Source organism: Apteryx mantelli, chromosome 4 (assembly GCF_036417845.1).
Source record: "Apteryx mantelli isolate bAptMan1 chromosome 4, bAptMan1.hap1, whole genome shotgun sequence".
Taxonomy (NCBI): domain Eukaryota; kingdom Metazoa; phylum Chordata; class Aves; order Apterygiformes; family Apterygidae; genus Apteryx; species Apteryx mantelli.
The window spans coordinates 29,338,010-29,896,750 of NC_089981.1; the positions used below are offsets into that span (position 1 = coordinate 29,338,010).

The 558,741-nt window shown below is 37.9% G+C and overlaps 7 protein-coding genes, 1 long non-coding RNA gene and 1 other non-coding gene across 22 annotated transcripts in view; 7 read left to right on the plus strand and 2 right to left on the minus strand.

Moving 5' to 3' along the window:
* IPO7 (importin 7) overlaps positions 1 to 15,729 on the plus strand; it is a 39,458-nt gene extending 23,729 nt beyond the window's left edge. Inside the window, exons 12-25 of the mRNA XM_067296106.1 lie at positions 65 to 181; positions 990 to 1,079; positions 1,614 to 1,779; positions 2,373 to 2,533; positions 3,446 to 3,574; positions 4,609 to 4,675; positions 4,757 to 4,882; positions 5,204 to 5,301; positions 6,755 to 6,850; positions 7,920 to 8,140; positions 8,238 to 8,443; positions 9,631 to 9,837; positions 10,216 to 10,332; positions 12,730 to 15,729. Of these exons, the coding sequence (XP_067152207.1) occupies positions 65 to 181; positions 990 to 1,079; positions 1,614 to 1,779; positions 2,373 to 2,533; positions 3,446 to 3,574; positions 4,609 to 4,675; positions 4,757 to 4,882; positions 5,204 to 5,301; positions 6,755 to 6,850; positions 7,920 to 8,140; positions 8,238 to 8,443; positions 9,631 to 9,837; positions 10,216 to 10,332; positions 12,730 to 12,827 (1,899 nt within the window). The 3' untranslated portion in view covers positions 12,828 to 15,729. The remainder of the gene's footprint in view (positions 1 to 64; positions 182 to 989; positions 1,080 to 1,613; positions 1,780 to 2,372; positions 2,534 to 3,445; positions 3,575 to 4,608; positions 4,676 to 4,756; positions 4,883 to 5,203; positions 5,302 to 6,754; positions 6,851 to 7,919; positions 8,141 to 8,237; positions 8,444 to 9,630; positions 9,838 to 10,215; positions 10,333 to 12,729) is intronic.
* Positions 1,279 to 1,460, plus strand: LOC136992104 (small nucleolar RNA SNORA23). Its single transcript, XR_010884228.1, has one exon. It is a non-coding gene; the product is annotated as a small nucleolar RNA SNORA23 (small nucleolar RNA).
* Positions 15,730 to 18,355: 2,626 nt separating the features above from the next.
* ZNF143 (zinc finger protein 143) lies at positions 18,356 to 63,020 on the plus strand. 7 transcript variants are annotated; one of them, XR_010884074.1, is made up of 19 exons: positions 18,356 to 18,436; positions 31,693 to 31,823; positions 32,621 to 32,713; positions 33,225 to 33,308; positions 33,511 to 33,591; positions 34,689 to 34,885; positions 38,844 to 38,918; positions 43,578 to 43,697; positions 44,901 to 44,976; positions 46,933 to 47,058; positions 50,204 to 50,383; positions 51,586 to 51,813; positions 53,097 to 53,245; positions 54,939 to 55,100; positions 55,946 to 56,092; positions 57,446 to 57,564; positions 58,573 to 58,715; positions 58,907 to 59,009; positions 62,980 to 63,020. XR_010884074.1 is itself a non-coding variant. In XM_067296108.1 (17 exons), the coding sequence occupies exons 2-16, from the start codon at positions 31,700 to 31,702 to the stop codon at positions 57,527 to 57,529; spliced, it is 1,926 nt and encodes a 641-aa protein (XP_067152209.1). In that variant the 5' UTR covers positions 18,356 to 18,436; positions 31,693 to 31,699; the 3' UTR covers positions 57,530 to 57,564; positions 58,573 to 58,890. The 7 variants fall into 7 exon arrangements, 4 of the variants coding, with proteins under 4 accessions (XP_067152209.1, XP_067152208.1, XP_067152210.1 ...); XR_010884076.1 differs by lacking the exon at positions 62,980 to 63,020 and adding an exon at positions 61,397 to 61,892; XR_010884075.1 differs by lacking the exon at positions 58,573 to 58,715.
* A 5,195-nt stretch (positions 63,021 to 68,215) lies between these two features.
* Positions 68,216 to 79,767, plus strand: WEE1 (WEE1 G2 checkpoint kinase). The gene is made up of 11 exons (XM_067296112.1): positions 68,216 to 68,903; positions 71,159 to 71,367; positions 71,859 to 71,925; positions 72,009 to 72,181; positions 73,160 to 73,281; positions 74,941 to 75,087; positions 75,492 to 75,587; positions 75,669 to 75,754; positions 76,025 to 76,195; positions 76,287 to 76,432; positions 78,393 to 79,767. The coding sequence occupies exons 1-11, from the start codon at positions 68,358 to 68,360 to the stop codon at positions 78,541 to 78,543; spliced, it is 1,914 nt and encodes a 637-aa protein (XP_067152213.1). The 5' UTR covers positions 68,216 to 68,357; the 3' UTR covers positions 78,544 to 79,767.
* Positions 79,768 to 88,316: 8,549 nt separating this feature from the next.
* On the plus strand, positions 88,317 to 129,857 carry SWAP70 (switching B cell complex subunit SWAP70). Of its 3 annotated transcripts, none has more exons than XM_067296113.1 (12): positions 88,317 to 88,448; positions 96,045 to 96,185; positions 102,297 to 102,470; positions 112,530 to 112,757; positions 116,378 to 116,524; positions 116,980 to 117,088; positions 118,259 to 118,440; positions 122,307 to 122,414; positions 123,832 to 123,998; positions 124,798 to 124,996; positions 126,571 to 126,667; positions 127,691 to 129,857. In XM_067296113.1, the coding sequence occupies exons 1-12, from the start codon at positions 88,350 to 88,352 to the stop codon at positions 127,798 to 127,800; spliced, it is 1,761 nt and encodes a 586-aa protein (XP_067152214.1). In that variant the 5' UTR covers positions 88,317 to 88,349; the 3' UTR covers positions 127,801 to 129,857. The 3 variants fall into 3 exon arrangements, with proteins under 3 accessions (XP_067152214.1, XP_067152215.1, XP_013813401.1); XM_067296114.1 differs by lacking the exon at positions 88,317 to 88,448 and adding an exon at positions 91,682 to 91,714; XM_013957947.2 differs by lacking the exons at positions 88,317 to 88,448; positions 96,045 to 96,185; positions 102,297 to 102,470 and adding an exon at positions 107,963 to 108,096.
* Positions 128,803 to 133,537, minus strand: LOC106497132 (uncharacterized). 2 transcript variants are annotated; one of them, XR_001294759.1, is made up of 4 exons: positions 133,265 to 133,537; positions 131,721 to 131,819; positions 130,810 to 130,935; positions 128,803 to 130,696 (listed from the first exon to the last, which is right to left on the minus strand). It is a non-coding gene; the product is annotated as an uncharacterized lncRNA (long non-coding RNA). The 2 variants fall into 2 exon arrangements; XR_001294760.1 differs by having other exon boundaries at positions 130,810 to 130,941.
* Positions 133,538 to 189,719: 56,182 nt separating this feature from the next.
* On the minus strand, positions 189,720 to 471,612 carry SBF2 (SET binding factor 2). Its single transcript, XM_067296115.1, has 41 exons — positions 471,447 to 471,612; positions 420,658 to 420,743; positions 356,207 to 356,344; positions 341,722 to 341,835; positions 339,971 to 340,081; positions 337,464 to 337,569; positions 312,086 to 312,218; positions 310,397 to 310,505; positions 309,685 to 309,798; positions 308,720 to 308,797; positions 305,961 to 306,074; positions 305,279 to 305,407; positions 304,433 to 304,531; positions 300,559 to 300,763; positions 298,022 to 298,131; positions 295,918 to 296,067; positions 272,077 to 272,145; positions 253,411 to 253,581; positions 250,730 to 250,992; positions 248,442 to 248,614; positions 248,103 to 248,176; positions 247,518 to 247,713; positions 246,322 to 246,449; positions 243,862 to 244,037; positions 242,771 to 242,916; positions 238,605 to 238,803; positions 236,329 to 236,525; positions 233,827 to 233,964; positions 232,595 to 232,690; positions 225,757 to 225,941; positions 220,102 to 220,278; positions 217,153 to 217,254; positions 215,711 to 215,896; positions 207,117 to 207,243; positions 205,568 to 205,695; positions 203,410 to 203,643; positions 197,392 to 197,496; positions 194,499 to 194,692; positions 193,941 to 194,028; positions 191,505 to 191,636; positions 189,720 to 191,198 (listed from the first exon to the last, which is right to left on the minus strand). Exons 1-41 carry the CDS (start codon positions 471,499 to 471,501, stop codon positions 191,100 to 191,102), a joined length of 5,634 nt encoding a protein of 1,877 aa, XP_067152216.1. The 5' UTR covers positions 471,502 to 471,612; the 3' UTR covers positions 189,720 to 191,099.
* Positions 471,613 to 478,408: 6,796 nt separating this feature from the next.
* On the plus strand, positions 478,409 to 481,577 carry ADM (adrenomedullin). The gene is made up of 4 exons (XM_067295526.1): positions 478,409 to 478,523; positions 479,100 to 479,210; positions 479,491 to 479,631; positions 480,132 to 481,577. Exons 2-4 carry the CDS (start codon positions 479,113 to 479,115, stop codon positions 480,445 to 480,447), a joined length of 555 nt encoding a protein of 184 aa, XP_067151627.1. The 5' UTR covers positions 478,409 to 478,523; positions 479,100 to 479,112; the 3' UTR covers positions 480,448 to 481,577.
* A 37,315-nt stretch (positions 481,578 to 518,892) lies between these two features.
* AMPD3 (adenosine monophosphate deaminase 3) lies at positions 518,893 to 553,612 on the plus strand. Of its 5 annotated transcripts, none has more exons than XM_067296118.1 (15): positions 518,893 to 519,034; positions 521,821 to 522,046; positions 524,547 to 524,742; positions 525,221 to 525,386; positions 527,651 to 527,870; positions 530,404 to 530,533; positions 539,479 to 539,673; positions 539,950 to 540,081; positions 540,957 to 541,120; positions 542,332 to 542,458; positions 543,436 to 543,599; positions 545,695 to 545,815; positions 547,332 to 547,505; positions 548,618 to 548,728; positions 549,665 to 553,612. In XM_067296118.1, the coding sequence occupies exons 2-15, from the start codon at positions 521,826 to 521,828 to the stop codon at positions 549,839 to 549,841; spliced, it is 2,298 nt and encodes a 765-aa protein (XP_067152219.1). In that variant the 5' UTR covers positions 518,893 to 519,034; positions 521,821 to 521,825; the 3' UTR covers positions 549,842 to 553,612. The 5 variants fall into 5 exon arrangements, with proteins under 5 accessions (XP_067152219.1, XP_067152218.1, XP_067152220.1 ...); XM_067296117.1 differs by lacking the exon at positions 518,893 to 519,034 and adding an exon at positions 519,460 to 519,532; XM_067296119.1 differs by lacking the exons at positions 518,893 to 519,034; positions 548,618 to 548,728 and adding an exon at positions 519,460 to 519,532.
* The last annotated feature ends 5,129 nt before the right edge of the window (positions 553,613 to 558,741 follow it).

The following is a 558,741-nucleotide window of genomic DNA, read 5'->3' on the forward strand; positions in this document are numbered from 1 at the left end:
CCAATGGTATGTTAGCCAATTAGTTGAAATACGTCGACTAACACTGTCCTTGCATATAATCTAGGTCTTGCAGAAGACAATGGGATTTTGTTATCAGATCCTTACGGAGCCAAATGCTGACCCTCGTAAGAAGGATGGTGCTCTACATATGATCGGCTCTTTGGCTGAAATTCTCCTAAAAGTAAGTGTAATCAATCTGGCAATTCTTTTGGTTCTCTGTACTTTTCTTCTTTCCGTCTTTCACATAATTTCCTTCCTAATGTTTTAGAAGAAATAAGAATAGCTCTTTGAGTTTACAACTTTTGGAACAGACATCACAGGTTCTTTTTTAGCTGTTGAACCTAATTATTTCATTTTTGAACAGTTGTCAGCTTAATTACATAAGATTTATCAGTTCCTGTTCAAGTTCAGATGACTTGTTTGAAGCTCTTATGTGCTGCTTCTAATAAGAATTGCTGCACAGTTTTCTGTCCTACTTCTTAACTACTTTTTTTTAGTGGAATGAAGTAAAAAGATCCACTGAGAAGCTGATGTTTTAGTGAGATCTTTTCTGTGTATAGAAGAGGGGAAATAAATTAAAATTAGCAACCTTGCTGAATTAGAATGGCAGAGGATGAGATGAAGGTCATGGATTTGTATTGTTTGGACCATGACTCAGAAAAGTTTCCCTGACCAGTTTTGCTTTTGGTGTCAGAGTAACATACTGCCAAGCAAAAGGTGTCTCTAGGAGTCCAAAAATGAGAGTAAAAAATAATGTGTTTACTTTTGTTGAAAATAATGAAAGTCAGTTCCAAACATGTAGCATTCAAGTTTAATTACTAATGTGGAATTTTAATGTTGCTTAATAGGTTTTTAGTAGGGGGGGAGGTTAAAAGTGTAAGGGTTTTGTTATGCTGTTCACACGTCGATATATGCCATTATTTATTGGATTAGAAGTGTATTTGTGTATAAAATTACAAACTGATGTATTTGTATTAATATTCTAACAGAAGAAGATATACAAAGATCAGATGGAATATATGTTGCAGAATCATGTGTTCCCTCTCTTCAGCAGTGAGCTGGGTTACATGAGAGCGCGGGTAAGAAAAAGATATATTGTTAAGATACTGTCTGTTCCAACTGAAGAGTTTAGGGATATTTTCTTAATCGTTTTTTTCTCAGAGAGATGCTTCTATTTGCACCTTTTCTGTAATAAATTGTATGCTTATTTCAGTAATTACTATCAGTCTTTATATATAGTGTGCTTTTAAATAGCAATTGTTTAGCTTTAAAATGGCTGCAGAACAGTGTGCATAGTTTTCCATCTGTGTCTAGTGGTATGGTCTATTTGTGTTTTGCGTTTAGACCGTACTGCTCACACACAACCTGTGGCCAAAGATGAGCTTGAGATCATAGTACTGGTCTAGTGATGTCTGAAAGACAAGCCTCCCACTGACCAGCCTCCAAACTCTCAAACATCTTCAGCTGTTAAAAGCTTTCCAGTATCTTTATTTAACCATAATTGTAGTTCAAATTTAATAATAAATTTTTTAGGCTATTGGTTTTGTATACAAAGAGTCATAATCCAGTTTGTAGTTTACATAACTCTGAATTCATTCAGTGTCTTTTTTCAGGCTTGTTGGGTCCTTCATTATTTTTGTGAAGTCAAATTTAAGAGTGACCAGAATCTTCAGACAGCCTTAGAACTCACAAGACGATGTCTGATAGATGATAGGGAAATGCCTGTGAAAGTGGAAGCTGCCATAGCACTTCAAGTTCTGATCAGTAATCAAGAGAAAGGTATCCCTCTTTTCCTAAAGCTACAGGAAACTTACTGTACCTTTTTTCTTTTTTTTTTTGAAAGATGTTTTCTTTAGAAACATACACTACTTTAATTCATTGTTTTAATGGAATAGGCATTAATGTAACTATGCTCAGGGAGGTTTATTGTATGGTTCCCTGATGTTAATTCGCTCCTCACAATTGTAATTTGTAATCACTTATTTGTAATTTTCCAGCTGGCTGCTGTTTTTATAGACAACATAATCATGTTTCTAAGGTTCAGATGAATGAAATTAATCTGATTTCATGACACAATAAATCTAGTTTCACACCTCCTAATTATTGAATCAGAAATACAGTGGCCATATGAGTGTATCTGACTCATTCATTCTTCATGTTCAAATTTATTAAGGAAAAAGTTGTTTGTTCTGGCGGGCTTTACATTGCTTAGTATTCCTGAAGCTGGCATAAATGCCACAAATCGAGCATAAATTCTATATCAAATGCTTTGGCTAAGTTGACAAAAATGCTTATATTGACTTTCTTATACTGATACTGTGATATTGTAAGAATGATGTCAATTCATGCGTTAATTTCTATTTGTTTTACAGCTAAAGAATATATTACTCCATTCATTAGACCTGTAATGCAAGCTTTACTTCATATTATAAGGGAGACTGAAAATGATGATCTTACTAATGTGATTCAGAAAATGATCTGTGAATATAGTGAAGAAGTTACCCCAATTGCTGTAGAAATGACCCAGCATTTGGTAAGACTTTTTGGTGACTTGGAAAGATGTTTAATATGTGGGAGATTGGTGTTTAAAATGAAGGTAGTTGGCAGTCAGTCATTAGTTACTGTTAAGCCAATCTGGTTAAATGCATTAATACTAGAAATTTTCTTCTACGTTTAGTTTGTTTTTTGCTCAAAAGTGGCTCCATAACTTGAATTAAATGGAAGTTTCTAAGAATGATAGTAGAAATGTCCAAGAAATCCTTATCCTTTTATCCTGATAGTGTTAGTAATGTATTTTAGTAGCACATTTTAGATAATTTTTATGATGTGACTTAACTACTTTTTCTGTTTTAAAATGGGAAATAAAGAACAGATTTTTAATAACAAATTTGGTGTGAAAATAATATGATTTTGAATGTAGTGTGAAAATAAAGTTGAATCTGAAGGTTATTTGCAGAAGAAATTCAGAGCTTGAGTGTCCATACCTAGGAAGTCGTACCAACAATTTCAAAAGCAAAGAGGTCAGCTCTGTGCTTATTTGTAAAAGGCCTTTACCTTGAAGTTAAAACAAAATTGTTTGTATATCCTCTTTGGGAATGCCTGCAAAGTGGTGCAGTTCAGCTACCAATTAAACCTTGTGTCAGAAAAATTTACTTGTAGAAAATTTATTCCTTTGCATGGAAAGCAATGCCATGTATAGTTGCAAATCTTCTTAGTCATGTACGGATAAATGGTAACTGTGCAAATGGTTTAATTTTCAAATTTTATCAACTTCAAAAACAAACTGCAATAGGGACAGTGAACTTCTAATATTCATACACATTTTCTTAGCAGAGTCCTCATTAAATTGATTGTGTAGAATACCAGACTTGTGCAATCATTCTTCATCTTCAAGCACATCCTCACTGAATGACATATTTATGGGTTGTTTTCCTATTACATCTAGGCAATGACATTTAACCAGGTGATACAAACTGGACCAGATGAAGAGGGCAGTGATGACAAAGCAGTGACAGCAATGGGAATCTTGAATACTATTGACACACTTCTCAGTGTAGTTGAAGATCACAAAGAAGTGAGTAAAAATTACTTTAAAGCCATTGTTCATTGGCTAAGACACTGACAAGTCTTTTGTAGCTCAGTGTATATGACATTATCTGGAAATCTGTTCTTTCAGCCAAAAATCTCTTAAAACAAAACAGTGAAGTACTTAGGATGCCACCAAGATGTAACATAGTGGATCACATTTCTAACATCATAAACACCATAAATGTTGCCCCAGTATTTCTTGTAAAAATCCAGGTTCCTGTTCAAACAGGTGGAAGCTGTGTTTCGTCAGCTTGTCTCTAGCAAATGGAACTGTGTCAATTCTTCTGAAAAAATATCTGATTTGATAGTGTCTGCCCTTGAAACAAAAGAGATAAAACTTCAGTTAGTTTTGAGTATTAACTCTGCTGACTTAGTTTGTGCTCTGTAACAGTATTGGTGTCTGCAAAAATAGCTGTTGTGAGTATGCTAAATGATAGCTTTGTTTACCTGCCTAATCTATACTGCTGAACTCTCCAGTGTGATGCAAACTGTATTATTTAGTTTTATTGTACTGAGCGGACTAACTTCTAGCCATAATATAGCTTGTTCAGAAGATGCTATGGCTGATCAAAATGCTTCTTGGCAAAGGCAGCTACTGGGTTTTTATCAGTTTAAATTAGGTTTTGGGGGTTTTGAAATCTTAACTTTTTGGAACAGTAAAATACTCCTGCAGCTTTTATTGCTTACATGGCTGACATAACACACCTGCTTACTGTGTTTTAATGGGGCTGAAGCATTGTATAAGGTTACTGTTGGGCTTTTTTTTTTTTTTTAGTATACCCCTAAAGGAGATTTTTCCAATACTCAAAAAGTATTCCAAAAACACCTCATGTTAGAAACTATTTTACAAATCGTTAGTTAAAAGTGCTGCTCTTATACATTTAGTGCTCTAAAATATGAGAAATTTCAATGTTACTTTAGAATATTCTCTAAAGAGAAATGGCTTTGAGTAATTTTATTTAAAATGTGTTTAATTCCAACTCCAGAGGATTGAAAACAGACATAAATCTCACTTTTCAGATTACACAGCAGCTGGAAGGGATCTGTCTGCAAGTGATTGGAACAGTTTTGCAGCAGCATGTATTAGGTATGTGTACTTTTATTTGGTTTAATTATTTAAGTGTATGTGATTGACATTAAATTTAATGTCATTCTATTCATGTTTTAGAGTTCTATGAGGAGATCTTTTCCTTGGCTCATAGCCTGACCTGTCAACAAGTTTCTGCACAAATGTGGCAACTTCTTCCTCTTGTTTTTGAAGTCTTTCAGCAGGATGGCTTTGATTATTTTACTGGTAAGGAAGACTAATAAATTTATTTCATATATAATAAAATTAATGGTTTCATGTATTTGATTTCAAGCATAAGATGAATTGCATCTTGACTGAAATGTTAGAAGAATATTCAAATGAATTTACATTTGCAGTACTTTATTCTGCTGTTCTAGCAGCCAGATTTCTTAAGGCATCTATGATTAGATGCACACTTATCTTGAAAAACACTAAGCAGGAACTGTGATTAATTTATTAATACGTAGCTTTCAATGTGATTTTAACACCTAGCCTCATAAAATGTGAAAACAGTATCTAACTTTGATTATTTTTCTTTTAATACAGATATGATGCCTCTCTTGCATAATTATGTCACTGTTGATACAGATACACTTCTGTCAGACACAAAATATCTTGAAATGATTTACAGTATGTGCAAGAAGGTAAGTAGATTCCTTTGTTTATGCTTACTCAGGGAATAAAAAAACCTGAAACCTGCAATCTCTGAAGTTATATGTTGTTAGGCTGGGTACTTTATTCCATAACAGCAGGCTGTAAAACTGGAGAGATTTGATGTCTGCTCTTAAAACATTATGCTATTTAGCATCTTCTATGATTCCATAAATTAGGAAGTTATTACAGAGAAATGGAAAGAGGTTGAATCAAATTCTAGAAGTACATTTTTGCTAAAAGGGAAAAATAAATCATACGCAACAAAAGCAGATTAAACACTCCATTTTTTAGGTATATGTATTTGTGTAATACACAGCATGTGTATATGGGCTTGCAAAAGATGTGTATGCGTATTGCAAAAGGTAGCTACTTTCCTTTATCTGAGATTTGTAGCCTCACTATGGCTAGAATACCACACACCACATATGTACACTAAAGATTTTAAATTTATTATCTAAATCAAGTATGTAGGGGTGGGAAGTAGAGGCACAGGAATAAGGAGTTATTTTCCCAGGCTCATGCTAGATCAGTATCTAAAGCTTGGAGCAGAATCCAATTATTCTGTCTGAGTGCGGTGACTTTGGGCAGTATTTCCATGTTTAACTTAGCTCTTCAGTTCCTTTATGTTATAGGTAGCTGCCAGCTGAGCTTTCTTTATTCAGTTGATATATAGAGGACAAAGCTTTCCAGAGTGCTAGCCCTGTGTAAAGATATGAATACTTCTCTATAAGGTGGTGGTAATATTTTACAATCTCCAATAGTAATCTGTAATCTTCATTTTTCCACTTCAGTATGTCATGTGTTGTGTCTACACAAGAACACTGTGGTGAACAGTCACCTGCCCTCTCCATAATAATTTTTCTGAAGATGTTTGAATTTTATTGTGAATAACTCTTGCCAGCCTTTATTTGAAAAGAAGTTGCAACCAGGTTGATTAGACCAATTGTAAATACTTAAACTATATTATTAAACAAACAACAAAAAAAAATTAGTCTGTTAGTGGTTAATGTTTTATTACCTGAGCACAATGAATCTTTGACGCAGAAATTATAGGGTACTGTGTGGTCTCGCACTGGATTCCCCAAATATTGCAAGTTTGGTTTTTACAAGATTTGGTACATGAATACATAAGAAGATTTTTCATTCTATGTATGAAAATAAAGCCTTTCAAAATGGCAGCCAATGCTTAAACAGTTACTAGTGTAAGCTTTGTATCCATTCTGTTATTTAATATTTGTACAGGTAGTTGCAGCCACATGGAGCAATGTTTCAGTCTCTAGTTATAACACTGAGCCATTGCTGTAGATCTGGCTTCTTCACTGATGGATGTTTATGCTAGTATTGTAATAGAGGGCCTAAATTTGCATCAGTTTTTCAAAGCCATGCAGCATATAGAAAATACCTCTTAAAGGGATAATATCAACAGTAATTGTTATTTTTCAGGTCCTTACAGGAGTTGCTGGGGAAGATGCAGAATGTCATGCAGCAAAGCTTTTAGAAGTAATTATTCTTCAGTGTAAAGGGCGTGGTATTGATCAGGTTAGTAACAACTTTGATTACTGTAAGTAATATATTAAAAAGATCATACTCTCAAATATGAGTTGATTATGTATTAACATGAAAAGTTCTGTTAAGAGAAGTTTTTGCGGTTTGACTAATAATCCTGTCTTCTACTTCAGTGTTGCAAGTACTACTGTGTAGTAATAGAACTGAAGAAATGGTTATTGCATACTTTGCCTCCCGAATTTAGAATGTTGCAAAACTCTTAATGTAAAGCATTTTCATGAATCTGGAAGAGTACCATTTTAGGAGCATATTAATTCTAAAATTTGATTAATTATATTCTAAATTGATTCTGGTGAATATTCATGAAAATGATTGAATTTGTCAAGTTAATAACTTTGAAATAAAAATGAAAATGAAGTTCCTAGAATCCCAAATGTCATAGAGGGAATCAGATTTCATTAAGCATGTATGGAAGTTTGAATTTGAGAGAGAAATCTCCCGGCCCTTCCTTTATGTTCATGCCAAGCATTGTATGATACTTGAACATTTTTTGCATGCATGGTTTTTTTAATACTTGTGGATATGCTCCATGCAAATTCTTATTTTTAATTTATATGAAGCAAAAACTTCTATAGCAGATTTTTTATTTTTTTTTTAGTATGGCATATCTAAAGAGGCTACTCCTTTGAATAGCTTTTTTCTTGGAATGGCTTATGTTAATGCCATCTCTTTTTTGGGGTGGATATTTAAAAATAATTTTTCTGGAGTTCATAGTTTACAGTTTTTTCTCTATTTCTATTTTTTTTAAAACATGGAATTACAGTACCAGGAATTAAACATACTGTGTATAATGTCACAAAAGCCATGTGCTCAGAGTAGATTGTTTGCTACCAGTTTGGTAGATAAATACAGAGGATGTAAAATTGGAATAATATTTAACTGCTAGTAAAAGTCAAATATGAAGATGTAATAGAAAGGGGAAAAGATTTTCATCTACCAAACTGGTTATGCGCCATCTTTCAACTGTACTGTGAAATACAGAACCACAGAACTGCTTACTGATTTTTGAGTACTGAAGTTGTAATGATTCTTGCTCTTCCAGTGCATACCCTTATTTGTGGAAGCTGCTTTGGAGAGATTGACCAGAGAAGTGAAAACAAGTGAACTGCGAACAATGTGCCTCCAGGTTGCCATAGCTGCTTTGTATTACAATCCTCACCTACTATTAAATACCTTGGAAAATCTTCGTTTTCCCAATAATGTGGAGCCTGTCACTAATCACTTCATAACACAGTGGCTTAATGATGTAGATTGTTTCTTGGGGTAAGTGTTTCTAATTTTGAAGATTATCCTCTATGGTATACTACTGTATTACCTGCTTCTAAATCATAACAAAATTTGTAACCATTTTGTTTTGCAGACTTCATGACAGAAAAATGTGTGTGCTTGGCTTGTGTGCTCTTATTGATCTGGAGCAAATACCACAGGTTTTAAATCAAGTTGCTGGACAGATCCTGCCAGCTTTTATCCTTTTATTTAATGGATTGAAAAGAGCATATGCTTGTCATGCAGAACACGAAAATGACAGCGATGATGATGATGAAGCTGAAGAAGATGAGGAAACAGGTACAGTAACTGAAATATCAGTTATGTTATATTTTTTTACTTTTCCTGATGGAGATAATCAGTTCTTTCATGCAACTCTTCACAGTTCCCTAATTCCAAAAGTCAACCATGTGGTAAGACACTGGGCAGCCTTTTAATGCCTTTCAAGTATATGTGACTTATTTCTGATTTCTTGTAAAAGCTAGTTTCCTAGGCTGAATTTCTTTGAAGCCCTGTCAAGCTAGCTTTTGTGTGTGGATGCTGTCATTTCTGAAAGGAATTATTGTTGGGGCATGTTTCCCATTTGACTGATGGTTAAGGGTCATTAGAAGAAGTTTCCAGGAATCCTTCTGCTCCACTGCACAGTTTCAACTATATATTAGAAAGTTTCGTGTGAACTGCTGGGGTTTTAGCTGTGTATTGAAAATGACAGTTCTTGTATTTTTTTTTTTTTTTTTTTCTGGACTAATTAATTTTTCTGGACTAACCTCAACCTCATCAACCTTTATAGAGTTTCTTCTCCATACAATCTTTTCACAAGTTTTCACACCTTTTGCCATCTTTATATGAAGCTCAAAATTATGTACCACTTTCCCTGTACTTCTGTTTTGTCCACCTTTCCCTATACTCTGCGTAAGCTTTCCACTCTTACTGCCTATTTTTGTCTTTCCATCATCAGCTTGTGTCTTTGGGAATGATTATTTGGAACAGCTTTTCACATACAAAAAATACCTGTTGGTTTTCTTCCATCTACTTTAAGCGGGGTTTCTTGATCTCTGCTATTGACTTCTGGGCTCCAAGCTATTCTCATTATAATCTGTTCATGCCATTACATGTTGCATTTCTCAAGCGTTCTTTTCCTGGCCCTTTTAAATACCCCTTTAAATGTCCATTTTCATCAAATTATTTCAGACTATTTTGAGCAGGAATGATGCCTTGCTTAATCTTGTATCAAGTGCTGTTCCAAATTATTTGTATACACATTTTTCTGTTTGCATTTCTGTGACAACAAAATCTTCTGTACCCACTTACACTGATGCTGTAAGTAAGGAACAGTAGAGCAGACCATGGCACTGGGAGTGTTGTTAAAAAAGCTTCTCGCTTTCTAGTCTGATGCCATTGCCTGTTTTGTGTAATCAGGCAACTTCCTAAAGAGTTGTTATTGCTATTCTTGGGATAAACTTTTTTGTGTGTGATATTTAACTCAGAGGAATTGGGGAGTGATGAAGACGACATTGATGAAGATGGTCAAGAATATCTAGAGATTCTGGCAAAACAGGCTGGTGAAGATGGAGATGATGAAGACTGGGAAGAAGATGATGCTGAAGAGACTGCTTTGGAAGGCTATTCAACAATTATTGATGATGAGGACAACCCTGTTGATGAATATCAAATATTTAAAACAATTTTTCAGAGTAAGTAATTCTATTTCCTTTCCTGGCCAAAAAGTTATATTTTAACTTAATTTTAGTGTTTTGGAAAATCAGCTATAGGAATAGTATTGTAAACTAGAGCTTGTTGAAAGCTTCCCACCAGGCTTTCCAGTTTGTGGTTTAAATTAATTCTTTCTTTGGAAGGGGGAAAAGAGCACCATGCTTTTAGAGCAGGGGGAGACACTGGAGTGGACTTCTGGCAGGAAGGAAGAAGTGTAAGAGGTTGTATTAGTGTTTTTAAATTTCTTAAATTATGTAACCACAATGGGGTTGATCAGAATATTACTCTGATTAAAATGGCAGTGAGTTAACAAGTTTTGAGTTACGGAATATTTAATGACCATTTTCCTTCTCTTGCAGCAATTCAGAATCGTAACCCTGTGTGGTACCAAACTTTGACACAGGGTCTTAATGAAGAACAAAGAAAACAATTGCAGGACATAGCAACTCTGGCAGATCAGAGGCGGGCAGCACATGGTATTTTTCCCTCTTTATACTGTTAATTGCTTTTTGCTCTTTAAATGCTGTTCACGTGCTCAGGAATCACAAGACAAAAATGCTTATAATTCAAGTCTAATAATGTCTTCATCAAAGCAGAGTTGTTTTACACTTTAGAGACATTTGAAATCTCTAAGGTTGTCAGGTAATACAAAGGCTCAAGGCACAAATTGTATGCCATATGACAGATATGAGGAATAGTAGGAATATCTTAATGAAGTGACCCAGTAAGTAAAGGCATATTTGTCAGAATTGCATGGATTTGAAAACAATTGATTTTATGACATGAAGGTAGAAGGACTGTGTGTGGTATCAGACAAACATGTTAAGTGGCTGATAAATTATTTCCTGATGTGACCTAGGCCACCTGGGATAGCCAGTGATTCTATGGATGGGAAAATACCAGCTCATGCATGTAGTATCCATCTATAAAGACACATCATTCTGCTTATAAAATATTTCAGGTTATCATTCTTCAATACAGATATTACAGATTAAGGCTTTTAGATGCAGAAAAGGGGCAGATCTTTTTTCCTCATTTCTTTCCATTAGGCTTACCCTCAAACACCTGGGAAAACTATATATATGTGTGTGTGTGTATATATGTGTGTATGTATGTATATATGTATGTATAATTTATATGTATGTATGTATATGTATATGTACATATATCACTGTCTCTGAAGTCAAGCTGGGTTAATGGCTGAATTCTGAGTCAGTCATCTGTCCAGTCTCATATCCTGCTCCTTACTGAGCTATTCATACCAGATGTTTCAAAAGAGAAGTTCAGAAACCTTTCAGTAAAAAGATTGGTATTATGAATAATCATTTTATGAGTATTTTATGCCAGAGAACAGCCTAAATTACCTCACAAAGCTTTTAAATGTCCACAATGATCCACTTTTAATGGATATAAAATTCAGTCTCATTGCGATCCCTGTCAAGTTCTAGACACTGATGAGATTATACACTATTTGTGCATTTTCTGAAAAAGAACTTTCTTCATTTTTTTTCAGCTGCTTATTCATAGAGCAAGTTAGGTTCAGATTATGAAGGTTAACTTAAGCAACTAGATCCTTACAGGAAATACAGGAATTTATTATCAGAGCATATTGATACTCCATCTAGGCCACCTACCACACATGGGCACATCCTGTTAGAAGGATTTGGAATATAATTATCTCCCATTACTCTAGGTAATAAGAATTTTCATAAGCTAAGAGATTTTGATAAACTGGGGGGGGCAGGGAGTGGACAAAGGTGATGCTCCCCAGGTTCTCCCCCGCTTCCCCTCCGTGGCAACATTCTTCTATCTTGTTTCCGAAAAAACAGACAAAATGCAGATCCTCTAGATGGTATGAGCTGTCCTGTATCTCCAGAAAGAGAGAGATTGCAAATATGTCAAAGTAGGAGAAAAGTCTTAAATGGACTACTTTTTTCAGAGATAGGGAAAGATCATTTTGGAAAGGAAAAGCTAACAAGTGTTGTTATCTTGAGGGAACAACGTAACCCTTCTGCTATATGATCTAGACCGCAGTAAAGGTGGATGGAACTACACATTTCCATTTGCTCTTTATCAATCTGCTTTTGAGTTGTCTAACAGCTTGTAAAAAAACAAACAAACAAAAAAAACACCCCAGCCCTATAGTAATCCTTGCAGGACATAATATGTAGCTAGTAAAACCAGAGAGAGCTCAGCTATAATTGTTAGTTAGAGTGATGGAAATGTGGACTGTAAATGCCTAAAGGTCCTAAGGTTTGGTTGAAAATGAAAAGTGACAGACTTGGTGGTTTCTCTCAAAACTATGTTGAGTTATGTGGTTTAGTATCTCCAAACTATGCTTGGGTTTGGAGGGAATTTTAGTGTGTATCCAAATATACACTGAGCTATGGCATGTCATAGGTGGTGCTTTAGTTACTATTTCTGCTTATATTGTTGAATCCATATAGGAATGCTGAAAATTTAACTAATACCTATGTACTACTTTTTTTGTACATTTGTTCTTTTATTGATTTGACTGAAAAGTCTATCAGTGTTAATCAGAAAGCACTGTGCATCTGCTAGCTATTTTAGACATCCAACGTTTGTTTAGGTCCTGTCCTGAAATGTGAAAATTACATATTAATTCCCAAAAGCTAAAGTGTGATTTTTTTTTTTCTTTTTAAATATAATTTAATTTAAGCATAATTGTAACGATACTGAGAAACTTTGTAAATTCATTCTGTATGTTGGTGGGGCCTGCTGTGCTTCCACCCACTTTGTGGGTCCTGGTTGCTTTCTTGTGTTTTACACTGGGTAAAGCCTCTATCTCTGAGAGAATCAAAATACTATGCAGTCACAAAACTTTAATCTTTTTTTTGTTTGTTTGTTTTTAGAATCCAAAATGATTGAAAAGCATGGAGGATACAAATTCAATGCTCCAGTTGTGCCAACTTCATTTAATTTTGGAGGCCCTGCCCCAGGAATGAATTGAATTATCACTTTTCCTGCTACTGTGTGATTGTAGTGAAGAGCTTGTGTTCCTCCCAATAGTGGTTCCAGAACTGGTTCATGTTATCTACAGTTCACTCTAAACTAATTGATAAATAGATTGGACAAAAGCCCCAGAAGTGGGACCTGATCATGCAACCTAATACTGGAAAGCAAACCAGAGGTTTTTTTGAAGATAGGAAGAATCTGAATTTAAAGCTTCAAATGACACGCTTTGGAAATCTGAAATCAAGAGGGGATGTCATGAAGGCAGCTTTTCTTTTTCTGAGGAAAAAAATTGGCATGGGCTGCAGGACTATTTAAAATGTCTCATTTACAGTACAAGCTAGAAGGCAGACTTAATTTTTACACCTGTGGCAGTATGAGTATTTGCCCAATTTATTTCCCTTTTCTCCCTTCCTATTGGGTGTCTATTCTTTTAATGTAAATAAGATAAGGTAATCAGATAGCCTTACTTAATCTTCATCATTTCCATTTATCCAGATTGTTCATATGTAGAATATTGGACACTTAATGTAGCACTACATAACAGAAATCTGTAAATGAATTAGCACTTTCATATTGAAACAAGCCTGCTAGCCTATGTACAAAAATAGCAAAATGTTTGCTGTTTATTAAAAAAAAAAAAGGGGGGGGATGTATTGGGGAAAATAATTTCAAGTTATTAATTTAAAATGAACTAGCAGTTTTGTACCTGGTGACTTTGTGGTGCAGTCACCTCTGGTTGTGACTTGAATTCGGTTATGTAAAAAGGGGTTAGTGATATTTCATTGCTGCTAAAAAAAAAAAAAAGAAAGAAAGAAAAAGAAAAAAGCAACACCCTCTGTCTCCTTTGTTTTTCTTAAAGATCTCACTGTACAAGTGGAAATTTGGATACAAACATTTATTGTAAGCACTGAGAAAGTTACCTTCTCTGAAGCATGTAAATTAGATATTAAATTCTGCTCTTAAAGGAGTTGATTGAAGTATGTGGATGAAACATCTATATATGCAATCTATTAAGAAACAAAAACCAAAAAACTTAATTTGGCTAACCTGGGCTTGATCTATGAGTGCAGGGTTTTTTTCCCTAATTCTGCAGAACAATTAATGCTTTTTTTTCCCTGGCACCTCGTATTGCAGGTGCACTACTCTTGCATTTCATTCCCCCTCTTTTTTCACTCCCAGCATTAGCGTGCTGTTGTCTGCCTGATCCAGACAGTGTATTTGAAGTTTTGCCAATCTTTCATATTTGAAGCCACAATTTTCTTCCTTCAAAGTTGCTATAGTAACTAGTATTTTAGCTAGAGAGGCAAAATACAGTTCCCTCTGGGACCACTATCAAAACCACTGTATGAAGAAGCCAGCAGGGAGATGCTGTGAATGGGTTGGCTTAAGTGCCCCCTTTTTCTTTTCTGAAAGTATAAATCCATAGGTTTTTGATCTTGCCTTGAGATCATTGGTGTCAGGTCTTTTAAATCACATGGGTTTTTTTTGGTTTTTTTTTGGCTGTTTTTATATAAAAATGTCACCTGCTGTTACAATTGATATTAAACAAGCTACCTTAATTTAATGTAAGCCTCCAAAATTTAAATACAGGTTAAAAATAAACTGAGTTTATATCTGTAAAAAATGAAATGCACATATATATATTATGATACTCAAAATGCAGTCTTCAGAAAATTGGTTTGTGTGGTGTGTTTTTTTGCATCAGCAGAGTAGCAGGAATGTGTGGTTTGGGGTTTCCTTGATGAGTTGTCCAGCACGATTCCCAGCCTTCCATTTGTTACGCAGTTCCTAGTGCTTCTCTAGGCAAATATAACATGTTTTTCCAGTCGCTCCTCTCTGGACTGCCGTTCTTAGACAAATACATTTCCCTGCGCACAGAGTTCAAATGTGATAGACTAAGCCAGGACTGTAAATGCCATGTTGCCCTACCTGAATACCAAAGGGATACTTCAAAGCAAATTGTGGACTTAAAAGGAAGGATATTGCACCTGATGTGAAAAAGCGTAAAAATTAGCCTTGAACCTAAGTATCCATTATAGTAGTGGTATAAGCACCACAATAGTACTTTTGAATCGTTAGCTGACTGGCCAAGTACATATAGCAAAACTTTTTTTTTTTTTTTTTTTTTTTAATAAATGTGTAACTCATGAGCACATACATATGTACTCCGGCCTCAAGATAATCTCTAGACAAGGTTTTATTTTTGTAGAAAAGGTGACATAGGTACAGCAAGCATTTTCTTGTGCATTCCTTGACCTTGGAAAATGCCCCGTTTTACATAAATCATTTCTGATCATTTAACTTGTTCCATAAGTGCTTATCTCATTATGCTTCCCCAAAAATTAAGAGAACTTTTTAGGACAGATACTTTTGCCTCATGGTAGAAGACATGACAGAGCAGCAGGGAGAAGGCTGTATATACAAAACAGATGAGAAAAAAAAAAAGAGAAACTAACAATTTAGTGCCATGGTCATTTCTGGAACAGTTATATTTTTCAAGTCACCAGTCAAGGAAGAAATTTTATCTTGGTGTGAGAGGAATAGAGTCTTACTTCAAGGGTGCTTTTATGTGTTGCTAGACTGGTTAACAAGGAGCATCTTTTTTTTAAGAATGGAACTAGAACTTTGCTTTCCTTTGCTCCAAGAAATGTATTTATATAAATTGCAAAACAATTTTGCATTGTTGTTGGTGGTGATAGTGCATTTTGTGATGCAATATATCAGTTTCAGTGATACACTTCTGTCAAATTTAGAACTGATCTTCCTCCTGGAACTTGCACTTATCCAATTCCATTTTTCAAGGATAATGCAACTCTAAAGGAAGAGTTGGGAAATTTAAAGCCTCTGTTTTTTCTATTATGGAAGATCTCCTTGGATTAATAAACATCTAAAGCAAATCCTTATCTTCACTTATTTCAGTGTGTTGTTTTGAATGTAGCTGTATTCTTACAGTACATGGGAGTCCTTCTAGTTACTTAACTCTAAGATTTGTATTTTCCTCTCAAGTATTTCTTCAAGGAGAGATGTTAGGCACAACAAGAGTTCTCTTAACTGCTACTAACAAGTGTTAAATACAAAAGTCTAATGTTATGTATGATTTTTTTAATGTTGGCATGTTGGGTAAGTTTAATATTTTTTCCCCCTAGATAATTACTTCAAAAGATATTAACAGAGATAATACTGAAATATTAATTTGGTATAGTACAGCAAAGCTGTGTTCAAATCTCTTGTAAGTAACCTAGAATTACTGCAAGATTCAAGAAGCCTGCAATGGATTAATTACAGAATACCTGACGATAACATGTAGGTGTTTTTAACTGCCCTGTAATTGATCTCTTGATACCTGGTAATAAGTTTTACAGATTAAGTTGTATTATTCTAAAAAAGGTATTTGCTCCTTCTGTGACTATCAAGTCTTGCACTGAGAGTAGAAACATCATTAATCTTCTCAGTATCTTTATTTTTGCATGCTTCTGTCAAGTTCCTTTTCAGTCCTTCCTCATACATGTTTTCTGTTGCTAATCATTTTCATTTCCTGTGCCTGAATCTGTCCCCTTTTAACTCCCCTGAGATACTGCTCAGAAATGGTAAACAGTTTATATTTGGACCTCTAGGTGACTCTTCCTGTTCACCACCCTGATAAATAATTCCCTCCTTCCTCTGGAGTCTCAGCAACTGGGTCGATGCTCACAGACAACTCCAGTCACTTTGGGGGGAATCTGCAGAACAAGGCGTCGAAGTTGCCAGGTCCATAACAGACGTGTAAGAATCCCCTAAGGAATGACTGACACGATGCCTAGCTCGATAGTTGTAGACCCCTTTGTCTATGTACAGATTTTGATTTAACAGGTTTTGTTAAGTTCAGATATATTGGTCCAATTTTTTTTTTTTACGTTGAAAAGGCCTTACCAAGTCTCTCATGACTTGGTTCTTATCTTTGGTGTACGATCACCAGTATGTTCTGACTGGGTGAACTTCGGAAAATCTATGCAGCAGTGAGCATCTGATTTATTTTAAAAAATGTAGTCACAAAGAGCACTACAGTTCTGCATTTCTGCTCAATCCACTAGGTAAGTAATAACCTGAAAGCATTATAAAAAACTTTTTTGAGAAGAGCTTGGAGGCTCTATGTATTGTGCTGCTATGAACTGTAAAAATGAGAGTTGAGTTCCTTGAGCCTAGTTTTTCTCTTCCCTGTTTTTAGTGGTACCTTCCATGTACGTTCAACCATGCATCTTAAAAAGGTTCATTTTTCTGGTATTGTGTAGCCTGGTTATAAAGTACATTGCAATCAATGAGTAGTATTTCAACTTAATTGGCAAGTCATGGGTTTGCATAGTTTTGCTTTTTATAACCACACATTCTCAGATGTTGACACAAGAAATGGAAAAAGCAGTTCAGAATGGGAAACACTGAGTTGTAAGATCTGATGGATGCAACGCATAATCCTCTTGAAGTACGAGGGTGTTAGTAAACCCCAAATAGTTAGTTGTCTTTGGGTATTGCACTGCTGCTGGAGCTCAGATTAAATGGATGGCTTTAATTTGTATTTTGGGTGAAAGTTGTTCAATAAGAAAACATGAAACTACAGAAGAAAAATTGCTTGTTGTAATTGTTTGTGTATAAGGCCTCTTCAGGATTCATCTATTTTTGTCCGTTTCTACAACTGCAGGAACTTAAAACTGGTATTCTGGAGTTTCAGGCAAGAGATCCTAAATACTCTCAAATCTGTCATGTTCAAACAGCTCCTCGATAGTGTATTACTATGTCAGTGTTGACTGTTTACATTAATTTTGCTTAATCATTCAGCCACTTTTTTTTTTAAACCATCTACTGAAAAATCCTAATACCCTTTAGTTGGGCCATGACATATTTTTGTACTTAAAATCAGGTGAGGAAAAACGTATCCTCAAACGCTGCTTTAAAAACGGAGCCCTTATCTGCACGGGGCGGGCTGAAGTGGTGGCGGCAGATAATTCGCGGAGGGAGCCGGCCCCGGTCCCCGCAGGGCGCCCCGGAGCTCCGCGCACACGGCCGCCGGCGCCGCCGTGGTGCCCTTACGGGAGCGGCCGCCGCGGGGGCCGGGGCAGCTGCCCCGTCGGGCGGGCAGCCGGCCCCGCGCCTCCCCCTTCCCTCCCCGCCGCCACAGCCCGGGGACCCGCGGCGCCTGCCCGCCTCGCGGCGGCGCAGCCGGCGGCCCGCGGCGGCCTCCAGCGCCGCGGCCAGCGCCGCCGCTGGCTCCCTTCCCGGAGGAGGAAATGGCGCCCCGCTCCCTCGCTGACGCAGGAGCGCCTCACCTCCGCGGTACAAAATGGCGGCGGCGGCAGCCCCGAACCCAGCATAGCCGAGGCGCCATGAAGCCGCGAGGCGGGGCCCTGGGCGCCTAGCCAATGGGCGCTGGCGCGGGGCCTGGAGGCGGCCAATGGCGAGCGGAGGCGGTGACGTGAGGAGCGGCGCGGCCAATGGGAGGGCGGGGAGTGCTGGGTGCGGGGCCCGGCCGCGCGGCTCGGGGCGGCGCTGGAGCGGGCGGGCGCTGAGGCGGCCGTTTCCTGTCCTGGTGCATGGTGGTCGGACGGAGGAATTGTTGGAAAATTTCTCGGCGAGGTTAGTATATAAATGTGTTTTTACCCAGTGTGCCTTATTCTAACCACCGCCATCTCCGGCTGGGGCCGCCTCGCCGACCCGCCGGGCCGGGCCTCGCCCTGCGCGGCGCGCGCGGGGAGGCGGCCAGGGGCAGCGGGCGGGCGAGCGGGGGCAGCCGGGCAGCGCCGGCACCGACTGACACGAATAAAGCGGCGGCCGCGCCGCCCGCCCGCCGGCGCCGTGCGGCCCGGCCCTCCCCCTGCCCATCCGGCCCCGCGCCGCCGCCGCCGCCGCCGCGGGGGTCCCGGCGCGGCGGGCGGCCCCCGGCGCCCCCTCCCCGCCCGGCGGCGCCCCGGCGCTCGGGGGCGTCCGTTAGTCGCTGCGTCACGGGGGGGCTCGGGCGGGGCGGGGGGCGGCCGGGGGGGCGATGAGTGAGCACTCGCTGCTGGGCACACCTTCCCCCAGTCTGCTTTTATTATTATTATTATTATTATTTATTTTATTTCATTTTTGCCTGAAATCCCCATTTTCAAGAAGGCTAAATTCGCCAAACAGCATTCAAGGAAAAAACACTTGAGTGCCGAGCTCTCTCGCCCTAACAGATGAGGCTCGATGTAGACACGTTCGGGAAGGAATACTTCGCTATTCAAACGTGAACTTGCTTATTTTTAACGTTGCTTAGTGTAGTGGCACACACGTGGCTGTTGCTGTGCTAGCACAGACGAAGGTCCTTGCGCTGAGCCTGTGAAATGATCTATTTTAGTTCATCCCTCTCAACTCATCGAAATAGCATGCAAAATTATTTTAAATGCTTTATAACCTGTTCTCTCTTGCCATTTCCTTTTTGGAAAGCTTTTCTGGTCTAGAGCTTTTAATAGAACAAAAATAACTAGAAGATACTCATCTAGAAAATGTGTTTGCAGTAACCTAAAGATTTTTTCATTTTTTTTATAAGTTCGTTCTTGTGGTTCTTTTTTATCAAGAAAAAATGGTGTGCTTTCATGCAAGTTAAATATTCTTTAAAAAAAATCCATTTTTGCACCTGCACTTGTGTATAAAGTTATTTAAGGGTTTGTTTTGAATGGCCAAAGGCTTAAATTTGCCATTGTATACAGAGTGGTACTAGTACTTTTAACAAAACATATTCTTGTTTCCAGTGTTATAGAAGCTACAACCTTGCAGTCTTTTAAACAAAACATATTCTCCATCATAAAGTTTTCTCAAAATTCTGCTTCAGCTATGTTGTGAATCTGTAGTGCTTTAGAGGACTATATAGCAGACATTCCTGTCACAGTTTCAAGTTGATAGCACCTGGAAAATGAAATGTTTTTGTCTTAGTACTTTTTTCAAAGAGAAGGAGCATGTGTGTAGTATGTTTTATCTTTGTGTAAGTATACTTGCCATGCAGTTTTAGAATGGCAGAGTACAACGTAACCATCTTCTATGGCTTATTTCTTTGTATTTAATGCATTAAATTCTTGATCTTTCAAGCCGTTTATATGTCAGAAGCCATTAATTTGAATCACTAAAGAAAATGAAACTCAAGCATGTGTAGTCAAATAGTGTATGATTGTCTTGGTAATAAGTTGCAGTGTAAATGAGCTATGTAAAATAAACTTTTTTTTAGATGTATTTGAAGTTGATAACATAATTTACATAAATTATCCTCTTTATAGTAATAGAATAACATTATTTCTAGTGTCCCATCTATGCAAGATTTTCTTTGCTTTACATTGTCAAGCTCAAATAAAGGAAATGCTTAAGCAAGCGTAGAAGTTTACTTAACTGAAAAGTCATACAGACTTCACTGTGTGTCTTCATGTTTGTGTAGCATATAATACTTAAACATCAAAATATTTTTGCCATGAAGTGGTGTTCCCTTTTCAGAGATAATAAAATGATGAATATTCTCTCATAATAGGTGCCCAAATTAGGCCGGCTTTGTACATTTTTTTTTTTCTGGAATATTTCAAATCATACACTGCTTCAGTATGTCTGATCGCTGCTGCCCCGTGTTTTACTGTCCTCTACTAGGCAGGAGAAGGGAATTGATGGGAGTTTGAGCAGTGAGCACGGTCTGAACGGCAGGCTGCTGCCCAGGCCTTGCTCGCAGCTGCTTTACTGGTCCATGTGCTGCCTCCAGGCTGGCTTCCTGCCAAGAGGTTGTTCACATGCACAGAGGGATTAGGCTGAGGGTGCATCAACTAAGTTTGGTGGTGGTCGTGGTCTGTCCCTGGACACCCTCTTTTCTGGGCCTTCCTTAAAAGGTCAAACGTACATCTGTTACTTGACAGAGCTGAATTTACTGGATGCCTGGGAAAGATATTTAGAAGCATCAGAATGATTCATCTGACCTTCAGCCTGTTTTTGAGGGTCTTTGTTCAAGTCAGTAGCCAAAAAGGCAGCAGCCAATACTAAAGGGAGTTGGGATGTACCCCACAATGTGCCTAAGCCTATGCAAGGATTTGGGGGAATGCACTGCAGATAATGGCCAAGCTAATGTGTTCTCTTGGAAAAAAATGTTTGTCCTGGCCCTTTTAAACATACTGACAGAGCAGTGAACCCAGTGACACTATGTTAGTGAGGTAATGCAGTACCTGACTTGAGCCTGTCCCTTGGCCATCTGGGTACACAAAGCAATTTAGTAGCAAGTCCTCATAGCAAGGATGTAGCGGATGTTTAACTGATTAGAACAGATACTATACTGGTCCGATTGGACCATTGGTTAGACCGAGTAGGATAGTTCTTAACAGAATAGGCATCCTTGTGCGCCATTCACACTTTTGTAGTTAGCTTTTGTAATGAACAAATGGGTCTGAATTAAGGTTCAGTTAATTTTAGTAGTTAAGAAATTTGGAGTGTTCTTGCAGGCTTAATGTAATGGTCTCTTAAGATGTGTGTTGTTTTGCTTTAAAATAAAGCTGAAAATAAAACAGTTTGGACCTGGGCTGCTTCTCCCAGTATAACTGGGCTTCATTTAGAGTGCAGGATGTTGATCTTTCCTTGCTGTCACATGCAAGTCTTGGCCTTAGAGTTTTGGGTTAAAACATGCTCAGCATAGGTGGAGTCTTTGAGGAACATTGTTATTAAGCTCTGAGTCTTTAGTTGGCATGTGTGAAATTAATTTTGTTTTCCGAAGCTTAGGACTCAGCTGAATTTGGATGAGTTTCCACACACAAAACAACAGGCACATTCCTGATAATCAGGGCATCCCAGGCCAACCTTTGCTTGCCTTTCTTTGCTACTGGCTTTTGTCTTGTACTGTTGTATCTCTGTTCCACATTTCTGCAGTTCATCTACATCCTTTTCTGCTCTTTCCCCATTCCTAGCTGGTCTTTTTTTTTTCTTCTGTGCTGCAAGGAAATTTGTAGACCTGGCAAAGAGAACATTGAAACGAGTAGCCTGTTCATGTGCCCTGTGGCACAGGGGTGCCAACATATTGAAGGAAGGTTTCTGCTCAGCTTACGGATTCCTGAGATCGTGATCCTAACGGATGGATTCTCTTCTGGAATATGAGAATTTAGCCCTGAAACATGAGTTTCCATAAACTGAGATGCGTATGAGCATTGTTCTGAGGATGGAGTGAGAAGATCCGAGGGAGGTGCCTGTCCGTGCACATCGTATTTCCAGGGCAGGGGGGAAGGAAGCCTTCCGACATGAGCAGGTGTGTGCCTATTATGGCACAACTGGTGTCAATGGGGCTCCTGGAAAAGAGAATTAGAAGCAGCAGATCTCTGTAATTTAATCTGTTCTTAGGTGTACCTGCTCATGGAACCATGGGTTTGGTCTTTTTACAGTGTGCTTTGCGCACCAGGAGTTACTGATTAGTTACTCAAAAATTGAATTGGACTAAATTAGTGAATGCTTCCAGTGACTTGGTCTGCTAAAGTTTTCTGTGTTACACTGCTTTCTTAATCTTGTAGTGGGATTGTACTTTGGTCAAGCAAGACAGCACTTGCTAAATAACTGAAGTTCTCAGTTTTGAAGGGAATTTACAATTCCCTCAAGCTCTGCAGTATTCAAAGTTGACATCAAAATTACAGTTACAACTATTTACTGCTTCCCTCAGTCTGTATTTTTATTGTCTACTGAATGGTTTGTTCTATAAACTCTTGCTGAGGGAAAATTCTGTTTTCTGCTTAATGCTATTGGACTTCATTAGTGATGACAGACCTCTAGAATTGGAAGACAGTCTGTCTGTATTTGCAAGTTCATTGGTGTAGTCCATATCTTAGGTATATTCATACTCAGATAATATGGAATTGCACTCAATTTCTTAAAATATATTTAGATGTACTGTTTTTTAGCTTACATTCATAATCTGTTTTTTCAAATTAAGGATAAAGGTGGATAATTTGGAAGACTGTCTGATTAGTTCCTGAAATACAGATCATGGGCTAAAACACTACTGTTAACTGTCATGCCTAATACTGATGCTTCTGTAACGTAGTTATCAGATTACTAATTAACTCATATCACACAACACAACCCAGTCAAGATTCCCTATTTTGTTGGCTGTCTCAGCAAATTGAAGGATTTGAATGGTCAAAGCCAGTGTTAATTGTATTGGTAATTCAAACGGGACGCTTCTGTGAATTCTTGACAGTTATGAGACTAGAAGTCTGTTTGGCACAAAAGTAAAACACTGATAGAAATAGATTTTTTTTTCTTTCTTTCTTTTAACCAGAGAGAGGCATTTCTACTGATTTCTGGGAGTAATTTGAGCAGGATTTTGACATGTGTGTCATCTGGATGCCTTCTTTATCTAGCCAGTATTTTGTGTATATATATTTCATTGCAAAACCCCCCCAAAATAGTACATATACAAACACAGCGGTTCATTGGTTGATCAAGTTATTCACCTCTCTTTCCCACTTTGTGACTTCCTCAGGAAAAATCCACTTAGTACTAAATCTGTAGTGCTTTATTTCATTAACATGTGTGTTGAAAAATTACTGAAAAATTTTTTTAGCTTTCTGAATCATGTTCCAAGTTTTTCAGGTATAAAATGGAAAATCAGATGAGCTACCATAGTTCAGCTTTTTTCTGGTCTCAGAGCTACTACTCAGTTTCTGAGCCTGCACATTATTATTTATCCTGAGTTCTTTGACTAGTAAAATTAATTTATTAGCCTGCAACAGGTTTATTTATTTATTTATTTATAGAAAAGAACATATGCCTAAGCATTGGTAAAACAAGCTTGTCTGGGAAAGGGGAAATCTGTCTTAACTTTGAGCAAGGAAGACCATCTGACTTCAGAGAGGTTGGCTGGCCTGTTTTGCTAGATGGATTTACATTGCTGCTATTCTTATATGCCTGTGGACCATTCCGTGCGTGCCCACAAGTATTCTGAATGATACATAGGTGTCTTCAGTCTCATTTGAATTTGATGTTTTAATAAAGATTATATGCCCTCTCTCAGGCTGTATATGTTCAGCAGTATAGTAAGAATAGCTGTCTCATTAGTGTATTGATCATTGACCAGCAGCATAGTATACTTTTCTGTACTTCTGTAAAGCTTTCAGAATTGTGGTTTATGCACCCTTGCAAATGATGCTGTATTTTTCATGGATCTCAATTACTTGTTACCTTTCATGAAGGATTTTTGGAATCTGATCTCTCAGAAAGTCTTCCAAAATCCATTTCAAATCTCTGGCTCAGGAAGCCATGCTGGTCAATTGGGATAGTTACCTAGAAGCGGTACTGTTGTAATAGTGCCACCTAAGGCAAATATAATCATTGAACTAAGCATTTGCTGGTGAGGTGCACATACCAGAGCTGTACCATGAGTTTAGTTACTTTTCTGTCAGCACTGACAATTAATGTAGTGATAGAACTACTCTGATCTGCACTGATTAACCAGTAATTTCTTTGTTCTCTAATATGTTCAAGAAAGGTGTGAAGTAAGTAGTCTAATTTTGGGATCAACCTGATTCTTCTCCACATGCGTAGGACATCTCTGTGGGTGGGTGGCTTTCTGATCTGCCTGCTTTCTCTTAAATGCCACATATTTGAAAATCATAGCATTCTCAGCACTGCCACAGTGTAAAACTGCACGTAAATGTGTTATGTCATATTGGTTAGAATGAAGACTTGTAAATGTTATTTTTTGCACTGGTTAATTCTGTTATTTTTTGATAAAATGCAAGCACTGACCACTTGCAATGCTTGTACATTTATATTTAGTAGGTGTGATTCACAATGTAAACTGAATATATGGTGAAGTCTTTGCAGGGATAAAAAAGGCAGCTGGAACACAGAGTAATTATGTGGGCTTAAACGCAGTTCTCAGTGCTCACACAGAAGTCAAAAGATTTGCATTTGATTATGGCAGTGATAAATATGATCTTGCATTTTTATGTTACTTGTTAAGAGATATCATAGACTGTGGTAATTAATTTGTCTTGAACTACATCATAACTAAGATTCATCTTTTGTGGAACAGAAAGGTTGAAATACTGCAAAAAGAGTATGGAGTCCAGAGTCTGCCTGCAAGCCTCTGCTTTGGGTGACATGAGTCTTTGCAGGCTAGCTGTGCTGCCTGCCATTCAGAGTGTGAATATCATGCTTATGCACTTGACAGTGCCATCTGTCCTGATTAGGCTCCTCTTCAGGGCCAGGGTTAGAGTCTGCAATTTATAATTTGCTACACTTCTTCGCTATCTAGAAAATAATTATGTAATATACTACTAAACTGCATATCTCCACCTTCTTTAATGACCAGTCTATCTGAACCCAACTGTAGTTGCCAGGTTCTTTAGTAGAGGTTTTTGGTTTGGATTTCAGCCTTGTTTCCATCTTACACAGTGGGTAATTGGTGTAATGTGATGGGAATTGCTGTTTAATTAGGCTTTGGTAGCCTTTACAAGAACTAGAAAAAATATAGTAAAAGACATTAGGGCTATAGAACAAAGCACTCAGAAGTTGGGAAATGCCTAATGGTAAGTAGTTTGTTGTGTATATTCACTAAAAGTGAACCTGACCTCCTTGGGTTCATAGTGAGAAATCCATGTCTCACTCAGTGCACTGGTAAAATACTGAAAGAGGTAAGGGCTGTTGGAGGAGAAAGAAATCTATGTCTCATTCTGAAGCATTTGAGCAAAGCATCCGCAGGATCTGGATTTCATTTCTGACCCTGTTACCAATTTCCAGTGTAATACTGAGAAAGATTATCATACAGGTACATATAGGAACAGAAGTAAGGTTTTAGCGTTAGTTCTGCTATGTCTCTGTTTCTGAGCTTACAGCTGTCAAATGATTTTGTGCAATTGGTAAACCATATTTAGGTCCTCTAACACAAACTTTTTCTGTGCAAGTCAGTAAATTATCAGTTGTCATTTTCTGCATTGAGACCTGGGAGACTGTAATGCAAATGAATTGTAAATTGATGTGTAATTAACCAGAATGTTAACTATAGGTACTAATTTTGATTCTTCACAAATATTTGTTCCTGAAGGTCCCTTTTGGAAATTACTGTATTGATATTTGCAATCATATCAGCTGTTAAGGACTGTAATGCAGCCAATATATAATTCAGATAATTGTTTCAGTGTGCAGACATGCTTGCACTGATTCAGGGATCCATTTTGTCAAATGTAAGGAATGCAATTTTCTAAAAATCTTTAGTGAAAGTTAAACCAGTATTGTAGGGAAAGTATTGTAGGGTTATGTGGCATTTGCCATTTTACTTTTTTGAATGTTTTTTATTTGTTGTTTTTATAAGTTTTATAAAATTACAATATTTTTGTACATTAATGGAAGTATGTTTTAAATAAAAGTAATATTTGTTTTCAAATGAAATAAATGGATATTATTTCAAAATTCTCAGTGCTGTCTGCGCCAGGAGGGAGAACAATCAGAGATTTGCTTAGTGTTTGGAATAGTTTTTTTTTCCTGACTTTTGCCTCTTTTTTCTTCCTGCATATGCTAGATTTTTTTTTCCTTTTTTTCCCCCATGTATATTATTACTGCAAGTTTTCTTCTGTGGCTTCTGTTACAAACTTTATTTCCTATTAATCATCCTCTTAAGTGTCATCCTTTTTTTTTTTTCTTTGTCCAACAAAAAAATGGTATGGTCATTTTTAAAATGCCAGCTATTTTTCATCTGTTACTTGCCGTGTTCTCAACTACGTAGGGTCCCCTCATGCTGTCCTCTCAGCTGCCTGAGTTCCCAAGTGCCCAGAACTCCGTTTCTGTTCCATTGCAGCATGCCCTCTACTAGCTCTTGCTTTTCTTTTCAACTGCCTAAATTGCAGCTGCTGTTCTATAGCTGCTTGATTGCTAGTTTTCCGCTGTCACTCCTCTGTTTCCAGCAGCTATATCTAGTTTGCATAAAAACTTCTCCGTTAACAATTCATCTTTTCTCCAAAACAAGCAACAGCACCTGAAAGACTCTGCTGTTTGCTTGAGTATTGGTGGAAGGAAAAATACAAGTTAGTGCTCTCCAGACAGGCAACTTCATGAAAAATCCTGCTTTTCTTCCCCCCAAAGTTTCTGAGTGTTTAGAACCTAACAGCATATTTGAGTTTGCAGTTTTTTGTGCTTTGGCAGGAAGGGGATACTTTTTTTTTTAATAAAAAGTTGCACCAATGTACCATAGTGCGTGACATATTTTTTCTATCAAAGTTGTCCTGGACTGTTACATTTCTGTGAAGCTTTTGCCAAAAAGCATTATGAAGTCAATAGCACATGTCACTAACTCACTGCTTTTGCTTCCTAACTAGCAGCGCAAGGCTTGTTTCAGCATCACTTCTTGAGGCTGGCTGTTGCTTCCTTCTCTGTCAGACCCTGCTTTACAGTTCAGCATTTTTTTCATATTTTAATCAATGCTTTCTGTCTCAGGCTGATTTTTTTCTTTAGAAAATGTTTTAACCATTAAAAATAGTAAGATTTTCTCTTTGTGAGTACCATAGGAATATTTCAGTGATTGATCATGTCAGGAATGCAGTATGTATTACTGTCCTTGTGAAAGTCTTCCCAAATATCATCAAGTTACATGCCTTTGCAAATTGCAAGTTGTACATGATCTATGAAGATCTGCAGGAGTTCACCAAGTTGAGCCTCAGGTTCTTGCTTCAGTGAGTACCTTATGACCAGGGCTGTACTTGTGTCTTTTCTCTAGGACAGCTCTTGAGATCAACCAGAATACGCATGCATCAGTCTTGTTGAACAGCCATATAGACCCCAGACCAGGCTTCGTATATTTTCCTAAAAACAGCTGCTTTCAACAGCTTTTTGACTTATGAGGTGCAATATTAGAAGTGGGTAAAGGAAATCCTTCTCTCCAGGTTCTCACTGACTAAACTCCTGGCAGACAGGTTTAAAGGGAAAACTTAGTGATGCAAATGCATGGAAATAAAAGCTGTGAGGTGGATTAGGAGAGGAAGCTGGTGAGATTTGGGTTGGAGGAAGGGTGAAGACAAATTTATTGGAAGCGGGGGAGAGAGCAGTCTATAAGCCAGTTAGCAGAAAAGGGAGAGAAAAAATGACTCAAGATGATGAGGTAAGGGAGAAGACCAAGTCTGATCAAAGAGACTGGCTTTATAAAAGCAAGGTGAATGAAGAAAAATATAATAGGCTGCTGGATTTGCAGAGCGATGATAGATGATGTACCAACAGCATGGTGATACTGTTCTAAATCTATGCAGTATCAAAACGGTCAGATAATCATAGGCTCATAGAATAGTTTAAGTTGGAAGGGACCTCCAGAGGTCATCTAGTCTGACCCCAGCTCAAGGCAGGTCTAATTAGACCAGGTTGCCCAGGGCTTTGTCCAGCTGAGTCTTGAACACCTACAAGGATGGAGATGCCATAAACTTTCTGGGTAATCTGTTCCAGTGTTTAACTGCCCTCATAGAAAAAAAAGATAAGATAATGGTACTGTAGCAGCAATATCTGTAAAACATTTTCTCTGCGCTAGCCTGACCCAGTTTTGAACAACATAGGCCCACTCTACATCTGCCTTGGATCTCTCCTCATTGTCTTCCTCAGAGCACATAGCGCTATCTTCTCCGGTGAGGAGGATGAAGAGAGGCTGAGTGTGAGCCACACATCCTGCTTTGGCTGAAGGCCCTCCTTTCCCTGCCCGCAGCGCTGCACTGCATCACAGAGGAGCAAGCGAAGGCTGGGGTTTTGCCATCTGAGAGGCTCCCAGTGCCGCTCTGCTGCAGGCTCCACTGTGGGTGGACAGGTCTGAACAGATCTGAACTCTTTCCTCCTCTCATCCATGAGATGTGTGTGTTATTTTATATTGGTATCATGAAAAATTCCAGTTACTTTGTGCATCACCATTTTAAGGAAACATCAAGGACTGTCTTGAGAGAAAGAGGCAGGAAGGCGAGAGGCAATGGTGTAATGAAGACATAGATCAGACCGGCAGTGAGGGCAAACTTGGGGACTAGTTGCACAAGGAGTTGGAGGGGGAAGAGGAATATTCTGGATTACTTTGACAAGAAGGATGGGATTATATTTGGGAAGGGGGACTTCCTGGAAATTTGGTACTATAGTAGGACTGGCTGAAGAAAGAAACTGGTACTTGGAGAAGGAATGGAGTTGGGGATAAGAAGCTAGTGGAAGGAAGGAGGATTGGGAGGAAGAGAGATTGGAAGGGATGATGTGAAAGGTGTCAGAATTGGGAGAAAACGGCAAAGCAGTGTGTGTCAGTGAGAGGACATGCTCACTCGGAGCCTGGAATAAAGGAAAGTGCTGAACACTGTTCTGGTGAATGGAGCGGTTCACTCTGATTTTTCACAGTGTGCAATGAGTTATTAATCTGCCACACTACAGTAAGAAACACTAAATAATTGAAACAAATACTTTTACTCCTTTGCCCCTTGAATTCATCTTGCCTTAGATTTCTTTTTTCCCCCGAAATAGCCATTGACTCAATTTGTTCTGCTTTTGACTATTTTGGGACTTTGCTATTGTCTAAGAGTTGACTATCTCCCTCTACCCCCCAAAGTGGAGAGAAGAGGCATAAACTCTGGAGGAAGGCCATTATTCTATTTTAAAGGCAAATAGCATATTAAAGATGTTGTAGGCTTTTTAAAAGATACTTTGCTGAAGAGAGGGAATGCTCTAAAGTAGACCAGAGCTGAAGGCCTTTGAGTTCCAGTCCCTGCTAGAATTATTTCAAAACTTGAGTTCTGGTCAAAAACAAATACTATATAGCATTCCTTCTCCAATATATAAAATGGTCTAGCTAGGAAGTTACTTGTCCAGAGTCACTAAGTAGGAGATGACAAAGCAAGGAGTTGAACTCAAGATCTCTTATGTCTTAGTACAATTCCTTGTCCCTTAGGCTATACTGTCTGAAAGAATGTAGCTCTTTCATTTTCCTCAGAAACACCTAGTATGAATGCTGTTTAGTCTGAATGGCTTCTCTGCACTGGATGTTTTTCTGTTGTATTACATATCTTTTAGAGACCTCATTTTCTATAAAAGCTACTTTTCTTGAAAAGTATGCTGAGAACAAGAATTTCCCATCTTCCCTTGGATATAAAAAATCTCTCTTGCACCTGTTTTGTATTTTCTTTCCACTTTATCTGCATCTTCTCTTTGATGCTCAAAGTTGTTCAGGGTTCAGATTCTCTATTTCAGACCTGTTTCTTTTCTCCTTAATGTTCTAGTTAGATATTACTTAAGATTTTAATCTTCGAAGGCACATTTCTTACTCAGTTGTGTATTGATCATTGGTGGTGTTTTTTTTCTTGCACAATGTTCAAAGTAACACATGAAAAGAATAGCTTTTCTAAAGGGAACTTAAAGCTATTCCTTCCACTTTCTTTATTAAACTATATGTATTCCATTAACTGGAAACTTAACAGTTAACCAAGCTGTCGATCATATTCTTATACATGCCAAGGTGACTTAGAGTCCAGGTCTACTTTCAAGAAGTAATGTGGATACTTGATATAACATCACATTAAAAGTTAGTTGGGCTTGTAAGTTAGTGATATGTTTGCCTTGTGCACCGCATTCAGGTTTAGAGTTACTTGAGATAAGGACAATAATAGAGCTGCAGCAGCTCAGTGTGGGCTAACTTGCTCTGCTGAGACTAAGAGACTGCTGTAGCTGTCCGCCACTCTAGGAAATGCAATCTGCTCTGAAGTCACTTGGACATATTCTGTAAATATTATTTGGATATAATTTTCAATTTGGCAGTACTGAATTAATGTACTGAACTTTTTAAACACTGCAGGCATTCTGGAGTATATAAATGATCTAACTGTGTTTTGGTTATTTTCTAGTTTCAACTTAATGAGCATGAGTTTCTCAGTGGTCTGTGAGACTGTTAATGAATTGCTCATCCAAAGGCATATTTCCAGACCGTCAAGGCTAAAAATAGTTTAGTTATTCAGAAATTTAACAGCAAATAGTTTAAAATTGTTCCTTTCAGCCTTGGGTTACAAAACAGTAGATCATAGAACCATACTAAGATTAAAGTCTGGATTGTTTATCTGTAGCCTTTTTGTGAGATTATCTAAACTACTTCTTACTGTAAAAAAAACAAACCTGTTGACTGAGGAAATTTGGGGAAAAAAGTTGTGTTTAATGCTGCATAGCCTAATCACAGTTCCATGTGGCTTTTTTGTTTCTTTATATCCACATATTTCTGTATATGATTTTAACTAAAGGGCTTGCAGAACTCAGTGACTCATTTTTTTTATATCTATGATGAAAGCCAACATCTGAGTTAGCAGAATGCAATGTTTTATATTTCCTTTATAGCCTCTTAATCCAGTAGTACTGAAAGCTATCAACAGCCTTTTAGATTCAGTAGACTTCTTAATATCCCGTAGTGAAACATTTCTGAGGAAAAAAAATCATAGCCAGTGGGATGGCTATATCTGGTTCTATCAGAAACAGAAAGTTGTAACTCTCACTCACCAATCACTTTCTTGTTTTCTTATTAGCACATTTTATCATGAAGTACATTACTATTTTCTAGCTGGTACATTTTCTTTTATAGAACCTTTCCTGGGTTCATATTTGACTGAAATCTAAATGTGGCTGATGCACTTACAATTTAGCAACTGCTACCTGAAGTTCTTAAGAGCTTAGTCAACTGAGGTAATAAAAACGGACATGTCAAATAACTTTTTTTTCTTTGAACTGCTTTCCAGATAAGTCAATCACTCATTGCATCATCTTTATGAAGAAGGCAACATAAAATATCTGTAACTGTTACATAAAAATATAATTAAACTTGGATTGTCTTTAACTAGTTCTAGTTCTATATTTGAATTGTTTATGTTTTGTGAATACTTTCTTTCTAGGTAGACGATGTTATTAGCTCAGATAAATCGAGACTCTCAGGGAATGACTGAATTTTCTGGAGGAGGAATGGAGGCCCAGCATGTGACTCTTTGTTTAACAGAAGCTGTAGCTGTGCAAGGTGAACATTCAGGTTAAAATATCTCTACATCATTGTGTCTCTTCTGTTCGAAATTCAGATAAATCTCTCAAAATGCATGTAATGTATTCTAAATGAAGAATCTGGCACAAATCAGCAAATTATTCTTAGTTAGTTGAGACTGATTAAGTTCATTAGTTTAATTCTGAAACTAAGTGATCTCTTAATTAAAGTAGCAGAGCACAAATGTGCCAAAATAGGAACCATAAAATGTGACTTTATTTCAGCGTAGTTTTACTGTTTTATGCTTTGTAACTTCAGTTTACATCTAAGTATGTATTAAACTAGTTGGGCTTTCAGATAAATTGGTGATTTAGGATTGGTTTACATTTTTATGTTTTCTGACACTTCATATGTGATTTTAAGTAATAAAACGTTTTTCCTAATTCTGTATTTTATTCTAAATGTTTTTGTATTTATTAATGACAGGTAGCAGTGCACAAACAAAATCATTGATACAAGTATATATCATGGTTTCACTTTTGGGACTCATGACCTAATTAATATTTGTCCTAAAACCTCAATTTTGTAGTTATTAAATGGCATTCTCACTGTTTTACTTAAAGAAAATTAGATTTTATCTGTCATGTTTATAGAGCAAAATCTTTAACATGTGACCCTAGTGTATTTTAAAGATTTAAAAAAACAGAAAGCAAATAAGAACTGTTACTTACCACTGTTTCTAAAATCATTATGTTTTAAGGAGATGTCATAATTTTTGGAGGTGCTTAAATTGTGATTTTTAAGGTTAGATGCTGGTAATAGCGTATATGAACTTTTTTCCTTACTAGATGGTGACAACTTAGAAAACATGGAAGGTGTAAGTTTGCAAGCAGTTACCCTTGCTGATGGCTCTACTGCTTACATACAGCACAATTCTAAAGGTAGGTAAATGACTAAAAGTTGATTTGTCTTAACACTGTTTCCCTCTTTTAACCATCTCTTTGGGTTGTAAACCCCTAAAGACAGGGAAAATCTGTTTCTCATGTTTGTACGATGCTTATGAAGCTCCAATTCCAACTGGGATATTAAAGTAACACTATAAAATAAATATTTATTCCTGATACTAATAGGAGGCAGGTATCAAAAACAGAACGTAAGTCAACCCAAATGAGATGATATTTACATTTCAAAACAAACATTCTGCACACTGGATAGGGCATAGAGTTTTTTTACATGAGGTATATTTACTTCAACTATCAGACCTTTTGCCATTTTTTTGATCCTAGAATTTTAAAACCTTTGCTATATAGTCATACTGTGCTTACTCTTCCCTAAACATTATTTCTCTGTGATTTTTTTACTGACATTTTAATCCAGGAGTTATCACCTATCTGTTTAAAGTGTGATGTGTCATACAGAATATTTTTTTAGGAGTCTAATGATGTATTTCAGATGGTAAATTAATGGATGGCCAGGTGATTCAACTAGAGGATGGTTCTGCTGCCTATGTTCAACATGTACCCATGCCTAAAAGTAGTAAGTGTAATAATACAAGAAGTATACTTTAAAATACTGTATTATTGGTAAATATTTATATTAACTAATAACCTGTAATAGTTTGATTTCTTATTTTAATGCAAACAATCTTGAAGAGATTTAGGTATTTAGTATTCAATCTTTCTAACTAATGGCTTTTTCAAACTGTTTTTGAAGCATTTGAATTCTTTCCTCTGAACAGGAGACAGCCTGCGTCTGGAAGATGGACAAGCAGTTCAGTTGGAAGATGGAACTACAGCATTTATTCATCACACTTCCAAAGGTAAATATTTTTGAAGTGTGATTTGTTATTACAGTTCAACAGAACTTCAGCAATAGAAAACATGATACTGTATTTAGACTATGACATCATTTAATATGATTGCCATTGTAGATGACTTGTTACTTTTACTTAGTGACATCTGGAAATTATTAAAATGAGACTGGTTCAGTTCTTCATTTGGACCTTATATAGCAGTTATAAACAGAATAAAAGCCAGCATACTTCATTATTTTTTTAGTCCAGGATCTCAGTAAAGTAAATAGATGTGCTGTTAATAGAAATGTAAACCCCTGTATGGATTTCAGTAATGATTGCATGTGAAAATGAGAAGAGAAAGCAGGTAAGAAAAAATCAATCTCTCTTGAAATGAAGAATGTAGAGATTGAGTTAAATTCTAAAGATCATGCTATTGATGGTTTTGCCATTAAATGGTAATGCAGAAAATGTCACAGCTAACAGTCCAAAATGCAAATGTATTTATTTTAAATGATAATTTAGATTTCTGCAGAAGCTGATGACGCTAGTCTTGGAAATAGGCCCATTTCTCTTTGAAAAGTGAACAAGTAAATATTTTAAGTTTGTTTAAATTAGCATGATGAGAATTATGTTCTACAAACAGCAGTGCAAAGAGAAACAAATATAATGATCTTTTAAGATTTTCTTCCTTAAAAGTCATCTCATATTTTATGTGTTTCTTTTGCATATGTGGTGTTACTTGCATGATTCTGTTCTTAAAATAGTTAAAATTTTAACCATAGTACGTTATATTATTTACATTTTATTGTGAGTGAATAAGAAATTGAAAGTATATTTGTGTATGTGGTTTCCTTTGTAAGTAACCAGACCAGTATATTTTGTAAGTAACTAGAGCAACGTAAAATTGGTTTTGCACTTTCATAAGTGGACAGAAGTAAAAGCTATGAGAAGAGTTGTTCTGAAAAATGTAATCTGTGCTATTGATAGCAATATTTTAAGTGATTATATTTCTCAGAGACCTTTTCCTAAACAGTTTTTTCTCGTGTAATGTCTTTATTTTGAAGACATGCAGACACTGCTTTTCCTTTTCTTTTGTAACATTTTGTAATATTATTTCTCAGACAGTTATGACCAGAGTGCATTACAAGCAGTCCAGCTGGAAGATGGTACTACTGCCTACATACACCACACAGTGCAAATGCCACAGTCAGATACCATTTTAGCTATTCAGGCTGATGGCACAGTGGCAGGTCTTCATACAGGAGATGCTGCCATCGATCCAGATACCATCAGTGCTTTGGAGCAATATGCAGCCAAGGTATACTGAAAGACCTTTTATCTATCCATAAGATTTTAATGTAGATACTTGACAGCAAGAGCCAGTTGTGATCTAAGAAACAAAATGACAATTAAGAGAGCATTCAGACTCTTAAAAGAGAGGACACCAAATTGTTGTGACAGTGCTTCATTGTCATGAGCAGCTCCAGTGTGTAGTGTTGCATAAAAGGAACAAGGAATTGAACACTGAAATGATGTGGAGTCAGATTAACTTGGAAAGTGATTTAGAAAAGTAAATTACTTTCTCAAAAAATACCATTAAAAAGCTTTTTTTTTTTTTTTTTCATTGAGAAGACTGGGGCCTGGTGTATTTGACAAGGACAACACGACACAAAGTGTAAAATAAATGATTAATCAGCTACTGAGTTTGGAAAAAAACTTCTTTGATGCATGCTTTTAATAATAAAAGTGTACTGTGATGCTCAAAATTCATGTAGTCCAATAATGAACTTCAGCAGTTCCAACACTCTTCTCATATTATAGTTTATACTTTAAGGACAACTGTAAATCATGATGTAACTGTAATAATATAATAGGCAGTGGCTTTTTAGTTTTCCAGTGTCCCAGTTTCTGGATGATTACCATTAGTACTTATATTGCTCTGGAAAAGAGTAGAATTAGTTTTAAAATCTGTCTTCTACTGTCACTCAGAACTGTCAAATTTTGGTAGAAGGCCAGTTAGGAAAATTAAATGGTTGACGCACTGTTTTTTCCACTATGCTTCAATTTGATATAATTGAGGAGATCCTAAGAGAGCCAGTCAGATTGTGTTACATTTGCCTATGCCTTAAGATTTCATAAAACAAAAAGGTAACTCAAGCATAGCTGAGCTGTAGTGACAAACTTTTACAAATTCCCCATCTGTTCTTTCATTTCAGTTTAAAGCAATCATAGCTTTTTTTTTTATAAGGAGCTGTATTAATCTTAATTTGTTGTAAGAATAAGGTTTTGTTTTGAGAAGAAGAAACAGACATATTTTGCATTTTGAAACAACATATTTGCATTTTTGTCCTATTTTTTGCAACATGTTTCTGAATTCTGTAGTGTGAATTTATATTCTGAAGTGTATTTATGTATATCTAGGAAAAACTGCATGTGTTTTTTTTAAGCTTTCATCTGAGAGACTTATCTTGAAAAGTACTGCTATAACTCCTCAAGGAAAGACAGTAGAAATGAGCTTCCTAATACTTCATCTGCATTATGTGGAAAAGCAAATAATACCTCAGTTATCACACTGCTTTTTTTTTTAAGGAGAAATGTGGCTTAATGATTGTACTCTACGTTCATGTAGAGTTCATGGTGAGGTAGTGTGTACTATTCATAGTGGCCAGTATAGGAAAATCGAAAAAGGTACAGAAAGGGGCAACAATGATGAGCAAACATATGAAATATGTGAGATAAGGATATGATAAAATTTTACAAAATTTTAAGTGGCACAGAGAAGGGTAGTGACTTGTCATTTTATTTACCAGTATAAGGACTGGGAAACATCAAATGAAACTAGCAGGTGACAGGTTTAAGAGCAACAAGGGAAAGACACTTTTTCAAACAGCATAAAGATAAGCCATGGCACTACTTGTTGTAGGATACTGTGGATGCTAACATGGATTCAAAGAGTTATTAGTCAAATTCATAGAAGAAAAATGTGTCCAGGGCTGTTAGTACAAACATGTGACTTCTGGTTTAGGAAGTTCCTAAGCCACAAATTGCTTGAAGGTTGGGAGAATATTTCTGGGAATGTATCACTATATGCTTGGCCTGTTCTTACACTTTCTCTAGCATCTGCTACTGGCTGCTGTTGAAAACAAGATGGTTCACTAGACGGACCTTTAGCTGTTCTTATGTTCTTAATTGAAGGCAGACTAAATTTTTCTTCAGAATCTAAGACAGTCTTTTAAGAGGAACTCTCTAAATTTCTCGGATAGCAACTATCTCCCTGGCAAACAGAGGTCTTCCTTTGGGGCAGAATTCTCCCAAGACTACAGAAAGGTTTAAGATCATGTGTGTCTTGCTTTTTTCATTAGCTTTGAAGGTTTTCTCTTCAAAACTTAAAAAAAAAAAACAAAACCACACTTGGAAGAAAATAAGGAGTATTTGGAGGATAGTGATTCTTCTCTGTTCTCCTTCCTTACAAAACAGGTAGAAATAGCAAAGATACGTAGGCAGCACAAGATCAGCGTATGAACTCTGTGAGAGAGTGCATACAAAGAGAGCCAAGAAGGCTACGCAGAAGCTAGCTGGGAGTATTGGAACATGTACATTTTTCATTGCCCCTTGCTTCTGCTTTAGGCATAGAACTTGAAGAGCAGATAAGATTTAACTAGAGTCCTCTTAATTTGGGGCTAAGGCAATGCCACCTTCCTCCCAAAGTAACCAGAGGAAAAAAAGAGATTACTGCTCTCAGTTGAACAAGTCAGAGGATATATAATGAAATTGTGAAAAAGTTGCAACACATACTTCCCTTCCATAAGCTGTTTTCCTGTAACATCCCAGCTGCTGAAAAAATACAGCTCCTGGGATGTGTGTGTGTATGTATATATGTGTATGTGCGTGCATGCACATGCAGTTTGGATCATTTGTTTGCATGCACACACATGCATTTTTCACCATTTGTTTCCAGTGGCATTAATGAACTTCTCATTTCATGTCATCAATTCCTTACTCAGCCAACAGGAAGTTCAGAATTAAGTGATTCAAGTCCTCCTTCTCTGCAGGATCTCTCTCCTTCCAAATTCAAAAATCCTTCAGGAGAAGGTCCCAAAATGGCTGTTACTTCCTTAAGAAAACCTGAGAAATAACTGCTTATGGACTCTCCTTTTCAGTCTGTCTGATATAATGTATAATTTTCCTTTGCTCTTCAGGGTTTTATCTCAAAGTTGCCAAAAGAATATTGCTCAAAATCATCTAATTTAGAAAGATTATGCAGTCTGAAAACCTCTTAATGGACAATCTCATCTTCAGTCTGCAAGGGAAACTTTGGTAGTTGATGCTTTGAGCAAGACGCTTTACACAGCCATTAACCTTCTCAGAAGCCTGCTGTGACCTCCTTAGTGTAAGGGCATAGGCTTACCAGCTGAGCTAGCATTCCTGCCAAACTGTCTGAAAGGAGAATAAGATCACTTAGACTAGATTTAGGTGCAGCAGTCTCAGCCTTGAGCATAATGAATGCATAGCGTATTGTAAAAGCCTGTGTTCAACCCAGAGGCAGTTAAGGGATGGGAAAACTGTGTAAAGTATACTTTAAATTATTTTTTTCTACAGTGACTAATAAGACATTGTTCTTTGAGTTGATGTACTTGAGAGTTTTTTTTTTAACTAGGGCAATTATATCTTTATTCAAATAAGAATTTCAAATTAACATCTAATACTCTCTCAAATATTTTTATAAGCTCCTTGGAAAGCAGAGGTATCTTTCTCTTCATGTAGACTGCTTTAAAAAATAAATCTTTGGAGCAATGCATGAGTCTTTACTTAGCTGTTGTAATTTTACTGTCTTGAATTGAGATGTAATATATTGTACAGGTATTTTGATTCCAAAGGAGTTGTGCTGTTTGAAACAAATAAATTCTGCTAAGCAGAGAAGGAAAGATATATCCCTTTTCTAAAAGAGATATATTTTTTTTCTGTCAGAACTCAGTATTATTAATTTATTATAATACTCTTGCCAGTCTATTGATTTAACGCATTTAGTTCCTGCAGTCTTTTCTTCCTTGCTTTAAGACAACCTTGAGATGCTCACCTTCATACGTATTATATAATGCAGCTGTTAAAAGTGGTGACTTTCATGTAAGTTAATGTACTATAGGATTACCGTGTTTCAAGAGGGAGCTAGAGAGCTGTGGAATAGCAAGTCCTTAGGAACTGTCTGTAACCTGCTGTTTTTCAGATAAATAAAAATAGCCTGTAAATGTTTTTCCCATCTTGACTTAATTTTTCAGGTGTCTATTGATGGAAATGACAGTGTAAGTGGCACAGGAATGATAGGTGAAAATGAACAAGATAAAAAAATGCAGGTATGTAGCACAGTACAAAATAATTGATTCAAATACATCTGTTTCTTCTGTCTTCTCTGTGCCCAGCAACCTGCACAGTAGGAGTTCTGTTCAGCCATGAACTAGGGTCTACTGCTACCCTTCAGGAATTTTTCACCTCAAACCTATGCAGCTAGGTTGTATTTTTCACTTTGTGGAAGATCCATTCCCAGGATTTTAAAAAGATCTTCAAATACTTCTTGTTTTCTGTTCTTTTTCTTTTCTCTTGAAAGGTAAGTAAAAAATTATGTTGAATTTCCAAGATTTTCAGGCTGACTCTTTCACCTGAGTATTTCAGCAATGAGAGGTTAAGTAATTCAAAAGTTCTTTTCCAGAGGATGAACCTACTTTTTATAGTCCTTAAATCATAAGCAACACTGGATCAATTAACGAATTATTTTCTTCTCTGAGAGCCAATTTCAGGCATATGCCTCCAACTGTTCTTTCTTTGGTGCTTTATTTTGATTCCATTTGCTCTGTTAGCTCCTCTACTTCTATTGCAGGTTTTGTAAGTCATCAGTAGATGAGAATGTTGCTCCCGATAAACCATGAAAGAAGCAGAATAGTACTTCCAGTTCTATTTGCTTGCCTTCATGGTGTTACTATAGAAGTGTAACAATTTTTCAACATGAAGGTGTTAACTTAAAAGTTCTAAGGCTAATGGAAAATTCAGGTGAAATTTGTGAAGTTTCAAGTTTTTACCAGAGATCCATAAAATTACATAAGGAAAGCGGTTTTTGTTGTCATAAAATACTTTGTAAAAGGAGAAGAAAGAAAAAAAATTCTCATCTTCAAAGAATTACGAACAACAACAAAAATAATTACAAAAAAACCTCTACCCTCACATGCTTAAATGACAAAATCAGAAGGGGAAAAAGTAATTGCACAGAGAAAGATTTGGTCATCAAAGTAGTCCTGGTTTTCCTTTTAATTTAATTTACGAGGGTATGAACTAGTTAGGAAGAATCCTCTTCCCAGGTAAAATATGATACAGTACCCAAGAAAGAATTACAGGCTAACCTCTGACAGTGACTTCAAAATACTCTTTTTATAAGTTGTTTAAAAATCTAGGTACCACAGTATTTAAAGCTAAAGACACTCCCCAGTTGGCTGTGTGGCCATGACAGTGAAAGACAGAATAGCTAACACATGCATATTTTGCTGCACAGTTGTCCTTATCTACTGTATTGGAATATATTCCATAAAAAATTCAGAAATCTTAGGGTTTTGCACACTTGTCAGTTGGAATGGGAATACAACTCGGTCAAAATGCAAAATTTAAAGAAGAGTAGGATAAGATCTTGATTGGCTCTGCCTAAAAGTAATAAGAGCCTCTTAAGCAAAATGACTTGTAAGTGATATCCAGTTACACATGGATTTCAACCTCAGCCCCAGCACAAATTAAAGTAAGTATGGAGGTTGCTTAATCTTATGCATATATGACAACCTGTATGCCATAGGGAAATGTGCCAATCTTATGCAGCATTGTATTCCAAATGGAAAAAGATCTAATATTTCAAAAGGTATTGAGGCTTAGTCTCAAATTCTTATCCCATAAGGTGACTTCAGTTGGCCAATCAAAAACTGAGTGTCGCAAAACTATCAGTAATTTCTGAAAATCTTAACCATGATTATATCTTAATGCAAGTAGATATCTACTTGTAGCTTCTTTTGAGATAATATAATGTTTGAGATAAAATAATCTTATGTTTAGATATAATATTAAATAAGTGTATATTTATAAACTTTTAAAGTCCTCAGTAACACAAGAACAGAACAGATGTCATGCTGCAGAGTAATCATTCAAACCTCTTGCATATGGTTAGGTTTCACACCAAAGAAAAAACAGAAAACCTCTTTGTGAATCTTAGTGTGATATGTATGTGTGAGGACAAAAGAATATATGTGACCAAATGGATATGATACGCTATTTCCTTTCAAGCCTGTCATACCCATCTGTTCATAAGAGCAGAATCATAAGACTGACATTTATGTGTATACAATATAAAAATCTTGTTTGAGATCTTTGTATCCTTTGTTGTTCTTCTCCTGTGTTAATTCTCTGAACTAAGTTAGGATGTATTTGTGATTTCTTTTACAATTATTTTTTGTTTTATCCATTTAAAAGTATTTTGAAGGACACAATTCCTCTTGAGAAGTTTCACATTATAAAGGTGCTTTATTTGCTGTGTTCTTTGATTTTGTGTCTAACATGAATTTTTAAGTTTCTTTAGACAGCATTATCTTCTAAGAATAATAATGTTAATACTACATCTGTCCTTGTTGAATGATAACACTAACTGAATTCTTAATAATCCTCAACTCACGTTAACTAATGTATTACAAAGATAATGCATACTTCTGCAGATAGTTGTTTGAACAAACAAATGCTTATGATTTCCAAATGATTTTTTTCCTGAGTGTTCTATTTGTTTTAGATTTTTTTTCCTCTTTGTATCCATCTTCATTTTGGTAAAATATTTCTGGTTATTCCTTACAGATATTAGAAATAACATCGATTACAGAAATATTTTAATTTTCTTTTAAACTTTAGAATACTTCAGCTTTATAGCTGATCTTAGCTACATAAATATTTTTATATAATGAAACAGCAAAGAAATGCCAGTGGGATTACTGACAGGGAAGTCAAATCCAAAAATACTTAAGTGCAGGTGTTTAACCAAGAGTGCACTACCAGTGCATCTTCTCCATGTATCTTTTATGTATTAAAGTGACTTCTGTGATTAACGGTGAATGATATTGTGGGTTAAATAGTAATATTAGTAATGGATTTCTGGATTCATGAGGTTATATTTTTCCCTGTGGTTCAGGAGAAGCTTTTCTGAACTGTTGTTGTACATTTGAGTGGACTTCAAATTCCTTATTCAGCTTAAGAACGGTGTGAAGGTGATGGGGCAACTTTCTCTGAAGAATCCTTTAGGGAGGTTGTTTTAAGATTGACCCAAACTTTTGATTTATCTGAAGGAGGAATGAGAGGCCTGTCTACAGTTGCAGGGCTACAATCTCATTGGGATCACAGAGACATGGGTGGGATAGATCACAGGACTGGAGTGCTGCAATGGCTGGAGACAGGCTCTTAGGAAGGACAGGCCAGGAAGGCAAAGAGGGGGAGTTGCCCTTTATGTGAGAGAGAAGCAGGAATGCATGGAGCATGCCTGGGGTGATGAGCCAGCTGAGAGCTTAGGGATCAGGATTAGAGGGCAGACCAGTGTGGGGTGATGTTGTCTGCTACAGACCGCAGATCAAGAAGAAGTAGATGAGGCCTTCTTCAGATAACTGGAGGAGGTCTCACATTACGGGGAACTTCAGCCAACCCTGTATCTGCTAGAAGAGTAACACAGTAGGGCACAAGCAATCCGGGAGGCATCTGGAGTTCATGGATGACAACTTCTTAACAGAGGTGACTGAGGAAACAATGAGAGAAGAGGTTCTGGCTGGACCTGATAGTTACAAACAAGGAAGAACTAGTTGGGGATGTGAAGGTCAGGGGCAGCCTTGTCTGCAGCGACCCTAAGATGGTGGCGCTCGCAATCCTGAGAGAAGGGAAGAAGGCACATAGCAGGATCACAACCCTGGACTTCAGGAGAGCAGACTCTGGCCTGTTCAGGGACATGCTTGGAAGAATCCCATGGGATATGGTCCTGGATAGAAGAGAGGTCCAGGAGGTTGGTCAAACACTGGAACAGGCTGCCCAGAGAGCTTGTGGAGTCTCCATCCTTGGAGATATTCATAATCAAACTGGATATGTCCAGGGCCACCTGCTCTGGTTGGTCCTGCTTTGAGCAGGGGGTTTGGACTAGTTGATCTCCAGAGGTCCCTTCCACCTCAACCATTCTGTGATTCTATGACATGTTCTTTTGACAATTTAGAATGGAATTGGATCCATAAGAAGGGGGGTAGTTTAAAATAAGGATAGACCTTTAAAAATTCTTTTGGTTACTTTACGTATAGTTGTATTAAAATGTTTATGTTTGGTTTTCTTCTGCCTCTTTCTTGAGTCAGTGTATGAATATTTCTTACATTTTTCCTGAAGTGACATGCAAAAAAGGAGAGTAGAATGTAGCACAAATTACTAATTGTAGTAATTATTACAAATAGTAATTTGTGCTACATTCTACTCTCCTTTGATCAAAAAACATGCATCACTGACAAAGTACAAGAATGCTTTCCTTCATTTTCAAAAAGTGCTCTTTCTAAGTTCATTTAATTATTGTTTGGCCTTTGCATGAACTTATCTTTGAAGGTGCTCTGCTTTATGGCTAATCTGCCTCAGGAACTGAACCTGTGCAGTAGATGTAGTCTAAGCCTCTTCTATCTACTAGTTTGGTCATCTTACCACTGGACTTATTTTTCAAATTATTTTGTTTTTGTCATTATTTGACTAATTAATTTATGAATTTAACTTTACTGGCTTTTTACAGTTTCTCTGTTTCATTAAAAATTATGCTGACCAAAAAAAAGTATTTTATTTCTTGCAGACTAAGAAATACATGGCCTAGCAAAGACAGACAAAAGAAACCTGTTAGAATTAGCTCTGACTTGACTGGAAAATAACAATGTATGAGTTTTCTGATCAAATGTATTGTTCCTTTGATTTTTATGTATTTCTTTTAAACTTAGATTGTCTTGCAAGGACATGGAACAAGAGTGACTGCAAAATCTCAGCAGAGCGGAGAGAAAGCTTTTCGCTGCGAATATGATGGCTGTGGAAAACTGTACACAACAGCTCACCATCTTAAGGTAACAATATGTAAAATGAGCATTGGTACTGTGCAGGCTTCTTTTTTTTTTTTTTTACAAAGTATATGGTTAAAAGTTATGGAAGTGAACCAAGAGCCAGTCATAATGGTGCTGTTTTGTCAAATGCTTATTGGGCTGATCTTACAGCAACTGATTAGCTCAGATGTTCGGCTGATTTTGCTTAGTGTTCTGAGATGAGGCTGGTTTTGAAAATTGATCATCAAATAGACTACATTCACTGACTAAGCAAAATACACTCTTTGCCTGTAATGTCATATAAAACACCTGCACCATAACTTCAATGATGAGGAAAAAATGTTGACTCTCCATGTCATTCATTTGGCTGTCAAAGTAGGATAGAGGCAGATACATGACCATTATGTTCTGCTCATATATTGCCAGCATGTAAGAAATCTGCTGTTGAAATAGCTTCTGACAGCAGTACCATGGAAATTCAATGTTCACTTTTTGTTCACTCTAATTTACATTTTTGTATGATCCAGCAAAAATTACAATTTTTTTAAAGATTTTATCATCATAACACAAGGTTCAATTCTTCAAACCAATCCAAGATTCAAAGTGAAAAGCTGGAACATCTTTTCTTTACAGTTGCCAACTCCTTAGTTCTCTTCTTTTTTAATTCAGTAAAGGAATTACTGAAACAATAGAGGTGTAGAGCAGTCCACATACCAGGTTAGGCTGAGCTAATCACTTGCAGATGAGGTAAACTCCTTGCAGTGACTCTTTGCTTCTGACAACACAGTCTGCAGTCAGTGAGTAACTGATGCTCTATGGATTATACGTTAAAATGGTGCACTTGCTGTAGAGCACACCTTTGCATTCTTTTGTGCAATATAAGAGGATCATTAGAAGGGCTCACTGGAGTCAAAAATCAGTGGCGTGCATGCATGCTGTCTTTAATGTCGTTGCTCGGTGGCTACTCTGCATGTATTTATAAAAATGTTTTTTGTAAAACTGACTTGAAAGCATTAGGTTAGACCTTGAAAAGAGACATTTTTAGTTTTAGGGAAAACGCTGTTATCCTATTTAATTAATTGTTATCACCGATTTAAAAAGAAGATGCTTTTTGAACCTGAATCTTAGGAAGAGAAACAAAATATATTGTCTTTGAGAATGAGGTTTCTGTGTTGATGGAATTGGATAAAACATTTCATTGAGTCAATGTATTGCATGTCTTGGTAGGTGCACGAAAGGTCACACACAGGAGATCGACCGTATCAGTGTGAACATCCAGGTTGTGGTAAAGCATTTGCAACAGGTAATGTTTTGTACACTAGTTCCGTCTGTCTGTTAGTGTTTGTCTTTATAAAAAATATGTTTTTAATATTGCCTTTTTTTTAACTGCTAAGTAAAGAACCTGTTCCTGATTGGGGTCCATTTATGAAAACTGCAAAAAAAAGTCAACATTCCAGCTAATGCAGCATATAGAAAAGACAGAGGATTTAACTCTTAGTTACTGGAGAAGGAATGAGGTGAAACACTTTTTTTTCCTTACTTTTCACCTGTCATGCTACCATCAGTTTAAAGAAACAGATTTTTCTTAACATGAAACTAATATTATAAGTTAAATGAGGTGATAAGAAGCTGAACCTGTTGGCTGTGGATAAATATCTGATCTTCTGGTCCAAAGTTGAAAAGAATATTGATGGGAGATACTCTGTTTTGAGTGTTCTTTATCAAAATTGTATGAAAGAGTGACATTTTTCATGAAGCACACTCTACAGTCCATACAGACTACTCCATTCATGCATAATGCACAACCTGACATTTCATTTGATCATGTAAAAGGCAATTATGAGTAATAAAACATGGAAGACAGTGAAAGAGCAAAAGTTGTTTCAAATTTATTCTTTTGCTTTGAATGCAAATTAGTGTGATGCTTAGAAATGTAAGGCTGTAGGGTTTTTTTAAATCCTTAGAAAGCAGAAAAAGTAAGGTGTTTCTAAAAGAACTCCATATGATTTAATATATTTAATACTGCTTCTTTGACTACACCAACAAAAGAAATGCTGATGAGAAAGCTCAAAAGGGAAACAAACACACTTAAAAGATTATGCATCTGTTTAATTGCATAGTGTTTGTAAAGGGATTTCAGAACCACATAATGAAATATTCTGTCCCATTGCAACAGACTGGTGTGACTATAACCACCTTTCTGTCTGTTAATATCATACATTTGAGCAGAGCTATTGTGCCACTTTAGATCAGCAATCCTTGCTGTTGATCAAGTACATTTTAAGTACTGAATGCTCTTGGATTAAATAATAGAAACTTTACTGGGCTGGATCATGAAACTGAGTTTGCTTGTTTGTTAAAACTTTGTTTTAGATGTAAGAATGAACGTGCAGCTTGGTAGACATCCTTCATGTTTTTAATAACTAATCAAAACTAAGGATTTCAGCTGCTGTAGGGATGTATTGAGAGCACACTGTGAAATTAAAGCAGGTGCCATCTTCTTATAGACTGACTTTATCTTGTAGAAATATATGATCACTTGTGGACACAAGATTCCAATTCCTTTTCTTAAATGGGTGTTTTGGGGTTCTCTGGTCATGATCTTTTCAGGAAAGTAGAGAAGGGAAGATCTTGGTAAAATAGTCTCTGCAAAATAAATTTACGGGGGCCTTAGCCTATTGAGACTAGTGGTATTTTTGATGATGATGAGTTCCTGAAAATAATTTTAAAGGGAAAGACTGTCCATGAATACTGCCTGTTGGCACCTATATATTCGATGATGTTAATAATATGGTTTAGAAAAATTAGAATAGACTCAGAGCCTTCATAGCAGTAGAGCTTTTACTGTTGACTCATTAATGTTATTGATCACTATATGAGCTAATAATTAAAGGCCATTTTGATGATAGTAGTGGTAGGAGACAGAAAAAAAGTGCATGCGAAAACACAGATTTCTCAGAAGACTGAATAAATATTTGTCTACATGTTATAATCATAACGATGTATCCCTTTGAAGGGAAGGAGAAGCATTATGGAAATGTACTTTCTTCATAAATAAAGGAAGAAAGAATTTCCAAACTGTGTCTAGAGTTCTGCTGCTCTGTGTGGTGGAACAAAAAGCATGTGAAGAGTAGAATAAAAAATTTTATTCATCAGGGAGCTTCCTGATTGGAATGGCAAGCATAGCTTTTGATCATGATGGTTTCTGAGTATCTTAATTTAGTATGTGTACTATCATAACATCCTTTCTGATCTTCAGGATACGGGCTAAAAAGTCACGTCCGAACACACACTGGTGAAAAGCCTTATCGGTGCACAGAAGAAAATTGTACCAAATCATTCAAGACTTCAGGAGACCTGCAGAAACACATCCGAACCCACACAGGTACTATTATCATCTACATTTTTTTTTTAGTTGGTTAGAATTAGGTGGATTTTTTTCTCTTTGAGCATTTTATGACTTTATACTTATGAAATCAGTCTATGTATATTCTCTTTCTGAAGCCCAGTGAGCTCAACAACATTTCAGCATGGTAAGCATTTACTGCAAATCCAGCATGCAGCATTTCTCAGAAAAGTGCTTAAGCATTCACACTGCCATTACAAATGCACTAACTTTGAGCAATGTGTGTAACCCTTGCATTGTCACTGAGTCACTTGGTGCCTTTATAGTTTCTTTGTAGATAGAAGGTATTGCTTTGCAGCTGTAACAGAAGAAGGAACTTTTCCTCAATAATGCAGCTCACCTTTTAGAAATTCCATCAATATTTTTAAGTTTTGGTGCTTTCAGATAACTTGCATGTTGGCTTTATGAAGGCTGACGGTTCTCAGATTGTTATTATCCTGATTTCCCTTATCTTCTGACAATGGAAAAAATGAATAAAAATATAATGCAAAAACAGCTGTTATTAAAACTTTCAAATGCGTAAAAAATTAAATCTTATGTTTGTCTAATTAAAGTCACTTGAAAGCCAAAACAGAAATAAATTCTGTACAGCATATCCTGCACTCCACAAAACTCTGTAGGTGTGCACACATGCTTGCACAAGTTTGTGCAATGTCTCCTTTGCTCCAGAGATCTGGAGAAAAAACACACACACACACAAAAAAGCTTAAAAATAGGAAGAATAACCTCTTACCACCTACTAACCTATGTTATTCCATTAAGTATATTAATTCACCTGCTAGAACACCTGCAAGTTTTTCCACTCATCTCTCTGAATTTTAGAGATTAAAAAAGAGAAAAAGAATTAAAGAAATTGGTTTTTCTCAGATTCAGAAGGGCAATGCACAGGGAAAAAGAAAAGAATGCAAACAATAAAAATTATAAAAGCTGTTGATTACATTAAAATAATTCTGCTTCCCTGGACTTTCATATTTAAAGACAGTCTGTTGCGGTTAGTGCTGTGTTGATGTCAAGTTGGACATCAGGATGAGGACATAAAAGTATTATCTCTTTTCAGTTGTAGAACAGAACTGTTTGAAGTTGTTGTGTAGTATGATCAAGTACAAAATATAAACTGAAAGATTTCTATAGTATAGACAACAGACTGATTATCTGTAGACTGTTTTTTTTTTGCTTCTTTATGATCATACAAGTTTACATGGAAATTTAATACACTTTATTCTGATTTAACAGTTGAGATGAGACGTAAGCCAGCTTTAAGTCACAATTCACCCCTTCGAACACTATTAGTAAAACATGGACTCCCAGCAGTCCCTGGATCAGAGTTCAGGGATTTCTTCAAGAAGTTACAGGTTTAAGAATAGTTGCAGGAAGCTAAAGAATGAGAGAAAAGTTGCACCAAGTCCTTTCTGTGGATGGATGGAGCAGTGTACACTTGTATGCTTTGCAGGTTGCAACAGTGCAGCTGATGGAGGCAAACAGGTCTGGGCTCCCCCTGCTCTCTGCCTTGGCTTTGGAGCCTTTTCATTCCTTTATCATGTAGAGCAGCATTAGCATTCTTGATTTTCTGCCCATTTGAGCCCAGAGTGATTTTTCCCTCTCTTTTACTAGCAGTCCAGTCTCACTTTCTGCTGCCCTTAAATGCTTGCATCAGGTTCTTTCATGACATCCCTAGACATATCTCTGCCCTATCTTCTGATACATCCTAGTGTCAGAAAAGCCAGTCGCACAGGAAGTTGCATGGGTGGCAGAGTGCATCTTCAGAGATCAGTGCTGAGCTGTTGTGTGTTGCAGCTGAGCTGGGGTAGAGCTTTAAAGTGTTTTGACTTGCTTTGCATTTCTACTACCAGAAATTGCAGTCACCTGGAAACAGGTCACTCTTCTAAGAAGTGCATTAGAAAGCTGAGGCCAACTTCCCAGACCCGCCGGGTGACATTCCTGCGGGCCTTCCTGAGGAACAACCCTGGTCGGGGAAGGGCTAGTGTTGCACAGGGTGGACTGCACAGCCTGGCTCCTTTCCGGCTGTAATTTGAGGTTCTGTGTTGAAGCAGGGATTAGGGGAGCCATGGCAACACAACACTGAGGCGTGTACACTTAAACACACGCACACCGCCTTGGCAGGAAACTGAAAAACCTTTCCCTAATAGCTGCCTTAGGGAGTGAATTATAGTTTCCTCTGCCAAGGAGCTAACTACTTTGGAGTTTCATGGTATTAATGTCTCTATCAGGACTTTCCTGTTTCTGTGTTTAAATACTTAATATTGTATTTGTAGTAATGATCTGCCCTCTCTTGCTCTCAGATTCTTCATTTTGGTGAACAGTGCAGTGAGTGGAAGGAACTTAGCTCTGGGAAGGGTGAAATCGCAATGGGGTAGCATGTCAGGTGGGGATTCTGCCTTAACCCCCTGCGCTCGCCCCGTGTGGGCAACCCTGTGAGTTTGATAGAGCTGAAGGGTATAGTAGACAGGGATCAGCCTTATCGTTCATGGTGAAATGCTTTGGTGGAATGATATAAGTTAATGTGTTTAAATCTGTATTACACAAATAGATTCCTTTAAAAAAGACAATTGTATTTGTAATTGATTTGGTTTGGGGGTTTAAAATTTGAGTTTTGGGCTGTGTCTCTTGAAAAAGTTGGTTTTGCTCCTGTAGCTTAAGTGCTTTCTATAATGAATTTTACTAATCCATCTATATTTTAGCTATATGCTAAATCATGAATGGATTCTTTTCGTGTTATGAAGTACAATTGATAAATGTACAAATGGTATGATATACTTCTTTTGGATACTATGTGTATGAATTTTGGGGGAGTTAAATACACATTAGAATATGGACTGTGTGGAAGCTATTCCAAGCAATTGAGTCTATTTTATACATCATAAAGTACTAATTAAATGCATGATAATTTAGCTTACAATCTGTATGATTTTCCTAAACTTTGCCAGATTTGGCTAAAAAGTAGAGCAGTCTCTAGCGGCATGTTCATGGTATTTGTGATGGAGACCCAAAGAGAGAATTACATAGCTTTAGATTCCTGCATTCCGTCTAAGCGTAATTAATAATTTTTGTGTTCTTTTGTAACTTTTGCACGTGTGCTTTTTCTCTTCCCCCCCCCCCCCCCCAGGTGAAAGACCCTTTAAGTGTCCATTTGAAGGATGTGGCAGGTCATTTACAACATCTAATATTAGAAAGGTTCACATCAGGACACATACAGGCGAAAGACCTTATTACTGTACAGAGCCAGGATGTGGGAGAGCTTTTGCCAGTGCAACTAATTATAAGAATCATGTGAGGATACACACAGGTATATGAGTTATGTTTTGTAGTATTTTGAAGGGCAATGTGCTGTGTCATTCTCCTTTGTGAACACTATTTTGATGCATTGTAACTGGGCTATAGACAGTTTTATATGTTCTGGTTTGGTGCTTTTGTTTGAGCCTCATTTTCCTTCTACTGACTGTAGTTAAGCAGTTAGTTCTTGCATCTTGCTCTCAAAGCAGAATAATTTTGGTTTGGATCCAAAGCTCTTTAAAACCAATGCAAAACCTTATCTTCAGTGGACATTGGGCTAAATCCTTAATATGGTTTTGGGGCTTGCCTCTGTTGTGAGTTGTTTCCTAAATAAATAACAGTAACATACCAGCCTGAGCTGGAATTTGGCTTGCCTTTGTGAGTCACTCTTTCATTCCAGTTGTATTTTCCTTGCTGCTGGAGTGGTGGTCAAAACCTTACATTCCTAGACTAGAGGTGAAAACAGTTACCCAGTTTGATTGGCAGAGAGAGTCGTCTGCACAAATTAGAAGGTTCTAAAATATAAAAGTTAGTGACAGCCGTCATCTTTTATAGCCTTACATGTTTTATAGAAGCACTGACAAGTTTAATGGAGATAAGTTTTATATCTCAGATTATATCTTTAGTTTATAATGTAATTTTTGCATTTGTTTCATTGATTTTTAAGTGCAAAGTTTTTATATTAAATAATTGTCTAAACATATGCTTCCTACAGATTTCTTTAGAGCGTAAATCTCAAAAGTAAGTGAAATTGTGCTAGTGTAACAACATAGCTGATAATTGAGGAAAAGCATGGGGCTTCTGAGAATAGAAGGGTCAAAATTGTCAGTACTGTGCCAAACTGATGTTAAGGTTGACTTCCCAGGAGGCCGGAGTGCTGTCATTCAGTGAAGCAGTTTGCATCTGCTTTCATCTTTAGTGTCAGTTTCTAAAGATTCTGTAAATTGCAGCTTTCAGACTATCGTTCTGTCTTCATCTGAAGGACATTTTTAGATGGAATGATAGGGAGAGAAAAAGGCCCAACTTTTATTGGCAGTAGTTTTAAAAAGAGACAGCAAGATGCTGCACTGGTATTTGGTGAGCTTCACTATTGTCACTGAAATTGGAGTATGGTTGGTAATTAAGGTGTGTCACTAAATGCCTACAAATTTGTTGACAATTTTTTGTGTGCATCCTAGATAAAGTTGTTTTTATGTGTTTTGTTTTTTCATATAGGGGAGAAGCCCTACGTCTGTACAGTTCCTGGTTGTGATAAACGTTTTACAGAGTATTCCAGTTTATACAAACACCATGTTGTACATACACATTCCAAACCATATAACTGCAATCACTGTGGAAAAACATACAAGCAGATTTCCACACTTGCTATGCACAAGCGAACAGCACACAATGACACAGAGCCCATTGAAGAAGAACAAGAGGCCTTTTTTGAGCCACCTCCAGGTTAGAGTTTGTAGTCTTTGAATCTCCTGTTATAACAGTAAAAATGAGTTGGATAATATTTTTGCTGTTCTTCATAACCAAGGAAATGAATAGCACAGATAAAAATCTGAAGTACTTAATAAAGTTATTTAACTTCTTCATGGAACTTTTTAGTATGGTAGGTAACCTGTAAACAGAAACTGAGCGAGTAATTGAGCAGATCATAAACTCAGTTTATAGCAGGCTGAGGATACAAGAGAAATTTAAATTGCAGTCCCAGCAAACCTGCTATAAACAGATTTGCTATAAACATGAACATGGGAGGGAACCTGCAAGAGTCTGAACTGTTTATGTTTGCAATATACCGGATTTTTCTGAGTAGGTTTTCTAAGAATATGTATAACACCATAGTTGGTGACAGCCTGTTGTGCAGGTTTAAAGGCACTGCCTTGAGAGAAGGGAAAATCTGTCTGTGCAGCACTATGATACTGAGCTATTTTGCTGTAAAGTTAATAGCAGCTTCTATAGACTGTTGTAGAGGCAATAATGAAAATAAGCTCATGTGCTGTAGTACTCTTTAGAAAATATTTTTCATGGTATCATGGGTATTGAATTCTGTGATCATAAAAGATCAGACTGAAGAATATATTGTGAGGGAAGAAACTTAACTTGCCAAAATCTGATTTTAGATGTGGTTGAGGATAGGAATAACATATGTAATCTGTATTGGTCTGAAAAGTGGTTTTACTACATGTATATGGGAAACTGCACTGCATGCCTTTTAAGCAAAAAGTTTGCTATATACTGATGCCACCTTTTAAGGGAGTGATAAGATTTGCATTTGCTGAGGTTAAACATTTATTGAGATGGTAAACTTATTTAAATATTCGCACAAAGGCATCACTTTATTCTTCTGTATGTTTGTTAATGAATAACTCTTTTAATAAGCTGCCAGTTGTGCTTGCAAGAAGCCTCTAGTATGGAGAAGTTAACATTTAATGAATTCATCAAAAATGTTTGTTACCATTTTGATATTTGGTTATAAACTAAATACATATTTTCTTAATGTGTAGTATTTGTATGTATTACAACTCATTGCTAAAAGACTATACCCCAGGTTCCAAAAACAGTCATTTGGGACTTTCTGACTTGATTTTGGTATCTTTCCGTCTTTTATTTTTCTCTTTTTTCCACTGTAGTGTTTAAAACCTTCAAACCAGACTGCCACTTAATCCTTGTCACTAGCTTTCCTGCCAGTATCTAGAGTATGTAAACTACCTTCTTGCCTTCGTTGTATCAAATAGGTCAAGGTGAAGATGTTCTCAAAGGCTCTCAGATAACCTATGTGACAGGTGTCGAGGGAGAAGATGTCATTTCTGCACAAGTTGCTACAGTTACTCAGTCAGGGTTAGGTCAACAAGTAGCGCTCATTTCCCAGGATGGAACCCAGCACGTAAGTACCCGCTGTGCTAAGAACTGGCAGCGACGCGCTGAGAGCTGAGGCTGCTCTTTGTCTGCAGATACTCCATGTGCTTTCTAACATCAGTTAGGATCCTTGATAAATACATACTTAGATTTCTTACGGTTTTGGAGCTGGGTCAGGATATGTTAGGACTGGGCTTCCTCTGGAGTACCTAAATTAAACATATATTGTGACATCTGAAACTGTATTAATACAAAGCTAGATTTTTTTGCTATCCATGTTCGTAAGGGTTGAAAAAACTGCAAGCCCGTTTTGCTTACACTGTAGGCTATTATAACAATTGCTATGTATATAGTCTAATTTCTGAGATTTCCCAGAATTCCCCAAATAATTAATATCTGATTGTTATCTTCTCTGTCATCTATCTGCACACATTTTTGATAAATAAAATCTTTTGGCCCACCTGCCTGTCTTAAAAGGTGTTTGTTAGTGTGTAGTCCTTTACCATTTCTAACATAAAGAAGAGAGGACCAGGATAAGGAATGCTTTGATAATTCCTATGGATAATTTGTTTTCTGCAAGGAGTTATATGCAATTTCATTGAGGGGATTTCAATACAAAGCCATAATTGTTTTCTCTCTTGTTTAGCTCTGGCATGTGGGGAAAAATTATATTTTAGCTGAGAAATTAGTTGAACTGCAAATACCATATGAAAAATGTCTTCTAAATCAGAATCAGGGATGAAATATTAAAGGGGGCTGTTATATTACAGCCCCCAAACATTGCAGCAATGCTAAGTAACCAGCATTTTTCCACTCTAAAATGAAGGTCTGCAGAAGCCTTAACATGGAGTTCTTGCATTTATTTAAATCACCTTTCAGCTTGACTTTAGTTCTGTGATGTTTTATTGGCTTATAAATCACACATCATATCATATCTGATACCCTAATGCATCTTACACTGAAGACATAAAAAAATTTATAACATTATTTTTAATTAAATTTTTATTCATGTTTTAACTTCTAAATCAATAGAGGCCTTTTTAAGATTTCCATTAAGGTAAAAGTTTGTCAGGTGGTACTACTGAGAGTTGCACTATCCACTACATAAGACGTAACCATAGATAATCTCTCACGCAGTTATTTGGGATATGATCTGATGAACATGGAATTGTAGACTCTGTTGACAAGTATGCCTAGTTTTGCTATTACTGAACCATGGTTTTATTTCTGTAAACAGGTATATGTGTCTGAATGATCATGGAATATTAGATCCCCATCAGTAAGATAAATGTGGTGAGGGCTCTTTGTCCAAGAAAGAAAGACTGGGCCAAAGAGGGACCGTGCTTCTCAGGAAGTACATGAAAGCATGCCTATCAGGAAGTGGTATAATAGCTAGTAGAGCCTATGGCCAATGTGTTACTTGAGAACACTGCTTACAGTATTTTTTTCAGTGCTGTAATGAACACCATGCCTTTTCATGCTGGATTGTTACACATTTTGTTTCAAATGAAGAATACGCACTACCAACTAGCAGGACTTTCTTTGATAAATAGTGTTACACTTTAAATGTGTGACATCCTTTCTCAAATCTTATTTAGAAACATTTACAGATCCTGTGTTTTTACCTGTAAACATATGTTATGTTGCTGAAAGCTAAAACTTGGGTATCACTCAAGCAGCAATTGAACATTTTTTAATTCAGAAATGATTTTGTGTTTCAGGTCAACATATCTCAGGCTGATATGCAGGCCATTGGAAATACTATCACTATGGTAACACAAGATGGCACCACTATCACAGTCCCTGCCCATGATGCCGTCATCTCTTCTGCAGGAACACATTCGGTAGCAATGGTTACTGCAGAAGGCACTGAAGGACAGCAGGTAAAATATTTTCCTGTGTATATATGTAATGTTCCATTGTAAGATGAAATAAAATAGACACCTAAGCAATTACAGGATTACCATTTACATAGATATATTTAATTAGAGCAGTTTCCCATACCTGGCCATAGAATTTTCCTCATAATAATATGATGTCTTCTTCTCCAGTGCTGTACCTCAGAATATTTCAGAATGTTTTAGAAACATTAAGAACAAGAACAATTTCTTAGGTACCAATCAAATAATCCATTTAGGTATAGGTAAAATAAGAGATGGAGGTGCTAAGCATTTTACCTAAGTCACACAACAAATGTGTGGCAGAGCTAAAAACACAATCCAATATGAATCATTGCTCTTTATCACTTAACATTATGGGACGGTAGTTTGTTTGGCAGAGTGGAAACATTTGTGTAAGTATATTTTTTGCATTTTTGCTTTTAATATACAGCTACTGTAGCTAACTTTTTAGTAGAAATAGTCATACAATTTTTAATTCCTCTTTTATTTAAAATTCATTCCAATGTTGTAAAAATGAGCCATGTGAAAATGACAATATTTATTAATCAGCATGCTCTGTATACATACATAATCACAGGCTTACAGGCACAATTACTGAATTTCTGTGAACTTCTGAGGATATTTGTATTTTGAGACCTAATAGATAATGTTAAGAAACAAAGTGATGGTAACCTTTCTTAAAAATTGATATGTTTTGCAGAATAAAATTATTCTCATAAATAATAGTAGCTTTGAAGTTAACTTGAACTTTGAAGTTAACTATTGTATGAGGTCAGTAATGGTAACAGTTCTATAACCCAGTTAATTCTCTTCCTTTGGTCTTGAAGGTTGCTATTGTGGCTCAAGACTTAGCAGCATTTCATAGTGCCTCATCTGAAATGGGACATCAGCAACATGGGCACCATTTAGTGACTACAGAAACCAGACCTGTTACATTGCTGGCTACATCCAATGGAACGCAGATTGCAGTACAGGTAAGTTTTTTGGAATGTTTCTTATTTCTAGAGATAGAAGCTCCTAGTCATGTAACAAAATGAATCTAATAAATCTGGCTCCCCTGATAACCATATCATAACCATATCATATGATCACATAACTGTATCATCTTATATTTTAAATAGTATGTAGGATTAGGAAGAGGAATAATAAGCACCTTATTTTCCAAATCAACTAGTAGAACTTCAAAAGAAACAAAAAAACAGAAAAAAAAAAACAAAAAACCAAAGGGGCAGAGGGCCAAATTTGAGGCCAAGTGAATCTTTCATGGAAGAATGACATAGATATTCAGTGAGATGGTACTTCAGATCACAGGTCTCCAGTGTAAAAGCACTTTCATTCATCCTTCAACATTACATAATAAGTTGATCAGGAATGCCAAACTCTCAAAGGTAAATTGCTATATATATATATATATATATATATATGTATGTATGTATGTATGTATATATACACACCTATATAGATAAAACAACTCATCTGGCAAACTGAATCTATGCTATTTGAAGCCTGAAATGCTAATAGTGGAAAAATTAAAATGTAAGCAGTTATGCAGAAAGATTTTAAAATAAAAAATCTCTGGAAAGTCACCTTTTGTTTATCTGTGTAACCAGTTACCATTACTGACCGCATACAATAGTTTATATAGAAAGTACTGCAAGCAGCAGTTTCTATAAACAGTTCCTCACGTTGTCTAAACACTGCAATGAAAGAGTAATTTCTAGGTATGAAAGAGAAGTTTAATTTAAATTGGTCTAGTTTTGAAAAAGGTGGAAACCAAGCACAAATTAGACTTCTGGCTAGAAAGGAAATGAAAACAAAACTAAGACAAGTATTTTTGTGAATAGTTTTTTTAGAGGGAAGAAAATCATGTCTGACTGGAAGCTTGAGGGTAAATGACTGACAGTATGCTACCTTACTCAAGAAACACTCAATTTAACTATGTTTATATATTACTTTTGTTACATATGATATTGGTAGAGAAGTAGAAGCTTTTGCAAATTTTAAATCTGGAAGATATAGTATTTTAAGAAATCATGTATTTAAATTAAATTTAAATTAAATTCTTCTTTGAAGAATGCATTTGGTAGAGGTATTGGAACTCAGCTTATTCTGCTATCAGAGGTTTATCTTTATTTTCATACTGATTAGATAGGTGCTAGTATATATTACTCAAAAGAGGTGTGACAATACTAATCTCACTTACTTGTGTTAAAATATTGATTGGTACCTAGGTCTCTGGTTTCATTTTTAATTTTTCTTTATAAATTTATATCCCTTATCTTATGCAACCTTTTGGATTTATTTATGTTTAAATGCATTTGTTTCAGCTTGGAGAACAGCAGTCTTTGGAAGAAGCCATTAGAATAGCCTCCAGAATACAGCAGGGTGAAACACCAGGGATTGATGATTAACTTCTAACACTGCTACCAGAACAATAGATTGAAAGGTATTTTATTTTCAATCAACAAAGGTCCATGCCAGCAGCAATCCATAAAAACTTTGAAGTTCCCCGCTCATTGATACCGTGTACACATTTTATGCAAGAGCGAAGAACATTTTGTAACTTTTGTGTACATAACCCTTGGAATGGACTGACATCATCTACTTCCAACCGTTGTATATTCAGGAATATGGAATTAGGATTACATAGTAAATTTCCTTGTTATCCTTTCATCAGATTTCAGACTGGTCTACAAGCAAGTGAAAAGTGAAATAGAAGTATTGGAATGAATTTTTAATGTCCTGTACAAATAATGAAGGCATTACTGAAGATTTCAAATGTTTAAAATACTATAACAAAATCATCATTTCAGGAACCCTTACAAGTAATAAAGAAGACAAAGCCTTTTAAATTGCTTTCCAGAAATAGAAAAAGTCTTGGATTTTGAACCTACTGTAAATCTTCGTATTTTGATTTGTTTCATACAGATTTGAATACTCTTTAGATTATCCACCCCATCTCATTCATTGTAAATACAGACTGTTAATGCTGGAAGTGCTAATTATATTATCTTTAAATTGGATTATGTACAAAAGAGAAACTTTGGTTGTTCAATATTAAAGGAAGTAAATCTAATGATTTCGTTTCTTTACATATTTTACTTCAAATGTTACCATCAAATTGTGATGCAATAAATATAACAAGATTATATTGTCTAGATAGGATGATACTGTCATGTGACGTACTGTTTTACTTTTCAATGAGAATGAAGTTTTTATTTACAGCCTTGTATAAATTTTTCCAAAGTTTATTTACCATAAGCTTAATTTTTTGGCATATGAATTTTGATCATAATCCATTATAGTGTATTAACTATTTAGTATTCATGATTATTAATTTTAAGCATTCTAAAACACTACAAGAATGATTAACATAGTAATTAGCCAACTGATTTTGACAAAAAAGTAAACTACCTGTTATTAAAAGGAGTATTTTCAAATCGTGTATTTGCAGGATAAGTACAAGCACTAATAGACTGATTTTCAACAGTTATGAGTGCCTGCAGCTACCATTCACTACCTAGGATATGCCAATAATCAGTGCTTTTGAAAATCAGGACCTAAGTTACTAGAAAAAAGGGATTAATTAATGATGATGTAAGTACAGCGCTCTTCTTCACCTATCATTCTGTAAAGAAAAAAAACATTGTAGATCTGTTTAACACATGCAGTAACAGGTACCTTTTAAACTTTTTTATACCAAAAATGTCTTTACTCTTGTCTTGTTAGTAGGCTCGTAAAGCAAGTTAAAACTTTTGGCTTCATGTAAGATTCAGTGTTTGTTTTAGATAAGTGTCAAGAGCACAAGTCTGGCAGCTTCTGAAACTGAAGCCTCATCTTTTACCATCTCAAGAGAAGAGTTAAAAATCTTCCGGATGAAGTGCTTATCAAGTAAGCATTTTATAAATTTTGTGAGTTACACATTTTACCATAAAAATAAAAGTCCCTAGCTATGTACTTGGCCTTTTTGAGGTCAAATACCTCTAACGTTTAATAGCGTGTAGCTGATTTAGTGTGACTAACTATATCAAAACTGGTTATAGCCTTTTAGGTTTCTCATACAGATAGCCAACTGAAAAATGCAGTGAAAGTTTACAGTACAGTGGGATAGATATGGATAAAACAAAGACTGTTCTCTGGATCCACTACAGAGTAAAACCTGGAAATGTCTGCAGCTTAAGTATAGGACTGAGGCTGCTTACTCAATTAAGCGCTAGTTTTCCTGAAGTGTCTTAGGTAATACCTGATATGCCATGGAGATAAATATACTATGCACGAAGGATTAATTACCTGTCAACTAGATTAGTTTCTTAGCTCATTTTATAAATTAAAGATGTAACATTTGACATGAACTCTCAAACAGTTTTTTCTTAAATTTCATTGCTAACAGTTTTTGGAAATGATGACTGGAAGTGATTTAGCAAAGAAGTAACTTCAGTCCTTACTTTTTGTTTCCCAAGAGTTTTTCTGATCACTGTACAATGTGAATATTCCTTCCCCATTCATACTTCACTTAGTTTGCTGCAAGGCATTCAAATTTAGCTCTGTTAGGAAAAGCTGTAACTTCTTTTAAGTGATTTCTCTGACTTGTATCTTATCAGTTCTTTTAAAACTCCCAAGTCACAGGTTTTGCTTCCATATTGTTAGCTACCTCTCTAAAGGAAAACAAGTACTGAATAAAAAAGACAGGCCAACTTAGACTGCTCTGTGTTTAAAGAGGAGCAGAGGTGCTTACATGTATTTTAGCTGTGAGGTCTGTATGCATAATAGACAATATTATTTTCATAGTGGAGAAAATTGTGTGATTTTTTTTCCTCTCTACTTCCATTCTGACAGGAATGGCAGGAACTTTTTTTGGTAAGAAAATACTGGTTGTTGGTATCAGGAGGTTCTGCAGTGGAGGTTATACAGAATGAAATTATGTTAGATAGGAAGAATGGCAAAAAGTATTTCAGGAGGAGGAAACAAAGAACATGCCAAAAAGGACTGGGTGTTTGGCAGTAGAAAACTTTTGCCTTTCCCTGTAGATTTTACTCCTCTTTACTGAAAGTTCTGTCTCAAAGTGAATGCTTTGGCACACTAGGGGAAGCAATTCATTTGTAAAAGAGGGATCTTATGAAGTAAAACAACTTATTGTATCACTCCCTCTTAGAAATTGGCTCCCACACATACAGTATTCCCCACTCACAATTTTTTTTTTCCTTTGAAATTCCAGGCCTACATCAACTCCTTCCTTAAAGGAATAAAAATAAAACATCTCTAGACTCAACTTTTCCCTTCTAAAATCAACTTTTCCCTTTTAAATGGTCTTACAGGTTTTCACCACCTGCAGACTTTTCTTTTACAGTACCTTAGTGCCTGCCTTGATAGTAAAAAGAGAGAGGTAATTGTTTTGGTGCTCCTGGCTGATGACCTATTGTGCCAGACACAGGGCACATAACAAAAGGGCAGTTTTTACCTTAAAGAGCTAATGCCAAGGCACACATGAATAGGCTGAAGCTGGGAGACTGTGTTTTTATAAGAGTAAATCCTGAAGCCAGACAACAAAGTTTTAAAAAGCCATAATCCCTGATGGCATAATTAATCTCAGCCACAAATCAGCTGACTAGATACCAGAGATATTCAGGCACAGTGTGGGAGAAAAGGCATGTGGTGTCTGCTTAGCATACAACAGAGGGAGAGAGCTAATAGTCCAGATAAAATGTCTAGGCTTGGAAGGCAGTTCTTTCTAAACAATTTTAGAACACAATGCTGTGTTCTTCCCAGAGTGCAGAGTCAGAGAGCCTTCCCCAGGGACAGGAAGCTATTTAATCAATATTTAGCCACCAGGAAAAGATGGTAGGGAGGGAAGGGTATGAGGAAAAGTGCTTCTGAAGCTGGCATCTACAGCCGTTGAGCTCAGTCAGACTGTGCACCTTAGGCTGACCATAGGTCCTACATACCAAGAAGCAGAAGTGCCCTGTAACACAACCTATTCCAATTCTGTCACTCTCACTTGGTCATTGAATTATCATTCAATGTACTGAAGAATTGAGCATTCTGTAAAATTCTTCAGCTATGAAATATAATACATATCTTGAAATTTTATTGATAGTTGGGTGGGAAACAAATTGATTTTCTTAAGCAATAAGGAGTAAAGAAAATGGAAGTGAAGGGTAACTTGTGTCCCGTTCAGCTATTACTTTTCAGTTGTTTGAAACTTGAAAAATATATTTATTCAGCCTGTATCATTTTTGTCTTTAAAAATAGAAAAATTAATACGTGCATTGTTTTTTCAGATGCAAATTTTAAACTCCAGCTGGCTGTTAATATTGAGGTACTCCTGTTTCTGCAAAGCAATGTATATTTCAACATCAGATCCTCAAAAAATGTCTTTTTCCAATGATAACCTTCTGAAGTTTGGACCAATGTGACAAGAGACCAAAAAATCAAGAGCCAGTCTCTTAACAAAATTCTTGTCTGTCATACATAAATAGTAAATTGCACTGTACATAAGGAATATAAACAAGCTTTTTTTTTCTTGCCATGTTTTGTGTGTATTTAAAAAGGTAGCTCAGGTGTTGCCAACAGTTCTGAGATTCCTTTGATGTTATTTTTGATTCTGCTAGCAAAGTTCGCTTCTCCAAAGGAGAATCTGACAACGCAATTAGATCATCACTGTAGTAACCGGCTGACACCTAACCCCATCAGGAATGTGCTACTAGACTTTTTCAATTGAGGGTTATAATCAAAGAAGACTTCAATTATCCCAATAAACATAAAAGCTTATATCAACAAGCAAGCATTCTGTCCTACATTCTCTGTGTATTTTTCTCTACTGGAAATGTGACTGCCTTAAATCCCCCTCCTCTCAGGTTCTGAAGGAATAATAGACTCTATTTGGATCATTTCTGCTGCTCCCAGCAGGAGAAGGAATGGCAAAACATTTACACTTTCAGGGCGCAAATGATGGTGTGGAATTTTTTCTAAAAGAAAGAAGCATCCTATACGTTACTGTCAAAGCCCCAGCATGTTACCCTTTCCTTTGCTTAAATTCCTCACCAGCCTTTTGGTTGAGACTTAACAAACTAATACGGTTCTTTGATTGGCTGCTGTATTTTACCTGTTCTTCTAGGGAGTTTTTGGCTCTCCATCAAAATTACTGCTTGATTTTGGGTGTTCTGTAATATTTGGCTGAGAGGATTCTGAGCCAGCATCTAAGTGAGGCAAAACAAGGAAAACAGGACAACCTGAAACCCAGACAGTCTCTTGGTGTAACAGAAACCACCACGTGGCTGTAGAAAGCTTCTGGAGAAACTGCAGTGTTCCAAAGTTATGTCTCGAGTGGGTTTTTTGCTTTGGTGTAGAGCTAATTTAGATTTGAATATAAGTTGTAATGACTTTGAAAAACCAGCAAGTACAAGAATGGTTTGTGGGGCAGACAGGATTAGCTGCTATTTGCTTTAAGAGACAGATACTTGAATGTACATAGGTTTCTGAGGATTTTAATGGGAGAAAGGTGGCTGAGCTTCTTGAAACTCTTACAAGGCTCTGACCTGCATCTCTAAAAAATGCTTGCAAAATGTCTTATTTTAAATGATGTGTCTAAGAGATTATTAAAATGAATATTAGTAAATCTGAAAAAGGTAGAATGCCCTTTTTATGGTTTTGCATATACCCTGAGGGAGAAAAAGGTTAGTGATACCAGTAAATTAGTAGTGACTAGTTAGCATTATGTACATTGGACATTTTGAGGGTTTTAATTGCAGATACGAAGTCTTGACTTCTATCATTTCAACCTCACTTGAGCAAAGGAATGGAGTATTCTAATTGTACCTGTTGTTTTCAGCCATGACAATCATTCTTTCTCTTCAACTTTTAGGATGTTTTGACGGAAATTTCTGATCTGAATACAACTTTCGGGATCAGATTCAGTTGCCATTTTCTTTGTAAGTAGAGATTTCAAGTCTTAAGAGGCAGAAATAAAGACAGAAATGTCTTAAAAATTTGTTAGTGTGTGTGCTATCATAGTCACAGAGAAATATTTAAGAATTGTACAAGCTATAAGCTTTGTAGGTATTCATTAGCTTACAAATAAGTTGCATGGAGATTGTTTTAATTTCTAAACACTGAAACTTTTTGAATTAGCAACCTCTATTCCAAATAGGCTATGTTCAGTGCAAAATATAGCGAAGAGGAAGATAACTGTAATATACTGCTGATTGTAGGGATAGATTCATATTTGTCTAGGCCATGTCAGGAAAAGAAAGACTGTATTTTGAGTGACTGTGCAACTGTACATTAATGCTATGAATATGCTTATGCAAACATCATTAGCCAGATAATTTTTACTTCAGCAGTGCCTGTAGAGGAACATGCTCCAGATCTACAAGTAGCTGTAGGGGAACATTCTGCACGAATATTGAACAGTTTGGCTCCAAGACCACCTGCATTGCTACCAGCTTCCTTCCTGGAAGTAAATGACCTTCAGGTTTCTATCAGTTTTCACAGTTCAACAGATAATGAGACTATCCTCAGGCAGCTGTTGAAAGAAACTTGGGAGTGAATAGGAAGAGGAACCAGGACTAGTGTTGCAAAGGAGTTCCTTTACATTCATAACCAAATGAATCAAGGTAAAATCTTTACAGTTGTAATTCTGACAAAAGGAAGTTAAGTAGACTTGGGATCTACAGTCCAAAGGAATTTGACCTCTAAAAAAAATCATTTTTCAACTGACTCCACCACTATATCATCCATTAAGGCTTGGACAGTGTCAAGAAGGCTCATACGTGCAAAACAGAATATAATGCTCCATTGTTTTTCTCTGAAGGCTTGTGCTGGCCAGTAACCATATTCTTAGTGCCAGTCTCTGGTCATTTATGGACTTAATTGGTTGTAGTATCACAGGCTTAAATAGCACTATAGCAGATGTTTCTGAACAGGTACATGGATACTCTCCAGAAGCTTTGATGCTTGAGAGCATGAACTAACTTCTGTTTCCTGAAGCTTCATCCTTCTTTTTAAATATCTTTTGGGGAGCAGATTTCAAACTTCTAGTTAGTAAGCTGGTCTTTTATTCCTTGTAAGAAACTTCAGGGCATTGTATAACTCTAAGATACAGACACAGGCCTTTTAAAACATAATTTTTTTGTTTTATGAGACATTGGGAATACGAGTTATGTTTTTATCCTAGTGGCTCCTGATTTTCATATAAGCAGCTTGACCTTCCTCCTCTTTTCTTTTGCTTTTTAACTCCATTTATGTTTCTCGTAAGTTCAACCAGTTTCAAGTTTATGTTGGCTGCGGTAGAATGGATTTTTGGCAGAACTCTTAATTTGATCAAAATGATTTGGGGGTCTTGTAGCTGAACTTGTAAGTGCAGGAAATCCTGACAAGATGGCACTGTTCCCACTTCTGTGGCAGTTTCCTCTGACAGCTAGACAAATTGGCCATTGTTTCATTTCTTTCCCATTCATCATTATTTGGGTTCCCCTGCTACCCACAAAAGAGAGAACAACTGTTTCCCCTTGAGCTTGAAAACTCCTAGTTAAAAGTAGCTATTTGTGAGTATGTGCCCCAGATAAATATTTCTGGTAGCAAAAGCTTCAATGCAGCACACTGCATATACTTTTTTAGTTTAAAATCAAGTATTTAACAAAAAAAAATCTGCAAATATATTCTGAAAACCCTTAAACCACCCAAATTTCTAAGAATATCAGTCAGGCACTGCCTGGACATAGAAGTACATACTGTTAAATCAATTTGCAGGATCAGGGCTTTAGTTTGCAAGATCTACAGAGGATCAAAGGTGCAATTTAATCAGAGAACTTGGGATTATTTTGGCTCAGTGAGTATGACACAGTGGAAGCCTGTACAGCTCTTCCCCACTTCCTCTGTTCCTCAATCTCCGCTGTTAATGTGTCTAAGGGAATTTGCTCTGCAGTGCTTTTTAGTTAGGCTGTGTATAGGAATCCTGATGCTAGTCATACTTTTTGTCATGGTGGACAGGATAGCAGAGTTACCATACTTGTTCTTGGGGAAAGTCATCTTCTATTCAATACAACAGTTTATAATCCCTTCAAACGATAGCAAAAGAAGCAAACTGATGCAAATGTGGGATGGCATATATATAGAGCTGATGTATGAGGTCTTTATAGAATACCTATAAATTTTGTTATATTTACATATTTATCCAGTACTTTCTTTTCTTATTTGGTCTCAGTTTGGAAATAAACTTTCTTTTTAAACTATTGTGTTTCTGCTCTTTCTTTCTTTCTCCATTCCTTTTTTTGTCTCCTCTTGTATCTCTTTTACTGTTTTCTCATCCTTCTGTATTTCTGTCTCTGCAGAAACTCTGAATTGTTTCACTTGTTTTTGTCCCACTTAAACTGTTACAGTGATCAGCAATTCAACAGTTAAAGTCTATACAATAGGGCTTCTGAATTTCACTTTGCCACTTATCTTCGTTGCATAGCTGCATCTGTAGACTCCAGAAAGCAATGCAGCACCAGTTCCATTTATGTTGAGCTTAGGAAGGAAACCCTGCAGCTTTGACATTTCTAGGGGGAAAAAAAAAGTTTTTTATTGAAAGCTTAAGCTCTTTAATTTATTTTTAAGAAAATAAAAACACCATACATGACTCAAGCAAGCCAGAGCTAGTGACTAGGAATTCTTTGCATTTCCCTCTGTCAGCTATTAATTGAGAAACAGATGGAGGTTACATTTTGTAATAGCCTTTTCTTACATCATCTGTCCTGAAACTGGAATGCTTCAGCTAGTATTTGCTATACAGTGCATTTCATTTTTTTAATTAGTATTTTGAATGTGACATTATTGAGATTCTGAGTTATTGAAAGCCAGACGTTTTTATAATGCTTGACTTGGTGTAGTCGTATCTCTCCAAATGCTATCCAATCCCATTTTCATAGCTTGTATTGGCTGCCTGGCTACTTTCAGTTTTCAGAAATTACAGTTTTCAAGAGGTTTCCATAATCTCAAAGATTATGTTCTTGTGGCTTGCCATTGCTTGTCCTGAAAACAAAAACTCTCTTAAGCTTTCAGGCCATCAGAAGCATGAGAAATGCATAGGTATATGGTATTTAAGTGGAAATATTCCTACGAATACCGTACGAGAAAAAAAGACTCATTACCCATGTCTCTAGTGATGGCAACGCCTCAAGCAGAACCGTTTTCCCTGCACATCAGCCAGGAGTGCATGTGAGTATTGAGTAGACAGCTGATCTGTTCAGCCAAATCTCTTTAAAACGCTCTCGCATCTGTGCAGCACCATCAGCACATGAAGGTGCGGAGCAGGCGCGTGCGTTTTATCGCCGCAGAGGAGCGAGGGGCAGGGGGGCGCGAGGCCCGACCAAGCCCGCAGCAGTTGGTGACAGTTGTGCTGCGCCGGTACCGAGGCGCTCGGCCGCTCTCCACGCAGCAACAGGTGTTTCAGGGAAGATTAAAAAAACAACTGATCACTAATAGAAGTGGAGGTAATGCGAACTGTGCCGGTCCTAGCCTGAGATACCTGTGTCCCTGTGGCATTTCTTACATCTTGAAAATACAGACTGGGAGAGCAGCAGTTGTGTGACCAGCACAGAAAAGAGGAGAAAACCATATCTGGGTATTTTTGGTTTAGGCCTCAATGCAAAATCTGTCTAAAAATCATTACCTGTTACAGATACAGGTGTCTTGTTTCAGCCAGCCGCAGAAAAGAGCCTTTGAGACCTGCTGTTGCCTAGGGTCATTCAGAATTGGAAACGTTGAATATTCCTGACTTGAAAAAGTGGAAGTGCAAGGTAAAAAGTGCCTGAAATCTGAGATTTCTGCTCCTAGGAATCAGGGACCAGCAGCACATCCACAGGAAAACAGGGAGCAACGGAAACATGGTTAAGTACAAACTTTATTTTTTGTTGACTGGGTCTTATGTATTTTAACTCATTATATTATAAACTTTTAGCATCAGAGTCAGCCCATGCTTTTCTTGGCAGAGATGTTCCATTTGCAGACTAATTTTTTTATCTGCCAGTGTGATTTGGGGATAATGCTGACGGGTCCTGAGCTAACTGAGGCTGTTGGGTTAAATTTAATGAAAGGTACTACAAATCCTAAAATGAGGCAGAGAGGCAGAGTCGAGTGCATCTCTAGGGAGAGAGCGTGATTAATGGTGTCCACTATAAATCATAGTTGCTATGCTGTGACTTTTTGGTTTGTGCAAGAAGTTCTTATGGAAGTGACTATTAACCACTTGGGATGCTGTATTTGAGGTGTGTTTCTGAGTGAAATTTGTGAATCACATCATTTGGAATGTATTTGAATATTAATTTGCTATTTCAACTGAAAAATGTGTTTTTAGTTAGTCTGAAGGGATTTATTGTTGTTTTAGGGTATGTGAAATTGGGGCTCTTGAGCAGTCTTCTAATAACCAAACGGGAGCAAAAAAACTCGCTCTAAAATGGAGCTTCTGTAGCCTTTGGAACTGTAGCGCGTTGTGTGTGACTCAGGAGACCCCTCCCAGTGCAAACCCTGCTCTTCAGGAGCCGAGAACTCTGTTTTTTTCCACAGTTTCGAGGCCCGCGTTGAGCCGGGCGCCCGCCGTTGCTGGGCGGGAGCTACCCCGCGCCGGCGCTAAGATGGCGGCGCGCCGCCCCCTCCCCCCCTCCCCAGCCCCGGGAAGTTAAAGGCCAGCTCGTTTCCGGGCGAGGGCCACAACATGGAGGCGGGCGGCGCCGAGAGCCGTGGCGAGGCCGCGCACCCCAACGCCCCGCGGCGGTGCGCGGCCGCCCCAGCAAGTCACGGGGCGCCGCCTCAGGCGTGCAACCGCGCCCCGCGTTAGATACGTAAACATGGCCACCTCGGGGCCGGTTTCGGGCAATGACGTCCAAGCCCCGCTCCAACAGCCCTGCCCGGCCCTCCGCCGCCGCGCCGCGCCGCCAATGGCGGCGGCCCGGCCCCCGGCCCGGCCCATGTAAGGAGCGGTCCCCACCGCCCGCACCCCGCTCGCACCGTTCGCGCCAAAGCGCCCCGTGACGCGGAGGTGTGTGGCCCTGCCCCCGCCCTCCGTGTTTTCAAACCGAGTGGGCGGGCGTGATTGGCTGGCGTGCGTGCCACGTGACTAACGGTCGCGGGAAAGCCGCGGAGTCCGAACAGCGCGAGGTGAGCCGTGCCCGGGGGCAGCGCCCGTGCGGAGCCGCAGCGAGGGGCGCAGCGCGCCGCGGGCGCGGGGCAGCGCGGCGGGAGCGGGGCTCGAAGCCAGCCGCCATGAGCTTCCTGAGCTTGCAGCAGGCGGCGGCGCCGCCGCGGCGGGTCTCGGCCCGGCGGGCGGCCGCCCCGATCCGACAGAAGCTGCTGTTCCTGAGCGGCCACAGCGACTGCGAGGAGGAAGAGGAGGACGAGGAGGAGGAAGGCGGTAACAGCACGGGCGAGGACTCGGCCTTCCAGGAGGCGGACTCGCCGCTCTCGGCGGCTCGCACCCCGGCGCGGGGCGATCCGCCCCTGCTGGAGGAGGAAGAGGAGATGGAGCCGGCGGCAGCGCCGCTGCCGGACGAGGGGGACTCGTGGGAGGAGGAAGGTTTCGGCTCGTCCCCGGTGAAATCGCCCGGAGCCTATTTCATGGCCGGCTCGCCCTCGCCGCCGCCCCCCCACAAGGGCCGCCGCTACTGCGGGCGCTCGCCGCCGCACCTGGCGGCGGGCTGCTACCGGGTGCGGAGCGACGAGCCCAGCTCGCCGCTGCCCGACTACCCCGGCACCCCGCCCCACAAGACTTTCCGCAAGCTGCGCCTCTTCGACACGCCGCACACGCCCAAGGTGAGGCACCGCCGAGGGGCGGCGGCCCTCGCCGGGGCGCCCGGCCCGCCGCACCGAGGGGCCCGGGCCGGCCCGCCGCGGGGGGAGTGGGAAGCCCCTCGCCACCGGCATCTTAAACGAGGGCGTTGCGGGGCGGCGGGGGCTGGGCCCCCCGGGGGCTGCCGCGGCTGGCCGCGCCCGCTTGCATCAGCCCGCCCGCGGCGGCGGCGGGGAGCTGGGGCCCGCGCGGCGGCGGCTGTTGGGTTGTGTAACCCGGGGCCCTCGGCAGCGAGCGTGGAACCGCCGCGGGCGTTCGCGGGCGCGGCCGGGGCAGTTAAAGGTCCGCGGAGGCGGCGCCGCCCCCGCGGCGAACCCGGGCGACTCAAAGGGTCGCGGGAGCAAAGGCGGTGCCGCGGCCCCGGGGCCGCCGGACAGGCGGGCGTCTGAACAGCCCCCCACCCCTGCCGCCTCTTTCCTTTTTTCTTTTTTCCTTTTCTCCCCCCCCCCCCCCCCCCCGTTGACATTTTTCCGAGGGAAGTGCTGCTCCCGGAGCATATGAGATCGAGAACAATATTCGTCTAGGAGCCTCTCGTGTGTTTAGGAAACTTCTTCTGTATTTTTTGGAACGCATAAAAATGTTCAAAAAACCACGGAAATATAATATTAAACTCCTTTAAAAAAAACCACTAGTATTTTAGTATCATAAAATAAAGGTATTTGTGTGCTTATAACTAGAAGTTAACTCGAAGTGAAATTTGCTTCTTCATATCTATTAGTAGATTGCTCTGCCTTGTCCTGGCATACAGTGCCACAGTACTGCTCAAAACAAGTTCACTGGCTGTGCTTTTCTGCATCAAATGTAAAGCAGGCTGAGTAGTAGATACTGTTAAATGGATGCTAAAAGGATAGGTTGCTCTTATGAGGATAAGAAATTTTGGAAGATACTTTCAGCTTTTGACTTCAGGCTTGTATGAAATGCTATATAGTGAGTTTAAATCTAGTGATAATAGGCTTGCTTTGTTTCATTACTTTTCATATAACCCTTTAGAAGTAATCCAGGGATAATCTCCTGGTGGCCTGTAGACTACAGGTTGAAAACAACTGAATTTAGGTGCAAGGAAGACAACCTGTACTTGTTAACTGGCTTTCTTCAGCCTTCTGTCTCAAATGAGATTTTGCTAATAGCCTAGCCCTGTGTTTAGAAAAAAATGGCAGATGACCTACTGGTTCAGGATCAGTCACTTGAGAGATGTAAGTCTTGTGCGTTGTGACACAAAAAACAATGTCTTACCACTGTGCAGTACTGTGAAATTCTTAAATTAGGTGCCCGGTTTCCTTATGGGTTATCTTGGAGAGCTGGCACCTCTAGGGATCTGCATATATATGTGTATATATATATATATATATATATTTTTTTTTCCTTTAAGGTAGCGAATGAAAATATTAATGTGTGTTAAGACTCCATACCTTAAGGTGACTTAAGGATTTTGATCTAGTCTGGATGTGGATAGTACAGTCAAGATTCCCAAGTATGAGCTCTTTTCCCCATGGTGTTTTAGGTTTTTAAGATATGTCAATTCTTACTCTTGTAAGGTGTTGCTAGGATGAGGTGTGATACTTCTGCTTTTTGATCCAATAGGTCAGTGGGTAGCATACCCATCAGGATATGGGAGACTCGAGTACAAACCTGATTTGGAGAGATTTGATCATGTGCCTGGAAAATGCATGATCTAACAGATTATCACCCAAAATATGCACTGTCCTCTGGTGTTTCAGAGACTGACAGCACTGATAAGTGCTGTCAATTCTTAGGCAATTCTTTGTAGGCCCGTTAAGAGGAGTCTGTACATCAAATCTAATTTTTTCAAACTTGCCACCTAAGTCACTAAAGCTATATCTTGTGTCTGGTCTTACTTCCACGTGTGCAAATCATTGTGACAATGTAGTACAGAATGGTCCATGAATTTCATTTTAGGAAGGTTAGGTGATGGCTTGAATAAAGACAGAAAAACACTGCCCTTACAAGGTTTAATTTTTTTTTTAATTATGGTTTTAACATGTAAATGTTTACTTTGTTTTCTGTGTGGTTGTAAAGCCTAATAGTTTCTGTGAAACTTCTTGATGGAAATGCATGCTTTGTTTAATCAACTCATGCTAATTTTGATTAAGCACTATTGTAGTAATGGCTTGCTGAGAAATGTACTTGAGCATGACCTGATTATTTGTGTCTAAAACAACATTGAGCCTATAAGTGTCTTTTTTTTTTTTTTTAATAGAGTTTGCTTTCTAAAGCACAAGGAATGGGCTCCAGCTCAGTTAAACTTCGAGGTGGCTCCCTATTTATGAATGTTGGGAAATCCGAGAAGCAAGATCCTGATATTAGACAAACACCTCATGTGAACATTAATCCCTTCACTCCTGATTCCATGTTCCTTCACAACTCCGAAGGACAAGTTCGTCGGAGAAAGAGAACTCACTGGAATGAGTGAGTAACTTGAATATCTTCCTTTATTTAGGCTTATACTCGGAACTACTTTTGGCTGCAAAAGTTCTGGTACTAATTGCTTCTACGAAAGTATTTTTCTTTCCAAATCTTAGTGTTGCAAAACATAGCTATCTGAATTCTGTGCTCAGTGATGCACGATATTATGAAATAACCATTTAGTACTAGATCTTTTGACTGGGCTTGTATATGGAGTGGGTAAACTTAGCTGTGTCCAAAGGACTCTTTACCTGACTGAATGGACTATGCCTACAGACTTTCTTGAGTAGGGGAGAATGATACTAACTTGAAACATGAAAAAAATGACAAAGATGTTAGTATGATACCTTTATTTTATGACTTTGTCCTTGCAAACATCTGGCTTTCAATTAGACTAGGCATAAGTAGAATGTGAAAAGTAGATCTTGGGAGGAAAAATCAAACAGCTGCCAGAACTATACTAATTCTGCGAAAGTAACTAGTGTAAATTTCAGCTCTTGCGGAGAGGACATGGAAGCAAGTGATGGAGAGCTTGAAGATGAAACAATCAGACCTGCTAAGGTAATTAATTTTTAGAACTTGGTGTTAAGCTTGGGATTTTGTATATCTGCAGATCTAAATCTTTCCTTTTTTAATCTTTGCAGAGGATCACAATAACAGAAAGTAATATGAAGTCACGGTATGCAACTGAATTCCACGAGTTGGAGAAGATTGGATCTGGTGAATTCGGTTCTGTGTTTAAATGTGTGAAAAGGCTCGATGGCTGTATTTATGCTATAAAGCGGTCCAAGAAACCCTTAGCTGGCTCAGTGGATGAGTGAGTATTTCCTGCTAGTATGAGTTAAAAGCCACCTCCTTTATGCTTTTTCTCCCATATTCATTTGTATTCATGTCTAGAGAATGTGTTTAAGAGGAAAAATATAAATATTCATCAATTTAATAAATGTAAAACAGGTAAGTAATGTAGAATAATTTCAACATTTTTTTTCTGTATACTATGCAAAGAAACTGGGGAGAAAAGGCTAATGGGCTCTAACACAGATTTGTCCCAGTATTCTATATAAAACTGATCAGGTTCTTATCTGTACAGTAAGAATAACACTTATTTGCAATAATGAAATGAGATGTTAGATGAATAAACTCTGCAGTGATGCTCCTTTGAGATATTTGAAGGGAAGACAAAATTCTAAACAAAGTCTTCATCCTTGTCCAACTTGTGATGTGCAAATTAGTTAAGTCAGTTTGGGATTTTTTGGCTTTTGTGAATGAGCCTGGGATTCCTTACCCCCCCCAATGTTCTAATAGAATAATTGTGGTTATATTATAAAAACCTAAATGTTTGTGTTGCTCTGGATTACGTACCAGATTTAACAGCACAAGCTAAGAAGTTGAATTTGGTCATATTCACGGACCAAAAGTTCAGTCATGCTCCTGGTTTATGATCATTGTTAGTTCTTCCTAAAACACTTCAGTGACACTTTTCAAAGCCTGCTGCTGACAGTGCTTGGAAAGTGTGTAATGGATGTGGCAGCTCTATCAAGAATCATCTGCAGCAAAACTGGGATTTCAATATTTTCCATATATTTAGACTTTTAATACAATGTAAATGGTTTCAACTGTTTGGATACAAAGATAGTTTAAGGTGCTACAGAACTAAATACGAAGACTTGATTATAAACTTAAGCTGGCAGAAGGATATGATACTCTAAATGTTTGTATCAAGCTGAAATTGAACTAATATCACTTCACAATATTCCTGCTTTTTTTGTTTTGTTTTTGTGTGTGACTGTAATAGGCAAAATGCTTTGAGAGAGGTCTATGCACATGCAGTTCTGGGACAGCATTCTCATGTAGTAAGATACTACTCTGCATGGGCAGAAGATGATCATATGCTTATACAGAATGAGTATTGTAATGGTAAGTAAAGCTTATCACTTGCTCTGCACTTCCAAAATCTAATTTTTGAAGATATACAGGTATCTCTATGCATTCCTAGCACTAACTAGGAATTGATTGCCCTACAGGTAGCTCCTACTGTCATTGTCTCATATGTCTGTATGTTCCTTTCTGTTGGAAAAGGCATATTAGATACTTAAAGCAATAATTGCTAAGTTACAAACAAAGTCTTAAGTGTTCTAGAGTAAGTACAGTAAGGCATTTGTGAGCAGTAAGACTGTTCTTTCTCTTCTGCCTGGTAGAAACCTCAGCTAGGTATGACCAGTCATACTTTATCAAGGAAAATACTGCAATATTTACTGTGTGTGTGGTTTTTTTTTGTTTGTTTGTTTTTTCCTGAATAACGTATACCTGGAGAAATTGCCTTCTGTTTAAGAAACAAAGACATCTTTATCTGTTAAGATGTGTATGCACTTCAGATATAACAAGGAATGCTAGCAAATTACTGTTGCTGCCCATTTTAAATAAAAGTGAATGCTCTCTTGTTCCTTCATCCATTTTATTCTAGCCACTTTATTTGGACAACCTTTATGAATAGGGTGAGGTGTGGGGGGATGTTTGAGCATTTAAACTGACTAAAATCTCAGGGTAAATGTCACTTACTCAGTTACCTTCAGAAATGGCTTTTTTTTTTTTTTTTTTTTTTAAAAAAAAAAGCTGTGAATGTCAGATGACCACAACTTCAGTATCTTCTTTGTATTGTCATATCAAACTGCTCTTTTTCTGGTATGACTTGCAGTTTTGCCTCAGAATGAAAGACTTTTTCATTGTAAAACAATACACGTTTCATGGACTGTGTGTGTGAACACTTAGAGTGGTCGCAAAACAAAGGCATGTGCCTCCCTCTTGTGCGATGGAAAGTGCCCTCAAAACTGAGACACTTGTTTGAAAAGTACAACTATCATGCTAGTCATGCATTTAAAAGCATGATAGTGGTCACCTCATGTCCATGAGCTGAGCTATGAAGTGCAAGAAGGGTGACTTAAGGGATGTTATTGAGAAAGTAAGTGAAGGCTGGGGGAAGGAGTATTACCAGAGGCCTTTTAAAGTGAATTCAGCAAACACTAAGGTCTTGCAAAGGAAGAGGGGAAGGGGTTTGGCTAAGAAAATCAGAAGTATGCTTTAATTAGAATAAATGCCTTCCCCAAGCCATCAATATTATTGTTGTAACAGCAGCTACACAGATGCAAATTTGTTTTCAGAGTAGGTATTTACTATGCTGTGGCCTTCTTTTTCACTTCCCTATGGCTGAAGCAGAGAAAATTCCTAGACCAACTGTTTTCCTCACAATGGAAGTGGACCCAAGTTTGAAGGCTTGTTGTTGCCCTGCCAGAGACTTGGAGGGGAGGGGGAGGCTTTTCCCTTCACACTCAATATCCTGTTAATCTGCATGGCACTGCAGCAGACTTCACAGGAGTAAAGTAACTTTAATACACTACATGGCTATAAAGAAGAGATAGAGCATTTGATTTCACCTTTCCTGTCGACCATCAGCAAGGTCTTAGTGATACATGCGCTGCTAATTTTAGGAGTCAGTTGTACTTTCGGAAGTAAGTTGTGCTTACTTCCCCAAGTGTTTGATTGTAAAATAACTAGTTGCTTTGTGTAATGTTGTTTTAGGTGGCAGTTTAGCAGATGCCATAAGTGAAAATTACAGGAATATGCGTTACTTTACTGAACCAGAGCTGAAAGACCTACTACTTCAGGTGGCTCGGGGCTTAAAGTACATTCATTCAATGTCACTGGTACACATGGATATCAAACCTAGTAAGTGCGTAAACTACTTTACTCTGAATATGTATTGACAGTTTCCTCGGTTGGTTTAATGTGTTGTAGAAAAATGAGCAGTTAGCCACACCCTATTAACTGTAAATTCTTCGTTGAAGTTCTAAATAGCAATACAAAGATGTCAGTTGTAAAACTGGCTAGCAAACCTAAGCTGTTGTTGAGTTTATCTTGGGTCCTTTTTGTGTAATTGACTGACTTGCATAATACTTGGCTCCCCTCCCAGTAGAGAGGCAGAGAGAGAGTGTGTGTTTATGTGTGTGCTCTAATTTCTTGCTCTAGGAACTGGCTATGTAACTGAAACTTCTGTATGGCTAAAGCAAACTTTGTGAAACCAGATGAGGTAGAAACTGTACACAAATGTTTTAATTTCTGCTCTTTTCCAGGTAATATTTTCATATCTAGGACATCAGTCCCAAGTACAACTTCTGAAGAAGGTGATGATGATGACTGGTCATCTGATAGAGTTATATTTAAAATAGGTGGAGTACCATACTTGTGCTTAAAAGAACTATGTTGTCTATATGTCTGCCAAAAAAAATAACTTTGTCCTCTTTTTGCAGGTGATCTTGGTCATGTAACTCGAGTATCTAGTCCACAAGTGGAGGAAGGTGATAGCCGTTTTCTTGCGAATGAAGTCCTGCAAGAGGTACCTCTCTTATTAATGGAAGATACTCATTTTAGGTCTGCATGCTGTTTTCTTAGAATGCATTGCTGTTTGCCTCCTCCTTGCTGGAGGAGAAACTTCATAAACAGTATCATAAATCTCCAAAATACTGGTAGTACTTAAATGGGAGTGTAATAATCTGGATGTGCTTCCTGCTGAATAGTCTAGCTGTCTGTCTGTCTGTGGGGTGTGTTTTTTTTTTTTTTTTAATACCATGTGGTATGTATAATAAACCTCTTCTTATTTTTAAAGAACTACACTCACTTGCCAAAAGCAGATATTTTTGCTCTTGCTCTGACTGTCGTCTGTGCTGCTGGTGCTGAACCACTTCCAACTAATGGGGACCAATGGCATGAAATTCGACAAGGAAAACTTCCTAGAATACCACAAGTGCTTTCTCAAGAATTACTAGATTTACTAAAAGTAAGAACTCTTGTGTACAGGTGGTTCACTGATTAGTGTGATATACTGTATTACTGGCCTTTACTAGAATACCTTATTTTCTTTTTCCAAGGTTATGATTAACCCTGATCCAGAGAAAAGACCTTCAGCTGTGGCACTAGTGAAGCATTCAGTGCTGCTGTCTGCTGCAAAAAAGAGTGCAGAGCAGCTGCGGATAGAACTGAATGCTGAAAAATTCAAAAACTCTCTCTTGCAGAAGTAAGTAATTCTTTAGGGTCCTTAAACATAACTCAATTTCTAATGACTTTTCATGTGGAAGTAGTGTGATGATAATTCAAGGCTGTCCTCCTCATTTCAGTATGAGCTCCACAAATCTTTATGCATCTACATATGTAAAAATGCATTCCTTTTTTTTTTTCTTTTTTTTTTTTTCAGAGGCTTTCACAGAAGTCTAATTGGTTCAAACATTCCTTATGTACCTGAGAGTATAAAGAGGTTATGTAACTTCATAAGGAAACTTTCTTTTCCTTAAGAAGGAACTACTTGAACACTGTTCAAGCAATCTCAACTTTGTTATTAGTACTATGAGCATGCAAAGCCTTCAGGGTTTTTTTGGAATGTTTTAAGCACAATACATACTTTTGCCACATATATAATAATTTACATTACGTGTGTCTGCATTTTCAGTGGAAAATTCCTAGGTCACTTGTAAATTTAACTGTTACAAAACATGTCTGAATTCAAATATCTTGAACTGCATTGAAAGGCTTGTCAGGAATGTTTTTACATTTATTTGACTCGTATGCAGCTTAAGGTATTAGGTAACTAGAAAATCTTTTGGGTTGGAAGAGACCTTGGTCACCTTGTCCTACCTCCTGCTCAAACAGTAAACACTGAATTAAGGCTTTGAAGAAGAGATTCCCTTTAGGAAAGTCTGACTGTTACTAGGTCATTCTCTGAAACATAGCAGAAATTCGTTTGAGTCTTTCACTGCAGTAACTTTGCATGTATTATGCTTAACAGACGGCAGTTTCTACGGGAACATGGAACACTGATTGTTTTCTGACTGGCTTGTTTTGAATGAAGACATAACACTTATTGTACCTTCCCTCTTAGACTCTCTGCATTGTTACCTACTTATCTTGCCTTTGCTACAGTCTGAATGTAGACAGACTTGCAATTTTGGAAGGTTATCTGTAGTCCCCTTATGAATTACACTTACTGCAAAAAGAATAATCTGACAGTTTGTGCAGGTATTTAAGGGCAGACTTGCTGAGGTAACTTACCTGCTCATATAAAGACAATGAACGATTCAGAAGAATACTTATCCATACAGTAATTTGGGAGAATGCATGCATGCGCACACATGCGTGTGTGTGTATGTATATACATCTGGTCTTTAGGAAAGATGATTAATAACAGATTGCTTTCTTTTGTAGTGAACTGACTTAGAGAATTAGGTGGGGCACTGGTGTTAATAAATAGTACTTTGGCTTACAAAAATAGGGGTATCTGGTTAAACTAAAGCCATAACTTAAAACTAAATACACATACCCCAACATACAACTATTTTGTGAAACTTGCTCTTGCTTTTGAGACCAGGTGCAAAGTGAGATTAAAAAATACTGATTCTTATGGACAGAAAATTCTGTAAGGGGTACTTTGGGACAGGGAAAGGAAAAGGGTATGGGGAGGAATCCTTATGCTTAGTCTATATGTCTCCTTAAGGAAAGGAGAAAAGGGGAAAAAAAAACCTTGATAACAGCAGTAAAAAGCTTTGCTCTTTAATCAGATTACCTCATAACTTTGTCTTGAAAGCTTTATTTTAACTTTTTCCACAGGCTGAGTATTGGCATTTCTCTGAAACAGAACACTTGATAGAATGCTGAATAGGGGTAACGGCCTGTGCCTTCTTCAGTGACTCAGTCTTGCAGTTCTGGGTTCAGATTGTTATGTTAGGCAAACAGGACATACAAGTTGTGTGAATCTTACTTCCTGCCCTTCTCTTTCAAAAGAAAGAACATTTAGACATAAACTTCTTACTTCTGTCCCATGGGTTGTAAACGGGTGGATGTGAATGATGCCTGTAGTATGACCTGAACTGATGGCAAGTCTTAAGTTCTGAACTGCTGTAACTCCTCTAAAACATTTTTCCTGTGATACAGCTGTAGTCCTTACTGATACACTGCATATGGGTGACTCTTTCAATGTCTTGCAGAGAGCTGAAGAAGGCACAAATGGCAAAGGCCGCAGCTGAGGAGCGAGCACTGTTCACTGACAGAATGACAACTAGATCTACAACACAGAATAGACCATCTCGACTCATTGGAAAGAAAATGAACCGCTCAGTTAGTCTTACTATATACTGAACTATGAAGTCCAAAAGAACTACTGAGGATGGCTATAGAGTCTCTGCTGGACTGAAGTCTGAGGAGTTGAAAGAAGCATTCAACTCCTGGACTCCTTTCCAGTCTTTGATCAGTGTCATTAGTTTTACAGGATTTTTTTTAATATTGTACAATACAGCTGATTAGCTGTATTAACCATTTGAGATACTGGACTCTACTGTCTTGTCTATAGAGGATCCTGGATGTTAATCCATAAACCTTTTGGTTACACTGTTAGATGTTACATCGTCCCAGGGTTAACCACTATAGTGGTGTGCTGCTTTTTAGTGTTACAGCATTGTAATAAGAAGTAATATCCCTAATGATCTTTAAGAGGGAGGGAGGGGGCCTTGCTTTGTTAGTTACTGGTTTTGGAAGAGAGGGAATAAATTTTTGGAAGACAGGCTTTAAGGCCACTTACACTCAATGTACCTGATGTCAGGTAAACTCTTATTGTGAATTTTATTTGTATATTCAACTGGGAGCACTTTGTAGGCATTGCATAAACCACAGCTTAGAAACCTGTGGAATTAAGTGCCATGTGGAACTGCTGCTATCTTAGTTTTTTGTCCTTGCTGTAAACTGTAGCATTAAAACAATCATTATTGTGTTAATAGGCTTCTTGTTAAAACAATTACGTGAAACAAATCTAAGCTGCGTTTTAGTGAAGGCAGCATTTCTCTCCTGAAGCTAGTGCATTGTGAAATAATGCACCAATTTAATATTTGAACTCTGTATTAGTGTAGTGCAATTGTTAATGTCTTGGCTATTGATGTTTTGTAATTCTTTCTAATAAGGTTCTCTAAATGTTGGTATTCTCTTCAGTTTTTCATTTTTGTGCCTATTGTATATTTTTTATGTTGGAGTACTTGTAAATAATTGTTTAGTGTAAGTGTTCAGGTTCTTCATTGTTTATATACATAAGTTTGATCTTGCTCACAGTATACTATACTAAAACTGCGGTCTGAGATGCCAACAGACAAGACTTAACTCTTCAGTTTTAAGTCCTGGAATGAATATGATGTGGCCATCAAAACTTGTACTGAGGTTGGATTTAGGCTGACAGATGTTGCTAAAAAATAGAACTGATCTAATTACTGGCTTGTCTCTTCATTAATTTTGGTTTAAACAGCAATGTTTCCCATTTGTGCTTTATTTGTTCTACTAGTGTTGAATTTGAATATTAAAGTTAAAAGTTGTGTTTAATAGTGTCTAACACTTGCTTAACTTTATAGTTGTAGAAATAAAATACTGATTCAGGATTGTACTATGGCAAGTCCTGATTAGATCTGCTTCCTGTTCCTGCCTAATGCCAGTGGTTCCCTCTCATGGGGTTGGGACATAGAGCACCATATTCACTGATAGTTATGTTGAGCAAAAGAAGCACAATGGTTTGTGTACGTTGGTATCTACAGTGCTCTGGCTTGACCACTTAAGAAATGGTACTGCAAGTTGAAAAGCTGGATTCCCTGAAAGACCTGAAGTGGAACCTGTGACTGTGAAGATGAAGGACTACATGAAACTACATGAAGAAACAGACCTGCCAGGTCTGAGGTAAGGAGGAAAAGTAACAAATTTCTGCTACTAGAGAACTGCTTATTTAGAAGGTGGGTAGAAAATGGTGGGATAAACGGAGTAGCCTGGAAGGCAATGGCAGCGTGTTCTGTGGTGTGGATGTAAAGTATTTATGCCTGTGTAGTATATCTTGTAGGAAGAGGAAAGACACAGTAAAATTAATAGGGAAGACTTAATAGCCTGGCCTTTTTAAGGTGACTTGTCTGTTGCTGTATTAGAGAGCTGTAAGTGACTATCTTTACTTGACAGATGATATTTGAATTGAATGGACATTCACAAAATTTAACTTAACAAATGAAAACTAAGTATTCCTATTTGAGAGGTTTCTCAGTGCTATTCATGTATTTGCACTTGTCCAGTCATGAAGCTTTAAGTGTGAACATCTATAAAGCTGATTATAAAAAGACAGTGAAATTCAGATGCTTGTTATAGGTAACCTTACTCTGAATAAGCACTCCTCACTATTAAAAGTTGCTAAACTGGAATACCTTGAAGTTTTGACATGATAGTCCTCTGTTTTGCTTGTGAGAATACTTAAGTGTAAGAGTGTAGCTCTTCTATAGTTTTGCTGGAGCAATTGAGTGCTTATGCTAAATAAGGCTTCTTGTAAAGCATACTCTTAAATGATAATACCTATTAATTAGTAGGGGATCAACAAACTTCGTAAGTCTTCCCCCCACCCCCCTGCCCAGTGTAAACTGGATACACCCATAATTGCTATCTCTTCTTGCCTCACTCATTTTCAGAGGCTTGTACCATCAGTACAAGTCTTGCTGCATAAGTAAGCCATAGGTGATAGTGACTTAGGCTGTTGCTGAGCACAGGCTATTATCTGCCACATGAGGGATGCCCAGTCTAGAAGCACTTGATTGAAATGGTCTTGGATGTTCAAACTTCTTCCCGTGTGTCAGTGACAGCTTATAAAAATGAGCTTTAGGATTTTTAAGAGGCTTGCAGGAGCTATAAAAATAGTGAAGTCTTATCTCAAATTTTCATAGGAGTGGCTTTCCTGAGTCAGACCAGTGGTGTGGCTGAGAATCCTGGCCCCAACAGTGGCTGGTGGGATGCCCCTGAGAATTTGGAAAGTATATTTTAATGCTTCCTTCAACCGTTCCCTGCATACAGGGATATATGGTTCAGATGGTTACCAAGTCAAAAGTGGTATCTGTTTTATAGCCCTGAAGGATTTCTTCTTTTCCTTTGTAAATGGAAATAGTCTTACAGTAATTTCAATAGTGAATGAATTTATTACAAAACCCTTTGGTTAAGAGTTGTACATAGTTATGCAAGTCACCTTTTCAGGTGGTCTGAGAAGAAACAACTTTTTTTTTTTATATTTTGCAATAGAGAAGTCATTTGGAGAAACTTTATTAAGCTTGGTGTAACAAGTTGAGCTTCAGCACTCTAAGAAAACTTCATATCTATTTTAAAAAAGCAAGCATGAGAGCTATGTGGCAAAAAAGTTATTTTAAATGGCTACATTTAATGTTAAACTTTAATCATTTCTCATGTGAATTTATTTAGCTTTGTTTCCTCGTTCAGAGGTAGCATGATAAAGTTCATAGTGCCTTGACTTCTTGACTAGAGTACCTGACTTCTTGAAGAACTTGCATAAAATGAAAAACTAATCATGAACCAGGTATTTTAGATACCTACCTCCTCTAGACATGTCTGCTTCTGTCTTCCATATCTGAAACTAGAAGACAGATTATGGGTAATAAATTTAATGTTTTACTGTTTTGTTACTAGACAATATAATCTGTCTAGTCTTGCTTAGTGTTGCCACATCTTCTGCCCAAAGGTTGGGTGGTGTGGTGGACTAGTGCTCTTACAGAATTTTCTGTTGAGACAAGATACTTAAAACACTCTCAAATGCTGCTTTCCAAAAAAACATATTCTCATACTGTTTCACCTAAATGATTGATTTGTAGGCGAATTGTCTTCCTCTTTGCTGTACAAAACCAGTTCTTGTTGAAATTTATCTTAACCCCCCCCCAAAAGCCTTTTTAATGTAAATTGCTAGCATCAAGGATTGATTTAATTTTTGGCGTAACAGATCATGTGAACCAAAACCTTTCCATGGAATGCTTCTAGAAACATCAGTGGCCCATAATTATTCACTGGTTTGTGGACCAAGTCATTGTAATCAATGAAACGCTATATTTTTAAATTTCAGAATGCTATTTAGTATTTAAATACTATATTGGATTCTGTTTATGCCATTACTAAACCCTCATCTTTAAACAAAATCAGGTTTGCTTAGAAAATACTTCTTCCAGAAAACGCTAGTGATGTTCATGCTATACTGCTTTCCATTATAGCCATGAAGGCCAACAAATGGAAGAGGAGTAGTTTTGTAATGAGAAATTAGCACCTTCCATTTGGAAACTGCTGTATAGGTGGAAGTTATTGTTGTTCTTTTGTAGCTTCCATATCAAACTCCCAGTGATCTTGCACTGAATTGTCACAGGGTTAATCAGCTAGAATTACTAAAGTCATCTTAATCTAATTTTTTGGTTATTAATACCTTAGCATTTTTTCCAGACTTTTTTGTAGATTCCAAGTCCTATCAACTCACTATGATTGCCCCTTTCAAACTCTTGGGTACAAGTTGTTGGTTATCACAGACCTAATTAAAAACTTCTAAGTTGCTGTTTTAATACTATGTTCTATTTCAGTTAGGATGAATCTCACTGTAGTAAGATGTGGAACCTGAAGAATTTATTGGCTGTTTGGCTTCATATGAAGTCGTAGACAATTTTGTCACCCCCATCTAGAAATGGAGGTAGGCACTGCTGTATATCTGGAAAAGATTTCAATTTAATAGATTCCATTATTCTAAATGTCCCTTTAGACTGTAGAGCCTAAACATTTCATAAACAGAAGTACACTCTAACTGTCACCCTATTTTTCCTCTTGAGCTGGGGTGTGTGTGTGTGTGCAGTCTTTGTGATACCCTACTAGAAGCTGACCAGCTGACCTTGTCTTTAATGTGCTTAGTAGTCTCCAGCAACACCTGCTGGACGAAATAGTCAACTTTTTTTTTTCTTTAGAGGAAGTGTCTGTATGCCAGTATGACGCTTTACACAGATTATTAGAAATATTTATCTTAATCTGCAGTAGTGACTTGAGCATTCTTGCCAACAGTAGCATAGGTAAGTGTTGAATTGCCCCCCTTTCTCCCCCCCCCCCCCCCAAGTTTGGAAAAGGAATCCTCTTATGATTTCACTATATGTGATATGGTATATAACAAATGTGTGCTTAATACTTCTATATATGCATATGCTACCTATTAATATCATCGTTATAGCTGTGCTTGAGAGCTCAAGATCTGAATGTGAAATGAAATCAAAAGCAGTTGGGGGACTTGGCACATCAAACTCCTCAGTACAAAAACCCGATCCTTGGCTGGCAATTGCCCTTTTCCATCCCTGATTTGCCATGTATGGGGTTCTGGGGGTGTCACCTTGATCAGAAAGAGCTGAAGCATAAAGCTGCTCCAGGTTACATGAATAACCGCTCTGAGGTGATCACAGCACTAAGGAAGAAATAGGTCTATTTGTGTTGACCTCTCTCTGGTTTGGCTGGGAATTAGGGGCAAGTGTTGGAGCTAGCTGTGTCTCATCCCTTTCTTAAGGATGTCTGAGTAAACAAAAAATGTTCTTCTGGGGATGCTTTTTGTTGTTCAAGATGCAGAAGATAACAGGATATGGAACTAGAAGTTTGGCACTTAGTAAAGATAAGGCACAGAACTGAGAAATAAGCAGAAGTAACTTCAGAGAAGCAGACTGGAATGTGTGGTAGTGTGTGTTGTTGTGTGGGGGGGTGTGGTTTTTTTTTTCCTTTTTTTTTTTTTTTCTCCCCCCCCACCCCTTCTCTTGCTTACTCTATGTTTAATTACAGTTAGTGACTTTTGGCTCAGGTCTAAATCAATGGCCTTCAACTTCAGCAGCAGTCAAAAGCATAGCACTTCTCTGCCCAAAGCTTATCTTCTATCACTGAAACATGGAAACTATCTAAGAGAAAACTGCTTGCTGCCCCAGTTGGAGGCTGCTGACCTGACAGATAAGTTCTTAGTTGTGTTTTAAAGAAGAAACACTGTGGAGAGAAAGGAAGAAGTAACTGGCCAGGCCAGCACACAAGAATTTACGGTCCTGTTTGAGTTTGAAAAGTTGTAACTGGATGAAGACTCTATCCCCTGAAGTCTAATGGCATTGGGGTATGGAAAATGGAGGTCCTCCAAGGAGAGAATACTACCATGCCTTATTAAAGGAAGCAATTTATTACTGCTTGACATGTTCCTCAGAGACCTAGTTTGTACAACCTTAAAAAAATTAGAATCTGGATACTCTTGCAAAATCTGTAGAATCAGTTTCAAAGATCTTTGTTTTCCCCAATAATTTGACTCCTTTCTAACAGGTAGCATCAACACTTAGCATGATACCTGAATAATCATGCTAATCTAAATTGATTTTCCTGTTTGACCCAAGCTAAAAGTGGAACAATTGGCCTAACTCTAATTTATCATCTCTGCCTTACCATGGTAACTGCAAGATAGGTGGGCTAATGGAAATTGCTGCTGTTACTGATTTAACATTCTTACTTATGCAAGGAGAAAGATTCTGCATGTTCTGCATATATAGAAGCAGATGGAAAAAGATCTTGTTTATGTATTGATTTACAGACACAAATGTGCCATTAATGAACATATTTGAGGCAAGATGTTCTGCAAGACTGAGATGGGGGGGCATGGCTGAAATACCCCCTATTCCTGACTTTTAGCAGTCTCACCAGTCACTGCTGCTTGTTTACTTTCAGTCCTTCTACCTCTGTTTTCTTTTGCCTCTTTTCACTCTTGACTACTTAGATGTCAAGATGTTTAGGGTCAAGTCTCCTGGATATTTGCTCCATGCCTTAACAAAGGAGATCATAGTCTTTTGGTCTTGTAGACAGCTGGCTAATATTTATTGATTGGTTTCTACACTGACCTTGCTTACATGGCTTTTCCATTGCCCACTTCTCTGTGCAGATCACCTCCCAAGATATGGCATCAGGTGGTTAATGCAGCACACCTGGGGTTTAATTGCCACAGCTACCTTACTTGCAGAAAGGAGGAGGAGTTCTGTGCTGTGCTGAATTCTGTAACCTTGGTGAGAAATAACTTGTCAAATACAAATGCAGAATAAAAGGACCAGGTTATTGTATAATGATGAATATGCTTACTGATTGGGGTGTTCTTTAAATCTCCTCTCCCTGTACTTTCTTGAGATATTTTGGGATAGGACTAATCTGCTCCGAAAGTATAACGTGTTGATCATTAACACTGGTATTTGTCTTATTTTTATTTACTAATCAAACATTTATGTGAAATGACAGATAGTGGAAACAACTTTATTCAATGAAGGCTGCAAAGTTGGCTTATATGGTCTTTTTTTCCTGTTTGCTTCAGTTTAACTCTGTTGTGGAGAAGGAAAAGCACTGTTCTAGCCAGAGTTCAAGAATGCTTTCTCCGGGGTAATAATGAGCCAAAACTGTAAGTTGCTGGTGTATCCAAATATTTTCCTCCATGGCAATTTAAGTGCCCCCGTGGCAAAAAAAAAAAAAAAAAAAAGACAATTCAAATGTTTAATCTTTTTTTCTGATTAGAATCTACCTGGCAAATACTTATTATTTGGCTAAAAAAAGAGTAATTAAGCTTCTGGGGGGGGTTAGGGGGTGGAGGAGGAGAAAAGTGATTGACCTCTTAAGGCTGAACTCAGCAGGGTCTAACCAAAGCTCCCTCATGAAAGGTTGAGTTGCTCTGAGACTGAGCCACTCTCCCTACCTGGTCTCCCAACCATCCATCAGTCCTGTTTTTAGCCATACTGAGCAAACAAGATGAGAATAAGCACAGGCTTGAAATAAAGCTGCTGAGCTTTCAGAGAACTTTCAAGAAAAGCAGAAGTATGTTAAGTTGCATCAGAATTTATTTTTGTATTATCAATAATGTGAGAAATTCAAGCTTGTTATGTAGTGCTGCTAAGGACTTTGTGGTTAAGTGTGATTACTGTTAATGATCTACAAATTATAGGTCAATCTTACCTTAAAAGGTTTTGCCTGTAAAATGTTTGATATGCAAATATCCAGACTAGTAGGCTAAAATGGGTGAGTTACCTAAAATATACCATACAGATACACTTTTGGTGTAGATGCAGGTAAACCTGTAATTTTTATTTTTTTTGTAAATATTAAAAAAAAGGTTTTGTTCAGTGGGTGCAAGTTTGTGTCTAGACTAAAGAATTTCAGTTTGTTTTTGCTCAATTAGTGCAATGCTATGAAAAACTTAAATCTGAAATGAATATGTGTATATAAAATCATGTACTAACTTAATACATAATTTTAAGTACCTTTTTGATTAATGTAGCAGAAGCTGGAGTAGGTGATGCTTATGCAAACTTAATTTTAAAGAAACATTTAAACATGGGTTATAACCCTGCTCACTTGAATAAAACTGTTTATATGGAAAACAAGTCCTGTTCTGGCAAAGGATTTAAGCATATGTAACTTAAATAACAGAAACCAGCAAAAATAAAAAAAGAAGCATGTAGGGTTTTTCATTACAATTACTTTCTGTGGGGAATTTTGTTTTTATTTTTCACTTTTTTTTTACAAAAATTATATATAATCTCTCACTGAACTCTGTGCAAAATGGAAAAGTCCCTGCCCTGAGGAGACTTCTGTACAACACGGATAAGGGTCCAAATTTCCAAATTGCTTTTCCAGAGTGACATTTTTACAGATCATGTCTGTATTTAGTGCACTTTAATGGAGATGTTCTGTATTTACTGACAAGCGTGTGGCTGCTCAGCTACCAAATAAGATAATTTGGTGGGTTATTGGCATATACAAAATTTGCCTCCTTCCTGCTTAAGAGAAATAGCTGTGGTCACTCAAAATGGAGAAATGCTAATGTATTTCAAGATTATATGTGTTTCTAGCACCATCAGCAGCCATAATGTTGGCAAATCAGGCTAATTAAATTTCCTCAAGAATCTTAGTAGATGTTAACTGTGTAACTTGTACCATCCATCTTGAGGAGACAGCATAAATAATTGTTAGTGTATTCAAGACTTCAGAATCCACAATGGGAGAAATGGGTTAAGAAAAATTGGGGGGGGGGGGGAGCTGCTAGGATACTTCCTGTGAACAAGGCAGGTTGTTTCTGACTATTCACTGTGCTACTGAAAGACTATGTTTCTGCACTGTTAGAATACTTTTTTAATTTATTTTTGTTTGCTCTAAGCTAACAAGAGGATACTAGAGAATAAAAATCATCATCTGAAATCTCTGGATAACTCTAGTTTTCAGGGTCTCACGTGTAGAAATTGCTCATTTTGTGATTTTATTATACCTGAAAATTAAAAGCAACTCCTACAGTGAACACCAAAAAATATTTGTGGTGTACAACTTTATTCTTTTTTTTGTTCTGATGCTGGGGTTGAATGGAGGCTAAAATTTAACAAAAGCTAAGACCAGCCTTTTTCTTGTTTGTCAGGTGTCTTAAATTACTTTTTTTTTTTTTTTTAAAAGCACTTGACCAGGAACTGTGTACTGTGGGGTATTCAAAGCCCTGTACCTTGCAGCGTTAACTTCTTTCCACTTCTTGACTATATGCAACTACCCCTATCAATAAGGGGAAGATAGTGTTCAGGCTCTGCTGGAAAGCACCGGGAATTTCGAGCCATCGAAGGTCACACAGCACTGCTAGCTCTCGCCATTGCCTGTACTGAGCCTACAATTTTTAGGAAGGGCTGCGTTATCTTACGGGGCAGGTTCAAAACAAGAAGGAATGAGCTGCTTCCCCGTGGGGGTGTTTTGTACCAGGCCGGCCCTGGAAAGGCCCCCGGAGTGATTTTAATGCCACTTGGTTGGCCTCGGGCGCAGCTGCCCGCGGGGGCTCCGGCTTCCCGGGGGGGGGGGGGGGGAGCCGCTGGCGCGGGGGCTCCGGCTTCCCGGGGGGGGGGGGGGGAGCCGCTGGCGCGGGGGCTCCCCGCTGCGGCGGCGGCGGGAAGGCGCCGCCGGCGCGGGCCGCCCTGCCTCGCGGGGCGGGCCCGGCTGCGGGCCGGCCTCGGGGCGGGGCCGGGGCGGCGGCCCGGGCGAGGCGCGCGCAGAGGCGCCGCAGGAGCCGCGGCGGCGGGAGCGGGGCGGCGGCGGCGGCGCCGGGCGGGCCGGCCATGGTGGGCCTCAAGGAGGAGCTGCTCAAGTCCATCTGGCACGCCTTCACCGCGCTGGACCTCGACCGCAGCGGCAAGGTCTCCAAGTCCCAGCTCAAGGCAAGCGCGGCGGGGCGGCCCCCTCCCCCTCCCTCCCGGCGCGGCGCGTGGCCGTTACTGACCGTTGCGGGCGCCGCGAGGCGGTTGGTCTGCGCGAGGGCTGCGCCGCGGCCGGGCCCCCGCGTGCTCCTGGCGCCGGCCGCCGCGGGGCGGCCGCGAGGCCCCGCCGCGGAGCGGGGCGGCCGGGGTCCGTGGGGAGGCTCCCCCGCTGGGCGCTGCTCCCGGGCAGCGCAGCGCCCCGGCCCGGCCCCGCTCCGCTCCGCGCCGCCGCACTGCCTCCGCCTCGGACTGGTAGCGGGAGTCTCTCCAGGGAAACCTTTGGAATCAGAGCGCGGCACCTGTTGACGTTTGAGACAGGAGGTCGTTGCGCTCACTGCTGAGCGCTTGCGTTAGCTGCGGCGGCTAGCTGAAGTTGGAGCACTTGACGGGTCTAACTCGGGGAGCGGGAGTGGCCGTGGCGGTGCTGTGAAGAGCGATCTGGCTAGCTGCTCGTGAGCTGCGCTTGGAGCACTGTGCGATAAGTGCCTGCAACACGCTGGCTGCTGCGAGCAGCCCATCCCTCTTCTCCTTTTCTCCACCCCGAGTGATAGGAGCGTGCGATGCCGCCTCACCCAGCCCGAAGCTGTGTGTAGCAGGGATGAGGATAAAAGCCAGACTTGGCTGTGAGCTCAGGCTAAAAGTGAGTGCAAGCCCTGGGCCCATCGTGGCCTTCGTAGTCTGTAGTGTCATGAAAGTGAGTATTTTTGTTGTAGTATTGCAGGACTAACTTAAATAGATTGCAGAGACGCATGTTTTTTAAAGGAATTCTGTTTTCCTGTTTTGCTACCACACCTTGGATGGGCCGCCTTGGTTTGTGCGCTCACACAGGAGGTGTGTCAGTCGCACACGTTGGCGTGTCAGTCGGCGAAGAAGCTGAGTGATGCAGGCTCTGGGGTGAATTAAATGGTTGAATAAGAGGTCAGGATCCTGATGGGTCTGTACAGCTTGCTCTGATGACTGTATTGTCATTTCTTCTCTAAGATTGTTGGCTGAACTAGCTGGATTAGAGCAACAGTTGTATTTGCAACCAAAGCACAGATGGTACCTGTCTTGTCATGTTTTGCTGTCTTTAATAGATTCCTATGTCTACAAATGCTTGTGTTTAAAAAGGGTAAAAAATGAAAAGGAGAGAGGAAATTAAACCTGTCCCCTTATTACCCACCAAATATCTTCCTAAACAGTTTTGATGTTTCATGCTGTCTGTGTGAGAGACAGAAGGGGAAAAAATAATGGGTCTTAGTGCAGGTCTCCCTACTATGTAAATGCTCCTGAGGGAAGTGTCAAGTGGAGGATCTGGGAATGGAGAAGCAAATCTGAAATGAGGCTGCTCCGTATGGCCACCAAGAACTAGTTTTCAGGAAACGTGGGAGGGGATAGGGAGTCTTCTCTTGTAGACTTTTTATGGCAAATGGTAAATGCTAGCGTCAAATTGAGAGTCCTACTGCAGAGACAAAATGCGCTATTATGGCAGTAGCTCCACCTGACGCAGCAGAAGGGGTAGGCAGAACAGCAAAAAAGAGGTTCCCAACAAGGTGATTTACAGCTATATTGCATGGAGAAGGTATTTCACAATACTGCATTTTTCGTCCGCGTTACCACAAGTGAGATGTAGTGCCTATATAAGCTGGCAGTGAGGCTTGGAGATCAATGAATTAGTAGAGATCTGTGGCATTAGAAATAATTGCTTAATAACTTAGTGAAACTTCTGTTATTGAAAAGTTTGTTAGAAATCTATTTGTTTTCTGAGAACAGCATGAAAATGTTGTAACTTGCTGAACTGTCACCCCATCACTCTAAAAAAAAAATAAGAAAACTTATTGAGACTGGATCTTTGGGTTGTATAATCCAGTATAAGGTATTGCGATCATATCACACAGAAGGGCCTAACTATAATGTGGTGTTTGTTAGGTAGAGAAACTAGAAATAACTTTCTTTAGAGAGTGATCTTTGGTCCTCCTGTGAAAATGAATCACTTTCATGAAATGGTACTAAAATACTATGAGAAAAATCAATGTGTGTTATGCAGCTGAGACCCTACCATGAAGGGTTTAAATCATGCATTATTTTTAATATATCTAGAGCAAAATGATGAAGCCAAGTAAATTCTTTCTGTTCCTTAGTCTGGAGATGGAACAAAGTCTTGGAGGAAAAACTGGGACTTGCTTGGAATAATAAGGATTTCATGAGATGTCCTTTATCCATTCGTATCCTTTGTCTGACTTACTAAGAGAAAAGACAGCAAAATCAGTCCTCTGTGTAATTTTGAATATTTTTTCCAGTGTGCACTGATTTTTTTTTTCTAATCAGTAATCTCTAGAAGTTTTAATGTTACAATGGCTGCAGATTTCATCCTTTTTTTTTTTTTTTTTTACATCAGCAGAAATATGTGTTCTGTTGTGTATCTAAAATCATATGTTTACATATGAACACAATCATTATTTTGTTCGTGTATTTCAGGAGCACTTTCCAACAATGCTATAGCAAGGTTAAAGTTATAATTTTTGTGGATGCAATTATAGCTGTTGTCATGGTTCTAACACGAGCTACATGCAAATACTTGTGTTCCTATATTTAACTTAGATTCACCTTTCTTGCAATCTGCAATTTTAAAATTGACTTATTTTGAAAGCTTCTCTGATGTGTCAACATTCAGCCTGCTTTCTAGCCAGATCTTGAAACACTTACTATAGTTTTAAATGTCAATACACTTAGCAGCCTTGTAGTATATTTGCATGACTGGATCTTGGAAATAATACATATCAAATCATTTTTAAAATCTTTCTGGAAGCTATTCCTTGCAATGCTTTGTGATTTGTCTGTGTTTTGGCAGTGGAGCTAGTTGGCCATTCTTGTTGTGTTTTGTTTGCTACCATTGGGCTAGATTTTCAAAGTCTTGGATTCCTGATTTGATAGCTGCAGAATGTGGGTGGTGAGTATCTTGTGAAAATCCAGTCTCATTCGAGCCCATAAAATGTGGATGACCAAAGTTACTAGTCAAGTGTAGAAAACGTAAACTAGTCTTTAACTGTATGTAGGATGATATAGGCTTATTATGCTTCTTATCTTTGTTTTGCCTTTTTGCTAAGTGGGAAGTCAGTAGTTGGTGGGAAGAGGAAGAATGGTGTAATCAGGAGCAAGAGGGACTGTCCAAATAGAGAGGAAGACCTTGAACAATGCAGTAAAGAACTGGAAAGGTTGAGAATCTGTGATGAATGGGCAGGACCCCGGTAAGACAATTGACTTTGTACAACATTGAAGGATGGTAGGAAATTAGTCATTATGACTCATTATGAGAGAGTTGTACTGTTACGTTATTAACTGGAATCAAATGCATTTGTAGTATTGTAGCAGTTGGGAATCCTGGTGATAAGGTGCTAGGTGCTGTGCAAATGCACCACGGAGGGATGCCACACATCCGGAAGAGTTTGCAGATGAAGAGAGCTTGTAGAGTGAACGAGGGGGAGCATTAGGAAACGACTGGTCCAATGGGGCCGTGTTACTGAGCTCGAGAGGAGCGGCTTTCAGTAGATCAGTAGCCTGTTTAACCTTTGTTGTTGAGGGTTTTGTCAACTGATTTCAAAGAACAAGTTGAAGAAAGGCCTATTAGATCCATGATATTTACTGAGAGCTCTTCCTAAGTGTCAGAAGCCATAAAAGAGAAAGGCATTTCCAACCACAATTCAGCATATGCAAAATGGCACCAGTGTATCATGGGGGTCCAAAGGAAGCTTTTTGGTGATGAGGGGAAAAGGAAGGGTGAGGTTGTTGAAAATGATGACAAATGATCTGTGAGTGTCCTAGAGAAGGGGGAGCAAATGAAGGAACCGAGTGGTGGGCTGATGGCAGCAGAGGCAAGGAGAGTGGCCCTAGCTTCACGGCTCTGAGCTGTCAAAACATGCACATGATTGCACTCTTCAGGGCCAGAAAAGAGGACACCGCGGAAACCCAGATGTTAACCATGAGAAGTCTGAATAAAGTGTCTGCTATATGGATGGATAAGAAGGCTGTCTCTTAGACATGTTACAAAGCAAGAAACTGAATGCTTAGACATACCCTGGTTGAAAAGACCCTGTGCTTGTGCTAATGGGTCTACGTGGTGATGGTGTCCACACTGATCAAAAAAGGAAAAGGGAAACTACTTGTGAGTAGGCTTATTTGGCTGGCTAGCTGCTGACATGGATTTCGGAGAGAGATGAGCCAAGAATGTCTTGGAATGAACCCACACAGAGCCACTGAATGGAGCTGTCAGCTTCTGTAACACCAGCATTTTAAAATCTTTAAAAGAGGTGGGGAGGGAGAAGACCCCCCTGAAAGATGGAAAGGAAAAAGAAAAAAGCACTGAAGAAAATGTCGATAGCCACTGTACCTTTAATCTCTTCTGTTAAGGGTCATGCTATGATTTGGGCCAAATTTTTGTCAGTGAGCAATAAATAGTCTAGCAGACCTTTCTCTCCCTTTTAGAAATGCAGATCAGTTTTATGGACAAGGTTAAATGGAACTACTCAGATGGTATCAATTCAGGATGTGTTTACAAGTTTTGGAAGATAACATCTTGGAAGATCAGAGTTCAGAGGGGAGCAGCTGTGGAGAAGCAGAGTTGTGCTGGCGTTTGGTACTCCAGGTTGAGCAGCATGAAAATGGGAATAAATAAAGTAAATCCAAAGTCTGTAACAAGGTGCCACAGCACTTTCTGAACCTTTGGTGTTCAGCTTTCTTCTTTCATCTGATTACCTGCAGCAAGAGTGGCAAAACACTGACAAACTTCAGTATTTCCTGGGCACCACTAGGCATCTTTGTTATGAAACTTTTAATCAAAAATGGAAAAATAGTGCCAATAACGCACTGTTTTTGTGGACCCTTTGCAGGCCACACTGTGTAGTCTCATAGACTACAATTTGGGAACCATTGGTGTATCCATTTGCTTGCAGCACAGAGAGACAATTTCTGGCTTAGGGTAGGAGCTGGCTCTGGCGTGAAGGTAGATTGTTGAACGTGGCATCCAGAGCATATTAAGTGCTGAAAGAAAAAGCTGCCTAGCAACCATGTGGACATGGGGAGAATAATCCTTACGGGTGGAAAACTTCCTCATGATTGACAGGGCTTCTGCAAGACAAGGCAATTTTTTGTACCCTAATTAAACTAGTTCTCAACTGTTACTCTTTTTTTAATATATATATATATATAGATCATTAAAATAGCTTGTATGATTGTCCATATAATGTGATTTAAACAAAACAAAACAAAATGAGAACTCAGTGCAGAATTTTTCAAGCTTAACCTGTAGCTGAAGAATTCAGTTGGAGCTTGGCCGTGTTAAAGAATGGCAAACTTTGGCAGGCATTGAGGAATTTCCTGAGTTATGAAAAGAGAGCACTGGGCATAGGAGAGATCGCAGATAAGGTGGATTTTAGAAAATGATTGAAAGTGGCATTCTTTCATGGTAATTAGCTGGTTGGTGCTGAAACCACACAGGTTTCTGACAGCCCAAGCACAGCAAGAAAGCTAAGAAGGAGGGAAGAGAAATAGGTAGAAAGTACACAGTGAGGAAGTGTTTTATTGAGAATTTAAGTAACTTTGATAATAATCTCATAAATCAGTTACATTTTAAAATATTTGTATGAGTTACAGCTTAGTTGCAAAACTGAGTTCACCTTTATCTCACAGAAATTCAAGAATCCATCCATCTTCCATAAATAACAACGGAAGCCTTAAATAGAGGGGGAAACATTATAATACAGTTTCCCCCCACATGTAAATCGCATAGACTCAAATGCTTGATTTATTTTTTTTGTTAAAAATAAGGATACATTGAAGGGGAATAGACCCCTGATGGAGAGAAGTGTGAAATGTGGAAAATTTATCAATACAATTTTACTGCTTTGGAAAATACAGCTTTTTTGTAATATTGCTGGTGCTCTTGTTTTTCTGTTCTTAAATTTTTGCATGTGGCTAGACCTAGTGGCTTAATTTTAGCTTACAAGTAAGAAAATAGATATTTCTCATGGAAATGGGTGCTTTTCTAAAAGAAAATGCAGCTTTGGAGGTGTGTGTAGAGGAATGGTCCCCTGAACTGATATTTGGGATGTCTTTGGAGATTTTTGTGCTAATTAGTGCTTAGACTTTGCATGTCTCCTAGCATATATAAGAAAAGTAAATTTACATTGAGATTTGTTTTATTTTGGAAAAAAGCAGATTTTGTGTGTGTGTGGCATATGTCTGTTTTTCTAGGCTCTGAAGACTTTAATCTTCCTTTGCAGCTACCCCTTTTCTACTGCTTTCTCTCTGCCTCATCTGGTTCTGTTTTTTTGAATTATGCACCACACAGTGAAAAAATAAAGTGTACCAAACATTCAGTTGCAGTCTATCCTCACTGGTTTTTGATCCAAAAAAATGCAAGAAGCAACATGTATTTTTAACAATGCAGTCTGTTTTACTTCTGCATAATTTTTTTTCTTTATTTTTGCCTTTGCTACTTCATGACATTTTGTAATGCAGCCCATTCTTGGACATGTGAGGTTAAATTCTCTAGCCAGATCCAGTAGGTAGTGCATAGTCTGTAGAGGCTTAGCCCTGCATCATCCCAAAGAGTGAGAGGTCCTCAATGCCAGCACGTCTAAGGCCTGTTAGGGAGCAGGTCACGGGACTAACCTGACTCACAGGAACATGTGAAAAGCAAAAGGAGGGTCACCTTGTCTTATAAATGTGCTAGTGGCACAGAAATAGCTATTCTTCAGGTTCTGTGTTCCTGTCATTGGTACCAAGGTGTTAGTTTGTGTGTTCAAAACTCGGCCTAAGTTGAAGAACTTAAGGCGCATTGACTACCAGTCAGTTTTCAGTAGTTTTGTACTTCCTTAAAACTAATCAAGCATGTAGCCTCTTCTTGAAGGTCATTTCTCAAGAAAGACTTGAGGGTGGTGGGCATTAAATTCTTGACATAATTCATGCAAATACTTTTTTAAAATAAAACTTTCAAGAAGCACATCTAAACCCTTCCCCTTTTTGTGATGCTGCTTTTCCTCTACCAACTGAAACACAGTGTGAATGTTGAAAAGTAGTCAAAAAGCAAGCATTTAATTTGAATGGTCATTTCTTTGTAAACTAAAGGAACAAATTGAACTGTTTTTTTCATTAATTGTTTTCACTAAATAATGAATATTTGTAATTTCAAAGGCTAGAGGTTGCTAGTCATTTTCCCCCAAGTGTCTAATTTCATTGTGTAAATATTACTTTGGTGTTCTGGCATATTTCAGGTTTTCAGATGCGTTAGTATACGCATACAAAGGGTAGCTTCTGTAGGTATGTTTGCACCTATGTAGTAAAGAACCTGTTATAATCACAGTGCTTTTGTAAAAGTGTAACCGTGTGAAGCATTTGAATACTTGGGAATTGACTTTTTAAGTTATATTTTGCCTTCTGACAAAAATACGCAGGGCAAAACTCCTGCTGACAAGAAGGTGTCACTTTCTGTGCAGTCTCAGGAGTCACAGATCTCCTGTGGAGGAAATGCAATGGAGTTAAGGTCAACAGTGGTATCACTGATTTCTGTTCTGTTCTTAGGTCCTCTCTCACAATTTGTGCACAGTGTTGAATGTTCCCCATGACCCAGTGGCCTTGGAAGAGCACTTTAGGGATGATGATGAAGGACCAGTTTCCAATCAGGGTTATATGCCTTATTTAAATAAATTCATCTTGGAAAAGGTAAGTTTTGAATTCTTGTGTTCTGTTTTCCTCGATCAGGTTTTGAATTAGTATCTTAACTCAGGGTCTTATCTTTACAATAGACTTTTCCTTGCAAGAGGCATACTGATCTGAAGAAAATCTAGTTGTGAGTGTGTCTGTTTTGGTCGTGGCAGGACAAATACTCAGGAGAGTCTCTGCTTTAAAATGGAAGGTTGCACAGTTTTATACTTTTTTTTTTTTTCTTTTTTTCCCCTCTCTCTTTGGTTTCTATTTCCTGTTATATCTGGTTATTCTCTAAGCTCTGCTCATGCAAAACTGTGTTCATGTTACTAAACAGCCTCTGTTTAAATGTATGCTGAAGTGTCTTGGAGCTATAGATTGTCCTGCTTTATACTGTTTTTAGTAGAGTGGTGTCATAGTCTCCTTTGCAAACAAGAAGGGCAGAAATATCTTTAATGTGGGTTCACAAGATATGTTGATTGACAGATCCCCCAGAATAGTTATAGCGGGTGACATCAGGGAGTGCTGATAAGTTTGGTGTTCCAGGTTCTTTCCTGTAGAGTCTGAGCACTGTTCAGTTGTCTGTGCTTTTGTACTGTGCGTTGTTTGGGGGAAGCTCTGGAAAGCCACAGTGTTTCCCCCAGTCCCCTCTCCACCTCATTCTAAGCAGAGGAGGTCACTGGGCCAGAGCTGTTCTCTGGGAGCTCTCTATGGGAGAATTAGGTTGAATTTCTTGGAAAGTAAAAAATCACCTTTTTGCTTTTTTGTCTGACAACCTCTCTTAAGAGACTGGTGAAGGCAGTAAAAAATAGCTGATGTTATAATGGGAACATATCAGTTTCGGTACCACTGATTTCTCTTATGCTTGGGGACTGACACCATAAAGCCTCAAATATTGATACTATGGCTGCAGAGATACATATATGCTTTCTTTTATAATGTTAAAAAGTCCTGAACTGATCTGTGTCTGAAAAGTTCTATCTGGCAATTGCAGATTATGCTAACTCCTTAACCCAGTTTGCTAATTTTTCTGCTTCTTGAAGTTTTTAGACTACATTTAATATTTAATACTGGTGAAAAATGTGATACATACCTGAGATGCAGTCTGGCAGCCTGGAAACAAGAGAAGCATCATGAATCTGGCTAAGATGTGTGAGCTGTGAGGTTAATCTCTGCCCATCTGTGCTGTTCTTACCAGTCATCAACTTCTGCCCCCCTAGCATGTGTTTCTTTTCGTACCCAGTAATAGTGTCCTGTTTTATGTGTGGGAGCTGTTGGCCATTGCTACACGTGAAGATATCTGTTTACTGTCTTGGCTATTTGCTGTTGAAGCACCTTGCTTTGTCCCTATGAAGTCTATCATTTCATTTCCACTTAGCGTTGGCTATTCGAGCTCCTGTAAGATTCTGCTGAGATCAAACTTTGTGGACAAAGAAAGGGCCTTATTTTATTTTGACTGAAGGATTACAATTGTAGAGTCTGAACCACAGTTTTTTTTAATGTCATTCGTAGGCGATAGCAAGCCATTAAATCAAAGGAAAAAAAAAAGGATGGAGATGGAAGGCTTTTTCAAATATAAACATGCTTTGTTGTTAAAGGATGTTTATAGGATGAATAGGGAGAGAATTGGGGAAATGAGGAGTGAATTCATTAATTAAACAACACTTTAAATTGAAAATGAAAGACCTGGCTACATAAACATGTTAACTTGAAGTGAGCAAAGGTGTGAATTTACAGTTCTTGGCTACTCTGGTGTACCTTCTTACCCTGTGGTAGAAACAAAGGACAGGCTACTGTTTTCATCAATGGAAATAGTATGATTGCATGTAGTTTCTTCAGCTGTTTTATTCATACCCTAATCTGTCTTATGATAGTTGGCTCGTATGCCCATACCATTAGTTTATCTTAAAACATGAAAATGTTAAGGAACAGAATTAAATAGCCTGTAACTTCATGTTATTTAATCCTGATTAAATGTCTTCAGTTAAGATATGTCCTACTAAAAGTTAGTCAAATTTTGTAGACACAAGGCTATCTTTGTGGACTGTAAAAATCTTGATTGTGACGTCATCTTTTAGAGATGATTTTAAATCAGTGTCAAAAGACCTTTGTTTAGAACAAATAAAAAAAGCAAACAGGAAACACCCTCTTTTCTCTTTCTTCCAAGGAGTAATCTGTTCTCTTAGATGGGGTGATCGCAGACCAAAACTTATTAACTTGTGCTACTAAGCAAAGCTACTAAAGAAGGATCAGTGCTTTATACCCACAAATACAGAGAAAGATCTCAATTTCTAGTCATGCATTTTCTTGTGTGTTACTCTTCTGGGCTTGCAGCTTCTTACTGACTTGAGCAAAAATAGCCTTCTCATGAGACAATTTTTTGATCCCCAGATATTTTGCTTTAAAACATCAGCAAAAGATTTTATTTACAGAATAAATCCTTGCATTTCTTTTTAAGCAGATACATAACATCAACTTGTATAATTTCACTGAGAGGACTTTGTAACCTTTTTGAAATATCTCCTCCTGTGCACTTGAATGCAAATTTGTAATTTTTTTTTAAAGTGCTGGCATTACCCTGCAATAAAACCTCTTTATATAGAACCAAGGAATCATCAAGAAATGCACAAGTTAGTAGGTTGAAAAGGGAAGTTCATAGCTACTAATTTCCTTTATTCAAATAAGGAATTTGAATAACTAATAATGCCTGAAAGTACCTTGCTGCTTATTACTTGGCAGATAGATGTATCCAGGATTTTCTGGCGTCTGAAATAAAAATCTATTCTTTTTCTGTAATTGTCCTTTTCAGGAGGGAACTGTCACTTGCCAATATCATGTCTTCATAATTTGTTTTACTCTGTTTCATAACTGTTTTAACATGTTCCATTTTATAATGTATGTTGTTCAATACCAATTGAAAATGTTTCCTTCACACTGATGCTGATGGTGGTATTTTACAACATGCCTTACTTAGCAGAGAACAGGCATAATGGGGGCAAGCAAAGAACATCATTCTAAAGCTTAGGTTATTTCATCTTACAGACAACTTATTGAATACTAATTATACTACCAATGTTTAGTATGTTTTTGGAATTGATCCCATCATTGGTACTTAACCCAAATATTTTCTGTATTTCTTTATATTTTAGAGTTATTTGGTTAAGATACTGATACTGGTAAATTATACTTTGCATAGCAGTATAAATTTAAGATCTATTAAGTTTTATGGATTTTGTATTTTTCTTGTGATTATTTTGTGAAACTTCTTGGAAAGGGAAGGTAGGTGTTTTAAGTATGGTGTTTCCATCTCTATGAGTTTAAGCTGTTTTGGGGTTGGAGGGGTCAATTCATCTTGCATGTTTCATAATTTGGACAGATACACAAATAAGTGATAGTTGCTATACAGTTAATAGTGTGGGGTACTATAGCAATTTCCAAATGAAACAGAGACATATAATAGTTTGGACAGACCCTATGAAGTAAAATTAAAAAAGCATGTACTAGTGCAGACTAAAAATTTCCTGTACAAGGATTCATTTGTTAATCAAGCAATTGAATTCTTTGATATTCGTACTGGTTGTAAGAGGGCTGAGTGTTCTGCCCAAATAAAATTGAAATACTGGTTTCTCAACAGAGTTTCATAAACCTAATATTTTAGTTTCAAATCAAGATGATTTCAATGTAGGGTTCATAGTAGAGTCTCACAGTAATTAAAGCTATTTTTTGTAATTCTCTTTAAATTGAAATTCCAGGATTGTCTCTGGTCCAGTCTGAATTTATAAATACATGTTTTGTTCATGTCATGAAAAGGCAACTTGTATATGCATTTACGACTGTCTGCTCTTTTGCCACCAGTTCCTCCTGTTTAAGAAGTGTTCTACCTTTACAGCTTCTTAATTAAGTTAGAGGTACCTTCGTGAATAATTTCAAGTGTAACTTGAAAAATCTATCCAATTATCTTCAATTTATAAAATGATGATTAGAAATAACCTCTCATAAGCGTGGAGAGATTATTCATTCAGAATAATTGTTACTTCAGAGCGATTAAAATGTAGCCACCCAGGGCGGAGCATTGCCAACTAAGCAGGTCAAAGTAGCACAGCCAAGAGTTTTGTACTATGGAGTTAGCTCTAAAGTGGTTTGGTTTTAGTTTGTTTTTAGTTGTAGGATTTTCTTCTTCCTTCCCCTCCCACCCCCTCAAATATTCTTGAAGAAATGATACACCAGAAAAAGTTGGCATTGCTACATGAAATTGTTGAGGAAAACTTTTCTTCTTCAATAAAGAGAACTATTTAGTTCCACACACCCCAGAACAATGTTGGAATTATATCCTTTATTTAACAGCCAGCTTAATTGTTTAGAAAAAAAACAGAAGTGAATCATGGTTATTTTGGAGAGCTGGGCTTGTGCGCTAATCTGTTTATTTTTCCTGAATAATTTCTAAATAGGCTCTCTGTTACTGATGCCACATTGACACGCTTTTTGCAGTTCATTTCAGAATCAAATCTGGATTCTGATAAAAGGATTTACTTATCTAAACTGGGTCTCTGGCGGAACTTAGTCCCCTGCAGCAAAATGATCCTCAGACCTCCTGCTTGGCTGCTGCCAGTCCTGGTGGCTGTAGCATGCTGTAGGTGACTTGGGCTGCAATGGCAGCTTCTCAGGTGTGCGTGGCCTGCTCTGCCACGTGATAACAACTGTCTTGTTCCCGCTGAGACTGGGGCAGCCAGTTACCTTGCACTGGTGTGGGGTCCATGCACAAGGTGTTTCTCTATCCTCTCCCTGTGGATCATTGATAGCTACCTTGTTTCAAAATATGAGCTGGCTGTAGAGCCACCCGCTGTATTTATGGTGCTTAGGGCATTTGCCAGCTGGTGGCTCTAGGAAAGGAGATTTCCCATTTCACCTGTATATTCCCTGGGAGCAGCATAATCACGAGGCATTTCCAAGGCAGAAGTGCTCATCACCTGGGTTGGTGTGACTGTTTTAGAAAAGGAGTCAAGCTTCATTGGGCTAGGTGGTGAGGACAGGCAGGGAAAAGCACAGGCAAATGTAGCCGTGGGATGAGGCGCTGGCGAACAGGAGGACGTAGAAGGAAACCCTGGTTCTGGTCCTGCCTCCAAAGAGTGTTTCTGCAGTTTGCTTAGCCAGTGTTTCATTTAACATCGTGTTTCTCATGCAGTAACCTGGATGCTGAGCTTGTGGCTGTAGAAGCTGGAGCTCTTGCAGCTTCCACCTTCTTCAAAGGACAGCTGTCACCTGTGGCCTGCCTCTTGCAATGTCACTTGCCCTGGTGTCTGACTCTGAAAGCATGCAAGGTCTATGGTTTTCTTCCGTGGTCTCACTTTTAGTCCTGGAAACTGAATTTAAAGTATTTGTTGGCATAGGGTTGGCTTCCTGTTTACTTCTGCCTTTTCTCTCCACCCACATCAGTTCATCCACTTCCTTAGTCAAACTTTAAGTTAGCCACTGTGGCTCACCCTCAGCTATATTTGACCACTTACCAGACTGGATAGGAAATTATACGCTTCACTGATCAAGTCCTTCATGCGTTTAAAATGTGGTTTGGTCTATCATAAGAAAATTTGCACTGAACATTATTGATATCATTACCAGAAGAGGTGCAAGAACCTGTTTCTTACACATGCTTTCCGAAACCGCAAGAGACTTCCATTACAGTGCAAAGCATGCCTTTAGCTTCATGTTGGCGAAGAAATAGCATGGCAGAGCTGTAGGGAGATATATAGGTTTCATCTCTAACATAAATGAGGTTTTAAAATAAAATAGAGGAAATGAAAGCTTTGCATATGTAAATAGTTCACAGATGTGTATGCACAAATATTAGATATGATAAAGGATAACAAAAGCAGGTAGTTTTTTAATCAGTTAAGGTGAAGATTTGGGAGAGGTTGGATGCAGATTTTGCTGGAAGAAATTCTTCAGCTTATTCCTTTTAGGAAGTCAGACAAGGCTGCTACAGTACTCTTTCTGGGCCATAACTTTTCTTGAAAACTAGAATTTCCTCAGTGCTTTTTGTATGACTTTGTCTGTTAGACTTTGTCTGTCTATTATTATGTGTCTGTCTGTGCATGTTTAAAAAAATATTTTTTTCAATTTCTTCATTTTTAGGTTCAAGGAAACTTTGACAAAGTTGAATTCAATAGGATGTGCTGGACGCTCTGTGCTAAAAAGAACCTCTCTAAGAGTCCTCTGCTGATTAGTGATGAAGATGCATTTAAAGTGTGGGTTATTTTTAACTTTTTGTCAGAGGACAAATACCCCTTAATCATTGTACCTGAAGAGGTAAGAAACAAAAACTTGTGCTGTTAAACACCAGTTTGCTTAATGTTCCATTTAAGCTATGTTAGTGTTTGCTGTTCTCTACGAATTTAGGAGAAATTAATTTTTGAATGTAAAACTTTTACTCCTCTCTTTTAATAATGTAAGGCCTCAAATGCTGCTTTTTTTTTTTTTTTTTTTTTTTAACTTCCAGGGTGCATATGGGGAAAACCCCACAGGACACTTTAGATATTTAGATATTGATGTCTTTTAAACAGCTTGGACTAAATGGAACATGCTGTTTGGCCACTATTAATTAGCTAATTTTGCGTTTTGTGAGGACTGACTGATGTTGGAGAGGCTAGCTCCAATACCACACTCAGCTTCAAATCACAAGCTGTTGAGGTTGTCACCTCACTAATGAATAGTGCATGTGTGTGACCTCTCAATCACTGCACTTGCTTATATGTTGGTGCATGTTTTGCACAGTTGGCGCATGAGTGTGATTCTGGAGAAAAAATTTCTCCTTTCTGCTCTGTGTTATCATGATTTGCAAGATGAGTGTTCAGTCTCATGTCACCCTCCTGCTGAAAAGGAGAAGTATGAACTTTTCTGATGACGTCTGTTTCTGATCAAAAGCAAACAGCATTTGAACTCCTCCTGCTTGAAACGGTTGAAGGAATAAACAGAGAGATCTCTTTATACTTTAAGTGCATGAACAAGTATGGGCAAAGCTCAGATAGGAATTTTAACCCTAGAGGAGAATTTTAGTATCTTCAAAATTTAGTGCTTTTTTCTTGGGGAGGGGTGAAGGAAGATAGGGAAGATCAGAACTGTAGGCATAAATAATCTCATGCAAAACCCTGTACAGAAATCCCAGGGCTCTGCAGTTCAGCACCAAAGTACCAATTAATACATTTTGCACACTGTTAAGAGTCAGAGATCAAAACGGTCTGATTTATGTGCCACAACAGCATAACTGTGTGACTCTAAGTTGTTATGCCAAACCGTAAAGCAGAGATAGCTCCCCTTCCCTATCAAAATGAGCAGCCCAGCTTTGCCTTATCACTTACTTTTGAGCAGGAGACTTCCACTCTGTGTAACATTTCAGATTTTACCCAGACTGGTGATGACAGGGCCCTACCTGGCATGCTTCTGTGTCCATGAGAAATGGGACAGTTTTCATACTTTTTTTCCTGTTTTTTTTTTTCCTAAGTTTTGGGAGATGGGGACAACATTTTTGAAAGTTAAGACACCTCTTTTCTTAATGGTGCCAGACTTGGCCTTGGTAGAAGGTCAGAACCATGAATGTAGAACCTGGGACTCAAATTCACTTCCCTGGTGTGTCACTGTGTCCTCCACAGGGCCGCCTGGCTTTTCTGGGGGAATAAGTATTTCACATCTCATTATCTGTTGGCATGGTTAAAAGCTTCAGAGCTGCCAACTCTGGGCGCTGGTGTTGCTTGCTTGCTCTCCTTCCACCAAAGAAACCCCCAAATTCATGCTGCCATATAGGTAGGTGCTGCTGGGTAATTGCAGCGTGTCTTTTGTTGTCGGATGGGCTGCAGAGTCAGCTCGGGCCTGAAAGAGTTTCTCCAGATTTCAGAGTTGGTGTCATTCTTTACTTTCCATCCTTGAGGTCCAGGGCTAACCTGTATTGTTCTTTCCACTTGGATTATTTTAAATCTCTTAAAGTGAACCTGTGTCTGTATCTTCTTGATTACAGCAGGATTTAAGTTGTGCAATACAATTTAAAGAAGGCTTATAAAGCCTGACAAAGAAAGGCTGCTCTGTTCTTATCATGTACAATGCCTGTATTCACTCTCCAACCTCTTGCCTTAGACCACACAGGTAATGTAATCAGTCAGTGGAGGAATGCTGTCTTTTGAATGCATTGCTTTCTGTTTTGCACCAGGCCTCCTGGGTTTTCTGTGTTTCTGAAAAATTCCACATTTGCCACATTTATCCTTTTACCCAGAATTCCAAAAATAGAGATGCAAAGTCTTAATTTTGGTCGATTTTGCTTTTTCTCAGTGTGACCTTTCATATCAGCCTTTTAAGTTGTTTTGTCTGTTTTTTTTAAACACTAAATCTAAACTCCAGAAGAGATTTCCAAAGCATTTTTTTATACAAACTGATAATGGTGGTCCTAGCGCTGAGAGTTTCTAGCTGAAAATAATTCATTTCAATAGTATTCAGAATGATACTGTTAAGGTATTTTTCTTTCCATTTACTTTTTATGCCTCTTGAGTTCATAATAAAGCTTGATTATAAAGTTAGTCTTCACCACTTTATAGTGTTTTCTGTCATTTAATTAAAAAAATGATTTGCACATGTTTAAATGAGTGATGAACAGGGATTGTTTGCTAAGTGGTGTACAGATAGAATGATGATAGAGCTGCTGCAATTCTGTGTTTATGTTTTGGTAAGACGGATGTAAACCCCTCTCATGAATCAGTATAATTTTCCAGCTAGGGAGTGAGCTTTCCTTTCCTCCTTGTTTGTTTCTCTTATCGTTGGCTGAGAATATTGCACCACACAATTGCCTCTGCAGGCTCTGGTTTGGACTCCTTTGTGTGGGAGCCAGCCGTTGCCCCTCCTCCCTCCCTTCCACCTCGTAGACTTTTTTTTTTTTTTCCCCCTCCCCTCCTCTTTTTATGTAATTAGGAAACTTGCCTCATACTTTCAGGTGAGAAAGGTGATTGATCCCTTGAAGATTTTCCATCCCATCTTGTGGATGGGAAGATCTGACTGATAGAAAGGAGAGAACTTCTTGGGTCTTCAGTATGTTGATACAACTTCGTGTCACTAAGGATGTGTCCTCTTCCTCTTTAGAGGAGGAGCTGCTCCTTGATTTTTTTTTTTTATTTATTATTTTTTTAATGGTGTAGGCTGTCTCTGCACTTGCTTGAATAACTATGTGTCTGGAAATCTCTACTGCTTAGGTGCAATTTCATTTTCTTTGCACTGTTCTGACTGAAGATTGAGGCTGCTTTTTTACCTTCTTGCCAGTGTTATGTACCTTTGCTCTAGGGCTGTTGTATTAGGCCTTCCTATTAGAAAGCTAGTTATGGTGGAGGTGTTTCTCCCACCTGCAGAGTGTTAAGGCATGATTGATTCCCTGGCCAGCTGGGGACAGCAGCAAATCGGGAGCTGTTGCAGCTGCTCCTTAATCAGAAAAGGAAAAGTAGGCTCCCTTGTAAAGGCTTCAAGAGACGCAGGCTGAGGAAAGCTTTAGGAAGAGTAAAGCAAGGAAGGCAGTGACAAAGTGGGAATTTTGAAGCAGTGGTGCAGGGGCACGAGGGATAGAAGTTGCCCAGTTCTTTGTTTGGCCGAGGCTTGTTTTATCTGGGTGCAGTCCCATGGCGGCGGCTGGCTGTGTTTCCTCGTCTGCCCTGAGCAGAGAGAGGGCAGCCCCAGACGCAAGGGACTCGGGTCAGTACAACCAAGCACGGGGAAGGGCCCAGTGCTGGTATGGCTGGGTTGGCCACAGAGGGCACCATGCTCAGCTGGTGACAGCCTTGACTCTGGCGCTGCTTCGGCTGTCTCCAAGTGGGTGGCTGAGAACAAGTAGGAGAGTTGGAAAGAAACACAGGCCCATGAATGTCTCTTTGCAAAGGTGTTCCTGTCCCGAGGGACGTGTGGATATGTCCCCTTTTCACCCTGCAAATGTCCCCTCTCCTGAGGACAGAGAGGAGCAGTGCCAAGTCTGAAAGCTCTCTCCTTTCAGGTGAGAGCCCTTGCTCTGCACAGAGCAAAAAGTTTCTGAAAACTGGGTGAAGGTGGTATTTTGAAGAGCTACAGATAGATTGGAGAAGAGCAACACTGTGTTTTGTTTGCTCAAGTTAAAATTAGTTTGTCCAGTTTGTTCAACTGATGGACAGTTTTCAGAATTAGCACAATCCTTAGCCAGGGACACAGTTGTCTTCTGCGGCCATGGGGAGCGCTGCAAAAGCAGCAATATCTACAGCGTACTCTGAACTGGGAGCCAAGATTGGGTCTGTCCCCCCTCCCCAAAGCCAGCCTCTTCCTCGAGATCATCTGAGATGTGGGCATCCAGAGTATCTTTTCTTCTGATTCTCTGTCTTGAGAAGGAAAAAAGAGAGAAGAAAGGTGGAGAAATTTATAAGAAGAAAAATGTTTCTACTTGTTATTCTGTCATGAGCTTTCCTTACAACTCCTGTCTGAGTTGTTACAGACTCCTTTGTATGCTTTGGTATTGTTTAACCAGACGTTTTCTGTTTTATGAAAAGGTTTCCAAACACTTCCCCTTCCTTATTTCTGAACATGTGACTGTAGCCTCGGGAATGCATTATCGCCTGAAAGCTGTGGTATGTGGTTAGCTGTGTTTTTGGGCCGTCCTTAATCGTAAAAGTTGCAGAGCTGTACGCTGCAAGCTGTACACTCCTTGGGTATTGTAATACAGTGTTCAAGTAACTTGTTTTAAATAAGCTAAATATATTTACTGTCTTTTTTTTTGCCTGGCTTCTTTGTACGGTTCTCTGTTTGTCCTCCAACCTTTAACAAGTGGCATTTCTAACTCTCCTAATATAGGACAGAGAGGGTCCAAATCTTGTGGGGGGGGTTTCCGTGCATTTGAAAATGAGGTGTTTTTTTTCTTTTTAGACTGAGGAGATGAAAGTCTGAAGTTATCCATTGGTGATTCTTCTGGAGGCAGTTCTTGGGGAAAAATTTTTTTTGTGTGTGACCTCATTTGCTTTCCTGTTCTGTATTCTAATATCAGAAATTGGCTAAATACAATTCCCAATATTTCATTAATTATATCATTCATTATATATTCAGAAATAAAATCAAAACCGATACAACTAGAATGAAAGCTACTTGAGTGGGGCTTGAGTGGGGTTGTAATTGATCTATATCCTCTACAAGTTGTTGCTGATGGTTAGAAAGAGATCTGGATTAGATGCTTAGTCACTTATGCCTTGCTTCAGTTCTTCCCATTTTACTGCTTTTTTCCTTGATTGCTGCAAAAAGCAAGAGAATTTTCAGTTTGTGCAGCAGGATGTCCTTAGGATTATCATGAGTATTGTGCTTTGAGTTGCACTTTATTATGTACAATTTAATGCAAGTTTAATTAAAAAAAAAAAAAGTAATGGTTTAGGCTGGATGATGAGCACAGTTGTTTTTTTCATAAAATCGTTTGAACCAGAGTAGTAGTTATTCACAAGAGTCTAATAAATTCTAGATGGGGATTTTTTTTATTGGTGGAAAGGAAGGAACAAATATTGAGTTAAAAATAAGTTATGGTCTGGTGGGGAAAAAAGGAATTGATGTTGATTGTGAAATGAGATATAATTGCTTTCATGTCTCTCGCTGAGTAACATATGCTCCCACGGAATTTTGTATAATGTGGATATGCTTCAAGTCTGCTGTGTTAATATTGCAAACCTTGTCTGAATGGTGTGAACCAGAATGGCTGTGTCTGCCATGCTCCCCTGAGCATGAAAGCCTCCTTGACATTTAGCCTTGGCTTTTAATTTGTCATCCTTTAACAGACCCACTTGTATATCAGAAGAATATGTGAAACAGGTATGATACTTCATACTCCATGGAGAATGGTGCCAAGAATACCTGCAAAAGAAAGACAATAGGTACTAAAGTGAAGGAAAAGAAAATATTCTCTGAAAAGGTACTAAATAGGCTGTACATCTCATTTAAAAGAGCTTCTGTTCTTTATATTCTTTTTGCTTTCTCTTGGCAAATTCTAGCTGAAAAGTTTCTGTTGATTTGGGATGGAACCAGTTTTTCATACTGGTGGTACCAGTTGGTGCATACTGCTGGTGTATGTAGTGTTCTTCCTAAAACAAAAGCCTTATGTCTTTACATCTATATCAAAAAGTGAATAAGATCCAGTCAGAATAGCAGCAAACGTTGCTTTGCTTTTTGACACTCTACTTTCTAACCACAAAAGTAAATTGTTTGAGCCAGTAGACTTAATTTGTCAGTTATTTGCTGAGTTGACATGTCTCTCTGCGAAGGAGAGGAAATGCAGTTTGCTCTCAGAGGTTCCTCATTTGAGCACAAAATGAATGATCTCTTGTTTGCTTCCATATTTACCAAATCCAGCTCATTTCTTCATTTATCTCACACTGTTCTACGTTTATATTCCCTCCACCCCTAACACTCATTGTTGCTATAGAGCAGATAATGCTGGACAAAATTTTTGTGTAGGCCTTGGTTAGCCGTGTGCTTGTCTGAATAAAAGGTAAAGCCTTTAATATTTTTTTAATTTTAGAAATTAAACGGTAATGTGCACAGGTCCTTTTTCATATAAGAAGATTTAATGCAGTTAGAAATAATTGGGTATTTTACGTACTCTAATGGGATTTTGGATATTTGTGGTGATGTTAGTAACTAACGGGTGTTTTGACTTATTGTTAGTGCATTACAGGATGCATGTAATAGCCGACAGTTTGCATTACTCCTCTTCCAGCCCATTAGTTTGATGTACATTTTGTTCACATGGTTTGAGTAGAAGAGTGGGAAAAAACTGTTCTAATATGTGTTTTTTTGTTTTTTTGTTTTGTCTCTTTTCTGCTAGTGAGTCTAGTACTTTGAAATAATTAACCAAAGGAATTTGAGAGCTGCATACCTCAAGCAGTGTAATAGGTTGTGAAATCTTGGAACAATAAATTTCAAAGTTAAAATTCATTAAGTTTTCTTTTTTATTATTTATTGTTTTGCATCTTGGCAGGGAAACCACCTGCTTAATTAAGCCTTAGTTATTTTAGCTTCCCTTGCAACTGAAGTACAGGATCACTGTTCAGAATGCATGTTGTTCAGAGAGGCTGAGCTGAGGGGCAGAAGGTATTTTATATAGGGGAAAAAAATTGCTCCTGTTTTGATGCCAGAGCTCAGCTCATCAAATTGAGGTTTTAGGAGCCTTGTTTTGAAACCAGGGGTCAGTGCTATTGTTCATGCATGCTGTGAAATATCTTTTTTTTGCCTTTCTGTAAAAGTTGTCTGGAAGTAGGAAGTAACCTGCTTCCTGCCTTTAACCGAATGTTGAGGATTTGTGGTATTTGGTGCTCAAAAGCCTTAGTGGTACATAGATTACTCTTTTATCATAAGGATTTTTGAGAGTGGAAATCAACAAAGCATATTTTCATGATTTTAGAAGAGATTAATTACTGATTTAAAAAAAATCTAATAAAAGTTATAAGTTGGTAGCTTGGGGGAGGGCATGCTAAAATTTTCATGTTATCATCTGGCTATTTTAACTTGAATGATTCAAAGCTGTGCATGGAACCACTGAAAAGCCAAGTTTTGCGACCTGTTCTTTTGAATAGCCTGTTGCCTTTGCGTGTGCAGCGTAGCGAAACAGTGACAGCAGTGAGTATTGCAGAGCTGAGCCCTGAACTTGCGTGGCAGACGGCCCGCCCCATTCGGCCCTGGGCGCCTCCAGCTGCCCCGGTGGCGGCGCTGAGCGGGGCCGGGAGCTTGCGGCACGGCACTGCAGCGCAGGGCTGCTACAAGCTCGGCTGCTGCAAGCTCAGCTGCTTGGGTTCAGCTTTAGCGATCTCACTCTATACCCCCAGCTCATTGCACTTGTCTAAAATCTAAATGTCACTTTTTTCCAAAGGCCTCTGTTCAAATTGTATCTTCGCTAATAAGAATTGCATTCAGAGCTTAACCCCCCCCCCCCCCCCCCCAAATTTGCCTGCCTTGATGAAGCTGAAGTGAAAACCAACACTATCTACAGCTTCTGTGCCAACCTCAAAGACATATTTCATGCCTGGCTAGTATATCTTAAGATACTCTTGACAAGGAGGATGACAGCCACATCTCAGAGGAGTATGTGCTTCCTGCCCATTTACAGTGGGAACTTTTATTCTAGACAATACAGTGGCTTTAAGGAGCTTCCTCATTTTGCCCTAGCCTTAACTCACATACTATTAGAATAGGGGCTCTAAGACTAAGAATAGTTATCAAACTGAAATTAGGAGTAAAAAGTCGCCCATCTGTAGAGTGAATTTCAGGTCCAGTAATTTACTGCTTTGCCAGATGAGTGTACTCTGCTGCACGCTTGTGTGTTTCTTGATCACAGATGTGAGGGAAAGGAGGGGGTTTGCGTGTACCAGTTGCAAAAGAGAGAAGCTGCAGCCACAAAATTAGCATGTATACTGCATCAAAAGCTTGAGGCCTGGGAGTCCTTGTGGGGAAATGTGTGGGGAAAAACTTTTCTTCATTTCTGTGTACTCCCAAACTTCTGTGTAGAGACTGCTGGGTGCTCAAAAGCCTCTTAGACCAGTTGAAAGGTGATGATAAAATGTAGCTGAAAAGTTCATTTATTCTGTGGTGAAACATCCTCTGGCTCTGTTAGCTAGGGTTTTTCTTGTCCATAGGAGAAATTGCATTTTGTTCTCAAGCACTGCTAAGGAAGGGAAGTGAACCAACATAGTGATTAAAGAAATGAAGTCTTTGAAAGCATTCAGCTTCTACCGCTTTTCAACAAGGCACATTCAGGCTGTACACCCTGTCATTTCTGATAATGGGATTCAAACTCCCGAACCACTTAGTGTTTCCAAAAACATCACCTAAAATCAGTCCACTTAAAGTTAACCTATGGGTGTAACCATCAGAAATGCAGCACTTGGGACGTGTGTTCACTTCCGTGTGCACGGAGGGAACCCGGCCGGGTCAGGCCATGTTCCCTCCCCAGCTCCACCTCGGAGCCTGCCCTTCCCAGTGTCCCACTTTGGGGGGGGGACTTTTTTGGTCCTGCTGCATGCAGGAAAGGGGGCAGCTGGAGGAACCACTGCCTGAAATCTGGGTGGACCAAAATAAAAGGAAGTGGTTCTCTACTGGCTTTTGTGGTACCTGGAGAAAACAGTCAGCCCTTGGGGAAGCTGGTTTCCCCCTTTGTCTGCACTGGCCTCCGGCTGGGAGTGATGCTCCACGTGGGCCTTGCCGAGGAGCCTTTGCTTGGGCTTCCCAGAGGAGCGTGTAGGTGCACTTGCTGTCAGTGCCGTGGTTGGTCGGAGGGGACAGTCTGGAGATGGCGTGTGACTTTGTGCACCTCGGTGTGAAGCTGGTGAGGAAACACAGTGACCCATTACCCAAAATAGCAGAAGGTGGCATTTACTTGGTCTGTCTTCAAAACTGGGTTAAACTCTGTAATTGGCATCAGGTGACTACAGTCATAAAAACTCAGAGGTGTGGCTTTGACTTCGTTGTATAGAGGTCTTTGTAGGAAGGCTCTCCCAAATTAGTTTGGTTAAAAATCCATTTAAAATGTTTTATGTGTGCTTAAAGCTGCAGATGGGCTTAATTTCAAATACTGTGTTGTTTAAAGAACAAACAGTGGTAAGCTAAAAACAAATAAAAACAGAAACCAGACAAATGAAGAAACCCAGCCTTCTTTCCCTCTTTTTCAGTCCTGGGTTTATTTTGACTAGTGCTATTAGAAACATTAGTTTGTGGTATGGTAATGTGTATGGAATGGTGAAAAATGAAAGGAAAAGGAGAGTTTATTTTGGAAGCAGTAAAAGCAGAGGTGAAAAATGTGTTCTTTTGCCTCTCTGGATACATTTGCCAAGATTGTGTCCAGTAGTGGCATGGTAGAGATGGGGAAGAGGGGTCAAGTGAAGTCTAACATACATTGGTAGTTTTTCATTTCACTTCTTGTCCAAGCTGTCATCATACTCTTCTTACTGTTTCTAATTGTTTGCTTTTTATTTTACAAGAAGGATTTTTAAAACTTCCTGCTTTCTTACATGTCAGTCATCACAGTTTTGAAGCTGTTACAGAAAAGATCCCATGTGTTCTGTAGGAATCTGAAATAGAGAGGCTCTCTGGTTCAGTCATTTTTTTTCTTTCATATGAACAGAGAAGCTGCAGATGGGCTCAGCCATCAAAAGTTCAACCTCATGAGGCAGAAAGCTGCAGGAGCCTAAATTCTTTGCCAGTTAGACCTTCTACATTTAGGGGCCTAAATGTGAATGCAGGAACCTGGCTATAGAACAGCCAGGTATACAAAATAGCCTCTAGAGAAGCGTTGTTTACAACTCTGAAACACTTGATTTCCATGTCTGAAAATGATTAATTTCTATTTCTGTACAGATTGAATATTTGCTTAAAAAACTCACTGAAGCAATGGGTGCAGGCTGGCAGCAAGAGCAGTTTGACCATTATAAGATTGCTCTCAACACCAGTCGAGAAGGTCTTTCTGCGTGGGAGCTGATTGATCTCATCGGAAGCGGACAGTTCAGTAAAGGGATGGACCGACAGACAGTGTCAATGGCAATTAATGAAGTCTTTAATGAGCTCATATTAGATGTACTCAAACAGGTAAGAAACATGGAGAACTGTTATTTTAAAAGAGAACAAGTTATTGCATAATTAGAAAATGTTAAACTTAGTACTGACATTTCCTTACCTGATGGGTAAGTAGCAGTGGGAAAACTAGGTAAAGTACTTCTAAGGGTTCTTTATAATATGACCTTATTATTATAAGAGAGAAGTTGTGGTGCTGTTAAAATTGGTGTAATTGTCACAGTATTATGAATGAGTTGCTCATTGGGAGAACTTGTTTTTAGAAAGTAAAGGAAGCGTGTTTCTGACTTGAAATATCAACTTTTTTAAATCCTGGTGTCAATTACTCATTAGCTGACCGAATAGCTACATTTTTTTGCCAGTTCTTAAATTTATGACAACTCTTGAATTTTTTGAAAATGCTGTTTTCCAGTTGCAGTTAGGTTGTAGCAAATGAATGAATAGGTTGTACTGATACAACTTCTATATTCAGACAACACGGTCAGGACAAAGGTTGGAGTATCTGCTTCTAAGCTGATACAATTTAGCAGGGCAGAAAGATAAACAGGAGCTCCAGGGCTTTCTTCTTACTAGGCTTAGCAGGCTATTTGACTAGTGACTTATTTTCCTGTACTCAAATACAAAAAGTAATGCTAGCCTTAATATTCTTAGCAAACTTCTATCAATCTTCTGTTGTTTCAGATCTCCAGTGGATTGGTTATAAGTTTACGAATGGCTTTAAAAACTGCATTTTTTTTTCCATAGGAAGTATAAATATATTAAAGCTCTAAGGGGTCACAGCTGAAGTTACCTAGAGAGCTAGTTAAACTTGACTTTTACCTGATGGAGTATTTTTTTCATCTTTGTTTCTTGGTAGGAGAGAAACAAAAGCTCTCTTGGCAGACTTTCCAAAACCATTCTGAAGAAATCATCAGAAAGTCTTGACACAGGAAATTCTTTCAGAATATCCACAGAACAATGCAAAAGTCTATTTTTGTTAACTCCTGGTTGCTTATTGGAGGTGAGGGCTGGGACGGGGGGACATAATCAGTTGAGGACAAAATGAAGTCATTCTGCTAATTAACAACATCAAAATAAAGAAACCAGTGTCAGGTCAGTCCTTCCTCTTGAAACTTGTGAGGAAATCTGATTTCTTTGGATGTGTAAAACGGTTTCAGTTTTTAAGCTGCATTGTCTCTGTGTGTGTTATTTTATTTTATTTTTTAAACTCGACTGTCTCCTTTCTTTCCTCTTTTGGTGACTAGGTCTCTTTTTCAAGGATGTCTGAGTACCTTTGAAAATAGATCCTTGACATGTAAAAATAGATTGTGTCAAGATTTGACCCAACTCCTCCTGGACAGTCAGTGGCCAAGTTGGAAAATGGTGTTCCCTGTGTGACTTGCACCTATCTAGCTCTGTCCCAGCTTGTACCCTGATAGCTTGTTGAATGACAGAATCGTCATGAGCATTTATTGCAGTATATGATTACATCAATGTTTGTTTAATGATATAACGTGTAGTAGCAAAGTCTCATACTACCATTTTTATTGAACACTTATCCTGTAATCTCCAAGCCTTGTGATGGATAGCAATGATAATTCAATTTGTGATATTCTAGTTTTCTGAGAAGTATCTATCCCTCATGTGATAGTGTGAAAAGTGATCCCTAAGAATTGCCAGAGGGCTATCAGAAGATAAGAAGCTTATGCACAAAAATAATGGATATAGATTTAGCATAAATTTTGAGGGGAAAATATTAGTCTGACTTGACTTTGAAAGCAAATTCACTCAACATAGAAGGAGAGAGAAAAACATCTGATTCTGACTTAGAATGTGCAAGACATGAAAGAGTAAAACCGTGGGAGTCTTTCGCACACCCTTACATGACCACCCAGGCCGTGGACCTGAGCGCAGAGGAGGCAAAGCTGTTTGCTCGTTCCTGGTCCAGAGCGAGTGGGTGGAGCAGCAAGGGAATAGGCACGGCCTCGGCTCTGGCCACATTTAACTGACTAGAAAAGCTGAGCACAGCCAAGTTGTGAGGGGTTGTTTCATTCATATATATATATGTGTGTGTGTGTGCATGTGTGCACACACATATACATGTTATTTATGTATATACATAGATATACGTATGTGTATATATTTTTATATATGTGTGTGTGTGTGTGTGTGCGTTATACATACTTTTTTTACAAAAAAGGCAGCTTTACCAACTGTCCTGAATTTTTTTCCCCTCAGACTTGTAGAGAAAGGCACCTCTGACTTAAACATGTCACAGCACTTCTATTCTTTTGCTTGTGTCCAAAATTACTGTAGCTGAAAGACTTTACAGAAAAATGTTCCTTGGTCTTCTTTCCAATGTTTCAATCCTCTTAATTTGGAATACTCAGAGCATGGCAGTGTGTTCTATATGGCTGGTTCAAAGTTAAATTGATATAGGTGTTCAGTTTCCTCTGTGATTTGAATTTCTTCTAAATTATGAGTGGTTGCAGAAATAGCAGGTGTAGCTGAAATACCTGCAAACTGACTAGATTTCAGCCAGGTTCCCCTCCTTAAGGCCAGATAAAAAACCCAATGTCTGACAATGTCCAATTATGATATCATTCGCTGTGCACTCTCTTTGCCATGGGATTGTTTTTGAATTGCCATAGCCACACAGAATAAAGAATAATAGGGTGGTTCTTCGATTAAGGTTATTAGTTACTGTACTTAATATTGGTGCTTATATTTTGGAAATGTTAATATTCAGTTGAGACAAACTTGGAGGATTTGATCAGGCCTATTTATTATCATTATAGAACATCACACCTGTTATTCTTTTGTTTGTATAAAGTTCAGCAGCAACGTATGAGCTTTTCTTTCTTTTGAAATATTCTTGTTAATGGCAAACTTCATGACTTGGTTACAAGTCTCTCTCTCTCATACAGAAAGCTGAGTGAATCATCTGTCAGGAAAAATAAAATACTGTGGTATTATTTAAATTAGTGGTACAACTCCTAAGGCAAAATCCAGACTTTACCAGTGTTCCCATATCCCATCCCATAGGTACTCCGGGAGTATGGTTCCATTATCCGTTTTGCTAATGTGCTAATTGAAGTAGCTGCTGTTACTGGTGTGTGGGATCACTTAACAGGGTGCAGCGCAGTGAGTGTGTTGGCCAGGCAGAGCCACTCCCCTGCCAGAGGTGCTTTTGCTTTGGCCCGGGGCTTGGGCGCATAAGGGGCTGGATTTATGGTGCCTAGATGCAGGCCCACTTTTATCACTAGGATGTGCATCCACCTGGGACTGTTTTAATAAAGCCTATCATTACAGCACTACAGATGAGTCTTAGTGCTGGCAAGTGTCTCTGATTGACTGAAGAAAATTAAATAGTAAAGGTCATCAAAGAGGATCCAAAGAGCACATAGTAATTGTTCAGTTAGATGTCTTCAGATGACCCCGTTACTTAAAAATAGGACACAAGAATAGTACATGGCTTCTTGTGGGCTAAACAACAAATAGCAGTGTTCTGGTACTGGGAATGGAAGTGTCTAGGTGAAATATTTTAGAACTGTGATCAAACTTCTCTGAGTACAATGGGCCATTGAGCCACATAACTAAAAGTCCAGGTGGTCAACAGAGGCCAGGCATTTCAATTAATCCCTTGCTTTTTGCAGGGCTATATGTTGAAGAAAGGTCACAAAAGGAAAAATTGGACAGAACGATGGTTTGTGCTAAAACCCAATATTATTTCCTACTATGTAAGTGAAGATTTAAAAGACAAGAAGGGAGACATCATGCTGGATGGCAACTGTTGTGTAGAGGTAAAAAAAAAATATATATATATATATATATATATATATATATAAAATTTCTCCAAAAATAAGAATTTATTCTTTTTGTGTGTATGTGATGGACTCCTGATATCCATCATTAACACTGAAGTGATTATTTTCTTTTTCCTTTTGTATAAGTAGCTCGGTTGGTTTTCTGTCCTGGGATTGCTGTTGAATAAAGAGCCATTATTAAGAGTGTCTCTTGGTACTGAAGTGGGTGCTTGCATTCAAAATGAGAAAATCATCTGATGATTTCATGTCGAAGATATTATGCATAACAGGAGATTTTTTACTTTATATAAAAACAGGCCATAAACACTTTTTTATAAACTATTTTAAAGCTGGTATTTGTAGATATGTAACAGAACACTGAATAGAGGGGTCTTAACAATATAACATAGAATTTAATGTTTGGAAGCATAATCCTTTGTTATCCATTCTAGGCCTTGCCTGATAAAGATGGAAAGAAATGCCTATTTCTCATAAAATGTCTTGATAAAAGTTTTGAGATCAGTGCCTCTGATAAAAAGAAGAAGCAGGAGTGGATTCAAGGTAAAGATTCAGAAATCCTAAAGTTATGTGAAAGTTAAGTGCTTTGCTAAGCTGAAGTCTTAGGGATGTGCTTTACTCAAGTATGAAATTCTTGGTCTTGTGATTTTTGGGTGTCTCCATTTTGGACACGTGGAAAGAGATCTTTAAGGAGGCTGATGCTCAGAAAGAACTAAGGCTCCATGTGATGGGAATTAACTTTTATCAGGTACCTCAGTGTAGGCAGCCAAAACCAAAAAGAAAATGGATATTGTTTGCTTTTTCTATATGGCTGTACCTCTGAGCTCAGGATAAGGCTGGGAATTGGGGCTTCCTTTTCTGTTACCATAGTGAAGTTATTTCTTCTGTGATACCTTGCCCAGATACATCCTGAGTGATAGGTATATGCATCTTTTGCAGAGGTAGAAGCCCTTGCTAAGACAGAGTGGGCGATACCATTGAAACATGTACGGTATTTAAATATTTAGAGCTGCGTGCTTTCATTCACACTTCCCTCTTTACCTGAAGCATGTGTTTAATTACAGCAAAGTCTGATGTATGAATAATGATTACTGGCTTCCAAAATAAGATCTTGTTTCACAGTTGTGCCAGATGAATATCAAAATCATTTACCACTTCTCTACTTTGCTGCCTGAATACTTCCTTACTGAATATAAATAAATGAGAACTACTTTCTTACTGGGAGAAAGTTTTTCCATTTTATGACAATAAGAATAAAAAAGGTTAAAGGTTGGTTCTAGGAAAGTAAGTGAACTTATATGTTAGATAACATTTTTTACTTCTCAATTAGAATTACGGAATGTAGGTAGTGGGAAATCTTGGAGCTGTTTTTCTTGGCTAGGGGTGCAAATGATTTGCATTCAAAATGTCTTAGTATGTCCACTGCCTGTTAGAAAGAAATCAATGTTAGAATTGACGTAATGCACTGGAATTGCCTGACAGTCTCCTTGTGGGATACAGACAATGCTGAATGCCAAGTGTCTTTCACTTTTGATTTGTGTTGACAGCTAGGAAAACTAACAAACACAGTTATTTTTGATTTTAAAGTAAATGCATTAAAAAAACCCCAACCCCACAGCCATTCACCAGGGCTGCCCAGAAAGTTTTGCATTTCCCTTCTCTGGTTTTCTCTTACTTTTCTTCTTCCTTTGTGTCTTGCACATTCCTTTCCAGCCATACAGACCACTGTAAACCTGCTTAGAGGGGGGAACCCTCCACCCCACAAAGAAGCACGCCAGAAACGGAAAGAATTGCGCCAGAAACTGTTAGCTGAGCAAGAAGAATTGGAGCGGCAGATGAAAGAATTGCAAACGGCCAACGAGAACAAGCAGAAGGAGCTGGAGACTGTGAGAAAGGTGGGAGTGCGAGCAGGAGGTGCTGACCTTCAAGCTCAGTCTCTGTTATTGACATGAACTTCTGGAGGTATATTAGGCATCTATTTGCCTAATAGGTGTTCAGACACATTGAGCAAACTGCTCCAGGGGAGGTGAGCGTGTATCTGTAGGAGGCCTTAAGTAAGCACTCCTGCTTGTTCAGACGCAGTGAAACCTTAAGTGTTGGCTGCAGCCATTTCTAAGGACTCTTCAGCAGGCCCCGGATTACAGAAGTGACCCAGCCTAGCCCCTGTACATAGGAAGGTATTGTAAAGCTAGTGCAGCCTCTAAGCAAAGAAAATCCCAGCTGTGTGGGTGGTGTTCAGGGACTGGAGAATCTAGTATGCTCAGTTAATTGAGGGTTTTGTGTTTTTCCTGTTGGACACATCTAACAAATATAGCACTTTTTATTAAGATTTTCTTAGGCAGTCTTCCTGTTACGGTGTGTGAACTGAGGTGGGGGAGAAACACTTCTCTTGGTGCATAGTTAATACTTCCAGAGATAGAAGTTTAATTTACAGAGATTCCAAAGATGCAAAATCATTTTGTGTGTGTATGTGTGTAAATGTATAATTTTACTGGCATAATTAGGGGGAGGCTTATAGAAATGGTTGGTACGTTTCTCAGCTCTAAGTTGTTTAAATGCTATAAATGTTGTATTGAATTCTCAAAGCCTGATATTTGCCCTGGAAATTTATGAGTATTAGCAAATGCATTATAAATAAATTCACTACCTTATAGACAGCTTTTTAGTCTAAGTCTAAAGACTGGCAGAATATCTGCAAATAGCACGAAGGTGTGTTTGTTGTAGCTGCACACTAACAGTAGAGTGAAGATGCTGGTGGGCTTTGTATGCTGGAACAGCTGGTATCTCTGAAGTAGCTCTCCACAGAGACCTGATTAGCGTTCAGCTATACTTTCCAATTTTTTATTTTCTTTTGAAAAAGCTTACAAGAAGAGTTACTATGCTTTTATTGCTGTGATGCCTTTTAATGAGGTGTATCCCTTGAAAATAGCTTACAATGCCATCAAACTCTTCTCACTGCTGCTGCCTAACATCTCAGTCGCTGAACAGACTCCCGGCTGCCAGCAGCTCAGATCTTCACTCTATGCTTAGTCTAAAGTGTTCTGCCCAATACCTTCCTAAATTAATGATTTCCTTTTCATTACCATTTAGAACAAATCTTACTCATTTCTTGTGCTTTTCATAAATGAAAAAATATTAATTTTAGCCCTCAATTAGAAAAACTTCCGTGATCTTGAGAAAAAAGCTATAAATACTGTGAGAGCAGGTTGATGTGGACACCAGAAAGCAAATGAAAAACATATCTTTTCAAAAATCTTGTCATTAAGTCACAATTTGTGGCAAGGAACAATTTGTTTTCTTTTTTTTAATTAACCTTGTGTTGACAGTGTTTGACATGGGTATTATTCTGTTTAAATGAAGTCTGGCAGTGGAAAACCATCTTTCAATTTCATTTTAGCCCCTATATTCTACCATATGTTTAAGATTCAGAATGCAAAAGATGCTTTAAAGGCAGCCTGTGTTACTTACTAGTTACTGGTATGTAATATACCTCTTAACAGAAATCCTAGGGCTGGATTGCTGTGTTGAGTTTACTTTGTGGAGAGAAAGAGGGGAAAATAAGATGAGCGCAACCCCAAAGGAGCAGTAGGGTGTTGACAGGCTCCAGTGAGGCTTGTGAAAGTCACAACTGGTAAACTAAAGAGAATTGAGGTAAGAAGCATCTTTTAAACTGGATTAAAGTGATTTCTTGAGAAAAATAAATTAGTCTTGGCCATGAATTACTGCACTTCCACTAAGTAGAAGTACTGGGCAGCTACTGTATTGGAGGAATTTTATGTTTGATTGATTAGCTAGAAAAAATGTGCTTCAAGGAAAAGGCTATGAGAATGGTTTGGGAAACTGAATTGTGTCAGAGTGTTAGAGTTTGATTTGCTCCAAATGGCTGTGAGCCAGCCCATGGCAGCTGCCAAAGTGCACCCCGAGACTGGCTTGTGCTTTGATAGCTCCGATGGTAGAAAATATCAGATGTATGAGAACGTTTGTCTAAAATAGGGCTTTTTAATATCTTTCATATTTTTAATAGAATTTTGGAGATGCACGCTTTGAACAAACTTAAAAGGTAAATTTTGTTATGAAGAGGCCATGCAGAAGACATGTGCACCCATTCTGTTGCAGTTTGGGATTTTACATGGGCTTCTTCAGACCCTCTGCTAACTCCTGCTGTAATGGTGGGTCCTGTTGACACCTCTTCCCACCCCCCCCACCCCCCATTTTGGGGCTTTTCCCTAAACTATATAGTTATCCTGATACCCATAACCTTATCTGCCAGGAACTGATGTCCTCTGGCATGAATTAATCAGGCAGCTGATGATAAAGAGTATATTTTCACTCTTTGAAGAGTGTATTTTTTTGTATTTGCAGTGTATTTTCTTGTCAAGCTCTCTGGCAAGAGCCTGCCAGTGACTTTGTGAGGGCACATTCTCCGTCTCAGATCAGGATTGGCAATGTTTGTTTAATTTAGAAGTGGGTCAGGAAATCAAAAGAAAACTTCATGTAAATAGCCATCTTGGATTTTACCACAATTATATGCTTAGGAGGAGGCAGAGGAGGAGCTTTAAAAAAACTGGTAGCATCGTTTTAGTCTTTTCAAGGACAGCAATTCTGTAAGTAAGTACTATCTTCTACAACTTAAAACAGAAACTCTTCTTCTTCCCTTCTCTGAGTTTGTCCATCTCAGGCTACAGTGATATTGCAAGCACTTACAGGAATTAGTGTTGGCTGGGCACTTTTGATCCTTAGACCTCTAATTACTTCACCTGTGTTGTGTGAAGAAGAAGAGTTAAATGTGGGGACCTTTCCAAAGTACTTAGAAAGGTGGGTGTCCCTCTCTTCCTGAACGTCTGTGGACGTAGCCCCGCATATTACAAAAAGGTGCTTGCTTTTTGTTTTCTGCTTCCTCCTAAGCTTTAGGTCAATTTCTTAGGAAAATTCTGCGAAAGGGTTATTTTCGTTTGCACTATCGTTAAAGTTTTGGCTGATGCTAGTACTGCATTTCTAGCCTTCAGAGTGTTCTAACAATACACGCTATCAAACTCCTGATGAAAGGAGAAAGTGTTACCACCTTTATTTGTGAAATGAAGATGCCAAAAAAAAAAACATTTAAGTAACTTGTGAGAAGTCATGAAGGTACCAGCATCTTGGTTTCCCTGTCCTAAACTCTGATTAGGCTACTCTTTTTTTTCCCCCTAATTTCAAGTGGTGATTATTGGCTATAATTTTATTTACCTTACATGGCAATTTTGGGGATGTTAAAGGGTTGTGATTCACAGTAGCATAATCACTTATTATAGTCAAACTTTGTGGCACTTCTGCTTTCCCATGGTAATTTAATGTTTCTCTCTTCTGTGTGAGCTTTATGCGTTCTGGCATGGCTTCACTGTTGCTGGAATTACTTTCTAGTCCTGCATGCAAATGAACGGGATGCAGTTTTCCATAACTGTATCCTACCCCATATGAATTAGAGAAGGAAAGACAGTGACTTCTGTCGACTATGCAAAGCAGAACTCACAGGGAACTTGGAGGAGGTCTGGTAATTGGTTTTTAATTTGCAAATTTAAAATTAGCTTGCAATGATAAGATTAAAAATTATATTTAAAATAATATTTAGAGATTGAGAATAGATTTGGACTTTGTTTTTTGAAAACAAATCTGAAGATTTCTTGCTTAAAAAATTGTTAAATGAAATTCCATGTTCCCAAAACGTTTTAGTTTTGACAAATTGTTTTTTCCTTCCTTCCTTTTTTTCCCCTTCCCTCCACAGCAACTGGAAGCAGCAGCTGCACGTGCTGCTGAGGAGGAGAAGAAAAGACTTCAGACTCAAGTGGAATTACAAGATCGATTCAGCCTAGAGCTGGAGAGAGAAAAAATGGTGAGTAGCACAAGTGACTTTTTGCCATGATTACACTTAGTGAGCAATGCTTTCAGCAATGACTTCACTCATAGGCAGTCACTGAAAGGATTCAGATAGGTTTTGCAGGAGGTATCAGAATGCAACATGGGTTGCCTTTATTAGAAATACAGAAATAAAATATTTATCCTAGTGAATACAAACACTGGAACAGCCTGCATACAATCTGGATAGCATTCAAGGCTTAAATGTTATTAGAAAATTGGGAATAAAATGATCCATTTTACAAGATAAACGCAGACTGAAGATATCCTTCCACTTTTTAAAGATGGAGAACCTAAGGCCAGTGCATATTATGTGAATATGCAAAATGAATATAGGCATCATTAAAACCCACTTTAGGAACTTTTGGAATTAATTGTATTTTTAAAACTGTTGGATTTTTATGTTGTGTGGTTTATATATCTATTTCAAACTTTTTATATATATACACGCACACATGTATTTTTTGTATATACATATATATGTAGATGTGTGTGTATGTGTGTATATATATATATTTATACACATACATACACACACACAGGCACACGCACACAAATAACAGCATTTTAAAGCTACCATACTTAAACATTAATATATATATATATAAATGTTTAAAAAAAAATATATATATATATATGGCATGGTATATAAGGGGTGTGTGTGTGTGTGTGTATAAATAAATAAATAAATAAATTAATTAAATAAGCATGGTAGCTTTAAAATGCTGTTGTTGTAATCCACACCCAGATTTCCAAAAGAAAGAATTTTCAATCTTGAAGGGCTTTTTCAGGCATAAAAAGGATGACTCTGGCACCCTGTGAGCATTCCTTGTGTCCTGCTCTGATCAGTTAAAGGGTGCGACATGAGGAGCAGAGACTGGGTGACCTTAAATGGTGAGGAGGTGAGGGAGAGCCTCCCTTCCTCTGTCACTTACCTCCAGTTTATCACTTACCTCCATAGCAGATTTCCAACCCCTTTATCCATTGCAAGTTGCAGTGCCATCATCTAAATGTAACTGTGAAATACACTATGGAGGGAGGGCTTGCCGAAGGAAAGTCGTCGAAACAGCGTAACTAAACCAGCCTGACCTTTGCCTCTGGACACTTTACCAGCTTTTTTTTTTCTTTTTTTTTTTCCAAAGTGACATGACCATAGTGATAGAAGTTAAGTTTAAACAACTGTAAGAATTCTGTGCTGCCTGAAGTAGGCCAGTTCAAGTGACCTGCATTTTTTTATGCTGTTAATCACACATTTTGCCAGTCTTACTCTGCAGGCAGCAGGAAAAGGTCTGTCTTTGGAAAAATCTCATCTGAGGGAAACCTGGTACTTCCTTTAAAAACTGGAAACCTCAGTTAAATGGTAGCTCATCTGTGTCCTCAATTTATGCTGCTAGGTAAGACAAAAAATGGAAGAGCAGGTTGCTCAGAAGTCGTCTGAACTGGAACAGTATTTACAGAGAGTACGTGAACTGGAAGAAATGTATAAGCAGCTACAGGAAGCTTTGGAGGATGAGAAACAGGCTCGTCAAGATGAAGAGACTGTTAGGAAACTTCAAGCCAGGTAGGGTTTTACCTAGCAGAGACTTATTTCTACTGATTTCCCCTCTTCTCTGCCAAGTAATAACGAATAACTGCCATATTATTAAGAGGAGATTTTTTTTTTTGCATCCTGGACACATTGCTGGAAAGGGAGAGAGTATCTTAAAGGCAGAACAGATTTGTTCCTTAAGCTATGAAGTCTAAGGGTGGTATTTATGGTTTTTATATATGTTTGATTTCTTAGCCCTCATAGCGAGAGTTCTTACCAGTGGTAGTGCTGCCCAGCAATTTCAGAAAAGCAGACTCATTTTTATTTTTCATTGGGTGTTGTACCTGTGTACATTTGAAAAATAGAGACCACCATGGGCAGACTTTTCAGTTGTGTATTTTATAAAGCAGTAACTCTAAAATATGATTTTCTGTGTCAGCTTGTATTTTATCACAGGTTTAAATTCAAGTTGATAAAGAGTTAAGTCTCCTCTTTCTCTTTTGAGTTCTGTTTAGAGTGGATATTTTGCTTCATACATTCAGTCCTGCTAAGACAACTAAGATAACTCTTGCATGTTTGTTTCTTCTGTGGTTTTCAGTATTGTGCATTTGCATTATTGACTAAAGTCTCTGAACAGTGCTTTGTAGCAGTCAAACTACTGGCATGATTTTAGTTTTATATTGAAAATAAGCCAATAAGCAGTATTTTTACCGGCTTTCCAAGGTTTAAAAAAAAAATTAAGAAAATAATTAGCTAGGCTTCCCTATGTGTATGCTACGTAATGGATACAGCTTACTTTAAAATGCAGTTAACATTGCAATCTTCATTGCAGATTACTGGAAGAAGAGTCTGCAAAGAGAGCAGAACTGGAAAAATGGCACTTGCAGCAGCAACAGACCATTCAGATGACAGAAGCAGAGAAGCAAGAGCTGGAAAACCAGAGACTGATAAAGGAACGGGCTCTTCAAGTTGCCATGCAACAACTGGAACAGCTTGAACTGGAAAGGAAGGAGGCCCTTGGGCAATATGAGGTGAGCTGTTCTGTTCATCACCCTCTCATACTTAGCCAGGTATCATTCAGTATTCAGTAGTTTAACTGAATTTAAAATTCATCAGTGCCATGCTTGTTTAAGGAGTGGTAAGATACAAGGTTTATAAAAACAGGTAGGAGTGTTATGTTTTTTTTTCACCCTAGACCAGTGGATATATTTGGAGTGGAGGGCAGCTTTCAGATGTTCCACCCTTCTATTCTTTTATCCCAATTATGTGCAAGCCAGCTTAGTCACATCCTGAAATACTCTTTATCCTTCTGTCTTCTACTATAGACTAACTATCTGTATGCAGTCCCATTGCTGCCATGACTAATGCCTTATGCTCTTGAGTTAATTATCTGTGCAGTGTTTTGATATAATGGGGCAATGTTGTCTTCTACAGATTAAAAATATAAGAGCTGCTGTAGGCACTTGCCCCTCAAAAAGGTATTTAAACACTGAACTGCTGTCAAGGATAGGTAGAAATTAGCCCAGATTTTCAACATTGTGACAGGGCCGCATGTCCCAAACACCAGGCCTGTGCCCTGCTCTGCTGAGAAGCATTTTTGGTGAAGGTCAGTCAGTTAGCTGCATTTATGGAGGAAATAGGAGTCAGAACGCAGTGAGTAGGGAGACTGAACTGAATCGCTGCATTTTTTCTGGGGCTAGATGTGTTGATCCTGCATCTATTTGGATAAGAAAACAAAACACGACTAGAGTTCTGTTTAACTTGGGAGTGTATTTATGCTATCTGTGCCCTTGGGCTTAGCTATGCGAAGGATAAGCTTGATGCTTCAGTGAGCTGTCTTGAGTAGCATGGAATACAAATATTGCAGGGACTGCAAGAAAGGGCCAGCTGAGACACAGATGGAGTAGTTACAACTTACCGTGTTGGTGGTACAGCATATGCCATCATGGGAGTTACTTTTGGATAATACTTGCATGTTTCCAGATGACATCTGTGACTTTTTGTGTCTAAAACATGATTTACTACTCCACATGACTGGCTGAATACAGTGGCCTTAAAACAAAAAACAGATGGTGGAGTAGGTCACTGGGGTAGTTAAGTCATTATTTTAGACAAAATGAAACGTTCTGGCCTTCCATTCAGGGTGGAGCATTTGAAATTGAGCAAAAGAGCAACTTAGACTGAAGAGTAGCTCCTCCTTGCTCGAGGGTGGCAGTAGTGGTCCTTTCCATGTCTAACATCTAATCATTTCTGCTGGAGAGAGGGGACTGCTAAATGATCTTGGCTCAGAATGGAAAATGCATCTTCTTATTTTGAAACTACAGTTTATGCTTTCAGTCTTCATGGAGTCCTACCCATGTCACTGCAAAATCTTTTACAACCTGGTTATTTTTGGATTGTGGTTTGAGGGCTTACTTTCATATGGCTATTGATTGACTAAACTAGTTAAGATGGTGATCTGAAATGGAGTGGTCCTGTCTACACTCAGCACATCGTGCTGGCTAGCACACAGTGGTTCAGTTTTTAGATTTAAAAGGACTTCTCTCTTTCTGTATAAATGGAGTAAAGTTGTTCTTGTTTTCACATGGTCTGTATCTTATTTCAGGAGGTTAAAAAGAAGTTGGAAACAGCAGCTAATAACACCAAAAGTTGGAAAGATAAAGTAGCTCATCACGAGGGACTAATTCGACTAATAGAGCCAGGTACGTTATCAAAAAATCACAAATTAACATTGTACTCATTCTGTCTCCTATATGTTAGATCACCTAAATCACTAAGTCTGCCTCTTCCTGTAACTTAGTGGTTTCACAACAGCCTACAAACATTACATTTGTCAAAACTGCTGATTGTAATAGGATCTTTTTCAAAGTGGTAGAATTGTCAGTTTTCCAAACACTGCATTCAGAACCTAAGTGGAGCGAGACAGGCACAAATATCTGTTCTAACCAACTGTGCAATAACACTCTCAAGATCAGGTGTGTGCAATACCAGCACCAAAGGATCTTTGTTGATAAGATTAGTGCCCTTGAGGATTTGGTCCTGCTTGAAATAGATTAGTGATGATCATGGGAGCAAATACAGGCTCTTACTTGTTCAAGGGGAGGATGACTATTAAAGCCTGGTACTTGAGGTTTGTTGAAATCTGAACAAAACTAAAAATTGGAAACTCTCAAGTCTTTACCTTCATTGGCCCTGCTAAAACTTTTTTAACCTCAAATCAAGATGCAACCTGAACATAGCATGTTTGGGTGTTTAATGTAGTTAGCTTAAATACTGAATGCCAAAAACAAGAAGTGAAGACACCTAAAAATTGATTTGATTTTTAAGAAAAGCTTAATTTCTCTACCTGCATAGTATGCCAGCCCAGAGGAAAGTGGCTTTGTAATGCAGTGATGGAGATTTCCTTCAGGGACATCTGTAAAGGCAAGAAGAAGGGAGGTTACTAAGTCACAGCTGTTTTGGAGAAAAGGTGGGAGATACAGACACAAAAGACTGTAGCAGTTCAGAACTTCTCAATGAAATATCTTCACTGACTTTGTCGTGGACATTGCTCCCTCCTCGGTTAAGAGGGTCCTCAGGCCACTCTCTTGAGAGAGTTCCCAATCACAAAAGACACAGCAGCTACCAAATAATCCTGTAGTGACACTCAGCCTGTTCCACCGAGGGTATGTGAGCAATGTTACAGTTGGAAATGTCTGTTTCAAGTATTTTACTCTGTCTTCCAGGCTCCAAGAATCCTCACTTAATTACAAACTGGGGTCCAGCGGCCTTCACTGAAGCTGAACTTGAACAAAGACAAAAGAGCTGGAAGGGGAAAAAGGCCACTTCAGAGTAACGCTGGTTGTTGAAATACCATTTGCAAATCGAAACCCACCTTTGTTCATTCTGCTTCGCACAGAACAGCTTATTGCTTATGCAGATCTTAGTTTGCTCAGCAGATTGGGCCCTTCTATAAAGGAAATACTATTTACCACATAGGAGTATCTATTCATAGCTCAGTAATTATAATATGTGGTGTCTGACAATACTTGCTGTTTTCCCTCACATTTCTAGAAATCCTGTTCTCTTATAGAAAACTTTTCAACTGAAAATTTTTATTTATATGTAGCTTGTGACAGTTGTTCCTATATTAGCTTGTAACAGTCTGACAGCATCTAATTGATCAGGCAGTGTCACTTTCAAAAAATGAGGGAAGCAGTTGTCATATTGGTTCAGTTAGTTAGTATAATTTAAACCCAGGATAAATTAATTCTGAAGTTTCTGTGCAACTCTGAGATAGAGCATTACCTTTCCTTCCATTTAGTCTCCTTTTGTTTTTTCTCTGTCTGTCAGTTCTTCACATGGTGGGATTAGTGCTCAAATACGTTCTTCCTTAGTGAGGGGCAGGCTGGCATCAGTAGGTGCCAGTGGCTGCTGTTTACCAGCTTGTCTGTTTTCATATCCTGTTTTAATCTGTTCGCAGGAATCCAGACAAAAGAATTGGAAATAAGCATGTGCAAAATGCTGCCCTAAAGCATTTGGAAAAAGCAGTGATGCAAGATTGTTCTTGCAGTGCTCCATACTTGGGATGTGCTTAAAAAAATCCGAGAGCACCTTGAAAGCCATATGCTTTCCCATTCATAGTTTAAAAGATGCACAGTTTTGACTTACTTACAGATTTCTGGAGAGGATGAATGGAAGATGATAGCACATATAGGCCAAATATCATCTGTATCAGGTCTATGTTTTTACAAGAAATCTGATTATAACATACCTGTGTTTAGATGCAGCACTTTGTCTTGTCTTATTCTTCATTGGAGTACAGATTCCAAACAAGGTAGTAATACAAGAAGAAAACTAAATTTCACATTTTTATTTGAGATAAAAATGACGAATGTGTAGCAGTATTGCTTAAAAAAAAAAAAAGATTACTTGGTGTCAGTGAAGTAATTTCAGCATTTCTAGTAACTAAAAGCATTCCAAAAAGCCTGCTTACTGCTTTGCTTCAAAATTCTCTCTAGGAAAAAGCCAGTTACTTCTGTTTCTTTAGGGAACGGGAACAAGTGTGTGATTTCGCTTTGTAGAAGTTCTACACTAGAGAAGAAGTCAATCTGTTGCTAAGTGAAATAATATTCATGCTAAACTGCACAGACATTTTGAGAAATGAGACCCCTTGTGAAGAGCAGGTGCCCAGTGGTGTGGCTCGTTAGTGAGCTTTGACCGCTGTATGTACACCAAACACGTACACCCATCTTTCAGCACCTACTTTTTAGTTCAGCTAAGTGTTAAATTATTTTTAGTAAGTAGGAAGTGAATGTTTTAGACAGATGATAACCAGTACAGTGCTGTGATACTCAAATCCCAGAAGAGCATAAGTTGTACAAAACTGATCTTAAGATTTGAAAGTCGATAGCATTTTATTTGCCTGTTAACTAAGACTCACTCAAATACTGGATCTTCTCAAACATTTACTCTCTGCGGTTATATTTTTATACTAATTAAAATCTTTAATGTTTTAGTAAACAGTGTGCTCTGCTCATTAGAATGGCAGGAAAATGCAGCATCTTCCTATTTATATTTACTGTACAGGAAAACAATAGCTTGCTAACAAGGCCTTTTAAAAATTGATTTTGTTTACAGAAGAAATGTGAAAAAACTGTAATAGAAATACTAATGTATACATTGTTAAACTTTGCTAAAGGAGATGGAACAGTATTTATAACTACCCCAACACCTTTTTACATGGAAAGTGGAAGGTGTATTGGGCTAAACTTGTTTAATTTTTTTTTCTAACAGTCTTTATTTTGGACAATTGTTTTTTTAAGAACACCAAATGATGCATGTTTTCCTATTTTTTACTGTTCTTTAGAATTGGCTATTTAATAAAGTAATGCAAAGTCATTTACAAATTAATTATTGGTTCTCTGTATGTTCTGGTGGTTCTTTCAGAATATAAGCAAATGCCAGTAACTGTTGTGTGGAAATACTAATATTTTGAAGAAAGAAATGGTGTTAGAATTAAAGCCATAACAGATACTGGTGATACAGATAATCAAGTTTGTCTTAACAGCAACACTTTTCTTACATGTCCATATGCAGTACACCTTAATACAGACGTGCTTCTGTGGGCAAAACAGCTCTAAATAAAAATGTCATCCACATAAGTCTTTCTTAGTCACCATTTATCAGAAAAAGAAATGAGACAAATCTGCTCGCACTGTTGTCGCTGCCTGCTCTGACAGGCAGTGACATGTTGCAGAGTGAAAAGGGGAGGAAAAAAATCAAAACATGAACAAATGCCTTTTGAGCAAAAATCCCACTTTAGAAGTCGTCCACTAAAGCTATGCTAATCATAGCATTCACCAAGAGTAGCGCTGTGTGAGTCAGAGTCGCCACATCTCATGAAACTGCAGCATGGAAAAAGCCAGCCCCCAGGGAGAGCTCACTTCCGGTGAGCCCAAAGGTTACAGCGCTCTTATTCTAAAAGACAGACGAAGCTGATCCTGCTGCAGGCATCCTCAGTGAAATGCTGTGCCATCCCAGTCGCTGTTTGCAGGACTGCACGCCCGTTCCGTCCCTGAGGCTCCCTGCAAACCCTCTAACCACCAGGCTTACCTGTGCCTGTGGAGCCCTGAAGAGGGCAACAGAAAGCTACCGCTGCTGTTCTTGCAACATCTGTAAGATGCGCTGGAGACTTCTGTCATCTTTGTCTGCCAGATTCAGTTTTACCTTCTGCTGATGGTGGAATTAGCCTGCAAACCAATAGTACAGTGTCATGCTTTTTTTTCCTCCTAAGACAAAACAGTTTTTTCCCTGTGACCATTTTATGGAGTTGAATGTATGAGAATGATACATCCTTACTCACTCATTTCTGAATTGTAACAAGCAAGTTTCCAGCAGCTCATCTTGCTTCTGTTGTTTAACTTTTCCTGAGTATACAGCCACAAAGGCAAAGCTTAGATGGAGAAGCAACATCGAATTAGGACAACTTCTGTAGCTAGGAAGAAAAAGGAAAAAAAAAAAATCCCAAGCAACCTTTCAGACATGCAAGCCTTTCTGGAACAGTAGCTGCACCATCCATTTCAGTGGAAGTGAGCTGAAAACAACTGCTCTCATTTTATCTTGATTACATGAAGCAGTTAATTTTTTGATCAAACTGGTGTGTGGCCAGGAAAGGGAATATCCATAAGATCTTTTAGCCCCTCGAGATAGAGAGGTAATTTATTGTGAAGTAAAGGGAGCAGAGGTGAGGAATTAGTAGCATCGCTAATAAAACTAAAAAACTCCCACCACACTAAAAAAAGATTTTAGGTCCCCCCCCCCCAGCAGGTGAGGACTTTCCAATACTGCCTGGACTATGCAGTTTATTTGACAAGGGTGGCTGCTTTTGTTTTTTCAACTTTCCAATTCAAGGTGGGAGCCCCCATTGTGTGCCGAGTCCTGGGTCATGCCTGGACTCCAGCTGCCATCTGGTGGCAGCTTCTCTCAAGCACCAGAGCTTTTCCAGCATCAAATTATTAACAACTGGGGCGGAGTGCAGGGGTTACATACACTGTTGTTAATGTATTCCCCATCCTGAGACAATGGAAAAAAACCCCACCATTCAGCTGATGTGGTGCTGCCCTCTCATTTAAAAATCTTCAATCATTCCCTTTCAACAACTGTAACATCCATTTACAAGAAAAAGTTCAATGAATGACATACATACATACATAAAAAGGCTAGACAAAAATTAACTAACTGAACCAGAGCTTTGATTGATTGCATTAAGATTACCTTGCTGCTCTCATCACTGTACTTGGCCTTCAGTGACTTAACGACCTAGTTCAGTTCTTCTCAGCTTAGTACATGTGATCCCAGAGATGTCTCATGATCCTAGAAAACAAGTATTTTACATTATCAGTGTTACCACAGGCCTATAACAAAAGTATGCTCAGGGCCTTGCATCCATTTTAGGTATATTTTTGGAAAAAAAACAACCAAAAAACCCCCAAACCCAAACAAACACCTTCACCAAGGAAGAATGAGGAATGCAGTCAGCTACATCAGCCAGCAGCCTCTTGCAGCTGCAGCGCAAAGCCTGGGCTGCCACACAGGCCCTGTTAAAAGCAGTAACTAGCAAGACAGGCAGCAGCGATGACGATGGTCTCAAGCATGAGAGCCAGGGCAAGGAGGAGGTATAAAGAAGGTCACCTACCTGTAACTGGCATTTTCCCAGGTGCCTTGTCTACACATCTGGTTTATCTTTCATCCACCTTCAGTTTTCCCCCATCCTACCCAACAGTGTTCATTGCACTGCTGGATAAACCCCCCTGAGGCTGCAAGAGGCCGGGGGGGGGGGCGCAGTGCCAAGAAAAGGATGCGCATGCTCTGGCTCACATACTCCCCTTGCAGGAGCAGGACCCGGCTTCATTTCTTCAAATCTCAAGGGAAAAAAAGACCAGCTTTTGGTTTAAAATGCTTTGGGGCTCACTGCCTGGCAGGGTGAGTGGCCATGTAGACACGATGTCCTTAGGAGTCTAGTTAATGTGGTCACAATATACTTCAGAAGTTCCAAAATAAAAAGCAAATAATAGAAAGTTTTTAACACTACATGAATTTAGAGACTATTTTTATAGATGGAGTCTCATTGCAAACTTCAGCTATTTGGAAATGCCAAGGAAGTAAAAGTGCAGCAGAGTACTGTTTTATGAGCACTGGCTTTCCACATCTGTCACAAGTACACATTAGAAATCTTTCTAAAAATGGCAAGACCACTAGTTGCTTTAACACTTACAACAGAGAGACTTGGAACATGGTAGCAGCTTCTCTACTCCAAAATAAAATTAAAATTGGACCAATATGATACAAAACACAAGATAAAAGTACTCTGAAAAGCCCTGAGAGGGACATTTAATGAGACAGTTGTAGCACAAACTCAATCCCAGAAAGACCTTAACAACCCAGCCTCTCTCTCTCTCCACATTATTTCTGATGTTTTAGCCTAATCCAGAGAGGTAATGTTAAAGGATATATGCAGCTGGCCCGTGATAGCAATAGCAGATTGCTGATAAAAAGACACAAAAAATAAATAAAACAATTCACTGATAGGCTAAGTACTCAACCCTCACTCTTCCCCACTAGTCATGAAATCATTATTTTAAACTCCTTAATAATAATAGAAAAAAAAAAAGCACACAAAAAATCTGTCTACCTTAGTCAGTGTGCTCACTGCTCTTTTGCTGGTCAAAGGAACTTGCTCTAGTGCCAGCTTTATACTCTGTTATTAATATCATTGATAATTAATAGAGCTACTTACAACAGTTAAAGCACATACATACCTTGTACAGGATCAGGGCCTAATGTCTTCATGCACACGCTCATCTGCCATTATTCCCAGTGCTGCTCTCTTCTAAGCGAGCAAAAGCAATGTTTGTCATACATTTGGCCATGATTAGCACAGATCACAAGCTCCAGCCCAGACAGGCCACAAGCCTGCATCAGCTGGTCTTGCCCACAGGTGCACAATGTGCCTGTGTCCTTTTACCTAACCTGACCAACAAGTCTCATCTGAACACACTGGCACCTCAGACGGGGCGACAAACGCAAGCACGACAAGGTTTCAGAAGCAGCACGCGCTTCTGCAGGGCTGCCATTTGTAAGCGGTTTCGGTGCCTAGGAGAATATGGGAATTTCCACAAGTCTTTACGCTCTGCAGATGCTCGTGCCACTTAGCGCTGAAATAACTTGTACAACAGTCTCATAACAGCCTTTCCCTGGATAACAGAGAGCAGCTTCAGAGGCAGCCAGGAGAGTTCATTTCCGCCTGTTCTGTGTCTCAGACTACCTGCTAAGTCCTAAACCCAGAGCCTCTCCATACTTGCTCCATTCCTGTTTTTTGTAGATGTGGAAACAGGAGGCAGCTGGGCATAAATCACTGGCTGCTGGGCTCCGCGTGGCCATACATGGCCTCTCTTGCAAAAGAAACGTGCCTGACAACCGCTCCACACGCTAGTATTGGTGCCTTCTTTATTTCCAGGTTTGCAGCAGTTTCCTCAGGGCTCCTTCGCTGTCACCCTTACCCATGGCAAGTGCCAAACCAGCAGCTATTATCAGGCTGGGAAATCCTCCCTGCTGGCAGGCAAAAATCCAGAGCATATATTCCTCAAAATTGCATTTCCAAGAGAATGAGCAACCAAGGGCTAGCGCAGGGCATGGGGGGGGAGGGGGTACAAGAATCAGCTCATGAAAGGAGAAAAGGAAACCACAGTGGGTGCTAACAGCCATGTCCAGGCAGAGCTGCTCCCTTGCGCTTCTGCCTCGCTCCATGGAGAGCTGCACCGGTCCTGCTCGCCTGAGGAGGCCTCTGCTGCCATTTCCTCCACTCACCCAGGCTCTGGCCATTCAATCCCACTGCTACTGGAGGCGAGCAAGCTGACAGCGCACCCAGTTAGCAGGCATTTGTCACGGAGCGAATTAGACGTGCTCTGTGGCAACGAGCCAGCACCGCTGTGTTATCAGAAAGCTTGGCACTGAGCCCCGGGCACAGCGCTCACCACGCACCACTGCCAGCCTAACGGGGCTGTACAGCCACTACTCCTCCCACTTTCTGTTCTCTTCTCATTTTTATCTGGCCCCTCCTGATCAGCTCCGACTCCCCACATGCCAAAGAGGCGCTAGAAGAGCAACACGAGTCTTCCAAGGCCCGCAGCTAACGACCAGGACCCGCTGCGCAGGACTCAGCCAGCTCCTGCCCCGGCAGGCCGGCGAAGCATTTGCAGCTGCTCCCCTGGAGCGCAGCAGAACAATGAGAAATGCCAGCTCCGCCGCAGGAATGCGGGAGACACCGTGGCGGGGGGCCTTGGGCGTCTGGGCAGGATTTACTCACGGCTTGGCCGCAGACCAGAGGTTGCCATTTCACCAGCGCTGCCGTCAGGGCCAGGGTGACATCAGGAACGTTTCGCCGGCGTCCCTTCCCCGCCGCAGCCGCCGCCGAGCGCTGGACGCCAGATGGCAGGCGGACACTGCCGCACAGCCCTCCAGCACAGGCACTTCGGAAAACAGCTTTCAAAAATAAAGCCCGTCTTTTGTGGACTGCTAATTAATCACATCTGCAGATCATGTTTTGAAAGGCAGATTCACACAAATTCAGTACAATGGGTTTTTTTTAAGCTGAGTCAGTAGCATGCTTTGAGCTATATTACTTGTGTACGTGCAGCAAAACTCACTAGTAATGCATCAGAAAAAACTCACTATTTATGTGGAGGGAAAGCACAAGCAACACTTAATTAAAACTTTTTCATTACGGTTCTGATAACTTGTCTTACCAAAGAAAAGCAAAGAGAGCAAAGATCAGGTAGCTTATGAATGAGAAGGGTATCAGCACACTGAAGTCATCACAGCACGGGGGACTTTGACCTAATGGCAAGGGCTGGGCGGTAGCAATGCATCTCAGCCCCTTGTTCGCTCGGGGTACATCGGTTACCTCGGCTTACTCAGGTGACTGAAAAGAGGGTCTGCACCCATAGCTGTGATGGCTCAGTTTTTGTCAGACAGTTACTGTATCGAGTAACATTTTCCCTAAACAATTTACGAACCTTAATCCAATTTCGAAATGTAGGGGAGGCTAATATTGCATTACATTACTTCAGCTCACAACTGCTTGTGTCATAAACTCTTGAGAAGTGGAGTTCGATGTTTTTTTCCAGAAAATGTTTGTTGGCCCACAAAAATCCTTGTTTTGTCTTAGTTCAGCAACCAAAATGGGGAGTTTTCAATCTCCAAAAATAAATCAAAGCCACCATGATGCCTGCAGGGTATTTGTTTCTCCATAGGAACGTGAACCTGGTGGTTTAGTTTAAGAGAGATTAAGCTAACTCTCGCATTTTCTACATTCCTCTTTTTCCTGATATATCAAGATCGACAGGTTTGAACTGTTGCTTTAATGAAAACCTACTACTCCTGAGAGGGTTTCCTGTTTTAGAAAGATGATATTTCAGAGCTACAAAATTCCAAACAATTTGACTTGCTATCACCTTCGTCAAGTCCCTTAACCTCCTTACGCCTCACTCGCCCGTTGATGCGACATGACTGATACTTATCAATAAAACAGCACTGAGGCTAATGAATGTCTGCAAAATACTCTGCTGTCCCTAAAAGCAGAGCTCACTCTTTAAGTGATACCAGGATAAGCTGTCCACGAGGTGCACATTGCTTCGCGTGGCCTTCGACAGGGCAATCCTCCGACCGCCTGGAGCCCCCCAGACGCGCCTGCCCCTGCACCATCCCCTGCCAGCCGCTGACAGAGGGAGCTCAGGCTCCTTTATAGTTACTTCTAATCCCTGGCTGCCAGAAAACCTCCTACGAGCTACTTGGTAACAACTGAGAACTGAAGCAGCCTTTAACTCTAATTATCTGGAGCTAAATCACCACGTTGTTAGACCTGAAGTGTCATGAAAAATCGCAGCACTAGTCATAAAATCGTCCTGCACTCTAGCCAAGCCCTCCTTAGTCATCTCCAGTTTGGGTTAATGAATCAATCCCAGGTAAATTATCCCCTCTCTTGTGGATGTGGAGCACTAAACATCCTGGGTACATCTAAATGTGACAGACCTGGATACTACATCTCTGCACACCATTTTTGGAGCTTAAGTCAGAGCAAGGAGATTTGCAGGTAGGTGCAAATCACTTGTTGAAAGCTCAGGTATTTGTATTAAGCTTGCAAATACAACAGGAGCCCCTGCATATGTTTTCAGTTTAAAAAGACTGATCTTCAGCTCCCACTTTTGTTAATTGTGCAACTCACAATATTATTTTCACCGGTCTTTCCTTTCTGGTAAAGGTAATTTAGGTTTTAGCAACTGTTCTAGCAATTTAGAAGCTCTAGTATGTAAAAACACTTTCTTGTGTTACAAAAGTGCCTCTGAATTGTAAAATGCATTACAAGGGCAAGGGAGCCAGTCCCTCATATACTTCTTGGGCTGTTGTCCTGGCAGAAAATGACCACTGGCAGCTTGTAAGGCATGGAAAAAAAGACTTATTGTCCAGATCCTGGAAACATAGTCAAAGCTGCCTTGGCTGGGCAAACAGGCACTCATTTCTCAGCACTAGTCCCTAGAGATGCATGTTTGCTGATGTCAAGACTGTCATTGTTATTGCAGGGCTCACAGGACTTGAAACGTTTTATCTGCAAGCTGTATTCCAGCCCGCAGTGCAGAGAAGCTCCTCAAATTCTTCTGATAGGGATGGCTGGGACACGAGAACACTGAGTTCCTTTGACGCCTCCCTGATAAACATGCTCTACCCCTGCAACTGATTGTTTTAGGGAATCTCTGAAATACATACTTTGAGAAACCAGTTGCTCTCCTGTTTGACTTTGAAATCTCTCTGGAATGTTGCTGCTTCCTGTTTGAACTCTTCTTTTAAAGCCATGTTTTCTTTCCACTATGCCAGAGAAGCCTATTAAAAAAAGAGAATACAGCAATGTTTAGGACTCATTTGATGTCCAAAAGCTCACAGGTGCAACATGAAGGAATGCACAATGCTGGGAATTACATGCCCATTAGGCAAATGGGAAAGCCTCTGATGATTTTCAAAGCTAGACTTTCACCCCGTTATTTCTATCTGGATATTATTTTTTGGGAGACTCAAAGATTCTTGTAAGGTTTGGTCTGTTATGAGGGAACGTTTTTCTGATAATTTCTTACCCCTTTTTTTTTTGCATACATCAGTATTATTTCTTTTCTCCTGCATAGGTGCTTGGAAAACAAAGTATTACTCTCATCCCTTTGCATTTCAGGTAGGTGAAGCACTTCAGAAGCTGCTCACTGAGCCTCCCAACACTCCTCAAGGACAGGGGCGATTGGCACTGGGGGGAGGCTGAGGCATAACAGCTCCCTGGCAGGGCTGGAGTGGAGCCGGCAGCCCTGACGGCCAGTCCTGCAGCAATCCGGGCTGGCAGCGGGGTGGCATCTCACTGTCCTGAAGAGCTGCAGTGAGCTGGTTCATGTTCTGGTACAACCGCACAAAGCTGCACGTGGGCTCATTTTCTGTTTCCCAGTGCTCTGCAATGCAGACATCCCCTGGGGTCCCAAAATCACAGGATGAAAAACTGATCCTTCCTTTTGGTCCAGGTCCCGAACAGACATATGCACACGCTGAGCACGTGAGTGTAACACTCATCTCCATGGAGCAATCCATGTGCTCAAGCCTCCGTACATTTGGGAGTGGGGGAGAGAAGGACACTTGGTTCTTCGGCTGCCTGTTTTACATACCACTAGCAGAGATCCCACCCAAGAGACAGTCGTGCACCAGGACTCAAAGATCTGAACTATATAGCTATTTTTATTTCCATTACTTGTGGCCTTGCTGAGACCTGTTAAGAATTATCTGGGATATTACACCCTAGACGAGTCGAAACAACAGGTCTTTCTGCAGACTGTCTGCATTCAGTGGGATGATTTAGTTACTGCTTTCCCCCCCTCCCGTCTTCTTCCTTATTCCCATTAGTGACACGCTGGCTGTAGAGAAAAGTTATTCATGCTCTAGAAATGTAATATTTACTCAAAACAATTTTTATTTGGCTTGGCTTCTTCCCAGTGCCATAAAGTGATAGCCAACCCCAAGTGCTTACATAGACAACATGTGCATCTGAGTCATATTTATGATCCCAGTTATAAAAAGCGCACAATCTTGTTGTTTGGTGCAATAGGATGGGACTGAAGGCATCAGCACGTCTTGAACATAGCCTGTCTCTGGAATGTGCAAAAATTTGCCATGCTCCAAATTTAGAACTTGTGGGTGGAAGCTAAGGCAGGAGCCAACTTTTTATACCATTACATCACAGAAATTGAGGGCTTCGTGCCAAAGGATCCAAGAAAATTAATAAAGAGCAGAGGCTCTCCAGCTGTTCGAATTTAAAGTCACGGCAGAGAGGTAATTATTAATAAAAGTGGCTTTATTCAGAGCATAGTAATCTCATTGCTCAAATTGAACATATCCCCTCTTTAGTGCAGTCTACTATTCTGCTGGAACTTGTAAAGATAATAGTTAAGAATTAACATCTGTAATAGATAGGCACAGTGAAGCCAAGATCATTCTAGATAGAGGACACGCTCCAGCGATAACTTTCGAGCTAAGTAACATTCAGCTAGCACACACGTTCGCCAGTGGCATCACCGCTCTCCTGGCTGCAGAAGGTGGCTGGAATGTGGCGTGCGTTTTTCCAGCTAAAACACAAAAGGTCTCAAATGGACAGTGATCAAAGCCACATCCAGTTAATTTGAAGAGTAATTCGTTTGACCTCCCCGAGCTGGGGCAGCCAGCATAAACTCAAATGTCACAGCCTCCCAGGAGCAGACGGTGAAGCATCGGGGCCTGTTACCAAGATGCAGGAGGTGAGCTGACCGACCTTACAATTCATTATGTGACTCACGACTGTCATGTCGAGACCCAGGCCTCAGGAGCGGGTCCAATTCCTGAAGCATGTTACAGCCTTCCTTCTCACACGCCAGCTGAAGGCCAGTCAGACGTATTTTTCCACTTGAACACAAGACAGGCGCACCTGCAACACTGCTTGGACTGACAGTGGGGTCCAGGTCCACTGGACACTTTTTTCTGCACTTCAGAAGCACAGAGCACACAACAGACATCCTCCTAGCTCCAGCAACTACCCCAGTACCTCCAGCAGGACAGACTTCACAGAAAGCAAAAACTGGGTTTGCAAACGGAAAGGGGTTGCAGGGGTTAGATACTACTACTCCACATACCAAGGACTAAGCACAGTGTGCCACACAACATATAGCTAGACCAATACAGCAATGTCTTAGGAAAAGGGGCTCCCCTGTCATTTAAATCACAGATCCGTCGACAGGCAGCCTCACAGATTTCCAGCTCATGCTCCACTCAATCATATAGAAGAACTTTGAATAATTAAAAATTGAGGTTTGTGTTTTCTGGGAAGTTCCACTATTCCCATTTTATGGATAAACAAACTGAGGTGAGAAGTGACTAAAAGTTTATTCACAGGAGTGATATTGCCAGCAAATCAAACAACAGAGTTCCCAAGGAGACACTCCTGCACCCACATATATCATATCAGGTTTGCACATGCATTCCCTGGAGCAACACATACCAAGCTGCCTTGTATGCCCATATCCCACTGGCAGAGTCAGCAAGGCAAAGACCAGAACACATAGCTCCCAACATCCAGCACTTTGGTTTAAGCACCCGCACACGTACAGCATCCCTTTCTCCAGGGAGGGGAGATTAAAAAAAACACTTTAGCCAGGGATCACAGGGTCACAATTTCCACCACAGAAACAAGACAGTTGTTGTTAGAGAAAGTTGAGGGATAAATAACAGAAATCAAGTCATTCTGCATTTTTAAAGGTGGAGTTTCCACCTGTAAGTGCATGTGTGTGTGTGTGTGTGTGCATGAGGTGTTACAAGATTTCAGGATGCTCTAGAATAAAAGGCTCTGTTACTAGATAAACTTCCTGTGTTTTATCTAGAAAAATACTACACCAATCATTCATATTTGCCGGGGAATCCACTGAGAGACCTTGGCTTTTGTTCAAGTACTAGACTTTATATTTTTTTCCAATGCGTACTTAGTTTATCATGCTAATCTCTGTACTTTATTTCTTGTGAATAACTGTGAACATCCAAAGATTAAAAAAACCCCAAACCAATAGAACAGGCTTATTAACCACCCCATTTTTAGTTAGGAAATGCCAGCACACAAGATGCACAACTCACAGCAGTAAGCTGGGATGCTGCAGGTGAGTCAGGAGAGTTTCCAGTTGCTGTTTTTCTGTGTGATGGGAGAGGTCTTGTGAACCTGAAACCTGGCTTGCTCTTGAGGCCAGCTAGTCTAAGCACCTGTGGACTGAAAGCATCTGATATCACTCTAAAGCATTTCTGCAGTTCAGCAAAGGATGGCATGAGATGACTTTGAGGAGGGACAATAAATGGTTTCCTTTACCACTGAAAATACCTGCAATATGGGACTTAAAAGGAGGAATGCACCTTAGTAACTGGCACCTTTAAGAGGAATTTATTTTAAAAAATGATTATCAGGGACAGAAAGCATCCTCCAAAACTATCACCAGATATTTGCCATGCTGTGATCTGTAGAACTTGAACCACTCCACTGCTGACAGACATTAAGCTAAGAAAAAGGAAAGACTGCTTATTTCCTGTTCGGGTGCCGCAAAGTAGGTTCAGTCTGAAGAGTGTAACAGTTCTACCAGCAGTCTTCATACTGTCACTCCACAGATTTCCAGTGCCTGCTCCATCTTGCACTAGAGAGAGTCTGCGCCCGTATGCCACTGCCCTTCTGACACATCTATATAAGACTGGGGGGTGGGGGGGGGGTTAACTGTGCAGCCTTAAACATACTGCTTGATGAATCCCAGGTGTGAGGAATGCCTGCCTGTCAGAGCCAGCTCCTGCATACTCAGAATATATCAAATATATAGATACACGTGATATACGCATACATATATATATGGAACCTCAGCGATTCCTTTCCGATACTGCAGTATAATAACCTCACTTCCTGGAGCTCTGCATTAGAAGAATAATTGTAATAAGCAAGTAATTCTATGGAAATAAATGAAACATTCTTCAACAGAACTGACTGTAGCTATAACCCAACAAGTTTCTAACCCATGGCTAATCTCCAGCTCTCTCCCTGCTGAAGTCAGCAGCAATCCCTCCCACCACATCCAGAGTCATTAGAAATGCAGCAAGCATTTAAAAATTTGGAGACCTTGCCCATTCTTACAACTGGGTAAGAGTCAGATTTCCAAAATGCTATTTCTGCTGAATGGAAACTTCCTTCCCAGAAATCCCTTTGTTTCCAGCAGAAAATCCCTTGTTTCACTAGTACCTGAAGATGCAGCCATCCATTAACCTATTTAAAAGTTGTTCCCTTGGCCATCATCTTTGAGTTGGGTTGCCAATAATTACATTTGATGATCTAACTTAACTTCCGTCGAACTAAGATCATGAAGCGGACCGCTAGACCGAGGATTTGCTTTCTCTTCTGGCATTGTAGCTTGTAAAACCAACTCGAACTAGTAGCACAGAAATTAATGTGAATATAAAAAATATGGAGAAAAGTTTTATTAGATGGTGGATTTGTGGCTTTTTGATTTGACTTTTTCCATGAGATTTTTAAAAGTCTCAAACACTGAAATTAAGGAACCTTGGTGGTGCCTTATTTCCCAGCAGCTTCTTTAAAAGATGAGTCATTTAAAAAGCATGGAAAGTATTAGAGTCATAGCTTTGATGTCTTTAATAGAAATTTGGGATGGATTTGAAAGAAGCAAGGAAACTGCCGTCATTTCCTCCTGGAATGGCAGCCTGACACGACTGCTGCTGTTATACAACCAGCGAGCAAAAGGCTGCACGCAGGCGAGCCCAGCAGCGGGCCCATGAACTTGTTCTCCTAATCAAGTTTATAGTTGGATCCTAATAGGCTCCGCAAACAAACACTCGTGTTTATTGCAACGGAATGAACAGAATGTACTACCGAGAACATGAGTCACTTTTCCATAGGACGCCTGTCTATTCTCCGGGTGTAAATAATGAAATATTGAACCTCTTATTTGCAGTTTGTTGTACAAAGTTTTAATGAGTTCATCCCAACGAGCTGTAGGCCTGCCACATAAAAACTGATTCATTTGCCTTGTGAAAATAAGCGTGCTTTTCAACAGGACACTCTGCACTAGGCCCTACTAAATCAGCTGTAGAGGCTAGACTCTCACAGGTGGTTTTAGTCTTGAGCACTTTTTGAAAATGAAAATATGCAGCCAGTTTCAGCAGTACGTAGGCTGTTTTCCCTTGGGCAACAGGCTATCCTGCTGTCTCTGAAATGTCCCTCCTCCTTTGTGCAGACTTAATCTTTTAAATTGGGGCTTTAAAAACATTAGTTCCTATAAGGAAAGGATTTGTAAGAGGGGCATTTAAGAAATGATTACATTTTCATTTCAAAAAAAAAAAGCTGCCTGTTAGCTCACAGGAAATTCTGATTAAAGCTTGAGAAAAGTAGGTGTCCTTACAAGACCCTCGTGAAAGAAATTCAAATGAAGGGGAGGGAAGGGAAAGAGATTTTAAGTAAACAAGTAAAAAGAGCCAGGGAAAACAAGAGCAACGAGCAGAGTCTCAGGTGGCTAACTTGGCGGGTGGGGAGGGAAGGAAGGAAGAGGCTGTGGGACGACGAACTGCTGGCGCTTACAGTAGCCCAGGAGCCTCGAGAGCTTGTGACTTTAACCACAAGTCGCTAACGGGTACTGTATGCTCCTTCTCCATTACAGTCTGCCCCAGTCACGCTGGGAAAACCCCTTTCAAGTCAAAAGGACTGCTGCAAGTACGCCGCTGAGGACAGCAGTAGGCCCAAGCTGCAAACCCCTTGTGAAGCACGCTAGGTATCGCATCACCTGAGAAGGCAGACCTGCAGAGAAGGTGCTTCACGGCCTCTTGAGAGTCATGGACGGAAAAGAAGATTCCTGACTCGGTCTCTTTGCCCTTGGATCAGAGAGGGCTTGCAAGCAACATATGCAGGAACTGAGCGCGAGCACTATGGAGACAAGGCCAGCTGCGTCTAGAAAGAAAAATAAGTTTTCTGAAGTTGGCTGGGGCCTGCAAGTGCCAGGAGAGAACTGACAGAGGCTGGTGAAATGGCTCGTCTGCCACTTACCGGTGACAGATGCAGGAGAGCGGAGAACACGCCAGCGAAGAGATGGATGTAAACTGGCACTTCAGAGATCAACTTGTTGCTGGTGGCTTTTTACCAGTGTTAGTTACTGCTAAAAACACATTTGATAGATGCTTGCAGAGGAGATTAGCCTTGGCTAAGAATTTGCAAGTGAGAAAACCATTTTAAGCGAAGAAATTAAATATTCCCCAGGTAAAGACCGCTGAGGTTATGTCTCATCCCTATGAGAATTTTTAACATGGATCTGCAAATCCTTAGTTTGAAAGTTATGAGTGCCCTCTCAAAGCCTTAAATGCTAGCTGCATTAATGGAGAAACTAACTTGAATGATGGAAAAGCAAACCCTAGCATAGTCACCATTAACAGCAGGAAGGCTGGGGGGTGATCCTGTGGTTTTCTGTGCTCAGTAGCGATGTGTCATTGTAAAGAGTGTGCATTTAATGGATGATCGTTGGTTGCTGTGCATGCTGTCACCTTCCCAAGGGCTAACTGTGCAACAGCTTCTCCAAATTGCTGAATTTCACCACTGATGCAGTTCATAAAAAAAAAAAAATCAATATACAGCTAGGAATTATAAAGCTCTGCAACAGTCTGTGATGCCAAAGACCTTCATTCGGAGGCACACCTACGTTTCTAGCGCTTTGGAAGCTGGCCTTTTCCAAAAACCTTTCTACAGACGCTAAAGTGAGGACAAACCTGGCTGCGGTCCTCTTGTCACGAGTGATTATATCTTACAGGGACATTCCCTCTCTTGCTTTAAAACTTGTAATTCTTCACATGTTTCTGGTTAAAAAAAAAGAAAAAAAAAAAGAACCAACCCCTGTGCCTATGTCAGTGTCTTAGCTGTATAAATTTAAACATTCCATTGTAAGCTAAGATTATCTTGCCTCTTGCCCACTGAGACATGTGGGTTTGGCTTTATAAGACTCCATAGCTAGCCTGCTTGAACCCCATCCAGTAAGTTTTCATCTGAATTGATTAGGACTTGGAACATATTTTCTTGGACAAATTGTGTTCTAATGAATAGAACACTCCCTCACAGCTGTCCTGCCAGAAAGCCAAGATTTTTTCTGTCTAGAAACCATCCCAAAGTGACCCTTAGATAAAGTTCAGAATCCATATTCATTTTTTAATTAAGAAAAGGTTTGCTTAATCCCATTCCATACATTTCAGTGCTAGGCAGCTGATACATGATTCCCCCTAAACATTTCATTTTAAAGAATTTAGTTGTGATGTCAGTGAGATCTGCCACAGACAGCGCATTTCTAAACACACTGTTTACATTAAATGCAAAGTATGAGGATGACTTCAACAGGGGGAGAAGTTTCTCCCATCCTGCTACCTGTAAGATGGCACATACAGCAAACTGAAGGTCAGCTCTCCTCCCTGTACAATAAATTTAAGTGTTACCGAGGACAGCCAGGGCACACTGCTCTAAAGGCTCCGCTGGTACCAGGGGCTTCCACGATACCCCTCCCCAGGGACCACTCCTCCCAGCCTGAAGGTGACTTGGTGAACTCACCTTCAAATCCAAGGACAGACACACTGGAAAACCTACTCATTAACTAGCACTGACCAAACGAAGAAAGATTTCCCCTCAATATGGGGCCTTAGCCACCCTCAAGAGCTTCCCTCAGTCAGGACAAAGATGCCTTTTCATTTCAGCATAGCTCTTCTCCAGATGCCCCAGCTTGAAACCTAGGCGAGCACTTCCCTTTATGATCAGCCTGCCTGGAATTTTTATTTTATGACCATTCCCATGGTACACAAGGAGGATTTCATTCAATCCAAAATACCCAGTGGATAGCCATGATTACATCATATTGCTTATTTTTTAGCAAGGGAATTTCTAGGAACCAGGAGCACAATTCAGGACAAGTTCAGACCCTTTCTGGTCTTGCAAAAGACCAATCTGACCCATGCAACTACGTGGCAATAACATGCCTTCAGGATGGTTGCAGGATTTTGCTAACTTATGGTACTTGGAAATTAAAGGTGTTAAGGAACAGGTCTTTCAAGGAACACAACTTCCCCATGCTTTAAACATTAGCTATATCTTCAATAAGACCGGAAACTGAGGCAAAGTAACTTATACTCAGCCTTGAATGGAATTTGACTCCTTTAGCTACTAACAACAGTTTAACTGCTGTATTGAGTTTCTTCTGACAGAAGAAATAATTAAATCATGACAAATTGCACTGCTACAAAAGCAATCAGCAGAATGGTATTTTGGTGGAAAAGAGGTCATACAGAAGAGAACAAGAACGAGAAGCTTCTTCTGCTCTCAACAAACCACTTCCTCACATGTCCAAGACACACTGAACTGCAGGAATTTACCTGCAATCCCACAGAAAATGATAGCCACTGGACTTACTCTCTCTTACTTAGGGCTGGTCCAGTCCTAACAGTCTTTCTGCATGATTAGATTAAAAAGGTCTCAGCCAAGCTTATGGTCCTTTGGCAAACAGATTCAGATGGAAAAATATCACATACCTCAGCTAGAAGTTTTGTCATCTTTGCTCGAGGACTAAGACGACTGGTTATATTTGCAGCCATAGCAATGAACCCACAGGTTTTTTTGTGTGCTCTTAAACTGCCTCATCAGAACCAAAACATTATAACAACAGAGAAAAACTGAAACAGTATTTGCTCACACTTTGTTGCACTGTATTCTACAGCCTCATTTTGTCTGGAAATGTGGTTAGAATGGGCAGATTATAAAACACTAAATCCTTCTGAAAGCATACAGGGAAACCGTGATATAATCGTGCTTGGAGCAGTTATCTTTAAACACGAGCATGGGTTCAGAGCCCAGTGGAGAGTGGCAAGCAAAGCCATGGGCCCAATGCAAAACTGTGACCAGCTGCCAAGAAACACTGTTAGTCTTTGTTAGAGTTTGTATTTTTTAAATTATTGTGCAGTTCAATTAAGTTCGTAACATCCAGATGAGAAAGTGGAAAAAAATGTGAAGACATAGGGAGATGAAATGCTAAAGCACTGGAAGATGTCACCTCCTGTGTGAAATGCCTACATTGTGAAATAAAAAGAAGAGAAAGAAGGAGTCATTTCAGGATACAGTCTGGAATGAGAGATAAGACCACATTATAATCTTCAAGTGGTCTTTCACAAAACCTCTATATTTGCGTTCTACATCACGCGGTCTGGTTCTGAACACAAATCAACGGGGCACTAAATGGAGAACAGACAAGATGAACCGCAGTCTAAGAAATAGTGGGATTTGGGGACATGGTGGCACTTTCAAGACCCTGAAGGCTGAATCCACATGTTCCCTGAAGATGCTAACAACATTTACTGAGAAGAGCTGAATGTTTGATCAAACTAATTCATCAGAGAATGATTAACTAGGAGATCAAGGATGTAAACGGGATAATAAAGCAAGAGAGAGAGAGCAGAATAACAGTCAACCCTAATGACCATCCCTGGTGGTCCCTATGTGCTACCAAGTTGATCACAGCCTTTAAATATTTTTGGTTATATTCCAGCTTGTTATACACACTCGGCTCCTCTCCTCTGTTTATCTGTTTTGCAGTGTTGGATGTGCGAGTAGATTCATGAAATTACATAAAGCTTTAAAACAGACAGCCAAAAATGTTGAGAGGGAGACAGGCAAACTATTTTTTGAGCTGAAGAGGAGATTTCAGGCCAGATCCCAGATGTCACGTCCAGGTTAAGTCTCCTTTGCACCATTCTAGAGGAAGAGAGGACTTAAAGCTGTTCTCAGGAGCAGCTGGGAATTTCCTTTTCCTGTGGCGTCAGGCCAGAGGAAATCAAATTCGAGTTGTCCACTCCTCCCTGCCAGCAGAGCGGGTGCTACCCAGACAGCCAGTGACAGGAGGGGACAGCTGGCATTAAACGTGGTGGCCCCCAGGGAGGAGCACAGCTGGCTGAAGTTACAGACATCGCATGAGCATTTCCTGTGCTCGCCTCACGTAACAGCACAGGCAGCAAGGCAGCTCTTGCCTCCCCATTTCCAGCTGCTTTTGCAGGTATTGTAAACCAGAGAAAGAAGTGAGTAACTACCAGGGGACCTGCCAGGTTTTCTGTCCCTCATCTGTGCAGAAACCAGAGTACTTTGCCTCTGCTTGGGCTCTTCTGCATGTGTGGCTGCCCTCGTGCTGCCGTATGAATCAAAGGCTGGCACTCTGTAGCCCCCCTCGTTTGTGAGCAGACAGGTAAAAGGAGACTCTGACAGTCAGACCAGACATTTCAGCACCTTCAACTCTTAAATACCCAGTAATTAATTGGCACCCTGTTTCATAGAAGGGCATGTGGATTGCTAACATCCTGAAGCGGCCCTGGTTCAGCAGTCTACCTGCCTGCAGAATTTCCACTGTACTTAAATGACAATTTTCCCTAGGGACTCAGTCCTAAAAATCAAATCAAATCAAATCAGCTGCACACACCAAATACAAGCTCTTGGTCATGAGTCATTGTTCTACAAGATCCATCCTTGTTGAAGGACTGCAGGTTTATACCCTCTGTGGTTAAATCCAGGGAGAGAAGGGTTATAGGAAAGGCACACTTGAACTCTGTTGCCAGAATATAGCTCTGCAGGGAATGAGCCAAAATGTCAACACTAAGGAAGCAAAACAGAGAACCAAAGAGAGATGGGAGTGTAAAAGAAAATTCCGAATTAGGGACACAAATTATTGAACCAGCAGTTCTGGAAACAGAAACAAGCCGTCAGAACTTCATCTCTTATGAGGGACAAAAAACCCCAGAATTTCTGATGCTTTTGATGGAAACAGTCTTATGCAAGACTGATATTGTTCACACTGATTTAATTAAGACTCTGTCAGCACTGTCAAACTTAACTGGCCTGGTATTTAACATTTATAGAAGTCATCTACAAAAACGTGCTCTGAACCAAAAACCTTCATTCTTTAATGGTCCCAGTCCTAGAAGGGTCGTCTTTTTGGCACAGCAGGCTCTTGAGAGCATCCCACTTATGTGCTAAGATAGCTCTATCTAGCTGAAAAGATTACAAGCTCATATCACATTCCTTGCCCCTACAGTCCTCTCACCATGGTTTGTGGAAACCTGGGGTGTCCAAGGAATGCAGAGTCAAGCTTCCTGGCAGCAACCCATTAGGGAAATTATTTCACAGAGAATTAACCCCCAATTCTCACACTTCTTGTCATGTTAGATTCAAATCTCTGCATGTGCTGAGCTGTGATGAGTGTGGACTCAAGGACTACACAATGGTTTAGCACCACTTTTGAACATTTTGGTTTCTAGGCTGGTTAGTGACAGCAGCAGTTCTCTATGTAGAGAAAGCAGCTCATCTGGATGTCAGTGACAGCCCATGGACAGAGTATGGCACAAGCTCTTCTGCCACATCCCTTGGCTATTTTTGTCTACAGCCCCGTCCAATACTGCCATAGCACCTCCAGCACTGAGACCTGCAGCTATGGAGCACACCCTTCTTCTAGCTTTAGTGGGCAACAAGTATACACTAGCCTGGAGTCACCAGCAAAATCAAGCAGGTCTCTAGTGGGCTGCCTCAGAGAGTGTCACAGATAGGATTTTAGAAGAGGCAGCAAAATTAATATCAATGAGAACAAACAACCAACGCTCCCAGAAAATCCTATGTTCTGTAATTGTTATTGCTTCATCAGTGACAGGAAAGAGCAGTGTTTTAAAATAGAAGTTCACTTAACTGAGTTTCCCTCAAGGCACAGAAAATCAGCTTCCATGAAGTGGTATCAATTATTCAACAATAACATGCTCTCCTGACTGAAAACTGGGTTAGGAATTTGCATTGTGTTTTCACAAAACATCATTCTTAGCCCAGTTTCCTCCTCCTCCTTGAGATAACTAGTCAGACTCCATGCCAATGATTACCGAATTAGACTACATGGGTTGGTCAGTGTGCAACAGACGACCAGCTTGTTCACATCCCTGCTTAATGGTGGCTGGTGGGCCCACTACAGGGCCTTAGATGCACACAGTTATTAAAGGAGTTGGTTGCTTAAACACCTTTGTGAATGCGCATCCTTCTCCTTTGTGTTGCGGGGTCCAAGGTTCATAACTCTGTCAGCCCAAGTGAGGTCAGCTGCACATGGGGCTCGCGTCTTTGTCACTCCTGAGTTGCAGTGCATTTAGAAATACAGATCTTAGGAAACTAAAAAAAGAGAAAAAAAGGAAAACTCAAAAACCAAAGGACAGTGAAGACATATACCTCATTTTGATAATACAGAAAGTGTTAAGAACCAACAGTCATGTGTTTACATGTGAAATATTATCTTTCTGAAAGTTTGTCATAAATGTGGCTCGCACTGTAGGGATGGCCATGCTTTCCAAGTCTGTGCAGCAGGAAGAATATTTCCTAGGGAATAAGGTCAAAATATTAGTATGCAACTGAGTCAGTATGGGCCAAATTAATGATGTTACTACTCCATCACAAACTTCCATACATGAAATCTGAGAATGCGGTTGTATCAACAGCCCATCAATCTACAGCACTGGTCAGAGGAACAAAAACTAACCTTTGGTTTCAAAGTTTTGTTCAGCTTTGGCATAGAAAAGTTAACTTTTGTTTAAGCAGTGCTTCTGAACAGATAATGTTAATTAAATGTTTACATTCAAATCTTATTACACAGTGCAATAAGTTTGCTTTCTATACAAACACAGTGCGTCCAGTATGGAACAGAAAGCTGTGTGTGGGGGGGAGGAATGACACTAATGAGTAATAGTTCAATCCCATGGACCTTTTTAAAACTAAAAGCAAAAACGGAGGGATGTTTGCCATCTTCAGACTGTGTGTGTGTGTGTGTGTGTGTGTGTGTGTGTGTCTTTCTCTAACCTTCCTCTTATTCTCCAATTGCAAAACTGTGTGTTTAAAGATTCATTCTCCTTCTACTCAAATGCTGCATAAAACTCCTTTTTCAACATCAAGAATGACACGGCCAGTTGATGTAAATTATAGTTGTTAAAAACAGAAATCTTGTAGCAGCACTGGGCAAGTCAAATGCCAAGTTAGCCCTGATGTGAAGCAAAGCAGCTAAATCATCCATCCAGATGGGAAATGTTGACAGTCCCTTAACTGTAGTGGTTCTAGTTGTAATATAGAGAGGTGTGTGATTTGGCTTTGTTAAGCAGACATCATGGAACTATTTATTCTGTCTGCAAGTCTAACAGGAAGTTTATTAAACTTGCATATTGTTGGACATATCACCTGGCTGCTGTGTTTCATATTGGAATGCAGAATTGGACAGTCCAGTTGTGTACTGACGTAATGTACTACCATGCGAAGGATTTCTTTTTGAACCTAAGACCTATTTCTCTGACCCCTGAAGCACGCTGGATGTTGTGCATGCAATTCCTGACAGGAATGCTTCATTTTGCTCTTGAGCAACCATTTCTGAGCAAGCCAGGAGCAGAATCCAGCTCTTCTTGGCTGGAAGAGTTGGGATGTCCCAAAATGGGGCTTTTTAACAGATGAGTGAAAAAGCAGAGAACCCAAAGGACTATTCCTCTCCAAAGAAAATCATACGAGTCAACAAGCAAAAATTCCTCTTGGTAAGTAAGCTAGACTTTCTAAGATGGTAAAACAGCTGTGTGCTGTTGGGCTTAGTTGTGCTCCAGCATACCCCTGAATATCCATTTGATTATCTCAACAAGGCTCCAGCGGGACAGAGCAAGGCTCCTGGGTCTGCCCTTGGCAGATGTTGAACAAAGTTGATTTTAAACTTGCCCTAGATTTCTGCTGGGAGACCAACTCAGTTGGACTATTCCTCCTTGCAGTGGATCCCCCTGCCATGCCAGCACACCTTCGTTCACCCTCACTGCGGTCAGATGTTCCCCTGACTCTGTCAGGCTTGGCCGGCCTGCGGCTTTCTCCACTGCCAAAGCAGTCAGTCGCAGCCAGCGCTGCAGCTGGGACAGTGTCCGCTGCCACCAATGCGCTCTTTCCAGCAGACTGCAAAGACACAAATACAGCACCACTTCCCATGCAGGATGGCTCTTACCCCTGCTGCCAGGGTGGGGAGCCACAGAAGGGCATCCCTGCCCGGGCCAGAGGGACATGCTTGAAAGGCTCCTGGCTGGAGATCCTGTTAGTGCAGGGGTGATGGTGGGGGGAGAGTATTATATCCAACTGAGGGCCCCACATGGGAGAAAATGAGTGCCATGATCAAGCTTTTCAGACTTTCCTTGCTGAACCACCAAGTCTCCTGCAAAGTACCTCAGAAAGAGCCAGGGGACCCGGAACAATTTCCATAGTTTCTCCTCCCTATGCAGTGAGCTGCTGAGATTGACCATACCCTACTTAGCAATGTAAGCTGAAGGGTAGAATTGATTTTTCCCCATTTAACAGCCTTCCAAATATAATTAACTGTTTGATACCAATCCCAAATAATTTCTCCTTATACTGGTGAAAGTTCTCTTTTGACTACCAATAGTATTGTTTTCAGATTACTCTTAACTGCCCCTCCCACCCCAAACACACACTTTAAATTTTGGTGAATTTGGCCACTGAACATCCTTTCAAAGTGGGTATTTCAAAATTTCAGTTGTTTTTAGCTGAAACAGTAGAAAACATACTAGGTCTTTTGTCCAAAGAATTCTTCCCAGATTTACAGCAGGCCACCGGATTCATAAGCTGTTCACAGAGTAATCAGAGCGGAAAATGTTTCCTATTTCAAATATACTCATGCTAGAGTTTTTAAATTCAGATGACAAACACAACATCGGTGTGCTATAACATTTAACAGCTACATAAAACCCCCTCCCTGACACTCCACTCTTCATAAAAGCCTGCAGAAGGCAATTTAAGATGTAGGCATCTTTTGAAATATGAACCGAGAAACACTCATCCAAAGCACAGCAATTTTTTTGGCCTGTTCTGAACAGAGAGACTTTAACTACCATAAACATTTCAAGCAGGCTGGATGTCTCAGTAAATGGAGAATTACATCCTTTCGTTTCTAGCTTATTACAAAGGTAGGCAAAACCAAGCAGATGTACAGGCATGTGAACCCGACTGCCAGCATCACTCAACAGCACTGTGTGGTGTGGGCCTAACGCTATTGAAATTATTCCATCTGCTTCTGTGGTTTGCCTGCTCGCTAGGCTTTAGATGTTACTGAACCTCGGCATCACCTCCACAAATTACCACTAAGCATCACGGAAACTTTGGTTGGCAGAGACCTCTGGATATTACCTCGCCCAACCTCCTCCTCGAAGCAGGACTATCACCAACACTAGACCAGGCCAGCAGTTTGCAGCTGCTACCTTGCTTACCAGGAAGTTTGTGCATAAAAACCATAGCAATATTCAACTACAATCCTGCCTGAACTGGTGACTGCTCAAGGGACCACTGGAGCCTTTACAGGGGTCAGGAATTGCCTCCTGTCAAGAATACAGGGGGGAAATGGAGGGGAACCCAGCTACACAGAAGTTACTATTGTTTCATCAAGTCTGACAACATTGTGAAATTTTACAAGCTGTAAAAATGACCAGATTCCAAGCTTTTAGGGGGAAAAAAGCTAACTACACACTCTGACTAATTTTCTTCAGACTTATCTGTCTGTACCCAAGAGCTGGGGTTTAAAACATTTAGTACAAAACAGAGAGGAACTTAAGGCATGCTCACTTATTTAAACCAGCTTCCAACATTCCTGTTCAAATAAATGCACACCAGACATATATAGTGATTCTCTTTTTCGATAATGTTTTTTAAATTGCTAGCCTGTCTGTTCCCTTTCCAGAGAACGGCCATTCAGCTGTGTGCAACCTTTGCTTAAAGGACACGGGGCAGCAGGGTGAGACTGCCCACGACACTCCTGATGCGTTCACCCAGCCATTGACATCCCCTATTGAAGGGAAAGCAGAGCTGGTGTCTGTTATATTGATAAACACTCCTCAAAATCTCATGCTTCCTAGTGTAGCCTGGAGAGGCCAAACGAAGAAGGTGCCCCTTGGCCAGCCCCCAGGGAGGCCGAGAACTGAGGAATAGGCTTTGACAGTATTTGACTCTCTTTTTGATCTAAAGTTTTTGCTGTTGGTCACAAAGCCCAATGAGTTCAGTTCACATGCACGATAAGAAGATTTTTAAAGTAAAAGTCCAAATATTTTCTGCAAGTTCATCGAAGTTCAGTAAAGTGGTTTTTCTCTCATTGCTAGGAACACGTCTACTTGAGCTGGAAAACTTCCTGGCAAAGTGCAAGTTTTCAACGGAGGAGTCAGTACTTGTCAGACCATGCAGAGAGCTCCCTTCTCAGCAAGCCTTACACCTTCCTCATGGCTTCTGTGGTTTTGCACATGCCTGCAACTACATGCCCCAGAACCAGACTCTCATTTAAAAAGGCAAAAGATTCACAGTTTGAACTTTGGCTTTGTTTTGAAACCTTCCTCTTTTTCCTGACTAATGCAGCTCATGAAGGAACACCTCCCTCAGGCCAAAAGCATGGAAGATGCTTGTGATGATCTGCCAAGATTTTAAGAAGGGTGTCCTAAGCACCTCGAAGCTGCACATCAGTGGAATGTGGACCATATTAATAATGCTTTAACTTCTCTGAACACGCTCAGAGACAGCCTGGATGCCAACCCACAGGGTCCTGAGGGCTGAATGACAGCATCCACACAGGCTATTAACCTGAAAGACAAACGTTTGCATTTTTTTACTGATCCCCTCAAGTACTTTGTATTTTGGAATCTCTTTCCTCATAGCCACACTCACAAGGCTGTGGAAGTACTTATTTTAGTTTGAAAGAGACTAGTCATGAGCTGGCATTAATTTTGAGAACTGTCACTTGCTTATTACCATAGCACCATCAGCATAAAAAAAATTTCAGATTTTTACCATCTTTTCAGATTTACAAATTAAGGGCTTCATTTAGGAAAGGATGCAGCCACATGTGGAACAGGAACATTCTGGGGGTGTAGGTAGGAATCAATTACAGTATATATCACAATCATAGCACAATATGCCCAGCAAGCATTTCTCCGCACCTCCAGGAGCTGGCATGGTCAGTATGGACCACTGTTCCTCCACCCTATCCCTGTCCTCAGGTGAGGCAAGGAGGAGAATACAACTGCAGCAGTTCATGCTGTGTTACAAAGGTAATCAGTCTCTTTCAAAATATTGTGCTAACATCCAAGCTGCAGGAGTGCAGACTCTGACCATCTGCAAGAAGCAGGCCAAGTCCTACAGTCTTCTCTAAGATAGAAGCCATTATGGCAACAAGAGAGATTAAGAACATCTTGATTTGGACCTATACCTTTAAATTACTTATCAGAAAGATTATTATGGGCAACAGGGAATTGGAACAATCATGTAACAAAGCCAATTTTTTAATGGTCTTATCGGAAGATGTTGCAACAAGATACTTTGTGCAATATGTACATTTCCAAAATGATGAAACCAGAGGACAGAACAAATGAAACTAAAAACCGAGGCTGCTTCATGTAGTTTCTATACCTTGGCAAGCCAAAGACAGAACAAACTCCTAATACTTCTCCACACCTTCTTCTCCCCACTCCCAAGGAGGGGAAAGGAGGACCCTTCAGTGCTGTTACAAGACGAACATTTAGCATTAGGTCCTCATCTCAAGGTTGTTAAGAGAACACAGCAGTGATCCTCCTTGTGCCTAGAGAAGAAAGCTGACATAAGAAGGTGAAGAAAATATCACCAGTACTGAGAGAAAGAACAGTAAGAAAACAAGTTTAGTGTTACAGACCTGTTGCCAAGTGGAGGCAGATCTTTCCTCGTTGACATGACACAGATTTTACTCTTGGGCTAGGTGTGCTGTACAGGAAAGAGCCGGGATCCCCCCCAGCTGCTCCACCGCTCTTGGTCTGGTTAATCTCTACCAGCAACACACTTGCCAACCCTCTCCCTCTTACGACCATTGTAAGCACCAAGGTTAAAGATCAAAATCCAAAAACAAAACATGTTGAAAGTCTTGTCTTCTCTGCAAGTGAGAAGAAAGCTTGTCTAACTATTCAGACTGCGTGCTTTTCAGGACGAGCATGCTGGATTATCAGAATTTACATGATAGCTTTCATCAGGGGATCATACAACACGGTGCAAACAAGCCGCATGTTAACCCTCTAAGGCAAGGATATATCAAGATTTTCTCTATTTCACTGAGCAGAAGACTGAAGAACAGTGGAGTTTAGGGATTTGTGCAAGGTCATGTAAAAGCAGCAGAGCTGTGAAGTGAGCCTCTAACCAAAATAACATGGGCACATAGTAAAAATTCCAAACTCCACTTCACAGTTTGTCTAATTCTCATGGGATCACAGGCCCTAAGACTTCAACAGGTCATGTAAGCTGGGGCCTGCTCAAGGATATACATTCCTTTTTTTGTCATGTAATCACTATGTAACCTTGACAAAAAGTTCAGAGTTTTTTCTCTAATACTGTCTCTTACTTTCAAGGGTGGGAGGTGGAAATAGATGCAAGATCCAGGTGAACATACAGACCTATGACAGTCACTCCACCCTCCCTCCATTTCACTTGCAAACAGTATCATTACTTTTCTGTTCAGGTGTCCCAGAGCAATACTAACCTACAGCCTGTACACAGCAAGAGCAAGAATCTTTCATTAAAGGACAATTGCCCTGCAACAGTTATACATCAAAAAGCAGTATTCTAGCACAGACCAGGAGAGTCCCATCTAGGAAAAGCTGGACAGAACTCAGGGCCGAGAATGCCGTAGGGCAGACACCCTGCCATGCAGATTAGGAAGGGCCTTTAGGCACTGCACATCCCTGTTACCACAGAGCTGTGCATCCCCCTGAACAGCTGCAGCATTATCCTTTCTTTTCTAGGCCATAGAGGAGGAGTGCAGGAGATGCATGAGCAGGTTTGATGTTGGTTCTAGGAGTATAACAAGAGGACAACCTTCTGCTATACTCCTAGATAAAAACCATAGCTGTGTAGTAATGCAGAACAAAAATAAGCTACATATCCCACAAACTCATCCAATGTGTCTATTGACACTAAGTGACAATTTCTACCTTTTGCAACCACTGACACCATTAGATGCTATGAATCTAGTGATTCAGCATTTCAGATAGGGGACAAGAAGTCTCTGCAATGGACAAAAGGTTGTGAAATCTGAACTCAACATACATATCCTTCCATAACTCAAAACATGACAGGCTGTGCTTACAGATCTAGCAGGAAACACCTCCACTGAGCTTTGGAGCAGCTAATGGGCTTTTCATTTGCAGCAGACATACTTCTTGGGAGATTCATTCTTCTCAAACAGAAAATGTTTTAAACTTTTTAAACAATATAAGCTTAAAACTGGCACACTGTGACACTATGTGTGAAAGACTAGACTCTCACTCATTTCCCAGAAGGCTTGAAGATTACAGCCAAGAGCATATGAAGGCCAAAAAGATGCTTCTCACAAACCTGCAAGAAACCCTCTTGCTTTCTTAAGCCTAAGCCAACTTTTAATTCCAAAGCTCTGCAACATGGAATTCCCAGAAATGTGAACACGCGAAGAAAAAATATCCCTAGAGAGTTAACTGTCTTAGTAACCTGCCTCTCCCTACTCAAAGTTGGTTCAACTAGAAACCCTGAATCCCAAACCTGGGAAATTATGAGTATGAATTCGTAACGCCCTTATGGGCATGGCAGAGTTCCCAGTGATTTCATACAGTCAGTACTCAAGTTACAGAAGTTGGATCTGGATTTACAAGTGGCATCAACTAAACTTCCAAAACCAAATACTGATATACCTTCAAAGTCTAGACCCAGATCTTACGACAACCAACTTCTTCCATTAGCATGGAAGCATGAACATTTAAAGGAAGAAATGTTGCTCTAAATCCACTTTGATGACAAAATACATACTTGCATGCTTGAAAGGTCAAAACCTGAGCATTCATTCACTGCTTTTACCATACTTTAGGAGGCATGGGTGGATGGAGAACTAACTACTGCCAATAGAAACATTGTTTCTTATTCACAAGGACATGCAGGAGCAAAACTAAAATTACTCAGAACAAATAGTACTGAAATTACTCAGGTCAAGGACAGTGGAGCCAAGAACACCCAAGAAGGGTGGGACACAGGTACCTTACATCATCTTGTAATTTTAAAGGGACTCTTTAGGGTTTAATTCTCTTGTTCTTGTGAAGAAAATCACTTGCATGACAAAAACCTCTCCTTCTTCTCCTGTTCTTGTATTCTTTGAATGGGTGAGACAATATCACTGAATTCAGAAAGAGAGGCTCTTCCGACTGCACAGGGCTCCAGAGTACCGTGACCTCTGCAGAAGTGCAGGACAAGAGCTGCTGAAGTCAGTACCTGCACTACTGGCAGGAGCAACCAATGCAGCGAAATAGCAGGCTTTGTGTAACCATCAAAGGGCTAAAAGAATAGGATTTTTTGTTTTTGTTTCCAGGTAGTTAAAACTGGGTGAGCCATGGAAGTAGAACCAAATTGCTGCAGACTCTAGAGTTAATCCAAGCGTAGCTTTGCCTCTTACAGCTACACTGCAGCTTAAACAATGAAAATGAAGTTTGCGTAGAGACATGCAAGCAAGTTTCAAACTACCATCCCAAGTAATGATACAGAAACGATCCCAGCTGAGGTCCCCAAAATTTACTCTGATTTCTGGCCAGGTTTTACAGGCTGCAGTAAACCTCAGACTGCTGCTAACACAGGTACAGGAAACAGAATTACAAACTCCCCTCTAGGGTTACAGCTTAATCTCCTGCTCAGGCAGTAGAGAATTTGTCGGATTACAAAACGCTTGACATCACCTCCTGCTAAGAGGTGCAGGGAGTAAGTTAGTAGTGTTACGGGTCTGGTCTCTACGCTCCTTGTCCACAGCGGCACGCCAGTGCGGAGCTCTTCGCCCTTTCTGCTCTCTCAGTCCCTAGCAGAGGCAGGGATTGCAGCCGGGCAGGCGCCATCTGGGGCCCGGTGGGCAGCCTTCCTGCGCTACCCTTCCCGCTGCACTGCTTCTGCCCTTTCTTGGGGTGCTGGCAAGGCTTTGCTGTTGAGCCAGCCCATGACAGCACCCACCCTAAGGACAAACACAAGCAGACTCCTGCATGGTTTCCACGGCAGTGCTTGCACAGATGATTTTGCATAACAACTCATCAGTGCGCCGCTAGTCTTTTTCCACTGCTAGTGTCTCATAGCACAGCAAGCCCCAAGCCTGGCAAGCGCAGCTACCTATCTGTTCCTGACAGTTTGTTACAAAGCATACATAAACCAGTCAGTTCACAGTCCCAGATTAGAAAGTGTCACCAGTTAGTATCACCTGACGGTATTGTTTAGCTAAGGATTTTTTTTAAAGATGTGTTTATAGCAGTCATTTTGATAGAATAATCATAGCACTTAGTGTTGGCTTTCATCTCTCTCATGTGACTCACTTCTTCCATTTTCTAGTGCTCAGCTGTGACTGCTGTAGTGGTTTAGCTATCTGCACTAGTGCTAGAAACAGGCTTGTGCCATGAAGTTTAGATCTGGATCAAAGGTGCTGGAAGTCTGCGGGAGTTCAGATCAGGAGGTTTTAATCATTCTGCTTGCAGAGAGGCTGACTTATCTCTGCAGCTGACTCTGTCTGCATGTCTGCTGGCTGAAAAGGGACAGGGACAATCCAGGGCTTAAAACAGGCAAGACAGATTTGGCTTCAGTCTCATCTCTAAATGTATGTGCTTAAAGATATCTTATATATATATATATATATATATATATATATATATATATAAAAATAAAAATAAATGTGTAGAGAATGTCAGAACATGTTTGAAAGCTTCCCTCCTCTGAAGAACTTTTATTCCCAAACTGAAACGAAAGTGGCAAAGATACCCCACTAAATGGAAAAAAACACTTTGTTTTGGAAATACCGAGAACTTCCACAGGTTTCTGAGAGAAACCAAGAGGTTTCATTCCCCACACCAAAAGCACCAGCAGATCCAACGGGGAGGTATTTCTCCGTGGTGGGGGGCTACAGGCTGGAGGAGTTCAAAGCCCCGGGGCCAGCAGCCCCCCAGCCCGGCCCACGAGAAGGGCCAAGGTGCCTCCACCAGCAGCGCCTGGCCCGGGGGCAGCCTAAGCGGCCGTCCCTTCCAGCGCCAGTACGGTGGCTGGCACACGGCTTCTGAAAGCCTTGATGGGAGCTGCACTCAGCAGCACGGGGGGGGGGGGGGGAAGAGAATAGTCATTTCAGTTCCTCATAGCGTTTCGTCATTTTAGATGCTTCCTGGCTTTTCCCAGCATCATTAAAAATAGAGTTAAACATATAGATTTCCAGCAACACTCCTTCAGTTCACTTTCTTGCCAGTTTTCAAGAAAACTGCCCATACTTTATTTGCCAATTTTTATGGAATTTTGGCTCAAATGATTTTTAACTACTTAATACAGATCACATTTATTATCATCATCAGTGGAAAATATCTTCTCAGATTTCCTTATACTATAAGCAGTGGGAATATAATTAATTCATTCTGCAGTTTTACAAATATTTAAATCCACTACAAACACATCATCGAATGCATTTTCTCAAATTCCTATGCTTTTTGCAGCTTTGTTTCTGGCAACACAGATATCCTTCTGCTGATGATCAGATTGTCCTTCAGCCATAGAATAATCCCTGGAATAAACCTATTGATTAATTCTCTTGCAACATACTAATTTATATGGCAATAGGGAACTATTTGTATTGCTAGAGACTATTTCTCCCTGACACGTGCACACATTTTGACTTCACTTTTGATACATCTCACAAGCTGCCCTGAAGTTTGACTAGCTATCCATCATCCCACTGCAGCTCCAACACTTCTGTTACAAGAAATTCCATTAAACACTAGGGGTCAGTCAACTGTATTAGAAACATAATGCAATTTACTACAGTATACACTTAATGGGGCTTAAGGGAGAGAAAGGATCACATGCACAAATTACAACTTTAGGAATCAGACCTAAATCTACACTGCATAAAGTCTAAACTATTAACAGTCTGTGATGAATCCTTAATATAACCCCATGCCTAAATTCTTTCACCAGACTGTATAATCTGTACTGCATCATCTTTTAGGGTTTATCTGTATCTATAATTTACTATGCATTGATCAGAAAAATTTTCCACTAAAAAAAAAAAAAAAAAAAAAAAACTTGCTTGTGAATGCAAGTTTTGTTGCTGCTACTGTGAGGAGTGAGATGGGAGTTTAGTTTACTTGCAGCAAAGCAGGAGGTCAGCCCCACCCTGCATCCTCCTCGTTTCCTAGTGCCTTATGTCACTTACTGCTATGCGTGTCACGGTGCCACCACCACTGTGATGGAAGCTCACCTTGCAGGGAGCGCTAATGTGCAGGATGGGATTTTCTTTTGCAGTTTCAGCTCATGAGGATTTTGGATCACTACGCTGGATTCCTCACCTGCTGGGTGAGCATCGGTGGCTCGTGCCTCTGTGCAGTGCAGCGCCCAGGCCTTCGCTTTCCCTGACCTCTGGGGAGAGGTATGCAGCAGGACACAACTGAACTCCAGCCACTGTGAGGAACAAATCCATAAAAACAGTTATTCATACAATAGTGCCAATGGCAGACAAACAGAGCCCCAGATAATCTGAGTACTCATGGAAACCTAGGCTTTACCGCTACCTGAACTGGACTATACACTTGCAATAAAACCCATCGCTGCACTTTATGAGCGTCACTGAAGAAATTTGCCTCTGCTGCAGGTGATTAAGGAACCAAACAGGACCAGCATAGCATCGAAATCCTCAGCCTCGGTATGTTCAGCCAGAGGAGAGAGAGTCCCAAGACCACTGGGATGATCAGTGAAACAACATGCACCACAGAGCTAAAGGTGGGACTGTTTCTAGTATGTCTCAGCTCCTCTTGGCCTTACAGTTGTATCACTGAGGCAGTCTAGTTCCAGGTACCCTGTAAGTGCCGCCCTATTCATCTAGACTATCCCCACCTTCTTTTTAAAGATATGCAAAACATTTCATTCCAAGTAGAGGCTATGCTAGAAGTGTGGACTTTCTGGACTCCCCTTAGTGATGAGCAAGAATGACTGCTTCACTTACTCCATCCTGCCATGCACTATGTGGCTGCTTACACCATCTTTCTTTGAACCATCTCTCTTCCCCTCTGCTGTACATGGCCACCTAACTAAAGGTTGCAGCACTGCACAAACTAAGAGAACAGAAATAAAAGCATAACTATAGTGTCAAAGAAATAGTTGAGGATTAAAAAAGGCAGCCAGAGACTGCAAAAATACAAATGATTCAAGGCATGACCAGGGTTTCATGTACCTCCTTCTGGACTGTTGGCTCACTTAACTTTATTGGGCAACTCATGCAGACTGCAGTTATTGGGAAAGGTGAAAGAGAAAAAACAAGAGCAACCTTACAGAAATCTGGATCATACAACTGGTACCATTCAGAGCCAGTAGTCTCCTTCCACTACAGTGCAACATCTCAGTTTGCTGCCTTTTTGCAAAGGGATACCCGCTTAAGTCAGGGCAGCCATACCAATGCGTGGACAAATCCCACCTTGCCTCTGCATGGACCATTGTTTTGCCCTTGCCACAATACGCTCTGCAAGAACAGATGCAGACGTTAGTCTGCTTTGCACTGAATTTTTCTGACCTCCTCTCCCAAAGGTAGCTAGTCCAATACCCCCCCCCCATTCTTCAGAGGCAGAAGATGTTGAAAATGCCTTGCTGGCTCCAAGACTGGGAAGAACCAGAATGATAAAACAAAGGGGGAAGGGGGGGCAACCCAAGCCCTTTGTTCCAGTTGGCACAAAAGCTTCATTCTTACAATAGCTCATTTTCTCCTTCCCCCCAACAGCTGACAACTCATGGCAACTGAGGACAGGGCTGCTATTGTCGTTAAGCAACTACTTGTCCAATCTACGTAGGAAAAAGAAGAGCTCCAGAGATGACGACATGTTCAAAGTGCTCACAAGGGCGTCCCAGGGGGAGAATAAAGAGACAGAGCAGTGGAGGAAAGGGTTCCTGAAGCCTACCAGGGGAGAGAGAAGTGGTCTCACAGACACAGCTGCGGCAGAGGTCGAAGAGTCAGCCTGCCTTCCTAGGCAACCGGACACTAGCAGTCTGCCACGAACCGCATGCTGCAGCCTGGGCATCCTCGGCAAGCCTCTGCTTCTGAAGTCGACCGGTCTGTGGCACACCGCAGCCCTGCCCGCACAGCGAGCATTCCTGCATGAGATGACAGCAAAAAAAATTCTGGGCGCTGAAGAGCTCTTAACGCTGTCTCCTGCCAGTAGGATAGCTTATCTCTAGCACTCGCTGACTGACATGCTCTGAGGACACATACTTACGATCTTTCACAGATAATTTCTTTAGGAAAAACAAAGCAACAAAGCAAACAAACAACTCACCACACACCCACACAAAGTGTGTTTATTATTAGAAATCATCTCTTTTTGTACAAACCCTGAACCCTCCCCCATATAAAGCATTTTTGCATGTTCACCACTCCAGTCACACACTCATGGGGAGGACAGAGGCTATACATCAGAGCATTAACATGTGGGATGTATTCCAAACAAAGCACAACACGCATTTTTCCATGAACAGTCTTAATCCTCGAAGCAGCAGCATGAGTGACTGTACTCCAGTCGTGGCAGTATTTGTTAATGTTTGGAATTGCTATGGGATTGGCCTGCCTTCAGAGGCTACCAGGCTCCCCCCATCTGTCGCATAAGGTTATGCAGAAGAGCTTGTGTAGCCACTGCAAAGGTTGGTGGTGGTGTGCCTGACACAGACAGCACAAGCTAACAAACTTGGCTCTCCTCCGCCAAGTGATACAGCCAGAGAGGTTAACACATGGCTGCAGGTTGCTGAGCCTGGCACGAAAGGCCTTTCAAGACCGTTAGGCATTAATACAGGTGAACTTCCCACAGCAGCTGCAAGCTTTCTGAGCCCTTAGAGAAATCCCCTTCTTTATGGAGCTACTCAAGGGGCTCCAAGCACAAGCGAGAGTCATCCAAATGGAACAATTTGGGAACTCCCAAGTACACAGACTTGCAAACTACGCAGACTTATGCATTGCTCAGCCTAATACATCTGCCTGACAGCAGCACACACCTCCTGTGCAACAGCCAGTCAGCTGCTACACCAACACAGCTCCTCAGCGGCTAACTGGTAGCTGGCTGATGTAGCATGCTTGGAGATGGAGACGCATGAGGTTCTCACTGTCGAAGGAAGAACTGCCTTCACGTAACTAATCCCCTGCCACCCCTCTGAAGGGGGTTCTGTACAGGCTTTGAGGAGGGCTTTTGTCATGGGGGGTGGGGGTGTTACCTTAACTTGTAATCTCAGATCTACCAAACTAACTTGCTACCAGTCATCACTGGCTGCCCAAGAAAGATGGCACTCCAGCAAGCAAGGCTGCCTCAGCAGGGGTGAGGGGACTCTAGGCGTCCTGTCTGCTCAACGTTAGTCTCCTCTCTGGCTGCCCTTAGTGCCCTGGTCTTGCAAACTTTGCATGACTTCAGACATGTTTGCAACAGCCTGTTTATATTCATCACCATGAACATCTCAGTGCTTGCCAATGTTTTGAAACTGGCGCTGGCTGGGTTGCAAAAAACCAGATGGATGCGAGATAAGAAGAATCATGGGAATTTAAATTTCACTCCAAGCCTCAAAATTCCATCATCTTGCAGTAGGATGCCACAATGCACAGCATGCAGAGCCCCAGGATCTTACACAGCAGCCATAGAACAACACATCTCGGGAAGCCTGACTAAAGAGCTGAGCACTTGTTTGGAAACACTGCAACACTGGACAGTTGCTGTGACACACAGCTAGAACTACTTTGGCTGCAGAATGGCACAGTATTCACTGCACAGTGGTTATGGATATACAATTCAACTATATAAAACCACTGTACATATCATATTACTAGCCTCATGGAACGACCCTTCAGCAAGCCGTTTGCTGCATACATTTGTGCTCTGCCAGTAGTGAAGTGGGGCATGCAGTGCCACACGACAGCATAGCCACAGAAAACTGCTATTATTATGCTGACCCTCAACAATGCTTTTACAAAAGAAGAAAAAGTAGCCTTTTCAGTCTGATAGACTCCTTCCCAGAACACTGTGGTTCAGTTCTCTTACCAGTTTAAAAACTCTGCTAAAGAGCTTTGAGCTTCTCTGATTGTGAAATACCTAAGAAGTCACAGCAGACAGGCACTATGCAAATAAACAATCTCAGTACAACAGCAGCTGCAGAAGGGCAGTAAACATGCATTTTGGCCTTTCCCAGCTAAACACTGTAAGACAAAAACAAGAAAGCATCCATGATTAGGGCGATTTATAGCCTAAAATAAACCCTGAGATTGATGAAGAGCACGAGACTAAGAGAAACTATTCCTCACCAGTTTTGTAATCACTTTGGAACGAGAGAGGAGAAGAATTTAAGAGATTAAGGGAAAGTCATTCTTCATTCCCCATAGGTCTGATCCAAAGCTTACTGAAGTCAATGAAATGACTCCCACTGCAGCTCCAGTAGATTTTTAGATCAGGCCACAAGAGACGATTGCTAAAGCTGCTGGGCAAGGAGAACCAAGTTTACTGAAGAAAAAAAAATTTTAATCAGCATTTTCCTTTAAGGTAATCACAGACCCCATGAGACAGTAAAAATCCAGTGCATCTAGCCCTTGCACTAAAGGGTGAATTGCTGTGAACAGCATCGATTTAAGAAAACAACATGTTCAACATTATTCCATCCACTTACCATTATCATACCCAGGATGACTAGAGGTGATAACAGAAAATCATGTTCTTCCACTCCTTCCTTCCACCCCAGTGAACTTGCACATTTGATAACACTTTGTGCACAGTCAAGCTCATTGTTTCCTCTGATTTTTGTGTGGCTCTTTTGCAACAGAGAGGAGAGAGAATACTAAAATGTGAAAAGCTAATAGCATATGACAAAAAGTGGAGGATCCACAAGCAGATTTGACTTAAACTACTCTTAATTCATCATTTACAGTTGTTTGGCTTGCAAGTCAATGATGACTCTTTAGCTTGGAGTTTCCCCTGAAATTCTGCCTTTACAAGCAAGTTTTTTCAGGGCTCTGTCCAGAAGGGGAAAATTAATGATTCTTGGAAGCATTGTTACCTTTTGGGTCACGTTTTTTTCTTACATGAGCTTTCTGAAACAAAGGCCCAGTTGAGAATGGTATTGGTTTCTCAGTTTCAGTAAAAGTTTTGCAAATGGCATGTTCTGCTTTAAGAAAAACAAAACCATGAAAACATAAGCAAAAAAATCCCCCAAAGTCGTACCGTGCAAGGTGAAGCAATGTTCAGTGATTCCATCCAGGTGACTTCAATGGGTCAGTAGTTGTCCACCCTGTGAAGTTCCTCTACAAACTTTCCTATCTTTAACCTTTCCAAGACTGAACTTCCTTTTAGATGTTTGTTTCATCAGTGGACTTCACTATTCTGCTTAAAATTTTGAAGACAAAGCCAACCAACAGAGAGCATGTTAGAAGCGGTAGTGCTTAGCTCATTATGATGCAGAGCAGCAACTGAAAAAATCAGAAGAGTTACATAATTAAGCTTTTACGTAGACAGAGAGATCCATAGTGCCGACGCACTTCCAGGGCAGTTCCCGCATGAGAACTAAACTACAACAGAGCTGTGTTAACCCAAGGATTAGGATAAAGCTGTAAACAGTATCCCAGTCTCTGCAATAGGGAGAGAAGACCCCTAGAGAGCCACTGCTCTCACCTATCTGTGAGCTGCGTTTGAAGGCTTTCCCTCCTCAGGTTGGGGATATAGTTATATAAATGAAACATACTCTGTGGCCCCTGCCACATAGATATTTTGGTAAAGAGGTCAAGAAGGCTGGCCACCCCTTCACTAAAAAGTTGGAGTCCTTGGATTCTCCCACCTTAACTCTGAGTTTACAAACACCCTCAGCAAAGCTACTGCCAAATTACAATGGTCTACAGGAGCAGCATATCAAGCCCTCGTTTCAGTAGGTCACCATACACCCAGAATCAGGCTATTGGCTTTTGCCACTATATGTCTGCTGTAAAAATCACATTACTGAAATAAGGATTTCTCACTCTTCCCATCTTTTCCTCTGACATTTAGCTGGTTGTCCTCCAATTCATTTTCACTGCAGTGTGCTTAAGCCAAGCTTTAGTCTCATTATTGTCTCTGCCACATTTCACATTTCTGAGTGCATCTACAGATGAATACAAGAAAACTTTTCTGCTTTCTTGCCAAAATGCAAATGATATGATACCCTCAAGCAATCAGGCAGAGGCAATTTATTAATTTAGATCATTTAGATGATTTTGTTATTTTGGGCAATAAAAATTTATCCGAGTTGGGTGGCTGGAACATTCAGCATCCTTTTCCAAGTATGTTCAGCCTTACTGCAGAGGTATATTACAACTCCACTTTTGCTTTATCAGACAAATTTTTTTTCTTTACATTTGTTATGAACAATGCAGGTTATAAAGAAATACAATCATGTTCCATGTCTATACTTGAAACAGCTCTTAAAAGCAGTAATATTTACAGAAGGAAAACTTTTAATTAGGCCTATCTTTACAAGGCATCCTTCAGCAATAAAAAGCTCCAGAAAAATCTGTTTATTGTCTTCACATTCTAAAACTAGTGCTGATTCCTGCTGCTAAGGTTGGACTGAGGTCCTGTTCCATCTGATCTAGAAAAAGAATTCAAATAGCTGGTTTCCTGAGGTGTGTTACGTGCACACGTACTCCAGTATGAGTGTGACTAATCCTTATCCACACTGCCCCAAAGTTTTGGATTTTGTACATGCTAGCTGCAGATCTCCCAATGTACTGAGAGCATCCAGAACTACTTTAACGCTGCAGAAAAGGACAGAAGCTCATAAATAACTAAAAGTCAATTATTCTTAGTCACTATCCAAGTTTCCTCTACTCCGAGGACTCAGTTGTGGCATGAAAGCAAGTGCTTGTATCCCATCTGAAACAGAGCTTACTACACCTTCCTACTACCGGGACCCTGAAAAATTCATCTTTGTGACAGGTTAAATCTTGAATAGAGAAGGTTTTATCTGGCAGGTCACGTAGACAAGATTGCTGCCTCATCTGGCAACGATGGGGTTCATAGACTGTTCCTTCTAAGAAGTTTGTTCTGTTTTAAAGTTCCCAAAGACTCTCATGGGAAATCATGTAGTCTGTCACAGCTCCTTCGAAGAGAGCAAGAGAACTGGCTCTGTTTCTGAAGACGGATACAGTTGCAGAAGGATCAGATTGTCAGAACAGTGATGGCTTTTTTTCTTGTTGCCGTTTTATTTATTTACTTTTGACTCTCAGCTTTCAAACAGGATCCCCTGCCTGTATCCTAAGAGGAGGAGGTCCTGAGCATTCAGTAATCTTCAACGGGCATTGTCTGTGCAATTCAGGACCTTATTCTGTTTGGCCATACTGAAGATAGTCTTTGCACTAAAAGGTAATACATATTTTTGCTCCAGTTCCAAGCTTTTTGCATTTAAATGTAACCTACTGTTAGGATAGAGGTAGCTCTTAATTGGTGGAGCTAAGGACAGGACATAGGACTTTTAGACCCCTAAGGAAGACAAGGACGGCAGTAACATTTCAAATAACAATCCTAGTTGTTATTAACTCCTTGTTGTGCCTACACTATTCCATTCTATAGAGCACTGTAAACATGCAGCCCTCAAGGAAAAGGAACATCTTATTTTTACTCAGTGCTATTAAGAATGGTAATCGTATTGCCAAATCAGAGGGTTACCATGTAGTTCTGCATTTGTCAGTGTAGTCATTTTCAAACTGGGGTGTGGACCACTAATGAATAGTGATGAAGCAACCATTATCCAGGAATGATAGCTCTTATGAGTTTGCAAGCCCGGTTCAGTCATTTCTCAGGATTTCTAGGTGACTTCTCACCAGTCAAATGCATAATGGTACACTTCTGTATTTCATGTGTCTGTTTTTTGTCAGCGCACACATTTAGTTTTCCAGGACACTGATTCTGGAGAGACAGCAAGCACTTGAGGAGGCTGAACTGAAGTGCAAACTGACCAACATATTAAAGCAGCTGAAGCTGCTGTTGAGCCAAATTCCTACAGACGTGAAGAGCTGAGAGAGAACCAAAAAGGTGAAGACACTAAAAATGCAGTGATATAACCAATCAGCCTTACATATTTTGCATTATTTTCATCTCATCTCCTTAATTATTTTTGCAAAGCACCTAAGTTTCTTGTGTGGGGGGAAGAAAAGTGGAAAAACAAACCCTCTGGGTTTGAAATAGAAGGTCTGTGCAAGGATCTCTCTCTAGACGTGTCCCTCTACATGACAACATGCAAAGCTGCTAAACTGTCCTCTTGGGAAGATGCAGCACTTGCAAAGCAGGTGATCATGGGTACTTGGCTATAGTTTTTTAGTATTAGTTACAATACTTCTGCCATTGTAGTTCTCTTATGGGACTTCCACTTTGTCCTGATCTGGTCTGCCCTGCTCTGATGTTTTTGATTTAGAAAGCAGTTTCTAAATCAGAAGCACTATGAAGAAAGAGGGACATATAATCAGTCTCCATGGCCTATTTGAACTTTGCACTAGTCTGAACAACATTTGCTCGCCAATAGGATTCCAAGAAAGTATGGAAGCTGCTTTATTTTTAAATTTGCTTGCAAATATACTTCTCAGCTGCTACACAGGAAACAGTCAGCCCATCCACTGAAGTCACTTTCTTGAGACCAGATCTGAGATATTTTATGAAGTCTAACATTAATTATGTGAGGTGAGGAAAGTATCTGGATTTCTTTGAGACCCCACAGATGGGCACATGAAGGACAAACAAAATCCATGCTGCAGACGACAAACAAACATGCCTGCAAACACATCACAATTGTTCACTCTCCCTTGAATTACAAAACAGCATTTTTCACATGGCTGGAGTCTTAGGTCACAACAAGTATCAGTGGAGAAGAATTCAGAGAGGAGAGGATGCAATATGCTAGCAATAAGTCTGGTAGGACCTGGCTTTGCAAGTAACTTTTCTCAGAGAAATAATAAGCAAGTGTATCACATTTCTGCAAACACACTGTTAAGGTCGGCAGAGCAGCTGGCAGCAAGGCGAGTTCTGTGACCTGCTTCTGAACCCTTCAAACTCATTTCCTGTCAAACATCAGACCCCGGAGGACAAGCAAAAAGCTGTTAAGCTCTTTTCTAGAAGAGTCTTAGATTAGAATTCCAGTAATGGCTCAAATTCCTTTCCAGTTGTCCCGAACTGGCCACTTCCAGCTCCCAAGATTGTTATGCCGTATGGCAGCGTGGTCCTCCTCTGGGGGAAGGAGGAGAGAGCGGGGGTGGAAGGGAGGAGTGAGGCCATGGAAAATACGATGCAGCTTTGCAGACAGCAAACAGGAGAGTCAGATGTGCTATTCATTTAAATAAATTAGAGCAACTTCCGGTAGATCAAAACAGCTTGCAAGAATTACTGAGATTGTCCTTGAGAGCAAAGGTAAACCCGAATGCAATTTGCCTATGCAATCTTCTCCCGGAATGGCACGTCCCAAGGCCAAGCGGAGGCTGGCAACATCCGAAAGTGCACAGGCAGAAACTGGCACACACAGCCATAGCGAGTCACCTTTCACAGCAGGCAGAATGTGAGAAGAAGAAAAAAAAAAGGAAGAGTCACACTGCTTTTTTAAGATCCGTAAGAAAGAGCTGCTCTTTATGTCAGCAATTGTGAAGATGCTTACAGTGGGCAGATAAGAAAAGGTTAAGAGCTGTGTAAAGGTTAAGAGCTGTGTAAAGGTTAAGAGCTGTGTAAAGGTTAAGAGCTGGGCATTTTTCCAAAGAGAAGCACCCAACAGTTTACATGTTTATTCAACTGTATGAACTTGCAACTGCATAAGTTTTATGGAAACAACTCATAAGATTTTGAGTAATGCCACTATAGATTTTCCTCAGTTTCTACCCCAAACTGGATCTAACAGTTCAGAATACTTAAAAAAAGAAAGAGCCTAGCACAGAATATCCACCTGCTGCTTGAGCATGGAGGTTTCCTAGTTTTCCTGCAGTAGGTCTGCAAGAGAGTCCAAGTTCACAAGGAGTTACAGGATCAGACCAAACTTTTGATCCAATATCCTCCTTGGTTTATTTGAAAAGTTTATGCTGGAGCCAGATGCTTCAATTGTGTATGTACCCTAGCTATGGGGAGTAAGGTATAGTACAATGCCAGGAGATCCCCTTTCATTCCAAAAAAAAAAAAAAAAAAAGTATTTCTCAGTATTCCCCTCACCCCCCCTTCTTTTAAGTTCACTCTCTGCCATCATCAACCTTCCTGTTAGCAACTTACAAAACTACCATCCCTATAACAACAAAAATACCATTCTGATGAAATTCTAGTTTTCTGCTTTTCAAAGCTAAGAGGCACCAGGGATCTGAAAACAAATTTAATAATCACTAATTTATTGTTCTCAGTAGCTAGCTTCTAATTCATCTTTGTTTCCTATTATATTGTTATAAGCAAAATGATGTATATAAATATGTAGCAGACCCTTTATATTAAGATGTAAATCTAATAATAAAGAAAAATGTTAAGGAAAGCAAAGAGAAGTAAACTTGCAGCAAATTAATCAAAACATTTGCTTTCAATGTGGATAAAAATGTGAATAAATCATTATGGACAGATGCTTGCAATTTTGTTTTTGTTTCTCTTTATTGTTCTATCTATTATTGCCCAGAGGCTTTATTCATCTCTGGACGTGAGCCAGCTTCTGATCAAAAACACTTCTACAGCAGGTGTATAAACGGAACAAATTCTACCATCAACAAAAAGTTAATGTTTGGCAGTGTTCTTGGATTTGGGGTCTGTTTCCTCTAGTCAGTTCATTAATATAAAGTTTAATTGCCTTTCTTCCCCAACCCAGAAACAGCAAACAAACTCCCCTTTCCCCCCAAATCACACAGCTCCTAATCACTGGTTTGTGTCCCAGAGACTTCACTGGCTGCACACAAATCACAGTGGCCACCACATGATCCTTCATGTCAGAAAAGCTTGAGAATGCTTCAGTGGGATTAGATATATTTTCCAGATTTACCGCTTGAAATCCTTGGAAACCTAGGGATGAACACATGAACTAACATTTTAATTCAGCTTACTGACTTTTTGAACTGGCTGAGCAATGACTGACCTACAGCCAGCACGTAAAAATGCAGGGCTAAACAAAGAACAAATAAAAGTGCCACCCCCAGAGTGCAAGGCTTGGGCTCCTCTGGACAAATAACAGTGTAACCAAATAATCACCTCCCACACCAAGGGCACAGCCAAACCGTACTTTTTGCTCACTGCAACTTGGGCTTGTTACTGCAGAAAGGCTGCACGACATGTGACAGAGCACCTAGAATGTTAAAGGATATATGGAAAAACAGGACTGTCCCCTCCACCCCCCGCTAGCTTCCTTTCCTGAGAGGAAATAGTCCGTTTCATGGATCAAGATAGCTTTACACATATTAATGCAGCCTAATGAACAGCTATGGTCGTTAACAGTGAACTTCAAGAGGCTCTAACTGGACATTTATCCCTCACCACTGTATATATTATAGGGCTTGCAACTCGTGTCCAATCTTTTAAAAAAACCTTGGATCTGAATTTGAATGTCATGGTTCCTTCCCTATGAAGCCCCAGATGTGTTCAGCAGTATTCCTGAACTTTGGAAAACTTTGGATCCAATGAGGCACATTTCTAACATTCATTACAATGAACTTGAATGGAATCAGGTAAAGGCAGTTGTATTCTCTCTTAAAGAAAGAAAACATTTATAAACAGAAATTTTCACCTATCAAGCTGGTTCAAAGAACTGTATAGGGAAAGAGGTTTATAACTAAATACTTTGAATATACTAAGCACTGTGCTCCCAAGGTACTAATCATAATGCATCAAGAGGCCTAGGACTCAGAACAAAAATAAATTTTTCTTTCACTTATGTAAATCATATTGTAGTAACCAAATCAAAAACTGTCTTGACAGTGCCAGGTCCTATTGACCTCAGTTCAGGACAGCTGTAAATACATGTCTGCCATAATTTTGATTTGAGCTAATAAGTTAAGCACACTTGCTGCTGCTTTGAGCAAGAACATTTGCATTTTTCTCTATTCTCACAATTAAGACTCTGCAGAAAGCTACAGAATTCCAAATAAATTATCAAAGTATAAATAAAACAGGGAGAACAGAAGAGCACACACTTCTCTGTGCTGATATGATCAAGGCATTCATGTTTGATAATCTGTAGGATGCCATCTGAGGTTTACCCTTGAGGAAAGATACCTGAATAAAACTGAAAATAAACTCTGTACTACAGCTGCATTTCAGGTTGCAGCAGTGAATGTTCTTGACAGATCACAACATGAGCTACTCAGGAATCTTTCTGGAAGCAAATCTGTGGATGCCTAACATAAGTTTCTGTCCCACAGTTTACGGGCCATTTCTGCATTTGAAAAATGCAACAAAATATGTTCAAAACGTATTCACTGTGCAAGAGAGTCCAGGATTCTTCTAGTTAGGAAAACAGGGCAATAGTAACTCACTATTATACTGTCAAGACCACAACGAGTGAAGCAGGATCCTTCCCTATTGATACTGGTGCTACTTGCAGAATGCTACATCCCGTCCTGTCGCCCCCTTTGCTTTTTGGAGCATCTTCTGAGGAAAACATAAAATGCTACAGTTTACTGACAGGCTTTTCCTAGAATTTTCCCAGCAGAGCCATCACTTTCTTAAGGAAACCTTTAGCCATTCAACATACTCGCACTGCAGAGTGACTACCATCCCCTCTTCATGACTATGTGGAAGAACAGAGATCTTAAGCTACAAATTTCTGCCTCAAGATGTCTCAGGGCTTCTAGATGTAGCTTGAGATTCTTATGTTCTGATTCACAGGAGGACTGAGCACTCACGGTTTTAAAGAGCTCATCTTGAAAATTACCTGCTCTATTAGGTAAGCTTCTTTAGAAGCTATCGCATACACCACATAAAGTTGGTACCTACTTACAAGAGCAGTCTTTTTGAGATGTATTGTACTTGTACAAATGAGTCCAAATGAGTCATGCAGCTGATGACAGGCACACGCATGGCCCATGAGTTCAGAATGGAACTGGACACTGATCAAAAGTAACCAAGTTGATATCTAAAGACTTCATACAGCTCTCTCCCTTCAATGCCTAGGTAGGCCTGTAGCAGCCATGATTAATTTGACATCCTTTCTTTCCACTTCTCAGTATCCTTAGAAGAAAAGTAATGACCAAGGAGGCACATCCAGGACCGTTAAGTTTGATAGCAAGCACTGAAGCATCTTGCAGGAAAAGCTTATTTGCTTCTTAGATGACTCTGGAATCTCTTGACAGAGGAAGGATAGATTTATTTAAAGAAAGATGGCACATCCTAAGGTGTTGGTTGTTCCCTCCACCACCATAATAAAGAACCATACAAAGTTAAATAAAAATAGAAACCTATAACTGGACTTTGAAGGTTACGTCACTGTCAAAACTAGCAGAAAGGAACTGAAGCATGGCTGTGCTTCAATGTCCTGCCCGTTTTGGGGCTGGCTGATCAGAGCAAGCTGGGCAGCAGGGAGATGCTGTGAGCTAGGACTATCTTGGTCACACATGCTACAGAGAACAGTACAGATCACCATTCAGGAAAAGAAAGCTTCAGCTAATCACACATCCCAGCAAGCTACACTGTTAACTAAATGAGGGTACTGAAAGAGGCAAAAGGGAGAGTACAAGGTTAGAACACTGTACAAGCCAATGACTATTTTCATATTGAAGTGTTTATAACAATAGTTCCTGAACAAACTGAAAACAAGAAACTGAACTGGGTGCAGATGGCCTGCTCCCAAATAAACCACATTGTGAAATCTTTCACAAGGCACTGCTGAAGCATAAATATCCATACTTAATATAACAGTGCATTTAAATTTCTAAGGACAAAAAAAAAAGGCGTTTAGACAAGGTTAGATCAGCATTATTTGCTACCAATGAGAGCTAAACTTAATTTTTTACCAAAGACTAATGAAAAATGAGCTGAGGCATGTCACAGACCACATGAATGAGGCAGAGTCCTTTGAAAACAAACTGGGTTCTTGTAGTTGTTACTCCTGTGCAAAGGACTAGAATATTCTAGAACAAAAGTACATAAATTAGTTTGGTCCTCACCAAACAGTTTTTGGAAATACCCAGCCAGAATAACCATATGTGATGCAATTTTGTGCTTTAGTCCTCTTCTATGAGCCAAGAACTTCCCTAACTAAAAATGACAAGAAGAGACACTCAGGATAACCAAAATAAGTACAGCATTTGCATAACAAAGAAAAAAACCTCAGAGTAAACCATCATCGCAAGACTGAAAGCCTGACCCTGGTGAAGTGAGATTTGCTGTAGGACATTAGAGACTGCAAATGGTCCGACATCACCGACAACAGTTGTTCACAACAGGAGAGGCAGTCCAGCAGGAGAGGGCATTTGCCCATGCTACAAAGCGCCAAGTTTCGAAGGCTCTGGGCTGAGACGTCCCCATGTGGGCAGGCATTTATGGGCATCCAGGTCACGCTCCTCACTCCAGGCGTCTGTTGTGCTGTGTCAGGTTCTTTGAATCCAATGTTGGGATGCAGATGTTGTTAGTAACAGTTACTGTAAAAACATCCCACGAGAAAACTGACTGCTAGATAAAAGGTGAAGGGTACTCAGCTGTCTGCGATGCTCTGCTGCGCTTCTCAACTCACATGTTTTTTCCTTTGTTCCACTACAGAACACTGATTTCAGTTAGTGGTTCCAGATTTATTTCCATTTTTTCATGGGTTAAATACACAAATACTTTACATTCAGCCCGAGGTCCTGTGGGCTTGAACAAACTCCTTATAGAAGTCTGATGTATTACTTTGCTATGCTTAAGTTTTTCTTTCTTTTTCTTTTCTTTTTTTTTTTAAATCATGAAGCTGACTCATGATACCTTTGAATTTGTGTCTTCAGGAAAATGAAGAAAAGATCAAAAACAGCTGGTTTATTTCTTCTAATTTAATAATCACAACTTCTCACCAATTTATCTTTTTCAAAATTTTCAGCACCCAAGAAAGCATATGATTTTTTTCTGGGGGTAGGAGGGAAGGGGAAGAGGAAGTCTCACAGACATTAATGACAGAGGATGCTGGAACGTTACTGTGCCATCTCTAAACTGCACTTAAGAGCCCAGTACATTAACATACACTATAGCACCAATTCAGATGCTAGCTAGTAGGGCTCATATCCACTAGGAAGATCCTTTTGGCTTTTTATGCCAGCAGAGGGGCATAGCTAGGGAAAAAAGACAAAGAGAAAACACCCCAAATCCTTTATACCGGGTGGATTCTGGCTACTGCATCAGCCTTCACAGAGATGATGGCAGCTGACATAACTCCAGAGAGCTTCAGGGAGTCACTGTATAAGTTCTTACAGTATTTATAACAAATAAGGTTTTTTTCCTGTGTAAGAATGAGCTGCTTTGTGCACAAGAAATGCAAAATCCTTTCCAATGAACAGAGCCTCAGATCATTCAGAAAGCAACGTTTTTAACTTTGACAAAGCCAGAGTTAAAAGAAAGAGATGTTACTGTTTCTACAGTCTAAATAACGGATGTTCAAAAGGAAAAAAACGTAAATTAAATAAATGCTTCCGGCATGCAGAAAACCAATGCCAAAGACAGAAGCATTTTTGTGGTGTCCCAACATAGCAATTTCATCTCTATGACACATTGTAAGGACAGCCTAGAAGATTTTAGTGAGACTCTAGGACTGATCAATACAAATCCAAGCCCAATACAGACAGTGCAGGAAGCCAAATACATGAAAAACTTCAATCCAAAGGGTCTGAGATAGACAGATATCAGCAAAACTGAGTTTGAAAGTATTGGCGTCTCATTCCCACACTGAACATGGCATTGGCAAACCACATTGGCAAACAAGCTTAAACAGGACATATGTGATAATGCATAGACTGTCAAATTTATGTAAACACTAACTGCTTTAGTGTCATAGTTGGAATTCTAAATTTCTATACCATAAAACAGTGAAGTAGCATCACATTTTCACTACAGTTTGGCTGGAACCAGAATACCAGATCTGAACTTCTGTGCTCTGAAAGCATTTTTTAGATTCAAATTGCTTAGCTGGTCTGTAACCCTATGGGATGGAACCATCAAGTCCAGCCCTTGCATCAGATCATGGCACAGGGCACATTTCTGAGTTTCATTACTTAGCGAGGCAGATACCTCACAGAACGAGACTTGAGGAGAGCAAACACACGCCTGCTTTAGCTTCTCTTTGGCTTTAAATAATCTATACTCACTCCAAGAAGCTATACCAGAACCAGAGCACTGCATTTTCCTCCTGTACTTAACATTAGTTCAGGCACAGGTTACCATCCTCTATGCTAGGCCATTGTCTAGTCTACGCTGGAGATTGTCTAGTCCAACCCCCTGCTCAGAGCAGGGCCAACTAAAGAAGGTTACTCAGGGCTGTATCCAGTTAGGTTTTGAGTATCTCCAAAGATGGAGACTCCACAAGCTCTCTGGGTAACCTGTGCCAGGGTTTGACCGCTCTCACAGTAAAAAGGTTTTTTCTTATACCGAGATGGAATTTCCTGTATTTCAATTTGTGCCCATTGCCTCTTGTCCTTTCACTGAATATCACTGAGAAGAGTCTGTCTCTGTCTTCTTTCTGCTGGCCCCATGGGGTTTTTACATGCACTGATAAGATCCCCCTGAGCTTTCTCTTCTCCAAGGAGGCAGGCCGGTAGATGGGGCCTCCATCCCCCGGAGCAGGGAATCTCCCACTACTATCACTAGCTGCTTCCTCCTGGCACTGCTGCATAGGCTCAGGCTCAGCCGGCTCAGATGCTTTGTTGGACAGAAATCGCAGGCCCTTGTCTGCCACCAGTGCACTGAATCTATTCTGCAGCTGCAGACCTGCAGGTGGAGCAGGAGCTTTCCCCTCCTGGTGCCAGAAGTCACAAGCCTCCAGGCTTTGCCAGCTTGGGAGTCTCCATTTCCCCACCCAGTAGACGCAGACTTTGGTGACCCCTCCTTCAGCACAGTTGGGGGTTTGGGAGCTATATATCTATAAGTAAAGGTTGAAGGATTGAGCCGCACTTAACACAATAAACATAATTCACCTGAGTAAGATCTCACTCACTTTGACCATGCACCCAGACTGTGGGATACTTTGACATAAAAGCTTTATGTATGAAGCACAAACTGGTTTCTCCTTCACAAGAAGTACGAACTGGTTGCTGCATTAGTGAAGAATTATATCGAATCGGCTGACTTTGCAAGAACGTAATTCCTGCACCATCTATTCATCTTGATTACCATTTGTAACAAACGCTACCTCATCATTTCTTTTGTGAAATCATAAACCCACAGAATTAAGAGCAATTTATGGTGTCACTTGCAAACCCAGCTGAAGTTTTCCGTCATCCCATGGCCATTAACATGTATCATTTTTGTCCTTTTTCCAAAACACAGCATTTTGGAAATTATGATGGTAAATCCAGAGAGGACAGAAACATGGTTCCAAAGTACACTGCTAAAAGGAAAGCAACTTTAATAACAACAGCAAGTATTGGCTTCCATGTGACCAAAGCTCAATCTCAATTTAACAGATACGATAATCTTCACAAAGGATGAAATCTCTGCTTTGCTGAACTCAGAGTAAACTTTGCCAGAGAGTTAAGTGGGCCATTATTTCATCCTCAAAAATAAGAGTTCAGGAGCAAGAGTAAAAATATCAAGGAAACCATTTGTGTAATAAAAATAGCCCTTTTCCTGGTCCCATAGATAACATGACAGCTGTTCAGCTGCATGTTTTCATGGATTTTGCTACCTATGACAGCACAGAAACAGACTTGTTAAAGAATGTGCCAAGAAAACAGAGAACTCTGAACATTTTTCTTTGTTGTCAATACTATTCAGGAAGTTAGGTATAAGTCAAACTAAGCATTTTAATATCCAAAACATGCTGTTTATGTTCATGTAATCACTGAAAAATGCTCTGGTTGGCTACAATATTGCCTAAGAGAAGAAGGATTGATGCCTTTTGAGAGTCAACTACATCCAGAAGTACTGCTGTAATGCAAAAAAGGCCCTTCTTGTTTAAGGGTGGTAGACATATCTAAAGCTATTGCTACAACCATTAAAATACTTACAGTAGCTGAGGGATCTTTAAAAAGTGATTTAAGATGATGTATCCATTCTACTACATGGAGAAAGAGCTAAAACCAGGATCCATGCTACTCTAAAACAGCAGTAGCATTTACCTGCAAACTACATGGAATTTCTCCAAGACAGTTTGTCATATACTAAGTCATATTATGGTTTCTAGAATGAGCTGTTTGGATAGACCACAAATGGAAAAAAACAAAACAAAACAAAAAAACACAGAAAAACCCCAAACTCTACTTCAACTGGCATGTCATGCTAGAACCTTCTCATGTGTCATTGACATATGCAATGCATCAAATACAAAGCACATAAGTGTGCTACTCCCAGGGTCAGATTAGAGAGTAACATCTTAGCCTTTCTTCTGAGCATAGGAAACTCCTGGTTATTCATAGTGGAAGCAGAATTTAAAAATCTTTTGCAAGAAGATTGAAGCATGAAAATCTTTGACATAAAACATAAGAAACATGGTAAATAACAGGAAAAAACTGAATAACTATCGGTGTTTTGTAAGGCATTGTAATGTAAAGCAAATCAGGGATCTCTGGTTGCAAGGTGGAAATATTAGCATCTGTGAACAGTCTGTCTGGCTTCACTGTCTCATGCAGCAATTACTTACACCTGCTTTTAAGGCAAATTACAACATCATAATAGTCTCCATCACATTAACACAATGTCCAAACTTTCTTTTATTCTACACACTTTCAACACATTCGTCAAATCTGCACATATGCTATTTTATTTTTCCACACAAGAACTCCAATAACATGATTAGACTCAATTATCTCTGATCTACACTAAATCCTTTGGGGAATTGGGATTGGATACAGAAAAGAAGCTCTGTTGTAATGTGGGAATTAGAAGCTGAAGGTGGTTAGTTGCGTTTGCTTTCTCCAATTTGTACAACTTTTATTTGCTTGTTCTGAAGCACTTCTTTTCCATAGAAGCACATACAGTACCAAAATGTGTAATAACGTAGTAAACAACAGCTGCAGCCACTTTTTGGCTTCCTTTTACTTCTATAGCATATACTGTTTTTTGCTAGGACTTTGCAAAGCTCTTGTTCTCACCCTGTAGGTGAGGGAAAGGAAGGGAAAAAAACTTTTGAATTTACCTCAAAGTTGGCAGAGATACAGTGCAAGCAGGATGCAGCATCCACAGGCTTTAACAGCTCGGCATAAACTGCACCCTAAGCACTAACTCATGCAGCTGGCCTTAAAACAGCCACCTCGAATAGTAAACTCCCTTCTCAGGGCTGAGTTCACCACCTGCACAGGGCATTTGTGTCTCACACCATACACTGTTTCTTCAGAGTTCCCCAAGAAGCAAGCTAAACATGACAAACTAAATGACACATAAAAAAACCACCAAGGAAATCCTCCATTTTAAAGTCCATTGAAACAAAAGATACCTCAGAATATTTTCCTAACACAGCTTGCAGACAGACCATCCAGAACAGAACATGCCCCCAGTGAAGCAGCACTGTATTCCCAAAACACCACACGAGAAGGCTGCTGCAGACTGAACTATTACCATTAAAAAGCCCTTTACATTATAACAGTTTGCAGGCAACAATAATTCTGCAAATTACACCATTGTATCAAAACTTTCAATACTGCCCTCCAAATGTCCCTCAGGTTACCTGGGTACCTCCAAAAATCACACTGAGAGAGCACGTTACTCCCAGCACGCTCGGGCAACATGGCAGCTGCTACTCCCTTCTCAGCCGAGACAGTCTCCCGGCACAGAGGGAGCTCCTGCACCTGGGGGACTCGCTGTGACACAGGAGGCCCCGCTCGCCCACCTGCCTCTCCTCGGCTCCCAGCTGCGACAGACCCCTGCTTCCTGCTGCTCAGCGGCTCCTAACGCAGGCTACTGCCACGTGGCTGTCCAGGTGCCCATTCCCTCACGGACCGCAGTCCCCAAGCTTCCCAAAGAGCCTATTTTCCTCACACTCAGCTGAAGAGAGCCCGGGGCCTTTCCAACCCCTGCCCCGCCACTAAAGGGGGGCTCTCCTGGCACCCGGCCCTCCCACGGGCGCTGAGGACTGCTCTGGCCCCAGGCCGTCTCCTTTCACCGCCCGGGCAGGGACAAAGCCGGAGGCCCAGGCAGGATGGAGGCGGCTCACCCCAGCTGCTGGCACAGGTGCTGCTTTTCAGGGCCTGCTGCCGCAGACGAGGCGCAGCTGAGCCCAGGCCCCCTTTCTCCTCTGAGAGGGGCCCCCGGGGCGAGTAGCAACAAACCGCTCTCAGCAACAGAGCGCGTTTCAGGATGCATGAGGCGTGCTCCTCTTTTACGGCATTTGTTCAGCGACGCAATTCCATAAGTTAGCGGCTCAGCTGCACAAGTTAAAGGCTTTTCCAGTCTTTCATGGAGGTTCACAGCTGCCCCCCGCACCGCTGCTGGGCACAGCTAGCAGCCAGTGCCTGCCCGCAGCCCACCAGAGCCATCTGCAGACACTTTCAGGCTGCTTAACCGTTTCCAGCACTTACTCGCTGTTACTGTGTGTTGCACACTGACACCCCAGGGCAACTCCTCTCGTGCACGAGCTGCCATTTCGTCCATCCAGAACATGTTTCTGGCAACGGCATTAATGATCTGCTGTCCCCATGACAATCTCCTTTCTCTTTAAGAGTAAGAAAGTATTAATTCAAATAATGTCCACTAAATTGGTAGAATTAAATAAGTAACACTTTTTTCACCTCTGAGTTTGTCCTCAGTCTCTTCCTTCCCAGGAAAGAGTTGCCAGGCTCCTGCAACATAATTCAAACAAACAAATTAACCCAAGATAAAAATGTAAATTTCTGTCCATTCTGGGCTAGAGATTTTTAGTCTAAGTTTCAGTCTTCTGCTAGCCTGTGGAATATCAAGCAACAAAGCTGCCTTTTTCAAGTTCTGTAGGTAAAAAATAATTTCCCAATTTCTCTTTTGCCTGGCTGCTCTCCTGCCCTTTATATAGTTAAGCAAACTCCACATCTCCTTCTCATTTAATGCTACTGTGTGTAACAAGTCAAGGCCTAACAGAGTCTTAGGCTCTACTTCATACTTTTCTTTGCGTTGTATTTGCGCATGACCTCTCACAAATATCTGAATTTTGTATTTTAGACAGAAATTCAGCCTAATGCTTCTAATTTAAGAAAAAATGTATTATGTACTATATTACCATTTATCTTCTGAATCTCGCAGTGAATAATTCAGGTGTTGGCCAATATGAAGGTTTGTTTCCAAAATTCACATTGCCCTTTGAAAGTACCATCAATATTTATTCTCTAAAAGGACCACAGGTATCCATCCCTCTCCTCTCCCATTCTTTTCAAGCCGTGCAAACCAGAGACTGATAATGATCACTTCTGATACTGCAATAAATGCTGCATGGCATTTTTATTGCCATCTTTTTCCAGTGCTGTATGGCTACTACTTCTTAAAATCTCTAGTGTATTAACACTGTGCTTGAGTCTTTAAAAGGAGCATCTTTATTTAACACAACAAAAACTCAGGTATGTTTTGACCATGTACTAGCCCACTATCAAAAAATGAATGAAGTGGTTATATTATGTACCAAGTTCCTTCAGGAGAAATAAAAGCAATAGCTCTAGGTAGTATTATTTTCCTCAAGTATTTATTAGCACTGAAGAGGATATTTGGGCCCACTTCTACTGGCATATCTCTTCTAGGTTTTGCTTCTTCCCTATGTACATAAAACGGAACAGCTCTGTGGCCTGCACGGACTCTGGTTTGAAAAACATTCAGTATATGCATCAAAAGAGATTTCATTTTAGGTGTGCTGTGTACATTTCAAACCACCACTAGAAATTCTTTCATGGTTCCAAAAAATAACAATGATAATTACACAATATATCAAAATAGTATTAGTAATTAGTAATAATTACCCCACTAAAAATGCCCAAGGGTAGAGCATTGTGTTAGCAATTTTTGGTCAGCCCACTGGCTCATCTGGACTTCTATATTCACTGTTTCTGACAATAGGTCATGTATAGCTAGACTGAAGAAAGGGCAGGAAAATTTATAACTGAATTGTTTATAACCATATTTATAAACCAATTGTTTACCCAATTTTTACCAATTGGGTAAAGCAACAATCACTACCGTAGCAATGTTATCAAAGGCATCCATATTCCACTATATGGATTAAATTCTATATTAGTAATTATTCCACATTTGAGAATATCCACATAACAGGTAAGTATGTTACATCATGGAAAGAGTGGCCCAAATTTGGAAATTAAAGTAGAAACTTGAGAGTGCATCCTTTGTACCCTTCTCTACCAGCTGATAATAATTTGGCTAAGTCTGCGTTTGATAAACAGAGCTGTGATGTTCTACTGGAAATACACTTATATTAGCAATGGTATTTTCAATGACCAGAGTTCAGCACACTTGACGTTGACTTCATTTTAACCTCTTTCCTCAGTGCTGTTCATCTAGTTCCAAAAAAGTGATAATCACATGTCAGATGCTGAGAGTGTTTGAAATTCAGACTCCGATCCCAGTTTTATAAACTGGCCCCATACCTTATGGCAGACCAAATTCAATCACCAGCCCAGTCCCTGCTATCCCTGGAAAAATTCCAGCATATAGGTGTACTGCTTGAATCAGCCACTAGCTTCAGAGAACTTTCAAGAATAAAGACTCTTTTCCTTTCAGCTTTAATTATATCACAGCACCTGGAAGCATTCTGGGCACTTTTATGGAACAAGTTAAGACTGATTCCTTGCTTCTCAAAAATTTCTCACCTAAATTTAGACATGATCAAACAAGTAAAGGTCACAAACACAAAACAAGCTGAGACAAGTATAGTAGGAGATTTTAGTGAAAAGATAATGCAATTGCTCAGAGGAAGGCAAAGGAGATGGGAAGTCTGCCTTTGCTGCATCCTGGAGAGGTGGGCATATGGGAACTAGTTCCACTGCATGCTTAACTATCATTCTTCCCATCTGCAGCACGAGCTTTCCTGCATCCCACTCTGTCACAGATACCTGCCTTTTTCCTTTCTAACTCTTTGATCATCTGTCCAACAGATAAACCAGCACTAGGCTGTCTACATGTGCTATTTTGATCTCTGCTTTACACTGGCATTAACTTGTTGCTGTGTTAGGCACTAATTACCAGCTAGGGCTTCTTTTGCTTTTGCATCTGTCTGCTTTTTGGTCTCCATAACCTTCATAATCTCTGTTCATCCTTGCTTTCTGAGAAGAAAACACATACAAAGATTATTCTAAAATCCTAATTTCTAATACAGAATAATTAGAGCAGTAATACAGTTATTTGTAAATTCAAGTATCACTGAAGGCCTCACTAGACTTTCATGAAACTCAGACTGGTAATAAAAATTAATACAAATCAGTGGGCTGGAACTCCAAGATAAACTGAAGGATCCTTGTCTGTTTTGGTTGCACATACTCACTTTTCAAATAAAGTTATAAAGTTGTCTTAAGAAGGCATAATCAAACAAGGAATGCTCTCCTTATCTTAAGTATTATGAATTTAATTTTAAAATAATGAGAATATGCATAACATATCAACGTGAAATGGTGCAAAGTTCTCTTTTCTGAGAAAAGAAAAAGTGGAAAAGTTGCATAGAACCATATTTTCAGGAAATATTTAAACATCATAAGGTAACATGCATCCAATGAGCTAGGACAAAGAAGAGGCATATTTTTAAATAGATGCCTTTCTCACAACAGCAAATAAAACTTTATTGTAGCCCAGGCAAGTTGCTAGTGTATACTTAACCTTAAGCAATATTTGTTTTTGATAGCAAAAACAGAAAATCTGGTCACACGACAAAAATCTGAGTGCAGTATCCTTAGAATCAAAAACATTATCATAGGAAATAGCTACATGGGTTTATTATGCCACGAGAAACTTGTCACATATACCAGCCATGATCAGCTGTGTAGTTACTAACAACAACTGAAATAATAACTGATAAAAATGAGTTTATCTTAAAAACTATTTTTTCTACAGAACTTAGTGTCCCTAAAGAGACAAAGTTTCAGAAGAATATTCTGCAGGAAGATGAGGGTACAAAGCTTAGGTGTTTTAGGGTTAAAAACAGATGTCTGATTGTTGTAGCAACAGCATGTTACTTTCTGAGGTTGTTACATGACCTTTAGCCCATCTTGACATTGTTAATGTACATAACACACAGAGTGGTCAATGACATGATTTTACATACCATAGCTAACTCCTCAGTTTGTTCCTGGCTCTGGTTCATTATCACTTGATGGGATATTTTCCAGGTTTTCAGGCATTGCTACATACTCATACCAGAAAAGGAGACTGACTGCAAGTCTTCTTTCGAGTCAGGAGCCTGAAGTGGAAGAAGTCAAGTTAATTTTGACTTTAATTTTGATTTTTTTTTTTTTTTGATCAAAAAACAGTTCTAAAGATGAAGGAATCCAGTTGCTTTCAGGAAAGCAAGGAAAGCAGCAAAGATTTTTGAACTTCATTTAAAGGCATATTAACAAACTGCAGAGACATCTAATTCAGGGAGCAATAGGAAATGAGCTGCATATTTTAAATAAAATAACCTTCCTTGAAAATTTAAAAAGAATACCATAAGGAATAAGATCTTAAAGGCATCTCAGAGGAGCAGGTTGCCCAACTTCATCAAAATTCAATAGCTAATGGGTCCCCAACTGTCTCAGGTTTTTCTTCAAAATTCCAATCCCAAACCATTTGCCTGTATGGTACACTAGAAAGATCTGAATGCTTTCTATTAAATAATGTAAATGTATTTGATTTAAAAAGTCAGTATAGCATTTGTTTCAGTTGAAATGTTTACCGGTGATAATCTAAGCACAGCAGAAATAAAAATCAAAGTTTTAACTGTTGTTTCATGTGGCAGCATAAAACCAATGCAATACACTGCAGAACCTGAACCTGCAAGTATTTAAACATCAGAGTGATTTTACGCATAGTATAGTCTACTACACTGAGCTTACGCATGTACTTACCCCAAAATTTATGTAGCTATCTTTTTGAACTTAGTGGAGGTCTTGATGTGAATATCATTTTGAACTCACCGGCATTCCTTAGGAGGCTGGCCCACAGCCAGCGTAAAACAGCAAAGCCCGCAGTGCTGTCAGTGGGACGTTAGTTTCTTGAGCTACCTGAGAATTTCTCCTTATCAGGAAAGCATTTGCACCAAACACATTTTCTTTCTGGGCATTAAAATTCAAAGCAGTATGACTTGTCCATCTTGAAATGGTGATGTAGTACCTAATATCAATTTGGGGCAATTAATGGGGTCTTTTAACACAAATGAACACTGAAATTTTTGGAGGTCCAGATAGAGTGGATTTAAAATACAAGAATCCTTACTGAGTTGAACAATAATAGAAATTTATTAAACAACAACAAATGACAAAATACCAATATAAAATCTGGAATACTCATCAACAAGTAAATCTTAAAATAAAGCAAGACTATTCAGATATTAGCTGAGTATTAGGGGAAGGAAAAAGTATCATTCAATGCCTGAAACAACTGCTACCTTCATATCTCTTTCCAGGATAATACTGTGGTCCTCTTATCCTAACTATTTGCATCTTCTGTTCTTGCCTATTCTACAGATAAAATACAGGCTCTCTAAATATCTCCTGGAAGACATATAAATGAAACATTTTCAAAAAAGAACACGTGATGGATAACAGCATTAATAATCTTCCCACAATCTAGTAATATTTTCCATTTATTTCACAAATGTGCAAATACTGATATGGAAGCAAAACTTGAAGAAAAAGGAAGAATCTTAAACTATATGGTACAACATAAAACCAGACAAAATGCAATTTCAGACTGCATGATAACAGCAAGTAGTATTTTAGAGAAGCAAAGATGGATCAGATCAGGGCACTATGGATTGGACAGCATTTAGGCTAGATATGACCAGCAATCTGGAATAAAAATTCATCTCCCACTAACATAAATCCCGGTTTGCAGAGTCTGCATAGAGATCAAGGTATAAATAAATACATGGGAGAATCTGCTTTTAAAATACAGCTTTTATCTTTTGTTCCAAGTTTGGGTTTTGACAACTTTCTACAAGTAGCAGATGTAGTCCACATATGAAATCAAACATCTCAGTTTAGGAAAGACTCTGTCGTCTCAAGAACGACTCAGATGAGCATTATGACAACCTTCTCTCGTTCTCTGAATTTATTTTAGAGTTGCTTGCTAAACCAGAAATGACATCTAGTATTCAGTTGCTTCAGTCTGGACAGGCAGTCTCTGTTTCTACCACATATGATGAAGGAGAAACTTCCACAACTGTCAGTGGTAAGGAGAGTTAGTGTCTGGGTTTTAATTACTAGAGTGTGGTTGTGGATAAAGAGGCTATCACAGCACAGTACACTAAACACATTTGCTCTTACAGATGATCTTTGAAAAGTAGTTTCTGAAAAGATTTCAAGAATCTTTGAAAAGATTAAACAGAGAATTAAGTAGTCCCTTGGGGTGAAAAGTCACATCAGCTTAGACTGGGAAGGTCTACAGCAGAAAAATAAAAAAAGTAAAAATGGTCTTTGGAGATTTTGTACTGTGTAAAAAGAAACAAAACCCCAATAATTATCAGTAGTATCTGTATTAGTAATCCATTCCTTTGAGAGACTGAGGAAGTAATTAAAGAGAAGAAACAACAGTGAACTTAGAGAGCATCCTTACCTGACAGTTAAGAAAAGTTTTTATGTGAAAAAACACAAAGATGACAATTTCCGAAATGAGAATGTGGATGCTAATACTGTCCTTGGCTTGCAGAGCAGCCAAAATTCTGAAAGAAACAAACCTGATTGACAAAAACAGAGAAAGTAGGCGCAACACTGATACTCAGCATAAATTTTAGCATAACTGGGGAACTGGCAAATTCATTTCTGTTTTCTGACTCCCCAGAGCAATCACAGGATAATCATGAACACACAAAATATCTGAATGATCAAAGATACGAAAAATGAGAAATGCGGTGCAGCCACTTAGACAAACTCCAAGAATGTTACAGGATGAAACAGCAAAAGGACAGCACTTGGACAAGATCACAACTTATTTCTATGTCTGCAATTCACAAAGTATCAGGTACACATAATATGTGTGGGACGTGATAAAAAATCTTGAACACCTGGCCCTGTGTCTGTTAGTTCATGTATTATTACGTAAGCAGTGACCCACACACGTGGTATGCTACGTGTTTTATTATTTAGTATACTAATTCTGAAGTTCCATAAAGAGTAAGGACTTTTACAGAAAACACGTGTATGTTAGATAGGAAGGAGAAGGTGGTAACATAATATGCCAGTATGAACTCTTCAAAACTTAAACTCAGCTCATCCCGTCACCTGTTCTATAGGCATTGTGTTGCTCAGCACGGAGTAAGGATAAGTAATCTTCTTCCCTTACGTAAGCCTCTGATGATACTGTCTCTTTTCTACAGTGGGAATGTTGTGATACACAGCATGGGAATAACGATGTGACACAATAGTCTTCCCCAACTCCTGGACAGGTTCCTTTTTCTGGAAAATTTTCATAGAACATGCAGATGGATCCCTTTGCACACAGAATTTTTCCCAAGCAAATTCTCTACTCCTATTTCTCTACTGCTGCCACAAATCAAATAGGCTGATAATCCCCAGTTTATGCTATACTCCATATTTTTTCTAGGTCTGCAATTTGAATCTTTATTTTCTATAGAAAAGATCATCAAGGACAATGCAAACTCTGTCTCTTCACAACAAAAGCCTATACCTACCATTCCTTTGTATATCCCTTATATAAACAACACAAATCTTGTACATCTCATTTTGACTTTTATTTGGATATTTTTGAGTTAAGTTGCTCGAGTCCATTTTCCACCAATACAGATACTAAAAACTGAGATCAACATTTAAGGCAACATTAGCATCCATGCCAAGCCCAATTTGCAAACCTTATCTAAGCACCACAGCAGCCAAGAATTGTCACAGGTCCCCTACCTCCATCACACATTCCCTTTCCTTTTTAACTCTGCTGTCCCACTCCAGTGGGCATACACCCAATAATCCAAGTTAGATGCCCATTCTCAACTGAGACCTTGTCATTTCTTATGAACCAGATCATTTAAGCATAAGATGATATACGTGAGTGAAATACATTTTAGGGTGAAGGTATGTGGTTGAAATCACATAGGAAAAATCTGGGTCATTATTCAATGTCTTAGTATTGAACATTAGGTATTTAGCCTTTTAGTAAAGGCTACACACTGAGACTTGTTAGAATGATAATTCTGCTTTAAATTCTGATTTCTTTAGCTTTTAGTGCTATTGTTGACAAGTATTTAACTCTGAGTTAAGGATGCTCAAGTGCAACTTCTATGTAAGAATATATGCAAGTATACAAAAGACCACACTGGTTTTAGTACACCCTCTGTTTTTAATACAGAGTAAATAAGGATTTGTCTTGGGCCTGTGGCAAATGCTTCAAGATGTGGGTCCTGCTGTATACCTCTATTCTCTTTTACAGTAAAAGGAAGGGTTTTATTTTTCCTTAAAAAGTGTATTTATTACAAGATGATTAGCATACATAAGTCATATAACATACAGGAGTTAAAATGAACTAGTTACAAAATAAGAAGTGGTGTGTATATTTTTATATAACCTAAGAATGGGATCAGTATTTTACAAAGTACATATAAAAGTACTTCATATACAAAGAAAAATACAAATGTGCAAACACCATTGTCACAGGTGGAAATTCATCAGTTGAAAAATGCTAGAAAAATCCTTTTTTTTTTGAAATTGCAAATGTATTAAAAACAGCTGCATTTCCTATTGTGTGTGAAGTGAGAAATTTATGTTCCTTTCTGACAGAATACATTAGTTAAAACAAACAAACAAACAAACAATTTAATAACCGAAAAATCCTGTAAGTATAGTCAGTTTGGTTAGGTTGACATTAAATTACAAGAAGAATGTCTGGAAAAATGAGAAAATACTGAATCATATGTACAAAACTTTTGTAATATTAGTGTGCTATTTAACATATAAACATTTCAAAATAAACACAACGGCTTAATTACTTATCAATGTCATCGCTTTTTGTAGAATGTAAAATTTCTATTAATTTGGGGCTATTAAAAACTGTTTCTCCAAGATATTAAGTTGAACAAGCACAATTTTATCAAATGTAAAAATCTATAAACCGTCTTCTGATTCATGTGCAAAAAATGTTTAGAAAGTATCAAATCGCAACACATGAAACCCAATTATGTACATATTTATTATCTGTAAATGTTGTTAACTAGCTAGTATTGTTCTGCTATAAATAACTTACCTCTGTCCTTCAAAATGTCTGCATTTTAAAGATTTCAGTGCAAGTGCTTGCTTTATTGTTTAGTGCATTACCATGTTTGTTATTTTTTATTTTACAGTGAGCAGAACAGCACATAAATTAACATATACAACTCTCATATTTCAAGAGATTTTTCTTCCACTGAATTCCTAGTTTGTTGCCTATTTCTCCTGGACAGTGTCAGCCACTTTTCTTTCATTGTCCCATAATAACAGCAAACAAAATCCAAAATAAAAGTGCTATGATTTTTAGATAATCACTAGAACTTGAAATTCCGTAGCAATATTGCAGGAGTACTCTGAAGAACACACGGTTAGAGAACAGCCTGCACGCTGAAAATATACCTTCTCTGAAAATTTGATATCATGCGATTTTACTTTTTGGTCTTAAAAAATACCAACTGCCTAAACATCAGCCACCTGATATATATGCCACTGGGCTCACAAGTTTCAAGATTTTTTTTTTCCAAGGAATTGTAGACATGTTCCCTCTTATTAATGACTAGTTCGGAAAGATGAACTTTCTGTTTAAAAATATAAATAACGTGAAAATAGATTTCCTACTGGAAGGAAAATTTCTACAATTAACTTTGGATAGGTTTTCTAACAGGATAACTCTGAAATGAGAAAAACAAGATTAGATGATAGTGCAATACAGCAGGCATTTTATAGCTGGGAATTGTACTGAAGAAAGGGGAAATTCGGGATAAATGGATCATTATTTTTCAAAGTCCTCCCTGCAGAAAAAAATAGCAGTTATAGTGGTTATCATTTTTAAATAGAAAAGGAACTTCAGCATATTATGAAAGTTTATGGCTGAAATGTAAGAAAGGCTGGTTGTCCGTCAGTAACATTTCAAAACGTGTCTTCTTACAAAAAGAGGTGCTTTAAACATGTCTTGATTATGGAATGTTATTCCTTTCTAAGCATCTGAAATGCAACTCTGGATCCTATCCATCCATTGTTGGGCACTCTGGGCATCTTGGGCACAAAAATTATACACACGTTTACTTGTCTTCAACTGTAAAGGAAAAAAAAATAACATGAAGATAGAAAAGCCAACATGCAAAACAAAAAGAAACTAGCAAACTTTATTTTAAACTTTAATACCCAATGTACTAATTGGGTTTGAATGAAACATTTCTTTGAATTTCTGCTGTGTGTTGAGAGTGAGGGCCAGATATTAGTTGTGTAACAGCTCTGTTCTGAGTTGGCCTGACAGCTCTTTCTAGCTCTCACCTTCCAGCAGGAATGAAAGTAACAGGTTAAAACACACCAAGAGAAGAAAGTTTCAGATAAAGGTCAAATAAAGAACAGATATACTTACATCAAAAAATGCTTTTTCACTTGCATGTTTTGGGGCTCCAATTGACGGAGAAGCAGGAATCACTGTTTCTACTTCTGCAAGATCTATGTGTCCCTTACAGCTTGTATCTTCACCAGAGTCATAGTATCTCAGCTAGACCCACAAGAGAAAAAACAAACACAAGTATGCTATTTAGGTGGACTTTTTGCTTTTTCTTCCCTTTTCCTGGGTAAAACTGGAGGCCAGGGGTGGGGGGCAAAAAAATTTTTAGGAGGACATCAGACACAGGCTGCTTCTAAGACACAACTGACAGAAACCAGAAGTTTGGTGTATAAAGAATGGTGGGACTGGCGATAGCCCTCAACTGGCCTGTCCCATATTTGACATCTCCGATAACAGCAATGTCTCCACCCCCTGCTCCTTTGCAGAAAGATGGAGTTGAGGGAGGAGTGTTTTATCACTACTGTTACAGAGCAGAGGATTTTCAAAAAGTCACGCTTTGCTTTCAGGGTAGAAGGAGGTGTGAAGGATGAGAGCAGAACCTGGGCTTTCGAGTCCTGCATTCCCTAGCAGTTTTCATACCAAAACCAACTTCTTCACTGACCATTACATTGAAACTAACAAAAGAGCTTTACTTTCACTGAGGAGTTAATAAAATACTATTAACTATATTATGTTATTATATATTATTATATTATATTATAATATCTACTATTTTCTATATTTCAAGAATTTTAAGTGATCAGCAAAAATTTAAGTATCATTTTAGATAATTACAAACTACATAGAAAACTCACATTTTCCTATACTGCACTTAGTGGTTGAACAAAGCTTTTTTTTTTCTTTCTTACAAAGATACTTTGATTTGAATGTTAACCACTCTGTAAAATGAATTTTGATATGCAAATAGTTCTAGAAAAGATAGTTGCTTATTTTAAAAATCCCTATAAATTGATGCAAAAAATAAAGCAAACCCTCAAAGCAAAGAATGCACAACAGAATTGCAAATGAGATTGACCTGTATCTGCTGCGTACTGTGTATTACTCTTACATCCATGATACACAGAAGAAAATTTGGTTATATAAAATTTTAAAAGTATTTTTTTTCTTCTAGAAAATTAACTTTTTCTCTTGTGTACCAGGAAGACTAATTAGAACACTGGTTGGCACACTGGCACACTAGTCTAGAAACGCTCAGTCTGTACTATATATATTTTTAATAGTGTGTTAATTAAAACACTTTTTTTTTTTTTTTTTTTTTTTTTTAGCAAAAGCATCTCAATGGTTACTTTAAAAATCTCAAATTGTGGGGAATATTTGGCTCAATGAAGATTACTGCCCAATGACCCAACATTATTCAATGAGACCACAGATTCCACTGCAGAGTTCCAGCATACATTGTAAATTGGGTAAAATGTTTAGAACAGATCTCCTGTTTTCAGTGCTCCTTGCTGTGCAATGATTTTCAGAACATTTATGAATCATACTGCAACTAAATTTACTCACTTCACTATGACTAATCTAAAATTTCCCTACACATGGCATCTGAAATTGTTTTTCTATCAGGAACTTGGCATTTGAGGACTTTTAGAGATAAAATTTTGGGGTGAAACTCCACCTCAATTTAATGACAAAATTAATGACAAAAATGATTTCAGACAGATCCAGGATCCTGTTCTCAAGATTTGAAAATACTTTCATATAGAGATTCCAGAACAGCTGTATTAAATACAGATTACAGAAAAACACCAAACATGCCATAAGAGGTAAATGGATTTTTCTACTGAAAAAAATTCAGATTGCAGTTTTCCACAGTATATAATGTACTTCCATTTGCAAAGAAAAGTGCTCAAGGCAAAGTGCTTGAGGAACAAAGGGCTTTAAAATACATGCTTTGGGAACATATGGTAACTACTACAGTTTCAATGAGAACGCCTCCATTAAATTTGCTGTCAGCTACCGTATTAGCTCTCAGCTTCCCAACTGCACTCTATGAAACACCTTCTAACTTTTTAGCTATCTTAGAGTGAGTTTTTGGTCCTTCTGAAAACTAAACAGGTCATATTAAAGGCCAGATTACGCTCAGCATTTAGTTGCTTTATGTCCTTCTCATGTTAGCAGTACTTCAAAAAATTGCTTATATTGCTTGTATGCAGTAATGCCCTGAAAATATGAAAAGACAAAAATGTTTGAGTCCAAACAATAATGCATAATTTCCAGTCCAAGAAGTCTTTTATGACTATATACCAAACAGTTATCACTGTTTAAATAAATACCGTTCATTCAGAATGTTATGTCAGCCACACAAGATACACATACAGTCTGTAACAATGTAATATACACATTGCTCTTGAAAAAAACATTAGTATTATCTGTAAAATCAATCTATACAAACTCAGTAAATAAAAATGCAACAGAATAGTCGCATAAAAATCCATTCTCTCGAAAAGGTTTTACCTGGTGTTTTGTCACATCCAGCACAAACCAGCGAGGTTTCCAACCTTTTAGCAAAGCTCCTCTTTTGTATAGCGTACCTTCAAAAGATCTGGAAGGTACAGAAAACACGAATGGCACGTGATTCCATAATCTGAAAACTAGTGATATATAAAGTCCCAAATGGCTACACTATTTAAGCACTTGTTTTACTGCAGGATAACAAATCAGTTTTAAACCACAGACTAGATTAGTTATTGGTAGCTGTGATTCACTGATAAACACTAACTGTTTCAGTGCTTTGGATGAATTGAATATCATGCAGCTACACTTTGCTCGTGCTTATAAAGGGAAATATTTAAAGGTATTACTAGGAGAGAGAGGGCCTCCCTGACAAGACAGCTAAATATAATTAAAACTGCAGAAAAGCAGTAAAGCAGGATCAGAGTGTTCTGTATATATGAAAATTTGTTTTTTTTTTTCCCTAAGGCAGAAACTTGTACTGTTACAATACAAGGTAAAACAGTAGTGTAATGCCTACTAAAATGAGGTTCATAAATATTCTATGACTATTCAGTTTACCTATTTTCATCATTCTTTGATGTGAAATGATTGAATAGTGTAGTTGCTCTTCTGTCTACTCCATTGGAGGGAGAGATATTTGCACTCTGTTCCTCAGCCAGCCCGCGGTCAGGTATTTCCAACAAAGACCTCTTTTGATAGGAATGTAGATTAGCTGACATCATGCCTGAGGAGCCAGAAGGATGTCTCCTGAGCTAAAAAGATAAAAATAAAACAAACAAAGTTAAACAAGATCTAGCCAAGTTTAGAACTGAGAAATGTGATTGACTGCTGAACCAAAACATTAGAAGAAGTATTACAGGAGACAATTCTTTCTAACTCATACAATCCACAACTCTCTTTGGTAATCCACAAAGTTACCAACTTGCACACAAGAAGTGAATAGCAAAGATCTGTAGCTAGTCTTCTTACTACAATTTTATAATTTTGTTTTTACCCAACTTTCTAGTCATTAGTCTAAATTAATGAGAACCTAGTGTATGTTCACTGTACTCATTATACTACACTGTGCAAGAAGAGTCTGAAGAGGACAGAAATTGATGTACAATGTTAACTGGAGTGCACTCTTCAAGGGAACATTTTATTGATTTTGATTCTGGAATAACTGCATTATTTCAGACATCATCTTTACACACATCTGTGGGTCATGCACTTGACAACAGATTTTCCAGCTTTAATTTTACTAGTCCTCAGAAGATAAGTGCTAGCACCTTGACAAGGTACTTAAATACTTGACAAAGATTTGCGAAACTTTTCATTCTGAGATTCCTAGTGAGGATAAAAGTGACCACAAAAGGTGAAAGTGAATATGTAGACATTTTTGTAACTGGAAAAGTTTGACCTCTTATTAAACATTAACAGAGAGTTCTGATTCTGTTGAGAGTGGGGTACATGATAGAAAAAACTAAAAGAGTTTTTACTGCATCTAAAAGTAAATATTTTAGATAGCTAGAAGGGGAGAGGATCAGATTCTTACTTCGTGTTTTAACTTTTGTAGACTAGTGAAACTACATTAAGAAATTGAGATTGTTGAGGGCACTAGCAGAAAAGTATCTAAGCCGTCAGTATATTATAAGCCTTCACCAAAATATTTGATTTGTACACTGATCTCTCCACTGTCTCTCCAAATATTCCCAGCAAATGGAATGAAACAGAGAGTTTTTTGAATTCCATTAGGCTGCTGAATAGCATATATGCTATCCCAATACATACGCAGTGATTTGAACAATAACAGCTTGTCGATAGAGAAGTTTTCACTAGGAGGTAAAATGCTTAGCCACCTTTATTATATTAAATATTAGACAGATCTACAATAGATTGTTATGGCTTGATTTACCTTTTATTATTTGCTAAATCCTAAATATGTGTAGCAATGCACAGAACACTAAAAGGCATTTTTTTACTCTAACAGCTCAAACCTTTACACTGACAAACAGATGAGATACATACCAACATGCTCATCAATATTCTTAATATGTCACTTCTGATCTTTGTGAAAATTGAGTAATGTGCCTTGCATTATCAGACTGCCTCAATAGTATATAGATAATAGTTGGTATAAGATGTAAGTTGTAAATTATTATGAGGGCAAAAATATCTTCATAATACAAGTCAATGTTGCCTCAGAAAAGAAGAGGCAGAGATATGGCAATTCAGTTAATTTCTTAAGCAGAAGGGTTCACGTGGTGTGAGAAAACAGTATTTCACAAGACTTTTGTATATCCCAGTGACATAAGCCTGAACAATGTTTCCCTTGCTTTCTCAGAAGCATCTAGACCTTTGGATACAGTAAACTTCCCTGAATTCATTAGTTAGAAACAAAAAGTGAGGTTCCCAAGAGCAACTTTATAGATACAAGTCATTTCAGTAGAATCTCAAAAAACTTCAAGTAAAACTGGAGCAACAGGGATCCTGAACTTGGTCTTAATCTACATGACAGCATCCTAGAGATGGAGTCCTTTGGGACTGACCCTTGCATTCATCAGAAAATCCTTAAATAATGGCTAGGACAGGAGACTGACGTCAGGAATATTTATGCTTCCATTTTCTTTTCTGCTTCCAATTATTCAATAAAAAACTTAATCCTCTTCTTTGCTAGGATAAAACTTTTTTTTCATTTTAAATTTGTCTAGGGTATAGAGTGAACTTGAATGACAGATATCAATGTCTGACAGACATTAAGTGTATTGCTTTCTCAAGAGCAAAGGACACAAAGCAAAGTAGTGCTGGGGACTAGCCATTGCGTAGAGGCTGGCGAACTCAGACGAGCTTGGGAAGCTGAAGAGTCAGGGAACAGCTTTGAGCTGGTAACTCAATTGTGCCAAGTTTATAGAGAAAGCTCCCTATAAAGCATTATCTAATATTCTTCCTAGCACACACAGACAGTGAAGAGGCAACATCTGACTTAGGATGTATCTATACTGTCGACTAGTCAGTTTTACAGCAGTCAAGAGCCGGGAACAGAGCACGAGCAGATCCTACTTTGATTAGAATCTACAATTTGAAAATTCCATTTAGCCTCGCAAATATCTTTACATGTCCCTGAAATTCAGTGAGGTCCTTTCAACCACTTTCAGGAACTGAGTTTTTTGTGCTTAAAGAATCAGGCATAAAGAATCTTTTACATATATGAAGTCATAAATTGTATATTAGTAAAATGCTTGGTTTGTCTGATGCATTAATCTTTTGAGAATCAATCAGATAAATGGCACAAGCATATATATTTTTCTACATGCAGAAATACTGAGCCAGTATCTTAGGTTAGAACAATATATTCAGTTTTTAGAAAGAAAAGTTTTACGCCAACAAATATACAGTGATTTTGTCAGTGTCCCAGGTAGCCTTTACAGCAGGAATTAACTTACTCTGTTGGACGAGCTCTTTTGCTACTTACATTGTCTTGTCTGGTGTCATCCTTTAGATTCATTTTGACCCTTTCCCACAAAAGCTGCCATCTTTCTGGGCTCTGATTTAATTTATTTTCCAACCTTTCGATTTCCTGAAACAAATTAAAAGGGTGTTGCTGAGAATAACATTTCTAACTGGTCACTTCTTGAACACACAACAGTCAGCACCAATTGCCATAACAGAAACATGATAACAATAAGGCTAGTATATATTTTATAAAAATATTTACAAAGAGCAAATTCTGCACTGTGACATCAACACTGAACACTGCCAATATTAACATTTACCCTGTTTTATAAAATGTGATATGAAGCTGTAATAAAAGAAGGAAATGAAACAGAAAGATTTATTCCATTTGGATGCCAAACTATAACAACATGTTCTTGCTGTGGAACTTGGGAATATGACCTATGTTGATAACCTCCAGTTAGGGTTATTTCCCGTTGATAAGACAATGCATGCAGACTTAAGTAAAAAGAAGCTATTTCACTAGTTCATGTTTACTTGTGAACCAGCTTAAATATAACACTCATCAATACATTTGATTAGTCACCACACATCTTTACTTTGATGTTCCATATTCCTTGCCACTGTTCCTTTCTATGTTTCTTACTGTCAACAACTACTGTTACAAAAATCTGATTTTTCATTGAATCATGTTAAAAACATCAATTTTACAAATCCAACTAAGAACTGATGATGGAACAAAAAATTACCATAGGACAGAGAACTCCCGGGCTATGTAAAAGGCAGCTAAAACCCAAGATATTTATTTTCAAAGTAGAGACAGTAAGTCTCTGACAACAGCTTATTTCTACTATACCAAACAATTAATTCAGATTTTATCATATTCTCCAACTGATAGTGGTGAATGACAACTTCCTTAGGAAATCATTAATGATTGAATGAATTACAGAAAATGACTGCATATTTTTAAGATAAGAAAGCATTTTGACCAGGAAATCAACTAAACCAGGAAAGAAGTTGTCACTGTAAATAAGCAAGTCCCTCTGATTAGGTAACATTCAGGAGGTAGTTGCTGAACTGAATTTTGAACTCTGAATTAAAAATAAAAAAGCCAGTATTAGACAGGAACAGGAACAAAATATTTCTCTAAACTCTTCCTTGCTGAAAGTAAATTAGAAAACTCAAAGGTAAAGCTAAAAATAAGACATCTGGCTTAAAGCCAAGAATCAAAATAGACTTTTAAAATACTGAAGTTATACACACGTGTTATACACATGCACATTAAACATTATGTGGCCTCTTTTCCTGCCAAGAAATATAATCAGAATAGTTTTGTTTGGAATAACTTCATTTGTAGATACAAAATCAAGGGATGGCAAACACAAGCCAGACTAAAGGCTTCTCTTGATTACTTGCTTCTCTTTTGAAGTGCTGAGTGTAAAACATTTCCTGATGGGATTCACAGGACTGAACGCACTTACCACAGATAGTTTTTGTAAAAGGCTTTCCAGATTTCTGCAAAAGGATACAAGCTCTTTAGCGCTAAAATTTAGTTAGGTTTTAATCTGCTCATTTTCCTTCTGCCCCAGTCTTGACTTCTGAGTCTTTCTTTGCAGAATCTGGAAGTAACTGAAACTTGTTACTTAGCAACGGGGTCACATTCCTTTATTTTTTGGCTCCATAATAACTATTGCTTCCAGAACTTAAAATGAAAAACTTTCAACCATCTCCTATGTATAAGCTGAAAATTTAGGAATGAATTCTCCCTTAATAAGCTCTGCCTAGAAAACTTACATGGCTATAAATCACTATGATTTACTCTCACTCCTTCAGCTGTAAACTTTACTGAAAACTTCAGATTTTTCTTCCCTCCATGTGTGGAATGGGCTATGAATACCAGCATTTCCTTGAAAGAAAAATTTGTAGGTATTTATATTTATCTTTCTAGTTCATCTTCTGTTGTCTGGAGTTATGGGAGCAAGAATCAACAAGTAGAAAAAGAAAAGTTACGACAAATAACAACTGTATGTGCACCCACTTCCTGAAATTAATAATTACATGCAATTAGTACTACTGCACCTTTCAAAAGAAATATCTGTTAGGTAATCTGCTTTGTAATATTTGAATAGTACAGACAAGAATTAATCCTGTTGATACTCCAGAACTGTGGAGACTGATCACTTGCCTCCCTAGTGTGTTCATGCACACACAGAACAACCTGGACCGAGTCCTACAGTAATCAGTTATTTGACTGTGACAGAGATCCCTGTTTTGTAAGTCCTTCCTTGCCAGTATTTTCTCTTCAGTTCCTGGACTAGAAGGCTTCTGTGACTTTGGCTACAAACAGAAAGATAGGTATCCGGTGATTGAATTGACACCTCTACCAAGTATGCAGGTTTCTGTGTGCAAAAAGTTGTACATGACTGGTTGACCACTATTCGGAATCCTCTAGATTCAGGGTTCATTCTGAGGGACCAATCTTTAGGGCTCATAACTGGAGGTTAGCAAGTGGTTTACAACCGTGAGTACTATTTTTATTGTTTTGCTGTTTGTTCACCGACCCTTTATTTAACTCTCGTTCTTCCTGGTATATCTCTGCAGCAGAGTTAACTTGGGTGGCTGCCATCCAGAAGGGGCAGCCTTGAGTTTGCCAGCCCCTCCCTGATCAGTCACTGTCTCTACTCATTGGCAATGTAACTACTTACTGGAGAGAATAGGACATCTAGGTTCATCTCACCTAATTCTAAAAAAGTATCTTAAAAGGAATTTGAGCCACTCCAAATGAAATACAGGGATTGCCTGTCCTTTTAGGAATGTTACCATATTGGTGGAAAACACTGCAGAACTGTCTGCCCTCAGGGGTTTAACTTGTATTTTCACTGAAATACAGGTAGATTATTGCCTCTAGCACAACTGCACTCAGGCATACATCACTCAGGCCAGTTAGCTCATTTATAAAGCATCTCCACAGACTCATGTCAAAGGACAACATGAAGAGCTAGACTTTTTGGAAACATTTAACCCAACACTTTAGCCTCTACTGAAGACATCCTCTTGGATGTGCTACATTGTGGTATTATCTGATCGAAATTTAAATGCTCTCCTCCTTTGTTTTTAATTTTTTATCGGACAGAAACTCCTCTAGGTTACATACTCTGCATTTTAGACACATCAAATGCAAGGAAAGCAAGTGCTTACAAAAAAACCCAGCAAGAACCTCAAAGTTTCAGTCAAATGAGTTGTTTTTGAGTTCCATGGAAAAAAATCTACTCTCTTTTATTGAGAAATTTTCTTCTAAAACTATTTTCAACTAATCTGAAAGAAAAAACAGAGGCATAGGCTTTCTGTTTTATAATTATCTTTCATTTCTTTAACGAATGGATGGGTAGGTATTGTTACTACTAGTAATTTTTTGCAGGTACTTTGTTTCTGATTCCTATGATGCAGAATGCCCTAAAGTGGAAGCAGCTGCTTTTGAACATTCAGGTGTTCTATGCGTGCTTTTGAGAATCAAAGGTCTGAACAACCTAGCTTGTATTTATTGGCTGCCCCTGACGAGGCAGAAGTGAACTGAGAAGTTTTATGGGGAAATATTTATTTTAAAATGCACTTTAACATTTTCAATCTTTAAAAGGCTTTGTTTAGTGTTCAGGATTAAATGAATGAAATGTGCAGATCAGTTAACTTCCTAAAACTCATAAGCATGTGGCTCTGTGGAGACTATAGAGCCATCACACACACCTGGTTAGAGGTGGATTGTTAGGTATCCAGATTCTTTACAATGTTTACTGCTGTAAAATTACACCTTTTTCTCTTAATAAAACAGCACTACATTCTACCATGGAAAATTCTGAATTAAGCCACTCAATAGCTTCTCTGTTCCAGTTTTACATCTTGAAGAGTCTTATCTAGTTTTCAACTGCAAAATATTTTAAGAACAAACATATTTGGGCTTATCATTATAGACTAGGGGAGAATCAATCTTCCCTAATAGTTTGCCAGAGCTCAATATGGTCTCAGTTCAAACATTTTTTGGATACCGACACGTTTATGATTAAAGAGAGGTCTTCGTCCTACATCAGCACTAGCCCTAAATTAACAACTTGTTCTAGAAGGAAGTTCACTTTTCTTTTTACACTTACAAGAATATTTTTGTAACCTTTATACAACCTCTTCAAAGTTTTCCAAAAGTTCCTCTCTATTGCTATCTTTTATTACTATAATCTAATTCACAGATAACATTTAAACTCTATAAAACCTGACCCACATATCTTTGGAATATAATATGGCTAATTTCCTTGTTATATGGCATTTTTTCACAGCTGTGGATATGGATTGTTTGGCATTTACTCCAAGCAGAAATGCAGAAGAGCACTGCTGCTATATTCCCAACGTAGTTCTGGCCTCTAGTTACCCGATATGAAAGCTCTCTATTTTTTACTAAAGAATCCCTTATATGACCCCTGCTGATAGACTGTTAAGCTCTTTCTTTGCATTTGTGAAGTTCCTTAAGCTTTGATCAGTTCTGGTTACGCTCTTTTGAGTCAAGGAGAGTTTTACAGCTGAAATCTCTCTCAATCTCTGTCTCTCAATCTCTGTCTTTTTTTTTTTTTTTTTTTTTTAATTGAACACTGTTCCTGTGTTTGGTCAACCATGAGGGAAAGGAATGGACCAAAAGAGATCCCAGGAATGTTCCTGAATAAAATTAACTCTCTGGCAAAGAGAGTATATCCTCAAGGAGTCAAACCTATTCAGATCCTTTCTGCCTTAAGATGTTTGATAAAAATCACCTTTGATATCTGGAAAGTTCAGGGACACACAGCATACCCCCACTTTCCACGAATTGCTACATCAGGCTCCATAATCCCAGCTTTATTATAAGATAAAGTCTGCATATATAGCTTTCAAAATAAAAAACTGTACATAACAGTGTGTATCTGAATAAGCACACAGCTTGAAACAACAGCTCTAAGAAGTGAAAAATGCCCTTGTCATTTGCATAAGCTATTAATTCATATAATTAATTATCACTGCTAATGTTTAGTTTATCATAATTAAACAACAGACATTTAAGAAAATATAGATGTTAAATCATTCTAAACAACTACAACAACTTTCATGTTAAATAGGACCCTTTTTCATTTTCTAATGAAAGAACAAAACCTAAGGAACCTAAAGAAGCGCAAACAAGTAAAAGCCAAAGTCTGGCATCTATTGCAATTGCCAAAATACTCTAAGGTATCCAATACTCTGCATTAGGTTTGTGTATGGAGCCTGAAGTGTTACTGTAATTTCCACATCCTATTTCGATACCTGGTAAACTCTGCAGAAAGTAAAGCCTGTGAGCCAGTGTTTCTGCATCTGTTGCTTTGGCAACTGCTATGATCCAAAAGGAAGGAGCGAGTCTTAGTCAACATGAATAAACTAAGAGCAATCATGAAAAGCTTTGTTGAGAAATTCGGGCCAAGATGTCCAGGGGTATTTTTGTGCGTCTGCCTCCCCACCTGCAATCAACAAGTGTCAGATTTGTTTTCTGATTCTCTGGAAATCTGGCTCTGACATTTTACCCTGCATCTACTTTAAACTGAGTAGCAAGAGGACAAGAAGATGGACCAATGCTTGCCTGAATTAAAATACCAGCTCTTGTAGTGACAAAGCCGCATATCTTAGACAAAGGCAAACTAAAAATCTATTCTGCTAGCTACCTTATTATTTCAAAAAGACAGTGGAGAAAATGCATCCCCAAATGGCTCTCAAGCATACAATGTTATCTCCCACAGTTACTGACCACTATTAAAGCATACTCCCACAAAATTGTTCATTCAGAACAATGCAAGTTTTGCAGGAAGTCTGACTGATTCCCAGATTCAACATCTCTTCAAAGCAACTGAACATTTTTATAAAATTTCTTTTTTTTGACGTCTATCAAGATACTTTTAATAACAGTGTATCTATAGGGCAATAACTTAAATAAAAAGTAAACACGAATTTCATGACAATAAAAGACCTTTATGTTCTTTTAAACATATGTACTTACATTTAAGAGGCTGCTGATGGCATCAGGTTGTATTTTTTTAACATCATCATAACACGGCCATACTATTTTCCTCTTACTCTGAGACAGTGAACCATTCGTTTGGTCAGCTTCCTCTAAAATACTGCATTTTGCTGTCACCATGGTCCAATCATAGGAAGGGCCTGTAGCCAAAATCTCTTCTACATAGTAATCCCACTTTTTGAGGCTGGACATACTTACGTTTGGTTTCAGTGCCTATTCAAAAGAAAGTTTTATTACAATGACAAAAACAGGTCTTTCAGATTCAGACTTAAAAATGCAATACTTAGATTTTCTAGATTATACTAAATTTAACACTGTATTAGGGGAGTGGCACTGTCGTTTGATAATTTCCATGGCAAGACCCTGTTATATATGGCTTAGTCAGATCAAAGATACTAGCTTTGGGAATATACTGCTCCTTCTGCTTATCCTTCTACTCAGTCAGGTGCTCACCAAGAACTCAAATTCAGCATATAGAGTTGACACCCTCACAGTCTTTGTGCCTCCCGTTAAAGATATAAAAGGCAAATATAGCAGTCACTCTTCACTTTCTTTTCAGCAGAGAATTTTAGACTCTATAGCATCAGGGAAAGAAGATAGGCTCTATAACATCAGTGGACAACCCACAGTAATATCACGAGCCAAGCAGCCAGAGGCTCTAAGATTTTCAGAGCACTTTTAAACAGTTTACTTTTTATTAAAAATGTATTCTTTTTCTTTTAATAAGTAAGGTAACACTCTTAATTTGCATGCAGCTTCCTTAAGGGGAATTACTGCCTCAGATGAATGGGAAATTTTAAAATCTCAGTAGTGATGTTCAGTCACAATGAGTAATTCTGGTACCACGACACCATTTCATACGAGGAAAAATAGTTCCTTCTTCTAAAAGGGAGAAAGAAAATACCATCAAAATATCAAAAACTATTCTTAATTACTACGTAATCAGGCTACTAAGTACTGTTTACAATAAAATGGACAGAACATACAGGGAACAAGAAGCTCATCAACCTCCAAATTCATCACAGTGATGGTTCTACAGAGAAAACAGATGTTTCTCTGTAACAAAGACAGCTGAAGCAGTTCCTGTGTCACCTTCGTGCTTCCTCCTGCCTCCCCCTCACATCACCACTTTGTCATGCCAGTACAACGGGGTCAGGGAGCTGCACTGTTCACTGCCGACAGTGATCTGATCCAGACTGAAAATAATCTTAAATTTTTTTTTTTTAAAAACAGATCGGTTTACATAACAAAATAAAGCACAAAGTGCTACGTATGCTAAGATACAATGTGGTAAAACAAGGAAAAGGAAAACCAAGAAAATGGAGATGCACCAGCAAAAGTGGCAATGGAAACATGGCCTCAGAGATGGGTAGAGACTGTGGTGTCATTATTTTCTCTGGGAACCATCAGTGGACAGGCATGCAAACAAACCATTTATCAAGGGGAAGCCTGCAGCAGGCTGCCGAAGCAGGAGGCAGCAGCACAGCAATGAACATCTGGGGGGCAAGGGAAGACAGGAACATCTTAAGCCAGCCTTGCCCTCAGAGCTAAAGCATGAACTGCACCCTTTCCATGCAGTTCTTTGAGATGTCTTGACTGCCTCTTCCCTGTCTATTGCAGAATTGTATAATGGTGAGGGTATTATGAATTTCATATAATTATTCAAGACACAGTGCAACCTAGTGAACATACATTATCATATTAGACAGTGGCATAGGTAATATGATTCAATTAGATCATTACAAAACTTATCCCATTGTGACTGGAATTTACTCTGAACTATTTTTGCTAGAATCGTGGTTTACAGTATGTAACTTTTTTTAAACAACCTGTGCAAATTTTGAGATTATTTTTATAATCATTCATATAATTAAGTTGCATCAAACAAGTATCCTCATTTACCTCAGCGGGAATGCAGAAATAGATGTTCCAGATTTTGGTTCTTTATAGTGAACTAAAGTGACCGTTCCAAAACTAACATGACTGAGGTTACAAGCCTGTAAGACACTACACCAGTCAATAAAGGAGGGTCAATTTTGTCCCCCAAGAGTTTAATTCAGGTGAGAACAATTACGGTATCAAATGTACTCAAGGAACCATTCAAAATAACAAATAACCTCTTTTTTTAATACCATACCTCTGTTTCAGCAGGGGCATAGAGGTAATTGAAGAAAATAGGGCTCCTTTTGTGCATCTTTTCAATACATTCCCAAATACAAATTCCTTTTTTGGCATGTTTATCTCCTTTATCTTCAAACAATGTCCCTATGGAAAACAACAGCATCAAAAAGATAGAGTTATAATAAGACATAACAAACACTAAAGCATAGCCAAAGGAATTTCATAGATTAAATGTATAATAAAAATCTACGATCAAATGCTAATGCTACAAGAGATCATATTTGATGAAACAACTGCTGTGACTTGTAACTGCCACTCTTTCTGTAAGTTAGAATATCCATTTGGTATGAAAAAATATTCAATGATGTTATATTTATACCCCTGTTCTGAAGTTTACTGGAATACTTGAGTGTACAGATAAATGTCTCCTCCTGCCTGCAGCTGTGCTGGCTCAACCGGTCGTGATACTGAGCGCTGCCAGCCAATCCTGCCCCCAGTACCAGAGGCTACCAGCCCTTCCAATCTGCCAGATCAGTTGCACCTGGAGTTATTTGCTAACTCACAACAGGCAAAACAGATCAGGCCAGTGTAAACAAATGAGCCACAGACCTGTGCAATCTTAAAGGCTTTGGAACGACATACAGGTAAGTCAAAGACTACTGGAAACAGGACTTTATACTACATGCAATGGTATTTGAAAGCACAACTACCCTACACTAAACAAACATGGTTTAAAAAAATAAATAGAAATTGTAGAATCATATAATAATCCAGGTTGGATGGGACCACAGGAGGTCATCTACTGCAATCTCTTGCTCAAAGGAAGGTAAATACTGTAAATCAATATTCTTTGTAGAAATAAAGTGGCTGCTCAACTTCAATCTGCTCCATGGTTACTCTAGTTTTTAAGAAAAGCATTAAAATTGACCATATGCCATGAGAAACACTCCATGAAGCAGTGAAATTCAGAGCATTTATTGTAAGAGTTTTGCTAAGTGAATGGGCTCCAAGAACAGCCTCAAATGCGGTTGTTATGAAGTGGCTTGTCTTACTAAGAGGGCTGTGAGGGCAGATGAGGCCTTGACTGTAACACTGAGCCTGCAAATGACAGATGAAGGGAGTAAGGACAAAAGACAAAAGAAGAGAAACACAGAAGAGAATTCAAGAGAAAAGAGTGAGAGATAACAGATGGAAAGGCTTTCCTTTCCTGAAACCTCATGCACTCTCTGAAGTATCCCTAAGGCTTTTGTTTCTGTTAAAATAAGGTATTTTGTAGGGGAAACTAAATCAAGAAGAGAAATTGTTGAAGAAACAGAGGTATAGCACTGATTTTTTATTTCATTTTCTCTTAGTCCCATCAGTGGCATGACTCAGGAATCACTCACTCAGGAAATTCTACACGCTCTTCGCCTACATTTTGTTTTATATTCCTGAACTGGAATTCATTAGATCATCACCATAAAATTACTGGACCATCTCAAGCTAGGCAAATTTTTGTAGATTAAACATTGATGGGAAAAATATGGACAATTACAAAAACAATGTGCAATAAACATCATGCGTACCATGTTCTAGTCTTTCATAGTCTGAATCCAGAAGAAATGTCTTAAATCGATTTGATATGTAATGAAAAGCCAGAAACTTCAAGTAATACTGATTGAACTCAAACTCTGTTGGGTATTGGTTATGAATCTAAGAAAAGAAAAGAAAAAGTGTATTGAGGTATAATACAAATGGATATGTAAGGAACAATAATGTGAAATATGACAACAAAATAATTCTCCTGTGAAGGCTGATAACAAATATATCCATACAATTGCCTTCGTGGTACACAAAAATGCTTCTACATTTTGTCTTAAAATATTTAAAAACTAATTAAATTCATGGAACGTTTATGTGGCAAAAATGTTTCAGAGCAGATAGGGTGTACTTTTCTAAGATGTATTTTACTCTGAATAAAACCCAGGATTCTTTAAAGTAATCCACTTGGGTATAAATCCTTTATGATAGTTCATGAGACACCATGCAACTTCACAGACAAAGATGCTACTCCTTGATGCATCATTTCCATAGTTGGAAATCAAACTTAATGGGAAGGTTTTGCAGCAGACTTCTTGCTGTTGCTCAGGACACAACATAGCAGATATGTACAGAAGTAATGCTGGCAAATGATAGTCTATCATTCATTACTGGTTCAGCCCCATTCTGAAGTATTTGCTAGTCTACACACACTTCTTTTTCCTTCTCAAAATATGTGCTGAAATGTTGAAGTATGGAAAAAATGAAAACCATGCTGCTGTTATTCATATGTATACATTTAAAACAGTAAAAACAATGTAACATCTTGATTCATTATCCTGGGTTAGGCTTGGAATCCATCTAGTTTAGTGTATGTCTCCAACAGGAGTCAGCACCAAACGTTTAAAAAAAAAAGTGCAAGATTATTACAGTAGAGCAAGGTGCAATAGATGGCTCTTCACAATTGCTTCATCCTAGACATTATCAGAAAGAGACTGGTGTAAGCTTTCGAGCATGAAGTTTAATATTCATGGCCATATTTGTTAGCATTAATTACTGATGATATATACTTGTATACTTGCTATCCATATAAAATTCAAGATTCAAAATTTAATTCTTGCCCTTAAAATGTACTCTTTTAAAATAAATTTTTAAATTGTCATCTTTATTTTCAGAATTAAACAAGGAATTAACTGAAAATCACCATTTACAAGAGAAATAAATAGTTTACTGAACACAAAAGAAACTGTTGATTGAATTTAATGTTTGAAATATAATTCTCATAGTGCTTTGTCTAGCTTCACATCAAAACTAGTAAAATACCTTTATTTTTGCAATCCCCCTATGTCTTGCCTTTTGCATTCCTACCACTCTCATTTTCTGACATTTTTCTCTAGCTAATCTCTACTTATTGGTTCCTCAAGAGAGATTTTTTTTAAAAATGCTTAAGGAAACCAGCGTATTAGACTATTTGAAGCTCCTTGATGTTTAGATTTTTACATATGCCAGTTGAAAAAATCCCAAAGAAATCCAAAAAAGCCAAGTATGAATTTAGCAAGGAAAGGTTAGCTACTGAATGTACAACAGTGACAGAAAAATCCCTTGAAAGACCTATAAACACATACACAGCATTTCAGCCTGCAAATTTCTTGTTAGGATGTTAGCTAGTGGGTAGGCATGTAAAATGTTAGGATATTTCAATTCAATGTATTCATGATTGCTTTACCCGCACTACTTTTCTGATACAAATGATTACATTCCTGCATAGCTTTGTATGCTTATACAACTAAGCAGAATTTTTACTATAATAAATTCAAGATAAACTTTGTAGACGAAGTAACTTTTTAGTTCTACTTATAAAAAGGGAAAATAATTTTACTGGCATACATTAGATTAAAATACAACCAGAGAACACTAATTTTGTACAACAATGATATAATGTACTTTTGAACTGTGATTCAAAAAGCTCTGTGTGTGTGTGTGTATATGCACATATACATACACACACAAGCAGTTAAGTATACATTTTTCACCTCATGCTAGGAAAAGAGTTTCCTTTAAACACTACAGAAGGACAGGCTTTTTGATAAGTTAGTGTACACTCTGCTCTTTGACATGACTTTTACTGGGTCCTAATTTCTATTTATAAGTCAATAATTATTATAGTAAATTTAAAAAGTTACAAAAATAAGCTGCTATTAAAATCTTGGCATGGATCTAGGTGCTGTGAGTGATCCCATTCCTGAGACTTCTGGAGCTACAACTACAAGCAACTAGAAATTATAACAGAACAATTTACCTTTTAAGTGAAAACAACTGTCTTCTAAACCACTTCCTTGATGACAGCAAAGATGAATGATGCAATTACTGTTAGTGTATGTGTTTTAATGGTTGTGGCTGGTTTCAGCACACCTGGAGATGGGAAGGATGCTACCACTGGGAGAAGTGACTACTGTTATTACTGATCTGTTTAGCTGCTGCATAGTCTGCAAAATTCAAATCACAGCTGAGCTATCAGGGAAAAAGTTCTTGATAAAATACAGCTCTAACATCAGAGGTGATTAGATCATTCACTAGAAATTCAACACAGGAGAAAATAGTTGGATTCATTTAAACAATTAAAAATAAACACAAAAGAGAGACTAATTACTGTAAGCAACTTAACCACTGAAGTTAGGGATAAATATAGCTGGTTTCTCTCTGTTGACCTCTTTGGTCAAACTTCATTAATTCTTTGATTTCAAAGAGGTATGTTCAAAACTTGCATGTGAGTTAGAAGCAATGTTTTACACTTTGCAATTTCAACATATACTATCTCGAAAGATATGGCTACAGAGATAGGGTATTTTTGAAAATAAGAACGGCACCTTCTTTTAAAATGCTTAATTTCCATAATATACAAACATTTAAAACATAAGTAAACCTATACTAATACTATGATTAGATTGCAGAAATCCAGTATTTTAGAATTCTTTTTCAAATCACAATGTCCCCAGTTAACTTAAATCTCTCCTAAATGTTTTTAGTAATCTTACTGTTGTTTCAGCCTTCCTTAGTTTTTTGAAACATTTTGGTTTTGTATTCCCATTACGTATCAATACTTATTTAGCTTAAATAATAAATACATATATTCCAAAATGCCCTGTGCTCATAATCACTAATAGGCTACTCCTGCAAACACTGGCATAACTGAATATATCCATTGTGGCTGTAAGTACTAGAGAGTGCTGTAACAGAGCTTCTTGTTGAGCTTGAAAGAAGTCAGTTTTAGAAAATCATCCAGGTTTAATTATGTTTAATGAGTTAACAAATAGATAAAGAAGAAAAATAAGAAAGGCTTCTTGCAGTGACATCACTTTAATAAATCCAGTCTTCTCAGAAGCAGTGAGAGTATCTGCCAGATGCTGCTATTGTGAAAGAATGATTTTTCATTAATAATTCAGCTGACACCTGGAGATATTGGCATAAACAATGACTTTTTACAAGATGATGCAGTTCTAATTTAGGAATCACTGCTTCATTTGTTTTCTCTGTATCTTTAGTTTAACCAATGATACTTAGAGCATATTGGCTCTACAGTGACTTATTGTACCTATTATGTTGAGACTGTAATGGTTAAAAATAATTTGAAGGGACCAAATGTTTCTTTCAAGTGAATGGGCTATTTTTTTAGATGCAATATATGATCATATTATACTTCAGAGTCAACTTCTGGTCTAACTGGATTCCGTAGTGCTCTAACAAGTTGCACACAAACCAATGAAATGTAACAGAAATGTTCACATACGAATATTTAGTAAACAGTAAATATATTTTTCACAGTAAATTCTTAAGAAAGCTCAACCACTACCTGGACTTCAAAACTCATTTCCCTAGAATTTACAATAAATTGGTTAGAATTTGGTAAGGCAGTTCTGTGCCATTAGGAGTTAGAAGACTCATCCTCATATGTCTATTTCGAGAAAACCTATTCTGAGCCACATTCTAAATAGAATCATAGGAAAGTCAGCTTAAAGCATTCTTTCAAGAATGGACAGATTTACATAATTTATATTACACTGATTACACACTAAAGCTGTGCTCCCATGTCCTTTCTTGGCTGAAGATATGTTGTCAGAAAAGATTACAACCCCTAGCCAGTCCTATCTGCACATCATGAGAGGTTACTGCCTCCCTCAGATTGACCAGCTGAACTGCTCCTGAATCCACACTAGGCAAAACAAGATGGGTCAGTTTATACAGTGTGCCTCTTCTACCAAGTTTTTTCTACCCTTTTGACCGACCAGGTGGGCAGGTTCACACGAACTGCTTAGCTAACAGACTGGAAAGGTGGTATCTCCACCAGAGGAGAAGGGATGAATTGCTCCAGATGGCCTGCAGGAGGTAATCTTTCAGCTGACATAGCTGCAGCCAGGGCATGGGGACACAGCTTGAGACAAAAAATAAAAAATACAGATTTTTCTGTGAAAAGTATCTGTTAGTAACATGTATGAAAGAACTTTAAAGCTGAAGAAGCTGATGAAGCTGAAAGAACTTTATATAGCTTCTTAAAGATAGAGGAGAGTCAGATACCTAGCAACATGCTTGCAAAGCTGATACCTGAGACTAATTACAAAGGCAACTTTTCTCTACCATTCAGGAAAACCAAATCAAATGAAAACAAACCTAGACAACGGAAACTTTTTCCTAAAAGTAACACTATGAATATTTATTTTGTTATTTCAAGGCTAATCTTAGGAAAAGAAAAAGCATCACATTTAATTTTAGAGTAAACTGGAAAGTCTGAAATTGCCCCCTGCTTCTGCCTCCAAATAAAAGTACTACAGATTATGCACACTTCCTTGAGAAATTCTCAGGAGAGGGGTCAAGTTTCTTTGACAGGTTCACATATCTAGGAGGAGTATTTTAGGCGCCTTGCAGCTTGAGGCAGAATCATACCTGCCAGTTGTTTGGAGCAGCAGGGATTTATCCCACTTCCTTAAATCTTGTCCTGTCTTCTAAAGCTAGGACAATTACAAACTACTTTCTTAAAACTGCAGACTGTGTTAAACATAATTAAAGAAAATGAAGAAAACATGGTAAATTCTGTTTTATGACAATAAGCCCAAATCCTTAAATATTAACTTTCATCTTTGTTCTGGTTAATCCATTTGTCTCCAAAATTTCTGTGATCTTTGGACTCGAAGAAAAATACTTTGCAGGTATGCATGGATAATTTCCTCGTTTTTCTTTATGCCAGCTTTCTAAGATGGATTACAATAAGACTGCAGCAAAGTGTCTCCGGGGTCAAAAACAGGATATCTAAAATGATGTCAGTTATGTCTACATTAGCAAGTAATTCAGAGCAACAGGAGTGGGCAAACGGACTAAAGCAGCTAGTGCTGAGGTCCCTACAGCTTCACTGCATGTTGGTTGTTTTACTTTGGACTAGATTTAGTCTGGTCCAGTTAAGTTAATGAACCCTGCTGTACACATGGTTTTAAGCTCTCTGAAGGACTGGTCATTGGTTGAGATCCCTTGAAGAGCTGATGTGCGTTTGGCACACACCTGAAGTTGAACTCATTTTATTTTTTCCAAGATGAATCTAGTTCACATGCACCAAAACAGCATCAACAAATGGTAATGGAAGATGCTTGAGGGATTCACTTCAAAATTACACTACTGCTTCAAACCAGATGTTTATTTATTCCATCCTATTAATAGGCAGTGTTATCCAGTCATCTCACTAAAGCAAGGGGAAGAGATCTGACAGTGGAGAGACTATAGCACCAGATGGACGATTTGTACACAGAACTGAATGAACCACCCAGCAGAAGGGTCTCAATATTTGAAGACAGGGCTATTCTGTCCTGTAGTAGTCACTGCAGCTAAGAATTAGATTTTTCTACTTCAGCAAAGGAGCAATAACCTTGAGTTATTGTAAGGAACAGTTATTGTGACAATGAGTCAGACTTGTTTGAATGAAAAGTGTAGTATCAACTCTCATTAGAGAAATCTCCCCATTCTAAATAATATTAACCTGAGGACCACAGCCATTGGCAAACAGATTGATAAGATATGAAACATGACAAATACTTCTGTTTTCTAATTGGAAACGCTGTAGAAGCAGAACCAAATTCCAAGGATATGATTTATTAACTTGCAAGATGGTAATAAATCTGATGTTCTAAGGAGATGTTTAATGTTGGGATATATACAAAATTTTTCTTTTCTTGAATATGTTCTTCAGTGAGTCTTTACTCATTTTCTCATTCATTATCCCTTGCCCATAGACATCTAAAGACTGTTTTTCATCGGTTTATTGTGAAATTTAAACTGTGGACTTTGCTTCAGGCAACAGAATAAGTCTACTTGCTGACTCCCCTTTCAGGTCAACTCCATGCAAGTATTCATTTTGAATGTTTGTTTCCAGAAAGGAGGCTGGTGTTTTTAACAGTCTTATGTGAGACACAGACATCCACAGATTCAAATACAGGTTAATAATAAAGCCCAGGAGCTTAATAAACTGTGCTTAATAAAGCACATTTTTTTTCAGTGAGAAAAACAAGAGAAATGGAAAGGTAACACATGCATGTAACAGGAAGTATGCAAGCTTTGCAAGATGTCATTTACCTCCTCCTATCTAGTGTTCGTATACACATAGAATCTGCAAAGCATTTTATTTACTGTTTTGAGATGAAAAAGAGGACAGTCTTTATAATCAACCTGAAATCGAACAGTCTTTAGAATTAACCTGAAATGAGTGTGATATTGTTAATCTAACTTCTGCTACATCGTGTAACTGTTGGTATTCATCTTCTGAACATGCACTATATAAAAAAATAAGAACATTCCAGCTGACCCATTGTTTCTCAGCTTTCTAAAGGTTTATGTTCCTTCTTTTTCTGGTACTATTACTGCACCTCTGAAAAATCTGTTTCAACTACGGAAATGGAAAATTACAGCGAAATCTCTACCAGCCAAGAATATAAAGCCTGCAGAAAAAGCATTACTTATGGTGGAATTGTATGAACTCTGGGGCAGAGATTAGACTAGCATGAGAAAAACAGAATACCACGAACTACAAAATTTTATTTATGTTTGTTTCCCCTAATAACCATCTTGAACATCTGTTAACATGCTCCTGAGAGGAGGCCCTCTGCCTAATAATGCTCACTCGAACATCAGGCCTGCAACTAACTTCCTGGAATGACATCTTTGTCTTGAATCCAAAATGCTTCAAGAACCTCATCACTCTGTGCTTTATCCTTCTTTCTATGCAAGACCCTAATCTGAAAAATCATCATGAAGAAGTTACGGACTGCCATACTGTTGCTGCAATGACCTGGATGGCAAATGTAATGTTATGCACAGTCGAATGGTCAAACCAACTGGTGATGTAAAAAAATACACTGACTCTATTCATATAATTATGATCATTTTGGAAGTTTGTCTTTATAACTCTGATTGGGAGCACAATGAGGCTCAGGTTGCTGAGATACTTCCAGTGGGCTCCATATTCTCAGAGAGATTTTTCTTGTTGGTCACCCCACAGGAACCTCTCTAGGAAGGTACTAGGCTGAGGCTCAATGATCGGCTGCTCGAAACCTAATTCATTCTGGGAAGAGGCCTACAGCAATTATATATAGCAGCAGACTTGGCATATCTGTCCCTGCATTTGATTAGAAAAAAATGACAAGAAAAATCTACCAAAAGACTACTCACCTTAGCTACAACATCCTACTTAGAGAAATCATCACCATATTTATGTGCCAACAGGCAAAGAAAGAAAAGGCACTCCTCTTCTGCTACAAGTAAGGTTCAGTCCCTGCAGCCTGAAAAAATCTACAAATGAGGATGTGGAATGAAATTGAAGAGAGTTTCTCAAAAAATTAAAACAAAGCTTTTGGATGGAGTTGAGAATTAGGGCAGGTATAGTACTGAATTAAGTGCTAGTATAAAAAAATGAAGTAAAGGTAGAATTTTCCTCAGGAAAGCTTCAACAGTCAGATCTAAGACAGACTGTTTACCAGAGGGAAAAAAACGTATAGCACTCGTGCTGAAATTCCACTGCTACCAGTCATCAGGCTCTGCTTGTCTAGAACATGTAAGAGTAACACACTAGACCTTTGGAATGCATTACATAGAGGAAATAGAGGGGTTTTTGATTTAAATTCTATTTTGGAGTTTGAAAACATCACAGACAGCTGCAGCATATAGGTTGTCTCCAGAACTGATGCACAGTACAAGGCCTCTTCAAAGGTCATCATCATGCACAGGGAATTAAAAAGCACATGTGCTGGCTACTCACTGTATTTACAATCCGCCAATATCTCCTTTTAAATTTAAGGTCCTCCATGCTGCCAAAAGCCAGCTTAAAGAACTCCTATTTAAAACCTCCGTATAAATCGTCTTAAAAGATCCATAATGCCAACAATCCCCTTTATACAGTTTTGTGTGGACGGTCGGTCTCCTCTAGGCAACCATTTGCTATTTTTCAACTCTTTCTTGAGGCAAAACCCATTCACTTTACCAAAAGCTAGAGATAAAGTTTACTAGTCTTCTCTCAAAGCATTATCTATAATAGACATGCAATCGTGGCATCCATACACTAATTTATGAATACTTCTTGTAAACTAAAATTAGATATAGATTGACTTACTTGATGCACACAGTCTAGGAACTGTAAGAAAATAGGAGCAAATCCACTACCCTGACAATTGAGAGTCAGATTACTGCGCTGACTGAATTTATGACCAAAAGACAGCCATTCTTTTTCCACCAGCATTCGGAAGCCTTCAAGTGTCCTATAGAAGGGATCACTGAGTAACTGCACCAGAGATACCACCTAGATCACAAAACAGAATATTCTGTGTTAAGCGTGATCAGAGTTAAAAGGAGAACACTTTATTCAATGAAATATTCCATAATCTGTTTATATTTCAGGGAAACAAAAGCATTCATATAAACAAAATTACAAATATTTTACCAATTACAGATATTGTTATCAAAATAATGCAAATAATATTTCATATTTAAGAGCTTCAACTAAACTGGGTAAAAGACAAACCTGAGCAACTGTAGATTTTGGATTTTTTGAGATTTTGGTTATTACAATGCTTACCAAATTTAAATTAAATTTGAAATAAAACCACTTTTATTAATAAAACATGGATGATAAACATTTACAAAAAAGTATGGGCTACCTCAGCAGAGAAAGCTTTAAAGAATGGTTCTTGAGGGTTACTTTAGATCTTCTGAAGTGTTGCCGTACTATGGTGCTTACCAGCCTGTTCTTGTAGACAGCATCTCAGGAGACTGTAAAACGCAGTACAGACATCTCCTAGCTCCAGTTATTATGTACCTTCCCTTCTCTAGTTTTCATTTTTGACAGTGGTTCCAAGAATAATGTTAACATTCCCTTGTGTTTTTGTTTAGCTGGTATCGGGATGCTGGCTGTACAAGAGGTTTTTATTTACAGAAATTATTGGTATCTGTGTTTATTTTCTGGATTATGAAGCAACTACATGGACACAATGTACCCACCGCATGAGGCAGTGGGTCATCATTCACCTAATTTATAGTTTGCTTCAGAAAGTTATCTGTTATAGTCATCTGTCCTTGCAGCAGGTGTCACTTTGGCATAAATTCAGTTTTTTCTTTGTGTGTGGTCTCCTAACTTCATTTAAGAAAAGTGAATGGCAAGAGAAAGAATTCCCTTCCTTCTCTCTTGTGGTTGGTCAGTCTCCTCGAGGCAACCGTTCACTTTATTTACAAAGATAAAATGAGCTGCTGTGGCAACTCTCAGCTTTCAGTCTAAAATATATAGTCAGTACAGGATTTCAGATATTAGATGTGCCTTAAAAGTGTAAGCCCATCAGGACCTTTGGAACAAGTTCATTGTATGGAACATTTTTCATGGTCGTGAAAAATCAGTAATAGGTGCAAACTGCAAAGGAATGCAGGATTCAGGCATTCTAGTCTCTTCATTGCTGCCACATCACAAAGTTGTTAATGTTATATCAAACTTTCAGTCACTTATCTAAAAAATATTGCCTTGTGTTTCGTCTCACTAGTTATTTCCAGGCTTTAATAGCAGCTTACTTGTGCGGTTATATCCCAGCCATCTTCCAAACAAACCATAACTGAAGAACCATTTTCCAGGAGCTCTGAGATGATCACACCCAACTGCATTATCCTGTGAAGCTATAAAGTATTACAAATAAGTAACATACTCAAATGTAAGATAAATTTCTAGATCTTATCAACAAACAGAATCCTTTTATACTTAATATTAAAAATGACTTATGAAGCTGACATACAGCACAGAGAAATTGATTGATGCAACAGATTAGAAACTATAATAACATAACAGTCTCAGAAGGTTTTTATTCAAACTATAACAAAACTAAGCAAAGATTTGAAGATAGGAGCTGAATCTATTAAAACTAATGTGTTCTGTAATAAAATTGATGTCATAAAAAGGAGAATGGGAACAACATGGTTGACAGATTTATTGTAGAGAAATTCCATGCTGGGCTCAACACTAAAATCTTTTCCTGTGAAATGTTAAAGTTTCATAAAGTCACTACATACTTTTAATGGTAGAATCCATGTAAGATATTTAAAGGAAAATATTTCTAATATTCAATCTCATGAAAGCCTGAAAGAAGGAAGAAAGAAAATACAGGAAAACAAAAGAGGACAATCTCATGAACGTTTGAAATTAATTCAATGAACTATGTATTAAAAATCCAAAAAGAAAAAAAAATCCCATTTCTATAATCTGGAAATAGATTAAAGTCTCTTCTCTGCTTTGGGACAAACTGGCTAAAACATGTAGAAAGAGGATACTTTAATTCTAACATGCATTATGCAGTTTTACTACAAATGCTTCAGCATATGGGGAAGTTAATTTCTCTGGGCAGGTTTATTGACTTGAATGAGATTTATTCAAACATAAAAGTTACAAGCAGATGAAAAATTTAGTGGATTGCACAGGTTTATTTTTTCTTAATAAGCAGTTTACATCATAATGACAAAAGGGAAAATCTTTGTCCTGTTTCTATCATTTTTGTGATACTGTGACAGCATTCCTGGCAAACAACATAACAGACAATACGCAACCAATTCAGTTTTTTACAGTAGAATGAAACTGCTTTTTGTAGAGCACTGAATAGAACCCAACCAAGACCAGCAGTAGGAAATATGAAAGCCTGAAAGAAGAAAGAAAACAACATAGGAAAACAAATAAATAAAAGACAAGACATATCTAAGATCATGTAAGGAAAAAACAATCAACAATCCTATAAATATTACCATGGAAATTACGATGGCAGATACTTAACTCCTCTGAACATTCCCATAGTCATTACTTAGAAAATAAAAGCAACTCATTTTCCTGAAATTATTAATAGATAAAGATTGAAAAGAATATCACCTTTAAAAATCAAACATGTCTATATTTTTTAGGCAGTAGAGTAGAATAAAGACTTCTTCTTGCTGTCCATACGAAAAGAAACTGATGTGTAATCTGGTTATAAAGATTCACTATTTTTATCATTATATTTACATTCAGAAAATATGGCAGCATCTTGATTTTTTTGTGTATTCACAGCCTTAAAAAGAACTATTTAACCTATACAGTATTAAAAGCCAATACCATGTAACTTCTGTTATCTAGCAGAAGAAAGCTTTGTATAATAAAAACAAATTTCCAAGATGACAGATAGCAGAAAGAAGTAGAAAATGGGACAAATCAGTCATAAATTAAGTTTATCACATAAGTCACATACCATAGCATTTTAAACATGATTTACACCACAGAAACATCTTGGTAATGAATCAGGGCTAGTGCGTGATATTCTGATCTAGTCCTGAGCACAGAGCAATGCACTGCTGCCCTTGCTCTGAAGTTTCTTATACTTTGAGAAACAGCTGATCTCTGAGCTGCTATAGGGACAAGTTTATTTCATCAAAATGTAACTCAGCTCATCTGTCTACACTTTTTGATTTGCTCAATCGCTTTGTGATTGAAAACGTTAGTATGGTGGAGGAGTCAAGTATTCATTCTCCCCCACCTCCTTCTCCCCTTCCTGAACAAAGCAGGGCTCAGACACAGCGCTGACCAGCTCCTGTGCTCTCTAGCAGGGATCACGCCGCCAGGGGAAAAGTGGCAAGCCTGTCCTTGCATTGTAGCTCATGCCAGCCAGGAGTATGATACATAGTTACCAGAATTACTATGTTACGGACAGGTACTTCCTCCTTGAGAAATTAGCATAAGATACGGTTCTATTCTTTTTTCTACGATTAATTATATTCAGGAGAATTTATTCAACAGAGGATTCCAAACCTAACATGCACCTGTTCAAAAGTATTCGCTATAACTGAAATGCTCAAAGATTCACAAGGAGTTGACTTTTCCACATGATCATCATTTGAATCTTGCAAAAGTTACTTCCAATCACGCCTTCACTTTCTTAGTCTTAACATAAGAGAATGTGGGATACGGAAATAAAGGAACAGATTCAGAGAGAACAGGTACTGATAGATGATGAGCCCCCTGTCCCCCGACGTGTTCCTATATCCCACAATAGACAACAGATGTTGGCCTGTTGTTAAATACTTGTGCATATGGGAAGTCAGGGGGGTAACGCATATGAAAAGTATAACACTGGCTTTAAAATCAAAAGACTCAGTTATTGTTTTCTGCTTATTTCTGATTTTTAAAATATATAATGTAAGACAAAGCAGTTGAAATCAAGACTATAAATTGATATAGGCAGTAAAAATGGTCATCTCTACTTGGGTACTTGTTCCATGTCAGAAATAGTAAATTATGTTATTAAAAATGCCTCCTACATCTGTAAATGTTATGGTCATATTAAAATAATAATGCCTATGTACTGACAAAACTGACAGTATGCAAAGTAACTACAAAGAACAACAACAGCTGGCTAGAAGATAATAGTTCTCTGTCACAACAGCGTCAGATTTATTTTGTGTAAGCAGTCCTGCACATAGATTATTAGAAGTATCTGTCACATAAATTACCTGTGGGAACCATTCTGACTCCCCAAGTGCTTTAAGGAATGTTGCCTCAGAATCTGTAGGAATAGCGCTGGGAACACAAGCTCTCATCAGCTTTTTAAAGCTTGCTTTTGTCTGTCGGATGTCACTGAATTCAACAGGAACAAATTCACAATTTAAAGCAAAATCAAGTTTGAAGCCCTGTGTGAGAAGGACAACAGCAGATGCAATTTAATAGGAAAGCATATTTTTTATCGCAGGCCTCATCAAATCTCAAAGCCTTACTCACTTTATTGCTAAATATTTCAATTCATAATTCAAATTCTGTTTATTTTAAGCAGCTGCCCAGCACATAATGATGCTTACAACACTTGCAAAATGTCCCATAAAAAACTACCCATCTACTACTCATAGCAAAGGAATGTATAACACATGACATTAATATTTTTATTAATACAACAAAGCTGATTTTGATAAATCTTCTGAGTTCTTTTGAAATGACAATAAAATTTGTGATTCAAATACTACTAGTTGATAAATACCAAATAAAGGAAGTTGCAGTACTCCCTTATAGAGTTCACTAGAGAAATCAAACTATTCTCCAAAGTTAATGTCAATAAGCATATTTAAGCTGATATTCAAATTTCCAGGAACAAGTAAATTCAGATTTAAACATAGGTAGTTTTCCAGTAGTGATGCACAATGCATGGGATGCAAATAGCATTCTGTTTGGTTTTTTTTTTTTGATTCTTCTGGAAGCAAAGACTTGCATGGCATGGGCACAAGGCATACCTACAATAATATTAACTGGCAGTTTTGAGGAACATGAAGAAATATTTGCTCAAGGTCACAAAAGGAATTAGTATCCAAACTAGAATTTAGAATTTTTTGACTCCTAGGCCTGTACTCAAAATCACACCTCTCTCTTTTTCTCTCCTCTTATTCTCTCTCCTTTATATTTCTTTGTTTATATATTCTCAACCAGGCAGATGGAATCTTATCCCAATATGATATAGAGTACAGGCATAACAAATGTATGCATAAAATGGGGTGCATCTGGAAGATGTCTGTCTGCTATTTTTTAGTTCTTTACGCACCAGATAACATGCTTCCTTTAGTTTTTTTTAATGGAAATTAACCAAAAAAAAACAAACAAAAAAACCCTGTCTGAAGTACTAACAATGCAGTACAGATTCTAGTAGTTTAATGAACAAAGCAGGAAAAAAACCCTCCAAATCTCAAAAGAACCCCCAAAACTGCAACCTAGCAAACTCACCTAAGCAGTTCTTGCAACCTGAGGCAGCTGTTCGTCTAAAGTACCTAATTCAACACACAGCAGTAGTTGGGGAACACCTGATACAATTTCCAAGAGGTATGTGAGGTTTTCCTAGCAAAATTTTTCATGTTTTACATACTATATTTAGAAAATGAGTGACAAAAGGGAGGGGCTGAATTAAGAGATCAAATTATTTCACTGAAAAAGAGAACTACAGAGAGAAGGATGATAATGTGGAGAACATAATTGGAAAAGAAACAATTTTCATGCATGAAGCATTGATAGACCTTCACAGCAAACTGTTTTCAGTTTTCTTCAGAAACTGCTCTTTAATACAATAAACATAGTCTACAAACAGTCTCGATCAAGATGTTTCATAGGATGCCAGGCCAAAATGTTGGAAAGCAAAAGCCCAGATCCATTAGTCCTGTTTATGTTTTGGCATAGCTCAAAAATAAATTTAAAAAGCATACAGCTTAACTACCAATCTTGTTTTTTAGAATGCTAAGTTGTAAGGAGGTATGGTAAGAGCACATGAGAAACATAGCTGTATTTCCTCAAAACATTATATTTTTCTGTCTACATCACCAAAATACGTGACATGCTACTGATTTGAATAAAGCAGGTCCTTACAGGAATTAACATCCGAAATGTATGCTCCGCCAAGCCTATTACAAAGCCAGCAAATTCCAAGTTAGCAAGACTAACAAAAGCTAGGCAAATACCTCACAAACAAAAATCATCAGTCATTCTTTATATAAGGCGAAAGTTGAACTGATCTTATAGATTAGGTACAGATCAATGACAGCAAGCTCAAAACAATACACTAATCACTATGTAATTTTATTCTTACATTGGTTAACACAATACACACCTTTTTCTTAGAAATGCCCATCTTTTGCAAAATCATATTATTAAGTTAAAAAAAAAAAAAAGTGAAAAAACCCACCCCTAACCTCTAAGGTCTAAACAAGTAGGAATAAGGACACCATCTGGCATAATATAAGGATCCCTGATGGACTGCCCCTCTACAAAATTTCCAAATTATACACATGCTACTGGGCTGCAGACTATTTCAGGATGGTTTTGTCAAATGCTTATTGTTTGCACATCCAATCGTCAACTCCTTTTGTATTCTGCATAAAAATACACACCTGAATGGTAATATATTAAAATGCTTTAACATATACCAAGCATTAACATACTATCCCCATCTGGTTTGTGAGTGCTGGCATATTAAACCATTTCTAGTTTTTGTCCCAGTGGTCAAAAAGGTCACTTTGAAGCAGCAGACTAAAGATGTTTCTACTCATTTCCTTTAGATGCATGACTGAACTCTCCACTTATAATTCATTAAGAAATTAAACAAACAGAAACATGAAAAATTATTTGTATTTGGTTAGAGCAATTTTATTCCATCTAATCATTTCCCTCACCTTCCTCTTCCTGTATTCCTTTTCATCAAAGGGTCTGCTTTGCCAGAGCCTTGTGTGGCTTACAGTTATAAAAGATATTTTAAGATGATGAAAAATTGATACGAACAGACCTGTTTGAAAACTTCAGGCAGAACGCTCTCCAGAAAACCAAATGAAAGTGCCAACTTGATTAAAATGAAAACTTTTCAAGGAAAATAAACAGTTTTCTCAGTATTCAAAATAACAGTTTGTTTTAATAATGATGAATTACATTTACTTTGGAATTTTCTGGTTTGACTTTTAAGTAATATTATTATGCTTTATAATATGAAATTAAAACACTGATTACAAGACTTAGTATGACATTTCTGCAAATTATTGTTTTGCTAACTATGGTGGAAAATGATTACATGGCAGATGACATTTTCATAATATAAATAATTAAAAGTGACTACATCCTGTACGAGTGCCTGATGAAGAAACCAAACAGAAGATGAATTTGCAAACCAATTATAAAAGAAAAATTAAAAAAGGAACAAGAAGTGATACTTAACTGTTATATTAACCATCATTTAAAAATACATTTGTATTTCAGAATACAAATCAAATATAAAATATTTTAAAGTATAAAAGTCAACACAGAAACACATTTTGCAAAGAATTCTAGTATTTTGATTCAGGACATTCTTCCATCTCCTGAAAAAATATAATTTCAAAAGGAATTGAATAACGGTGTTTCCACACGAGCTTTTGAAAGTTATAGACTTCACTCATTACATTATGTTTTACATCTGCTATTTCTCTGCATGATGGAGAAAGAAAATAAAAAAATAGATACATGTAATTATATGAATAATATAAAATATATAATATAATTACATTAAAATATAATATATTATAATAAATATTTATATTTATTTATATTTTATTTATATTTTATTATATATATTATAATATATATTATAATATAATAAAAATATTTCTTGGAGAAAGAAAATAAAAAATAAGTGACTTTTCAATCTTTGAGTGCAGGACTTTTTAAAAAATACCTGCAAACATTTTTTGAAAAAAGAAAAGTTAAATTATCAAGAATTACTGTAGATGAACACCTGTTTCTTAAACAACAGCATCTAAAATATTAAGGTCTAACCAAAAAGGTGTGAAAAATTGTAAACATCACGGACCTCTTCATGTAATAAAATCAAGATGGACAGACTTCTGTTTCAACCTCATTCACTTCATCCTGGTGCTGGCCCACACTAATGATGCTTTTCTTTCCCTGCTAATTGCTTTGCTGACTAATAACATTCCATTTACTTTGTAACATATTTTAACCCATCAAGAAAAACAAAACTGCAGCTTAAATTACCAAATAAGTCTGTTTTATGTTTCCAAAACTAGACGTCACTGTGAGATGATGAGTCAGCTGAACGTTTAGATGATGAAACAGTCGAATCAGAGGACAGTAGTATGTGCTTAGGAGTATTTAATTGAGGCTATGAAAGTGAGAACACACAGATATAGAGCTCCAGATCTGCCTTTGGAATAGCTCCGAATAGCCCCTGAGATGGGCAGCGAGCCCCGCTGCCGGCACATCCCCCCCACCCCATTTGCCTGCAGCTCCAGCCCTCAGCCTTTCCTCAGCAGTCACACCAAGCGGGGCCACACGCTGCTGCGCTGCTCCCTGCACAGCCTGCGCTGCTGAGGCACTGAAGAGATGGGCACTTCTGAATCCGAAGGCTTTGCTGGACATGGTGTTGGCTAGCCAACAGGCACCCACTGCAAAGGGGAAGCCTCACCGCTAGGAACAAGAACTGGAAGCCGGGTGCTTTGCCAGATTCTAGTACAAAAATAAGATCTCCGCTTAATGTTGAAAAGCTGCCAAATTGCTATCTTGCCATGAGAAGTTACTTTGTCCTCACCCTTGTGGCGGAAAATACAATATGGCCTGCACCGCTTAAAAACTTTTAATTGACTTTATGCCAATGGACTGATCATTTATGAATTTCTCTAATTATTTTTTGAATCCATTTAAATTTTTAGCCTCTAAAGGGTCATGTTGTAATGGGCTCCACAGTTTAATTATGAAGTACTGAAAAAAGTACCTCCTTTTTTTCCCAGTCTGCTATCTGATAATTTCATTGGATACCCTTCAGTTCTTTTACTTTGAGAAACAGTTGATCACCTTTTGCATTCACCTTCTCCATACTTTTCATGATCTTACAGACCTGGAATGTATTTCGGTCTTAGTCATGTATTTTCCAATTTAAATACTCTTATCTTGCACAAAAGCTACTCCATTTTTTAATCATCTTTGTCATCCTTTTCTGTATCTTTTAACTGTGTCTTTAGCTCTGTATCTACTACACATCAACACTTGAGCAAGAGACAACAGCTATAGCTCCAGCCACCGAACTTCAGCTTTTGTGGGTTTGAGCCTGTCCTTTAGTTGCTTTTTCTGGTTTTCTGTTTGTCTTGGGGGCGCCGAGCTTCGACCGGGGCTTTTTGAGGGAGTTTGATGCCTAATGCTTAAGAGTTACTAGGTTTGGGGGCTGGAGGCTTTTTGGGTCTGGTTGTTTGGGGGGCGGGGGGGGAGCTCTGATACACTACAAGGTGCCTTGGCGGGGGCGACCCCTGGGCATGAAGCAGCTTGAAGCGCTGCGGCCCAGGGACCGGTGGTGGCAGTTCCCGGTGGCCCCCCGGGCCCGGCCTCCGTGCCGCTCCGCTCGCTCCCTCAGTGCTGCCCGCGCCCCGTGGGGGGGCAGGGAGCAGCTGCTGCAGCGCGTTTCCTTGGCGGGCACGCACTGCCGTCACCTGTGGGAACCGGGGGCGTGGGCACCGGGGCACCCAGGGCAGCTGCCGCTGTCCCCCACCCCAGGAGAGTTATCCATCTATCTTAGCTAGAATATTACTGTTCTGTAAAAACTAGGGTTATTACACTCAAGCCAAAAAGAAACTATTTTAACATAAAAATAAAATAGCCATTACCCGTAATTGAGATTTTTCTCCAAATATGTAAAGTGCTGCTTGACGTCTCAGAAGTTGACTCTGCAAAAATGTGCTGCTACTGTAGGAAGTGGTGTTATCTTTCCCTGCAAGTCTTGCACCAACATCAATGAATGGAGTCTGAGCGCTGATAAATCGATTGCTGGAACGAAGACTCGCCCAGACACCTTCATGAAGATGAAGAATATTTAAAAAACTTTTTTTGTGAGGCGCTAGAGATCACAATTATTAAGGCATGCACTAAAATATAATTTAGAAAGTACAGTGTTTAAACATGTCATTTGCATTCTCCATAGGATACAATTAACACACACTGGAAAGCAATCATTTCATAACAAAAATTGTCAAAATCAACCTACTGTACTGTTGTTTAAACTAAGACTCTAATCAAACATTGCACAGTGATTTCTACTGTATAGAAAATGGTTGCTATGAAATCAGTAACACAATGATAAAATGAATCATAATTTGCAAGTCACTAACATCCATTTAAGCATACAGAAATGAAATGAATAGTGTTGTTCTTTTCAGAAGCAGGGACAAAAATTTGCTGAATTTCCTCGTCAAAGGCCTATTATTTTGGAAGTCTAACTACTAAAAGTATTATATAATAATAATCTCCTTCAACAATGGAAACAGCATCACTTTAAACTGTTACCAAGAACTCTTGCACTCCCTTTGCCTCACATAATGTAACAGCATACCCCAGATTTTATTATAATCAAAATGTATATAAGGATGAACAATTCAAATATTACATTTCAGGATAAAGTATTCCATATTTGATTTTTAAATACTTTGATTAAAATGGAGAATGCCATAGATCTTAGTTTGTAACTGTCCATGTCTAATGGACATGTTAGAAAGCGAAATGGATTTAAGCAAGTTCTTTTTTTAATCCTGTGTTTCACAACTACATTCTAACAGATGTGACTATGGTCTAATTGTGTGAGTAAAGAGGAGGATGCCTCAAAGATGACAGTTTTACAGTTCTGTTCTGGCACTAGTATCAACATCACTCTGGCAGCAGGGAGTAGTACAGAAATCCCAAAGCTAGCAACAACTTGAGCTGTATATCCGCAAGCAACAGCGCAGTATGACGTGGAGCCACAGTCTCGCATCTGAAAGCGGCACAGCCATACTCGAAATGCGCTGTACCAACCTAATAAGCTCTGCCTCTCAACAAGCTTTTTAGTTTGCATATTGTGCCTTATTGATGCAGCTATGTTACTGTCATTTCCAGAGGAGGAAATTTCTACAACGCTCTGATCACACTTAAGTAAGTGTTATGATGTCCATGTAAGATAAAGTACTGGTAAACCAGATTGTCAGAGCCTATCTAGCACTAGCAGAAGAAAAGATAAATAGTAGGTATTTTTCTGTGTTTTCTGCCTTGGTTAGTAACTATGATTTTTTGTGACAATTCTTTCATGTTCAGTGTGAAATATCTGAAAGGCAATTGATTTTCAGAATATAAATAGCACTACTTGACAATCAAATCTCTAAAAGCATACTGAATTTGGTGTTCAAATGGCTGTGTGAAATTCTTTAACCCAATATGCAGTAAATCAGATTATCAGAGGACTCTTCTTGTCCATAAATCTGTGAAGCAAGGCATCCAAAATAAAGGCACCAAAAATATCTAGTGGCAGCAGAAATTTAGATACTACAGTAGCAAGAAAAGAATCTTCAGTAAAATCAGTAATATGAATAGTTAGTACTTCCTGCATACAAGAAAAAAAGCTGTAGATAGCAGTAAAATTCCACTGAGATACCCCAACCAGCAAAATAATTTTATTCTATTTTTTCAGAAGCAGCATTGTTTTTGCACTTAAAAAAAAATCCTATAGAGAAATCTGCCACAGGGACTTGTCCGTATAGCATAGCTTGTCTGCCTGTCTGGCTCCCAGGTTTAGATGGGAGCAAACAAATGGGAGTAACCGAGAATGGTTTGGTAAGAACTTAGAGTCACTAAGTTTCAAACAGTTTCAATTTCAAAGAAAGCCAGTTTTATGAAATACCTCACTTACTAAAGTAGTATGTTTGGTATAAACTTGTGTTCCACATCTGAATTGTTACAGAAGAAAAAATAAAGACTTTAGGAAGCAAAGAGAAATCACAGCAAGCATTTGATAATGGAAATAAATTGTTGCTCATTTGGTATGGAGCAATGCTAGTTCCAAAGACAACTGCCCAAAATATTATATACGAAAAAATACTCTATCCCATCAGTCACACTTTCTAACATTTTACAAAAGTACACCATCATTAGAGCTTGTAGCACATCAAAAGCAACAGAACCAGTTACAAATACATGCAGATGAACATGTTTACTCAGTGATGGATAATGGTAATCAAAAGACAATTATAATTCTTTTCTAATTTTGCCCTGTATCTTATTTTTTGTCAGTAGTAACTAACTTTCATTATTTGGCACATATTTCATTATTATGAGTTTCTTATCTGGCAGAAATCAATACCTCCCTGTCCACTAACATTACCAATGATTTTGGAAGGAAAGTTCATCGAGTAGGCAGTAGCATTTCCTAGCTACTCTACTAAAGAAATAGAAACTACTACTGCAAAAGAAACTACTCTTTTGCAGAATTAATCTTTGCTGTTAAAAATTTTGTCACAGAAAATTTTTTTTCTGAAGAATTAAAAGATTCTACATGTCACTCTGCATTAGATCATAATATTATTAAAGTATAACATGCTGAAGTGTGTTGTTAGCTAATCACTGTCACTGCATCATACATTCATTGGCAAAAAAAAACCCAAACCAAAAAAAACCCCCCAAACCCCACAACCCAACCCCCCAAATTTTGTTAATGCAGAGTTAAGGCTTTCTGACAAGTACCACTTTAGCATATATTAGAATATTGTAGCAGTTATGGAGATGGTAGAACAGAATGTGCTTTCAGGACACAGAATACAGTACCTTGATGGACTCTTCCCTTAGTTGCTGATTTGGAATTTGAATGAGTGAAACATTTATCTCTGTACCCAAGCACTGGTAGATAACAGTAAAGACAGAAGGAGGAGGAATGGAATGCACATTGCAGCGAGACACATTGCAGGAGAAAAGAAAAGGGTTACTTATTAATTTCCAAAGATGTAGTATATATTGAATTTCTTTAAAGTACATGATTTATCAGACAGCACAAATCTTAGTCATCACAAGACAAAACATCAATCAAGCCAGAAAACCAATACAAAATGGGAAGGAAGTACCCATTTATCAAAAAGGAATAATTTAATGGTCATTGCAATAATTTCAAACATGCAGCACAGCCATTATGTTTTTTTTATTATTATTATAATACTGAAAGGAAACTTAACAATTAAATCATTCGGCTGGATACTTTACTGAAAGTCCAGTCAAAAGTTAGTTTACTTAAAAATCTCAAATTTTAGTGCAATTTTGCAAAACTCTCTTCTCCTCAAAAATATTTTAATTACATAATTTGATGGACCTCAAAATGAAATCAGAATGCAAGATGTTAGTTCTGTATACCTACTTACATTTTTAAAGCACCGTGTAAAAGTATATAATTTAGAAAACAGTCATTCTCCAGTATCGATCAAAGGGATTTTTTTCCCCTTGCCTAAAAACTCACTTTCAGTGGGAGTCTTGTATGCTTATCAGATAGCATGTTATTGGCTCAGACACAACATCTACACAACCAGCTTCTTTCAATACAAAGTATTAATTTCTTCTGCTTTTAAAATGAATATCTCAGAGCGGAGTCTGCATTTATTCATTATAAATATCCTCGTATTTTTCTAGCAGCAGGAAATCATACTGAGAAAACATTTTATTGTACTAAATTACAAAACAATGGCAGGTGAGAAGTGCTGTTCTTTAGAACCAATTAAGTACCACACTATACCTATAAAGTAATATAAGAAGAAAAGGTATACATTTTTAAGTGAACTTGATTTTTGTGAATCATCCAAAGTACTTGCCAAAAAGAAGGCCCAAGAATGAAAACATACTATAAAATGGAAGTGTTTGGCCAAATATTTCAGCTCAGAACTAACTTAACTTGTTTTTAGGTCAAATACTTGATTAGAATTTCCCACATAAAATAAAAAAGGTATCTGACATGAACATGAATATTCAGGAAAACTGATGAATGTTCAGAACAAGGATAATTTTAAAAAGTGAGAAATATTATTCAAGCACTGGAACATATCTTTTAACTTCAGTTTTAAAAGGATGCATATTAAAAACACGCAATATCTGGCACATAGAAATAGAAAATGTCATTTTCAATTGGTACATCATAGCTGAACTTGGCTTTTGAGCCCTCTGCGTGTGACAATGAAAATAAGAAAAGGAAGAGTGATCCAGAAACAAAACCACAAAAATCCTGCTGTTGTATTTTGTACAGTGTAGTACATAATCCAGTTATTAAATGGCTGTTGCAGACTTTGGGCTGATTGCTATGATAAATTAATTAGCTAACCCCACCATATTTACTATGTATATTTTTTGCTTTGTTGGTTACTCTGAGAAACATGAAGGAGAGAGAAAGCACCATTTTTAGACTGTCTGCATAAAATAAGTCTCTTTTTCAGCTGATCAAAAAATCTGCTATGTCCATTCTTGGTCTTGCATACTGTATTGTGACACTACTCCATATGTGCAATATAACTAGTAGCAAAAACCCTTGCAATAACAAAGCCTATCTGAATCCACTAACTTGACAACATCACTTTTAGAGGTTCTATATACTCCTGTATTTTGGAAAATTTCCAAAAGAATTCTGTTATCCAATCAAAAAGACCTAGTGTTTACTTATTTTAGGGAGATACCCCTCCATTTCTCTTTCCCTGTCCACTTCTCCCTTTCACCAGGACTCCCATCATACTTGTCAAACATTCTTATGTTTCAGCTGAGTCCTCGTGTATCCTGCTGAGCTGCGAATAGACTGCAGATAGCAGCCTGCAGTCACACCTTTCAGATATAAAGGGCAGATGGGGCACTTGTCCAGCAGAACACAAGATAACTTCTCTGCCCTCTTTCTGACTACTGCTGGAATTCAGCCAAGAGACTGCCATGTCCAAGAAGACAACACAAAGCCTATGGTCTAATACTGCCTCTAGACTCCTCTTACCTTTACCAAATTCCCCCTATCACACTTACACAAAGTGTAATCCCAGAAACCAGCAACTCTTATTTCAGTAATCCTTTTATCTTCAAAAGACAACTTCCAAACACTCAACCAGCAAGCTTTCCCCTGACTTATCTGGAGCACCTTCATTGCCCCTCAGCACAACTCCACTGTTGGCACGTTTCGTTCCCGCACGAAGGAGTGGAATGCAACAAAAAGCCTGCTGTCAGCTACCCAGCATTTTCACTATTTCAGTGCTAAGGCAAGCTGGGCACAAGCACTAACTTATCTAACATTTCCAGACACTGTCCGTTAATCACTGTTCTCTTATCTCCACAGGCATTTTACCTATCCAATTAAAACCTCCATTCTTTTCATCTCCGTGTTCAGTAACTTGAGACAGTGAGTAGAGTCTATAAACAGAACTTTTAGGTATGAAATATGCATATACTATGATGATGGAGATGCACACAAGTGTATATTCTATGGTGACCCCCATTTAACTGCCCTTCTCTTCTGCTACATTACTCATGTAACTTCTCCATACAGTTCTGTGTATTTTCCTTCCTTCCACTCTCCCTCCCTTCCACCTCCTTCCTTCCTGTAATCCCTTCTTTTGAATGTCTTTCTCTACAAAACTGTCTTATCTTTCTCCATACAAAGCTTTTCCATTGTACAATAATTTAGGTTGGAATGGACCTCAGGAGGCCAAAACAGGTCTAACTTCCTGGTTAGACCAGCCTTCTTATGGCTTTTCTCACTCCCACCTCTGAAAATCTGAGGTCAACCTGTTGTAAGATTGTTACTTCACTGTCTACAAAGCTGCAAGGAGTTAAAAGGGAAGAACAGCAAGCTATAGATGTCTAGAAACAATTGTACTATCAGCCTTCAGAGGTCAAAGGTAATAAAAGCAATATAAAATTCTTTCTTTTGGGAAATATTTTCATATCTATTCTAACAACCATATGTTATATTTAAGGAATTCACTGCACTGATTTATGCAAGTACTGCACATTAAAAAATCCTAACAATTTCATCAAACTGAAGAAGTAGTATAAATGCACTTCACAAAAAGGAAAGCTTCTTGTAGAAATGACACTGATCAGCTCTTGTTCCTAAAAATAACTGTTCCCAAAGAATGCACTGTATCTCTCTACTGGTTACAAGCTGGCCATATATCTCCTTCGTTTACATAAAGTACAATTATTTAGCTAGATTATTTGTAGCTTTATGAACCATCAAATAATCTTCAGCCAAATGCTGGTCTGATTTGTAATCGGAGATTCTAAAGTGCATTCAATCCTAATGTATGTGTGAACTTCCTCATACTACTAAATCTCATGACCATATATTTTATTTCAGGGATAGAAAACAAGCATTTTTAGGCCATACATTTCAGCTAATTAAAAACAGAGATGACTCAAACAGTATTTAGAAACATAATTCCTAATTAAGTGCTTAATTTTCCACTAATTCCCAACATGAAACAGACTTCATTTCCATAGTAAGTAAAGAACTTAAACAGGAATTAGATACTTAAATAATGTTATGGACTGAGGCTAATCTGTAATTTCTATTTTGCTGTTTCATAGAGGAACAAATCAATAAGCAGTATTATTATTTTTATTTCACTACCATTTTGTTCTTATTTTTTATTTCAAATAACACAGGTGCTTAGTCTTTGAGCTAGTCTTACTAACCTCCTTGAGCAAAGCTATTGGATAGATTTACATCCAAATGTCCTGGCACTACCTGCTTAAACACAGTGGACATTCTTGAAGCCCTCCTTTCAGTGCCTAAAGTCAGTCAAAAAAGAATAGAAGATTAAAAAACTACAATGTTACTTCAGACTAACAACATAAATGATAAAAATGATTTTTTCACACTTAATACAGCCAATTGCTGCCAATTTTGTATTTCAGATTTGTTTTTTTAAAGACAGATGTATACATTTACAACAGTATGGAGATGTTAGATACAGCCAAGCAATCAACATATTTAACAATAAATGAAGCAAAGCATGCACACTTTGGGAATGATGTTATTTTACAAGAAAAAACACTGTTTGGCTATATTAGGCCAATTTCCACCAACTGAATAAAGCAGGACAGACACAGTTTTAAGTCACAAAATCCTCTTTCTAAGACATCAGGGTTACCTTTACATGAACCCTACCAGGTTTTGTCACATGATAACTGAAACAGAATATGGATTAATTTCTTCATGGTTCCACCAATGCATAACAAAAATAATGTCTTCTGAAAGGGTTTTCATTTCAAGTAAAGCTCTACTTGGAAATGGCATTAAAATCCCATTCTGAGAATGTAACACACATGAAAATTTCTATATGCCTTCCATCGTTGCTATAGCTAAATCCTGCATAAGTTCATGTAGAATCTGACCTTGCAATCTCACATTTTCTCAGTCCCTTCAAGGTTGGCAATCTCTTATTCAATATACAATTTTTAATATGCTTAATTTGTTATAAAAGTTTCTAAAGCGTATCACTGCTTTTGATATGGTTATATAATGTAATTGCCGCATTTGATATAGAAAAACTTGTAAAGTTCTGGCATTCTGATATTCTGGAAACCTTTATTTTATTTGTTCTATAATTGCAACACATTGCTAAAGCCTCAAGATGGGCCCATCATCCTCAACCCTATTTCATCAAAAACCATAAACTGCAGGTTGAGAATCACTTACTGTCAAAATAACAACACTAAAAATATATTTTGGGAAAGATTATAAACATCCTTTACATATGGAAAACACATTCACCAAAACTGAGAGTGAAGAAGTTATCCAGAAAGTGCAACAGTAAAAGGAAAAACAGAATTCATATTGGAGAAATTTACTTAACATCAAATCAGAGAAAACTAACTCACTTTTCAACTTCCTCATAGGAAAGCACTGTACAAAACAATTTTACCTGGAGACAAAGCAATTGTTGGTCTAACAGTGAGAGTATTACTGCCATTCATTTTGCAGTGGACAGATATCACATTCAGTAAGGCTTGGAGGTACTTCTCCTGTTCTATACTGCTTGAAGATTCTAAAGAAGCAGGAGCTAAATAAATTCACAGAAAGAATGGAATACATTAAAATACAGAAAGTACATTTATAAATATATAAAATAGCAGATGAAAAAGCTCACTAGGTAAAGCAGAGCATTGAAAACTTCATGATTTGCCCATTCCTTTAACGATGAAGAATTTTCAGAACATCTTCCCTTGTCTGCATAGCAAACACCCAGCAAGTTCTCCCGCGATCCACTGCAGAAACTAAGCTTCTAAAAGACGTAAATTACTCAGTGGTCACCACCCTAAGCATGCATCAATAGCCATAGCCCTAAGCAATAGCCCTAAGCATCCATCAATAGGGGTCAAAACAAATGGAATAGAAATGATGTAGTTTTCTCTTCACTCTCAGAATGAAAGGTAACATTTTTAAGTCTGTGGTACTTGTCAGCAAATTTCAGCCTTTAAAAAAATGTGTAGAGAACAGATGGAACAGTTTCTTTAGCAAATATAACTTAAAAATATATTCAAAAAACTCATTCCATCAGCTCTTCTTCACTGCAGTAAAGGAAAGTTACTTACTAATAGCTGGAGGTTCCTTGAAATGTATTGTCCATTCACTGAAAGTGCATATACATATCCAAGGACACCAGCGTTCATGCCCACTTATGCTGCATTTAGAGACATCAGTGGACATAACCTCCATGTCCCTCAGGTCCCCAACTCCCCTAATCTGATCTTTTTAATGGGATAAAGAAGAGAAGAAGGAGGACAGACAGTGTGTTTACACCTGCATAACGCATGTTAAGGAATCTCCAATTAAAATAAGTAACATTCCTGATCCCCACTGACAGTCCATGTGCTCTGTCACCAGTGGGTACCTCCAGAAAGTGTCTTCCATATGATTAGGTAACTTGTAGGAGGAGGACTGCACTGTCTGTGTGAACCATGATTCCATATCTGGAAACCTTTGAATAATCCTTGACGTGCACAGAGTTTCAGATGACTACTCTACAGATCTCAGAAACAATCATTCTTCAGTTGTCACTGATGTTGCCTGAGTTACTGGGGACCTTGAGAATGACTATTTCAGATAGAGAGAAGCTGTAAATGACTGGATGAAAGCAAAGCCAGAGAGGCCACAGAAACAGTTTAAAAACAGAAGGCGAAAAAAAAGTCAGATGAGAAGGTAGGATGCTCTCAGAATGTACTGCAATGAAGTTAAACAAGGATGGTCCACTTAATACAATCTTAAGGCTTAACAAAAGTTAAGAATCAATTAACAAAAAACAAAATCAGGGAGGAAACAAAAACATAAAGTTTTCAGTGTATGTTAAAAAATTAGGTGATGATGGAAGGAAACACTACCTCAACTGGACAAACCCCACCCATTTCTGTCCATATGCACAGACTTAAAAGGAGGTAAAGGAGATGAAGGGCAAAAAGATCATAGCAACTTAAACTGGATTCAGTGTCTTGATCACAAGAGACAGCATTTGGAATCAGAGGTGAAGGAGGGAGAGTAAAAGAACCTGAATGAGCACATTTTGATGAACCACAATTACTGTAATTTAAAATAATTTTCTCTTCTCCAGTGATGGTCCAATCAGATTCTATTCTGGAGACTAACCAACAATTACCTGATTAGTTGGAGGTGTCAAATGAAATTTCAAGGTATCCCTGTTAAAATTAGTATCTAAACTGGAAATATGACTAGGAAGTGATTAGAAAATGTATGTGCAGGAAGCATCATGCTGCTGCTCTGTCTGACACAGTGGAACAAGCCTGAAGACAAAACATTATTTTCTCTTCAACTTTTAAGCAGGGGTTGCATATCCCAAAATCCACTTGAATGATGTCTGGGTTAATAATACGGTGTCTCCTATGCCTTGAAGCAATACCCCAAGAAGTCAATTCAGATCTGAATAATTTAGTTCTGCCTAAACAGAAAGATAATGTCCGTATTGCTTCTACTTATGAAGTTTTATATTCTGAAGAGCAGTGTGTATTTTAGGAAAGAGAATCAGTGGATGAACAGCTTGATTTATATGAAATTCTGTTACTGAACTGGGCAGGTATCTAGGGTGAAGATCCACGGCAATAATGTCGAGTGTAAGATTATATATGGAAAATTTGCCTTTCATCCTTACCACCATTCATCCCCTCACATACTGCTTAACAGCAGTATAAAGGGATGAAACACACCCATTTCCTCCAGACATCCTCAAACTATAACTACCCAACCCACATTTGTTCATTTCTTGACATACAGTAATTAAACTGAACGAATATAATATTAGACAACCATTTATATCCCAAGTCTTTTGATACAATCATATCACTGATTTTCTCTACAAAACTAACTATTCCTAAAAAAGATTTCATATATAGAAAGCCAAGCAGCATCTGCTCACCTACAGTATGTGTGGTTTGCGATTTGAACAGGCCAACAACTCCCTTTCCATGAAAGCCCCCAGATCTAAGTAGAAGAGTACTGTTTTTAGTGTTTTTCCAACAGACAACTGGTAGGCGATTGTGACGATAACAGCGAGCAACTCTCTGCAGACTGCTGTCTTGAACAGACTGAGGTACTACCAGAAGCCCAGGATAGCTGTATTGAAAAAGAAGGGGAAAATAAGAACAACAATTAAAATCCCAGTCAAAATTTTAAATAATGAAAAGATTCCTTTTTTTAAAATTACAGGCTAAATGTATGTCTAAATCATTTTTTATTTAGCAACACTTGTTTTCTAGTCCAACCCTAGCAAATACATTAACTTGTAATAGAACTGCAATTTTTAAAACATTTTAATTAGGATAAATTTGTAAGACTATCACTTCTAGCCTTCTTCCATTTAAAGTTATTTTTTATTAGTTAATATTTCTCTGCTCTGTGCTTCTCTTATTTGTCACTAGAATAAAGCCAAATTTTTGAAAATTACACAGAAAACAGAATTTTCAGGCATGTAAATGATGCAGCAGTTTTAACACTTGTATACTGAATATGAGAATTGACAGAAAAGAATGTTTACATTGCCTGAAGTATCGCAACTAAAACAATAGTTTTTGGTTGTAACTGGCTTGTGTCAAAATACATTATAATTTGTAGCCAAACAGCATGGAACAGTGTATTTGAAACAGACTGTTGGTGTACTTTTTGAAACACTGTAATACATTGAAAGATTAGGAACTGCACTGATATAACAGCTTTAAAAATAGAAAACCCAACAAGATAGCAGTTGTGTTTATGCAAGTGAAGGAGGGATTGAAGCAATACGAAAGATTATCTTTTATCTCCTAAAAAGAATATTCAAGTAAAGTAACAATTTCATGTTCAGAAGAAACTAAGAGGAAGAGCTGGGACAAGTTAGCACTTACTATACAACTTTGTTCCTATACGATATACACTACTCTTATAAACATTTATTGAGCTGCCCTCATACAAAAATCCATGTACATACCATTTATGGTTTATCTCCTACAGTACAGTAATCAAATTAACTAATATGGCACTAGACAAATATTTACATCCTGAGACTTGTGATCCACTCAGATATTAATTACCTTCTCCAAAAAGGCTATAAAATATTAAAAACAGCTGTTTTTTTGGTGGGAGGGGAGACAGTTATTTACGTAATTTTCAAAGCTTAACTAAAAATGTACAGATTTAAATGACTTCCTTTGCATTGTATTCTGTGGTGATTGAACAAAAACACTGTTGTTAGTTTGTTGCTCTAGGTAAGTGAGAAAGCAGACAGGATTTAATATTTTCTTGTGTGCCTTCTTCCAAGAGGCAGTGGCAATTTCATTATCCATAATGAAAACAATGACTAGTCAAAACTGGCTTTAGAGAATGCAGATGCTCTTCTGATATGACTCATGGAGATATACTTTTGTATTAAACAGCATATTTGTGGGTAGTAGTAGTAAATTACATCAGCTTTCACAACAAAAAAGGAACTACATGTTTTTCTCAGTAATGTTCATGTGTTCACACACAGCATGTGACTTTCACAACAGACTTCCAAAGTAAGCAGTGTAAATATCTGTTCATGAATCCAATTTTAAAATATATTTTTAAGTACGTAGTTATATACATCTGTTTCTGAGGCTTGCTTTCTGATTTAGGGACAGAATATATTCTATATGCACATAATTTACATAAATAATTTCCAGTTCCAACAGAGCAAGTTACAGAAGTCACCCAGATCATAACAGAGTGAGTTCTACCACCTAACTTCATGCCTAATTCAGAAAGCTGAAAAATAGCCTCCTAATTTAGACACCAATGTAGAAAGCCAAGAGAGAGAAACTCCTTGGAAAGGCAATTCAGAGTACCTAGGTTTGTCTCCCTGAGAGCCCCAGGGGCACTCTCTTTGCACTGCCTTTAGGGAGGACATAGGGAGGAAGGCCAGGCTCGTGCCAGCCAGAGCTGCAGGGGCAGCGCAGCCCCCTCGCTGCTGGCTACCTTCCTGGGCAGTTTTTCCCAATCAGCTGAACACACATACAGCCATCACGTCATGGAAGAGTGGAATACAAACAGCTTGAAGGTCACTGGTTGAACGCACTCACATTTAACAAAAATTTGCTCAGAACAAGTTGCTTAAATGGACACATCAGGTGGAACGCATATTTAAGAGGTATTATGTCATCTTTATTGCCAAATACTAGACTGAATTGGTGAACTCACCTCCTGCAAAGTGAATACATCCTGTTCAGTGCAGTTATTCTTAAGTATTCTGTTTTTGAGCGAGAAGAGTTGCTACTGATGGTCCCCAGCCCCAAACGCTGATAGTCTCTGAAACAGGCTCTTTCTACTAATTGCTCCATCGTTGATTTCTCTGATGCTTTTAGAGTACCACTTGTGTGCAGTTCACTGTCATCTGAAACTGAAGGTAAAAAAGGTTACGTGTTTGCTCTTGGGGTGGCCTGCAGTTACACAGAAAGCTATGGTATTTTATTCTAAGCAAAATATTAGTTTGTCTTATTGTCAGTGATGAACAAAAGGCACTAATAAATACAGACCAGTTTACAGAAATTGGAAGCAACAAAATAATATTTTAGTCAAAAAACTTAAATATACCCCAGTTATCTACTGCACTTGTGGTTGGCATGGCTGACACCTCTCTCACACTAAAATCACGGAAAAAATTATCTTGTACATTCATTTGACCTGAACGGATGGCAGGTATTCTTTTTTTCAATAGCCTATTTATGAAAACTTACTAAATTCACAACTGCCATACAAAGATGTACACAAGACAGAATCATTACGGTGTGCACATAAATTCAGTGAACATCCAGTGGATAGGCCTCATACTTGTTTTGCTCTCTCTTCAAAAGATGTAACAACCTTTTTAAGGCTTAATTCAAGTGAAAAACGTTTCTATGTCAAAATTTCACAAAAGATGACTCTCTTGTTTTCCTAATGCCTCAGTATGAATGCCAACCAGCAGCCTTTTTCAGCAGATCAGTAATGTCAGCTGCACCTTCCAGAAAAAGCCTTCAACCGTGAGAGAGAAAAAACATGTCACAAGTTCAAACTACACGGAAATTCAAGTCAAGCAAGGTTTTTATACTAAACTTGCCACCTGCCTGTTATCAACACTTTAACCTCAACTATTTTCAAATGCTTTTGACAGCAGATTTACAGTGTATACCAGTTACTTGCTTCCATTTAACCTCAAACATTAAAATATGCACACAGGAAAGGAAATATTTCTTCATGAATGAGAGACTAAAGGTACTGAAAAGTATATAAGAATTTAAATTTAAAACAGGACTTCTAAATTAAAAATTAAAATTGTATTTAAAAATCAAAATTCTGATACAAGTAAAATTTTACTGGCATTAGACAACATTCAGAACTTACATGACTAAGAACCTAGATACCTTTTCTCTTTGTGAATCTTAGCATAAAAGCTAAATGAAAAATTTTATTACCTCTACTGCACATCAAAAAAACACAAACAAACAGCCCTGTTCTCTATTTGACCTAAACAATAAACACAGTTTAACCTGGTGAATGTCTCTTCTCTTTCTATGTTTTTATGTTTGTCATGTAAGAAAGAAGTTACAAACATTTAAGATGATAAAGTTCACTTAAAAAAAGGAACACATTAAATGAGCTTTAGATATAATTTTATTTTAGGGTATACAGAAACTTACTATTTAACAGTTCTGAATGTAAAGCAATAATTGGCTTACCTAAGGTCAGTGTGTATTTTTTGAAATGTGTTTTCTAAATTCATTTCTCTGTCATGAAAGCAGGTATATTGGTGATCAGAATTTGCAAACCATTTTCCTGTGCACATAAAAGCTAGACATTATAGGAGCTCATGTTGGTGCCCTTAACCTGATGTGGAAGATGAAGATGCTTTGCTGGCTTAAGTTCAAAATGTAATTTTTCATTTGATTTTGAAAAGAACAGGAGTAAACAATCTATTTTACTGTTCTTGAGCTTCTACTGCTTGTAAAAATGGGTTTTACAGAAAGTCTCAAACTTTATGGAACATCCCATTGTGACCATCTACAGCAAACAGCATTTGGTAGGGATGAGATTTGAAACTCTCTGAAAATAAAAAGATGGGGAGGTACTGGAGGGAAAAAGAAGCCAGGTGTTCATTACCAACAACTTACAACTGGAGTACTGTGCCCAGCTTTGGAAATCACACTGCAAGGTAAATATGGACAAATTAAGGGGATTCAGAGAAGAACAGTGAAGATGATCAGAAGTCTATCATGATTAATAAGGAAAGATTGAAAGAACTGCAGATATTTATTATCAATAAAACAACAGAGACAGGAGATATTACAACAGTCTTCAAATACATTAAACTGCTATCAAAATGAAGGAAATCATCTCTTCTACATATACACGGAGACAGAACACAAAGTGAAGAATTTAAATTGCAGCAAGGCAACATTTGGGCCTGGACAACAGAAAATTGTCTGTTTTTCTCTAGCATTAAGGATGGTTAAAGCACTAGAATAAATTGCTTGAAGTTGTGGAATCTTTATCTTGAAAGCTTCTAAGAGAAAGTTAGGTAAACAGATTAAGTGTGTTGATCCTGCCTTGGGGCAGACAGATGGAGTAGATGATCTCCTGGAGTCTCTTCCAACCCTATCTTCTCTTAGAGTTCTTTAATGTTTTTTAAAAGACTGTGCATCACTCGCTGCAGATGGTTCCCCACTTGCTTCATTCGTGGTATAGCTGCACAGTTTCCTAGACTCCAGTTGTTGAGACTTGCAAACAAACATTAATGCACAGCAGTCAATATAAAACAAATTGCTGTAATTAAGTGGCAAATTTCCTATGGCTATTTGTATTCAGATATACCAGAATTCTGCCGCAAGAAGTCACTACTGTTGTCAGCAGACTACCCAAGAGGTGTCAGTGCAGCACTGGGAGAAATGCAAGCTGTCAGACTTTCTTCACCTTACACCTTCCCAAACACAACATCTGGGAAGCAGTAGCTAGGAAGTCTCACTATTTATGTTTTATATTTTTGTTAAGGGAGAAAAAAGTGACTATCATTAATATTTACATAACACCTGTCTTCATGGAAGAATGCAGTTGTTTTGTACTTTTGCAGTGCAGACACTTTCAGGATTTTGTCATTGTCAAGAGAAGTACAAATATACAGATTGATTATGCTTGCTCTGTCTGGGTGAAGGACATAGAAAAACAACCAGAATAGGCACAGCCCTCAGAAGTGCTTCTGACCTGAAGATTTTGCAACATCAGAACATACACTAGGTCAGTACTTAAGGAAGAGGCTACAAATTCAACTGAAGAACCTAAGTTTTCAGTAGTGTAAAGACGTTCAGTATTTCACTATCTTTTCTTTTTGTCTTTTATCCACCACATTTATCTGTAATGAAGGAAGAGAATCAATATTTTTCAGCTTTCCTGGAAAGGCCTTCTTCCACTTCAGAGAGCACTGAGACAGTGCAGTAGCAGAGTCCAGCTTCAGAGAAGCTTTCATTGTCTGCACAGAAGTCATCTTGCTCACTGAGCAAATATTCAAAAGGAAAAATTTGGCTTGACTGATATTTTGAAGAAATTATTAGTGTTTGATAAACACCTCATTATCTGAAATGCTAAATTAAAAAGAAAAAAAAGAAAATGGTATGACAAACCAATACCTGCTTATGTACAGGAGAATCTGGTTCCCTCTAGTGGTTTATTATAAATTAGCAGTGGTCCAGATAAGGATATACTGACAGCAGCACATGGTAGGAAAAGAAGTATTTGGAAGAAAGTCGAACTCCACACCACCACACCAACTATAAAAAGTGTCCAAATCATTTTCTACCTTCTTTCCCAAAATATGCTCAATTGAAGTTTGGAAAAATGGCATTTTCAATGAAAAACAGTATTTTCAGTAATAAGGACTTTTGCTCCTTTGAGAAATCATTTGTCACTTCCACATCTGCAAAATTCTCCCATATTTGCTGTTTCTTGAACCTCAGCAATTACTGCTTTCTTGTTATAGACTAATTGCTGATGCCAGACTGTTTAAAGATAAATGAATGTTACAGTGTGCTTCAGTGCTGTTTTGTCTACACTATTAAGATGTAACCCCCTCCCCCCCCCCCAAAAAATACTGTGTGAATGTAGTTTGATAACTAAAATCTAGCATCTTCCTTTACCACTGAATGAAGTCAGCTTCCTCTTTTGTCCTATAACCCTGGTCATCACAAATGGAAACTGTTAAGTATTTGAAATCTTTCTTACTCCTGTCTAGGCAGACTCTGCAATTTCTTCTTGAAGATATTACTCATTCAACATATTGGAATGGAAACATAATAGGATAAACTTATCAGCCAAAATGAAAAATATTTTATGATTACCAGATATATCATCATCTTCATTCCAGCCTGGACGATTCCCTCTTTCTTCCACTATTGTGCCTGTCTTCTTCTTTAATAAATATTGGCGGCCAATTGTCATCTTCCCAGCACGTTTTGCACCTTTCACAATGGTTTTTGAGAAGGTACTATAAATCCACAGCAATAAAAATATTTAGAAAGATATGTGTAATTCTCCCTGACAGCATGTACAGATTTTTATGATGAACCCACTTACCCACATAAAGCATTCATAATTTTTCATTTAATATCAAGACAGAAAAATCCTAACCTCCAGAAAAATGCATTTCTACACTTATTTTAAATTGCCATTTTTATTATATCAGATAATACTTTGAGATAAATTTATGCCTACTATGACCAATAGCAATGAATAACCAGTTGTCACCTTTCCTTAGGTATTTGTGTTTTGCTAGCAATGTGACAAGTCTATGAAGTTGATGGAGTGAAGGCAGGAAAGATAAAAAGTACCTTAAAGTTTTAGGATTCCATGACCAGCTTGGGATTCTACTTCCCTGCGTCACCAATGCGATAATCAACAGAGGATCATGGGAACTGCCGTTCTGGCAGAGACTAATGAACCATCTAGTCTAGTAAAAATTATTGTATAAAATAAACTTCAAAAGAAGACCCAAAGCTGAAACTCTTTAAAGAATACTAGGACAACTGTACAGACTGTACTATGGGTGGAATGTATTCCTACCAAAACTAGGATATTAACCTATAGCATAATATACAAGAAAGTTGTATTAATGGTGGCATAGTTTGCATAGCTGAAGATAATATTAATATTAAAGTATGTGTTTTAAGACGTAACGAGATACTTGCTCAAATTTTCCATGGTGAGAAGTTTGGATAAAAAAAATATTTTTACACCAAATCCACATACATTTCATACTAACCTACCTTTTATTTGGTAAACATAAAAAAGCTGCAGAATAGTAATCAGTTATTTTGACTTTCCTGAAGACTGCTTAAACGATCTGCAGTTCTGCAAGGCTGTCAGATCGGTCAATGTATTTGACTAATAGTAAACAAGAACAGCAGTAATAAAAGAAGAAAAATGACTATACCGGAATGAAGTGTTCTTTTCTTTTTGCTTTGGTAAAATTATTTGTGGTGCTGTTTGCCCAGCTGCAAATGCAAAAGCACTGAAGATAGACTGAGGATAGCGGAACTTCATTAACTGTTTCTTAAATATTTCCACCACTTCAGGACTTACTTCTTCATCGAATGCTACCTTAATTAACTGTATATAAAAGACATGACACATTAGAGTCTGAAAATATCATTATTTCTAGAATTCAAGAAATTAAAAGATCTTAAAATATATTGATAAAAACATCCTACTTATGCAGTACTGTGCATACTGGAAAATACAAATATACGAATGTACATCTTACTGATTGTAAGGGATATTTATTTAGTTCATTAATTTTTATTTACATTTTACATTTATATTCCTATACTAAGTTATTTCGACTATGAAGCATCTAGAATTCCCATAATATCAAACACAAAATACTCTGGGTAAATCTAAGTGCAGGTGCTGGCGCTAAGATGACTACATTAGTTAAAATACTAGCTACATGGGATAGCTTAGGTGGAAATACTCTGTCAGCTCTGTCCATACACTGCAAACAAGGTTTGGTAATATATTTCAAAAACTCTCATCAAATCAACAATTTCAGCATTCATAAATCTCAACCATTATTCTTCCGTTACTTACACATTCCAATTTTTGCTTCACCTTACAAAAGTTCAGAAAACTGCTACTAGCAAAGCATAATGGTGAAATCTGATGCCAAAAAAGGAACTAACATGCTATTCAACAGTGACCTACTAATCCATTAAAATCCTCTTTATAAAGTTTTATAATGCTTTTGAAAAAATCCCATGACCCTCAGCCAGAAGAATGACAGTCAGCTCTTGGGGATAAAATAAAATAAAAATAAAATAAAATAAAAATAAGAAAATGGGGAATACATAAGAGGGCCAAAAAGAACTATCAGAATGAGGGAAAAGCAAGCAAGCAAACAAAAAATATCCTAGAGGTTTATTTTTGTGTGCCTAAATAGCTTTGAAGTCTTTCATTTGCTATCCATAAGGTAGGTTTCATCACCGGTTTTCCATTTCACTGGCTTTAGTAATTATTTTCCAGACAACTAATAATTCTGTTGTTCTAGGACCTCCTTGAAAGGAGGTTTTGAATCTTTGACAGTTACAGTGATACAAAGTTTTGAAGACATTATAATAGCACAGCTGTAGCCAAAACCCTTTGAAAGTCATAATTAATAAACAAAGAGGGGGGGCTATCTGATACAGTATTGAACTCTAGCTGCTACAAAGGGAACAGAAAGTAAACTGTCTGCTGATCGTTTTTGTTTTTATAACCTCATACGAAACTATGCTAAACAAAAGCAGAGATGATGTCTGACCAGAATCCAGCACTAGAAACACTGATCTGTGTCTGCATTTAGCACATCATTGAAGCATGCTAGCTATTCTGGTAAAAAAAATCTTTAAAAAATAAAAGTCCTCATCAAGTCCTCCCAAAAGTCCAAAAGAATAACTTTCTTCAGATTGTTTTAATTAAAATATCTCATTTGTCTTACTAATATTATGCTTTTGAATAGGATATTGAAGGATAATACAGTTAAATAATATCTATTATGTAAAGAACTAGTAAAAATACTGATGACCTATTTCATTATCAGTAAAGACTTATTGTTCTGAATGAAAATATACTACTTCTAAAGTCAAACAACCCAGTAAAATATTTTATACCTTAAGCACTGCTGTATACTTCTAGTCTACATTACAGAATTCTTCAGCTTTCCACGTTTTGGGCTTTGACCACAGATTAGATCAGGACCAAGAAGAAACATTTAGGGAGAGTTCAGACTCCTAAAGCTTCGAAGTCTCTCTCTGCCAGCTGTCCTGTAGTACCTGCTTCTGTTGAACACATGGAGGGGGATCCTCATGACAGCAAAGTACCAGCCTCTGTGCAGAAGTCAGGGCATTTCATACTGAGGCCCGCTGGTTCTTGCTATTGGTGGCTGCCCTAAAGATTCCTGGAAGCGTAGCTTCCATTTGCAATGTACTATTAGGGATGACTTTCTGCCATGGATCCTTCCAGAAAGTTGGTAAAGTGGAAAGTGTTGACAAGTAAGATTTATAGCCTTTTCATTTCTTATTCATTCTGTATAGCTAGAAGAGAGAGAATGCATGTTTCCACTGGCCTGCCTGGGCCTCTGCTTCCTCACATGAAGAGACTTTGGACTCAAAGATAGCTCTTTATTGAATCCAAAATAGAAGGGTGAGGAAAGGAGTGAAAGACATCCAGTTTGAAAACAGTAAACCTTCTGTGAGCATCAGCTGGGCCAAAAAGCTCAAGGGTGTCTATGACTGCATTCTCTATTGACTCCACAGGTAGGAAACTGAACTCCTCACAGGTATCAGGACAAAGCAGTGCTCATCAGTATTTGGAGCTGACTGTAATATCACATACATTTTACAAAACTTCTTTTTACCTGAAAGGTGGCTGAAGAGATCTGCAGTCCTTCCTGCATATTCTGCTGCAGCTGATTCTGTATAGTGATCTTCTTCTCCTTTGTAACAGATGCAATAGGAAAGCTTCGGATCACCGTCTGTTCTCCAACTAAGGGCCACAGAATTGTTTTTACAGATACTTGTTAGATCACTGAGTCAGATCTATTTAGGTCACACTGTACTTTGAATACATAGGAATGAGTCCTTCTACACAGTGAAAATGCACCCCTAAAATCTAGGTTGGTAGAGGCCCAAGAATCAGTTTCAAACCTGCTCATTCTTCAGGTTGCATTATGTAGCTTATAAACAAGGAACGATATATAGTAATTTCTTTACATATGACCATGAAGTCTCCAAGACAACTTTATATTTCAGAGTGATAATTTAATCTGCTTACAAATGGCAGCTGTCAAAACATGAAAACTATCATTCGTAAGAGCCATAATTTCCGTTATATAGTAAAACAATATGCAATTTATTAATAATCCTCTTAGGGAGAATGCTGGCACATGAATATTTTTCATTTAACAGACTTATAGTGGCTGAAAAAAGTGTCTAATGAAAAGCTAGAGGCAGTAGAAGTTGCAGATCACACAGAATTCCTATGTTCCCTCTTAGCAGTGAAGCAGTTTATTATTGCTCTGCATAGCAAAATTATTAAATTAATTTTACAGATGGAACAGAGGTATAGAGATACTAAGTATTTTGTCCATTCGAAACAGAAAGGCTATGGAAATGAGTGGAATACTATTCAGGAACATCCTTGTTTTCTTTCTCCAAGTTTAAGCGGTCCATAAGAACCCATGAGCCCGTAATACCATATGACAGCCTACTGAACTGTTTCCCCTAAGACAAGTGCATATTTTGATTTTATACTACATAAGTAACTGAAGACAGCTTTCTAAATACCTACCACTACACAGGAACAAAAATTTCAAACCTCATGTTTCCAATGAAGAAATGAGCTCTAGTCAAGTTAAAATGTAAAATCAAAATCAATCATTGTCACATGTAGTGATAAAAACCCTATATGAAGAGATTATTCTTGTGTGATCAACATGAAAAATTATACTGTGCGGTATATGAGCTTTGATGTTGATGCTTAAGTAGATGGATAGGTCAGTTAGAGTCCTGCATATCTGAAGGACCACAATTATCACTGTTTAATTTTTCTTACCCAATTGATCATGAGGAGTGCCTTTAAATATAATTCTGTAGGTGGTAAGGAATAAAGCTCCTTCAGCAGGGAGGATGTGAGGACCTCCAAGCAATCCTCCTGTTGCTTCCTCTCTGCCATCAGGATCCAGCAGCACACGGAGACCTTCACAAACAAATTCTTCTCCAGGCAATAAAGTTGGTCGTAGAATCTTGGGCTGATGCAAATAAATTAAAGTGCAAGTGTAATGGGGATACCAGAGTTATACCTCAGTCTAGTTATAGTATTTGGCATAAAAAGCTTCAAAACAAAATTGTTGTGAGACTGATTCCAGAGAAGGGAGATGGAGTTTGGACTTAACTAGGAGAAATGGGTCTTGAAAAACAGGGGGCATGCAATATCTTGTTTATGTTCAGAGGTTTAGCTCTGCTAGTTTCATAAGTTCATATTTCATGAGACCAAAGCCAAACAGTTTATTTATCACTGGTGGAAACTTTCTTTCAGTGTTTTGATGTTTCCTCTTAACATGAGGGAGGAAAAAAAGAATGACTAAACTGCATGATTCTAATACTTGTAAACAGTACAAACATGTTTCATAATACTTGCCTTCTGTATTGGTGGAAGTCTTCTACTCTCACGATGGACAGCCTCCAGGGTCTCTATGTGCATTGCTACAATGCCTGGAAATCAGTAATACCGTAAATGAAATCTCACATAACATGAAAGAGAAAGTTGCAATGTAATTATAACTCTGATGTTCTGAAATTCTGAAATTTTACTGTCAAGGGAATAGTTATCAGAAATTCAACAGCAATTACAGCCTAGAAAAGAAATCTAACCTTTCAACTCCACTGAAAGTAACTGAAACTAAAAAAATGCATTTCTCTCACCAGAAAAGAAGAAAAAAGAAAGACTACAAATGCACATTTTTGGCACAATTCTTACCTGGTATCATGCAATGAAGACCCTTGATGTGATCCTGGGTAACTCCACTCTCTGTGCAAACCTTGTCAATAAATCTGGTGATGAACCGTACAACCGCATTTGCAACATCATTGTTCTCAGAGTCCTCAAATCCACTTTCAGTGTCATAACTCTCTGCAACACTGCCTGCAATACTAGGGACATAAATAAAAGAAATCTCAAGTGTAAAAAATTCAACTGGTGAAGCTGAATGATATTTGATAACATGATATTTGGCTAGACAGAGAAAAGCTATGTCTTTTTCTAGTTACAATACCTAAAGTACTTGCTGAAAGCATATACTGGTACCGTGATCACATTGTATTCTCACTATTGCTAACACCATCAGAACTGCACAGATGACAATACAGGAGAACTTCAGGGATGTTCAGGGCCAGATTTGTACACTGTATCATACCCCCCAATCCATCCACTGAGCACTTCCTAATGCCTGAGACAAGAGGTGTCTAGTCAGCAGAAGTAGCCGCCACGGGGAGACAAATACTGATGCCCTATTTTTAACTTGATGTCAGCGTCCTCATGTCATGTGCTATCATTTTATCAGCTGGGTGATTCAACTGATCATAGCTGTTACGAAGACAATAAATACAAAGGGAGGAACACTTGCTAATAAATGTGCTAGATTTGCATGCTAGGGAATTTACCAGCTCTATACTCCTCCCATCTCTTTAGTAACTTAACATTTGCCCCATTGGTTTAACCTTCCTGCTTTTTGTGACTACAGTGCCTTTCTTCCTTGCAGTTGTAGTATAGAAACTGTGATTTTAGGGATGCTATGAATATGATTACTTGATTTTAGGTTGATAAAGAATTGTTTTTCAGGTTGTAGAAAATCTAACAGAAGCATTTTGGGGTTGTTGTTTTCTTTCTCATATCCTATATCTGTCTTGAACAATTTGTAGTATTAGATTAAAAATTCTTACTGCAGCAATAAAATTTTTCCTTGTCTCTTTAAACGGTGGTAAATTATTCTGCTTGGGACAGATGGAGGCATTACCCAAGAAGCTGCATGAAGAAAAAGTTTAAATACTTGGCATAACCATTCTAACAAATTCAAAAGAAAAAGGCAAGCAAGGGTAAACAAAAAAAACATGACTTGAACTTTCTAGGCTGAAGCTCTTTAGCAGTGTCACACATTCTTTAGAACTGCAACTGAGCTTTACTTATTATCAACCTACCAGCAATTTACTACAAGGTTTCATGCCCTTGAAAATTTCTCTTTAAAAACAATGCCCAAGGGACAAACACATCAAGAAATATCTAAATATTATGACTAAAATATGAGCCAATGATATGCAGAAACTGTAACTACTCATTTTTCAGCCTTTGGATCTCTCTAGGGTTCTAGTCTATGATAAAGCTTGTATTTTACTATCTAGTTATTACATGGCACTATTTGAAAAGACTCATTATATTTCTAATTACCCTTCAAAAGGGGTTTTCTTGCTTGTGACTTGCTTGCTTATGAAGAAGTGGAGATACTGATGAATATTTAAACAATAAGTCATCAATGTAAGGTAACTGCTAACTTCCTAAACCAATATATCATCTCCACTGCCATCAGATAATCAATCTACACTATCACATTATTATTATGGAAAATATTTAATTGTCTTATCCTGCTCCTAATAAAGTTAGTAAGAGCTTTGTTAACTCAATACTAAGTATATGTGCTAGCCAAGAGGTCTGTGTGAAAGTTCTCCCTGTTTTAATTAATTTAGATTATTAGAAAAAAAGACAATCATAAGAGTAGAAATCTGATTTAAACACATTTAAAATATTTTCAGTATTCCTTTTCACAAATGGCCACTCTTGAGGCAAAAGGCTGCTGTAACTTAAAATCTGAATACTACTTCCAGAGAGTACAACTCTGATTATGCTGCTGGCAAAGATGATCTTAAGGTGCTAAAGGAAACAGATATTTTCCCAGTGCTTTACTCTGGATGAAACTCTATCATATAAGAGGCATCATGTTAGATTTCCACTCTCCTTTATTAATGAACTCAGAAAGAAGATATTCAAATAATCTGGTATTTAGAATAAGTCTTGAAAATGAAAAATTTTAAGCTATTAAAAATGATCAGATTTCAAAAGTTGTCCTTTTTTCTATATTAAGAAGTTTACTAACAACAAAATTTAAAGGTTTTTAATCTTAAGTTTTGAAATGAAAGTTTTCAATAATACAGCATTTTCAGTGGAAAAACAGAGTGGTCCATCTTAACTGATTACCACTGAACTTGTTTACGCACCTGTTTGTGACAATACTGTTGCTTCCACTCTCCCAGTCACCAGTAGCTGAGGTTCTCAATAATTTGTTCTTACTTGTATCCAGTGGTACTAGCAGGTAGACCATGAGGTTAGCAAAATGAATTGCCTGACTGAAAACTGTACTTTCCTCATTCTGTACTAGCTCCTGTTGAGTTTGTTTAGTAAGAGTTGGCCATAAACGCAACTGCTCAGCAGCTAGGTCCATTGCTGTCTTATCCTGGTCTGGACCTACAGAATTTTTCTCCTAGAAAACATATAAAGAAATAAAAATTTATACAACAATTATAAAATTATAACTTAAAAAAAACCAGTCAAAAGTGTTGAACTCTCAATTCAATTATTTAAAAGAAAAAGAAAATTCAAGAGGGTTTAAGGACAGCTTAATTATAGTTATCTAGCATTGAAAGTAGTTTACTGAAATATGCAAGTAGCATAATGTGGATAGACCTAGCAATAAGATAATTTCTTTTTACATCTTTTTTGTGCTACACTATCTTTAATTTTTCTTCAGAATGGTGTACTGATTTTAATATGGCTGCTCTCCTTAGCTTATCCGCTTAGTTCATGTAAGAACAAGCATAAATCAGTTTGAGAAACAACATGCAGTTGATTGCTTGATGCAGATGATATGCTCTAAATTCCTAGAATATTCAGGTGAGGTATGCATTTATATAAATAGTTTCCAGATCAGCTGAAACACTCATGTTTTTGCACGTTGGATTCCAATTCTAGCATTCACTTGGTGTAAAACTAAGTAGGTGGCACGTAGTCAAATTATATTATAGCCTATGGAAAACAGAATAAAGGAATCTGGCAGCTGATGTTAGTAACCTAACACCATATTAAGTGCAATTAATTTTCCATATAATTACTCATGTGAAGGTTAAAGCTGAAGTTTCCTTGTAATTCCTACTGTTCTTCACATTTCTCCCTAAACTGTGTTGAACTGGAAAGGGCTCTGGGTGCACAGTCCTTTTGCCTTCCTCCCTGATATGCCTGACTTGCTGTTTCAGTTCTTCATTCTGACGCCGTTTGCAGGAATCCCTCTCTCCATTTTTCTTCCTCTCTTCACAATGCTGTATGTTTTTGGGTAGCATATCACTTTTCAGTCACAGAGCTGACAATGGTATTTTCATGCAAGAAGAGAGATCACAGAAGGCTTTTTACCGTGTATATGTGCGTCTTCAAAAATTCTTTTAGCATGTTCTGATGCTTCCCATAATACTTTCATTTTTGAATTAGACATATACTTTCCTACCACAGAGACCATTTGTGTTCTGGAAAATCTGTTCAATTTTAACACAGGAAACTGAATATCAATCAACAGAAAAGCCCAGGGTTTAGTAATAACCTAACACTGGATGCTAGAACTGCTGCTAGCTTAGGCTGTTGGTATAATAGAACTATTGCTAGCTTATAACATTGGTATATGAAAAATTACTATCTCAGGAAAAAAAGGTATGTTGAAGTATGAAAAATGATACATAAAGTGTTATAAAAAATATCATAAGGGCAACATCACATTCTAATGTCTTGCAGATAAGTCTGAAGTTTTGATATTTTTAGTGTTATTTTATACTGACAAAGATCAGTAACTGAATACCAAAGTATGATTTCTTTTTACTGTTCTGCCAAGTGTGTATGTGCCCTAAAAAGTCTTTAAATGAATAAACTATGAATTGGTTCTTTCTGTACAGTAATTTTCTAAGCTGACCTCTTTATCAAAAATAAATGATACAGCAATATTTAAGTTTTCACTTGTTTAAAAAATTCAAGAGATTTTTTGAGGATATTGTTATAATTATCTGCAAATAACAGACTATCAACTCTTTTGTTAAGGCAAGTTTATGTTCTCAGTAGATTGTTCACTATAAATGGAGAAGTGAGTCTAAAATTATCTAATTTGTGGGCTAGCTACTTCTTGTACGCTTATCTATGATCTGTATGTTAAAGATCTGGATGTGGCTACATCCAATCACAAACAGCATAATCACATTAAAATAGGCCAAGATAATCAGAATAAGTGCCAGATTTTATCAGTTTAACTTAAGGAAGATTCAACATATGCACAGTTTGAAATAAAATCTCCAAAACTTACTATAAGGAAGTTATGGATTTGCTACCTACACTTACTGAAACCTGGCCAAAAAGTAACTTAGATATTTTAAAAATGTATGGTAGAATTTTTGAAAACATTGTTCTCCTGCTTAGCAAAATCTCTTTTGAAGGCCAAATAGTATTTTCATACCGACTAATTAAAGGATATTTTTCTTCAGAAAATGAAACGCACATTTTTTAAATTAAAGTTGATACTTTAAAAGCGAGATATTTTCAGAAGACTATATATATATATATATATATATATTTCTTGGATCATGGACAAAATTCTATTGATTGAGATTTTCAGGTATTGTGTATTTGGCACAGCATATACCTACAGTAGATCCATATTATTCTTCATACGTTGCTTCCTTTAACTTAGACACAAATTTATGATGAAGTTTTATATGAATATACAAATTTAACAGTATCTCTTTAATATGGGGAAAATGAGAGAAAATATGTAAAACTGGAAAAGACATAATTTAGCTCTCTATGACTTAGGTGGCATTTAATATATGAGTAAAAAAATACTACCTTGTTATTTAATATATTCTCTTACCTTTTGCCTCAATTGCATGGCATGGTTGTCTTCTTTGGCTGTAAGATAGAGGGACCGAACTTGATTTTGCACATCACTATAAAAGGTTGTTTCCCAAAACTGTTGGTTAGTCCAGATAGGATGGTCTTGTACACAGGTGTAAGCAAATTGACTGACTCCAGGTGCTAATTTCTGAAAGCAAAAAATTGATCAAATATTCTTATTATTTCATTTCTTTTAGAGGCTATGACTTGAGGTATGTATCAAATCAGTTGCACGCATTGAAATAAGCAATATCTACCATTTGATGTACTGTTATATAGGAAAGAGAAATTATCTCCAGTTTTGTGCCCTTAAAGAAATTACCTCCCAGAAGGCATGTATACAATCTAATACAGTCTAATGCTGCCAGTGCAAGGACTGGCCTTGATTCACAGTAGAAACATAACACTCCAAAGGAGAATTCCATAATCACAGAATCACTGAGGTTGGAAGGGACCTCTGGAGATCATCTAGTCCAACCCCCCTGCTCCACCAGGGTCACCTAGAGCACATTGCACAGGATTGCATCCAGGCGGCTTTTGAATATCTCCAGAGAAGGAGACTCCACCACCTCTCGGGGCAACCTGTTCCAGTGCTCTGTCACCCTCACAGTGAAAAAGTTTTTCCTCATGTTAAGATGGAAGTGTCTGTGTTTCAGTTTGTGCCCATTGCCTCGCGTCCTGTCGCTCGGCACCACTGAAAAGAGTCTGGCCCCATCCTCTCGACACCCTCCCTTCAGATACTTATACACATTGATAAGATCTCCTCTCAGCCTTCTCTTCTCCAAGCTAAACAGGCCAAGCTCTCTCAGCCTTTCCTCATAAGAGAGATGCTCCAGTCCCCTCATCATCTTTGTGGCCCTTCGCTGGACTTGCTCCAGTAGTGCCACATCCCTCTTGTACTGGGGAGCCCAGAACTGGACGCAGTACTCCAGATGTGGCCTCACCAGGGCTGAGTAGAGGGGGAGAATCACTTCCCTCGACCTGCTGGCAACACTCTTTCTGATGCAGCCCAGGATACCATTGGCCTTCTTGGCCACAAGGGCACATTGCTGCCTCATACTTAACTTGGTGTCCACCAGCACTCCCAGGTCCTTCTCAGCAGAGCTGCTTTCCAGCAGGTCAACCCCCAACCTGTACTGCTGCATGGGGTTATTCCTCCCCAGGTGCAGGACCCTGCACTTCCCTTTGTTGAATTTCATGAGGTTCCTCTCTGCCCACCTCTCCAGCCTGTCCAAGTCTCTTTGAATGGCAGCACAGCCCTCTGGCGTATCGGCCACTCCTCCCAGTTTTGTATCATCAGCAAACTTGCTGAGTGTGCACTCTGTGCCTTCATCCAGGTCATTGATGAAGAAGTTGAACAAGACTGGACCCAGTACTGACCCCTGGGGGACACCGCTAGCTACAGGCCTCCAACTAGACTCTGTACCACTGATCACAACTCTCTGAGCTCTGCCATTCAGCCAGTTCTCAATCCACCTCACTGTCCACTCATCTAACCCACACTTCCTGAGCTTGTCTATGAGGATGCTATGGGAGACAGTGTCAAAAGCCTTGCTGAAGTCTAGGTAGACAACATCCACTGCTCTCCCCTCATCTACCCAGCCAGTCATTCCATCATAGAAGGCTATCAGATTGGTTAGGCATGATTTCCCCTTGGTGAAGCCATGCTGACTACTCCTGATCACCTTCTTTTCCTCCACATGCGTGGAGATGGCTTCCAGGATGAGCTGCTCCATCACCTTTCCAGGGATGGAGGTGAGGCTGACTGGCCTGTAGTTCCCTGGGTCCTCCTTCTTGCCCTTTTTGAAGACTGGGGTGACATTGGCTTTCTTCCAGTCCTCGGGCACCTCTCCTGTTCTCCATGACCTTTCAAAGATGATGGAGAGTGGCTTAGCAATAACATCCGCCAGCTCCCTCAGCACTCGTGGGTGCATCCCATCAGGGCCCATGGATTTGTGGGTGTCAAGTTTGCTTAAATGATCTCTAACCCACTCCTCCTCCACCAAGGGAAAGTCTTCCTCTCTCCAGACTTTCTCTCTTGCCTCCAGGGTCTGGGGCTCCTGAGGGCTGGCCTGAGCAGTAAAGACTGAAGCAAAGAAGGCATTCAGTAACTCTGCCTTCTCTGCATCCTTCGTCACCAGGGCACCCACCCCATTCAGCAAAGGGCCCACATTTTCCCTAGTCTTCCTCTTGCTGCTGATGTATTTGAAGAAGCCCTTCTTGTTGTCCTTGACATCTCTAGCCAGATTTAATTCCAAACGGGCCTTAGCCTTCCTCGTCGCATCCCTGCATACTCTGACAACATTCCTATATTCCTCCCAAGTGGCCTGTCCCCCTTTCCACTTTCTGTATACTTCCTTCTTCTGGTTGAGTTTTGCCAGGAGCTCCTTGCTCATCCATGCAGGTCTCCTGCCTCCTTTGCTTGACTTCTTACTCATAGGGATGCACCGCTCTTGAGCCTGGAGGAAGTGATGTTTGAATATTAACCAACTCTCTTGAACACTCCTTCCTTCCAGGGTCCTCACCCATGGGATTCCTCCAAGTAGGTCCCTGAAGAGGACAAAGTTTGCTCTCCTGAAGTCCAGGGTTGCGATCCTACTTGGTGCCCTGCTGCCTCCTCGCAGGATCCTGAACTCTACCATCTCATGGTCACTGCAGCCAAGGCAGCCCCCAACCTTCACATCTTCCACCAGTCCTTCTTTGTTTGTTAGTACGAGGTCCAGCAGCACACCTCTCCTTGTTGGCTCCTCCACCACCTGGGTCAAGAAGTTGTCACCAATGCTCTGCAGGAATCTCCAGGACTGTTTGTGCCTAGCTGTGTTGTCTTTCCAGCAGATATCAGGGTGGTTGAAGTCCCCCATGAGAACCAGGGCCTGGGATTGTGAGGCTACTTCCAGCTGTCTGTAGAAGGCCTCATCCACTTCCTCATCCTGATCAGGTGGCCTGTAGTAAACACCCACAACAGTGTCACCTCTATTAGCCTGCCCTTTGATCCTTACCCATAAGCTCTCGACTCGCTCTTCATCCACCCCTAGGCACAGCTCCATACATTCCAGTTGCTCTCTCACATAAAGAGCAACTCCACCACCTCGCTTTCCTGGCCTGTCTTTCCTAAAAAGTACGTAGCCATCCATGACAGCACTCCAGTCATGCGAGCTATCCCACCATGTCTCTGTAATGGCAATGAGATCATGGCCCTGCGACCGCACACACATCTCTAGTTCTTCCTGTTTGTTCCCCAAGCTGCGTGCATTGGTGTACAGGCATTTCAGGGAGGTGATCGAGCATGCAGGTTTCCCAGGAGGGATACAAGAGGGTCCTCCATAGCCACATCCCATGCGCACTTCCCTGGCTGCATTCACCTGTTGGAGGCATCCTGACTTGAGCAGTCTTTTGCCAACTACCCTGTCACTATAACTCTCCCCTTCCCCCATCTTTCCTAGTTTAAAGCCCTCCTTACCAGGTTGGCCAACCTGTTGGCAAAGACCCGCGTGCCCCGCCTCGTGAGGTGGATCCCATCTCTCGCCATCAGTTGTTGATCTTCAAACAGGGTCCCATGGTCGTAGAAACCAAAACCCTGTTGCCAACACCAGCGGCGCAGCCAGTCGTTAACCTGGAAAGTCCGTCTCCTCCTCCTCTCATCCATCCCCCTCACTGGCAGGATTGAGGAGAAGATGACCTGGGCTCCCAAACCCTTGACCACCATCCCCAGAGCTCTGAAATCCTGCTTGATGGTCTGCAGTTTGCCCTTGGTGTCATTGGCGCCCACATGGAAGAGCAGCAGTGGGTAATAGTCCGAAGAATGGACGAGCCTTGGCAGTCTTTGCATGACATCTCTCACACGAGCCCCCGGCAGGCCACAAACCTCTCTAGACAAGAGGTCAGGTCGGCAGATAGATGCCTCCGTCCCCTGTAGCAGGGAGTCCCCCACAACAATCACCCGCCGCTTTTTCCGGGTGTTCCGGTAGGGCACAGGGTCTGTTTTCCCGGTTACTTCCCTGGCAGCCATGCCCATCTCCTCCTCATCCTGGAGGGCACTAAACCTGTTCTTCAGCTTCAGGTCTTCAGGAGGAGTAGGAGCCTTTCTCCTCCCACGAGCAGTGACCAGTTTCCAGCCTTCTTCTATGATGTTATGATGTACCATTTCACACGGCATTTCACACATGATAGTTGAAACAAATTTCTAATACAAAATATTTTTCTTGCCCACAAAACGTAGTATTCTAACGCTACACCATATAAATAATGAATTACTAAGACACCTTAAAATTATTTTCCATTTTACTTAAAAGCTAGAACTACAGTAAAGAAATTCAAAGCAACCGTAAGTGGCAACCAAGGCTTTCCAAGAAACTGCATTTGTTACAACAGCAAAAGATGAAATTGTTGTCTTCATTGTTATCTGCTGGGCTGTACAACCCAAACCCAGCTCCTGAGAGACTCCTAAAAGGGGTATGTTCTTTGAAGTCACAAGGCTGTGGATCCCTGTGCTAAGGTCTCAAACAGAACCAGAATGGTTATAGCACTACTTACCACAATCTATTTATTTAGATGGCACTAGTCATCCAGTGACTGTTTAACATTCTTGAAAACCACATACAACAGGAAGAAATTGATTTCAATGACCTGATTATGAGGAATGAAATCTTACATATCTGCTTATGATTATTTCTACAGTAAAACTTAAGAATAAAGTACATTACGTGATATCTAATTTAATGACTTTCACACTCAAAATACTAAACCGTACATAAAACATACACTAGATCTGGAAGTTAATTTTTACATTAATGATTATGTTGTAAACCACTTTCCTTCACAACATAAACACTGCTCTATTTAGAATTATATGGTCATACATGACAGTCAGTATGTATAATACTTCCTTACTAGGTTCCAAGTACCTTCAAATGGAAGGCTAGAAAATTGTAACTGAAAATTTGAAGGTCTGGTTTACACATTTCTGGTTTTGCAATTCTTTGAACAACTGTGTTTTCCACACTATGTTCTTCCAAGTACATCATGAACTAAACGTTCTGATCATGTGCCATGTATTCATTCCCTATCAAAAAAAAGGTCCTTTGAAATGGTATGTTTGGGGACATGCTGCTAAGATTTACCAGATTGAAGCACCTCTTTGAGATTAACTATCAAAAAAGTGAGAAATACGATTTTTATTTAATCATGGAGAATTTTATCAAAATTTCTTGGTAACCTGCTAAGAAATCTGAATGTGTGCTATATGCAAATTACAGTAGATGTGAATTTGTTTATTCAATATAGATTGAAACAGAAATTAACTTGACTGGTTTGTTTAACAGTTTCCCAAGTTTCAGTTGCGATACAGCGTATGGTAGTTCACAGGAAATGATAAGGGATCACTCAGTAATAGCTCCCACCCTTGATCTAGCTGTTACATTGCACAACAGGACAGCTCATATAGTCTCCCACTAATCTTTTTATTGACTGCTGAGCATCCCTTGAAAAAAACCTTAAGCATACAGAAGATAGTCTAATTCATGCCTATGCCTGTTAATTAGCAGGACCACTGACTGTACATGAAACAGTCTTAAACTGTCAAAATAAGAAAATGTTAAAATAAAAAAATAAATAGGAGGATCTTCTAAAAAAAGTAGTTACCTGCCTTAATTTTTGTTCAAAAACCTCTGTACATATTTGCTATCTTCCACTGCTGAAATGGATTATTTTGTTCAGCCATGGTAATTAACACAGGACCCAGAGAATGGAATTGACCCAACCATTCGCCTAACTCAAAATCCAGATGTACACAGCTTGTGTTACACAGGAATGGGAATGTCAGGTAAACCATAGAATATAAATATGGACAACACATCTTGAAAGCAACAGTTAACAGTTACTGTTAAAGCAGTATCACAGCTTTCAGTTTGACTTATTTTCTGTACATATATTTCACTGTCAGTAATTCCCAGTTACAATACAGCTGCAAAAAGGGAATACCAAGTCAAAAAAAAAAAAAAAAAAAAAAAAAAAAAGCCAAAGGTCTGTTCAAGCTTAGCTAGTTGGCATAGTTAAGCCATGCCAGTTTGCGTAGTGAATGGCACACAAGGGAGTGATTTGACTTATCGTCCTGTCCAGCTGCCTTTGATGCCTCAGCCCAAATCAAGTAATTGTGTAAACTAGGTTAAGAGGGGGTGATTTTGGCACAAATCCAAAAGAAGGTTTAAACTCTTAACCCTAGGTCCGTAGCAATAGTGTTTCAGAAATAAAAATGAAACAAATGATTTTCACATGAACAGAAACATGAAAGAAGAGCTGAGGGGACTTTTAGATGCTCTCGCTGTACTCATAATTTAAAACCACTAACAGCCATGTGCAAAACAATATTTGAAGGCTGGAGATTTATGTTCAGATATATTGACATAACTCTGCACTAAAAGTAACTCCTAGGCAAAGTAAAAACAGTTTGCTTACAAAAGGATGAAAGAAAATCATCAAAAAGCTAAAGTATCAGAAACATTATCTTTATGAACACTGGCTTTCACTGCATGTGTTGAAACAAATGGCAAAGCCCGATAGTGGCCAAAGCAAGGAGTCGAAGTCAGGACTCCTAGTTTCAAGCTCATCTCTGCCAATAATAATCTTGGACCAAATCACTTTGGATTCTCACTTTGCTTCAGTTAATCTATTTGTAAAAGAGCAATAGGCGATACCAACTTCAGAAGCGCACTGCTGCTTGTAAGCAGTCAAAAGCCTTGGACTAAAACCCGTGGTACAAATACAGGCCTTCCACGAAACCTGAAGTGTTTATATTCTCTACTCTGGGAGCACTTAGTCAGTCAATCATCTAACTGAAATGCCTACTAATCCAATGTATCAAAAGCACCCCAATGCTTACTGCAGCATTAAAAAGAATTTGCACAGTATTCCTGAGATTTAAGTAAAACCAGTTCAGTGTTTTTCATCAAGCAGTACTACATATATAAAATGAATATTCACCTAACTTTCCATAAGACAGCTAAACTATACAGATATTTATGATATCTCTTCCCCCCCCACCCCGATAATTCATCTCTGCCAGACAGGATGAATGTAGGAGGCGGCAAAAGAATTTCCTACTTATAAGGGAGGATTTAAGGGCTGACAGCTTAAAAAAGACCCCAGATGAAAATCATAAAAATAGTTCAGAACTGATAAAGTCCTTAATCTAAAGCTGTCTTTATGATAACTTAAACGAGCATTGAGGTGTAAGTTGTAACAATCCTTATAACATGAGCTAACTTCTTCTGCAAAGTACATTGAGTTCTCTCAATAGACTAATGGCACTTAAAAAAAAAAAATCCAGAATACCAACCCCCTGTTAAATTACGTATGAAACAGACATTACTCACATCAAAATAATTAATTAAATTCTTCAGAGTGTGAAAATACAAGGCAGGTTTGGGACTTCCTATGTGCGACTATACTGAATTCAGGAATTATCTTCCCACTAGTTCCACGCAGCTGAGTAGCACAGGCTGATGCCTGCCTAGAATTTTTTCTCTGGCACTGGACACCTCTGGCTCCCAAAACGGTATCTGCAGCTCAGTGAAAAATGTGCCCCAGCTCCCAGGGCTTCCAAACTTACTGTGAAGTGCAGGTGACCAAATAGCTTCTCTATGACATTGGCTTAATTAGATTGCTCATTTCTGGGAAAAAAATCAGGATGCAAAACCTAGAGAATTTTTTAAACAAATTTTTTTCCCTCATTTTGCTGAGGCAAGGACAAAATATTATTTCTTTCTCAAATTAATATTCACTGATAGTAAACACTTCTGTGTTCTATCAAATTTTTGCTTCTTAAAAACAGTAAAACTAATTTCACTGAAAATTTAGAAAGAGCACTGGTTGACAAACAGTGAAGTGACTATGCCTGTCTTCTGTTCAGGATCAAACCACGCAGACTGCCCTGCAGGAGTGAGGCTTACCTGTTTACTAACTTGAACATAATACTGCATCACACTCTTCATATACTGATATTAATCAAAGCACAAACATACTCAAAACACATACATGTGTATATGAATATGTTTTCAAGCTTGACTGAGTGCTGCATGGATAACATCAGTTCATTCACTAAATGGTCTTCCCATTTGGTCTAAAATCATACCCACATGTATTATACCCACAAATGTGGGGAAAGGTCATAAAAGAATGAGCAATAACTATGATGCCTCCACTTGGCAGTGGTAGTTGGTGCCACTCCAACTATTTTTTTAGTTTTACTTTTTACTACTTTAGAAGAAAAGAGACACAAAATACTGAATGAAGCTTCTCTAACCTCAAAAACTCAGCAAGAACAAAGAAAACAATTTGCCACCTCTGCCTACAGAAATCCTTCAAACAAGACTGGACTCAAGATTATTTATATTTTAAAATGCTTTAAAATATGAGTGACAGAGTGATTCCTTACAACATTTATCTACTATTATTTCACCATGAAAAATAAAAAGAAGGCCGCTTTGCTTGTTATTCAGCACTACCAAGTCACAGCTGGGTACACTAAACCAGCAGAGGGCAATAGAATTCTAGAATCTTGCAAAATTGGGATGTAATTCTGGATGGAGCTTTATTTATCGCATACATTTTCTGGCAGAAGTGACTTTAACATCTAAGTATAAATGATCTTTATCTTGTATTCCTGAAGATAATGTATAATTTACAAAGATAATGTATAATTTACTATACATTAGCCTATGCATTGCAGAATCTCCCAGAGATTTATTTCTATATAGATGTATCAAGACAGACAGATATACACACAATACAAAGGTACACAAACATTAAATAATGCACAATAACACACTTTTCCTTTTTCCAAAGAGATTACAAAGAGATTTACAAAGTTCTGTTACACACTGAATACCCCCAAGTAAACTAAAATCATCTAGAATGAAGGACATTCAGAACCCGCGAAAAAAGGGTAAGACATTTCCCTGCCAGAACTTCGCAGTTCTAACTAAAGTTAAATTCCAAAAAGTGGATAAGAAATATTCTGACTTCCTTCCTCTACCTACAGTACATTCAAAAAGGTATTTTAAAAAATTCTAATTCCATAACACAGATTACCGTGACTCTGTTTAACAAGGTTTGATTCCTTTAGTTAAATTACAGATTTCACAAATCCTCAGTTTGTGCTGCTGAATCCATCTTAAGAGTTCCTGAAATTCTGACACAGCTATTCTGAAAATATTTTTAAAATTTACATTATTCCTTTGACATCAGGTGTCAATATTTACTAAATCAGCAGTGAGTGTGTAACTGCACTTATTGTTAGTTTTGGGAAATCCCAAATCCTTTCACTAAAGATGCTTTTCTTTTTGTAAGTAGTTTTTCAGAAATAAAGATTTTTAGATATAGGCCTTTGTAATATCATTTTGAATTAAATCATACTAATTAAGACATCAAGAATACACTGAAATCACAAAATATTTTATGACTCTCCTACTCTCTAAAATCGTTTCTATGGAAGCAGAATGAGATGGCTTGCCTTAAATGATAAACAATGTCTTATATGACTGTTAAAAATAGATTCCGAGTCGACAAATGAAAGCTCAAGCTTCAACTGCATTGGAACTGTGGTATTACTCCACTCACAAAACTGACATCCCAGCAACAAAACTGTAAGCCAGATCTCCATTTAGAAACATATACACCCTGTAAACTTCACATATTTGTATCTTCATTTATATACGGAGAGTGGCTCTCAGAATTATTGATGACCTGATGAGAAAACTAAAGACCATTTCATATAGGATCTGAGTATTTCCCTGGAAAGGGAAATAAAGTATTTCTTTTTAAGTCCTGCTGTCACTGCTTTCTAGTATTTATTTTAGTTATTGTTTTTTCCTCCTATGGCAGCATTCTCTGTCTTCAGTGGTAGAATTCTCTCTGAAGTTCTCTCAATAAATATATAGTGTTACCTTTCTGGAGAAACTATTAAAACAAGAGTCCTCTAAAACAGTAAAAACAAAACAGGCAGAAACACGCAGAAGTACAATACAGGATATGTGTTGCAAAGGAATAAAACCAAATTGTAACAGCAATAGATCTCATCTTGGTAATAAGAATTACACACTACACCGTTCAGAAGGTGAGAGAGATGGGATAAGCAAAGAAGGGAAAGGCAAAATCATGAAGAATACTGAAAATAAGGACAAGAAACCTCAGCTTACTGCATTCTGAGGTAAGCGATTTGACACATTAGAAAACAGAACCACTTTGAGCAACAGGCAAAGAAAATTATTTTGGTGGTGCTGGATGCAGGTGCATTACAGGGCAGGACACTGCAAATCACCATTAAAAATCTGCTTTATGATACAATGCAGATACAGCATGAGCAGTGCATGGGGAAGAAAACAGCTACAACTTTTGCATAATAAATCCTACTCTTATTGGCAAAAGCATTTTGAACTAACTAGAAGGAGGCAACGTGGTATTCAGAAGTTCAGAAAGCCAGTGATAAATCAGAGGAAGCAATGAAGAGAATCACAACAAGAACTTTGCCTGTACGGATGATATGATGATGTACAGAGGATAAGGAAGCAGAAAGTGGGTAAGATGTAGGGATGCGGATGTGAGTAAGAGATATGCACTTCACCTATGGGCTTGAGTCACAGTGAGAACAATAATTTATATGAGTGAAGGGGAAAACCGTAAGACAGGAAAAAATTTAAAATACTCAAATGCTTTAGCCACATCCAGTTTAAACTGTTGATGAAATACCTAGAATGGCAACAGAAAAATTCACACAGAAGCATGCAATGTACATGAATATATTAATAATTTCTCTCTCAATGTATCACCCTCTGTAAGCATTTGCTCTCTTCTGGAAATGTAAAAGAACATTACTCCAGTCATGAAAAATAATGGTGCCCCAATGAAAGTGAATTCACTAAGATGAAGGAATTCTGTTTTCATGTAGAAACTTAAGTTCCATTCCAGTGAAATAAGGACAGTGATCAGGAAGGCATGTTGAACTTACAGATCTGGAAAAAGTATGGGACTCAGTTACTTCAGATTTATGCTCCTTCACTTTAAGATCAGAAGCTTTACCAGAGATTTTATTTAGCCACCAGAAATTCTTTTATGGTGAAAATACTAAGTGAAGCAATATTTATATACACTATAATCCTTCCTGGAAATAACAACAATGTAAAGAGATGGGCTATAACTAAATTAAAATTGTTATCGTTGAACCAGAGTTTTGTATCATTAGTAGAAAATGAGTTTAAGTGGAGTCAGGAACAAAGTTACAAATTATGTAATCCAATGCTTGTGGAAATAAAATGGAAAGCTTTCTATTTATTCTAGGAGATAGTGGATCTGTTTCTGAGTTGCAGAACTAAACATTTATTGCAATATTTATCTTTACTTCTTATTTTAATAGGTTTGGTTTTGGGGAGTTTTTCTTTTTTTTTTTTCTCTCTGACCAAATACTTCTTCCCACAAACCACTAAGGCCTGAAATTGCAACTGCAAAGTTCCCTTCAATGTTTCTCATGATGTTATCATTCTGGGAAAGCGTGATTCTCCAGCAGAGCTTCTTCAACAGAGCAAATTTACTATAGTAATTCATTTCCAAAATTCCTTGTAGACAAACATAAAAAAAAAAAAAATCCTCTAGATAGTCTCTCCCACAAATGTGTGAAAACATTCACAATATACTTTCTTGTCTGATCGCTTCCTTTTTTTTAACCTAAAAATAGTTTAGAAGGTGAAATATACTCTGCCTCCTAAGACATTAAATCTATTCTACAGACATGTATTGTGTATTCATTCAAAACCAAAGTGTACTAAGAAAAGTATCAAAGGTCATACACAAGATTTTGGCACCTGATTTGCAGATGACACTGCAAAATCACTCAGTCATGCTAAGGAGCTATGGATGAATCCAGATTCTTGTTTTAACTTAAGACTTATGTTTGCTTTTACAGAAATAATTTATCAAGCTGTAATCTGTATACGAAGGGAACTTTAAATGGATGTAATAGAAACCTTTAACTGGGAGTGTCTAGAAATATTGACAGAACTTCGACCATCACCTTTATGTTCTCTTCCATAACCTTGCTCATATTCATGAGCACCTACAAAGTAACCACATTATCCTATTTCAAAACTTCTGCTTTTATGTGAAGTCTATAAAAACTTTAGCCATACTTTATCTGTTGGTGGACAGAACCACCCACAATAATGATGACTAAAACTGTTCTACAGTTTCCTTGCAGTGCCTCAAACTGCCTGACTTCATGTATTACTCCTTGTTTTGTATTTGGATTGTAAGCTCTTGAGGATAGGGACCATCTTTGTGTTCTTTGGTACAAAAGCATATCAGCAGTTCTGGTCCTTAAGTAAGGCTCCTCGATGTTACAGTATTGCAAATAATGCTAGTACACACATTTGATTATATGGTAAACTACCATTAGTATCGTTTTTCACTGTTTTTCATAATAGAATTGTGCAAATATTCCATTGACTCAACTGATACTAACTGAAATCACTGTAAATTTTGCCTGATAAAGACATGAAAATGGAATCAACTTTTCACCCATCATCATAGATTTCCAAGTCAGCCTTTCATTATGTGGCTTCTCTGAGACTTTGTAGCTGATGCTACAGAAGAGAGAGAATATTTCAAATTATGATGCTTCGGTTACATGATTAACCTGGAACTAGTCTCTCTTGAAAAAGGGTTTGATTACAGTATTTATAATATGATGAACTACTCTGACTTTCTCTAGTATTGGCTCTTCTGTCTTCACAGAAAGTCTTTACCCTTATAACCAGGAATCCTTCCCACACCTAACAGGCTCTAGAACGAAGTGGTCATTTATTCAGGCATTTCAGGGTGTAAAGAATTTCCTCCATAGCATGGGTACCACAATTATTAGTGAAACTTGATAGTTCACTTCAACTAGGAAAGTATACTCTCAAATTCATTTCATTTAATATTATGCTTTGCAGAAGAGCATATATATTTCACTAGGGATAACATGATGATTATACCGGTGTCTTAACACAGAATGCTTCCAGTTTCATATTTAATCACTAACTTCAAATATTTTTCTTAGACCTAAATTTTGTGCTCACCTGAAAGATTATTAAAAAATTCTTAAACCAAAAAACCCACTTCTCAAAAACTCCACCAGTGTAATTCCAAAGATGAGCTGAATAAGGGTTTGCTACTATATTCAAAAGTTTCATACAAAGCAATTTACCAACTGTTGGTAAACTTCTTAAATACTGAATAAAACAGTTCCCCTATTTTATGCAATTCCATTACCAAAAATTATTTTCTTCTCATCTCAATTGAGAAATATATAGGCAGACATGCATATGAGCATTTAATCAATAGCTCAAACTTAGAGAATAAAAATAACATAAAGATGCAACTGAAACTGTATTCAAAATTAAATGGCTTACAAGCATAAAGAAACCATCCATCCTTCCCTCCATCCCTCCCAAGAATTACATAATTAAGTTACATAAAAATTATAAAGCAGTCTCCAGTGCAGCTCACTGCGTTACCTTAAATGGCAAGTGTCAATTTTAATGTAATACAACCAACCTATGAGGCAGTTTACTGCATTAGGGTTATTTTTGCTCAAACTAGATCATCACTGATGTAAGTGCTGTAACTCAAGCAATTTATAACACCGACTCAAAAATCTAAGTGAAACACTTGTGATTCCAAACAACAATATAATTCTGGCTGCTGCAATTTAAATGCATGTTCATCTATAAAATATGAAGTCCACTAAAAATTTCTACACAGAACAAATTGGACTTTCAGAAGAGTACATTTTTATTATGTCACTTCTTTTAATCACATGCAGGTGATCAGAACACTCACTTCTGAATGCTGAATAATACTAATTTACAAGTGGGTTAATATCTAATGTGTAATGTGACAGAGTTTCCTCAGAAAGATATGGGAGCACAGATGATCATATACAGTTTAAGAATAAAATCTTAGGTATAAAATTTTGAAAAATTCCCTGAAAACCAGAAAATTCTTACTGTATTATAATCTTCATATTGAGGACCTGCAATGGTTGAGGTATGCAAGAAATGAATGTTTGATGAGTTAATAAAATTGAATCTTAATTAAAGAATATCCTTTTCAATTTGCCCTTTTCTTCTGATGTGTGGAAAGACGACTACTTTTCTACAGCACCAACGAATATTACAGTTCTGATTTATACAACCCTACACTCCAAAAATGACTGCATACCAAATAAGCATGGGCCATCTGTATCAAAAAAACACAGAAAAATACTTTTATCTTCATGTATAAATACATTTTATTTATATTGTTCCAATTTTAAACAAAATTCCAAAAGTATTACTAATGGTAAACTAAAACCTTTTCTAACTCAGAAGCAAAAGATTTGTTTGTTTTTGTGACATTAACAGTACACACCAAGAAGTCCACTGTCACTGATGAGTCACATTTTGCTAACAGCTCATGTCCAATATCCTAAATTTTTAAAAAGCATTGTGTCTACTTTTTGTAGAAAATTCAAGTATTTCTCCAGGCCACAAATATGTAACCAGTACTGACTTGCTGCCTGCAAATTTAACCCTGCCAGCTATGAGCCAGAGTACTTCTGAAATCAAACGCTGTCCTATCAAGTTTCTCGACAGACTGCTCACTAGACTTCAACCGCTGGAATTCTGAAATCTCACTAAACATCCCAAGAGCTGATACCATGTTATATACATGGTGATGTTTCTTTTTATTTTAATTAGCTAGATGTAGAAACACCCTGGACTCATCATTACATACTGAAGAGATGAGGAGACAGAAGACCTGTTAGATCATAGAAGATCAAAAAAGCTCGTCCCTTATAATGTATTTTATACTTTTTTTCCCAAGAATATTTTAAAATACTTCAAGGCTAGAGCTTTGGCCATTTCCATGAAAAGACCATTCCAGAAACCAGCAAACATCAGCACTAGGAATACATTTCTCTTACTACTTATTTTATGTACTCATTTTCTTGGTTTCAACTGCTGGACTCATGTAAAAACGTATCTTTCTCACTTACACACCTCAAACACTTGGTGCCTGCAACATGTATGTCCATGTTCAGTAAAACTGTTTAGGAAGAAGAAATAATTGTTTCATTGGTGCTCTGTTACCCTTTTTGTATTAGGTAACTAAACTGAGTGCATACCCCAAAACTTAACATTTCATTTGCACAATACCCCCTAAACAAAGGAACTGTGATGCCGTATTACTTCTTTTTGCTATTTCACTTAAAGCTACAGGAATGACATTAACAATAAAATATCATAACAAGAAATCCCGCTGTAATTTCATATCAAAATGCTATAGCAAATACACATGGCAAAATATATACTCATCTGATTAACTCTGAAACATTCTTAGATTTATGACAGGTTTTCTCACTGCTGACTTGATGTGGAATACCGCTTGATGCAGTAATACTAATTGCACATGCAAACAAAAACCTGTCACTTAGGTTCAGAATTCCTGTTGTCTATTCCTGGCTACCAAGAACACTCTGCAGTTTCAACAAAGCCAGGTCAAATAATATTTAAAATGCTTCTGGCATTTAACATGATATGCTGGTAACAGAAACATCAGTAAAAACAAGTATGCATTCCCAAGTACTACTACAGGATTTTTGGAAAACATAAAAACAACCACACTTATAGCCAAGGCCAGAGTTATGCATATCTCTCTTGAAGCAACACTACTGCAATACTAATTGCCCATACTTTGCCTACAGAAAAACAGAAAGCAACTTGAAGGGGGAGGGGGAGAAATCTATACTGCACATGGTAATTAAATAAAATTGACAAGCAAGTCAGCAGAAACAGCTGACAATGCAAACATACCATTTTTCTCAGAAGGTATTTTAATAAAAACAAATACCCCCCCATGACCTTGATTTGTAGTTTTTACATTCCTCTGAACTTATCTGAGTGACAGCAATATGCTGTGATAAGCAGTAAAACTTTTCATTCTATCAAAGATTTTTGCAAGGGAAACCCAATGAAAGAGAGATTTTAAGGAGGTGGAAAAATACCACCCATTTTTCCTAACTTAGGACTACTGACACAGACCATTGTTCCTATAAAGGCTCATGTCAGGTAGAAGACACTCATTCCCATCCAGCATAAAATTTTGAAAACCTCTAAGAAGCTGAAAAATGCTCTAAAAAGCTTCATTTTCACTCAAATTCCAAACAGAACCTTAACTGTTCATTTTAATTAATCACTGCAAAGTTCGTCTACTGATCTTATGTGTTGAACAACATATTAGTTTGTTTAGTAAGAATAACTAAGTTTTATACCAAAATAAGTACTTTTGCCAAACAATTGTATCTTATGGGACATACCAAAGGGGACCATCACTTAACCTGAGGATTAGCTCTGGGAAAAACAAAATTCTTTTTCTATTATGCATTAACAGCTGGCTTTCTCAAGTGACAGTCAGGTTACTTTGTTTTTTAATTCAGGTCTGGAACATTAAGAAAATCATCATGCTTCTTACATCAAGGGGCTCACAATTTCCTGAGCATGGGACAGGTCACATAGTACTTAAACAGTAAGTATGGGACTATTTTATTAGATCAAAGATGTCAGTGAACTTTCTGTGGGAGAAACGGTGTGAGATCTCAGTAGTCCTACTGAAAAAATAGCGTACAGAAGAAATTACTTTAAGATAGTGTATGTTCAGTCTGACTTTTTGTTCTCCTTCACTGTGAAATTAAAAACTTGCTTAAGCTTATTTCAACATTCATGATACTCCATGCAAAATAAAGTATCTTTTAACTGCTTTATTTTTTTCTATTTGATCAAACTTTACCAAATGAGGAACCTAACCAAACTGCTGCAACTCCTAAAAATTCTCTTGCACCTCTCAAGATAGAGAGCTATGTGGACCATCTTGGCAAATTTCATTAGAGGCACTAAAAGCAGGAAATAAAACTAAAATCAATCTTTCTTCATAATATACGACTGATGCAGTAACAAGAAAAAAAACAAGGGAATGGAAAACCTATATAGCTCATTAGGTCTTTCCCTGAATTAGGTACAGTGGCAACAAATGGTACAAAACACATGATTCTGATGCTCAAGGACTCAAAAGAGAGATAATAGAAAAAGATGCACGCAATTAAAGATGGTATCGGAAGTTTATTTGTCAGGATTCAAAAATCTAGTATTTGACCATGCTAGCTTATAGAAGAGAATGTAAATATTCTGCAAACCCACTCTAGAAAGCAGTCTTGGGATAACTGTGCACAGTTCTAATATAAAATTCATTTAACTAAAACTTTTTCAAAGCTCAAATGAGAAGTGATAAAATCTACTGCTTTATGCTCTATATATGTAGTAAATACTGTTCTACATACAAGATTTCAAGAAACTTCCTATGCATATGACTTTGTCAAAGCTGCTCTTATCTTCAGCAGATTGTTCTGTGTTATGACTAGGAAAGTTCTGCTTTTTTTTTTTTTAAACTACATCATAGAATCTAGTTCAACTATAGAAAAAACAGAAAATTTTCAATTATAGTCTTTAGTTTGAATCAAGAAGAACAATTTGATTCTTCACCTCACTATTGTTGAAAAATATTGCTCCCTATAGCCTTAGTTTGCATTCAGTTAAAAAAGGAATCTCTGCATTTTCTTTAAGGTTATGCATAAATGCCTCATGCACTATCTGAATGACTGGTTACATTTTTTGCAGTTATGATATGTCACCAATATCTAGCTGGACTGATGCAGTAACTCCTATGGTGTATAATACCATGACTTACCAATCAAAAACATTTATCAAACAGTTTGTCAAACTGGATTGTAAACTGATATTGACACTAAAAAAAGATCAACTGGCACCACAATTACCAAGTCCCTGTCCTAAAATGATTATCTGCTTGGATATTTATATCCTAAATATCAACATTAGAGCTAATCAGAACTGGTGAAACACCCACTGTACTGATCCAAAGGGATACTGAAATAACTACATCCATACTACAAAAATTCTGGTTTTGAAACAGTTAATGATCCTATTTGCAGGATTTGCATCATTTACATTTTCATATTTACTGCCATATTGTATTTTATCACTATCCTATCAAACTCTATGCAAGAGAAAAAAATAGTAATTAAAAAAAAACCACCAGAAATTGAAAAGAAATATTCCGTTAAAACAAGCATTTATAATATTGTAAGTTTGCAACTGCACAGACCTTGAAAATTTAACATGTGCTTTTTGGCCAATGCTTAAGATGTTAAATTAAACAAAAAAGTACTCTGGTTAATGGCTTTTATACAACAATATCAGAAATGATTCTTTTCAGTTATTTCAGCTACTAGTTATAATTCAAATAATTCTCTAACCCGTCATATAAAGTCTGCATTTAGTTCTGGGTTAATTTATCATAATCATCATTGTGCAGTATCCTAGCTAAGTGTAACTCTGGAGCAGAGGCCATAAAAGCCAATTGAAAGACTTCTACTGATGTAAAAAAGCTTTAGCGTGAGGTTTTCTACCCATTATGCATCTCCTGTCATTACTTTCAGCAATGTACATAAAGCAAACAAAACACAAAATAGCAGTGGATTTTAATGAAGATCAAAACTTACCCTATAAAAAGCAGTCATCAGGGGTAGCAATGCTGCTGCAATGCTATATTCTTCTGAAGATGAACAATCCTTAAAGAAAAACATATGAGGAAAATAAGCAAAATCATTTTCAAAATTATGCCTTATATAATTTCATTTTTGTCTTAGGAAGACCCTCTGATTGTTCCTTCCCATATATAATGTATCTTTTAATCATTTCATATAACATGAGAGTAATATATATGGGTGTGTGTATACATATACGTCTCCCTTCAACTTCTGCTAGATAGGTATCGCTATGATTCTTAAAGGAATTTATTAGCAGTTTTTTCATCCCTATGTTTGAAAAAGAAGAAGTTCACTGACACAGTTTACATATGTAAAGAAAAGTATGACTCCTTTGGGAAACAATAAAAGGTAACTTGCTTCCATTTAGGACAATAGCAAATCTGACTGTAAAATGGAAGTGATGTGATGACCAAAGAATGTACTTTCCAAAGTTTACATGAAGAAACTGGCATTATCTAATACAAAACAGTCACCTCCACAGCCTCTCCAAAAGTTTGACATGGCTGCCTTTAAAAGAAGATAAAAACCCACTCTGTCTCAAGTGCCTCATTCAACAGGCAGGTGTGTCATTCATGCCCCTCTAAGCTGGAAAAGGTACGCCAAAGTAAACCCACTGGTAATTGCACTGATGAAAACGGGGATCTTATTGCGGAAGTCTTTTAAATGAAATCAGAACCAGACTGTAACTTAATATTTAAAAGACAAACTACTTGAATTTTTAAGACTTTGTTTTAAACATGGAACAAACAATATTCAACCAAAAACATGAAGGCAACCCATGATGATTTCCCCCAGCACAGTCTATTTCCACGAGGGTCTTTTTGTTCTTTTTTTGTGACTGGATCTTTACCTCAGCTCTTTTTGTCAACACTGAAAAACACAATAACGCACATACTTCTTCTAGACAAATGTATTATCACTGTGCCCCTTGATGATGAATGGCAAACATTTGAACTCTTCATCTCAAAACTTTTTTTTTTTTAAAAAGCATTCACTCCTACAGTGGGCACCCTTCAACTCAACCCAAACTCCCATTAACTATCTATAGTATCTGACCAAATTCCAAAACTGAAATATCTCAAGAGTTCCTCTGCCGGACTTTAAATTTAGGCCTTCATCTTATGGTGTTTCATCCTTGGAGTTCTCCAAACACAAAAGCTAGAAAAAACTGGCTCCAGCCAACTGGGATAGCAGAAATACAAAATCTGACTTCCTTTGAGGAACAATGATGTTAAGGATCATTCGGATATTATTTGTACTCCTCTCCCTTTTCTTTCTCAAATGGCTGGGAGTGATTATGGAACTACAGGCTTAAAACAACAGACCAAAAAACCCTCATCACATGACTATTCTTCTCATTACTTTAAAAGTCCATCTTGTCCTTTGTGATTTTCCAGTAACAAATATTCCAACTTCTATTAATTCATTTAATCAAGCTCACCTAAGCAGAATATCAAGGTCCACACACAGTTAAACAAAATAGCATTTAGAAAACTACTTAAAATTGGATTTTAAAAGGTGCACAACAGGTTCATAGATGTGAAGCTTTATTTGTGCACAGAGTTACTGAAGGCCTTAACATGGCTAACTCTGCATGAATGCACCTATGCTAGCTAGGCATGGGAGACAAAAGGTGTGCGAGTGTCTACGCTTTCCAACACATCCCACTTTAGGAGAGGCAGACAGCAACAAAAGTGGACACTGAGAAACCTGACAGATGTTTCAGTGAGGCCTTTCAGTATTGTGCCATACCTAAAACCCCCAAATTAGCTCATAAAATCACTTTAAGTGTCAGAATGGGAAGACTAAAGGAAAAAGCCCCAACTGTGTTTTATTCTCAAAACAAATCTGCATCCTTATTGTGGTAGATGTATTATGTGGGCAGAGTTTTACTGAATCACAGCATTTTTATTGTCAGTGAAGAACAACATACTCGTTTTCATTAGATGAGCTGAATAAACTTTATGCATCCATATATAATCACAGTGTTAATGCAATTTAACTGTAAACATTATGGTAGTTTGTACCACAACCAAACAGGATCTGCTCAAATTTATCAAATAATGATGAATGTGCACAAACATTCTGCTACCTCAGAAAAAACCCTAGTGCTATTACAGATTTAATCTTTACTCTACGAAACTACTATAAGTATCTTCTATTCTCCAAACAGAAAGAAGGCAAGATTTTCCTTCAAATGTAGACTGCACACTATCTCAATCTGATCTGAAAGAGGCAATAAATCTAATAGGCTATAGGATCTAAAAAATAGCTGTCCCATGTTAATCTATATTAGGATTAATACCTCTATATTCAATCTCAGCAGAGACAGAAGTCCAAGTAAATAAACTGGCAATTTCACCATGCACTAACAAAATTACATGCTGCCTTGAAATAAAGGAGAAAACACATGTTCTTATTTGAAATTTCCAATGCAACTTTTTAAAGTATTTAAACTACAAGTTCTAACTCCATAAGGACATGCTCTTGAGTAATAATCAAAACGACATACTTTGCTGGAATAAATGCAAAAAATGACACTAATTACATTACTTATTACAAAAGGCTTGTAATAAACTTCAAAAGGAAGATTGTAATCTGATTTTTCAGACAACATTTTGGGTAAGATCCTTCTTCTGTTGAAATCATAAGCAAAATTTTTTTTTGCAGTGAAAATTAACATACAGTTACTTTCTTTATAACTTTCATGGTTAGTTAGCATTAGAGCATATGCTGCTTTGCTTTATAATGGGACCAAAGATTTCTTTTTTCTTGTCAGCAACAGTGAAATCTAACTTTACTGAGACAGCTACAATTTTGGTAATCTAGATACAACTCTTCTGTGACTTAAGAGACAGGATGAGAGGAAAGACATACGCAGAAGATCCATATAGCAGATTATCTGTGGACTTAACTACCAGCGGAACTACAAGAACACACACGAAGCATGGAAGATTATGCTTTATGCTTCTGGTTATTGGGTACTTGCTTCTCGCTATTTTATAAGCCTCTCATTTTGATAAGGATATATACCATCTTTTAAAATTTTAACTCACCAAATCATCTCTTTCTTCATAAATGACCCTGGGAAATTTTACATTTGTTACTCATTAGGACAAGTTTTTAATTTTTGCTCTACTTAAACACTTTTGCAGAGACTTTCAGTAAATAAAAATGAAAATGCGATTTTTTTTATTATCTTTTCTTTCCAGTTTTAACATTGACTAGAATCATGCTGAGGGTTTTTGAAAAGCAGCTTCTCAAACTGCCACCTGGGTGCTGTCCCACACCAATAATTCAACACAAAGTACGTATTAGACAGACTTTGCTTGTGCTCTGAATTATGCCAGGTGTAAGAGTTTCTTCATCCTCTATGGCCATTACATTACAGTGAGATTGCTGTATGTTCATAAGAGTGCCAAAGTAGAAGACAGAGGAACTGTACCCAATCCAGAGGAATCCTCACCAATTTGTTTTAATTTTGTGGCCTTTCTGCCTGAGCAGGAGCCTCCATAATGATCACTTCATTAAGGAACCTATCAGATGAGCAATAGGATGCAAGATGCTGTCGCCTGCTGTTCCAGACAGCAGGAGTTCTCATTCTGTATTGGAAGGATTTTACTTTATGAAGAGCTTCATATTTGGCTTTACTTGGCCCTGAATTCTCATACATTTGTCTGTCCTTGAAACACAGTGGTGTAAGGGACAGAATTTAATTGATGCAATTTAGATGGAATTACACAAGCACATAATTTTTATTAAATTTTTTAAGACTCATTTTGCTTTTTCTCTGTAGGATCAGAAGTTAACAATGCAGCACATTTCACACAGTTCCATCGTACTTCTGAAACAGCAAGCCAACACAAGCAACAACACTTTACTCAAAGAGCTGTCAAGATTTTTTTTTTCCTCTCTCTCCGTCAATACATACACTTCAGTCTAAGGCTGAGATTAGTCATTTCTTCCTTCTCATAACAAATTATGCTTAGGAAAACAAGAACCTCAATTCTTATGTGCAAAAATTACACATCCCTCACTGTATTTTTGCTGAACCCCAAAAGAGGAAAAAAGTTTAACTTTTTTGTTCAAGACACTGATAAACACAAGAATGCCATCCCTTGTGTCTGAGCACATCTGAGTTTCTTTAACAGAAATGCCATGCATGTTTCTGAATACTGTCATGAGGCCCATGGCAATAAAGTTCAACATACTCGGGCTGTAATCTTCTCCCAAGGAAATGGTTGGGATGCCAAGATGCCTTTTGACTTTTATTTCACAGCAGGGCTTCATTCACAGTGACTCTGTCCAAATCTTAAACTACACCAGCTGTGATACAAGGTCCTGCACAGTAATTTGTAAAAAGTATTTGACAAACAACATTTAAACGATACAATATATTGCAATTCATGACAAAACAGTGATCAATATCCACTAACTATTCAGATGGAAAGAGGTGATTAATTCATAACATGTTTACAAACTGCAGTGCATGTCTAAAGCCCTGGCAGGCCAAAGCACTGATGCAGTGATTGCAAAACATAAATACAAGATACTTTGTAAACCACTTTACAGACAGTGTAGTTGAACAAGGGAACAACGGAAAAATCCTTAAAATATTGGAAGAACTATTAAAAAAGCTGCAGTATGCCAGTATATTCCAGTTATCTATTAGTAAATCAGTTCACAAGCATACAGCACACATTCCTATACATTCTAGCATCCACTCGGTGCGCGGCAGCATCTCTTATCCTAACACAAAAGCAAGTCACAAATTTTCAAAGGTATAAAAAGAATAACACATTCACATTGCTTGAATAATTCATGTTTTATTATTCTTTTCTAAGTTTCATATGATTTTCTAATTTCAGATACCTGTAATTGATAAAATCACATCACATCATTTGTACCTGTTCTATACTAATTTTACAAGTTAACGTGAATTAACATCTATATTTCAAAGTATCAGATTTCTTTGGGTTTATAAAGTAGCCAACTGAAAAATCAGTTTTTCATTTTAGAAAAATATTGTTTGCATGCAAGTGGAATTTTCTAAGAGCCAACGCTCAGCTCAAACAATTGAATTACCAAAGGTTCTGGGCCTGACTGGCTAAGGAGAGACTGAACAAACAGTGGCTGATGAAGTGTGACTGATAAGTAGGGCTCATTGAAAATTTTCTATCAAAATGTGTGATGGCAAAGCAATTTTTAATTATGTTATTAAAAAAACAAAAACAAAAACCAACTGACATTGCCTTAGAAAATGGAACTTCTAAAACCCAAATTTTTCCCTTGGGAGACCTACTCTCCTATAGCACTTTGTAAATTATGACTGATTTTCTGGGGAAACAAAAGAGAAACAAAAAACATGGGCAACACTTCAGAGAAGGCAAGGAGCAGGATCTGGGGGACTACAGGCTGAACTGCCTCACCTCGGTTCCCGAAAAAATTAGGGAACAAGTCCTCATAGAAGCCATTTCTAGGCACAGGAAGAACTAGAAACTGACTGAGAACACAAAGCACAGATTTACGAAGGGCAAAGTGTGCCTGACCAACCTCCATGATGAACAACAAAGTCTATGGCTGAGGAGAGAGCGGTGTGGGCTGTTTACCTTAACTTTTAACAGGCCTTTTCACACAGGCTCCTTTGGTATCACTGCAGCCAAGTTGGGGAGATACAGTCTAGATGGGTGATTTACAAAGTGATTGTAGAAGATGATCAGAAGACTGATAGGACCATCAAACTCAAAAGACAGTTTTCAATGGTTCAAAGCCTAGCTGGCAGCTGGTTCGGAGTCATGATTTCAGTGGTCAGTACTGTGGCCAATGCTGCTTTACATCTTCATCACCTGGAAAATGGCACAGAATGAATCCTCATCAAGTTTGTGGATGACACCAGACTTGGGGGGAGTGGTCAATATGCTGGAGGGCAGGATTGTTACTAATAGAGACCACCGTCAGCTGGAGAAATGGGCTGACAGGAACCTCATGCAGTTCAACAAAGATAAATGCAAAGCCCTGCACATGGGATAGAATAACCCCATGCAAAAGCATAGGCTGGGAAGAAATGATACACAGAACCATGTGCTGTGGCAAACCTGCAAACCCAAGACAATGCCCAAAAATTCAGAAAAAGGTCCAAAATGAATTAACTTACTCTGTTGCTGTTTGCAAATACCGGTAGACTCTGTACGGTATAGACAGCTCTAAGGAATAGGAAAAAAAGACAACATTGTAGCTGAACTAACTGGCACTCAACATGAGAGCAAATAGGATATTATGAAGTATAAGAAAAGCTGCTGTCAAAAAAAGTTAACAGATTTACAGTGGTGATATTATCCTTCCTAAAGAAATATGTGAACTAAAGAGTAAATAATCAACTGGAAATGATGCTGGGAGACAAGAGGGGGAAGAGTATCTTGCACCACCAGTTAAAAATGCTAAAAAAGTTGGTCTTGCCATGAAATATATTCATGGCAGTGGCAAAGAACAAAACAATTAGAGAGTTTAAGGATCTCATCCAAGAGAAGGAAACCGTCAAGAGCGTGTAGAACTGAAAGAAGCCCAGAAGAACTAAATAAATATGGAAAGAGAAAACACTAAGCACAACCAACACAGAGAAAAATTCTTGGAGAGAGAGCTGACGCCAATTTTTTTTTTTTTCCCCCCAATACTGAATGCATCCGCAGGGTTCTGGCAGGTGCCCCTGGGAATCCAAGTATATGTTTGTGTGCATTTAACACTGCCTCTAGGAGCAACACTTTCCATATCTGCCAAAAGTGGAGTGGCTTTTTGAGATGTTTTTGACATCTTGTTGCCGGACAACTTCAGCTTTTCTACACCAACCTTGATAGTACTGAGAAGCTTTGCTACAGTTTTGGCAGATGCACCAATTAGTCTGTGTACAGCTGCACCAAAAGACAACAAGAACGACAATGACCAGCTGCTTCTGGAAGAAGTTTTCTTGGATCAGCTTTGTTGGTGCAGCTCCATTTCTTGATTCATGAAACAAGTGTCAGCTGCTGGAAGAGGATACTTCTGGGATGACCTGCAATGGCTGCAGAATGTCAAGGATGACAAAGGGCTTAAGAGGTAATGCTGAATATTATAAGGTTGTCAGTCTTCAGGAAGTCAGCAAGGGCTTTTCCACGCTTTGGCACAAGCGATGCACTGTATCAGTTGCACTGCTGAATCTGATGGAATCCAAATCCTTTGTTGTTGACCTTGATGCCAGACCTCTCAGTTCATAAGTAGAATAGAATGTAGTTTTCTGTTGTGTTTCAAAAAGTAGTAGCAATTTTCTCAACTTTAATACAAGATGATCCAAAAAATCAACTTTATAACAACATCAGAATAAACTCATTCCATGTCATGAAAAAATCACAGTACTAAAGCATCTAAAGTAGTGAAGTACCAGATATACCGTTTTTCTGGAAAACCGTATTTCAGGCACTATAACCCCAGCTGGTAAAGTCTTCCAAAGGATAAATGGTTCATATAAAAAAATTTCTAAAGCAAATTGACGATGACAGTGCAACGTGCATTTGGAAAATTAAAGGGCATATGTTGGGCATGATAAAGAAACATGTTGTTGAGCAATGTCCACCTTGATTAACACAAATATTGCATATTGCACAAAATCTGAGCAAACAAGGAAGAGAGTCTTTGCAAAGCCTAGAAAGCCAAACAGATTCAGAGATTTTAAGAGTACCTTGATTTAGTAAAGTCCTCCTTCCAAGACAGGTCATCTATGAAATATACATTCCAATACCAATGTTTAAACTATAAAAAAAATTAGAAAAATGTAGTATTTTTAATTTATTGTGAAATATTTTAAGTGTACAGCTTGTACTTTCCATGGCATGGGCAGCAGTTTCATCCATATGGGTACAGATTTTATTTGAAATCTAACATTTTTTTATCATTCAATAAGACAAGTATGATAAGCGCACTGTGAGATGTGGAAAGTGTGTTTCTATGAAAATTTTACTAAAAATTACTTCCTTTAATTTTAATGAAGTATTTGTATTTCTAATAGTACAAGTGAAAATAAGCGTGAAGCATTTTTTTGTAAGAAACAAATAAAGACAATGGAAGAAGCATTAAAACTATTTTAAACTAGCAACTGTAAAACTATCCCCCAAATCTTCCAATCTTAAAATCTGTAGCCATATTTTACTCTGGAATTTTCAAATGTCTGTGCTCCAGGAAATCTAAAGGCTACAATGCTGTGGAGCAACTCCTCCATTTTGGTTACAGAACTGAAAAGTTAAGCTCCCAAACATACTGGTGGAAAATATACGTGCTTGGATGTTCTTGAAACAAATTCCTGTTCTCTGTAAAAACAGCTCTGCAGGGCAAACAGAACTAGGGGAAGAAAGAAATCCTTGAACCTGCTGTGCTGCACTGAAGGAGTAGAAGGGTATCAGGGAGTTTTGATGTAGCATAGCCTTCCAGCAAAACTGTATGCCTGATATAATAAACCATAAGAAATCTTGGTACAATCATTCTCTTTTTACATAGCCTTCCAGATCACTGCTACTAGAAACATCTAGCCAATTAGCCAGAGAGCAGGCCTTCTTTGCCAGCTTTTGGGTTGCCAGTTAATCCATTTCTCAGTCCTGACAAATCTTCTCCTATGCTGTTTGATTTCTCTTCCCCAGAGCTTTACTCCAAACATCTTTCTGTTTTGTTCTAATCTTCTTGAAACTATTTGGAAAAAATGGAGTGTGTGTGTGGGGGGGTCCTGCTATGGAAGCATAGTAAAGGGCAATTGAAAGGGGAAAAATTATAAAAGGCAGCTTGAAGTACAGTGAAATATTAATGAAGTATTAAGTTCCAACTACATCCATGCTGTTTGAAATTCCTTCCACACAATTCACATTTGGCGATTTCAGGGGAATTAGCCAGATTGCAATAGCTGGAAGATGGGCAGTGAAAACAAAATGTGAGTGAAGTTTAGGCATTAGCAACGGCTTTGGCATAAGAAAAGAACACCAAGACTTCCAATTCCTGGGAACGCAATAGCCAATTTTTAAGAAATTGGAACAGTACAGAATTCCAAAGATTAATAGCTAATTTCTGCACAGCGTGGCATTATTTAGTGTCTATACAGAGGGAAACACACTGTATCAGTGTGAACTGCTAGCCACCTATGATAAATGCAAACGTAATGACCCAGAAGATAAATACTTCTGATCTGTGAAATATGAGCAGATATCCAGATACATTTCAGCATTTTCTCAGTCCTTTTATCTTACCTGTAGTTCTTAAATAGCAAAGATATCCTCAGGCTTTCAGGAAGACCCTCACTGTCAGAGTTGACGTGAATCCCAGCGTCCCCACTGCCTTCTCTCTCAGTACACACAAATTCAGTTCCATGCTAGTGAAACTGGCAAGGCCACATTTTGACAAGCTCCTTATACTGCGGATAAATAGCACATACGCTGCTGAAGCTTTGGATCTTATTCTTTGCTGCCTTGTAATGAGATGTAAGAGCACGGTTTTTGTTTCAGCACTGCGAGACGTCCTACTGGGTGACCTCCTTAGTCACCAATTTAATAAAGACTTCAAAAATACTCTTATTTACCATCCTTCTTCTAAAGTCCCTTGAACTTTCTCCTCTCCACAGATAACAAAATAATAAAAATAATCCAGGCTTTCTACAGGACTACATGGTGACAGACAGGGATGCACAAGGCACAGTACAATGCTACTGTGCAGTATATTGATGCCCTTTTCAGGCACATACCACCACAAATGGGATGACACAGCATACAGAAAGGGCAGTTGCATACAGTCTAAGAAACCCCTGAGAGCACAGAGTACATAAGTATTAATCAGGCTGGAAGGATGCCAGACAGCATGGAACAGTATTTGCAGCAGTACCACTGGAATGAGGGCATATGAACTTACCAGCAAACTCACTGCATTTTCAGTGAGGTGCACAAAATATGCTATCTTGCTAGTCAATACCTACTAAAGATTTTATTACATGAATGGAAGTCATTTCAATGCACCACAACTGAGTTGAGGGCTAATACCCTCCTCCTCCTGAGCAGAGGAACCACTTTTTTGGCCCTATATACAAACATCATACATATGGTACATTGTCAAAAAGTTATCTCATCAGTTAGCACCCATGGTCAATCTGCAAATGATCTTATCTGTTGTATTTTATTTACAATAATGAATTCATAAATTTAATTCGTGAATACTTGCATTAGCCTGACTCACCTGCAAAGCCATCCTTTTTTACTTTTATTATTTTCTTGTATACTGCTGAAATTTAGACCAGATCACAGTATTTTCATTTAACTCTATACCCGGGAATAACTGCAAGTTACTAATCTGCTCACAGGGTATTTTTGTGACAGTATAGGCAAAATTAAGTATTAAGTATTTGATTAAATATGATAGCTAAATGTCAGCCAAAATTTGTCTATGCTTTAACAATATCATGGAGGTGGCTTCACATCTGATTTAAATGAAAATCTCTAGAAAATGTCTTCCCATTAAATGTTGGACGCAACCCCTCTATCTTCATTCTAAATGAGTTAATACAGAGATATACTATGTGCTGCATTTTATTTAGTTTTTAATAATGGCATCACTTCAGCCAGTATACTACAAAATCAGGATTACTCTATCTTATCTTGTAACTCAATCTTATCTTGTAACTCAATCTTATCTTGTAACTCAATCTTATCTTACAATCTTAAGGATTACTCTAAAGATTATCTCACTGAAGTGAAATAAAGGAAATATATATGGGAATACTGGTAATAATTAGATGATCACAGCGAAGAGTCTACAATACTACACACTTTCTGGAACACACAGAAGTCCCATAGCCCTACAGTGACTCAAAAATGAAGAAATGCTTAATTAAGGAACCATCTGTCAGCTGAATTGCAGAAAAAGTTTCAAAAAATCCAGTTTCCAGTTATGTCTTTCACTGACAGTGATTTCCTAAAAGTAGTAAATAAAGATTCAACAATTTTTCCAATAATGACTAGTAAAGTTGGTTGTCTGTCATGAAAAAAAAATTGGGAGAAATCACTACTGAGTGATGATAAAACAAATGCAAGAGTTTGCATGTTAGCTGTAATATGACTGCCAAAGGGTGAGTGCCAAATACAGTGAAAAGAATACAGAAAAGCTAAAGCACGAAAATACAAAGCTGCTTGTTGTCAAACATATGAACACGAGTCCTTAATGATCAAGTTTCGCTCCTAGAGGTCATCAGTGATCTAGGAAACAGATTAATGCTTTAGTCTGTAAATTTTGAAACTTAGATAGGAATAAATGTAGGAGATTTTAACTTTTGTTAACATGGGAAATATGGAGCAGAGGCCCTTTACTAAGAAGTAACAGGGAACATACCTCATTCCCTGTAATATTCCCTCTTTCTCCTAGCATGCATCTTTGCTTCTCTTCTTGCTCCCAAGAGCATGTATTATCAGTAACTGAAACTAAAATTTTGCAAGCTGTCATGGAAACAATATGTACAAAAAATACATTAACTTAGGTAAGTTTGTTAAACAAGATGGGGTTCAGGCTAATTTAGGAAAAAAGCTCCCTCACCCCCTATCCTCATCCCCTCCTCCAAAGAAATCATGCCATTTACCAGCATTTATGGAGATTGCTATAAGCTGAGGGGACAGTGTGTGACCTCAAAACTGACCCGGGGGGCTTGTGTGGCAACCCTAGAAAATTTCTGCCTGAGGAAACAGCCCTCTTGCATGTGGCCTTGTGGAAAAGCATATTCAAAAACCAGCAATTCTCCCCACAGTTTTGATTACTCCTACGTGATGTCAGACTAGCTGAATTTCAAGTAAGTTAGTGAGGAAAATGAATTTTTACATAAAAGAGAGAACTGGAATGCTCATATATTTTAGTATACCTGTTTTTATTTACAAGCACAGAATGCCTCAGTATTTGAAACCGAGAATGTATACCACCAGCGGCACACTGAGTATACTTCAGGTAGGATCTTTCACCTTTCCATGAGCCCATTTTTCATGAATAGTTCATTATGGTTGGCTTGATTAATTTTAAGTGAATACATTCTGATGTCTGTTGTTTGCATGCTGTATCTTCACTTTTACATTAGAAATTAGATAAGACATTGATGGAATTCATATTTGTGTTATATGGTACTTTTATACCAAACTTTCCTGCAACAGTTCTTTGCAATGAGCACGTGCAAAATGCATGTGGCAGTCTGACTTCCCTTTGTTAAAGTTCAGCTGAAATATGGATTTGGAAGAGGCAGTTCTCATAATACCTCTCAGTTTCTGTTCCTGATTTTCACCCTAGTTACAGTTTTCAAGTTTTGTTCCATACAACACTGCTGGTCCATTTGACTACTCCTAAGAGGCTGTGAAAAGTAAAAGACCCCAAGTCTACAAAACCATCAGTTAAGCTTAAGTTTACATCACAGAAAATGGAGCTTCACACGGTAAGTGGCTTGTATGGGTTTAGGCTAAACGGGTGGTGGATTGGGAAGGTAGCAGCCATCTACCATAATCAAGTCAGGATCAAGGTCTATGACTTTCTTACCCATAGGATTCAGAGGCTGAGTAAAAAAATGTGTTAACATAACTGTAGCTGTGGCCTGTGGCTTTTAAACTGAACCACATATGGTTAGAATTTCAGCTATTCCCAAATGGCAAAGGCAAGGCTCCAAAACTGTCCATTAAAATAAATATTTTCCTTTCAATTCTTTTTCACAAAAGCAATTACACCTTTTAACTTCATAAATATAACCAGCTAAATTCCAATGAAATCAATAGTGTTTACAGTCTTGATTTCAGCCTGAAAACAAATTAAAGGCTGTTTTAGTCCACTGGTTTTGCCTGCATTACATATTTTCTCTTCTTAAGAATGAAAAAAAAAAAAAAACCTCCAAAAAATAAATTGTTCTAATACAAAAAAGAATTATTCAGCAAAGAGATTACTTGGCTTAAGGGTAGGAACCCCAGCTTCTGCTGGCACACAGGCAAGAATACTGATCAAGAAACATGTGGGCAGCATCATATTTTGTGCTGTCTGTGAACCCAGATTGTACTAATGATAATGATCCTGTGCAAGTGAAAAATACCAGAACACAGCATGTCTGACATTTACAGAAGTAAAATTTTGCAAGGCTTGAAAGCACAGAACAAGACACATGATATTATCAATTACATCAAGGTATTAAAGAGTACCTAGAAAAATGAAGAACATGTTGAAAATTAAAGTCATCAGCATTGTGTTGAAGGTAGGTACAACATATAAAACTTAGTTGCCTAAGATACAGAGGCAGAAAGAAATTATAATGCAGATAACGAAAAAGATCAAGCTTCTGAAGAAGTGCTGAGAATCATCACATCCTCATAATCAAGGTTGATTTTGAGTTTATCATTATTACAGTAAGAGGTGATCAAGTGAGATATTTCATTCCATACACCTGGAAGGGATAGAGAGTATTATATGCCATTCATATGCAACTTACTTTGGTAGAACAAATACCTATTCCAAAGTGATGTTTGCTCCATTAACTTTGAGAGTAGAGTCTCTACACGGTGTTATAGAGCAAGAGGAAATTGCATTAATTTCATCAAAATAAGTTGCTTTTGTCCTCAAAAATCACATAGTCTAGACTGAAAATTAATTATATTTGCATACTTACAAGCATTACGAGATTTTAAAATGTTATTCATGCAATTAAAATTTAATTCCTCCTAAGTGAAGTTTTGAAGTTTAGAAGTAAGGAATTTTTGTTGTTTTTTTATGGTAATAAAAAAAAAAGCTGTTCTTTTAAAAAATGTTGGTATACAGTGCTGGATCACTACACACCAAAGCTTGCTAACCTGGTAAGAATTGTGTGTGTGTGTGCATGGAGGGGGGGAGTTGTAGAGATGATACTAACAGTACTTTTCACTATAGCTTGTTTACATGATATTTTCCCATGCACCCCAAAAAGCAGTTCATAAAAGCCATAAATCTGGACTATGATAATGAAAATTTATGTCAACAGCCACAAGAAGTTTTTACAACATATGTAGAACATCATATGTTCTCACTTGTTTGCACCTTTATTTTCTAAATTTTGTTCTAAAACATTGCATACTTTATGTTTACCTAACAGTAGAGGTAGCTCAATTATTTTAAAGAAATTTATTCTTTTATGCTTTTTTCCTTAAAAATTCTAAAATGCCACATATATACATTATTTTACTTTTGTCATATTAATGCATTTGTGAAAGTTTATACAAAATATTGACAAAACCCGGTACTCAGCTGTATTTTGTGGTATTTATCTTCACATCACACTTGAATTTTTGAATACAAACTGCCAAGATTTCAATTGTTTAAATCAAAGGTTATACAAGCATTATAGCAACCGAATAATTAGAAGACTGAACATATTTCAATGTTCTGTTTCAGAAATGACAGTATGTGAAAAATAAATAAAATACTTTATGATCTTATAGCCATTATACTACATTTTTGATGCAAATTCCTGCAAAACAAAAGATTTGGAAACAAGCAACTTTTTAAAATTCCTTACTACAGAAACAACAAAACAGTCTTCTAATGTTTCTTCTGGTAAGTACCCTCAATGATCAAGGGCGTACACTCTGCCCTTTCGCACAGAGTAAAGCATCCCCTTTCAGCTCCTCTGTTTAACAGTTATCTAAAGAGGGATGTGGAGGTTGGAAAGCCCATAGTGAGACTTAGTTTGCCAAACTCTTGCTCTTCATTTTAGTACTAATAGACTAAAACTACATACACACACATGCATACAGGTGGCCACAAAAGCACTTTTCCTGACTAGGTATAGCACAGTACACCAATACTGTATCATATTTTATTACTTATTGTATACAATAAAACTACACTCCATACAGATTGCTATGTGCACATACAAATATCTAAGTGCTGTACACAATCTACACTGAATTATGTACCCATACTGAAATGTTATATCAATTTAAAATAAAAAATGTTTTCTATATTTTTATTAATATAACATTTGTGAAAACAGAAGTTACTGGTTTCACGTAACTTACCCTGTTAACAAAATGTCTATCTTTTCACACCACAAAGATCTTATTTTTGTTTTTCCTACCTCTCATCAGTCCATCTCTTTCATGGAGAGGCTACAGAGTAACTACACAGCAGCGTAACACAATTCCTAACCCAGAGTTATTTTATTTACGACAGTGAGTAGCATACATGCACATGTCTGCTTTTCATCAAGATGACCAAAAATATTTAGAACATAGAGTTATTAGGAATGCTTGGCAACCACAATGATAGAATTAACAGTAATGACACTTAAGAGAAGTCACAGCCTACCACGTCAATGGTCCAAGAAGCTACATGGTTTCAATAAGATACATACGTGTGAGCTAACATATGTTAGCATGCCCTACATTAACTGTAAATATTGGAGGACTGAACAAAGGCCAATGAAGAAGTCCATTCAGAACAAAGAATGTTTCAGAGATCTGAGACTGATGAGTTTGTACTTGTCTCATTATTTCTGCTAGTGGGTTACCCAGTGTGTCATGCTTATTAGGCATTCTGACGCTCTACTGCTTAAGCTTATATCCAAAAGTGTATCACATTTTTATTGATCTATCCATAAGCCAGATATGACCTGACTGGACTCAGTGAAACCAAGATACAGACCATCTGTCTGAAATTTGAATACTGTATCCTATATATGTTTTCTAAAATGCTTATATAGATGTGTAAACACTGTCTCACCTAATGATGAAGCTGCAAGTACCTCTGTGTGAACAATTTTTTCTTAAATTCTTTTACATTTTTCCTTTTCTCACATCAACGCATGTTTGCCTGGCACAAACTCTTCAGGATCATCGCAGCTCTTAACAAACATTTTTTGGGGTTCTTTCAGGGCCTTATTTTTTTCAGAATTGTTGCAGTACTGTTTTGTTTTCTGTTATTCCATAGTGCACACAAGTATGTATATCACCTACGAATATCTATTCCTTTTTTGTGTTCTGTAGTATTCCTCAGTATTCATTCACTACAATAACTGTAAGCTTAGAAAAAAAAATTATGTTATCTTATATTAATACCAATAACCTAACATTATTTGATATTTGTTTGTAAAGTGTTGGACCGGGGCCCTGAAAAAGACTGGTATCTACTGATAACTGCATACAAACATAATGAAGACACAATCGATAACACAAAAACGTGTAGTCAAGGAAGACAAGTTACATCTATGGCAGAAAGATCAACAGAAAGAGGGACACTGTCATATTTACGATATGTATTCTTTGACACTTTTGATGCCTTTTCATACTACTGACAAGAACTGAGGGAAAGACTGGGGGAAATCAAGGCTACCTGCAATCAGAGCTCTTTAAGATGTATATTCTAGATACACATTCACTCTAAGAATATCCTTCTTTGATCATCCTGGAGCCTGGAGATTATTTTAGCTTCTACATTCCTACTGAGTTTATATCTGTCTATCTATATGTACCTATATATGTCTGTACAATTGCATGGGCATATATGCATGTTTATATATATATATATATATAATGTATATTTATAGATACATCTATACCACCCTTGTGCCTCATGATTATGTACGTGCATATATTTATACATACAGGGGAGCAGGAACTGTGTGAACTAAACGCATTTTAGTCAGAAGCAGAGAGGGAAGAAGGCTGAAGGCAGATGCATATATGGATAACACATTTAACAAAACTCTTATTATTGATAATTATCATCTTTTTTCTTTAAGTAATAGTCGCACATAATCACACAGAAGGTAACTCCAAACAGAAGTCACAAATATTTTCAGATTACCACAAGTAGGTGCCAGAAGCCTCCAGGCAAATAGTAATTTACTAACTGCCCTGCCACCTAAAAAAACCTCTTTTCTGGGCACCACTGTACTGGCACAGTGCCAGCATGAAAAGAAGTTGTGGGTTTTCTGCTGTGTAGTTATCGGACAAAAAGTTCTTTACTAAAACCACTGAGGCAGTGAAATGTAGCTTGAGACAACCACCTTAGCTGTCTGGACACAAATTAAAGCGGATGGACACCTCTACAGGTGAAGATCACTACAGAAGCAAATTTTAGTGAGTCATACAAAAGGGAATTTTTTGCAGGCCATCACCTCTACAGGGAGAGTTCCGGCTCAGAAGAACGGCAGCTACTACTATGTCAAGGTAGTTTTCTCCCTTGATACCTGCAGAGTAGGCAACTGCGGACTGGACTTCTAAAGGTAGTAATAAAGCTGAAAATTCTGCTACATTGAGCAACAGCAGCACATTTGTACCCATCTACTTTATGAATACATACATGGGCAATCCCATAAAGAAAGAAACCGTATTTTCTGTATTTAGTACACGGACACACATGAATCAATAATTCATGGGTTGTGTGGGCATCCCATGAGATGGGATGAATATAAGAGCAAAGAAAGGAAAAATAAAAACAGATCAGCAATACAGTCTTTTAAAACGCACTTCTACTTCTCTGCCTTAGAAAAGTTATATGAACACTATCAGTTCAGCCATATGCTCTGATATTCAGATATCCTGCAATTTCTTAGGGAAGAGACACCATCAGACAGATTCAAAAAAGAGCAGATTCTTTTATGAGATACAGAACATAACAGGTGGACTCCTGAGAAGTCAGCAGTATGGAAAAATCTGTCATTTCTACTGCATATATTTCTTCTGGGAAATGAAGGCCCAGAGAAACTAAATGACATGCCCATTGTGACAGAAAAAACCTGCAGTACTACATGGAATTAAATCTGGAGGTATCAAGCATGAGCCTTGAACGCTGAAATCTCCTTTGTTTCACTTGTATAATATCATGATTACATCTAATAGGATGAAAAAGATTAAATCGTTAAGAACTGATTAGTGATTATGCCTAATTTAAGTGAGATCTCATTTTATCAACTTTTGATTATTTTCTTAATTGGTATTTGATTTTTCATAACTACTGTTTTGCAAAGATTTTTGTTCTTCATTTGTTTTTTCCCATTTTTGCAAACAATGGTAAAAGAAATAAGTATGGCGCTGTTAAAACTCCCATGATTCTCTTCATGGTACATTTTGTATGTTTTAAAATACCTTAAAATATTTTCTAATATTGCTGCTCTTCTGAGAGTCCCTGCTTCCAGGAATGCAAGTCAAATTGAGTAATAAAAAGCAAGCCATTATAAAATGGCTGAAAGAGACCTATTACAACCTTCCAGAATAAAGACATTTGACAACATAGTTTGCAACCTAAAATATGAGAAATGCTGGTTAATTTAACCTTTATATTGCCAAGAATTTGAATCATATGACACACACATGGTATTACTCTCAGGAGTAATAAAATCTATCTTGTTATTGGACAGTGTTCTCAAAAGCCTAAATTTTAAGAACTGATTGACTGCTTTTAAACTTTATCTGGTGGCAGAATAGATTACCAAAGATATTTGCATAAGAAAAATGAATTTAATCTCGTTTGTAGAATGCCATGTTCTTACTACCTCGCACATGAAAGTTTTTTTCAAAGCAGACAATGATAAGTGCTAAAAAGAAGCCCATATTATACCAAAGTGATTCAGAAGGGTTGCAAGAGAACTTCTAGAGGCAAAATTAATCTATGCTATCTATCATATGCTTTTGGCCATTTCTGAAGAAAAGATGCTGGCCCAGATGGACCCTTTGTCTAATCTAACACAGGCTAAGTTTTTAATTTTGCTCTGGTTGCCACTAAGACTTTCTGCAGTTGTCTTTTATACTGTATAGTCTAGGTATACTCTTGGTACACTTGGTATACTCTAACTATATTTGAATGACAAACATGAACAAAAGAATTAAGAGTGATACTTTTAATATCTAATGATTGCTACTACAAAAAGCCTTAAAATTTATTAGACATTATCTAAAGCGCTTAAATGATAACAACTTGTCTATTATTAAAGATACTCCTCAGACATGCTAGTGCAGCAGATGTGTATTCACACAGACGTGACACTGGAGCAAGCCAAGACCTAAGATAGCATTGCTGACTTGGAGATTGTCAGATTAAACCACATCACCATGAGACCCCATCCCTTTCTTACACCTAAGGGCCAGAGTTTTGAAAATATTTATATACTTAACACAGTTTTATGCACTTCAATCCCCCTAAAATCTAACCATATTTAGATTAAGCACTCAGATGATTGGGGCACATATGTTTTCAGATTTGACACATATTTGCCAAACTAAGGTATTACGGGCACAAACCGAAACACAGGAAGCTCCACCTGAACATGAGGAAAAATTTCTTTACTGTGAGGGTGACAGAGCACTGGAACAGGTTGCCCAGAGAGGTTGTGGAGTCTCCTTCCTCGGAGATATTCGAAAGCCGTCTGGACACAATCCTGGGCAACCTGCTCTAGGTGACCCTGCTTGAACAGGGGGGTTGGACTAGATGATCTACAGAGGTGCCTTCCAACCTCAACCATTCTGTGATTCTGTGATTAATACACAGTTATGTCATTACAGGACAACATCTTAGACAGGGAGGTGTTGTATTGCATCATTAGCTTTGGGGCTTTTTTTAAATGAAAATTTTTATCTATTCCAACTATCAAAGGAAGCTTCTTCAGGATGCCAATATAGGTGAAGAGAATTTTCTCCTCCAGCAAAGCAGGAAAACAAACACATTTTAGGAAATCCTTATACTTACTCTTCAGTATTTTATGCAAATTGATTGTAATATCTTTTTAATATAAAAATTATTAATTGTGATCATCAAGTACTCTCCAGCTATACAGTGGGAGAACTTAAAATTTTCAGGCTCTTTTTTGCCTCTACTGTTGTTTTATCAAATTAAGTGCTGCTATGTTCAGCAGATATAGAGTTCACTTGGTGCTACCAGAGTAAATCAGAGGTGTGGAGAAGAGAGAGAGACAACTGAAAATCTGGACAATTCATGCTGTTTCTTTGTAAAGAGTTAATGAGAAGTATGCAAATTCAGCCTTGACATGTTTTTCATTGTTTCTTAATTAGTAGTTAAAAATAAAATGTATTGCTGGAAATAAAATTACGAAGAAAATGTGTTCCTCTGATAAGAAATGTCATTTTTAGTGGTAAAATAATTAAGTATTGGTCACCTTTTCTTAAATGTCAGAGAAAAACATTTTGTTACAGAAAATTAAAAAGACATTTTAAATAGAATTTTATATGTAATTGCAAATTATTCTGAAGTAACCACAGCAGCAGAAAGCAAACACCGCTGAAATTGTTTTCAGAGAAATACTTGCCTGTTTTTTACAGCACAGCGCTATCTATATGAATACATTGTGAACCAGTATACTTTTTTTACAGTACTGTAGATGGCCTTTAACAGTAATTTAGCTAAGTAACATAAGTAACAGAACATAATACTTCCGTTTTGCTGTTACAGGTATTAATAATTGCTGTAATGGAGGCTGCTTTAAAGGCTTATCGAAGTTTACGATTTGTCAGGGGAATTCTTACTCAGAGAATGGAAAGAATAGTCTTAACCAGTGGCCAGTCAATGATGACTGGCAGGACAGATAAAAAATAACTGGGGATTTAATTGCAGTAATACCCTCATCAGAAGACATCTGCTTTAATCAATGAGATATACGATCTCCGTGTCCTTTTGAACTTCCTACTACTAGCAATGACCAAAAATACTTATTTCATTTTTATTTCAGCAGCAGTAGATTGTCAATGCTTCCCAGAGAAATAGAGACAGTAAACTGTGTTTTTAACACTTCAGTACTGACTTATTGCATCACGCCTTACCTTAACTGTACTTGTAAAGCTTCCTAAAGTCTACTACAGGGCTTGATATGTAACTGCCTACCTGCTACATAAGGCAGATCAATAAAACATTCTACTGTACTATTCCATATATCATAGACCTAACAAAAATCTGCATTGAGGTCCTGTCTGTTACCTTCAAACTTTAAATAGGCTAAAGAAGAATCTTGCAAAGGAAAGCCACACTTCAACTGAGCAGCTCAAAGCAGCAAACATCATAGATCTGGAGAAGCCCAAGTTTTACCACCTCTAGCGAAATCAGTGAAATGCTTCCTCCGCCCTTTGCAGCTGCAAAATGGCTAGAGATTGGACAGAGGAAATATATCCCAAGTTTAACTTTTCAATAAAGTAATACAGCTATTAATTTGAAGCAGCAGTATGAATATTTTATCCCTCTTCCTTAATCTATTTTCACATACTGTGGTGACAGACACTTCAGAACAGATATAATGAGACTGGTAGGAACATATATGGTGAGATTATTACCAGCAGTGTGTTAACACACCACTTGTCATCTGCCATGTAATATATAGTATATATAGCAGCTCTGAAGAAAGCATCTGACTTTCATTTTTGTGGACTGAAGTAAAACGTCAGAATAAACTTTATTAAAAGAAAAAAACCCTGACACTAAACAAACAGGACAATCTTTGAACAGTAAGGGAGAGATCTAATAAACTTGTAAAATGCTTTTTTTTTTGATTTTGAAATATGCGGCACTGTTCACAGTAAGACAAAGACTGAATAACTGCGAATACTGCAGTCTCTTATTCAAAAGACACTTTCAGGAATAGCCAACCTGTATCTCTTGAAATACATGTGGTTTGCAAACAAGTCATGTGAGCAGTAGCAGAGGCTTGGTGGCTGAAAGGGGGGGCATCAGATTTCCTACCTGCATGAGAAAGCAAGCCAGGAGAGGTTGGAGAGCCTGGCATTTCCAAGAGAAATCCATCATTCTGGGCCCTGCTGCGCACACATCCCAGCTCAGGCCACAACGCTAGGCAGAGAGCCAGTGCTCTCCTCAACCTGTGACCTGCGCCTGGGGCCCTCCATTCCTCTCAGCTTTTTATATTGACCGTTACATATGTCCTGACCACAGGAATATTTAGGTTGGTATCTTACAGGAACACGCAGTGAAGTTGAGAGAAAAATCTGTGACAAGACATATGACAGCAAAAAGATGGAGCAAGGTAGTTTCTACAATTCCAATAGTTCAGTGAGGTCTTGAAGTAATATTGCAATCTAACTCTTCTAAAAAAATCCATCATAACTAATGTGGTATTTCCCTAAATCTCAAATACATCTTTGGGAAGATCACATTTCTTAAATTAGACTTCTGTATCTTTTTAAACAGACACTGTCTAAATTGCTTGATCTCATGACTTGCAGCTAACAGAATTAATGTCTCTATAGCAAAATGCTGACTTGCTGAGCTGTACTGCAGCAAAGGCAAACTCACTTAAAAAGTTATTGTAGCATCACAACTGTGGTAATATGCTTTTGCCTTTAACTGATATAGGGAAGATCCAAAATGTCAAAATTTATACACTGTTCCAAATAAACCCATCAAGAAAGTGCATGGACAAATTATAAATCATGCTCTTATCTTAATAAATAATTCCATATGTCATAAAAGTAATAGTACTGAATACTTTCTTGTAACTAGCTGCCCAGTGTCAGGAGTTCAGATGCTTTCATATTGGCTGAGCTTACTACTGAGAAATGGAAATTTCCACTTTACATTTTCAAAGATAGGAAGAAAGTATTGGGGGGGGGGGAGGGTAAAAATTGCACCTCTGTATTCCACACATTTGTTTCCTCTGCATGATTTGAGCTCCTTTGCTCAGTAAAGCTAGCAAATATAACAGTCATTTTATTTTACTTCTGTATGACTTCAGAGATACTCATCTACATGAACATTAAGGTCCTCTTTGAGTCTTCAAATCACTGCCAAGGAAACATCAATTCCTCTCCAAGAGGAAAATCTGATTTTATTGCTTTATTAAAAGGTGATGTCAATATTTTTTTCCTCAGCAACGGAAATTTCCTCAGGTCCTCATTTTCTCCTGCAATCTCTTTTGTACTCAGATATAGCAAAAAAAGGGACTAATTTCCTTCCTATTCTCTATAAACTTCTCTAGATAATTTTTCCAGGAACAATCACCAGTGTAGGATTAAAATTTGTGGCACATCTAGATGACTCTGTGTTCTGATTTGAAAAAGGATTTCTGTGCCCGGAATGCATAGCAGGTGCAATATTCTATGTATCATGATTTTAGGCAGAGAAATGCAGTGTCATAAATATCTTCAATTCTCCTCTGAAGGTCAGAAGAGTCATCCAAATATTTTACTCTCATAGGTAACTGCTACCAGATGTTGACATCTACTCAGCACAGATTTTTTTTAATTTATCAGCAGAAAAACTTAGTAGGTAAACAGAAAACACCTTCAGAAAGCCTCTGACAAACTAAGAATCATAAAAGCAGAAACTATTCTGTTTTTTTGAAATATGTTTGTACTTGTACAAACAGGACAAACATATTTTGTTTAATTGAGCAGTGGTAATACACATTTCAGAAGCTTATAGGTGGAAATCACCTAGAAAAGTTAACACTCATTCAATACAAAAAAACCCTTAAAAGCTATTAAGATAAATCACTTCAATACTTACCAAAACTAAATTAAATCTGAATTATTTATAACAGAACCATAGTATTCTTTCTGTTTTTCAAAAATCAGGCAGATCTGTCTAGACCTGAGCATTTTGCCTTTCATCCTTCCAACTACAGAATGTCTTAAATCCACTGCCAGGTAATATCTGCTAGATCACTGCAGTACATAGTCCTACAATTCAATTATTTTGCTTCTCCACATCATTACAAACAAAATTTTGCTTATTATAACCCAGGAGTTTTGTGGAAGGACTTAAAAGAGAACCAGAGAACAAAATCCTTACATATTGTACCTGTAAAGCACAGTTCATCATTCGTACTATGTAGTCAAACTGCTGATGGTCCAGTATTGCTCGATTTTGTTTAACATGCAGGCCTAATTCCTGTGTCAGGCAGTGCCGAGCTGCCTTTCCTTTTAGGGCTCGCAGAGCAGCAGGCAGCGTCTAGAGACAAGAAAATCCAACTTCATTAAAACAAAATGAAACACTACCAAAATATTGAGTATTATTCATTCCTTACCAAAAAAATCACATTCTAATAAAGTATATACCTGAACCACTTCAGAGTTTGAATATCAAAATTTCACATAATGGACTCAAGCTAAATCAGCATTAAGTATTAAATTTTTTCCACTTTTTCAAATGCATTAAAGAGTATTTCTCATCTACATCCCTAAATGAAAACAATCAAATACAGGCATTGAATGGATATGAATGCATAAACGGATTATTGTGCATGAAAGTACGTACTCTATCTATATCAGCCAGGCCAGGTCTCAAGTTAGCATGTCAAGATCAGCTAGCATGTTTTCTGATACGCGGTGAATGACAAATGGTTTTAGAAGAGGCATACTCACAGCACTGAGACCCCAAGACTGTTACACAGCTGATCGTAAGTTAATGCCAATAAAATCTTTGTACCAATCCTCTAAAGATGCAGTAAGTACTACATCAGTGATTTTCAATTGTTCCATTTTAGACTACATTCAATGGGCAGTGAAAGATAGGTAAGAAAAGGCAGCCTATTGTCAAAAGACAAATTTGCTACGCAGGGGGACTGCAAGCACTAGGTGCCCACAAGTTGAAAGAGGTTAAAAACTACTGTTTTACACACATATCAAAACTCTTTGAAAAACTACACATTTTATTAGGGTTTTCCCCATATGGTCACAGTGGAGTGGTAACAGCGTTTCTGTAATGTATCTTACAAATCTTTTAAATCAAAATATGCTACTTTTCTATTTTGAACAGCACAATCTCAGAGATATATAGGTAATACTCTTCTGAGAAATCTAAGAATTTCTTAAAATAATTTTATGATCATTTTCTTATTAACTTTGAGTGTATGTCATTTACACTTATGGTGGGTCATCAGACTAGTAGACTTTAAATCCATTCCTAGTCCAATCTTAAAATCTATTCCTGAGTATTACCTGGTCTGGTTCATTCCACCAGATTAAATTAAAACAACACACCCCCTTTATCTATCCCTTAAATGTAAATATTTGAAACTGCCTAGAGGCTTGGAGCATTAGAAATAACACAGAAAGCTGAGGAGATGAAAAATAAAAATTTGATCAGCAATATATATCTGTATCAATCTATTTATAAGGTATCCATCACTTCAGGCTTTCCTGTGCATCTCTAGATGTGACCTTTATAGAGGTTAGCATACAACATAGCAAACTGGGTGGGGAGGCATGGGGGGCGGGGGAGAGGGGGGTAAGTAAAGCTCTGCTTTAGGTTTTTTTTGCCCACTTCTTTTCCTAAGCTTATTATAGCATAATTTTGTATACTGATATGCTCTACAATCAATAATTGAAAACTACAAAAACTACAATCTTCAAAAACTGACAACATCTTAATGTGAAAAAGCAAAAATGCCATGGATAACAACTCACTAGTACATTTTACTAAAAATGGGCATGCCAAGTATTGACATTCACCTCTGTGTTCTATCAAATTATTGCTTCTTAAAAACAGTAAAATCAATTTCACTGAAAATTTAGAAAGAGCACTGGTTGACAAACAGTGAAGTGACTATGCCTGTCTTCTGTTCACATTCCTCATGATTAACACTGTTAGACCAATACACACCCTTTTAAAAATATCATGTGGGACACACTATGTATAATGGTAACAAAATTAAGCAAAGAGAGCATCAATACACCCATTTAGTATTTGCAAACAAGTTTTCAAATGCATTAGCCGCATATTACACATGGTATTGCATTTAAATAATTAGTTTTATTGCTTACTTTATTCATGTAAATGAATAAAAATAATCATTAGACAAAATAAGACTTGAAAATGGAATTTGTGACAAGGTGCTGGTCACCATTTGCTCACTAAAAGAAGTGGATGCTTGTTTGGAAAAGTTAACACTTTATTTTATTACCTTTTCAGTCTCCAAAAATTTGTTTTCAAAAATGAATGAGATGCAGTTTCTAACAACTTCTAGCCTTTGAGCACTGTTGAAAACTGTGCTTCCTTTTTCCATTATGGAAACTAACAAAGAAAAAGAAGAACATATATCTGTGAAACATCTTTTGCAAGAGCCAGAGAAAATACCAGTCAGTTCTTTATGAAAAAACTTTTAACACAGCAACCATTTTATTCTGTTAAGTGTCATTAAGTAGGCACATACAGACAGGAACACAGAATCCTAAATCTTTGGATTTCCTATGCTATCTGAAGATGACAATGCTCTGAATTTTAACTAGGGCAGTTGATTCTCTTTACCACTTGTTCCATTTGTCTTATGCAGGCACAACTCAATTCCAATTGCTAAAACTAAATATAATCATGTTAACATACTAATGAAACATATAAATAAATAATAAAATAATATAAAAGACATACATGCACACATACACAAACACCCCTGTTGCTCAGTGAATTATGTAGTCTTACATATTTTGTATGTAGCAGCAGATCACTATTTTGTTCTTAAGGGATTCATGTGTGCATATGTTTGAGGACAAAAATTCTGAGAGTAAACTGGCCATGTTAAGAATTCCCTGACATGGAATAAAACCTGACAAACCGGTTCTCTTATCTAGATTCCAAGTTGCTGAGTTCTAAAGATAATTTTCTTAAGACGGTGTTTTGCTCTGAATTTTCAAGAAAATTCAGAATGAAAGATCTAGCATTCTCTTTTTCTATTTAGTATCAAGTAAGTAGAACATACGAGCAAAACTTGCCCTTTCTGTAGCACCTAATGAGCACCTAATATCTAAGGATTTTGACACAGAAGATAGTGTGAAAAGTTGTACCTGGAAAAAATATAAAACTTTGACATAAAAATAAGCTTATTAAATTTTTTTTTCTATTGCATTTAACCTGGAAACATTTTTAAAGAAAGATAATAGAACAGAACCATATACCATTTACATTTTCTAGAGGTAATGCATTCAATGATATAATTAACAGCAAAGGCAGGTAGAGTTTATCCTCTTCTTTTATAAACCCAAAGAGAAATAGGGCTGGAAGTGGTCTCAAGAGGCCATCTAGCTCATCCTGCTGTCCCCAGACAGGATCAACCCTATTTATGTTATTCCTGATGTTTGTCTAACATGTTCTCAAAGTTCTGCGATCACAGAGGCTCCATGGCTTCACAAGAAATCCATTCAAATGCCTCATTATCCTCATTTTACAAAGTTTTTCCTGACATAGAACTTGAATCTTCTGTGCTGCAATTACAACCATTATTTCTCATCACTACGCATTCTTCCCTTCCTCTTTTTAACAGCCTCTTATGTAATTGAAGGCTGTTACTATGTGTCCTTTCAGTCTTCTATTTTTTAGTCTAAACAACTCTCAATCCTTCCGTGTAGGTCACGTTCCCCAGACTGCTGGTCATTCTTGTAGCTCTCTTCTGGACTCCTTCCAATAGAACCAAAAATGGAGACAGTCTGCCAGTGCCCAAAAATGGCTACAAACAGTCCAGCTGAGGTCTTACTGAGTACAACAAAAGGATTTCTCCATGGGGTTCACTGACTGTACTCCATACCTCCTAGTAAGATGTTTGCCTTTTTTTGCAATAGCTTGACATTCTTGTCTCATGTTTGCTCTCTGATCAGTTATAATCCCCAAATTAATTTCTGAAAAACTGCTGCCTACTCAATTGGTCATTCCCATGCAAGTGCAGCACCTTACTTGAAGAAAAACAACAGAAAAGTACAAAATTCAGAGACCACATCTCTAATTTTTCAAGATTGATTTGAATTCTAATCTCACCCTTCAATAACTCTGCAAGCTCTGCTAGCTTCGTGACTCCTGCAAGATACTTGTTCATGCTGTCATGCAGACTGATAAGTATGAATACGATGAAGAGAATTTTTCTATTGATTAAACTGAATTATAATTAAATTTCTATTAAAATTAAATGGACTGGTCTACAATGTCTACATCTGCTCTTTAGAGATATGCATACTTTTCTTTGAGAGACAGATGCTATGTTTGGTCTTTTTCCAGTTTTCCAATAATTTACCTATCTTCCACAAGTGTCAAAGGAGAAACCTTAACAGTTCAAAGATTGTTTCAGCCAGTGCAACTGTCCTGTGGTGATATTTGTCACACCTAGATGAGGAGAAAATATCTAACTTATTAGTTCTGAGATCGAATCCTTTTTGTTTTTATCAATTATGCCAGTCACATTCTAGATGTTCAACTTCTTATTAAAGGCTGATGCAAAAATCTTTTTAAAAATGCAAAGGGAAACATTTAAGTTTATGAACTAAAGTTTACTATTATCACTAAAAATACTGTATCAACAAGAAACTGGGAAAAACAAATTGCAGCCATGTTAATTATGTATTTAGGTCATCAAATCTTCCCTTCTGTAGAAAGGCCCACATCGCTTCTCGAGTCAGTTACAGGGTCAGACTCTGTCTTGGATGACCACTATACAAATTGGGTACCAGTGCAACCTACCGACAGGCGGGCCAGCTGGCACCACACACTTCTTATCCACCCGACTGGCAGGTGGGGTGCTCTGATTCCTCGCGAGGCCTTCCTGCATCAGCTCGTGAACCCGGCCCTCGTTTACCCAGGGGAACGGGAGGATGTGGACGCGCAAGTGGGAGCCCTCAGTAGGCCGTGGCACTTTCTGGAATGCTATGTGAGGGTTTGGATTTTCCTGCAATCCAAAAGCATAACATGACACACAAATGTGTTACTTCGTATTACCGTTTCATTCACCAACCACTTAACATCCTAGAACACATGGAAAAAAAACCCGAGCAACTAATTATATTACAGAGGAACCCATTTCACTTAACAGCTAGTGTTAAATCACAGACATACTGAGAACCCTATGGAAGTTCTCCTCCATTTTGCAGGCAGAGGATGCTTTGTTTGTCAGGCAAAAAAAAGGTCCCATTTTGTTGATGCTTTGTGTATCTGTTACATCTAAAAGCCAAAGAATCAAAATATCTAATACAGCTCACTAATACCATGTTCCAAATTAATATCATCCTTGATCCATTAACTTTAACACTTCCAACCTCATTAAAGGCTTTTATAAAATTATTTCTGTGAACATCCAAAGTAACTCAAAAAAAGAATGCCAGCAAATGAAAATCAAGTTGCTTCTTAAGCCACTTTTATGTAACTTGATGAATATTTAGGACTTAAGTGGAATATAATACATTCAGTTTCTCTTCACCAAGTAACCAGAAATATTCTCATCTTGATGAAGTTTAGAAAGTGAAAATTCACTTAGAAAAAAAGGGTTATCAGTCCATGGCCCTCCTTCATCAGGTACCAATTTTCTATCTTCTACACAACCCATATAAATATCTCATATGGCTCACTGTTTGCACAAAAAAAAAGAGAAAGAATAATATAGGTGATGAAAGAGAGGAAACGATGGGCCCAAACTATAAGCAAAGTAAAAAGAAGCTGTGAAATAGGATTTTGGTGCTTTCTAAAAGGACAGAAAAGTCTTTAATTGTTGCAAAGACTACAGGAAATTCCACTGTGAAGATAAATTTTTGCTTGCAATCATATCTCACTCAGTCTTTTATGCTGTTTTCTTTTTATTTAAAAGAATATGTAGTAAGTACCCGTGAAGAAGGTTTTTATGTTTGCTTTTGGGTTTTCTTGGAGAATTCTCTTCCGAATAAAATACCAAAAACCTCAGTTTCACATTGCAGAACTCTTAACTTACTTGCTCTACCAAAACAATTACTACATCCACTACTACATAGTTATGACATTAATATGCAGTACTGCAATACTAAAGACAGTAACAAAGTATGCCCTATACCATACAACAGAGCCGCCTTGGGTGTGTGGGATATCTGACTTCTTTCTCTGTGTATGTATGCTCCCCTGGCACCTGTCAATCCCAATGTCAGTGCAACGTGTGTTCCTGCATGTGGACCCAGATCTTCTGCATGTGGTGTTCAGCAACTGGAAAAAATTCTGTGTATCACAAATAACTAAATTTCACCCTCCACATTGATTTCAACTTGTCTAAAACATACTTTCCAAAAAGATGTTCAGGGTTTATCTGAAGAGATAGGAAGATATCATATGAAGTTATGAGAATTCACCATTTCTTGTAATATTCTCCTTAAATAGCTGATTCCTGTTTTTTGTCTTGCTTCAAGTTCTACCTTTTCCAAAATACAGCAGAGATCTAAATTTTCGCAAGGATTCTACTACCACTGTTAATAGGACCACACCTCACAAGCCCTGAGTAGTGTGAAGATCAATTAACCAAAACAGGTTTTTTTTTCCCCTCTTCATTCATATACCACAGGTTGTTATTAATCATGTTTGAATTCAATCTTATGCAATCTGATTCTATGCTATTACTTATTACTGGTATGTACCACTGCCAAAGAGTGTTATTCAATGCAATAGGTTTCCACTGTACAAGCACAACTGGCTTGGTGAAACTCAAAAACAGGAGCTAGCTTAGTACTTTCATTTACAGGAGCACAAGGCAACAAGGAGACCAAATGCCTCAACTTTAGAAATAGCAGTCAAAACACACAAGCTACTAAGCCTTACAAATTCTTTAAAGAAATGAGCCAAAAATCTAGCTCTGAGGATGACAGTAGCAGATGCCCATAGGAGCAAGGCAGATAAAGGGAAAAAAACCTCAGCACAGGTGACAGATGACATATAATAGGAAAAAGCCAGAAGATGAGAAAAACTATTTCACATGCCATTTATGGAGGAGAGAGATCCAGAGGAAAGATACGTAAAGAGTTACTTTCATCTTGGATGCCACATACCTAATACATGCTCTATATGCAATGACATGCAGATGAGGAATGCATGTCTTCAACCACTAAAGCAGAGTATGTTAAAAAACTAGTCTAGATTTTCCACTTATATCAGTTAAACTAATACAAACATAATTGCTCCCTAACAAATAGTGTTTCTCATACATATCTAGAGTGTCACAGCTACAATACAATGACTATTAAAATTGTGGAACAAGATGTCAAAATGTGTCATTCGTTGAGTTTAAATCAGACAACTCTAGGCATAGTAATAGTTCAATCATGATATAATGATATAAACAAATTCATCATAAAATAGATTAAAATGAATGAGTTTTGACACAGATTCTAACAAATAATATGAAAAAAGTCGCAAATATGCACAGTCACTTATGCTTTATAGGCTCATTCCGTAAAGGATATGTATCCATTAGAAACGAACACAAATGTTCTCCATTTTCTTTGGAGTAATTTAGTTCCATAATAACAATTACACCTTCTTCTTGAAGAAAGTAAAAAATAAATATTCTCCGAAAAAGAATACAGTCCTTAAATAATTCTACGTTGACAAATCCATACCATTAATATTACTTGTTTAATTGTGATCACTTTGTGAGAGAACAGAAATTACTCTAGAATATAAAAAAGATCAAGAAGAAAATTTGCAAGATGAACAGCCTAGCGTAGACCTGATGGAATATTATCACTACAAAACTCTACACACACTTACAATTCTGATTTGCAGCAAAGAGCAGTGACTTTTCTGCCCTTTCAGTGGGGATGGCATTTGGTCTAGAAGTGTAATAGCACAGCTGCAAACTTTCAGCCATGGAACAGTGAAAGAGTTTTCACAAAAGCACTCATTAGTAATTCAACAATATAAAGGCATAACAGATGTTACTTTATTTTAGGAAGGCAAGAGCGAAACCGGAAATGGTATTCTAGGAAACCTACCAATTCCAAGACACAATCTGTGAGAAGTTAAATAGGTAGGACTTGCTGAACACACAAATCCTGGGAACAGGGCTGCACAGTAGGAAAGATCTGCTGGAAGTATACACTATGCTAAATGCTGCATACAGGCCTCATATAGAAGATTTTTGGGAAGCAGGAAAGGAGACATAGTTGGCATAGGTTGCAGTTTAAGAAGTAACAGTTTATATATATATACACACACACACACACACACACACATATATATATACACATACACACACACATATATAGTTATATATATATTATAAAATATATATATAATATATATGTATTTATATATATATATAAACTGTTACACACACACACACACACATATATATATAAAATGTGAACACACGCTAAGAAAATAGTATGACAAGCAGCAGTAGTTAATAGGTAAATTACTAATTTTGAAGTTCCTCAATATGTACTAAATTGTTGATATTTAATGTTCCCAAATCATCAGCCACAATACAGATGATGACTGCCAAAAGCAGTCTTTTCAATTTTCAGATGCTAGATCAGTATCAGTAAAGTGAATTTTCAATGGTATTATCTCAACTTTAAAGTGTAGCAGGTATAAATAAACTTACATTTTTGAAGAGCTGTTCCGCAAGTTCTCTAACATGCTTTATCATTTTTGGTGGATTACCTTCCTCAGCTTTAATTCTTTCGACCTCAAAGGCTACCAACTTGAAAAAAAAAAAAGAATAAAAATGTTTATAGTACAACCAAAAATAATTTCTTTCCAGTTTAAATTATGAAACGTTAGTCTTAAATTGAAATTGAGCAAAGAGAACTGGACAATGAAAAATCCGCTATGTCCTCATGCTCTGGAAAACGAAAGATTTTCACTTTCCTATAAAGCTTCTGCTATAGGATAAATCTCATTCTCCACATTTTATAGTCTAGGAAGTCCTACATACCTAAAACATTCCTTTAACCTTTCTAATACTGAAAGCTACATTTCTCAGCCATACTTAATTAGAGTTGATACCAAACTCTATTTGTATTGTATATTCAAATAAAAACACCACAGTATAAATATGGCACTGCTTTTTAGAGGAGAAACTGTTCATTTTAGTTTATATTGTTGGCTATATCTTTAATACTTCTCAATTACTTCTTCAATGTTTGTAAGAATATAATTTTTCAAAATAATTCTGTATTAGCACATGTAATGCATTATGAAGTTCCAAATCTGACTATAATAACAGAATTACAATGACTGAAACAAATGTTTAACTTTAGACACAGGAGCAGTGCAAGTGATTTTATGGAAGTGAACTAGAAATGCATGCTTAGTAGAGAGTGAGAATTAAAAATATTAGCACAGATTTTATGAAATAGTAAAGATTCAAAAGAACTTAAATTAGTTTTCCACAGGCTGAAATGTAGTTACATTTTAATTTACTTGGGAATATAGCAACAGTTTTCACCTCATCAAAAAGATCACAGGCTCTGAAAGGAGGACCCCTCTCTGACACAAAACCAGCAAATGCCATTCCATTGAGCACTTTGGTGAGGAAATCATTCTCAATTAAGCCTCGCTGGCCCAAGAAGGCTGCCTGCAGTAGAGACAGAAAAGAATGCATGTATTTTATCATTATCAAAGCATCAACCAACTATCTACGTACTAGCAGCTCAACATTTTTCACCAGCTTAAAGTAATACATTCTACTTCTAATCAAATCTTTTTATACCTAAATTCAGAAGTGATGTAAAGGGAAGTTTCATACACACATTTTAGAAATCTCACGAGTAGTAGAAGTAGAAAAACAAGTACTTTCAAGTGTTCTCTTCTAATTGCTTCTATATTTTTTCAAAATTCCTTAATTATTCCTCAAACTTTTGTTTTAAATTTTACCATGCTAACTTTGTTTCACATTTCATCACCATCCCTACATTCAGTCACACTAAACTGTAATGAAGTACCGCTATGTCAAAATGATGTGCTTATCACATGTAAATAAACTTTTGTATGTCAACAGCAAATGTAAAAATCTGAGATTTAACTTGAAACCTTTTTTTAACTTTAAAACCTGTTCAAGATGCAAGCTCATGCAAACAACAGAACACAAATAAATGCTAACTAAATATAAACAGCTGTTTCTCTTTTACCTTGTGGAAATGAATGACCGGTTCTGCATGAATTCTGATCAGCTGAAGACATGAACGGTATCCTTGGAAAAGTTGTGCAAATAGCCTTAGGAAGATTGCCCGTACTTCTTTATCCTGTAAGCAGTAGTTAAAAATGTTGTCAAAACCTTTTTCTATTTCTAACCTTTTCTTCTCCACGCTTTGTATACAGCTATCATATAAATGTTTACAAATTCATCAAACAATGCAGCAGTGTAGCAGATGAAGTGGAGGTATGTGTACACATACAAAATTAGCTTATGTGAGGCTACGGCTTCACTGACCTCTCTCTGGATGGCAATGTCATATTCAGCACATATGCACCCATATTTTCCTATTGCTCTTTTCCATGCCTGCACAGTAGTCTCAGGGCAATGTCAGTATAACTGCTTGGGCAGTCGTGTGATGAACCACACGAAGGAACTGATACGAGTGAAGACTGATGCTAAATAAAGGGGAATTTTAACCTGGATTTATTCTCCGTGGTAACTTGGGTCTCGCAGATAACTGTACCAGTCCTACTCAAGCAGTGTCATAGGAGTGAGCGTGAGTGGTAGGGAAGCGTAGCTGCCTAACCTGGCATTGCTACTGAGAGCACTGTGTGTGGAACAGGGTCAAAACATCACAGACATCACTTTATTCTTAATAAACTACAGCTACAGCAGCTGAGGAGACTGCTCTACGTTTGCTCAGCTACTTGTCTATGACTTTTCCAACGCGGCTGCTCATGCCATCATTTGCCAATCGACTTCAGCCAACATAAGCCAGGGTTTGTTTAAAAAGTTTAAAATAGTAGATCTTTAAAATTCTGGTTTATTTTGATTTAAATGAGTAAAGGAGTGCTTACAAAAACATTGACTGGTTAGTGGAAATGATAATGAACAGGTGGGGGCAGGCTTGGGGCAGTAACATCTTCAGCTGTCCCAGATGCAACTAGAAAAGACTGATCAAAATCCTGTGTCACTCATGCTAATTTATCTTACCTCAAGTACCCAATCAGACCGCTTCCATGGCTAAAGTCTGAGATCCTAAAAGTTGTTTTAAGACTTCAGGCTTTACAATGCCTCAAAGGTATTTTTAAACAATCTTTAACTTGAAAAAATACAAGCAGCAAAGAATGTTAGACTAGCTAGGCAAATTAGTAAATACAATATAAGTTAAAGATTGCAATGATTTTTTTAAAGAAATAAACACTTACGTATCTAAAATATTCTATAAAAGCTGTCCTATTTTAATATTTTCTTAGATGTCCTGTCTGTTTATTCTGCTTTGGAATATGATCAGTGTTACTCTGTTTTTAATTTATCATTTAGAGTTTTAACTTTTCATATTTATATGATACATTTTAGAACACATCTACACAACAAAAATGAGATGTGTTCTTAAATTGAACTGGCTTTTGGCTTTTAGTTTGGACTGCCAACTCAAGTTCAGTTACTGACTTTTGTTTAAGCTAAAATCAGCAACTTTGGCAAGTTACTAAGTTGTCATGGCTTCATAACTATCTTAATCTAAACAGCCTTTTTTTAGTATAGACATATTGCTTTATTCAGGATGAGGTTCATCAAAGCCAGATAAAACGTTAGAAAAACCTAGAATTCCTTTCCCAATATGTCCAAGCATGTGATGCATATGCACAGACTTAAAATATGTTCCTTCTCCGTACAGAAAGATCATACTAAAATCACTATCTTCCACTTAGGTACACAATGATTAAAAAAGAACACCGAATACGACTGAGAGGCAATGTTTTTTTATACTCACCTATCTGCTGTGTTGTTTTTTTTTTTAAATGGTCATGGCTTTCAGAATGGCTGATATGGCTGTTTCATATATACACATAAGAAAGGACAGATTCTAGTTTCAACAATTTTTTCAGGCTGTAACTGTAGTTTTTCATTTTGGACTTTCTGGGGCATCTTCCTCTATGTAATTCCACCTATCTTTTCTCCTCTGTAGATCGCATATTATTACTTAACTGTGCCATTTCTTCCATTTTATTTACATTGTTAATCACTAGTCTTAAGAAATCTCAGTGATCTACAACATTCCCATTTAGAGAGAGAGTGTAAAATCTGCAGTGTAGAAAAGAGCAGATTTCTACACTATCTGCTGTTCAAGGTTTACAAATCTGTAATTAATAGTCTGGAGATCTCAGTGTCCTCCACCCCTCTCTCTGTTCTGCAAACTTCAAACTGCTCACATTAAAGAAGTTTTCTGGTTGCTAAGTAAACACCATAATATAACTTAGTTTTTTTGTCAACTGAATAAACTGCAATTTTGGGAAAAAGAAGGTAATCTACCTTTCCAGAGGGGAAAGTAAAAAGCTGTAGAACCTTTTTTTTTTTTTTTTTTGGGGGGGGGGAGGGGTCTATAAGAGAATTCAATTTTAACATTTACAAAAAAAAAAGACTAGTTTCTCTGCTCATGTAAAATTCTGCAGCTTAACTGGTCTATGAAACAGAAAAGTAACAGATTAAATTCGATAGTTTCTCTTAAGACAGCAATATTAAAGGAAAAAAAGGATGCTTGCATATTTCTACTATGTTTATAAAAACTTCTAACCCATTAGAATGCTGTTAAAAAGCAGAATGCAAAGTTCTATGACATTTCTTTACTCCATCAATAAAACTGTAGAGAATACTAAAAAGGAAATACAAAGTCAAAACTCTTACAAGAAAGTTAGTCTAAAACTTCAGTTTTCTACTTCAAGAAAGTCAGACACAACACAGAAGTCTTACCAGCATTCTTGAGTGTGATAAAGCTGTTCGTGGGGGAGGGAATGCATAATCTGCTGTTTCCAAATCAGGATGCAAAACCTAGAGAATTTTTTAAACAAATTTTTTTCCCTCATTTTGCTGAGGCAAGGACAAAATATTATTTCTTTCTCAAATTAATATTCACTGATAGTAAACACTTCAAATAATAAATTGAGTTAAAGTATAAAGACTGTATGAAAACAAAGATGGGATTAATTTCTCATGAATCTCAAGTTTCTCAAGTTTCTCCATGTAAGCTAGTTATCATAAACTCCGAATACAGTCAATGAAGCTAGTCAACAGAATTGGGGATTTTAGAGTTGATTCATCTGAAACAGATGAACAGACAGAAAGTTTGTCACTTTAGGATGACAAGATTTATTCAGAAGCCTCCAAATCAAGTGTTTTCTACTTTATGACAATGACAGCAAAAGGTATTTTTTTTCCTTCATAGAAAACTAAACTACTTTTGGGGGGGATTCCCTAATGTAGAATCAAGCAATTGTGGTTACTAATACAGGGGCATTATACAAATAAACTCTAGGACTATCTGATCATTTGTTTGCTAAGCTTCAAAGTAAATGAACAGTTAAAATGGATTTGTGAAATTCTGCATTTAACAGAAAAGAAGCCAAAATTAATAGTAATAGTGTTGTCAAATACTGAAGTTGAATTACTATCACAAGTGCATTATTAGTTAAGGCAACATCACTACCTTCCTCTTGAATAGTGAGAAAACAGATATTTTAGAAGTGAACTAAACTGTTGGTGATTCTAATTCTAACTTCAACAATAAATCTTTCTAAAACAAGTATTGTTAGCATGAATCCTACTTTTAAATTTCAAATTTCCAATGTGTTTGAAAGCAATTTAATACTGAAATTCTTGTTTTGGTTCTTTAAAAAGAGGGTGGGAGGGTGGAAAATCAGTTTTGTATCAAGACGTACTAGAGAAAGTGCCATTTGAGTCTGATGCAGCAGTGGCTCTGGGAGTTGAGAAAGATGAATACATTCAGGAATTTTAATTGTGCCTCCGTCCAGGTCCGCTATGATTACATCTAACTGTAAGAGACAAACAAAAACATTATATGTAGTATATCCTGTGAACGTAGTTTAAAAACTCAACAGTGTAAATTTAATGATCTGCACCTGAGTTAATATTAACAAATTAAAACAGTATTAATTTTAATCTACAGAATGCTTTCAGTAAAGGCAATACTCTAAATTCATAGTAATTCACAGTAATTCACATTACTGAATTTAGATGTGAAAAATCAGCGTAAACCAAAGGAAGAAAAAAACTTTCAAAAGTGACTTCTATTTCTAATATTCCAGTTGAGGATACATTTGAAAACATTTAGTGTTCAAACTCATGATAGAAACATGCGTCAAAGCTGGAAATGAATTAATTCTTTCCCATCCTGCACCAGAATCAACAAACCATTTCCTTCCCCTGCTTTATAGTCTCAGTCAATTTACAGAATTTACAGAACTGATGATGCCTTTCCTTTTTTCTCCTCCCGATTGACTTGTCTTCTACACTAATAATTTAAACGTGTATGAATTATCCATATGAACAACTCTGAAGCACAGAAAACCTCTATAACTAAAGGTCACCAATGGCATCGTGACGACGACTGCTCTGGGTAAGCATGCTTACCAGCTCATGGATGTCATTACGGAAGATGGAATGTACCCCAATTATGAAAGGTGTTGGTGAACTGAGAACTTCCAATAGCTGTGCAGGAAGAATTGGAATATAGGGATAACTGTAAAAAGAATAAATAAAATAAAATAAAATAAAAGCATCTGCCTATCCCTTTACATAGAATAGTTTTTCTTTACCTTCCTGTCACCTACTAAATTTACTATAAATAGTTGTATTTTAAAATGACAAAATATGAAAGTATTTATTAAACACTTCGTTATAAAGTGCCAAGCTGTTAAAGGAACATCTGTCATGTAAAATCCAGCAATGATTATATTACAAGGTCTACAACTTATTGCCAACAGGTACATTTTTCAGATGAAAAAGACGACAATTAAAAGAATATCCAAACCAATTTTTCTATTTATATTATTTATATCATATGGTTATTATATTTGTGCAAAATTTTTATGTAATTAGGGACACTAAAAAAGTTATGGAGAACACTTTCATTTTTAAAAACATCACTAGTTTTTGGCCAGACTGCTACAATCCAGCCTTTTGTAAAATACTAACATAAAATCTTTTGTTTGGATACTCAAGTGACAAATAAACATTAAGTATAATAGCCGATACATTATACACAGATATTGATGACAATTTTAAAAAAATTAGTTTTCATCAGAAAAGCATGAAAAATGGAATCTAAATTAAATCAATGCATTTGAACACCTAATTGATAATTATCATTAAAAATTTACTTTCACGACTATTCTAGCATTAAGGAATCTATTCCAAAACTCAATTTTTTTCCTTCTTGTTGTATAGTAAAATGAGGCCTTCCTTTTTATTTTAAGCAAATAAAAATATGCTATTAAATACAAGCATCTTTTAAAATAGATGAGTCAGAATTACAATTCTTTTCGTTAACACAAAAAATAGTTTGATATTAAGCTTTCCATTTCAAAAAGCTGGATTCAGATCTGGCTTTTTTGAGCAGATCAGCATGTTGATTTAAATACATCATCTGGTGGACATTTCTCAGTGTTACAAAACTGTCATACACGCCAATGCGGATTTTATCTTAGAATCACAGAATCCTCCAGGTTGCAAAGGACCGCAGGAGCTGATCTACTGCAACCTTTTGCTCAAAGCAGGTCAAGGCTGAATCGAGATCTGGTTGATCCAGATCCAGATTCCACAATCTCTCTGTTTCAGTGCCTAGTTATTCTCATAATGAAAAAATGTTTTCTTTATATCCAGTCAGAAACTTCCCTTTTTCAGTTTATGACCACTGTCTCTCATTCTCCTGTCATGCACCTCGCTAAAAAGCGTAGTTCTGTACTCTTGATACCCTCTTAGTTATTGGCAGGCTGCTGCTATTAGGTTCCCACAAACCTTTTCTCTTCCAGGCTTCTACTCACGGATCATCACTATGGAGTTTTCCAATCCAAGCTGATGTTAGGAAACCCTACGGTTTCTATTGCATTTGGAGGTACGATGTTTCTCCTTTCATAGTTTCCACTGTCGTGATGCAATCAGATTTTTTATCAATGAATTGCACAGACTAAGATTTGTTTATCTTATGAAAACCTTTGTTTATATGAACAAACATTGCACAACTCCTTATTTTTAACAATGTAAAATGAGTTATTTTATAAAACGAGCCAAGGAAGTCCAAAGATTCAAAACTCAACTCACCTATATTTGAGGGGAAACATCAAAGACTCCAGAGCCCGACAGGCATCACTGAGCCTCTGAAAACTTGTGGAGTGAAAGAGAACCTTATTTTCTGTAAGCACTGCACAGAATAAGCTGAGTACATTTTGGATTCCTTAAAAAATGAAAAAGTAAAACAAAAACAAAAAAAAATCAACTGAACAGCTTGCCAAAAAAGCAATAATTTTGAAAAAGCATATGATAAATAAACAAATTGCCTACCCTCCAGCTTTTTCTAGTTTTTCTGTAACTAGTGCAGCTTTCTGTTTTTAAAGTTACTAAAATACTATTTGAATGTTTTTCTACTTTTCAGATATATTGTATTATATCTCCCTTTCAATATCACTTTCAAGAATTTCCTCTTCTCAGCACAAATCCCTGCAGTGCTTAATAATTACTTCAAACAATATCATATATATCTTGTGTGTATCTACAACTCAAGTCACTGATCCAGGCTTAACTTCTAAAACTTTATAGAATATCTCCATGAACAAATCATACTGCCGACCTTAGAGAAATGACAAAGACTTCCTAATAAACACATTCATACTTTATCCATGGAGAGCATTCCAGGAGTCACAAGGTTAAAAAAGGGCAGTAAGAACGTACATGTCAACAGAAGGGTATGTTAACGAAGAACTGACTATTTAAACAAGCCCCACTAGGTTTAGGAGAAGACACATGAATCAGATGATGGGCTTTTTTTGAGACAATATAATTTGCCTGTGAGACAGAGCCATGTACTTTCAGGGAAGACCAAAAATACATTTCCTTTAAAACAAAGTCCCATCCTGAGAAAGAGACATGCTTGAGATATGCTGAAATTTATGAAATTTCCTGAAATATGCTGGAATGCATGAAATTTCCCTGAGGACACTTCCCTGCATTATCAGTATGACAGCATGTAATACCTTTGCAAAGCTACTTGTTAAAACTTAAAACAATCTTCCCGATAATAAGTATGACTACTGAGAGTCACTATGTTCATATCATAATTAACACTTTGTTTCACTTAATAATTATTTCGTGTTTTGACAATTAATTCTTCCTATGCTGCTGCATGAAAACTTGCTTTGCTGGAGTGAAACTTGAATCATAAATATAAAGGAATGAGGATTGGGAGAGGGTTCTTGAGAAAAAGCATTAAGTCTTAAGATGAACAAGTTGAACAGTAACATAATAACTCACAGCGCCAAATCCTATTCTCTAAGAATCCTCTTCCTGAGGGTCTCACGAAATCAAAGGCAGTGACTCAAGGATGGAAGGCTTTGTTGTAAGGCTAAGTTACTGTCACGAGTATTTGCAATTGTTTCTGGTGGTGTAATTAATGCTGTGCTAGTATGAAACAAACTCCTTTATAATACATCATGTAAGGATACTAGTAAAGAAAAATCAAACAAATTTCCTTATGTGAAAGAAATAGAACACATCAGTGAATGGTTTGAAAATAACTCGAAATAGTCTTTTTTTTTTTTTTTTTATAGATGTAGGTACGTATATATTTGAACAAGTTCTGCTGTCTTTCTGAACAGCTCTATAAAAAATTACAAAATCAAAAATTGAACTGCCTGTTGAAGGCAAAATTGTCCTTATTCCTTTCCTGAAAGATTTTTACTATTATTTTGGAATACACTTTTTTTTTTAAACCTTGTTAAAACTGTATCAAGTTTTCTACCACTCCACACTAAATTTTTTATTAAAAAGGTTAGGAATGTGTTTTAAAACATCTAACACCTTCTTCTATATTCAGATACAACAACTCTCAAGAAATCCTGCGTATACTCATATGGATCTGGCAGTTATGGCTATAAAAAAAGTTCTTGCTTGAAAACACCTGAAGAGGAAGATGATTCCTACAAAAGACAGAGATATTCACAGCTTTTGATACAGCTAAATTCTCTCAAAAAAACCTCTTATGATCAAAATATCCATAATTAAAAGATGTTTGAAAAAGATGGTCTTCCATTCACTGCATTGTAAGATTGCAATCTAGCCTGAGAGATAACAGTTAAAAATATTTTCTAGATGTTACTGACCATAAAACTATGTATCTTACAAGTATAAAAACATTCTTCTGGTGAAAACATAAATTGAAATCAAGCTGTGAAAGATATCCCCGTTTTTTCTAGCTACATGACATTGTCTTGCTGTGGATTATGATGACTTATGAGTCTAGAAGGAATATCTTAATTCTAATACCTTTGCAAGTCAGGAAATTTATCCCAGATCAACATTGTTCACATGAAATCATTCCTGAATATAGGCTTACAAATGAGATACCAAAAAAATACAGAATTCTAAATGGTACATAATAATTGAACACTCAAATAGTACTGATTTTTTTATTGACAAGATACATTAATGAAGTGGAAATCAAGATTACTGTTTATAAGGAGGACCCCTGCAAATACTTCATGGTTTTTGAAAACTGTTTTTCTAAACAGGAGAGGTACATATAACACTGAGTTTCTAGTGTTGGTAGCTGTCTATAAAGCCAAAATAAATTATTACTATTAAATTGATTTCTTTGTTCTATTAAAAAAAATGGAGAGCGCATTGGCTTTACAGCACAAGATTGCACAATCTCCTAGGGACTACCAAAATGATACAGTATTTTATAGCTGATGTAGGTAATCTTCACACTCATATATGGCATTACCTTGTATCTCTGTTAGGTTTTTATGTTCCTCACTGTAGGAAATGTTTTTGGTTAAGTGTCTTCAATTTACAGAAAATATCGGACTTTTAGTCAGTGTAATTTTTTTTCTTGACTATTTCTTCTACAAACCTCTGTTTATGTACACTATGTTAGAAGACAGATCAAAACTCAGCTATGAAGTTCAGTTGAAGTCCAGCTTTTCTACCTACTAGAATATGATCTTGGCAACCAGCAAAAATATCTCATAAGCTCTTTGTTTCTGTAAAACTCTGAAACACATACAGTAACAACAAGAGGTGCAGCATCTGAACTCAACTACGGTAGGCCTGAAGTTCACAAGTCCTACCTTCATCTTCAGGTTTCACTGCAGGAAAAGCTAACCATTCAAAAGGCAAGAGAGAATGGATGAAAACAAAGAGAGAGAGAGAGAGAGAGAGAGAGAGAGAGAGAGAGAGAGACCCAATAAAGTTATTTATTTACAATATTAAGCAGTGCTGATACAATGTATGGGGCTTTCATAGCTCCACTAGGGAGAAATTAGTCCACGTTTGTGGCCTGTTAGTGGTTGCAAATGAAGCTTTAGTTTGCACTTCACAAAGATACTTCTCCCTGCAGCTTAATCAGCATCAGTATAGTTTACTATTTAAAATGACTATTTTTAGCCATAATCTTCCATGTATGAACTTGATGTCACACATCTGAGTATTCACTGTAGGCGTGTTTTTATTACATTTCATTGGTCTACATCTCAGATGTTCACTATGTTTTAAACGGTCATAGAAGATGAATTTAAAGTGTTTGCTGTGTTACAAATGCACCAAATGTAAGCCTAGCTTTGACGAGTTAGACAAGAGCATTACTTTATTTATAAAAATTAGGAAAGCAACCCATATTGAGAGCATCTAAATATATCTCTTTCATAAACCAGTACAAAAAGGTACAGAACATATAAAAACGAAATCCGAATTCTGATGTCTGTGTATAGCCACCTGATCTTCTACAAAACCCTCATAAGCAAGGACAGGGTGTCTTGTAAGGAATAGCAGGAATAAGGATAATAAACAGTAAGGACATTGGGAAAAATCCAACCTTTTCTCTGAGTGTGAAAAGGGACAAATGAAAGTCATCGCCAAAGCAGGCAGACAGGCCAACAGGGAACAGGTAAACTCACTGACTCATCATTCACATAAAGAAAGGGAGAGTAAACCTTGTGTCTCCTGCTTGAGAGTCCCCAACTCATTCCCAAGGTAGCAGCTCCTTGGAAAAGCAGTTAAAAGCAGCTGTGAACCGTGCACATTTCTGCTGTGCAACCTACGACAGGTTGAACTCACTCTAAAATCACAGAACAATCAGTCAAATGGGAGAAAATCAATTGCAGGATGTAGGTCTCTTGCATATCCTTTCTGTGCATTTGGGATAAATCAGAACGCGTATAAGAAATGTGTGTGTGAGAAATGTGCAATAGTTGCACCTTGTTGTGTTTACTGCAACTGACATAACTCTAAAGATATTCCTAACTTCAAGTTTAACCTGGAATTTTGAATGGCTTTAGTCTGCATCTAAAAAAGTTATTTCTACATACTACCAGCCATTATTTGAGTTCTGAATGCAAGAAAAGCAGAAAGTCACCTCATCAAAATGGACCCCATTATAGCAGAAACAGATGAAAGAAACAGGAAATTCTGCCTTTTAGAGGATCTGGGAAGCTCTTGGGCTTACATTTGAAACAAAATTGTTTCAGCAAACTATAATACAAATGAACATACCAAAATAAGAGTATTCTTTGTTTTTTACCATGCAATTCAGAGTCCATATATAAATACATAAGTAACTTACATTTCCAAAATTATTTCTTTATATATCTCTTTTGTAAAAGTCAGTCTAAAGCCAGAACTTCACTGGCTCTTTGCCTTTCCTGAATAAAAGCTTCACAGCTTAAAAAAATATATATATATACCTAAGGACAGGTTCTGAAGATTTTTTGCAAAATGACAGAACTTTTCCATTGAGAAGCTAATCACCAACATTAACTAACTTCTTGAAAGCAGACTATCCAGTTTGGAAACCCACTTGGGAAGTGAAACCCAGGCTACCCCACTTGGACAGTGAAATCTCTCTCTTCCAGTCACTGACTGATAAGCTTGTACAGTCCAGAGAGATCCTCCAGCAGCAGCCATTTCCCCTCTTCTCCTAATACGCTATACACAGAACAGAGGAATATAAAATAAATAAATAAAACAAAGATATCAATATAAACATCTAATCTGGAATTTTGTCACTTTCAAAACGACAGCCACTAACTCCTCTACGTTCATTAACTCGATACAAAATACTGCTGCGTATGGGTGCTTCAGAAAATATTTTTTCAAGAATACGATCAATATAATGATTATGAAAAAATTAATCTGGTAGATTGAAACAAACTATAAACAGGAAGACTTTTGATTACTTTTCTTTTTTTCAGCCATTTAAATCACTGATTAAATTATTTGACTAAACTATCAGGGTGTTGTTTCAAGCCCTGAATGTTATTTACAGAAAACAAGTAGTTCAGAATAACAGTCCGAGTCCAGTTTCCTCATGCTATGAGACACAATCATGTTTGTTTGTAACCTTGAACTGTATACTGCTCTTCAGGCTCCACAGTACATCCGATGCTGATTTGTCAAGGCATAAAGAGACAACATGAAAAACAACAAACAAGTTGATTTTTACTCGTTTACAGTCTACAGGCAGACATACATCCTGTTAAATATTATACATATGCTGGAAAATTTTGAATGGAGGCTTCCTGACCTTCACTGTTTTCAAGTATTTAAAGAATCTGTAATTTGTACTAAATTATCTGACATCCTACACCAACAAATGTATCATTCTGCCTGCTTCCTGTTGTTCTAGATTTTAAGTATTTAAGTATGATTAAAAAAAAAAAAACACACATAGTGTTCTTGTCAAATTACTAACTGTCTTTTATATTGCACGCAAGCAAAATATTATCACTAACTTCTTCAGACTTTTAAAAGAGTTTTAAACATAGGATTTGGAAACTCAACTAGTTCAATACATTGCTATGCCAATATGCCACTCTTGAATTATCGAGCACAAGAAAAAGCTTAATAGACAAAATAATCCATAACTTAGCCAGACAAATCCAGGAAATGACTCAAGAATGAGTGAAAAGCCCTTCTGAAAGGACACTGCATATTGCACAGTGCAAGTTCTGTGCCAGGCAGCGTCAAACTCTAAAGGTAACTGGGAAACAAAACAGAGAAAAACACAAAACTCTCTTCATTTTTATTTTTAGATGTAACTGCATAGCATTGCTAATGAACAAATTACATGCGTAAGTAGTAAATAAGAGGCAACAATTGTACTCAACATTCATATTGATAATCCTTGCCAAATTGCATTCATTTGCCTAATACAAAATTACACAGTACTTAGAGTCAACTACACACACTTCTAACAAACCAACAAAACCCCCATGGTCATTCAGCTCAGGATCAATCTCTGTTCAGAAAATTCTGCAGTTCTTGTAGAGTAGACGACTGCAGACTCCGTGATGAAAGTATAACCAAACTTGCTCGCGAACAGGGAGCGATCTAGCTGCGCCAGCACCGCGTTTTGGGAGGGTTAGTTTACCCTGCTTTCTGGCTGGGTAACACACAGAACATGAGTCGGCCAAGTACCCCAAGAGATTAGCTTATTCGGCCTTTGGCAGTCTATGGAGGAAGAGAAGCAGTCTCTGAAGCAAAGCAATCTCTGAAGCACAGAGCCCTCAACTAAGATGACTCCGAGCAATTAAATATTTCCTGAAGCAAGTGTCCTTACTGACTTCTATGCATTCAGAAGCATACAATGGGTGGGACAGGCAGTACTCAAACCAAAAAACATTTTTAGATAAACATTTTGGTTTGGGAACTGAAGTGAAGGTAATTCAATATCTGAACCGTGATGTCGCATGTTATTTATAAAACGCAGGGCAAAACAGAGCCTTCTCTACAAACCAGGCTTTGGGGGAGTGGAGTGGGTGAAGAGGGAAGGGACAGGAGGAACATGCAGAAGGGTGCTGGTATAAATGCAAGATAGGCATAGCTTGCCAGCTGATCATCCAACAGCATATCCAAGAGACCGTGAAAACTAATATAACCAAAAGAATCTTCAGCTAACAGCTACCTAGTCCGACCACTGCTGTTCCCCCCAAACTCTAACAATATTAACTGTGTTTCATCAACGCTGATTCAAGCAATGATTGTCATCCAAAACTAAATATTACGCAGGCACGAGGAAACAAGGATGGAACACAGTACGTGATCTACTTAGGAAGATACATGGAGATGTCTGTCTTTTGCATGTTCGCACCACTTCATTTTTCATCAATGTCATTAATCCTGCTGCACAGCCACTTAAAGGAGGAAGAAAAGCGCTCCTGAGTTCTTGCACCTTCAAACACAATTCTGCCAATACACTGAATGAACAAAAACGACAATTTTTTTTCTTTCAGCGGCTATGGTACAGCTACACACAATTCATAACAAAATATTTAGATAGCAAGGTCTTCATCCTTGAAAGGCAAAAGACCAAAACCATTTCATATGCACAGTTTTAAAGCTAAACGTACCCAAGCAATATACACCCAAAATAAGACTGATAAGCTCAAAGCTTTATATGAGAGCGTTGAGTGAGTTTTTCTGATAACGCAGAATATACAATGGAAGGTGGAACAGACAAATAATGGTTTCATATACACAAAGTATTCATATGGCTGGGAGGTAAATGCCAAATTTACATGACACTACGAATCATTTTGAATTATACAAACACAACCTAAATTACCAATTGAAGGTTTGCGATGATTGTATGTCTGCTTCATACAGATAAGTTTGATTAAGTGCTACTGAAAATAAATTTAGTTACTGTATTTGAAATGTTTTCTTTCTTTCTTTTTTTTCTTTCCTTTTTTTTTTGTGAACACATCAAAACCAGATTCTGGTAAAGAATAAATGCCAACAGAATGTCAATCAAGTAAGTTTGCATACAAAATTAAATCCAAAGCTGTTAAGGGGAAGAAACTCAGATTTTTTTTTTTTTTTGCCTACAAGGAGGCAAGGTGGCAGTCAATATATTTCAATATTGAACTATTGACTATGAGATTAAAACAGAAGTTCTCATTCTCTTACTGTTGGTTCATATATGCATTCAGGCATTAAAATTTGATTAGCAGTCTGTTCTGCTGAAATATGATTTATTTTCACATCTGATTTCATATCTCATCTCTCATCTCATTTAGTTAACTAGTAAGATACTTAAAATAGGAAGCTATTTGGTTTGAAGGTTTATCCCATAAATACCTAGTATTCCTTACCAGAGAAAGTCAGAAGCAGAGATAAACATTAACCGCATACAAACCTGCTATCAGTATTCAGCATTTCTGTACAACCCTTGCAAGCCCAGACTGATTACAACTCAATGGAAGAATTTTTTTTCAAGAATTTTGAGTGGACTGGGATAACAGATAAATGCTTATCAATTTAAAGGCTGCCTCATCCCCCAAAATAAGGGTGGAAGAGTGCCATTCCAATGTTTCCGCATTTTTAGAAATTTTGACAGTTGACTTTCCCTCATTAGAAATTTCTTTTTAAGAAACATAAGTTTACTGTTTGTACCAAATATTTTGTGAAATATTCTCTCCTACATATATCAAAAACAAGTTGGAAAAACAAGCATATGCTATAAAAATTATTTACAGCAGTTAAACCAGCCAAAATTATTATTTTTCCTGATAGTAAATCTAAAATAAAAATTTCATGTGAAGGAGAAATTATTTGCACCTGCTGACTTGTTTTTAAGTAAATCAAAAAGAGTTTTTGCAATTTGCCAACTCTCCAAATTGATTCATATACACCAAACTATCTGAAAGTAAATGAGGATTCCTTCCAGTCACCACAGTCATTTTAAACTTCCAAAAGAGCATTAAAATCTTTTCAGACAATCCAATTTGTTTATAAAACTTCACTTTATAAATGAGCAGAATGATTACAACAATGAAATACTAACTTTTCAGGCCAAAGATTCAAAACCAAGGCAGGATCTATAGAAAGCAAAGTAATAACCATGACTTTTTAGAGACTACTGGAAATTATTCTGTATATTAGCCAATTAGCAAAGTACATTATCTAATGGGAAAGTGGCACACCAAAATAAGATTACTATAGCTATCCCGTCATTGTCAATCTCAGGAATTAAAGAACTGAATGGAAATACAGCCTGAACAAACCTTCACATGTTAATGACAGCCTTTTTCAGGATTAAGACATATTAGCCAGACTGATTCAGAAACGTGGTACAGTGCTGCCCACCTACAGATACCAGTGTATCCTTAAAGCCTGATCTTGAAACTTAACCTTTATTTATTCATAGGTACAAAGTGCAAACCAGAATTTCTGAAAATACAAAGGTATACGATCTGCAAAAGGTATGCAATCTAGTACCCTTCACTTTGAACAACACAAAAAGCCTATGAAAATATCTTGAAATAACCTTGATAATGGGTATTTTTGGAAATAAGTGGCTGCATATAAAACAGCAAGTCTCCAATGATTTGAATGGAACTAGAACAACAACTTCCACGTGAAGATATGGCTTATTATTTACACAGAGTTTTAAAAGCACGTACTTCACTCAGAGCTAAGAACAAAGCAGACAGGCAAAATATAGAATTAAGCCTGCAAAACTATGAGTAGCTACAATATGAAGAAGAATACTGCAACATATGGCAGAGACTGCTATGTATAATGAATTGTAAAATATTCTTAGTAGAAATACTGCCAAGAGTAAGTGCTGATAGAGAAGATGGTTACCCATAATTTGATATTTGATCACAGTCATTTAAGAAAAAAAAAAAAAGTCATTTAACATAATAAAGCAGAAGGAGAGCAATACCATTATGATCCTTTGAAAGAAAAATATCTAAGAATGAAAAGAGTATTGTCATTCTTGAACTGTACACAGGAAAAATGGTCAAGGATACACAAGAAACTGCAAACGTATCTGCTTCCTGTCTAAGAATTACACAGTCCTTCCCAAGGGACATAACTACTGAAGCTCTACATAAATGGTATCAAAAAAATGCAAAGACAACAAGAACAGAGGTGGTGATTAGAATACTGTGGTAGAGCTCTCTTCAGACACCACTGGTTGATAGTCACAAAGCACAAAAACATTGATATTCAATCAAGAAAAAGGTAAACGGAAACTGCAAGATACCACAACCATGAAAACTGGAAAAAAGTCTATACATTTTCCAAAAGATAATACTCAGATTCTCTGCATCATGCTTAGAGATTTTGTTAAGTTCTTCTTTATGGCACCCCCTGAGATCTTCCTGACCCGCTGAGATCCTGGCACCCCAGCACACACTGCAACCGAATAGTTAGCTGTTCATCAGCAGCAAGCAAAGGAAGAAAGATCTTTTGAATTAGTCTTAAGCATATCCATCCTGTGTGCTATAAATCAATGCACACATAGTTTAGGATTCTGACTATACATTGTGGGGTATGAAGTTTCTGTCCTGCACATTCTAGCAGAGAAATGTGAACTTGATAGCACATACAATGCTGCTTGCTGGAACAAAACAAAACAACACAACCAACCCAAAAAAGCTGGTGGTGGGAGTTAGAACCGATATATTTGAAGGAAGGCTGTAATTTTCAAGTCTGTTGCAAAATTGTGTTGGGGAAGAGGGAGAAGGCAGAAGAGGATCAGTGTTTATGAAGGGGACATAAGATTGACTAGAGTGTTTTGTCTTGGGGGCAAGGGACTTCATGTTGGTTAAATGTAAAGAGGTCCATACTGCTAAACAATTTGAAAGATTTTGAGCTACCGGCATAGAGGAGTTAAGTAACAGGGTAAGTAAGAGGCAGCAGAAAGAAAAATCATGGCTGCTCAACCTACTGTGTTCTTCCTTAAGGGAAATATAAGAAATTATAGGGCTTATATGCCCCTGACTCATACCACTGTGTAAAGAACCCATTACACACCAGTGCCTTACTGTTTGGTATGTCAAAGATTTTCTTTTTTTAAAGAGTACTTCCACACCAGAGTATGTAAAGCTTAGTTTCTGTTTCCATTTTAATTAAACAAAACTGTAGTGGATGAAGAAATGTTCCTGTAGTTGACTATTTTCCTGAGGGCCAGGGTAAAGAAGATTGTTATTGGCTAACACAGCACATAGAGAATTCAAACGACAACTGTTAAAAGTTAAAATAACCAACTACTGTCTTCATTAATCATAATAATAGATATTAAAAATACATTAATTTCAAGAAGATCTGTGGCAATGAAAATATTCATACCATACACATGAAAATGTAACTGTTGTTTTCCATATGGAATAATCATAGACTAATGACTGTTATTTTAATTAGATAATGTAATTTTGGCCTTCTTTCCATTTTCAGCCAACAGCAAGGTATATGGCAACCCAAAAAATCTAAGCTGGTGGTAATGAATGAATGAATGAATGAGGAAATAAATAAATGATGTATAAATGAATGAACAAAAAGGAATTATCACTTGCTAGGATTCTGTAGTATGCCAAAATATAATACATTGAAGAAGAAATTGTGCCCCTGACCTCTCCAATGTAACAGACAGAAGAAAATGTGAATATGAAAGCACGTCTTATCAGACAATCAGTGAGGCTCAATGGGGTTAAGAACCTAAAAAGCTTCAGAAAAATCTTATTGAATGAGTTTGCAATGTTGAAATCAATACGTAGATTTCAGATACTATGTCTATGTAAAAACAACTTATTTTTGTAACTACGTTAGCAGTAATTTAAGCATGATCTTACAAGAACAAATATAAGGAATGAAATCTCTTCAGAGTTTTTTTTCTTCTCCTCTTTGATACAAGTATTAACACTGAAGTTTTGAAATTTAAAGTTTAAGTGCTACAGAGTTTGCTTGTGAATAAGCAGAAAAGGTATTTCTGCATTCATACCATTGAAAGCAGAAAGAAGGGTAACGTGATCCAAGTTAGATATGATTCAGTAAGCAAGGTAAGTTTCCTTCACCTTTTTAAATTTATTTGTTTATTTATTAGATATTTGTTTTCTGGAGTTTACATTTTTCTCATCTTTGGAAAACATTTATTTGTTTTCACCTTTCACCTTCCTGAGAGGTGTTTTTTAAGGTTCTACTATAAATAGAAAAAATATTTGTTAGGATTACTCTCTTCTCAAATACCTCAAATAAAATTTTCACTTAACAAATTTTTTCACTTTATCATTATAAAGCAAATAGCAATATATAATTGTATTGTTTTAATATTTGAAAAGTCAGCTTCCTCTTAAAAAACCAGCCAATCAAATAAAAGACTTTACTGTATATACAGCTTCCAGTTTCTTTAACATTAATATTTACTTAGGTACCTTTTCTTTGTGAGGTTTATAATTTGCTTACAGTGAACAACTGCATATGTGTCTCCTTAAAAAATCATTAGTAATACAAGTTCAGACTGGGTAAAAGTAAGTGAGCATCTTGTGTCATGTTTTTCATGGTTCTGCAAAACAGTGAACAATACAGGAAAAGCTGGTCACAACCTGCCACCACATTTCAGAGTCCTGTCCATGAATGGCTGGCATTACAGCATTATACCGGCAGAAAACAAAGCTCCCAGTGTATCCACATACGCCAAACAAATGTCAAAATACAAGCAGCATCTACTGAGGGTGCAGTTTGCCATTAGCTGATCACAAGCTGATCTAATGGTTGTCACCGAAAGGGACAGTCTTACCCCATTTCCCCAGCCATTCCCCGATCTTGAGCACTGCTGCTTTCTTTCACCTGCATTAAAGCTCTGGTGACTTCAAGGTAGAACTAGTATAGGGAGGAAGAGGGGATGGAGCTGTTCTTATGGCAGCAGTTAGCTATTAGACTGACTTAACCATAACCTGAGGCTGCGGACAGAAAACAAACATGACCTTCCCTCTTTCCATCCCTCCAAATATTTTCTGTTAACTTGGTGAGATAAAATAGCTCTGCATGGGTCAGGCAAGCACCATTTCAGCACAGGGGATATGGCAGGACCATGCAACTGGAAATGGAGAAACAAATGGGATCTGCAGCCTGTCAGATAAATCAGTTTATGCTGCTGGGGAAATGAAGCCTCAGTGACTGCCCACAAAGTGCAGTTATTTTGGAGTGCAGAAGAGCTGCTGTGCAAAATTCATGATCACAATATCCCCTTATTTCCTGTAGCTTCAAAAAGAATACTTTCTTTTTGTTCTGTTTTTGCAGCAGTAAGTGCCCATCAGCAGTAAATGCTGTGTCAAATCCCTTCGTAATCTATTAGTTCTTTGACAGACTACATAAATCTACTACTTCGAAAGCTTGAATGGCTAATTCTCTCTTGATGGGTTATAGAGCTAATCACAGCTCACTGGCCACTCAGGATTAAACTGAACTACAACACAAGCCAGCAACATCCATTCATGCAGCATGTGGTGCCAGGTTGCATAGGCTGGAGAGTATACAGTTTATCAAACTCAAAGACCAATTAGGAGTTATTCACGTATTAATAAAACTGCCATCCATAATTTAATTTAACTGTATATGCAGTTAAATTCCAACAAAAGGTATACATATTTCCTTCTCATAATATACGGTATCTCATGGAAAGAAAAGAAATGGAGTGAATCAGGCAAGAAGTTTGGAAACAACCTGAAGGAGGGCCAAAACCACCCTGGTTCACATCATGAAGACTCATGACAAACATGAGATGTGGAAAGGGCACCACATGAACAGGCTGAACTTAGTGCATCTTGCAATTACAGGTACTACTGTACAGTACTGAAAACTCTGCATCTGGACAATTCATACAACATTGCACAAATCAAGTATCTCATTGTTCAGCTGCCCATAAGTTATTTCTGAACAAAGCAAAATACTAAAATACAAACAATTCTAGCTCTGTGTTGAAGACACTGGGATTTTCTTAGCCAACAAGCTGAAGCCAGCTAACATACTGACTGTGCAGTGACCCTTTCATAATATTTCCCAGCAATACAAAAACGCATATATTTTTAATAAGGAATTCTTTTCCCATTTATATTGTAATTTAATACAGTCTTCTGTTGTCATAAGGTATACATGAGATGCTGAACACCCTATCTCCCCTAAAACAGAATTAAAATAATGAAAACTATTACGTTACAGAAAACATACCTCAAAGTATCAACAAATGCATTAAAAGCAAAAATGCTGGGTATTTTAATGTATCCTGGATTTAGAAATATGGACCTGGAAGGTTCTATAAACAGTCAGAGAGTCCAGCCCCTTACCATCATGACTACATCAGACAATCGCAATTGATCTCCATCTCAAAGGTGATCTCAAACTGATCAAGCTTCATGTTAAATGGAGTGAGACCATTTGTCATTACTATTCATAACAGAAGGCTCTTTCAGAATTCTTCTCCTCTTATAGTTAAGAAATCATCTAACTTCTAGCCGTAATTGATTCATGGCCATTTTACATTCATTTGTTCTTCATGCTGATCATTTTCTGCAGCTTAAATAGGTCTTAACAGGTCTTCCCACTCCCTCCCCTCTCTCTTGTTTTTGGGGCTTTTTGTTTTTTCCCCCCCCCCTTCCCCTTTTTAAACACCTTACTGTATTTAGATCAACACCTCCTCTCTTGGCCACAACTAGGCTAAACTGCCAATACTCCCCTCACCTCCATTAGGGTAAACTTTCCTTTCCTCTTCTTACTGTATTAACCCAACTCCATGCCTCTTCCAGGAAGAATTCATCTTTTTTCAACGAAATTCTACATGACCAGAAATGCACACGACATTCCAGAGGAGATCTGGCTTAATTACGAGAGCTTTTTTCTAAATTAAGAACTTAAACACAAGAATGTAACAGCTACTTCACTGGGTTAGGCCAGTGGTTCAACTAGAGTTTTGTTTTTGATGGTGGCCAACAGTAGATTCTGAGGAACTAGTGTAAGAATAGGGCAAAAATACAGTGAAACTTTCCCAGGATACTTTGCCAGCCTTCAGCAATTTACAGCTAAGGGATTGTCACAGAATCAGTACCTTTCTCTGGAATTACTGAGTATAAAATAAAGATCTTAAACTTGCTAGAACCCAAGCACATCTAATATGAATGAGAATATATAGGAACCATTGAAGTCTCCTGAAGTCAATACTACTTAGAAAACAATTTTAGAAGGAAACAACCAAATAAACTTGTCTATTATTAGATACATATAGTCTATGATTATTCTGATAAGAATAAAAGCTTCATCCATGAGTCAAATTCTGAGATTACTATCTGGAAGACATATGCATTAAATCTGACTTTTGAAACTACATGTTGTCATGCACTGGACTTCATTTTTCCAATCTGAAGTAGCCAGATCACTGATGATTTCCCTACCTCAGGTTTACCTAAGACGACCAAAACACCAAAAGGGCATTACCATACATACATTAATTACCATGGATCTCTTCACTGCTAGAGTATTCAGAGCACCAGATCCCTTCATTCTCAACTCCAAAATGTGAAAGTAGTATGGTAAAAACTTTGTTATAGCTCTCTAAATGATAAGGCCCAATCTATTTGAGGAAAATCTTTAGCCATCTGTTATCACCAGCAGTTAATGATTGAAAGGAGAGACAACAGCAAGTAAAAGGGATGGCAACAATTACATATCAATTTCTTCAAAAATTTTTACTGACGTTTTGTTCTCCAGTTCCTGCAATTTACATCTTTCTTCAGCATCCTCATAGGTCCATTGTATCAGGACAGTCTTAAACTTATTTCCTATACAGAGTTCGTAACTTCTACAAAAATCTATTTTATTTTATTCAAAATCCACCAACTTAAGTAAGGACTGCTGAAAGACATTTGCTTGAAAAAAATTAAAGGTAGGTGGTTTATAAAGAGCACTTAGATGGTTTATATAGAACTTAGTTAACTATCACACATATTTAAAGTTATTTTGCAGGTTCAAGTGCTTTAACTCCATTATGTTCTTTCTCTTGTATATCATTTCAAAGAGAGTGCTTAACATATATTTATCATATAGTCTAGATCAAAATAATGAATATTGATATGAAAAGTAGCAAATGATAATGTATACAATCTATGATATGGAGCAAAATAAAAGGATAAAACCCAGATGAAAAGTCTAAAATAATTTGTTCAAAAAAGCAGTCTTGAAAAGCCAGTATGAGCAGTAACATGACCAACAGCTTATATCTTCTTTTCAGATTCTGGGTTACTTTTGGATTTATGTTTTCTAAAGGAGACTTTCCTCTTTAAGCATTAGAACTACTTTTACTTTCATTCAGAATAAAAATGTAAAGCATAGCATGTCCTACAGGGATTGTCACTTTAAAAATGAACTAACACAGAAGTTAGCCAATTTGAGGAACATCACATTTCAGTTTTTCCCTTTTTTGATGAGTAAGTATTTTCTAATAATCGGGGTATAATTAATTACATTTTAAATGTTTTTATATAAGCTTACAAAATTGATCTGAAAATGATATGAAATGACAAAGCTATTTACAAAGAATGCTTTTTTAATTTAAGGATAAAATGCAAAATATAACATAAAAAATTAATAATCACAAAACAAGTCAGTTCTGGCTCTACTTCCTACTATTATCTTCACATAGTTCTATATAAGATCCATCTGACTTAGAACTATTTCAAGAGTATCAGACGAGAGTGCAAATCTATAAAACAGTAACTGTCGCTATGAAGAGTAAACCATCTGGGAAGAAACACTAACACGTAGCCATTAATACCCCTGCTCAGCAAAACACTAGGCTTAAACAGAAGAAAGACTGCTGCTGGCTCAGGGGTCTTCTGAGATAGCTGAACAGGCATGGATTGAACTATGCATCAAAATGGTCTGTTGAAGACTAAGTCATGTGCCAAAATATTACATTTACAGACATAAAACTGAGAGTTTCTCAAATACTTTTGCTCGCAACTTGAAGAAGTACTTGACCTTTCAAACATTATTAAACATCAGTTGTTCTACAGTGTCCACATGATCAACCTGACGTTAACTTTAAAGTGGGCCCTGCTTAGAGTGTGGGATTTGACCTTTTGACTTGCAGAGGCCCTTTCCAACATAAATTATTTACAAATCTCTACAAGCTCCTCCATCATGGTAAATGCCAAGTAATTCAGGCAGCCAAACCCTACATGAAGGAGAAATTGCCAGATCATGCAAGACAACCTGCTTTACTTTCCCTAAGAGCAAGCTACTGTGGATCACCTGTCATTCACCATGACTGCAGAGTGTAACTTCTATAAATTCATACATAATAAATTCCCAATATAGCTGTGTACCTGTGAAACAGGAAAAAAAAATCATTTTGATCTCGCTTAAAAAGAAAAAGGCAAAACTTAATTTAAGGTATTAACAGTATTACAAATAGAAATAATAAGCAGCCTAAACACACATTATCTTCTGTCACCTACCTAATGTTCTTTGAATAATTTCCCGGTGTTTAACTATGGACCAAGTGTACCTAATTTACTGAAAAAGCAAAATGGAAGCACTTATATGGAAGAACTTGTATCTTTTGTCTTACAGTCAAGGCAGCACATTCAGTTACTGTATGTTAAACTCCATTTGCTTCTGAAACTGAAGGAACACTGGAAAAGTTCCATTCACAGTATTAGAGATGAAATACTTTGAATACAATTGGGCTCTGTCTCAAACAGCACTGTGTAGTCCAAAATGCTGTTCCTCTACTTGACTTACACATTCTAAAAAGCTCGTAGACCAGCAATAGCTAAAGTTAAAAGTATCCGTGAAGGAGCAGCAGCTACAATTAACTCAGTGAGAAGTTTACACTAGCTTAGCAAGACAACGGTCAAATTCTGGGGTCACTGAGAAAGGATTTTGAAACCCATACATAGAAGCATAAGACTGAGCAGTTCAGTTGTGCTTCTGCGAAAGGAAAAGTATCTGCACCCTTCTGCTTCCTCTTGGCAATCAGAAGTGCAAAAGGCACAGCATATTGGGATCCAAATATTCTTGAAAAATCTCCATCTTGGTATTTAAGCCTTCCCTTACCACAGAAGAAGAAAGTATGTTCAGGACTTATGACAGAATGTACTTGAGGCAGTGTCTTATGATCTCCCATGGGGGTGCACTCTTCTCCCAAGCATTCAAGTTCTCTTGCTCCTAAGCTGTATATGACACTTAACCAAACGTTTCAGCCTCTTCCTTACATAAGATGCAATTTAACCATAACAGCCTTGCAAATCACTTATGTTTGACAGCACAGCTAATACTGCTCTCTTTCTGTATACAAATTGGTCTGCTAATTTGCACCCAAAGTTGCCTGTGACAGAGTCTGTAGACTTCAAGATCTTTCTTTTCTCTGAGAAAGCAAAATACCCGTTTCTTTTCCTTCTGTGATGACTGATACGCCCCTCACTCCCATATTGGCTGTAGGTTTCTGTAGTCCCATAAAAAAGTTAATGCATGTCACATGTATATCTCCTGAACTTTGCTGCTGCCTAATGGTGCTGAAGACTGACTCAGAGTGCTTCACTGTACTCAGCTCCAAAACAAAATATCACAGATGATCTGCACCACATCATTTCTCTGTATTCTCTATAGGTCAACAGTTGCTAAACGGTGTGATGTTTATCTTTGTGATACATGAACAACTATGCTCTCTTAGCTCACATCATAATTTTTGAGGTAGTGCATTGGGAACCAAGAACACATTGGAAAGATTGTTAACAGATGAAGCAAGCTTTATTCCCGAATGCTGAAAGCCTGACTAGAGTTTCTGTTTTAAGATCAAGAAAGATCTTTTCTTCTGGGTCAAACTATACCAGGCATGTTGAGGGTGCATGAATACATCTCTTACAAAGCTTGATTGTAAGTACCAAAGGAATCAAAACTTATTACTGAGAAGTAATATCAAAATATCACCTTTTCATGACTTCTGGAAGGCAAACAGTGAAAATACAAGAAGAATCAGCTGCCAGGGAGCAACAATGGCAGACTGCTCCATAAGGGAAGGGGAGGTGGGAGTCAAGCATGGCAACAAGGCAGGCAGGGGCTGTGCCCTCACCACCAAGTGGTGGAGTCCCATAGTACCCTCAGAAAGATGAGCAGAGTAGGGCCAGTGACAGTAGCTAGGTTCAGCCAAAAGTCCAGATTGCCAGATGAGTCCATGGTGATGAGGAAGGTCTTAGGTCAAGCCAGAAAGTCAAGTCAGCAAGGCAGGGTCAGGTCAGGTCCAAGGACAGTAGCCAGGGTCAGCCACAGTTCAATTATCACTGGGAAAGCCCACAGTCGTGAGAAAGGTCCAAGATTAAGCCAGGATGTCAAGTCCACAGGTGAGGGTCTGGGTCTGGATCAGCAAGGCACATTGCCAGGCACAAGTGTAGCTGCAACATGACTCAAGCAAGGACCAAGGGCAAGGGCCTGAGCTAAAATGCAGCTTCCAAATGACCAGGGGCCCAGGTTCCCTGCTTCCCGCAGCTCCTTCTCACACAGCTCTTTCCACAGTAGTCTGAACAAAGGCTACACAGCTGTGCCACATCAACGCTGACCTTGAGCATTGGCAGCTAAACCCTGGACTGGGGCTGGGGGACTGTTGTTGCACTCGGGACCCTGACATCAGCTTTCAAAGGAATTATTTATAAGAACCAAGGACAGAACCTGCTAAATTATCAGACTAAGCAGAGATTTGAAGTCCTCAAGAGTAAAATGTATGCTGAATGCTACTGGCACGAAAACAGAATCATAACAAAAATCTGGTGTTTAATAAGCTTTACATCATGGATCAAAATTATAAAGTGCAAGTCTGTCAATTTAAAATCCCTCTGTATGTACAAATATCTATTTCTGAATAGAGATGAAGCTGTGGATCTTCATTTAAAATAATTTAAATTACAATGTTATTATTAAATAAGATCTTCCCCCGTCCCAAAATATTTTGAACATGAAGCAATTAGTATATTCACTGCTATAAAAAATTATTAAAAAAAAAACTTTCCTCCATTAATTTTTATCAAATCAAATGACTGAAAAGTGAGCAAATACAGTTTTGTTTTGTTTTTTTACTTCCTTACACTTAGGTAGTCCACCAACATAACTTGATAAACAGAAATGTTAACTAATATATGATCCCCTCTTTTTGTTACGAAGAATTGATTCATTTATCACTGTCTAACAATAATGGGTTGTGGTTTCATGACTGCTTAAAGCAATCAAAATTATCACCATCACAGTCCCACTATGGAAAAAAAATGGTAGAAAATGATTCATTTCCATTTGCTTGCTTAGTGTTGCGGGTTCATTTATTTTTTTATAAGTAGCTCTCTTGTGTTATCAGACGAGTATCTACTCTAGTGCAAAAGAAAGGTAGGAACGTGCAAGCAGGGAGAAAGGAAAGATTATGCTGAATTGCTCAGTCTCAATTCATAGTTTTGAATTTTGGAACTGAATAGCTAGCCATAGTAATACATGTTACCAATACAATTAATATTGCAGTGGAGCATTTTAAACCACTTTTATTGAAGCACTTTCCTGCTTATCAATTCTGCCACCTCCATACACCCCTGCCCCATGTCCAGTGGCACATCTAGACATGTATTGTCTAGTACTAATATTTTGTGCAACTATGACAAATTTTTAGAGGTTCAATCAATCGCTTCTGACATCTGAAATTACTGATATTTAATGACACAGAAGCCTTTAAATAAATTATTTTTTAAAGCAATTGTTCTAGAGGTTCCACATAATGCCTAATGGCATACACACAATTTCCAGATCCAAACAATTTTAAGATATGGAAAAAGCCTGAAGGATAATGAAGAAAGTATGATTGACTAACATTTCCAAAGAAATTACACCATAGGCTGCACAAAAGAAAGCCAAATCTACCAAGCAACCTGATTTAACCTAGCACTGTCATTCATCTTCATCCTGTTCCATCTATTTAATCTCTATATTCTACACACTCCTGAATTTGAAAGCATCCTTGCCTTGCCTCAGAAGACTCAAAGTAGAATTTACTGCAAAGTTTCGTTTTGCCACTTTAAAAATTACCTTATTTGTAACACTGAAAAGCTAGTTCGACTTCTGCTGAAAATACCTGAGCTGGGAATGAAAGATACAACAAGGAAAAACAGCACAGGCGAATTAAATGGAACAAAGGAAATGATAGGATAGGAAAACAGTACAGGTAAGAAACTAAACGAGAAGGAAAGGAAGGAAAACTTTTGTCTTTGATTGTTTAGCAAGTAGGGGGAAATACTAAGTCTTAGGGAAAACAAATTTTCATAATTGTCTTGCTCAGCTTAGCTGTGTGATTCATGCCATCAGCCCTTGAAACATACAAAAATGAAAAGTGCTGATTATAGCAGAGGTTCTTGCTTTGCTGTACATGCTTCAGGTCCCTAATATAATTTCTAGTTTTAGTTTCTCTGGGGAAAGCTGCCTATCAGGAAGATGGAGGTGTATGTCTCAGGCATGAATGACTGAATATGTCAGTGCTGCACAACCATACAGCCAGCAGAATGGAGAAAGCAAGTAGGGTTTAAGTTTGGAGCAATGAAAAGAGTTTGAGGTAGAAACACAGGAATGCATTGTTACTAGTGAAGTGAGAGAGACAAAAAGAGAAATACAACAAAAATGGCCTTCGAGCCTGAAAAGGGATAATGTATTTTAAAGCTTTTATGGACATCTACCATTTGAATGATGGACAGAGAGAAACAGAAGAGTCCTAAAGTCCTTTAGTTAGCACAGATCATCTTTAAAAGTAAGCTTATGATTACTGTTTTTCCAGCTAATCCTTGTTGCTGAAATCATTTTTAGGTGTAGTGATCCAACTACATGCCTGGCTTTTGTCACTTTATTCCCATATATTAATTATTTTTAAACAAAAAGAATGTGTCTATGATTTAAAAAGTCAAATGCTGATGTTCCCTATTATTAAGCTTAAAACCTTTGGGAATGTTTTTCCCGAATGCAGTTTAATGCCTAACTAAAAATAAGGTTTATTTTCAGATATGTTGTGCACTTGGTAATAAAGGGAGGGTCATCCTCTGACACAGTGTTATCCTGCCAAGCAGAAAAAGTATGATGAGACTACTATTGCACAATATTTCTCAAAATAAATGTTGAAATTAGTTTTGTATCTATTCATAGTGGCAAATTTTGTCTTGCTGCCCATCCTTCTCAAGTAAAGAGTTATTTTTAAAAAGGTGATTTATTCTTTTCCCAAATATTTTTCTAACTACTCTTCAATTTTCTATTAATCATCTAAATATGATTAAGTGACGTGTACCAGAAGAGAAACAACTGAACATGTTACTTGACAAATGGATTAGTCAATATTTGTGTCCTAAACACAGACATTTGACGGGATTGCAGCTGTAATTAAACTACCTACCAAACACCGTACTGGACATTGGAATCTTGTAACAAAAGCAGAATGCTTTAGACCAGGCTGGTAGAGACAAGTATGCACTAAGCTCCCGTTCAAGTGGAACAGGAAAAACAGAACAGACAGAAGCGTAAATATCATTAAAAACAGCACAGAAGCTTTCTGCCAAGCTCAACTATGATCTCCAGAGTAAAGGATTAGCTTTACCTTAGAAAAAAACTTTTTCAGAGGGATGAGCTAAGAGATTTTACTGCATCCTTCAGGATTTACTGCCTTTAACTCTTCATAAGGATACATAAAGAGCAAGGATAAATGAGAATTTACATAAACAATCTGTTCGTATTTCCATGTACTCTTTTTGCCTTCAATATCCATTGCAAACATACCCATGTAGCTATATTAACAACTCTGTTTTAGTAAATCCAAACAGAAGTTTAACATTAACAAACCTTGGTCTTAAGAACATGATAGTCCTTTCAGTGAGACACACCACCTACATGTGAATGGAATTATGTGCTGTTCTACAGAACAATGTATGCCATACAACTGCAAACATTTTTTAATTTGTATCCTTAGACGATATAAGCTGATTCTACCATCCTGGTATATCCTCAGATACTCAGACCCAAGAAATTTGAAAGGGGTCACAGCTGGGAACCAAATGAATGTTGCATGTTAGCAAAAAAAGCAGTGGTCAGAAATAGAAGATAAAGTAAGTCCCATTTGCATAGGGCTCAAGTAGCCGCTAAGAAATCTACCTGCAAATTCATTTGCCTGTTCCTTGACTTATTTCATCTCCATTCCCAAGCAACTACTGCTGTAAGCAGAATTAAAGATGCCTGTTGTCCATCACACCAAAGAATAGGAGAGAGACAGGAATTCTTCTTTTCCTGTGGACTTGAGCTATTTCTTCAGGGAAACAGGATGCAAGTCTTTAATTTCTCTTTGAAGACTCGCCTCTCTCCCCCCTTCAAGCCAGCTGAAGTGTCACTATCCAAAACTGTGAGTAATGAGCAAGTTTATCCTTCACTCTCTCTCTCTTCCTCCCTCTCCTTCTGATGACTTTCACACGCTTTCTGTGCAGCGTACCTGGAAAGAATAGCTGGCTAACATGTATGTACTGACTCTTAATTGTACTCCTTACAAGCCAACAAAGAGAAAGAAAAAAAAAATTTACATTGTAACGTGGGGAAAAAGAGATGGCAGAAGAGCAGCAAAAACATGAAAACTGTTTACAGCAAGAAGGCTAAAGGAGAATGGGAAAAGAAAGATGAAATGGTAGGCAGAGAATAAATCAGGGGTATAGATACTGGAAAGGGTAAATGAGCGAATAAAGAATTCCACAATGTCGAAAAAATAAAAGTAAAGGTTTGCTGATAGCTAGCACAACAATATAGGAGTCCTGGTTACATTCCCAACTCTCTATTACTCTGCTGTAGTATCTCGGAAGTTATATGATATCCATGTGCCTCTATTTACCCATTAATAAAATGTGATTAATAATACTGACTTAAATACCATGTGTGCGAAAGCAATTTTCCGTTCTCATATGGAAGTGTTGTAATTCAGTTTTAGACACAATGAGTGGAATCAAAAAAGCTCACTCTGTACATATGTCTTTAGTAGGAATCCAAGAGGAAAATATGGTCCTCTCAGTTTCTTTTTCCCTGTTATTTCATACATATTTACATGCCCACTGTCTGTACACACACAGTTTCTCTCTCCAAGTCTGAGGCAATGATTTTTCAGATGATTTGTCTCTGTTGTCTTTCTCAGACTGATCCTGTGACATAAAATGATAACATTCCAATTTGCCACATAAAGGCCAAATGTCACAAGAAGTGGTAGCTAATCTGTCTAAGCACTGGCTAAAAGCCTTGTCTTCTTTGACATTTTTGAAACTGTGAATTTACAGTAACCTTCACTGCAATTGTGCAAAAGACACTGCTTCAACTTATGGTACCTCCTACCATACTTTTACTGCACTTAGAGTACAAGTATAACATACTGCATGGTATATCACACCATACTTACAGTACCTCATACCATATTTTACATCTGCACAAGAGGGAAAAAGCTGTTGGGCCTTTCCATGTTTGAACCATTGTCTTCAATCTGTTCAAAGTAATCTTAACAAAACTTGATATAAGAAGCCAAATAAAATCTCAGGGACTGTGGTTCAGGATAAGCAGTATCCGTATTACACCAGCCATGTTTTTGAATTTAAACCACTATCAAGAAAAAATAATATTCTTTTGGGAATATATGAAGTATACAACTACCTCTTATTAGTAGTAGGTGACATCCTACTTATTAATTCTCATACTACTTCCTGTGACACAAAGTTTAGCAGGTCCTTCTGTATATTTTATCCAAACCAGTGATAAGAAATCTTCTGGTGCCTGGAAGATTTTCTACACTCCCAAATGATTAGGCCTTACAACTAGCTGCAGCAGGGAACAGCAGTTGCTATTGTTTTGACCTATTTACAAGGAGAATGGATACCACCACATTTTCTGAGGCCATTTGATTACTTAAGACTAACCTTGAGAGCTCTCAGAGAAGAGACCACTGATTTTTCCCTTATCTATGGATGCTATGAGTTCATACTTCAAAGTTAACTTCAGAGACCAAAGGGAAGGAAGACTAACAGAGAGTGTTAGAATTTAATGAGACATGAGATTAGTATCACGGTGCCTAGGTAAGAGACAGTTACACAATGTTGTTATTATTGTAATGAACAAGATAGCATTTGATGAGAATTGTGTTAGATATTCTTGGTTAAAAAAAAAAAAAAGGGAATAATAGACAGTAACAAAATAATATGAATTCCACATAGTTACCAATGTCAGTACATGGTATCTTTTCTACTGATTTTCAGTTACACTAGTTTTATTATTACTCTCCTTGGTTTTGTTCAGAGTTTGTATAGCATCCAAGAGAGGAAAACAAAATCAGAATCTTTTCACAGAACACTGTTGTAATTAAACAGAGGCCAGGCTCACTTCTGCTCACAGTACGTTTGCAGATACTAGATAATTCTGGAGATATGTTACCAAAGCAGGATGTAGAAAAAGTTTATATGAATGTTTGATTAGGAGATAAAAGCACTATTAGTCATTCATTCTTTCATTCAAGAGAAATTAATTTTACCATGTAGCTTTCCTGGCACATGACTTGAGCTGAATGAGAACAGAAAATACTTCATTCTGTAATTTAAACAAGTTTTTTTCAAAGCAGACATAGACATACCCAGTTGCTGAAAGAGAAGAGCCACACTGGTGCCTGTAACAGGAAGACTATCATGTAGAGGAGTCTGTATCAGCTGTCGGTCTCCAGCCCCCAAAGAAAACAGTTTCTGTAGAATAAAATTTTAAAATAAATGTGTATAAATTTAATCTATATGGAGTAAACATACTGCTGTCATACAGATAAGTGATTCATCCTGTATAAGCATTTCTTTTACATACAGAAGTTTAAAAATTGGTAAGAATTACTGAATTTTGGCTGAGATCTGAAATATAATTTGAGGACAATGACATGGCTCCTTGAATGTATAGCTCGATAGAGCCTTCCCTGCATTTCCACTGAAATCCTTAAATAATTATGAATTATTTCTTTGAAGGCACTGAATACTACATTTTTCATAATATATTAACAAACTGTTATAGAAAAAGCATAGTTTAAAAAAATATTCAAATGAGAAAAAAATATTTTGTAACTGAAGTTCTTCAACATGCACTGTTTGCATGTATGTTTTAAGTATGAGCATACTCATGCCCCATCACAAGACCAAAAATTTTTCCCTTGAGACACTTGCGTGTTAGAAAGTACAATTCTACCACTCCTATGTTCCTGCTTGGCATATTAAACTGGAACTACCCTTTTGGTTACCTTTGTAGCACAAGAACATACCTCCCTTGAGGGAGACAGGAAATGGGATCAAGAGGAATGTACTTCTGTATTGCACATCCCGAAAAGCTGTAACTGGAAAATAATCTTGATTTCATCTTAGAGTAAATCCACGTGACATTTAAGCAATGGGTGATTTCAAGCAGTTGCCTCCAAGCACCAATTTTCAGGGGGTGAGGGGTGTCTCTGTACAAATAATAAGCGTGGTACAACCGTACTCTGTACAGCAGCAAAGATTGTTGAAAGTATGAAGGTAGCAAGCTCCAGTAGCTGCACAGCTCACATCTGAAACCAGAACACGTACACAGTACAACCAAAGAAGTCCCTGAACTATGGCAGAACCTGCTTAGACCTGCACAAAATTCTCTACCCCAGCAGTTCAGTAGCAGATCTGGATGAAAGGTAAAACTACTTTCACAGTTGGGTATTTCAGCAATGGAGACATGAACAATCTGGGAGGCACCTCAAAGACTTCTAGACATAAATACTAGAAGAGTGTTCCCATTCTAAGATATGTAATTCAGATTCAGCCCTGGAAGCATGAAGCTGAAGAAAGAAAATAGCAAAACTTTTTTTCCAGTTAAAATGGAAGTTTGATACCAACAAATTCAAGGTCCTTCTGAGAGAACACTTTATTCTAAAAAAGAATGCAGAAATGGGACTAGCCAGAGGCACATGAGTTTTCCTCACTCTTCTAGCAGAGGAAATGACAACTGGGGAAAGCCATATTCATGGACAGGAGAAAAAAAGAGGATGGAATAACAGCCAAAAGTTCAAGTTGAGGACGATCAGAACCTGCAATGTGAGATGAAAATACCATTCTGGAAGAGTGTTTCTGACAGGGAGATATGATTTAACTATTCCCTTCAAAACTTAAAGACTTGGCATGCAAAAACACAGAGGCATGTTTGCCTGGAGGGCCATTAGGTAGATCTGGACTAAGCTAAGAGAACTTCTGGCCATTTTTAGCTCTAAGAGAAATTCCAAAGCAGCCAGGACCATGGGAAAAACAGCAAAGAATTAGGGACTTGAAGAATTTTAAGGTTGGTAATATATATGTTGGGAGGGAAGTGTAAGAAAACGTGTATGAAATCTGTTTCAAAAGTTATGACTTGTCCTTTTGTAGACTTAGTTTCCAGGTATGTTTCATGATAAAAACTACAATTTCCCCGTAGTGTCAAGTGAAAGCCAAGCAAGTAAGATCCACCTAACTTGTTAGAAACATACAAATGCTTAGGAGCAAAGTATTTGAAGTAATCAAGCAAACCAACCTGACTTTTCATTCATAAAAAGCATAGGTAAAAAAAGCAGAAATAAGTGCATTTACAGGCAAACTTTTTCTTATTTTTGAATGTATGGGCTACCTGATCACCTCCGAGAAACCTGACTAAATAAAACCACGTCCAAGTTATTATTTCAGCATTTCTTTCTGATTTCATAAAAATAGAAAATTAAAACAGCTACCAAAGAAAAAAAAAACAGTAGAATCCTGAACTGTATCAAGGAAATACATTGCTAAAAGAACTAAAATGAAGGACATTAAAAAAAATTTTTTTTTTTAAAATCTGCAGCAAGCAGAAATATTTGTGAACATACATTATTATTAAAAACCAAACTTGTACAAACTGCTTGATTTGTTACTGTGCCTTGTAAAAAGCCAATTCAGTGACAAAATTAACCCTTTGACCTTATCCTGGAATGGAATTTTTGCTGTCTTTAGAAGACGGGCCACAGGGAAAGCACTCAGCCGAACTATGAACTTTTTTTCAACAAAAATATTTAAAGAATTTATTTTTTGTTTTCTTCATAAATTAAATTAACTGGAAAAATACTCTTTTTCCATTTACCTGAGAACCTCCAGAAGCAGGGACAAGGCATGAACAGAGATTTGCAATGAGAGCCTCCAGTGACACATTCAGGCTGTCCACATACACAGTATAGATCAGGCCAAGGCAAGCCTAAAAATGTAGATGAAATACATTAAATCACTATACAAGGAAAGCAGATATCAAATTACTTGAAGTTATATGTATATGAGTTTTATTAATGTAGTGAGGCAGGTTCCAATTGAAGACAAAGTCATTTGCCATAGAAGTAATCATTCATTAAAAAAAAAAAAAAATAACTTGGCTACTTAGAGAACCTATCTGTGCTGGATTTTGCATTTGCAGGTATATTCTTTTTTTAAAGAAATTCAATGCTTAATATTTGCACTTTGTTCAACAAACGAAAAAGTCCCTTATTACAAATTAAGTTTAAAATTATAAAATCATAATTTCACTTCAACTTTGAATTCTATGGACCTAAACATGACTGATTTCCAGCATCACTGATGAATCAATGAGCTTTTACCTCATTTTATGCTAGCATCAACAATCAACAATTCCATGTATTATTTAATTTACATTATTTATTATTTCAATAAAAATATTTTTAAAATAAACAATACTAACGTTTCAACATTTCCATTTTTGTTTTGTATGGTTTCAGTTTTGATCGAGACGTCACGGATCTAGCTTCATCATTTTGGCAAATAGTTTCATGTAAGATGATTTAACACTACACTCCAAAAAGAAGAATGAATCACTTTGCTCCACAACATCCTTTTTGTGTCGGGTTTTTTTTAACTGCTATAATTTTGATAATTCAGTAAATATTTTAGGAATTCTCTTACAAATAATTCCAACAGTAATTTTTCATATAACACATAGTTAAACTGTGAAACTCCTTGCCACAGGATGTCATAAAATCTGAGAATTAAGAAACTTCACAAATTGTACAAAAAACCACAAACGACACTTCAGGTTCCAGAAGTGATTAAACCATAATTCAGCAGGGATTAGGAAAGTATTCTTTGGAGTTATTTCTACAGCCTGCCCTATTCTTACACACTTCCCTCTGCATTCGCTATGGGCCGCTATTAGAGACAAAATGCTGGGCTACACAGATTTTCAGTACCATTCAGTACAGACATTCTTTAAAGTCTAATGACAACTTACTGTTGAATGACTTCTTCCCTTCATCTGTAAACTGAACTACATTTGTTTCTGCTAATAGTATGTACTACCCTAACACAAAATTAAGCTTTTAATTCATCTCAGATCAGCCATATTTAATCAGCTAAAGTAATCCAAGATCATAAATCTCTGTCATGCATCTTAATTTGCTCTAGAAGAGGCTCTGACATGTTCACCTTAGATAAGGGAGAAAACTAGAATTACTATATTTACCATTATAATCAAATACTGTTAATATATTATTTTTAACCAAGCAAATCTGGTTTCTTCACAATGATTCCCTTCTTCATCAGTAAGTTGAGGCCTGCCTGCCCGCCCCCCGCCCCCCCCCCCCAAGCTTTATTTCATGATCTATGTAGATTTAAAACTACTTAGAGGGTAAAAGAGCACTGCCTTAAGCTACAGGGGGCATTTACTGTCATAGACACTGATTTTTATCTAGTTCAATCTAAGTCTACTTTTCCTGATAAACTCCCAAACCAATGCTGAGATGTTTTAAATCAAAACTACTGTCACCACTACTCATTAAAACAGATTTGTCTACTGACATACATTAGAAATGTCAATTTTATGTTCTTTACCCTGAAAATTTCTGGATAATCCAGTCTGGACACCAACACCAGACTTTTAGGAGCAAATACTTCAGCAGGTGGAATTAAACCAGATTCTTCTTCACCTTCAATTTCTTTTGCTCCCTTGAAAACAGACACATTTCAATTAATAAACATAAAGAAACCTCAACCTAAAATGTTAGCATTCTTTAAAAAAGTTAACATTTCTCAGAACTTTAAAAAGACTATAAATTAGAAAGAAAATGCATGCATTATTTGAAACTAGTAATTAAGTCAACTAAGAGGAACACATTCTACCACTTGGACTCCCTAAAAGCTTCTAAGTGTAATTCACCTTGTTAAAACTCATTTGTAAAGTCAAACACCAACATATCTAAAATCAAATTATCTAAGAGAGGTTAACAGGACAGTAATTCACATTAAATGCTCCCTGTGTAATGCTTTAGAGGTAAAATGGATTATAGGAAGGCATCCTTTCACAGCACGGTGTCAGCCGTGTTACAGTCAATCATAGTGCAAATAAGAAATTATATTTTTTTCTTTTGGGTGTCCTATTCATATTCAAATAATTCAATTTCTGACAGAATTTCCACTAATGTCGACGATAAAATTTACAGAGTCATCTCCAGCCTGACTCAGTGAATCTGAAAACTGAAGGAATTTCTTCACAAGAATTCTAGTTCTGATTTCTCAAACAAAACAAAACAAAACAAACAAACAAACAAACAAAAACCCTCAAATTTATGAACCAACATGTTTCAGGATTAAAAAAAGAAAGTATAGCATAGATAACCTTGGAAGACCAGTTGTTCATAATATTGTGCAAGTTGCTTTTACCTCCTTGCCAGCACTTACAAGTACTATGCAATCACAAATATTTGACTACTATTCCTGGCCAAATCTAAGGATGTCACTAATTACTTTCATTTCTAAAATTCCACATATTCTTTGACAAATTCATTAACTGAGTAAGTTTTTAAATGACAGAAAGTATGCTCTTTCCATTTTTTGTATGTAAATCTTACCACCCCCACATCACTCACCGCATTTCTAAATATTTTCTTTGTTCCTCTGACCCAGCATTCATTTAAGCAAAACTCACTATATTATCTTAATTAGGAATAGGAGAAAAACTACTTCCTTTCCATTTGACAACATGAAATATCCACCTTCTACTTCTGTCATGTTCCTTGTCTTCATTTAAGTTAAAAATAAATAAATAAATAAATAAATAGCCCAGAATCACTTTCCTGCTAAAAGGAAAGAACCTGATACAAATTGTCTTAGATGCCAGGAATGCTATGAATTTGTGAGCTTTATTTTACAAACTCAGCTGAGCATGGTTTCTTTAAGCAAAGGCATGTATCCAAATAAAGGTAGTAAAAACAGTATTATAAGTAATTAAATTAATAACTTCACAAATTCTTTAATTATGAAAAACTTTTAGCTTCAATTAGCTTGCTGCGGGAATCTGGTTTTAATCCAACTTCAGAGGACTGCATCCAGTTTTGTTTTTTTTTCCTTCCCCCACAAATACCTGGGTCCATATCTACACTATTTATTTCCAAAAGATACTTTCTACCACATAGATTACTCAAAATAGTGTGAAACATCAGGAAAAACTACGGAGCATTTAATAATCCGCACCTGGAATGCAGAACTAGTCCTGCGGAACTACACTGAATCTTAATCAAAACATAGAACTCTTGCTGCTAGTTCTCTTTGGTATTGATTATTTCTCTTTCTGAAGAGAAGAAATACAGGCTCTGATGTGCAGCAATGAAATGATGTGCAGTTTATTTTGTATATATAATTTCAGATAATTAAGACAGCATTTTGAGAACTAGCCGCACTTCAAATAACCTTCACAGTATTTATTTGAACTTAATATTCCAAAATGGAATCTGTTAAACAAGATGTCAATCTGTTAAATGAGGCTATACCATAAATCACTGATAAGAATCAGTGCACAAAAGATGCTGCAGTGAGGTACAGAATTGTTCTCTCTCCCATTCTTAAGCAAATTGTATAAATCCTTTCATTATTTGCTCTTTTTTAATCAGACAAAGATACCTTATTCTCAGTATGACAAAACAGGATGAAAAGTTAGCAATGTCAGACAGAAAGCTTCCATAAAAGCCACATAAGAAAGATTCAATACAAAAGGGAAATCCACACACTTACTGATTATTGGGGATAGAAAAACCCATTGATTTTTCACAGTGCAATATGGACTGAATAATGTGTAGCCATAAAAGGACAGAACTAAGCCCAGAGTAACCCTCTCCCAGTAGCTGTAGTGCCAAAGTCAATGAGAAGTGTGTTGGCAAGCTCGTACAGCTCCCCTCTTCAATGTATTCATTCACAGTAGGCTTGAGAACACCCCCAACTTGCCTATCCACTTGCTACACCAGCAGGCACCAAGTCTAACACAGTTTCGTTCAGACACCTCTTCCTGTTAGTTGCTCCTAGGAAGCAAGAGATGAGATGACAGCATCAGAGCCCAGCCAGGCTGTTCCCTGCAGCATCACTGTTCTTCCAGTAAGAAATTAAACAGGTTCCTTCAAATACACCTGCTTGAGCTAACTTGTATGACTTTCTGCTGAAACAAAATACGTAATAACAGTCCTGTCAAGCCTCAGTCACAGCTGAAAGATCGCATCTAAAGACATCCAGCAGCTATCAGGCAGCAATTACTATCTGTGAACTATTAAACAGGATTTGCATCCAGACCAAGAACTGTACTTTATTATACAAAAGCTCTCCTCAATTCTAGCACCAAACCGAAAAGGTCACCCTGAGAAGGTCCAGTAGCCAGATTTCAGCTAGGTGCTGCAGTAATAAGTGTAGGGTAGCAAAGAGCTCCTTGCCCTGAGCGGCAGAGAGGGGCCTTTCCGTCCACCCGTAAAGCCAGACCTGGGCTTCCCAGCTCAGGCTCCGAGCACAGGTGCACTGTCGCCCCCATCGTCCTAACCATGCTCCAGCAACCAGGCAACCAACACAAAAGCAGTTATCGCACACACATACACACGGATGTAAAAAATAAAATACATATGTGTGTGCATGTGTGTGCACACGTACCTCAGTGCTCTCCTTTCATTACTATACAGACATAAAAGAACAACTGATTTCCTATGTGCATCAGAGGAGAGCACTGCAGAACACCAGCATTACAGTGTTTATAGAACACTACAAAATATTTTGGTGCTTTTTTGGATCATAAGTTGTATGAAATATCTTAAATATACTTGTGACCTAACCTGATGTTTTTTGGGTAAACTCCTGGAATGTATAATAATCAAATAACAGAACTAACAGCATGATTATTTAATCTATCAGCTTGGTCAGTAAAAGTAGCTGAATTAATAAAATTGGCTTGTGCAAGCATTTGAAAAAATAATACAAATTAGGATAAAAAAAAAAAAATCAGGCTTAATTCTGACTGGTAACCAATAGTTCAGAAAAATTAACTGTGAATGAGGAATCATCACTCCATTATTTGTTTGTCTTTTGAGAGCAATTTGTTTTTCAGGTTAGCCAAAGGGTGTATATGGCATTAAGCCATATAGACAAAGTTAGGCAAATTCAGGCTAATTATTCATGAGGCAGCAATGTGCCCTTGTGGCCAAGAAGGCCAATGGTATCCTGGGGTGCATCAGGAAGAGTGTTGCCAGCAGGTCGAGGGAGGTGATTCTCCCCCTCTCCTCAGCGCTGGTGAGGCCACATCTGGAGTACTGCGTCCAGTTCTGGGCTCCCCAGTACAAGAGGGATGTGGCACTACTGGAGCAAGTCCAGCGAAGGGCCACAAAGATGATGAGGGGACTGGAGCATCTCTCTTATGAGGAAAGACTGAGAGAGCTGGGCCTGTTTAGCCTGGAGAAGAGAAGGCTGAGAGGAGATCTTATCAATGTGTACAAGTATCTGAAGGGAGGGTGTCGAGAGGATGGGACCAGACTCTTTTCAGTGGTGCCGAGCGACAGGACGCGAGGCAACGGGCACAAACTGAAACACAGACAGTTCCATCTGAACATGAGGAAAAACTTTTTCACTGTGAGGGTGACAGAGCACTGGAACAGGTTGCCCAGAGAGGTTGTGGAGTCTCCTTCTCTGGAGATATTCAAAACGCGCCTGGATGCAATCCTGTGCAATGTGCTCTAGGTGACCCTGCGTGAGCAGGGGGGTTGGACTAGATGCTCTCCAGAGGTCCCTTCCAACCTCAGCGATTCTGTGATTCTGTGATTCAAATATTTTTTAATATGAAAGGTAACTGTCAACTGGAATTACATACCTACAGATCAGGCATGATGTCACAGATCTGCTGTCTAAAAGAAGGTTTAATTCCTTTTTAACAAATGTGGTTAAAATCAAGTACTCCTGGGCTTGAAGCACATATTATTAAATCACATATTGCTTTGCTTTAAATTGAATATAACCAGTAATGGTGTCCTTTGGCTTTAAAAAACCCTCCACACTTATGAAAAAGTGTAAAAACAAATAGAGTTTGCTGCATTTTTTTGTCAAAAACACTGTAGTGAGTTAACTGTTTGAAAGCTTGGTATTAGAAGAACAGTTTGAACATTAAATGACAATTTTAATATTAAAATATGGCATATTTTACTCAAATAAATTGGTGTAGATCAAGAGATCCAATTTCTTCAAACTGAAGTGTATTGTGTATGTTTTCTTTATATGCTACAGACAGGCTACTGACAAATATCCTGTGCAAAAATGATTTACACATTCTAATGGAACAAGTGAGTTGTTCAGCTCCCACAGTTCAGTACTTGTACCAGTTTCCCTATGGCGACATTAAAGGGGATGTATCAAACATTGCAAATCTATAAAGTACACAATACAGAGCATACAGGCTTAGTTTAACAAGATGTGATTGGTATCACTTCTAAACTATGCTGCAGTCTCCTGCTTCTTCAGCACACTATATGCACTACTCAGCAAAACTCCTAAACACATAAAAAGCTGAATAGTCACACTTCATTTTCTGCCCAATGCATTTTCTTTGCTTTAGATCACAAACATATTGATAGTTGAAAATTGTGAGTTTCAAATGGCATCTTGTAAACACCAACAGTAGTGTAATTGCTTCGTTTCTGTGCTTAGCACAAAAGAAGCGTAGGAGAGAAATTTAATTGGAGCTATTTTGTGTGCTTGCTTGCCAAAACAGATTAACACTGCATGGACCATGACAAAAGATCAGCCAAACTCATAACAAAATTGTTGGAAAGTCCTATAGATCAGGTCCTTTTGTTACCGCTCGGTTTTACTCTATAGAGCTTCTACGGCTGAAATCAATCATCTCAAACAGAAACAGACACCTGAAAATCAACCCCCCCCCCCCCCAAAAAACCCTCAAAACCAAAACCCCGAAGTAAACAGGTCATTCACAATTAGTCTCGAGCAACAACAACAAAAATGGCAACTGAATGCTAATTGAAGTAAGTTCGAGACAAACAAATGGATGGCGCTCTTTATGCAAGTTATTTAACTTGCAGAATTATTTTGCTGCATGAATAATAAAAATGTATACAGTGTCATGAGAAGACTGGCCAAGTTGATGAAAGATACTGAAGTTCACTAAAGGTGCACCAGACACATTTGGCTCAGTAGGTGCCTGGTCTGTAAATGGTAGAGGAGGGACCACTCGTGGAAATACTGTGCATGTCCTGCTCCTCTACGTTCCTTAGACATTCACTTCTAACCATCCTCAGAGACAAAACATACTAGGCAAGGTGTCCTTTTGTTCTGATCTGAAATGATCACTCTTACGTACTTCCAAACATCTAATGTAATGTATTTGAATGCATCCTATTTAATGATACAGCTTCACAGTATTATTTACAGAATATAAAATAACTTCTTCAGTATATTCAGTGTTTGCTGTTAGATAGAAGTTTCATGAACAGATTAACAAACACTTGTTAATTATTAACTAAAAAATTACTAATAATGAAGGATTATTCTAAGTCAAAGAGGTTTTTTTAAGACAGAAAGAAAAGATTTTCAGTTAAATGAACACAGACCTATTTTTGACTATCTTCTTTCTCTTCCCTTCTGACATGACAGACATTAAGGACACAAAACACATTTATACAAATCTAAAACATAAATTGATTTAATTCACGGTTTCAGACTTGGTCTCATTCATAGCTAATAGAGAAAATAAATCATTACAGTATCCACATAATGAGCAAATAGCTCTTTGTAGCAATACCAATTAATACCATTTCCTGCAGATTTATGTCTTTAAGCTGAGAACATTTGTGGATTCCCTGATGTCTTAAAGGGTGGGTCTCACACGCCAAGTTTACCTTCATATGGCAGCAGTACTAAACGTCTTTCTGCTTCCCAACCACCCAGTTATAAAGCCTGAAGAAAGCATAAGATCTCTAATGTTAGTCATGTTTGGTTGACACTGGACTTGTTTAAAAAGTTGCTTGTGGAAAATTAGCAGACAAACAGACATTATCATATAAGCTTCATCTTACGAAATTAGGTTAAAACTCTTAGCAGAAAAAAGTGACTGATACTGTGCTAGTCTAGTGAATAGCAGCTAACTTAAAGGCAATAGATGTGGCAGCCAAGAAAACAGGTGTCAGAAGCAAACTTTACTTGTATTACCTTATCTTTTTTATTCGACAGAGATATTCACTGTTCTGATCTGGCCTCCAGATATTAAGCCTTCTTCTTTAACTTCCATGAACCTAACTTTGCTACCACATCCAGATTATTCTAAGATGTCAGCTCTGCTTTTAAATACTGACATATAACTTTAAAATAACAAGGAATTTAACCAAAATCTGCATTAGGAACTAAAGTCAATTTTTAAAGACCAAAATGACCTACCCATATAGTCCAAAAAATTGTTCCTACTATTGAATATAGGCAAAGCTGAGGGACTTGCACAGCTTGACCATACATCACCACCTGTTCAGTTGACATGAAGCTGGATTTCAGCACACGAGAACCACAACTCTCTCTCCTCTTGCTTTTCCTCCTCATCTTCAGAACCTGGACATGGTCTTCCTTAATATTTCAGTATGTATGCCCAAATCTGCCATTTATCAAATCTCCTGTATTACAAGGCTCCCAGATAAAGCAACTCTGAGCAGTCATGCAGCTCTCCAAGGCTACCAGCTGTCCACCCAGTCTTCACTTACAGGCTCTGACTCCGATGGTTGGTTTACTTTACAGTTTGGGATTTCAGAATCTCCTCAGCACAAGTCCCGTAAGCCTCCTTTGCTAGAACTATTAACACTATTAAAGTCAGTGCATTTCATTCTGATTAACATTAGCCAGAGAAAAATTAAGCTCATCTTCACACCAGAGTGAAGAAAATCAATTTAAACTGAGACAATAATAGATAAACTAGAAAATACAAAGCCTCTGTAGCTTTTGCAGATTTGAAGGTGGAAGTTCAGAGGCATAATTTGAAATAAAAATCTGGGAATTGCAGATATATCAAAGGAGATCAAACATGAATTAAAAGTGCAGTTAAAATTTCACTTTAAATAGTTCATCCAGTTCAAACGAGAGAGAGAAAAAGAGAGAGAGGGAGAGATAGGAAATACATCTCACATTACAAAATTTTCATTCTAGTACTTCAAGTCAATTATCAGAAACAATCGCCCTATGCAAAATTTTGCACTGAAATTGGGCCAAGTTCAGCAAGCCCTTTGTTTATCTACTAACTGCCCAGGCAAAGGAGATTTATAGTCCACAAGTGATTTCTTATTTTAAGAAAAAGTATCTGAAGTTTGCTTTTGTAATCTCATGCAAATAGCTCATTTGGGACAGATCCCTTTCTCTCCATGTGATTTAGTCTCTGCTGGTCTTATCTGCAGCCAAATAAATGCTTAGCTGGTTTATTAGCAACCAAAGGCAAAAACATTCAGTATCAATTCATTTATTTACTTTTCAGATGTTAAAAAAAAAAGTATCCAATAAATTCTAACACATGTACAAAAGTTAAAATAAACTTAGATTAATGCCTCTAGAACACAAATCTGCCTACAATTTATTTTGCTGAACTAAAAATAAAGGTGAATAGATGTGCTTCATGGCTTATCTACACACACAAAATCACACCACTGCAGCTACACTTAAAAAGGAATATTTATACCAGGATAAGTCATTATCTTTAATTAATCCTTTCAGTAAGGGGTACCAAACTATGCCAATTCACAGTAGGAATTTTATCAACTAGAAAAGAAAAGGACCAAATACAGAAAACTGTGTGAAGATCAGACTGTAAACTTATCAATACAGCAACCTCAAGTCCCTAACAATTTTGCACATTCATTCCCCCAAAACTACTGAAAATTCAGAATACTCATAAATGATATTAAAGAGTATGCATTGCACTTGTCAGCATTACACAGAATTTCACACCACCTGCATCTATTAAATCTATACCATTTAATGCACCTCTCTGAAAACTCCAGAAGGTGCTTATATGCATTATCATCTAAACACACTTAAAGAACTTTGGGAAAAAAAAGGTATACTAGTACACACTCTTTCCACCTTTTAGTCCAGCTTATGTAGCCATAGGGCAAAGGGTATTTCATGAGTGGGCCATTAGGTTACGTATGTGCCAGAAGATCTGTGAATTCCAAAGATATGGCATATAGCTGCCACATAAATGCCCAGATTCTCTAGGACAATAATTAATAACATTAAGTGCTTCAGAATTTTAACTTTAGGGATGGTAAAGAATTTCAGTAACATGTCTTTAATAAGAACTATGCATAGGCAAATAGCAATTTCAGAGCCTAGAGTTTACTACATCTTTCCAAGATTTCCCAAAGGCAGCAAACTTGATCCACGGGTTCCACCCTTTCCTAGCTTCATATACCTAATCTAAGGTAAGCAGACACCAGAGACCTAAGCAATGCAAACAAAACAAACAGCAATATCAAATGAACTTCAGAAAGCTAGTAGCTCATATACTATTTTAACTCAGTCCTAAGGATGATACAGAACAGTACATGTAGAAGTACACTGAAGCAAAAATCGACACACAGATTTTTGTTTGGTCTAATTAAAAATACAGACAATTAATTCCTTTAAATTGCATATGGAGAAAATGCCTTGAAAAGTATTTCAGTTCATTGCTGAATTGGTACTATTACTGCCTGAAAGTCAGACAAGTTATTTTGTCTCTACTGACAAAGAAAAGCCTCTGCCTAAAAAAATGGTATCCTCTCCTATGAGCTGAGATTTGGGGCCACTGTGTAGAACACAACAATGGAGTAAAAAGGAAAAAGAGACCTTGAGCAAATGTGGCAGGTTTGATAGCTGCCACACATATCCCTGCCTTGTCTTTTCCAGCTAGAAGGCTGCTGGTCAAGACCTCTAGAGGTAAAGGACAGATAGTGACCATTAAAATTCATGCAGTTTTGAGACTTTAAAGATGTTGAATTTCTCTCCTCATTTTTTTAAACTCACAACAAACTTCTGCATCCTGTAATAGTATGAAATCAAAGGGATGGGGAAGATAAACAGGACAGGACAAATTACTACCATATTTATTAGGATTATGGAAATACGATTTTATCTGTTCAACTGTTGTCACCTTAACCTTAAATTCTGGTCTACAAATGACCATCTAAATCTAAAATATATAAAAGGATATTAAAAATACAAGTCTGTTTTTTAACATACAGAACATTACCTGTTAATTTTCTCTTTACACAGTAACAGAAAAGAAATAAGGCATTTCTTAAATCCTTCCATGTTAACAACCCATCCATTTTTAAACACATTTCTAAAGATGATGATGGAATGTACTAAATGTTATTGAAAAACATTTTTTCCCCCCACAAAATGTGTTTTGGGGTATTGACATTAACAGGTCACTTTCCAGACAAATTTAACATTTGGAACATTCACAGAATTATTAAACATCTTCTTAAAAATAGCACACTAACATAATATCCAAAGGAGGATCAGATTTCACAGTTCAAAAAGGATACAGCTGAACTAAGTGTTCACATCCTCTGCTAAAACCAAACCTCAGTGACTTATCAAAAGACATATGCTTTAACATAGTAGGATCACCAGCTCTACAGTCCAGGCATAAAAATTAAAACTTTTTGGAGCGCATTGTCATTTTGTTGGCAGTTTTGTCTTTGACTTGTAAAATATTTGTGAATGGTTGTGAATCAGCCATTTTATGGTCTGGGATTTTTACAGATTTCTTTTTTCCTCTTTTTGCAAGGGGGAAGAGAACATGAATTACAGGAAATGGGAGACTTACGAATTATTACTTATGTCCATTTTCAGAGTGATATATTTAATCTTACCAAGTTTGCGATCACAACATTTTAATGTGTATATACTTAGGAGAACACATGAGGTTTTACCAATCTTATTACAAGACTGTTATAATAAAAGGTTTGGGTTTTTCTGCTGATCTCATTGAGTAGAATTTGTGTAATGCAAGAATAAAGCTGCACCAGTTACTGAGTTAAATCATTCTCTATTTTGTTGGTGGGGGGATTTTCAGGTGGGGATAAATTTCAAAGTGCAAAGCAATATACAGTTAAGTATATTATACCATTAAGTTCCCAAATGACATGAGTCAAAAGTTATTTTAAAAGATTCCACCTCTGGTGCTCTTCCCAAATATTTTATGGATAACTGGTACGAGGCACTGCTGAGGTTAACAGAAGTGTCTCCTGAATCAAAAGTATTAATCAAGTCTTTGTATATTGTAAGTGGTACTATCCAGAACCTGCTGCCAGAAATAAAAACCTCATTTTACTGAACAGTGTATGAAGCATACAGAACTATACATATACTTTTGTTTTTTGTTTTTTGTTTTTTGTTTTTTGTTTTTTGTTTTTTTATTAAACCATCCTTTGGATAGCTAATAGAGCTACATATACCTAATAACTGAGTTTTATGAATGAAATCTGCAGAGGTAAGTTACGATTCTTCTGAATATCCTTTGGCTTCTCAGCAGTTTCCAGTTCCAGTCACCAGAAAAACACTAAGCCAGGTAAACTCTATTTTTTTGGTAGAGTGGACATGGCTTTCTTCAAATCAATGAAAAATTCCAGCAAGAGAGTGGAGAGCAAGAGACAGGTGCAGGATCAAAATAAAGCAGAAAACCTTCGAGACAACGTGTTAGAAGAGGAAGTAGGGATATTTTGACTTTTTCCCTCCTCCTTCTCATTCCTGGAGATACATGCAAGTCAGTATGCATCCAGTTTTACCACAACACCTAAACGGCACTTTAGGGCAGACAGGAAGGTGGATCAGACCAATCATATGCTGGAGACACTAAAGGCCAGAAGGAAGGACAAACCGGTGCAGTACCTCAGATTTCTCTACATTCGTGTTGGTAAGAATTTGAGGTGAGAGAGAAATCTTGCATACTGAACAGGTCTAAAACATACTGAACACATCTTTAAATGACATTGACTTTTCCTTTGCTAATCCCAAATTATTAGACGACCTCTAATACTCTAGTCACGTTCCAGATTTTAGACTACTATTAGATTATAACTCAAATGTTCAAATGCTTGGTTATAATTTGATATGAAGTACATATCCTTATACAGCTTTAATAATTGTTAATGGGACAAGTGAGACTAGCATCTTAAAACAGAATAATCCAGGAGGGATTACATGGAAAGATGCATCACCTGCATTCATGGTGAGAAGTGAGTTTTATTTCAGTATTTGATGGAATACCATATTGTTCAACTTCCTCATCAGTACAGATATGGAGTATAAATCAGACTAACTGTAAGATCAATCATATTGATACGCTGTTACAACTTTAGAAGAGCTGATCAAACAACCGACCACCATCTACATAGATGAAAAATTCTGAGTCAGTTCAAAACAACAGTACTGCAACAATGCAAAGCGTGATTCATAGCTGTAGTCAACAAATAAAATAGTATTTTGTTTTCTATCCAGGCACAGTTAAAAGTTAGGCCATCAGCTGATTACTAGAGCCTAGGCTTTCATCATATCTGGGAAACTAATTATGACTGGCAAGTGACAGAGATCAAATAGAATTACAGGGCTTTCAGAGAAATATCAGGGAGAAGGAGAACACTTTTTTTTTTCCTGCAGACTACTGTATATAGTTTTTACAATTACCATATTAATCTCATATCCTAGACACCCATGGGTACTACCTAGACATACCATGCAAGTACAGCCTCCTTACTTTTCAGGTGGCATTTGTTTACAAACTATCCTGCGACAGCTGAAGCAGGAGGGAAGGCAACCGGAAAGGCAAAAGCAGAGTTCTAAGGCTGAGCTTGAGCAGTTGTGTTAAAAAGGTTCTTGTACTGTGCAGGAGGCTCAAAAAAGGTTCTTTAGCTCTCTTATGGCATTCACAAGATGAGAAACGGGTTTGTTTTCACTCTGAAATTTAATTAACCACAGAAACTTCCAAGTGGTTGCTTTCAGTTTCTGTGAAAATGATTCTGCAAGCCAAATATTAAATATACTCTAGCTGAATTCTGACCAATCTCATATACCAGGAGGGTTTACCTGGTGAATGCTACTGGGAAAGAAATAACCCATCTTTTGGGGAAACCAAATACTTGACTTTTGTCTTAGTGATTTATATTATTAGGTAAAAACCTGAACTGTATTTAAGTCTGAAAACTAACATCCAGATTTCATTTTATGTCCTGGACATTATGCTTCATGGAGTGTTTCTTTAATGAGGCATGCATCTGAATGGTTAAATCAATATTACTTACATAGTTCTGTGCTTCATAAGCTTGTTTCATTACAGATTGTACGTGTGCTGAATTCTTGTGTAATGACCATGTAACAGGGCACGTTCAATTATTCTCTTTGGGTTTTAGAAAGAAACAGGAAGTTTGGCTATAAACAATGCAGTCATAGAATAAATTTCACCACAGCAAGTTCATCTGAAAAATATGCATTCTTTACAACACAGCCAGGAATGGCATTATGTGAACCAACATCCTGCTTCTCTCTCTCTCTCTCTCTTTTTTTTTTTTATTAATCCTTAGGCAATATAAGAAAAAACCTTTTAGTTAATACTGGATATTTTGTGATGAGCATTTCTTGAAAGATGTGGATATTGAATCAAAAGCAGCTGCTAGAAACCACAGCATAAATAACAAGTTTGCTAAAATTAGTATATGTTATGAAATATATGGAGTGGAGGAAGAGTCAGCCTTTGTACATTTTTATCAGCTGTGAAAGAATAACTATAGAATGTTTCACTCTACTTTTAAAATAAAGATGACAGACATTAAACTATGAAAAAAATATTTAACAGGAAGATGTCAGGTGATCTACAGTAAAATTAAAGACCAAAATATATCTAATTTTTGTTACATTTCTGCTTTTAACTCCTTTTAATAATCTACAAAAATGTCTATTTAAGCTCCAGAGTTAATGATACAGAAACAATAACTTATTCTTTGGCCTCCAATTATGCCTAAAAAGCACAATATTATTGTTGCTACTCAGCATCTTTTAATTATTCTGCAAGACAGTACTATTTCGACTCCAGTATTTATATAAACAGGCATCAATAAAGGCATTTTCTTAAGATAATAAATACCGCTGGTGTTCTTCACTGAAGGAGCAAAAGAATGTTACTTAACTATATATATAATCTTAACTAATTTTTTTAATATACTTACTGCCAAGTTTTTACTTATTTGTGATTTTTCATGCGGGAAAGAAAATATTTCAAAACATAACAATCACATATCGCAGTTGCAGATTGAATTAGCTTTTCCCTAGGTTTTAGCTATTAAAGATTCCAAGTGTTATGTCATAGCATAGATTATATGAAGTAATTTGCATCAAATGGGAAACAAACTGTCTATTTTTAAATGACAGATTGCCCAAAAATAATGAAATACATGTTTAAAAATATTGCCAAGTAGCTGACACCCAGAATCTGACCTATAAAAAAAACCTGAAAGATTATTCTATCAGGATTAAAATTGTGTCATTTACACCCATACAAATCTTGCCAATAAATGCATTTACAGAAATATGCACATACATTACAGCATGCTTGTACACATTTGTTCTGTGCTATTCTGATAGAGATGGCCAGCAGAGGGAGCAGAAGTTAATAAACCTTTTTCCTAGAGCAAAGATGACAACCATTCATGCTATATCAAACATGGAAATAAATGAAAGGAACACCATCTTGGCTGTCCTGTTTAAGAAAACATGTGGTAGAGAAAAATAAATTCAAATAAATTCTATGAAATGCTCTTTTTCATTTTCATTTTGAATCTTCTAAGAAGATATTCTAAAAAAAGGCAGATAAACAAAAACACAAGTACAACAAGTTGACCTTCAAACAAAAACATCTTCATTTGTATTTGACAGAACAACACATCCTTAATAGGAACAGTAAAATATTTTCCAAAATTTTCCTCTATTACATTAGTTTATTGTTTTTAAGATACCTTTTCTGAATTTTTGTTACTCGTTATAAAGGATTTACCTGCAGATTGATCTCTGCTTCATAGAAAGTTAAGCATGAACAGTAGTGCCTCTCTGAGTCTATATCAGTCAAAACGACCACAAAGAACGTTGGCTGTTTTCTCTCCTTTGAAAGCTGCCATCCTCCAGGCTGGCAAAACTAATAAAAAAATAAAAAATAAAAAAGAGAGAGAGAGAGAGAGACACACACACACATTTTGTTAAAGCAGTATTATTAATTGTTTTAGGAAGTGTGAAACAGTTTTAAGCAATATAAAAGAACATTACTTGGAAAATGGCTCTCAGAAATTTTCACTTAAACTGAAGGTTGAATGTTGCAAGATTGCAACATTTGGAGAAAATGCAGAAAACCTAGTAGGTCTTGGAGCTAATCAGACTGATATAAATCTAGCTCTACAGACATCACTGGAGAGATAAGTGATTCAAGCTAAAGATGCATCACCTTGGCATTCAGTACTCAAGATCATCCTTGCAAGTATTTAACAGTTAGGCAACAACGTGCGTAAACACACAGGTTATGCAGGTTTCATTGGGATTATAGTTTAGAATTTGAACCCCAAATTATTTTGTCTTGGAATGTCTCTAATGACATTTTTAATTTCTCTGTGTATGTCCGTAGCCCTAAAACTAGGGGTAAAATTCAAAGCTCCATTAGAAACACAGAGGTGCAACTAAAAATGGCTTTGCAAGCAGAAAACTAGTGATATACACTATGACTTATACACATTTTTGCACACTGATTTTTCTAGAATAATTGGCAAGACTATTCAAGATGATCATAAAATACAGACAAGGAAAGCTGCTTTTAGATTTGACTTGATTTTAACTTACACTGTCACAACTACAGCCTAACCTTTTCTTGCAAATACCAGCTGTACGCAAGCCCCTTTCTCCTCCTCCCTCCAACACATCTTCCTGTTTTTCAAACAAAATTATAGAAGTTCAGCGTATGGGATTCATCTTTCTGCTCCCCACACTTTCTATGAAAATCAAAGGATTAAGGGGATTTGCCTATCTGTAGTCATTATAAAGACATCTAAAAATCTAAGGACGCCTACACTGGATAAGAGGTCCAGTACCCTGTTTCCAATGGTGACTGATAGCAGATGCTTAAGAAAGTACGAGACTGGGTAAGCCCACAGTTACTTCTATTCCTCTGCTATGAAAGTTTCCACCAGTCTTCTGCTGAGGAGCCTCCTGAGCCAGAGGTGACACTTGTCCGTAGCAGTCACGGTTAGCTATTAAAGACAGTCATTGCCTTTCTCCATTAGTTTATCTAATCAAACTCAGACTTTCCATTTACAGCTACAGGCAAGATTATTCAGTACTTCCTCCTACAGAAACCTACTTATGGAGCAACAGTTTCCATCCATTTATTGATTACCTCTGTAACCTAAATTGTGACGATTTGAAATTTCATAAAGAGTCATATTACAACAGGGATGTAAGTTTTGCCATCCCTGTGAAAAGTGTGTTCAAATTTCATGACTTCAAAAGTTTTAGGGAAAAAGAAAATCACTTGCCCCTTTAAGACACTAAGGGGCTACAGCTCTCCAAATGCTCGTATGCCCTGAGCATACTACGTTACCAAGCTCCTGCAGCAACGAGCAGACTAAATACAGGCAGCACCTATAACTGTCATATAAGCCTAACTTCTGCCTGTATTTGTTCCTTCAGGCTGACAAGAGCTGTGGCAGCACAAGTCACAGAACTGACGACAGGGATTCTGACTACAGAACGGGGATGCGCAAGCGGTATGAACAAAGAAGTACAGTTCAGAAGCAAAGAGATGGTGTTTTCTTCTTTTAAGGGCTGGTATACAACACTGGCTCATTCCCTGCAACAGAAGGGTGTGCTGAAATTCAGAAATCAGTTTGCTGAAGATACTTAAGAGGACAATTATGGAATTTTGTATTTAATATTCCCTTTACTTAAAATTTGAAGTCACGTACAAACAAAATTCACAAGTACTTTACTATTAGCAAAATCAAACACTCAGAATTTCTAAAGGGCAAAGACAATATCCCCTCCACATATTATCAATAGAAAGATAAAATTTCCAGAGTTGTTAAACAATTAGGATATAAATCTTTCTAGAGAGAAAACCTGTGCAAATGAGTATGACTCCTGTATTTCTGTATTTCAAAATAAACAATAAACTGTATAACATGAAAGATCAAGTATAATATGACTTAAAGTATAAGAAAAAATTAATTTCAAATGTTAAATTATTTCATTGCTTATTCCAAAAAAAATTCTAATTTTCTCCAAACTTATCTCATGCTTTCTTTTTAATCTAAGCCTCAAAAAGTTTGTCTTCAAAAAACAATATACTTTGCTCTTCTAAAGTTTTTTTGGGGGGCAAAGGGGATGGGAAACAAGGGCAGAACAGGAATCAGAGAGAGAGGTCATAATCTTCTACTTCTAGCGATTTCTTTTTTCCTCCTGACATGCACTCATAGCTGAATGAGAATGAATAAATTGTAGACAATTGTATTTACTACAGGTTCATCTTTAGACCCCTACAATAAAACTTGAGTAGAGTGAGGTGAAAAGCAGTTTAAACTCTGCCTCTGATATACAGTTTGTTTTATGATCCTGGGAAAATCTTCTAAACGGAATTTTTCTCATGTTATGTTCTTCACATTCTAGATACTCAGCTTAGCACATCTGGAGGCTGGATTCTTAGAAGTGCTAAGATCTGCCTTCTGCAACTGAGAGTAACTGCTCTGAACATTAAAAAGTACTCAGAAAAAAAATATTAGTCATTCCAAGTTAAGCATCCAGTATTAGTCAATGATTTTGATAATACTGGCATAATCTCCCTTTGTTTTTTATCCCCAATCAGTTAAAAGTAAGAAAATACCACTATTAATCTTTCAGGACTGTTACAAAGATAAAATAATTTGGTAGATATATACAGACATTATAATGAAAGCATCATTAAAAAACCCCTTGAGAACAATATCATTAGAGTTCTGTATGTATTGCAGAGTTTAGGTTGCATATGGTTAAATGAAGCCTGGAATCCATACCTCAAATAAAATTTAAAAAAAAGAAAAAAGAAAAAAAAAGCTATTTGTTCAGTGAGCACAGGCCAAAACACACAGAATGCCAAAAGATTCTGTTAAGAAAGAAGGGAAAAAAATACCTTCACCCTTACGTGGTAAAGAATTAAAAACTGAATCATACATACAAAGTAGGTCAAATTAAGGTTGCTGGTGCAGCCTCAGCTCTGGCATTCTTCAGCTCCGAATGCTTGAGTTTACAATCTTCACATTCTTTCAAATCTGCCAAGTCTACCAGCTCTGACAGGAGATCCCTGCACCGCTGCCGGCTGCCCTGAGCCTTGCGGCCCGTTCCCTGCCTCACACCTTCGAGTGGCAATCGCTCAGACTTTGGATGTTGGGAACTCCTGGACAAGTGACCATCCTCCATACACTGACCACCACCATACTGAAGGCACCTAAGAGCTGATGTACCGGAATAATCCCCAGGTAACGTATTCTGCACACATGATGAGTATGTGCGCTTGATGTGAGGTATATGCATTGCTGGGTTTCATGCAGTGCACACAAAATCTACTGCTTCTGAACTAGCAAGTATTGGTAGGTTTACTTTTTATATGCTTCTTGTATGTATTTTAAAATAAGACATATTTAAATGATAATTATTTTCATTTTAATAAAGTATTATTAGGTCTACTGTAAAAAAAATTACAAAAATATCTGCACTGCAAAAAAGATAACCTGGGAAATGCACAGGGAAAACCAACAGCTAAATTCAGAATGTAATCAGAAGTGTCTGTGAATCTGGGCAAGGAGTTCTCAGTAACAATCTCTCAATCTTTATGCATGTCTAAACTCTACTCACGTCAATCAGAACTCTTCTTGGTTTTAAAATGATTGTGTTTAATGTATGATTTCTAGATTTAACTATTTTACTTGCAAACATTTTGTAAGTGATTGTTTAGGAAACAGCTGAAGTACAGTACTGCTGCTGGCCAACAGAGAGATTCTCCGTTTTCAAACACACTGGAAGGCATCGAAAATATAGAGGTTGAGGATACCTCCAAGAATTTAAACACTGAATTATTTTTGGTTTCCTTAAAATAAATTAATAAATATTAGTGCAATATTTGAAACAAAAACAACACTGAGAACTTTTCAAATTAGTATGAATACAAGCTACTATCCAGTATGATTACCATCAGTCTAGTTACTAATAACAAGAAAAGGTTTCTTTACCAAACCAGAAGCTATACCAAAACAGACAAAATCACCACTATGAATGTAACGCAAAGGTCATGTGCCTCTTCAGTAAACAAGAAATAAACAGAAGGTTAAAAATGAACACACGCCCATATTGTTTCACTTATTTGCCAGAGTTCTTGGAACCAGAATATAGCTTCTATCAAAGACGCTAAAAACAAGAAACAATCAGATTGTCTAACTCACTATTTATAGAAATAAGCCTCTAAGGTGGCGAGTGCTTCAAACCCACGCCACATTACAGATGATTATTTTCTAAAGTCTGGTGCAAACATCCAGCTGTTGAGCTAAAAGGCTACATAAGAGAGATCAACAGAGATGCAAGGCTTTGAAATGACATTTCAAGCACTGTTCGAGACTGTAGGTGTTCACTGAAGCAAATAACCTTCTATTAATTATTCTCACAAATGCTTTCCAAGAAAATATTCAGAATAAGAGATTAGACAGGTTTAAAATGACACATAACACATTTCTTGAAAGTGTAGATGGATTTGCTACCTTTAAAAATGTTGTGTGTGGTCATCGCAAGGCTTTCCTTTAAACTCTAGAATGTTTAAGGAAAATGACATTTGTTTATTCTAATTTTAAAAGCCAAAAGTCTTTGCCTGATTCATAAATTTGCTCTTCTTTCCTACCCACAGCCACAGCTGTGCTCCTAGTCCTTGCCTTTTCTGTCTCTATTGAAGAGAATCTTGTGCATACATCAGCACGTACCCTTGACATACTGTGTACAGCTTTCGTGTCCACGCTTTGAAAAATTGAAGATGATGTTTAAAAAAAAAAAAGCAACTTTGATTCAAGTATTGGAGGAATCAGGATGTAGGAAGAAGGCCTGCTTATTATTATTATATTGAACAGTATTTATATAGCATAGAAGTTTCATGTTTTATTACAGAAAATTTTTAATAACTTGCATCCTGATCATGGCAGAACTATATTATTAACCCTCCATATCCGTTGATCAGAAATTACTAATTTACTGAACTGTATGTTATAACCTCTGAACTGTATGTTTGTAATATACCTCTGGGCTTGCAACACGAGCATAACCAAGACCATTACAGGAATTGGAGGCAATATCCTAGTGGGGTCTGTGTCGCTACGGCCTGAAAGACTGCTCTGTCTGCACTTTGCATTTTTTTCTGTACCAGTGATCCAGTCAGTCCTCCATCAGAGGTCCACTGGGTTAGGCACTACTTTAGAGGGAAAAAACGCTTCTTCAGAAAATCTGCAATGTGATACATTCTTTGTGGTCATCTAAGCATTTTTTGAAGAGCTTATGCAGAACAGGAAACTACCTGTGATACACCATTACAGAAAAAGTAAGCATCTTTAAAATATGTTCTCACACTATGTATTTTCTCAAAATATATTTCTGCACTGTTTCTTGTCAGATAAAATCAAATGCTATCTAAATGTAAAACATTTCAGAGTTCTACTGAAAATAATTTAATTAAAAGATCCTAAAATGATTTTAGAATTTAAAATCTCTGATACAGATATCCATCTTCCTTTTTTATTTTAACTCTTTCACCAAACATTTGATTATCCCTGGGATCACTCTAGGCATAATGTTTCATTTTATTAGGTCTGCTTCTGTAGAGGGCTGGGGGATTTTTTGTTTGTTTTTTTACTGTTCAACTAAAAGAGTGCTTTGTTTTTAACATGTATCATCATCTCTTCTATAAACCTCCTTGAAAATAACAGATCATGTTCTGGACACCACGTGAAGGAATTTTGTTCCATCTGGACTTGCATGACCTAGCACCAGCTGCTGAATATTTCACCATTTCACCATTCACTTATGTATGGAATTTTGGCTCAGGGACTTTTCTCTTTCAGATGCATACCTCCACTTAAAACAAAACAAAACAATTACAATGCTCACTGCTATAATAAAATAGCAATGTTATGAAGCTGTAAATCTGAGGAAATGGTTGAAGCTTGAGGGATATCTCTGAATGTAAACAGAATACAAATATATATTGAATTTTATAATGTCTTCCTGCCTTTCAACATCTTGTATTTAATAAACCGCACAGTTATCCTTAGCCCAGTCTAACATGATCCTAATGCACTTAAAGTGCTTTGAATTATTTCTGGGTAAAAGCTAATTTCAAGATATCACAAGTCACAGTTGTGGAAGGTTCTGATGACCAGCTCTAAACAATTATCATTCAAAATAAAAACAGCTTTTAATCATAAAAGAAATGCAAAGGCTTTTCTCCGCTCTGGAATGCAGAAATGCAGAGTTCCCCAAGATGAGCCTTTCCATAGTCACCTCGTGGCATCAGTGACCTGCAGCATCTCCCCCAAAGGTGTGTGCACACCAACTATTCACCTCTTGCGCCTCATCACGTTCTGATGGGGCTTCTGAAGTCAGAAAACAGGGTATGAAACCCACGTTAATTTACTTCCTTAATTCTAGACTTTATAGGAGATCAGAAAGGAGTGTGAATATGCATTTGAGATCAAGGAACTTTTCTTGCTCCCCTCACTAAAGAGAGAAAACTCACTCACTTGCAGCACATGCTGATATTTTGGGATGTTACCTGTCCCCTGGCTCTCAGACCTGAAACTGGTTGAAATCCTTCAGGGAATGTAAAGTAGAAGTGCTAGCAGGTTTGTTTGTGAATACAGGTGACATGCAGCTCTTAGAGAAGAGTTACAGCTGAATAAACTTTCCTGCCCTTACCTGGGGACAAACTTTCCCCATGTACTGTGGATGTCTCCATGCACTAGTCTCCTCCTCAGTCAAACAAAAACTTGTCAAAAAACACTAAAAAAAGAAAAGCCTTCCCTCCAGAGAAAAGATCCTCAACCACATCATTTGGCCTCCTACGGCTAAAGATTGCTGAAAGATTTCTCAGTGTCACTGATCCTGCACATGGGACAGACAAGGCGCGCTCTAATTAGACCTGCTGATTAAAGTGAGCATCAATAATCAGACACTCAAGCTTGTCACATAAACCCTGAAGCAAAAGCCCCATGAAAGAAGGAAAGTTAAAATATTTTTTGTGAACAGCTGAATTAAAATTCAACCTCCAAAATCACACAGATAAAGCAGTCTTGCTGTTTTCATGAAGAAAAGGGTTAAGGCCTCCCCACGCTAGAGTATGTATATGCATCTATGCATGCACATGAAAAATATCAGTTTCAAGTTCATTGTTTTGCATCGTAACATTTTGCAATTTTAAACACCTTCCACAGTGAACTGTTATGCTGCTGTATTTCTGAAAAAATAAAATGCATTTCTATGAAGATTATATTCCTAGTTTGTCTTCTATAATAATATTTTATTATGAATGGAATTAGAAAGCAAATTACACACAACAGGAAACCCATTCCTTTTTTCTGCTTTTAGAACACTTAATATCTCCATCCCAGTGGCTTATTCAAAAAACCTTTCAAAAAATCTGACCATTTCTGAACAAAACCAACCTTGACTATAGATGCAGCAACTGGAGAATAATTTTATTGTACACCAATATATTTCTTTCAAAAATCTCACATTATTAATTACAACATTCTGAAGGAGGTTTTCTTCTCAAAATTAACTTTTTGCATCTCTCTATTCTAATCACGTTTACAGCAAGAAAGTGAAATAAATGTGTTTGTGCAAATGGTGAGGCGTTTAGGATTTTTTTTTTTTAAACAATGCTTCCTCCTCTACTTTCCAGTCAAGTGCCTATAAAGATAACTGTATGGCAATTAAAAAAAAAAATCTGAGACCTGGAATTTAAAAATAGAAATAAATAAATAAATAAATAGAATTTACTCTGTGTTACCTCAGGCGAAGGTAATGAGAAAACCATGAACAGTAATCAGAAATTCACAGACTCACACCAATACGTCAAATCAAATACAAATATGTTAGGTGTCTGTAGCAGACATTTTCAAGCAAGAGAGGTTTTTTTTAAACATACGTTTTTAACTTTGTTAAAAAGTTAGTTTGTCCTAAATTTAAACTCTTAGGGCTTACTACTAAAATTTATTAACACAAAGCCCAATTTCAAAATTTCTCTTACCAAGAAAAGCTTGTTAGTCAGTAATTAGTGCTGCCAATGGCATTGTCAGTCAGAAGAATAATGGGCAAACTGAATAATAAATATTCAACATGAAAATACAGAAGGCCATTTCAATGCAGCAATAAAATCAAGTGAGGCATGACTTTGGTAAATTATCTAAATCTAAACAAGAATAGTGAGTTAGCCAGTGAATTGTACTTTATTCAGGGGCAAAAAAGAAACTAGGGGTGCAAAATATTTGATATGTAGAATATTTTTCAAGCAACAGTGAAAGTAGTAAAATGAAAAGGATATCATTACCAAAGGAATTCATTCTTTATATGAAATGCTTGTGTATTAATTTTCAGCGTGAAACAGATTAAGAAGCATCTTTGTCCCTCTTCCCCTATTCAGCCACGAGGTGCAGGAACGGTCTCCAAAAGGCATTGCCCCACCTTCTAACACAACGCTTGTTTTTGTCCATTATTACTGACTACTGTCAATACACTTCATAAGATTGATAATCATCTGAGGAGGCTAAGTCTAAGAAAACAGCTTCAGTTTAGAAACATAAATGAGTATTTTGTACATATTTAATGTATCCGTCAAGCAAGAAACATGAATCTTGTGCAACGCACTTGGTTTTTTTCTCTCTCTTTTCCCTCCCCCGCTGCTCTCCTTTTCTTTTGACAATACTAGCATTATGTTACAACAGCAGCCATAAACTTAAATAAGTCACTAATGAGTCTGGTGTTTCCTCCCAACTTATTTCATAGAAATGATATAAACTATCTTTCAAAATATGCATACCATGTCTAACTATCCATTTGGTTGAATTAAAAAATACAGTGTGATAATTAATGTACATCACTCAACAATTACAATTAGCACACAGTAAACCTTTATAGTCATAAAAGTTGATTTGACATTGTAATACCTTATTACTCCTCTGCAGCAACTGATCAATGTTACATATAATAGTGTTATAATACACAAAGTCCCTCATTATCTTATTTTTATAGCTTACACCTGCACAACCAGGTATTAAACCACACTGTCAATATCATATCCGGCTTCACTATGATGAATATCTGTGATGATTCGCTATGATGAATTTGCAGATACATTCTGTTGTTCCCTAAGTATTTTTAAAAAATAGCCAGCAGACTTATGGCAAGACTTCTGCATTCAAGATCTTGTAGTTCCTTAGAATGTTCCTACCAGAAAAGGGTTCAATGAGTGAACACTTACAGAGAGAAGGAGGCAGGATGTGCATCGGTTAGTGCACGTGTGAAAGCATGTGCTGAAAGTATGTATACTTACATAGGCAGGTATACTAAAAGGGATTTGGATATGAACTGACAGAGGCCTACCAACAAAAAGGGTTGTGATTGTTGAAGCAAAATAAACTTAGAGATTTAAAAGAGATGCCAACAGCTCCAAGATGACAAAATGAAGAACACAAACTCCTGAAACATGCATGTGAATTAAGAAGTCAGAATTTGGTCTTAAAACACAGAGGAACAGTACAAGTTAGACTAGAACATATGCGCCTAAAACAAATCATGAAATGCATAATATAATGCATAAAAACCCTGAACAAAATACACTCAGTGCAAACAAAACAATTATCAATTTCCTTTTGAAATATTTATCTTCTTAATGCAACTTTACAAAACTAGTTTCCTTTCAGGTCCAAAAAATGTCCTGGAGGAGCAGCAGAATGAATGACAGGAAACCAGATCAATATAGGCAGCAGACTGCAAGTTAGAGTCTTTAATAACAGGAAGGGATACATGCTTCCAGATCAGGTTTTCAGAGAGACTGTTCCAAAGCTCCCACCAAACACCCCCAAGTTTTGGGGTAGACCATACTCAACCTACCCAGGATTCGGCTCACTTTTGAATCTTTTCTTGCTTCATCCCTCCTCTCCATGGACTGAGAATTAACCACATTTATTGAGACAGTATCTAAGCCTTCAGGTCTAGCTTTTCTTTAGAAATAATGCCCGCAAAGTTGCGGTGCCATCTATCTCAGTGAATTATCATTACCTCTTCTATTTGTTTTAGACACCAGACATAAGTTAAAAGACACTAATCTGTGTTACCTTCCCTATTCTTCTATTTTCAAATCCTAATACTGTTAACCTAGGTGTGCCTCCAAGATCTGGAATTGGACAACACTGACCCCAAGGAGAGCACATCCTTCCCAACACCAACACCGGAAAGAACGGGAGCACCACAGAACTCACTGAAAGCAGCTAATAAGCTGAAATGAAGGGAAGGAGGGGGAGGGACAACCAGCACAGCAAAAGTGCTTTTGTAAAGCCCAGGGAAGCTTTAAAGGGCAGGCAGTCAACTAGCATGGCATAAGCACTTCCAGCACGGCCTAAGCACATCCAGTCATTTACATGGGAGAAGGCCTGAAAAGAGAGAGCATCCAGGACCATATCCTACCAGACATGCACTCCCATCTACCGCTCTCACCAGCCACTGCACTGCTCTTGCCAACGGATGGGAGAAGCAAGTGGCAGGGATAACTAGAACAGCTCACTGCACCAGAAACTTTATTCAGCTAAAGAACATAACAACTGCTAGTGCCTGAACACTTAACATTAGCACCAGTTACCCCTAAACTAAAAATAACTGAAGGAAATTACAGAAAAAGAGGTATATTCTTCCCCATTTTTTCAGTCTGTATATTTGGGGAATTTAACAACATATCTTATATGCTTGATGTTACTGTTTCCCATTTAGGGTCACAATCAATTTCCCTTTTTGCTTCTGTGAGGTTCCACAAAGAAACAGAGGAGAAAATACATAAACAGAGGAAAATGCGGCTAAAAATCTCACAAAGAAACAACTTTGAATGGAACTGAAAGCCTGGACTAGGACCTGAAATGAATTAAAAAAAAGAATGACCAGATTGCAATATGAATGTATCCTGTTATAACAACCGAATTCTCTATACTGGATACTCCTGAATTTTATTTTTCCACACAGCATTAATTAAGAAAAATATCAAATGTATTTCCTGTTAGTGGTCTCACCAAGAATAAAGTAAAATAAATTACCACACACAGTAGCATGAAAAGACAGCTGAAAGTAGCATGAAAAGACAGCTGAAAAGTTTGGTGCTTTCCATTGAGTTCCAGTTTCCTGTGCAGAAAAATGGAATCAACAGTATGAGACATACTTGCCCTCTGTTCCCACAAAACCCAGTTCTCTACTATAACCAATGAGCACTGGCACTGTACTACATTACGGGCATGTCTTTTATGAGTGTGGTAAAAGAAATACCCGTATGAGAGTTAGTCCAGCAAAAGCTCTAGTATAAACAAAAAGCCTTTGTGCCAGTGTAGATTCTTTCCTATGCATTACTGGCTTGCCAGCAAAACAGCTATTTTGATGAAACAGACCGCATTTCCACTAAGAAGGTTTGCACAATTTAGCAGCTCCTAAACTAGAAAGGTAGTAAGAGTTTCCAAAATCTCTGTCAAAATAATACTTCAGTGACGTTTGGCATTGAGAAAGTTTGTGCTTGTAAGTTCCTATCTAATCCTGGTACTCTCTTTTTCTCCCTTTTGGCACTTCTCCAATGCACTCCATCTCTGGAAGACATCTTAAATCTGAGTTCTGCATAAACTCCAGGAGACTGCAGTTTGTATGTTCTCTATTCTGCCACCATACTAATGATTAAAACAGAGTAAAATAAAACATTAAAATTCTATTTAAAACTGTACTTCTGTAAAATGGGAGTACTCTTAACGCCATAAGATGTTGCTGGAATTAAAAAAAAAAATCTAAAAGGAGAATGTGAGATGATCTGATAAAATTAAACATTTTCACACAGATTGGCTCAAGTAGCTTGCATGCAGGCGAAAAGAGTTAATGAGCTCCTTCTCCACTGAAGTTAATATTCTGTAAGTCTTTGAAAAGGGGAAATTTCAGGAGATTGGAGACTGCAGCCATTATTCTTTTTTATCCTTTAGCCGATAGGCCATTAAAAACTTTTATTTTTGACAGGATTACAGCCCGGCTAATAAACACAACCACAACCATACTTGGACTTCATTAGGATATTTGATTTGATGCCATGTGACAATCAAAATTTAAAAAGTACACTGGATAAAATTAGCACAGCACACCTTCTATGAACTAAAAGGCCAGCTTTCTGACAAATTGTAAAGACAACTGTTAGCAGAGACTTTCATAAATGAAGCCATTTCTACTGAGATTTTTCAGAGATCAGTTCTTGGTCAAACACTACGTGGTAATTCTATAAGCACTCAACAATCATATAGAGTGTTTACTGGTAAAGACCACCAGTGACTCAAAAATTAATAGCATCAGATTGTGAGCATAAATTATTATTAAACTTATGGGAAACACATGATAAAAATAATCACAGTTTAAAACCAGGCATTTTAATAAAATTAAATGGAAGGTAATGCTTTCCTGCTTTTTTAAATTTAAGCTATTACTTACATGATGGACAGTTGTAGAAAGCCCCACCTCAACGAAGCATTACGGGTTACTCCCCTCCTCCCAGCTACCCATCCGCATCCCTTCCCATGCGCCAGTACCAGGAAGCCACCAGACTACTAAGAAATTCACTTTTTGAACACAGTGTAGAGAATGCAGAACAAGAGAGTTTTCCAAATAAGACCAAAAGATAAAACTGGGACTGGAAAACAAGCTTTGTAATGAGAGGTTTAAAATCCTCAGCTTTTTTAGCTTATTCCAGAGAGAGTTGAGAAGTACTTTCTAGAGTAGTTATACGCAGATTAAGATCTGGTCATGTGGCCAGATCAAGGCTCGAGAAGGAATTTTCTCCCAAATCAAATTAGTAAGAATTGAGGGATTTGTTTTTGTGTGATTGTTTTCCTTTGTAGCATAAGGCATTTTAGCAAGGCAGGCAACACCCTTAAGCCTGGTAGATGCTCTGGTCTCATCCTTATCTCAAAAACACTACCAGTTTGTACACAACTGGAACTATATGGTGTAACTAGAAGAGCTGGACACTGTGTTAGGCATCAGTGGTGCATAGACTCTGGTCACACTATATAAATTGATGTATGACCTGTACTCTTCTCTGTGAGGCCAGGAAGGGGGGGGGGGAGGGGAAGGGATTAAAAACAAAAAAACTGGCATACTTTAAAAAGAAAGTAAAATTTATTTTTTAATGACTGAAAATGTTATATCACTTCATACTGTAAAATTGTGGTTCTTGGAAAGTAGTAAGTAGGAATGACTATGAAGGCATAAATATTTTTCAAGTGGGTTAGTGGAATTAAGTAATTCTATCATATTTAGATAATTCAGTACAAAATAACTGGCCATATTTGGTACTTGGAAAATATTGCCAGCATTTTAAAGAACTAAAACACTGCATTAATAAGAAAACTGAAGAATTTAAGATGTTTGCTCTTCAGAGAAAATACACATTTCCCTCCATGTCCCAAGACAGGTAACGCATACAGAAAAAATATTCCCCAGACATACATTTGCACATTTCTATAGCATGCAAGAATCTTCTGCAGTGACAGCATGCCCAGAGAAGGCCATCTCTTACTTCTTTACTGATGGGGTAATACCAGTCTCTTCTATCCAAAGACACCTAGGCTGCCCTTATCATTCTTTCAAATTGAACATCATAATTTTAGATCACATTATAAAATATGTGGATTAGAAATAGAAACCACATCTTTTTCATGTATAGTGGACAAGAGATGGAAAATGTATTTTTTTATATATATTATCATCAAAGAACTATTAAACAATAGAAGCAGCTATTGAGTAATAGGAATGGATAAATGGAAAATTAAATTTTAAGGATCACATTCTTATTTAAACATTAAATAACTACTATGTTTCTTTTTCAAAATTAATCAAATGTTAGTGGTACTGCTATATATAAAAATAGAAACACTGGTCAACCATAGGGGGTTCCCTCCTATTGTCCCATAAGTATACAGAGGAAGTAGAAATATTTCAAGGCATCTGTAATGTCTTACATACTTTGAATAAAATAAAGAGCCAAAACACTTAACAGTACTGAATTTTATTCCAAATTATACCCAAGAGGAAGCCATCTGCAGGAAAAATAGAGAGTTTAAAAAAACAAAACAAAAAAAACACACTTTTGACTCGGACATCACTTGTGCAATCCAGCTCTACAAAAGGACAGCACGTTCCTTTGAAAGAATGACTACTTATTCTTTCATGATACAAGCAATATAAAAATCACCTGAAAAGTTCTGGGTTTGTTCAATTAGTAAGAATAAATTATATAATGCTTCAGTTAAAAATGAAGCAGTTCTTTTTTTTTTTTTTTTTAATAAAAAAACACTTATCTAGAGTAAAATATTTTTATATTAGCAAAAGTCATCTCTAGAAGACTGTGAAACTGTTCGAAGTTACTCACAGCCAAGGAAACCACTGTTGCCATGGTCAAGTTTGAAAGCAGACTGTAACACAAAGTCTGAACTGCAGTAGGTATGGTCCCCTACCAGTGAAAGTTTGAAACCCCTGCGCCAGACAACAGAAAATGGCAGGTAACGTTTCCATAGGGAGATAATAACAAACAGCTTAGCTATACGCTCACAATAAATCTAAGATAAAATATGTCAGGAGGAAGGTTATAAAACACTACTGGAAGACACACAATCTATGCAGGCAAGATGACGACTATGTCATAAAAGCAGAAGATGTCAAGCGCTACTTTGCCACAACTCAGACATGATGGTCTTGTCTGAGCAGCAAGGACTGCAAAGCTGCCTACAAATATATTAATATATTCATCATTTTGTCTCAGGAGAAATGATACAAGATGAGCAGAAATGCCCTGCTGCATGCAGTATTTCCTGATGCATCAATGTTTCCTAGATTCTTAAGACTTCAAAATATGAAACAGATCATACTAAAGAAAAATAATATGAAAAATATTTGCTGTAAACTCCAAACAAATTAAGTGAAAATTTGAAAATAACTATGCAGTACTGGACAAACATTAGAAGAATAATATATGAGCTTTGACAATGTTTGTATGGGTTATATTAAAAAGGGCAGAACAAAAAAACAACAACAACAACAACAACAAAAATACTTTCAGCAGTTGCATACCAGGAAACATGTGTTGACCCATGACATTTGAAAAGCTAGCAATACTGTTCTGAACTCAACCTACAACAGCACAAAAGAAAAGCAGTTTTTCAGAGTATTTGGGGGTTGCAAGAGCCTTCAGAAACTTTAAAGGAATTTGCTGCTATTTCCATATTTGCTAGTCAACATTATGCAACTTAACAATTTATTTTTCTTAAGTTTTGTGTAACAAGTAGTATCAATACCTGCAAGGTTTTGGCCCATACAGATGATTTCATGTATGAGTGCCAGACTGATTTTTCAGTTGCGTACACATTTTATTTGTACCAAAATAGAAATCAATGGACAGAGGGGTTTTTTGTTTGTTTGTTTTACAGTAAACAGTATCACCCCTCATACATCTTCATCATAATCCTCTTCTTACCCTATAATATATAGCCTATGTACCCTAGCATACAGTGATGACATCCCCACATCCCTTCTTTTTCTCTCCCTTACCTTTTCACATCATGCTGTTTTATTATTCCTACGTTCTTATCCCTTTTCTCACTAGTCTTCTTCAGGCATCTCCAAAGCTCTCAGTTCCCTTTAGGTGAGTCTTCCTGTATTAGCTTGCCAGTCCCTACTTACAATATTTATAGCTGCCATCTTAGCTTTAATATTTTTATTTTGTCAAGCTCTGTGCTTTAATTTTTTCATAATTATCATAAATTTCTTTAAAAGGCCAATTCTGAAAAGCACATACTTAAACCTCAGCAACACGAAAACACTGGCTGGGTAGAGGTAAAGCATAAACGCAGACCTACATGTTTCTGTTATTTTTACAAGTAGTCAGAAAATTATGGTACTGTATTAGATAAACTAGATTTCACCTAGAACAAAAGAAAACTCTCCATGTAAAGGCAGAGGTATGTTCTAATTTCTTTTTAATTTAGCTCAAATCTTGAATACACGAGTGTCAGCCTGAAAGTCAAATGTTCTAATTAATTTCATCTTCTGCAAAATCTGGCCTAAGGATAGGAAATAAATATATTGAACAAGAACTGACTCTAATTATTATTGTTAAGAAACTCATGCTGACACTGCTGGTTTGAAAGACTGAAGCTTATATTTCCAGAGATGGTCCAGACTGAAATAACAAAAAGCTGTAATATATCTATACTGAAAATGCCAACCAGTTGACACGAGTATTTTTATACTGACTTAATGTTTTTTAATAATTAACTGGCATCCAAACAACTTATTTTTTCCATTTACAGTGATGCAATATTCAAGAATTATCTTAGATTCCTGTATAAAGAAGTTTCTGCTAATCACTTTGCATCAACAAATGATTATTACTTGCGGTGTACAGAGACTCACTCCAGTAAATCGAAAGTAATACTAACTCTTATTCAGAGCTATTTCAATCCAACAATGATAAATGCAAAAAAGTCTCTGCAGAGCAACTGATAAATGTGAACTGATTCACCAGAGCTAAAGCCCCTGTGAAGCTAGGAAGAAGAGTGAGCTACCTCATCAAAGACCACATGCTACTGGAGTTTCCACAGTGAACATTTCTTACCGAGGAGCTCAACATAACTGTAATGACCTTTCTTGATTAAAAAAAACAGCTTCATAAAAACTATGCTCTTTTTCAAAAGAAAGATTTTGTCATACATTAAGTCTTATCAGTGATTGGCAGTTATCTCTGCCTACCTATTTTTGGCTATTCAATCTCTTTAAGATACAATTACGACTACAGACTGAATTCATGCCAAATAATTTCTTCTTTCTTCCTTTAGTCACACAAATTGTGACACATAACAGGAGAACTCCAAGTTCCAGGAGGGGTTTGTCTTATATTTGCTCTCCTAGAAGTGTAGCAAGGGACATAACTTGCTGTTATTCCAAGACAGGGGCTCATCTAAATGTTATTATTATGCAAATAAAGCACCTTTACTTCTGATATAATTTAAAAGCTGTGTAGTAAGTCACTGCATTAGAAAATTCTAAAAAAAAAAAAAAAAAACCTACACAAATACATTGAATTGTTACTAGGAAATGATTTTTAAAACTTTAACTTTCTGTTCCTCTGCAAATTCAGAAAGAGATCCATTAAAATAAACATAGATAGGATGACATAAAAGTTTGTGCCCTTGCCCAAGCAACTACCTCAATCTACTAACAAATCAAAATTACAAACTCTCATAACTGAATCTCTTACAGCTAAAACCTGAAAATTTTAATTTGCACTACCATGGAACAACTGACACATACTAGGAACACTTTGCACTAGCACTCCTCCATGTCCGTATTAAAAAAAAAAAAAAAAAGTGAATGAAAGAGAGAAGTGACTTAAGCAAATGAGCAGCAGATACGGCAAAGGAAAATACACCACAACATCCAGGTCAAAATCAAGCAGACAGAATGGAAAGAACAGTTCTGCCAGCATCTCTGTAACGTTATCTGAAACCACAGGTTATGAGAGCACTCACTGACTAGTGTTCTTCATTTGGAAACCACAAGTTAAACAGTATCTCCAAGTCACAGAAATTGCCTTCAAATGTCCATCTGTAAAGACAATACTTTTTTTTTTTTTTTTAAGAATCTAAAAGAGAATGGAAGCTGTCAAACAGCCCCCTACATATGCCAGTAATAGAACTGACGTCCCCGTGCCCTCAATTCACTAACTGATTCAGACATTTTATGTTCCAAAACCAGTGATATAATAACCACGCTAGGGGAAGGGGGAAAAGATCAACAGAAACCCCTCATTTATTTCATTATCGTTAAGCCAAAAGAAATTAACAATATACAATGATATACAAGCACTTCAGAGTAAGAAGTGGATACATAAATACGTGTACAGTCTGAGTGGCAGACCAAAATTTGAATCATTATCCACAAAGACTATTTCAGTTGGTCTTCCCACCAGAATCCAGGAAAATGTAATTCACTGCCATAACTGACCACCTACTCTTCCTGTCAGCCAGTGACTTGTACCTTTTTGACCCAGTCCTCACTTACGTCTAATTCTAAAGTCTTCCTTTATCTTACACCGGTTCCCATATAAGCTCTAATTAGTATCTTTCTTTTACATTCTATTGATGAATACATGGCTTGAGATACCACATCCCTTGATCACTATACCTAAAGAAAAAAATAGGATAAATTTAACCCGCTTTAAAAAAAATCTGCCATGCAATTTTCTTTTCCTTGTTCCAACAGTACGAGCCCCTTTGTACAACTCCTTCTTGGGTTCTCTCTTTTTCCACATAGATGTCAAGATTTTAAAAACTGTAGACCAAGAATTTATGCTTCCCTTATATAACCTCTTACCCATGTTCTTTTTTTCCCATTACTTTCCTTTACTATTTCTCTTATTTCAACACACACGTAACAGTAACATTCTTTTTGATTCAGCTATTCAATTCTTTCAACACTTTGCAAAAATCAGTATACACCGGGAAGCCTCTAACTGTGCCTTAAAACTTCTTATTTCTGAGCTGTCCTGTGAAGTGTTTTGGTTAAATTAGGACTTCTGGTCATGGTTTTCCCTAATTTTTATAACAGTATTTACTTCTAAATCCCTAGTTTATTCATTCAGCATATTCTTCAACTAATTCTCACAAATAGTAGTGCAAGAAATCTTAAAACCAAATCTCCAGCTGTTCATAGCAAGGGACTAGATTCAACGCTACTTCCCTCCTTTTTTCTCATTAGTTTTCTTGCCCTTGAACCCACATTTATCACTGTAATTACTGAGAGCAGGTTCAAACAGTTTCATTTGGGACTGTACAAAGATCTCTGTCCTTAACGCAAACTTCGCAATGTAAGAGTTCTGCTGTTTCTTTTTGTATCCATTTACGCAGCTGAAGAACTCTCCTATTTCACTACCTTCTGCAATCCAATTGAGCTCGACTTTCAACAGTGCTCATTTTGATCATAAATAATTTGGGAGTGTTCCATTCATGACTGGCAACACTCCCTTTATAAAATTTGACATTCTTTTTTCATCCAGAAAATGTCAAAATTATTTTAAAGCTAGACACAATGCACTTTATCACAAGAAAGCTGCTGGAGAAATGCAGGCAGAATGCCATTACTCAGAATTTTAAAGGAAAAAAAAAAGTGGATAACACTCCTACATTTGCATGGAGAGATCACCAATACTCATAGTGGGAAGACCTTGATTTTATGTCTCACCAAAAGCTGCCCAATCCAAAAATACTCCCCCTCAAACCACAAGAGACAGCAATATTGTAGCCATGACTCATTCCCGAGAGAATCATCAGTTCTTCCCTGTATCATCCTGAATTTTATTTGATGTTTCCTTGCATACACTAAGTATCCTATTCCAAAGAGTCTGAGAGATGAACAATTCCTAGGTGAATTCACACTTACTGGAAAAATGAAAGTGGCGAGCTGGAAAGAAAATCTCAGGCCTTGCCTCAGAAACAAAGTAGTCTATGACCTTTCTCCTAATCATGAAATCACAGCAATACAGAAGAAATAAATTACTGCAGATTCTAGATTACAAGACTATGATTTTCCTACAGACAACATTAATGAAAAAATTGCGTTCAATTTTAAACTGATGGAACTGAACCATTCCACTGACAAGCATCCACCACTTCTGCATGTCAGTCTTCATAAAACCAGCAGAGCAATATCCTATCTGCTGGCCTCCTGCCTGAAGCATTGACTACACCCTCTAAGGATAATCCAAACAGTTATGATTTCTGGAATGATATGACGCAAATCATCCAAGCATTCTTCCACTTCTATGGGAATATTTATTTAGTAAGGTTCATTTAGGTGTATTTGTGCTTAATTAAAAGCCTAAATACTTTTATATTTTTAAGAACACTTGATTAACATTATTGGATTAAATAACTCAGCATCTTCTTTAGCAAGACATTAATTTCTGTTGTTGAAGGCTTTTTCATATTTCACTGATTTAGTGAGTAGCAAAGAAATGACAAAATAACAGATGAACCCCCCGACACTGAGAATGTGACATACTTCAGCAGGTGTACGCACAGACACCAGTGCAATGCCAGCGGACCATGTTTTACAGTATAGATGAAAAAAACAGTTGTTCTTTAGACAAACCAGGATGGATATATTTCTGCATAATTTAATGCAAATTATGGATACAATAATGTTTAATAGTGTTTTAGCCACAAAATATGGTTTTGATTAAAATTAAGTTTATTTTTCATCTTTCAGTAATCTATGTATACTTGCTTCCCATACTTGGTATTATTCTATCTCTTTTCTCTTGTTTTCAGCTGCTCAACAGCCACAAAAACAGCTTATGCAGCAAATTAAGTTGTGCTTGCAGGGTGAAGTGACATGTACAACATAAAAACAAAAATCAAGAACAGTGTCTTGCTTCTAATTTTAGTAAAAGAATTGTAAATCACAAAAATTACTTTGGACTTCGGTGTTCAAAAGATTTAAATAGCAATGATACAAAAAAGTTGGGAATCTATATACTGACTGATATTGGTACGAGTTTCTAAATTTGCACCTGCACTTCCTGTACACTACATGAAGAGAAGGAAAATTATTTATAAAATCGCATGGTTCGATACTTTGAGTTATATACACTTTAAATAAATAAATGACCATCCATAAATGATAGCTTGCAACTCAACATTTTGCATTACAAGTTGCTAGAAGAAAAATAAATCCTACAAAAACAAAGGCTGGATCATACCCTTTTGTTTCTATAGAATGCACGGCTTGCTAACATCTGTGTAATTACCAGATGCATTACATGAGCGAAAAGTGTATTTAATGAGGCACTTTCTGTGCTTCAATGCCAGTATTGTTAGCATTAAGAAGCTATAAATCTTCAAATAAAATTTTGAAGGAATAATATAAAAACAAAAGGTGCACCATAATATTTTCACCTTATATAATATTTTTATTAATCACCTTTGCATGGAAGTATTGTGGACCTATTACAGTACTTAAATGCAACAAAAATTTTTTTCAACTGCTTTAATGTATTGTTAGCCTCACACTTTTCTAAAGTCATTTCAGAATCATAAAATGTCAATTTTTTTTTTTTTTTTTACTTCAAAACTATTCAAAACATGTTTAAGGAGACAAGATGATGCTCAACTATTTAGTGTGCCTCTTTCAGCACATCAGAAAGCTGTCCAAAGACTAGACAATTATTTCAAATCTAACAATATTTCCATACTGACTTGGAAACTGTATTCCAAGCTCCAGAAAGCAGTGTATAAACGTGCTGCTACTTCCTGCATCTCAGAGGAAGCTGGGAGTGGGAAACCACTGATCTTCCTGAAAAACTGACTGCAGCCACCCGCTTATGAGTTTCCTTGAAACATTTTATAGAAACAAACAACTTAAGATGGACTATAAAAATGACTTCAAAATTCTTTCCTGCAGAGCAAATCAAGTTGATTATAGCAAATTCACCTCCTGTAATAGCGTCACCTATAAATGAGCACAAGGAGCTTCAGAGTAGTGAAGGAGCAGAGAAAAGCAGCACACATCATCTGTTAAAAGTAGGGAGATCAGCTGGACAGAAAACACTACAATAGTGTAATGCATGAAGAGCTTCCTATACGCAGGTGAACTTGCTACATTACAGTTCACATGGATTTCAGACAACTGTGCTCTGGCGGAAGAGTGCTAACTTGCCCCTCAGACCACTGGAGGACACACTCCACATGCAGTCTACGCTGACACTGGCTACAGCTAAGGCTAGGAAGCTAAGACTGCCATGAAAGCAAACAGATAAATGACCACACTGTTGAAAAGCCACTTCTTACAAGTATTCCCTAATTGCTATGACTGGACACCAAGTTCACAGGGCCTGATTTTCAGAAGTGCTGAGCATGCATGCTTTTGAGAACATTTTAGTTTGGCAGGAAACTCAGCAATATTAGCAGACTGAAAGATTTGGATCATAGATATTTAAAGTTTGGCAACCAAAGTTGTTGCAGACTTAAAACTGTTAAAGCTTAGTACAACATGATGGCCTGATGAGAGTCCTAAATACAGCTGCTCTAAGGAACTGTCCCTGTGTCAAGGATCCAGCTATTTACACTGAAGAAAGTAGCTTTAGACCCTTCCCCAATGGCCTTGAACATATCAGAGCCTGCAGTATGAGACGGCAATCTAAATTTAACTAGGACCACGATTGATCTTACTCTGTTCCTCATTACCTCTAATGTACTTGCTACTGCAGGCCAAGTTTTAAATCAAAATTTATTTCAATAATAAATAGTTAGACTGCCTAATACAGACCTTAAAAAAACTTAAGACAGGACTGCAGGTCGAAGTGATGACAACCATTTCTAGAACAAGGTTATAGCATGGGTTATGCTTAGAACCCCTGTTCGTATGGTAATATAATGAAAATAGGTTCTCAACACTCTTTTGATTAAAGACTTCACATAGCCATAGAATTGTGAGGGGAAAAAAAAAACACTGAAACATGACCAAAATATATTGGTGTTGAGGCCTGCTTGAGTTTCCAGGCAGAATGAAAATAAGAGCGCTAAAAGATATTTTTAAATTCATTTTATAAATTGTGACAACTCAATGATGGTAATACTTTAATAAGAGACCAAACCAGCACTAGAGAGAAAATTTGTATCATGTGGACTCTGTCATCAACCCAGAACAGCATCGTTCTATTGGTATCCTCTTTGAGTCAATTAAGAGTCTAAAACATTCCTCTTTTCCAATACTGGGTGGGAAATAAAATGAAATTAGAAAGACAATCCATGGAATGACTGTTTTGGGCAGTTCTGTCTTTAAGTTAACATACTGTAACAAACATGTCAGGAGGGTTTTTCTGTTTTGATGTGGCTACCCAAAGAACACAGAATTTTAGAGAAATGCTCCCCTGCAGTGACTTTGCATAACATGTATGAAAGACTCAGGAGAAAGCCCAGAAATCTTATAGTAATTAAATCTCTTCAAGTCTTACTCCTGAAAATACTTGGAACTGCAAGCAAAAGTTTTTCTTGAACTTGGTCTTTACATTCCTGGTGCACAGATGTTTTGCAACAAGCTGTTGACAATTTTCAAGTTTCTGCTGAAAACAAAGATGTTGAAGTTTGGAAAAAAAAAACTCCAAAAAACAAAATGTTGATTAAGACTCTTCAGAACATTAACTCCCATCTTAAGTTTTAACTTCTTCTTTAGCCAAAATAAACAACATGTCTTCAAACGACCAATTCAGGTCTCAAATATGACCACATCCTCGTTTTATGCGGCTATCATTTGCATTACAATTATCAAAATGAGGAACTAAGTATTTTAATAATAACTGTATCCCACTGTTACATGCACTTAGCCTACATAATTACTTAACATACAACTATTTCTTTTTTTCATACATACATACATACAGTAAAGATACTTGTGGTATTTTTATCAGCCCAAGAGTCTCAAAAGACTGTTTTTTTTAATATAAAATAATGCATACACACTGTTCTGCCTATGTGACATTGCACAAAGGTTTAAATACAACTTTTGGCTATTGTATAAGCAGACAGTTGCACAGATATGACATCAATTTATGTAAATTCTTACACTTTAGAAAGAACAGATACCCAAAATATGAAGCACAGGGAAATCTAAGCTAGTCATTAGTTTGAATTAATTCTAAACATCAAAAAATATTCCTTTTTCAAATAAAGATGATCAAGAAGATGTTAGTGGAAGACACCAGTTTCTTACGGAATACAGTTCACCTATAAGAAGTATGTATGAATTAAGACAGAGACACATGCTAGAAATGAGTCAATAACATAATGCCAAAATTGTGGAAAACTCCCAAGTTTTGCAATGCTGGACATTCAAAAACCCAGAGCAATTTACACAGAAAAGCTATACAATTTGCAATTTATGAATTTAAAGACAAAAGAGGGGATTCATAAAGTTTGAGAGAAAAGATATTTTTAGCCGGCAAGCACTTTTTATAGGCAAACCATTTTTGCTTTATCTTGCTCATGAGACCTCTTTCAGATACAAATACATTTGTTAACCATTATTGTGAAGAAAATAAAGCAACAGTAAGATAATGTATTTGTTCATTCTTAAACAAATCACACACATTAATTCACTTATCAATGTTTTATGATTTGCAAATTCCACTCTCATTAATAAGCAGCTTATTTTGATAAATCAATTGATTCCATCTAACTTGGCAACTCTTTTTTAGATGAGAACTTTTTGTCATGAGACACTTCAATGAATCTGTGTGCATCTCTGCAGTATGAGTGAGCACATTATGAAATCCCAAGACACAACATGAAGTATAAAACATATTTTAAAATTAGAATGCAGACAAAGAAATGCCAGAATTAGAACATGAACAAATGCCTATGAGAAAACTGATTTGTCCACTGCTTGAAAACACAATACTTCAAATTCCATTCAAAATCCTGAAAACCCATAAACGCTTACACTAATCTTCACAACGAATTTGGAGTTTCTCCATGAAGAAAATCAGCCAACCAGATGTGAATTCATTTGAGTAGGGTTCTTTCTAAGTCCAGGAACAAAGCAAAAATTCTCCTCCTCCAACCCCACTGTAAACACATTAAAACAGACTGAAGTTTTCTATTTTTCACTCCATTAGATTACAAATCGGTAACAGAAACTATTTACAGATCAATAACCCTGCACAACACACCCTGCCATTTGGGAAGAACTTTTAAATTTCCCTCTGGACAGAACTGAGTAATTTCAGCTCAAGAGTAGCCATGACGATCCCAAATCTAAAAAGCTTTCCTGAGCCTGAGCGCTAGGAAATTAATATTGTGGGAATAGTCTTATAGGGAATCCAGCTCAGAGCAGAGCTAACAAAGCCAGTGAGACTGCCTGCAGAGGGCTATGCAGAAACCACCAGGACAATTTCTGCACTGAATTTGCACTACTCCAGGTCTCAGAACAGAGAGCACTGATGCCAGAGCAGGTTCTAGGCAAACTCAGCTCCAGTCAGGTAACTGCAGCTCCACATCAGGCAGAAAATGATTACGCTGCTTCCTACACCACGCTAGCATGGAGGCTGTAAAGTAACATTCTTATGAAACTATCAAGACCACAGTTCATCTGCAATTCAAATAGACACAGTACGGACAGCTTCGTGTAAGGAGCCAGCTGTTTCTTGCCAGTGTGCTGCAGCAGCCCAGAAGAGGATTTTTACCCTGCTTCTCCTCCTCTTATAACCCACCATGGCCCAAAAGCTCCACAGAACAGCAGCTGTTAAACTTCTAAGAAATGAAATGCGGACAGAAGGAACACCTAAGGACTCTTGCTTTTTTCATTCCCTCCACAACACAAAGAGAACTCAACTGCTCTGAGGATAGTTAGGTTAACTACATTTACAGTAAACAGTATTAGAATCTCTTTTTTAAGAATAAGCAGGACAAAAAGCCTAAAGATGAGAATCTGGCACTTTTACCACATATGTTTAATGCAATATAAACCCGGCATGTCTTCTTTTCCAGCCTAGCAGGGTGCAGTTTCTCCAAATTGCCTACCTCCGATCTCCTCAAGAGTTCCTAGAAATAACACTGAGAAGTATTCTAGGTACAAGGCCTGAAAAAAATAGCATTTCCCAGTAACATTCTTCTCTCCTAAAACTGAGGAAATGTCTATAGAAAAATAAGTTTATAAACCATACATAGTTAAAAGTCTGCCAGAGAAGCTGCAGCCATGCAATGTCTTCCACAATAAAGTGTCTTCAGTGCTCTACAGGGGGTAGTTCACAGACGAATCCTGGGAAACTGGCAACGACCAACAAGTTTCCTGCTAAGATTTAGAAAACACCAAACAGTAGAAAAATTGAACGGACAACTGAGAAATTATCCAATTTTCTCTGGAATTTCTCCCGAGCTATAGAAGCATGCATTACTCCTCCTGTCTGGAAAGCAGGAGCTGGACTTGCAGGCATTTCTGAAACATACACCTATCCCGTACCAATGAAGAAAACATTTTTTTTAGGCCCAGTGTCAGTACATATATAGACAAACACTGAAAAAGAGAGCAAGGAGAGCAATCTTCCCACATAAAGAGCTATTTTTTTTCAGGCAGCTATCTTGAGCAGCTAGATTTGAAATATTATTCATCTAAATAAACATCAAGATGGAGTATGCTGGCTAAGATTATAAAAGTTGTTTAGATAAATCAGTGTAATGAAAACTCGTCTGGATGATTCTCAATGGGCTGCTGAAGGTTTAGCAGACTTAAATAAAGCATAAAACCATCACAATGCATACTTATACTGACTAAGCACTTGGTGGTCTTCCTGTAACCTTTACTACATTCTGCCGTTTTTAAGTTAATCAAATATAAATGAAAAATTAACTTTCATTTTTTATTACTAAGTGGAAGGTATTATACATATCAAAATTATACTACCACTAGAAATTCAGCATACCAGAGAATGATTCTCACCAACCAAAACCAGCAGAAACAAAAGTCTTTCAGTATAATGGAAAACGTTCATAGATATAGTGAAATCTGTACTCATATCCTCGGAGAGAAAAAATACTTTTGGGGGTGGGGGAAATCTTACAGATCTGAGACCTTCTGTTTTCTCTTCCTCTTTCCTGAAATAGCAGCCAATGAGGATCAGAAACCTACTGACAAGATGAGATTAGCATTAACAGACCACCCAGCATGTTGATCAGCGGTCCTCAGGCTCATGAAGAATAAACTCAAAGCCAATACAAGGAAAGGAGAAAACATGCTGCTTTTAATAAGTACTCAGTAAAGCAGCACACCTGTCAGATCACAGTTTATGACAGCCAAGTAGAAAGCTTAAATAAACCAAAGCCTTTGTACCTTCAGCTGTTTCTCCTTTCTCTGACAAAAGAACTGCTGATCAACAAAATATGGCTGTTTTTCAAAAAGGACAGTAACTTGGCAGGATGCTTCTATGGATTTCCAGGGCTTGCTCATGTTCAACGTGTCCACCAGGTCTTCCAGGTCCTTTCCAGCAGAGTTGCTACAAAGCCAGCGAGTCTCCAACCTGTACTGCTGCAGGGAGTTAATCTGTTCCAGATTTTGTGTTTGACATTGCTAAATTTCATGAAGTACCTGTTGGTCCATTCCTCCAGCCTGTCTAAGTCCCTCTGAATGGCAGATCTGTCCTCTAGTGTATCAAGTGCAACCCCTCAGTTTGACCTAATCTGCAAATCTGAGTAGGCTGCATGCTGTCTCCTCCTCCAGGCCATCAGAAAAGGTATTAAACAGGATAGGTCCATGAGAACTCCAATTGCAACTAGCCTCCAGATAGAGTCTCTTTAAGACCAGCAATCTAGTCTCCTGTCTAGCAGAATCCAGCTATTTAGCCCATAACATCTCAACTTGGATACAAGGATGCTGTGAAATACCACATCAAAAGCCTTAATAAAGCCAAGGTAGATGACGTTCACTGCTCTCTCCTTGTCCACTAATCCAGCCATTTCATCACAGAAAGCAATCAGGAGTCAAGCATGATTCACCCTTAGTAAATCCATGTTGCTTCTTCCTAGTCACCTTCTTCAGGTGCCCAGAAACAGCTTCCAAAAGATTTAATCCAGGTTTTTCCCCATGGACCGAAGTGAGGCTGAATAGTCTGTTAACACCCCAGGTCATCCTTTTTGCTCTTCCTGAAGATGGATGCAACATGCATCTTTCTCCAGTCATCAGGGATCTCCACTGATCACCACAAGTTTCAGGTTTCAACAAAAAATTCAGACACATGGTCTAGTTCACTAAATTATATTTCTAACTAGTTGTTACTATGTACAGTAATGTGTCTTTTTAACCAAACAGATTTTGAAGAGTACAGTTCCAATGGTTGTTTATGCATCTTTAGTTTCTTCTCTTTCAGAAGGACAAATAATTGAGTTAAACTAATAAAGCAAAAGAACTGAAAACAAAAGGTGAAATTAACCCCTCTACCATACATTCCTCTTTTACTAAAGAAGTAAAACACATAACCAGGACAGATGAACAGGCAATGTAATACAAGAGACTGCATTCCAAACCTTAAGGGTGTTTTTTTGTTTTTTTCATGATAAGATTTTTCTTTTGTACTAGTTGCAAAAGACGGTCAGAGTCTAACCAAACAAGACTAGATCTATGACTACCAGTGATGAGTTCTTTTACATAAGGAACCCTTAAGTATTCAAGCCAATAAGCAATATCTGCGCTTAAAATTATGCCACTGATCTGAACACACTAATATAACTGCCTCAGGGCAAATCACTAGCCCATGCTAGGTGAAGTACTGGGGTACTCTACTACAGTGTAAGATAAAGGAAGACTTTAGAATTAGACGTAAGTGAGGACTGGGTCAAAAAGGTACAAGTCACTGGCTGACAGGAAGAGTAGGTGGTCAGTTATGGCAGTGAATTACATTTTCCTGGATTCTGGTGGGAAGACCAACTGAAATAGACTTTCAGGGGTAAAGGGGCAGAGAAAAGTGAAGTGACACACACTGAGATGTAGTCTTATATCCTAAACTTTGTCTTAATTGAACTGAAGGTAGTATATGAGAATATCATTTGAACATTATTCAGAAAGCAATGTTCTAGACCACTTTGTCTTTCAGCCTAAAATCCCCAAAGTCATACATTCACTACTGCATAAAGACATTAATTAGCTATGCAGAGAAAAATATGTAGTCCTCTAGTGAAGACTGCAAAGTTTTACAGCCTGGCTAAATATATGCACACAAGACTTTAAGACAGCGTCTAAATGTAACCAGTAAGTATTCTTATGACAGAATAATATGCACCTCCTGCCTGCATTTCTGCCAAAGAAAATGAGGCCTCAAAATATGCAACTTAAGACAACTTTAGATTTCCTCTAACTAAAAACAGGTGGCAATTCACAAAGGCTGATCATTTCTGCATGACTTAAACACACATAAGCATATATAGATTGAATTCAGCTTTACAAGTAAAAGTCTTTTTATCACCCAAATAAATGTTGTTCCTTGTACACTCTTAGCCAAACACATAAAACTGATACTGAAATTTAGGAGTCACAAGCAATCCATCTGACTGAACTAACTTGTTTCATGGAGCTTATTAATGCTTTTGTACTGCTCAGTTAGAATTGTCAAACACTTCACACCAATTTCCAAATGTAATCCACTGTTGGGGTATATACATCATATATACCTTTGAGTTCAGGTTCCACTGGCTAGAAAAGACTTACTGACAGTTGTAACAAGGCCTGGAAAGGTCTTGTGGTTTTTTAAGGGTTTTCTGGCTGGTGATGGTAGGGGACTTTTTCGTTTGTTTTACACTGGTAGCTTCTAGAACAGTACTCTGCAGCCAGAACTTCCTCTGTCCTTGCAGAAAAAGCTTCTCTTATGACAGATATTACCAACAGTAAGAAGGCTAATTTCATAGAAACATCTAGCTTTAGGTGCAGAGAAGAGGACCTTTTATCCATGACAATGTAAGTAGAGGAAGCTAGCTAACCAGGAACATAGGAAGCTGTTTAGACAAGTAACTTCCTTGAGACAGAAAATATCAAAAAATTCTCAATTACAGAACGAAAAGCAAGCATTCAGGGAGCTTAGAGAAAGTCCACAACTCTTTAAAAGGGACGATAATATAAACCACTTGAGAATTCAGTGGAAACAACTTTTACCATTAGGACACATAATGTTACATCTCTTCACTTGCTACTGGGTTTGTGCCTTTTATTATAGATAAGCAGGCTTTGTTCTTCAGAAAAACATGTTCTAGACATGTCAATAAACTATATGTTAATACATGCTACAAAATGGAGGAAAGGGAGATTTTTAGAACAACCCCCACTTCTGAGATTTCCAGCATAGCTGTAGAGCACTGAATAGATGTATTCACCATGCCTGAGAATTGGATTAATCTTATCCATCATATATTAACATCACTAAGGTCAACTGCATCCTGAGTTTCTTAGGAACTCTCAGGATCAGTGGCATTGGAAGCACAACCCAATGACCAGGACAGAAGAACCATGTTTGGCAGAGATTCCTAAATACCTGCCTCAGGACCCTTTTTTTTTTTTTCTTCATAGCCAGAATGCCTGTCTTGAATGACAATGTCCTTCAATGGCCATTTACTTTCACTTGCCAAATACAGAACTCTGGCATGCATGTTAACTATCAGAGTCATCTGATGATTGTCAGAGATTTCCTTGATGCATTTCTTCTTGCCCCCCATTGTTAGTCTATAGAAAATTTGGTTATCACATTCACACACACAAACATTTGCTGTATTTACCTTCAGAACTGAAAGGGCTACAAAGCCAGTCTATATCTTAGGATGATCTTTACATTCCATTAGGTTTTATATGAAACTGAGTTTCTTTGTTCACCATCCCACACTGCTATACTAACTACGGGAAAAATTAAAGTGTTCACCTTGTCACTTACACATCTGCTTACAATACTACAAAAGGATTTGAACAGTGAAGGTCACTCTCAATGGTATGTGTGTAGGAGCTGCACTCCCAGTAACTTCCAGAACAGAAGAATTTGCTTCTGAAGAACAGATATGCATAGAAGAAAAGTTAGCATAATGAAAATTAAAACTAATTAACAAAATAAAACACACTACATTAAAAAAAAAAAAAGGCACAGTCTGAAATGAAAGCTGGCAAGCGTTATGTTAGTTATAATTCAAAATCAAGAAGCAACACTGACTTTTCCAAGCATTTATCTTGGTAGTTACACCTTCACGCACAGGACAGTGACTTATAAATGTGCTAAATCTGGTAAGTTTCTACTTATGATGCAAAATTTTAAAAACCCAAATAGTAAAACCCTGTATCAGCTGGAACATATGAACAGCATTTGTTTTTAATAATGAGAAACAATTCTTGAAAAGTTGATCATTTGTATCATACACTTACAGTGATACCAAAGTAATTTCCTGCAGATATAGCTGGAAAGCCAGTTTCCCTCTAAAACATACAATCCTTAGAAAACAAACTAATATTTGTTACATCTACACCATAAAAACGTACAACACAATCATTAGTAACTGATATATTTATTTTAAAATTATCTACAGATTCATCTACAATCATCTGTACTAACAAAGCAAGACAGTACTATTTGCATCTTTTTGAAGGTATATTTTTGTGGTAACATTTTTTTAAGTGAGGACCTAGAATTAAAAGACATGCAATAGCCATGCTATCAGCATATTTTTTCATAACAACTATTCTCAACGTTGAGAAGGCGGCTGCAAAATACCTGCTAGCAGAAATTCAGGTGAGCCAGAGATGATTTTTTTTTCCTAAGTAGTTCTTCTGCTACTCAGAAACAAGACTAGCACATTTACTGCATTTTGCTGTCTCCCACAATTCACTGTGAAATTAATTATTATGGGCTGAGACAAAGTACATATTTCAGAGTTCTGATAGACTAAGAGTTTTTACTTAAAAGAAGTCAGTCCCCCTACACCCCAAATTTTGAGATTTCTACCAAAAATTAAATTTACCTGAGTTAAAGGATTTGAAAAATTTAGTTCTGAAAAATAAAAGGATATGTTCACTAATCTGCAAATCATTCAACTATAGTGAATATTTTTTATTAAAAAAATGTAACAACAAGAACCTGCTGGTGAAAAGAATGAACTTAAACAATCCTCCTGCATACACCACAGGATCTTACAATTGCTTTGACGTGTTCAAAAAATATTCTGGACCATTTAAAAGTGTTTCCAATTTTTCTTTGTCGTCAGGCCTGCCACTTGATAACAATATACCAGGTTCCAGAAGATGAGGAATATGAAAGATATATATGATATACTTTCAAATTTTTCAAGTAGTATTTCTCAGTAAAACATGCAAGAAACAGAAAAGGTGCTTTGATGGAAAAAGTTCACAATCTGTAATTTAAAGTGACTCATCTATTTCTCATTCTTATTTCAAATAGGAGTAGTGGTTCAGTGCCACTTTACAAAGAAAAAGGCCTGCAAGTACGTTGCAATAGAATAACGTCCTAAATAAATGCTTCCTTCCACCTATTAGTGATTAGATGTTGGACTTTTTCCAAAAACACAGAGTTTATATCCTTTTCAAATTTTGTTCTCTGGAGCCGTTACTATGGTCTATATTTAGACATTTACAAAGAAATTCTTTTTTAATCTACTTAAATTCTTGACCTTTAATTCTTTAAATTCTTTCAATTCTCCTTGAATTCCTAGCCTTCTTCTCATAATAAACTTATGGGAACAGTTGTCAGAGCCTAACTGCGCACTATAAAGAACAGAAGCTCTAATAGGGTGCCTGTATTTGTGAGTTTTCTATTTTCCTGTGTGTTCCTGCTCAACATGAGCACAAAGTTGTCTTTGCGCCATATCAGAGCTTTCCAATCAAAATTTTACATACTTTTTCCAAAATTCAAATAGCTCCTCTTCAAAGCAAAATGGTTCAAATCTTCAGGGTTTTGTGTTTGTTTTGTCTTCATCCTTCACAGGAGCACTTCATCTACTTTGCCATTGTAATAATCTTTCCCAAAGTTCCCCTATTTCTGTTGTTCCAGGCAACAGTGGAAGTTTTGATTTATGTTTTATTTCCATAACACTATTTCTAACCCATCTTAGCATTTGCTTTTATTGACTGCTGTTGCTTACTGAGCCAGAGGTCCTCACTGTGGTGTCCAAAATGTTGTTCAGATGTCTAAATTTGTAAAATTAATTCATAATCCAGTAAAGTGTATGAACAGTTCAATTATTTCCTTCAATATGCACACTTTTGCATTCATCAGCATTGAATTTCATCTGCCATCTTGCTCTTCATTCAAATAACTGGCTCCCCCAACATTCCCTCATGGGTCTTCTCTGACCCTGACTAAATAAATAATTCTAGTATCAGCAATTTTGCTAATCCTATTTCCCATATTTATTATTTTACATACTTTCTCAGCTCTAATATGAAACACTTCAGCTGTGATGAAACATTAACATTTATTGTAATATTTTGTTTTCTTTCAGTTCTCTTAGTCATTACCTGACTCACAGCTGCCCCTTGTCTTAAAATTTCCTTGACCTATTTTGAAGTGATTTGGCAAAGGACTTGGAATCTTCAAATAAACTGTATCAGTGACTTCAGCTGTATCCACTGTTTGGTTTACGCACTCAGAGAATATTAATATATTAGTGAGGCATAGTTTTCCTTTGTAGACCAAAAGCATTTTGTTCCTTCCATATTTTTGTCAGCTACAGTCTTTTATGACTGCTTATTTTAATTTGTAGTCTGATAACAAAAGGAAAAAAAATTCTGAGATTGCGAATCAAGTTCCTTTTCAAATTCTCAAATACTGCACCCTCCCCTTTACTTTATTTCACACAATTATTAAAACTTAACATATCTTGTACTTGACAGTCCAGGCGAAGAGAACGTTAGTTCCAGGAAAAGGAAGAGCATGTCAGCAGGCTGCATCCTTTTTTCTGCATACGTTGTTTCCGGGGTTTCCCTAAATAACTTCGGAAGTGACAAACACAAAAATGTGCCTGGGATGAGGCCACAGGCTTGGAAGAATTTGCTGGAATGGTATGCAGGAGAGAGCAATGAATCCCTTATCCCATGTGTCACACACTCCGGGTCACAAGGTGAAGGGATCGGCTCTATGGACCATAAAGCCTCTCCACCTGCACTACAGAGGGATCCAGTTCTGAACGTGCACTCAGAGAGTAACAGATTCGTGAGGCACAGTTTTCTTCTATGGAACCAGTATCATTTTCGTTCTTTAGGTATCCTGTTCATCTCCGCCCTCCTTTTTTTTTAATCTGCTGTTATTTAATTAGTTGTTCTTTAATTAGTTATTCTGATAACAAGTTCTATTGTCTTTTCAATGCACAAACTTAAGATTTGATGATACTTGTAGTTTTATTAACATAAAAGGAATGCATTTGGCGTTCTCTAAAAAGATACGTCCATTTTACTCTCCATACAGAGTTCTAACTATCTGTGCAATTAAGGTCTGACCTAGATGGTACTTACTAAATCCCTCAATGTATTTTTATGTAGTAATGACAACTTTCCTGCAGGACTTGTGTTCTTAATTACTAGAAATATGTATGCAGTAAGTATATAGTATGCGTAGCCATAAATTTTTGTGTCATGAAAACACAGCTATTCACTTAAATAAGAGACATCAGAACTTAATTTATCATCAGCACAGTACAGCTATGAACTGCAACGAATTCTAACTCTAATGCATCATCAGTAAAACAGTGCAAAAAAACCCCCTCAAGATGCAAGGACAACAATAATGGGTGCCTCCTTTCACAAAATATCCTAGAGTTCTAGAGAAATCTGAAAAATTGAATTACAAAAAAGACCAACCGGAGCTACAGTGCAAGAAAATATTGCAACTCCACTATAAGAACTATCTAATGTATTTATTTAGAGAAACATGCAAAATGTTCACAACGTTACCTAAACAGAGCAAGCCTCCTGATTACAATCACACTAACCTCTTACACTAAGATGTCAAACTGTAGTTTCAGAAATGCTGGGTTCTCTTGCTCTAAGAACAGCTTACTAAGTAGTAACATGATGCTTCTGGTCAAAAGCTTTTTCTGGAATATGTTGTAAATGAAAGGAATCTTGGCAGGTCAGCATCTCAACTAGAACGTGCAATTCTGCATGTCATTGCCGCTTGCTTATTCACTGAAACAACAGATTTCATTACAAAACAAGTAAAAGAAACAAACACAGCCTCCTGCGGTTCCTGCTTATTAGCAGCATTCACCTTTCCTTTCCTTTATCCTGACACCCATTGCCAAGACCATGTCTCACTGCAGGACAGGAAAACAAAAGAATTAAAGAATTGCTAAGCTGAGTTCAGTTATCCTTAGTCACCAACTGATGATACTCCTATTTAGGCATTTTTCTAAAGCAGTGCTTGAGTACTTCCTGGAAGTTCGTGCTGCATTCCGCATTACAGCTGGGACTGCATTACAACAATGAGAAGAGTTTAAAAAGTCAAGCAGTTTCTGTCAGATACAGACCTCCATGCATAACTATCTGATGAAGCCCCAGCCAGGTTTGCCATGCAAACCTCACATGAAATAAAGCTCACAAATATGACATTAAAAAAAAAAATATATATATATATTTACACAAACTTTAAAGTAGCCATCTAGTTACCTTTATGCATCTATATCACTTTTTTCTTTTTTTATTCCAAGTTTTTACTCTCATTTTACTCATGAAACCTATCCTTCAAAACAATTAAAATGCAAGTCACATAGAAAAACAGTCTCAGCCTGAAGTTACCTAAATATATAGAGCATAAACATTTATATATTTTCGCTTTTTTTTTTTTTAAAGGATACTCCAGAAAGCCACTTTTTAATTGGAGGAAAATATCGGTTTCATTACATTTCAGATATACTATGAAAAGGCACGTTCTCACAATTTCATCTTTAAGATATCTACATATCTTTCAAAGTAATTCCCATGAATCTTTACTAGGCATTTTGTAAACACAACATATAATGATATTCAAGATGAAAAAAGTGAACATTTAGTATTTTTTATACAGAAAAATTCCCACTTCCCCAAGATGGATATTTTAATTTTAAAATCTCTTGCAATAGATACATTCACTTAAATTTTGAAATTTCTTTGATAATATGGAAAAATTATAAGTTAATATGATATAGATAATAGGTAAATCATTATGGCTTGGTCTTTCACATGTTTTCCTGAAGTTAAAAAATATACAAATAATGTCTTATAATTGAAACAGAGTTCAGAGATCTACCTGTGACAAAAAAATAAAAATTAAACCTACTATTTTAAAAAATTAAAAGGCAAAATAAAAAAATCATATTGTTACCCCACTATGCTTGGAGGAGTAAAAAAAAAAAAAAAAAAAATCTGCCTACCAGCCATTAAATCATTAGATTAGCAATTAGACATTTGTGACAGAAGAAAAGAGCTTAGAGAGTGAATAAGCTCCATTTCTTCACACACTGACAATGAAATGAATTTCTGAATTGCTTAGAGGCTGCTTTTCCCGAAAATTAAATGATTAAGTGATGAAGCAGGTTAATTCCTTTTTCCAGCCTTTGCAGCATACACTGCAGTCAGTAGCTGGTTCTCTCATTTTGCTTCATTGCATTTTTCAGTAGACAACCATGCTCTCATACAAAATTCCTACCAAACATGCCACCTAACAATTAATCAAAATTGTTTATCATAAAAACAGCTACATCGAGTTAAATTCCCACCGAATCAAGTACATATCCTGTCTCTAGATAGGGCCAATAGTAGACATGTAGGGAAGAGCTTGCAGGCCTCTAATAACTTGGGACCAACAGATTTTGTCGGCTAATTGCAATCAATAGTCTCTACCAGGTATTTTCTATGAACATACAGCATTACTATAAAACAGATGCCAGGTACTAATACTACAAACCAAGGCACAGTAATTATTCAAACCAATATATTGTGTATTTGGTGACTGAGGGGAGTAGTGAAAACAACTGTACAATAAAAAGCAAATATCCTGTCAATGAATATTAAAAATTAGGAAGGGGGAAATGTATTTTTAACTTAGTTGCTTTCTTCTTCCCCCAAAATGTCATATTCAAACATCTACTGTAAATACAGGTTTGAGAAGGAGGCCACTAGTTGCATCAAAATGCTGGAAATACTCAGGGCAATTAATAGGTCTGTCTCCTGAATTATGTATCAGCATTTCATCAACACTTTATTTTAAGAGATGCACGTATTTCCAGTAAGATCCTTTAAAAGATATTTCTGAAATATGCAGTTTGGTTTTGTTAACAGGTAAAAATCAGCAACTGCTGGATGAGTCAGTTCTGTGCCGCTGTAGAAAGTTGTCTGTTAACTAAGGACGGACTGAAAAACGTCAGGTAAAATTAGTTGATAGACTATGGACTCCTATGTTGTTGGACAAGGAAAAGAAGAAGCCTTGCAAAACATTTATGCATTGCTACATATGAGAGATCAACTGCAAAATTACCCATATGATGTGTGTTGCATTTCCTAAGACCTACATCTCTTTTTATGATTCTAAATTCCTATTTTCCATGTCTTAGATATTTTCAGACCAGGGAAGGAGAGGGAAATCAATAAAAAAAATTACAAATCCAGATGAACAAAAATGATATTGCCTGAGAGAGAAATAGCTGTCTGAATAACAGGGTTTTTTTCCGGTGTGGTACTTGTTGGGATGAAACCAAAGAGAACATAATATATGCATTCCTGTAATGCTAGGAAAAAAGCTACTAAAAAATGAACAGTTGACAGTTGCAAATTAAACTTTTTTCCCATAATCACTTGCATTTCTCTAAGCCTAACAAGAAAGGAGCACAGTATTTATATATACAGTGACTAAAATATTAAAATACAGAGAAGATTTAAAACATGTATTATATTTCTGAAGAAATCTGTTGAAACTGTCTTCTTTGTACTTTGCAATTCTTTTTCAGCTAAGCCATCTGATACCTTGACATAGTTGTGTCAAAAATGCAGACGATAACCAGTTTGGGGATGACTGGTTGATAGACTGGAGGGCAGGGTTGTTACTGTGGGAGACCTGTACAGGCTGCAGAAATGAACAATGTCAGGAACCTCACGAAGTTCAACAGCAGCAAATGCAAAGTCCTGCACCCGGGACTCCATGCCTTAATAAGAAAATACATTTTAGGGTCTATGCAACAATTTCTTCTTGTTTTGTATGAGTTCTACTGCTCTAGACTGTAGAAACTGCAATGTCTCTTTTTATGCAAAACAAACATCATTATTCTGCTGTACTATGCAAAATTGAAAGTTCCAGAGCAAGCTTGCAACTGTTTTACTGCGATAAAAATTACTTCAAAATACCTCAACCCTGAAATCATGTGTAGACAGCCCATTTTCTCCTTCTCATCTTTACTATACTTCGTACACACACACGCACCCTGACAAACTAGATAAAACTAGCTGAATTACAAGATATATTTCCAGTAAGTATACACTTGTGGCTGCAAGGTTTTACCCAACGAACAACTAGAATGCCAAGATTAATGCACTATCTTTAAATATGTCACCAAGTATTTATACAGAAAAGACATTATGTCCAGGCAAAGAAAGTTTTGTAAAATTAAGTATGTTCGTAACTGTGTCAGGAAGTATTTAATGATTTATTTTATTCAGAATATCATCTGTCATTTCTCTAAAAATCCACAATTGAAACATATAAGGAAATACAATTTGAACCGTTTTCAAAAATAAAACTACAAAAAGTAGAACCGTTACGTCTAAGTCCCTCAAGTTCCCAGAAAAATCCATGTCAGCCTTCAATCTCTGCAGAATTAACAACTGATATTTTCCCATTTCTGTTCTTCTAGACTTTACATTAAGGACTGGAAATACGTATTGGAAATACGCAACACATAATGAGTAAATGTTTATGCAAAAAAATACAGATGGACTACCAATAAATTAGGAATTAAGGCTAATCTTAAAAGAAACCTAAGATATTTGAATGCAAATAAATTCACCACATAAACACAAACTACTTCAACTCAAATCACCAGTGATTTCTACTACCTTTTTTCTTTTACTTATTGCAAAACCAATTATTAAACTAACTTTCCTCTGACCCCAAAGGTTTTTCTCAGGACACATGGAAATGTAAAACTAGATCGCACCTTGCAAGAATGGCAAGAATTTGGAATGGTACATGCTATTTTTTACTCCATATGGACTCCTCAGTAGGGATTCTCCTCTCTCTTTATAGTAATGGTTTATAACTTATTAATGCCAGCTGGCACAAGGTGAGATGTAGTTTTAATCTGGATGTGATCTCGCTGCAGAGTTCTTCCCTCTCATCACCAATCCCCGAGCACATATGCCATGTAAGATGGTGCTGATCATAGCAGGTCTAGTGGAAAGTACCTCAGGAGGTCTCTAGTCCAACCTCCTGCTCAAAGAAAGATCAATGCTGAATTCAGACCAGGTTGCTCATTGCTTTATCAAGTCAGTCTTGAAAAACTCTAAGGATGGAGACTGCATAGCCTCTCTGGGCAGCCTGTTCCAAAGCTTCACTCTCCTCATGGTAAAAATGGTTTTCTTTACGTTCAGCTGGTTCTCTTGTTTTAAATGTATGACACTGACGCTTGTGCTCCCATCATGCGCCACTGAGAAGAGCCTGCATCTTGATAGCCTCCTTGCAGGTACTGGAAGGCTGCTGTTAGGCTCCCCCCCCCCCCCCCAAGCCATCCCTTCTCCAGTCTGAATAAGTCCAGCTCTCTCAGCCTATCCTCACAGTGCAAGTGCTGTGGCTCCCAACCACCTTGGTTACCCTCCACTAAATTCACTCCAGTTGATAATGTTTTCCTTGTATGAGGGCGTTCCAGATGTGGTCTAACAAGGGCTCAGTAAAGGACATAAATAATCACTTCCCTCAAACTTCTGGCTATGCTCCTGTTAATACAGCCCAGGCTGCTGCTGCTGGTCTTTGCTGCCAGGGCACACTGGGGCTCATGTTCAGCTTGCTGTCTAGAACTCTAGGTCCCTGTCAGCAGAGCTGCTCCACACCAGTCAGTCCCCAACACGTATCACTGCACGGGGTTCTTCCTTCCCAAGCACAAGGCCTGGCATTTGTCCTTGATAAATTTCATACCACATGGCTCATTCCTCCAGCCTAACTAGGTCCCCCTGGATGGCAGCCCTGCCCTCAAACTAGTCCCCCAGTTTGATGTCATCTGCAAACTTTATGAGGAAATATTCCATCACCTCCTCCAAGTCATTGATAAAGATATTAGGACAGGTCCCAGCACAGACACCTGCAGTACTCCACTTTTTATCAGCTTCCAGGTAACATACGACCCAATAGCCACTACCCTCTGAGCCCTATCATCCAACCCTTTTTTACTCATCTTGACTTACATTTTCATCCCAAGCAAACTGACCTCTTGATCGTATATATATTTTATATGAATATATCCATAATATAAAATTGCCTATAATGAATTTCCTAAAATTTTTGAATTTATAATAGGCTTTCTTACAAACAGTTCTTACAAGCATTTTTAGAACAGCTAGAAAAACAACTTACAGAATTATTTTTTCTTTGAGCATTTTATCAACAAATGCATCTGAGGAATTACAGATTAAACCTGCAAAGTTTCAGGTTAACTATAAAATAAAGAAGAATTGAATGATTTGTGTGCATATTATTCAGAAAGAGGCTACAGTAAAATAAGCACTGCTGGAATGTGCTGAACTGATCAGCTAGGAGCTCATGCAGTTATACTGAAACTTCTGGATGGAAGTAGAAAGTTTCTAGGCAATCTTCTTATCTACAACTCATTCTCTGAAATTTGGCTTGCAGAAGCAATCACTTGCAGAGTTTCAGCAAATTGCTGGAAAAAAAAATTCCTATAGTGAGTGACTGAACCCGAACATTTTTTTCAGCTCAGCTATTTAAAATTCCCCATTTTAAACATGAGCCAGAAAGATTTCAGAGAGCTCTCTTTGCTGATGAATATACTGTATATCAGGTGATGTTACTTCACCTTCTCAGCAGACAGCTGAAAGCAAAACAAGTACGACAATGGGCAAACCGCAAAACTTTGACTACGACACATTCACTTGGACACAAACAGATGAACTCTAGCGGTGAGGTAATTACTCATTTCTCATACCGATTCTACTTTGATTTCTTTACTAAAGGACCACTGTATTACACATACATTCATTAATGTCTCTCACTTTTCCATTGAGGGTTAGCTATCTCTGTATAGAACTTAAGAAAAAGGCTGCTTATCCAGGGTATAGAGCAGGGATTGTCAAACTTAATTCCAACAAGCAAGTATGGTTTACCAGCTGCTTTATTTCCTGGATCTCTGTCATCTTCTTTTAAACTGATTCAAAGGGTAAAAGAAAGGTCAGGAGATGGAAAGAGAACCCATTTCCAGACTGCAGCTGCACCACCGTGCCACTGTCTCTCTTCACTCCAGCACCCAGTACACACAGCAGATGGCAGGGTCAAGTCAGGAACCCAAGAGTGGGACCGGTGGACTGCAAATGGGTGAGGGGTGGCTCAAACCAGGGTAGCGTACCTTATGTTCATTTATCTTAGTTGTCAGTATAAAGACCATACAATGAGACTTATAACCCAAAGCGTAATAATAAAGCTGGTTAAATATTACCAACCCTCTCACACAAGCAATAAAAGAATTCTTAGCTCTTACAAATCATACACTGCATAATGAACATCCTCAAATGAAACTAGAAAATAATTTATCACGTGTTTAAAGCAAATCCTTGTGCGATATTAAAAATTAACAAAGACAGTCTGTTCTTTAGAGGGAAAAAGTAAAGAAAATTAACTAAGTACTGGTTTTCTTTGCAGTTGCTGGATCTAGTATCTGCTAGTATCAGATTCCAGTAACTGCTGGAAGACAGATACTTGAGGTTTCTTCATGTAACTGATGCTAACAAACTCCTACTGGTTGCTTAAACAGAGGTGTTCTTAAATGTCAATGTACTTCACTGAAGACATGACTTGGAGCACCAAGGGTCAGATCTGTCAAGTGAGATAGTGAGAATATCCTTAGATGGTAAATATCTGATTAACTCTATACATTTCTTTAATGCTAGCCCTATTTATGCATAATTCTAATGGCTCATCTGAAATAATTGTTTCAAGAGACACTAGGCTTTTTGTTTTTCTACTATAAAAATAGTATTCTTGGTAAAGGAATATTTTACAAAAGCTTCAAAAGGAAATACTGCTAAATACAACTAAAAGCAAAAAAAAGGGGGGGATGGGGAAAAAAAAAAGACAAGAGGGAGAGAGGGAGGGAGCGAGCAACTATATGATCTGAACTAGGTAATAAAATTCTAAGAAAAAATATTCTGTCTGGTCCTTTGCAATGAATCCACATGAAAGGATTCAAAGACTTGCAGAAATGTATGTTAATGAAGTAACTTTCCCTTAGGCTACCATAAGTTCAAATAATGGACAATTTGTCTCCTCAAAACAAAAACCCTTCACATTCATCCATGATAAAGATATTTTTAATCTGTTGTTTAACAACCTTCTCCCCCCCCCAATACAAAATATTACACCAATCTTATTCTTAAACTGTGTTTAAGATAATGATTAATTTGGTTCAAACAAGGCAAAAAACATTGTAGAAGATTAGCTACTGTATTACTAAAAAGCAATTATAGTATTCATTATATTGAATACAACAGATAGAGAGAGCCAATATATGTAAGAAAAAGAAAATAGTAAACCACTCCCTGCATTTATCTTCTATTTCAGTTTAAAGTATGGCAAGTATTTATTGATATGCATTCTGTAAGCCACAATTAAAAAAAAAGCAAGAAAGCTCTCAAAGTCACCCTCTCTTTCACTAGCCAGAAATCCTAAAATATAAAGGATATGTGAAGAAACTGATTAGGTTTTAATTTTACAAAACCCATACATATAATCATGCTGACTGAATTCAACTATAATTGGGATTCACTGTGTTCCAAGGATTACGTTCACGACCTTAAACATTTTAATTCTTTTCTAGATTAGTTTATATTGCTCTACTGTAATAGAAAACATCACACATAAATTGCAGTCTTGTGCAAAATTTATGAGACATAGGAGTGAAATCAGAGCCTAAAATATAAAAAATATATATATAAAAAAACCTTATCATAGTAAAGTCCACTAGTATGAAATCAGTTGAAAATCAGGACTAGTCTACTTTAGAGCTCTCAATACTACACATTTCAGTCAGGATTGAAAAAAAGCATGGCTTTAGCCCATTCCCTCTTCTAGCACCTGGATAAGAGATAAGCATCTGGAAGTCTTCAGGTTCCTCAAAGAGGATGACTGCCCTGAACTGTTCTCTTCACTTCGGACCCGCATAGGTGGAAGAAAAGGGCTTGATCAGGAAAAGGAAAATTTGACAGTGACAGCCCCTGCCACTCAAGTCAATTGCAGGAAGATATAAACACACACACACACACACACATTTTTATTTATTTATTTTTTCTTTCAGTTGAATCATCTGGTTGGTTTCAGACACTCCTGTTGTACAGGGTTTTCCTTCTCCACTGCTTAGGATGTCATACAGAATGCTCAAGGACCACTTCCAGTATTGTGACTCTACTGAACAATTCACACATACATAGTCAAAATGTACTAATTGGATTTTTTTTTTTTTTTTTAAAGCTAAGACAGAAAGAAAATCCTACTGGCTGAAATGCACATGTCAGAACCTCCCAATCAAGAACAATGAGCTTATTGCATTCCATGTATCAATACTTAATTCTGGGCAAGGTAATACATATTAAGTTATTTCATAATTTAAAATATATAAGTACTTTTACATTTGGACTGTTCTTACTAGAAATTTTTTAGTACTAAGATTACAGTGAGCAGAAACTCTACAGTTACTATACTGTATAATTTCTGCTTACTGCTTATTCCACAAATATTTGAGGAATAAATTTGTCACTGAAAATAAGACTCTATCCAATCAACATGCAAGCTGTTGCACGCATGCTATTATGGCAGTTTACTTAAAAGTATGACAGTATGGTTGGCCTGCAGTTCAAAGAGGTGATGAAAGAGCTACTGGTAGACGAGGCTGTAACCTCTTCAAACGGCACAGCTGCATCCAAAAGAGGATGTATGAATAAGTTCTAAGATAAGCATTTGAGTTTTACAGTACAATGTACAGTCTTCGCGATTTGCCATGAAAACATCTCTGATATTTCTTCATCAAATATATCTTCACTAAAATACCTGAAGTATATATCAGAGCAACAGAAATTTAACATCAGATTTTAATCTCCTCCGTTATTTTCATGAGAGGTGCATTATTTTTCATGTAAACTTTAAGAAAAGGTAAACACAGCACATGTACACAATATGCAGAAAGTAATTTCAAACAGAAATAATTATGGACAGATTTGGTAAGGGAATTTCAAAACAGTATATAGTGAGCCAACGGAAAATTCAAGCAGTGATAAGCACCATGAACTCCAAAGTTGTGTTTCGAACGAACACAGGCTGGCTGCATTTTCATGAAGGCATACTCTTAGCAACTCGGCTGGAAATTTCAGAGAGTCAAAACCTCTGCTTGGTAAAACTCATCAAAAGCATTCTTCTCAACTTCTAAACATCTTTTTATTAGATGTTTCAGCACCAAATATCAATTGAAAAGTTAAGGAAAAAAGTTGACAGTAAGTATGCAAGACATGAAAGATCAGCATCCAGAATGATCATTCTGGCTTCCTTCCCTGCTCCTCCTGTCACATCCCAAGCTAGGACAAGGTGGCCAAGTCAGTTTCCACTGGCTAGCTGCATCCAGGCCCTGCTCCTCTGAACAGTGCAGCTGCTTCACTGCAGGGAAAGCCGCAGTCAAGTCAGACCGCATTGAGCCAGCAAGGTGGTCCTTCTTCAAGCGTTTCTTTCTCCATACGGCAAAACTTTGTATTAGAAGGGCACCATTCTAGATAATGGGGAAAAACAATCCTCTAAGATAGAACCTACTCACTGGTGACCTTGATCCTCTTACATAGAGGATACTCTCATAGTAGCAATGACCCCAGCTTAAAGCAGGCTATAAAGCCAGGGGGTTATTAGGAATATAACTACACCAGCAAGAACACAAGCAATTTGCTTTTTGGATGTCACTGTGACAAACCTCATGAAGGTTTGACTTGCTCCAAAGAAGTGGTGATGAGTCTGTGAAGGTCACCTAATGAGGTGGGAGTACATTAAAAGAGATCCACATATAGACTATTTTAAGAATCTGATATTATAAGTATTTCCAAGAGAACTTATTTTTCTAACACCACACAGTATACATAATTATTCTTTGCAAACAGTATTAACCATCAAAAAAAGTCGCATCCAAATTGAGGAAAGTAAAAATGAGCATAAACTCTGACAAGTTAAATGTAAAGCTACCAGTAAAACAAACCAAGTTTCATGGAGGAGCTTCCTAAGGCATAAACATTGTTAATAAAATTATTTTCAAAACACCTCTGAAGTAGAAAGGATGGATGTAGAATGGATGATTAAAGGTAAGACAATCACTCAAGAAAGACCAATCAAGAGCCAAAAACCAAAAAGAATTCTCTACATTAATGCTCACTAGAGGTATTTGGGGAGGTTCCCATAACAGAATGGCATTTTGGAAAGGAAGATTCTATGAAAGTACCATTAATTGAAGTATCTATAGAAGATAGTTCAGAAAAAGTAAATTAAATGAAAGATCGAATCACTAGGAACAGACAGTATTAATCCAAGAGTTCTAAATGAACAAAATATTAAGTTACAGAGTTATTAACTGTGGTTGCCACTTTCTACCTTAGTGTTGATGGCAGATTATTGGAAGATGGCAAATGTTTCATCCATTTTTAAACAGCCTGGAAGTTATCCAACATCCTTGTTCTACATGTAGCAAACTTGTAGAAAGTATCAAAGTACAGAACTAGTAACTCTATGGATAAATTAATTATACTGGAGAAGAATCAGAAAGGCTTCTCTACAGAAACATCATAAGTCAGTCCATTAAGAGTTCTTCAAAAAGGCAAATGATGTACTCAGTATAATATTTTGCTTTTCAAAAAAAATCTTTTGGTAAGAATACTCACAAAAAAAAAAATCAATTAAATTAGGTTATCATGTTATAGGATGACAGTTCTCCTCTGGATCAGTAACTGATTTTTTTTTTTTCTTTTTTAAAGGAGAAATAAATGGTCAGTTTTCCACAATAGCAGCAGATCAGAAACAATATGCACAAAGATCTGTGCTGAGATCTGTATTGTGGATGGATGATAGGGTTAGTTGGCTTGTTTTATTTTCTCCAGATAATTTATGAACATATCAAAAAGTTAAACAGCAGAGTGTCAAGTCTGTGGAAGACAGAATATTCAGGATAGACATAGCTAAAGCTGATTATGATGGGACCAAAAAGGATCTCACAATGCCAAGTGACTCAGCAATAAAGTATAAGACAGAATTCATAATAGAAAGTTAAAATTAATGCACTTGAGAAAAAATAATCCTAAAGATGCGTATGTAGTAACAGAATCAAATTATCTATTACCACTCAGGAAAGAGATCCTGAAATCTGATTAGGTACCTTGAAGTGTTACTGTAATGTGCAGTAACAGCAAAAAGATTTTGAACACTCAGAATTATTGGAAAAGGAACTGGGAAGTACACATTTGAACTAAATCATGGTGGGGAGGAAGAAGGGGGAACAACAGTAACCAGAGGCTTGGAATGGCTTCTGTACAAGGAAAGATCACACTAGATGGGATTCTCCATCTGGGAAAAAAGATGATCAAGGACAGGAACAGAACAGGCATCTACGTAACTATGAACAGGATCAGTAATGTAAATAGAGAATAATTATCCATTATTTCTCATGGGAAACAATTAGCACTATATAAAACAATCACATCGTAGGTATTAAACAAAAGGAAATGGTTTCTCACAAAGCACAATGAAATTGTAGAACACATTGCGATGGAATGTTATGAAGGACAAAAGAATAATGGATTAAAAAAAAGAGAGAGAGAGAGAGAGAAATAAATGGGTGATAAACCCCTTAAGAGCTAGTATACATGATGGCTGATACATATCCTCTCACTGTGGAAGCCTCTTAACTACTGATTGCTCAAAACTGGAATCATAAGCCAGAGTATATCAAAAGAAGCAACAGTGTGTCATTTCATGGTATCTTATACTCCTTCCCAAAGCACCTAGTACTGACCTGTGTTGGATTCTGGACTTTTATTCTTCTCTTGGATATCAGTATCTCCATTCTTATTTAATGTAATTATCACAGGATACTCAGGAATCCAAGACACTGTTTTCAGCATCTTCCCATAAACCTTGGGTGACCTTTGGAAAGTAGCTCAACTTCTCTATAGCATTTCTATTTATAGTGGAATTAATATATTTAAACCTATTTATCTGTTACACTGCTAAAATTAATGTTTAAAATGCAGCCATCCAAAATTCATATAGTTCTTGTAGCAGTCATGTAAATAATTTAGGGAAATGAAAGGTAACACATACATTTTAATAAGAATACAACTTTGCAGAAACTGTACAGTAAGTATTTTTGCCACTACGTCTAAATTTAAATACCAAGTCATAGTAAAACTTTCTCAGAGGGCATCTTTTCTGCCCTCTCTCTCATATAACTGTGTAAAAATAAAGTATTCCCTGTAAATTTAATTTATGCATTTTTAGATTGAAGCTTGTTAGGGAGTCTTCATTTTCCTTTCATACTGGATCAGTGTGAGCATAAAACACATAAACACCCCTCACCCCCAAAAAGAAAACCTAAAAAAAGGAAGGGGGGGGGTAATTGGTATTAAAACAAATGCTAGGTAATTCTGTGTTAGGACCAATCCATTCATACTTCATTCAGTGTGAGAAATAAAGTATTGGGAGACTAAAATTGAAAAAGTGTGTTCTTTTCTGCCACACATTGATAATCTGAAGAGATCAGAGTCATTAAGTTTATATCTTTGAATACACTTCAGAAACCATCACTAAATACAATCCCTAATCTAATTACAGGTTCTATTACAGTATTGCTTTTGCAGCCCCCAAGCAAGATATCATCCATAAAAGGTAAAATAAGTACATAAATTTGCTTTGTTACCCAACTCATCACAGTAAATTAATACTTCAAAAGGAAAACTTAGAAGCACTATCATATTTAAGCAGTAAGACATAATAGGGTGTGCATATGGTGTAATAATGACACACCTTAACAGTTAATAATCCACAAAGTATGTCATTATTATCCCATACTACACACCCTAAAGTGCTTCAGTAGAGATCACATCTGTAGCTTAGTTTAACAAACTAAACAAGTATACTTGGAATAGGTGCCTATTTAGTGGCTGTTAATCTCAAAATGTTTCATCAACAAACCATAAAACATGCCACAAAATATTCCTGCTTGAGTAATCATTTTTAACAAATTCCTGAGATGACGACTGAATTAAAAATACGCACTGTAAAGAATATTTGTGTAAATGAACTCACTCAGAGGCCCGATCCTACAAAAACAGGCAAAAAAGGAAGGGAAGAAAGCAAAAATGATCCATCTCTTTTGTGATTTTGAAGTGTTCTTGCAAGCTTAACAGTGAGTTTTGAAAGATGAGGTGTATCTAAAAACCTTTGCTAAGAAGGCATATTTTTTAGTTAAACTGCTATTACCTTTCCATTTTAACACCACCACCACCACTCAAAAAAACAACCGGCTACAATTATTTCTACTAATTTACAGATTGAACTCCGGGATTGAGGAGTTAAGTGGCTTCAGCTGAGCTCTTCCATAACAACACTATACTACTTGCAGTCTAAAGCCAGTCAGCACAAAATCAGACATTCGATTATGTCTTCCTTAATTGTATTGTTGCTCACCTGGGAGGTAAACAGAAACATTTGGGAAAACATGTTATTGAACAATTAACTGTAAACTAACCACTTAGCCTTTGCCACACAAAATACAAGCAAAAAGTATGTTTGTGGTAGCCAAAATCAATGAAATTTAACCCTGATATGTCTTCTTTTTAAATTCAACAATTGCAATGTATTTAAGTATTTATTAATTACATACAATTCCACAGAATTTATTACTATGTACTTTTTCAAGCATACTAAGAACAACTCAACTCCTTTTTCTTCAGTGGAGGCATACTATCACAGAAAACTAACATCAATGATCTCTCAAGACTGATCAAGCTTGGCAAAATTATTATTTAATGGATTCCCATCCATTTAATATCTCTTTAGTTATACAAATTGGAAATGGTTTCCCAACTGACATTAAGTTTCCACAACTCCGTTAATCAAGAACAAAGAAAATTGTAGGTATTCATTTATTACAATGCTTCAGAACAGTTTTCCAATTACACAGTTGGGAATGCTGCTGATCTTTTAGATACAACAGACAACCAGACATGAAATGATGAAAAAACATCTTTTTACGTCACACTATCAAAGTGGAATAAGAAGGAAATCTGGAATTTCAAAACTGAAGAATTTTGAAGACGACATGCTCATAGAAATGATTCAGCCATAACCAAGAATAGCTACAAGTGATTTTTCCAAATAATTTTTGTTACTCAGTCCAAATGTGACAGCTTGTAGGGGACATTTAAAAGATTCTCATGTGAAAACTGTTGCTGCTAAAGCACACTGGCCATACATGGGAAACATCTAAATATGGGGGGAAAAATGTACTCTCCACCCACTTTTTGAGAGGTTTTGCCAATTCTACTATTATTTGAAAGAGATCAAATTTAATATACAGGACATGAAACAGATATGAAAATGGTCTAACAACAAATCTTAAAAATTGCAAATGCCAACAAGTCTCTGCAAGTACATTACTAAGCCAGAAGGAAGAAAAATCATTGTGGAATAAGCTTTTCTGGTATGCAGTTATAGTGAATAATCATGAGGTGATGTCGAGAACTAGACAAATCTGGTATTTGAAGAATGTTAAAAACACTGAGATCACAAATACACATTGTAACTTTAGTACCCACTTCTTATCCCACTATTTTGATATTAAATCTAATTCATTGTTCATTCTGAACTTATAAGCCACTATTTTAAAGAACATCTTTCTCTTTTCCGCATGCTATGATGCATGTGGAAAAGGAAACAGTTAAAAATGAAAGTAGGTTTCATTTTGTGTACTCCATTTGGGGAAGTGAAAGACTGTTTTTAAAATACTGCATTATAATGTCATTTTTTCAGTAAATTATAAAAGTAGATAGCCTCTCGTGCAGCAAAAATTTATTTGCACTTTTTTTTAGAATAAAAGTTTGCCTCAGTTGTTCTTAGCTCACAGGTAAACCTAAGCCTGAGATAAATGATCAAAATCATAATTCCATTGTGCATTTTTAATACTAAGAACATATCTGCTTGGTTAATATCCAGTGCAATACACAGTGTCAATCTATACCAAGTAATTACATAATCTCAGCTTGTCCCACCATAGTGTCTTTTAGAAAGACACACTACTATAGGTTCAGATTTAACTGCCTTTACTTATATAAAAAGCTAAAGCTTTAAATCCTAAAGACATGGAGACAACCAAAAAATAACAACAGCAGCAACAAAAAAGAATGAATCAAAGTTAAAGCCTGTTCTTATGTTAAATTCCCCACAATTTATTCCCAGATGACAACCGGAGTATTAGCAGACCAACAAAATAGCAGATTATTTTATGGGGGGTGGGGAATGGGGGTTATTACACATTATTTATTGCATTAAAATAGTTTTATTCCTGATTTTATATATACATTGATTGCTTTAGTCTAAGTAACTTGGCAGAGATCCAAGTCAGAGCATTTCGAGTATTTTCAAATATTCTTGCAACAGAAAAAAAAAAAAAAGAACAAAAGACTTGAGGATAAACTGAAAACCTGTTCAGTACCTGAGTGTGATCTATCTGTTTTTCATAAATAGAAGATGGCTTCTCATGAAAGATAAAGGAAACAGCCTGTGCAAGAAAAAAGATAGTAGTAAACAAGCAGCGAACAAGTAGTTTGAGGACACCTTTATGATAAAAATCTAGAAGGAAAAGAAAAGTAGCTACAAATACATCATCAGTACTTTAGTTTAATATATAAATCCAAAAAGATGAGGAGAAAAAGAAATTTTTGCTTCAGAAACACCACATTTAAATAAAGCTTCAGCTTTAAATATGAGGGGTTTTTTGGTTTGGGGGTTGGTTTGTTTGGTTTTTTTTTTCCCCTGGAAGTCATGCAAAATGGAGACAGGCTATGGCAATATTTTCATGCTCTAGAAGCACACAGAGTGTAGGTGACACATTTCAAAGCGTATTCCAAAAGTCATTCAAAAGAAGATTTGGGTATCGACATTCTTCCTGTTTACCTAGGTTCATGCCACAGCTCAAATTTAATGAGTTGCAGGCTGAAAAAGAACTTCAAACCTTAAAGGATCATCGTACAAGTAATATTAACTTCAGTCTGAAGCACCTTATCTCCAAATGTGTGAAAGTTGGAGCTTCGGAGACCAATACTAGCCAGGAGGCCAGTTCAAATGCCCAGTATTTTACTATATTGTTGATATAAAGTTAGTTTTAGTCTATCCCTGATATCCATTACAGCTAAATAAAAGCACCTGTTTAAATGATCCTTAGATGGCATGTCCTTGAAGGGCATAAAGACACTGCATCTAAGCATATCTTAGAGACATCTCTTAGCAACATTAAATAAGGCTGTATCACTTCATGGATCAAACTGCAGCATTAATACTTTCATCTTAGAAATCTGCCACTCCCAAAGCTTTTGTCCTGCATTGGTTAATTTCTGAGATTCACACACCAAGGACGACAGAAAAAGAAGAAAGGCTTCTGCTGAAACAAGTCCAGATAAACTACTGACAAAAATATTTGTTTCACATATTGGTTTCACATTCAGAACTCATTATAAGAGGCCATGCTTATGATAGATCCCCACTCATGAGAATTCCAATACGAAGACCACATTTCTTAATCAACAATTAGTCCTAAAATAAGCACTTATAATATAGATCTGGATATATTTGTATTTTTCTTCTTCCTCTTAATACAAATTGTATTTTGTATATACATGAACATTATTTCTTTACTCTTATTTTACTATGATCAAAATGTACTCCGTAAAATTACTATAGATTTTTTTCCTTAAAATAAGGTGGTTTCTTCATTACGCTCTTACACCCATTTACCAAACCCTACTATAATAATCATCACAATATCACCAATATTCACTAGAGCCCAGAAAGCTTATTAAAATCAGGTTAGACTTTATCAGAAATTATTAAATACAATACAGGATGAAGAACATCTAAATGGCTTAGCTCCTTTTTATATATTAAAACTTGCAAGTTAATTACTAAGGCTTTCCTTTTTCCATCTACAAATATCAGGCTTTATACAAAAGAAAACAATACACTATCTTATGAGGAAATGGACAAAAAAAAGTCTGAAGAGGCTGCACAATAAAACCTGAAAAGATATGAAACTGTTTTTGCCAATTCCATGCAATTATTCAAGAGACAGCACCAATATAAAGTACTGACACCGTACTGACTAGTCTTTACTTGAAAAGCAAATCAACCAACCTTCCCAACCTCAGGATTTCTAAGTGTCAGAAGCAGTCAAAATTAAGTCAGTGAGGAAGATGCCTGAGGCCAACATACTCCTTTTGAAAAAAAAAAAAGAAGGAAATAAACCTTCCAGTGCTTTCCCTAGGACTCCGCATGACAGTGTCCCTGCCAGACACTGAACCACTGAAATCAGCTTTCTCCCCAAGCCTGCACAGGTCTTTGTGCCAGGCGTGTGTTTAGAGCACACAGCTCTGTCCTGTACTGGCTTCAGAAAGTAAGATCAGAGTTAAACAAATTGGAAACAGCAAAGAGTTTGCACAAATGCTTTTGCTTGGCTTCTAACTGGATAATGCAAGGGCTAAAGCAATGAGTTGCAGCACAAAGAATACGCAAGGTCATCTGTGAAATGTCTTTCGAATATTCATTATCATTCATCTGCATTAAGCCTTTTTTAATGAACACAACTGGAATACATCTTTTATAACATATTATGAATAAGCACTTCTATTGTATAAAGACAAACCACAAAAAGTTTCAGGTTTAAATAGTCAAGTTTTAAAACTGTTGAGCTAAGTCAGCAGAAGAAACTTGCATCAGATGTAACTATGTAAAAATTTCACACTAGAAGTTACTCAAATTGATGTTTGTGGTAAGGTGGGAGGAGAATATCATGATTTACAAGTACAACTGATTAGAAATTCTTAGCACCGGAAGTAGCAGCTTTAACAAAACATAAACCCTTTACAAACTTGTTCAGAAAAACAAAAAAACTTCCTTTATTTCCATTAGTCTGTTTTCCTGAACTATTAGAAAACATTCCAAACTGATTTATATTCAGAGGAATCAACTCCACAGATAAATTATTTCTGGATTCCCAGAACACATTCAGTGACCCGGTTCAAATTTCACAATCTTGTATTCAACCCAATAGACTGTACTTGATTAGATGCACATTATCTGTCTTTCTGCTCCTTCACACAGCCCTGGAATGGACAACTTTGTGACAACTAGACATAGAGTTATAAATTCAATAGACAACAGTCTTGCTTTGTCGCTCTTTCCAAAACCACACAAATTCTCAACTTCCTGCACACATACAAAAAACTAAAACAAAGCCAGAAACTTCAGTCAATTCCTAAAAACTTCTAAAGAATCGCTTGCATTACAGCATGTCAAGAAAAAAAAAAATTCTTACAGAAGGTTGATGAGTAATTATCTGCAATAAAGAGCTGAAACAAAATATGGGAATTTAAACAATAAATTGTTAAGCAGTTCTGAAGTGATTCAGTTTAAAGCCTTACTGAATATTATATGATTACGTTTTTCCTATTTTTTCTTCTTCCCCTCTGGTAGTTATAAGAACCTGGTCTGACAAGCAGTGAAAAAAAATAAATTCTTAAGAGAAAAACTGTATTTTACCAGTAAGGACAAAGTTCTAGGGGAAACACATGTGACAATGATATGTAAAGACCAAGCATCATCTCTTGTGGTAATCCAGACAAATCAGGTTTCTTTCTTCACTCATTGCCACTCCAATGTCTCAATTTGGGATCTTTCCAACAAGTAATTACTGCCCCTCTCAGCGGGGAAACAAACAAGCAAGTAGACAGCGATCCACAGCCTTAGCTTTTAACAAGTTTAAAAAGAACCTCAGGAGACTATCCAATCCTCTTTCATGCCATACGATTAACCTAATATAAGTCATTCCTTACAGATATTTGTCTAATATTAAAAACAAACAAAAACATTCAAAAAAATTCATCCTAAGCAGTATAAACTCTGTCTATTCAAACATTTCCTACCATTCATGCTAAATCTTCTTTACTATCATATCTATCCCACTACTTCTCGCCTTCTTCTCAAAGGACAAATAGAACAGTTCATTCTCTTCCTCTCAGCAATAATCTTTATCTTAAGTCTTCTTCTGTCTTCTTTCTACACATTCTATTCTAATCTACGCAACTCCAATTCTTTGGATTTTTAAGTGTAAATATTTTCTAACCTCTGGTGATCCTAGAATAGTGTTTGCCTTTCTTCAACAGTTTAACTTTCTTGATTCATGCTTAGCCCAACATGATGAACAACACTTGTTTGCCAAGGAAAAGGATGGGGAAATACCAACACCTCTATACTACTAACGCAGAAAGGGATAATCAATTGCATACAGCTTGAGCAACAACAGGAAAATAGTAGTTGTGTATAATAAAGGATCTGGATGCTACAGTGCACATAAATATGTGCATATTCATTTATGCATATTTGGGACTATATCAAAACAGTTCTGTAAGCTCAGAAGGTAGAGCCTTCGTAGTAGCTTTTAATAGACTTAAAAGTGTACATTAACTAGTGTCCCTCCAGACAATGTCTTCATATGGAACTATTTTGGAATAATATTCAAAGCTGATTAGCCTGAAGTGGAATGGGCCACCTCATATCAAATTAAGAGTTTCTTTATTCTGAATAAAGAAAATGCTCAGTTGTTTAGAAGTAGATATAGCACTTTACACTCATGTCTTGCATTCATCCAAGTTAATTTTCAAGCCTAAACAAGCATTTTTGGAAAAAGACAAAGCATGTCCATAACAAGGCCAATAAGCAGTAGTAGTAAGTTACTGTAGGAAGTTTAGAGCTAATCTATAGATGTTCTTTATCTGTATCTATAGATATCTATATCTATAGATGAAGGAAAATAAAGTTGAAAAAAGTAAGAAAGCTTGCCTGCAATTTTTGCTGCTCTGAAAATGAAATATAATAGTATCTCTGCTCTTTGACTTTGGCTCTTGGAGATGTAGCTTATTTTCATACCACGTGTTTGGATTTCATGTTGCTTTGCCTCTTCACTCTAGAAGAACTCATGGATCTTGGGCATGAATATGGGCATGAAGAATATTCACAAATGATTACATGCTCAGACTGAGCACACACAGATAACAGGATAAACTGATGTGGAAAAAAACTGTTACCAAAATACACTAGTCACAAAACCATTTACTTCAAGGGTGTTGTTACACATCCTAGGCTTGTATCCTGTGAAATTAAAGAGCACAAAGAATGCTTTGTAATACCACGGTCTCTCAGATGTCAGAGAAAGGTAAGGGGAGAAAGAAAGAAAACACATATGCAAGAAAAACAACTCTAGAACGCCTAGTCACAGTAAGATGGAACTGCTGAGGGGAGGAACTACAGGTCATTCTCAAGTATGTACAGGAGAGGGAACTCAAAGAACAAAAATGACGATACTGATATAATTCCATCATCATAACACTATTTAAATGAATCATAATCACATGTTTGAATCACTATATTCAGTAGGATCTCCATTATTTCTGTGATTATATACTTTTTCTTTTTTTTTCCTTAAACAATACCCTTCGAACAACATTTAAGCAATCAAAATTTCAGGGTGTCCAGGAGAAGCAGGGTCCCCTAAAGACTTCTCACAGTTATAAGCTTAAAATGTCATGATCACCCAAAGAGCTTTGCAAACGTTACCGTACCACATGACTGAACTGTGCTCCTCAAGATCTCTTCTGCTTCACTGCTAACACAAAACAACAAACAAAACTTTACAGAAATGTCCATGCTGCAGGCTTGTTTCTAATTTTTAAAGTAATCAAGACAGGAAAACCTTACAGAGACATAATAGGGATACTGAATCAGAAACACGTAAAACTCATGGGGAAGAGAGTATCTTACACAGCCAAATATTATTTGTGGAGATAACACAGGTACTATGAATGAACTAAGAAAAATGTTTGAGGTTGGGGGGGGGGTTGTTGTTTTTCTTTTTTTTAATATAGGAAGCTTATAAAAATGGCTCTGCCTGCAGAGGATTTGAGAAGAATTTAAGCTAAAATAAAATATTTTCCAGTGGCACAAAAAAAAAAAAAAAGTAATAGGATGTACTTTAAAACACCTTGATAGCATAAAAAAAAAAAAAGCTAAGTCAACACCTCAATACTCTCTATTTTTCATCATCTCCATGGAAAGATTAGTAACAGTTTAAATTTCAAACTGATGTCACTTAAATACTTCAACATTTTTACTAAAAATGTTAACTCTATAATAAAGTGTTCCCTTTTTTGGTTTGAAAACAAACTTAAAAATTGTATAGAACATTTTCATCACACTACTTCAGAGTACTAAGTAATATAAAACCAAGTTTTGCTATTCACTACTTGCAATCCTTAGATTTTAATATCAAATGATTTTACTTCACTAATCTACAAAGTCCAGAGATAAATCCCGTCAGTTCAAGTAGTGGGTTTCTAAAACCAGAACATAACTATTTTACAGCACAGCAGAGACACTACTGTAAAGCACACCACATTTATGGCACTTTAAGATTTGCAAAGGAGGCTAATATAGATGATTTAAAGTAATATAGATTGAGCCCATAAAATAACACTATTAAACAACAATAAAAAAAGAGTAGCTGTACTTTTGCTATCATCTGTCTTATACTAACTACTGAAATCACCAGTACTGCAACATAATTAGAGTGAATGAAGAATACAGTGCATTTAAAAATGCTGCCCTGAACTCTGTAATGCAGTTGTTTATTAAATAATGACATATGTAATGAATCCTGGAAGGCAAAAAACAGTTTGAAGGGACAGAGAAGAAAAACATCACAAAACCAAAATTTCTGCAGCTGAGCAGGTGCACTGAAGGTTAAACGGATGCTGTAGACAGCCCTTTATTCCACCTCTTAAAGGCATTAATGTTGCAGAAAAATTGGCTTACAGATCAGCCAGTTAAGACTGAAGCATTTAAAGATTAACCCCCATAAAACTTTAAGCACTTCAGGCCTTAACTGGCTGATCTGCAACCCAGTTTGTCTCTTCTTTCACCATATTTAAAGTACTAATATATAAAATGTTCAAGTGTCATATTTTTTCCTATAAAGGATGCATTACACCAAAGTGTTAAAAGAAGAATACCACTAAATGATTAGCATTTGAATTCTAAGAATATTGTTTTTGTAGGAATATCTAATTTTTCTGAAAGACTGAACTTTGGGAATCTCCAAAGTGTTAGGCATTCACTACCTGAAAATCTGGCTTACCTTAAAGTGTCCTGAGTTGACTGACATCAGTTCTGTTTTTCAATGCAACTCAGAGGACAAATTAGTTACTGTTTCTTTTTGATAGCATTCTTCTCCCCTCATGCCATTGTGAAGCTCTAACAGCAGCGTACGTGTTCACTTAAGATCTCAGAGGTATCGCTTTCACTGATAACATCCGTACCTCATCATGAAGTAGAAATCTCTACAGGATGATGATGTTTCTTGTCAAAAGATTGGTATCTATTATGATTTTAAATACTGATATATTTTGAAAATACATAAATACCATTCCTTACACTGATTTGAATTTTTTTCATTTCCCAAATCTTAGGTTAGTAGAAATCTGGGACATGGATCCAGTATTTCCTAAAAGACATACTTCATGTATATTCAAGAGCTCATATTTGAAGCTGTGCAGAAATGCTAAGATCAACAAAGATAAAGATAGACCAAGGAATAACATGCTCATTCCAATAACACCAGCTCCTGAAACTGTTTAGGCATGTGAGAACTTCAGTTTTTCATGCCTTCTTATCTATGCTTCTTTTTTCTAAATAGCAAAGAAAAGCTAGATGTGCAACTGAAGCAATCACATTTGTCCAAACCTACATAGATTACCTGAATTCTCAAAAAGCATGAAATACTCTGTTCCTGTTAAGTGCTTTGTGAATCCCCAACCATCAACAACTCAAACAGATATTCAATTAAACTGCTAGTGTGGCTATACGATGAGGCTAAAAGGATTGCTCCTACTATCAAACTTCTCTCTTTCTCTAGGAAGAGGCAAGCATCCTGCCAGTTCTCAAAGGGATGCACACACCCTCTCTTCATGCTACTATTTTCCTTGGAAGGAACAACAAATAACTTAAGTCTCAAGTTTAGGTTAAAAGATAAACCATGGTGGACATGGAGTGAAAAACTTGGGAAATTCAATTGAATTTGATTTCAAACAGTTGGCGCAGCCTAGCTGGTCCTTGGCAGAGGAGAGTATAGTAGATAATGACAAGAGAAGCATTCAGAAGTCATGTAAATTAAATTATTTAAACCAAAAAGGCACTCGACATCTACTTTAGAAAATTCTCACAAATGTAACATTCACATATGTGACTTCCCCTACAGGTCCATACACACACAAATATAGAAGGGTAAGAAAAAGGAGACTGTCCTTAGAAGGAAAACTGAAGTCAGTAAACACCCTCCATTTTCTAAGGCATTCTGTGCTTCAATTCAAACTATGCTTGCAGCATATGAGTTGCAACAAATGAATTATAGTATGTTTTGCACTCTGCAGGTTTTCTTCCAAAGCAATAGATTCAGCATTGCCACAGGTAAGTTGTCTACTTACAAAGGGTTTCTTATAATATTTGTTTCCTTTTTTAAACTACAAAAATTGGAACAGGCTTCTCAAAGGCATCAAGCAAAATATTTCTGTCAAATCTCATCTTTAACAACATGCTGAGTTTCACTCAAATCAATCTAATTATTAAGGTAATATGGAATCAAAAGAAACGTTATTCAGTTTTCTTTCCTACGAATACAAGGCCACAGAAGAATGTCTCCTAGTATCATAATACGTGTATGCTTTCTCCAAAGGATTGTATTAACTGTTTTTACTTAAATTACAAAATGTAATTGTAAATTGTAATAATCTGGATGGGCAATTAGCTTGTCTGGAAATGTATGTTTATTTTTATACTTGCATATACTTGAAATGAAAATTATAGATTCATGACTATAGTACTACTGCTATTACTACAGGTTATAGTGGGTATTTTTTCCCTGCCACTAACTGCATAAACACATGGTATCCAGTTCAAACGTAGAAGAGGAATCTATTTCCAGGTGTGACTTTTGTCAACCTAATAAACATTAACATCCCAGCTCAGAGTAATGAAGATGACACATGGTTCAGCTAATTTAGCCCACAAATGAAATGAGTGTACAGCATGACATTACATACCACAGCTTCCTCCTTTGACATGTAACTAATTATGACATCTAGAAAGGTTTACAGCAGGATTTAAATTGGCTTATAAATAAAAAAAAAGCAGAAATATACAAATCTAGTTCATTCTAGCAACATACTCTCTCTCAAAAATTCTTTCTACAAGTGAGAACAAGAAGTTTGACCATCCTATGATTTCCTAATATTAAACTGCTGTAGATCTCTTTCCTGATTTTAAAGGATTCTTTTTAAATTTAAGTTGTGTCTGTGTAAAGCTGAAGTAACTTCTCTGAAACACACTATGGAGAAGAATATATTTATTTAAAATAGTATGGGGGGCAACTATCAGGTTTGTATGTTATAACTGCAGGCTCTTGAAAACTGATGACCTAAATCTTTTTCTGAGCCAAATACTTTCTTAGCTTTAAGATGAGTATAAATCTTTGTTCCTTAAAGTCGGCTCATTTCCATGAAACTTGAGAAACTTCTATTTGCCAGTAAACTTATAATGCTCTGATTCTGAGAAGCTAAAATTACAAAAAATGTTTCCCATTATGCCTTTTGAATAGCCCACAAAAGGTTCTAGCAAACCAAAGAGCATCTTGCTGCTTTTGAAGTAATGAAGTCAATATGTATGATACGTAATATTAACAACTCTCATACCTTATTCTCAATTATATCACAATAATCATTACAACAACCACAAAAAAATATGTTTTGGGAGCCTTATTAGCTACTGTAATGATAAATAATAAAAAAATTCAGATACATTTCACAGGAATTTGCAGGCTGCCCACTATTCAAACTTTCTGCATTCAGTTACAAACTGAACAAAGGTCAAAGTTACAAACCCATGACAGAAATGGCAAAGGCACAGAACATAAGATGAAGGTAAATTTATTTTTAAATTGCATTTAAGTTACATTTAAATGTAAATTTAAATAAGGATTTAGGTACATTGATGAGATGCAGATGAGTCAAAGTTCTAAAAAGATCCACTGACCAAGGCCTACTGACAGTATCTTTCCCTCAGAAGTGTCATGGCTTTGTTCACTTACCACTGGCAAACAGAAGACAAACAATTTGTTTCTTTAACAAAACAAATTCAAACACTTCAATATGATTTTATAAAATATATTTCTGTTGAATTTTGGACAATGTGTTGATGCCATAACTTACGTGTATGTTAAACAAAACCAGAACATACCTAACACTGCATAGACAAAACCAGAAATGGTTTATGTGCAAAGTGTACATAGACAGAATATGATACTCTAAGTAAAGTTCAGATTGTAATTACATTTTATAAAGACCAAATTCTCTATATAGCTGTGTGAAATTAATAAAACTACAAACGCAGTCAAGGCTACAAGTGAAAAGCTGAAATAAGGACACCAACTTTCCTAGATAAGCTATTCTCAAATGATTCCTTTCACTCAGTTAAGTGCAAGTCCATTAGGTACAGTTCTTCCAGTGTAAGCCCATTTCTCAAAACTAGGCTCAAAGGGAAAAAAAATATTCTTTGCAGTTTTGTTATTATTGAACTTAAAATTAGCCACACAGCTCTGTTCTCCAGATCATCTTCATTCAGGTCTCAACATCCAGCCACATGGAGACAAGCATGTCTAGCTACATGGAGTCAAGCCCAGAGGCATGGGAGGAAGAGGACACAAATGTCAGAGGCTTTTGTCTATTAGCTTTGGCCGGCGTTTGGACAAACTGCATTTCTACAAGCTGCGGAGGCATTTTCCATCGCACAGTAGTAAAATTCAGAGGAGGGCTCTGTAAGGTAGCATTAAAGTAACTTTTTTACTTTGTTTCATAAAATATCATTAAAAACATGAAGGGAAAAGTACTATTTATTCATGTCATCCGTTACTTCCCAAGCTGAATTATCTGACTCAACAGATAGTATTTGGCCAAATAACTTGGACATCCAAATGTCCAAATTCACAGGCAAATAATATACTTTATAAAACACTGCATTTCAATATTAGCTCAGATCTTCACATTTCTTTTAGACTAGTAAAAATTAAATCTTATGAAAATCTACTAGAAAACTACCTTCAGTTTCCCAGCTTTGTGTTCACCTCTGGAAGAATTCAATTACTTTCAATTAACACATGAAAATAACATATGCTTATAGTGGGACCAGAGTCCTTATTTCTATTGTTTGGCTGTAGTAATTGGGTAGTGACAAAGGAGTGGTGAACACATAGGAGAAGTAATTTTTAGCTCAGATATATGTTCATTTCTGTTCATGTCACAATATAGATTACAAATTAAATAAATACATGGAATAGTGTTTTTAAAATAACTTAAGGAAAAAAATAATAATTCATCTAAAATCTCAGTGGATCATGGCAGAAGAACTTACTTCAGTAGAGGTTAAGACACCCCCCCCCCAAGAAAACAAACAAAAACAAAGAACCCACGCCTTTCAATCCAGTCACTAGGCATGAAAAATTTTGACCTTTTCTTCCTTCACAAAAAACATAGTGGATAGAGTTTAACATGCTTTTCAAATGTAAGCCATCTTTTTTTCTTTTCTTCCATCAGGGAAACCATATAATGCCATAAAGAACCTTCACTCAAGGGAGAGGTAATACACATAAGACATTTTTTAACTCAAAATATTGTTAGAACTAAAGTGCTATTAATTTGTAAGAACATCTACCTTAATTCTCATACACATTCCTGTCAACTGTTGTACTCTTACCCTTCTCCTTCTTTTCCCCCTATATTTGCCTCTTATAAACTTAATGATATTAACATTGCCCTTAAGATGACAACCAGAAAATGACAGATTGCTTTGTTTTTCTCCTTTTCTTTCCCTCAATTCATACTGATTCATGGTACTCATCCAAAACTTGAAAATAGTATCCTGCCAAAACCTGATTTTCATGAGTGATTTACTTTACTATATGATCTTTGTAATATCTCTAACTCTTCAATCTTAATTAATTAAAAATGCTATTACCATGTTTGGAAAACAAATCAAAATAGGAGTAATTTTATATACTGGATGAACAGATACCCTTAATTCAACTTTTAAATAGCCAGGTTTCACTTTAGTTTTAGTTTAAATTCTCAGTGGTTTTGCCTAATGAGTCATTTGAGAACTAATATAAAAAACAATGTTTTGTTCAACCAGGAAAAAAAAAAATCTTCCTTTAGAAACGTGTTTCTTGTAACACTAACATCCTACAATTAAATAAAATGAGAAATAATATTTAGGTACAGATACATCACTTAAGTAGCTTCACTGCTTTAAGAACAGCTGTGATGACTTATTTCAAAATACCATTGGAAATCAGCCACATTACTTTGTTTGAAATAGGTAAGGAAGATTTGCATGACAAAATAAATCTCCAAACATCAAACTCTTGCAGTTGTTTAAGGCAAAAAATCAAGCCATCCAATTAAACCCAAGTGTTTAAAGTTAATAAAAAGAGAGAAGATAAGCCAGCTAAGGAATGACAGTAAACTACTCCGAAAAACAAACAAACAAAAAAACCAACAACAGCAAAAACAGTAGTCATCAAGCACATGCTGGCTAGGCATGTATTAAATAGAGAAATACCAGCGACATCAAACAGCAATTGCTATATATAGCGGTATAATGTTGTAAGAGTAGTAGAAATACTTCAGAGAAAGCAGGAGCTTCCATTGTTTCTGCACAGCACTACATTGCCAAATGCAGTATTATGCAACTATACCGCAAACACTGTAACTATCCATCATGTGCATCAGAAATAATGCTTAACCGGTAATTAATGTGTGACATCCCCTGAAACTTTAGACGTACGCTTGACTGATATGAAGAAATGAAAACCGCAGGCTGTTGAAGAAAACGAGCAACCAGTCGCGTACACCAGCACACCGTGAACTATATAAACCTCTGTAGATGAGAGAGCAAACTGGCAAGCGCTGATCACCAAGATCACTTCTCTTTCACTGAGGACAACATCTGGCCAATGGCACGTTCTGACTCAGCAAGTGAGTGAGGTGAACACTGACTGAAAGGTATCATACCAATAAAAGCTTGCTGTTTGCTGTATCTGTATAATAAATTTAGTGAAGAGTCACAGTGTCTTTGTAGCCTGCAGCTGATTTTTGCTCTGCAGTACAAAGACTTCTATTGCAACACTTCTTAGAGGCCATCTTCTCTAGCTTATCCTGTCCCAGAAGTCCTCAAGTTCTAGGTAGTAAGAGTTTCACTGATTTCTCAGAAACCTAATTTGCTGAGTATGACCAAAGTATTCTGTTTCTCTGTAGGATTTTCAGGGCCACACATCTAACAAATCCCTGATCTGGATGAATAAGAAATACCTATTCCTTATATCTCACAATATGAGACCAAGGAAGGGAAAGAAGTGGTATTTAGTGAATTATCAGAGGGGGCATTTAAAACAGATCACTATATACTAGTCTTGTTTAGTGTACTGTTTTCATAAGCACCCATTATACCATCTGTCAAGGACAATATTGGGTAAAGATTGACCATTTCAATCAAGCCAGTTCATCGTGGTGTTATTTTAAATTGTTATTTGTATACAACATACAAATACACATTTGTTTTTATTTGAACATGGCAATGAAAAGTCACCCAAGATCTGAATGATGCTTCTAAAAATGTAGTCAACTATAACTTAATGGTGCAAATAAACATTTATTTCAAAAATACTTTTTCTAACTTTGCAGCAGACACCTTCTATATTCTAGGAATATCTACTTAATAGATTAGGAACGGAAAAAGTATTCTGTCAGCCAAAATTACTTTACTTAAAGCTATCATCTATCCCTCATTCATGTAATTTCTGTGCATGCCACGTCAGGTTAGATAACACAGATTATTGCATGAAGGCCAATTCACCTTCCAACTATACGCAAAAGAAATTCTAAAAATTACATTATGCAACACAAACTTACCAACTCTATTCCCTGTGGAAAAGGAGTGTCTTCCCAGTCCTTCTGAGGAAATCTCTGTATTATTTTACCCAAACCTTCTGCTGAGCCTGGTGAAAGATAAAATTCAATTACTTACAGGACAAAATACTACAGTTTAAAATGCCAAAATTTTCAAAAAATTCTTCCTAATATTAGGAAATTTTTTACCACAAGAAGTAGAATAGGCTCTTTAAATGTGTTTTGCAGGTCACATAATAAATACAGTCTTAATATTCTCCAGCAGTAACACAGAGTAACTATACCAAATGAAGCTGCAAGCCGTACCCAGCCTATGCCTGCCAAGGGTGTTTTCAACATGGTATGTGATTTTTGGTAATTCTAGTCTCTCTCTACAAATGGAAGTAAATTAAAAATGAATATAATGGATATCCTGTTTAAAAAAAAAAAAAAAAAAAGTCAAACATTTTTCAAAAGCAGTCTGCTAAAAAGTTTATAAATTAAAAATTTACAAGGTTTATCCAGGACATTCCAGTTCCTTGCTAGGATCCCTAGTCGTTTTCCTTGAACAAGGCAAAAGTGTTTTTCTACACTGAAAAGCATAGAGAAGAATTGTTAATTTCCTATAACTTCTCTGATCCAAACATCCTTTAACTACAGTGCTATAGAAAGCCCTTCAGAAATGTAATTTGATTTCTGTGATTGTCACAAACATTAAACTGTAGTGCCCTATCTTCTTGAATGGTATAGGAATGTATCTACAAACATGAATTTGTTCTTTCTTCATCTTGGAACTGTTGAAGCCTTAGTGTAAATCTTGAAAAGAACCTTAACTTTTTACTGAATTTTAGCTCTGCGATACACAAGACACCTGTAGGAAAAGGCAAGATTTGTGTAAGAGAAGAAAGTAACCTATTTATCTTACAACCAAATGGTTTTAAAAATATATATTTTTAATTTTGTTTTCTGAAGGAAATTGCTTTAAGATAGCCAAATATTTCATATGCACACTGAAGACTTATCTAACATTCTATATACATTTTAAATCCAAGGAAAGAAGACTTCTATGATAACATTATAGATCCATCAGTTCTCTTGGATGTTTTAAATGGCATTTCACAGGTAAGCAAACATAAAAAAAAAAAAAAAAAAGATTCATATGCTTGCAAGTCAGCTGCTGGGTAGAAAAGAGAGGCTCAAACTCCTCTGCTTTCCTCTCCCTGCACTGAGAAAAAAGTAGCAGATTGGAGCAGTTACATCTTCTGTATGGCAGCTTCCAGCTAGGTAATCAGCATCGCAATCAAACTGGCCAAGCAGCATATACAGAGCTCTAGACTACCACAGTAGTATTTGCATTCCCTTGCTTAGTAAACGTATCACAGGAGAAACAGGGTGGAGAGGAAGCAAACTGCAATCACTGCAAACAGATAAAAGTTTATGGTTTAAAAGAAAAATATTATATATTAAATAATTTATATATTATAAAATAATTTATTTTCAATACTTATGAAACCAGGTTTCATTAAACTATATATAAAGTTTCCTGAACAGTAAGGCTGAAATTTACAACCATTTAAAATCTATTTTAATAGTTTTAGTAATCTATGCTGACTCATCACAGTCAACTGCATCATCCTTTCTCTAAATTCATACTATGAAACTTTGAGATTAAATGTTAAAATTAAGTTTTAAATATTTTCTTGTGAAATTCTCACAGCTATCCTTAGCTGTGAAAAACAGTACAAATTCTATATTAATAGAAGGAGTCCATATATGTTGCATCCTCTGCAGACACCCAAGCAGCAGCAGCAATGAATACATTATTTTACTGGCCATACTATATAAACAATACTCAGTCTGAAGAGTGTTGCCAGCAGGTCGAGGGAGGTGATCCTCCCCCTCTCCTCAGCGCTGGTGAGGCCACACCTGGAGTACTGCGTCCAGTTCTGGGCTCCCCAGTACAAGAGGGATGTGGCACTACTGGAGCAAGTCCAGCGAAGGGCCACAAAGATGATGAGGGGACTGGAGCATCTCTCTTATGAGGAAAGACTGAGAGAGCTGGGCCTGTTTAGCCTGGAGAAGAGAAGGCTGAGAGGAGATCTTATCAACGTGTACAAGTATCTGAAGGGAGGGTGTCGAGAGGATGGGACCAGACTCTTTTCAGTGGTGCCGAGTGACAGGACGCGAGGCAATGGGCGCAAACTGAAACACAGACACTTCCATCTTAACATGAGGAAAAACTTTTTCACTGTGAGGGTGACAGAGCACTGGAACAGGTTGCCCAGAGAGGTTGTGGAGTCTCCTCCTCTGGAGATATTCAAAACGCGCCTGGATGCAATCCTGTGCAATGTGCTCTAGGTGACCCTGCTTGAGCAGGGGGGTTGGACTAGATGCTCTCCAGAGGTCCCTTCCAACCTCAGCGATTCTGTGATTCTGTGATACAGCTCAAGTCTACTACATAAAGCAACTCATAAATCAATTTTATGGTGGAAAAAAGTATGTTCTCTTTAAGCTTCCTGCTAATTCACATTTTGAGTTTGCTTCTATCCTTTAAAATCTGTAATAAAGTTAATAAGGTGTTTAGACAGGATGATAAAATAATTTACTAAGAGCTATTTTTTCCATTTTATGTATTTTTACAGTTAACATTCTATGACTTTCTCTTGGAAATAATTTGTCAACACGTGTTCTTAGTATAACGGTTATATAACTATGCAGAGAAAATTCCAAACAGCAATATTACCCCCAAAATAGCGCATATCAGTTTTGATTGTAAATCTGTGTTACTGCAAGCAAATAGGACAGCATACTGAGGGACTGCAATCAGACTGAGTTAGCTAGAAGGTGGAAGTGGTAGTAAGAGAGAGCTATTTAAAAGCTGAAGGAGACATAATATTTAGCGAGAACCTGCAGAGGTGCTGAGAAAGCAAAGAGTTAGGATGTGCCAGAGACCAAGAAACAAACACACACGGCTACAGTTTTTGTAAGGAAAGGGAGTTACATACCTATTAGTCTGTAAGGGCTAAATGGGCTCACCAGTCACTAACTTGTTTAAGGACAAGCATTGCCTCATGTACCCTTTCTTACAGCAGTGGCTTCTACTCCTTTCCCCCCTATTTCATCTCAACCTCTGTCCAAAGTTAGGAGGTATAAACTGGAAAGGCTTTCCCATCTGCTTCTTCCTAAACAGGTCTCAGAAGATCAGACAGTCATGCCACTTCTCTCCTAAGGAAGAGAAACACTCTACCGTATTCCTTCTTTCTTCTATGGGCATCCAGTAACTCCTCCCACACAAAAACAAGAACAGAACAGCTGTATTTTCAACCAGATACTGCAGGGATTGATACGCATTTTGTGGCTAGCATGTAATAAGTAGTCCCCTCTCCTCTTAACTTTCACCTTGTGTACCCCACTCACAGAGAACTCCTCTTTTCTCCTATTCCTTTACACAGTCACTGACTTGACAGCCTCCATTACTCACTCCTTCAATTTGAGAGGGATGTTCCTTCACTGTGTAAGTATCAGAACTTCTTCCTTTGTAGCATAAGTCTCAAATTACTATGTTATCTGCTCTTCATAAGTCATACTTTTGTCAAATCAATTCTTCCTCTTGTTCTGATGGTGGTCAGTGGAGGAAGGAAGGGACAGAAAACAACACAACCAAGACAGCAACGAGCACAAACACTCTCCAAGGGAAGCAGAACTCGTGGCTGCGAGGCCAACAGCAAGAAAGGCCAAAAGGACTGAGGCGAACAGAGAGACTTCCCGGAAAAGAGTTATCAAACAATTACAGCACCAAAAAGTATTAAGTCTCTGCTATGTATATTCTCTCTGTGGGAACACAGGTGACATTCACTCTAAAGTCACCCCAATTCTGAAAAGTCTGAAGAACATGGAGACCTCGGACAGAACAGGCTATTTCTGTAAACAATGAAATCCAGGAAAGCACCTCAAAGACTTTCTCGTCCTTCTTCTTCACATGTTTTGAAGGTAACAAAGCTTCTGCTTCTCTTTTTATTAGACTTCTAGAAAGATGCTCCTACACTAAAGGGACTTATATTAACTCCAAATCTTAAAACATGCTATTTTTATGACATATCTGTAATAGTTTCCTTTATGTCAAAAGGGCATCACTCTTTTCAGGCTGCTTTCCTTGGAAGACTGCTAGCGCTGGCCAACTGTGTTAAAAGAGTTCACTGCATATAATTCCAGATTGCTTCCAGGAATGGCTAGGAACCTCAGCAGGAAATTGAGCTGAAAAGAATTTACCTCTGAACATTTTTTGAAAGCCAGATTCTACCTTGTAGGTTGCCTGGACTTGCACTTATTTCATCTCTGGGATCAAAGGGAAATTATTCCAAAACAACTAATAATTAAAGTTTCATATGCTGTGGAGATAGCCTGACATCATTATACAGAGTGTAAAATGTTCTAAATACTATTTAGAAAAAAATAAAAATAAAAAATAAGCGCTTTTCTTCTGCACATCTATTATTATTCTCTTAAAATCACAAGTAAAGCCAAGAATGACAAAAGGTTATCAAAGAACTAAATCTGAATTTGTATGAAAGATAATTTGTAAGAGCTTAACCCTGAAATGAGGAGATTCGATTGACTGAATTGATCGAATGAGAAGATTTAAAAGTAAATTCCATCTCACAGGACAAAAGTTAGGACTACCTCAGTGTTAGAAAGAATATTTTGCCACTTGCTTATCTTCAAAGTTTTCAGATTTTAATTGCAATAACCAAACAGTTTTAGAAGTGATCTCTGAAGGTCCCTGACCAAAAAAAGTTATCAGGTAAGATTCTTGATTACATATTCCTTGCTCATCATTTTATTCTGACCACTAAGAAGCTCCTTTAAGAATATAACTTAAAGATCTATCTGTGTTATTTCTGATACCCACTCCTACAAGAAAATAGCATCATTGGTCAGCCAAAGAATAAACTTAGAACAAAACCATGAAAGGTACACATAGTATTTCCCTAAATAGGCATTCTTTTCCTTAAAATAACAGCATTTTAACCAAATCCACAAAAAATATAGACTAAACCCTAAACTACAATTTGTTCTTCCATTCAACATACAAACGCAAACTGGTCAAATTCTGAAGAGGAGTCAATTTGGTTTGTAGTAAACCACATCCCATGCTGGCTCTAAAAAAACACAGATCAAGCATTTTTTAGACATACTAAGTTCATACTAGAACCTTAAATTTTCATTGTGACCACAGTTATCTCTCAAAGCCTTGATAAACCTTGATAAGGGAACGCTCAGTATTCCCTGTAAAAAGCATTCTGTCCTTACTTAAACCACTCTCTTCCCTCCCCCCACCCAAATGAGCCTTGTACAAATAAAGGTATACCAGAAATCAGTAAGTCTACAACGAACAAATAGATGCTTTCGTCCAGTCTGGAGAAAAGCAGCTTTAACAGAAGATACCTAGGAAAGCATCACAGAAGCATTCCTTAGGACTTTCTCCTGCTCGTTTTCTTCTCTCTCTGCCGCTCCTTGCTTCCTACCCATTTTCTTCTGCTCCAGCATGGCTGCTCCGCAAGCCCCAGGCCTCTGGGGCTGCCGCAGCCCCGGCGGGGTGGCCCGCGGCCGCCACAGAGGTGTGCCTTCTCCGGCGGGGAGCACCTCCTTCCCAGATCGTGTTCCCAACAGCGCCCCCTTCCGGGCCTCTCCTGCGTTTCCCCTTCGGCGTCTCGCCGTCCCAGCAGCCGCGGCGCTCCTCCGCCCGCCTGGAGCTTGGGCGCGCGCCGGGCTCTGGGTGCCGCTTTCCGAACCGGCTGGAAGCGGCTGCGACGGCCTCAGGGCAGTTGCCCATCCCCTCCTACAGGGCACCCCTGCCGCCCCCTGCTCCGCCAAACCTGCCCTTGGTACTCAGCACAGTTATTCCAGACTTTTCTACCTTAGAGGCCCTTGTTTGCAATACACTCTTGAAAAAGAAGTACCTTCCATCTGCCATCTGTTCAAGTACAACTGATTCGATATCCACGTTTTCAAAAAATTAGAAAAGGAAATCCTTTTACAGGAAGACTTAAAGTCTCTCTCTCAAAAAAAAAAAAAAAATACTAAGCAGTCAAAGTTAAGACCCACAGCAATTAAGATGAATCATCAAAGAATCATTAGCTTAAACATAAAGAAAGATCAAAGTCGGAAATAAGATTTTATGGAAGGATGGATGAAGGATACATCATAGAAATGTCCCAACTTGGGGGGGGGGGGAGGAGAAGAGTGAATAGTTCTGTATAAGATGCAAGCATCAGAAAAAGACATTTGCCATCAGATGTGAATAAAAAAGAAAATTAACACTTAATCCTGCCATGAAACAGTCCTGTGATAGAGATTTACAAATCTACTCATAGTGTGTAAAATCTATTTCACATGGCTACTTAAATTGTATACAATAGAGATAGAGGGGAAACCATTTTCCCATGCCACCACAATTTGTTGGATTTTTCTTTTTTTTTTTTTTTAAGGCAGCTTCTGTCCTCTCAAATCACAGCAAATCTTCAAAATCTCACAGATTTGTACATTTGCAATTACAAAGTGAAATTCAATACAATAAAATATTCATGACGTTTACAATGGTACTCATCTAAACTTTCATAAATTGAGTAACAATCCAACACAGAAGCAAAAAGATAGAATTTTCCTATCTCATGAGCTCTACTCCTTTACATGGATACAAATACAAAGTAATTCACTTAATGCTGCTACCCAAGATTAAAATCTGTGCAAGAGAAGACACAGTAGCTGCACTTCCATGCAAAAGTGAAAGCAATTTAACATAGTATATTTGCCAAATTTTTTCAATACTTTAGTGTAATTTCTGTTGACTCTTGGTTACTCTATTTTTCAGATCCATCTAGGCAGATAACATTGGTATTTTAGTAAGTGCCCAAGTTCCACAGGCTTTTGGGGTCAATGACCTTATCTGCCTTCAGCTGACTTTTATTAAGTCATTCCTCTATCAGCAGAGCAGTTATACCTGAAAATATCAGATTATTCAAGAGGTGGCTGCAACTCAACACCCAAGTAATTTTACATTCTCAACTATTACAGCACAAAGCAGAAAAAAATTACTAAAATCATGGGATTTCAACAATAGTTAAAATCTGTTTCAATATATGCTACTGGCAACTTTCCAAAAATACCAAGGCCACATACCAAACGTTAACTTGTTATTAAAACAGTTTTCATTTCCATTTTTCTATTGTTTAGATTACAATAGCATATTTTAATGTTTTTTCAAATGTGGACTTTTTAATTCTTATGAGCAAGTATTTGAAAAAACAAGTTTAATCAATAATGCATTTTTTTTTAATGTACAGGAATCTCTTTAAAATGTTTAACAAAATTTAAAGACCTCAAAGAGCAAATCTGAAAGAGACAGAGAGCCCAGAAAGAGACAGCATGCATGTGTGCACTTATATGAACGATTTAGCTCTTCCAGTGATACCTATGCCTTCTGTATGCATTTGGATGTACCCACTAGACTCCCATATTCTGTATAATGGATACAGTTACTCCAGTTCTGCATGAACCAAAGCCACTGCATCAGGTTGGCTTCAAAAGAACATACACCAACACGGTGACAAAATGAAATTTCCTATTCCATTATATTGCGTCATTCACTTGGTTAAACTAGAGAACGAAGTATCTGGGTAACCTTGTCCAAGTCTAGTCTTTATTGCTTTCACTATACAAATAACAGATTGCAGTACAACCTCATTTACTACCTGCCAGTTGCTTTACAGATCCCAGAACTATAAAGATTCCAGAAGTTCAGCTGTTCCCCAGCCCCTTTACTCAGAGAGACAGGAAGAGCTAGCAGTCATTAATATAGACACCTTGTGTTTAAATTGGAAAAATAGGTTATTCCAGTATTAACTTTTCAGATAGTCACAACAACAATGAGGAGCTTTGTATCATCTATACAAAGATTTCTGTCTTTTGATATCCTCAAGTAATAAGCAAGCCATGCAAATTATCCTGGTGGAAACTCCACAGCTGGCATTGCTCACTGAATTCAATTACACAGTCCCCCCCCCCCCAAACTGCTGAAGCTCAGAAGCATTCTCCACATCACTCAGACTACAAATTACTTAATATAAAATACATGTTCATGAGCCTAGTATGCAAGATCACTGCATACTAGGAATGCGTTCCACGTAAAACAGCAATTCTTTTCATTACTCTAAAACATGCCTGGCAATAACAAGAATTCAAAAAACGTATTACCAACAAAACCACTGCTACTAGAATTATTAAAACACTGCTGTTACTTTCACAAAGTTATTCCTACCAAAGCAAAACTATTTCTACACTTTAAATGAAGTATTTTGCAACTTTTTTTTTACATTTTTGAATAAAATGTCATAAAGTGGGTAAAACAATTGGGAAGATATCACAGCAGTTTTGAAAGTAGCGATTTCACACCCACATCAGTGAATTATAATTTAATTTCCATGAAAGAAGCCAGTTTAAAACAAAACAAAACAAAAAAAACCCTCTATTAGTATCTTTATCTTCAGGATTATTTAAATCTTTAATCCATAAAGAATCAAAGCTGACCATATGGTAAACTGCACTTCAAATTTTTAGAGAATCTTTAATTCTTGTGCCCATACAATGCATATACATAGTGAATTTGTCCAAGACCAGTTTTAGCCTATAAAAATACTAAATCAGCAGTCTATACTTTAAGCTATTAAGGAAGAAGCAATTTTTCTCCCCAACTAACCCCTTCTAATCTGCCCTTTCTCCTTCCCCTCTTCCCCTCTTTTTCATTTAAACATTAAGAACATGCAACACATTAAAATTCTGGCATAATTCGCTGGTTTCTGAACCCTAGTCCCCTAAACTCCCTTCTTATATAAATCTTTCCCCATGAAAGGTCACATGCCATCTCTAGCTTGCCCTTAAAATTCCAGAAGCAAGCTGTTAATGCAACTTACATTCCAAATTAATGAGAACTGTGATAAACTCTGTCTTCTTACTTACAAGCCCCTGATAAAAAAATAATTTGAGTTACAAGTATTGTTAATCATACATGCAAAGCTTTGGATATAAGCATTTTGGTGATTTGTAAAGAAAAACTAAAAAAAAAAAAAAAGAAAAAGAAAAAGAACTATCATTTTGAGGTCTGGACAGAAGAAACACTACAGATCCCAGAGTAATCACTTCAGTAATTATGCCACACAATGCTTCAATTAGACTATCATTACAAATCCTACACGTAAAGTTAAATCATTTTGAGTATTCAGAGGCACAACTTTACATGTTCAAAGATAGAAACATACTGTCAGTTTGAAAGATACACAGATGCAGGTGGCCGAGTACAGTACTGCTTTTTCGTCTTCTCAAAACAGAACCTAGTACGTAAAAATTTCACTAAAATCATCTGTGAAGTAAAATCCTTTCTTTATCAAAATTCTTAAAGAAATATGAAACAACAGAAGTTGCAAAGATATTAACAATAATGCTAACTAGAAATTAGTGGAATCAGAGCCAAACGTAGATAAATTTTCCACACCAAACATTATTAAAACCCAACCCCACCATACTTTCCTACTCAAAAACCTTTCCTCAGCTTCTCCTAAACAAGTATCAACCATATCTAAAATCATCTAATTACACTAACCTCTTCTGCAAAATGGTTCATTTACCCATTGAAATCATTTGAACAATATACTCCCCACAATTCACCAAAAAAGCTATGTGAAAGAAACATCTTCAAGGCATCTTCCAAATAAACTCCAGATAGGTTATTGTATCTATATCAATCAAAATGCCAAAATATAACAGTCTGGCAACCACTGGCATTCCCTCAAAAGGATATTCTTAGCTATCCTTCTTAAAAATACGATAATTTTAATATCTAAGATCAAAATTTTGCCATTTAGAGGCAACGCACTTACTTACAGGAAAAAATGATGATAGAAACACCTGAAGAAACTTAAGGTATTACGATCCTTGGAAATATCTTAATATGAGTGTGATAAGCTTCAAAATAATAGAAAATTCTCAATTTCACCAGTTAAAAAGATCAGTAGATTCAGATTATTTTCTTAGCTTTACAAATAAAGAAAAAACAGTTAAGAATTTTTATTTACTGTTTATATAGTTTACAGACTGGTTACCCTAACTGAAATTAGTGTTTACTAACATACATGAATGGTATCAAGCAACAATATCTCAGTTCAGAAGGATTTTCTTTATGATCTAAACACTAAATATTGTAATTGCTGAAATATTACCACCAACACCTAAACATAATTAAAATCAACCTTCAAGAATTGAGAGGCTATTTCCTTTAAACCCCCAAACAATTTTCTAGCATACCTCCTTACAATGTGTTCCACTTTAACAGATCCTAATTCTCCAATCTTTCTTCATGAAGAATCCATCCAAGTTTTGAAATACTCCCTTCCCATCTCAAGTCCTGTATTTTTGGGTTCGTGGTGGGGTGAGGAGAGGGTTTCAGATTAACAATACTCTAAATGATAGCATAATAAAATTTATATAATCATATATTCCCAAGATTATTTGTTTTGCACAGTTTATTGTGACATTTTCTTTAACTGTTCCTTATGTAACACCACTTGGATCTCTGTGCACTGATCTATACTGCAATCTTGTAAACACTGCTATTAAGTATCTAATGTCTGTATTTTAAATAATTATACTGGTACCAGGCTAAATCTGGTATAGATACCCACTGCTGTGGGCAAAATGTTGCAGGTTGTCCAAGTCAAGGCCTAACTATGAGAGTATGCATGACTAATTATATTCTTACTAGCTTCTTGCAAAGTACTGTTGCTGGCTTCTCAAAATATTATCTATCAATTTGATACTAAAAAAAAAAATACCCTTTTTTTAAAAAGAACTATTTTAAGTTAACGAAGCTGCAGTGGCTTTTGTATTTTATTTATGGGCTTTTAGAAATCTATTTTTCATTATCACAAATCTGGTCTTCTTGGTAACCAACTGAAAAGATAAACTCTGTCTCTAATCAGCAATAGGACCAGTTTCTAACACCTGCTGGGGCAGGGAAGTCTTCATGCCTTGTCTCTCCCATGCAGCTCATCACTCTTGGAAGAAAATCTCAATCAGTGAAACAACTTCACTGTTCTTTAAATAAATAAAATTAGTAAAATTATTTCTTTTTTTAAAGGCTATCCTTATCCTGAAGCCTACAAATAGACTGAAAATAATTATGCAGAGTACTGGCTACAATCACTATCCTCATCTGTTCCACTAAACTGTCTTCCTCTCTACACACTTGTTCTGCATGGTCTCTGATTTAGAATATGATTTTTGTATAGCAGTAATTCGTTGTTCTGTATTTGTAAAGGCCATTGAGGTTCTGCCTCAATGTAATGAAAGCTAATTTTAAAGGCAGAACTGCCCACTAATTGCCATTTTCTTTTGTAAGTCCTTTCAAATGTCAGCTATTTCAAAAGGTTATCATCCTTTCTTCATGACTTGTTTTTTTCTGTCATTGCATCATAACAAATCTTTTCTGCATTTCAATCCTTCATCCATATTTCTTGGAAAGAGTGATTTCATCTCCTCAATCTACTGGGAAAAGACAATCCAAAACATGTAACTAAACTCTTCTGCGTGATCTCTGGCTTCTGGGAGTGGAGCTGTTGTGGGGTTTTTTTGTTTTTAGGTTTATGACAGTCTTTTCAGTCCCACCACCCTGATTAAAAAAAAAAAAAAAAAGTCATGTATCTGTTGGATATTTTGACTCTCCATCACTTACGCATTATACAAATGGAGACGTTGCTATAAAGTGACTGCAAAGGCCAGTCCAATAACAAGAATAAACAGCATCAAAGTGCACTTCGTACTATCCCCACAGCAGATATCAGAAGCGTCTGTGCTGGAGATAATGTCAGAGTGCCATTAACACTGCCAACATTCGTTTACTTTCAGACACTAGAAGACCCTTAACACTCTCAAAATCCAACCATACTTGCAGAGAAGGCAACAGCTTCTTGACAGGGTTCTTAGGCAGTGTTCCTTAAAATGCTCTATGTAATGTCAAGAAACGGACCAAACACACAACTATGTATGATCTTTGGTACACTGAATCTTCTTCCCACTTTCTGATAGTACCAAGGCTGTGAAAGAGCAATGTCCCTAAAAGTTTTTTTCTGAAAGGGCTGGAACCACAACCTACTGGTATTACACAGAATACGTTTCCCATGCTTTTCAGCAGACAGGTGTACATCTGTACAAGACATCCAGATTTCTCCAGCAGGAATAATTACAGGACTGTCTGCTATTCTTTACAGCAAATGGCAGTCCGCCACATGCTCTTATTCCACTAAATCAGAGGCAGAGTGGACAGCACAGACAAGCATTGAGTGATCTTCTAACTGATGGTTATTAAATGGAGAGATACAGTCTACCAGGACAGATGAAAAACACACTGAAAAAGGGAGGAGGGGGAGCTGCACTCAGGTAAGGTTTTGTTTACTTTTTTAACCAAGAGGTTAAAAATTTTAATGATGAAGGATTCTTGTCACTTTTTAGAAGTTTTGGAATGAGAAAAGTTTATCATGGAAGCACGAACACAACTGGTGTTCCATCCCATGCCTCAGTTTGTAAAAGCGAATAGAAAAATACCTGAGATCTTCTCATACCTTTAAAAACATTGCTACAGAAATCTTGATGCCAAAAGACAGACACTGTCAAGAAGGATACTCCTGTTCTAGAAGACTTTAATTCAGTCTCCATACAGAAATCAGAACTAGAACCAAGGTGAAGAAGAGATCAAAGGAGAACTAATATTAGACATCTAAAAAGAAAAATATTTCTTTGACAGGCCTAAAAAAAAATGTGGCACAAAGTTCTGAAAAATCTGCTCAACCCTATTATAGCACATAACAGGTTATGTGGCCTTGAAGTCTGAAGTAGATTGGACATTAAAATTTACCTAAAAAGTATTTTATGCTAATGTATTCTAGAGAAGAAAGACTTTAGTACAGCCTAACAGAAACAAGTTTAAAAAAAAAAAAAAAAAAAAAAAAAGCTTGTACTTTTAGGAAGACAGGGTGAAAACTGGCTTCCCACAATGACCACAGAAACTATTTGTACAACTGGCAAATTTCATGGTCAGTTCATCTTAATGAAGTCAAAGAAATGCATGTAACAATCTTGGGAATTTAAATGATAGACTTGCTGGAGACTTGCCATATTATCAAGGATACAACAAATAATAGGATAAGATGATCCTTCAACCCTTTTCTTTGTAAACAGGAAAATTTTGTTGAACTTCCCAGAAAAAAGAAAAAATATTTCAATCCTTCTGAAATTCATTAGCACTGCTAGTTTGGACTATCTTAGTCACTTGGATGGTCCCAGTTACTGAACACCTCAATATTTATTTGATTTTGGCACTTTCCTATTTTGTAGTCATTAACTCATCTTACACACAGGGTAAGGAAGCACAGGGAAAGTGATCCATGTCCCCAGAGGTCACCTAAGAAATGGACTCAATCCATACCTCCCAAATCTCTGACTAATGCCTTATTCACAGAATCATCCTTCCTTCTATTGCAATTCTCCTGCGCAAGTCAATTACGATCTTCAATATTCCTGGGTATCAAAAATCATTTCTATGCTTTGCAAGTAAAGGAAAAGAAATGGTCCCTACTCTAGAGCTTACATTCTAATTAACTTAAAGGGGGGGGGAGGGGGAAGGGATGGCAATACATCCCATATCTCATTCTACTAAACCAACAGGTGCTTCTGCTGAAAGAAGGCTGGCAATTGCTACTTAGTTAAAAAACCTCTAAAGTAGGTTTGGAAAGTCTGGGAAAAGTTAACATTAAAGGATGAACATCATTCACTGAAGCTGTATTTATGCAAAGTGTAATGAAAATGGAATGAAATACTATGAAAAGCAGAAGATCAAAAAAAAGAAAATTGGAGAAAAGGGAAGCATGGGCAGAATGAAAAGGAAGAGGAAGGGATAAACAGGAATGTTATAATCATCATCTTAGATTAGATGCATATTTACCTATTGCAATGTTGTCTCTCCAATAGTGCTCTGTATTAGACAACAAAACCGGCAGACAATGCACGTCATGATTTGGCCAGTACTTGGTGAGTTTCTAATTCCTCTGAATAGTCAAATACCAAATGTCACCAAGAGGTAATATTATATCTGAAAAACTCTTATTCATGTAAAACGGTGTTCCATTTTGAATGTTGTTTTCAAGAGCAAAACCTTAGCAACCTATGGCAATGAACTCACTGGCATGCTACAAGTACAAGTTCTGTAAAAAATTATTTCCTTCTACTGGTGTTACATCTACCCTAGACTGCATCTAGTCCATATAAGAATTTTCACAATATTCCAAAGTGTTCTTTGAAACACTTCTCTAACCTACAATCTATAAAAGCGTCAATTATTGTTGAAGAGCCCTTCAGTAATCATCATTCCTCACCTTTCACTAAGATTCCAATTCCCCCCAAATTTTATCTGGATCAGTTACTGATACAATTAATACGGCTTAGCTGTAACAGTTGAATCTAAAGAATCTTCCCTCCAAACAGAAGTCTGGGGCATAATACACCTTTCTGGAAACACTATATTTTTGCTGGGTGGACAATAACATCACTTTGCAAAAATCATCAAAGGAAATAACAGATAAGGAAAAGCAACAGTGAATGTTAAAATACTTTCAAGCAACTCCCTACCCATTTGTTGGCATAATATTCAAGAAGCAGAAAAAAGCTTGGTGGGCTGGAGAGGAGAAAGTTTCCTACTCAGTGACAGTTCTCCTTTGTATTTGCAAATAAATCGCCTCTGCCAGCTTCTGGATAGGAAAGGAAGAGCACACTTCAAAATGAATAAAAAATTAAACAAACCTCCTTTTGAACACACTGAACCGAGCAAGGCTTCCCCAGCTGTCTTGGAAATCTTTTCTATTCATTTCCATGGGCCATATAAAAATGAAGATGACAGAACTGTACTCTGAATCAACGTCTTAGAGCTTCTTGAAGTGCTAAGTAAGAATGTATATAGCTTTGCTTTAGAAACAACATTGCCCTATCTACTAAATCTGATTTCTGTTTTTAGTAAGTTATCTTCCTCCCACAACCACACATTGTTTTATCTCTAATCTTTAATGACAAACTAAATAATTAAAAATTAAGCTCTACTGACAAATTTCCTAAATATAGTAAGATAATTTCTTCTAAAATGATTTCATGTTTTCAACAATATTTCAACATATTAATGTACAACTATTTCAGCATTCACAATTTGCATAAAACATACATTAGAATTGAAGAATTTTAAAAATCAAACAGCATGAACAACACTTTTTTTTTTTTTAATACAAATATGGATTGCAAGGTTACATTAAGTATTCAGATATTTAGAATCCAGGGTTGTAAGCAGCTATAACTGTAATCCGATTTTGCTGAGTATAAAGAAAAGCTATTCATACTTTAAAATCCTGTGAACTAACAATTTCAAAAAAGGCTTTCTACATTTAATCTTAAGGTAAAAGAAGTCTGTTATTTCTGAAACCTATTTTTCTAAATCTCTTTATAGGAGTATAATAGTTAAGGAAGCATGTATCAACAACAATCTCCTCTATATAAATATGCATTTGCGGGTTTCCTGAATAGGAAGAGTCAGGCCTAAAAGCAATTCATAAAAAGTTAGAAGATACCCTGAAAATGTTAAACCACTTACTTTACTTTTTATTTTAAATATGAGCATGTTTTAATCTTTTTTTCTAGGAGCAGAGTGGAAACAAAGCTAAGTCAGGGGGGAAAAAATCCCACATTTATTATTTTACTGAGCATATGCTATTGTTCTGATATACAGAACAATATCTTATACCTTCCTGAAGTGTCTAATCATGCTTGGTAATAGAGAAAGCCGCAATTATATCCATCGATAACATTATGCAGATAACAATCCTAAACAAAATTCAGGCCTGACAAAAGTAAATACAAATCCCACAAAGCAGGAATCCACTTAAATACTAACGCTGAATACAGAAATATGCCATTATATTCTATTTAAAACATTATGGATATAGTTTAGTTTATTTTGACATCAGTGTTGTTCATGTCTATATGAACTTTGAAAATAAAGGTTACAAAGCCAAGACAAGAAGAGATACCTTCTGTGACATTCTATGGGAATACAAAATAGAGTCATGTCACAAAGAACTTTTAGAAGTTTGTTTCAGACCCTACAGAACTTAGGTGAATTGGAGACTAAAAGCCTATATAAAAAGTCTAAAGAAATTTCACAGAATCACAGAATCGCTGAGGTTGGAAGGGACCTCTGGAGAGCATCTAGTCCAACCCCCCTGCTCAAGCAGGGTCACCTAGAGCACGTTGCACAGGATTGCGTCCAGGCGCGTTTTGAATATCTCCAGAGAAGGAGACTCCACAACCTCTCTAGGCAACCTGTTCCAGTGCTCTGTCACCCTCACAGTGAAAAAGTATCTCCTCATGTTCAGATGGAATTGTCTGTGTTTCAGTTTGTGCCCGTTGCCTCGCGTCCTGTCGCTCGGCACCACTGAAAAGAGCCTGGTCCCATCCTCTCGACACCCTCCCTTCAGATACTTGTACACGTTGATAAGATCTCCTCTCAGCCTTCTCTTCTCCAGGCTAAACAGGCCCAGCTCTCTCAGCCTTTCCTCATAAGAGAGATGCTCCAGTCCCCTCATCATCTTTGTAGCCCTTCGCTGCACTTGCTCCAGTAGTGCCACATCCCTCTTGTACTGGGGAGCCCAGAACTGGACACAGTACTCCAGATGTGGCCTCACCAGCGCTGAGGAGAGGGGGAGAATCACCTCCCTCCACCTGCTGGCAACACTCTTCCTCATGCACCCCAGGATACCATTGGCCTTCTTGGCCACAAGGGCACATTGCTGCCTCATGCTTAACTTCGTGTCCACCAGCACTCCCAGGGCCTTCCCAGCAGAGCTTCTTTCCAGCAGGTCAACCCCCAACCTGTACTGGTGACTGGGGTTGTTCCTCCCCAGGTGCAGGACCCTGCACTTGCCTTTGTTGAACTTCATGAGGTTCCTCTCCGCCCACCTCTCCAGCCTGTCCAGGTCTCTCTGAATGGCAGCACAGCCCTCTGGTGTATCGGCCACTCCTCCCAGTTTTGTATCATCAGCAAACTTGCTGAGGGTGCACTCTGTGCCTTCATCCAGGTCATTGATGAAGAAGTTGAACAAGACTGGACCCAGTACTGACCCCTGGGGGACACCGCTAGCTACAGGCCTCCAACTAGACTGCACCACTGATCACAACCCTCTGAGCTCTGCCATTCAGCCAGGTCTCAATCCACCTCACTGTCCATTCATCCAGCCCACACTTCCTGAGCTTGTCTATGAGGATGTTATGGGAGACAGTGTCAAAAGTCTTACTGAAGTCAAGCTAGACAACACCCACTGCTCTTCCCTCATCTACCCAGCCAGTCATTCCATCAGAGAAGGCTATCAGATTGGTTAAGCATGATTTCCCCTTGGTGAAGCCATGCTGACTACTCCTGATCACCTTCTTTTCCTCCACATGCTTGGAGATGGCCTCCAGGATGAGCTGCTCCATCACCTTTCCAGGGATGCAGGTGAGGCTGACTGGCCTGTAGTTCCCTGGGTCCTCCTTCTTGCCCTTTTTGAAGACTGGGGTGACATTGGCTTTCTTCCAGTCCTCAGGCACCTCTCCTGTTCTCCAGGACCCTTCAAAGATGATGGAGAGTGGCTTAGTGATAACGTCCGCCAGCTCCCTCAGCATTCATGGGTGCATCCCATCAGGGCCCATGGATTTGTGGGTGTCAAGTCTGCTTAAATGATCTCTAACCCGATCCTCCTCGACCAAGGGAGTCTTCCTTTCTCCAGACTTTCTCTCTTGCCTCCAGGATCTGGGATTCCTGAGGGCTGGCCTGAGCAGTAAAGACTGAAGCAAAGAAGGTATTCAGTAACTCGGCCTTCTCTGCATCCTTCGTCACCAGGGCACCCACCCCATTCAGCAAAGGGCCCACATTTTCCCTAGTCTTCCTCTTGCTACTGATGTATTTGAAGAAGCCCTTCTTGTTGTCTTTGACATCTCTAGCCAGATTTAATTCCAAACGGGCCTTAACCTTCCTCGTCACATCCCTGCGTACTCTGACAACGTTCCTATATTCCTCCCAAGTGGCCTGTCCACCCAGTGGCCTGTTCCTAACTTTGCAATCCTAATTTCATAAAAACTGCTAAATAACAAATTGGAGAGTAAGGGGAAAAATCAAGTCAACTTAAGAAAAAAAAGAAAATAAACATCATGACAAAAACAATTGAAAATTTGGAAGAGGAGAGGGAGAACAAGTAGCACTGTGAGCAACAAGCTATCAAAGCCTGAATTCCTGAAGGGCTTGATCCTGGTCATTAGAATCTCAGTCTAACAAGGTCTGAGCACCAGTAACTTTTCCCCACATCTGTAACACCTGCCCCACAGGGACACTGGTGGGTAACAGCATTTAGATTATGCTGCAACCTTTTCCTACCACGGAAAGGTTCTTCCTTCTATTAGACTACCTACTTTCACCAAAATTGTTGGAACTCAGTTTCTTCAATATCTTTTGAGCTTCTAGCTCTGTCTCTAACAGATTAGCTTCCCTTCACGCTTCCCCAGCTGGTTTCCTAAGGAAATGAGCCTTAAACAGTTCATATTGTGTTAGTCTCTCAGTTTCTCTCCACTCCCTTAGCCTGTTAGCTATATGCCTGCTTACAGCAAAAGAATTAAAACAAACTCTGAGTTATATTAATAATATATAGTCACTATGAAACTCAGTGCATCATTCATAGTACTTACTATTCATATTGGTTAATCTAAGATCCACACAGGAAGAATTTTCTTTTACAGGAACTGTGTGTCCTGTGTTCAGGAAATGCTTCTAAATCTGATGCATTTGCTACCAGAATAACACTAAACCCAGTCTGTCTGGCAGATTAAGATTAGTACTAACTAATATACAGGCTAGATATACAGGCTGGAAAAAGCAAACACATGAAGTTCGGAGTTGCTTTTTGTTAAAGATCTGCAAAGTCTCGGGCAAAGACATTTGCTAAGGCTAACAATGAGACTTCCCTTGAAGTGCACATTTGCATCTAGCGGTCTGCACAATAGGTTTTGCTTGAGGAAGACAGAGCTCAAATTCAGTCAAAAAGGAAAGAACTTTGAAAAGTTCTCATAAAAATGGTGATTCAAAAGAGCATTCCAAAATGAAAGGGAAAGATTTCATGCCTACTGGATCTATCAAGAAAAGGAAATAATGCAAAGCAAATGGTTTTCTCAAACATATATACAGTTATATATTTTTCTTAAAACAAAGAGAGATTCAGAAACAACCACTAAGAGAAACAATTTTTTTCCTCCAAAAATTGCAATGGTTTGTGTAACATGCTTTAAAACCTACTATCAGAAGGATTTCAAGCAAATATGAAGACTGCATCCCTACCACAGTCTATCTTTGAAAAGATAAAATTAGATTACCAGTGTGAATTATCACCTGAAAATTTTGCTGATGAGGAAAAACTGTCACAGTACAAGACCAAATGTGTCTTCTCAAGCTTTGACGTGTTTCAAAGGCACCAGGGAGTCGGATGCGTCTAATTAGCAGGGAATGTAATGTTGCAAAAGAGTAAGCAAAACACTTCCCAGAGCTGGCTGATAACTTTAGTTCAGGGTAGGGCTCATGAGCATACAGACCCATGATAAGTGAGCAGAAAGTATATTTTTTGAGAGAGAGGAAGAAGATTTTGCACAGATTTTCCATCCCATGGGGAGGAACACACACAGCAGTAGATCATAGTCTTAACTATACCAAGTTCACATTATCAAAGTACAAGGTTTGGAATCTATTTTTAGTGAAAGATTAATCTTCACTAGAGATCAGAGATTTTTTTTCGTTTAATCTGAACACTTTCCACTTCTCCCTAGATCTTCATATGCCTTTTATAGTAAACTGACCTGTGTAAACAACTTGAATGTAGTAGGCAAAGAAACACAGTTATATATTTAAATAGCTTAGTATACCTGACCTCTAAGCAAAAATACTTTTACTGAGGTAAATGGTTATACCATTAATGAGATATTTTTGTGAATAATTCTAAAATATTTTGGCAGACAAATATTTTGCAGTTATGTGTAAATTATAAAGCAGCTAATAATAAGAAAAGGGTTAGTTTTTTTCTTTTACAATCGACAAAACACACAAATCAATTTTTTAAAGCCAAGGCATTTGCCATTATTTAGATCTCCTTATATTTTACATAGACTACCTGAAAGATTCCTCATACATCCCAGAACACCAACTCTAGTTTCTAAAGAGGTAAGTATTAGCTAAGATATTAGCTGAGATTTATCTCCTTGAAGATCAGTTTGCTGACGAGGTAGTCCTGCATAATCTAGTTTCTAACATCTTTGCTTGATGTTAATGGCAAATCTAGCTGAGCAAATAAAGAGAAATAATTAAGGATATTCCTCTAAATCTTATACTACGCAGGAAGGTATTACTCGAGTTATCACCATCGTTCTCTCCCAGGATAACACGCTGCCTACAGAATTCTCTACACTGTTTCATCACCACATTTCCAGTTGAAAATGGTATTACCCTCCTGTCCATAAGAATAATCCTGTACACAAATTCTTTAAGGGGAAAGGGAGGAGATACATGAGAGAGCTGTTTTAAACATGGAAATAAAAGAGATTTAGTATACAACACTTAAGATATTCATAAATAAGGAGAAACTGCAAGTTCTCATGTCCTTCTGCTCTTCTATTCCACCGATTTGCCTGAGCTTACAGACTTTAATAGGCCAGATCCTGTTAATTATAATGCAGTAATTCATGCATACATGGATCCAGTAGTGGTTACTGCCTTTTTGTTAGACGAATAGAACCATGTCAGCTTCAAATTTGAAGTTTTTAATTTTGGTAACATCACTGTCTCAGGAGCCACTGCTGTGAGTAACATCTGTTTTTCTACTACTACAGTTTCTAAGAAAACTAAGTTTCACTTGAGAATTTTGTATTGACTGTCATCTTGACTGAGCTGCTCCATTAGTGCAATATAAAATAGCTATCCTATATCCAGTGGTGATGCAGCCATGAACCTCAACATAAGGAACTGGGTATTACCCAGCAGTGGCAACATCATGTGATGTGGGAACATAGCATGCCATCAAGCCATATTTTTGTGGGTAACTTGCAGAGAGAGAAGCTAATGCTTCCCCCCCCCTCCTTTTTTTCTTCTTGCCTACTAAATACATAGTTCTCCTGAACCATTATATTTAATGAGAAACTGTTTACTTTTCAAAGATTTTTGCCTATTAATTTTTCTTCAGCCTAAGAGCTGTACTCAAAATATATTTTTATTGTGCCAGATGTCAAGAACACAAACTTAATATTTCAACTTATAAAGACACTTCCCATCATAATACCTCAAAACTTTTAATAAAAGGAGGACACTACATTTGGTTACCATGGTGAGAAATGACCTATCAAAAAAGAGGTATTGCTATTTTATACGCAGAGAAAGATTAATTGCTCAAAACCACAAGTGACAAAGCTATAAATAAAACATCACTACAGCTATTTTATGTCACAATGTAATGTTTCCACCAAGGCGTTTAAGTTCTTGTGTCCCCAGGCAGACTAGCTCTTATAAAAGTCATTTTATTTTTATTAAGCAGCACTATTGCCCAAAAACCAATTCTTACCATAAAACATTCTCAACTGTAGCCTAATAATAGACATTCTTTAAACTTCACTAAACAATTCTCTCTTGTTTTGTGATATTCTTATGTTGACCACATATACTATTTTTCTCTGTTACAGAGGCACGCTTCCTGAATATCTGAACTGTACCACATACCTGGTTTTGCAGAGGAGGATCTAGAATCCACAGATAAGGAGGTGACTGCTACTACCATTATTCTGACATCTTCATTTCATTTCTCTGGATATGAGTAGCCATATTCTCCAAGGCCTGAGGTCTTAGAAACATAGCACTTTAAGCATGTATCAACTTCATCTAAGATTTCACGGAATGACCTGGTGCTGAACAAGTTCCTCAGATGTATCGTACAGACAGAGAGGTAATATCCTCAAAAGGGACTTGTTAGGACAGCAGCACCTCATGAACTTGGTGACAAAAACTTGCCTAGGGCCAAAGATGGTGCTAAATGGCCTGACTTTTGGTGATCCCAACTTGTGATAACCACAGGCCCTCAGATCCAGTGAGGCTTTTAGGGCCTATTCAAAGAGATAATTTTGCAATTTAAGATCTTGGCCAATTTTTGTTTTGTTGAAGAATGATTGGTAGATCACCAGAAAGAACATTTCCATTCTCTTCAGTAGTGGGGATAAAACATATGTGGTGTAGAAGATGAGGTCAGTTCTCAAGTTGCAGAAGAAGAAATCAAGAAGCCAGACTATCTTGGATAAAGAACAAGCATAGAACAACTTTTACTGCCACTTTAAAAAGCAAACTCCCAACTATGGAACACTCCCATCTCCTCAAGAATGAGACATGCCAGACATATTCCAGCTAACACATCCATGTGTTTTCTCATTCTCCACATGTGGAACATGGATTCCCCTTTACAGATTCTGTGAAAGGAAAACATTCCCCACTCTCAAGTGCTCAAGTGTGTATGGTGTATTCATATTGGCTATCTTCAAAAGCAGAACTACAAATTCTGTACTACTTTAAATTAAAAATAGCATTATATAAGAAAGTACTATTAAAGGGTCTGGGAAGCCTTTCTTCTATGCATACTGTAATTCTGTACAAAATCTTATCAACCATACTGCTAAAAGGATTTTTACCCCTCTGGAATAAAGAGCAGAAAAGTACAACAGGGATTCTTTTTCTGGTCGGTACTACTGTTCTGTTAGCTGAATGATTATGTTCTGATTTTTGAACCCTAAAAGAATTTCAAAAGTAGAACAGAACCAGATGTTTCAAAGCAAGTCTTTTCATTCTGGCACATTCAGGCAAAATCTGCTTTACATAACACAGGGGACCTAACTATTTAATTTTGGAGTTGCCTACCTATCAGTGACATGCTGCAGTCACTCAGACAGAACATTAAAAAAAAAAAAAAAAGTGTAGGAAAGAAATTGTGCCAACACTCTGCTCCTACCTCCCCAAAGAAACTAAATGAAAACTGGATCTGAAGTTCTAAAGGAAAAACCATTGGACAGGACTCCAACTGTGGAAAGACTATTCTAAAATTCTTCCAAAAATAACTATCACCTGTATATAAAGACTGTTGGATTTAGGCTAGAATCCTCTTTGCATATAAGCTCTATGCTTTTAATTCACATGCTGGGACACAAACACGTGCTCACACCATATAAATAATTAATGAGTAGGAAAATTAAGGACTTGCTTCACTTTTACATATAAACCATGTGCGCATATTTCAAAACAGTTGCATAAAAGAATAGTGGCACAAAAGATTTGTTACTATTAAAACTATGCTCTCTACAACACAAAAACACATATAGGTATAAAATTACCATATCGCAAACCCAACTACTGTCTAGGGCTCAAGCATGATGCCATCTATCTGATCTAAATGCCATCTGTGAGTGTGTAAATGTCTAAGTTAACAATAATTAGAATTAATTAGTTACAGCATTTATCACCATTATAACATTAAAAAAATGTTAATAAAGTATTCTGAATCACTGGCCAGCACCACAGATGTTAGGGTTTATTGATCAGCTTTTATTCAGGTGCCTGTTACAGAACAGGTGCTCTGCTGTAAGCCTTAATTACAAATTTTTTTTTTATTTTTTTTAAATCAAGACTCAAGCATGCAAAATAAAAATAAGAATAATACATTAAGACATTGTTTCCTAGACTCCAGACCTGGAAGGTTATCTTTGAAGGCTTCCTGAAAGCTACAGGCATCACCATCTTTAACATGTGACATCCAAATGATTCTACTATGCTATTACCCAGCCCTGCCACCACATGCAAAAGAATATTAAAGTGCAAAAACTCTACAAATTTTGAAGTCCAGTGGGACTAGCTGTGTGCAATACAGTCTGAGTGTCAAATTTTCAAGTTGCTTCCACTTGCTCTTAAATGCATCCTTCCAGATCATCACTGCTACAAAGAGGAAAGAATCTCTCTGTATGCTGAAACTGGCACACAACAGAGATACCCCAACAGACTATTCCAGGATATCCTTCCTTATATTTGTTGTCACCTTAATTCAGTGTGAAGTTTTTTTTCAACTCCAGGTGTCTGAAACCTATCAAACGTTCTGTCAAACAGTACAGCCTAGTATGCCAAGTTTAAGTGAGATGTTAACTAATTTTACTTTTAAAACAAATCAAAACTCAACTTTTAGGATGAGCTTTTGACCCAAATTAGACCCAGAAAATGAGAGTCAATCAGTGCATACTGGACACTCAACTAACTACCCAACATCTATTATACATAATAAGCAGTCTTTCCAAATCCTTTCAATTAAGTTCCTCATCACCTGTGGCATCGAAGAAACAGAACATGCCTCAGCCCTGGAGGAGAACCTGATCTCATGATCCCCTTAAGGTCTGCTCAGTCAAACACTTGCCAGCAGCCACTGATAATATCATAAGTGCACCTTCAGTGTTCCCCAGAGGACAGATAACAACTTACATGGTATTTTTATTTTCAAGGTTGTCGCATCATTTTTCACTTGTGACTCATGCCTACTGACTGCCTAAAGTACTTCAGCCTTTTGTACCAGAACTTGAGAGCCAAAAGTATGGTGGATAAATAAAACATATTTTGTAATAGAGCTAGGTAGAACAAATGCCTAAGTAATACAAAAAGGATCCTTGCCATTTCAGATTAATATATTTAGTAAGGTTATATTTACTATGCACATTTATATCAACTAGATGCTAGTAATGCTTTTGCACAGTCAGATTTTTACAATAAAAATTTATGCCAGTTATGCTTTTATTTGTCAAACTGATAAATTATACTTTCTGAAGTAAGCATTATTTTTCCCACAGAGGTCTGCACGTTAAGTACTCTTTGTTCTGTACACTGTAATCTAAGTCCTAGTTGTTTTCATTGCATACAAGTCTCAGTGAAATGTATTTTCAAACACTCACTCTAAACTGTGTTTCTATTTGTTCTGCAAAACAGGGGTCCTTAAAGACACTGTTATACCATTTAACAGCATGCATGCAAAACTCATGATTGTTTTTCCAGGACTTGCTTCTAATCTCTTCCTTAGTGCTCTCACAGACTATCCTTACAGCAATCAATTCCTCCCAGAGAAAGAATTATCAGAGCAGTTTTCATACCTTAATACATATCTTTACATAGAATTTTCATTTTTCAAAGCCTTTTCCCCCTCATTTTAACTACATAAGCAAAGATTTTATTAAATGAGATGAAAATTATGCCCGATTTCTTTTTTTTTTTTTAAGAAGAAAGCAAATCATAATTCTAGCCTGCGTCTAACCAAACATTGCCTAGATTGCCTAAACTATACATGAAATGTTAACACCCATTTCTCAATATCTATTTTTTCTTGTACCACTAATAATACAATTGAAGGCATATTTTCTACTACATGTGATCCAAGAATATGAAAAAGGATACTAGAGGTTCCTGAACATGCAAGATAAGCCTTCCAATTCAAATGTAAGAAACTCTACGATACCATCATAACTAACATGGAAAACCTCAAACATACCACAAATATTAACCTGAAAGTGAATAAAAGCCATATGAGATTTTCTCCCCTCTGTAACTAACATTATCTGATATTCTTTGGTTGGGGTGGGGGACCCCACACTCAGTTATAAGTATCTTAAATTTATAGAGGGGCATCAGGGTGAACAGAGCCCTCACCTTGCCAGTTCCTAATGCCTGAAGGGCCCATTTTGTCCAGGCTCCTTTCCGAAAGTTGCTCACTTTGACAAGCCAGAACACACAGCAGGAGAGGGCAGCAGAGGCTGCTGAAAGCCACAGCATCCCATTGCAAGAGCAAACCCACATACAACACTTATTAAGAAATAGCTCTACATCTCAATGTCTAGCTTCTGTACATCCCGAAAGGTGGATGGGGGAACAAAATGAAGGGTATGAGCACGGAAAAAAGGTACACATCCTGAATTCACATACTTAGCATTCATCTTTTTTGTCCCTGAAGCTCTATGAGCTAAAACACCTACACAGAAAGAAACTCTTAAAACAGTGTAAAAAACATATATTAAACTAAAATTATGCCTCCAAATATAATGCATTTATATTTGGCCTTTTTTGTTCACCAATATATTCTATATTATACCAAAGTTTTTCTGTTATTCTATTTTGTTTTCTCATATTTCTCCTCTTCTAAAAAAAGAAAAAACAGCAATCACACAAAAAATCTAGAACAAATCCAAGCAAATACCAAAGCCAATAAACATTTTGCGGTTCTCTTGAGACTCAGTGTGTTATTTATATTAAATCCCTACTACTCCACAAAGAACATCCTCTAGCCAATTAGCCAGAGAATTATCAACCACACAAAATAAAGTAAAATAACTTAAGTCTCAGCTCATTGAAAACTTTCTGATTGTAAACCGCCATGAAGTGACATTTACCCTATTTTCTTCTACCAAGAATCAAATATGCTCAGAAATGGCCAGAGATCCTACACCACTTAGAAGTACCTGTAACAGGAACCATATTTTTAGGGTCTATTGGCTGGATCAACCTATTCAGAACTCTCTGTTTAGTCAGAGATGTCAAGTGTAGCCAATGCCACCCAAGGTTCCATCACGACTGTTACTACGACAAGGACTGCAAGACAAAACATTATCACTGTTCAAAGACCACAACAGTAACAAAAGAAAGCTCTTGAAAATAACCTAGAATATACTGAAAAGCAAAACACATCTGTAATTAAAAATCTGACTCACATGAAAACTGATTACATGGTACAAAGAAAAGATTGGAAGCTACCTATAATTTAACTCCTAAAACAAAACAATACGCCCCCATACTGTAGAGTACTTTCAGGCACTAAACAGTTCATTTTTGCTTTAACGTGATCTAGGAACTAATATCGACATTCTCAATCAATTTTACACTGTAAAATTTTGCTTTTAATAGAACTCCAAACATCTACCCAGGTCATTTCAGTGTAATGAAAACACTCTGACATCCAATCTTATGTGCGCAAGATAGCGTTAGCATGGTATAAGCTAGTAAATGGTGCACTTAACAACTAAAGTGGATTCCTGTTTACAAAAATGACAGCTTGGCAAATCATCATACTAAAGGAAGAGAAAAGGAAATGCAACAGATATCAAGAGCAGGAAGCTTGAATTCAAGTTGTCTGTTCAGAGAATGAGAGAAAACTGGGGAGGGAGGGGAGAAAGAAGGAGCAGAGAGGAAGAACAAGACCAGTAACTCAATGAAATCAGATGGAATATAGGTAAGAAGGTACCATTTGTGAAGCAAATTTGATATAATAATATACTCCTCAATGAGCATCTTTCAAACCTGCCTTGCAATTCATTGTTAAACAAATAATTCAAGTGATGTATCAACAAAAGAAAAAACTCTCTATTAGGTCTGTAAATTAGAAAACCTATCTAGAGGAAATCTGTGGCAAGTTTAAAAGTAAACTTTACGTTAAAAAGTGAGGCATTTTTTCATTTCAGCCCACAGAAAAGGAATGGCCCTACCTCTAAATAATTTTAAAAACTGAAATAAAATGTTAATAAATCCTCACCTATATCACTTTACTGTTAGCTTCAGAGATAATGATAATACTTCATGTTAGCTTATATATAGTATATTTATTTTAGTAACTTAATATCAATAAGAGGGGGGTGTTAGTAATAGAACTAAAGTTGTAAGTAGTTTCAACATGGCTGAGCAGTCAAGTTGACTGTGAATGATAATCCAAATCCAATTTGTGGATTCTGATGCGGTGGCTCAAAGATTTCTCTGATCTGATCAATTCCAAATTGTGAAAGATACAAACACGATACTGAATTTTTAATTCAGTCACAAACAATAAAGGAAAATAATTACATTTATGAACATTCACAGCAGAATGACTTTAGCCTCATCTGTAACACTAATGAAGGTGCCCTGTAAGATGATAATAGCATAAAATGCCATTTTTTTGAAAGGCATATTTCAGATCTAGGAAAAGTAGAGATGTGCAAACTAGAACCTGAAACTACTGGGAAAATGCTCTATGTAAGATGTCTAGAACAATCAGAATGATACAATCTGAGTTAATTACAATTGATATTAAAATATTATTTTGTTCTTCAAACAAGAATTTCAAATACTTAAAGAGCGGAAGTAAATATTTGATCCGAGTACAAAAGAATTTACTTTAATAATACCTTTGTATTCTTTAGAACTTCAAATACATTCAGCATGAAGAGAGTACACTGCAACTACTGCAGTGGAAAAAAGATCTATAACTACGAGCAACTACTAGCATGGAAAAAGATCAGTAAGAATTCTATTCCTAATGAATCAGGAATCTGTCATGTGAGACTAACGAGTCAGGAAAGTTTTGTTTGTTGTTTTTTTAAGGCAACTCAAACGCAAACCGCAAGTTATTATAAAATACTCATACTGTCATGCAAATCCCTACCATAACTTTGCTTGCCTCTTTACTACCTGCAAAACACACCTTTTTTGATAGTACATACAAATTCTCACAAATTACATATATTCTCTATCTTCAAAGAATGTGGTTTAGTAGTAAGTCTTTTGCATTATGTATACTTGGCCAGGTGCCCTAGAACAGCAGCGCAGGACCAGAGGGCAGGCGGAAGCTGGTTACAAGCCACCTTTCCATTTCCCTTACCCTTTGCCTGGTAAGAAGATGACCAGTCCTCAGTGTTAAGTACAGCCTATGGGCTATTCTTAAACATGTCCTTCAAGTGGCTGTCAGAGCAGCTGAAGATTGCCAAGACACCATGGCAGCTCTACACAGAAGTTTCTTTCAGTGAGGATTCATCAGCTATAAAATTATCGTGCATCACCACAGTTCTAGCCCTCTGCATTCCTTAGCCTGCCAAACGAAGTACTAAATTCTACTCCTGTTACACCATGAGCAAGCATATTACTATTAACAGCCAGTCAGAAACATCTTTTTATGTCAGTGAATCCACTGAAAAACAGAGTATTCTATGTCCCATTTCTTTTTGATACAAAGTAAATGCTTACAGTTTTAGCATTCCAAAATAAAACTGAAGCGCTCCTCACTGGTTCTGCAAGATCTCATTCAACTACTTTATCCATTACAGAAGGTATTTTACAATCTAAGGAAAAAAAAAAAAAAAAAAAAAAAACACACAAACTTTCAGGTTTATCCTTCCCTCACTTTTCCAATCTCCCTACTTAAGCAATAGCCATCACAGGAAAAAAAGAAAAAAAAAATCCATCCTCAACAGATAAATTACAGATACCACATGTCTTTCACTGGAACATCCGGTATAGGGACCATGAAGAAAAAGAAAATGAAAAACTGATTATGGCTTATTAGTTTGTTCCAGGATGACAACTTTATTTTAGTGTTATTGAGAAACAAAAAATTACAAACTTATATAACAAATACATACACACACATACATATATACACAGATATATTCAGAAATATATCTTTTATGCATCCTATTTTAGAAATAAGCTAGAAACCATCCTTAACTAAGGCTCAAAATTCAGGAAATATGCCATATGATATATTGAAAATTGTTTCCATTAGCTCTTCTATGAAAGGCATTTTAACACCTAAGTCCTACTCCACATGGACAAAGGATTAGCCGGTATACTAATTTGATATTGTAAACAAAACCAAAATCTCTATTTTGCAAACGACCTATTTGCCATCATAAAAAAAATATATATATATATAAAAAATTATATATATACACACACATCTGTTACTATTACCAGAAGTATCAATATTTTGAAAACTACTTAGCTGATTTTCTATTTCTTCTAGTAAGCTATAAAATTGAAATAAATAACATAGTGCAAAGGAGAGCTGCTCTCTAAATTCATACGCTGTGGGCTTCTTCATTAATCTAACCAGCACTTGATATCAGTCAGAACACTGACACTGAAAGAGAAGCACAGCAGAAAACCAGTGCCCAAGCCAAATAGCCATCTATTTCTAACATTACTTTTCCTATATACAGTAGTACAATCTAGCCATCAAACACTGACCAAATGTTTGGGATTAGTTTAGAGAACTGAGAATTTATGGATGACAAGACAATGATGTGTGTATACAATCTCCTCTGAGAAGTCTCCATGGAGAAATAAGAGAAAAAACAGAACCACCCTGTCAGAATGAAAAAAGTCTGAGGCACATCAATACTTATAAAAGAGGAAAAAAAAGAATTACCAAACAGAGGCATAAGAATCTTCCTAGAGACCATAGCAACTTCCTGAAGGTAGAATATCTATTTTATATTATGTGTCTTTAATATAACAGCACAACTTCTACCCATCTTTCTCACACTCTCTACCTACATTTCTCTGTTTTTCTCTTCTCTTTGCTTCTCAGTTCCCCCTAGCCTCAACTTCATGCAAGGGATCTTCCCCAAACTATCTCATTATCCATCTTTTATTTTCCAGTAGTCAATATGAGCACAGCAGTTATTATTGCACTGAAACAGAAAAGTCTGTTAGAATTTCAGTCCTGTTTTTCCAGGTCCATTTATTAAATAAGTATGACACTGACATAAAAAAGTAACATTGAATTCATCAGAACACAATGTTGGTACATTAATTTCTGCATGTATTTGTTACTTTAGAAGTCATGTGCTGTAAAAGAATGTAAAAGGGAAAAATCCAGTGACTTACAAAGGCTTGATTTTAATTAGGAAAGTACAACTGATGGCTAATAAGGTGGCTTTCTACTTACTTAATATACCATGCTAAATCAACTACTATGACAAAACCGCATCTAATACTGAAAAAAAAAAAAAAAAAAATTTAAGTGCAGCTTACAAAGAAATTATTTGCCCTTAAGCTGAAGTGGTTATCTGTATGTTACTACTAGGTTTCAGGTTGTGTCCTGCTTATACACAATACAATCACAACATAAATAAACTTTAAATTAATAGAAGCAAGACAGTTTAAAAAGTAGAAGCATAATGAAACAAAACAGAAACATACCAACATTTAAAGCAATCCTTAAAGTCTTGAGAAAGAAAAAAAAAAAGTCTTTAGTGCTTTCTTCCTCTCCCCACCCATAACTGGAAACGTTAAAATATACTAATTTAGATATACAGCATATAGAAACAAACGAGGCATGTATTTTTATTATGGTTACATGAGAAGGCCACAAGCTTGCAGAAGGGTTGCAAGTTGAACAAGTGTCAATAATTTGTATTAGCACCCTATTACTGAGCAATATTTCAGCCCTACAGAGGTTAACATCATCTACCAAAGAGGTCTTCCTGACAGAGGGAGGTAGAGAACCTCTTGTGCAACAAGAGTAGGTCTTACTTTTTCATCCTCATGATAAAAACCTATTGCTATCAGTTACTCTAATAACTGAAATGCCAGAAGCCACTTCTGGATCTGAAGCTATCTTTCAAAAGAAGCCCTAAGCTTCTACTGAAAACACCTTAGAAAAACAAAGGTAGTTATTTCCATTTTTTTTCCCCCAAGGACTCCCTCATTTTTTATATAACTTATCAGTGTTGGCTTTGGGGTTTCTTTTTGTTCAAATAGCAGCTGAGGCAAGTTACTTGATGCTTTTTAACAAACATATTTTTACAATTAAATGAGAAGAGCTGAAGACAGAGATAATGCAGATTTCCTACCACCTAGCATTTGTAACTTGTCATTCTCTGATTTTAGCAAAACATTCATCAGGAAATAATTGACTATCAGCTGGTAAAAACTTCAAGTCAACAAAAGTTGTTTTTAGAAAGCTCAACAGATAATATACTGAAAAACTCAGCTATCATGAAACAATATCCCTGGCATTATAGTGCATTCTGTATCTAGTTATACAGTGAATGCAGGGCTTTAAATTTTAATAGGAATTTCCAGTATTGTTTGGCATCACCATGGTTTTCAAGTGTTGTATGGGCAACTCTCCACACAGTAAACCTTCTGAAGACTTATATTACTTAAGCACTAAATATTCTTACAGAGATTTACTAAAACAATTTGCATGGTTTGCACATATTATCCTTGTCACATATCTGTACCCATAATTATTTTTGAATTACAATCTCACAGACTATTCTGTTAAGCTGTCAATGGAAAAACAGAGGAGAGAAGAACTTACTGGAGACAGTACTCAAACTTCAGAACTGATCTATTTTCAAACTTAAAGAAGTTCAAGGCTTTCCATTAACAGAGAAGGTAGAAGAATATTTCCCCATGAATGAGGCAACAACAGCAACAAAACCTACCACAGGTAAACAAAATGGCAGAAATCTATGTGCCATAGAAGCCAAAATAAGCATGTTTTACAATAGGCACCTTGATTTAAAATAAATAGAAGAAACCTTAATAAATAACATTCTTTATAAAGAAGGTAACATATTTTCTGAATTTTTAAAGGCAAAGGACAACAAAGCTTTAAGTCTACTTTGCAGTTTAGATGCGGTATGTATGGCTATTTGTTTCAAAAAGACACTCCACAGAAACAGTGCAGTGTAAAACATTCCAGTTGGTACAATGTACCAAGTACAACAATCATCACTTTTAAAGGCATCTTCAGGTTAGGCAGTAGTACCATATCTTCAAAATACACACTGATCTTCAGTAAAAAGTACTTGTGTGGACTTTGTATTTCCCAGAATCAAAGGAAATACATACTTGAGCCAAAAACTTATTTGAAAGATCCACATTTCCTGCTAAGCTGCAAGATCAGTATAGCTTACTGTTGCTTTACACTGGACACACATGGGAGGGAAGCACAATATGGAACATTATGAGAGTATTTACATCAAATAAAAAGTTCTTTGTATTTTCTTACACATAATACTTAGATACTTCATGCTCCAAAAGACTATCTTGCATAGAGTAGCTGAAAAGGCAGAATGTTTGTTCTATCGCTGTAGGGCTAGGGGCTTATCATGACCTCCGAAGATTTAAAATTACTTCTGAACAGTAATTGTCAACTGTGTTGAAAATTAACATCTCTATAAGGCTCAAGATATTCTTGCAACACAATATCAAGCCAGCTCACTCAAGAATTTTCAACACAGTCCCTGTGAACTACAACATAGTTCAGACAGTAGTGACAGATAAACCTCTTCCATCTTCACTGCCTTCTGTTCAGCATCTCCAAAAAAAAGTCCTTCCTTTTCCAAAGCAGTATCTTCAGACATTTTTCATCTGTCCCAAATCATAACCACTCTCTCCAAAATCTGAAATCTGTAAAGATGGAATCATCCTCATCATAAGTCTTTTCTTATTAGTCCACATTATAATAGTGCTGCAAAGATATTACACAACCCATTTATTTCACCAGCTGCCCCACATCAGCCTTAAATCATTTATTTGTAGTTCCATATCACACCGCTGCAAATTCCTGTTCTATAGCTTGCTCAAGTTACCACATCTGAAGTCCAATCTGTTCAATATATTTTAGCACATATCATCATCCCAAACATTTGCTGTGAAAATTCACTTCTTCCTGATTTATTTCTAAATCCTCTGCAATAAGCAGCTTTTTCAACTTCCAAGTCCTTTATAGTTACCTCTTCACTATCTTCATAGGATTCTTCCTCTGTATACTGCATAATTGCTCTCTAAAAGGCACTGATTATATTCTCTCAACCCCTCTTCTAGGGCCCTTGTTCACTCCTCATTCTTGCTAAAGATACCACTTTCCTACAATGCTTCCTGCCTGTAAGCATTTACTAAGCCCCACTTCCTAAATGAAAGGAACTGAAACATGGGACTGTCCAGGCTCACATCATGACAGACATCATTCACACGTATCACACGTTATCAAACTTTTTGACAACATACTTAATGTAAAATTTTCAAAACTTACAGCATTTTATAACTGCAAAGTCATCTCATCTGCCTAGTAAGAACATTATTTTCCCCTCAACTTCATAGCAGCTGCTGCATTCCTTCATGTAACAGCATATACATTTCAAAGTTCATATAAAATTTTTTTACAATGCCCTCCTCACCTGAAGTCATGTGCATATACCCTTAGCACCTCCTAAAACAAGACTAAAAATAAAAACAAGCCCCAACACACAGCAATCCTGCAACCCATAAGTGATACATACTCAAGCCAAACTATTTGCTTAATCCTTAATGTCAATTTTGTATTGTACATATATTTTTGTATTGACAAAAGAAAATTTTAAACCATTTTTTCCACTCGAAATTTAAGTATCAATATACAGGATGAAAAATATTAATCATACAAGATGAAAGAAATTTTTTTTTCCTTTCTTTTCACAGGATTAAACAGCTGGTAAAACTTTTTTTTTTTTTGGTTAAATCTACATGTCACTGGTCACCTACAGGTGATGAGGAGTGAAGAGTCATTTGGGAGTTTCCCACCCTGCATGTTTCCTGTGGTTCCAATAGGATAAAACAATTCAATAATATTTTGATCCTACCAAAGCATGATTTTTACATAACAGCTGTAAAAACGCATGTTAACAATAAACTTACTGTGGGCACTCAATATTTCCCTCATACAAAACATTTTCAGAACACAGAGAGACAATAAATGAGAAGTTTTACAAAGTAGAATGATTCACATATCCTGGTAGGGCAAATATTTTGTCTGGACTGACTATAGACTAAAAACACAGCAAAAATAAAGAGCTTTCCAGTAAGTACAACCATATCTTATGGCCCATATGTACTTAACAAAAACTTGCTTCTTACCCACTCACCCAGATGGTATTAATGCCAAAATTCAGGCTGGTCATCATTACTAGCTAAACCCCACACAAGCACATGCAACCCAGTGTTGCAAAGCAATATGAGATGATCTCAAGACAGTTTGGCCCCAAGTACTTAAACACCTTTTGCTCTGTATTCTACAGTACTTCTACAGCACTGGGGTGGGGGCGAGCCTGTCTCTTCAGTCCATCAGAGTTCAGCCATACCAGAATTTCAAAGAACTGGTGTCACCGGTTCCCGGTTTACCCACCAACAGCCTGAAAGAACTTCACATCAGACTTTAGAGCACTTGAAGCACTTTAGAGTATTTTTTAGAATGTTCTGCTCTCTAAAGGTAAGACTTACCTCGAGCACCTTTTAGGAGAACAAACTGGAACAGAGTTTGAGTACAATGATTTTCAAGTCAAAATAACACTAGCCCATAACAACGGGATCAAATAAATAGTCACAGAACGCAATTCAATCAATACTTACTTGCTTTAAATCAAATAGAAACAAGTACATGCCAGTGATCATGCTTACAAAAGCAAAAGAAAGCAGATTGTCACACAGTGGTCAAAATCATCTCATGATGTCATCTTACTAAATTACTGCATGACCAACTTTGTTCCTCACAGCTGCAGAAGAGTTTCAAACAATACCTTTAGCTTTCAAAGCAAGAACAAAAAGAACAGGTCTACTTCAAAAAGGCAATCAAAATTAACACCATTGTTTGAAACATCCACAAGTTTCCACAAGTTAAACACTATTTGTTTGTGTTCTAGCTTTCAAAGGTTAACAGTTTATTTCACCCCCTTATTCCCTAAGAATGCAGCTGTCACAGTGACTTAAATTAGATAGGCATCAATACAAAAAGCATAGTCATTTATAAAGGATTTTACACATTAATTATGAAAAATTAAGAAAGCCTACACACATTAATTTTGAAACATCACAAGTGTTACTGTATATTTCTATTTCTTCTAATACTAGTGTTTTGCCAGTTCTTTACAAAATCTGAACTTTTATCACATGAATCATGTTTTGTCCATGCAGTGCACCATTATTGCACCTAATCTCTAAGCATCAAAGTACACAAGCACTGCAAAAACTGGTAAATACTTACGTGACTAAAACCAAAAATCATAAAAATACATGGGCTTAAAATAAATATCAATTTGTAATTTTAAACGAGTGCATTCATTCAGTTTTGTGAGATTATTCTTTAAAAATTGCACTGCAAGCATGAAGTATGACTCTATGCTTATTGTCCTAGCAATCCTATATCATATATCCCCTTATTCCAGTCTCCCTCCCCATAAACAAACTGCACTGCTAAGGTTTTACAAGTCAAAAATGCATTTCCTCTGCATGCATCAGCAGCAGTAAAAATAATAATTAAAAAAACTCCTCAACCCATATTTTGCAAATGTAGGAAACTGAAAGGATTGGTTGTTTGTAATTAGAGCATAATTGAAGAAAACAGAGCTGCATCCATTTCCTAGCAAGGAATTAAGTAGACTATGAGCCAGCCATAAATTAATATAACATTACTTCCAGTAAATACCAGTTAATTATATTCTTCTGAGTAAGAATGGTGCTTTCAGGTAGGTTTCCTACGAAAATAAGTCTTACGTAATCCCCTGTCTTTAACCCCAATAAATATTGGCCTGTGAACCCAATCTGAAAACGGAAGTATTCAAGACACCTTGAACGTACTGTTGCTTGCCCGGTAGCAACACTACTAAGGATATAGAAGACAACAGACAAAAATGTGCAGAAATGTGTCATTAGTTCTGTTACTTAAGGAATACTTTGCTAAGTTATTTCTCTGAGCACAATGACTCTTAAAATATAGCCCTGTTTAAATATACCACAGGGCACCTCAAATTTAATATGCCTAGGAGCATCAACTGACAAAATATTTGCTTCCTCTCACACCAATATTCTTACTGCAAATTTATTTACTACACACATTCAATCATATTTGCAGCAGCAGCAATTATACATTCCAGCTTGATATTTTAACTAACCCATTCATTGCTCTCCAAAGTCTCATAAAAAATCCAGTATATTCTACTGTTTGCAAATTACTGAATAAATACAGAATTTGTGTCCTCCTTTCTCTTCTTATAATTTATGAAGGGCTATTAATATTTTTCTTTATTTCAAATCTAGATCTTGAGAGTCACTATGGGGTTTAATGCTCTTTTTTTAGCTGGATTAGTTAAACCACAATATGCTGAAAAAAACATAACTGAAGTTGTTCTATCCATTTACATATATCTCTCTCAATCATTAATCACCTTCAGAATATGCAGATAATAAGCATACTAGAGGACAAGATGAGAATTCAAAATGATCTTGCCAGCCTGGGGAAAAAGTTACAAGGAAGTGTTAGAATATGATTATGGAAAAGGCAAAGTTACAGAGTTAGGTCAGAATAGCCGTTTGCACATATATAGGATGGCTAATTAGGTAGGAATGAGTTTGGTAAAAAAGGATGTAGAGGTTAAGATTGATCACTAAGTGACCAGAAGTGTTGTGATGTTGCAAAAAACAATCACAGAGCCATGTCTAAACATGAGAACTGCCTGCAAAACCAGCAAATAACAGTTTTGCTCTGAGCGTTGGCAAGACTTCTTGTAAATTACCACATCCAGTTGGGTCACCACAGTTCAAGGAGAACAGTAGTAGTAGGCTTAAATCATACCAAAAGACACAAGCTACACACTATGAAAACTCTTCTAAACGTCAGACAGAGAAGTACTGGAATAGACTGACAAAGCAAATTGTGAAACTGCTGTCACTGGAGGTTTTTAAGAATGAGTTAGACAAACATCCACCAAGAATTGCAAAGGTTACAGCTAATCATGCCTTAGTGGACAAGAACAGATTAGGTGATTCCTGGAGGTCCTATTCAGTCCTCGTTTCTACAGTCCTGAATCTTAAGAAAGGCTGGACAGGACCTCAGGCAATCACCTAATCCATTCTTGTCTCCTAAGCTGTAAGTCTCAACACCTCAATATTTTCCATTTTGTTCGCAATTCCCTTACTGATTATTTCTGGTATTGCTCTTGCTTCTATGACCACAACCAGATATTAAGCTGATGTTTACAGAGAACTGCCCCAACAATTCTATGAACTTTCTCATTAAGTAACAATAACTAAAGATCATTGTTATAAATGTATATTTCCCATTGCTTGTACACTAGCTTATACTCATCAACAATGAATTTCATCCAACACTAACATCTAGTCATTCAGTATCATAAGATCCTTCTGCAGTCCTTCACAGTTAGCTTTAGATTACACTATCCTGAATGATTTTTTTTTTAAATCATCTGCAAGTCTCATCCCCTCCCTATTCAACTCCTTTTTTCCCCAGCTCATTTACAAGTTATGCTGAACAAGAAAGGTCTGCAAAATGAACCCTGAGAGTCCACTCTACTAACCTTCCCTATGAAATCTGACCTCTTGCTTCTATCCTTTAACTTATTCTTAACTTTTGAGACTCCTACTACTTAACCAGCAACAGCTTAGATTCTTTAAAGAGGCCTGGGTAGGAAAGCTTGCTGGAAATTAATATTGGCAAAACAATGTTGACAAGATTTTTATCCATCTGCTTGCTAACTACTTCAAAGGACTCTCAAAAGCAAACAATGCTTTGTGTTACTACCTTAAGGTTATACAGTCCAAATCTCTTCTTGGTAGCTGTAAAATACTTAAGAGTACAAAAAAGATCAGAGCAATCATAAAATCATAAATCAAGTAAGACACAGGAGTATATTTTGGTCTCTGTAAATCTATTCCGCAAACCTTAGGAAGCACAGTTAATTTTAGTTAGGGAGTACATACCATATCCAGAGACAGTAAGTAATTAGGGATTCCTATTGCTCTTTAACTGCTGCTTAGTTCTAGACTTCACATCCGGAGATTTTTTAAAAGTTAGACTTTTTTTTTTTTTAAACGCATTTTTGGCAGTAGCCACACACTCTGTCTTTTTTTTTTTTTTTTTAAAGCTTTTTGCAGAATAATAATTCTTCCTAGGAAAAATTTCTAGTTTGACAGAGAAAAGTGAAAATTGGATGGCTGGATGGTAATGTCAATAAGCAAACATGAGGATGCATAACACTAACCGATCAGAGTATCTGATCAATTTTTAAGAGTCTGTTGAAATACTTACTGTTGCCTTTTTTCAACCCAAAGAAGAATGAATAAAATTGGTCTTTATGAAACAGAACTTTATTTTTACTTCATAATTACATGCTGCAGTTCAAGACAGTCTTCTGCTTCAGAATTTCAAAGTGTTTTATTAGCAGCCACGAACTAAATTTGACAAGAAACTTGAAAGAAGAAAAATTATTAATTTTATCAAGGGTGCAGGGAAGAAAAGTTAGCATTGGGCGACAAAACAACCCGCAAACCTTATTATAACTGTAAGCACACTGACCAAGAATAAATAAATAAAACACAACTCTAACAAAGGCAAACATTAATTACACATTCTTTATTTCTCAGCATCCTATCTTTAGCCATCACAACTTTGGGAAAGGGAACATCTCCAAGGTTGGTTCAGTAGGGCCAACAACACAATGGGTCCAATCTAAGTTAGGACTTTTCCACATTGCTCTTATACAAATTCTACCTCCAGCTTTTCTAACTATAAGTAATAGTAAGCATATTATCATGAAAAGAACATATTATGAAAATTGTAAGATTTTAGAGGCCTAGCTCAAAAGTCTGCCTCATGGTAACAAAGAGCAATTCTCAGTTTTGTCGGAATTAAGCACGGATGCAAGTCATTATCTTCTTTCTTCTGTCTTCTATTAGGCAAATAAGAAAAAGAGCTAAGATTATCATTGTTGATGTCTAGAGACTGGGCCAATAAAAACATGTGTTCTTAAACGGCTTTTGACTGCATTTTCTAAACAACAAAAAACACCACCCCACAAGGTCAGAAAGGTAGAAAACTATTTCAATAGATACTTTTCAAGACCACTTTCAGGAAAAAAAAAGTGCCTCAGTGACAGTCTTGCCTCTTCCAGAAAGATGCTACACAGCAAAAGCATCAAAAGAGAGCAAAATAATAAAAACAGCCTCTGCAAGGATATTTTGTTTAACACATATGATCTCATCTCACTTCACAATAAACACTATAACTGAATATTTGGAAAACACAGTACTGAAACAACAACCTTACAAAAGTATCACAACTTGGATCAACCCTGTTTATTCAGTGGCAAATCTGGTATCACTATTTATGCAGATTAATCAAACAGGAAACAGAATCTTTTGAAAGAAGAGTCTTGGATTCCAAATCACAAACATGCGGCTCTGTGTGGTTTTGTTTTTTTTTCAGCTGCCTGTAACTGAAAAAACAGGACACTTGCTTTGGCTGTCCTGCTGAATTATAATGCCATCACAGCTGACATATCACAGCTTTGACACTCTAGTCCTAGTAAGGCCTACTGAGATGGTTTAAGGTAGATGTTAGCGCCTCTAGTTCTTTTTGCTGCTTCTCTGCTGGAAACTATCAGTCCCTTGGAGCTGGAAAGAAGGAACATGTGCCCCATGACTCAATGACTTCAGTACAAATCCAGGTATCTCAGCTTAAAGCCATGCTCACTGGCAGCTTGAGTTAAAGTGTCAGCTGATTAGCGGAGCTACCAAGGAACAGGCATACATGTCTAAAATTGCTGTAGGGGCAGTTGCCTCTAGCTAAAGGGCAAATCTGAAAGTTCCATGGGCATTATCTTAAACTGTTTGAGCAAAGTTGACCAGAATTTCTTGCTAAAACTTAAGTGCTTATTTTAAGTAACCATAACATACCTACAGAGGAAACTGACTTCTCAGAAGCACTTAGATCATTTAGAACAGGCAAAAATTTCTCAATACATAAACCCTAAATTCTGACTTTTTATTCTACACATATGCCTAGTTATCTTACTTGTTTTGGAAATACTTTGAAAAACATCCATTCCAAACCTTGGGGGTTTTTTTACAATGCTGAAACTCACTAAACATATGAGAAACACATGCTAACCATCTTCATACCTCGCAAAAGCAAGTAGCTCCTCAAAAGCCTAAAATAAGAATAATCCATTTACTGTATTTCTAAGAAACGTGAAGTGAATTCCAAAGTCAAAGCTCAGCCAGCAGCTCTTCCTTCATTTAATAGGGACAAATAGTTCCTCAACTACATCTGTGGCAGGACTGCATAGGAAGACGATCTATTGCTCAGACAGAGGCCCCAGGCCAAGCTACTTTACAGAGCCAAATCCTGCCTAGAAACCCACCAGCAACCATGCAAGCTGCCATATCAGGACCCTCCAGAAGCACATGCTGCTCACCAAATACCAGCAACCTTCTGAAGTGCACGAAAAACACCTCCAGGGTTTGGGAGTACTCCAGGTTTCCAAAGCAGGGAAGAATTACATCTCAAGGGCAAAACCAGATACTTCTACCAGACATGAATAATTCAGTAACAATCTTCAACCAATCATATCAGCATCTGCTACCATCAGTAGCAGTATCAGTATTGAGAGCTGTCCAGCGTCCATCAGTAAATGGGGATCAGTGAAGAAGAAGAAAATAATTCTCACAGATCCAAAGGATCCTACTTTCGTAAGAGCAATTCACAAAGGGAGACTAGAAATAGGCTCAATGTCCGTTATATTATCACACACACAAAAAAAATTTTTAATCTGTATTTTAGGAAATAAAAGGATAAGCAAATTTCCTTTAAAATTTTCTAGAAATTTAAAAGTTCTTTCTGAATATCAAACCAAATTCCCTCTTCACAAGTTACCAACCAAGCAAAAACAGTGCTGAACTCCTCCTATAACTTCTGCAAGAATGTTTCCTGTTACACTTAGTTTAAAAATAATATATATTGACAATATAGAATAGTAACAGTTTAGTCATAGCACAAGCTTTGTAAAACTACACATACATTTTGGGGAAAAGAGACTAATTATGAAGAAACAGCTGTCCAGGAACAAAGCATGGGTCTTTCTTCATTCTTTATTTGTTTGAGCTTTTATGAAATGCAGTCTGTTTAATAGCATTAAAAAAAAGTTTCCAAATTTACAGTTATTTCAAAAGCACAGCAAGCTCATTCAACAGTATTTCCAGAATTAAAAAGCCGTAACAGTTGTTTTTACACTCTGCTAATAGTACAAATTTGTGATGTTGTTTTCTCAAAAGTCTTGAGTACTTTGTTAGTAGTACGGTCAGCTTATGCTTATTACCATTTAGGAATTATATTTATAGTTTACAGAACACAAATCACAGAAAAGTACAAGTGTCTACATTTCTTTGTCCAAAGCACAAATACATAAAGAATCTCATGTAAACTAAAAATGTGAAAATAGAGTTTAATAATGCAATGATCAAACTGAAAAATTTATTTCAGCTCTGCTGCAGTTATGAAAAGCTAAGAAGAAACATCAGTGCAATGCTATTTACATATGCAGTAACAGCTAATAGCCATAACTATTACAAAGGATGCTCTAAATTTCTTATCCTGTAACTATTTTCAATTATTTACAACTTAGGCAATCTTAAAGTTTTCTGTTAAGTCTCAATGCTTAATATCTGCCTCAGGCTCAATTATTTTGGAAAATTTGACACCAAATGCTTTTGCTGTTTCTAAGAATAAGACTAGGGAAAAGACTTTTTCTTTTTGCCTGAACTAAAATTCTAGTAAACACTCTTTTAGGTCCAAAATGTATAGCAAGGATAAAACCTGGCCTTTTCTCTATATGACGAACTGGTATTTATTTTATTTTAACAACTAGACATCTGAAAAATTAATCTCAAATGAAGTGCTCAGTATCTGTGTTACCAACCTACCCAGAGACCAGATTGCATGTATGCTATTCAACAAAATATGCTCTAGTCCAAAGGTGGGAAGAACAATTTTCCTGTAGTAACAACCACTGTGTGATAAGGTATGTCTAAGAACAGGAACAAAAATAAGGGACTCTGTCTCTGCTCTCAGTGATACCAACAACTGTTCGCATGCAGTCTAAATGAAGGAGGAAGTCATCTGATTCAAATGAAAAAAGGACAAAAGGCACAATACAGAGAAAAAGAGATGAAGATGAAAAACAGGAGAAACCAGACTGACTGGACAAGAGGACTTCATATCAGTAAAATACAGAATAGATAAAACTGGCTAAACAGAAATTTCGATTAAGAGAAAGAAGGAGGGAGGAAAGGAAGAAGAAAGGAAGGGAGACATTAAGGCGAGAGATTCTTCCTGGATAAACCTGGAAAACCAAACCAGGAGAAGATGGAAGGAATTTTAAAATAACAGAATAGGTCAAACAGAGTAAGCAGGAAGAAGAGTCTTTGTCTTATAAAGCATAGGCTCCCAAATCACATTGGAGTGCTATGCAACCCACTACTGGGCCTAAAGAGGATGATGCCAATTGACGACACCCAATGCTCCTGGGATCAGAAATTGTGGCATCTGGCAAAAGAACCTCTATGAAACCCATTTTCTAAAGCACATTTTTCCAACAAATGAATTCAAGGTTCTAGAAAGAAGAGTCGCCATTCCTTTGCATCAGCAAGGATCTACAAAATCCTCATCCAGAATGTCTCTTCCTCCTTCTAGTTAATATTCCATTAAATCCAACACAAGTCTTTACCATTTAAGAGGAAGTTTCCAATCCGGCTGCAGACCTACCCAAATGGCAATTTGATGTCAGATAATGGAACTTCTGGGTTTTAAGTGTGTTTTCAAATTGTAGGAAACTACATGCAAATCACATTACAAGGACCACATCACAAAGACCCACCTTTTTTCTGAGTGCTTGATTTTGTAACTTCAATAATATTCCTTTGTCTTTTTTTAATCCACTGAGGTCTTGCAGGATCCAATGTGGTTTTGTATGCAGTTGCCCTGAATCTGTATCTGGAATTATGATGATTTTATAATCCTCTACTACAGTTACACAAAACCTCAGAGTGTACTGTCACCAACTACTGGTTTTGGCTGTAGTACTAAGCAACCAGTAGGTCCAGTTTAACAAAAATGTGATTAGTTACTTTGTTGCATTTACCTCACCCCTAGGAATACTACATGCTCCAAAGCAAAAAAAAAAAAAAAAAAAACCCACTGTTCAATATGATTCCATTGTTTCATATCATACAATCTGTAGAAACAAAAACATAAAAATTTAAAATTATAAAAATTGGAGACATTAAATCACAATGTATCCAGTCAGATAAGCAATAACAAGCATGTTATTGGCTCAATGAGCAGGGATTTAGCTGCCAAATCCCAATCAAACACTAACTGGATTGTCTTTGACTTCAGAATATATCACATATATCACTGACAGCAAAGGAACAATGTATTTCAATAAATATATATAATTGGAATATGATTTCCAGAACACCAAACAGATGAAAATTAATCTCATCAGTAACAAGAGTGTTCAGCGATAATAATTGTTGCTACATAAGCAATGAGCCTGAAAAAATCTCATGTTACTGCAAAGGAGGAATAAAAGAAGAGATGAATCAAAGGAAGATTTCCTAGTTACTAATGTGTATTTATATGGTACAACTGATATTTATTAGGGTTGAACACTGGATCTACTGTTTCATGCTTGAAAGTGATGCCACAGTCACTGAAGTTTCCATTTGTGTTTTTACTTCATGAGTAGCAGTAGCTGGGGAAGTAGCTGGTATTTTAAAATGCATGTTAGTGAACTACCACACCAATATAATTATCCTCCCCAGTGTTATAAGATAAGACTATTATGCTTGTGATGTTGGAGGAGTTAAATGTCACTCTCATTGTTCCCCACTGAAAAATATGCTTGCAGTTATAGAAGGCTAGTGCCTTAACAGTATTCAGGCTTACATAAAAAAAATGTTGTCCATGAACATGCTGCATGAAAAGTGTCTTTTTGTTAGATAAGCCACAAAGGTAATCCAAGACAGAAAAAGGGAGCAATAGTTTCTTTACTGCAATTTGGTCTTAACGTATCCCCAAAGATATGAAATGCTACTTCTCTCAACAGAATCTATATGCTCACATTTCAGGACAAATTAATACAGCTTATACAATAATGAAATCATGAATGTCTCAATTTAAATTAAAAGGCTGACAAAAATAAAATATTTTATTACGATTATTATTCTTAAGTCAAGACCAAGTTAGCAGTTCCAAATCCAGGTTCCTCAGGGAACTTCACCAGCAGATATTTGGGGGAAAGAAAAGTTATACTACAACTATATTGATTTTGGATTTTTCTGAAATGACAGTGAATCAGATTCAGAACAACAACTCACTGTTTCTTACAAACATTATACATCAGAATAAATAGCTTGAATACATTTAAGGAAGACATGTTAACAAGAAAATACTGATTTTTTTTCTCTCCGATTAGCTATTCAAGATAGTCTTACTGCAGGGGGAAAACACATGCAATTAAAATGTTCTTTTCTCACTCTGTTTCAGTGCAGTACATTTGAAATTGCTGTATTCAAAGATTAAACCAAGAAAGGGCAAGGTCTGTAGGAAGGAGATAATATCTTACATTAGACCAACTAGTTTGCTTGGAAAAGTTTTTGGGCACCTATGCTCTTGTTCAATCACATCCAACTACAGTAATCTCTTACTAATACAAAATTACTTGTGTATGTCCATTCTGCTTCAGTTCTGAGAGCACACTTAATGCTTTGTTAAATTACGGTTAGAAAAATTCTTTTGCCACAGAAAGGATGTAGTTGTTTTTTTTTCTCCTTTAATATTTGTGTTCAGCTCTAGATTGCACTTGAATAAAGCCATGACACAGATAAGAAAGTCACTGAAGTAACAGCTTGATTCCCTTAATTCTGTATTTTTCCTGTTGTAGAGAGATTATGTACATCCGAGACAAGAAGAAAGCATCCACTCCTTATGTATGCATTAGCATAAATGAATGCCTATTAACATATGATAAATACTAACATGCACAAAAAATCCTCTTGTGATACTATATGCCAATTACCCTAAACAAACAAACAAAAAATCTTCACAGTCAGACTCCGCCCACAAAAAAAGGGGGGGGGAATCAGACAACTGCATTTAGGAACTTCTCCCACTATATCAGTAATCTCTCATCTAATTTCAAAATCCACTAAGATATGGAGCTGTTAGACAAGACAGCTTCCATAAAAATAAGTTATTAAAAATCAAAATGGAAACAACTACAACAGAGCCTACACGTTATACCAGCATTTATCAGTTATGACAGCAGTCAAATAGAACTGCTATACTGTTGCAAGACTTGCACCTTCTGTCATTCACATTGCAACCACACACAGCAGGCAAGAACTAAGCAATCACTAGTCTGCCTTGTTTCAGAAAAAAAGTCCTACAGAAGACAGATCCTCTCCATCTTGCAGTTTTCAGTTAACTGCTGGGTGCACAACAGCATCTTAAAGAAAAGACATTATAGGCAGATTAAACAAGTCCAGTATTTAGTTTTCTCTTCTTTAACCTTACCTTTCAGTTTCTGAGCTAAGAAAGATATGAAATGTTGTCTCTTACACCTTTCTCAAATAAGACCATAAGTAAATTCCAGTGATAAATTTATGATTATGGCTTATACCAGCAAAAACAAAACAAAATAAGAAAAGCATTTTCTCATGCCCTTATGTGATCTTTGCAAACATCTGTGTTCTTCCTAAATCCCATTCACATTCCACTATGCAAACATATTAGACGGAAATTTGTTGTGAAGCACATCAAATACATTTCAAAATCCATGCAAAAGGAAAAGGGATATACAGTAAGGTCTTCTGGGATTTTTGTTTTGCTTTTTAATTCAGAGTGCCTACATTTTCCAGCAGCTTCATTCCCTTCAAAGAAACTTCCGTACATGCCTTTTGTAGCAAGTTATGTAACAGCTTTATATTGTGCTGGTATGTTGAAGAAAACTGTGGTTATCTACCTTTGTAAAGGCCAATTGAATACAAAATAAACATGAGAAAGTAATTAAGCTCAGTATATCACTGAAACACTTCACATTTGCACAATTTAAAAAAAAAAAGGGCAAATATTATTCTTTAGATCCAAATTCTCCAAATTTGTCAAGACACTGAACACAAACATCCAATAGAAGCTACTGCCACTGCAGTTCTTCACAGTGGCTCAAAATAAGCTTTTAAATACAGAGCAATAATTAGAACTATGATATGCTTAAGTTTTATGGTGACACATACAGACTAAATAGTCCTTTAATAGGAATACAGTCAGCTGCATCTGAAATGAATATAAAGCTGGGTGAACGAGATTTTCCTTTAAAACATAAAGGGCAGTTTTATCATGAGGACATAGCACAGCAACTTAGAAAACCTGTATTACTTTCTCAATCTTGTGAATGTCATAAATCCTTCTGCCAAGATTCTTTATCTATAGTGGGGCTACTCATTTGCACATATTCAGAAGTATTGATGTCCGTCAGAGTCCAAAAGGCAAACAAAGGCATTTGTACCCAGAACTACATTATTCAACATTTTTCCTTAACTTCTTATACGTCTGAAAGTCTATTGACACCTAAGTTGTCAACAGCAAAGTTAATCTGCCACCCAGGTTGAATCTCTGTGCATCCCCATCACAACATCTTGCCAGGCATGAGTAAACTGCCTGTTATACAAATAATTCTAAGGCATCTATTATTTCTCCCAATTTACCTAAGAAACTAAGGTATCTAACTAACATCTTTCTGCTCAAGGGTTAGGGTCTAGGACAATTTAAGCTGATATAAATTCAGGTTACAGTCATCTGTCTTCCTTCTGCATGTTCCTACTCTTCCCTTATGCTGGCACTGGCACTCATCTGATATCCTGGTGTACCAATTATGTTTGAAAATTTAGAGGAAAACTAACCCAGAAAAAAAAATTAAAGTCAAACAAGCAAATTATTCAACAAGAAGAGTCTTTCTGACAGGTCAGCATCCTAGACTGCACCATCAAAAGGTCCAACAACAGTGCTAATACAATGGAAGGGAAGATTTAACACAACGGGACGACAGCACTAAAACTGCGGTAATGTCCCCTTACACAGGCCTAGATTGAAACAGAAGTGAGCTTTATCCTTTGAGGATATCCATCTCAAACACTTTACTCTCTTTGGTTCAGCTCAGAACAATATAATTGCTCCTCTCCTCTTGACCAATCATTTTGGATCAGAATTTGTAATGTCACTAACAAAAAGTTTTTTCCACAACTAGGAAATCTAGAAACCAGCTCCTAAATTACACAAGAGCATAAACACAAGATTTCAGATATTTATAGTGAATGTGTTTGAATGAAGTTAGATAATCTGTGCAAAAAAACCCACATAATTTTATATTTGCCATATTTTTAATGTTTCACAAATATTGGCACATGAAAAAATATAACCCATGCAAAGTCAAAGCAGATGATGGCTGCTATACAGAAATAGCAGGGGCAGAAGGCCTTTTCGGAAGAAGGGTCATTACTATAAACATCCTTTCTTATTAACCACAAGTGCGTATTATCCAAACTGCTGCTGACTTACAGGTTGGGGAAGGGGAGAAGGTTACAGGATTTTTGTTTGCTTGTTTACACAAAGATATACCACAGATTATACACAGGAAAATAGTACAAAATGTGATCATAATAATAAAAAAAAAAAATCAAACATATTAAAAAAAAATAAGTCAGAGCCTTGCTGAAGATGGAAAAAATAAGAATATATTTAAAAAAATTAAAACTTCATGGGTAATAAGTTTGCAATCTTAGAAATGCTTCCCCCTGCTTTTTCATCTAGGAGGAAGCATAATAAATGCATCAAGAAAGCTGTGAAAAAGAAAGGTCAGTACTCCATGTATTATGGGATTGTATGTGGGGGTGAAGGAATCTGGAAAACAATGCATGCCTAGTCTTCTACAGAATGTTGTTTTTTCAAACATTTTTAGTATGAAGCATTAAAGTAGCAACAAGAAATTTAAACGATGAAGTCTAAATAGTTACTTTCTGGGCATGACCTTTTCAAATTAAGGTTCTGATTCTGAAGTTATTTCTGGATCTGCTCAACTTCATACATACAAGCAATTTTACTAAACTTAATGAGACAATTTACATACAGGGAGTTAAACACAAATGTTACAGATGAAGACATTTACAAACATAAATCTTTCCAATCTAATCTTCAATTTTATTTCACATAGTGGCTATGTCAGACTGATCATACCCTTTAAAAAAGCAGTCTACTTGCTTTGTCTCTTCCTTAAAGCACCTCTTTTTTGGTTATTTCTTTGTTTTGATTTGGCCTCTCCATTATTGTTGGGGAAAGTGTTCTGAACAGGAGAGAAGAAGAGGGTGTCTTTATTTCGAATATAAAGTACACTCCATTTTTAACCATTTCACATATCTTATAATTTTGCCATGACAATTAGGAAAAGTCCATTTCAAAAGGGGGGGGGGGAAATGTGATTAACAGAAAAATAATATTGATCTAGTAACCCCAGTAGAACTTTGGTAGAATCTTTGTAAGCCAGTGTATGTTTAAACATGTAGATATCATAATTTTTCCCAAACAAAAAAGAAAAATCTTCTTCTGATATTTTATTGCCTACATTTTTTACAGTGAATACAGACTACAAATAATTGCTACCTCAAAGCAAAGAGTTACTTAGAGTAACAAGTTTGAATATTGTTTGTTTCAGTCATAGCCAAATAAATTAAGGGACATTCAACTATTTAAAATATTGTTTATTGACAAAACACATTTAAAGGATGGTTCTAAAACACCCAGCACATACACATACCAGTTGACAAGCACTGCATTTTTTAATCAGTTGATGTACTGATTTAAAGCTTCCTTAGCAACAAACCGGTGTGATATGATCATAACAGAAAACTATGTAATAGAAACTATTCTCTCTTCACCCACAAAATGAGAGCAGATAACAGCACTTTCCTTTCATCTAAGCAGACAAAAACATCTGGATTCTCTAACAAACATAGCCTCTCATGAAGAGCCTATCAAATGTCACAGGGCTTCCTAGGTGTTGTATGAGCAGTGGCAATAAACTGTAAGCCCCCTATCAGAAAGGCCAAAAAGCCTTCCTGCTTCCCCTTCAGATCCCTGAATCTTCCTTTTTCTTTGTGCATGTGTGTTTACGTGTCTTAGCTAACGGCACAAAGAAGATGGGGAGAAAAACAGTATCACTGCTGCTTGCAGAGACCACTCAGGAAACAAGCACACAGCCACACTCAGCCAGCATCTGCTGTTCGCCCACAGCAGGAGACTCCGTTTGGACACTCGGGAGTGCGGGGGGGGTCTGCTGTGCACGTTCCAGGGAAACATTTGAAACTTCCCCCGCTTTCTAGAAAGAACCCGTGCCCGTTTTCCAACGGTCGGGGCAGCGGGGCACGGCCGCGGGGTACCGCGCCTGTCCCGGCCCCTGCCGCCAGCCGGGCCCCTCCGGCCCTGTGCGTCATCCCCCGCTCTCCGCGGGGCCGCAGCCGCGTTAACGGAGCAGCCAGGTGGGCTGAGGCCGCGACGCGGCTGCTGAGGCGAAGCCTCCCTCCTGGCCGGAGGTGCCATGGCCCGGCCAACCCGCCCCTGGGCGGGAGAAAAGCCCCTCCACTTTCCCGCCGACCTGCTCCGCCTAAGGAAATGGGAATTAACCCTTCCCTCGCCCCCTTTGACTGTTGCTGCTCTTCACGGGGCGCAGCTGCCCCAACGACCCCCCAGTTACCCTCCTCCCAAGGCATGACAGGCGCCCCGTGTGCGCGCCAGTCTCCTCCTCCCGCGGCCTGAGCGCAGGCGGGGGGGGCAGGGGCCGGGCAGAAACGCGGGGAGGGGGAAAGAGGCCAGGCACCGCACAGCAGCCCTGCACGCAGCCACACCTACCTGTCTTCTCGTGGTCATAGCCCACCACAATGAAATAGTCAGCCAGCCTGGCCATGGCTGAGAGGAGCCCGCCTCAGACCTCACCACCCCTGCTGCGGCTGAGGCTGCAGCTCCCGGGAAGCTCAGCATCCTCCCCCCTGCTCCTGCTGCACGAGAAGTAGCAGCACCTCAGCCATGTTGGAGGCGCGGGCGCGCTGTGCGCCTGCGCGCCGCCGAGCCCGCTGCGCCGTGACCCTGCCGGGCTGGGCGTGGGCAGCGGGTTCGCCGGCGGCACGCGGCGGCGGCGGCGGCCCTGCTGCGCCTGCCCTGCGCCCTGGGGCCGCCAGCTCCGGCCCAGCCGCGAGCCGGGGCTCTGCTCCGGCGGCTGCAGCAGAGACGCAGTGCCCGCCGCTTTTGCTAGGGGCCGGTAATGCAAATGTTACCGCGTTGCTCCAAGCTACGTGTGCCCCGATCTCAGTCCCCCGCCCGGTCCTCCCTGCCCGTCCCAGGCTGGCAACGGCTTTGTTTGCATATAGCCTCCAGGAAAGCCCTGCCGGTGGCTCCCTCCGAAATACCCACCCCACGGGCATGGGATCTAGGCCGCTTTCTCCTGAAAACGTGGCAGATCCTACCTATGTGTAGTGTGGCATGGCACGTTCAATATACTACGAAAAGCCCGGTGTCTAAGCGAGACTTTCTACCTCGCCGTCCCGGCACTCCTTCCGCGTCTGCCCTTCGGAATTGGGACGTTTCCTGTGTGGAGCTGGCAGGGAAGTGCATCGCCCCCGTTTAGCCTATGCGAAAATAAAACCTTACTGCGAATGAAAATCATCTCCGTGAGCTCAGTCTCAAGAATCGAGACTTACATTTGCAGGATGTTTCCTGTTTACGTTTTGTTCGGGATGTGCGGGACATGCCACAGCGGGGGAAGTCGGCCTGCGCAGCTGGGACGCGGCTCTAACGGCAGGGTGCTAACGGTTCTAACGGCGCGGCGCTGACGTTCTAACGGCAGGGCGCTAACGGCTCGGCTCGGCGGGTCTCGAGCCGGCTGCTGCGCGGCCTGACACGAAGGCGAATGCCAGGGAAGGGATTTCACCGCCGCCCTCCCTCACACCAGCAGCAGCAGCTCCCCGCCACTACTCCCGGCGGCCGCGGCGCGAAGGGCAGGAGGAAGAGCGGGTGCGGGTAGCGGTGCCCTGAGGGGGCCCGGTCCGGTCCGGCCCGGCCGCCGCGGGACCGCGAGGCTTCGTCACCCGACGCGGCGCTGTGCTGTGCTGTGCGGGGCGGAGCGGGGCGGGGGGGGGCGGTGTGGTGAGGTGCGCCGTGCTGTGCTGTGCGGTGCAGCGCCGTGCCGTGCCGTGCGCCGTGCGGTGCGCTGCGGCGCGGCGCGGTGATCCGCGGCTGCCCGATGCTGCCACGCTGGGCGGCGCGGTGCCACCTTCCACACGGATCGCGGCGTTTGCACGGGCGTCCCGGGGGCGATCGGAGCCGGACGGGGGCGGTAGCTGCCCGCGGGGGGCGGCCGGCAACGCCGCGGGGCGACCCCCTCGGCCCCGACGTGCGGTGCCTGTCAGGGCGCTCCGCAAGACAGCGGGAAGATTTCATGTTGCTATTTATAAGGTACAAATGAGGCTGACACCTTTTGGTCTCTTTACCCTCGGAAGCCCGGCTGGCCTGCCAGCAGCCACAGAGATGATGGTGATAAACAGGGTGTCTGACAGTACAGTGCTTGGTTAACTGGCTGAGAGTCTGCCAAAACATTATGATAAGCTTCCATGTATGTCCCAGACCTGTTTGACAACACAGAGAGAGCAAACACCACAAGGGACATCAGCTACGTTAGTGAGGAACTGCAGCAGCTGTGGTACTGTGGATGCACATCGAAATTCAGCAAATTCTCTGAATTTGCCCCAACAATCCTAACAATCATGTGGGGCCCAGAAGATAGTCATTAACAGTTTCACAGAAATATTTCTGTCTCAAACATGCAGTACCTATACTTCCTGTTTAGCTGGAGCATAGCAATGCAATGTCCTGTTGATAAACCAGAAGCAATTTGGTCGAGAAGCTTCAAGAGTCAATTACAAAGTTCTTGCTGGTGCCTTCCCTTCAGGCAGGCAGGAGTCAAAATGTCTTTGGGATAATCAGCCTTTTGGTTTCATTGTTTTGAAGTCAGAGGCCATGTAGGAAGATCTAAGCTTAATGAAATCGCTTGTTAACTTTAGGAATAAAGAAAACAGTGTAATATGTATTGAAAAGATTTACTATACTCGTTGAGAAAGACATGCACTCCATGGGGTCAGTCATTTCTTATACTAGGTAGGAGCTAGAAGAAGGAATACCTTTCTGAAGCAATTCATAGGCTTTTTGGATCATGATCCCATAGACTTTAATGACTGGAAAAAAAAGCTGCTTTCCACTGAGCCACTGAGAATTTTTGTTTAAAAGCATTACCGAAGAAGCAAAAAAGGAATGCAAATCTTAATGAAGCCACACATTGCCCCTGTGAAGTGAACAAGGATAAGGCTCAGTGCCATCACTTCTAGGGGTGGATGCTGCAGCTGTTCAGCAGTACAAAGCCAGGGCACACAACAGTTTACAAAAGCAAGGGATAATGTTGTGTACAGCTGAACCTGGAGGGGGAGTTTAGAGACACTAAGAAATTACCTAATTTGGTGCTCAAACAGGACTTCAGGATTATCATATCTGCACTCATAAAAAGTTCAATATGTAAGAACAAATCTCAGTACTTAAGTCTCAATTCTCTTTTAAGCCAGCACTTCTAGCAGGAGAATATCACCTAACACTTTTGCCAGGGCATTAACAAATGCTGGATCAAGAGGAAAATGTTACTTACTGAGTCCCCAACACTACTAGCACCCACTTCATAGTATTGCTCCTTCTTTCCCCTAGACCAATCTAAACAAAGCTTGGTTAGTTTATAAAGCATGTCATAAATGGCATGTCTTAAGTACTCATGTAACAGCTTCATCTGGGTTTGAACACAGCTGTTTGGCTGCATACCTGTATGGAGAGCAAAAGGATTCAGTCATCTGTGACTTCCTTAACTTCCCTTTAGTATTGAGTTATCTTTATATTCTTATAGAACAAATGAGGAAGTGAAGCAGACATATTGTTTGCTTGCCTAAAGTCTGATGCAAAGTAAACTGAGCTTTCATCCAGACCACCAATAACAAAATTCCCTCTGTTCCAACAGAGTAGCCCCAGCTCCTCTTGCATGATGAAAGGGGCTCGCAGAGCAGTGGCTTTCAGTGTCCACCAAGGCCTAGGTCTCCAGAAGGACCCAATAAGCAGCCACAGGTTTACCCTGGAGGAAGAACTGTGGGGCTAAAACCCTGCAGAAGACTGAAAGCATACAAGGGACATTGATGCCACACTCAGACTATGTACTTAGCACCAAACAGATGTGAAGGTTTACAGTACCTTGTACAGTCAACTCCTCCTTCAAGAAATATAAAGGTCACACTCAGCCTGCAGTCCCTTAATCCAGTGTCACCTATTAGTTTAGTGACATCTCTTGCCAGAATAGGGAAGAAGCCATGACCCTGAGTAGGATTTCCCCCGCCAATATGCATCTCACCCTGATTTACGGGACTTTGTTTGCTGTGTTCAGACCTGTCAGAAAATAAGACTCTCTAAAGCATCTCCAATCAGACTACCAAAAATGGAATCGTCCCTTGTCACTTATTCCTTTGAGCATGTTGGGACAGAAAAAGCTGGCTGAGTGCACTAAAAGCAAGGCTTTCCTGCATGGAACTTGACTGGGGTTTTACATACTTCATAAGGTGTGATTCTTCTATTAGTATCATCTTTGCACCAATTTCATACAGTATGAAATATAATCAAGTATATTCTTACTACATATTCAGTAAAATTTGTATCAACCCAGAATGAAACATGCAAAAGAGCTTCCACTGGCTTCAAACAATGATTTTCTTGCATAATCAACACAGAATATTTGCCCCCAGCTAATCCCCAATTGGAGCATACAGGTTTTGGACTCTTGCTTTTGGAATAAAACTTAGGCTGGATAAAATGCTATACAAACAGCAACTAATCTTCACAATCTCCCTACAAGAGCAGATACATATTGTAAAGTCTTTTGTACATAGGAGAACACTGATAGGTTGAATGACATGTCCAAAATAATCAGTGAACAAGTACAAGAGCCGAATGTACCTCCAGGCCAACTTCTCCCCAACGGATGAGGCAGCATCGAGAGGACAGCCCACACTTCAGAGGAGAGTTCAGTCTCTCTGAACTGCATGGCGTTGCCTCATAAGAATACTTCATGAATAATATTTCCAGGAAGTGTTCTGTGTCAGTTTTTCAAAATGTAAGTAACCTCACTATTTATGAAATAAATTTTAAAAAGGGGGCACTTTTACCTCATAGCACAAATCTGGTGATTATTCCTCATTTTCAAATTATGTAGGAATCCAAGTGCTTAGGAAGAACAAAATGAACATCAGAACTGAGAACATGATGTTTTGTGTTAGATATGAAACCAGCTTTACCCTCTGAAGCCCCTTCACAAATCACATCATCAACAAACTGCATTTTGGCTGATAACTGATGTGCTAAAGTTTCATCCCACATGAGGCTGAATGAGCTAATTTTGTATCATTAAAATAGCAGTTGTAATCAGCATGGAACTCGTGTGAAATATTATTATTATATTATTATATTATAATTCCCAAACCTAATTTCTATAATTCCTAAAACCACATAGGACCCTTTCTGTATTGTTTGTCCAAGAATATACAAATTGCACTTCCCTCTTGGCCAAGGATGTTAACGAGGGATTTTCCAGCATTTGGGGAAGTGTGTGATTATATTACTGGAAGAGGAGAGATTATTTAATTCAAAGAAATGCTCATGAGACAAAATCCTGCCTTCTCATTCGGAAAAGTTAGATTAACCTTCAGCTTCTGCTGATCAGGGAAATGCTTAGACTCGCTCAAGCCTGAGCTGCCTCACAAGGTCTCTAAAATACCGTCATTATAATTAGATGTACTTGTGTAGTTCCATCATTGTACAGTGCCTTTCTAGACCACCTACTTCTCCGTTTTTTCCTCCCTGAGTGTACAGGACAAGCGTCCCTCTGTGTGCACTTCTGCTTCGGGGCACGGGCTGCGGGGGGCAGCAGGAGCGCTGCTCCGCGGAGCTCCGCGAGGCTGCGGCGCTGCCGCCGGAGCGGCGCTGCGGGGACGGGGCGGGAGGGACCTGCACCTCTCGCTGCTCCCAGAGAGCCCGAGGCCCTGGCCCGGGGGCAGCCCGGCCGGGGCGGCGGGGGAGGGCACGGGGCTTGCCCGGCCCTGGCCCGGGGGCAGCCCGGCAGGTGCGGTGGAGGAGCGCACGGGACTTGCCCGGCAGCCAGCTCGCGGCCGGGGAACAGCCTCGCCCCGGAGAGCCACGCCGGGGCTTGGGGGAGAAAGGCTGGCCGGCTCGGGGGTGCGGACGTGACCATCCAGAATGAGTGCTGACCCCCTTGCCAGGCTCCTGCTCCGCGGCTGATAAGGCAGAGAGCGCGTGAGGGAGCGAGGGCAGCAGCCGGGAAGGGCACGGGCTCCCGAGCGCAGGTAGCTGCTGGAGACAGAAGGGCTCCTGCACGCTGCTGGCAAGGGAGGGAGCACCTCAAACCGAGCTAGCCATGCATAGGAAAGTTTCCGTCACCCCCTTGCACATACCTCTCTAGGGTGTAGCATGTATCACGGTTATCCAGAATGGCAAAGTCACAAGTACATACTCACCTGATTTCTGAAATACTTTGCTTGGAGCAAGCTGAGAGTGAAACATCCCGCACATTCCAGTCTGCTTCTTGGTACGCTCGAGCGTCTGTCGCTGGGAAGGGGACCCTGACGCAGCAGGTCTGCCGGGGGCATTTCCTTCGGTTCCGCAGAATTTGCACTGCAACAAATAAGTATAGAAACGGTCCATTTGGTGCTGACTCCTGCATCTCCTGCGAAGCCGGAGCTCCACATTTCTGAAGCGTCATAGAGCAAAGATGTTAAAGACTGTAAAAAAAATAGGTAGACAGACCAAGGTTTTACTGCTGACCAGCCATGGGGAATATTGTTAGAGACCCTGATCCTGCAAATATTTATGCACTGGTTTAGCTTTATTAACCTGTAAGTAAGGTTAGGCAAGTATATAAAGGTTTGCGAATTAGGGATAAAACGACTCACGACAAGTCTTTCTTGAAGCTCGTAACCCCAAGCATTTCAGATGAGCCTGTGTTTGGTCCAAAGCAATAATTCTTCCTTTGTTCGAAGGTATAAAAGGGAGCTCTAACCGTCCTGTTCCAATACCATTTAAATTGTGATTTGTTTGAAACGATCGAGTAAATCAAGTACATTTTATTAGATAAAAATGCACCCAGGTTGAGTCATAAATATTAATGATGGTTGGTTTGTCACCTCCTTACTTATGTAATGAAGGCTGACTTTCATTACAGTTACTCATTGTAGTTCAAGTTGTCCAAATATGGTTTTATTTTTGAAACTTTGTTATTTGATGGATTTTGAAATTGATCAGGTGTAGTTGTTACACCCCTTCTTCAACCCACCTAAAGTTAACGTGCCTAGAAAGAGAAATTATGCTACAGACCGTGTAAACATAATTATATATTAGCAGGTAAAAAGTCTGTTCCCAGTTAAACAGTACGAGGGGCTTATCAGATTTTGCAAGTTATGCCATGACTTGGAATCCACACCTAAAAAGCCGTTGTTATAATTAACAAAATACTAAGGGGGTTGTTTAAGATAATTTTCATTAATCCTCTTATTTTTTACCCTAGTATGGGGTGCCCCCAATCCATGCTAGCATGATTAAGAAGTGCTCGGGACGTGTGGGTGGGGGTAAGTGTCAAAGAAAAATCGCCGAGGCAGACGCGCCAAGGTCCACCCACTTCCCCGCGCCGCTCTATAAAAGGGAGCGGTGGAGCGCAGCTCGGCAGTGGTTACTCCAGGCACACAAAGAAGGAGCTCTCGCTCCTGAGTGAGTCCTCAGGAAACCGTGCAAGTTCGGATCGCTACTGCCACAACATTTGTCTCAGTGGATTATCCTCACTGCCAGGTAAGAAACCTTTTTTTCCTGTCTAAAGGTACAGGGGAGGTGGAGAGGTAGTGGAAATCTACTAAATCTGGACTGTTTTGACGTGCTTGAAGTTATGCTGCTGAGTCTTGCACTGGCTCTTGGCATCAGCTGCAGTTTACAACGTAAATCCCAAACTAGCTAGTTTGCCACGTGGAGTGGGAAGATGAGCTATTAGAGGATAAACTTACAGGCAGCAAAACACTTGCTGGAGTTTGGAAACGATGCGTCTAAAAGGCAGCTCTTTCTAATCTCGTGGGTTTGCTAAATCCTAATGCAAGCCACTGGGGGTATTCTGGCAATCCTGCTGGTTTTCAGCCGCCTCTGCAAGTAAAACTCTCGACAAACGTAAACTTTGGAGGCTCTGTTACTTACTCTGTGATAAATTGCTGAGCAAATATTAGCCTTTGGTTCATATCACACACAAAGTTTCCAGTAGTTTGGGAGCTATATATTCCGAGGAAAGGAGTTCTCTGGAACCACCAGGAAAAAGGTACAGACCCTACTTAACTTTTACTAGCAAACATGCTTATAATTCTTCTCTTCTCCCTCCACCAGGAGTTCAGCCAGAATGAAAGTGGTTCACGTAGCCCTGCTCTATCTCGGCTCTGTGACCTTCCTCGGGGTGGATGCTGCAAGGGTGGACGTAGCGACAGAGTTCAAAAGAAAGTGAGTATCGGAGCGCGCCCTCCTGCCAGCGCCCAGCCCCGCTCTTAGAGCTGCGGAGCCTCCGCGCCCCAGCGCCGGTCTCCGGCCGAGATCAGAGGGAACTGAAGTCCCTGCGGGAATAGCACAGCTCCTAAAAGGCCTCATGCCCTTTCAGGAAACGTCCAAAAGAAAAAAAATCTCGGCGCTGGCAAAGATTTTAGCCCCTCGATTCTGCTTGCTTTGGCCGCTGCCCTGCAGGCTTGCGCTGACAGGCTGTCCTCTTCCCTTGCGCTCCTTTCAGATGGACGAAATGGGCACTGAGCCGAGCCAAGAGGGACGTGAAGCCTTCGGGCGCGCTCCGAGGGCTGGGGCCAGCCGCCGCCGTGCTGCCCCTCATACGGAGCCAGGACGTGAAGGAGGATCCCCCGGTCTCGCATCCCAGGTAATTTCCTGCCCTCTCTAGGATCGGGCACTTGCTTGGGGCATCGGAAAGTTTCAGGGTTCCCTTGTTTCCGGGTGTTTTGCTCCTTTTCACAATAGATCTCCCAAGCCCCAGAGACAGGTCCTGCAGGGGCTGCGCAACGCGCTGAAAGCAGCCTCCCGCCTCCCTTTCCCCGCGCACTTCAGCTGGCGGGAGATAGCAGCGCCTTTACTGTGAAAGTCAAATATAAATAGTAACTTGAGCTCTGGATCCATAGATAAATAACAGCCATAAAACGGCGGGGCCTCTCCTTGCATCGGCAGCAAGCTCTGCTCCGCGGCCACATCGCCCCTCTCCCGCGCTCGGCGGAGGGCAGAGCCGGGGGAGGGGGGCCCGCCGACGGGACGGGCCCGCCTCTAGCCTGGGGGCCCCCTGCCCTCCCCGCCCCGGCCCCTGGGGTCCGCTCCTCCAAGCCCCACTGCGCCTTTCTCATGCCCGCTCTCTCTCTTCCTGCCTCGCAGCAGCCGGGAGGATGCTCACATCCGCGTCAAGCGCTACCGCCAGAGCATTAACAGCTTCCCCCACTTCGAAGTCATCCGCCCGGGGTGCCGGTTCGGGACGTGCACGGTGCAGAAGCTGGCCCACCAGATCTACCAGCTGACCGACAAGGATAAGGACGGCGCCGCCCCCATCAGCAAGATCAGCCCCCAGGGCTACGGCCGCAGGCGGCGCTCCCTGCCCGAGTACCGTCGCCGCCGCCCGGCGCCCTCCCCCCGGGGCGGCCGGCGCCCCCGGACGCGGCCGGCGCAGCCCCTCGCCGCCGTCCTCGGGATCTGAGCGCCGCGGGAGCGCCGCACCACCCGGCTGAGGCCGTCCCAGACGGACGGAGGGACGGACGGAGGGTTCGCCGACGTTGCGGAGCCGCCTGGCGGGCCGAGACCCCCTCGGACCTGGGGGCGGCGGAGCGAGCGGCCCGCGCGAGGAGGCCGTGAAGGCCGCGTCGCGCAGCGGGACGCGCAGGCACCGACCCCGCTCCCCGCCTGCCGCGGCGGCGGGGCGGTCACGGACTCTGCACCCTCCCCCGCCGCGAGGCACCGCCGGCTCCCGCGCCAGCGGCACCAGGGACTTGAAGGCGCCCGGGCCGCTGCCCGCGCCCGGCTCTCCGCCACCCGCCGGCCGCCACGTCGCCCCGCTGCCCCGCGCCGCTGCTGCCCGGGCCGCCGGCCGCCTCCTGCACCCGGCGGGGCGGGGGCGGGGGCAGGGGCCGGGCCTTCCTTGCCAGTGGGCCACGGCCAGATCTACCCCTGCCCCGTGCCCCGGTGGAGGTGGGTTGCTCGTCTGACCCGAGGAGGGGGCGCTCAGGGGGGCGTGGGGGAGCCCCGAGGCGGCGGGTGCGTCCCCGGGCGGCCGCCGCTGCGCGACCCCCGGGCCCGGGGCCGCGGCCTCTCCCGCCGCCCCGAGGTGTCTGACAGTCCTCGTTCAGCCTCGACAAGGAAAGGCCCCCCCCCCCCCCGCACCTGCTCTACCCTCTGCGTTATCTGCACCCGGCAGGGAATCGGACACTCACTAGTCCCTGCGGGGACTGCGACATACTTGAACGTAACAGAGAGGAAAAGTGCAATTGTACGTGGTGTTTGTTAATTATAAGTGCGGTGTGTGTGGCTCATGAGATACGTATCGATATTTAAGATTGTCCTGTGTCGTGTCCTATTTGTATCCTTTTTGGGGAAAAATATTTTTTATTTTTATACTTTTTTATATATAAATATATATATATATATTGCATAAGGGCATTTTAAGACATTGTATCCCCTCTATTTTTCATATCGTGAATGTCAAACGCTGTTAAACACTCTTTCCGTACCTTTTTTTATCTTGCATTCCAGACTGGTGAAAGATGTAGAGAATGTATCAGCTGTTCTCCATGGGTAATATGTGAAATAAAATAAACACTATTACATAAAACAGTTCTGTTATGTTGTCTTTAAAGGGGGCAGGTGGTCAGGATGAAGGATTTCTTACTTTGTTCAGTTCTATCCTTACTAACTCGGCATGGCAATTCTGTGACAGGCAAAAACTTTTTAATTACAGACTTTGTTAGCAACCACCTTATCTAGCAAAATCAAGTAAACTTAAAAGCAAGTATGCATCATAAAATCCCAGGGTAGAGCTGTTTAGAAGGCTTTACAGCCTTTTCTACCACATGTTCCAGCCAGGGCTGAAACGTGTCACAGCTTGGATTGATCGTGCAAGTTTATTTTTTGCCCTAATTAATCAGAGAAACAACTGCACACTTCAACATTGCACAACAAAGTAACAGATTTATTGAGGGAGCATGTTCCAAAAATGGTCATGACAGCTTCCAAGGTTATTTATGTTGAAGGATTTCCTGGGCCACAGTTCAGGTTAAAGTTAAATGGTGACCAGTTCAGTGTGGGCAGAACATCTTGGATAAAAGCTTAACATTAGGGATTTTGTTGTTTTGTTCTTTTTTTTTTTTCTTTAAAAGCAAATTCCAACCACAGACCAGAAAACTGAGCCTTAATAATGCATCAACAGCCCCATCTGTTGGTGTCTGCTCTTTGTCCTTCAAGAAAACAAACCTCCAAAAAACTGAACAAGTGCATTTTAATAATGTCTTGGATCAACCATACCATTTTTCCTATTTTACAGTATCTCTGAAGATAGTGAACATACACAGGAAAGGGCAGGGGAACAGCAGCACTAGATGCTGCTAGAAGAGATGAAGTGGATGTATTGTTTTCACTTAATACTACATGCCTTAATACTACAAGGCACACATTATTTACAAGAAAAATTCAAAAGGAAAACAAATGTGAACAGGCAAGGGAACCTTCTCCAGGAATAGTACTGCAAAATAGTATGGGTAGGAATCCAGTTGCCACTGACTAGAAAGCTTGCATATATTTTACTCCCCGAAGTTTTGAAATTTTGCTCTGAAGTGTTTATTTTTAGTTTCTTTCCTAAATGTTTTCAACTAAGACTCTTGGAATCTAGAGAGGTGAGTTTTCTACTTGCAGCATTCTTTTGTTTTGTTTTTCTTTCTTTTTTTTTAAAATACATATATGCTGACACTTGCCAGTTTTAATTACCACTTGTTTGTTAAATGCTGGAAGAGAATTTACCTCTCTACTGCTGATGGCCTTTCTGATCCAAATTTTACAACATGTAGAAATAGAATGGACAAAACCTTAAAAAACTAATAGAAACATGAAGCAAAATGTATCAGACTTCCAAATAGCTCAGTTTTGTTCAGGAGGGATGACAGCAAATGAATGATCTCTAATGTAGATTTTAGCTGCCAGCTAAGAAATGGGTGAGTGGCTGTTCTCCTGAAAATAAAGATCATGAAATTAGAATAACAGCTACTTAATGTTTTGGGGCTTGCAGTGGGGAATGACAATTTGTAGGTGAAAGCATGATCCTGCTAAAGTTCATAGCACAACTAGAATGACTTCAGTAGAACCATATACTTTAATAGGTACAAGCTTTTACTTACAACAGTCTCTCCAGTTACAAAACTAGCATCTTAGTCATCTGAACTTGAGCAAAATAATGCTATTTTGGACTATAGAAGGGGTAGATATGCACATTCCAATGAATTGCTTTTGTTTGTATTGACCTTTTCTCCACTTACTGCCAAAAAACAGTCCCCACTTAAAAATACTTTTCCCCCCCTCTTTTTCCTTTTACTGTTAGAAAAAACTTCAGACAAAGTTGAAAAATCCTTGGCCTAATGGGACAGGGCTAAAATCAGCTATATCTGCTGCTGGATGGCATAATTGTGACCTTATTGGAGCTTAGTGCATTTCCTTTTGGAAGGATCAAGAGCACCACCTGCTGCAGCTGTGGGGAGCAGCAAAACTCCATACAGTAGCTGTAATAAACAGGAACTAAAGAAAAGAAAGACCTCAATTTTTTTCTTTTTTGGATTTCCCTCCCCCCCCCCCAAAAAAAAATTTTTTTTAATCACGCTATCTTTCATAGTGTAAAGACCAACACTGCTGAAGTGGACACATCAGAAAGTAGAAGGTAGCTCTGTGTCTGGGAGACAACATGTTTTTCAAAGTCCCAGAAATTCAGTAAGAACTGTGTGCTTAGGTCAAGGCCAGCCTATGCTTTGGTGTGATAGATGAGAAGTCAAAGATGTCATCACATGCCTCCCAAATCAGTAGCATCTGTTTACATAACACCTTAGGTAAAGTATCAGTTTCTAAGAACAGTCTGGTGCCTCCTAGGCCAGTATTTCAAAGGCTGCTTAAAACATAGTTATAAATTCAGTTCAGACAAGGTTCTAAATTAAAAATAAGTTTTGCAATGGTAAATATGTTTTGGAGCAGGAATTTATCCTGGTCCATCAGCCCATCCAAGAGTGAATGCCAAAGGATTGGTCACCATTCTCAGCAGAGCCTCTATGGTGAAGTGTCAGGACAGTTCAGGGAATATTCTTCATGAGCTATTATTTTGCTTTGCGCCCACCCTAGAGACACCTTACGGCAAAGAAAAAGTATGTTGCTATAGACACTTTTCATTACCAAAATAGATTCCAAAGGCTATTCTTATCTGAGTAAGATTTTTGTGGTTCCATTATTAGTGCTATATGGAGTGGAGGCCAGTGGCCTAAAATGGTGATATACAAGTACTTTCTCATAAAATCCCGGTGCAGGTCCCCTAAGCTGGAAGAGGGAGCCCAGTAATTATATTTGTCTCTCCAGTAGGTACCACAAAAGTTACTTTAAGCAGCCATGTCACACGAAAGACTGTAAAAAATGTTTGTTCTCCATATGCACCAGAAAGCAGAGAAAGTGTTTTGCCATTATTACATAGTAACTATTTCTGCTCTATTCAAAAAGTATAGACACAAGTGTATCTTTGGACTGATGATTACCAAAATCTGCAAAGCATCTTAGTCTGTACTAATAAGAATTGCAGTCAGGTGCCAGATATAAACTTTTTCTTCAAGCACAATGACAGAAAGGGGAATACTAATGAATACTTTGGCACATATGAAGCCTTTTCTGGCTCATTTAGTACCCAAAGGACAGCAAGTCATCATCAAAGCCAATAATGGCAACTCCAGACAACCATCCAAATATTTTCCTTGTGCCGTCAATACACTATTTTATATTATCTCACATCATACTTCAGTAGTGTAGAACACACAGGCATCAAGAGAAAAAATTCCAGGGTGACTGAGTGCAACCAATAACTAAATCCAGTTATGCCTAAGTAAAATTTGTTTATTGTGTTCACAAGGATTTGCTTTTATTATCCAAATATTTCTTAAAGAACTGCTTATTTCATCAAATAATTTGTATCAGCTTTGAAACTGCTTTAATTTTCAAAAACTTAATTCCTTGGAACAGGGTCATACATCCTCCATGAGGAGAAAGAGCATAATTTGTTCATGAGGTAAAGAACTATGTGAAAGGCTATGTGAAAGGCTATTTTTTAGTACATACTATACACACTAGTCAAAATCCCTGATAACTATAATGTCTCAAAATGAAAAGCAAATGATTTCATTAAAACTAGAATCAATGTTAATGATTTGGTAAGACTGGAGTTTTTTGCTTTCAGAATTCCAAGCAACAGCAACAGCAATGAGGAGGCCAAATGACATCTTTTGACTTAGTCTGGTTCTGTGCTAACTTGTACCAAATACTTAACTAGAACCCATTGGGTTTCGCATCCACTTACAAAAACCTGTGTTTTTCCAAAGTCAGGAAAGATCAGTCCAGTCCAACTGAAGGCAAATATTTTGTATTAAATTCTGACTCTCAAAATATGTTTGCAAAATAAATATTCCTTCAACACTTTTAGTCGAATATCACTTTCCAAATCTGTCAGTTTGCAAATTGCACACAACTTTTCTAGCAATTATAAAAATGTTTATACTTTCTTCATACTTTCCTAATGTGGTGTGAAAATAAATAAACAAATGTCTGGGTCTTAATCTCTCATGTTCAGTAGTATTGCCAGAAACAGGAGAACAAACATAAGGGGATCTTATCTGTTAGTTCAGGAGCAAACAAAGCAGTTCATCAAACAAACATGATTATTGTCCTTTTAATAGGTGGTTACTGTCACAGGAGTTATCATGAAACCTAAACACTCCAAGTCTAAAGGCTACAATGTAACTCATCCCACTGCTGTTACGTGAGAGGACAAAAGGGTGTAAGGGTTCCTCATTTTCCCTTACATGACCTGGCTCTATTGCGAGTCTCTGCTAGAAAGCAGTATACCCTCAGAGGCCACTACACTTCCCTGTCTGAATAGAAAGGCTTGGGAGCAGATCTGAGTCTGCATGCTGGAAGAAGAAGACAGCTGCACCTTGTAAAGTAAATTTGTTCTCTTCAGAGCCAAGGAAAAAGTGATGGATTTTTAAGTCACTATTTTTTTCCTGGGGCTGTGCTGCTCTGTATCCCATTCTGCATAAGGAACAAATTCATAGTCTGGCCCTTTATTGACAAACAACATGAAAAATATGCAATGGGCAAATACCATTAGTCTCCTCACTGCCTACGGACATCAGACGTGCTGTTGGTGATGACCTCATGAGCCAGATAGGAATCTCACCACCAAATCCCAGGTCAGAGACTGATCCCATCTAATTGAAACAAAACTTCTGTTGACTTCAGTGGAAAAAAGTCTAAGCTTCAGCTCTCTTTCAAAAACATGGCTATTTTTATACTGAAATATTGCATTCAAAGTTTTGCTTTATACTTCATTTATTCATGAGTTCTGTTTTTGAAGACTGAAGAAGCTACTAAAAATTAAAAGTAAGGGGCAAGAACTGTACCAAAGAGAGGTAACCCAAATCCCAGCTTTCAGTTCAATCCAACATGAGTTTTGCAACGTAGGACCATTGCTATTCCTCTTAAGTGGATGTGACATTGCTGGCAATGACAGCTTCAACAAACATTCCTGTGCAGTGTTAAATGTGTTGATGAGTAGGCATCAAATCTGAGAAACTTCCAGTGTTCTTGTCCAAAACCTACACATTATTATTTATTTAATGCCATGGGATTTTGCAGTGTTTTAAACACTACAACTTTATATAGTTGCATTGGATTTACACATGCTTCATCCACCCCACTCCTCTTTTTTTTTAATCTCATCACCTATTTTGAAGCCTTGGAAAAGGAGGTATCCAGACAAGTAACTCCAGTGAGAGGGAGCTAGTGGTGCTCATTGCTTACAGCAGAGACTGGCAGTCAGAACTCCTGGATCAATCTGGCTGCATGCATGGACAGTCTAGCACTTTGTGATAATATTTGTACAAGATAATCAGTATGTATCTAACGGAGCATATAAAAAGATCTGCACAAAAGAGTGAGTCCTGTAGAGACAAAAAATGGTTTGCTGAGTGATAATTCACATTATCTTGCCCCAATCTGATTTCATTAACTCCTGGTAATGGGGGAAAAAAATCATGTTACGAGTGCACAAGGGCCATTAAACCTTATTTATTATGCTAACCACACTGCAAGACAGAGAGAAACAAATGCTATGTTTTCTCCATGGAATGTTGTTAGAGTTGGTGTACTAAGATATTTTTCTTCTTCTACTAGCCTGGCGTATCTGTAAAACTTTGCTGCCATCTGCTGTCTTCTAAAGAAAAATAAATCACTCCCAGATTTAAAGTTATTGCTGGATGTCAGAGTGGCATATTGCTGCTGCCAGCAGGGAGGCCTGAATTTACAGGGATTTTGTATCTGGCCTGAGCTGGTTACTCAACATGCTGAGTAAGGCAGAGGCTCAAAATTTTCATTCCTCCTATGCTTTACTCAGGAAAAGCAGGAACAGCACAGTACCCATACATATTCTGAGGAGATGGAGAAAGGAAACTGTCCTGATCTTTCTGCTGTTCTGAGTGACCTCAGGGTTTACACCTTGTACACTGGATGCCTGCTACCTCCTCCGTCCCAACACCACTTTTGGCTGTGGGCTGCCAAGAAAGCACTGAACATCACAGCTTTTTTTGGAAAAAAAAGAAATGTTTTCAAGATACATGTGACAAAGAACACTGGCTCCTGAGGTGTTATGGGAGTTACCTATTGATGTGATGAGTAAAGGAGGCTGAAGTTAAAAAGACCTCTAGTGTCTTTTCAGGAGCATTCTCGAATGGAGAGATGTGCATGTTCTGCATTTCAAGACAGCTTATAAAAAGACAGGAATTAGAACAGTGTGATGCATCACAGTGACCTTTACTTCTATATATCTAAATAGGGCACAAACAACGCATAGTTAGGTGTGAGCTATCAGCTTCTAAGGTCACAAAATGAAGGTGTTCCTCTAACTAGTACCAACAACAGAAGGGAATATTTTTTGCAATGACATCTTTATACTGGATTGAAATCACAGTTGGGTTTACTCTCATATAATTACATAAATTATACATACTTATTATAATACAAGTATTCTTATTTTAAAAAATAACCCACCACAAAATATTTTTGTTATAACACATAACCCAACAGCACTTGCACACAAGAAGAAAGTAGCATATCTGGTATGAAGGACTTACTCAAATTCTACCTGCTGAAGCTAAAGACAGGAGAGAGGACTTGCAAAAGATTATAAAGATCTCCTGGCTTAAGTGAAGGTTTTATTTTATTATTTATTTTTAAGACTTCTGAATAGCTCAAAGAGGCATTGAAAAAGAGCCTTCCATCAAAATATTTCTTTCCATTTCCATGACTGTATAATTTCTCCAGAAAACTATATACTCTGTGATGCCTACATACAACATTCAGCCCTTTATTCCTGATAGGTTTACAACAGGGAGTTGAAAAAATACATTTTTGATTCATCTCTGGTTTGGATTCAGTGCTGGTTAAAACTGCTCTGCACTGGATATAGAGTAATCCACTAATTGGTTAATTTACATGCTATATACTCTGCTATGAACAGCTACAAATGTGGAGACAGAAATGTGATATGAATGGGGCAGGCTTGGAGCCTTCAAATAGGAAGTGAGTCAACTAGGAAGGAAGGCCCAGGTAAGGCTGCAAAGGCGGTGAAGCACTGCACTTAACTATTGGTAGTTCAGGCAGAGGAGTGGGAGACAGGGCTAATGAACAGGTTGAACCACCACTACTCAACAGATTAATGCGCACACGCATATACATCATGGAAACGTGTATAGGCACAGAAACACATATGTGTAAATACACAGACCAAGTAAGGCACACTGGAGGGACTGATGGAAAAAGGCTTGGGAGACTGCAGCCTACTGCCACCTACAGGGCACTTTCATCAGTAACAAACACACAATTCACAGACACAGAAGAAGAGGAATCAAAGCTATTGCCAGCCCTCTTCCCTTAGAAGCAGTAGTTTAGCCGGAGATCACTGCAGGTAGGCCCCTGCATGAACAAGCCCTGCCAGCATCTGAAGAACAGCACAGAGCAGCCAGGCAACCTTGCCACAGTCTTGTAAAAAACACTTGTACAAAAAATAGTCTAAACAGTTCTCATACTGAACAGATCTCTGCTAGGCAATGTCAGACCTTAGTCAAATTGCTATTTGGAAATAGTAACCTTTATATATATGTATGTTTGAAAAGGGCTTCAAAGTGATATTTCAAATTCTGTTCCAGATCCAATTTTGGTTTGCAGTTTGGATTCAGTTCAGCTCTCTGGTTTAAAACGCAGTGGTTGGAAGCCCACGATGGTTTGAAAGTTAGTCTGGATTTTAACTCAGGCAGCTCACAGATAGTCAAAGTAAATGTGACTAGAGGAAAAAAGAAAGCCCAGTATCTATGATGGAGAAAGGGACTGGAAAAGCCTGCTCCTTTTAGGAAGAAAATAGGTGCTGCAGGCCAAATGAGAGATGCTGAGGGTGGAAAAAAGATCTGGCAGTAGCCAAAAGTTAGTACAATATTGAGCATCATTAGAGAGGTCACTGAGTAGAAGAGAGAAAGCATCAGTTTGCCACTATATAAATAAAGCCTTGATGCACCCCCACCTTGAGTACTGTGCACAGATCTGATGTCTACATCTCAAGAGGACATAGCGGACCTAGAGGAGGAAAACAGAAGGGCAACAAAAATGATCAAGGCAATAGAGTAGCTGCTTTCTGAGGAGAGAACAAAAAGGCTGGAACTTCTCAATTTGGAGAGGAGAAGGCCGATCACAAAATCATAAAGGTGGTGGATAAGGTGAATGCAGAAGTGTCATTCATCATTCACCAAATCCTGCCCTACTAGAACTAGGGGGCACTCATTGAAACTAGTAGGGAATTGGTTTAAAACTGATGAAAGAAAACACTTTTTTTACACAGCAGGCAGTAAATTCTTTGAGTATCTTGTCACAAGAGGTTGTGGAGGTAGACAGCATCTGCAAGTCCAAAAAAGAATGAGAAAATTTCTCAGACAACAGTATCTAAACAGACGCTATAGGGAATAGGTGGGGATGTACCCTTTAAAATCCTTAATCCAATGATGCTGGAAGAATATGAGGAGAAAGGACCACAGAAAGTGGCCAGGCTCACATGATCTTCCCTAAACAGTATCTTCTTCTTCCACTTCAGGAGACGGTGGAGGTAGAACACTGGCTTAGACAGACTACTGCTCTGACCACTAGGACAGTTTTTATGTTCTTATGAGTAAAGCTTCTGTGTTGAGGTGGGAAAAAAGGTCAGAATAAAGAAATAATGATATACTCACAGCCTACTGAAGCTTGAATGTAGTGAGGAGAGTGTGTTTCTATATGGTGGGTTATGACTGAGCCGGTACCGTAACTCATCGACTCCCTCCATGCAAGAAAAGTCACCTTATTGCACTGCACTGGGAATGTGAAGAGTGCGAGTGCTGTAGAGGAGGACTGGAAAACTGGCTTATGAGAACACACAGATATAGGAATGCACATATGTCTATATAATAAGAGATACCAATAAGACTGTTCAAGCTATGCATCCACATACCCTCCAGCGGAAGCTTGAATCTCTCTAGGATTGTTAGGTTAGAAGAGAGGCAGCTCTCTTTTGTGAGGCCTTGAAGTGTAGATGGCAGAAGAGCAAGACTTGCAGCATGTGTGGACATGAGGCAGAACAACTTGCAGTGGAGGGCCAGTAGATGTAATTGCTATGACAAATAGTTGGGAGGATTATAGAAGTAACTGACCCCTTTAAAAACAGCAAGAATGCTGCAAAGTGGAGTAGAACATATTAACTGAAATTATTTTAATCACATTCTACTTTTTCTTCATTGCCATTTGTTCAGGAATAATGTTTTAATTTTTTTTTCTTGTCAGCCACGTAGCAAGAGAGAAATCATTCCCTTTGAGTTCAGTAAGAACAGCAGAGGTCTGTGATGTGCTCTGTGAGTACAATTGAATTTAATTGTATTCAACAGAAGAAAAAATGTATGGATAAGAAGTTTATTCTTTGCTTTCATGTGTCTTGTATATTTTCATAGTCACAATTTTTTTGTTGATTTAAGGAGTTTTACTTTTACCCTGCTTTCTCACCAGCCTCTCTGCTGATGAAGGATGAGTAGGGAAAGTGTTGACCTTTCTCTGTATGTTCCAGTTAATAAATACAAATAACACTTTCTTGTATTTGTGCCCAGTTTGGATAAAACACAGTCTGATAGAAAGTGTATCCCAGATGTTACATCTGATAATTAGGCAGCTTTAAAATGTAGCATAGCTGAATGTTATTAAAACCACTAAAATAAAATTAAACCTTCATCCCTACCATATTTTTCTGCAGGAAAACATAGGCTTTTTGCCTTGAAAAGGTCAGTTTAAAAGAAGAAGCATAATGATTTAGAGCAAGGTAACTTTCAATCCTAGCTTGTCTGTGTTAAATATTTTGCAATAAACTACTCACCAGTTGCTTATCACAGGCAAAACAGCTGTTAAGCTCTGCTGCTTTTGTGCATTCTAACACAATTCTAGTATGATCCAAAAAATCCAGGCAAGAGGTAGTATATGTGATCACATGACTTGTTATCTTAAATGGTTACATATGTGGTATTTGCTCTAGCTATTTGACATGACTCAAGTTGACCTCATTGTTTGTATGCTTGAGCGGGAACAATTATGTAACTACTAAATGGTATGGTAACAGCAGTGCCATACAGGACAGAAAAAAGCAGAAATGCAAGGTCTACCAAACGGTCAAAACATCTTACACTAATACAATAAGTATATTTTCTGTGTACAGGCCTACATCACGGAACAATGAAAGGGCTAACATTCATGCTGGTAGGTTTGGATTAACCAAGACATCTTGTAGTTCTTGTAGCTATTTGAAAGCTGTGATTTTTGTGGTTCTCACTTACATCAGAATCTGAATACTTTCAGATAAGTTCCATGTTTGCCAGAATAAAAAAAAGAAGATAATAAAAGCAGACAATACTGGTGCTAAAAATAGTAATTTTATGAGAATACTGTCAAATGATAACATACATAAATCAATTCATGCATACGTATTTTCAGCTATAAAATCTTGATACATACTAAAGTCAGTTTGGCAACCTCTTAAGGAGGATCTTGAGGCAAGTACTTCTTTAGTTTTATCATCGGTTTATAAACAACAATGAAATAACATGACATTAATTAAAGCCGAACAAGACACAAACACTATGATTTTCTTCTTAGTATTGACCTCCTTCTTGCAGAAGCATTTATATTAACAAGTTAGAGAAATGAAGCATGAAGGAGTTATGGAAAATTCATTGGCATGTATTTAATCTGATTTTGAAGCTTTTTCTTTTCGTTTTCCTGGCATGCACATATCTGAACTTCAGGTTTATGTAAGTGTAACCGTGAAATACCTTATGAAACTAGAAGGTGTCCTCTTAAAACTATTTTGCTAGATTACAGTTCATTTTGAAGCCTTATGGAGGTTTTTGTTGATCAGACAAATATTACAAGACAAAGACATTCCATTGTTCTGAAGTCTCTGACTCTAATTTCATTTTATCAAATGTGAGAAGCTAGTGAGTGACTAAATGGACAGCACCCACCTGAACCAGCACAGCAGGTAGTGTGCTAATGCTTCAGAAGGGTGAGCACTTTCTGCTGAATCTATAATGGACCAACTTAAAATGAGTGGCAACAGACTGTTGGAGGTACTTTAAGATGAAGTGTTAAACCGTGTGATAACTTTAACGCTTGTAAGGCATTCTGTACAGCTTCCAGTGTCCTGACCAAAGCCCATACCTGAGGAACTGCACTCTGTATTCCCTAGTTCTTCCTGCTATTTCAGTATTTTCTATTTCCCATGTCACAAATTTCCAGGGTTGTTATGCAATGTTAAGAAAGTGCTCCATTGAAGAACTGGAGAAAGCAAACTGTTCTAGGAAAACTGGTAAATACCTTTGACTACTACATAAACGTCTAACCAATAAAGCTTTGCATGTGCTGGTTTGCTGGCTAGCATAATAAGTTTCCCGTCTTCTACTTGTAGAGTTGTTGATGCACAGCTGAGAGGGCCTGGGCCTAGAGAATAAGAAGAAGTGTTCTTTTGAGCATGGAGCCTACTGCGACCAGCTCTAATGAAGACACACATCGGTGCATGAGGCTGTGTTAAAGTTTTCCCTGGATGCTTGACAACATGATCTTGCCTCTAGATACTTTGTTTCTTAGAATATGTGAGTAGGAGAATCAGTTTTAATTAGCATGACTTTAAAACTGACCAAAGCAAATATCAATTACTGTCAGCATGGTGGTTACAGCTCCCCCACACACATTGCAACAGAAGAGTGGTTGTTTTGTTATATGTGTTAAAAGTGGATGGCAAAGGAAAGCAAACATCATGGTTTAGCTCATAGCCTAGGAATCAATAGGATGTGAAAAAAACTTTTGCTTACCATGACGCATCCAGTGTTTTGTTCTGTATTTTTTGTGACTACTCTCAGACATCTAGTGTCACAGATATGAGACATAAAAGTAAATGGATTAGATGGCTGATGAGAGTGCTCTTGTCCCCCAAATAGCTGGGGTGGAACTGTACCAAACTCCCGTTTTCAGGGCATGGCATAGCCTTAGAGCCTTCTGTTCTAATTTGTTCGGAACAGTCTAGCAGTAACTGTGGTCATTTATATCCCTGAGAGCTGCTATTTCCCAGCCTAACAGTGATAGCATGCTTTGGAACCACAGCATTTCCCATTGCGCCCCAAAGCCCACATACTGGTACTCTGAGATGGTACTGCCCGGTAATGCTATCCTCAAGGAGAAGGTAATTAAGTTCTTAGTCACAAACTGTCAAGCTCATCCACTTAAACACTGTCTTTCTCTGTAGGAGCAAAGTGGGGAGTATCAACACTTCTGCAGATTTGTAGCATTCATTAGCCTGGGTGTTCCTGACTATGTTCACTTCTCTGACACAATCCATTGCTTGTTGTATGTCTCAAAATTATTATCTCAGGCAAAATGCTTTGAGACGGTAATGGTTTCCCTGTATATGTTTAGGTCATTCTGACCTAACCACTTCCCTGTAATATTGTCAGACAACTGGCCAACTGCCAATATGCTCAGTGAATTTAAAATGCGGTTAAAAATGTTATGGTCTGTCTTCAGTCCAGATTTTCTCCAGCTCAAACCATTGTGAATATGCCTAGAATATTTAAATATTGCTTTTACTGTGCAGAGGTACAGTAGGATTTTTGTTTCTGTCCACTCCTCTCTGAAAAGCTCCTCCAGTCTCTAAATTATTTTCATCGAAGTCTAACATGGAAGATTCTTGAAACATCATTTAGCTAAAAATGGAAGCTGATATAAGAGTATATGTCAAGTTTCCAAATGCTAGATCACAATTACTTTCTTGCCTCACTGCCACCTGTGAAGTGATTTGGTTCTACAGATAACGCAGAAATGGACAATCTTAGTCTGGAATATGGCTGTACTTGACTAAGTACCTGTAAGTGGTTACAGAATTAGAAAGCTGAGCTTGTATGATGGTACTGTCCACAAGCCTGTGCAGACATCTCTCCCCCTGACTAGTTAAGATATGTTATCTCTTTTAGAAATACCTTACTCTTCATGGGTTCAGTGATAGATTGTTTTGCTTTGTTTTGTTTTCCAGTACTACTATGCCCATTTTGTAAAGTAGTAGGACTTGCTGGGCAAGGAGAATAGCTACTAGTAATACATTGAGGTGAGAAGACAAAACAGGGATACTACAGGGAATCTGGGAGCCAAGTGGATGCAGACAGGCTTCACCTTCCTGGATAACATCATCTGCTCCAAGGAGCAATCCCTGGTCCTTGAACTAAGCAGTTCTATGTGTTTCATACCTATGCTGCTACTCTGCTACTTTGCCATGTAGAGTGGGCTGCCTATGTCTGTGCTGACAGCTAGGGCACAGTGGGGAAATCTGAAACTGTCTGGATTAAAAACACTCAGTTTCAGTCTCTAAACTAAAAGATAGAGGCTTCCAAAACAAACAAAAAAAAATTATGCACACAAAGTGTGCCATTATATTCACTTCTTATTTCCACAGAAAAGGAGCATAGGTTCCTTGTGCAATAAAAGTCTGTGAGAAAAATAAGTACAAATAATAGTAGACACGTTTCATACTAATGTATAGCAGTACTTCATCCAGAAGATCTAAGAAGTGCTTAGATATAACTGGTTAAATACACCTTTTAGTGATGACAAGTAAAGAATTAACTAAATGTATATAAGTAGTTATAAAATATATAGAACCCCAGAATATCAAGCTCCTTCATATTCAACTTATTTAGGCATGAGCTCCTCCATAAATTTGTGGAATATTCAGTTAAAGGCATAAACTTCTATCTTCATCTGCTTACTAAGAACAGTGCCTGTGCCCCTAAATGGGTTTCCAAAGCACACAGTTGCTCAGAACTGACCTTTGAAATTTTTAAATGAAATCTGCATGTGTACACCAATGTTTAGGTGTTACTCTTCAATTTTGGAAAAATCTGATTGAAAATTTAAAGAAACAGGAAGTCCATCAAGTTGGAATCTTTTTCCTGTTTCCTTTTGTAGGAATCTGTAGTCTTTGCAAACTTGCGTTTTTCCCTAGAAATTATCTGTAAATAATTTTCAAGGAAATGAATAATACAGTGTTAAGGTTCCAGGACTATTTGTTTCTATTATTTTGGGCATCTCACCTCTATATACTACTCTAAATACACACACACACACACACACTATATATATATATATATACGTGTGTGTGTGTGTGTGTGTGTATATATATATATAAAAGTGCACGTGCATATGTATTTCTGTGGTTAAAGGGGTTAGCTGGTGCATGTAGATATGCCTTCACTTGGACAAAAGACTTTAAAATTCAAAAAGCCTTGGAAACCAAAGCAGTAAGAGAGAGAAAGCAGCTCATAAAGACTGGTATATTTTACAACAGGGAGCATTATTGCAAAAAGTTAGAGGCTTATGGTTTGTCTTGCTGAATTCAACGCAACGGACAAAATGGAGTTCAGAATTACAAGTTTATCTCCCCCAATCTTCATTTTTTCTCCCGAAAAGTGTCTTTTCCTGCCCCATGTTTCTCTTTTGTTCTTCATGTGCAATCTGATGGATCCCTTGCCTGTCTTCTTGGTTACTAGAAGGCACTGGAAAGAATACAGATAATGCAGAGAAAGACTTCCCGGTCTCATTGCAGTATTAAGCCATCCTCTAGCCCAGAGAGGGGGATCAGCTATGACAGAGACAAGACAAAGCCTTTGCTTCATCTTGAGAACTGTTATTGCTGCAACCCTTGTAAATGGCCATTGGGAAAAGCCCACGGCTGATACTCTTTATTTCAGGCAGCATCATAATTTATCTCACTGCCGTTTGCCAGGATGGGCTTTTCTACTGAAGCAATAAAGAACAATCTGCTGCCTGCAAGCACCTTTCAGTGATGTGATTTCAAATAGAGTTAGGCAAAAAAGTGCTAGGGAGGACATGGTTCTGGGTTTTCAGGGGCTGCCAGGTAAGACAAACCACCCCCGTCCTGCGGCTCTGGTGACAGGCTTACATCCTGCTTCTGAAAGCTCAGCAGGAAACGATGAGAAAGAAACCAATTTCTTCTGGCAGAGAGCAGCTAACCTTTAGAAACTAACATGTGTTACAGCAGAGGCTTTGACTAATAATGCTCTTTGAGGGAGCTGTTGTGAACAAAGACACAATGTAGTCAGTTAACTGTTTCCAATGCCTATGTAGACAGACTCTTCTTGGCCTTTCTCAGCAGACTGTCAGCTGGACCAAGAATAATTAAGTTTCAAGGTTGAAAAAGAGGTTGCTGGCCATTCTTGACTTAAAAAGATACTTTTACTCTCCTCTCCACAAGTTCAGTTGTCCCTCTCTTCCATTTTTTGTTTCCCTTCCTTGCACTTCTGCAGACTAAAAACAGAAAACAAACAAGACCCCTTCCCCCACTGCAAAAGAATGCTTTTTCCTGCTTTTCTTGGCTGAATGCTCCTTTCATACTCAGTGGGTATCCTTGGGATGTCTCCCAAGGCAGGCCCTGCACAATAGCCTGGCACCAAGAAGCATGGCTGTCTACTGCCTAGCAGCACTGGCATGACCTGGAGTGGCTTAACTTCATAGTTGCTGTTGCTCGGATAATATGTGTCCTCACATCAATCTCTCAGCCTTGTAACCACACCAAAATCTCCCTGAAAAGAGTAGCCACTATCCCTGGGCTCAGTTCCCTTTGTAAGATACAGAGCACATTTTCTGTTTTTCATTCATGCAATAATAGAAAATCCCAGAGAGCAGAACAAGACTTTTCACTGCTTCCCAGAGTGGATAGTCATTACGCACCTCGATGGCTAATTTGGCTTAGGGAAAAATCAATGGGGGGGGGGGGGGGAAGAAAAAAGGATGACCCCTTGTTCAACTGTATGATCTTATTATTAAGCAGCAATTGCAAACTTTCATTGACCTCAACAGCAGCAAAATCTCACCCTGAACACACTATCAGTGCAGACAACTATCCTCTATTGCACTGGAGATCTGTGACCCATATCCTCAAATTCCTAGGAGTTTGAAGTCAACCACAGGCATCGATTAACATCAACATTGAACCACAGTGTTCTAAGATAGTTGATCTCCTTCACGCTAACTGATTAGACTCACAATGCAGTTGATTTCTGAATCATACCAGTCATTCAGACACCTTAGAAATATTTCAAAAACTGGCAACACAATACTTGAAGTTATATAATTCATAAGTATTAGGGAAGCATACTCTGGTAGCTCTTGAACTTTTGACCAACAACTGAATGATTTGGCCAAAGTCCTTCAGTTCTTCAGAAACAGAAGACAAACACTGAATTTGGACAAAAATACACTTCCATTCTTTGGTCAAGTCACAGTCTTTACAGGGATGAAACTGCATCCAACTTAAATGAAGTCCATTACAACATTTCCATAACTCACATCTATCTGACTGGTTTGCCAGTTCTCTGGCCTTTTAAAATCTTGGAGGCAATGTTCAACATGCAACCAAACTTTTGGTAACTTACTTATACTGATTTGCTGCAGACAAGTGATTGCCAGTTGCCATGAAAAATGTTAGTATTCTCCTGTAAAGTCCAGTATTTACCCCCATAACATATGAGGGTGTTGACTCACAGACATAGGCAGATTTAACTGCTGGTGGCCTTCAGCTATCTGTTCCATTGCTCTTTGCTTCCCACAATAGGAAAACCTGAATTGTCCATCCAGTCACTTCTAAACTGTTCCACTATATGACCTTATCAGAATAAAACCAGGACTATATCTGTTTATGTTACAGAATGTGGTGATCTGTGAATATTTCTGCACACAGCTCAACTGTCTCTGCTGTGTCAGTCTTTGGCAGAGGCACATCATGGGCGTTGGGAAGGCTTCCACTTCCAAGCTGAATCCGACTGTGCTGAATCCCACTGAGTCACTGTTGGATGTTATCAGTTTCCTTCATTTCTATTCAAGAAATTAATGGCATATTTTTTATGAATCTCAACAGAGCATTCCTCAAAAGACTTGGGATGTGAATGCTACTGCTCTGCAATAGGCCAATGGTGACTGTCATTCTTAGACTATTTGCAACATACATTGGCTGAAGTCCTTCAGTATTTCAAAAATAGTGGACAAATGCTGAACTTAAATTTTTGTTATTCAATTGCTGATTCAAAGTGAAGTAGACCACCAGATCATCCGCATCTAAAATGTATGAGATATATAACTGGATTGTTGCAATTCAGCCTACATCAGTATCTGAAGGTAAATATAAGCCAGGTCTAAACTGTTTTAAATGTGCTTTATCAAGGAGGTTTTCAACCCCATAACCTAAAAATATCCATCTATAATTAAGTTTTTCTAATTAGACTAAACACAGTTTTTGCCTCAGTTCTTTTAGTGATGGGAAAACACAGTCAGGACTGGATCATCACCTTGTAATCTGCCCTGAACAAAGCAGTAGTGTGTAGGTGTTTGTCTCCCCAAACTAATCAAGTTGCTCTAGTCCTGTATCAGAAAACATTTAAGTCCTATTAAGTGTAATTATCTTAGCAAGTGATTGGTGAAAGCGGATCAAAGTGTCCTTTGTTGCAGTGGTTCTGTAAAGCCTGCTTTACCTCTTTTATCTGTAGAAGGATTAGCTTCAACAGAGAAATAAGGGAGACTCTTTATGCTCACTTACATCTCCATATAGGGCTCCTATAGGCCTTAAAGGACAGCTAATTAATTGACAGACAAACCACTGAGACACTGAAGAAGTGGTTGGTTCTTAACAAGTTTCCCATGATTAAGTAGGCAGGTTGGGAATAGGAGAGCCACATCTTCCACTGCCCATCCTCAAATCCTGAAGAGAAGAGTTATCTTAGTGTTCATTTACATAGCAAATGGGGTTCTGAATCTCTCTTTAATCAGAGTTTAGAAACACATAGCTTATTTGGAAATATAAAGAAAACTGAGGGTCTGATTTATCCCACATGCATATTGGGAAGTAAATAACACACTGCAAAGCTATAAAATACCTTCTGGTTTCTCCTTAACTTTAAGATTAGGCAAGTTGTGCAGTTGATTAGCATTCCAGCCTACAAGAGGCCCAGTAACCCCCCACAGGTTATGTAAGGATTATTTTTAGGTATTTTGTGAAATAAATTATTTTCCATTAATGAAACTGGAACAATTCTAAATACCTTCATATGTTAGCCAGCTAAAAATGTTTTATCAAAGGAACCACAAAACTTATTTCTCATATTCAGGAATTCATCATTATTTCTTCAGTAGAACATGTCATTTCCAATAATTCCATATTCATTGAATGTACTATTAACTTTCATAATAAAAATGAACATACTTGGAATTAAGTTGTAATTCCATTGAGTTCTTTAGCATTTGGTTAAAGATGGACTATTTTAGAGAGCTTCATTGTTCATGAGGTCAATATTAGACTAATTTTCCCATCATATAAAAACATGTATATATTTTTTTCTATTCAGATGTTTAAGTCACGGGAATTAGTCTTCTGTGATCACATTCTAAGGAAGCTTACTCATATTTGCAGACGGAGACAGGAAAAGTGGCTGTAGCCACTCCCAGTGCCACTCCATGTGGTCTGGCCCAACCCAGCAATAGGGGTTATGACTGCAGTAGGAGGAATGGCTGAATGAAATGCATATCCACTCCTTCAGCCATCTCAGTTTGAGACGGAGCCTGATCCTTTCAAAGCTAAAATCAGAAGCAGCTTCCACTAATACACCCACCTGTAGAGTGAGATAGCTGAAGCAGAGTATACCGTTCACATTAAACCATCTCTAAAGACTGTAAGCTTCAGGAGAGCGCATGCATGCGAATTGGCTCTCTCTCTCAAGAGCGAGTTTTTACAAGCAACCTGGGGAAAACCTTGTCACAACTGAGCTACACCCATAAATTGCTGTCACTGTTAATGACGGCAGATAAGTACCAGTTACTCAATTCAATGCCCTGTCTCCAGCTTCTGGTTCTCTCTTGGTTCTCCCATATCTCCAAATTCCTGTCAGCATTAAGGTAGAAATGTCTCCCTCGAAGTGATGCTGTGTGCTGAGGGATTCTTTCTTGATGCTCTCCTGGCAGCTTTTTCATTGTCTGCAGCTGGCTCTCTTTCCCTCTGCTCTGGAATCATTTTCTGGATTAACACTTTTCTTGATCTATGGAGCTTGTACTCTCATTCCATCACAGTGTGCCAACTAAATGCACCTAGGACCATGAGTAAAATACATCCCAGAGTACTCAGTTCCAATATTGCCTCATGAATCAGACACGTCCCTGCTGAATCATAATAGCAAGAAACGTAACTGAATAAATTTTTAATTTGGAATTCTCTTTCTAATCTAATTTTCAAAAGATCACCTTTAAAAATTCAAATATGTGACTTGTGTTATTTATTTTATGGTGTAAATTTACTTCCCTCCCATAAACAGTCCTGTTAATTTCACTGGAATTAGTTGCATAAAACAAGCTGGTTTAGCTCTAGTTCTCTTTTCTGTGGGTTTCTAGGTTTAAATTAAATATCTTGTGAAGTTTTCTAGTAGGTGTGAACCTGAAAGATGAGTATGAGTTACTGAAGAACCTTGAGCAAGATCAATGAGCGAGGAGATAAATTCTGAGTTGAACAGGAAGAACTTACTGCGAGAGGTGGTAGGCTGGGGAACTGTTTCCCAGAGGACTGAGCAGAGCTCAGTTACTTGGGATTTCTAAAAGTAGTCTCAGTGCTAGAGTCTGAGATTGAATGGGTCTGAGCAGTTAGGGTAGCACATTCTTGGAGTATAGGTCCGGTATAGTCTATGATTTCTATCAAATGCTACCTGCTCTCCTCTTAGTTTCCAGCTAACTAATGTTACTAAAATAAAGGTAAAAAAATGTTTTCCATGCTGTTTTCTTTGTTTTGCTCTAGCTCTGAAATTGATCTATTTGCTAAAATGGTGTTGCATCCAGGTATTGAGGAGATGTGGACTACATTGTTCCAAAAGGAAGAGGCACTGGGTTTCTGAGTTACCATTTCAAGATGTGGTTTGCATTATGAAGAAAATTAAGTATTTTGGGAGTAGGTGGCCCAGGAGGCCTATTAAATTTTTATTTTTGATTACTTGTTTTTGTAATGGGCTCTTTCCTAGAAATAACTACTTAATTAGATTTGAACCCACATTTAACATCTGTGGACCTTATTCCCTTTACTTTCTCTGGTGAGATCAGTGTTCTATTGTAATTCCTGGAGTTACATGGGTATGAAATCAGTCTGAAAGCGAAGAATCATGTCACGGCAGCTGAAGAAAGGAAAATGCCTAAATCCCTTGAAATTCTATGAGAGTTAACCCTTAGCCTTTGTCCCTGCTACTCTTTCTTGCCTTTTATTCTTTCAGAAAGGAATTCATGGCCCCTTGGTGGATATGAAGCAACAGGATTCGGATGTGACCTCTGGCTCACAAACTAATGATTACCTCAATTTGGGAAGATGTGCAGAGAAAGGATCATTACCTACCTGCCTGTTCTTATACTCTTCGTGTAAGTACCCAGCAGTTTGGCTTTAATTGCTGTGATGTGCACTAACTATATAACGATGTTGTTCAATGCTTATGTGACCAACTTGCTAATTTTTATGATAAAAAACTTTGATAGTAATCTAAAACCAGAATATAAATCAGTTAAAAATGTAAAATTCACAACCAATAATTTCACTTGCAGAGGTATTCACTGGAGGATGGAAAACCATGTGAAACCCTTAGGCAAGTTTTTCCCTAGGTGATTTTGCAGGGGAAGAGAAGAAAGAATGCAATATACAAAACTGTTCAGATCTCTTATCTTGCAGATATCCCACATGGTTCCACATGGATCTTGGGGAAGTTTTCTGCGTGGAGTCCCTCTACCTGTGTACAGGGACAGAGCCCTGTAACCTGATTTGAGTAAACCTGTATCTGAGGCATTCTATTTGCTAAGTAAATAATAAATGAACAACGGAGTCGCTATTTTTTAAAGACAAATTTCCCCTACACTGAGGATGCTACTAGCACTTCTGCAGGGCTGATGGAGGCTGCACGTGTTCCTTTGGGCTCCACTGCTGGTCCTATACAAGGATGTTTCCACACTGTCCTAGGTGGGCTGAGATATCATAGGAACAACTCTCTCCACAGTTCCTCTCCCACAAAACTGGAATAATTAGTGTAAATGATCCTCTACACTGCTTCTGTTGGGCAAAAGAGTCACTGCCAGACAGCTAACTCTTCTGTTCTGCGCCCCTCTGAGACTGTCTCTTTCCTTCACTATTCCCTCCAAATCACTATTTTTCCCTTCAAGGACTGAATCATGGCGCCCTGCCTATGTCCTTGTTAAGATCTCAGCTAGAAAAATGCCTTTGCTTAAGAAAATAACATCATGAGAAAGGCCATGGCAACACAAACACTTATTTTGCCAGAAAACATTTATACTGGATGGGTGGGTAGTTCAGATGGCCATGAACACTTAATAAAGCTCATTTTTCTAGTAATTCCCCAGGGCACTTTTTTTCCTTTTAAACTATTATAAAGAGACAGGCATTTTAGTGGAAACTTCCAAACTTAAAACAAATATGATTATCTTCTTTTCATATTTTTTTCCTGTCACCTCAGCAATTTAGGGAAGACAACTTCTAGTCTAAATAAATTGGATCTTATTATGCCTTTCCAGCTCTTCAGTCATTTTTTTTAAGTTTTATTTTTATATCCAAAACCCTAATAACAGTCTGTAACACATTTACATTCCTGCATTCTTGCCCCTGTTTTGTTGGGTACACAGTATTCCTTCTTTTTCCTTTTTTTTTCTCCCTTTGGTAACATAATCATTCCTCATTTTTCCAGATTTGGACAAACAGAAATGTTTTCAGCCTGCAGTTAGTGCTTAAACTACAATGCTCTGGCCTTCTGGCATGCGTTTAAAACATTAAACTGAATGAAGAAAGAAGCAGCATGGAATCTAGGATGAGGAAGTCAAAGCTGTCTAAGAAATTTCATAGATTCAGAGAATTTAAAGCCAGAAGGAATGACCAGGTCTCCTAGTTTGACTCCCGTTTGTCAAGGCCAATACATTTTATCTATTTATCCCTATACTGGGACCCACAACTGTGTTCAACTAAAGTATTAGTTCCAGAAAAGCGCACTGTTTTGATGTGAAAACATCAAGTGATAGAAAATCAACCACTTCCCCTGGCACTGATTAATCATCCACACTGTTAGAAAGCACGCCTAACTTCTCATTTGAATTTGCTGACTTCAGTTTACAGCCCTTGGTTCTCATTTCTCCCCTCTTTAGATGGTATAAAGAGCCCTTATGTCCCTAATAATGTCACACAGAGAAACTATTTGTGAACTCATCCAGTCACCCTTGGTCTGTTTTTGGACAAACTAAACACACGGTGTTCCTAACAGCTGCAGTTACACGAGATACCTGGGCTGACCTAATGCCTCACTGCCTCCCCATGGCGGGTGGCCTTGTTTCCTTCTTGTGTCTTACTCCTGGCCGCATGTTCTTACTCCTTCCCTAGTACTGGGTTTGCTGCTTGTCTAACTGTACAAGGAGATGAGTGAATTCTCTCTAGCTGGGCAAAAAAAAAAAAAAGAAGAAGAACACTAACCCTCCTCCACTAAAAATAAGAATAACTTTCTCTAGGATTAATGATATGAATCAGCTTATTGTGTGATCAGACAGGTGAAGGGGAGGAAAATGTGCCTGTAAGGCCATGAGCAGGAGCAAGCCAAGGGCAGAGATGGGAGGGGGGAAGAGAGGAACTCAGCTGTACTGTGTAACTATGCCATAAGACTCCCACTGCAAGTTTACTTTCTCTAGCCTTGAAATAGTGTTTAGCGATCTATTCTATACCTTCTCCAGGTTTTCAACAGTGGGTTTAAAATGTTAGTGCCAAACTTCATGAAATATTCCAACACAGAAGTCACCTGCTGTCCTTGTATATCTGCTTTCAGATCCCTGGTGAAAGCCATCAGTAACACTAGGTCCAACACTAGTTGCTGTGGAATGCTGACTAAAATCCCCCCATTTGCTAATGACCTTGTTGACAATTGCTCTCTGAGATCTGCCATTTAGCTGGTTCTTCAGATACTTAGCACAGGTCCTATTCATATCACATAATGGCAGTTTAAACTTCACAGATACTAATTAGACACCTTACAAAAGATTTTGTATTGCTACATCTCCATAGTTATGTATATTAAATCAAATTTGAAATTGGATTTGCTTGAAACAACCTATTTTACATAAAGCATATTGGCTTTCTCATAGATCTGCTCAAGCTGCACCTATACGTGCTCTCCAACTGCTGTGTTGGGTTTCATTCCACTTGTCTCAGAAGCACTAAGCTTTTCTTGTAGGCTACATCATTTCCTCTTCTACCAGCCTCTCTGAAACGTTTCCTAGGCACAGGTTCTCTGTTCCCCCTCCCCAGCAACAGACCCAACAGCTAACCACTCTCTGGCTTTCAAAACCCCAAGGGAACCCCAAGTCTTAAAATATTCTCTGCAAAGCTATGGTTGGAGTGGGTGCTCTTGGGTTTACACCTTACTCTTTATGAAGTGCCTACTAGCTATACAAACTGTAACACACATTGCATGCATTTTTTAAACATTACTGCTTTTCATTTGGATAACCCAAGAAATATGCAGATTTAGGCAAAAGTAGTAAATTAAAATATGTATTTTTTCACACAGTTTCCTCACCATCCTAAATCACTCTTTACAAACAGATGCCCTTTCATCTAGGGTTGTTTAGAACCCCTCTCTTAAAGCTCCAGTCCTAGGGTCTCTCCTGTCCAGCTCACTTCCTCTGATCTTTTTGACACTGCAGCTAACTCAGACCTCCCGTCCCATGTTATTCAGCCCCATTCACTACAAAGTCCTTCCATTTCTTTCTCCGGTACCTTTATGTCCTTGAGGATTTTTCACTTTATATACCCATTTATAGTACCTGGCTTCTTTGGTTTTGTTGAAGTTTCACTCTCCTGCAGAAACACTTAGAGTAAAAGGTTCACTAACCTCCTTAATACACTAGTTGTTTGGTCAAACTATAAGAATAGAACAAAAGAATCACCATTATTCCTAATGTCAGCTACAAAGGCTTTTTTTAGCAAATGTGGATACATGTTCATACACAAGCATTAAGGTACTGCAGTATCACCTAAACATCAAAAAAAAAAAAAAAAAAAAAAGGCAAAAGTTTTATTCCATAGATAACATCCCCTCAATTATCACAAAAGGCTTAATTATATTTTTTTGATCAGTGTAATCTTTTATCAGCTTGTGAATTATGAAAATAAAAGGAGCAACACTTCCATAAAATCACTTAGCTCCTGATCCTGCAAGTACGTGCAAAACCTATCCATGAATTGTGTGGGAAATGCACAGATAAGGGAGTACACCGCCTCAGACACTCTCTCAGGGAAGGTCTGATAAAGGTAGCTTTGCTTCCCTTTTCTGTGCTTATTGGCTCTTGCTGGACAAGATCGATCCTTGTTTCACCTGCTCTACAGCTCATGGCATATGTAAGCCTGGACACAACGTACTTTTCCTTCAATCTATCACAGCATTTAATTCTGCTAGATTGCTAGAAATACCTGCCACTGTGAGGGAAACAAACAGCAAGTTGCTTTGTACTATTTGAAACAGAGAAAAAAACAGTTCTTTTAAAAGATACTCAAGCTGAAATGTCAGAGAATTTGGCTCTGACCTGTTGTGAGTAAATGAAGCAAGTAATGAAAGAGTTGGCAGAACAAACATGGGCACGCAATGGAGAAAATACACTCTTGGCATTGGGAAGGTCTGTGTGACCTACAGGAGGGATGTGCAACGTCATTCTGCAGAGAAGGCCAAATTCCATGTTTAGTGACTGCTTGTCTAAATTTAGGACTATACGATACACTTAATCTACAGCAAGATGCACACTGATATCAGTGGGATGCTGGCATTAAGTTCAAGGGGATGAACTCTCCTTTTGCACTGTGGTAACTAACTCAGGCTTATTATCATGACTGCTTCTCAGCTGGGGTAACGTTCCCATCTTGGTTGTCACTGTTATTTCTGCACTTTCGTTTTCTTCTTTCCAGTTTTCCTTTTGCTGCTATTTTCTTTCTGTCCCCTCTTATGCCTTTTCTTCCCTTCCCTTGAAGTTTTTCTCTCTGTAATAATTTCTACTTCCACTCATGCTTAATTCTAATTGCCTCCAATCAAAAAGGTTTGCTAATCATTGTCAGTCATGCCATTAGATTTTAGAGTTAACTGTTCAGAGACAACTAACGTTATTCAAAATACTATTTCAAGCTGCCTATTTGCAGAGTCCTGGAGAAAATGCTGTAAAAATTTACAATGAATTCATGTTTAGAATATTATAATGGATTTTTTTTTCTCCCCAGAGAAAGTGATGGGTGTAACCACTGCAGCATAAGCTATTCCACAATAACTGCTCTTTAATGCCTCCTTGCAACTTTTAGAATAGCTCAAAATTAGCTTATGGCATGAGAGCTGTGTCAGTCAATTTCCTTGTGCAGACCAAAGCTTGTGTAAACAGGACAGCTCAGCACATGGTCTAGTTAATGTAAGTTTAAAATCTGCAGAAAGTAGATATATCATGGGTTTATGGAGTACATCAGCTGGGGAAGGGGAGAAGACTGCACAAACTCAGGTCTTTTCTCATCTCTGTTTTCTACAATCGACATTGTTGGCTCTTCTCTGTCCTTAATTGTTGTATTATGATCTTTCTGGCCTCCAGCTCTTTGTTCTAATGATTAAACTAGACTAACATTTTTTTGCGGTCATAGGGATAATATGATAGTCTCTTTGAAGGAATTCAGTAAACAGAATACAGCAGTAATGCATTGTGATATTATCAGAACCTTAATGTTGCCTTTTGGCAAAATAATCACTGAAAAAGCACTAAGTGTTTTTAAAAACTTTAAATATCTAGAGGGCAGAAGAACCATCAGTAATAAGCAGAGTAGTTTTATAAAGCTCAAAACTCACACAGTTTCCCTGAGTGCATCGGGTATTACTAAAAGGAGCACAGCTACTGAGTCATTCCTTTAAAGGGTAGCATTCTTCCTAAGTAGCCTTTCCTGTCTAAAAGGACCATCCAGAAGTAGCTTCCCAAATAACTAATATAATTCTGCCTCACTCTGAGATGCCTGGTAGAGCAACTGATTTTTACTGGTCACTGTTGGCCACATAGGATTCAACTCCTGAGGGTGATTCACTCCAGCATTTTCAGGCACCTATCTGGAGATCAGAAGAACCATCTTTTGGTGGTATTTGCTTTTTTTCCTGGACTATAAAGAGATCCTAGAAAACCAGCTTAGATTTAGATAACCATCTTTCTAAACTTCTGAAGTTAGGTCAGATAAGTTCCCATGCCCAAAGCCTGTCCTACATTTGGATTACTTATGTACTAGATGTAATGAGGGACATTAGGATTCAAGTGAATCACTACATGTTGCCTCAGAACATCATACTATCAGACCAGATTTGGACAGAAATTTAAAAAAGTAGAGGAGGATTATGAATGGCAACATTCAGAACACTGCTAGATTTTTACATCTTAGTGTCAGGGCCTCAATTTTGGAAATGTTTATGCTCATGCTTGAATTTTAGCATATGATTAGTCCCACTGACTTCATTTTGGTAAGGCTTGCCTTCGTGGGAGTAGTCAGGGGTGTAAAAGTCAGGCAACTTTGTGTTTGTTGGGTCAGAGTCTTGATGAATGTGTGGAAGATGCAGGAGAAATATGCTAATAAAATTTGCCAATGCTACTAAGCAGTATTGTTATGAAAGTGTGAGGATAGTGAAATAATAAGAACAGTTCTTTGCCTTTCCACAGAGCTTTTTAAGTGGATGTGTCAAATACTTTATAAACATTAGTTCAGCCTCACATTACTGTAAAGATAGTTATATAGTGAACTCCAGCTTACTGATAAGAAAACTGGCCTATAGGTAAATGAGTGACTGGTGCAAGATTACTTGTGGAAGAGGTACGGCAGTGAATATGAATGACAGTCTGTATGGAAACTGTTGTCTGACTGACATGAAAGCTGCATTGGGGAATCTCCAGAGCTTGAACTGTGAGATTGACCTGTATATCTGCAGCATGGTCTATGACAAACCATGTCCTGTGTGGGTTCACTGAGGTTAAAACACAGTAACTAAGGGCTAGCTCCAGGTACAGGCAAAATAGGCAAACAACTGGGATCAATACAGCTGTTAACGCTAAAACTCCCATTTGGCCATACTGGTACACTAGAAAGCCAGTCTGGCAACTCCTACTGAGAGACTGAGTGCAATATGTGGGGCAGTGACTTCTGCTGTGGACCAGGGAAGAGGTGGTTTGTCTCAGAAATATCCATTGCTGCTTCTGGCGTGACCCCTTTTGTCCTCTGACCTTACGTCTCCCAGGGCAGCAGAAGATGCCTGGTTGGCTCAGCCATGCACCCAACTCTGCCTTGACCCCAGGCTTTTCTCCACAGGGGAGCAAAATTCTGTTTAGTCTGTTTATTAAGTAGCCATTAGTTGCTCTGTGCTCGCGTTGTTATGTTACAATACAAGGAGAACAAACCCAGCCTGTTTGGCCAATAACTATAAAAATCATCTTTCTTTTTCTCTCAAAGCTATCCACAGAGGCAAAAAATAACAATGTGAACAGGCAATACAGGGAAAAAGCCTGGATGACAAACGCTGAGAAATTACATCTGAGCCCACCATGAGAAATGATCGGGAAAAATCAGTATAAATTATGTGTGTGTGTCTCTGTCTGTGTTTGTGTATATACCAATAATATAGTAAAAATATAGTAATAATATCAAAGTGTGTGAGGCTAAATATCAGAGAAAACTTTTTGAATAGTTTTGAAACGGTGTCTCAGTAATAGAAATCTCTCCACATAAAATTTTAACACTGCAAATTCTAGTACTAACTGTACAGTTCATAAGAAATAAGAACTGTAAAGGATTAAGATGAAAGACTATGAGATCTTTTCCCTCTCTGACCTTTGCGACTGCATCTAAATCTTGCTCTTGTGCTTAGAAAGGGAGTCTAAAGCAGAACTTACACAAAACTGAGCATTTTCAGTTTAAACAGTAGGTGGCTATATTGTTTTTTTTATACAGCATTTCTTAAGCTTGCTCCAGCTTTGAATAGTAAGTAGATACAATTCAGAGAGATATGCCCCATTTATAGTCATAAGGGACTATGTAATTTTTTTTACAGAAGAGCATCTTTCGTGAATGATCAGCAAGAACCACAGCTATTATAAAAAGGAACTAAATTTACTTCAGCTTTTGACCAAACTGGAATTGATAGCCATTGTCGGGGCACAAAGGCAAAGGCTTTCAGTATCTCTCCTATGTTTTATAGAACATTCACAGTTAATTCTGCCCACAGGATGTCTGTGTGGTGACTATGGATGGGAAAAGTGAAGCTGATGGATTCTGACTCCAAGCATGGAGAAAGTTGGCAAAAGTGTTTTTAGGCTGTTGATGTGCTCTTACTGAACCACTTTGCACTCTTCTGTTTTGCTGGCACACATGAGAAAAACTCTCTGTCCTTTTTATCTTGGGCTGGTTGCTAGTAACTCGAAGCACTAAGGTAGCTGTGGATCCGTAAGTCATGCAAGCAGCCGTTCCAACAATGCTGCAAGATGCAGGAAAGTTGTCCTGAGGGATTACGCTCGGATTCCACTCTTCCAAAGGGATTATTCCAGAGTGGGCTGAGCTGGCTGGCAACTAGAGAACTTTTTTTTTTAACTGAAGGATCCAAAACCAGTCCCAGTTTGGGGGGAAATGTGTTCCACATTATCAAGCAGAAAAATTAATGACTGATTTCATTTTGGACTGTGAAGAAAATGTATACATCTTTCAGGTGGTGTTGGAGATCTACGGTCCTTTCTTCCCTAATCTTTAGCCATAATTAGCATACTTCCTTACGCAGAAAACAACTAGATACTTTTTTTTTCTTCTCAGCATCTCTGCAGCTACCACTCTGGTCATGGCCTTAATAGTTATATCTTTAAAACTTTCTCTCATTCTTCCCTGGTGCACGCTTGTATAAATCATCAGTGGAGTAGTCCTTGCAGATTGTTTTGGCAATCAGTGACAGCTACATTTTGTATGAACAGATTCAGTACATTATGAGTCATTAAAGCATATCTGGGCACAGCAAAGTCATAGCATATATGCTATTTTACCAAAAATACATTTTCAGATTATAAAATGAATATTTGCATATAGGAAATGTATCTTTTCCACATTATTTTGGGGTAGAGCATATATAACACTTTAAAATTTGAAAGAAGACAAAACTGAAATGAAACGCTGAAGACATATCAATGCAGTAGTCATTTTTTCACTATTTGCTTGTAAATAGTTTAATTCTTCAACTATTTTTGTTTTGCAAAAAAAAGGTTGTCAAAACTCAGAAACTAATTATTAGGGAAGCAATAAGTTGGACAGCTCTTTTTTTCTTCCATTTTTGTCTAGACCTGAGAGGACTGACAGCTCCCCTACTCTCTGCTTACTCCTGCTGGATCCTATAGGAGAGGACAAGTCATTCAACCATCTGACTAGTCAGTCATGCCCACTTTCATTTCATACTTTCATTTAATTTCTTCTGCTCCACTTCCTATTGGCTGCCTGAGTCTCAGAGCGATTTCTCCACATCTGTTTCAGCTACTCACTGTGGAAATTACTTCTTTCCAGCTGCCTGATCTAGCAAAGAGCTATATTATGTACAGAGACCCTCCCTGGAGATCCTTTTGTCTTTCTGTGGTAACATAATACATGTGAGTGTGGTAATCTGTGGCACATTCCTTTAGCTCAGAAATGCATTGCTTCTATCTATTTAAGCATTGGTTACGGGATATCTTTACCTGTGGCAGATACGTGCTTACTTGGCTGTTGTATCAGCCAGCAAATCTAAGAGCTCAAAGAGATGTGCTATATGCGGTCACATGACTTTTGGATCAAACCTGGCTCACGTCCCGCTGGCCCACAGCACACAATGAAGCTCTAGAACGAGCTCACTACCATAAGATGTTGCAGACACCAAAACAGACATGGTTAAAAATGGAACTGGACTCATGCTTAGAAGACAGATTGACCATTGGTGACAGTCAGTTAGGACAGTCCATATATCACCTCCAGTTCATGAAGATCATAAAGCAGCACAGGTGGGGCACAGCAGGGAAAGGATTGCTCTGTTTCGCACCATCTACCTAACTGTCTACTAATATTTCTGTTTGATTTTCCTTTAAGGGATGTCTGGGCTTCAGCAACAAATGAAAAAAGGAAAGGGGCATGAAGGTGTATGATCACAAATGTGTAAGTACTGGAGCAAAACGCTAAGCAGAGAACCCCTGCTCACCAATCCTTGAAGGTATTCAAGGAATCACAGGCCCTTTGAGGAGGAAAAGGGCTAAAAGAAAGAAAAAAAGGAGAAGAAAACAACTGATCAAGGGCAATAAATGGAGAAAGGGGAGGGATGTGAGAGCTGCAGGATCTAAAATGAGTAGAGAGGGAACTGAGTGGGGCAACAAGCACAGCAGCCCTTGCAGCATCTAATTCTCTGTGAAAGTATCCCAGGAGGTGCTGGACATCACCTGATGATGCTCCACCTGGACACGTGAGAGGACATGCGGACAGAAACAGGCCCCACAGCCCCTGGGATCTCTCCTAATGTGTGCTAGAGACAGAATACTGGGCTACAGGGCTCTTTTTTCTCACCCTTATGGCACTTCATATGTTCTTAAGTGACATGGAAATCTATCTTTGCACATGGACATGGGAAGCAAGTCCTCTGCTTTCGAGAGCAGCTGAAATATAAAGCCTGAAATACAAAGAATTTGATTTCCCTTAGTCCATATTGGATTCAATTCATTCTGCGCAAGAACTACGTATCAGGAAAGTCTTTCTTTGACCTTCAGAAAAGAGCACAAATATGACTTTAGATGTGTGTACTGCCTTTTTGAATGGAAGTGAATTTCTTCCAGGTTATGGAAGAGATAAGAGTTTCATGAAATTGCCTGACTGAAAAAAACTACAGTAGCAAACAGGCCACAGAGTCAGTTTGGAACCTGAGATATATATCTTTAATAAAGTAAATACTGCTTTTCTCTCCTTTTAATTTATATGGACTAATGGTATGAATAAAGAAATCTAGAATAGGAACAAACTGTGTTATGTAAGGTGAAATCTGCATTCCTTGCATAACTGCTGTTTACATAATATCAGCAAGGTCACAACCGGTAAGGGGAAAAGACAGCTGCCAATGCGGCCACTGTGACAGTAGGTGGTGCACCAGACCTCTCAATCATTGCATTCAGAGACTGAGCAAAACAAATGCAACAGCTGGCAAAATAAAGCTAGATGCATGGCACATCCTGGTATTTGAAAATGGTAGACATACATTTGCCTCTTGGTGAATTACATTTACAACAAATAAAATATATTATTTTCCCATTATCTATAGGATAGAAAAATGATGTAAAATTTTACAAGCTGTAGATTGCCATACCCAATATTTTAGGTGAGCTTTATGGAAGAAAGACAGAACCTTGTTTAGTTATTTAGCATATAAGCATAGGCATAGCCATAGCATTTTTTAGCTCAGGCAGCGTGGAGTTAAAATAATGAAGCAAAATTTATTTTTGAGGGGTGAAATTTTAAGTTTCTGATATGCAAATAAAAATTTTTGGGGCTGGATTTCTTAACAACTATGTCTGCTTAGAACTATGCAGGCAGTATATAGAGGCTTTATTTTGGCTGTAAATGGCTTTTAAGAACCCTCTGGTACAAATGAATCCCCAGCTTTAGAGGCTGCAAAACTTCACTCATCCATGTAAAAGCAGGAAATAAAGGGAAGGCTAGGGGCATTCTGGAAACAGGGAGGGCTGCAGTTCAGCAGCACCTAACACTGGGTTTAGATAAAGCTATATAAGGTTCATGGAGATTATGTCTAAACTATATCTTGAACTTCCTGGTTTCTGGGCACATCTATGTGCACCACCTGCATCTCACAGATATCTGCTATTTAAGAATGAAATTTCAGACTTCAACAACTAAATAATCTGGATGCAAGCCGTATTCACAGATCATCACCAAACTTCAACAGTCATCTACAGGCAATACAAATGCAGAACTGAATATCACTTAATGAAACTATCTGCATTTCTGCTGCAAACATAACATGTAAACAAATTTTAAACATGCATTTCAATACTGTTTCTTGCAGAAATCAAATAATTCAGAGTATTCTTTATTTTAGAGGTTTCCAAATTAGAGCACAGGGTTCGTTCCCCTTTGTGAGTGGTAATTAGAGTGTTGCATTATTTATCATGCACTGGCAATGCCTAATTTATAAGACAGTCACTTGCTGAATATTTTATTTTATGTACATGCTGACTGAATAAAATTCCCCCTAAAACAAAGCTGAGCAAAACGGCACAGTATGCCAGAGCAGTGGTTAGAAAAGATTTCATCTGGATATCAGACAGTACAACATAACAGATGTGAAATGTAACTTCCAGAAAATCCTGCTTTTTATAAATCAGATTAAAGATCATTCAGCTCTACGTACAGATTTGTCTTATACAGTCAAATCTCTCCTTCTTAAAACAGATGCAAAATTTGAATTATTTATAATTTCAAAGCAAGGCAGTCTTCCATTAAGGGTAAATACTTGCAAAGTCCAAGCTAAATAGGTTTAAAATAAACTGGTTTTAAACTAGCATTTTCACTGGGCTATTGTGACAAAGCAAAGCGGTTAGTAGATGCCAGCAATGAATTTGCCAACTGGTTGAGAAAGAAAGCTTTCCAAATATCTGAATGACAGCTTACAATTCCAAACACACCAAAGCGTCCCATCTTGCTTGTAAAACTTTCTTGTGCAACAAAGTATTAGGATATACTCTATTTATAAACTCATGGAAAACTTCTGTTATGTTATTTCAGGCTGAGATTTTTAGGACAGTACAGATACAACCCTATTTCATTTTTAAAGTAGTGATTCAACATTCATATGCTTTTGTGATTTCTGTAGTTCTCACTTCTCTTTTAGTTTTGCAACATCAGATTTACACTTGCATACTATATGTATTTTATAATAATGTCCTACAGAACAATTATACTTGCAGGTATTCTTTCTGAAAGGAGAGTTTCATTCGATTGGAATAAATGAGAAACAGGATTCCAAACCATCTATAAGATCTAATATCAGTTCAAGTCATTTTCAAAAGACTGAAGTTACCGAAATGTTTTTCAAATACTTACCTTTATCATAGCCACATTTTACATATGCCTAGATGTATCTCATATGTACATACTCCTAATGCCACTACCATTCAAAATAGAATTTATCAAAAATTGGCCTGATCAACTTTTCTCCTCTTTGTTGCCTCTCCAGAATACTTTCTGGAATGACTTTGAGTGGTCTCCAAAACATAGAGAATTTGCTGCTTATATTTAGAGTAGGAACCAAACTTTTAGATTTAGGAATCTGGCTTAACTCAATAGAGAAAGATCCAATCATCTGTATTCGGAGTTCTTAGCTGAGTCCAATTCAAATATAGGCCTGAATACTCATATATCGCATTAATTTTCTACAAAATCCTTTTTCTTCTTCTTTCAAAAGCAATGGATAAGAAACATGATGCCTTTTGATTCACTGGCTTTGTAAAACACACACATGATTTTCTTTGTATCATCTCAATCACTCCATGGGTTCTTCTCCTCTCTTTTTTGATTCACTATGATTTTCATCTATTGTTTTGTTTAAAATATTGACCACTCTTCCCTCACAGTAGAGGGTATTTGATAATGCAGTTCAATTACATTTCACATTTAGCACAAACCTCCCCTCTAGCTTTTGGAAACTACTGTTTTTGATCATGCTTTTGGTGTTGGAATATCAGTTACTCTTCAGTAGGTAAATGTAATTGTGCCAAGCATAGCATTAACTGCACTGATTAAAGATTAGAAAAGCATGTAGTATTGCTTGGATGTCACTAATGGGTCCACTATAGACAGAAATATTTCATTTGATCCATTAGTTGTTTTGTTGTTAGGAATATCACAGTCAATAATAGCAATCTATTAAAAATTTAAAATCCATTAGCTTTTAATGCAGTGTTGGAATGAAAGCAGTATGTTTATAACAACTGCAACAATTTGAAGTGATAATGAGAAAACTTCCTAATTTTCATGAATGTGCATTCCAGCTTTAGTAATCTTCTAGATAATATTTTTCTGTTTCTAAAAATAAATATTAATAATACAAAATGTATAATCAGGATTTTATTTATTTTATCCCATTTTTTCATTGGATGTTGACATGCAAGCAAATCTTTAAAACTTTTACTGAATTTCTTTTTTGTCACAATGCCAGAATGACTGTGAAAGAGCAGTCCAAATGTCATCTACACTGGAAATAATCATGAGTTTACTACTGTCACCAAAAGATTAATCTCTAAAGTAGGGCTTAAAGCAGGATGAAGGCATAATAGAAATACAGCATTTAAAGAATATAAAGAAATGTAACCAGTTGTAAAAGGTGGGGATACCTTGTTGTATAATAAAACTTAAAACATAAAAAGAAATAAGTTTTTACACATTGCAGAATTAACCTGTGGAAGCTGTTACTACACAAAAGCAGTGAACCAAAAAACTTAGATGTTTTCAGAAAGTATTTACATTTTATATCAGGAATCAGAATATTTAAAATCACTCTGGAGATGCAATAAGATGTATCAAAGCCTTAACCAACCGCTAAATGGGCTGGCAAAAAGACTCCTTTATGGGCCAGATAGTAAGTGTTTAACAGGGTGCTGCTTGACATCAATGGGATGATCTTTGTTCAATAGCATTTACTGTTGCAAAGATGCTGTTTCATAGTTGTCAGCTTAAAAGTCTTGTTTCCTCTTTCCAAAGTTATATGTGAACTATTTATTTTGAGGGCAGAGATAGGACATAAAACTAGCCATATCCACTAGTCCAATATATGTTCTGAATGCAGTTTGTATAACTACTGATTGTAGTAATTGCTCTTGTGAAATGTGGGAGGTCTTGGAGCATAATTTTGTCAATTTATTATTATGACCCTATTCCTACAATCCATGCACTATTTTGCAATAGTGTTTTTTTCTTAATGCTCAAGTTGCTACAGTTGTGCTTACTAGGCTATGATCTCAGCTTGCCTTTAAAACTTTCCAGCACTTTGGCTTGGTGCAAAAGGAAAACTCTTTTAAATAGTTCCATGATCATTTAGAATAAGTGGCCTAAGTTTTTATGGATTTGCATTTCATTGCTAATAGAAGCTTTTGCTTTGTTAAGGCATTTTTAAGGTCTCCCTTCCATGTGAATCCTCAGGACTGCAGCCTTTTATTCACTTGGGACACGCAGAGCTGCCTGTTTTCATGAAAGAAAACTGTAAAAGCTCAGTTACCTTTGAGACTTTTATTCTTTTGTCATGGTTGGTAGAAAGCCAGCAAAAGCATGAGAGGGAGCTATCACAAGCTGAGGGTTGTCCAGGGGTTAGAACTGAGATGAATGATGTGTGGAGGCAAGACCCATTTGCCAACCTGAGACCAAGACTCCAAGAAGCCATGGGATTCCTGAGTCCAACAGGGAGGGCACAGTTATGATCAGAAGGCCAACAAAGAGTCTGTACTGTAAGGCAAACAGGGATGGGAAGCCAGCAAGTTTGGGCAAGTTCAGGGAGGCAACTGGGAGAAGGACTAGGGGAACAGGAGAAAAGAGGCAGGACTAACATGTCAGCAATCAATGAGTGTACTGAATGTCCAGGAACAACAGGTGTCCTTTCCTCATATATCATGCAGGCAGGGCAAACATGAGTCAGACTTACAGACACTTACAGTGTGTAGTTTCCTGGGTGGCAGATGGTTTGTCTGGGTGTAGCCTGACAGCAGCTGATGAAGGCATTCAGAGTTACTGTGGGAGAAACATACACACATGGCATGAGCCTTTTATTCCAAACTAAGAGAAGAAGCAAAGCCTGCTTTTTTAGTATCACTATTTTAAAGTCAATCTTATGATTTTGCATGGCTGATTCATTTTCAAATGCTTGGGGTTGGTAGTTCTATGTCTTACACAATAGCTGTTGCCCTAATTCTTAGCTTTTTTACTTATTCTTTTATGAGTCCCATAGTACACTAAGGTGACCATCTGATACTAGTCAAAACATCTGGTCTTCTTTCCAACACAAACCTTGTACAGTCATCTAATTTCTTTTTATTTCCATTTCTTCACCAACTGTGTGATGCAAAGGAATTTCTGAAGCTGAAAAGAACTTTAGATTTATGAATGGAGCATTTCTTCATTTATAAAGTTGCGAGTACATATAGGACACAGCCCACTGGCCACAAAAGTATCCAATCCCTCTCATGTTTTGAGAGATACATTGTTACTCTCTTTGTTCTTTTACACAACGGCCCTGGTTCTTCAGTTGCTACATTCCCAGTACTTTCCTGTACTGTAAACATACTTTTGTATTTAAATGCCTTAGGATTAGACTCCAGGTATTGTGACCCAAACTTACCATAAATAACCCTAAACCTTTCAGATTCAGGGCCTGAAATCTCTTAAACTAAGGTCAAATTATTTCACATGTTAAGGACCTCACTCCTGCTGAGTCATGCTTGTTTTGACCTTCAGCGATATCCTTTAGAAGTGATTTCTTTGTCCTAGCAAAGAAGTTTGCCTCAAACATGGGACCATCCAGAACACACAGGAAACGTGGGTGTTCATATATCCTGGAATTGTATTAGATTCTTAGCAGTTATTTATACTGGGATCTTTACTTGGTAAGTTTATTTTTTAAATTGCTTTTTAACATACACCAGGACCTGATTCCAGTCTTTACGCTTAAGGACAAACATGGCTGAAACTACTTTTGATAGGGATATACTGTCAGCAAACTTACTTATCAGATGCCATCTTTGCATCGACCTGAGGGCGTTTGGGTCTCGAACGAAAGTTCTCTGTATTAAAGCGCTTTTTGAGGAGGAGTTTTCAAACAAGCGTTTGCGAAGGTGGCCCTCACCGGGCTGCTGCGGCGGGCCGGGGCCGGGGCCGGGGCCGGGCGGCCCGCCCGCCCAGGTTAGCGCCCTCCCACGCCTGCGAGGAGCCATGTGACAGCGGGACTTTTGTCTTGAAGCCTCCGGAGGGAAACGGGCTGCCGCGGCGCGGGGGAAGGCGGTTTCGCCCGGATCCTCCTGGTTCCCTCACAGGCGGCGGAGCCACGGCCCCCCCACGGCGGGAGGCGCCTCGCCTCGCCTCGCCTCGCCCCGCTGCCGTGGCCTCAGGTAGAGCCGCGGGGACGAGGTGCCGCCGGCCAGTGCCTGAAGCCGGGGCCGCCTCCCTCTTCCCGAGAGAAACAAGCCCGACCCACCCGCTCGGCCCCAGGCGGCAGCTCCTGACTGAGGTACGCACGGGGCGCGCGCCCCTTCCCCGGGGCGACCGTTAACGGCTCCTCGCGCCACGGCGCGCCGCGCGCCAACCGCCGCCGGGCTCGCGGCGGCGCCCTGAGGCGGGGCGGGGCGGTGGCTGGGGCCGGGCCGGGCCGGGCCTGGCCTGGCCGAGGCGGGGGGCGCCGCGCTCGCCGGCAGCGGGCAGCGACACGAGGCCCCCCGCGGCGCCCCCCCTCCCCCGCGGCGCCCTCCTTCCACCCCGGCCCCGGCCCCGGCGGGATGGGATGGGATGCTGCCGCCCAGCTGGCTGCCCGGCTGGGGGCCATAAAGGGCCGGGCCGGGGCGGCGGGCGGCACTGCGGTGTTGGGGCGGCCCGCGGGTGGCTGCGGCAGCGGGGAGCGGCTCCTCCCTCCGTTCCTCCGTCCCTGCCGCCCGGCTCCCGCGGCGGCTCCGCAGCCGGCCCGGCCCCAGCCCCGGCCGCGGCCGCAGCATGGCTCTCCCCGCGGCGCCGGGTAAGTGCCGGGGCGGGAGGAGCGCGGCGGCGGGCCGGCGCGGGGCCCTGACCTTGGCTCTGCCGCCCGCCCGCCCGCCCGCCCGCGGCGGCACCACTGTGCGGGGCCGCGCTGCCGCCGAGAGCCCGTGGGGCGGCGGCGGCGGCGCTTTTCAGCGGCGTGTGCTCATTAAATATTCAAGCCCATTAGGTTCCTGATCAATAACTGCTTTTGAAATAATCATCCCACCGTTCTTCCTGCAGTGTGTTTAAAGGGCGATAGCACCCTTTTCTTCTGCAAGGGCCAAGGGGCAACCAGAGGAGCCTTTCTCTGAGAGAGAAAGATGTGGGAAAAAGCAGGATTTGCTGTATGGTATTAAATCCCCACTCCCCAGCCCTCTCTAGTCCCTCTCGCCTTGGAGGGCAAAGGACTGCACTTCTATAGGGAGATAAGATCCTCATCCCTTTCCAGTTTGGGATGGTACAGCTTGCATGAGTATTACATGAGGTGTCTCACAACTATTTTAGGTTTATTAAACCTGGGAAAGTGCTCAGCCAATGATAAACTCAACCTGACTTTCCCAGTCAGCCAGTACTGAAAAGGAAAAAAAAAAAAATTGCTGATTTAGCAGCAGAAGAAACATTATTATCCACATTTTACTCAGATTGCAAGCACTCTTGATGTAGTTGAATTACTAACTCTAAAAGCTGTTTTGCCACCAGCTGAAGAGGCCAAAGAGGTCCTTGTTGCTGGCAGCTCTATGAGTCAGTTAGTGTTGCTGACAATTGTGTTCATTGGGGTCAGTGGAAGGACTCCCATGACTTCATTGAGGCCTGAAATTGAGAAATTGAATCTAAGTTTGCATGCTTCTAAGACATCACAGTGCATTGCCGTTGAATCATTCAAGTAAGCAGGTATGTATTTGTATGTTTGTTGGGTGGTTATATTTCATTTTATGAAGAATTAATATTAGTTGCAAAACACTCTGCAAGCAGAAAAACTGTATGGGTTCATTGAAGTCAGTGAAGTTTTTCTACTGGGCTTTGGATTGGTCACAAAATAACACAAAATAATGTAGGTGATAGCTAAATTGCCGTATTTCTCTCATCACTTTTTAATAGTATAGTTGTGTTTAGAGTAAAAGCAGAAGTGTTCTTAAAGCAACTGTGAAAACAGGTGGACATTAATTACAATCTTTTAGGCTGAAAACAACAGGATCACATATCAAAAGGATCACATATCAACATGTGAAACTTGCAGCATGCCCACAGAGCTACTGTAATGGGGGCACTGATAAGTTATGCCTTAAAAGCTGTCACGACCCATGCTGATTTTCAGTTATTTAAATAAATAACATCTTACCAAATATGTTTGTATTTTCTTGAAACTAAAAAGGATTCTGAAATGCCAGTTTTGGACCCAAACTTCTCCACATTCTGGCAGTGTTTGGATCCATTTGTTGTGATGTGTTCAGCTCTATTTTTAACTTATGTTAATAAGAATTGAATCTTGTTACAAACACTGTCATACTGAAGGCATTTAAGAGGGCTTTATAGTACATAATAAATAATGCTGGGAAGTAATTTGCATGCACTGTATCTTTTCCCCCTCCAGAATGCTACCATATGTGTCAAGTTTCAAATTTTAGATCATGTGTGAGAATGGGTTTTAAATAAAGCAATGAAACTATAAAAGAAACACTAAAGACAATATTTTCAGTAGTGCTGCTATAACAAAATGGAAATACATTGTGATGAATGGCTACTTAAATAGAAATTAAAAATATAAAACAAAAAACATTAAGCATTAAACCCTTGCCTTCATTATGTTCTCCAAAGCCATCCAGAAGATCATCTTCTACTTATGTTTGAACACTTGGCACTTTTTCAAGTCAGCTGAGAATTATTCGGCAGTGGAAGCCTCATCTGTTAGGTCTACCTTTTATTCATTGTTACTGCAGAATGTTCCTTTTACTTCTTAACTTTCTTCTAGGTATTTTATACTTCCAACTGAACTGGAACCTTAGAAACCATATTTCTGTAGGAGGGGAAAAAAAATTGTAAATGAGCATACTAAGAAGTTCCTAATTCACAAATTAGCATGACCCCAAGTAAAGATGCTCAGTAGGTTCACTTGATTTTTGCATACTTCACACTACTTGAAATTTTTTGTAGCTATTCTATTTATTCTGTTCTTGCTCTAAGCTCTTAATTTCAATAGGATTACCATGGAAAAAAAAAAAAAAACAGTCTCTTACATATCTTTATTCTACTTGCAGTTCTAATTTTGTCAACTGTCTTCCTTATTAGCTGAGATGCCCAGACAGTTTCCAAAGCTGAACTTCTCTGAGGTTGATGAAAACGTGCGACTTCTAGCGGAGAAGGTATTTGCTAAAGTCCTCCGAGAAGAAGACAGCAAAGATGCCTTGTCATTATTCACCGTTCCTGAAGACTGCCCTATCGGGCAGAAAGAGGCCAAGGAAAGGGAACTGCAGAAGGAATTGGCAGAACAACAGTCTGTAGAAACAGCCAAAAGGTTTGTTCAGTAGTTGCTTTCTTAATGGAAAATAGTTTTTAAATGAGTTTGAGTTAGTATTGAAATATCTGGCAAATAACATTCTACCTGTCGATATTATTTCAGGAGAAAAATCAACAGCGAGTGTCAAGGGCACCTCTGTGATGTCCTTTCATGCTATGCGGATGGCTTGGGGATGGGCCCTAGGGAGCTTGGACTGGTGAGGTCGTCTCCTCAGCTGTGTTTACAGCAATAGCATAGATATTGCTTATGCAAGTTTAACAAACAGCATAGCTGGGTAGAAGTGAACGGACCCCTAAAATTTTTTTGATGTAAAGAGTCAAGAAAAACAAAGAGGGAGACTTTTTTCCTTAAATATACTAATTTCACTTAGAGAAACGGAGAATCTTCACACACAGGAAAATGACAGCAGTGTGATACCTCTCTTGGTCTCTGTAAAAATAGATGAAAGCAAAGGGTTGACATTTAACACCAAGGGAGAAACTGAAAAGTGGTACTGGCATAACGAGGTTATTCATAGGTTTCCTCAACTCACAGAGATAAAATCTAACCACCGTTATTTAACCATAAAACTCATCACGTTATTTTCCTAGGTCAAAATATAGTCTACCTTTGATTTACCCATGAATCAAGCCAAACTTGATTTGGTCTATGATTTTTTTTTTCTGTGAGGGAGGTAGCATTGCCCTGATTCCAGGCTGTCCCAGTATCTTCACCTCTGTGGACAGCCTAGACTACCTGCTAGTCACGTGCACTCAGCAGCAGTCTGCCACTAATGATCTGGACGTGTGAAGACTTTCCAAAAGCAGGAAAGCCAGAAAGCTTTTGAAATGGTTTGGAGCTGAATGGACGTGCCCTGTTAGCTCCAGACCATCAGTTGGGCAGCGCCTGGCATTGTGTTTGTGGAATAGAAGGGAGAAGAGTTTGTTTAACTAAACTAAGCTATAACACACTGGTGATACAGGCTGAGATTTTTGGTTTTGAGTTGTGCCAAGTGGGTTTCCCAGTTAGTGTGTTCATAGAATTAAAGAAGCACAGAAGGAAAGGTTCGATGTTGTCATTCAAACTACTATCTGATTTGTCTTTCCTCCTGAAATAATAAGTTTCATTTTTAATGTAGGAAACTGCCTTATAAAAATATCTTTCATCAAACTGTTCTTATACCTAAAGTTTTGCACAAGTTTAGCTGTAGGAAATGGGTTATTATATGTATGTTGTATACCCGTGGACACAAAACACAGGTTCATCCTTGTCCTACAGCACTGAAGTGTACCTAGAGGCCAGCTGCATGAGTACAACTTCAGTTGCCTTCAGCTGTAGTTGATCCAACACTGTTTCAGGAGTTTCATTACTGATCTCAAAGGTGGCTACAAGTGCTTAAGAAAGGATGAAATTTGGTCATAGGGTATTATTCATACCCCCACTGCATGTTCTTATTCGTCGGAATATCACAGAAATAATACACAACTTACAGAGAGTATTCCAGTATTCCTTTGTTAATGGCTCTTACTAACATTTTAAGGTTTTGGCATCTAGTTTATAAAATGAGGAAATGGAATATGTTCACTGTATGTAAGGAAGTGATATTAAGTTTATCACATTATGTTTGTTTATTATTTGACTGAAATACATTAAACTGAGTAAGGAAGATTTAATTACATTTTTAGAGATATTACAAAATTTCACTTGAGATATTAGAATTACTTCACTGAAAAATACAGCATATTTCTTCAGCTGTTTTGTCTAAGGTACACATCTGTCACAGTTTTGCTAAGAAAGGGCAAAAGTTTTTAAATCTATGGGGGTTAACCATTTACTGCACAGAGGGGAGGAATAGACTTGCATATCAAAGCCGTACTATGTTATTACTCTGGTAACCAATAGCCTTTTACTGAAGTCTCATCAAACACTACCTAAGGAATAACTATATTTGTTCATCCTTTTACTTACAAGTTTAACTAAATGACTACATGTGAAATCCTGATGCATAGTCTTGTCTGACAGCTAGATGAACTTTTAAATGCTGAGTGTTTTTGAAGAATGAAAAATTTGTGTAATAGCATGATGACATATAACAACTTACCTTATGTAACATTCACTTATTTCTGTCTGATAATTTGTGAAATACTGATGCTACCACACTTCAAGAATCAACTCCTAAATTAAACACAGTGATCACATTTTCTTTCTATTCAGTGACTTGCTGATACAGAATTTGTAAGTGAAACAAAACAAATCTTTACAGCATCTTAGAGTGATTTAAAATATGTTATGACATAGTGTACTCATGTGGAGGGTAAGTACAATCATGAATAGCATATACAATGTAAAAAGTCAATAGAATAAAAGCACGAATATTTTATGACCAACATTTTCCTGTGGTATGAGAGTTTTTATTTTATGAAACCTGTTAGGAAGTGATTTCTTTGTAATTTGTTTTCCAATGTATTTAATATTTTATACCATGGTTTATTTAATGCTTTATACCACGTATTCATAGGAAGAAAAGTTTCAAGATGATTCGATCCCAGTCTTTGTCATTACAAATTCCAACCCAGGAATGGAAAGCACCATCAGTCAATCCTGTTCTGTCTCCTGCAACACCAGTTCTTCCAAGTGCTTTTCTGCCTGTCCAAGTGCCATATGATGTACCAGAGTTTCAGAGAGTTTCAATTAGTGGGGACTACTGTGCAGGGGTAGGAAGCTCTTTTTATTATTTCCTTTCTGTACCTAGGGGAAAAAAATTCAAACCACAAGCAGTTATTGTACATCAAGTGTGAAATGATAGTCTATTCTGGCTCTCTGCAACAAACTAACATGCTCTGTGAATGCATTGGTTTGTAAAAGTAGAAATGAAGTCAAAATTGTTTGAAGTTATTTATACTTTTTCCCATAAATAAATAAATCGGTAAAGATAAAATATAATCAGGAATTAAATATATGCATAATGATGAGAGGAGAAAGAATTTTTGTGTGTGTGTGTGTGTTTTGCACATTCTGTTTGGACCTTCATTCTGTCACTGGCTCTCTGTGACCGTGGGTAAGAACCTTATATTCAAATCACATACATTTATGTTTCTGGAAATCCAGTCTCCTTGTTACTGGCATGGGTTCAGTTTGTGACCAAAAATGACAGTTGTCTTTTGTCAGTATTTATCCAGGCTTTTCTTTCAGGTTACAGTTGATGATTATGAACAAGCTGCCAAGAGCCTGGTGAAAGCTCTTCTCATTCGAGAAAAGTACTCACGTCTGGCCTACCATCGCTTCCCAAGAACAACATCCCAGTATTTGTGCAGCATGCGAGATGAAAAATGGAAGGTTGAAGATGAAGTGTATCCAGGTGAATATTCTTTTTTTTTTTTTTTTTTTTTAAATATAGAGCTAAACCTGTATACTGCTGTAGTAAAGGTAAGTTGGGTGTTTGTGATGTTCTCTTCTGCATGACTTTGCCTCTATAATTTATTCTGTTAGTAAATGGTGGAGAATCACTGAGGGACTTATGCTATAGAGTCTGTGTATGATGTGAAACTTTGAACAAAAAAAAATTAAAAACTAAAAACATATTGGACAGTCATTGATTTTTTGCATTTTGCAGCAAACATGGTATTATGTAGTATACTTCTACTACTTCAGGAAAAAGATACATGGATATGGTTTAAAGTGAAAAGTCATTCCTGTTCATTTTGACATACTAAAATAAAAAGGATTATGGGCACGTCTACAGCATAAATTGAAGCACCATACAGATATGAGTGTTAGCAAGCCCCGAGTCAGTAATTTCACAGGCATGGTTCATGCTTACCAGGTCAAGTCTGGAAGCTGTATAGTCACATTTGCTGGGCACTCTGCCTGGGTTTAATAAACTCCATCTCTCAACAAGGCTTATTAGGTTGGATATATTGCTACACTATATGGGCCACAAACTATATTTGTCAGTTACTTGGGTTGTGTCTTGAAAGCTTTGCTTGTGCATCAAACTGCACTGCTAATTTTTGGATCAGCCTGAGCAGAGCAACCCTTGGTCTGTACAGACTTGCCACCCTAGATGTTTCCATATTGTTGTCAATGTATTCTCAGCCATAAACCTGTACAGAAAGAGACATTTTAAATCAATTACCCTCTAGTTCAATGGTTGGAAGAGAGGTAGTTAACATTATCTTCAGCTATTTGTTATACAGAAAAAGTGTAAAGAGGACAGTACAGTGAATATTCAAGACAGGGAAGATATTTTGGAACAGGTGATGGGCTGGTATTTTCAAGCTATTATTATGGTAATAACTTTTTTACAGCTATGGTTTTAAACTTGTGATATAAAATCTCATTACATAATCTCTTAGTTGGCACAAGTTATAGCTGGATAGTTATGAATATTAGTGATAAGTATGGTATCAGTTTATAACATAAACGTTCAGGTACTGTAGGTGAATAAAAGGAGTGGGTAATTTCCTCTTTTACCTATTCAGTTAAACCAAGTCTGAGAAATAAGTGATCTGACTGATAAGACTGAGCCCAAGTATGTAGCTCAGTTGACATAAATATAATTGACACAAATTTATTTTGTGCTAGTTGCATTAGTAAGATACTGGAACAGAAGCTATGAACATTCACTAGTTTGTGTGGACGATGTTTGAGTGTTCATGTAAGCTGAATCTCCCAGAAATCTGTGTGTTTACCTGATTCTCAAAAAAAAATTGTAATTCATTTTGTAAGGAATTACAGAATTGTACTGAATAAATCCTAGTCATGTTTTTGATGTTTTCTAATTCCACTTCCGTTCAGAAAGCAGAGGGGGAAAATGTAGTTACATTTTCTCATCTCTGACTTTTGCATTTCTTGGTTCTACACAAAAACAAACATTAAAAAAAAGTTTTATTACCCCCCCCAAAACAAACAAACAAAAATTGCAAACCAAACATTGCTTTGGTCAGCCGTGAGAGGCAATGTGTTCTAGACTATTTCTTGTTCTACCATGTGTGGAGCATATTCAGTAATGGTTAAGGGAAGACAATCCTACCATGTAACAGTCCACCTCATTGGATCATGGGAAGGGCAGAGGTGAAGAAGTAAAGCACAGACTGTTCTTTTCTGGCTTATGTTTCAATATGAGAACCAGCTGCTTTGCTGTGTGCTTAAATATAAATTTCCATAATTATTACAATGCGTCAGAAGGTGAAAAGAAAATAATGAAGGTGGATATGAAATCAATAGCTGTTCTCTCATTCAAAAATCTCAACTGTACTTTCAACCATCCTAATTTAAATACTTTCGGAAACTTCTTTTGAAACTTGTGCCATCACGCAGTAATAAAGAATAGCATTAAGTCTATTTATACATTGGTTCAGAGAACTCTAATAATACATAATATTTGAGTTAAGGCAGACTCTAATGGCTTAAAGAGAGACTGTGGTTAAATATAAGCCTGTCAGAATAGAGCTGTGTTGTTACAACAGATCTTTTATAGTCACTAACAATATGATTTTAATGCAAGTACTAATACCGAGGTTTGTAAAATAAATAAATTATAGAAGCAGGAAGTCCTTTTTGAAATTATTTTGCTTTTTGTTTAGGTTAATTCTTCTAAATGTTATCTAAATTTATTTCCAGATTTTCATTCACCCCCAGAAGAAAATGAAGATCCTTACAATCTTGATGATGCTCCAGACAATTTGGATTATGTTATCAAGATAAAAGGTGGCATTCCCTTTGTTTATGATAACAAGGAAATGATGGAACTCAATGAGCCTCGGAGTCTGCCATATCCTGACCTGGAGACCTATACCCTTGACCTGAGCCACGTTCTTGCTCTAATTGCAGATGGTCCAACGTACGTCTTTCTTTTTCTTTCTTTCTTTTTTTCCCTCCCCCTTCAGGCAGCTGGTTATCCCTAGTTTAATACTTCTCACTCTTGTGATACTTAATTCCTCATAGTATTCATTCTACAGTTATGTATATTTTGTCCTTCTCAAGCACTAATGCATCACAGAAAGACCTAAAAAGAAGAAAAATATACAACTGTATTTTATTTCTTTAGTTTCTTTGCATCAGTCATAGCAAAAATGAGAAGCAGTTAACAGAAAAGCAAAAACTGGCCATATGTTCCCACATGATTCAAGTCAAATCTGACCTAGACTTCTTGAGGCCTGAGAACTGAAACTTGAACCTCACCTTTTTTAAATTTTGTGTTGGCCTATGTTGAATCTGAGGTTTAGAACAGTTATCTGGAATGCCTTCGTGTCTGTGCTGATCTGGCTGCTGCATGAAGAGGAACCCTGCATATGTATAGCATACATATCAGAACAACTCAGCAACATAAGTATTTGGTCTAATTTGTTCCAGATGTGAATTAACTGCTCATACACCACAACTGAACTGTGCATGCACAATCACAATAGGTCTGAAACTTCCCAGAACCATCAGACTCCTGGGAAATCTCCCCAAACCCAGAAATATAAGAACTGTAGTACTGTCATTGTTTTGTCATGTGTGTCAATGTCTCTGCCAAGTGAATACGGAAGACTCAAGAATTCAATTTTTAGGTTACTTGTAACACAAATTTTGCTTCCCAGCTGAAGACTGGAAACATTTATGTCATATGGCCTCAATACCAGGAAAGGAAAAGAATCCATCCTAAGATGGAACAAAGCAGGAACGTGAACTGTTCTTTCGGACTGTCTGCCCTCCCTTCCTGCCCTGCATTTCTAGTCATACTGCCTTTGCGGGATCAAGTTGTTTACAATGTGACAAGTTAATCACACCTGAGGCGTTCTTTCCTCTTTGAGTCTAACACTTGCAGCATATTCTGCCTGCCTTTTGCACTGATAGCAGCGAAGCATCTGGGCTGAACAGACCTGCCCCATTCCCTAAGCATGTCTTCAAGAGCAAAGGTCTGTGCTTCTGCCATTCATTATTATCAGTATTCCAGCTCCAGATTAAAGCTAGCTTAAGTATGCTTGTTTAGAGTATGCCATGAGTATATGCATTTCCAGTTTCACTGTGATAAATTCCAAGAGAGACAGATGCCAAGAAGGACAAAAAGGAAAACCTAAAAAATAATAATAATAACCCCCCCCCCCCCCATACTGTAGACCTTTCTTTTGCAGCATATGTTAACAGCCTTAATAAGGAAGCCAGAAGAAGAAAGAGCCTTGGTAGGACATTCTGGAAAACTCAGTCATTCTCTGAATGCGGGAGCAATCATCTGCTCCTCTTGCTCTTCAGATTAAGCTATTCCAGGCTGATTCATACTCCCTGATGAAAATACACAAACCAAAAGGAAGAGTCTTCTCAGTAATCCTGTTGCATAAGCTCTTACTGTATTGTTTCCTTGTTCACAGAAAGTGCTTTCCCATCATTTGTCTATCACACATTGGGCTGCTTGGAGATCAAGAACCAATCCATTGTTTAATTTTTACTGTCCTTAAACTGGTGAAATCTCGTCCTTACTCCTCAGTTTTCTGGTCTCTTGAACAATAGTATAACACAACAAAGACATTCTGCAGCAGGTAAACGGGTCTTGATTAGTATCAGATACAGTGAGACTTTGTTTGAATCAGATTTTCAAATCCATTATTGGATTTGTGTTCCATTGATGAGGAAAATGTCAACAAAGAAGCGGAGAAAAAAAAGGCTGACTATTACACTAATAGTGCTACAAAAATATTGCAGATTTTATAAGAATTGACAGATGGTGAAGAGAAAAACCATGTCATTGTTTAAAAATAGAGTGAGAAACACAACAGAAGAGGCAAGCAGGAACAAAAACCCCATGATTTTTAAAAAGAGCAAAAGAAAGTATTTTGGAAAAAAGTATTCCTATATAATAAGTGTGTTTATAAGGCACCAAAAATGAAATTATATTTGTTCTTATCTTGGCTTCTAGTGTTCCCATCGAAAAGCAAATAAATATTGGGTAAAAATAATCTGTATTTTCATCATGAAGTAAGTCTTGTTTACAGGTTGTTTCTGAGGTTATCTGCTCTGCTGGATATATTTGATTTTGGAGTAGCAGCAGTTTGTTAAATTTTATATAAATTTTATGCTTTCTCTGGCTAAATCAGTAGTAAAAGAACTGCAGTTTATACACAGATGCAGTGATAAAGTAAAAAAATTAAAGCACATAACATGTTTATGCATAGCTCTGAAGTTTCACTAATAACTTGGTCCTGAAATTGTACTGGAAATTGACTTACATATTTGATAACCAGTAAGATAAGAAGAATGGATTGGTCTTAGTCTTTATATAAAAAAAGTAATTTGTTTTTACTATGAAAATAGTAATTTCTTTCTGAACTTGAAATAGAAATAGTTTGAAGTCACAGTTAAAGTTTTGTTGTTGGATTTTTTTTTTTTTTTTTCAGAAAGACATATTGCCATCGGCGGCTTAACTTTTTAGAATCTAAATTCAGTTTACATGAGATGTTAAATGAAATGTCTGAATTTAAAGAACTGAAGAGTAATCCCCATCGAGACTTCTATAATGTGAGAAAGGTAAGTGTTAAAGGATTAAAAGCATGACATTGTTTTCAGTGAGATTTTTCAGCAGTTTTGTATTTTTTTATGTGCAGTGTAGATGAAATGGATGAAGTGGTGTCTGCATCTCACTCATTTAGATCATGCTAATTTAAGAATATTCATGTTTTTCTACACGGGAACACTCAGGAAAATTAATCTGAATGTAAGTAGGTTAAATGAATTGTGTTAAACTCCTCTGTTTACTTATTCAGAAGCAAAGGGGCTTAATTGTATGTGGATTACTTTAAAGGAGTGAAACAGTTAATCAGATTAGGTTTACTTCAATTATGAATAAAAGCATCCATTTAATAAATAAATAAAACATCTGTTTAATTCAGTTTAATTCACTTAAAGAAAGTTCAAATGCACTTTCCTGCTTCCATGAAGGTAGGTCCTAATAGACTGTATTATGAACAGCTGTATATACTTTGGATAAAAATTGCACTGCGCACTGAAAATATGTATGTACAAATGATCGTGAAATGAAAATAACATCCTACAGAAACTGAACTGATGGTGCCTGCTGCCATCGGCATGTGGTAAAAAAGGGTCTCTGGTACTTGCCCACTTAACTTTCAGGCTGCCTTAATGTTTGAGTTAGATTCTCAGCTGCCTCTGAGATACGCTGGGATGTAATGAGGGGTCAGGTAGGGGAATGGTCGCACCCCAGGAAGCTGCATTTTCTTAAATGTTTGGAAGCAACAGTGTTATGCTGCTTAGTTTGTTTCCCTTTCTTCAACTTTAGAGGAAGTTGCTTTATTGGAGAAAACGCTTCAGTTTGACAAGTGAGATTTCTCCACAAAGTAATAGTTCTTGCTGGTGTTATATTTGTTATATGGGTACATATGGTTACATTTTGGGCCCATTTTGGATTGTTTCTATATGCAGTTGAAAGAGACAGTCCCCAAAAGACCGCTTTGGGGTTTAGGTCAATACTTGGATCCTTCTTGTTATGTTTTGGCTTGCCAGTACATCCAGAAAATCTGTGGCTATTCCCTATAGTGCCCAGTGTGCTGGCTGCTAATGTAAAAAGAGTCAGGACTACTACAAAGCTGCTTGATGTTTGCTGCTGTTGTGGTGGTAAACCATTAATCACAAAGCCTACTAAACAAATGAGTTTGAATGTCCATCACAAGGCTAGAAGCAGATGGGCTGTTAGATAAATTCTAATTAATTTCACACAATCATCTGTTAAGCGTATGGATCTGAGGATCTAATAGCTAATTCACTCAAACAGGACTCAAGTGGCTGAAATTCAATTCCAAACTTGTTGACAGGTTTCTTGCATACCCTTGGCCGAGATATTTACTCTATGCCATGTTCAGATGTAACACTTACCTAGCTGACAGAGATGTTAATAACAAAATGCATGGTGATTGAGAGGTGTGAAGGACAGAGGTGTGAACCAGATAAGTGCCTAGACAATCTGAGTACTGAGAAGCTGTATTTAACAGGACTGTACTTTCTAAGTTCAGTTTTTGACTTAAAAGCCAATGTTCAATGACTCATATCATATTTTTCTTCTAATTACCTAATAGTAAATAAAGTCTAGTAAAGTAAAGCCTACAAATGGTTTCATGTTTAAAAGCACAGACTAGGTATCACTCCCCCTTTGGCAATACCTAAATTCAAGAGAGTCAGGAGCAATCTTGCTCTCTGCTCATGGAGACCATTCCCACTGCTAGTTATTGCTTAAAAATTTTTTGCTGCACAGTTAACCTTGCTTAAACTCTTAAAAGTAGTACTTCCATGAAGCAGTCTCTATGGAAAGTAAAATGAATGATAGACAGAGTTCCTCTAAGCCCAGAAATAATCTATTTTCCCTAAGTCTTGCTAACACAAGTAATGTTTGGATCTGTAACTCACCAGAAGTGCTTCTTCACTAGTAACAGTATCTGCAGTTGAAGTTATAATGTGAAACAGATACTATTAGAGCCTCTTCTGTTCAGGATGTCTCTCTTTTAATCAATCCTAAACAGTGGGTACTGCTAATAATAAATAAATAAATAAATAAACCAAGGAATAAGATTCACCTCTCAAAAGAGCTGTTAGTGAAATTCTCTATTCCATCCCTGTGGCACTAGTGTGGAGACCCTGGTTCAATATTTCTGCTTATATAAAAGAACTCATGTAACTGACTGAAAATGACAAAATTAAATAGTTATGAATGTTGAATGTTCTGTTGGTATGTTGAATGTTGTGTTGGAAGCTTAGCTCAAAAAAACCTCACATAATTGCTTTTGAAAGTAAGACGCTCTAGTACACAAAGGCTAAAACTCAGCTCTGGGTTAGTGTGCTGCAGAAGTGAACTCTGTTACTTTATTTCATCCTTAATCTCAGGCAACCTGAGAGGATCAGTGTTGGCTGCACTCTGCTGTGCATGGGCTGGAGAACATGGAAGAGCCCTGCTGATGGCAGACTCAGTCTTCTCTAAACTTGGCATCCTCCTATATAGACAGGAGGTGTCCCCCTCCTGTGGTGAGGGATGTGGAGCCAGCCATACTGTCTTACCACCTGTGGATTCTTGTCTGTCTAGATAAATATTTGGCTGGTTATTAAGAAGCAAATTTCCAGCTCCAGCCTGATCAGTGCAAAACTTTATTTGTGTTCTGGTTAAGTCCAATATCACTCATTTCTTAGAAGTACATTTTGCTTATTTAATGGGAGCCTTGCCTTGCGATTTATTAAATAAATGAGCTCACTGGAGGAGATGAGCTTAAGCATTCCTATTAAAACAGGAAAAATAAAAAATAAAAAGAAAGGAAATGGGAAAAATTAGTAAGCTTTGATTGTGATGCCAGCAAATAATGCTTGTCAGATTTCTGCTGTACCTTTCTAAATGCAGTGAGACATGTTCAGTGATTGAACTCAGCCCTGCTGAGTTCTGTGTCGCAATAGCTGGTGGCTGTTGTGACCTGCCATTTGGTCTAGATTGTGACAACTGATTAAAAAAAAAAAAAGAAGAAGAAGTAGTAGTATTGGTTTAAAAAAAAGGAGCTAAATTCTAGCTATTTTTAGTGACCACAGGGTTGAAACACCACTTGTTACTTCTAAGAAATGAACGGTTTCGATACTTCTAAACTCTACCAGTCTCAAAACAAACTGAATGAAATTAATCTACATGGCAGAATTAACAGATTTCCAGACTGCAGATTTTTGTTTTTGGTAACTATTTACTGACTTTGAAATTAAATTTCTACGTACATGCCAAAAGTGACAGTAAGTAAGAAGGAAGGCCTATGGGTTAGCATCACACTCAAAGGACAGGAATGCCTCTGTACACCTGTGCTACAGTGTTAGCATTACATGTAATTGCACCTTACCACTGTTAACTGGCAGTAAAGCAGGACTTTGTGCTTTTAAAGCACTGTGCATACTACTTCTCCCCTTCTATCTTGCAGAGATGCTGAGGTAAATTCTTGTGTCTACCACCAACCTTGCAAGTGAGCAAGTAATAACGATGAGGCAAAAAGTCAGATCATTATAATGTAAGAATTCTGTACAGACCATTAAAAAAAAAAAAACACTTTTCCTCTATCCTTTCTTTTATCAATTAGAAGACTGGAAAGAGAAATTAATTATTCTTAACAGCATGTTTCTGCATTCATGTGAATACAAACATTACAGAGTTTGACTGTGCATTTTGCAGTGAGTACAGCCACACAAGAAGCTTATGAAGCTCATGGATTTGGGGCAAGAAGTATTTAGAGGTTAAAGCATGTGTGTAGAATGACAAGTAGTTTACAGCTGAGGATACTGCTAATTTAAGTACTAGAAAAGTTCAGTATTGTTTAATGAGCTGCTTATGGCATTTGTTTTGCTCTGCTTATCCTTTACTGCTCTAAAACTAGAGCATGTGCCTAATTCAGTGCAATGCTGTATATTTGATATGCACAGATAAGCGTCCATAAGATAGCTCTGAGATGGATGCTTTGTGGAGATCTGAGAGACGGTGTGAGGAAAGAGAAGCAATGTGGGAAGAGGAAAGAGGCTGAGTGGCTATGGGAAGCTGGTGGGGTGAGATGTGATTCAGAGGGCAGTGGGAACTCCTTCAAGCTGTAAGCTGTACACTGTATGCAGATGTAACTGTCTTGACTGAGCAGTACGAGCACTTCATTCACAAAGGCTGCTGACGGAGAATGGCAAAAGTGTTCAGGCCAGTAAGAAGAGGAAGGGGATGGTCTGAAATGCGAAGGTGCAGAGGAAGAGCATCTGACTCCATTGCATGAAAAACTGCTGATCAAAAGGAATTCTACCATCCCTTAATGAAAGAAAACTGATGTCAGCCACTACTTGAATGAGATGACGGAATTAAAAAAATTAAGGAAACCTTTGCATTAACCATTATATTCACTGGGTAAAAAGTGAGCTCATGCGAGGCGTGTTCTGTGTTCCAAGACAGGCTTTCGTCTGTCACTGTGCCGCTTCTTTCCATTGAAGGTTAATGTGACCTTGAGTAAAATGTTCCATTTTGGGGAAAGGTGAGAATAAGAACTGCAGTCATGAAACTCAGCTAAGGGCATGCCACAGAGGAGGGTTTTTTTAGCAGAAAATGGGCTGATGTTGCCTTGTAACAAATCTGGAAATGCAAATAGAAGCAATACTTGCAAATAGACCTGGTGGTAGAGGCTTGTTATGCATGTCCCTGAAAAACCTTAGCTTAGTACATGTACTACGCGAAGAATGAAATAATAACAGCTTAAAAATGGGAGTACCTTGTCTTTTTTGGGGGGGAGAAGGAAGGAGACAAAGGGGGCATTCATTACTCTTAAGTGAACTAAATTGGTTCCAGTTCTCTATATAAGTGACTTTCATAATAAATAGTAAGAACTTAGTTACAATTTGCTAACACAATAACATTTCAAATAAAGATTAAAAAATCCCCACACAAACCAGACACAAAATATCAGCTATGTTGAAGGATTCTGTGTTTAGATGCTTCATGTAGGTAGGTTTGCATCCTGAATTGTGAACATGCATAAAAGCACATCCTAATGAATTGTGTGCTAGAGTAGGTCAAGGCTTAAGTCATTAAAACCTTCCCCAAAAGTCATGTTGCTTCTAAAAACAGACTGAAGGACAGGTGGTGTGGTCTTTAAGATTTTTGTTGTAAAGTTACAGCTTGCCTAAAGGTCAAAATATACTGGGTAGTTAAAAAAGGTAGCCAAAGTACTAAACATCCTTTGGTAAAAGGATGAGAGAGATTCCAGGAAAGCGATAATAATATGTAGGGAAAGGGAGGGAAAAAAAAGGCAAGTCTTGGTTCTCAGAGAATAAGCTTTCATGTGGTTAGCTCAGCTATAGAGCTGTGTGTGATATGGTTGTGGGGACTGGGGAAGATTTCACTGGAAATCTTCAAAGGCAGAACTGTTTCTCAGAGAGAAGCAGGACTTTAAAAGACATGCAGTTACGACTGTCATTTGATTCTTCCATGCAAGCAAACAAAAGAAGCAAAATTGCCTCCTCCCTTTCCCTCTTTGTCCTCCTAACAGGAGTGAATTCATGTTGATTTTAAACAAAGAGGAAGTGTTTACTTGTAAGACTCATGAATTTCAGTAGCTGAGCCACCACTGGAACTAACACATTGTGCAATTAAATAAACTACGCTTATTCAGGTTCCCTACAGCTGGTATTCTATGCTTATACTTTGTTCTTCCTCAATGCTTAGCACTTATGCTGCATCTACTTACTGCTATCTCATTGTCCCATAAAAATTAACCAAACCTAGTAGTTGATAGTATTTCACTGGTCCAGGAAGACCTCCTACTGAACGTCTGTTTCCAAAACAGAAAACTTCTAACCTGAGTAAGCATATATAAAATGCGGTCATGTTCAAATGTCTGCACAAAGACTCTGAGGAGCATAATAATATGATCAGCAGAGCTGTCTGTACTGTTTTAAACACAGCAGTGTTTATTGTGCATTAGCAGTGTAGTTCTTTCTTCATGGTCTATACTTTGAGATGGGACTGTTTCTTGCTTTTTCATTCAGCTGTATAATGTCTAGCATATTTGAACTAGATTATGATTAACAATTGCATAGAAATGTTTGGGACCCAGTTTCTGTCCTGGTCTTTTAGTTATGCTATTAATGTTTGCATGGAAATATATTTACCCTTAGAAGGATGCACTGACATCTGCATGTACAAACTGCAAAATAAATGACTACATGTGCCAAGTAAAACAGTGGCGTTTCTGTGGACTGTATGTCATAGCATAAGCTGAAGTTTACACAGCAGGAGCATGGCTGTCATCCATCCAGGTGTTCCATGATCTGCTCCCTCTTTGGTTGAGAATTTAGCTGTTTGTCTAGGTTTTCTGATTATCAGGCTGTGGGGACTAGGATTTGTGAAGGAAAAGTAGATCAGGACATCACAAAACAAATATTTTTGTTGTTGAAAGCATCAGAGGTAGCCACTGGGCAAAAGGGAACACATTGGTCTTATGTTGCAAATGCCCATGTTTCCAGGTTGCAGGTTACTGGACAGTAGAAGAGTCCCAGATGAGAACTCTTGCAGAAATTTAGATTCAGTGACTCCTCCTGGCAGGATGGTTTCAGAATCACTTCTAGTGTGACTTCTTGCATACAGTCTATGCAACTTTTCTTGGGAGTGTGTCTCTGGGAATGCTAGCTACTGTCATCTTGAAAACCACCATGCAGTGGGTCCAAACTGTTCCAGTTTTAGTGTAAATTTCTAAATATTTTTAGGAACTTGTATCTAATTTCCAACCATCAGGTCTTGTTATGCCATTATTTGCAAGACTGAAAAGCTCCCTTTCTCTCTCATGGTCTCTTTTGGATGTGCAAATACCTGTATACAGTTGATCAACTCCCAAACTGCACCTTGAGAACCCAAATAGATTGCATTTTTGCAATCACAAGGCAGTGTGGTTTTCTAACTCCTGTTTCCTTTTGTGACATTTCTTGGGAACATTGTCAGGTTTTTGTTTTTGTTTTTGTTTTTTTTAAACCCTTAAATGTAGACAGCAGAACTAGCTGCATTCTGTCAGCCGCGTTACCAGTGTTGTCTAGAGGCAAAATTATTTCTTATTTCTGCTTTGAAGCTCCTTTCTTATTCTGTCCGAGAGTTACAGCAGCCCTTTCAGCTATAGTTTTACGTAAGACTTTATGGTAAAATGTTACTTACAATGACTTCAAAACATCCCCTAGCAATATATAGGACAGAAGTGGTGTCTGTGATGCTTTTTAACCTGATTGTGTGAACTATCCTGCCCCTGTTGATATATCACCTTGCAACGTGTATTACAAACAGACTATATGTTGCTTCCTGCCTCTGCTGCAGAACCTTTCTGCTAATTGGGCTTGTTCCTGTAAGACTCGTCTTTGGCACCCAGCAGTTGGTGCACAGGGCAGGATGCTAGAAATAGGGAAAGCTGTGATTGCTTCTGGCCACGTCCCTGCGCTCATGGCCATCTGTGCCCAGGTAGGATCTGGGCTGGAGGAAAAGGGAAGCTTAGCCAAAAGGTTGTAGCTTTTTGGCTGCTGGGTTGAGCTGAAACTACTGCTGCTAGGATTTGGCAGTCTGGACTTGAAGACAATTTCAGAGTCTGTCAAACTGTCCCCAGGGCCATTGTTGTGCCACATCTTGTTAGCTATGAAATCTAATCAGTGTTTTTAAAGTTGATAGTAATTTGTTTTTTTGAGTTGTTTCATTGTTTTGCCCAGGACTGACAATAGGCTGTGTCTGTAGCTCCTGGTTAGTTCAATCAGAATTTCTCAAGGAGCTTCATGACGTATGCAACTTGGAGCAGCAGCTTCATGGCTCCACTCACTGGATATTGCTGTGCTGTGAGGTTCCTTCAAGCCATTATCCTAACCAAGGCCTTTTCTCCCCTTTCAGGTACTTAGTCCTCAGGAAGTCATTAGTATTACCTGCCTTTGCAAACAAGCTAAATATGTTGGGGAATATACTTGTTTTTTTTTTCCTCTATTCTTTATCTGTGTGAAGTTATGATAATGAACCCTTGAATGCAAGGGGAATAGGTCGTTCACCGTATATATCTGTTGGAAAGACCTAAGGAATTGCACATACTGAAGGGAAAACTTAAACCCCAAAATTCCTCAGTTGTTTCTTTGGATTGTGTTCTAATATCAGCTGCCCAAATAGCATTGTGAGCTTCTGAGCAAAAGAAAAGCAGATCTGTGTAAGCTATTTGGTTCTTCTTGTGTGTGTGTGTGGGGGGGGGGGGGGCGGCGGCGGCGGCGGCGCTGTTCTGTTTTTTATAAATTCCAGAAAAAAATGGAACTCTCTCAGCCCTTCTATAAGGCTTGTACTTTCTTTAGTGCATTAAGAGATCTGAAGGGACTGAAAAATCTGTTCAGATTATGAGTGTTATATTATGATTAAACCTGGAAAAATAGTGAAAAAACTCTCTCAGGTGTTTATGTTATAGTTCTAGTGACCTAAGTTATTGTTGTATTTCAACCACATAAAATTTTTAGACTTATGCTTTAGGAAACAGATAAGAATTGCAGGTCCTTTCAGTCAGAGATGATGGTTATAACTACAGTCTATAACTAGAAAGGCATCATTGATTCATGAATGAAATAAAAAGCTAGGGAGCTTTTTCTAAGAAAGTGTCAAATTTATCTGGACCCAGATTCCATAATTAGCCTTTGTACTGTATCTTAACTTTTTGAAAAGCCTTTTTTCAAAAGTTTTTTTCAAGAAGGAAACTATTAATTGAGGGCTATTTTAACTTATTTGCAATGTAAAAATAAATACCTCCCTGCAAAACAAAATCACACGGTGCTGGAACATTTTGACTTGCTTAGACACTAATCCCTTTGTTACTTAAGGAATATTTTAGAAGACTTCAGTCACTGTCTCTGACATAGATACTTTGCTAATTTAAGTTTATGTATACAGATGATGAGCAAGAGTAACTTTTTGATTTCAGGTTGATACTCATATCCATGCTGCCGCCTGCATGAACCAGAAACATTTGTTGAGGTTTATTAAGCACACTTATCAAACGGAGCCACACAGGATTGTTGCAGAGAAAAAAGGCAAGAAGATGACTTTAAAGCAAGTGTTTGAAAGCCTTCACATGGACCCTTATGACCTCACTGTAGACTCTTTAGATGTTCATGCAGTAAGTCTATTATATTACCAAAATAAAAGAGAGAAAGCAATATTCTGTAAGTGTAAAAGCCTGGTTTCTACAATTTTTTGCATGATAACTTATTAAATCAGAATTTGAACTCATGCATTTTTTTGCATGCTTGAAGTAAGTTAGCATAGGTTCTTTCTTTCCTGTGCAATCTATGGCTAGGCAATTTAATTTATAAGCTATTTGTGTACTTTTAACCATGTTTATTTGGGTAGTGTTGTGAGGATTGCTTTTTTCTTTTTTTTTTTCCTCCTACAGGGTCGTCAAACATTTCACCGATTTGACAAATTCAATTCTAAATACAATCCAGTTGGTGCCAGTGAGCTGAGGGACTTGTATTTGAAAACTGAGAACTACATTGGTGGTGAATACTTTGCTCGTATGGTCAAGGTAAACAATTTTTGTGCTTTTCCAGTTGTAGAGAAATTGGGCTTTGTAAAAGATTCGTGACATCATAATTATATCTACAGTTAATACAATGGTTAAGTGATTCCCAAGTATTAAGGTTGCTCTGGCAATTCATCAGAAAAAGACCTCTGCTAAGTCAGCCATCGCTGCTTTCTCAGCAGTTGTATGAGCTCTAACCGGCGTATGAGTTCAAAGCAGAGTTGTGTGCAATTTCAAACTAATGGAGAGTAGCCAGGGCTCAAATCACTGGCTTAATATTTAGTTAGGATGTAGTTGGTTAGTGCTAGTTGCTAGAGAAGGGAGAGCTAGGAAAGCTCCTCTGCATAATCTGTATCTGCACATACATGCACAGGCTTCACGTTCTCTTTTTTCAGCAAAAGAATTAGTAGTATTCCTGAGCTGGATGTCATCTCTTCTTATATCTACAGAAGTGCTTGTCTGAAATTAATGGCCTTAATATTACTAACTATCCTGGATTCTGGGTCAGAGTCTCCATTGCTCTGCATATTTTATGTAGTAATTTACTACAATATAAAGTAGTATCATTCTGATTTACCAGCATTAATTGTAAGTCTTGCAATGGTATTAATAGTAATTGCACAAGAATCTGGTCCTCTAAATCCAGGTGTTACGTTTAATTATACTCAAATGATTTCTGAAACAGCAACCTGGTAGAATAGTTAAATAATTAAAATAAAATAATGGATTAACAGACAAGAGGTTCTCTTTATCTTTAAAGGGTGACAATACAGAGTTATGTCTGGTCTGACAAAAACACAGCAATAAATATACTATACTACTAGCTGTGAATGCTCTGTAGTGTCCATATTAAAGTAAATATATTTATTATTCAATAGGAAGTAGCCTGTGAACTAGAAGAAAGTAAATACCAGTACACAGAACCCCGGTTATCCATTTATGGACGGTCTCCAGATGAATGGCAGAACTTGGCAAAATGGTTCATTAAACATAAAGTCTACTCACCTAATATGCGCTGGATAATTCAGGTTCCCAGAATCTAGTAAGTAAGCAGGAGCTCTTGGTAAGTTTAACAGTTTGAAATCATACAAATGAATGTGTTTTAATATCTGATGTTTCTTTAGATGATTTATGAGCTGTCCTGTAGTTCTATTTGTAAGTAACAGTCTGGCAACTATTTTCTTGACCATCGCTACAGTTTTCCTGACAGTTGTGGGGGGAGGGCTGAGGAAGCGATTTGAATGCATTCTTTCTGAAGCTATTCAAAACTACTGTAAAATATTTCTTTGCCCAAAGATACTAAAAACAACAGAAATCACAACAGGGTGAAATTAAGCTGATTTCAAAGGCAAGTTCAAATGTAATCTAGTAATGAAAATAAATCAAATCTGAATTCCAAAAATGTGAAAAAAAGTGAAAAATGCTCTGCAAAATTGTATCATCAAACTTCCTCAACGTCAGTCACTAAATGATCAATGAGCTTGGAAATGCAATCCAAATTGTTTTGATCTGCAAGCTTAAATCAGTATCAATTCTCCTTAATTTTTAAGCACCCTTTGGGACTATAATTCCTCTATTAAATGCTCTATTTTTCTACTACTCTCTCCCATGATAATTTTGTCAGCCTTGATAGCTGAGCTTCATATTTTGAAATTAAGTGGTTGTAATCTGAGCACAAAAAGAGCTGTTACGGTCGCATATATCCCCCCAGAATATATTTCTCATTAGAGAGAAAGTTTCTTGCCTTTAATTTCTCATGTAGAAATTTTTTCTGTACAAAATGGAGTGCAACTTCAGTCATGCAGTTAATGACACACTGAAGTACTGTGTCCCTTCTCTGAGAGCCTTGGTAAACCAACAGAACATTTTATATTCATTGGGAGTATTTGCAACTTTGGAAAATGGAATCTTTCACAAGGGATAATCCTTCCTCTCACCTTTTAGTACTGGGATTGCTGTAAGGGAAAGGATTGCTGTTCTTGAGAAGGCATCTACCACTGTTCAGTGTCTGTATTGCTGGAGCACCCAGGAGCTTCAACATAGCCTGAAACAGCCAGAGTGCCAGGCAGTGCAGGAGACAGGGAATAGAGACAATCCCTGCCATGACAAAACCTTTGGATTTCTGAATCCTGGTTGAACTGAAGCCTTAACGATATATACAAATAATTAGAAAATGTAAAGGTGGGGGAAACTACTAATCAGTTGATTAAAGAATAAATAGTCAGAACTGTGTATATTTTTTTTCCCCTTCAGTGATATATTTAGGTCAAAAAATATTCTGCCTAGTTTTGGGAAGATGTTGGAGAACATCTTTGTACCTTTGTTTGAGGCAACAATCAATCCCAAGGAGCACAAAGAACTGCACCTTTTCCTCAAATATGTAAGTATGTTCGGAACTCCAGTGGCTTACACAAAATAGATCCTCTCCTACACCCAAGATCTTGGTTTGTCGACAGCAATTGCCAGACGCTAACAAAACCTTCTTCTCTGTAGATTACTCGTATCGTTTTACAACCTCGATATACAATTTAATAAAAGTCTGGGTAAGGTCCTGTTGTTAAATGGTCACCATTTATTTAATCTAAAACAGCTCAACAACTATTTGTCCACCCAATAATCCTCTCTATAAAGAACAATCAGAAAATCTGCATGTGCACTTGAACAGAGGGAATGTTCTAATCCAGGATGTGTACCCTGAGCTTGCCTGTTGGACTGGCCTCCAAAGAGGAGGCAAGTGAAGGGAAACAATATGCAGATCCTGATATGACTCAGACGAGAGGCAGGGATGTAGCTGCTGGGGTCTGATAAAATGGAGACATTTCTGAGTATGCCCCAGATCAGAACTTCAAGGTTTCCTGGGAGCCTAAGGCCTTCAGCTACTTTCAGGACGACACAGCAGATGAGTTTAAAAGATTATAATCTGGATCTGAGTGAATTTTAGAGGAATATTTCCTCCTATAAGGATATGAAGGCTTTTGTGTATCAGGGCCTCCTATTTGTCTCAAAAGATAAAATACAGGAAACTCTATCACTCCTGTTCACTCGTCTTCCTGCATAACAGGCAAAATGTGCCATGTTCATCCTTGTTCTGTATCCATACTTCCGCTAGTTCTTCCTAGAACTAGGTTTTGGAACCAGTGTTGCTGTTTGGGCAGTGTTACAGAGAAAAAGCATAATTGCTGCTGTCTGCGTGTTACAGCAAGAGGGCAGAGCAGTAGGACTGCCAGCATGAGGAAGGAAACAACTTACAGAAAGAGTAGTAGATGCTTTGTACAAGCAAGTGCTGAAGTGAGAGTCAGTAATAACAAAGTTTGCTTCTTGAAAACACTAATTCCTGTGAATCTCTTCTCCCACCAGGTGACTGGCTTTGACAGTGTTGATGATGAATCCAAACACAGTGGCCATATGTTCTCTGACAAGAGCCTTAACCCTGACCTCTGGACCAGTGAGAAGAATCCCCCGTACAGCTATTATTTGTATTACACGTATGTCAACATCATGCTGCTAAATAACCTTAGGAGGTAAGTAGCTATTCTTCCTCTGTAACAGGTTTTCAGAAAAGAAGAAATCAAGTAATAATCTTGCTCTCAATCTAAATCTGTGTCTAGATCATATATCTTTTGAAGCAAAGGTTATTTTGAAGAACTATTTTAAAGAGTCCAAGAGGAGTACACGGGATATTTTGAAAATGTTTACTGCAGAATGAATTCAAATGAAATATTCAGAAATTGTAGAGATATCAGATTAACAGCTTAGTTTGATATTTGTGTGTATCTGTTTTGTGAATTCCTTAAATCAGAAGAAATTAAACAAAAGGAGGAATTCCACAAAACTGGCTTGGTGACCTTTGCTTGGATTCACAATGAATTTTTAAATTTAATATGCTCAGAACAGCTTCTCTTGCTAACTCATTATCTTCTGGTAATTTTAGAGAAACAACATTATGCTGTGAAATTTTGGTTTAAGGGCTGCAGCTCTTATGGATCAAAGATATGCAAAAGAGACCATAATTATAAACTGCCCATTTGGTTAATTTATTTTGACATGCTTGCCGGCTCATTCAGTTTTACTACTTTAAGTTAGGGTATTAGATGTGATATCATGATATCATGACTGTAGAAAGCAAATTTTGCCATTGGCTCAGTAGAGCCTGAAATTCAACTCTAACTTATGCTTCTGACTTTGTGGCTGACTCACTGAGTGATTTGCGCAGCTTACTCAAATCAAGGCACAATGAGGTTATCCATTGATATTACAATGTCATCGTCTATCTTGTGAGGGGTTGTTTCATTACTATTTATACACTTTTCTGAGATATTCTTATAGGAGGTGCACAGACTATCATTTTAACAAGAGTCTTACTCAAGTTAACATTCAATGTAACACTCCTCCTCTCCCACTACTATCTATCTATCTCATGCATTTCGTTCTCTACCACCCTATATAATCAAAACTCATAATAAATACATCCAGCTTGAATTGCCTTGTACTTGCAGCAGATGGGCCTATTTGTTATGTATTTGCTATGTTGTGTCTTTCTTTCCATTACAGAAATAAAAAAAAGTCATCCCTTTCTCCTAACTTCTTCTACATTCTCTGTAGTCTGCAGTTTTTCTTTTCCGAAGAGAGAGATTCTGTCAGAATGTAGGCATTTCTTTTTTACCTTAAGATTATTTCAACCACTATTTGAAGATCTCTCTAGATGATCATTAAATCTTCTTCAGAGCCAGGTCAGATAACGACACAACTGATTAATGAGTCATTAGAACTGTTCACCCCTGTTGAATGTAGTCAGTATGTGGGGCATCACAGCCAGTCCTTTGTAGGACTGTTTTATGCTTTAGATAGTATAAGCAAAGTCATCAAGGATGAATTACACCCTCAAATCCTTTGTCAGGAAAAAACATTAGTAAACATCCAACCCAGAACTGTTTTATACTCCAGCAGTCCTTGCTGAAATTGTTTTGAACATCTCCAAAAACTGCACGATGTTTGTCTACGCAGTGTAAGCAGGGTCCTTTATAAGTTATAACTCAGCATCATTTTTAATGTTCATGATACAAATATAATAATTCTAGAAATTACAGAGTGTCAAGTCTAGTGAAACAACCAAGACTCCTAGATAATCTCTATGCTACAGAGGCTGTGGTTTTATGCTACACTTAATTTAGTGAGACAGCAGGTTGTAACCACACTGGGCAGTGTTAGTTCACTCTGGGCTACGTAATTCCACTTCTTTCCTCTTACTTGATCTAGGAATTATACGGCCACAGGTTGCACTGGTTCACCTAGCTTTCCATCTGTCAATTCCCTCCCCTGAAATCAGTATGCTAACTATTCATTCAGCAGTTAAGCAATTACTAAATGAGATGTAAGCAGGGGATGAAGCAAGGAAGAAGGACCATACAAACATGTCAGGTGGAAGGGGCTTGGGGACAGGGACCTGCCCCTCTTGACAGCAGCCTACAGGCAGGCCTGTTAGATTAGGTGTAATGTCAAACTCTATGAAAATAACTGTCTCCATTTTAATAAATTCTTTAAATTCCCATATTAATGATTGCATACAAAATAGATGAGGATATTTCTTGTAGAGGAACTTACTTTTAATTTCCTCAGGGAAAGAGGCATGTGTACTTTTCTGTTTCGACCTCACTGTGGAGAAGCCGGGTCTATCACGCACCTTGTATCAGCCTTTCTGACAGCTGACAACATTTCACATGGATTGCTCTTGAAGAAGGTATGGCTTGGTTGTTCATCTAAATTAATTACTATCTGCTTAGACATCAGTCACTGGTTCAGCTAGCAATCACCAAATACACTTTATCTGGGCAGCCCAAAATTAATTTTCTTAGCATGGCACAAATAACTCTTTACTTTGAACAGCAATAGGCTCAAGGAAATGCTGAGCTTCCTGGTCCTTACTTGATTTACAAAAATACGTCTGTTCCTAAGTTAATATTTTAAAGCTGTGTCTTTATAGGAAGACTGACTGTTTAGGTATGTGAAGGACTGGGAAGCACCTGTTTTTGGTGACTGCAAGCAGAGGAAGAATTACAATGGCAAAAATTGCTTAGACTTGTTCCTATTCCCTAGTTTAACTCTCAGAATTTTGGGAAAGCTTTAGTTCCGTCAGCATAGGGACAAAGGTGGTTTTCCCTGACTGGCATCCCTACCCTTCATTCAAAGGTTCATTAAGGTTTTGATTATTTATAGCTAGCATCACTGGAATCATTTAATGAAGAAGTTTAATATAACTGGCAATCTTGCATATACAACTTGACTGTTATGACTGGGACAAACATTATCATTCCTGACATATCAGTATTAACTGGATAAAACCCATCACACGACTCCTCATCCCCAGGCAACACTTTTGTAGTTAAAATAATTGGTCAGTGGGTGGCAGATTTGCACCGAGTTTAGAGTAGTTCTGTTGCAAGAGTTCTATAATTTGGATTTCCTGATTAATGTAGGAAAACTCTCTCCATATTTTTAGAAGTATCCAAGGACAAAGAAAAATTTGGCCTAAAATCATGTGTGATGTTTCCCTCAGAACCAGTATTCCTAAAATTAGACCCAGACATTGCACTAAGACTGTGCATGACTAGAACATTCTCCTCTTTACTCTTCTCCTGCTTATCACCTCTATTTCTGTGAGACCAAGAATGGAATAAACCTGGCATAGCAGATAGATATGATAAAGGCGCTTGTCAAGTTCACTGGTTGGTTAATCCAAAAGTAGTAATGAATAAAGATGAGAAGGTGACCCATAGATTATTTATATTATGTGCACAGAACACATGCTTCTAATAAATTAAACTTTCTGCTCCTAAAGTTTATCTATTGGACTGCAGTTTTGGAAGTAAGATTGCTTAGCAGTTCTGATACATCTGTTATTTGTGACTTTCAGCTTTTGGGGGAGGGATGCTGTTAGTATTAAATGCAGTTCCCTTGATAGTCATGTACACTAATTAAGCTACATTAATATTAAAAAGCCACCGTATTTTTAAGGAGGAGACTGCATCTATGTTTGAAGAATATATATTATTTTCATAAAGATTAGTAACATTTAAAATTTAGACTCTTAAATATTTTCTAATTTACAAAGAAAGCCACCAAGTTCAGTGTCAACTTAAATTCTTTGGTCTTAGTCCTCCCTCTGTAATTCTGTTTTCATTTTCTCCAAGAGAAAGCCTTCTTTTTTTCATTATCCCATAGTGGCATTAAACAATGATTGTGTTTTGTTTTTACAGAGTCCGGTTCTCCAGTATCTTTATTATCTTGCACAAATACCCATTGCCATGTCTCCGCTTAGTAACAACAGCCTGTTCCTGGAGTACTCAAAAAATCCATTACGGGAATTTCTACATAAGGGACTTCATGTCTCTCTCTCTACAGATGATCCTATGCAGTTTCATTATACAAAGGTAAGAGTCACAAAAAAGTCCCGTCTTTGAATTTGGCAACAGTGCGACATAGGCCCAAAGTGGCCCAAAAGGTATTTTATATCATTGCTTAGGATGTAAAGTTTGATGTCTTTCATTATTCTCCCTCATTTTCAGTCTACTACTCACAGTTAGGTTTCAGAAGGAAATGTCTAACTTCCTAATTATGTTTCTTTTGTACTCTTGCCTCTCCAATGCTGGCTGCTGAAGTATAGAATGAACAGTGAGGCTGGAGGGAGGTTTGAGCCTTCATAAATCCTCTAGAGTGCAGGGAAGTCCAGTTTCCTTACTAATAAATCTGTGGAAGCACATTACAGAAACACCATGTGGAGTCTGAAGATGATGTATAAGCTGACTGCTCAGCAAACTGATGCTGATGCTCGCCTTTGGGTGGCCTGGCAGGAGAGACATGCCTGGTCTCTCCTTAGAGTGCCCTGACTCCACAGCTGGCCCCAACCTGAGTCGCGCTGTGCCGCAGCCTGTGCACTGCTCGACTGTTTGTGTTCCAAGGACAAGCAGAACTCTGGCCGGCTTCACCCAGGCTTGCTTCTCCTTGCCTGTGACAGGTCTCTGCTAGAAAAGACAGAGCTCTGTGGGGGCTTTCTCCACAGCTGTAACGCAATGCCAGCTGACGTGCATGTAGCACGGAGCATCCCCAGCTGTTACAGCCTGCTATAGGCAGAGCCTACCTCCTTGTGCAGAAGGTCAGAAGTGAGAAATGACCCTGCTGCCTGTCTATCTCTGTACATATTCATTAAAGATTTAAGCATGGATCCTCCAATGTATTTGCATTCTCTGGGATCTCAGCTGAAATTATGTGCATAAATGCCTTTGAGGATCTGGACCGCAGACTGCAATTTCTTAGTCTAAGAAAACTAGGTACACAGTGCCTATTAATTACTTAATAATCACCCTTGGGAAATTTGAAATAAACAATTCTGTTCAGTAGTAATTTTGATGTTGAAGTCTTAAGCCTCTAATTTTACAGAGCTGTCTAAAGAGCATGTATAAATTCTTTAATTAGTAAGAGTACACATCCACATTTATACCTTATTTATGTATCGTTTAATACTAAACATATTTTGGTGATACAGGAAGCTCTCATGGAGGAATATGCCATTGCAGCTCAGGTGTGGAAACTAAGTACCTGTGACTTGTGTGAAATAGCAAGAAACAGCGTACTACAGAGTGGACTGTCAGATAAGGTAATTGTAGCTGAAAAATACCTTTTTTTTTCTTTTTTGGTAAATATTAGGGTGAGTAGGAACCAAGAAGCTAATACAGTTTGAAAACTGAATAGCAGGTGCTTATGTATGTGATGTGTTTGCACGTGCATGTCTCTATGCACTTTCCCAAAAATATTCCGAAACTATCTGCTGTGCAGTCTTAAACAAAGAATATTAAAGTTACACTAAAGTTACCAATTGGAATTCTCAAAATCTACACAGAGACCAGGTGCCTGTTTATACTCAGTTCTCCCTTTGCAACCAAACCTTTAGTTCTACAGTTGCCACGTCTCCGCCTCTCTGTAATTTTATACATCACGTCTTGCACTGAATAACAATAAACTACCTATTGTTAAGCAAGATATGCTTTAGTTAGCAGGAGTACTACAGAAACTGTTCTGTTTTACATAGGCAGACGGACTAAATTAAATCCCCCTTTGGCTTTAAAACTCTAAATCCATGGCACTTTTTAAGACTTACTTTAGAGCATCCTCTTTTCTATGTCACATTCAAGGAGCTGGTATGGGAAGGGCTTTACAAGTATATTCTATTGTTTCCTCTGGTATTCTCTAGTGACAATTATAAATTTTTCCTCCTGTGCAGCTTTATTATAACTAACCAAAGAAACCTAAGCCTATTTTTGACCTCTCACTTGAAAGATGTAGTAGTCAAGACCAAATACAACCACAGAGGGTTTTAGCAAGCCGGATTGAGTGTACCACTGGGAGTAATCATATGTATAAAAACTTTAGCCTTAAAATCTCCACAGGTGGTAAGACCCTGAGGTAAAGTTCAGCAGCCAGCTGGTTGAAGCTACTCTTTTCACTTGCATCAGAGTCATTCAACTAACATAGTTATGCAATAAATCAAAGCAGCTGAACTGACTTCTTCCTTTATGTTTAATCTTTTTCATAGGAAAAACAGAAATTCTTAGGGGTGAATTACTGTAAAGAAGGGCCTGAGGGAAATGACATTCGAAAGACAAATGTTGCACAGATCCGGATGGCCTTCAGGTATGAGACACTGTGCAATGAACTTAGTTTCCTGGCTGATGCTATGAAAACAGAACAGATTTCTGCTCTGTCAAAGTAGTTTCAAACCCAAAGAAACTAGAACCTTTCACTCCTAACCAGGATCACATGCTAATTAATACTGAATCATCTGTCACTGAGCGCTACCAAAACATAACTGAACAATATGGAGAGAAATAGAATATCTATGGACGGTAAAACAACATTTGCTGTTATCTTTTACTGCATTATTCTCATTGCAAAAATTTGTTTCTATAAACATTAGGCTTTGAAAAACTGCTGTAAAAGTTAGATGCAAATTCACAATCATGTATCAATTGTTTCATACTGTTTTAACTGTACATTGTATTGTAGCTTGGAAAACTACAGAGAATATTCATAATGCATCTGTGATATGCTGCTTAGAATACTGCAGCTGCTGACAGGATACTTGCACCTGTTTTTGTCTTGCCAATCTCAGTGGCAATCATGTCATATAGCACTTGTAAGTTTAACCCTTTATTAATTAGTAGATTGTATGGGGTGTATAATTTTGAGACTACTTTTTCACTCTGGAAGGTGGTCTGACACAGTTTTTACCTTAATGTTTTAGCAGTTATACTGGAAAACAAGAAAAACCAAAATCTGGTAGTCTCTTTTCATGACTAAAGAATTACCTCCTGTTGTCACCTAGTATTTGGATGTCTGTGAAGAATGGCAGATTAATGTTTTTTAATCTAATAAATAGAAAACATGGTGTCAAAATCATCACTATTGTACATTGCAATAATGAGTGCAGGTGCATCAGGAAAATGTTGCCTTGAAAGTAGAGAACACTTTTTTAAATTGCTTTGTAACTAATGGGAATATGTGGATATGCCAGTTCAAAGTATTTGGAAATTCATGGTTGCATGTAAAGAAAACTTTTACTTGAACAGAGGAAGTGTTCTTATCAATCAGTGGTAGAAACTCCAAACCTGGGTTCTGGTGCTACTTCTGACGTATTTTTACACATTTATGTTAGTTTGTATTTTAGTCAGTCAAAGAGTTGAATAAGAAGTCAAAGTGTCTATTTATACAGAAGCTAGCCCACCTAAAACATGTAATTTCAGATCATTTTATGTTAAATGTTTTAGTTACGATGGGGTGGATTAGTAAAATATAGCTATTATAATATTTATCACTTTCAATCTTTTTTCTGCTTGTTCATCCTTCTTAAGACAAAGTACTACTATTCATTCAGAAAGATTAAAGGTAATAACATGGTAGCACTTCTCTACCCTAGAAGCTGCATGTAGTTTTATACCAAAAAAGACTCAAGGCTAGGGGCAGCAAACAATGTTAAGGTCTGAAAGTCCAACATGACACTACTTAATTTGAAGCCACACGGTCCCTGAGGTAGGATCCTGAGCCTACAATTAGACAACTGGGTATCTAATGTAATACATAGAGAAGTTAGGCATCTTAGAACAGTAAGTCATAATTAATGCATAAAAAGCAAATAATTAGTGCTAGCCAATAAAGCCTCCTTTGACCTAGATGGCTGCCTGTGTTACTGCATCAGATGCTTCAGGCCACTCGGGTTTCTTAGGGCAGACCTTCCTCCTGGGGAAGTAGGAAGTTCCTCCTACATCCTTTCTTTCAAGAGCTGATCAGGTCTCACTTTCCCTTCTAAATGCAGCCAGAAGTAGCAGTGGTGACATCACCAGTACCACCTTGTTAATAGCATAAATGTCTATACTTCATATTAAGAGACATACTACACTCCTCTCCTCCCCTCAGGCTGTGGGAGTTCAAAGCAATACCTACAAGGAGGATTTCTTAATGTACCTGTTGTCCTGAAGGGGACTGCAGGGAGACTGCACTGAAATGAAGGAAGGAGGAATTCCCCATCACCTCCGATAGCTGGGCAGCCTTACAAAAAGAGTTTTGCCCTAAAGAACCCAAGGAAGCAGCCTGGATGTGAGGCTGCTCTGAGGGTGCAATGGGGTGGGAGCTGGTCCCCAAGTTCCCAGGTGGAGGGGTCCCTGGGACACAGGAGCAGCCTTCAGGGCATCCAAGCAACACTACAGTTAGCCAGAGTCACTGAGCTCACAGACAGCTGCAGTGCTTACAGGGCTTGAAGAGGTTTTTTTCAGCCAAAACATGGTTGTAGACAGATGTTGACAGGCTTTACTTTAGCTCTTCAGTGATCTAGCATAAAGTCTGCAGTGCTCAACTAGGGCCAGATTTTGTACTCCTTGTGCATTTAAAAACCCTGTTGAAACAGTGCTATTGATACTGCTCAACTCTGTGTTTGTTAATAAATTTGTCCAAAGTTCTTAGTCAACCCATACCTGTTGGCCTCATTGACTGTTAGAAATTTTAAGTGCTCATATAATACATTATCAGGACCTTTAATTTTCTTAGGACAAAGTTGGAAAAAAAGTGGTTCCAACATTTTAGCTGTATAAAATGCAGAAGCTTTGTTTTCAATAGTACAATGTACTAAGAAACTGTTATAAGCATACTACTATTTACCTGAAAAAGTATGTGTTCAGTCTGAACAAGCAAAATACCTGGTTTGAAGAATTTAACTTTTAATTATATACATCCAATAAAGAGAATCATTGCTTTACTCAGGTTCTTTTGCCTAAAGATTGCTATTAGGTCTTCTTTTGTCTGTCACTTAGATACTATTTAGCTTTTTTAGTATTATCCCAAATTTTTGTATATTTAATACCTTTCAGCTTTCCTTACCTCAAACATATAAGGTTCTAACAGTTCTGTAGCTCTTAAACAAAAACCCACAACTGGATTTGAAGCTTGTTACTGGATAGTAATCTGGATTTTGACGATAATGATCACAAACTGCCATTACTGCAAGGAAAGTCCCTTGTTTTAGGGTCAGTTCTGCTTCCAGTGCTTCTTGGGGTGCTGCTTTAGTGATAAATTGAGCTAATAGTGTTATATTTTAGGAAACAAACCCACATCCTTTCAAGCATACATTACTACCTCTCTTGTGGTTGTCTTTTAATTAGGCAAAAGTTACTGACTCTCAGGTCCACTTCTGAAATTTATATATGTATTTTTTTAAGTTGTTTTAAGTTATGACTGCTCAAAATAACCTTGCAGTCTTAGGATATGTATGTGATGAATGTTACTGTCACCTGAATTACTCTCTTACACATTTTACTCAAATATGAGATGGGGCACTTGCTACTTTTTCCCAGATAGTGCTGAGATTAAACCTGGTTGCACCAAAACTCATGTTTTACTCTAACAGAGTACAGAGGGGGACTAGAAGAACATCACTGCAGGTGGTGGTTTTTTTTTTTTATTATTTTTTTTTAAGTTTTGCTTCAGAATGAGAAAGTATCCTGTTTTCTCATCATTTTTTTGGTGTTCAGATTGAACCATTATTCAAGACTTCCTTACATCTGGTAGTTCAGAGCATTTTACAATTTCACTTAAAATCCACTGATAACATTGTTGACCAAAACAGGTATTAAACATCACAGCAGTCTTTTGAGATATACTTAATTACAGTTGAGATTTATAATGTATCTATTTGAACTATTTCTAGTAATGCCCTTCCTTGTATGATACTCTAGCTCTGCCACTGGATAATACAGATTTTTTCTTACCCGAGAGCTACCCATCTTTTGATATCATTGTTCTTTAGCTGTCCAGGCCCTTCTGTTTTTCCTTTAATCTGTAGTAGTCACCCAGTTTAAATAACTGTCCAAAAAAGGGGGGAGGGAAGTCTGTAAAAACTGCTTTTCTCTCTGTGCCTTGGTTGAGTGGTGTTTATCTTTTGCCTCTTGTGGAAACATTAAGCATTACACTGAAAAATAAATGATAAAAGAACATGCTTAGAGTTTTCTGTGTGTGTACCTATTTTAATAAAATTGTAGCTGTTCAAAATCTCTGCCTTTCAGTAGAACTAAAAACCTATGCAATTAAATTGTTAGGATTACAGAAGATAAACCAAAACTAAGGATTACCACAGCACAAAAACTGAAAAAAGTGGAGATGCAGAAGCTAGTAAGCACCACTTAGGAAGCAGAGCTAAAGGTTTAGCTGACTTAATGTAATTCAGTGTTAATGAAAACAAGCTATGCTGATTCATCCCAACACTAGACCTGACAATAAGTCCTAAAGTGAAATCGTACTGCAGGTCTGCCCCCTACTGTCACTGGGTGCTCTGGTTCCCTGCTCATCCAAGCTGGGAATCTGGGTACAGCATGCTGCAACTCTTTCTGACGCTGGAGCCTTATCTTGCTATGTAACTGGGAGTCAAAACACCTGAATTTGAGAACTAGGAAGCAGTTTTGACACCCAGAGTTAAAAAAGTTTAAGCATTACCCAAAACAGCTTTCTTGACAGTGAAGCACAAAACTAAGAAGCCAGCAAGTGACAAATTGAGGGAAACAGACAATATCAACATAAGTGTTCTGCTACAGCCAAGATGACTTTTGAGAAGAAAGTTTAACACACAACTTTCTTCAGTAGTTAATGTAATAAAGATTTTTTTAAGATGAAGATTACAATCAGTATCTTTAGTTCTATATGAACCCTTTATTTCTATATTCAAGCTGGTACTTAAGAAACACAATACAGATTAAAGAACTTCATCTGTAACTGAAGAACATAGTGTTTTGAGAGGTGTAGGGGAGAAACATAAGTATCAGTGTTAAGCAGCACAGGGAATATAGCATATAGTGGTGAGAAAGCAACATGGCCAATTCATTAATTATTAACCATGGCTGATAGTTCTCTAAAGGTCTAGACATGAAAGATACTCTCCCACATAAAAATTATTTATTTGGAAGGTCTATTAAGTGAGTTGGAGCCATGTTTCCATGTCAACATAGACTGTAGTCCAAAACCCTTCCTTGTTTCACACAAAACTGAATTTGGGAAGGGTAAATTCCTGGCTAATGTAAGCTTTGTTCATAAAAACAGTTTATATTTTTAAATAGCACTTTGAAGTAGAGTGCTCATTTAATTACCTTTCAGATAGTATTTTTCATTCCACCAGAAGCACACTGGGCAAAGTTCCATCCGAGTTCCCAAAATTGACAGTTTTTTTTATTCTAGGCCTATGAAACTCATGCTCAGAGTTTAATATTTTAACCTCAATAGTTAGCAAGGTAAGCAATCAACTGCCAAAAGCAATGTATAGACAACTTGGCTACAAATGCAAAGGGCTTGTTGTCAGATCCCCCAGACATAATGCTCATTCCATGAGGCCTTCATTGGAACAAGGCTAGTTTACAGCAAAATGGGATAAGTACCTGGGATAAGTACCCTGCTGCGGTTACTGGAAAAGAACACTGTACCATTCAGATTAATCTCAGCTACACACAGCAACAGGAAAGAATGTTCACTCTTTAAAGTACATTGCCATATGACAAATTTTAGGCTTTAGATGCCAAACATCTGAAGAGACGATAAAAAAAAAAGTTTGAAATTACTTACTCATAAGAAATGCTTGTAAGAAAGCTGAATTCCATTCATCCATTTCAAACAGGTGAAAATAAAACTCTATGGTGAGTTATCTACAAGAGTGGTTTAACAGCAGAAAAACAAGAACCAAGAACCAACTATAGCATTACAGTCACAATACAATTACTTCCATTACAGAGCATGTGTATTTAGTGGATGTGTAATTAAAGAGCATGTGCAGTGTCAAGAGTTAACGCCAGATAGGTTAACATGCAGCTCCCAGTTGTATTAAACATCTTTAAAGCTTACAGAGAACATGACTGTTCCAGGATTCAGAAGGACACAAAGCATAAAGGGCCATAGATGAGATGTTCCTTCTAAAAATAATGCATTTGGCACATACAGCTATGTAGGGGTGGAATTTAACAGTTCGGTTTCAATCCTACAGCACAGAGATCTTTCTGATTGCCTTGTGCTCCCCGAGTTGGGATGAGTATGGATTAGAAAACCTTTATAATTATGTACAGAAGTCTCTTTAAAAGTAAAGATATATAAATTAAAATACCATTTCCCACTAAACAGTAAACATGTATGTTACACTAATTTCATGGCTAATAGTTACTATACATCTACATTGAAATCTAGTAAATATAAACATTGGTTAATTCTTCAAGTACACCTACCTCCTGGTGTCTCTGTCAATTTGTAAATTTTGAAATTTTATTTTCCTGATCTGTTACTGAATTCCTCTCCCATTTCTTACTTTCCTTCGAAAGATCCAAACAGAGAAACCAAATAACTGGACAGAGGAAATAGGTACATTAACTATATATTTCAATTATTTAAAAAATCAGAATAAATCTGAGAAGAAAGAATACTCCAATCTTAAAAATTTTAAGCTTTAAAATATTATCAGAGACACTATGGAATAACTCGGACCAAAAAAAAATAAAAACCACAGTTCCTCAAAGAAACCTGACCAACAGTGTCCTTCTAGCAAGTAGAGTTTTTTTTTTAATTCTACATCACTGTAAAATGTTCCAATTTATTTGTTTTGAAAAATGGAAAGGAAAAGAATCAGTGTGAGTCCTTCCCCAGAGCTGTATTTAGGCTACCTGGTTAATATCACATTTAAGAAACTGACTCACAATGGCATATATACTTTTAACCATGGCACCAGTATGATGGAATTATATTTAAAGTAAAATTCATTTCCAGACTTTTGTGATATTAAAGCTAAGAGATACCTTAAGCCTAAAACAACTTTGATATTTCTTCCAAAGTAACTTTATTGCACAACTTACTTATACACAAATTATAATATACTGGAATGTCCACAGCTATTAATACAATTTGTAATGCTTAAATTACAACTTCACATTAAATCTGTAAGAAATCTTGACTTTAGCACAAGAAATTTCAGTTTGTTCTAATGCCCCCCACCAACAACTATTCACAGTAATTCACATTTTCAAGGCCTGGCTTCTGGAACCTATTACTATGTCCCTGCCAATGTGATTCTCTTGCCTTTTCCAAAATTCTGTTTGCTAAATGTAGCATTTCAGACTAAGAAATACTGCCAGTACCAAATTACTAGTTTTGCAGTGTTAGTGTATTTATATCCCTTATAACATACAGTACATATATTTTACAAGGCATACATTACCGTACCTACATCACAGCAGTGTGTATTACAGCAACTTAATTAAAAAAGCTGTACACAATAAATTTACTTTTTCATTATTTAAATAATTTTTGCATTAGTTTATATTGTAATTACAAGTGCCATTATACTGTAATTAACAACCTGCATTCATTACAAAACTACGTTTTAAGAAGTTCATGTAAGTTTTCAGCAGAAAGTCAACTTATAAAAGTCTCAGTTCAGAAGTGTAGTACTTGAAATACTTGAAAAATAAAGTTAGCTTGAAGCTTTAATTTAGATGCTTTTTCTGCTCCAGTAATATAAAAACCATTTTAAAAATTCAAAGCTTATTTTAAAGTTTTGAATATGGACTAATGCAAGCTCAAAAAGCAAAATGAAACCAAACTGGTACGTGATTACAAATATTCGTAAATATTTTAGTGAAAAATCCCCAATCATTAACAATTTTCAGCACAAATAACAACTGCCTTTAAGCAAACAAACAGTCCATACTTTTTCTGAAGAATAAAGAATCTAATTTATATCAAAGGATTAACAAAGGGAAAAAAAATAGTTCTAAGCTATGTACATTCATAAATGATTTTTTAAATAGTTAAATACAGATTTACACACTAAGCCATACTGGCTTTTAGATGATACACACAAGATAACTATGTTGCTTATCTGTCCTAATGTCTATGATAAACTTGACAACTGCACCATGAGCCAAGTTCAAATAGATGTCATAAGCTGTAAAAACTCCTTAATGAAGTATAATAGAGAAATTCCCAAGATTTGGTTCCTGACATCATTTCATTCTTTTGTAGCTAATTAAGAAGAACAACCCTAATGTACATATATATGTGTGTACATGCCTTGTAGATCAGAAGCTGTCCCTGACAAAAGGTCTCAGCCTGGCATCACTGAGTTTTAACAAGTATGGGAAACAAAAATACAGTTTTATAATAAGCAAGATTTGTTGATAGTTCTTCAAATGCTACACTTGAGTATTTTTGACTCAACAGCTTCAAGTTAAAACAGCAGTATTTGTTAACAGCAACCCCCCCCCAAATTATATTTATTAATTCATTCTCTATAATGGCAGTTGATTTCCATAATAGTTACGCAGAACAGACTTCAGATGGGTTTCCTGAATACTAATGATGACAATTTATTTTATACTTTCTAAAAGCAACTCTTGAAAGATTTGACTCTGCTAAACACAAAAATATACTGTTGTACTCCTATTGTGATATCGCTTTCCCCAAGTTGTCAGATGCACATCTCTCTGCAAGCCACAAAACTATTATTACCAAAGTAGAAGTTACCCTCTGCTAAATAAAAGCATATTGCACTTGTAGATAAAAAGCACAGCACCTGTAGTTAGCTTATGACCTTAAAACCTTAGTATGCATGATTTCATCCCTTTGAAAACTGAGGAAAAGCAGATAAAACCACAGCATCAGACTAAACTACACCTTAATTGCTACTTTGAATAAAGTCATTCTTTTCAGATATGCCTCATGTTTAAATCTATTTTTGGCTTTTTTGGATCAAAAAGCTATAGAAAAAAACTGATTTGCTTTTTTAGAATTGTGTATGAAACTGTTTAGTGTTTCCAAGCTAATGAGACTATGCTAAATATCGAATTTTAAAAAAGTATTTGAAGAGATTATCTTGCTAAGAGAATAAGGGAAAAGCACAAGTACATTTACATAGCTGTCTATACTCTCCAAAATAGATTTAAAATAATTAATACTAAAACTCATCATGGACCAGACTGAAATCAGTACCTGTAAACACTAGAAGGAGCAATAACTGGCTACTGAAGAAAAAAAAGGGGCAGTGGGAGGTCCTCAAGTTTCAGCAACAAAATTTCAAATTAACAATCACTAGTCCTAACTCAC

Bases quoted from the DNA above. Each gene is read 5' to 3' on its own strand.
- ZNF143 (XM_067296108.1), top strand. From the start codon at position 31,700: ATGTTATTAGCTCAGATAAATCGAGACTCTCAGGGAATGACTGAATTT. The intron at 31,824-32,620 runs GTTAAAATATCT...TTTCCTTACTAG, and splicing joins TGTGCAAGGTGAACATTCAG to ATGGTGACAACTTAGAAAAC. The intron at 43,698-44,900 runs GTAACAATATGT...ATGTCTTGGTAG, and splicing joins CAACAGCTCACCATCTTAAG to GTGCACGAAAGGTCACACAC.
- WEE1 (XM_067296112.1), top strand. From the start codon at position 68,358: ATGAGCTTCCTGAGCTTGCAGCAGGCGGCGGCGCCGCCGCGGCGGGTC. The intron at 75,588-75,668 runs GTGGAGTACCAT...CTCTTTTTGCAG, and splicing joins TAGAGTTATATTTAAAATAG to GTGATCTTGGTCATGTAACT. The intron at 76,433-78,392 runs GTAAGTAATTCT...AATGTCTTGCAG, and splicing joins AAAAACTCTCTCTTGCAGAA to AGAGCTGAAGAAGGCACAAA.
- SWAP70 (XM_067296113.1), top strand. From the start codon at position 88,350: ATGGTGGGCCTCAAGGAGGAGCTGCTCAAGTCCATCTGGCACGCCTTC. The intron at 117,089-118,258 runs GTAAAGATTCAG...ATTCCTTTCCAG, and splicing joins GAAGCAGGAGTGGATTCAAG to CCATACAGACCACTGTAAAC. The intron at 122,415-123,831 runs GTGAGTAGCACA...TTATGCTGCTAG, and splicing joins AGCTGGAGAGAGAAAAAATG to GTAAGACAAAAAATGGAAGA.
- SBF2 (XM_067296115.1), bottom strand. From the start codon at position 471,501: ATGGCCAGGCTGGCTGACTATTTCATTGTGGTGGGCTATGACCACGAG. The intron at 247,714-248,102 runs GCAAGTATTATG...TATTTGCATCAG, and splicing joins GACTTCCACCAATACAGAAG to CCCAAGATTCTACGACCAAC. The intron at 205,696-207,116 runs GTACGCATGATG...TGTTTTCCATAG, and splicing joins CTATGAAAGACTAGAACATG to GGACATTGTTTGAAGATAAA.
- ADM (XM_067295526.1), top strand. From the start codon at position 479,113: ATGAAAGTGGTTCACGTAGCCCTGCTCTATCTCGGCTCTGTGACCTTC. The intron at 479,211-479,490 runs GTGAGTATCGGA...CGCTCCTTTCAG, and splicing joins GCGACAGAGTTCAAAAGAAA to ATGGACGAAATGGGCACTGA. The intron at 479,632-480,131 runs GTAATTTCCTGC...CCTGCCTCGCAG, and splicing joins CCCCCGGTCTCGCATCCCAG to CAGCCGGGAGGATGCTCACA.
- AMPD3 (XM_067296117.1), top strand. From the start codon at position 519,511: ATGGCTCTCCCCGCGGCGCCGG. The intron at 527,871-530,403 runs GTACGTCTTTCT...TTTTTTTTTCAG, and splicing joins CTAATTGCAGATGGTCCAAC to AAAGACATATTGCCATCGGC. The intron at 545,816-547,331 runs GTATGGCTTGGT...TTGTTTTTACAG, and splicing joins ATGGATTGCTCTTGAAGAAG to AGTCCGGTTCTCCAGTATCT.